Source organism: Zalophus californianus, chromosome 6 (assembly GCF_009762305.2).
Source record: "Zalophus californianus isolate mZalCal1 chromosome 6, mZalCal1.pri.v2, whole genome shotgun sequence".
NCBI classification, from domain to species: Eukaryota; Metazoa; Chordata; class Mammalia; order Carnivora; family Otariidae; genus Zalophus; species Zalophus californianus.
The window spans coordinates 34,612,055-35,188,770 of record NC_045600.1 but is presented as its reverse complement, the minus strand read 5'-3'; the positions used below and the strand labels follow the sequence as shown (position 1 = coordinate 35,188,770).

Sequence of the window (576,716 nt, the reverse complement as noted above, 5' to 3'; positions counted from 1 at the left end):
CTCTTTCTCTCAAATAACTAAATGAAATCTTTAAAAAAATAAAAGCTAAAAAATTGTGTTTTAAAGAAAGAGTTAATCTATAATTTAAAATAAAATGGTTTTTAAATAAAAGTGATTTGAAATGAAATAGTAAAGATTAAAAAAGAAGTTATCCAGATCACCTTCTTTGTATAACAAGGTAATAGCTCTGCAGGGGACAAATGGCCAGTGCAAGCCTCCTACCCGAGTCTCAGCACTGACTCCCAGGCTACTTCACTGAGGATACAGAAGTCATTCAGGCTCAGCTGAGAAACTTGGGATTTGTCCTCTCCTTCAAGCTCCGTATGTACCTGTCACTAGGTTCTAGTGTCTAAGCATCTCTGAACCTGGCCCTTTCTTCCCTTTCTCGTTGATCCTGCCTGTTTTCACATAGTCCAAATATCATGTTCATCCCCGTGCTCCAATGCACTCTGCACACTTGGGCGTGGTATTGCTAAAATGAAAAGGTGGAAGCTGATACTGTGAAGCAACCAGATCGAGGCAACAAAAGGGGTTTTGAGGCAATACCAGGGGAGCGCATGGAGGAGTGTGGGACCTCAAAGAAGCGAGGACTTGTTTGTCTTACTTTAGAACATCTCTCTTGCTGTGCTCCACTTACGTTTGCAGTGTAAGGTGCGCACGGGTCTGGGGGCTGGGATTGAAGTCTGGCTCCTTCACTTCAGGGGTGAGTGACATGGGTGGGTCTCAGTTTCCTCAGATGCCAAGCGGAAATACTGAGGACTGTTTCCGGGGTTAAATGAATTCATCCTCATGGAGAGATGAGCACTCCGCGCAGGCTGAGGGCTCAGGGCTGCATCCACATAGAGGACTCGCTCTGCCCCAGGCACTGCTCAGAATTACCATATCAACATACTTAATTCTCAGGAAACCACTCAGAACCAGGTACCATTCCCCTCTGTCTACTGGATAAGAAACTGCGGTACAGAGAGGTTAAGATCCAAAGGAGCATGAACATTCACCAAGTGTATATGTGATGTTCACACTGTATTGTAAATTATATGAGAAAAAGAAGGCAAACTCTGTCCAAACTACTCTTGTAAATTCTTTACAGAGAGATAGAACATGTTAACTCAGTGTTCCTACTGTTTAAAATAACAGATGTGCCACGTAAATATTAGAGTTACTATTTAAAAAAAATTTCCTCTATTTTTAAAACTGAGAGTGAGAGAGTTTTTGGTGTTTTGACAAAAAAATCTAAAGGTCGAAGAACAATTGTAATTTTTCCCATTGACAATTGAGGTCCCTTTGAATGGCTTCAGCTTGCTGGTCACCTGTGGTCCTGCAGGGCAGGACTTCTTTGGTAGTTGGTATTTCTGTTGTCTTAAATTGTGCTGAAATATACATGACATAACATTTACCATTTTAATCATTTTAAGTGTACAATTTAATGACATTAAATATATTTACAATGTTGTGCAAACATCAGCACTCTCCATCTCCAGAGCTTTTCCATCATACCAAACTGAAACTCTGTACTCAATGAACAATAGCTCCTCCTTCCCCTCTCCCCCCAGCCCCTGCTAAACACCCTCCTACTCTCTGTCTCTATGGATTTTGCTATTCCGGGTACCTTATATAAAGTGGAATCAGACAATATTTTCCTTTTGCGTCTGGCTCATTTCACTTAGCATGATGTCCTCAAGGTTCATCCATGTTGTAGCCTGTGTCAGCATTTCATCCTTTTTTTGTGGCCAAATTGTACATATATGCCATGTTTTGCTTATCCATTCTTCTGTTGATGAACACTAGGCTTGCCTCCACCTTTCTGGCGATTGTGAATAATGCTTCTATGAATGTGGATGTCCTTTAAGAGACTTTTAAGAATAGTTATCCCTGGACAGTAAGACCAGGGCTCAGAGAGTACTGTCATTCTTCACCTTAGACCCTTCAATACTATTTGAATTTTTTAAAACTATGAGCACATGATTTTTAAAAGTAATTATATCAGTTATATATAATATTGAGGAATTTAAAAAATCCTACCATATAGGATTGGATTAAATGTGTGTGAATACACCAAGCTTGAAGCTGGTAGATGGAAGGCATATGATGCCTGCTACTTACATTGGAGTCAGAATCCCCTCTGGGCAAAGGGCATGGGAGTGCTGTAGACTGGCAGGAGGGTTTAAAGGCAGAAAATATGGGGCTGCACTAGAACTTGCTGTGGTGACCCATTTGGAGGCTGCTATCTCCATTTTGGTCCCTTCTCAAGAAACCCAAGGAATGGAACTGCTCCAAGACCATCCCAGCTTTCCATCCACACCCCCGACTGGGCTTGTCTTCCTCAACTGCCAACACCAGGCAGCATGCCATTCTCAAACCCCCTCATCAGAAAGTCCCTGTCCTGACTCCTATGCCCTTAGGGCCCTGCAGAAATGGTCATTAGTCATAACAGGCTCCAGTATGTTCTCTCCTGGCCATATAGTTGAAACTATACATGTCAAAAAATGTTTTTTAAGGATGATAATTCTGTAGCAAAACCACTGGCACTTTTTTCCCATGGTAGACACTGCTATCTGATCACAAACTTCCTACTGCTAAGCCCAGAAAAGACCTCAGAACCTTTCTGAAAAAATTCTACTCTCCGTAATTTGGAGTTGGCACTTACTGTGAAACCCATGTGCCATCCCCGTGACCAAAAGAGTGACTTTCTTGGTCTGAGTTTCAGCCGTTGGGACAAGGGTGTGGAAGGGAGATTTGGAAGGGCAGGTCTTAGAGCACCTCTGACTTCATGCCACAGAGCTAGGGGCTCGTGATGCATCATAACTGTATAGCTCAAGAACCTGCGATCCTCTTCTGATTGAAAGATAGTGAAGGTCACCACCTTGTGAAGGCTGAGACGGGGGGCCCCAAGCTGCCAGTGCTGGGCCCATCTCCTGACATCACAGTTCAGCCCTGAGACATGAAATGTATCGTGGCATCTTCACTCCTTCCGTGCATATTCTGGGGAGGAGCAGAGAGGCTTATAGCCCAAGTGATAGCCATGAACGGGTATGGGGAATGCTTTCCGCCTTCCTGTGAATTAGTAAGATTCCTTGTCCTTGCAGAGCTCATCTGGGAGGGAAGCAGAGGAAATTTACCATAAGAAAAAAAAAAGAAGAAGAAGAAACAAGAAACAGTGAAATCAAATTACCTGTTTTTGTCACAATGGAGTATGTTTGCATCGGGTCTGACTACCCACTTCCTAGGTCAAGCCGTGTCCACTGAACACTGTAGATGGAACCATTAACACTCCACCACTAGCAGTTTGTAAATTTGGTTCTCTGGATCTTGTTGCTTTAGGCTGGACATGCATCTTTCATAAAGGCTAGCCATGGGAAATGAAACTCTGTTATGCAGATGCTTATCCACCACTAGTGACAACAGCAATAAATTAACAGAGTAGCAATTATCGAGAGTTTACTATGTGGCAGGCACTGTGCTAAGGGCTTTATAAACGTTTCCTCACTTAATCCTTACAACAACCTTAAGAGCTAGGAACTACTGTCATCATTTTATAGATGAGGAAATGGAGGTTTGTAGAAGTTAAAGACATTTATCCAAGGTGACTCCTAGGGGAAGATACGGAGCAGAGATTTAAATCTATGTATGACAGACTCCAGATCCCTTAGCCACTAGGCCACCTGAAAAATGACTTTCCTGTAGAGCTTTTAATGATAACTCTGTGAACATGACGGGCAGCTATCTGGTGGCTGATGCTGGGAAATATTCCACTCCACTAAATCCAGGCATGTCTATGAGATTCCCTTCCCTTCCCCCTCCGTCCTCCTTCCTTCCTCCCTCCCTCCCTCCCTCCCTTCCCTTCCCTTCCCCATCTCTGCCTGTGTCCAGCTTAGACCCCCTTGTGCATCCCTTTGCCCCAAACCTGTGCTGGCCTATGTGAACGGGAATCCTCACTCTGCTCGGCTGTCTGCGCAAACCCCGCAGAATGTGGGCCTTCTGGTCCTCACCAACAGCTCTATGTCCTCCAAGTGCTCCTGGTGGACCCTGAGGAGCAAGGATCCTGCTTCCTTCTGTTCTAGCAGCAGCCTGGCCATGCCCACTATGTTTCCCAGGGGCCTGTGGGGCCTGAAGCTTTCAGCCTGGGGGTTGTGGTGACCCCAGGGACACGGGGGCAGGAGGGGTGGGTGAGGCCCCCTCCCAGCTGCGGGTGAGCAGGCCTGGCAGGAGTTGTGGTCACGCTCTGTGATTCCTGGGTCTAGGAAGTGCTGGCGGCAGATGCAGCAGGTGACTTCATCCTTGGGGTGGGTCAGTGAGGGGCAGCTACAGCCCTGGAGGCCAGAGGGCCATGAGGGTTCAGTTCACTTTCCTTGTCTCCACTCTGTCCCCAGTGTCTCCGAGCTCAAAGCCTTGGCTCTGGCCTCCCAGACCAGCCCCTACAAGTCATCTGAGCTTTTGGGCTTTTGGTGCCTTTCCCTTTCCCAGTCAGAGGCTGCTTCCCTCTGTCCGTGGCTTTCCCGTTCCGCAGGCCTGTGGGGCCCTCTGTAACCTGGGCGGGAGACCGCTTCGGGTGGGGAAACAGGCAGAGGTCTATCCCTCATTACTATTCCACGGGTCCAAAGGGCTCCCCGTTTGTCTGGTGAGGATCTTTGAAAATTGCTTTGTCATAACTGCGGTGCTGGCCCCGGAATGAGGGATGTGATGGCTGCTTCCCACAATGATCCTCCTGACTCCTCAGAGCTCCGCGGCTCCCAGGACTGGGGGAGGGGCCGGAAGTCTGGTTTCCTGAGGGAAGGACTCTAAGGGTGACATTGTCTGAGTCACATCTCAAGAGAGTTTGGAAGGAGAAGTGCTTTCTTAAACTTTTCTTTGTGGAAAATGAGACTTTGCATTCAATAGGGAGCGGGGGACAGGAAATGGTGGGGAGGGTGTACTTGTCCAGGGGTAGCCTCACTGATGGGTGACATCTGAGCCTTACAAAGAAGAGCGCTGGAGATAAGGGATGAGCTGGACATCCTGGGTTCTGCTGGTGACAGATGAAAAGCATAATTAAATTATCCTGACGGTCTCTAGGCTTAGATGGTCTTTTGCCTCTACATTGACTTCTGCCTCTACATTGACTTCTGCCCCCGGAAGGAGGAGGTTGTGTACATGGTTGTGCTAGGGGCATCTGCAGGGATCTTGTTCCATTCCCTAAACTCCTGCAAAGCATTCTTTTACAAATGTCCTCAGGACACACAGCCCCTACTTCAAGCTCCAGGTAGAAGCTACTGGTTTTTTTTTTTTTTTTTTTTGAGATTTTATTTATTTATTGGTCAGAGAGAGAGAAAGAGCACAAGCAGGAGGAGTGGGAGAGGAAGAAGAGGGTCCCTGCTGAGCAGGGAGCCCGATGCGGGGCTCCATCCCAGGACCCTGGGATCATGACCTGAGCTGAGGGCAGATGCTTAACCAACTGGGCCACCTAGGCGACCCCAGGTAGAGGCACTTGCCTGAGGCCAAAGTTCGTGGGAAATGGAGTGGGGATTCAAGCTGAGGTCAGCCTGTGTCCAAAACCCAGGTGTTTACTGTAGTGGCCTTCCATACACATGAGGGACTCTGAAGGAACACAACTGGACTTGTCCTCTGGGTGAACACTGTCTTAGGAGACAGGAGTCACTGAGACCTTTTTCTGGCAGTAGCAAGAGGACCAACGGAGTGGGTGTCCTTTGCTCCTTGGTTTACGTGCGTCTGGAGAGAAGCTGTTGCACTTGTCGTCGGCATTCAAGGGAAGAGTGCTTGCCCTGGTTTTCACTGCTATCCAGCTGGAGTGGAAATATTTAGCCACCAGCTCTTCTGGTACATAGAGCCACTCAGAAGTGACTTTTGGGACTTGGCTTGGGACACATTCTCCTAACAACGCACTTTAAGTCCTGTGAGCATCTGCCACCCACTCCCAAGGGTTCAGAGACCCGAGTACTCCTACTCCCAGTTGGACTGGAATATGGGAGAAGTCAAGGGGAGGTGCACTCAGGCAGGAGGAGCCAGCTGCTGTCATTACAGATGAGAGGAGACCCAGACAGTTGCTGACAGCCAAGAAACACCTGTTTTAGGGCAGAAGCAAGGGCTAATCTTGGTAACATTGATGGAAAGATGACATTTTGTCAGATACCAAGAGAACCCAGTGGAGCAAATTTGCATTCATGTTCTACATGGGTTCCTCTGGCGATTCCTGGGCCAGTCACTGAAAAATGTGTGATGTTTCCAAAAGTATTTCCTACAGCAAATTCAGTTCCACATTGAAAAGGGCCTGAATATGAGCATTTTTTCTAAAGATTTTATTTATTTATTTGAGAGAGAGAAAGGAAGAGAGCACACGAATGGGGAGGAGGGGCAGAGAGAGAGAGAGAGAGAAGCAGAGTCCCTGCTGGGCAGGGAACCCGATGGGGGTTCGACCCCAGGACCCTGGGATCATGACCTGAGCCGAAGGCAGACGCTTAAACGACTGAGCCACCCAGGCGCCCCGGTGAATAGGAGTATTTTAACAACACTGCTGCAGCAGTCTATGCTTTACTAAGCAAAAAGCTTCCTTCTTTTAATTTTTAAAAATTTATTTTATAATGAGGATAGGCAGACAAGTGATCCATAAGGGCATGTGATCTTTCCAAAATGGTTTGCAGAGTACAAAGTTTGAAGGTCTCTATCAGGAAGAACAGGTTCTATGTCTAAGGTCTCCTTACTTGGGGACCCGGCAGGCCCCTCAGCCTTGTGTCTAGTGAGGGACTGAGTCCGCCCTCTTCCCAGCAGTGAGGACGGAAGGGAATGCCGGAGCAGATCTGTGGGCTGGTGAGGGGCAGAGCGCCCTTGGGTCATGAGTATCCTCATTCTCGCTGTTTTTTTTTTTTTTAAAGATTTTATTTATTTGAGAGAGAGAGAGAATGAGAGAGAGAGAGAGAGCAGGAGAGGGGGGGAGGGTCCGAGGGAGAAGCAGACTCCCTGCTGAGCAGGGAGCCCGATGCGGGACTCGATCCCGGGACTCCAGGATCATGACCTGAGCCGAAGGCAGTCGCTCAACCAACTGAGCCACCCGGGTGCCCTCTCATCCTCGCTTTTAACAAAGGCACATCCCTATACGGCTGGGAAAAAAGACCTGGGGAAAATACCAAATGTGCATAGTAGTTAACTCCAAGGGATTCTTATTTATTTATTTTTTATTCAAATGTATTTTTCAAAATGTCCACAAAGAATTCACCTTCCTTTTATAAGGAGAAAAAACACATTGTAAATACCTCCCTCGAGCAGAAAAATAACCATTTATGTAACAGTCTGATTTATAAATTCTTTTTCACACACATTCCAGTTTCATTCTCTCAATAGCACTGATGACAATTTCTATTTAGGCTTCAGAACACAAGCCTCAGGAGGTTGAGAAACTTCCTCAAGGACGAACAACTCCAAGCGGCTGAGCCAGAGTGGGAGCCAGTCTTCTCCCTTTGGTTGCATCGTGTGGTAGGTAGGATACGGGGGTTTTGGGATGAGGGACTGCTGCTGCAGGAGGAAATCGAGGGCAGGTTGCGGGGAGCAAGCAAGGGGATGGCTAATCTCATGGGAGGTGGAGGTTTGGGGGCTACTGCTTACATAGCTGGGGTCATGAGACTTTGGGGTTTATTTAGTGGGCTCCAGGGTGATTTCTGGGCTGAGTAGAAGGCACACCCTAGGGAGGTTGGTCTTCTGGGGCCCCTGAGAGCTGGGTTTGGCTCTGCCTGGCTCACCTCTCCAGTTGGAGACAATTGATAGCTGCTCCCCCAGGCTGTGCATGATCCCATACATTCCTCCTCCTTTCCTGGGCCCAAGGCAGGCCTTCTTCCTCGGGTTTTAAATGAAGTGAGTGGCTCGTGGTCCAGGGGAGGCCAGCCTCCTCACACCAGAAGATCCGGGGCTCCTCCAGGAGCCAGGAGGTGCCCTCTGCTGGAGTGAGAGCTTCTGGGCTGAGAGAGGTCTGTGAACCCAGTCTATGGGGAGGGTATTTGGAGGTGAAGACAGGGAGGTGAAATCCGAAGGACATTCTCTTTCAGGGCTGCTCATGATGTTCAGGGCATTCCCTCTCTCTTCACTTGGTTAGAAATGAAAAAGACTAGCAAGAGGGAGGGAAGGAATGGAAGGAGAAGTGGACCCCCTGTTAGCGCCACCTGTGGATGCTGAGGGGACCTCAGCCGGTACTCCCATTCTCTATTTGGGGTGGGCCTTCCTGGGGTGAGGCTGATCCGTGCCTGCTCACTGATGTGCACCAGCTGGAAGGATTCTGGAGTCTAGTTGATTGGGAAGGACGATGAGAGGGTGTATTTTTTCTAGAGATAAAAAAAAGTGGTGTGTCCGAGCCAGCTCCTACCAGCTTGTGAGAGACCAGTTGTTAAATTTTCAAGAATCTCGTGAATCATCATGTTGGTAGCTTGAAATTGGTCAAAGTGGGAGTATTTACACCACGGAAATTGGCAAACACTACATACCAGAGCTTCCCTGTGCCAGAGAGCCAGCTGTTAGACATTAACACGCATACCCCTGAGCCGGTGTACCATTCACCTCATGGCTTGGGGTTTCCTGTGCTCTTCTGAGGGAGAGGATGACAATAACGTCTGACTTTGGTCTCCTGTCTGTGATGTCATGATGGGAAGTGGGTCACCCTCGTCTGTGGATTTCTCTGCTTTCCTTTTCCTATATCTAAATCACAGAGGGCAGGCTTGACTGGAAAGGGACCTCCCATGTCCTCCGTTCCTACACTCTAGACCATGTGACAGCTAGTACAATGCCCAGGTCAAAGTAAGATGCTCCAGAAATAGTTGTTCAAGGGGGCCGAGGGGGTCAATGTCACCTGCTGTTAGAATTGCTTCATTTTCATGATTCTTATCAGCAGGGGGCGCTGCAGGACTAATGATGTGTCGAGTCGCGCTTTCCTCTGACACGCTCTCTTTAAAAGAAAAAACCCCATTAATTTAAATGAATTCAAAGGGGCTAACTGAATCAGTGATTTTTAGATAAAGCATCAATTTTGGGGAAAAAATGTAGTGCTCAGTTGATCATAGTGAATATTGCTGTACCACTTTACGATGTACAAAAAGCACTTGGCCGACATCATCTTGTGTAATTCTGAAGAGGGGTGTGCCAGGCAGGTGGACACACTACAGTGTAGTAAATACACGTGTGCGCTCCGGAGTCCGAGCCTCTGGGCTTCAAATCCTGGCTCCTTCCATTACTGATTCTCTGACTTTGGACAGGTCACAAAACCTTCCTATGCTTTAGGAAAAACATCAGTACTTGACCTCAGGACTTGGTGTGAGATAAGAGGATGCACACGGAGCATTTCACAGCCTGCCTTGCAGGTAATAAGCACCCTGCAGATGTTAGCTCTGATTATTCTTGTCACAACACTGGGCACCTGATCTGAGGAGCATGAAGGAAACCCTCAAGGCCACATGAGGAGTAAGGGCAAAGCCCGGACAGAACCCCGACCTCTTTCAGCCCTGGGGTCTCTGCCTCTTGCCAGTCCCCGTCCCCCAGCTAACAAACCTCCCAGCTGTGCTAATAATGCTCTTCATTCTGTGGGAGTGCTTAAAAACTACTTTTTAAAAGATTCCATCTTGAAATCCTACTTATGCTATGAATTGGCTTAGTAACTCACTTTTCTTAAAGAGCTCACAGCAGCCCATCCTCCCCAGGCCTCCTGACTTGAATTTGAATGTTCAAAATCAGGTAGGTTGACTGCCCTGGGAGGTTTAGGCCTGGCTTGATAAAGTCAAACGACTTCAGGTATAATGAGATAGGAGCAGTGGGGAGTCTGGTCCTGTCTGAAGCTGGAAGTGGGCATGCAGGCTGAGTATGTTTAGATTTGCTGATTTTTCCAGGAAAGCCAGGCCTCCAGATTTTTATGTAAAATATCCCAATTGATAAATCTTGGCAACTCATTTTAAGTTTTATAAGACACAACAGCGAACACGTTTGTAGGTTGCATCTACTCGGCAGCTGCTAGTTAGCAATCATTGCATACAATTTATGAGAAGCACTTGGCCTATATCATCTTGGGGGTGGGGTGAGGTCATTGTGGCACGTGGTCAGCATTCCCAGGGGCAACAAGAGTAATCCCACTTCAGTTTGGAGATCCTTGTCGAAAGCCAGTGTATTTTGCTCAATTGATCATTTTCTCCCTTCAGTTGAGTTAAGTAGCAGTCTTTGTTCTTCCTGTAAAGAATCAATTCTTGTCCAAGTAGCATTGGATGCTTCTGGATGGAGAATTGGAACACCTGGAATCTATCTGCAACCCTGTGGTGTGACTCTAGACAGGTCTCAGACCCTTCCCACACACTTGCAAGATCAGCAAGGGCTGTTCTGCCCTCCCTTCAGAACCATGCTTAGAGAAGGAGACTCCACTTTCTAAGGGCCAGGCCGGGAGCCTCCTCATTGGTCTACATTAGATCCTCCCCACCCCCCCAAATTTTGAGTTAGTTTCTTCATTGCTCATTTGTTCTTCAACACTCAAGAATCCTTGGAACCATACATCCCTGTGGCATAGTCCATGCAAGGAGTCAAAGCAGGTCTCAACAAGTGTGTCATTCCAGGTCCTTTGAGAAACAAATGTCATGATGGAGTTAGGTATGCAAAAAATGTCCTGGGGCAACACCTGTGAAGGGGGAAGGGTGAGGGAGCCCGGGGTAGGCGAAGAGAGCCTTCCCGCAACCATGCAGGCCTGCTGCTTGCCAAGGGAGAGAGGACAGGAAAGAGCCTCGGGGAGGAAGCACTGCAGAGTAGATGGCAGCTCCAAGAAAGTTATGGCCAGGCTGCTGGGAAGCTGGAGAGTGGAGGAGTTGCCACAGGGTGGGCCTGGCGGGGCTCTCGTAGGCCTGCTGTGCTCGGGAAGAGCAAGGCCTCTGGGAACGCTACCAGGATCCCAGAGGCGCCATGGCTGGAGGCTGTCAGCCCGCCGCACCCTCGCAGCATGCTCTCTCTCAAAGGGTGCTCTAAGCTGTGCTTCTCATGACTGCCCCAATCAGCCAGATTTCCCTGAGCCCATAACTGTGTGCTATTATTTATTTCAGCACAAGAAGAGGGAGCAGAGTGGGGGGTTTCAGAGTTAGTCCTAGGTTTGCGTGCCCCATCACTGTGCTGGCTGTGACCTTAGGGCAAGGACTTATAACTTCATCTGTTCATTAAAAATAGTGAAAGGGGGCGCCCGGGTGGCTCAGATGGTTAAGTGTCTGCCTTCGGCTCAGGTCATGATCCCAGGGTCCTGGGATCGAGTCCCGCATTGCGCTCCCTGCTCCTTGGGAGCCTGCTTCTCCCTCTGCCTCTCTCTCTCTCTCTTTCATGAATAAATAAATAAAATCTTTAAGTAAAAAAAAAGAAATGAACCTTTAAAAAAAAAATAGTGAAAGGATCCTCTCCACGGAGTTACTATGAGAATTAGGATAGAATTCAGGGAAAGTGCTCCACATAAGTGCCAAGTACCAGCAAGTGCTTGGTGAATATTTTTACTTTGGAATGTACTCGGAGATGAAATATAGGCTAGCTACCCAACAACCTTTGCTTTACTTTGATTTTTAGTAGTCTTTCTCTTCTAAAATGGCATTGTTAGGGTGAGTCTGGTCATAGGGTCGAGTGAGAATGCATTTATGGACAATGGGCCCACTAAGTGGCAGTCTCCCACCACCCTATGAGGAAAGTGCTATTATGCCTATCCTACAGATGAGCAAACTGAGGCCCAGAAAGGTCTCAGTGATTTGGTGGAGCAAGCGACTCAGGTATGACAAGCAGAGCACTGCGTTGCATCCCCATGGTTCAAGGATGGTTAGAGGATCCAGTCAGAACTAAGATGTAAAGAGACTGACCGGGGAAGCGGCAAAAATGTTGGGCTCTTTCACCAATGGGCTTAGAGGGTGCGAGGCTGGGGTCGCTGAAGCTGTCTTAATGTCCACAAAGGCATCTCTACCCGGCCTGAGAATGAGTCTGACGCAGAAATGGTTGGCTGGCTAATCCAACACCCATTCAAATCCTTTCTCTCCTAACTGTTCTGGAGGAGGCTGCTAACTGTCCTGCAATACTCCGCCCCTTCCACACGTTAGTAACAGAGCTCCCCTTCTTGGCTGGGCACCCCGATATGCTGACGGTACAGTTCCCAAGTTCCCTTGCTGCTAGTTGTGACCATGTGACTAGATTCTGGCCAATGGGATGTGAGCAGAAGAGAAGCCGTGCTGCAACTCCTGTATGGCGGCCCTAGAAGGAAGGTCCCTGAGCTTCTCTTCTACTTTCTACACACCCCCCCCCGCCCCGCCCCAGCTGGGGAAGGACAATCTGGAGTGACAAAGCAGACCTGACGGTGAAGAGGCAGACCCATCCCGCTATCCTGGCTTCTCTCTGCCACACAAACAAAAGACTGCCTCCATTGTAGGGGCCAGAAAAAAAGAAAAAATACGCTTTCCTAGCCTCCGAGTGGCCGTGTGTCCTGTGACACGGATGTGTCCAATCGGTCGGAAGCAGAGATCAGCTGGGGGCCTTGGGGGACGGTTTGCTTTTCTAGATAAAAGAATCAGATACAGCTGCTTCTTCTTTCTGCCTTGAATGCCTGTAGCTGAAGCAGTCCTCCTGTGACCCTAACGACCAGTGGAACCGAAATGAAGAAAGAGGTTGGGTTCTTGATAACATTAATGAGCTGCTGCATAGTCATGTCATTGGAGCCTATTCTGGGCTACTTGTTATATGAGGAAAAAAAAAAACCAACCCTATCTCTGGACTTCTTATGTGAGAAAAATAAACCACCCTTCGGTGAAGCCTCCATTAGCTGAGTTTTATGTTATTACAGCCCAAATGCCAAGACATTCAGCAGAACTTGGTGTGACAAAGAGCCCAGATGTTGATGATGTCATCTGGCCCCGTGAATAGCTGTGCCTGAGACTAGCCCTTGGACTTTTCAGTTATGAGAGAAAGTGAGTTCTTTTTGTGCTTTAACAGTTAGGTTGGATTTTCTGCTGCTCCAAATGGAAAGACTCCTGATATCCCTATTCACAAAGAGCTAAGTGGACTGATTGAATTTTCACCTCCTCTCAGTCCCTCCACCAAATTTTATGGTGAAAAAATGAGAAACATTAAAGGGAGGAAGGAAGGAAAGGAAAGAATACGAACGGCAGTGAGATGTGAGCTAGACTAACAGAAGGTTAGTAGGCTTTGTTCTGAATCCTTATTCAGAAACCCGGGTCCTAGTTTCCCTCACTCAGAGGCTTGTTTCTGGTGCGTGGGAGCTGCCCTGACCACCTTGTGAGCCCCCTGACTGCAGGGAGTAGTGTGACTCAGTTTCCCATTCCAAGCAACCCAGCACTGTTTTTCTGGATCTTTTCATTCTCCTTCACTCTTCCTGAGGTGTGGCACGGCCCAAGCTAATTAATCCATGTCCTCAACCCAGCGGGTTGTTCTCTCAGGTCACCCTTAAATCCATGGGCCATAACCCTCTTGTACTTACTGATCTCCGGGGTTTTCATCACTTCTGAGAATGCACCGTTTAGTCCAATCTTGGTGCAGACCAGCATTAATAGGCAATTGCCACAGGGAGACAATACAGGAAGAAAAATGGCTAAAAATATACAGTGAATCACAGAAAATTACATCTCTTAAAACCTACAGTGTATTCCTATTGCCATAGCAACCCCCTGGCTAGTGAAGACAGAGCTGATTTATCGCAGGCTTTCCCCAGCACTCAATTCTGCCGGAAGCGCCTCTAGCCTGTGGTGTGAGTCCTAGAGCAGAGAAGGAGGGGGCATCACAAGCCCAGTGTTTTCCCTCCTGTCTTTCCATCCCTTCCAGTGGTTTGGCTGTGCTGAGGAGACCCGAGTTCCTTCGACACAGCCCGCATCGCCTCCCAACCCCTTTTCTGAGATGAAGGTGACAAAATGTCCTGCCTTCTGCTCACACGGATGCCTGGGACGGCAGAAGGCTGGCGTCCTGGGGGCTTCAGTGTGCATGGGGGCCGTGAGGAAGCCGCAGGTGCCAGGCCGCCCTGGAGGAGGCTGGGAGGAGAGGAGAGGAGTTTCTCTTGCCTTCTTTCTTTTCCTTTCCCATTCCTCTCCACCTGCCTCTCTCCTCCCCTCACCTCCTTGGCTCTTCTGTCTCTCCTAGTTCCTCAGTGGGTTTACTGTGAAGTGGACTGGCCTCACATCGAGACCAGAATATGGGAGAAGGAGTCAAGCCTTGACTTTCAAAATGAGTCTGGTGTGTAGAAAGACAATGAAATGAATGTTCATCAACCTTTTGTTACTCCACTGGAACTCTAAATTGCACTGGCATATAATGTGTGTTTTATCGTAGTATTAAAAATGACACTCTTGTGTGCTCTTTCAACTTCCAACATTTGGAGAAACATTCTGGACCAGAGTTCTGGCTCATCCTCCCTCAAAAATAGCCCTCCCCAGACATGTCCAAAGGACAAAGGAGACAGCTGGAAGGAGCTCCCACCAGCCAAAGCTGGGACAATCTGAATTTAGGAAAAAATTTTAGGTTTAAAATCTATTGAATAAAATAAGAACTATATAAATCCATACCGATACAAACAACAAACAAATAAATAAATGGAAGAAAAGAAAAAGCCCTGTCATACAGTAAAATTTCAACTAATAAATACAGAAGAAATAATGGTATTAGAAAGTCATCATTTGGCAGCCTTCAGAGCAATAATTGATTCAGACAAGAACTAACAATGGATGTGTAGTGGGTAAAAGTTTGATGAGAAACAGTATATTTATACAATCTCAAAGTATGTCCTCATAAAATACTTATTGATTTCAAAGAGAAAAATAGTAGCTTGAGAGTGGAGAGGCTTGGCAGACCCAACCCAAACCAAGTGAATAAAGTTAACGTCACAGGGGCCAAATGGGACAAATCAATATCCTGTATCTCCTGATGTGATGTGCTAAGAAGGACATAATATCACCTGTGTGGTATTCCTGCCAAAAATGTACAACCTGAATCTCATTGTGAGGAAACATCAGACAGTCCCAAAATGAGGGACAATCTATTCCATAAATGGCTTATTTTCTTCAAAATGTCAATGTCAAGAATGACAAAGACTGAGGAACTATCCTAATTGAATGAACCTAAAGGGACATGATAATGTGTAATCTGGGAATTGGATTCCGGATCAAAAACATTTTTCTCTTTTGCTACAAAGAACATTGTTAGGAAAACTGATGAAGTTTGAAAAAGATGTGTAGTTTAGATAATAGGATTTCATCAATATTGTTTTCCTGATTTTGATAATGTATTGGGGTTATGAAAGGGAATGTTCTCTCTTTTTTTGGAAATGCACGCTCAAGTATTTAGGAATAAAGGGGCATCATATCTGCAACTCATCTGCAAGTAGTCCAGAAAAAATATGTATATGTAGAGAGAAAATGATAAGCAAATCAGATGAAGAGTGTACAGGAATTCTTTGTCCTTTTTGTATTTTTCTATAAAAAGTACTTTGTGCTTTTCTGTAGCCTGGAATTAATTCAAGATAAAGTTTAAAAAACAGCCCCGTCTGCAGACTCAAAGTCCTTTTGAGTGAATTTTCTTCCCACTCTTTTCTTTCCTGTACCCTGATGCTACACCTTAGTATTTAGGTCCTCACAGCTCCCTGCATAAAGCAGGAGAATCCTACTTTAATGCCTGAGTACGAAGTGTGTGTGTGTGTGTGTGTGTGTGTGTGTGTGTGTGTGTGTGTGTGTGTGTGTGAGAGAGAGAGAGAGAGAGAGAGAGAGAGAGAGAGAGAGAGATGCAGCTACTCCCTCAGGGTGTCACAAAAGGCCAAACATAGAGCCAGGATAAAGTATTCGTTACAATGCCCAAATAAGACCAGCGAATGAAGTCAAAGTTCCCTTTCAGGTTTCTGAGGGAAGGGAGGGTGTGTTCTCAGCAGGATGTGCTGACCCAGCTCATTGAGAGCAGAGAGCCAACGAGGTGAGAAACCCCAGGACTGAGTTCCGGTTCTCTTTCTCAACTCCTCTCTCCCGCCCTCCCTCCCTCCCTCCCTCCCTTCCTCCCTCCCTCCTCCCCTCTCTGTCTCTGTCTCTGTCTCTCCCTCCCTCTCTCTCTCTCTCTCTCTCTCTCTCTCTCACACACACACACACACACACACACACCTTTCCTCTCTTTTCCTAGAATTTTTCCAGACACTCTGGCACCAGGTAAAGGGACCTTTTCTATCAGACAGACTTGTGCACAGAAGAGGGCACTTTCTTCCTCTGGAGCCACAGAATGAAGCTCAGTCTGTGGAAACCTGCTACCTTCAGGCTCAGCGGGTGGTGAGGTGGGGCGGGGGTTGGTGTGAGGCCCAGTGCCCCACCCTCCTCCATTTGGTCTGGCCTGCCCAGAGCCTTGATTCCAGGTGCAAGGACCTGGGACACAAGTCCCAAAGTGCTCACCCCACTGCCTACACAATGGTTGTGATAGGAAAAGACTCCAAAGGAAGGCCTGCCATATGCTACATTAAAATTCACTCCCCTACTTTCTCTAATAGCCGTTTACTTTAATTCACTCATCTCAATATCATGAGCTGCAGCGAAGCAGAAAGTGGTTCTGCTATTTATAAATGATCCTGATCGAATAAAGTAATGTCTTGATTTCTTCCCAGTGGTCTAGGAACGATAACAAGAGAAGCCTAAGGGATGGTGGGGGGGGGGGCAGAATTCTCTCCCATGGAAGCAGGCATCTGTCCCACCCCCAGCTTTTTGAACATGGCCTTATGGTTGGAGGGAGGCATAGGAAAAAAATGGAGTCATTTTAGTTCTGAAAAGATGGTATTTGTCTCAATTCAGCAGCATCAGCCAGCTTTGTGTTATACAAATCAAATAGGCACAAGGCTTCAGGCTGGACTGTGAAAAAGAAACTTTAAATATGAAAGAGCTGGTCAGCCCTTATCTGATCAGCTTAGAGTGAAAACAGACAGGAAGTCTAAGCCCTTTTTAAAGAGGCCACCGCGTACATTTCTGCAGAGAAGATAGATCTCTGTGGCTGGGCCCAAGGTTGTGTCTAGATTACAACAGAGGATCCAACCTCCCGCCCATCATGTGGCCCATTTGCCTACATACTACCCCACAAATGTCTTTATTTCAGAGGTACCATACCCCAAGTAGCAGCATCTTTTTTATCAATTCAGTGGGAAACAGGCAACGAATGACTTGATACTCAATTAAGGCCAGCCCAGCACTTGGACAAGCCTGTAAGAAGCTATAGAACTAGCTCTCAGATGGGAGTGGGTATGACCAAGAAACTCCCTGTGCCATCACAGTAATCGTGAGGGGGACAGTCAGGTTCCCTGAGTGACCAGCTGATCACGCAGACCTCTAGAGTCCAATGGTGTGAGCGGGATTTTAGTTTTCTCAAGGCCCCCATATGAAAAGAAATAATTAACTCTTACATGGGAAATTCGCCATTTTCATGAGGCAGCCAATACCTTTTTTTCTATTGCTAGTCTGAGGAAGCATAGCGAGACTTTCAGAACCAGTGTTTGTAATTTCCACACAAAGGTTCTCAAAACTCATATAATACAGGCTTGGGAAAGAATTACTGTATTTAAGGAATGAGGAATCTGCAAAAGGAGGTGTCTTGGGGGAGCTCAGGGGCAGATATGATCCACAGCAGAGGGAGGAGCTGGGCCGAAGTGCCCTTCTCCGGCACCGTGGGTGAGGGCCGTGGGGCAGGATCAGGGTCACTATTGTCTCCTGGGTATGAGTTCTGCTGAAGATTCCATTTCCCACATGCAATCCTGGTAATGTCTCTTTTGGTTCACTGCTCAGAACTGGGGGAAACTGTTCCAGCTGGATGAGTTCACACTTGGGTCTTAGTGATTTGCAACCCCTTAATTATGCAAGACCCTTGTGACCCTTTTGTCTTCATCGGATTTATTGTAGTAGGTCAAGAGGGATGCAAATTCTTTGCCTCTCCTCCCATCAAGAGGCAGACTCTACTTCCTTTTTCTTTGAATCTAGACGGACCCCGAGACTGGCTTTGACATACAGAATATACTGGAAGTCACATTGTGCATTTTCTAGGGCTGGGCCTTAAAGATTTCGGTAGCTTCCAGTTTTGTCCTACTTGGAAACAGTTGCCATGTAAGAGGTGTAGCTACCCTGAGAGTTCCATGCTGTGAGGAAGCCCAAGCTAACCATGTGGGAGAGAGAGAGAGAGGCCATGCTGAGGTGTCAGACGTATGTGTGTTCTTCTCAGACCTACTGCTCAGCCACCATGTAAAGGAAGCCAAGTGCATGACCCCAGCAAAGGGCATATAACACAGAATAACCACCCAATATGGCCCTGTGTGCTGACCCACAGAATCATAAGCAAATGTGATGGTTGATTCAAGCCAGTAAGTTGTGGGGTGATTTATCACCTAGTTATTTAACAGAAACATATATATTCGAAGCTAATGTAATTAGTGACCCATCCACCGCCACTACATAGAAGCACTAGGACCCATATGGATAAAGCATCTTTATGTCATTTAATTAGCAAAAACTCCACTGAACTGGGAGAAGAGCCCAGAAAAACTTCAGGATTCCAGCTGTGGTCTACATGATGTCAGACGGAAATAATATTTTTCTGGGAGCACTTCTTTTCTCTCATAGTCCTTTTTCTGTACTGTGCCCCACATTTCTTACCCTAATATTCTGGCCATTATACTACCCTACTGTAATCCCATTATCCAGTGGTGTGTTCGTTTTACCTTTAAATGACTGCAGAGAACACCATAATAGTAACACTTGTAAATAATCTAGCTGTCCAAAAACAGGGGATTGGGTAAATACAATTTATGGTACATCCATATAACTTTTAAAAACCCTTGAATTTATTAATGCTATAGATGTGTATAGATGTGCTCTAGATGCTATAGAAGTGTATTATAGGCATAGAGGGGTATTTTCAATATATGTTATAAAACAGGATAATCTCACTTAAAAATCTTATATGCAGTACCCATTCATACATGCCTAGGAAAGGATATGAGGATGTGCAACCAGGTTGAGTAGGATATGGGGACTCTCAACCTTTTATTTGAGTTTCCTGAAATAAGTATGTATATACCTTTTATATGTAATAAAACAGCACAAGAAGTGTTATTTAGCAGGTAGAAGAGGTGATGGAATGGCAGGAAGCCGGCCAGGCCCCCAAGGGAAGTGGAATGGGGCTGAAATGATGTTGTGACTTAGATTGAAATACCCGTGGTTTCTTGGGTCCCCAATTGGTATTTGCCCTCCTGTGCGCAGAACCTGCCCCAGCCCGCCACCAACAGGACTTCTACTAATAACAGCTGAGATCTGCAGATTCTTAAGTGGTGCAGTCAGAATCATGGGTTATTGAGTGGCTTTGTCAGAACTTTATCATCAAGTGGTATTTATTAAGCACTTTCTTGCTTTAATGAGTCAGGAAATAGGGTTCTCTTTCCCTTTATCACTCACAGTGGTGTTTCTCAGCAGGAGTAGTTCTCTCTTCCAAAAATGGACCAGGACCTTCATTTCCCTGCAGCCATGTTACTGGGCAGAGTTCTCCAGGGAAGGGAAGAGCCGATTCAACCACAGAGCACCAAGCAAACGTATAGTTAGTTGCTCTCTGGGACTTTTTGTCTGGCTCTCACTTCTCTTTCCTACATCCTGACAGAAAATACAGTAGCAAAATCTGTGTGCTGTGGATATCCATTGTCTGGTATCTCCTCTCTCTTCGACCGGAAACCCCAGACTGCCTTTCTTCTAGGGAACCGCCTCCTCTGTGTATGTGGTCGGGGGAGGAGCGACCACATCTACTGGCTCCAGGTGGGGCGCCCGTGACTCAGGCTTGGCCGATGGCATGTTCCATTCTCCTGGCCGTAGGTAAAAAGGCCACGAACTTGCGCGCGACTCGGGTCAGGCCACTGAGACTCAATTTTGGCACTTGCTGGAATTATGGAGAGAGGGGTGGACTGTTTCGCTTTGGGGTTGCCAGGCTGACAGGTTGCAAGCCTAGAGCTGCCTGTGGCCACCTTTGCCATCTCATCGGATAAGTCCACCTGGGAGTAGAGCCAACACAAAGGAAAGCGGGACTGAGAGAAGAAGAAAATCATGTTTTTGATGTCATCTTTTGGGAACCTGGATCCAGCTAGTCCAGAATTTACTCCTTAATTTTTTAGTTGCAAGAGCTAAGGAAATCCTTTTGTTGTTGTTGTTCTCTTTCACTTAGGACAGTTTGAATTGGATTTCTCTCATCGGACAAAGCAGGGCTCGGTGAAACCTGTGAGATTAGGAGAATACTAACCTTCTGTTTTGCACACTACCTTACAGCTTTCATGGCACACTCACACATAATCACAGTTGAAGCTCGCTGTGCCCTTATGAAGGAGGCAGAGGCTTTCTTATTATTTCCACTTTACAGAAGAGGAAACTGAGGCTCACAGAAGTTATCTGACCTTAGTGGAAGCCCGGGTGGAGGAGCAGCTGAGCTAGGGAACACAGCCAGTCTCTCTCCACCGCATGTTTGGAAGCTACTGAAGAGAAGTCAGATTTGGTGGGCAGACAGGAGGCGGGAGGCGGGGTGGGAGTTTGGAGAACATATTCCTCAGGGACAGTGACCATTTCTACTCCTTTTGCTTCTCTCACGAAGGCCTCATACAGCCCTAAATACATTATAACAATAAAACTAATATTTACTGCCTGCCACGTGCCCGGTATCGGCTGAGTAAGCACTTTCCTTGGATTACCCAGCTCCTTTGCTCTTCCCGACAGGTATATGAGGAAGGTATTATTGCCATCACCGCCTTTTAGCTAAGATGAAGTGACTAAAACTCAGAAAAGGCAGAGGGGGGCTGGAATCCAGATGTGACTCCAGAGAACTCTTGGCTTCCCTCTCAATCACCGACCTGAATTGGTCCTTAGCAAGAAAAATGTGGATGCTGTCAGCAGCTCCTGGTTGGCCTTTGGGCCTTTCGTTTGGAGCCGGGAAGATGTGGTTCTAGATTTTTCTTCTCAATCCTACTTCTCTCCTCTTGACTCTGGGGCTGTGTTCTGTACAACTCTGCGAGGACACCGTCCCCACAGGTACTCCGTCTTCTCAGGTTGGCCCTGCCCGGCTGGCCTGGGCAGCAGCAAAGCCCTCAGATGTTTCCAAATGCCTCGTGAAACTTCCTAGCTTCCGATTTCCCAGCTCCCGCTGGTGTCCAGAAACCCAATGTGGCACCGTTGGAGGGACAGGGAAGGATCAGCCGCAGGAGTGAGGCCCTGCTCCCTGCAAACCCTCAGAAGGCTTCTCTCTGTCTCTTCCCACCCCACCCCCGCTGGCTCCCTCTCCATCCTGCAGGGACGGGAATACAGCTCATGATCTATTTATTTTATAGAGTGCTGCCCTTGGTGTTCAAATCACCTCAGGGCCCAGAGCACACAATTTTAAAACAGTTCGAAGATATAAAACAGAAGATGGGCAGTGACCGGTACCTCTTAAAAAATCAGCAGGAAAATGCCAGTGTGAGGAGCCCTGGGCTCTGTGGTCACTTGCAGGGGGCTCTGGCAATCGGATGGGCAGGGAGCGATTTTTCTAGCACCTCTGTCTGAGCTGTGTGCTCACAAAGCCGGGACGCTCCAGTCACCTTCCTTCAGACTCTCTCATCTGAGGCTTTATGACTCAGCTCAGGCCAGCATTGACTCGCTTATTTCCTTTCCATGTGTACTGTGGAAGCTTGTAGGAGGCCTGCACTGTCTGACAAGGAACACAGGGGCAGGGCTGCTCTACGTGCCTGTGGGGGGGCTGCCGTGGCTCTTAGTGCGCCACTGCCCGGGCCTAGCTAAGAGTGGTGACCAAATAATAATATATATATTTAAAGATGTTATTTATTTATTTGACAGAGAGAGAGAGAGAGAGAGAGTACAAGCAGGGGGAGCGGCGGGCAGAGGGAGAAGCAGGCTCCCTGCTGAGCAGGGAGCCCAGTGTGGGACTCAATCCCAGGACCCTGGCATCATGACCTGAGCCGAAGACAGACACTTAACCGACTGAGACACCCAGGCACACCCCCTAATAATAGTATTGATAATGACAATCTTAGAGACGAGAGCTGAGCCAGACTGAGTCTTCTGCTCTGTGAAGACAGTTATGTTGGTTTCCTCACTAAGGTTTCTCCAGCTTTGAAAGATGTGTTTAGAACCCGAAGGGAGAAAACAAGCCCAGAGCAACTGTGTTACCCAGGTTGGAAGAGAACCTGGGAAAAAGAAAGCCCCACGTGGAAGTCATCTGAGCTTGAATGGAGGTCAAGTTGCGGCTGGGGCCCGGGCCACGAAAAACAGAACTGCGGCTCATTGTAGTTTGGTTTGCCCGAAGAAGGAGCAATGAGCTGAGACCTGGGGGATCTGAACCACACTCCCAGCTTCTTCCTACTGGCATGGTCTTGGGCAAGTCTCTGGACTTTGGTTTCCACACAGTAAAGCAAAGGGATGGGCCTCGATGATCCCCATATAACGAACACTACATTATAGGTTTCTGATGCTCAGGATTCAACTAATCATTGGCAAATATTTACTGACCCTTTTCTATCTGCCAGGTATGCATAGAGATCCCTCAGGACAAGAAACATTTTCCAATTTTTCAGTATCCCACAGGTTTCTCTTCTGATGGCCACAGCCCAGCTGACTCTCCCAGGCCAGGGGGTGGTGTGTGTGTGTGGGGGTGGGGTGGGGTGGGGTGGAGAGAAGCGTCTTTTGACTCAATTACTCCTTTACTGATCACCTACCTTCCCTGCCCTCCAAGTTGGTGGTTGCCCCCAGTAGCTTTTCCATTTGATCTCCATGCAACCACATTTTGTGGGACTCCCTGAGCACCACCCCACCTCAGAAGCAGCCCTGGCCTCTCTCTGGGCAGTAATGAGGTTTCCTTTCCAGTCTCACGCTGACCTACTACTATCTTTCATCCCACTGAGTGTCCTCCTGGCTGCATTCATTTCTCTCTCGGCCCAGGTTTACTCAGCTGTATTCTCTGCTCTGCAGGCTATCTGTCACAGGAGGCTGTCACGGCTCCTGTGGAATTCACTTTATCTTTCCCTCTGCCCTATTCGCTGAGCAAACGTGTGCATTCGGCATTTCGGCCCTGGAAATTCTCTGGCCCAGAATGGAAACCTCAGTGGCTTTGCAGAAAAATGGCACCTTCTCCGGCAATGTAAACTCAAAAGCTCTTTGTTGAATGCTTATGATACGCCTCATTGTCGTGCCCTCAAGAGGCTTGTGATGTTGTTGGTGAAATGAAACAGACACAAACGGGAAACAATCGGAAAACAGCAAAGCATGGTCATGTTGACAGTGTTATCACAGGGTGCCAAAATGTGTGGAGGTAGAGGACCACCTCTAACGCTGGCGGTGGGCGCTGCCGCTCGCCGAGCCCCAATGTACATCTCCTCACACCTCATAACCTGCGGCGTGGGCATTATTTTTTTTTTAAAGATTTTATTTATTTGACAGAGAGACACAGCAAGAGAGGGAACACAAGCAGGGGGAGGGGTAGAGGGAGAAGCAGGCTCCCCTGAGGAGCTGGGAGCCCGATGCGGGGCTCAATCCCAGGACCCTGGGATCATGACCTGAGCCGAAGGCAGACGCTTAACGACCGAGCCACCCAGGCGCCCCGCGGGTTGGGCATTATTGTCCACATTTTACACAGTGGCAAACTGAGTCACAGAGAATTGTATTAGCTTATGGTCTCCTGGATGGTAAGACAACCCAGCTCTTTTCAACTCCAAAGTATGTGCATTTATGACCTTAACTCCCCCCCAAATTATGTGTGTAATATATACTGCATGCTGCACCCTGCAGTTTTTCCGGACAGAAAGACCTATAGGAAAAGCTAGACAAAATGGCCTGTTCTCTAGGGTCAGGGTGGCAGGAATGTTGAGGGGTTTGGAGGATTACCAAGCTCAAGCTCGGCCACCCCAGTAGGCTGGAGATGGGCTTGATGAGAAAACAGTGGGGGGACAGAAAAGGAGAGAAAGTAAAACAAAAACAGAAACAGAACCCCACAACAGTAACAACACACACGCAACAGTGCTGCTCGTCTTTTCGAGACCTTCCATCCGGCTCTCATCCTGCCCTGTTCCTCGTGTGCGCATGGCCCCTCTCAGTGGCAGGGGGTGGGGGGGGCACCTGCTTTTGTGCCGAGTCTCACACGGGGTAGGCCTCGTGAGGGTAGGCTCTGGCTTTACCCTATTTTGGATCCCCTGTGGTGGGTTGGTCCCTCAGAGCAAATGTTTGTTGAAATGAATTAAAATTAGGAAATGTACCATACCCCTCAGGCTTCTTCTTCTTCTTCTTTTTTTTTTTTTTTTCCTATTTCTTATGTGATGCTTTTGGGGAAGTAGCAATGATGTAGGAAGAAAGAACAGGAGGGAAACCCCTTGGTAGTTATAAGGAGAAATGATTGTGGTGCCATTTTTTTGAAGCTCCGGGTCTGATCTGTCCCAGATTGGATTCCCACTCTTAGAAGAAGAAAACAAACAAACAAACAAACAAAAAAACAAACCAAAAAAAACCCCCAAAGGAAATGAAGCTGCATCTCCCCATCGATACAGCCTGGAGGGTCTGCCTCAAAGAGGATTGAGGGGGAAATGTTCAGTTTTATTGGTTTGTTCTGCTGGGTCCTTCTCTCCAGGACACTGTTTAGTGCACCGAGTGAAGTGGAAAATGAAGAACAGGTGAGCAATCAGCTGTGAAAAGCTTTAATGGACCCAGCACCCCTTTGGGAATGAGGCAAGCCTCTTGCAGGCACTCAGGACCAACGCTATTCCAGTTCAATTGGTTTTGTTTTTGTAATGGGAATTTAACTCCCTCAGGTGGCCCCGGGATGGAGGAGGATTACTGTCTTTGGCAGCATTGGGACAGTGGCATCTTTAAAGAGGACCGAGGCCACTGTCCCAGAGGAACCCCCTGGCTCATTAGAGGCCTTCGGCATCTTGAACTTCTGGGTGGTCGGGTTGGTGGGTCACGTGACCCTGAGAACAGAGGGATGCTGGGATCACCTGGGGCTTCCAAGTAATGGAGCTGGGACCATCCTGGAGTGGAGGCGACTGTGGGCTGCTGTGGATCCAGACCCAGGAGGCTTGGCACCACCGCAGCATCTCAGCAGGAGCAGCCGGGTGGGCAGACCTCTTTTAAGGTCTCTGGAGTGTTCTATAGAGAATGAGGTCTTGGATTTGGGCTGGCAGGCTGGGAAAGGATGTCTCTCTCATAATAATGAGGAGGAGCAGAGTTCTGTGTTTACAATGCTGCAGACCCTGAGCTAAGTACCTTACTCATTAATGTGCAAGAGCAATGCCTTCACTCCCTAACACTAGCAACAATTTGGTCTTGCCAATTAGCTTCTTCCTTTCTCCTGCCCGCTCAGGTTTTCCTGGCTACTGAGCTTCTGAAGGAGTAGACTAGGGGGAATGGAATAGAGGGGGGGTTGGGGAGGCAGGGGGAGAGGGAAGGGTCCTTCTTGCTGGGCCCCTTCCGAAGCTCTCCTTTGTTGTGGAGGGTGCTGGTACTGGGCAGAGCACAGATGAAAATCTAAAAATGAAGTGGGAGAAACTTACTTAGTGAGCTCAGTCAACCTGTGTAGCAAATATGGGATGGGGAGGAATGAAGAATAGAAAAAAGTCTGTGAGTTGGCTGTAAGGTAGGGTTGCCAGATAAAATACAGGACACCAATTGCATTTGAATTTCAGATAAACCAGTAATTTTTTAGTATAATGTATGTGTTTTTAGTATAAATATGTCCCAAAGATAGCATGGGAAATATTAATACTAAAAAAAAAAAAAAGATTTGTTATGTATCTGAAAATCAAATTAAACTGGGCATCCTTTTCTGTTTGATTTGTTTCGTTTTGTTAAATCTGGTGAGTCTAATGCTGTTAGGAGAGTTTTGTGAGATTTCTAGTTGGGGGGGGATTGGCAGAAGAGAAAACTGTATTTTACGGAAGTTTGCTGTGGGTTACAGACTGGACCCTCTCTTATGACCTCTGAGCGATGCTAGCTAGCACTGTTAGAAAGCAGTATGGATTACGTTTGCTTATAGGACTGTCTTCTTCAAATGTCACTCCGTGCAGACTGGATGACAGGAGATCCTGGCTTATGTCTGGGGTACACATATATTATCTCATTTAATCCTTACCTTTATGTAAGGTGGGCAGCATTGTTCTTGTTTTACAGATGAGGGAAATAATGCTTAGAGAGGTTAAATAACTTGCCCAGAGTCACACCGTAAGTAGGGGAGCTGGATTCCAAGCCTAAGTTCATGTGACCTCCTGTGCTCTAAACCTAAAGCCTAAAGAGCCCACGTCAAACTGAATCTCTACTTGCCAGCCATATGCCACTAGGATATATATGCATTTTAAAAATACTTGAATATAAATGATAAATGCATGAGGAATGGACTCGTGGATTTGTAGTATTCCTTTTTCAGTTGAAGAAACAGATATCTGGAGGAGTTAAAAGTCACACACGCAGTTAGTAGCAGAGCCAAGACCAGAACCTGGACCCACAGAGGGGACACGGAATGAGAGCTCCAGAGGACAGGTACAGACAAGTGAAGCAGGTCAAGTCGACTGCCCCTTTACTGTCAACCTCCGCCTGCCTCATCACCTCACCTCTCCCCACACCATGACCCACCCTCTCCAGGCTTTGAGCCCTGTCCCCTGCTCTGAGCCAGCTGTCATAATCCCTGCAAGGTATTAGCTGATAACAGCCTGCGGGAGGATCATAAAACGTGGACCCAGTGGAGGATATTAGAGGCTATAGAAGTCTGCAAGAAGTGTGTGCTGGGACAGATATTGCAAGAGATGCCAGAGGGCCCAGCCACCAGGTGGCCTGGCAAGGTGGCCTTTAGCTTGGGGCATTCACTATGGTCCAGCGTCTGTTCACAGCCTTGCTAGTCCAGATGCTTCCTTTTCTCATGCCCTCAGTTTGACTGGATGAGTGATGATCACTCAGAGGAACAAAGGTTGGAGAGAAATACAAACAAAAAAGCCGATTTATTAGTGTACAATAAGACATAAACCTGATGAAGTGACTTCATCCTGATCAGTGCCTTCTCTCTCATAGGATGTGAAGCTATGTAGAGAGTCACAGTATCAACGGGCTGTTCAGGGCTCCTGAAATCAGTGCCGGGGCCATTAGGCAGAGAAGACCAGAGTTTAATGGCATTGAGAGCTAAGGTCTGGGGCCACCAATTTTGCCAGAAAGAAATACCTTCCAGAATGGTTGGATGCATGCCCCCATCAAACTAGGCATACTCTCTTCTGGACAGGGCTAGAATATGACAGGTATCAGGCCAGGAGATAAACAGCATGCTTGAAAGGTGTAGTGATTGCAGAGAGCCTAATGAAGCGTTTCTTTTCAAATGTGTTTCAAAGCCAAGAAGAGATGATGAAGCACCCCCAATCTAGCCCAAATCTAGCAACCCTGGGAGTAATTACCAGTGCCAGGGCAAAAGGAGGAAGTAGTTACCAGAAGCTGGAGAAGGCTGCAGTTGCAGCTCCGAGGGAGAGAATTACCATAGGATCCATGGCCTCTGGTGGGGGAATAAAGACAGCCATTGCCAAAGCTGTCTCTCCAGGAGGGGCCTGGGAAGGAATACTTGGGCTTCTCTCCCCTCCTGTCCTCTGATCCTGCTTGTGCCTCCCATTGGCTGAACACAACTGGAAGCCAGAGGGCTTGATTCCATTGGTTGAGGCCAGCCTCTCGGATCACACAGCAACATGGAGAAGGTGGAGCACAGCTCCAGATGGGCAAACCGAGATCCCTGGTACATGTGCCTGCAAGCATTGTGCCTTCTCTTTCCACTTCCTTCCAGGCCATGCTGCTTCTGCTTGAGACCATCCAGAATAATCCCCTTAATCTGGTGACTCAGGGAGGGGTCTTCCAACTCTGGGAGATCCATTTTCTCTCTTTCAGATGACTCTGAGTATCTCTGTTCTGATTGGGCAAGTGATGAATTCATTAATGTAATCTTTTACAATCTTTTTTTTTTAAAGATTTTATTTATTTATTTGAGAGAGAGAGAGAGCATGAGCAGTGGGGAGAGGCAGAGAGAGAGAGGGAGAAGCAGACTCCCCGATGAGCAGGAGCCTGATGTGGGGCTCAATCCCAGGACCTTGGGAACATGACCTGAGCTGAAGGCAGATACTTAACAGACTGAGCCGCCCAGGTGCTCTTTAATGCAATCTTATAATCTTATTTTCCTTGTTTTCTCATGGCTTTAGGGCTGGGGTGGGGGCACCTCAGAGGGGCCTCCATAAACCAACAGAATTCAGCCCCATTGGATAGAAGAGTTAAGGGCAGAAAGAACTCAAGAGCTGGCCAGGGCTCTCTCAGATACTCTTGGTATCATGTTTACCAGGAGTGTTTGCATTTTAAAAGGGACTCTTAAACATACAAGATTTAAGACCAGAAGAATGTCTTTCAAAAGGCAAAATTTCAGTTTAGTAGTGGGGGAAGAGTGGTGGGCTAAATAATGGCCCCCCAAAGATCTGTATGTCCCAGTCCCCAGAACCTGTGAATATGTTGCCTTGAACGGGAAAACGGCTTTTTAAAAAAATTTTATTATGTTATGTTAATCACCATATATTACATCATTAGTTTTTGTTGTAGTGTTCCATGATTCATTGTTTGCATATAACGCCCCGTGCTCTATTTGGAAAAGGGATTTTGCAGGTGTGATTAAAGTAAGGACTTTGAGACGTGGGGATTATCCTAGATTATCCAGGTAGAGCCAATATAACCACAAGGGTCATTATAAGGGAGACAGGAGGGTCAGAAGCTGAGAGAGGAAATGTGACAACAGAATCAGAGGTTGGATTGATGTGCTTTGAAGGTGGAAGAGAAGGTGCCAAGAATGAGCCAAGAAATTCGGGAAGCCTCTGGAAGCTAGAAAAGGTGAGGATTCTTGCCTAAGCCCCCAAAAGGAACATGGCCTTTGATTTTAGCCTCATAAAACCCATATTGGACTTCTGACCTCCAGAACTAAAAGAGAAATAAGTTTGTGTTGTTTTAAGCCACTAAGTTTATGGTCATTTGTAACAACAATCACAGAAAACCAACACAAAGGATATCGTTGGGGTAGAGGCTCCTTTCCAACATCCTTTAATCACAGGCTATCCTAAGACCTGCTTAGGATAAATTTTTTTTAAAAGATTTATTTATTTGAGAAAGCGAGAGAGAAGATGTTCGAGTGGGGGGAGGGGCAGAGGGAGAGATTCTTCAAGCAGACTCCCTGCTCAGCAGGTAGGCCAATGAGGGGCTCAATCCCACGATCCATGAGATCATGACTTGTGCTGAAACCAAGAGTCAGACACTTAACTGACTGAGCCACCCAGGTGCCCCTAGGATAGTTTTTTTTTGCCAACCAGTCTTGGGTTTCTGTACAGACACCAGTGGGCTGGAATCCTGAGCATAAAAGCTACCCTGGTTAACTGCCCATGACATGCACAACTGATGCTAGCATGGTTTCTGCCCTGCTCAGCATGTTCGGAGACCTGTCCTTCACTGCTCACCAGGCCAAGGGTGCTTGGGCCCTGCATCTCCAAGAACTTTGAGTCCAGAGCACTGCATTCCCAGAAAGTGAGAAAGGCAGGCAGAGGTTGTGAAGAGACCTCTCCAGGTGGGGATGGTTGGCCAAAAAATTAAGGAGTGACAAAAGACACCTTTCCTCTTGTCACTCTGTTGCAAAAATAGCCTGAGGAAATGGTTTTGAATCTGCTTTGAGCTGAAACGCTTGTGGGGGAAAAAAAAAATCCATGGCATGAACTTCAAGTCATTTACCAGATTTCCTTAATCGTTCTCCACCCCTGTGGTGACACTGACAGGCTCTCGGAAGAGGTCCTTCCCTGTAAAGCTGTTTTCTTTCTTTTTTAATTAAGTCACACGCACTAAATGGAAATGAAGAAGACATCACTTACCTTTAGGATGAAATGGAATATGAAAAGGCTCAAATCCATTTTAGAGACAGCCTCATTTGTCAGAAATCAATACAGCCTGTGCATCCTACAATGTGCCAGTTCATAAAGTAAAACCAGCTCGAATTCTCAATTTAACATTTTCAAAGCTGATATTAAGTTCCAAGATTTTATATCAGCTGTTGCCTATTTAGGACCAAGTTATAAATCTGAAATCTGAAGTCTCTCCCCAGCTTACAAGTCTGACAGTACTCGATAAAAACTTTTATAATCAAGTTCGATAAAGAATCACAAATCTCCATCTTGTGATTTTTAGCTTACAACAATCTGCGTAAATAACATCTTCCTGCCTTGATGTTTGTCAATATTTGTCATTTTAAAAAAGGGATAAAATAGAAATACTATGTAAACTCATACCTCTTGGGCGAAAATTATGGTTAGTAAAGGATTCAATGAATAAGATGTCTTCACAGTGGCATTTATACAGAATGACTATGAAAAGCCAGAAGATGGAAACTTTAGTGACAACCACGGTTGGCCACCTCTGGCATTCACAGTGAAACAGAAGACAGGCCGTTATCTGGAAGTCAAAAAAAAAAAAAAAAAAGACTTTCTTTTGCTCATTAGCATTTATTTCAGTCCTGAAATGGCCAGTCATGCACCCATCCTTCTAAACTATCCTGGGCTAGAAATAAAGAGGCCAGTTTCACCTCCAAGCCTATTTTGGGTGAGCTTCTTTCTTTAGAATCAGATAGTTTAAAAAAAATTAATTAATGAAAAAGCTATTTTATTCAAGCAAGTTGGAACTCTGAGCTTTTTTTGTGTTTTCCTATCTGTAAAAAGAGACTGGAAACAATACATATACACATATACATATGTATACACACATATACACAAACACATGCATACATACACATGTACTAAAATTATGAAGGTAAGCATGGGAATGGTAAACATCAAATTCAGGACAGTGGTCATCTCTGAGGAGGAGGAAGGGGGATGTGATGAGGAAGATATACAGAAATCTTCAGATGAATTTGTAATATTTTACTTTTTATTACTTTTTAAAAGATTTATTTATTTATTTTAGAGAGAGAGAGAGAGAGAGCACACAGGGAGGGACAGAGAGAGAGGGAGAGAAACTTCAGCAGACTCCACACTGAGCGCAGAGCCCCATGCAGGGTTCAATCTCACGACCCCAAGATCATGACCTGAGCCGAAATTAAGCGTCAGATGCTCCACCTTCACTGACTGCACCACCCAGGGGCCCCATATTGTTTTATTTTTTAAACTGGATTGTTCAAAAGTGTTCATTATATTATTGTCTATGCCTTGGTTATTTGTACGTCCACCAGATTTTAGAATGAAAACAAATTTTAAAGAAAGGTGTAGGGTTGTGTGATGGTTAATTTTATGTGTCAATTTGACTGGGGGAAGGGAAGCCCAGAGGGCTGGTTAAACATTATTTTTAGGTGTCTGTGAGGGTGTTTCTGGGAGAGATTAGCTTTTGAAATCAGAGGATTGAGTGAAGAGATCAGTCCTCACCAATGTGGAAAGGCATAATCCAATCCATTGGGTGCCTGAATGGAACGAAAGGTGAAGGAAGGAGAAATTCTCTCTTCTAGAGTCAGGATGTTCCTCTTTGGCCCTGAGACAAGAGATTCTGGTTCTCAGGCCTTTGGACTCTGACTGAATATACCCTTGGCTTTCCTGGTTCTCTAGCTTGCAGACAACTGTTTGTGGGACTTTCTGCCTCCATAATCACACAAGCCAATTCCTAGAATAAATCTCTTCTTTTTCTAACTCTATCTATCTACCTACCTACCTATCTCATCTCCTACTGATTCTGTTTCTCTGGAGAACCCTGACTAATATACGTTGGGTCATCAGAGAAATGGGGAAATGAAGGAACAGTTCAAATGCCATTCAAATTCAACATGACTTTTTCACTCTGTCCAAGGTTGCTCTACTAGTTCTACATTGGCGTGGGGACCCACACATGTCAGTGACAGGGGAGGGTGAAAGTCCTAATGGTGTGCTGGCTTCTGAAACCTGGTTGATTTTCAGGAATTTTTCATGCCATCGGTTAAACACCCATTATTAAAAATTAAATTACATAAGCTTGCAATTAAATAAATTATATTGAAAGCAAAATAAAATAAATATTTAAAACATCACATCTTAATTACTTTACGACTTTATACTATTCTCTATGCTCTTGAAGTTATTTCTATCTATTGTGTCTGCATGGTAGAAGTACTCCATAATTCACATCTCTACAATTCTGCATTCAGTGACATCATGTCAATGGCTTGAAGTTGGCTGTTGGTGGGAGTATTTACACCATGGAAACTGGGAGATGCTACTAATCAGGGCTCCCTGCTGCCGCCCATCCCCGTCCCCCCATTTGAGAGCCATAGTTAACATTTACCAGCACACCACTGGGTGGAACCCAACTTCTTCGGCAGCTTCTTGCCTCTAACTTCATTCTGAACATTCTGAATTCTCAATCACCAAGAAAAACTCACCCCATGCTAGGTTTGGATCACTTCTGCAAAACCAACCAGGCAACTTCTTGAGGTATTAGGCAACTGGGCAGAATTTTCAGGAGAGAGATGGTCTGTTTCTTTCTGCACACTTCCAGACCCCAAAGTATCAACTGTCAACATCCCTTATGCTCTCCTGTCTAGGGTGTATTTTTCTACTGGGATAATTCTAATCCTGGATGTCCCATTGTTGGGCCAGAATGTTTGGCTATCCCTGTTTGGCATTCCCTGTTATATTTCTCTTTCCTTTCTCAGTCCTGACTTATTTTCAGTGGGTGACTCCCTGGAGGCCCAAGACCTTGATTTTTGGAATACAAGGAAGGGGAAAGGGGTGGGACACTGGCCTGCAGAAGCTCTTGGATGTGTAGGCTTGCACATGTGGCCTGATGGCCAAATTATCTGCTGGACTCTGTCCCTGCTGCTGGCAGCTCCTGGGGCATCCAGAGCTTAGCAAGGAGCAAGCAGATGCTGGTTGAAGGAGTATTGCCCCGTGCCCCCTTCCCCAGACCGCCAGCAAGGCCTGGGCCTGGGGCTTCAGTCCCCAGAACACCAGCTAGAGTCCAAGAACAGCACTGGTTCTAAAGGGGGTAGACGGAACTTGGTTGTCGTTCAGGGAGGTCAGAGAGATGTTGCTAACTAAGAACTGTCAAAAGTAGAGGTTATATCTTAGAGTGGATCTTGACTTTTTCCTCTGTTCCTAGTTCTTCTCCAAGCCATTTTAAAGACTAGCCATGTGAAAGTTATCCTCCCTGTACCAGGAGGAAGGAAGACATTCTCATCACTAGAGGCCAGGGGATTTGGGGCTGAGAAATCTGTAGAAACAAACCTTGTTAAATTAACCCTTAGTTTCCCAGTGATTTCGGCACCATTTACTACCCCTAGCCCAAATCCCTTTGCTTGTCAAATCCTGACAAATTTACTGCTTCTGTGTCTAAAAGGCATAAAACTTCCTGCTCTGTTCACTTCTTCAGGTCTTCATCTCTTATGAAGGTTTCCACGTACATGTAAAAATTTAATAAAATTTATACACTTTTTCCTATTAATCTATCTTTGTTGGTTTAATTTTCAGACCTAGCCAGGGACCCTAAGAGGGTTGAAGGAAACGTCCTCCCCTACCCAGGGTTCAGGGAAACCAATATGCATGGTATAGTATCTTAGGGTTGGCAAGAGTGGGGAGCCATTATTGCCCCTAAGAGTGAAAGGCCTTCAGGTGCAAGAGGGTGAAGCAGTGACCAGAACCTGGAATTAGTAGGGCTACCTGATAGCCACTGTGATCTGTGGTAGAGGTACAGCCAACCTGTGGCCCTACGGTTCTCCTCATGGTGTCACCTGTTGACTTAACCCAATGGCAAAGCCACTTGGTTTATCGGGCAAGGGAGCTCAATGTTGCTGTACAGAGAAGCCAGCCACCTGGTGACTGAAAAGAGTGTAGAGTGGATCTCCGTGGGGAGACCAATGGAAGATATCTTGCACCCGCTCCAGGTAGCAGTAGACTGCTGTGTTAACATGATTTCCTCAAAAGCTTCCCCACCATGTGTGTATCACAGGACACTGTCAAGATAGTGGAAAAACACCCCACAAAATGGTAGAGGATATTTGGCAAATCATATTTCTGAGAAGGAATTAACATCCAGGCTATATAAAGAACTCCTGCAACTTAACAATGACAAAAAAGTGCAACTCAAAAATGAACACAGGACTTGAATAGACATGTCTCCAAAGAAGATATACAAATGACCAATAAGCACGTGAAAGAAATGCTCAACATCGGAAATTAGAGGAATGCAAAATAAAACCACATGTGATACCACTTGGCACTCTTTAGGATGTCTATTCTTTAAAAAAATGACAGATAACAAATGTTGGTGGGGACGTAGAAAAATTAGAACCCTCATGCATCGCTGGCAGGAATGCAAACTTACGGAGCTGCTGTGGAAAATAATATGGTGGTTCCTCAAAAAGTTAAACATAGAATTGCCATGTGATCCAGCAATTCCACTCCTATATATAACCCAAAAAGATGAAAGCAGAGACTCAAACACATACTTGTATACTAATATTCATATCGACATTATCCACAATAGGCCAAAATGTAGCGACAACTCAAGTGTCCATGAACAGAAGAAAGGATAAGCAAAATGTGATAGATACATGTAAGGGGGTATCATTTATCCATAAAAAGGAATGAAATTCTTTAAAAATTCTTTATTTATTTAAAAAAATTTTTTATAAGATTTTATTTGAGAGAGAGAGAGCACAAACTGGGGGTTGGGTTGGGGGCAGAGGGAGATGGGGAAGCAGGCTCCCCGCTGAGCAGGGAGCCTGACATGGGACACCATCCCAGGACTCTGGGATCATGACCTGAGCCGAAGGCAGACATGTAACCAGCTGAGCCGCCAGGTGCCCCAAGGAATGAAATCCTGACACAAGCTACAACACAGATTCTAAGTGAAAGCATCATGCTAAGTGAAATTAGCCAGATGCAAAAGGACAAATACTGTATGATTCTGCTTGGCTGGGATACCTGGAACAGAAATTCATGCAGATGGTAAGTAGAGAAGAGTTTGCCAGTACTGCAGGGAGGGCCAATGGAGAGTTAGTGTTCCATGGGGACAGAATTCCAGTTTGGGAAGATGAAAAAGTTCTGGAAATGGATGGTGGTGATGGTTGCACAACAGTGTGAATGTACTTAATGCCACTGAATTGTACACTTAAAAATAAGTAAAATGGTTTAAATTTTATGTTATGTATATTTTATGCCCCTCCCCCACCACACAAGCCTCAATCAGAATGCGCCCTAAGAGGATGCAGAGTGCCAGAACACTCAGGTTTTCACCGTGGGGTTGAATTAACTCTCCGAACTCCCTCATCATCTTCCACTTCTTTTTTTTTTTTAAATCAACAGAGAAATAAAATTCTCTAGCCTGACTCAAAATTTTCCACTGGGGCCCTCTAGGCCTGATGGCTTTTCTGATAATGCAGTTTTGTGGACTGGTGGCTCTAGGGAAGGGATGAGTCCTATGTTCTTTTTCTTTGGGGTAACGAGACCCCCACCCCCCACCCCAGAAGGGCTGCCAGCAGTCTGCTTCCCCTGTTGCCGGGGTTGGGCATGAGCGGCTCTGAGAGCCTGCCCAGAGGGCAATGCGGGGCCTCAAGAGGTTCCAAAGATACTGCGGCTCTAAGGTTATTCATCTGCTGAGAAGACACTGGTGAGACAAGGAACAAATCTGGGTGAGGTTGGGCCTAGTCCTGCATGGAGAAATGGCCTGGGGATGGATTTTGACAGCTTCCAGTGGGTGGCCAGGGGGATGAAGGGAGCTCCTTAACAAACCTGAAGCCAGTTGATGCACCGCCAGCTGCAAAGGTGGGGTTGGGGGGGCAGGCCGGGGAGCCCTCAGACCCTGTGGACTGAGTAGGCTTCCTGGACTTTAAATCTAAGCAGCTCCACAGGGTCCCACCCTTAGGAGGGACCCATGCTTGGTTTAACGTTGTGCTGTCACCATCTTGAAATTCTTCATGATTTTTAAAAATTTACTTTTATTTATTTTATTTTTTAAAAGGTTTTATTTATTTATTTGACAGAGAGAGAGACAGTGAGAGAGGGAACACAAGCAGGGGGAGTGGGAGAGGGAGAAGCAGGCTCCCTGCCAAGGAGGGAGCCTGATGCTGGACTCGCTTCCAGGACCCTGGGACCATGACCTGAGCCGAAGGCAGACACTTCACTGACTGAGTCACCCAGGCGTCCCCATAATTTTTTTTTTTTTTTTAACAAGGGACCTCACATCTTTCTTTTGCATGGGAGCCTGCAAATTGTGTAACCAGGCCTGTCTGTAGGGCATCAGAGGGAGAAATTCGACCTGAAGTCATGGGGCCAAAGGGTCGGGTGGGAGGGGAAAGGGATCTCCAAGCTGTAGGCCCCCCGACGGCAAGCAGAGTAGGGCAGGTGCACCGGAAACACAATGCCAACTTCTCCTCCAACCCCTTTCTAAGAAAGCTCTCAAGGCGAACCCCAGCCATGGGGCGGGGGGCTGGGGGTGGCGGGTGCAGCTCCAGGGTCTGCCTGTGCAGCTCTACTTTGTTTTCTCTTTCGCTTTGACCTTGGGTCTCATTTCAGTCCCAGCCTGGACCTGTGCCTAATAGTCACTGTTAGAATTTTCGTACCTAATAATTCTATGAGTTCTCTATGTTTCCTGTCTCACACTGCTTCTGTTTTGTCTCTTTAATCCTACTTCAGGCTTGTTTTAGATTCTCGGTCTGTTTGTTCTCATTCTAATTCTTCTATTTCAGATGACACGGGTGGCATGTCGGTCTGCCGCGTTTCTTCTGAAAGTGTGCCGGTGCCCCGGTTAGGGAGCGCGTCGTGCCCAGGGGCACTGGCTGGGCTGCTCTGTATTGTGTGCAGGAAAGTGCCCAAGGCCAGGCCCTTGTCCCAGCCACCTCCCCACAGGCTCCTCAAGCCTTGTCGCTATTGTTAGCCTCCTTGGTGTTGGTTCTTGGGAGCCCAGTTTCCCTCTGTAGTTTTTCCAACATGGATTTGGGAAACAGAGCCAGTGGTCCTGTGGGTCCGCCAACTTGGCACGTACTGGAAGTCTTGTTCTGGCTCAATCTGGTTCTTGTGCAACCTAGCCACGCAGTGTTCTCCCTCCCTTGTAGATGGGTGAGGCCTGTTTTATTGTAAGTTGCTAGGTATGAGTATTTCTCCATTTCAATCGGCCCACTTCAATTCATTTACAAAGGGACAATCACTTGCTCCTGCCATTTAGACAAGACTCTGATAGTGAAGGCTGGTAAACAAGGTATGTGTGAGGAGAATGCTGTCATTTTTGAATTCTCACTGATGGAATTTTCATGCAGTATCATTGGTCACAGGTTAGGCGATTATGCAGGAAAATGTTCTCATTTTTTGGAGAGGGTATTTAGGGGTGAAATTTCCTATGTCTATAATTTATTTTAAAATGCTTCAGCATTTAAAAAAAAAAAGTTTAGTCCCTAAGATTATATTCCCAAAACCATAGGTTACAGGGATCATTCTTGGAGGGAAGTAATGTTTCTATTTTATACTGCATATAATCTGCCTTACATTGTGTATAATCATGTTACTTGTTCTATGTAAACACTATAGTTTGAACATTTGTGCTCCCACCCCCCCAATTCATATGTCGAAACCCTACTGCCCAGTGTGATGGTATTAGGAGGTGGGGCCACTTGGAGGTACTTGGGTCCAGGAGAATGGAGCCTTCATGAATGGGATTTGTGCTCTTATAGAAGAGGCTCCAGAGAGATCCCTGGCCCCTTCTACCACGTGAGGATGCTGCGAGAAGTCACAGACTATGAACCAGGAAGCAGTCCCTTGCTAGAATGTCACCGGCCTGGTACCCCGATCTTGGACTTCCAGCCTCCAGGACTGTGAGAAATACATTTTTGCTCTTCATAAGCCACCAGTCTGTGGCATTTTCCTACAGAAGCCTGAACGGACTAAGACAGTAACTATTTGTCAATACCTAATTTCATGAATTCTGCAGAAGTAATGCCCATTTGACAGATGAGGACACTGAGGTCCATTGAGCTTGTGATTTGCCTGGGCCGCATATAAAACTAAGATAGGAGTGGTGCCTGGATGGCTCAGTTGGTTAAGCGACCGATTCGTGATTTCGGCTCAGGTCATGATCTCAGGACTGTGGGGTTGAGCCCCACATTGGGCTCTGCGCTCAGCACGGAGACTGCTTGAGATTCTTTCTCCTTCTGCCCTAACCACCCCCTCCCCACTCTCTCTCTCTCTCAAATAAATAAATAAATCTTAAAAAAAGAAAACACAACTGAGATAAGATCTTAGTTTTCCTCGGCCCTGATGTGGCCCACCCTGTGCTACTCCATCAGGAAGCCAAGAGTCCTGGTTGACCTGCCTGGTTCAGCCATCTCACCTTCGTGGCAGTACCTCCTTTTGGAGATTTGTGCCCAGTTTTGTTAGTAGAACATATATTGCAAAAGCTGACGCAAATGTTTCAAGTCAATGTCTCACAAATGGTTGTCATTGATGGGATGTCCATAACCCAGGACAGTGGTTGTCCCTTTGCTTATTTTTTCTAGTCTTTCTACGTGCTTGTTGAGATATGCAGGTAATATAGATTTATTGAAGAAAAATTGGAAAATACAGGTAAGACAAAAAATAAAAAGTGAATATCACCTATAATGAAGATTTGGGAGATATATTAGTTTTCTACTGCTACATAATAGATTATTCCAAAACTTGGGGCTTACAACAAAAGACATTTATTATCTTGCAGTCTCTCTGGGTCAGGAACACAGGAGCAGCTTGGTTGGGGAGGTTCTGCCTTAGGGTTTGTCATGAGGCTGGAGTCATCTGAACGAGGTTTGGGTGGGCCTGGAAAATCAGACAGCAAGATGGCTTACTCACGAGGCTGCCGACATGGACCCTCCTCAGGACTGCTTGAGAACGTCCACAGCATGGTGGCTGGCTTCTCTCAGAGCAGGTGTTCTGGGAGAAAACAAGGAGGAAGTTGCGATGCCTTTTATGATCTAGTCTTGGAAGTCATACACTGTCACTTCTGCCATACCCTTACTCATTAGAAGAAAGATACTAAGTCAAATCCACACTTAAGGGGAGAGGACTTAACTTCTAACTCTTGAAAGGAGGGGAGTCAAAGAACTTGTGGGCCTATATTAAAGCCACCACAGGGATCTCCAGCCATTTTTTTTTTAAATCTAAAATGGGATTATATTGTATAGATGGCTTTGTATCCTACCTTTTTGTGTTTATAAGCTCAGATCTCCTGGATTCAAATCCTGCTCCTCTACTTAAGAACTATATAATTTTGGGCAAGTTAGTTAATATCTCTACCTCAGTTTCTTTACCTATAAAATAAGAGTAAAATTAAAATATACCTGATAGGATATTGGTGATAAGCACATGAGTCAATACATTTAAACAATTTAAAATCATATCTGTCACAGGATAGGCAGTATGTTTTGGCTCTTATCATATCAGCAAGGATATTTTAAAAATATCTTAATAGCTGCACAATGCATTATTATATGGTCATATTGTACCTTAATTCCATTATTAGATCACTTCTAATGATTACCGTGATTTGATAAAAAATATATTTGCTTTCTGCCTCCAGTTCTAGACACACAACTCCTAAATCTCTTGACATTTCCTGATGGGAGTGTCTTTTGTTCTAATGAGGCAATTTTGCGTGGGCTCCTGGATAGCTTCACAAGGGGAATGGGGCACCAAAAAACCAAGCCATGATTATAAGCCTGGAACTTTCAGCTCTGCCTCTCATCCTCCAGGGAGGGGAGAGGGTGGAGATTGAGTTCATAATCATTAATGATTGTGCCTCAGTCCCTAAACTATAGGGTTCAGAACCTTCTGGGTCGATGAGCACATCCACATGCGGAGAGGCTGACACACCCAACTCCAGAGGATAGAAACTTTTGTGCCTGGCACCCTTCTGGACCTCACCCTATGTAGCTCTTTACCTGGCTGTTCATTTGTATCCTTTATAATATATTTATAATCAACTGAAAAATGTAAGTAGATGTTTCTTTGAGTTTTGTGAGCCATAAATGCTCATTATAAAAACAAATGATCAAGCCTGAGGAGGTGGCTGTGGGAACCCACATTTACAGCCAGTGGGTTAGAAGTATACGTGAGAACCTGGGACTTGCAGTTGATGTCTGAAGTAGGGGCAGTCTTGTGGGTCTGATCCCTTAATTGTGTGATCTATGCCAACTCTCTTAGTCTGTGTCAGAATTGAATTAAATCGTAGGACACTCAGTGGGTGCATGGAGAGCTGGAGAATTGGTTGATGTGGCAATCTTTCTCACATTTGGCGCCAGAAGTGTGGTGAGTAGAGAAATCATTTTTTCTTTTAATTACTAATATTAGTAATGCTGTGATGAACATTCCTGTGGCTAAATCTGTGAGCTGGGGATGGAGCTCTTTGGAATGTGTATCAGTTTTGCATATATAAAAGGCTGTCTGTGGAGAAAGGGTCCGGAGCCTTCATCAAATTCTCAGAGATTCCTAATTCAAAAGATGTTTAAGAGCTGCTTGTCGAAGATAATAGTCCTTAGCCACCCCGGTTCTGTCCTGGAGGAAGGGATTGGAGATGCGGTCCTCAAGGTCAGGAGCACTTGTGCACACTGATCAAGCTCCCAGGGAAGTTCTGGAGGCACCTTCATCACATTAGCAGTGCATTCATATGTTGTATTTCATGGTAGCTTATTTCTAGGATGATTTCTGTGACTAATCTAACCACCTTATTATTCTTGTTATGAGATCAGATAACTTCGTGGTCTCAAAATCTGTGGTTCTGGGGCACCTGGGTGGCTCAGTCGTTAAGCATCTGCCTTTGGCTCAGGTCATGATCCCAGGGTCCTGGGATCGAGCCCCGCACTGGGCTCCCTGCTCGGCAGGAGGTCTGCTTCTCCCTCTCCCACTCCCCCTGCTTGTGTTCCCTCTCTTGCTGTCTCTGTCTCTCTTTGTCAAAATAAATAAATAAAATCTTAAAAAAAAAAATCTGTGGTTCTTCAGTCCATTGTGTGAAAAAATGGAAGTGTTATCAAAAGTCAAAACACACACGCGGAAATGCGAAGAAGTAGTGGCCTGTGTTTGTCAGGCCTTGGAATGATTGAGCTTTCGTGATGGTAAGAGACCCTAGAGAGGAAGAGGGGGCCCAGCACCCTGGTGGAGATGGGAGATGGCAGTAGATGCTGTAGGGAGATGGGTTCTCAAAGAGCCAGGCTGAGTGTGAGGATAAAGGACTGATGTCTCAGACCAGGCAGTGGGGGTGCAGGGAACAGGAAGCACCTGGCCTCATGTGTGGGGTCAACTCTTGCAGCGATCGCACGTACCCCCACCCAGCAGACCTCCACGGGACTCCTCCACCCTGCAGCTGAGAGCTCAGTGTCCCACCCAGGGTGGCAGCCTTGTGGTGCTTTTGAAGCCCACTCCCACCTGTGGCTGCTTTTTGTCTGAGCCTCCCCTGCAGCAGCTGCTCAGAAACAGCCCGTCTTCCAGGCCAGCGGTGCTTAAGGTTTGGTGTGCATCTGAATCGTGTGGGCAGCTCCTCCACGGTGTGGATCCCTAGGCCCCACCTCTGAGAGTTTGACTTAGCAGGTCTAAGCCCAGGATTCTGCATTTGCAGTGCTGGTGGCTCACAGACAACGTATGTTCCCTCAGGTCCACTGGGAAGCAGACGCCAAGATGAGATTGGCTATAAAAGAGATTCACTGGGGAAATGCCTAGGTAGGGTCAAAGGGTGAGAGCCCAGGAAGGGGGTGAGCTCGAACCCCAGTGCATCTCTGGTCCCTGCGAAGGGGAGGAATGGATGGTGAGAAGAGTTAGGGCAACTGCCAAGTTTAGAAGGAACAGTTGCCACAAGACCACCTTGACTTCAGACACCAACTACAAGTTCAGAGGCTCCAAGACCACTCTCATGGTTCAACGATTTCTAGAAGGACTCATGGAACTCACTGAGAGCTGATAGACTCAGGATTAGTTTATTATGGGGAAAGGGTGCAGACTGAAATCAGCCGAGGGAGGAAGCGCATAGGATGGAGTCCAGGGAATTGTCAGACCCAGCGCCTTTCTTGTGCTCTCTCCATGGAGCCAGCACGGGTTACTTTCCACGCATCCATGTGAGACAATATGCATGGGGTATTACAAACTAGGGAAGCTCAGCTGAGAGGCCTGGTCTTCAGAGCTTTTATGGGGCCCCGTCATGTAGGCATGACTGACTGACCGCCCACAGGGCATCTCTGTCTCTAGGTTGACTGAACTTAGGGTGACCCAAAGCTGCACCCTAAACCATATTGTTCTTCCTCGGGTGACCAGCCCCTACCCTCAGTCCCGCTGCTACTAGCTGGCCAGCCCAACGCCCCCAGGCACACAGAGATTATGGCCCAGGAGTTGAGGGTAAAGGCCAGATCTCTTTTTGGGCAAGGTTCAATTTTTTACTACCCAGGTGGGAAGAGTCTTAGTAGCACAGCTCAGAGAAAGGTTCTGGCAGATACATGGGGAGTCCTGGAGCCAAAACTGCTTTGGAGGAGTCCTGGGTCTCTCAGGAAAGACCTGCATGAGTCCATCCCCCATTCCCCGCCGCTCAGGCTGGGCTCGCTGTAGGCCTAGGTAGTGTGGCTTCGGTGTGAATGTGGGGGTGGATCCCAGGGGGCAGCAGCTGGGGCCTCCAACCAAGCCTGCTCTGCACAGCAGGAATGCTGAGTGGGCCCTTTGTGGTGGCCACCTCCGTGCTGCTGGAACTGGGAAGGGGCCGTGGGGGCAGCGGCTAGGTGAAGCTGGCCCCTGGGCTTCCTGCTGTGCCGCTCCCTACCAGGCTTCTCGGCCTGACACGTCTGTGTCTCCCCCTCCTCCTCCACGCCAGCCTCCCGGCTCCCGCGAAGAGCAAAGGGGTCTGGGCAGGGCTGCGCGCAGAGCCGGGGCAGTGTGGCCCAGGCCCGACTGCGTGCTCCCTTCCCGCTACGGCCCCAGGGTAGCTCGGGGCCCCAGGACGCAGAGTGGGAACAAAACCAGAGCAACGGCGGTCGGGGTGTGGATGGCAGCTTAGCTTCCGTGAGGGGTCACTCCTGGGGCTTCTGCTCCAGCCCCTGCTCGGCTGGGATCCCGGCAGCAGGGCCCCAGCTCACACAGGTGGGGCTCTGGGGCTATGGCTCAGAGTCTCTGGCTCAGGGACCCGTCAGGTGCCCAGAGGCACCTGTGGGGGAGCCCGGGCTCAGGGGGCAGCAGGGGAGGAGCCCTCCGAGTGTCCACAGCTGGGACTGCTGTCACGGTCCCTTCCAGTCTTGTACCGATTTCTCCTTAAACTCTGCAAGCTGCCACAAGTTTGGGCAAGAAAGCAGGCGGGGAGACTGAGATTATAGAGAAAGTGTGGCGTGTGGCTCAACAACGTGGAACCAGGAAGGGGATGACTCAGAACAGAACGCCAGGGCCGCAGGTGGGTTTTCTGCCAGGTACACAGCTGGGCCTGCCCTTAGTTCTGCAGCCTCGTTCCTCCTTCCACCTTCGCTCTCACGCTGTCTCAGAACTTCCCCTTCTGGAGGTCAGATCCCAGCCCGGGGGCGTGGTGCACTGTGCTTCTAACTGAAGAATGAGGAAGAATCTTTGCACGCTTAAACCTTGGGCCTGGGCCAACTCCCACCAACTCTGAGCCTCAGGGTAGGGGTGGGCGGCCTTGGTGGCCACGTAGGTGACAGAACTCCACCCCCGGAAACATTCTGATCTTGGGGACACGATATTGGACATGGGACAACTGACTATACTGTTGACAATTATGATCGCACTTCTCAGATTCTAAGACGCCATTGATGGTTAAGAGGCACCATCAATTTAAGAACTGCTTTTAGGGAGGGAGAAAGAAACATGGCCACATCAAATGCACACATCAGCTCAAACACCTGTTCTAATTTCAAGACTATTAACGTGAAAACTGTAGTGTACTTTAAAAATGATTTTTTTAAAAAAGCAGAATTTATGAAAAACTAAACAAGAGGAGAGTTTTCCTAATTCTGGACTTGAGATGCAAAAACGAATACCCACATTTTGGCATAATAGTTTTAGCAGGCTTTTTACCACGTGCCCTTGCTATCTTTTTGAGAGGAAGGTGACATGAGTTGACCCAATAGACATTCAGTCAAAAGGATGGCATATTCATGATATTTATAGTCTGAGAGCAGCACAGGGTTTAAGTTCGTTACTAGATCTTTGCATCTTTTAACTACGCAGCTAAAATAAGAGAACGGCAGGACACTTCAGTTTTAGAACAATGTTTGTGGAGCACTTTTTGGGTGCAGGTACTTCATGTTTACCGACTCGTAGAAACCCACCAAAATCTTATGAGAAGGTGCTAAGACCACCTTGACCTTAGGGATGAGAACATGAGGCACCGAGATTCAGCAGTGGCTCCAGGTCCCACAGGTAGGACGTGGACTTGAACCCAGAGGGTGTGGCTCCAGAACCCCCCTCTTAACTGCACTAGACAATCTCTCTTAAAGCAAAAAGGAGGAAAAGAAAGCAAATAAAACTGAAAATCTCTAGTCACTGTGGGCAGAAGGACATGTTGGGTTGGGCCAAAAGCAGTGGTATGCTGGTACCCCCCCCCCACCCCCCCAAGATGCCCTTGTTTAGAACCCTAACCAATGTCTTTGGTGTAAATACTTCTGCCTCGGCTGATTTTAAGATACAACTCCCTGGTAAAATCCCTGAGTGTTTAACAATTGCCTCTCAGGAGTTGGCACGCACTGACTCCAACATACCCCTGGTTGAAAGAAATCGTTTGTGCTCACATGGAGCAGTTTGGCCAAGGATGTGTTTCACATGACATTCATCCTGTTGGGTGGGACTCGGCACCTGTGTTCAGGGTTTGACATGGTGTCTCCCCTCTGTCTCCCCTTCTGCTAACCAGGGGAGCCAGCCCCTTGCTGGACTCTGGGAGGATGAGCGCATGCTCAGCCCTCCTCCCTGGCCTCCTGAGTGTCACAGACGAAGCGGGAGACCCGAGTTCCCATTCAAAGGGAGGCAGTTGCCTCTTTGGCTCATGCTCAAGAAGGAGCACTCGGCAGCTGCCTCCTGAGGCAGAGGAGCAGTGGTGAGAGGAGGCGTAGGAGAAGAAAAGCGCAGGTTGGAGACGAGGGAAAGGGGCATCTGGAGTGGCAGAGTCAAGGTGCTAGGAGGAGGCTGGTGAGCTGTGGTCAGTGAGGGCAGAGCAGAGAGCAGACCACATAAAGCTAAATGACTGGAGAACGTTCAGGCTCCTGTCAGGACAGCTCTGGAAACAAAGTCACAAAGTCAGATGCCTACAGGGGCCAGACAGATAATGGAAGTGGACAAACGAGTCGAGGTCTGAAAACCAGGAGTGGCCAGGCCTGTGGTCAGCTGGAAGCACGCACCCCACCAAAAGACATCGACGAGGGGTGCCTGGGTGGCTCAGTTGTTTAAGCGACTGCCTTCGGCTCAGGTCATGATCCCAGGGTCCTGGGATCGAGCCCCACCTCGGGCTCCCTGCTCAGTGGGAAGCCTGCTTCTTCCTCTCCCACTCCCCCCGCTTGTGTTCCCTCTCTCACTGTCTCTCTCTCTCTCTCTCTCTCTCTCTGTCAATTAAATAAACAAAAGACATCGACGAGGTGTGGGGTTTTTGTTTTGTTTTTTAACATTATAGGTCAAACAAAATCGGTCCATGACCTGGATGCAGGCCTCAGCTTTGCGAGTTCTGTCACCACGGCTTCCTTGCAAGGTGGAAAAGGCCAGACTTGGAGGTTAGCTCGCCAGGGGCTGCAATTTCCCCCACTCCCTGCGGGAGCGGTGGCACACCAGGGGTGTGAGGGCGGTGCGAGCATCCGTCGCAGGTGCAGGCAATCGGGGGTGCATTGTCTAGCACATTTTAAAACAACAATAAAACAAACTAAACTTTGGTCTGTTTTTTATTGTCAACATGTGCTGGCAAATCTGAACAATGTCAGTGATAAAAATACCCTCTTGGAAAAATATCTTTTGTTGGTCTGAGTTCTAAATAATCGTTGTGGTTGCTGTTGAGTTTCACTCATATGGATGTAAGCTTCAATTAACACATTTAAATCACTTATCTATTAACAAGCATTGCATTCTACATGGAAGTTAATTTGAAGATTAACCCCTGACTCCGGTGGATCTACCCACAAGTGTATGTTTTCAGAATAAGTCCCTAATGATTTGGAACCCTTCCGTTCCAAACCCTGTGGAATCACATATTCCTATGTTTCAACAATAAATTCAAAATAAACAATGATAACGGCTGATTGTAAACATGAAGAAACAGACTAAGAGTTAGCGGGATTTTGTCATTCCATGTGCCCATGCCGGAGCAACTCCAAAGGGCAATGTTGAAATGCCTTGTTTTCCAAAGCATTTAAAGAGCTGGATGCTGATTCTAAAGCAACATATCAAATCATGCCAGTACTCACTGCTACTTGACAATTTCCCCTAATTTTTACCGAAGAAGAACTTCAGAAGTTTATCAACTGTAATAGAAATGTAGGGTGAATTTTCTGGTGAAGCTTTTTTAGCAGAAATTTTTTAACTGTGCAGACATTTGAAAGCATCTAAAATTAATTCCAAAGAAACAAACACATGGACCGTACTGCAACTTCTGAAGTTGTTGTGATATGGGATTTTTAGGAATCTTTGACAAACTTATCGTTATGTTTAAGACTTCCTATTTGTATATCTGTTGATTCATGTAAAAGTTTTCCTAAATGAAAATTGATTAACTATGAGTGAAGATAAATCAACAAACTGTCTGTTGAGCATGAATATGTGAAGGTAAGTTTTGACAAAGTCGTCAACAAATTTGTAGAGGTTAAGCCTGGAAAAAGAAACTAATATTATACATTACTGCAACAGACCAGTATATAGGTATGTTTGTCCCAGTTTTCAAAAGTATTGATGTAATTAAAACATACCAATCCAATACTTTTCCCCTTTTTTATATTTTAACACTTGTATATTTTTACTGGCATGATTATGCATATGGAAGAGAGGTTCCCCCCAACCCCAGTAATTTATTTAAAACTTTTTCCAGTATAGGAATGGTTTTGAGACAGCCTGATCCTGATCAATTAACGGCCTGATGGAGAGTCCATCTTGGTAGCACAGAATGACGTTTGGAGCAACCATGGAAATTCTGGAATTTGCAAGTTTGATCTCATGGCCGGAAAGTGGTGGGTCTTGTTCCCACTTGAGAATGAAAATATTGTGAAGGCCTTTCTGGCCACCATTCTAGATAGGTGACAAGGGGGCTTTTACAGGCACAATGCTCTGACATTGGACAGGGTGCTGGAGGTGACTTTCCTCTCCTGCTGGCTCCTGGCCCCTAGCCAGACCATTTCACTGTGGGCTCATCGAAGTTGTCTTTGCAGAATGTGGAAGTAGAGACTGGCCAGTCTGATGAAAGGGCAGCGTTAAGACTGTGAGGATCACTCTTAAACCAGCCCTATTATGGCCAGCCCTAGATGGGCAGACATGGTGGCTTTTTCTGAAAAATAATTTGAGAGGTCACTGGCCCCATATAGAGCCCTCTTCTCCCCCATAAGGGCCTGAAATTCTCACCATCGAGGTATTGCTCCTCCTCTTACTGCTATGACCATTTTTAGTCTGCTTCCTAGATATTCCTGTGACTGCACAGAAGTGCCACCTGGAAGGACTTCCCTCAAAATGACAAGGAAGACCAGCTCCTGAGCAGCCAGCCTGGTTGCTCAGGGGCCTGGAGGCCAGAGATGCAGAGTGGGGATGGGTTTACGAGGAGTCTTAGATGCAGAGAGGTCTGGGACTGGAGAGAGAGAACAGTAGGAGGAGGGGAAGGTCTGGACAGCCAGGCTGGAGGAGAGCGCAGGGCCCAGGCATGCGACGGGAGGTGGTACCCCTCCTCAGTCCCCACCGCTTGGCCCGGTTCAGTTCCGGGGTCTAAAACTGTTGTGTGTCACGGAGAGCATGTGGTGGCACGGAGATACTCCGAAGGCAACTGATTTCTTCTTGGAAGATGTTAAGGTCATTGATTTAAGTCATGACAGGCTCAAGGGCACTAAAGAGATTCTTTCAAAGGGAAATAAAACGGCTTGTCCAGGTGAGTATTGCTTTTAATTTAGGCAGGGGTCTAAATCTATTGAGGTGAAAGCAACTGGGTCTCACCCCTGGAGCAATCTGGGGAGACCCATAAAGTTTATTGATTGGACTTACTTAACTTACACTGGTTAATAATAAAACAACTAGACCCATCCATCAGTCCCCAGGCCCCCCCAAAGAGAATGATTACAGGATGGATTATTCCTCCTCAGAGATGGCAGTTTATGGGGAAAACACAGAGGGGGTGGGGGCAAGAGATGCTGCACAATGACATTCCAGGGCAGCACGCTGGGGAGGCCACTCCTTGGCCAGGTGAGCATCCTGGCTGAGGGCCAGGAGTTCTCCGGGAAGAGGCTGCCGTGAGCTCTCTGGACAGCAAAGAGTTAGCCTCATTAGGAAGGTGGTGGGAAGCTGCCAGATTTATACTTGCCAGGTAAGAAAGGGCAAGAAAGTGAAGATATTGACACAGGGCAAGGAGGGAGGGGTGTAGGGGGAGGGGCTGACAGCCAAGATAACTGAGAGGCCAGCACCCCAACCTTGAAGTCTGGAGCAGGGCCCTCTCGAGGGCATGCTGCTGGCCTGCCTTTGAGCCAACAGGAAGGACCTGGAGGAGGAGTTGCTCAACTCTCTTCGTCGAGTATTTCTCTTGCCTTGAAAAGAAGACATGTCCTTACCTGGGGTTACTTGCATTCTTGTCGGAGAGACAAGATGTTCCCACTTAAATGAGATAATGACCTGAGACCTTGGGTGATAAAATGCCAAGTGAGTGGGACACATTCCACTTTTTACCCGAATTCAGGCAAAGGGGCGCTCTGTGAAGCCCGGATGGGTTGAGGAGGATCTCAGAGGGAGCGTGAGACTTGAACTAGGCTTCCCTCGTTCAAGAAGAGCAGAGGGCTGTTGGATGAGTAAATCCATCTTCGACAAATGTGGTATCCATGGCTCATTGGGCAAAGAAATACTTAAGGACTGTGGGATAATACACATAGTGGTTAAATGTGAGAGCTCCAGGAGCTTGGGTTCTGTCCTGGGCTCTACCAATTACTATCCACATGGGGAAACGACATTTGTAAGTCTTAGTCTCCTCACCTATAAAATGGGGGTAATAATAGTATTTATATGGTAAAGCAGTTGTAAAGACTAAATGAGACTAATGTTTGTAAAGCATTTAACACAGGGCCTGGAGATTAGAAAACATTCAGTAAATGATAGTCACTGCCATTCTCCTTATTCTTTGTCAGTATTCAGACGACCAGCAGGTTTTGGAGCTCCCCAGTCCTGAGTGGTATTTCTGCAAGCCCACGTTAGCCTCTTTGAATTGTATGCATGGTCCTTACCTAGAACCTGGGAGAGAAGGCCCAGGAGCCCACTGAGGAGGTGAGTGATGGCTTACCACAGCCAGCAGCCAGCTAGTTTAGCACCTGCAGGGCAAAGATAACCAACCCCCCCCCACCCCGACCTTTACAGGGCCTCCCCCAAAAGCACCATTGGATTGCTGGCAGGGATGTAATGAGGAGAGAATGCAGCCCGGAGTTTTGAATCTGAAGTGGCCTAGAGAATAAATAGGTTGAAGAAATTCTGAGAGAAGACAATCAATCCCTTTGGGGATCCAACAGAGATGTATCTAGAAGCGGTGGCTCCGCCTAGCAGCAATTACATAAAGGGGCTCCTAACACTGTGAGATGAAAAAGAAACCAGTCTCCAGGGCAATGCCAGACTGCCCTGGGTGATGTTTACAAACACTTCCAGAGTTGGGAAAGGAGCACGAGTTCCGCACTTACCCTCTAGCTCGTTCTCTTGCTTTTCCCCGTGCAGCCAGAAGTTGCAGGACTGCTAAGTCCTCAGAATTGGGGGTGACAAGGGATATGGAACTTCTATAAACAGTACTTTCAGCAAGTTGGTAGGGATTAGCCAGGATCTCTCAGAAATCAAGAAATGCCTTGGGCTACTTTCATTTTTTAAGGCTCCCGGTAGATTAAAAAAAAAAAAGGAGAAATGTCAAAACAGAATCACAAAAATCGTGGTATTTTTTGAAACTTTGCATTTAATAAATTGGGATAATTTAACACCGAAGGCACGGAGTTATTCACAAGATAATTACGGGAGTTTTGAAAAAATATTAATTCATAAATGTACTGCAGGCAGGCTGATCTGAGAGTGGTGACACCAATTTCAGCTGTATGAGGAACATTGTCTTCTTTCAATGCTGTTGTCAGTATGGCTCTGAGACTATGTATAACCTCATTTGGAGATGAGTCAAAATATTAATTTCGAGGTCTTTGGCTGGCCTGGGATGAATGGAATAAATGGTTTTCCCAACATAACACACTGCCCCTCACAATGGTAGCCCTGGGTGTAGCAGAAGTAAATAGTTTGTATAAGTGTAGCATTTTATGAAGATCCAGAAGCCTTAGTTAGTATTTAATAAAGACTCGTTTGTTGCATTAGAGAAATGCTAAAGAAGGGATTATTAGGACTTCTGGGACAGCATTTTGGGGGGCCTTTTGGCTTTTAGGACCCAAATTTCATGAAAGCATTGCCAATGAGACCCAGTTACATACATGTGTCTCCACGAAAAACCTAAAAAGACGGAGACAAAAATGCTGAAGGAAGAGAAATGGTCCTTCGTTACCAGTGTGGGTGTATGAGACACCTCTTGTGAATCACTTCTGAGGTTTAGGTCTCTCCTGTGCCGTATTCCGTCTGTGTCCAGTTCTGTGGGCTGCCAGCCAGTTTGCACAGGTGCAGTTGACCATGACCCACCTCAGGTGCACTTTTTGTACCCCTTGCTTTCTGCCTTTGGGCCTCTGAGTGATGTTGTGTGCGGGGCCACCATGGAACCATACTTGTCACGCACTCATGGGCAACGTAGGCCATGGCAACCACGCAAGGAACCTTCGCCCAGTGTCTGGGAGCAATGGAGAGCTGCTGTTCTCTAGCTTCTCCCCTTGGTTGGTGCTGAGACACCTTTCAGATAGCAATGCCACAGTCTACAAATGGTAGCCTGTAGACATGGCCAACTCCATTACATAGTTCTCTAGTTCATAGTTCATAGTTTTCTGTTGTTGTTGTTGTTTTTTTAAGATTTTATTTATTTATCTGACAGAGAGAGAGAGAGAGAGAGAGAGAGAGAGCACATCAGGGGGAGCAGCAGAAGGAGAGGGAGAAGCAGGCTCTCCCTGAGCAGGGAGCCCGATGTGGGACTCGATCCCAGGACGCTGGGATCATGACCTGAGCCGAAGGCAGACGCTTAACGCCTGAGCCACCCAGGTGCCCAATTCATAGTTTCCTTCCTTCTTCACTACCTTCCTCCCCTCTCCGCCTGCCACCTCCTCTCCTCTTCTCCTTTGCTAACATTCCCGGGGAAAGAATTTGCACTTAGGCCTCTGTCTTAGACTCTGCTCTGTGCAAACCTAAAACCCTTTTCCTAAGAATTGGCGGTGTACCTGATCTTCCTTTTACTGTTTATTGCAATTGATTTTTTGAACCTAAACACAAGATTTGACATGGAGATTTGTTACATGCCACCTACTGAAATGTTTTTTAATTCTGATTTTGTCATTTAACAACGTTAGCTGTCCTTCCTAGCCTTGAGGTATCTATAAATTTCATAAATTTTCATACTCATGAAATAAAATTTATTGGCTGTTAAAAAAGGCCATCAATGACCAACCTCTGTAACCTCATCTCATGCTCCACTCTTCTTGATAACTCCCCTCCTGCAGCCTCACCTCCTGCAAGTGTACAAATGGGCCAAGCTCTTCCTCCTCAGGGCCTTGCACTTGCTATTCTTTCTGCTTAGAATCCTCTTCCCTCAGGCTCCTCACATGGATCCGTGTCATACTTCAGGACTTAATGTCACTTCTCAAAGAGAGCTTCTCTGACCACTGTCTTTCAGTCATAGCATTTATCTCAATCCGTGGGTACCATGGGGCCATTGCTTCTTTATTGTTCACTGCCTTAATTAGAATGCAGTCTCTAGAAAGGCAGGAATACCGCCTGTTTTCTTCACTGCTATGTCCCCAGCACCCAACCAGGTTCTGACACCTGGCTGGGGCTCAGTAAATACCTGATTCATTCTCCACTTGCGAGCTAGATTCCATACTTTCTCAACTACTCAAGGGCAATATACCAATTCTCCCTCCTCTCTCCTGTGTCATTATCGCCCTTTACCCAATCATTCCCATCAGCAGACAAACATGCTATAATTTTGCCTGTCTGAAAAAGCCAAACAAAACAAACAAATAAACAGCAACCAAAAAAAACCACTCTTGGCTTGCATCCCCCACATACTTTATTTACTGTCTGTCTTCTTCACTAAATGAGAAGCTGTATGAATTTTTGTTTGTTTTGTTTACTGTGATATGCCTTGTGCCTCAAAAGTGCCTGGCACATAGTAGGCGTTCGATAAAAAATTGTTGGGTGAATGAATAATTTTACAGATTGAATGAATAAAACAATAGACCCTTTTTAAATTAACAGAGAAAAAATCCATCTGTATCCTGAACAATGTCTAAGTAAGTTAAAAGATCAACATTCAGCTAAGAAAGCAAATATATGTCAGACAGCTCTGTGGAGATAGATGGTGGCTATCTAACTGTATAGTGATGCGGGGAAGGATCCTCTTTCATTCTCTGGGGCTGGCTTCTAAAAGCTCAAGAGGACAGTGTAATGAAGAAAGGAAAATCAGCGGTAGACTCCTCTGCATTTAGACAGTGGCCTCGCTTTAGAGATGGAAAAATTGAAGTCCAGAGGTAGTAACTTCTCCCAAACTCTGAGTTCTCCCCTCTAATGGGATAGAGCATAATCCTTCACCGAACACATCCAGAGAACTAACTCACAATAAAAGAGAAGTTCTTCTGCTTGCTTAGAAACTGGGCACCAGGAATTGCTTTTTGGAAAATTGGCATGGAATAATAGCAACAGCCAGGAGATGGCGATGTGCCTTTCTTTCCTGGAGGGCTACATTCTAGGGGCCACTGAGGGGCAGAGAACAACTGAGACCTGGCCAGGTCAGCGGGCTGGTCAGCCAGGGGCTTCTTGGGGGGGAAGAGCCCCCAAAACAGCGCTCTGCCTCGGAAGGCCTCATTCTTGTTGGCTGGGCCCCACGAGTAAAATAGTTGTTGCTGAAAAAGATACATTTTTAAGGCTTCAGATGCCAGAGCAACTAGGAATCCAGGAGGGTTGGCAGGTCCACAGTCAGGATATTTATCTCAAATTCAGGGAGTTTGAAAATCTAGGACAGCTCCTTGGCAACCCCGTACTGACAGTCCTTTTGTTCGACTTTTCTTAGGCTTAGATGAGAGCCAACGAGATTTTCTCCAAGATGGAGCCCCACGCTGGCCAGCATTCCACCACAGGAATTATTCATCTGGGCTTTGGGGTCCACCAACCCCTGTAACTGGGTGTCAAATTGCATTCAATTTGGGTTGAAGGTGGGGGATGTGCTGATAGATATTTACAGTTTCTGAAGAGAAAGCCCATTGTTTTCATCTGTCTCTCAGAGAGCTCCAAGATTCAAAAAAGGTTAAAAAACTACTCTCAAAATCTTCCCAGCTTTCCCTACTAGAAGCCTCGCTGATTCTTTACCCCAGTGAGTCCCCGGAGGTACTCCGATTCTCGATTCTCAATTTTTCACTGAGAGATGCACCGGTCAGGGACTGGCCAGGAGGGGGAAACATCATGAGTTACTTGAACAGAGAAGTGAACTAAGAACCGAGTCCTTAACGGGGGTAACTGACAAGGCAGAACCAGGACAGGAGGGTCACCGAGGTAGCAACTGCAGGAAGCAGCCACTCCCCGGGGGGCTAGGGGTGGGGAGAGGTGGGAATTATTACAAACTTAGAAACCTGAAACTCACACTTGGAGGAGGAGGCACTGCTCGGTTGAGGGGCCCACGGGGACCTGTTGTCTCTGGGGAGAGGGGAGCGTGATGAGGCTTGTGGTAAGCGTTGGGAAAACTGCAGACTGCGTGTAAGTGCCACTATGTGGGGAAACTGCCCCTGCCCGGGGGGAGAGGTGACACTAGAGTGACATTGAAGGGACAGGAACCCCACGGGAAGCAGAGAGGAAGGAACACGTTCTTCTCCTCCAGCTCGGCTCTCTCCCTCTAATGCTTCCCTTGGAAGAGCTAACATGGAGCGCGGTTTGCAGAGTCCGGGAATCACAAGGCAGAGCCCAGAAGGGCAGAGATTTGGATCTGAGAGACAGTAAATTCAAAAGGTCTCCCGAAACATTTTGTTTACCGTAATATTCACAGCCATTATCCCATCTGTTCATCCCAAGGGTTTCCAGCTCTTAATAGATTCGTCCTCGGGCAGTATCTGGGGGCACATAGAGTGGATTTGTAGACCACGTTTGGGATTCCCCGTGTCAGGGAGTCGCAGCCGTCTGCTTCCGTGGTCTTGCAGTGATGGGAGCAGTGGTGGCTCTCAGCATTTGTAATCTCTGGTCAGGATGGGTTTCTCAATGGGTTGGGGAACAATGGATACTCCTTGGTCATGGCCCCATGATGGCTGTGGGCCCTGGTCTTTTTATATAGTTGGTGTCACCTCTCCAGTGATGTTTTCTGGGGTTCTGAACCAGAGTCCAACTCATAAACAACAACCCACTCTTTCCTTGGGCACTAGGAAATCTCCCAGTATTGAAAACATGACTCATGGAGTGTAATCAAAGCAAATTTTTTTGGTCTCCCACTGTCCTTTCTCATCCATTCAGGGGAACGAGCTCTTCCTCTGCCCCAGACCAAACTTAGGGCAAGCCCCATGATTTCCAGTCACGCTTAGTAATACCAACCATCGTCTGGTCACTTGGAAACATAGAGTATGAATTTAGTAGTTGAAATATTCTTGCTTTAAAATTGAAGCTTCCTGCCCTGTCCCACATCAGGATTATTGAAAGGTGGAGAGAAAGGGGGCTAAGGGAACGGGTATATGGTCAGCTGCTAACGCTTTTCCTTCGCCTTCCCCAGCTTACTAACCATGAGTCCTGACTCAGAGCTAGAGTTCTGGACTTGAGAAGAGGTGAGGGTAGCAGGGAAGTTCTTATTTGACTGGCCTTGGCATGGATTCATCATCTGCTCTCTTTGGACTTGGCAGGTGTTTAAGGCTGACTCTCACAGGCTCCCTTGGATGATCTTCACTCCCAATTACTGGAGGATCTCTTTCCTAAAGTTTGCCTCATAGGACAAATGTTCTCTATTCTAGCCATTCATTTACTTCTTCCTCAGCCTCTGCGAATGTGGTGATACCTTAGGCTTCTCTCTCAGGTCTGTTTGTCCCTCTCTGCGACCCTCTTTCAGTCTTTCACTGCTGCAGGTGGGGGGGTGGGAGCACTTTTCCTCTACCCTCTTATATCCAGTGACTGGAGCCTGCAAATTAAAATGACCAAAGACAGATTAACAGGAGAGAGGGTCTATGTTGTCTTAAGTGGGGAGTGGGAGTGGGGGGGGGGGTAGCGCTCACACAACAAGGAGTGAAAATCCCCCAAAGCAGTTAAGACTGGGGGCTGATATACCATTTTCACAGAGTGATAAATTGTGAAGTGACAAGACAAGTTAAAAAGGGGGGCTGGGCTTCTAGGGGTGGTAAATTGAGGAAGGTAAATATACATGGGACACAAATGGAGGATTAGAGTTATTTTCATAAGGCTTCTTATGCAGATTCAAGTCAGTGCTGCTAGCAGTTATGAAAGAGGGGAGGGGCACAGGGTGAAGGGAAATGTCCACCTTGCCTTGATGAAGGAAGAGAGGGCAGAGAGTTCCTCTTGTGCGCACTGTTTCTTAATTGCCTTCAGCTCAAAATAATCCATACATCAAGGGGGCATATTTTAGGGTGGCGTATTCTGATCCCCTTCGCTGCCAGCCCTAATTTGGGTGAGGCTGATATCTGGCCACACACTCACTGGTGTGGCAAATTTCGAGAGCACAAGCTATCATTGACCTTCCCTTTACTCCACAGTCAAAGCATAGTCAGCCCATCCCTTGTCCCTCAGATTTTCCCAGGTGGGAATGGGACGCCTGTGCACTGTGTCTCCTAAATCTCTCAGGGGACACCTCGGATCCCTTTTCCCTAAGCTTGTGACAAGGGTCCTATACTTCCTTCTCTCTCGTGAGTGAGAGTGGGACTCACAGTACATCGAAAACGTTCAAAAATCCTCTTTTCTCACCTCCAAACTCTTAGTCATTTTCTTACCATGAGTGAGGGGTGCAGCAGTCACAGGACTGGTTTTCTCTGCCTGTCTGCCTGCCTTCCAGAGCCTGCATGGAGGTCTGGCACCCCAATTTTGGAATGTGATTCTGTCGTCTCCAGGCCTTGGTGGAAATTTCTATTTTAACATCTCGTTACGGGTGTACATTGAGAAAAATGAGCAAAGTAGCTGAGTTGTTTTATTATTCTGAAAGCATCAATGTTCTTAAAGTTTCCAAACCTGAGTAAAATGGCTGGAATCGGTCTTTTTTCGGTCCATTAGGGACTGTTCAGAGAGAGCAGAGATGCTGCAAAACTTCCCGCAGGTCCTCGGAGTCATCTCTCGACAGGAATCACTAAACTGTTTCTAACCCCTTGTAGAAGATCGAAAACTCTGGGACTGCTTTGGCGGACTTTCCTCCGCTTCACTGGCTGACCATGAGGATTAAATGAGATCATCTATGCAAAACATGTTTTTTAATTTTGTAAACTAGAAGGCACAATGCACAGACATGCAGGGGACTATTATGATTATGGATGCTTTAAGGGGGCTTTGAGTCTTCCTAAGCAGGCACTTACAGTTCGAAGAGGAAATTTCGCTCATTAAAAATAGATCCAGGGCAAACAATGGGGCTATTTGGCAAGTGTTTCTGAGGGGAAAAAAAAAAAAAAGCCTAGAGTATACATGAGCAACATTGGGAGATTACTGTGTAGCTGGCAGGCTGAGCCCCACCTATATGCCCTTAGCTTTCCCCAGGGAAACTGGGGAACCTGTTCCCCGGTACCCCCACTGCTTCCTGCTCCTCACCGCTGCCTGCAGGTGCGCCCTGGCCCCTGGAGCTTGCTTGCCCCTGAGGTTAGCAGGAATGAATGCTCCTGGAGCAACCCTTACCCCATGGGGGGATGGGTGTGAGGGTCCCCAGGGACCATTCTGGGGCATGTTCCGATGTCTCAGAGGGTCCCGGTGGGATCCAGACCCCCTCTTGCCAGGGGTAGCCTGCTCACCAACAGCCTTGCCTCCCTTCCCTGCCTCACGTTCCCCCTTCTCTCACCGAGCTTTCTGGGATCACCACATCAACTACTTGCAACCTGAACGTTTGCCCCAGAGTCTGCTTTCAGGGGGAGCGACTGGAGCTAAGGCAGAAAAGCCCCGAGGGCTTATCTTTGGCAGGAAAATGTCAGTTATACTAACTGAAAGAGTAGCTTCTGCATAAACCTAGCTGTGGGGTAGAAATCGTTAAGTGACCATAATAACTTGCGGTTGTTGGTAGCTTCCTCCGCGATCCTAAGCTCTTTTCGCACGCCTCATTCCCAGCCTTTGTCGAAGCGCTTGCTGTTATTCTGTCTAATTTTATAGATGAGGAAACAGCACAGCGAGTTTTGCAAGGCCACGTAACGTGACAGGACCGGGATTCTGACTCTGGCAGTTTGGTTCTAGAACGCACACTCGTGTCTCCTCACCGCGCTTTTCAAACTACTGAACACTGAGCAAGCCGAGAGCCAGGTTGCCTGGCACCGTTCCTCCCCCGTGTGAGAGTGAGGCCTAAGTCCAGCGTTGCTGAGAGACAGAGGGTACAGTAAGCTGCAAGTAGATTGGAGAATTGGAAGCCTGAATCCAAAACCACAATTCCACTCCTCTTAGCAGCTGAGTGACCTTGAACTCATCACTTCTCTGACCCTCAGTTTCAATCTTATGTGTAACGTGGGTGGTGGGGGGTGTGTGAAAAATTATGTCTGACTCATGGGTTTGTGGTGAGATTCGAAAGAGAGGGTGCTTGTGGAGCCCTGGGCAGACCCTGAGCCTGATGGGCGATTCTGGAGGCAGTGACATTGGCCACAGGCTCTGAATTCTGTCCTCTACAAATCACCATCCCCTTTATCGCACCTCCAAGGACCCAGGACTCTTAATTGCTGCCTCCCTGAAGGAGTTAGTACGATGTAGGTGACAGAGGTTGGGCCTTTGGAATCTGACATGGATTTGAATCTCAAAATCCTGGCTGTTTCTGCTCTTTTCCTTTTTTGAGGTAACTGTGGGCAAGTTATTTAATCTCTCCAGGCCTCTGTTTTGTCACCTGTAAAATGCGGAGAATAAAACGAGACTATGGGAATGGCTAACTGGGCAATGCCCATGAAGAGCTTAGCATAGCCAGCAAGCTTCCGTGCTCAAAACCTGGTAGTTACTGTTATTACTCTTGGCTTTATGCGAGAAAAACATGGGCCCCATCCAAAGACAGGAAGAAAAAAGGGTGATTTGACATGATTTATAAGAAGAGAATTATTAGCTGTTGCCATCTACTTAAGAGAAAGTGAGAAAGCCTCAATCTGTCATTGCACTCCTGTTTACTTTCAGATGCATTACATCTTGGGGGAGAGAACCGTAAAGAAGATTTGAAGCGGAATCGATTTTGGAAACCATTATTAAAAGCAACAATGATGTAACACAAAAGTATAATCTATAGCAGTGAACCCACATGGATTCCTTAAACACAAACCAAGCTTTTATTTCTGAATCTTGCTCCCTCACAAACAAGCATGGTGTCTGGGGGAGGGGGGCGGGGTGCTGCAATGTGCTGAGTCTGGAAAGAGGCAGCGGGGCTGGAGCGATCGCCCTGGGCCTGGACTTTGCCCTGGGCATGGACTTTGGAAGGATCTGGGCAGGGGCAGAAGTGTGGGGAGAAGGGGTGTGAAGATTGAAGACACAGGCAGAAAATGTCGAAGAAGAAACCTGGCGCTGGCCTCCTCCCTGAAGGCGGGAGCCTCCTCACCCTCCCCAGGGGCTCAGGGAGAGGACCCTCCAGGCTTCGGCAGGCTTAAGTGCCTACTGGAGATTCTGCCCTTGTTAACTTGTCAGGTTTTAAAAGAACGGAGAGAGCCCTGGCGTTTTCCCACCCCTTGGAAGTGAAGGAAGAAAGACTTATTTATTTTTAGGGCCATATCCTGAATGACAGAGGTCAGTGTGTGGACTCATCTGCATGGGTGAGGGCTTCTAATTATTTCCTGGATAACCTGTTATCTATTAGCCATCAGGTTGCTTGCCAGAAAATACCACGTCTCCAGAGTTCCTGGTCTGGATTCTGAGGATCGGATTTCTTTGTGTTTTGTTTTGTTTTGTTTTGTGGGGAAGTAGGAGTTGGGGGCAGGCAGCTGTGAGTCCTATTGGCAGAAGGGCTGTCCTGTGCCCCGGCCCTTAGCCTGTGCTGGAAGAGAGAATGGGGAGGAACCCAGGGCACAACCATTCTGCTGCCCCCGTGGAACCCGGCAGTGTCTCCTGTTTCTCCTGGCTCCTTGACTCATACTACTTTGGGAGATTTGGCTTTATTGTAACCTTCTGGAAAGGCTTCTGAGAGAAATGATTTTCTGGGCTGATACCATTTGCTTAGAGAACAAGGAAAGTCTTCAAATAATCTTCTGTTAGGGGAAAGGAGGGAGGGGAGCGTGTCAGAATTCAATAGGCCCGTTCTGTTGAGGAGGGGCAGAACTTGGCCATCAGCCATGTGAGCTCAGTATCCTCAGCCACCAGTTACACCCATGGCCTCTATATTTGTACTGAGGCACCATGAATGTCATCAAATAAGAGGGGCACACAAATACAGGGCATCATTCCCTTTCTTGTTATAAAGGTAGCACACGTTCATTACTTAAACGTTTAGAAACTCTAGAAAAGCGCTAAGCAAAAACCACTCAAAATTTCATTCCTCTGAGATAATCACTCAGGGTTGAGAGAATAAAAGGAAGTAGTTTGAATAAACTTAGAAACTCAGAAGGGACCTGTGGAGTCGAGACTCAGACCTCCCCCGAGGACAAGGGGCTACCCGAGGGTTGGTGTCTGTGGTTTGGAGGGAAGGGGCCCTTACGGTTGGAAACCAGAGCTCTGAGAGGGGGTACGCGCCGGTTGCAGCTGGTGTTTCTGAAGAGCTGTAATGAGACTGTTGGAAAAACTGTCACCCTGTAAGCTGCATTTCGGGGCTGCTAAGAGAAGGAACTGCCCAGGGTCGCAGGTCGCTGGAGTGACACGCCCCGGGAATCCAGCCCGGAGGCCAGCAGGAAGGATCGAGCCCTTTCTCCCTCCTCCAGCCCGGCAGCCTCCCCCCCTCCCCCCCCCCCCCCCCCCCCCCGCCCCGGCTCTGGCCAGCAGCCCCCCACCCAGAGGCAGGAGGGAGTGTGGACAGACGTGTGGTTGGCAGAGCCTTAGCTTCAGCCTCACAGGGCAGAGTATAAAAAGGGTGGGTTTGGAACGGAGAGATGGTAACAGGTGTGGGCTTATTTGCTCTTGTTTGTGTTCCTTCCTCCTGTCCTGTGTTTAATTCATTTTTTAAAATATGTAGAACATTCATATACTTCCCAAGAATCAAAACCGCACACACAGGTATACCCAGGGAAGCATGCATACGCCCCTCTTCCTTTACCCCAGACCCCACTCCCTGTAGGTATTCCATGTCAGTGTTCTCTGATTTATCTTTAATGTGTGTGTGTGGTTTTTGGTTTTTTGCTTTTCAAAATTTAGCACATACTTATGTTTTCTTATTCCTTTTTATCTTTTATACAAAAGTGTACTATTTATAATTGTTTGCACTGGGGCGCCTGGGTGGCTCAGTTGGCTAAGTGTGCCTTCGGCTCCGGTCATGATCCCAGGGTCCTGAGATAGAGCCCCGTGTCAGGCTCCCTGCTTTGCTCAGTGGGGAGTCTGCTTCTCCCTCTCCATCTCCCTCTGTCCCGCCTCCCACTCCTGCTCGCTTGCTCTCTCCAATAAATAAATAAAATCTTTCATTACAAAAATATAATTGTTTGCCCTTGGCATTTTTCATTTACTATATTCTGGAAATCAGTTCATAGAGATTTTCCACAGGTTTGTTTTTTCTTTTTTTTAATAGAGCTTCAACCAAATGTCATCATTTATTTAACCATCTTCCGTGTTTGGGTGTTTAAGATATTAACATATGTTTTGGAAATGACAAATAATGTTGCATGAACAACCTAGTACATGGGTATTTTAAAATCATTGGATGTGTACCTTCAGGATAAATTCCTAGAAGTGGGATGACTGTATCAGACAAAGGGTGACTGGCTCTGGGTTTGTTAGATACCTGCCAAATTGCTCTCTATTTTTCATTCCCACCAGCAATACAGGAGTGCCCGTTTCTCCAGTCTCATCAGCAGAGTGTATTGTCAAGAGTTTGAATTTTTGTGTATCTGATGAGTGAGAAATGCTATCTTGGTATGGTTTTCATTTTCATATCTCTTATTATGAGTGAGGTTGAACATCCATTCCTGTTTCAGGTTTCGTTTTACATTTTTGTATTGTCGTTAATTTTCTGCTGTTTTTTGCCCATTCTTCTGGAGGATTTTTGATCCTTTATCCTCAATTGAAAAAAATCACTTATAGATTAGAGATGTGGGTCCTTAATCTGCGGTATTATATGGTAAACCTGTTCTCCAAATCTGTCCTTTGATTTTTGATCTTGTTAATGGAGTTTTTGCCCCACGAAACCTTAAATTTTTTAAAGTAACTAATTGTATCAATCTTTTATTTTATTGCATCTGCATTTTGAGACATAGAGGGATTTTCCCCATACACAGGTTGTAGGAGGATTTACCCATATGTTTTTCTAGTAACTTGTTTGTTTCAGGTTTTGTGTTTAGATCTCTGACCCATGTGGAGTCTGTGGTATCTTTTCCCAACTGGCTGTTTTGATGACCTATCCATGTAGAACAAACCATCCCCAAACTTAGTAACTTATAAAATAAGATTTGTTTTGTTAGCTTCCATAGCTCTGTGCGTAGATTTGGCTCAGCAGGGCAGTTTTTCTGCTAATCTTGCTTGGGTTCAGGAGCTGGGGCTGGAGTTGTTTCAAGATTTGATTTGGGTGCTGGGAAGGCACCCAAGGGTCTCTCTCCTTTTGCGTGTATTTCCAGGGCCACTTATCTCCATGTGGCCTCTCCATTTGGTCTTTCCAGCAGGGTAGCTAGATTGCTTCTTTTTCTTTTCTTCCTTTTTCTTCTCTCTGTCTCTCTTTCTCTTTTTTAAAGTAATCTCTACACCCAACATGGGGCTTAAACTCACAACCCCGAGATCAGGAGTGGCATGCTCTACTGACTGAGCCAGCCAGGCGCCCCCTTCTCTTTTTTTAAAGTTTTATTGTGATAGATTTCATAAACCATAAAATTCACCTATTTAAAGTTCATACAGCTCAGTACAGTTTTCAGTACAATCACAGAGCTGTACAAGCATCACCACAGTTGAATTTTAGAATATTTTTAACATCCCAGAAAGAAACCCTATACTCCTTAGCAGTCATTTCTCATTCCTGCGGCACCCTATCCCTGTTCTGGCCTCAGACAACTGCTGATCTCCTTTTTGTCTGTATGAATTTGTCTATTCTGGATATTTCATATAAATGGAATCATAAAATATGTAGTCTTTTTTGACTGTGAGTCCTATTGGCAGAAGGGCTGTCCTGTGCCCCGGCCCTTAGCCTAGTATAATCCCAAGTACGTTATTTCTGGCAAGCAACCTGATGGCTAATAGATAACAGGTTATCCAGGAAATAATTAGAAGCCCTCACCCATGTGGATGAGTTGCACACACTGACCTCTGTCATTCAGGATATGGCTTCTTAGCATAATGTTTTTTAGGTTCATCCATGTTGTAGCATGCATCAGAACTTCATCCCTTTTTAGATACAAATAACAATCCACTGTATGGTGACCTCACAATGTGTTTATCCACTCATCTGTTGGTGGACATTGAGATCACTTCCACCTTTGGCTATTGTTTATAATGCTTCTATGGACATCTTTGTACAAGTGTTTGGTGGACAGATGTTTTGATTTCTTGAGCCTACACCGAGAGTGGAGTTACTGGATCATATGTTTAGCTTTTTGAGGAATTGCCACACTGTTTTCCAAGGTGGTTCTGCCATTTTTTGAATTTTGCCAAAGCTTTATTATCATTGGGGGTGAAATCACATGTTTTTTCTTGTTAGACCCATTCAAATGGTGACCTATATTAACGGATTATTTAATAGTGAATTATCCTTGCATTCCTAGTATAATCCCAAGTACGTTATTTCTTGACACCATCTCTGAGTTTCAGTTTTGCTGTCTGCAAATTGCAGGTAATACCAGTATTTACTTTCATAAGGTTGTGAAGATTTAATGACACAATGAATGTGAAGTGCCTTTTGCAGTGCTCAGCATAGAATTCATGCTCAATAAATGTTAGCTATAAGGAGCCTCCACCTTCTATATTACTATTTATAAGGAGCTTCCCTCAAAACCCAGGACATTTCCCAGACACAAAGTCTGAGCCAACTAAACTTCTGTGAGAGGTTTTCTGTGGGGAGCGGTGTACTTAATAGTTAAGGGCTGTGATGACGTGAGAGTGAAAGAGGGCTGGAACTGCCTCCTTTCCGACCGCGGTTTGTACTTTCTAACTGACCAAGTTCTTCTTTCAGGCTCATGTCTCAACTCAGGCAAAAGACCCTGAAGACAAAGCATCCCTTGTTGGGAACCTAAACTACCCCCTCAAGCAGTAAGGACTGCCCTGAACCAGCAAGACCCTGGGTGACTGACCCTGAGACAATGACCCACGGACCTTCACTGCCCACCTGCACATACCCACCGACCTTTGTCCCACGTCTTCCTCATATAAACCTGGAAGTATTTGCAGCACTTTGGAAACAGTCTTTGAGACTCTAGTCTGCTGTCTTCCCAGTGTTGGCCTCACTGAAGTAAATCCCTTTCTTGTTTCACCACCACTTGTCTCTCTGACTCTGGATTTTGTTGGCAGAAAAATGGCTGAACCTGGTCTGTTTGCCCTCCCACCCCCCGGGGCCAGATGCTCTTGCACCCCTGTGCCCCGGCTACAGTAGAACAAGAAATATATATTTGGTCTTGGTCCCCAGTTCCTGGGACAGAGCTCCTAAAAAGCTTTGTAATTCCCTGAGTGATAGGAGTGACTGGGGAGTCTTTTGTTATTTATAATAAGCCCTATCCAACCACAACTGAGTGATGCTAATGGGGTGACTCCTGGAGGGTGGAGGCTGCTTGCCTGAGAAGCTGACCCTGTGATCAGAGGGCCTGAAGTTTCAGCCCCACCTGTAACCTCTAGTAGCAGAGGGACTGGAAATGGGGTTATCCACCAAAGGTTGATGATGTAATCGATCTTGCCTATTTAATGGAACCACAAAAACTCTAAATGAAGGGGTTCAGAGAGATTCCAGTTTGGTGAGTATATCCACATTCCAGGAGGGTGTCACACTCAGGATGGATCTGGACCTCACTCTACATACCTCTTATCTGGCTATTCATTTATATCCTTCATAATAAATCATTAATAGTCCTTAAAGTGTTTCCCTGAGCTCTGTGAGCTGTCACAGCAAGTTATTGAAGTCAAGGAGAGGGTTGTGGGAACCTTTGATTTGTTGCCAAGTTAGACAGAAGTGTAGGTCATGTAGGGACCCTTTCCTTGTGATTGGCATCTGAAGTGTGGGTATGTCTTATGGGACTGAGTCCTTAACCGGATTAGTGTCAGAATAGAATTAAATTATAAGACACCCAGTTGGTGTCCCCAGAGAACTAGAGAATTGTTTGTTGTGGGAAACCCACACATTTGGTGTCAGAAGTGTGGTGAAGGGCTCAGGCACTGGAATTCAGCAGGCATGAGTTGGAATCCTGGGTTTACCACTTACCAGCTCTGTGTCTTTGGGTATGCTTTGCTTAACCTCTCTGAGCTTCACTTTTGTCATCTGGAAAATAGAGGCATTAATGTCTACTTGGTTTGCCTGATGTATGAATTAACCAAGATCATTTCTGCAAAGCACCTAACCCATAGTAATACCATACAGCGAGATGGACCTTGAGGTGGGGGGAATAGTTCGTCCGACAAAAGAATGTCATGAAGTGGCAATATCCTGACTCAGAAAGAACTGACTTGACCAGGGTAAACCATCTCTTTTCCACCCTTCTCTCCTCTCCAAAATGGAATCAATGTTTCCTAACAACATTAGGCAGGGTGGTATGAGGGAGGGAGCTTTGGCCAGGGCCGCTTGGATTCCAGTTTTGAGTCTTCCCGGAATGGCTGCCTAACCTTGGATGAATCACTCTCCAGCTACATCAGTGGCTTTCAAATTTTTGACCACATCTCAAAACAAAACATGTATTTTACACCATGGTTTAATACTTATGTATCTATACACACAACTGAAAAAAAGTCAATAATACTCATCTTTACTGTTGGAGTATTATATTAGTTTTATATTGTTGTGTTACAAATTACCACAAACATAGTGGTTTAAACAACATGTATTTATTATCTCTGTTTTCACGGGTCAGAAGGCAGGCACAAGATAGCTGGATGCTCTGCTCAAGGTCTCACAAGGCCGCAGTCAAGGTGTCAGCTGGTTCAGCCATCCATCTGAAGCTCGGGTCCTCTTCCAAGCCCCCACGGTTGTTGGCAGAAGTCATTCCTTTGCAGCGGTGGAATTCATGGCAGCTTGCTTCTTCTGCAAACCCCACAGGAGGACCTCTCTTTTGAAGGGTTAACCTGATTAGGTCAGGCCTATCCAGGATAATCTCTCTTTTGATTATCTCAAAGCCAGCCGATTATGGGCCCTAATGACTTCTGCAAAATCCCTTCCTTTGCTGTATAACTGTCATAATCTTGGGAGTGATAGCCCATCATATTCACAGGTCCTATCCACACTCGAGGTGACTATGTGAGGTCATTGGGGGTCCTCCGGGATTCTGCCTACCACAAATATGTTATACCCTGATATTTCTACTCTTTCCTTTCTTTTAAAAAATTAGATTTTGCCACCAATGAATGGTTTGGGACCACTAGCTTGAAAACCCTGCACTGGATGATCTTCAAGCGCCAAAAATCCATGCTCTCAAGCATAGACCAGGTCTGTGGGCATTCGAGGGCCCTGGCCATGGGGGCAGGAGGCAATTGTATTAATACCTCATGCAGAGAGCTTGACGGTATCAGTGCTAACCTGACTGAGTTTCTTTGGCTCTGGTCCTCACAGAGAACTCCTGTCCTTCCAAGTTGGGAGGTGAGCCTCTCAGCATGCTGGGAAGTTTATCTGGACAACTCCCAAGGGAAGGGAACCATCAGGCCAAGCCCAGAAGCCGCCGGCTGTCATGGATTCTGCCTGACTCATCAGCTCAAAGGAATGCCCGGGAGGCAGGGTGCTGTTGGGAGAACAGGAAACAGGCCCAGGCCTGACACAGCCATCAGCTGAGTGACCTGCTCAGAACCTTTCCGGGCCTCAGTTTCCATCTCTGATACTGGGACGTCTAAGGACCCTTACCATTCAGGACCTTTGTGACTCTGCAAGGAAGCAGAATTATCACTTCCGTTGGAGGCTGGGGCAGGGAGGTGGCTTCATGCTACTGGCCAATGACCAGGTGTGCTCTAGAAAAGTTTAACCAGACTGTGAACTTCCTCGGAGGGAGCAGGGTCTCTCTACCTTTGGGTTTCTGCCCAGGCATAGAGCGTGGCACCTAAATCTTTGTTTAGCTGAACAAAGGGACTCTGGAATGAGGTGATTTTTGGGGTGGGGAGGGTTGTTTTGTTTTGTTTTGTTTTAGCTCTGGCTTCCCAGATCCCATGGTGAGAAGCACCCACTTGGCTCGTGGAAAGGACTGATCATGAGCACTTCAGCCAGCGGGGCTGTGAACTCTGCCCTGTTAAGGACTTTGAAAGAATGTAGAATTCTTTCTATTCAGAGGGAGTTGGGACCATGGGATGGTGCCAAAGCCAGGTGACAGACAAGAGTGCTGCTTTCTTGAGTCTGAGGCGTTATAGTGCCTCACCTCCTATTAGAACCACCCCCATCTCCTGTCTGGGTGGGGAGGTGAGAGAGGAACCGGAAGGGGAGGGAGAGGACATATGGGCTGAACTGGCAACTGGGGAAAGAGAGGTAGGGATGTGAGGAGGGAAAGGAAGGATTGATAGAAGGGGTGGGGGGGACAAAAGCAAAGGAAAAAATTGCTTGTAGCAATAGATTTTCTTCTCCTGGGAATTTTCAAATGCAAAAAACTCCCCTAAAACAAACCCCCACAAAACCCAACCCCCCCCCTTTTTTCCTAACAAGAGCTGATGAGTTAGTGCAGAGGGCACTGAACAGGGCACCCAACAATCCATTTTGGGATCAATAAAAAGCTTAAGAGATTAACCATCCATGTATAGGACCCTTCTAGGCTTCAGAATTATGCAGCCCTATTAAAAAAAAAAAAAAAAAAAAAAAAAGGCAGCCCTAGGACAAACACATTCCCCAGTATCAGCACTTAGCAGGACTAAATATGTCCTTCATTGGTTAATTCCTGTGTAACCCACGAGTGCTCAGGTGGCAGAGGACTTGGTAGGAAAGAGCAGAATTACCTACAGGCCCCCTCAAGTGCCGCACCTGGTAGAAAAGCCCACCTGCCTCTCCGGGCTGCCAGGGGGAAGAGGCTTCCCCAGTGAGCCCTCATGTCACGCAAAAGAGACAGTTTAGGACAACTGCAGGATAAGTGAGTTAGCGTGGCCCCTTTCTCTCTAAGGACGCCCTGCCCCTTCCAGAGGAGACCACTGTGAGGCAGGTGGAAGGTATGCATCCTGGCCTCTGTGGGAGCTGCTGAGTCAGCCGTGAGGCTAGGCAGATTGGACTGGAAGGAAGACACCCCCAAATGACTCATCAAGGGGCTGTTTCACTGCCTCAAGGCCAGGCCAGGAGGAGAAGCACACACAGACAGGGGCTCAGAAATGAGCTTGAGTAGCCCCCAGCCTTGCAAGCCCAGAGCATGGGCCCCAGAAGCCTGAGGAGAGGGATGTATTCCAGTCTCTCAGTGAAGGGGGCTCAGTGATTGTGTAGGGGAAGGGCCCTGACGACTCTTCAGACCCTAGTGCTTATTGTCCACTCTGGGGGCCACCAGGGGAACTTTACTTTTCAGTCTTGTCTGGGTCTTTTGCCTTTGGCACCTGTGTATGTGTTTCGATAAGTTCATTACTTTTAATATTAGCATAAGGAAAGCTAATTAGAATGGCGAATCTACTGCAAAATAAATGCTGTGATGCATTTACCAAGGAATGAATGATCTATTGTCTGGAATTGTTCTGCTTGCTCTCCTTCCGTTAGCAAAGCTTATGGTGAGCCAAGTGTGAACTAAATCTGTTGTTCCATAATGGAATAGTATGTGGGGTAAGGGCCAGAGGAGTGCAATAGACAATAGGCACAAATAAAGTTCAAGAAGGAAGAGATCATTTTAGGCAGGTGTGTCCAGAAAAGATTTCAGAGTTGAGAACTGAACTAGGCTTTGAGCCTGGGGTGGTATTCTCTGACAGACTTTGTCAGGGCTCCTATGATTTCATTGTATAATTTTACCATAATTTATTCGATCAATTCCCTATTGTTGAACATTGAATTTTGTTCCAATCTTTGGTAAATAACACTGTAATGAACATCCTTATACACACATTTTTACGAATTTAATTTTTTTAAAGGATGTTTTTCTTGAAAGGGAGTTGATGAGTCAAGGGTATGCACAAATTTTTTAAATCGTCCTTTCCTTTTCTGATTACCAAACTCATACACACTCACTATAAAACATTCAAACACAACAAAAGGGTATAGTTTGAAAGATGAAAGTCTCCTGTAATCTCATGTCCTGGAGATATTTTCTGATAAGAGTTGATATATATTTTTCTAACTTTTTTCAATGAGACACCGACATGTCGTAACAGACGCACCTCCAAAGACTGACTTTCCATCACACTTAAAATGGCCTCCAGAGCCCCTGCTGCGGCCGGGCCCCAGGGGGACCGTGTGGCCCCACGTCCCACCACTCTCCTCCCTTTACTTTGTCCCGGCAGCACAGGTCTCCTTGCTGCTTCTAAAGCCAGCTAAATTTGCTACTTATGACAGGCTTTGTGATGGCTGATCCTTCTGATTGGAATGTCCTTTCCCCAAATATTCACAAGATTCTCATTCTCACTTTATTCAGGTTTCTGCTCAACTGTCACTATTTCAGAAGGGCCTTCCCTTACCACCTACCTAAAATAGCACATCTCATAATGCTGCTTCTTTTCTTTTCTTTTCTTTTCTTTTCTTTAAGTAGGCTCCATGCCCAATGTGGGGCTTGAACTCACAATCCAGAGATTAAGAGTCACGTGCTCTACCGACTGAGCCAGCCAGGCGCCCCAATACTATTTCTTCATAGCACTTAGCATTACCTGACTTTTCACATATATATAATTGGCTTATTGTCTGTCTAGAAAGCTCTGTGAAAACAAGGACACTGTCTTGTTCTCTGCACATTCCCAGCACCTGGAATAGAAACTGGCATGTAGTAGATGCTCAATATATGCATGTTGAATAATTGAATAAGATGAAACTATACTATATTTATCATTCTGAAACCTGCTTTTTTACTTAACAGTATATCAAGGACATCTTTTCATGTCAGTATATAAATCTTTTTAGTCTTTCTAAGGCTCTAAGTAGTATTGGAATTTATTTACCCATTCTCTTTTGATAGGCATTTGGGTTGTTTACAATTTTTCAATATTATAGACGGTGTTGCATTACACATCCTTGAATACATACCCTTGCATGCTTTTAATGTTTTATATCCTTTATTTGAGGTGATGAAAAAAACTTACAGGCATGGATGTCTAGCATAATGTTGGAAATGCAGACTTGTCGTTCAGAGATATCCAGACTGTGGGTAGATGGGAGACTTCTTCACACAGACCTGATCATTGAAGCCATAGGAATTAATGATAAAGAAGGAAACTGAGCAAAGCTCAGAGACATGAATCTTAAACAATATCTGTATTTAGAAAGCAGGATAAGGGCAAGAATTTATTCATTCATTTGACAAATATGTATTGATTGGTACTTTCTAATAGTTGGGAATACAACAACACAGCATGAGTGATATAGACCTTGTGGTAGCCTTCCTTTGGCTTAAAGTCTAATGGGGGGAAGGGCATAGGGAATAAGAAAAGAAATCAGAAAGTCATACTAGGGTGGATAGGACAGGGTGGTACTGACATACAGACTAGAGATTTTAAGGAAAGTGTTCTAGAAGTAATGTTTAAGCTTAGACTGGAGTAGGTAGCAGTTAGCTAGGTGAAAGGGTAAGCTCAGGAGTGGGGAAGTGTTTCAGGCTAGGGAAGAGCACTTCTGAAGGCTCAGAGGTACAAGGGAGCATGGCAGACCCAGGCACTGGGAGAGAAAGTCTGTGTGGCAGGAGGGTTGAGACTGAAGAGGGTAGTGGGGAGAGAAGAGATGGAAAGGTAGGCAGGAGCTCTCTGGGCCATGTTAAAGGGGTTGGATTCTATTTTAAAGGCAACAAGGGATTTTTAAGCAGAGAGGTCTTGTGATCAGAGTTATCTTAGAAAATGACTGTGGCCACAGTGGAGACAATGGATTGAAGATGGGGTAGGGTGAGGAAGTGATCAAGACTGGAGGGACCAGTTGGGGATCAACGGGCTGGGGATATTGGCCTAAGCTATAACATTAGTATTGGGTGTGAAGAGCGGTGGTTGGATTCCAGAGGCAATTAGAAAGTATAATTGACAGGGCTTGGCTATAGATTAGATTAGGAGGAGAAGGAAAATGAAGAATCAAAGATGGTGGACAAAGATGGTGAACACTTTGTGGCTTGTGTAACTGAGATAGGAAGAGGAGAGCTGGTCTGGAGGTGGGCTGAGGATAGAAATTTTAGTTCTGGAAATACTGAGTGTGAGGTGTATGTGGAATAGCCAAGCAGACCAAGTAGACAAGAGAGAGAGATCTGGGCTGGAGGCCAAATTATGTGTCATCAGGATCCAGATGGAATTGACACCGTTGGGAACTGTCAAGTCCATGAGAGCAGGCGCTTGTTATGTTTTCAGGGCTTAGATCAGTGCCTGACTTACAGTGGGTGCTCAATAAATACTTGTGGAGTGAAAGGGTAGGTGAGATCACTCAGGGAAAGTGAGAAAAGAAGGAAGCCCAGGACAGAATCCAAAGGAGAGCCTTATCCATGGTGCAGGGGGGAAGCAGTCATGGGGAGGGGGTGCAGGAGGAGGAGGAAGTTGTGAACAATGTCAGTGCTATCAAGAGTAAGTCAAGGGGCCACAAAGGTCCAAGGTATTTTGGCAACAAAGAGGTCATTGGTCACCTTGGTGAGGTTTTTTTACCGACACACTGGAAACAAAGGTCACATTTCAGAGGACTGAGGAGTGACCAGAAAGGATGGAAGGGTAGACAGTGGTACACACAACTCTTTTAGAAAGTTTCCCTGTGCACTAGGTGTTAAAGGAAGTGAAAATAAGGTCATTTTTGAAAAAAAAAAAGAGATGTAGACAATGTTTTCATGATGTTGAGAAAGAAGAGCAGAGAAGAAGAGGTTTAAGATTCAAGAACACGTAAAGCTAATTGTTAGAAAGAGGTCCCTGAGAAGGTGGGAAAAGATGGGATTTCCTTCAAGTTGGAGGAACTGCTGCAGGTCAAGGAAGAGAAAATGTTCCATTTTGACCAGAAAAATGACGATTTTTTCAGATTGTACAGGTAGGAAGTTGGGAGTATTTGGTGGCTTCTAATCTTTCTTGAAGCCACCAGACAATGGCAGGAATGGCTATAAAGGAGGGGAAAACAGTCACAGGAGAAGAGAGGTCCACCAGGGAGACAGAGAAAGTCACCTGAGTACAGCACCACAGAGGGGACAACCTGAGGACAGATGAGGTACTGGGTGTGGTAAACTGAGGTTTATTCATAATGAAGAAGTTCTGGAAACTGATAGAAGGTGGGCCCTCTACTACAAGGATTAAAGAAATGAGCAGACATGTGAGAAGAGAAGGCAGCAGTTCTATGTGACTGGAGAGAATCCTGGAAGGGGAAAGCAGGGGTAGAGTGTGTGCTAAAGGTCATTCAAATTTAATTCGAGAGGAAAAGAGGAGCCAGATTGAGAGGAAATCAAAAGTTTGGCAGAGGAGTTAACCCTCAAAATGTGGCAGGATCCTTTTCTTTTGTGACAAGAAAGAAGCTAGATTGGTACACCAGCAGAGAAACATATTGAAGCAGAAGCATGTTGTTGTGATTTATAATAAGAGATATATATTTGGAGTTCATCCTGGTTCCTGGCATGGAGCTTCTAAAATCCTTATAATTTCCTAAGTGATAAGAAAACTAGGGGCATCGTCTGTTCTGATGAGGCAACTCTGGGTGGTCTCCTGGATGGGGGCTCATCACCAGAAAGACCAAGCCATGATTAGAAGCTTGGATTTTTAGCCCTACCCCTTGCCGTCCTTAGAGGGGAGGGCCTAGAAATGGAGTTAATGATTGATCTTGCTTATGTGAGGAAGCCTCCATAAAATCCCAATAGTATGGAGTTTAGAGAGCTTCCAGGCTGGCCAACATATCCACACCAGGAGGGTGACACACTCCAGCTCCACAGAGGCGGAAGCTTCTGCACTCAGGATCCTCTCAGATCTCCTGTTAAGTATCTCTTCATCTGGCTACTCAACTGTCTCCTTTATCATAACCTCTAATAAACTGGAAAATGTAAGTACTTCTCGGAGTTCTATGAGCTGCTCTAGCAAATTAATCAAACCTGAGGAAGGGGTCTTTGGAAACTCCCAATTCATAGTGGTCACTAAGAAGCATAGGTTTTAACTGGTGTCTTAAGTGGGTGGGGGGTAGTCTTGTGGGACTGAGCCCTTACCCAGGTAGGGTACGATGTTATCTCCAGGTAGGTAGCATCAATTGAGTTAAATTGTAGGATACTCAGCTAGTATCCAAGACTTGCTTGTTATTGTGGGGGGTCGGGGGAACCCTACACATTTGGTGAAAGAAGTGTCAGAAGTGAAGTGTTCTATCTAAAGTAGACTCAGGGAAGAAAGACATAATAGGGAAGAATTGGGTTTTTCCCTACGCAGGAAGGAAGCTATGTAAAGTAGACTCACAGGGAAGAAAGACATAGTAGGTAAGAATTGGGTTTTTCCTTACATAGGAAGGAAATTAGGTTTTTCCTTTTACACCTGCCTAGCTCAGTGAAATCCCAAAGGCCTAGTAGGTTTGTGTGTGTGTGTGTGTGTGTGTGTGTGTGTGTGTATGTGTGTAAATTGGTTCTAAAATGTATAAGAAAGCAAAGCATCTAGAATAACTGAAACAATATTGAAAAACAAGAACAAAATGGGGGAACTCAAACTATCTGAGTTCAAGACTTACTCTAAAGCTACAGTAATCAAGACTAGGGTATTGGGGTAAAGATAGTTAAAGAGATCAAAACTGAAAAAAAAGTCTAGAAAAAGACCTACATTTATATGGCTAAGTAATTATTGACAGCACGGCCAACTCACTTCTATGGGATGTGTTGGCTTTTCAACAAACGATGCTGGAACAACTGGATTTCCATACTAAAAACATGAACTTTGACCTGTACTTCACACCATACACAGACACTAATTTGAGAGAGATCATAGACCTAAATGTAAAAGATAAACCATAAAGCTTCTAGAAGGATAAATGAATATCTTCACAAATGTTGAGTAGTCAAAGGTTTTTTTTGGACAACTTACAGAAAACAATAACTATAAAAGAAAAAATATCAATCTAGTAGATTGCATCAAAAATAAAAATTTCTGTACCCTTGAGAAAAATGAATAGGCAAACCACAGACTGGGAGCAAGTATTTACAAAACAAAGAACAGTTATCAGTAAAATATAAAGCTTTTTTATATTTTATATATAAATATATATATATAATATGTATTATATATAAGAAAAAAGTAACCCAGTTAAAGAGAATGCACAGGTACTTCATAAAAGAAGATATACAAATGGCTGATAAGCACATCAGAGAGGGCTCAATAACTCCCTAGCCAGCAGGGAAATGCAAACTGAAACAAATACACACCCACTAGACTAGCTAAAAATAAAAGACTGACAACACCAAATGTTGATGAGGATGTGGAGCAACTGGAACACTCATGCACTATTTTGGAAAATAGTTTGCCAGTTTCTCATAGTTAGAGAAGCTCATGCACATTCAATTCAATTCAATTCAATTCAATTCAATTTCTAGGCATTTACCCAAGAGAAATAAAAACATATGTCCACAAAAAGACTTGTATAAGAATGTTCGTGGCTGGGGCACCTGGGTGGCTCAGTCAGTTAAGCGTCTGCCTTTGGCTCAGGTCATGATCCCGGGGTCCTGGGATGGAGCCCCGCATTGGGCTCCTGGCTCAGTGTGGATCCTGCTTCTCCTTCTCCCTCTGCCAGCCTCTCTCTCTCTCTCTCTCTCTCTCAAATAAATAAAATTTAAAAAAGAATATTCCTGGCTCTCCTGATTAACTAGCTGAGTAACCTTAGCATGTTACTTTGCCACTCCATATCCCTTCCCTCTAATGTAGAATGGAGTTAATATCAATGTGCTGAATAATCTAAAGGGGAAATCATTATGCCATATTCACAAACTTCTTCTGAGAAAAGAAGCACAACTAGTCTTTCCCCTAGTTGTGCCAATAGGTTGGCAGTCTGTGGCTGCCATGGCTTGTGCAGCATGCTTTGTTGGTGGCCCAGCTTGACTCCCCTGGGCACAGAAGACAGGATGAGGTCTGGGGCACAAGCTGGAAGGAACCACACGATGGAGGTCTTGGCTGGGCCAATCCAAGCTCAAGTTGGATTTGTCTGGCAAAAGGAGTTCCTCTAAGGAGTTGTTCCTCTAAGGAGCTGTTTCTGCCAAAGAATCCCCTGGGAAAGAAAGCTGGAGCAGAATTCGCATTTGAGATTCAGAATTAGGTAAGTAAATCTGAGAGCCTTCCACTCTCTAGGAGATGCTAGGGTCCCTGAGAAAGCATTGAATATAAAAGAAGAAGGGCTGGAACCCAACCATGGGGGGGGGGGGTATCTGTGTGACCTTATAGTGAGCAAGTCTGTATTTGAGAGATGGAAAGTATCAGCGTTCTTTGTGAGGAACTCAGCAGCTTCCCTTCAAGCCAGCCACAGCAATCCCATTCCCCCTGTCAGAGATTGGTTTAAGAACAGGCATGTGCCTTTCTGGCCAATGAGACATGAATGAAATTCTATAGGGGACTTTTGGAAAGTTTCTGTGCTTCTAAGAAGCAGATAAAGGAAGTGTCCATTTCTTCCTCTAGATGTTATTGTGTCTGGTGAAAACATCTTATTACCACAAAGGGAACTGCAGGAGGACAAAGGCAACATCTTGAGGACAGAAAAGCAGAGAGATGAAGACAACCTGTGTTCTCAGTACCTCAAACTGCTCATTGTACTACACCTGGAGCCCACAACTTCTGGGATTCCCATTAGTGATATGATAGATTTCCTTGTGTGATTGAACCTAGGTTTTCTATTACTTGTGACTAAAGCATCCTAACCAACTGAGCATTGGACTGGAATTCTTGCATTAGCTGAGGAGAGCTTAGAGCTAATAAGACTTGGGTATTATGGAAATGTAACTGGTATCGTCACAGGCTGGTGGTGCCAGGACAATGGGGTCATTCATGCTTCTAGACATGTCAGGTGTGACTCTTACTTTACAAACCAGCTGAGCTAGGAATATTGTATTCCCCTGCTTTTTCCCTTTAATTAAAGTAAATCTGGCTCTGAGCCCCCAATCCTGTTCAGTGGGCAGATAATTAATCTATCATTCTGGGAGCTCAACCCCCTGAAAAATTGTGCCCAATTGGGCAAAAGTGTAGAGGCATCACACCCACTCATTGGCCAGCAGTCCACACTGATTTTTCCTTTTGCTTCAGGTCTCATCCAGTTTGGTGATTTCAGTGTTTCTGAGTCCAACTTTGGGATCCAGGGATCTTTGTTGAGGCTGGAATCGCAGTGCCTAAGGCCTCCTGTCCTCTGAGATCAGGCCCTTACCCAAGACTCTGATGGGTTCTGTTCTCACAATCAGAGTTGTTCTTTAACTTTCTGGTCTCTTAGCATACTCCTTTCTCTTTCCTTGTCCTTCAAAGCCCTCCCTCCTCCACCCCCCTTCTCCCTCAGGGTGTCTGCATCATCTCAATGAGCCAGGAAGACAGAAGATGTATTAGCTTCAAGCAGCTTCTGTTTTCAGTCCTGCAAGAATTCCCAAGGCAAGAAAAAACAAAAAGGCTGACTAGCAGTGCCTGCTTGGAAAGAGAAGGCAATGGAAAAATACAGCAAATTTATTAATATGGCAATTATCTTGTCACACACAGATACCTCAGAGGTGACAGGGGAGAACTCAGCCCAATAGAGGGCTGGCTCCGTGCTGAGTGGCAGCCAGCCCAACCATTGAGAGTGGGACAAAGAGAAAGAGAGTGGATCCTGAGCGCCGTGGGGGAAATTTCCTGGTAGCTTGTAAAACCTGCCTCTCAGTCTGGAATTGGAAGCCTGGCGACCAGGTGCCTCTTCCCAGCTGCCTCTTTCCTACCTCATTCCTGATTGTTCTTGAAAATGCATTCTCATTCCCATAGCATTCTGACTCTGCCTTGTGGTCACACAGGGGGCTCCCACAAATGCTAACCTACGAGGGAGTGGGAAGGATCCAACGAGATGATGTACATGAAAGGTCTTCGACTTGTTCAATATGGAGGGAGGTGTTGGCATCTCGCCCAGGGCTGGAGCCGCTCCTGGTCTTCCCCAGCCTCCTTGGTTAAGGTCACCTTATGGCCCTGGTGGTTCAGGTCAGCTGGTATCTACCACCCTCCAGGGGGCTGGGGAACCCCTGGGCCTCCGGACTTGCCCTCAGGTAAACAAGGGCAGAAGTACAAGCTAGATTTATTTATTTTGATAGAGAGAGAGGGAGAGAGAGAGAGAGAGAGAGAGAGAGAGAGAAAGAAGCAGAGGGAGAAGCAGGCTCCCAAGGAGCAGGGAGCCCGACGCGGGACTCGATCCCAGGACCCTGGGATCATGACCTGAGCCAAAGGCAGACGCCCAACCATCTGAGCCACCCAGGCGCCCTGCAAGCTAGATTTAGATAGTATCTTCCCACCTGTAGCTGAAAGGACCTTTGAGACCATTAAAGCCAACTCCCTAATTTAACAGATAAGAGCCCTGGGGTTAGAAGGCCAGGGGACTTGACTAAGGTCATGTGAAGATATAAGGGGGTCAGCACCAGGGTGTGGGCTCTTTGTTCCTAGCCCTTCTCTTATCATCCTAATATCCTAGCCTGGTTCTGCCCCTGATTGTCCCCACTGGTGGTTTTGAATGATTGACCTGCACTATCCTGTTGCGGCCCTACCTCCTGCAGAAGGCTCTCTCCAGGCTTGGGGGCTACTAGATGATTAACCCAAAGACAAGAAAGGTGTGTTGAGCCCACCGGACCCAGATCTCGGGCTGGGCCTTTACTCATTCTCACTGTCATCCTCAGAGCATTTCTGGAAGGAAATGGGACTGTGGGTTATTCAGAAGACAGTACTGGGCATTTCCTAGTTTATAGGTATCTTCTGGGCATACTCATTTGTGACTTTCTGACCAGAAGCATTTCAGTCTGAACCTTTAATCAAACCGTGGAGCAAACAGGTGCGGGGGTTTTTGACTCCTAGTGTCTTGATTGGTCTTCCAAACACCTCAGGGCGTTCTGATGCAGGTAACCTATAAAGCACACTATAAGAAACATTGGTGTATGGGCTGGTGAGCTTGGGCAAACTCCTTACCCCCCATAAAATGGGGATAAGAATATCTACTTCATAGCGTGGTTGTGAGGATTATATAAGATGAGCGCAACACCATGCACCTGGGAAGCACTCAACACGTGCTCACTGTTACTGCTATTATGATTATTTTAAGTGGGCCCCTGTTCAGCTAGGCCCCCTGCTAATGCTGCCTGCTTCAGATCTCTGCGCAGGCCGAGAGATCTGTTAGTCCTGTTCTTCACTCCTCTACTTCCCAATCCTGTCAACTAGATCTCTTACCACTTACTGCCCAGCATAGACGAAAATGCCAGGACTGTCTCCACCCCCCTCCCCCAGCCACACACACACACACACACACACACACACACACACACACACACACACACACACACACACACACACACACACACACACACACACACACAACCTGTGCTTCAGCTCTGCACATTGCCTCTTGTAAAATCTGGTTGTCAAGGTGTTGAGGGTGTTAATAGAAGTTGTCTTTGGGTGGGCGAGATTGGAGGTGGGTTTTTTTTTTATTTCCTTTCTTTGCTTGTCTATATTTTTTATTTGTCATGGGCATGTATTGCATTTGTACCAAGAAAATATCGTTTTTAATTTTTATAAAATCTACTCACTATCTCTAGAAAACTCTCCCTGGACGGTTCCACTGCATTCTGAGCACTCCTTTGAACTTCCTGTCCCCTCAGCACTTCTCTGTGCTCTGTGCTACATTTGTGTGCTCTTGTGAGTTGGTCTGTAGATGCTCTCAAAGGGGTTTTGCACCTGTGAGCAGGCAGTAGGCACCTGAGGGTAGAGGCAGGATCATCTTTTCTGTTTGACTTTTTCTTTTTTTTGACAAAAGTTTTGAAAAAGCTTGTTTCTTTCTTTCTTTCCTTTTTTTTTTTTTTAAAGTAGGCCCCACGTGGAGCCCAGCCTGGAGCTTGAACTCACAACCCTGAGATCAAGACCTAAGCTGAGATCAAGAGTCAGACACTTAACCGACTGAGCCACTCAGGTGCCCCTCAGCTTGTCTGTTTCGTAGCTGACTTCAGCTCTCCACCCTTCTCTCTGTGCCATTGAGCCCATGACTGAGAGAAGTCAAGGGTGCTTGGTTAGAGCTGGGCCTGATCCAGCCAGTTCAACTTCCCATTGTTCCCATTTTACAGTCCCTGACACTAGAGCTAGAAGGTAGAGTGCAGCTTCTGGGGAACCCTGATGCATAGATAGGGCAGCTTTCAGCAGGGATTGGCTGTGTCCCGGGGCTTGGGGCCTGTCTTAGCTCAGGCATGAAGTTAGCCTAGATCTTGCAAAGTCTCCACACAGCTACTTGTGTGACACGGAGTCTAATCTAACAGCCATGGGCAGGAGAGAGCGAGGGCCACACAGTATAAGGAAGTGCTGGGAGCGTCCTACGAAGGGGAACAGTCTGGGAAGTCTTCAGAAAGGAGAGAAGTCTTGAATAGACCTGAAGAGATAGGTGAAGACCTGGAGGGGAGGGATGGGAAGAAAGGCAGGAGTTGGGTGCAGTACTGAGGAGGCATATGGGCTGGAGGTTAGGAGCTGACTGATGGGTTAAGTGCTTAAGAGGTCAAGCTCTGGAGTCAAAAGACCCGCATTTGAGTCATTAACAAACTATGTGATCAAGGGAAAGTTTCCTGCCTTCAACCAGTCTGGATTTTCTTATCTGAGTAATACAGCTAAAGGCAGTGCCTTCCTATTAGAATTTTTATGAGAAATTAATGAAATAATGCTTATAAAACGTATTTTAAACACACAATAAATGCTAGCTAAGGTTACTGATATTATTTATTATAATCATTATAAGTGTATACTTGGCATTTGTTTTCCAGAAGAATCGCATTGCACATCCATTCAGGCCCTTCTTTCCCATGCATTTGTTCACCTGCATTCATTCATTTAGTGCATATATTAATATTATATATATGTACATTATTATACATAATAATAAAATAACTAACATTTAAATAGCATACTCTATGTGCCAAATATTGTTCTAACTACCTTATATATATGAAACTCATTTGATCTTCCCAAAGATGCTTTTTTAAAAAAATTTTATTTATTTGTTTGTCAAAGAGAGAGCACAAGCAGAGGGAGAAGCAGGCACCCTGCTGAGCAAGGAGCCTGATGCAGGGCTGGATCCCAGGACCCTGGGATCATGACCTGAGCTGAAGGCAGACGTTTAACCGACTGAGCCACCCAGGCATCCCCCCAGTAATGCTTTGAAGTAGGTACTGTTATCATCTACATTTTATCTAGGATGAAATAAAAATATAGAGAAGTTAAGCAGTTTGTCCTAAGTCACACAATTAGTAAGTGCCCAAACTAGAATTTTGGTTCCATCAGAATTCTGGCTCTTAACTCCTTAACCCGTGCTATGTTTAAAGACTCTGTGAAGAACTGAAGGACAAAAGTCTGAATTAAACACTAATCTGCAGGGAGATAGTAACCAGCAGGAGCAGCAAGATACTTACACTAAGATCGTACCCCTCCAAGGGTGGCCATGCTGCCTGGAAGTCGAGGCAGAATCCATGCAGGCCTCTGGACATGCCTGGATGGTCAGCTGTGACCAGCTTGTGTATCAGATGATGTCCCTGTGGAAGGTTCTCCGAGACCTCATTAACTTAGTGCATTGCTGATACCTCTTGGCCACAGCTGGTGCCACCTGTCCCATGGAAGGCTGGATGACATAACATGGGTAGATGAATATAAACCCACCCCACTACTGGTTGAGAAAATAACTCAAAGTACAAAGCCTACTGCGTGTGGGTTGGGTCATTGCCCCATTGGGTTTTTGCATCATTCACTGGCTGGCCATCTATTTTTTAGTTTTGTGCTCTGTGCTGGATATTACACTGAAAACATGTTTTTCTGCCCCCTCCTGAGCACACTTCCAAAATCCCTAGGATTATTCCACTTAGCCCTTCCCAGCTTCGAACGGCTTATGCTTTAGTATAAAGATTTAGAATGTTGGTGCTAAAAAGATCCTAAATAGGGGTATCCTGGAGCTGGCTCATTCTAACTGGTTAGAACTGATTATTAAATTTTCTGGAATTCTGCAAGCCAATTGCTAACAAAGCCGTTATCAAAAATTGCATCAGATAAACTTACAATTAAATAAATTATATTAAAAGTGAAGGTACTAAATACTCAACACTCATTGCTTCGTAATTACTTTAGCATAGGGTATGCTGCTGCATGCCCGACTCCGCGTTCAGTGATGTAACATTGGTGACTCGGGTGTAGCCACGGTGCTAGTATTTACACCACAGAAATCAGCAAACACTGCAAACCAGCAGCCCCTACTCCCCAGACTATTGTCAGACATCTCCCTGCACACCGGCCCTAGAGATAATCACATCTCGTGATTTTTGCCGTGTTTCAGCCAAGGAGATCCCGTGGGAGTCCTTGGTTGCTGCCTGAAGGAGGAAGCAGAGGAGGTGTTGGGCAAAGTGAGAGCAGGGTGGTGTTCTCCCCCCCCAACCCCCCGCCCTGAGGCCCTAGCCTGGAACGAGGCCAGTGACACGTTTGTTTGTTTGTTTTTAATATAAACTTATATACAAGATTTTGTCCAAGTAGTTCTTTCCACACTTCAAAACAATGGAAAGTGACTAATCTCGTCTAATCTTATTTTACAGTTTGGGAAACAGAAATTTTTACAGTTTAGATCCAGAGGAGGGAAGTGACTTAACTCTAGGTCTTGCAGAGCCCAGTCCATGGAGTTATGGGAGGAGGCCAACGCCATGGCTCCTCATAGCTGGAGGCAGACTCCCGCAGAGACTCCGGGGGGGGGGGGGGGAGCTGCCCTCACGGCTCCTCCCAGATGGGTGGTCCTCCCAGAGCCGTGTCTAATGTGCCCCTTCGTGCCCTAGAGCTGGGTGGACTCCCAACCAAGCCTTGCAGGTGGTTTCCCCTCATAACAGAAACCCTTCCTGATACCTCTGCAGAACAGGCTGCTTTTCATATTCCCTGGTTTGAGGCCAAGTTGAAAATGTTACCCTCCCAAACAGGTTTTTTAAAATTTGCCTGACTTTCGATTGGGGAAATCTGCTTAAAGCCTTAACAAACAAACAAAACAAACAGCCATCTTGTTTTTTATTAAGCAAAGGCAGAAATGGATGTCAAAAAGCCTGCTGGAGAGCATGGCGTGGTGGCAGTAGGGGATGTGGTTGATAGGGAAGAGTGGAAGGCAGGCAGAGTGGGGAGAGAAGATAAAAAGAAACCTTTAAAAGAATAATTTTTAGGGGTAAGAAAATTTACCTACAGGTGTCAAGGAGTGTCCAGTTTCCTGAGACTTCTGAAGTCTTGCCAATTGCTTCCTTCTAGCATAAGCTGATCACTTGTTATCCGTCAGTCATGCTTTCTTAGGCAAACCCCATTACACAGTGCCCAGTGAGTCCATAGATGTGTTGCACAAACACATCTTTGTGGTAACACCACAATGAAGAATTCTGCAATAAATGTTGTATGAGTTTGCTAGGGCTACCATATTGAAATAGCGAAAGTCCAGGTGGCTTAAACAACAGAAATTGATTTTCTCACATTTCTGGAGGTTCAAAGTCCAAGATCAAGATGCGGACAGGCTTGGTTTTTCCTGAGGCCCCTCTCCTTATCCTGCAGATGGGCACCTTCTTGCTGTGTCCTCACATGGCCTTCCTTTGTGAATGTACATGTCTAACGTCTCTGTGTGTCCAAATTTCCCCTTTTAAAGATACCACATTAGATTAGAGCTCATCCTAACGTCCTCATTTTACCTTAATCACCTCTTTAAAAATTTATCTCCAAACACTGTTACTTTCTGAGGTAACTTAGATGTCTGAGGTAATTCATACATTGAGGTTAGGACTTCGACTTATAAGTGTGGGGGATATAATTCAGCACATGACATTAGGAACCGTTGATCCTATACTACATGAAAAGGACCCTAATCACATACTTGGGTATCAATGGTGCCCCCTCATTGACATGGAGAGGCTTTATCATGTACACAAACTCACGGCCATGCATTGGACTGAGAGCTCATCAGGTGCAATGCTTTAAAAAAAAAAATCTCATGTTGGCTTAAAGAATTTTGAAAGTTCTCTCTCCTCCAAATTGCCTTTTTGTTTGTTATCAGGAGTTTATTTTCATAGGTGGGAAGTCCACAAGGGATTGTCAATATTAGCAGAAGCTACTGATGGCATGGAAACAGGGGCAATGTCTGAACCTGGCTGGAAGTAGTAAGGAGAGGTCATTGGTCAAGGTGAACAGGGCAGGTGAAGGTCACACTGTCCCACCTAAGACATGTATTGAGTATCCTTCCTCTTGTGCTGTGTCACCCATTCCTTCATTCTTTCCGGAATCTTTAGTCCTTGCCAGGCATCTGGAGTGGGCTGGCAACTGCAGATACACAGGTGAGTGATGTTATCAGTCCCTGCCTTTGTCAGTTTACAGCTCAGCTACGTGAACTATTAAAAACATGATTCAAAGAAACACAGCCCTTTCCTTACAGAGATGATGGGACAGGGATTAGGCAACCATCTCCAGGGCCAGGTTGTGCCTGTTAGATCTGCCTAGGCAAACATGGGTGCCCACTTCCTGCTTTTCTGTACCCAGGAAACTGGTGGTGAGGCACTGGTTCAGTGTCTCTGACCATGTTTGCCAGGAAATAGCAGACAAAGCAGACCACAGTCTCCTTTCACATTTCAAGATGGTGCTTCTGGTGTGCATTCTTCCACATGGGAGGAGCTCTGTTGGTGCAACACTCCTGCCTTCCCTCCATCACTTCACATGCTCCTTCCCAGGGGAGGTGGAATGACAGAGCTGATCGGCAAGCTTGGAAGAAGAAACTTGATGCTGCAGGGACCAGTCCCCACCTCTTCACTTTCTTTTGGGAGTAAGTTGCCCCCAGGGAATGTTTTCTGCTCTGCATTTCTAGGGACAAAGTTCCCCTGCTGGGAAGGAATGTGGTTTCCCAGAATGACCTGCTGGGTAAATTGGCTTGATGTTGGAGTTCAGTGTTAGGGAGCTTACCTGCCTACAGGTTATACTTGCTAATACGGCTTTATCAGAAATAGGGTAATGGTTTGAAGTTGATATGCCAATTTTTCTTTCTCTTGTTTCTCCATTGATTCAAAAATCTGGTAAGAAGGGTGCCTGGATGGATTAGTAGATTAAGCGTCTGCCTTCTGCTCAGGTCCTGATCCCGGGGTCCTGGCATCAAGTCCTGCTTCGGGCTCCCTGCCCAGAGGGGAGCCTGCTTCTCCCTCTCCCTCTGCTGCTCTCTCTCTCTCTGTCAAATAAATAAACAAAATCTTAAAAAAAAAAAAGCATCTGGTAAGGAAACTAGAGCTGGGAACATGGATTCAAACTCTCCTTGTGCTTCTGTCTGTCACAATGTTGGTATGACTGTTGGTATGACTATCAATTGCTCTTGAAGCATTTTACACTTATGTCTCATGCGATCCTCACAACAACCTGTTGACAAAGATAGGACTGGATTTATTAGCTGCGGTGCTAAGGCTGCAACTATTGGTGCTTCCAACCTCTTCCATATGATGACACACACAGGAAACCGAAAAAAAAAGCATGCATCTACATATATATAAATCTATTTCTGTGTCTGTTCCCATATTCATACCTCACCAAGAAAAATGGATGAGGCTGTTGGCACCAGAGGTGATGAGCTCAGAGATTCTGGCTGCCCTAGGCCTTGCCTGCCTATTCTGAGCGTTAAGAAGAGCCGTATCTCAGCACCTGTAAACCCATTCCTTGCCCACCAGTTGTGAAGTTTTAGCTTAGAGAAGTATGCTAGCTAGTTCAAGGCCACAAAATTAATATACAGAAATTTGAACCGAGATTCTCTGAGTCCATGTATAAAGAGCCTCAAACAGTCTGAAATGGGGCAGGCGCTTGTTACCATCATTCATACTCATCGGGCACAGAGAAGTTTCAAAGGGATGGCCTCTAGTTCCAAACATTCAATCCCTCTCCAGGGATGTAGTCTGCCTCCTATCAGGTCTCCTCCTTTCTGAACCAGAGCAGATTTTTCTAGCTACCTTCTAGAGAAGGGAGTTCAGGGGAGTCTGCCTTAAGATCTCCTGATCCGGTCTAGTGCTCCGCCATGGGGAGGCAGTATGTATTGGATAGCCAAGGCGCTTCCCTGCTTCTAATTACAGGCAAAGCCCTCATCTCTAATGTGATCAAAACGGTAGAAAGTTCATTAATTTCAAAAATTATTTAAAGGGTAACTGTGAGAAACATACCTTAGACTTACTTTAAATTAAAGCATATATAGGTATGTTCAGGCACCATTTTTTAAAAATTTTTTTATTGTTATGTTAATCACCATACATTACATCATTAGTTTTGAATGTCGTGTTCCATGATTCATTGTTTGTGCATAACACCCAGTGCTCCACGCAGAATGTGCCCTCTTTAATACCCATCACCAGGCTAACCCATCCCCCCACACCCCCTCCCCTCTAGAACCCTCAGTTTGTTTTTCAGAGTCCATCGTCTCTCATGGTTCGTCTCCCCCTCCGATTTCCCCCCCTTCATTCTTCCCCTCCTGCTATCTTCTTCTTCTTTTTTTTTTTCTTAACATATATTGCATTATTTGTTTCAGAGGTACAGATCTGTGATTCAACAGTCTTGCACAATTCACAGCACTCGCCATAGCACATACCCTCCCCAATGTCTATCACCCAGCCACCCCATCCCTCCCATCCCCCCACCACTCCAGCAACCCTCAGTTTGTTTCCTGAGATTAAGAATTCCTCATATCAGTGAGGTCATATGATACCTGTCTTTCTCTGATTGACTTATTTCAGTCAGCATAACACCCTCCAGTTCCATCCACGTCGTTGCAAATGGCAAGATCTCATTCCTTTTGATGGCTGCATAATATTCCATTGTGTATATATACCACCTCTTCTTTATCCATTCATCTGTCGATGGACATCTTGGCTCTTTCCAAGTTTGACTATCGTGGACATTGCTGCTATAAACATCGGGGTGCACGTACCCCTTCAGATCCCTACATTTGTATCTTTATGGTAAATACCCAGTAGTGCAATTACTGGATCATATGGTAGCTCTATTTTCAACTGTTTGAGGAACCTCCATACTATTTTCCAGAGTGGTTGCACCAACTTGCATTTTCACCAACAGTGTAGGAGGTTCCCCTTTCTCCGCATCCCTGCCAACATCTGTCGTTTCCTGACTTGTTAATTTTAGCCATTCTGACTGGTGTGAGGTGGTATCTCATTGAGGTTTTGATTTGGATTTCCCTGATGCCGAGCGATGTTGAGCACTTTTTCATGTGTCTGTTGGCCATTTGGATGTCTTCTTTGGAAAAATGTCTGTTCATGTCTTCTGCCCATTTCTTGATTGGATCATTTGTTCTTTGGGTGTTGAGTTTGATAAGTTCTTTATAGATTTTGGATACTAGCCCTTTATCTGATATGTCATTTGCAAATATTTTCTCCCATTCTGTCGGTTGTCTTTTGGTTTTGTGGACTGTTTCTTTCGCTGTGCAAAAGCTTTTTATCTTGATGAAATCCCAATAGTTCATTTTTGCCCTGGCTTCCCTTGCCTTTGGCGATGTTTCTAGGAAGAATTTGCTGCGGCTGAGGTCGAAGAGGTTGCTGCCTCTGTTCTCCTTTAGGATTTTGATGGACTCCTGTCTCACGTTTAGGTCTTTCAACCATTTGGAGTCTATTTTTGTGTGTGGTGTAAGGAAATGGTCCAGTTTCATTTTTCTGCATGTGGCTGTCCAATTTTCCCAACACCATTTGTTGAAGAGACTGTCTTTTTTCCATTGGACATTCTTTCCTGCTTTGTCAAAGATTAGTTGACCATAGAGTCGAGGGTCCATTTCTGGGCTCTCTATTCTGTTCCATTGATATATGTGTCTGTTTTTGTGCCGGTACCATACTGTCTTGATGATGACAGCTTTGTAATAGAGCTGGAAGTCCGGAATTGTGATGCCGCCAGCTTTGCTTTTCTTTTTCAACATTCCTCTGGCTATTCGGGGTCTCTTCTGGTTCCATACAAATTTTAGGATTATTTGTTCCATTTCTTTGAAAAAAGTGGCTGGTATTTTGATGGGGATTGCATTGAATGTGTAGATTGCTCTAGGTAGCATTGACGTCTTCACAATGTTTGTTCTTCCAGTCCATGAGCATGGAATGTTTTTCCATTTCTTTGTGTCTTCCTCAATTTCTTTCATGAGTATTTTATAGTTTTCTGAGTACAGATATTTTGCCTCTTTGGTTAGATTTATTCCTAGGTATCTTATGGTTTTGGGTGCAGTTGTAAATGGGATCGACTCCTTAATTTGTCTCTCTTCTGTCTTGTTGTTGATGTATAGGAATGCCACTGATTTCTGTGCATTGATGTTATATTCTGCCACTTGACTGAATTCCTGTATGAGTTCTAGCAGTTTTGGGGTGGAGTCTTTTGGGTTTTCCACATAAAGTATCATATCATTTGCAAAGAGTGAGAGTTTGACTTCCTCTTTGCTGATTTGGATGCCTTTGATTTCTTTTTGTTGTCTGATTGCTGTGGCTAGGACTCTCAGTACTATGTTGAATAGCAGTGGTGATAGTGGACATCCCTGCCGCGTTCCTGATCTTAGGGGAAAAGCTCTCAGCTTTTTCCCATTGAGAATGATATTTGCTGTAGGTTTTTCATAGATGGCTTTTATGATATTGAGGTAGGTACCCTCTATCCCTATACTCTGAAGAGTTTTGATCAAGAAAGGATGCTGTACTTTGTCAAATGCTTTTTCTGCATCTATTGAGAGGATCATATGCTTCTTATTCTTTCTTTTGTTAATATATTGTATCACGTTGATTGATTTGCGGATGTTGAACCATCCTTGCAGCCCAGGGATAAATCCCACTTGGTCATGGTGAATAATCCTTTTAATGTACTGTTGGATCCTATTGGCTAGTATTTTGGTGAGAATTTTTGCATCCATGTTCATCAAGGATATTGGTCTGTAATTCTCCTTTTTGATGGGGTCTTTGTCTGGTTTGGGGATCAAGGTAATGGTGGCCTCATAAAATGAGTTTGGAAGTTTTCCTTCCATTTCTATTTTTTGGAACAGTTTCAGGAGAATAGGTATTAATTCCTCTTTAAATGTTTGGTAGAATTCCCCTGGGAAGCCATCTGGCCCTGGGCTTTTGTTTGTTTGGAGATTTTTGATGACTGCTTCCATTTCCTTAGTGGTTATAGGTCTGTTCAGGTTTTCTATTTCTTCCTGGTTCAATTTTGGTAGTTGATACATCTCTAGGAATGCTTCCATTTCTTCCAGGTTATCTAATTTGCTGGCATAGAGTTGCTCATAATATGTTCTTATAATTGTTTGTATGTCTTTGGTGTTGGTTGTGATCTCTCCTCTTTCATTCATGATTTTGTTGATTTGGGTCATTTTTCTTTTCTTTTTGATAAGTCTGGCCAGCGGTTTATCAATCTTGTTAATTCTTTCAAAGAACCAGCTCCTAGGTTCGTTGATCTGTTCTACTGTTCTTTTGGTTTCTAGTTCATTGATTTCTGCTCTGATCTTTATTATTTCTCTTCTCCTGCTGGGTTTAGGCTTTCTTTGCTGTTTTTTCTCTAGCTCCTTTAGGTGTAGGGTTAGGTTGTGTATTTGAGACCCTTCTTGTTTCTTGAGAAAGGCTTGTATTGCTATATACTTTCCTCTCAGGACTGCCTTTGCTGTATCCCAAAGATTTTGAACACTTGTGTTTTCATTTTCATTGGTTTCCATGAATTTTTTTAATTCTTCTTTAAATTTCCTGGTTGACCCATTCATTCATTAGTAGGATGCTCTTTAGCCTCCATGTATTTGAGTTCTTTCCGACTTTCCTCTTGTGATTGAGTTCTAGTTTCAAAGCACTGTGGTCTGAAAATATGCAGGGAATAATCTCAGTCTTTTGGTACCAGTTGAGACCTGATTTGTGACCTAGGATGTGATCAATTCTGGACAATGTTCCATGGGCACTAGAGAAGAATGTGTATTCCCTTGCTTTCGGATGGAATGTTCTGAATGTGTCTGTGAAGTCCATTTGGTCCAGTGTGTCATTTAAAGTCTTTATTTCCTTGTTGATCTTTTGCTTAGATGATCTGTCCATTTCAGTCAGGGTGGTGTTAAAGTCCCCCACTATTACTGTATTGTTGTCAATGTGTTTCTTTGCTTTTGTTATTAATTGCCTTATAAAAGTGGCTGCTCCCATGTTAGGGGCATAGATATTCTCATTTGTTAGATCTTCTTGTTGGATAGACCCTTTAAGTAGGATATAGTGTCCTTCCTCATCTCTTATTACAGTCTTTGTTTTAAAATCTAGTTTGTCTGATATAAGGATTGCCACCCCAGCTTTCTTTTGGTGTTCATTAGCATGGTAAATGGTTTTCCACCCCCTCACTTTCAATCTGGGGGTGTCTTTGGGTCTAAAATGAGTCTCTTGCAGACAGCATATTGATGGGTCTTGTTTTTTAATCCATTCTGATAGCCTGTGTCTTTTGATTGGGGCATTTAGCCCATTTACATTCAGGGTAACTATTGAAAGATATGAATTTAGTGCCATTGTATTGCCTGTAAGGTGACTGTTACTGTATATTGTCTGTGTTCCTTTCTGGTCTATGCTGCTTTTAGGTTCTCTCTTTGCTTAGAGGACCCCTTTCAGTATTTCTTGTAGGGCTGGTTTCGTGTTTGCAAATTCCTTTAGTTTTTGTTTGTCCTGGAAGCTTTTTATCTCTCCTTCAATTTTCGATGACAGCCTAGCTGGATATAGTATTCTTGGCTGCATATTTTTCTCATTTAGTGCTCTGAAGATATCATGCCAGTCCCAGGCACCATTTTTTAAAAAAGTTGGATCAAGGCATTTTCTTGGTGCAGGCTTCTATTAATTGGAATTTTGTTTTATCTTTCTCATATTAACTCTACTCACAGTGCATTTATCCCACGTATATTATTGTGTTCCTTCTATGCGCCCAGCATATTCTAGGTGCTGGGGAAACAACACAAAGTCTCCATGCTCATGGAGTTTATATTCTTTTTTTTTTTAATTTTATTTATTTGACAGAGAGCACAAGCAGAGGGAGAGAGAGGGAGAAGCAGTTTCCCTGATGAACAAGGAGACTGATGTGGGACTCGATCCCAGGACCCTGGGATCATGACCTGGGCCGAAGTCAGCCGCTTAACCGACTGAGCCACCCAGGCATCCCCATGGAGTTTATATTCTATTGGAATCTTCCGTAAGTGCCAGTTCAGGTTTCTCTGAAGTAGAGGGAGAATTTAAAGACACAAGGCAATCTGAGTACAGAATCATGCTAAGATGTGCATGATTTTTCCCTCCAGTCTTTCCCAAGTGTCTTTCCCATGCCACTTCAATAGGATTTTTTTGTCATTAGGACAAAAGGACATCATAAGGATGAGTCATTATCAAGCCTTTCCAAAACATAAAATGTCAGTTTACACAGGAGCAAGAACTCTTTGTATTCACATTTCATTGGTTTTCACAATTAAATTACATAATCAGAATGGTAAGGACAACGGGCAGAATTGTGTTTGGGAGCAAATGGCACTGACCTCTTGTGAGCATTCAGCTCAGTTGGTAGGAACAGAAGCACCCGAGAGCGCCCCTGCTAGTTGAGCATCTGGCACGCCGCGGGCACAGTGCGTTTTTTGGAGGAAACAGAGAGCATCCGTTAACCTGGTGACTTGGTCAGGAGGAGGTCGGTTTTAAGAGCTTCTGCCACACGGATGCACCTGTCCCCTCCAGACCAAATGCATACAGCACTTGGAGAGTGGCTCATGCCACTCTTTTATTAAAGGGCTCAAGTACTTATTCCAAAGCTTTACAAAAGGTGGGGGAAACTAGGAGTTGTACCTGTGTTGGGCTAGGTTTTATGAAACTGTATATTTCTCTTATTACCATGGCTTGGCCCCTATTTTCCTGGCCTAGATTTCATGTCAAAGAGCCTTCCTATTTATTAGCCAAAAGTGCCCCTTCCAGAACCATTCACGACAAATGGTACAGTGTTCAAATAGCCTATCTCTGATGTCCAAGTTTCTCCCCGGCAGTAGAGATGAAGTATTCAGTTCATCCTCTAGAAGAAAACGCCTGCCCGATTGCCCTCTCATCTGCGAAAGGATAGGAAGAGAATATGTGCCTGTATGTCCGGACAGCAGCACTGCAGAGAGAGCAAGCCATATTAGGAACAAAGAGGCAATAATAATGATAAGAAGTCAGTGATAAAGATTGTTCAGTGTCCCACAGTGCTCCTGAAATGACAGTGACATTGTAGAGATTATTTAATCCGACCTGCTTCATGCTTCAAATACGGAAACGGAGACGCTTGAGGAAGATGACTTGCAGAAGACAGAGCTGGGGTAGGAAGTCTCTGATATTTAGTCATTTTTTCCCATTTACTGCACCTGCTGTTCTCAAAGTAGGGTCCACAGACTCCTGAGGATCCCTGCAACACTTACATGGGGTTCGTGAAGTTATGAAGAAATGCCAGTTTCATTTAAAAATGCCCTTGATGAAGCAGCAGAAATGATTAGTCTTATTAAATACTGACATTTTTCAAAATATTCTGTGTAACAAAATGGAGAGTATGCATAAATACTTTCTCTGTATTCCAAGGTATGATGGTTATCCCTAGGAAATGTACAGAGGTGATAAACCTGCGAGTTGAACTAGCCATTTTTTTTCCATGAAACAGCTTTCTTCTTTCTTTCTTTCTTTCTTTCTTTCTTTCTTTCTTTCTTTCTTTCTTTCTTTCTTTCTTCTTTCTTTCTTTCTTTCTTTCTCTTTCTCTTTTTCTTTCTTTCTTTTGCTTGAAAGACTAAATGACAAAGACTGCTTTTTCAGACTGGGTATTTGGCAGACATTGTCTCTAAATGAACAAAGGGAGTCTGTCACTTCGCGGAAAACAACTGATAGTATTTGTCGCCAATGATAAAATTTGAACTTGCAAGGGAAAATGAGAATTTTGGAAAACTTGTATCTACTACTGTGGAGCTTGACAGCTTCCTAATATTTAAGGACTTTTCTAATGAGATGGATGGTGATAGCAATGAATATGATTTTTTAAAAAATATTGTATAATGAAATGTGTGAACATTTGGAATATCTGTATAACTCAATAAACCAGCATTTTCCAATGACCAATGCATGGTAGTACACATTAATACATGGGTAAAAGATCCAATCAAAGTACATAATAAACCAGTGGATTTTAATGTAAGAGAATACAAAACGTTCATTGATATGCTTTCAGATTTCACTTTGCAACTAACTTTTAAGAAACTTGCTACATTTTGGTGCAGTATCAAAAAGAATATCCACAATTATTCAAAAAGACTATTAAATACTCTATTTTTCCAGCTACATGTCTGTGTAAAGCCCGATTTTCTTCATACACTTCAACCAAAACAACATATTACCAGCCGTTGACTGCAAGAGCAGATATGGGAATCCAGTTACCTTCTATTAAGCCAGACATTTAAAAAATTTGCAAAAATATTAAACGATGTTACTCTTCCCATGATTTTTTATTTATTTTGGAAGGTTTTTTAAATATTTATGTTATTTATATTATGTTAAAATTAGTTATTTATGTCACCATGTCTTGGGTTTATTTTTGTTATTTTTAATTAATTAATGAAATTTTAATAAACATTTTCCACTGATAGACATAACCTACATAAATTTTAAGAGTGTAAAATGGTTCTGAGATGAAAAAGTTTGCGAACTGCTCCATTACACCAGCCTGCCTTCCAGAAAGTGGATTGGAGGAGGTGCTTCTTTCCCCTCTACCCAAATAAACCAGTGCTTGTTACTGTTTTATTTTTAAATCCAACCAGCCCTCATCCTTGAAAACCATTCAGAAGTAAAGAAAACTGCGAAATAACTACAGATTCCTGAAATGAAAGGACCCAAAACCAAGGGAGAAGGCAAAAAAAGCACATAGAAGAGTTTCTCCAGAGCTGAGCAAGGCTGGCTGAGACTCCCCTCCAGGCAGCCTGGTGGGAGCGGCCTGTTTCTTTTTGCATCACTGGCCTGACCTCATGCCCACCCACCCACTCCCACTCCCTACGTCTCAACCCTGTTCGGGAATGCTATTCTCTGGGGCCTCCAAACACAAATGGACGTATTAAAGCCTTGGGTTGATCCACCCTCCACCCTCCTGGATCCCAGTGCCTCCTCTGGTTGTCGGGAAGGGTACTCTCAGGTACTCTCAGACTGTGCCTCCACCAGCCCCCTGTTCTCAGGTTTCGGCCCGAGATGAAAAGGGAAGGCCCCAGTTTCTGGACCGAAAAGGAAATGTAAATCTCTCAAAGGCCACGTTCCAGAAGCTGCCAGGAGACCATTTCCCTGTTAGTAAACAGGGCCTCCTGGCCCATCTTTCTCTACCTTAATAACCTGTGGGGCGCCTATTGATTGCACATGCTGGTCCCTCATAAATTATAACCGGGATGTCTCCTGGTCGCCCTGGAGCTGCGTGGATGGGAAAATTGGCTCACTAATACCTCGTGCTCATGGAGCACAGTGTATTGCGCCACATAAACATGAAGAATATGTGTCATCAGGCGCAGAGAATGCACAGGAAACAACTCGGGCGGCCGCTGGGGCTTCTGGGCATGCTGCAGACTTTAATTAGCCAGTTTCTTCCACTTGTATTGGAGAGCCGCAGAAATGCTGGTTACACACCTGGTCCTGCAGAACGCTCTGCTTTCCGTAGCAGGGGAGCTCAAGCTCTGGTGGGTGGGAGATGGGTCTGCTCCTGCCTCTCCTCCCTCACCAGGCGGGAGCCCGCCGATAGGAGGGGATGTTTATGCTTCGTGCTATGGTGGAAAGAGCACCTAGTGAGGGATCAAGACACATTCTACACTCTCTGAATCTGCGTCTCATCTGGGAAGTGGAGAAAGTAATATCCCTTGTTGGTTGTGAGGTTTGAGGAAAATAAGGCTGACCTGGTGCCCGGCACACTCTCAGTAAATACCTGTGGAAACTGAATTTGGATGAGTTAAAGGACATGGTGACAGGTACAGGTCTGAAACGATTTCTTCCTCCCACCTCCCAAACCTGGCATCTGCCAGGCCCCCCTAGCCAACACTTTGCTCTTCAAGTAAGAAGTGAGGCCACGGAACTCACGGCTTGAGTGGGAATGAGTCCCTCATCCTTCTGTCTTCCTGTGCTCCTCCTGACTTGGCTTCTGAATTTAAAATTCGTTTCACAGGGAACCTCTCTCAAGTGGAGAGTAAACAGAAAAACACGCTGGCATGGCTTCCCATTCTACTCAAAAAGCTTGGCATCCACATGCCCACAGTTGGCACAACCTGGTAGGAAACATTGGGGTTTCTCTGGCTTGAAGCAGGACCTGGGCAATTAGGTCCACTGACGCTTTCCCCAAGTGAGCAAGCTCGTCCCCACAGTTCGACCACGGTCCCTTTTGCCATTGTGTGAAAACAGACCAGAAGGACAGTGTGCAGATGCCCATGTTTTCCTGCCCCTTCCCCTGGGTCTAGAAATGATATCTGCTGCTCTGGGATGAGGTGTGTAGTGGGTTGAATGGTGGCCCCCCTAGAAGATACATCCACATCCCAGAACTTGTACATGTGACCTTACTTGGAAAAAGGGTTTGTACAGATGCAATTAAATGAAGGATCTTGAGATGAGATCATCCTGGATTACCCCGGTGTGTGTGTTGTGGGGGGGGGGCCTAACCCCATGCACAGTGTTCCTGTAAGAGACCGGAGGAGAGAACATGGGCGCAGAGGAGAAGTCCTGTGGAGATGCAAGCAGAGAGATGCAGCCACAAGCCAAGGAATTCCTGGGCCACCAGAAGCTGAAGGATGCAAGGCACGATTATCCTGTAGAACTTTTGGATGTAGTGTGGCCTGACTGCCAACACTTTGATTTCAGACTTTTGGCCTCCAGAACCGTGAGAGAATACATTTCTCTTGTTCTAAGCCACTTAGCTTGTGGCAGTTTGTTCCAGCAGCTCTAGGAAGTGATTCCAAATGTGCTCCCAAGGATGGACCCCAGCTCGCGGACTTCTTCCACAGGAGAAGCTTTTTCCCCCTCTCTTGGAGACTTTGCCCAAGCAGCAGGCTCCGTGGCCAGGTCAGCAACCAGTTCTTGGGAAACGCAAACACCCCGTGGGGGCTGTGGCTAAAGATCCACACTGGATCTTCAGAAGGCATCTGGGGTGCTTTCAGCCTCTCTTGGTGGGCAAGGCCTTGGATAAATGGCCTAATTTTGGAACTAGGCAGACCTTGGTTTAAAACTCAGCTCCACTATGGGCTTTGTGACTCCAGACAAACTACTTGCCCTCGCTGTGCTCCAACTTCCTCATCTATAAAATGAGGATAATCATTCCTACCTTCTAGGTGGGAGCAGATCCAGGATCTGAGACTTGCATATTTTTAGAGACCCTTTTAAAGAAGAAGAATACAAAGCTTCAAACCCAAAATTAGGAGTGGGGCCTTGAAAGGGCCTTGTGCTAGTGAGGGGCCTCGAGGCTTACATTAAGCCCGCCTCTGCTTCCAGGGTGTCCTGAGGGTTATAGATAAAAGCGTGAAGCTCTAGACAGCCCTGGCTCCTACCGTGTGCTTTACAAGAGGTAAAGCTGTCTGGCTGAGGAATCCAACATTTAAGTGTCTACCGAAAGGCACACAGATATTTTTGCAACCCACAGAAAAATGTATGGTAGGATACATTCCACGGCAGGTCGCTAGCTGTTGCCGTAACATCCATTTTCATTTTCCCTTTCTTTTCCATAATAGAAAACTGACATTTTGGGGGGGATGGCCATGTGCTCAACTAAGGCCTAGCTTCCCAAGCAGGTCTTGCAGAGAGCTGAGGCCATGAGACTAAGTTCTGGCCAAAGAAGTATAAGCAAATAGAGGTAAGAGACTTCCATAACATCTTATGGGAGTGTATTAGGAATTGAATTGTGGCTCTCCCAACCCCCATGCACATGTTGAAGTCCTAATCCTAGTGTCTAAGAATATGACCTTATTCGGAAATAGGGTCCCTGCAGACGTAATTAATTAAGATAAGGCCATTGGGGGGAGGCATAATACAACATGACTGGTGTCCTTACAAAAAGAGAAAATTTGAACACAGACACACAAGGCAGAGAATGTCATGATGCTTTTACGAACTAAGGAACATCAAAGATTGCCAGCAAATTACCAGTAGAAAGGGGAGAGGCATGGACTAGATTTTCCTTATATTTCTCAGAAAGACCCAACCCTGCTGACAACTTCAATTGCAGACTTTGGCTTACCGAACTATGAGACAATAAATAAATTTCTGTTGTGTAAGCCACTCAGTCTGTGGCAGTTTGTCACAGCAGCCCTAGCACACCCGTACAGAGGGATATGCCCTTCTTCACCAAGTTTCCATCCTGCCGCCTGCAAGGCAGAGAAGAGGGCTGGTCCTCCATTAGCCATCTTGGTCCGCAAGGATGAGGTAGAGCAAAGAGCTAAACGGAGCCTGAGACCCTAAAACTTCACAGAACTGCCAGATTAGCCCTGGACTGCCTACCTTTGGGCTTGTTTTCCTGGAAAATAAGTATATTTGAGTATTTTGTTATTGTTATTGTTTTGTTAGTTTTCTGAAACATAATCTTAACTGATACATAGTTTTGATAAATTAGCTATTCTTTGGGCAAGGATGAGGATTGGAATATCTGGAAAGGGAATTTTAGCTTTATCTGTAATGTTTCAATTTTGATAGCACAATGTATTCATGTATTCTTTTGTAATTAAAAATTTCTATTTTATAATAAATAAATTACAAAGAACAAAAAGAGGGATGACAACCTGCCGATTAAGAGAGACCTAAGAAATGCATCAACCAATTGCAATGTATGAACCTGATTTGGATCTTGACTTAAAAAAAATTTTTTTTAAATTTATGAGATAACCCAGGATATTTTAATATTAATTTCATAGTGGATATTATGGAATTATTAATTTTTATGCATGCCAATAATACTGTAGTTATATATTTAAAGTGCTCTTATCTTTTAGGCTCTAAAACATTGTTTTTCACCCTTAGCACTATTGTTATTTTGGGTCAAATAAATTTTTTTTTTTAGTATAGTTGACATACAATGTGACATAAGTTTCAGGTGTACAACAGGAACTATCAAGTTTATACATTATGCTATGCTCACCACAGGAACAAGTACCATCTGTCACCATACAGTGCTCTGCCAGTATTATCTTTTATCCCAGTGACTTATTCATCTCATAACTGGAAGCCTATACCTCCCACTCCTCTTCACCCATTTTGCCCATCCCCCACCCCCCTTCCTCTGGCCACCATCAGTTTGTTCTGGGCATTTATAGGTCTGATTCTGCTTTCTGTTTATTCATGCTGTTGTTCTTGTTTAGATTCCACTATGAGTGATATCATATGGTATTTGTCTTTCTCGGTCTGACTTGTTTCACTTAGCATAATACTCACTAGGTCCATCCATGTTGTCTCAAATAATCCTTTGTTGTGGGACGCTCTCCCACGCATTGTAGGATGTTCAGCCGCATCCCTGGATTGTACTCTCTACATGCTGATAGCACACCCCTCCCCCAAGTTATGACAATCAGTAGGATCTCCAGACATAACCAAATGTCTCCCGGAGGCAAAATTGGTCTGGGTTCAGAACTACTGCTCTAAAATTTTGAGAAATTTTAGAGAAAGTTACTGGAATATTTATGGGTGAAATGATCTGATGTTTGGGTTTTGCTTCAAAATAATCCATGTGATGGGAGTGGGTAAAATGTTCCGTAATGAAAAGTTTAAAATTCATTTTTAAAAATTTAAAAGAGTCTATTTGTACTCTCTTTTTGTCAATATGGTGGACTCACTGTGAAATTTCTTCTTACCACAAAATCTGAATATACTGGATAAAAAAAGTAAATATTTACCTTGGTTGGTCCCAGATCTTGTCTCAAGTCTCCTACACTGCTCTTAACACCCAAGGCTCTGGACCTTTCCAACTGAGGGCAGAGCAGGCCCTCTCTCCCACATGACTCACTCAGCTCTGCTCTGGGCATTCCCCAGTCAGGGGCTCCACGGGGGCCTGAGCTGCCTGGTAACCTAACTCCTGAGGCTGTCTCCCACCCTTTCTCTATGGGCCTCCTTCCCCAGTTCCCAAGCTCTAGTCCAGAGGTGTGTGTGTTTAGAACCAGATTCATTGGGGCCTTGCCTTGCCCATCCCTCAAAGAGTCCAGCCCATCTTTCTGCTGTTTGCAGAAACCTTATGCCCTCGGAACACCAGGCCAGCCCACTCTGTTTAAACGCGCACCACACCCGTACCCATCTCCTCCACCAGCTGCTTCACTTGACCACCTGCTGCCTCACTTGGCCACCTGCTCAGGATTCTCCACGCCCCCCTGGGCCTCAAGCTTCCCCGGGTGTCTCTGCTGAGACTGACTTTCAGGCCCACCCGAGCCTCCCCAGGCCCAGGGGTCTTCCGCAGTTGGGTCAGGCCCTCCTCGTGACTGGGCTATGTTATCATCCCCGTCCGCCGGGGCCCAGTCGGAGTGTAGGTCGGAGGAGGGGGCCTCTGAACTGCAGGCGACGGCGGTTGAAAGTTTTGGGCTGAGGGGCCACGCAGGGGTGGGGGGGTGCTGCAGGTGGGCTCCCAACACGAGGTGAGAGGCAGCCTGCTGGGCTCACGGCGCGCCTCCCCGCAGAACCCAGGGCGGCGGGGCCGCGGGGCCGCGGGGCAAGAGGCCAGGCCCGGGGAGCCCCGCCGGCAGCGGCGGCCCCGACGGACGAGCGCGGAGGCCCGGCAGGCACAAGGCCCGGCTATTTTTACACGGACGCCATTTGAGCACAGAGGGCCGTTTGCAGAGGTGGGCGGTGGCTCTCAGCTGGAAGGATCTTTCAGGTGAGAGGGGGGCAGGAGGCCTGAGCAACCGCCACTTCCTCTACCTTTCTGAGTGTACCTCATTGACCTCCAGCCCTGGTTCTCCTCCATTTTCTGCCCCTTGCAGAAGGAGGAGAGGTAAAGTCGGCCACCTACTTGCCCCGGAGGCAGGCACGCCCCCTGGTGCGTTTCCAGTGCACGGAGAGCTGCAGACGGACTTACCCGAGGAGCCCTTTCCCTGCCCTTCCTAGAAACGGAAGGCTGCGGGAGTTCACAGCAGCACTCAGGAGTCGGAGGGCACTGGGTTCAAATCCCACATCCTCCACTCACCTAGCTGTGGGAGGCCGCAGGCAGGGTGGTCGACCTCTTGTACTTCACCTCTCCCTTGTGAGATGTGAATGTGCGGAATGAGAATAATCCTGCCTACTTCATAAAGTTATTGTGTGAGCACGAAATGTGATTATATATACACATATATAAATATAAATATAACACATATAATGTAGCCATATAATGCAGAAGCAGGACAGGAATGAGTCCAGTGGCCTCTCTCAATTGTTGTCAGGCTCCTATTATTAATGACCCTCCTTTTATGTCAGTGAAGTGGCGGATTGTCCTCAGTCTACACAAGTGGCTCTTCCTTTCCCGCCAGCATCTCAGTAGATACCTACCTATGCTATTTCAGGGGTCAGTGATCCTGCCTGTGTCTGTGACTGTGGCTGTCTGCAATAATAGCTTCAGAGTTGCGAAGCTGAGAAGGTGTAACCGAAAAGCAGTGGTGGCCATCTTTGTCACTGCCTGGGCCGAGTCTGTCTGCCTGAGAACAAAGTCAACAGAGAGGAGCAGCAGATCCGAGAGGTGGAGACATGTAGATTTCCTATTGCCCTTGCTGAGCATGTGGAACTAGCCATTCCTGAAGATGTAGAGCTTTACAGTAGGAGCTAACATTACCTTTTTATAGGCCGCTTGCATTGAGTTTCTGTTAAAGGCAGCCAAAGGGGTTCTGACTAATTCATCTTTCTATTTATTTTTTATTTTGATGAAAAATTTGCAATTTTTACATTGTGGAATAAAAACAGAACTCTGACATGTTTGACAACATATTTTTGACAGTTCTATTTCTGACAAAGATGTGCTGGGAAGTTGTGGGAACACATGCCGTGTGTCTGCCCCCCTCCTTTGATTCAGAGCGACATCAATGTATGCTAATTATCTTCTGATGACGACAACAGGACTGTGCTCCAAGGAGATTTCAGCAGTCAGGAGTCAGATTAGAGTTGGGAGAGGCAAGAGTAGACAAGACTTCTCAGGAGACCGATTTCATGATTCACGTGAGAAGTAATGAGGATCTTCACGAGGTGGGAGCCACGGAAATAGAAAGCGAAGACCCTGCAGGGAAAGGAGTAAAAAAATAAAGTGTTTTCATCTACAAGGCGCTACAGGACCTGACCCCCACTTCCTGCGCTGTTCCTGGTTTCTCTCTTACTACTCTTTTCCCTTGCCAGTCAGCCCAGTGGCTCTGGCTTTTGAATTCACTGTGCCCTCTGCTTGGCAAACTCTTACTCCAGACAGTCCTGGTTCATTTCTCACTTCCCTCAGACCTCCACTCAGATGACATTGCATCAGAAAGGCTTCCCTGGGGGCGCCTGGGTGGCTCAGTCGGTTAAGTGGTTATGCGTCTGCTCTTGGTTGTGGCTCAGGTCATGATCATGGAGCACATACACACCCCCCCTCATCTGGCTCCGCACTCAGTGGGGAGTCTGCTTGAGCTGCTTGAGCTGCTTGAGGATTCTCTCCCTCTTCCCCTCTACCCACCTACCCACATACACAAGCGTGGGCTCTCTCTCTCTTTCATAAATAAATACATAAATCATTAAAAACAAAAAAAGAAAGAAAGGCTTCCCTGAAGTCCTGCCGAACCGGTCTGTTATTGTGGTCCCCATCCTCAGCATGCCTTACACCGGCGAATCTTTCTCCACAGTACATAACCCCTCATTGACAAGGTATCTATTTCTTTTCTTTCTCCCTTGACTAGGATGTGGGCTCCACGAAGGCAGTGACTTCTCTGTTCACTGCTGAGTCCCCAGAACCTAGGATAGAATCTGGCACAAAACAGGTACTCAGTGAATGGAAGTAAATACATCTTGAACAACTGGGACAATGATGTGGTGCTGACAAGGACAGAAACAGTGAGAGATGAGTGGGGCCAGGGCGGGTGGAGTGGAGAGTGAGGTAGGCAGTGCACACCCCGGGGAACTTAAAGTTAGACGTGCAAACAGCAATATCGGACCAGTGGTTGAAGTGCTGTTCTGGAGCCCAGGAGAAGCCAGAGGTGGGGATCTAGGGAGGAATTTTGCTTTGAAGCCTGCCGGATGCCGTGGAGTCAGGGAAATCCCTGAGGAAGCCACGAAGAGAGAGCTGAGACCTGAGGACAGATGAGGACCAAGGGGACCAAGTAGTCTTGGTTTGCCCAGGAGTTTCCTGTTTTAACAACTAAAAGTCTAGCTTGAGGACCTCCTCAGTCTCAGGCAAACTGCAGTAGTTGGTCACCCTAAGAAGGCCCTTCTGTTAAGGTAGAAGGAGGGGAAGGACCAGTTGGAAAAGATAGAGGAAAAGCAGCCTGGAGCTTCCTCATAGAACTCAAGGAGCGGTGGGCTTTAGTAAGGACAAGTCTCCCCCGCCCCCCCCAACCGCCGCCACTTCCTCCTCCCAGACCAGTTTTGTTCTGCCCTTCTGAGCCCAGGAAGGCTGCATTACCTCTGAGCTCCCCCTCACCCCACCCCACTTCTCGGCAGAATGTGATGGCTTCCTGGTAAGCTGGGGAATTGGTTTGGTTCCAGGGCTGGGGCCCCGGCTCCAACCAACTGGAACAAGTATCGACCCTTACATTCTGGTGTCTGGGGGCTGAAGTGATGCCCTGGGTAAGTAGTTCTAAGTCAGTGATCATTTTCTGCTTGTGCCTGGAGGGAGTTGAAGAGGGTAAACAACTCTGCATTTGCCCAGCCCCTGTGGCTAAGGAAACAGGATCCTGCCCTCCCTCTTGTAAACAACACAGGCCAAGATTAGTAGTACTTTAGGGTGCAACTCTTAGCAGTGGGCACTGAATTGTGCCCAGAATGAACTTGCAAGTGAGGAAAATGGTTGCTGGGTACACAGAAACACAAAAGAACCCCTAAGGGACATTTTTAAACCTCTTTCTGAATTTGGTAGTAGAGTGAGCCCGGAACCAGGTGTTTGGAGCCTTGGTTATTCACAATAACCAAGAGCAAATGAGACAATAAATCAGAAAGTACCTTAACCTATGTAATTTAATTAAGCAATTAAAGTTGCGTAATTATTTTAAATAATTACACAAATACAAGGTCTTATCACCGGGTCTGGCTTGAAATAAAGGAACCATCTATAGAAAACATTGTCCCTGTCTTTAGAGAACTTTATGGCTTACCTGCAGAGGAAGAATATATACCAAACGTATGATAAGAACTATATTTACGAAGCAGCATATAAGGAAGTGGAAATAAGTGTTGCGTCAACTCCCTGACTCCCTCCCCCCTTCCTAGCTCTCTAACCGACAACACATACCTCTACCTTCCTTATGAGCATGGAGAAAAGTGCCCTAGTTCATCCAGGCCAGAGAGAGCACAGTGCTGTTTCCAGCCACCTTTCTTTAGCCGCAGACCTGCTCTGGGAAGAAAGGGTCACGAATGTGGCAAGCCTGAGCTTAAACACCTTGCCTAGAAAGTTAATTCAGTAACTATGTATCGGCCAACTATTGAGGCTAATGCTGCAGGAGGTTTTGTGGAGGTCTAAAAGAAGGGCCCTCCCCCGTTCACTGGCCTGGCGTGAAAAAACTAAGAGGTCCCCCAAACAACGCTCCATGTTATTAAGTGTCAATATTAGTTATAAGTGTGATAAAATTCTAGAAAAGGGAAACATTAATATTTTAAGCAGACTGTATATTTCATGGAGGGTGGGCCATGAGCCGGACAGACCGTCAAGACGGAAGGAACTTGTGAATCAGGGTATAAGAGAATGAATGAGAGTGGCATTTGGAAAAAGAGGGGCAAGACTTCCTGCAGAGATCCAGCTTCTGAAGGAAGGGGAAATGTTTTATTGTGCCTTGAAAATATGGATTGCTTTCAGTAGTAGTAAAAAAAAAAAAAAAAAAAACAACCACCACAAAACATGGTTAAGTTAAAGGACTTGAATGGAGAAACCTCCATACCCTAGGACTTGAGTAGAGAACCTGGCGCTTAGGCATTGAAAACCCCAAGTCCTTCTGGACTAGGAAGGTCCACTGTGCTGGGAAGAAGGTAGCTAGGGACCCTGCCTTCTACCTGAAGCCAATGATGTCACCACTGAGTTCACAGCGCTGAAGCCACCATGGCTGCCTGTCCCTGAAGCTTCAGGTGTTCACCATAGGCACCACTGTTGCCCGAGAGAGTTGTCTTGTGCTCTGCGCTTGGCCACCTCACTAGGCTGTTGCTTCCTAGGATGAGACTCCACCTGCTAAAGCTGCATCTGTGAGCCTAGTCCCCTTGGCTCTGCAAATGGAGGAGTATTCCGTATCTACATTCACTTCTGTTCCTCCCTGAAGTGCTGTCTGCGTACCCCCAATGTCTTAAGGAAATTTTGTGTGACTGTACCTGCTCAGCTCTTTGCCACTCCAGCCCCCTCTCCTTAGGCCTTGGTCACATCTGTGGGATGCCGGATGGGAACAATCTGGGAGACGTACACCAGCCGTTACACAAAACCACTCCTTTCCCCAGAAGTCAAGGGCATTATCATCCTTGGCAGCTTGTGTTCGCCAGTGTCTCCCTCAGAAAGAGACCTTCCTCACTGGCCCCTTGGTCCCTCATACACATAGGTTCCTGAGAGGCCTCCCCACTGGTTCTCTAGATAAGCCTGGGGACACATCTGAGCCCCAGCGTAGAGAAAAAATAGACAGTAAAAGTTAAAAGCAGCACTCTCTTGGGACCTTCAGAACTGAGCAACAGATTAGTGCTGAGATGTCAATAGAAGAACATCCTGGATGAACATTAGGAAAAAAAAATGGGGGGAGGACAGTGACTGAGAAGACTGGTTAACTGCAGAGGTAGAAAGCCCTAGCCTTTGAGAACAGATGGGCGAAACTGCCCCCAAACCAGTAACCCAAAGAGTTATCTGCAGAGCTGGCCTCTGTGATCTGTGAATGCTGAGCACTTGGAGGACCAGGAGGAGGCCCCCTCCAGGGCTGTTGGATCAAACAAGGGCAATCACAGTGCTAGGGCCCCTGCTAGGAACTTTTCAGTAGGCTATCTTATCTCGAATCTTCAAACAACCCTGTTACTGGGAAAAAACAACCCGCCCACACCCACTCCCTCCCCTAATTGGGCACACAGGGTCTGGGAGCGAATGTAATCCGGGGCCCTAAGGAGCACAGCGGGTAGTTTTGTAGTTTGGACAGAGCTTGTGCACATGTTAAGGGAGACTTCAGGCTCTTGCAAGGAGGGACTGGAGAGAGGTGAATTGGGTGCCTAAGATGATAGGAAGAAGCTGTGTCTCCTCTTGAGGGTGGGAGCAGAGAAGAAAGCAGAAGAGAAAGAGGTCCGTGAGACCAAAGCCAGAAGTGTGGAGGAGCCTGGGCACCAAGAGACTCGGAGAAATGATACTCAGTTTTGAGGACGCTTGACTGGATGTAAATCCCTCCATGCTCTGTTCAAAGGCCCTGGGTGAGTGAGCTTTTGTCGAAATTAAGGAAAGGGCTGAGCTCCCCTCCTGGATCCATGTGGCACAGGTCTGGGGCAGCGTTTGTAGTGCATGGTAAACATTTTCAGTGTCATTAGAGTCTCTTTAAAAACCACCTTTTAAAATGTATGCACAATATGGGTGCTCCTTAATTTTCTTAACTCTATAAAATTGGGCATTCTGGGTGTTTCCAGCCTTGTTTTGCTTGTGCATACATTTTTTTACTGGGCAGCTATTTAAACCATCCCAAAATAATATCAGGTATTATTTATAGGATAACTAGGATTCTCAAATTCTTGAGAGACTGACCATGCAAATGAACAGTGGACAGACCATATGTCAAAACTGAACTCTGACCCCCAACTTCTCTAGCAACCAGCCCAGGAAGCTAAAACACAGCCTCTGTAGCAATCCACCGATCATCACCCACTTATCTAAACGTTGCCTAAGCTTCCAACTGAGGACCAACCGGAGAAAGCCAAATGTACTCTCCGAACCAATCACACAACGTGCCCTGCTTCTAGAAGGTTAGCCCGCCTCCAGATCCCCCACGCCAGCAGCCTCCAGCCAGAGCGCACCTGAAGGCTTCTCTTTCACTTGCAGCTTTCCCATTCCCGTAATTGTCTTTGAGCCTCTGCCAAAAGCAAGCGTTGGTGGCTGACCTCATTGCCATAGCGGGCTCTGCATAAATAGCCTCTGCTTGTCACATTTGGGGGGGCTTTGTGCCCACACTCCTCTCAAGGCTTATGTCAGGCTAACCTGGTAGACACTGGACCCAGAGGAACATCACAGGCAAAAACGTTCCATCGGAGCTTTTCCCACCCTGAGCCCCTGGAAAATACCTGGCTATTTCTAGAAGGATGTCTAAGAGAAAAACCCCGCCTCCACACCCACACGTACTGATCAGACAGAGGGCCCCGGGGCCCTGTGTCTTCCTTGACTATGGGTGCCTGTAAGTACACAGCGGCATAAGCTGCTGTGGGAAGCCACAGAAAAGAAGCCAGCTGCTGGGGTCACATCGCTCCAGCCGTCACACCTGCCACGCCACCGGGCCGTGGCGCCGTGCCAATTACTACAGCGAGCACTGAAGTCACTTTTCAAAACGTGGTCAGACAGACTCCAGCAGGGCCAGCCAGGTGTTAAAACACTCGACGCGATTGTCAAAGCAAAGAACTGCGTGCCAGTAAATAGAAGTCTGGGCTCCAGTTAAGCAGTCGCTGGGATGACAGCCTGCAGATGAACCCTCTGCTGGTGGACGGGCCCGCCACCACGTCCGTGAAACAGGGCTAAAGAGAGGGCAAGGTGGCATGGGGAGGGAGGGCCAGGGCATGGGACTCAGTCAGACTGAAACCGGGGTGGTTTTCTGTACTGCCCCTCCCGGGCCACCACCACGGTGGGGGCTGTGAGCGATGCTGCCAACTCGCATTATGTGTAGGGCAAGTGTAGGTGTTTCGCATTCTTTCTCGAGCCCTTGGCCAGTGTTCACACCGTCACCCAGAACCACTGGGAAACTGACAAAAGTTTCCTGACACCACTGCAGACGCTTACATTCTGGGCTCCCAGGGAAAATTCTGAAAAGCTCCTTTTTAGCCCAACACTCTGAGAAATGATGCGGCTAAAATTTGAATAGGCTTGTAAAGTCTATTAAGCACCACTTACAAAACCCACTTGGTTTGATCTCTGCAAACCTTCCAAGATGGTATTGTCATTATCATTATCCCTCTTCTGAGGCTCAGAGAGTTTAGCTGACTGGTCCATGATCACACAGCTAGGAAGGTAGACAGCAAGAGCTCTTCTGACTCCAAGCTCCAAGATGAATACTTTCGCAGTGGGGTGGTGGTGGGATGTCCAGTTCTCACTAGAGCCTGAGCTGTAAGCTTCGTGATACTGTAGAGGGTGGTGAGCTTGAGGCAGCCGTGGGGTGGGGTTTGCAAAGCTCACAGGGAGGCTCAGGCTGGAAATAGCCTCTGGGTTCTCTTCAAGCCCCAGATAGGGAGTGCCTAAGTGAAAGAACTCTTCTGGTGTTTTAATGGAGCAAAAAGCAGGAAATACAAGGAGCTAGCTGGTTGCTGGAATGGCCCCTAACAGATGCTTTAACTATAAGGAAATAGTCATTTCCTGGATGTAAAAGAAAGGTTTAAAAAGAATAAAAGTGACTGAGAAGGCTCCGACTCCCAGCCACGGGCCCAGCCAGCTGCAGAGAAGGAAGCAAATGAGTTTCTTTAGATGGAATCCTTTGTTTCAGTACAGGTTAATTGTGGCTACTCTGTAACCTGGGGCGGGGGTGGGAAGAGGAGCTGAGGGGCCGGGTGGGGGGGCTAACACCTTGATGCTTCCCTCAGGGCAGTACCTCTGGACTCTGGAGGGAATCACTTAGGAGAAAGGTCATAAATCTGGAGAAACTGGGGGATCAAGTCAGATGTTATGAAGGGTAAGGAGCCTGTGAATCTAGGAAGGAAAGGACATTTTCCTGCAAAGAGTTTCCCCTCCTTATTCTCTTTTCCTGCCACATTTAGGTAGCAAGACCAAGTGATGATAAATTCCACCCCCAGCTGAAGGAGGAATGGCCAGGGTCGCAGCGAGCCTGGGCCCAGTCTGTCCTGGCTGAGTGCAGAGGCGCCCAGGGAGGGGCAGGCCTGCTTCCCTGCTCCTCCTGATGCCAGAACCACTGTCCCCCATGGTGGGGAGCGAGTGCCGCCGGGGGGCTGGGAAGGTGGAGATCCTGCCTAGTTCCTCCCTCACAGCCCCTGCACAATGGTCTCCCACCAGCTCCTCACACCGAGGGCGGCCTGTCCCACAAAGAGGAGCCAGCAGGGACAGCACATGCATTTGGATTGATTCCATACCTGCTTTCCTTCTCAGTCACCCAGAACACACTCCTGGGAGTAAGAGAGAACAAGGAGCTGCAAGTGGAGCAAGCCATCCTTCTGCTTTTCTCATTCTCCAGTCCTCTCCTAGTACCTTGGCCAGATTGTGCCCCATGAGTGGTACCTTCCTGCGGACCAGCTACATTTTCTGTGACTCCAGCAGCAGGGCGCTGGGTGACCCAGGTCGGGGAAGATCTCTCTGTGCCATCCTCAGAGGGCCGGCCTATGTGCTTCACAGACTGCTTGGGATGCTTGGGGTGCTTGGGCCAGGACTGAGTTTTGACCTGAAAACTTTTGAAATCTTTGTGAGGAGAATAGAAGACACATGGCAAATCAACAGTAAGCCCAGATTTTAAAGCGTCCATACTCGAGCCTTGGGTTTTGCAAGAGGCAAGACTTGGATAACAGCTTTAGGGCGGATGGTTACTTAGTTCTGGGAAAACCGATGAAATGGTCCATTTAATTATGCAAACGTAGAGATACAGTAGTTGTAAGGGTGGTAAAGTGAGTGAGTGTTTTACGTTGGTGTCTGATAGAGGTCTCTGTTACACTTCTTTAGGAAAAATTGGATTTGTTGAGAAAAGACACCTTCCTCATCCCGGCTGATGCCCCAGTGAAGCTTGTCTATGTTCTCGTACAGCTCATCGTCGTTGAAGGACCTGTTCTTCCGACGGCTTTGTGAGTACCCCGAGGACAAGCAACACAGAATCAGGGAGATTCTATGTGGGGCTCAGCACCTCAGCCTGCTCTGGTATCCCCAAGGAGAGACCCTGTTGGTCAGGACACTGGCATCTCATGATGGGCACCATGAGCAATGAGGCCCTTTGGAGGGGATTCTCTAGAATCAAACATTTACTAGGTGGGGCACAGGAGTTTATCCTAACGTTATGGCTCTCTCAGAGGTCGTGATTAGAATTCAGAGACTTTATTTTATGTTTTTGAATGGAAAAAGAACACTTCATTTTTACTACTTTTTAATGAACTCATTTTTTTTATTTTTACTAACTTCTAAATGAGTTTAGCATTTTCTTCACTAATGATGTAGGCAATCAACTGCAGTTATACTCGAAGAACTTCTGTCTTTGCCACCAGTAGAAATCACAGATATTTCATATCACTTTACTGTTGTTGCTGTTACCTTGAATATTTCTTATGCTCATTGCAGCTTCCAAATTACAGTAACTATTAGACCTGCCATTAGAACCTGGCAGGATTAAACCGACCTTCTAGTTGGGATCAGGTAATCAATTATTTGTAGATGGCTTAAACTGGAGCAGACTGGATCTTGCCTTGGACCACCCCAAAGGGCGTAAGGTACTGAGCTGTTTGGGCAAAGGTGCAAGTGCCAACCCAGTATTCCCAGCCAATGCACCCATCTTGAACACAACTCCTTTTGCCAGTGAAAACTAGTACGGAACATTTCATACGCAAACTAACAAGCCCTCTGGTGCTAATGTAGATAAAGATAGTTGAAGTTGTTGTGGAACCCTTTTCTTGTTAGAGTTTTTTGCTTTGAGTTCTGCTTAGAGTTTTTCATAGATCTTCATCTCTGAAGATTGAATCTCCTTTAGAGGACACCAAATGTTAAATAACTGTTCCTACGGTGTAGATGACACATATACCATATTAACTATACTGAGATTTTTAAAGTAAATGATAGCAGTACAACACAAATCAAGGCTGACCCAGAAGGTTGGTAGAAATTGCAGGTTATCTGGCACCCAGTGAATATTTGTGTTTCTCTTGGAGAGCTAAACATCAAACTTTCCCATGAATTTACAGTTGAAACCACTTGGGGGACAGCACCAGGTATATGGGCTCCCACACTCACCTACTGAGCCCCCTGGTCATGGGTGGATTGCCTCCAGGTCAGGCTGAGCAAACTCTATAATGCCAGGTCACTAGAAAAAAAGTTTCCTGGGGCGCCTCGGTGGCTCAGTCAGTTAAGTGTCTGCCTTCGGCTCAGGTCACGATCCCAGCATCCTGGGATCGAGTCCTGCATTGGTCTCCTTGCTCAGCGGGGAGCCTGCTTCTCCCTCTGCCTGCCGCTCCCCCCCCCCCCGGCTTGTGCTCGTTCTTCTCTCCCTCTCTCTGACAAATAATTAAATAAAATCTTAAAAAAAAAAAGAATCTCCTAAAAGCAATCATTACTGCATCCCTTTGCCCTTTCTTTGGAAAGAAGCAACGTATGTCACAGAAAGTCAGCAGGTAAGTGCCGAATGGCTGCCTCACCCTGCTTTTAGCTCTGTACTGCAAGTGTCCCATTCCCAAAGTTGCTAGATCTAGCTAAATATAGCCGAGGTACTGAATCCAAGAGCAGGGGATGCTAATCTTCATCACCCTTGGTATCATTTTCAAATGTGAAGAGGCTCAGTACCTTTTAGCAAATAGAGCTACAGGATTCAGTTTTTCTCCCTTTCAAAATAGAACTACTCTTTGTCCAGAAAGAAAGTTATTTAAAACCTTAGCATTATTAATGCAGGAAGGGACTGCAAAGAGCATTTGGTCCAAGTTCCCCATGTAACAGATGAGGAAACAAAAGCCGAGAGAGACACCTTAATAGCTGCATAGCTGGCATGCTGACCAGTCTGAGACACAAAGATCTAGTCCCTGTTGAGACGAGACAGTGGGAGATGATGAAATGCAATCTTCAGAGTAAGCATGTAGTCTATATACTAGCAATAACAACTCAGAGAATGCACTGGGGAAAATATCTCACTTGTAGTAGCAGCAAAAATGATAAAATTCTCTAGGTAGATGTCTTCTTCACCTCGTCCACAAAAACAAATTCTGGATGGATTAAGGATCTAGACTTAAACAAACAAACAAAACCAACAGTAAGAACATCAAAACCCCCCAAAACAATAAAAGTGCTAGAAGAAAAGAAAGGAGAAAATTTTCATGATCTTTGGCTCGGAATGAATAACCTTCTTTTTTTTTTTTTTTAAAGATTTTATTTATTTATTTGAGAGAGAGAATGAGAGATAGAGAGCATGAGAGGGAAGAGGGTCAGAGGGAAAAGCAGACTCCCTGCTGAGCAGGGAGCCCGATGTGGGACTCGATCCCGGGACTCCAGGATCATGACCCTAGCCGAAGGCAGTCGCTTAACCAACTGAGCCACCCAGGCGCCCCTGAATAACCTTCCTAAGTAAGACACAGAACCCTAAATCGTAAATGGAAAGATCTATAGATATGACTGAATAAAATTAAAAACCACTGTAAACACTTGGTCAGATCTTGCGGTCTCCAGTTGGGCTCCATCAGGTGGCTCTAGCCCCGCCACACCACAGAACTGGGGCAAGGTGCATGGAACCGAGTATCAGCCAAACAACACCGAACGCAAGCACAAGCACTGCTCTATCTGGCGCTCGAGCCCGCTTTCTGGCATCCGGGGAGCCTGTTTTCCGGCATCCGGGGAGCATCGCTTTCCGGAGTCCAGTCGTCCTTCACCGTGCGCACCAAGGCCGCCAGTCACTGAGCCATTGAGGAGCGCGAAGCTGCCAGTGGGACCCCCCATTAAAGCATTTCTTCTGGGACCCTCTCCTGCTGCCGTTTTTGTGGGGAGCAGGGATGACTCAGACATGAGTGCTCCTCAAATTGTGGGGTTGGCCCAGGGGGAGAAGTCTGGGGCTGGACTGACAGTGGGAGTAGGAAGTTAGGCCTTGCCTTATCCCTTCCTATGATTTTGGATTAGGAAGAATTTGGAACATCTTACAGTAGTCCAGGGACTCGTACAGGGAACCCTGTGTACCCAGTACTCAGCCCTGACCACCAAGTACCCACAACCCACCTGCCCCCTCCTGTGTTTTTTCTTTTTCGTTTTGAAGCAAATCTCAGGCATCGGGTTATTTCTTCTGTAGTTCAGAATGCATCTCTTCAAGAAAAGGGCTCTTTAAAACATAATCGCAAAACTTTTCACACCTAAAACAGTGGTTAACAATTCCTTAATATCATTAAGTGTCTAATAAGTATTCAAATTTTAAAAAAACCACTATAAACAAAGGCAAACGAAAAGCAACAGATAAAGAGAAAATGTTCGTAGCATACATAACAAGCAAAGGGTTGGTATCCACAATATAAAAAATATTTCAACGAATCAACACACAAAAATACAAATAAGTTAATAGAAAAGCAGACAAAAGATAGGCACTGAACTGGTCAATCACAGAGGGAATATAAAACATCACTGAGCATATGAACAGATGGTTTTAGGGAAACAGATTTTAATTGGGTTTTCAGACCACACTCAGTTTCAGAACCGTTCAGACAAGAGTATTAAGTCATAGGCAAGGGGTGGTCTTCAGGGAAATGGGCTTTCTAGAAAACGGAAAAAGTGTAGGCAGATCTATTGTTCAGGTAGACCTGGCCTTGTTAAGTTTATTTCAAAAAACCAAGAAAGCCCATGATTGATATACCTTCCTTTAGACAGAAGTATGGCTTGTGTGTATAAAGGTCACAAGAACCCTGATTACAGTAAGGTTAAGGCATAGTAAGACTTGAATTTTTCCACATCTGACTTGACTGCCTTTGTAGGCATAGTGTGCCCCACTTTGAGGCCTGGGGGCCAGCTAAAGCTGTGCTGAGACAGCCTCCTTTGCTCGATGTGGCCACACCACCACTGCTAATATTTTGCATCATTGGCTAATGAAATCCAGGCCTTAATTTATCCTGCATTAGGTGTGTGTGTTTTGTGTGTTTTTTTTCCTATCCACTGATAACTACTTGAAATGCTGCCATGTTTATCCTAATCTAAAAAACACAAATTAAAACATGATACATCTATTTTTGTCTAACTAATCAGAAAAAAAATTAAAATACTTATTACACCCAGTTTGTCAAGAGGTGGGGTAAAGTGTATGCCAACAAACGGTTGGTAAGGATATTATTAATAAAGCTATTTTGGGGCCCAGTTTAGCATTATCTCTTAAATACCAAAGGCGTGATTCCCTTTAACCTAGCAATTATAACTCAGGAATATGTGCACATGCTTAATCCACATGGATCAACATTCTATTGCAGTGTTATTTTTATTGAAAATCAGAAACAACTTAAATGGTCATTAATAAGAAAATGATTAAATAAACTAGAGTATATTCATGCTATCTTCGTTTATGTTCTTTTGGAAGCAGATCTTGTGACTAGGATTGAGCGCAAGATGTTTGGGAAGTGTAAGTAGAGAAATGGGGAAGTGATGCAGGGAAGCAGAGAGAGCCAATAGAGGCTTTGTTGCGAAGCCAGCTATCCTGGGAGTGGCTAGAGTTTAACCTTTCAGGGAAACTGAGTGAACAGTGCAAAGCACATGCCTCCGAAATATCCTAGCCAAGGGGCCAAGGAACTGGGGTATTTACACTCCTACCACGCTTAGGCATTATTAAAGCCTGTTTCCCACAGGGATGTTAATTCCCAAGTACTTGCAACCAACTGTCGGAGGGCAAATTGGTTTTCGTGGCTGGAGGGAGCTATCCAAGAGAAATGGAGGCACTGGCCATTGGAAGCCAGGCTGTTCTATGTGGAAGTGATAAGGGTTTCTGAGGGGATGTGAGTAAAGCATCCACAGTGTCTGCTACCTATGCTGACAAATACAAAGAGGGCATTAAAAAGAATGAGACAAACCAAGGAGCAGATAAATATATATCGTATGCTCCCACTTTTGTAATAAAAACATACATCACATTGTCCTCAGCGGTTACCTCTAAAGAGGGCAGAGAGGAGGAAAGGATGGATTTTAATTTTTTATTTTATATGTTTTTGCTTTTTGTTTGTTTTACAACAAGCCTATAGAGTACTTTTAAAATTAAAGGAAACAAGGAGAAAAAAAAATCAGGAAATTCATTCATGAGGAAACAAGAATAAAGCTGAAGAAACTGAAAAAGAGTATATAGGTTGGACCAGATAATACATTTTAATTCAGTCCCTCAACAAATTTTTATCAAATGCTATTAGATACTGGCTAAAGTGGCCAATAAATACTTTGCCAACTGATGTGCTAGACTCACTGATCTAAGTATCACCTGTCACGAATTCTTGACATTGGGGGATAATTTGTTACTTTTTTCTTGAAACATCCATGCCATTTCCAAAGCTTCTGAAGCTGAATATTTATGCTTTTGAGGGGTTTCTAGAGATGGTCCATTTAAAAAGGGGGAAAACACAGAGCTTCAGAATACATGTGGAGATGCTTTACAAAGTTAAAAGCACTAATACATAGTAAACTTATTTTTTGTATGCATCCTGAACAGAAAGGAAGTGTTTATTGATAAACACACAGGGTAGTGACTCTTTCACCCACCTGAGAATTTTAACTGTATTTCTCTGGTACGTGACTCTTGTACTAGATAGTGACGCTATTGGAGTTAGAAGACATTTTTCTGCAAATAAGACTGTATCTCCTTTCCCCGTATCCTGAGATACCAACTCTGTGGAAAAGAAGAATGTACGGAGAGAGCCAGGCAATTCCTTCCACCCTCAGCAGCAGTGCAGGCCTGGGTACTTCTTTCTTCACAGTGGCCCCCTTCATTTCATCCTCCAAGTGAGGTACTGTCATCTCGCTTGTGGGTGACCAGAAAGCCCTCCGTGATCAATACATGTGACCGGGTAAGAGAAGAAAAAACCTTTTCTCATGTGATTTTCAGCTTAGTTGTTCAGAACCAACAAGATCAGAAAACTCTCCAATGTTTTAAGAACCACAGATCAAAGCCTTTGACATTTCCTCCAGGTCATCCTCCAATTATTTCCAAGTGTTTGTTCACACCTGGCAGGAGGGTAGGAGGGGGAGTGTGAAAGTCATATATGGAGATTTGCGGCCTTCACTTTGATGACAAATCTTCCCCCTCTGAAGAGCTATTCAGCTATTTCAGGAGCAAGGACATAGGTATTACCTGGCTCAGCTCTGAGTCCCTGTCTAGAGTTCCCAAACAATATCAAGAAGAAAGGAAAATAAAAGTTGAAAAGAAAATCTCTCAATGTAGTTCATGAACTTGCCAATGCTTGCTTAGCTTCTTTATAGATCTGCCGTCCACTTGGGGTAGGACAGCAAGGGTCTGGGGTTTAGAGGGACAGGGGATTTGGTTCTGGTCACAGCTCGGCCACATATTGGCTGGGTGACCTTGGGCAAGTCATTCATTCAGCCAGCATTTATTGAGGGCTTTATCCTTGAAAAGTACAAAGATGAAAGACACAGTTTCTGCCCTCAGGGAGCACGCAGAACATTGAGTAGAAAATGATATATAAGCAAATACCTGTATCACAGTATAATAAATGTCAAGATAGAGGTTCCATGAGGGGAGCCTGGAGGAGAGGTACTTTGCTGAGCCTGGAGGGGGTGGTCTCCCAACCTCTCTAAGTGTCTGTCCTTCTGCTCGGAAATGGGGTGGTTTTATGTATTTGTGAGGGGAGGTATTATATCAGAGGCACCTTGCGTCCGCCCCGTTAGTGACCTGCACCTGTCTCTCGATGTGAGCTGGGAAATGCCCCACTCATTCCACCAACCCTCACGAGAAAAGCTCTTGCCTCTCCCTGCTTCTGCCTCAGTTTCCCATGCACGCTATGTCCTTTCTTGGGGATTGATATGTGACTGTCTGCAAATGTGCTAAGTTGAGAGAGATGAGGTGTACTGGATTGGCAGAAACTGGAGCTGCTGAAGGAAAAGAAGTCAAAACTCAGCTGGGGCAAGACAAAGCACAAGGAGAGGAGAGATTAGAAGGGAGGGAACCAGAAAAGCTGGAGGCAAATTAAACCAGTTTTCACAAGACTCCCAGGAGCCTGACCTGCACCCAGACAAGAACAGAAGAAATGCCTTGATGGTTCTAGATGTTCAGGACTGTTTGACTTGTCACGAGGATGAAGAAAAGCCACCAGAACTGTCTCCTTTTAGCAGCCAGATTCGTTTAGCAAAAATTCTATCTTCTAAGAGGGTAAAATCAAGATGATATTAGGAATTGAACACAGACTTCTTGTATAATTAGGGAACTTAATACCAGTGCTTGCAAGGGCATAGATGCTTTCCTTGAAAGGCCAATCTAAAACTCTGCATTTCTCATTCATTAATGTCCCCATCATTCATTCACTAGAGCTGGGCACTGAGGGGAATTCAGAATTGCAGAAGACTCAGTTCTTGCCTTCGATCTTCTTCTAGCAAATGTTTATTGAGCATCCACTATATGTCAGGCACTGGACTCCATCTTAGAATTCCAAAAATAGCACAATTTCTTACCTCAAGGAGCTTATGGTCTGGTTAATTTGGTAATAAAATGTCTTCCCATATTCTAAACATTGTTTGGGACAGATATTATATATTTTTCTTTCCTGTGATTTTTAAAAAAGATTTTATTTTGTTATTTATTTGAGATAGAGAGCAAGAGTGAGCGAGAGAGAGAGAGAGAGAGAGAGGGCGCGCGCGTGCATGCACAAGCAGGGGGGAGGGGCAGAAGGAGAGGGAGAAGTAGGCTCTCCAGTGAGCCGGGAGCCCAACTTGGGGCTGGATCCCAGGACCTGAGCCGAAGGCAGACGCTTAACTGGCTGAGCCACCCAGGCACCCTCTTTCCTGTGACTCTGTCAGTTTTCTGGCCCTTCTTGGGAGAATAAATGCTCTGAATTTATTCTTGAAGCTTGCCAGTTCAGCTCTTAGCTCACAGTATTTATGACTGAGAGAGGAAAAAAATGGTTTGCTTCCATATCTCTCTCCTACAGGTTTAACAATGCACTTGGCTGGATCAGGAACATCCACTTTGTTCTCCAAACGAAGTGTTACACGCACTGAGTCATTTTTCTGGCTTTTTAAAAAAAGCTCAATTCAACCTTCCAATTTCCTACCTTTCTCTTCCACCCGCTTTGTTTAATAATTAGGCTATTTAATAAATGCTTTTCATGATGATGAGGAGGAGGAAGATCGTGATTGTTAGGGTTTACAAATCCCTGGGGGAGGACAGCCGCTGCCTCTGCCAGAGTCATCACGTTCATGGACGTCTTGCTGCGTGAAAAGGCCAGAGGCCTTTCCTGCTTCAGGGCCCAGGCTTGACTGACCTGGGGTCATTCTGTCTCCAACAGCCCTGCCAAGGAACCCGGTTTGGCTCCTGTCTCTTAGCCTCCTTGTTGTTCCTGCTCCTAATTTACTTTTCATCTTACTTGGAGCTTTTACCAACAGCTGATAAACACTGCTTTTCAAGTACATACTGGGTTTGGAAAATCGAGATTAGTCTGGGAACAGGTAAGAAACGACTCCAGGCCAGCCTGTGACAACGCAGATGAGTCAGGAGGCCCCACTGGAAAGGCACAGCTCAGTAGGAAGGCACTCCAGGCAGAGAAGTGTGGAGTGCCTCCCTGTAGACAAGAGAGAGTTGGAGGCGGAGAGAGAGGCACAGAGCCAGAGGTGGGGAAAGACCGTGGGGGGTGGGGGTGGGTGTACATGTTCTTCGTACAGAGAAGCTACACAGCTTGGGGACAAGAGCGCTGGTTTTGGAATCATAGAGATGTGGGTCCAGGTTCCAATTCCACTTTACACTAGCTTTATGATCTTAGGGCAAGTCACTTAGCCTTCTCTAGCTTCCATTTCTCCATCTATAAAATGGAGCTAATAATACTGTTCTTGCACAGTCATTGTGAGAACTAGTAATAAAATGTCAAGTTACGTGCTTACAACAGGCACTCAAGAAGTGGTAGCTGTAGTTATTTATTGTGTGCCTTTTTTTTTTTTTTAAAGAGAAACAATGCACATGCACAGGCAAGGGGGGGATGGGAGAATTTTAAGCAGTCTCCATACTCAGCTAGGAGCCCGCCTCGGGGCTTGATCTCATGACCCCGACAACATGACCTGAGCAGAAATCAATGCTTAACCACCTAAGCACCCTATTGTGTACCTCTTATGTATTAGATACTTAGGTAGGTTTGGGGGATATGGGTAGGAAGTATGCTGTGACAAGTAGGCTTGACCAGTGACTGGCCCCAGGACCTTTCTCTGGGATTGCCTGGCAATGAGCTAGCTCCCTCTTTCTCCAACAGGAGGGGCTAGCTGTACCCAACCTCAATTTCCTATGGGACTAGGAGACCTAAAGGCCTCTAGCTGGACATTTCACGTATTTCCCTAAGCAGTGGTTCCCTAAACTCATACTGCTTAGTATCTGAACCCCCAGAATACTCCCTCCTTTTGCCCCCTACCCAGCAAAGCTCCTCTCAAGCTGACCTATAAAAAGGAAGAGCAACAAGGGATTCTCCCAGGAGCACTGCCGTATGGTATGTCCAGCTGCACCCCGTAGGGTCTCTCTGCCAGAACCAGGGAGAACAGAGACTTACCTACTTGCCCCTTTCTTGAGTTGCACCTGTACCAGTGATGTTACTAGTACTGAGTCCTTTGCCAGAGCAGAAAGGCAGCCTCTTTCTAGAAAACAAAAACTCTGATGCTGTGTGGATGAGTACTATGGTAGAGTTATTTCACGTGGCCTGATTGGGGTGCAGAGGAGAGGTATCTAATCGCCTTTCGGAGAAGGTGCTACTAGAGCTAACTTGGAAGGACTAGTTGGCTTGGCAGATGTTGGGTGTTCCTGGGGCAGGACATTCCATTCAAAGAGAATAGTATGTGCAAAGCATGGAGGCAAGAGAGAAACTCTAAGTTCTGTTTCCTCAGAGTTGCATGAGAAGTCATATGATCGGAGATGATGCTGGGAAGGTAGACAAGTCTTTGAGTGTTGTGCTGAGAATTTGGAATTTATTTTGGAGGTGACGGAGAGTCACCAAAATACTTGAGGCAGATGTGCATTTTGGAAAGACCATTTTGCAGGCTATGTGTAGCCTGGTTTTGGGGAAGCAAGACTAGAGGCAGCTACCACAACCCAGGGAAGAGGTGTTTGTTGTACAAATGCAGGTGGAGTAATGGGAATCCAGGAGGGAACACTTGAGAGAGAGGATTCTAGACATAATGTGTCAAAACTATAACAGAATTTAGTCATCTTTAATTGTTTCTTTCACAGCTGAGAAAATTGAGGACCAAAGAGACTACACAATGTTTGCAAATTGAATCTCCTTGCACCCAACCCTCCTTTATTCTAAGGAATTTCCCAGATGGTTAGGAAGACTGTCTTGTTTTTCAGGGTCCACTCCTTTAGGTATGTTATTCTTGGTCTTTGGAGCTGTACGGGCTGGGGAGGGGCGGGGGACTTCTAGTGAAGATTACATTAGAAAAGGAAAGGGAGCCAACTGTGGGAGTCTTTTTCCTTCGTCTAGTGGTCCCTCAAAACATCCTTCATTTTAGAGGGATGTGGGGTTTATTTGCAGAAGCTCAACCTCCACTGTGTTCATTTGTTTGCAGAAGAATTGATGAACAATGCTATTTCCTAGCAAAGAAAACACACCCAATTTATTCATACTTGCGGATGCCACAGGAGTGACCCTACAATGTACACAAAGAGACAGAAATTCAGTCTGATGCTGTGAACATGGGATACTAGCAAAGTCTGATTGGTCACCTGGTGTGCTTCTGAGCTCTGACAAGCAGCAGCTCATCATTTCTATAGAGGGAAACTTGAGGTGTGTCCATGAAATAATCCTCTGATATAGGTATTATTGGTCGCATTGAACAGAGAGGGAATCTGAAGGCCAGAGAGCTTACGATCATGCCCGTGGACGCATGTAAGTAAGGAGCAATGCTGCTGTCCAAATGCAAAAGGGCCAGACTCAAATGCCCTCATCTTCTTGCTAGCATTACCTCCCTGGAAATGGGCACAGGACTTGCCATCATTTTCTGTTTTGGTTCTAACATGTGAAAGCACAAGGCTGTCTGCTAAGCTGGCCAGAGAAAACCTATGTAAAGTCTGATGCTTTTGATCCTCTGACTTGGATGTGACTGAACCACCTGTGGGTGAGTTTGAGTTGTTGGCAGGGACAGAGGATATCTTTCTCGGACAACATAGCTCTCATGCTAGCTTAGCAAGCTTGGGTTTGTATAGGGCTAGGGGGACAAAACTACTGGAGTGGGGTCCTTGCCTTCATGTCAGAGTCCTTCTCTCTTCTAAGGCCTGTCTTCCAAATACAGACAACCTAGACCTTCACAACACAATAACCACATTTCTGTTTTGGTTCTAACATGTGAAAGCCCAAGGCTGTCTGCTAAGCTGGCCAGAGAAAACCCATTTTTTCTCTGGGCATAGAACCTACGTAATTAAATAAATAAATAAATAAGAGATGTATTGGTCACAGGGCATAAACATAGAAAATAAATTTTCTTCCCTTTAGTGAGGGTAAGAAAAAGAAATGCTCACACTAATTTGCTGTCTTGTTTCTTTTTTCGCCCCAGATTATCTATTACTCTATTGACCTACCTACTTACCTATTATTGAGGTGTAATTGACATATAACATTATATTAGTTTCAGATATATAATGTAATGATTTGATATTTGTATACATTGCAGAGTGATCACCACAATAAGCTTTTTTCTTAAATGTACCTTATAGTGTTTAATTATAAAATATTATGTAATATGAATATGATAAATATATAGCAAATAACATAAAATTAATGCCCCTTGTAAAATTGTGCACAAACATTTATATATGTATGTATACATATATCTATTTGTGTATGTGAGTGTAGATACACAAAGCTATGTGTATTTTTTTTTGCATAATGGGTTCACACTATACACACTATACAAACTCTCTTGTAATTTTTTTCAGTTACCAAATAAACTGATATTCTTCATAAGATAATACTGATGGGTTTCCTTGACTGCAAGTTCTGGAGAACTTCAGTACATCCACTGTTTCCTGATGGCTCATGATAGTTGTTCATCTTGATGAGGCTTGTGTACAACCAGATCAAATAAGGTCATGGGTCTGAGAGTGTTTTATAAACTGTAGGGTGCTAATGTTAGTTATCAAAATACCAAAATATCATATGTGCTGTGAGGACTACATTTATACAGAAGTGGATTGGATGCTTCTCAGAATGTTCTGGAGCAATAGCTAAGGAGACATGTTTGCACTTTGGATGGGGGAAGAGCAAACACCGTGGTTGACAACATAGTTGGTCCTCCCTGCTGTCAAGAGCCCACCAAGGAAGGAGCCTGTAAAGCCTCTGGCTGCTTCTATCTGTCTCTGTCCCCCAACTACCCAGCTGATTAATCTGAGGAGATTTTCGAAGCATATCTGTTAAACCACAAGACCATAGTCACAATGGGAGCAGGGAATCCTCCCAGTCTCCCCTGGGTGCCCAGAATCTGAGAGCGGCCTTCACTGCCACACAAGGAGAGTTGACTTGGTGGAGAACATGGGAGCAAAGGTAGCATCTTCTTAACTTCTTAAAACATCCCTCGAAAAACTCCAAATCTCCTTTAGTTTCAACTGAACATTTTACTTCTCTCGGCTTCCGGCTGACAGCTTGAAAAAAACCAAATTGGTGGTTGGCTGGTTGGGCTGTTGTTTTTTTTTAACCTCATGACAAGCCTGGCTTGGAACTATTCAACCATTCTTTAGCCCCCAGTACTGTGTGTCTATAGATAAACAGGCATATATATTATCTGCTTTCGTTTACTTCCCCCCAAATGGAAGTCCATTAATTTCCCAATATAGTTTACAGAATGACCTGCCTGTTGCCAGCACCGAGAGGATATATTATCCTTAGTCCTGAAATGTTTGAGTTAGAAAATAATGGGAAACAGAAGAAATAGAAGGACCAAGATGACTCATTTATCTCAGATGTTCACCCTAAACCACTTCAGAAATGCCAGCCATGAATTAAAACCAGAATTCTAGAGGAATGACCTAAATCACACTTCACCAGAGAGTCTTTAGTTCCTTAGCAGAAATAGCACTTTGTGTCTAGGATGGAGGAGCTTGATGATGTCTTGAGTCAAGTAGCATGAACTTAGCTCCAACTGGTCTGGGGAATAAAGAATCTATATTTTCTCTCTCTGGGCAGAAACCTCTTTAGTAGATGACAAAAGGAAGCCACAGTCAAGTCTAAGATACTGACACCCTGTGATATGTTAGTGTGGAAGAGAGCTGGCCTGAAAAAAAGAGCAGCATCTTTTCTTTTTTTTAAGTAGACTCTATGCCCAATGTGGGGCTTGAACTCAAGAGTTGCATGCTCTACTGATGGAGCCAGCCAGGTGCCCCAAGATCTTTTCTTGCTCACTGAATCATAAACTAAATCTGCTCCTCTGCTTCTTCTGTGGTCTCTTCCTGCTTTAATTTTCCCGAGGCACAAAGGAAGTGGCCCTACAGGGAGCAATCAACTCCCTTTTCTATAAGGTAACCTGAAGGCTGGGGGGTCCCAGTGTGCAATGGTTGGTAAAGGCTAGGGTTGTGATTGAGGCAAAAATCAGGGAAAAAATAAGACTCAGGTCAAGGAATAGAAAACATCTCTGTTGAAAGTTAATAAAATTTCACATGTAACTAGTTACTGCAGAGAAGCAACTAATCTTATAACATAATAGATGCTGTTGATAATGTTAATTACCTCCTTAGATGCCATCAAGAAGTGGCTTTCAACTTTACACATTTCTTGTCCAAGTTGTAAATTTGGTCTCGGAATGAACAGGTAGATGATAAAAAAAAATCTGAGAAGCTTAAGGAAGTTATTTATTTTGTGTATAAGTGAAGAAAGAGAAGGATTTGAGTGAGTAAGAGATTATGAGATGAGAGTAGGACTAAGCCTAACTTTGGGCCGGTTACTCAAGAGGGCACTCCGTGGGCAGCATCATGTTGGTGAAGGTGGTCTTGGAGACAGCGTTGGTCCTCAGCCTTGTGCACGCACGACCTCCATTTTATCCACCCCCCCTGGCAGGAGGCTGACTCTAGTAAGGACAACAGAAAAAATACAGGGCACCCAGTTAAATTTGAATTTTAGATAAACCATGAATAGGCTTTTTAGTATAAGTATGTCCCATACAATACTTATATTTTTATTTGCTAAATCTGGCAACCCTATCCAGGATGCTTCCAGTCATTATCTCTCCAGAGACTTTATACATCAGAACACCAACGTGTGAATTACAGGGCCGGCCACATCTTTCCATGTATCAGAGCCCTTGCCTTCTCTCTGTACCCCTCTCTTTCAGTGTTTGGAAGACCAAGTTTGTCATTGTTTGGTGAATACGAAATTGTAGCAAAGCAAGCTGAGGAGGCTCTTGAGCTCTGTATCCAGGCTGCAGCAGAACCTGGGAAGCCGGGTGTTTGACGGAGAGGACACTGCTTGGAACCTGGAGTAACAGCCGGGTCAGACTCAGTGTCTCTCCCCACAGACCGTGCTGCAGTGATGCTGGGGTTCAACTCTCCTCTTTCAATATTTAGTTTTCACAATTTTTTAAAGTAACCAAAAACTCATTCTTTATCATTGACATGCTGCCATTTCCAAGATATCTGCTGATTGAGTCCATTTTAGATGGACTGTTGTGCTACTTTTTAGGGAGTCATAGTAGGTATATTTCTGGGGTTTAGGAAACTATCCAGTTTCCAAGAAATGTGTAAAGTTATCCTAATTAGTATATATTAGTTTTACGAGATAGTTTCAGGTGTGTATCTTGGATTTTCTAAAACAGAACATAATTTTTATCTCACACTCCCACTCTGTTTAATGCGGAAAAATCAATCTGGTAACTACCAGGGAGATGAATTCACACTTACGCTTCTCTTGCTCTCCTTTAGATGGAATCCCAGTGGTAGGGGACTGAGAAAGGGGGAACCATATTAACACCATGTGCTCTGAGTTGGTAGCTCCCAAGATGAATAACTGCCCCATCTTGTCTTTGGTCATGGGATCCCTCCCCACTAGCCTCCAGAGTTCTCCTCGAAGGCAGCTGCGTGCCCATCTGGTTTGCTCAGCTTATCCATGGTGGTTCCTCTGCGGTGGGACTCCTTTGGGCCGCTGGCTGTCACTCTCAACTAACTAAGTTCTGAGCCCTTTCCAGGTTTTGAGGAGGGTCCAGTTATTCTCCCAGACCTCCTTGGGGCCACCGGAAATAAGGCTATCATTTTGTTCATTTCTCCTGTCACCCGTACAACCATCTCTTCTCTGTTGACTCCACCTCACTGTGGCATAAGCACAGCTGTGGGGGTTACTACCCTCCCTAGATGGGAAGTAGACACTAAACTCTGCCTTTCTCAGTTTCCTCAAAACTTATCTGGTGTTCCACCCCCAACCACAGTCCTCTCGCTTCTGAGGGGATCCCCCCTGGGAAGATGATGGGGCTAGGGCCTCTCTGGGAAACCACACATCCCTACAGTCCAGGTAACACCACCATAGTGCCTGAGGGATGGTTACCTCAGATGGGGAAGGGGAAAGGAGTTCTTTTGGACCAGTCTTATTTGTCTACTCGTTTGGGCCAAATAGTTGCTGGATGCTCAGAAATACTTTTCACCCAAGTCTAGGTCTTGTGTTCAGTGATCTCAATTGAATCTTAAAATTTAAGCAACTGACTTCATTTTGCTTGGCATTGCAGCTGTATCCACCCCACTTTTCCCTGGGGCAGGGCATGTCTTGGACTCCAGGGTGGGAGAGGGCAGTGAAGTGTGTGATGTTGATGGTAACAGGGAAGACCCAGTTGAAGTCTCAAAATGTTCTTCTGCTCTACTGTCAATGGGCTGGTCACTGTGCTAAGTGCATTGGATCCATGTCATCCTCAGAACAATTCCCCAAAATACTACCATTCCTGTTTCCAGGTGAAGGAATGGAAGCTTAGAGAGAGGATAGGTAACTTGCTCAGAGATCCCAGTTATAAGTGGTGGCGAAAGAATGAAATCTAGGATCATTGAATTCCAAAGCCTTCATTTTACATCCCAACAGTGGTCTCATTACTTTGGTGAGCAACTGACTTTCCAGGGAGTTTGTTAAAAATAATTCTGCTAAAGACCCGCCTCAAGGGATCCTGATCCGACTGGTCTGTGATGGGGCCAGGTCATCTGTATTTTGAAGAGTCTCTGGAGGTAATTCAGATGCCCCCCAAAGTTTGAGAGCCAACTCTGCCACTTGTTAATTGTGTGATCTGGAACAGATGACAGCCCCTTCCAGTGCCCTGGTTCCTCGTTTATTAGATGGGGGATGGCGACAGTACCCACGGCATTGAGTTACTGTGGGAATTAAGTGGGTTTAGAATGAAGGCACTAGGGAGAGTACACGGCACATAGTAAGTGCTCGATAAGCATTAAAGATGATTACTTTTGCTGCTTCTTAGCAGCCACTTACTTATGAAACATTTTTTAGGCGTGCTATTTCCTGGACAGATTACATAAAAGGGTAATTGCCTGCATTTATATAAATTTTTGATAGTCTGTGTCTCAGAGAGCAATTTTTCTTTAGCCCTTTCCCCCCAATCTAGGTTTAGGCCTAATTTGGATCCCGTGGTCTCTTGTGGTCCTACAACCCCGAGGCCACGTTATGAAGGTAAATCGAAATGAAGCTGGGGCTATAATACTAATTGCAGACAAGAGAGAAGATCAATGATTCTCAACCTTGATTGTGCCTTAGAAATATCTGGAGACCTTTAAACAATGCCCAAGTCACACCCGTATTGTTAATGTCAGAATCTTAGGAGATGAGGCCCAGCTAGCAGTATATTTTAATTGCCAGGTGATTTCCAATGTGTGCCCATTAGGCCCCTCCCGGGTCTACTGAATAGAAACTCTGGGGGCGGGACCCAGGAACCTGTGTCCTAACGTGGTGCTTTCTACAAACTTCAGGACCCTTGGTGTGAGCCATTCTGTATCCCCGCCCCCCCACCATGTCCAGGCCTCTGTTTCTGCTTCTCTGCTCACTGGGGTGTGATGTGAAGACAAGAGAGATATGGTACCCTTAGTTCCCTTAAGAAGGTGCAAGTAGATCCGTAGTTAAATCAAACTGATATCTATTCCAGCCAGACTTGCGCTAGACTGGGGGAATGAGGATCTTCCAGCCTCAGTGCCTGTTTCTCCTGGGGGGTTGGGGGGCGGGCAGATGAGCCAATTAAGAGAGGCCCCCCTCTCTCAGAATGGACACCTGTCAATATTTGCCTAACATACCCCTTCTCTCCAGTCCTAACTCTGCCCTGGAAGCCTCACGAGGCCAGTCAAACGTAACAAGTTCCAAACCAACCCATCTGCTCTTCATTTCCTGCAGGATGCTAAATCGAGTTTTTTAAGGTTGCTTAAAATATGTCCCTCTCCTCCTGCCCCGCCCTGTGGGGCATTTGCTCTGCGTCCTTAGACCACCTTGCCTCCTGCCTCCTCCACCTGGGGCCCTTCTGCACAGACTTGGCTTCAAACAGTGCTCACAGTTATTCCGGGCATTTGCTTTTTCGGTTTAGCGCACATCCAATGATATCTTTTTCTTCTTTAAAGCACTGTCTTCTGTCTCCTCATTTGTCCCTTTCTCCTTTGGCAAATGTAATGCTACCAACATTTGAAGGTGGTCTGGTTCCCTTGAGTCTGGTAATTAGCCCTGCTGCTCAAATGAGCGTGAGAGTGCTGGGTGCAGAAGTGAGAGCAGGGGCTAGCAGGACCTCCTTCCCCGGGGCCCAGATGGCCCTCTTGGGACCTCCACAGTGTACTCGGGAGGTTGGAGTGCCTGGCTGCTCCGGGTTGGGACCTGGAGTTAAGTCTGAGTTTCCTTCCTAAATTTGAGCAGTGATTCTAGGTGACCTTAAACCTTAAACAATAGGTGACCAAAACCACTCTTGGTTTTGCTCTGCTTCTGTTTAGCATCTGTTGAGTAGAGACCTTTGCCACCAAGTGAGGCCCTATTCCATTGCAAAGTACTTCGAGATTGTAAACAAACTTGGAAAGACCAGTTCCAGGGGAAATTGTGGGGTTTAGGAAATACGCCCTTGTATTCTTCTTTCAGTATCAGAGAGATGCAGCAGCCCTCCGCTTCCTCAAGGAATTATTTGGACCATCTTCTAGGGCAGAATCCCAAGCTCCACATCCTGTCCTGAATGTGCTGCCCTGTCCCATATTTCATCTTTTCAGAGTCCTGCCAAGTACAGGGTACGTAAAATGATAACAACTGTTATTGCCCTAATGTGTTTTCCCTCTAAATCTGTCAACAACTGTAAACTTCTGAGCGCCCTCTTTATGCCAGGAATTGTGCTGTAAGACTCAGCTCTGACCCTTAAGAAGTTTATGTTCCTGTTGAAGAGACAGGATGTGTGCACACACGAAGGTAGCTGCCTGAGACCATGCCAAAGGCACCAGACAGGTAGCAGAGGCTAAAGGATGTGTGCGACTTGTACAGTACATGTATGTTGAGCACCTGTTACGTGCTATGTTTTGTGGTAAGCACTGAGGCTAAACCAGTGAACAAAACAGATAAAACCCTTGGCTTCGTGGATCTTAGGTTCTAATGAGGCAAGACGGAGTGTAAATGAGCAAACATATAATTCATCAACTTGTGATAAGTGCTTTGAAGGAAGATGAAGCAGAGTGAAGGGATTTTTTTTTTTTTTTTAGATAGGAGGTCAGGGAAGACCTCTCTGATAAGGTAGCTTTTGAGTCAAAATCTGTAGAAAAAGAAAGAGCAAGTCATCCAAATATCTGGGGGAATTTCCCAAGGAAGCTGAATAGCAAGTGCAAAGGCCACGTGTGCTTAGTGTGGTCTAAGAAGGACATGTGGGCCAGTGTGGCTGGAAGGCAGAGAACAAGAGGGCATGGATAGGCTGTAAGGTTACAGAAGTGGTGGGTAAGTCAGAGTGTCCTGTGGGCTGTGATGAGAACTTTGGATTTTATTCTGAAGCCCTTGGAGGGTTTTGAGCAGAGTAGTAACATGATCTGACTTATATATCGGAAGATCTCTTTGTGTGAGGACAGACTCTAGGGGTGCATGTAGAGAGGCCTGGGGTCAGTGAGCAGGCAATAATCCAGGGGTGGAATGATGGTGGCTTTGACCAGGGTAATAGGATTGGGGGTGGCAAGATAAGATTGGATGCAGATAAGAGAGCTCATGTATGGGGTTATGAATAGGGAGAGAAATTAGGAATGACTCCACAAAGTTTTTGGCTTGAACCCAAGGTTTTACATTCATAGGAGAGAGTGTCTACTTCTGTTTAAGATAATCAGAGGATTAATGAAAGACCCAAGATTTGAGCTGTACTTTGGAAACCTAGTCGGGTTTTGTGGCTTGTGAGCTCTCAGTGGTTTATTCTGAGACCATTTTGTCTTTCCGGACCCCCCCCCCCCCACTCCTACTCTTTGTTGCCTCAGCAGCCTCTACCCCAGGGGACCAGGAGCGCCCGAAGTGTGGCCTGAGCGAAGCTCGGCTTGATTCTCTAAGCCCATCATGGACATTCCTAGCTCTTGCCAGTAATCGGTTGAGAAGTGGGCTGGGTTAGAAGTGAGCAGCCTGTACTACAATTCTGGACAATGAAGGATAAAAGGGAACTCTGCAGAAGAGACTTCTGGGAGATCCTGTAAGTCTGAGATGCTCTGGAATTGAGATGCACAAGGACGTAGTGCTTGAGCTGCTGTCGCCATCTTGCAAACGTAAAGGGGGAAGCTTAGGTCAATAGCTGGCACAGTAAGAGTGGCAGACGGGAAAGGTTGGAGAGAGCATGGTTCCTTGAGGACATCATTAAGCCACTAAGTTAGGCAACTCTGGGATGGCACCACTTCTGGACTTATTATGTGTGATTAAAAAAACCAAAAACCAAAAAACCTGCTAATCATCCAATGCTTTTGAGTCGTGTGATTTATATTTGAAAGTGGAAAGGATGTCTTTTTAGATAATTAGAATAAAGTTTCTAGATGGGAAGACACAGCAAAAGCAAAGACACTTTGAGGCAAGAATTTCTTTGAGAGAAGAAAACTCAAAGCATATCTGGGGAAGAGTAGGTGGAATAATTTGTCATTCATTCATAGACTCATCAACAAATATTCGTGGAGCCCCAACTATGCACCAGGCACTGTTCTGAGGTCGGGGATGCTGTGGTGAGCAAGGTAGGTAGGATCCTTCTTCTCATGAAGTTTATTATCTTACGGAGGAAAGATGGCTGGTAATGAAGGAAACACAGCAAGAATCGTTTCAGGAAGTTGTGAGTGGGACGAAGGAACTAGAATAACTGATGTGATGGAAAGTGACCAGAGGGGCCACTTCAGTTTTGGGAAATGGTATGTTCTGAAGGCTTAGAGAGAGAAAGAGGGTGGCCAGACTGAGAAAGTGAAATGAGGCTGGTGTGGCTGGAATCTAGGGAGAGAGGAGAAAGAAGAGAACAGAGAAGCAAGGTCAGGTCTTGTGGGCTTTGTGGCCAAGGCAGGCAGGAAGAAAGAAGAATCACTGGAGCATTGTTAAGCAGGAATGTCTTATAAACTGTTTACATTTGTAGATCTGTGAGGTGGCATCATGGATGGACCCAAGTCAAAGACCCAGTCCTTATAGAAGACCGTAAGTCTGGGAAAGTCTGGGAAAATCTGGGAAAGACTTACACTGCTGGGTAACTTCCTTTCATTTCAACAACCCACCAAACACTGTGGCTCATTTGAGAATTTTAGGCACGGGAATAAGGTCATTAGGGCAATAATATTGGCAGAGGCACTTTCCTCTGCTGAGTCATCCACTTAGCCTTCCCTGCTCCTTCTTCTAGAAAAAAAAGCCAGGCTTGCTACAACACTAGATACAAAGAATAGTGTCGATTAGAAATAAGGTGATTCCCCAGGATGCTGGTCACCTTAGGTTGGGGCAATTCTAGGACAGAGCTGTCCAAAATAAATAGAATGTGAGCCACATAGGTAGTTTAAAATTTTCTAATAGCCACATTAAAAAAGTATAAGAAACTAAAAAGATCAAATTAACTTCAATAGCATATTTCATTTGAACCAATATATTAAAAATATTATCAATTCAATATGTAATGAATATAAAAATTATGTTCTATTTTTTCTCTTTTTTCTCCCTAAGTCTTTGAAATCTTTACATATATATTTAAAAAAATTTTTTTTTCTTTAAGTAGGCTCAGTGCCCAGCATGGAGCCCGACACAGGGCTCGAACTCAGGACCCTGAGACCATGACTCCAGCCGAAACCAAGAGTCAGACGCTTAACTGACTGAGCCACCCAAGCGCCCCTGACCTAGGAAACTTTCAAGCACTCAGTAGTCACATGTGCTTAGTGGCAACTATATTGGACAGCACAAGTATAGAAATATGGTCTGGGAAGGGGGGCCACAGCAGGATGGAATGCTGGATTTTGCCAGTGGCGTGGTGCTTCTGCTGATCTGCTATAGATTCATTCTCTAAAAGAGATATATTGGGGGTACCTGGCTGGCTCAGTTGGTAGAGCATGTGACTCTTCATCTTGGGGCTGTGAGTTCTAGCCCCACACTGGGCATAGAACCTACGTAAATAAATAAATAAATAAATAAATAAATAAATAAATAAGAGATGTATTGGTCACAGGGCATAAACATTTTGGGGACTCTTAATTATTTTCCTAATCGATTACATCCATTTATGATATTACTCACCATGAATAAAGATGCCGATATCACCAGCTCCAGATTTGGGAATTTGCATCTTAATTTTGGGGGGTTAATTTAGTAAGAGTTAATTTACTACTGTTAATTTAGTTAACTTAGTGAAAGAAATGCCACACTTCTTTTAATCTGCTTCTCTTTGATAACTAGTAACGTTGAATACTTTTCCACATATTTACTATTTTTTTTTTTGTGGATTATTTTATTACAAGTCTTTGTTCCAATATTAGCTGAAGTCTTAATAAAATTCTTAGAACTTGGGCCCCTGGGTGGCTCAGTCGGTTAAGCATCTGCCTTTGGCTCAGGTCATGATCCCAGGGTCCTGGGATCGAGTCCTGCATCGGGCTCCCTGCTCAGCGGGGGGGTCTGCTTCTCCCTCTGTTCCCCGCTCCGCCAGCTCGTGCTTGCTTTCTCTCTCTCCAAAATAAATAAATAAAAACTTAAAAAAAAGATTCTTATCAACTTGTGTAAATTCTTGAGATAACAATGTTATTAATCTTTTTTGGTCATACTTTTTGTAAATATATCCGCCAGTATGTTATTTGTCCTTTATTTTGGTGATCTTTTTTTAACATGCAAAATTTCTTTTCTGAAATCTTTATGTTGTCAAGTACTTCCATCTTTGCTCTATAGTAATCTTGTACTTATGAAGTTTATCATCTTGCGGAAGAAAGTTAGGTGGCAATGAAGGAAACATAACACAATTCCAGGGAGTTTAAGTGTGATGAAAATAAAATACATTAATGTGATAGAAAGTCACCAGAAGGGCCTTCCCACTAGCACTGTGATAAATATTTAATCCTATTTTCTTCTGGACTTTATAGTTTTAAGCACACTTAAGCCTTTAAATAAAATGGAATTCAGGGCACCTGGCTGGCTTAGTCAGTGGAACATGTGACTCTTGCTCTCCAGGTTGTAAGTTCGAGCCCCACATCGGGTGTGGAGATTACTTAATAAATAAATAAAATGGAATTCACTTTGATGTACCATGTAAAGGTGGATCTAAACTCTTCCCTTCCTCCCAAATTGCTCATCAGTCTCCCTCCACCATTTATAGAAAAGAAAAGTCATTGTATCGTGACATCTTCTTAATATACCAAAATTTCTATGAAAATAGGATGCATTGCTGATCTTTCTATTATATTCCAGGAATCTGCCTATTCTTACACCAAGACTTCACTGTCTTACTTTTGTTGTTTTATAGGTTTTACTTTTGATAGTAATTCCTCCTTCACTCCCCTCCCCCAACACATTTTCTTTCTTGCCTGTTTAGAATTTTCCTTTCTTTCTTTTTGTCATATGTTTAGAAACATCCTTCTAGTTGTTTTTTTTTTTAAGATTTTATTTATTTATTTGACAGAGAGACACAGCAAGAGAGGGAACACTAGCAGAGGGAGTGGGAGAGGGAGAAGCAGGCTTCCCTCCGAGCAGGGAGCCCGATGAGGAGCTCGATCCCAGGACCCTGGCATCATGACTTGAGCCAAAGGCAGATGCTTAATGACTGAGCCACCTAGGTGCCCCTAGGATTTTTTTTTTTTAAATAAGATTCTGCTAGATCTATAACTGAAGTTGTAGGAAACAGGTATTTATGTAATATTTTGGCTTCCTATCCAGGAACATCTATTTTTCCATTCATTCACAACTTTTCAGACCACGCAGAAGGTTTTGCAGCTTCCTTTGGTAAAGAAATGTGTGTATATATGTAAGCATGTTTGCACACATATATAGTATCTTAGATGGGGTTTCGTAGAAACAGACTCTGAGATGGAGAATTGTCTCGGAAGATTTTCACAGAAGGCACATGTAGCAAACCAGTCTACAGTGCAGTGGCCACTGGGACCTTGGCTGGTTGGGGGGGTGGGAGGGGAGGGGAGGGGACAGGGGGCCTCCGGAACTGGAATGGGACATTGAAGTTTAGCAATGTACAAATAAAATACAATCTTTGAATGGATCAGCATGCTCAAGTCAGCCTGACCAATACGTTGTCTCTCCTTAGATGGGCCTCAGGGGTGGCCAGGTTGTCAAGCGAGGGTTAGTACTACCTGACTGCCTTCCGTGGATGTATACCATGCATAATCCTCTTAAAACCAAAGGTACGCTTGTTTCCCCTTGACAATATTGGATATTATCAAGCTTTGGGATCTTTGTCAATATGGTGATGAAAAATGGCATCTTATTTTAGTTTTGAAGTACATTTCTCTTTAAGAATGAGTTTGAGTTTTGCCGATGTTCCATAGTTATTTGTATCTCATTTTGAAGCTGAAGCTTGTAGGGCAGGATGATCTGGACTTTGTATCCAGTTGTTGCCTTGCAGAGCCCAGAACACGCCTTTTATATCTCCATAGCTTTTGCATCCCTATACGTTCGTTCTGACTGCCAGTAAGTAACATAAACTCCTGACTCAACTGACTTTAGCAACGAGGAAAATCTTTTACCTTATATGACATCATGTCCTGGGATAGAGTGGTTCTAGAGTTGGCTAATACAGCTACTCACCAAGGCCACTGAGGTCCCTGGTCTTCCTATCTTTTTGATTGACATCCTCTGACTAGGTTACCTCCAGCTCACAAGATGGCTGCATCACAGCCAGGCATCCCATCGAGGCATGGCAAGATCCAGTAGAAGAACTGCTGTTTCTTGCCATGAGCCTCTTTTTAAGGACATGGAAGCTTGTCTTGAAGTCCCCTCCTAGAAGATGTGCCCTTGAATCTCATTAGTCAGACTTGGGTTTTGTGCCCGTTCCTAAACTAATAACAGGCAAGGAGCCTGGGACCATCATACGTGGCTCATGTTAATCAGGATTTTCCCCTGAATGATAATGAGTAGGAGTGGGCACTCCCTTGCCCCACCCCTACTTCCCAAATAATTAGGGCACTGCTGACAGGACATGTGGATTTGTTGTAAGGGGACAATCAACTGTGATTGTCACAAGTTTCCATAATCATGTGGAAATATTCTCTTTGCCTGATATAACCCTCCTCTACTTATCCTCCCATCTAACCCCCATTCATCTTTCAAGTATAGGCTGGGGTGGCTCGGAGGAAACGTGTTTTGTCTCCTCTAAGGTCTCTAGGGTCTCTAGGGTGGGTGGGGAACTCCCCTCCACTCCCATGGCAGCCTGTACCACCCTCATCACACACACAGCTGTAATTCTGGCTTCCCTTCTCAATTTCCTGCTCCTTGAGGGCAGGGACTGGGTCTGATTTGTTTCTGTATCTCTAGCCCCTAGGACAGTGCACAGTACAGAACCCTTAACTCCCCATGCTTGTTGAATGAAATCCATTTACTAGTATTTTCGTTTAGAGTTTAAGGTCTAGATTCACCACAGAGACCAATTTATAGTTTTGTGTTTGGAAATGATTTGTCCATTGAGATTTGGAATTAGGATTATCTTTTTCACATAAAGCCAACTGAAGAGTTTCCATAACAAATTATTTAATTTGTGGATTATCAATTCCTTAAAAGTCCAGAAGTTCAACAAGTATTTCCTGAACACATATTATGTGTCAGGCACCATCCTACTTGGCTCTTCATACAAGAGTGATATGAGAGCTTGTCTCTGAATCTGGAGTTTATGCTCTAAGGCAGCATTTTTCAACTGCAGGTCAAGATCTGCCATGGGTAGTGAAATCAATCCTGTGAGTCAAAAACCATCATTAAAAGGGGAAAAAAAGGGGATGGCTGGGTGGCTCAGTCTGTTGGGCGTCTGCCTTCGGCTCGGGTCATGGTCTCAGAGTCCTGGGATGGGGCCCCAGCCTTGGGCTCCCTGCTCAGGGAGGGAACCTGCTTCTCCCTCTCCCTCTGCTGCTCCCCCTGCTTGTGCTCTCTCTCTCTCTCTCTGACAAATAAATGAGTAAAATCTTAAAAAAAAAAGGGGGGGGAATACAATAGAGTAGAGTAAAATGTATCCGAGGGCATCACTCTTGGTAAAACTATATATGCATATATATATATATATATATATAATTTGTTTCTATAATGTCCTGGGTCAAGATATAGACTGTGTTCTTTACTCGGGGAGACAAAGCAGTTTAAAGCCAGTGCTCCAAGGGCCAGTATGTTTTCTTCCCTATTTCTCTTTGCAGTATGTGTTTTCTGCTCCTCCTTCCAGGGCTCCCTGACAGGAGGGAAAGACAAGGCGCAGAGGTTCTGCTTCCCAGCGCGCCCTCCCACCCCAAGCCGGCCCCCCAGCCTTAGACTTGGGTAGCCTGCCACAGACTGGGGAGCCAGGGGCAGAAGGTCAGTCCCATCTGAGCAGCCGTGGGCAAGTCACTGCACATTTCAGAACATCCGCTTCTCTTGTGTGAGGGGAAGATAACAACAGTACTTGCTCCACAGCCAGTTAAGAGGATCTCGTGGGTTGTGTGTTGTTAAGGAAACCCCCTTCAGTGCCGCAGGGGAGAAAAGCAGACTTAGCCCGCGGGTTAAAAAAATTCTGTCTCCTGAGAAAGGAGGAAAGACATCAAGGAATGGCCCCACAGAAAGTAAGGAGGGGCTCCCAACACCCAGGGCCTGCAGGTGTTTAGTCAAAAAAGGGGGACAATCAATGGGAAAAGACCAGACCTTCCCACTTCTCTGAGCAGTCATTTTTTTCCCCCAAAGATTGATTTATTTGTTTGAGAGAGAGAGAGAGAGAGAGAGAGCATGAGGGGGAGGGATACAGAGAGGGAGAGAGAGAACCCCAAGCCGACTCTGTGCTGAGCACGGAGCACGATGCAGGGTTCGATCCCAGGACCCTGAGATCTTGACCGGAATCGAAACCTAGTCCGTCGCTCAATGGACCGCGCCACCCAGGCACCCTGAGCGGCAATATTTTTATTTCTTCATGGAGCACACTGCCAGGGGGTGTCTGGAGGGGCTGATAGTGTGCTACTATATTCCCGTTTCACAAACATCAGAGAAAGGGCAGTGGACTCCGTCTTCCCTTCACTCCTTGCAGGAGGTGTGCTGGGGCCTGCCCAGCCTGAACATCGCTCAGGTTGGGAGGTGTGATGGGGGGTGGGGTTGGGGCTGGGGGGGTGGGTGGGATGGAGGGGGATGAGGTAAGGATAGGGTGGGGAGGGGGCTCAAAGGAGAGGAAGTCAATTGGAGTGTTTGTGGTATCTTCAGGGTCCTTTCTCACGCATCTGAAATTCTTCTGTGACTGTCTTTGAGCAACTGTCACAGTGGACAAGTTGGGCACAGGCTGTCCTTCTTGCTCATTTTCTCCAGCTATAAGCAATCCACCTCCCTGGAAAACTCTCTGCAGGCTTCACAGCCCAGTTCTTCTGTTGTCAGCTGTGTGAACAGGAAGCCATAGATGTGCTTCCTTAAATATAAAGTTATTTTTACTTGTTTGTTGTTACTCCTGAATTGTTGAGACTTGGGAGAAAGATTCTGTAGGGGATCGTGCTCCCCCACACCCTAAAATACACACACATAAACACACACACTCCCTTGAGAGAAGATAAGCCAGATGGGAAGTTGGTTTGCCTTGGCTGGCTGCTGGGGAAGTAGAGGCTGATACCCTGGCTGGGATTTGTCTTTATCCCAGGGTGATGCAGAACAAGAGGAAATGGAATTCCAAGAGTTTTAGGTAAAGACGGGGAATCCCCAAGAACCCAGCGGTTCTTTGCTTGTTTGGTTGTCTTTTTTCCAGTGACTCCATCTTTACGGAGTCCCATCTAGGATTGGGGCACATCATTCCCCGTTCTCTGATACATTTCAAACCAGCCTTGGCCCTGAGGGTGCCAGGGTTCACCAGCATGCCCAGTGGAAGGAGGCGAGGAAGCAGGCAGGGACTGTCATACCCGCTGCCAATTCCAGGGAAGGAGAAAGACCTCAGCATCTGTGAAGAGTTAGAGCTCGCTCCATCTCCCCAGCACCTGGGTGTGTCCGTTTGCCCACACTTGTCTCTACTTGTACTTTCATGAAGCTCACCCATGACCTTGAAGTAACCAAGTTCAGTGGCTTCTTCTCGGGCCTCATCTTCCACCTGACAGCCCCTCTTTCTTAAATGCTCACCCTAGTGAACTAGTTCTCGCCCCACTTCTTTGATTCTTTCTGTTTCTGTTTCTTTTTTTCCTGCATTGCAAACTTATGACTCCCCCAGACATGTCTTTAACCCTTTTCTTTCTTTACTCTCCCCCTCTCTGGGCAAACTTTGGTTTCTTTTGCGACCAACCAAGTATTATTTTGCTGAGATATGCTTTCTTTCAAGAATAGTAACTAACTTAGGCAAAGGGAAGGTTTACACGATAAAGCATCTACAAAGCCAAGTGCAGACGTGAGTCCTGTCAGGGCTGAACCCAGGACCTAGCAGGCCCCGAGACAGCCAGGCAGAGTTGGCTGAGGCTGGTTTCTGCCTCTCTCCCGTCTGCTCACCTGCTGCTTCCTGGATATCTCTCATTTCTCCCTCCTCTCCTTCGTTGGGCTATCATCTTAGCTGAGGCCTTCATGACCGCTTTAGTGATTTCCTTGCAGCTAGTAATATCCCCCATCCAAACTATTTTGTTTCAACAGCATCCCCTCTGCCTTGGGTCCCATGCTTTAGGAACCCCTCTCCCCCTGCCCCAGCCCACTTTAGCTGTATTTCTCCACAGGGTAAGGAATCCACAGGCCAGTGAGATGTTCCCACCTAAAGTCCCCGTTCCCCTTCTAGAGCCTATTTGCTGGGCCTGGGCCAGGTACATTGTTCTGAGGACAGACCACACCACTACTGTACTTGCTTCTAGGCCCGAAAGTTGCCCAAGGGGTAGTTGTTTATTGGAGAAGGGTAGGATGAAGTGGGAGTGGGAAGGTAGATGGAGCTTGAACATGGCCACTGAATGTGCTCAAGGTCCCTTGCCGTGTGGGACAGAGCTTGAACTGAGAATGGGCCAGGGCCCAGTGACCAGCTTTCCCCCTTTCTACCCAGCATGGAACTCGGAGAAATTCAATAATTCTATATTTGAGCCTGGCCTTTCATGCTGTAAGGTTTATTTTTAGGTATAGGGGGATCGAACGTATTTTATTTAATACTTTGTTAGTTTGATTTATCACTTTTTGACATGTGCCATGTGGACCTCCATTTGTACTCATATTCTGGGCCCCACAGACCCTAGGGGCAAGTCTGAATTTCATACGGCCAGTTTAAAAAAAAAAAATTCCCTAAACAAAGCTCTGATTAAATCATCACCTGCCTCAAAACTTTTGATAATGACTTCTACTGTTTACTAGGGAGTAAATGGTTGCGGTTCTTCATTGTTTTGGGTCAGATGAAGCTGACAGGTAGGACCTGCCTATCATCAGAAGAACACTCAGGCCAGGCTCGACTTGGCAAGGGAGCGGCTTGCTGCTCAGAGCTCTCTGGGAAGGCTTAGAGGACAGAAGCCAGGGAAGCCTGACAACTAGAGTTTAGAATCTTGAGCATAGGTGGTGTAAATTCATGCACATAAAGTTTGGAAAATCACAGGCAATTCTAAGGTAAGCTGTTAAGAAGTGGCCAGTGTGAAGTTGTTGAGGAGGGCAGGGAACACACACAGATAAAGGGGATTTGATTCCCACGGTCACTTTTTGCCTCTGTTCCAGATTTTTCTATAGTTCCCATGTACTAGAACTTGTCCTAGTTTAATCCGTGTAAGATACTTCTAGGAGGTGGGTGTGGACAATAGGAACAAAGCTTAATGTTTAGCCGTACTCTGCAATAGTTTCTTCTTCTTTTTTTTCTAAATCTTTATTTTTTTTTAAGTGATCTCTACGCCCAGCATGGGGCTTGAACACACCACCCTGAGACCAAGAGTCACATGCTCTACTGACTGAGCCAGCCAGGCGCCCTTCAGCAAGAGCTTTTAATGAGGAGCTCAGAACAATTATGAGCACACTACATTTATAATCAATCTCCTATTGAATATCTTTAAAGCGATTGAATTTGGGAGACAGTCCCTTTAGACTGGGAGAGGGTAAGTGGGTAGGACTGGAGTCGGGGGAGGCAAACTAGGATGATGTCCTACAACCTTCTCTGCACTTCTGAGGCTGAGTCAGGTGCTTGTGCTGGGAAAGAAGATACGGGACTGAATCCAGGCTAAGGCTTCTGTTGGGCCCAGGACCATCTGCCAAAGCAGTGTCACTTGCGGTATTCTCATTCCAGATGTACAAGGATCAAGAGCTTCACAGAAGAGCTGTTGCTGAGCGTGGGAGAAAATAGGTAATTTTAAAAATAGGGAATATGGAGGAATGTATATTTTAGAAAAAGCCTCGAGTTTAAGACTAAAAAAAAAAAAAAATGTATGCACAGCTTTCCTGGACTTCAAAAACAGGCATTGAGGATAGACTCTCCAAAATCCATAGACCAGGCTATACTTTCACAGAAAATTGTTTTATCTCAAACTCATTAATATCCTTAATGGAGGGATATCCTTGCACTTCAGAAGGGATGCTGCTGCCTTAACTGTGAGGAGCTTGAAAGGCCTACTTACCCAATGCTCCTTAAACCAGCATATGCCTCAGAACCACCTGGCAGGGCTTGTACAGAATGCATAGTTTATAAGATTCTTTGCCTATTTACCCAGAATTCTCTCCTGAAGGCAACGGTAGTAAGGATCTTCCTTTTCCCATCCAACCACAAATTATTTTCTACATTTAAAAATTCAAATAGGCTACTTTAGCTTTACTAAAGGAAAATTTTACAAAGGGAAAATAAAATCCCACTAGCGGAAGCTCAGGTAAGGGCAAAATTAAGTTAAAATTTTCTCCATATTAATTTAGAAATAGCAATAAAAGCCAAATGTTCTAAAGGTTACATCAGTCAGGGTCCTGGCAGCAGATAGCCTTGGAGTGAGTCATTTGAGAAAAGTGCAATAAAGGCACTATTTACTAAGCATAGGCTGGGCTTAGACAAAGGAAAGGGGATGGTGCCTTCCTCTTGGTTTGGTAAGTGCAGGAACCATTAACACCACAAGGTCTGAAAGGGCAACAGGGGCAGAACCAGGTAAGGGAACCCAGAAAGAAAGCTGATGGGGAGGGCAGGCTCACAGGAAGGAACCAGAGAAATAAATATGCCAACCTCATCAGCCTATCCTCCCAGAGGCTGGAGGGCAAAGGGAGCCCATCAACGCAAGTCCCTGTGGCTCAGCCTCTTGGGGCAAAGAGCAGGTGGAGAAGGGTGAAGAGTGGATCTTGAGGGGCAAATGAAGAAAATCCAGCATCCATCAGAGGCAGCTAAGGAACTGGAGTGGCGCTTGTGTATTTTCACTAGGACCGGAGAAAAGAGTAAAGCGATTTGCTCTCCTACCATCTTGTTTATATTTCCCTGTAATGTTTATTAGAAACATATTGTCATTAAATATTATGCTCTTGTATCAGGGGAGGGGAACAGGATCCTATGTCCCACACCTATGCCTACAGAATCAAGTCTCACTCCAGAAGGGACCCAGAAATGTGAACTTTAAGCAAACACTCCAAATGACGCACATCCGGCTTTCAGAAGCATGGAGCTACAGAATGAAAGGGTGAGCGATAGCAGTTATCTGGTAAGGAAAGTGGAATGCTTATCTGTGCTGAGAAAACAGCTCTACACCAAGTATGGTCGCATGTAGACAAGGAAAGACTGGGGGGAACAGACAAATGAGAACAATTGGTTGGTGAGGGGGTTCTGAGTTTTAGAACTTTTTTTTTTTTTTTTTTGCTATGCAAATGTTCACATCAGGGCTTATTAAATTAAAAACACTTCTAAGAGAAATTGGAGCAGGTAAAACATTAGGTCACCACAGGGTCTGACCTGAGTCCTGAGGAGTCCCTGGAACTTACGGGATCTAAGTTCTCTTGGTCCCGGTCAGGGCTGCTCAGAATCCCAGAGTCTCCCAAGCCAACTTAGTCCTCAGCAGACATCCAGAGGGAACCTCTGTGGCTTGAAAGGTCAGACCCTGACCTGGCTTCACAGGACCCCACAAGAAGTACAAATGGGCAGGCAGCCACCATTGATGAGGCTTCGCCTTCTCCCTCTCCTGGGCTGAGTGGCTGAACCTTTGGGACTTGGGATGAGAAGGCCCCTTCTATTGGTTTCCTTTTCAGGAGTTCCCAGACAGTGAAAGTTACCTGCCCAAGGTAACCTGACGCTGCAACAGAAATAACCCTTGGGGCTAGATGCCGCAATGCTGCACTGGAAGTTTCCAAGGCAGCACAGTCTTGTCTCTATGGAGACCTGAGTCTGGGCCCTCTGCCTCTCTTTGAAGTCTTCTTTCTTTGGTCTTCCAGTGACCTGTAAAGCTCAGGACAGGGTTGGGGGGTGGGGGCGTGGAAGGGGGGGCGGTGCAGGGTTAGTCTGGCTTCCCCACTGAGGCCAGTGTGTTGCCTGCAAAAAGGAAGTTCAGTGCGTAGGCCTTGGGATAGGGAGAGAGGCCCTCTCTAACTCCAGAAGTCAGGAAATTCTCATTATATTCTATGTGAAGAGACCCCCAGTGTTTTCTGGGCTGACATAGAGAAGGACTATTTATTTCTGTGATGCTTGTCTGAATTGGCAAGCTTGGGCTGGAGCAGGGAAAAGCAGATCCAAGACAATCATGTGATGGAATTATACCTGCTGAGAGAAAGAACAGTGCGGCTCCCCAAGCAAACATTCTTGCAGACTCTGCATTGCAAACTCTGGCTCGGGAGGCTCTGGGCTAATTTGTCTTTCGCCAACTAATGGCAACGGAGGAGGGCAGAACCTGGCAGCTTTTCCAGATGCCTGGTGACTTGAGAATCACTCAAGCCCCCCCTCCCGCCCCCCGCTGCCTTCCCACTGATGCCTAAATAACAGGTATGAATTTGCTCCACTTCATCAAGGAGCAAATTCTTATTTTTCCAAATCAACCGAAATCAAGCTCTGAGCCCCACCTTGGCCTGGTTGGTGGGATCCTCGATATTAATTATTATCGAAATTCCCTCTTCCTCTCCCCTGGGCAGTACTAAAACCTAGAGGCCTTCTTGGTAGCAGAAGAATGCAAAAGGGGTCTGAGATAGTAAAATAGCCACCATTATTAATATTTCTTCTTTTGTTACGAGATGCAACTCTTGGACTAAAAGGTTTCCAATTTAGCGTCTACTTTGCCTGCACACTCTGCCATAGGCCCTTGCCGGTGTTTTCAAGGTCGTATAATTAGAGACTGTCCCTGAGGCATTAGTTATGGGCCAAGCCTGGGATGGGGGGAGGGTGGAAGGAGCTTTGAGAAAACTTTAGACCTTCCCCAAATAATCTGGGTCAGTGTCTTCCATTCTTCACTATAGATAATTAATATTTGCTCCTTCCCATTGATAGAGCCACATAAACAGAACAGCCTCCTGCTCTCCCCAGATTGCTGCCGCTAAGACCCTCCTGCAGAGACATTTTGGAGGCCTGACGGCCAGGCACCTACTGCTGCCCCAGGGCCCAGAACCTCCAGAGAATGCTCAAGGGGCACGGATGTCCACCATTTGAGGACGCCGCCCCTTTAATGTCCTTCCAGGCTAGCAGAATTCAACTCTGTCCCTCATCCAGGAAGCCTCAGCTTCTCTCCACCCCATCCTCTCAGGCACCTCCATCTGAATTCCTTTTTGGGCTTGACCCTCGAATTGGAGAAAAGCTATTCACTAACTGCTGCCACCAAGACAAACCCCGGGGCCAAGATCACTGAACGCAAAGCCTTGGCTGATTTGTCAGGCTGGATGGCCAGTGAAGAGGAACATTGTTTTTTTCTTTTTAAATCTTTTTTCCTATGGCGGAAAGGAAACTAAGCCTCATTTGATTGTCATGCCTGAAATTGTAGCACCAAAGAGTTTCTCCTTTGGGTGGGATATTGTTGTCTGCACGGGTTCCTAAGATGTGTCCTCGGGAGAGGTAACAAAGCATGGCTAGTAGCTTATCATATGGAAGGGGTTCATTGGACACTGCCGGACAGCGGCAGGTGGGAGAATATAAGAAGTGGGGCTGGAAGAGGGGCAGGCCTAGCTCTGTCCCACTTTGCAGTCGCGTCCAGTGGCTGGCTTTGTGGTTGGTTAGATCAGGTGATTCTGACCAGAAAGCCTTCTCTTCTTTCTGTTAAAGATAAGCATGCAAGTTTCCTGTGGTTTGTTAGGGGCGGGGCCCCCACATCCTAGGCAGGTAGCAAGGTGGGGTGATCCGCTCAGATATCAAACCACCTAGGAGTTACTGTTGTTTTGTAAGAAACAAAGACCTTCAAGGCCAAGTTCAGGACAAGCTGGGAATCAGAACACAGGTTCACATAACTGACAGAGACCTCAACTCACATGGTCAAGGGGCAAGCACTGAGACAAAATTCTCTCTGGGACTGCCGAGGACCACTAGGCGACTCTTGGGTCTTATCAGGATTAGCAGAAGCTATGAGCAGACTCTGGTTGGAATCAGGTTCCTTCGCTTAACAGTCTGTGTGACCTTGGGCACTTACGTTCTGTGCCTCAGTTTCTTATTCCCTAAAATGGGGATAATAGCGTACTTACTGCACAGGGCTGTTGTGGGGATTTTTGTTAGTATATTTAGGCACTTAGGAGAGTGCCGGGCACATAGCAAGTGTTAGATAAACTTTAACTGTTGTAGTTATTGTTGTTGTTTAAGGCCAGGTGGGTCTGAGAGCCAGGAACTTGAGGCAAGCCTCTGCAGCTGCAACTAGAGATAATTAATTATACTTGTTCCCAGTTCACCTCAACCTACAGGTGTGATAACAGCTGTCAAACACCCAGAATTTCCTTGATGGGGGGCCGGGGGAAACAGGGGTGCAAAATACCTAGATTCATCACTAGAACCCGGATACAGAGGCTTTTACCCTGGGGCATTGAAGCCCAAGTAGACCTGACTCCTACCTGGTTGAAGTACACCCTTGGGGGCACCCTGCTGGCTCAGTCAATGGAGCATGCAACTCTTGATCTCGGGGTTGTGAGTTCAAGCCCCATGTTAGGTCTAGAGCTCACTTAAAAAAAAAAAAATAAGAAGAAGAAGAAAAGAAAGAAATATACCCTGGGTGGGTCAGATGGTTGAGCGTCTGCCTTCGGCTCAGGTCATGATCCTAGGGTCCTGGGATCGAGTCCCGCATCGGGATCCCTGCTCGGCGGGGAGCCTGCCTCTCTCTCTCTCTCTCTGTCTGTTATGAATAAAAAAAAAAAAAAAGGAAATATACCCTTAAAGGCCATAGTTTGAGGGGCTTTGAAACGCTTTCTTGTCCCGACACATCTCCGTCATGGGCTTGCCTCAGTGCCTACAATTGTCTCCAGTACTTGCAGGAGTTCTCAAGTGGTTACTCTGTCTGCAGCCAGACTGACTGCAGATCCTGCCTGTACTCACGAGGTGAGAGTCTTGGAGAAGTTACATAATCTGTGTACCTCAGCTTGCTCATCTGTAAAAGTGAGACTATGAAAGTACCCTCTTTATAGAGTGAGAATTACATGAAATAATGTGCAAGGGGTTGGCAAAGTGCCTGGTACACCCCGAACACTCAGTAACTGGCAGTGATGGTGGATTTGACCAGAGAAGTTATCCATTAGTGATTTTGTATTTATTAATCCACGAATACTCAATGTTTACACATTTTATAATAAATATTAAGTATACAAAAATGTTGAAAACATGATGTAGTGAGCACCTGTATATATACCATTTAGATTCAATAATTGTTTTATTCATGATTGCCATTTTTGCTGTTATTTAGGTTTTGTACAGTTACTTTGCTGTTGTGTGTGTATGTATTTTTTCCCTCAATCATTTGAAAATTGCAAACGTCATGACACTTCACTCCTACTTATTTCAGCATGTAGCTCCTCCAAATGAAGAGATTCTCCTACGTAACCCCGATACCATTACTACATCTAGAACAATTGACAATGATTTTCAAATATTACCTAATACTAAGTCAATATTCACACCTTTTCTGTTGTTCCCCAAATGTCTTTTAGAGTTGTTTTTTTCCAACTAGGAACCAATCATAGCTCATGCGTGCATTGTGTTTGATTATGTTTCTTTCAATTTAGAATAACTTCCCTTTCATTCCTTTTTTAGGGACACCGACTTTTGAAGAGGCCAGACTGTCTTATATAATGTCCCACATTCTGGGTTTGTCTTATTGTTTGCTTGTAGTGCTGTGTTCAGTGAACATTTTGGAAAGGGATGAGAAAAACCTGGGGCTTGAACTGGAATCCCCAGGCTGTTCCAAGGACACACATCCCTATTGCCCTTGGGAAATGAGGGAAGAAACAAAAAAAAAAAAACAAGGCACACTCATTTTTTTTCTTCGAAACTCGAAACTTATTGAACACTAACTCCCCATTCTCCCCTTCTCACAGTCCCTAGCGACCACCATTCTACTTTTGGTCTGTATGAATTTCACTAAGAACCTCATCTACCATCATATGGTATTTGTCCTTTTGTGATGGGCTTATTTCACTGAGCATAGTGTCTTCAGGGTTTATCCATGTTGTAACAGGCCAAAATTCCCTTCCTTTTAACAGGTACAGATTATTCCATTGTATGTACGGACACAGCACATGTTGCTTATTCATTCCTCTGCTGATGGACGCTTGGGTTGCTTCCATCTTTTGGCTATTGAATAATGCTACTGTGAGCATGGGCGTACACACACCTGTTCACATCCCGGCAAAGCACACTCATTTTTACCTTTTGTCCTGGGGCTAGCCCTCACGCGGCCTCTAGTAACTGGGAATTTTAGAAATCATGTTTTGAATCCAGTTTTCCTTTCTGCCGTTCTCCTGCTGTTACCAGAGTCTAACATAACATGACTTTGCAGTTTTGCTATTGTCTGGAACTTATAACTATCTACACCAACAAGAGAAATCTGGACACCACTCAGAGCAAGTATTTCTGTACTGTGTACTGTGGCAAGTATGTTGATTATAATATCGAGGTGTGAGAAGCCGAAAGCCCCGAGCTTTTAAAGCCACTAAATGTCAAAGGCCAGAGATGCCCTTTCAAATCTCTGTAATGACTTTTTAATCTGCTAGGCTCCCATACTTCAGGGAGTCCCCTTTTTAAAGGTATTTACTCCAAGCCTCCAAATTAACATGGGTGATTTATATCTGGCTACCCATAAACTATGAGAGGAAGCAAGGCAGAGTGGACCAAATGAACTCTGACCTGGCTGATGAGGAGGTGGGATCCAGTATCTGAGCCCTATTGATAACCATGCGACCTGGGACAAAGACTAAATTGTACTTTAAGTGCCTCAGTTTTCTCATCTGCCAAATGGGAGGTCGGCTTATAGCCCTCTCCTGCTATGACCGCCTGAGCTACATTTTATTTATTTGCAGAAATCAATAATAGGGGGGCGGGTGTGGAGAAGAGAACGCCCTGAAGTGGAGTCCTGGCTTCTCCACAAATGAGTGGGGCGCCCTTCCTTCGATCCCCTCATTTTATAAGCCTAAACTTTCTCACTTGCAAAACAGGGATGATGACTATAGCAGAGCAGGGGTGAGGATTACAACTAGTGAAGGAGAGTGACAGGGCTTTGTATTTTTAAGGTACTGTAGGGTCACGTGAGCGTGGTTATATGGAGGATTTTAAGCCTTCAAGAGTGCTGCAAATGTACGGGGTTACTATAGAGTTAAGGACACTGTTCTTAGCGACTCACTTCTACTTCTACAAACTCATGGTATATTATACTAAAAAATAGATTATGATTCTTGCCGTCCCCCTGTGCCCAAGAATCCATTCTCCATCGGCCCTGGGTATTTCCTTCAACCATTCTGGATGTTGTGGCAGATCCTCCCCCATCCTTACTTAGAAAATTCCAACAGCTGTTTGAAAAGTGCTTTCTTTGTTTTGCTCTGGAACTTGTTGCAGCGTATCTCGTTTCCACAGTCTCCAGCCTGCCCATGGAGCTTCGGGTCGGCCAGTTACAATGACTCCGAAGCTCTTTGTCAATTCTCTTTAGTCCTGGAACACTTGATCGGCTAGTTGGGTTGCATGTTGCTTTAACCACTGAAGAGCAGGTTCCCAGGCTTTGCTGTGTTTTACAGCCTGCAATTTAATTATGATTGTTTCAACAAGTGTTCCTCACCAGAGCTTCAAATAGGCCTTATCAACATTTGTTCATCCTTCACTTTACAACCACCTCATCCTCTCTTCTAAGAAACTCCTTGGGTTTCCAGTTCAAAGGGAGACTATTTGAGAAAAAGAATACAGGAATAGATGTGCTCAGAATTGGGCTAATGGCTCAATGGATTGCACACTGGTTTAGAGTTAAGGATGGTACGCGGGGCTAAATAATTTGTAGCCATAAGAATCGCCTGGAACTCATAGTAAAAATGCAGACTTCTGGACTCTGACCCCAGAGGTCTTCTGATTAAGGATTTCTGGGGTGGGTCGTTTTAAAGGTGCTTCCCTGTGATTCTGATGCAGGGGTTCCACATTTTAGAAACCCTGATGGAGAGAGAGCACCATTCCCCTACTGTTTTAAGCGAGTTGACTCTAGACAAGCTGCAAACTTACCGAGCTCTGTCTCCCTGCTCATAAATGGCCATGAATACAGGAATGCCCTACCAGCCCCACAGGTTTGAAATGAGAGTAAAATAAGATAACGGACCCAAAACCCCTTTGAAAGTAAAGAGCTCACACCAGTGCAAGGCAGTCTTATCCTTCTCAGCATTCTCTTGCCTCAAAAGAGCAGACCCCAGCCGGCCCCACCCCACTAGGCACTTGCACGGATGCACTTGAAGGGAGGGAAGCCCCTGACCTACGTTTGTCTACTTGGTTTGGACAGGCTCACCTAGGGTTATGCCCTTCCTAATAGAGTGCTGTAAGGCCCACACACATTTCTGTCTGAAATCTTGCCAAAAACGCATCTGGGATGACCCTCCTATAGGCCCAAGTCCTCCTTGAAATCTAGGTACATCTGCATCACTAATGATCCCATTAACCTGTTTTCTACCATATCACATCAGTCCTGGGCCACACAGGTCTTCTCTGCACCAAGGCTTGCCCCTGAGGGTATGCGGTCCACACCCACCCCTCATGCTTTGGCCATGTTCCCAGGTACAGTGTGTATCTTTTGAAGTTTAGAGTGATCAACTTCACATTAATCTTTTCTTCTTCCCTGTCTTCTGATCCTTTTGGCAAGTACCTTTCCAGGGGATTCTCCCCTTTTTGGCCATACTCAACTTGGAATAAAGTAATGGGAGTATCATTTCCAGTTAAAGTGCTCTACCCTTCTCTTTCAGATATATGGGGCAGGGCAGCGTACCTACAAGGCCCTCAACCACTGTGGCTTTGTTAAATTATGCACCTTCTGAGAATTTGCAGGTACCCTGGCTCCCTACAGAGCAAAGAGGGGCATGACGCCCCTCCTAAGGCCAAATTCTTCCCCCTTGCTCACTCTCGCTCATTACCTCACTTGTTCATTCAAGAGATGATCATTGAGCACCCAGTACGTGCCACACATCAAAGAGATGGCATAAGACAGACAATATTCCTATTCTTCGGGAGTTTATATTCTAGTGAAGTTTATGTTCTTCTTTTTTAAGATTTTGTTTATTTATTTGACAGAGAGAGACACAGCAAGAGAGGGAACACAAGCAGGGGGAGTAGGAGAGGGAGAAGCAGGCTCCCTACTCAGCAGGGAGCCCGAGATGTGGGGCTCGATCCCAGGACCCCGGGGGTCATGACCTGAGCCCAAGGCAGATGCTTCACAACTGAGCCACCCAGGCGCCCCTTGGAGTTTATGTTCTAACATTCTCAGTGTTAATATGAGCAAGAACATTGAAGGCAGTGGTAAACATGACGACAGTCCCCCATTGTAGTGTTAATGCAGGGCGAATGGGGCTGGAGAATTGCTACCAGAGACAAGGTAGTCAGGAAGGGCCTCTCTGAGGAAGCGATTTTTGAAGAGAGACTTGAACGAACTGGCCTTGGAAAGATCGGGCCCCAGAAAGCACGAATTTTTCCCCTGATGGTTTTCTGTGTTATTTTGTAGAGAAAAGAAATGCTTAGAAAGTCTTTTGCTCTGATCATGATGACATTATAAAGATTACTGCTATACTCAACCAGAATGAGAATTCAGGATATGAGCTGCCATAGCTCTGTGCCCCTTTGCAAAGGAGCACCCTTGTCAGTGGTGGCAGATAAGCCAAGGGATCCCTCAGAGCGGACTCCTGAAAAGGCCTGCTTTAGCCAGTTAAATTAAGCAGTTTACTAAAATGTTAAGCTTTTAGAGCCCCGGGAGAGGCTCCTACCCTTCAAAATACCCTGGACTTTCCAACTACAACCCGGAGACTGAAAGTCTTTCTAACCAGAGGTTCGTTCTACAGCCAGTTGAAAGGCTTCTGTGCAATGCCCTCTGGAGAAGGGAGCCAACTGGCCCCACCTACATGCTGGGTTGAAAGAGGATCCAGACTCTTTCTATAAGGGGAAGAGGGAGAGGAAGAAGTGAGTGCTGGAGAGAGCTAAAAAAGGAAAGTTGGGGGAAAGGGTAGAACTGAAGGAAGGGGAAATCAAAGGGAAGAAGGGCTGTGTGCCCTTGAGCCATTTATTGGAAGACCTGCAGCTTCTCTAGGCTTCTCTAGAGCTTGAGGAATTCGGACGCACTTGGAATTGGCCAGAGCGGTTGGCTTTGGCTGCTGTCTGTTCCCTCCCCTGCCCCTGTCCTGAGGACTTGTTCAGAAGGTGGATTTCCCCAGGGGAGGGAGCCGTGTGTGTCCGAGACCATTTGCCTCAGAGGAAGTGTAAAGGGAAGGTGTGAATCATTAATGGATGAGGATGGTAGGGAAGTGACATCTCATTAAGCAAATGATTTTTCATCTTTAAGAACAAGCCTAGTGGGTAAGAAAGCCTTAATGGGCTGAGACTTCCATTAGAATGTGACCACTGGCACCTGTCAATTCCACAGGACAGCTGTGTGAGGTCTAACAAAGCAAGAGATGGGGTCAGGTGGGCTAGGGGTGGGACTGTAGACGGGTCCTTCCAGCAATGAGCAAGCCTCCCTCACGTTACCCCGGGCCCCAGTTGGAAGGGTGGAAAGAATGGGGAAAAGGGATGGGGGAAAAAAAAAAGTCCTAAAGACTTTTGTGGACTAATTTGATGAATATTTAGAATAATAAAGTAACCTGAATAAATCCTGAGGTCCTCAGGAGGGTCAGTTTCCCAGAATGAAAATCAAAGAAGGTAATCCCAGAGCCAAGAAGAAATGAAACCTGCATTCTAATCTTTAGAGCTGCAAATCTCTCAAAGAACGCTAAAGGGAATCTGATTTATAACCCAAAGGACACTTCTTAAATTCCCTTTTCTCTCTTCCTCAGTCTGCATCTGACGGAGACTTTTACCACCAAATCACCCAAACTGTCCTCAGTGCCCAGGCCATGGGTTTACGTCCCTCCTTCATTCACCTCTTCTCTTTCCTCCCACCTCTCCAACCCCATTTCTCTTCATCTCCCAGCTCTGCACAACAAAAGCGTACAAACTGATTTGGAAAAGACAGGACTGTTCCTTAGAGCAGTGCTGTGCCCTGGAAATATAATGTGAGCCACATACATAACTGAAAATTTTCTAGTAGCTGCATTTAAAAGGTAAAAAGAAACAAGTGAAATTAATTTTAATAATATGTTTAACCCAGTATGTCCAAAATATTATTATTTCAACATGTGAACAATATACAAATTATTGTATATTGAAATCCAGTGTGTATTTTATACTTATGTTTACACTGCATTTAAAAACTATGTCAAGTACTTAATGGGCACACATGGCTAATGGCCATACTGGACAGTACAGCCCTTATAGGTTGGGTGAATGGGCAGGAGAAGTGGAGAGACTGGGCCTCAAATACAGGGACATGGTCTGGTTCGTGAAGACATTTTCACAAGTGGGTACAATAGCAAAATAGCAAGAATAAGAGCAGTGTGCCGAGTTTTACTTAGAGGCAAAGGTACTCAATTTTTAAGTTTTGAGATTGTGTCCCTGCCAAAGTGGGATCAGAAATGATCATTTATGAAATGATAGTAGTAATTGATGGTAGTCTTATTCCTCATCATGTCCGTCTGTGGCTAAAAAAAAGGTGGTGACTATGGTGCTCCCCCTATTAAAAACAGGTTTTACTGGACCACAAAACCCAAATGTCAGGAAACCACTGTTTTATAACACACGTTGTCTTTTATATATACACTAGCCTGTTTATCTCAACAGCTGCATGATGTATTTATTTTTTTTTGTTTTGAAATAATCGCACACTTTCAGAAAAGTTGCAAGTACAGTGTATAGAATGCTTTCCCCAGAACCACTGAGAGTGAATTGTTGATTTGGTGCTCTGTCATCCTCCAGATTTTATTGTGTATTTCCTACAAACATAGACATAGCCTATAAATCCACAATACAGTCATGAACATCAGGAAGTTATGTTACTATTGCCTGACACTTAGATCGCATTCAAGTTTGAACAATTGTTTCAATCATGTTTTCAGTCAGCTTCAGTCTAGAGGAGGTCCTCAGTCTGATTCACACCACCTTGGCACACTGGGAAATAACAGGCCAGTTATTTCATAATTAATAAGTAGTTAGTGGGGAGTTAATTGAAAACTATACAAATATCCCTTTTCTCATCAAACTTTTAATTTATTCACTATCTATTTTGATGCTGCAATTGTCCCCAGTTTCGGCAGTGGGAGTCCCTACAAGTTGTCTTCCGTGTCCTTTTGACACATGCCCATCATTCTTGAAAGCACGTTCTTGCTTTCCAGCACAACATATTGTCCAGGTTCATCTTGTACTTGTCCTGCCTTATGCTGGGGTATCCCCCCTTGGATACCTTCCTCATCCGACACCCCATGCCAGGACTCCTTTATTTATCTTCCAACTCTTATGGTAAATTTCTAATTTCAAAAATCATATTTTCAATTTCCAAGCGTTCTCTGATTTTCTAAACGTTCTTTCTTCTTCACTCCCTTCCTTTCTTCTTTCCTTTTTTAATAGATGGCTGTTCCTGTTTCATGGAAGCAATTTTTCTCTTATCTCTCTGATGGCATTCATTCCTGTTCAGTTAGTTCTCTCCTTTTCCTTCATTGTTTCTGTTTCTTCCAGGTGTCCTTTTTGGTTTTGGCCTCTCTGTCTTTCCTGTTGGGGGCCTTTCTCACACATCTGATGGTCCTGAGCCTGTGTTTCTGTATAAGAATGAGGCACCGAGAAGTCAACTGGAATTTGGGGTCGGGGACAGACATGCCAGATAAAATACAGGATGCCCAGTTCAGTTTGGATTTCGGGTACAAAATAAATAACTTTTTAATATAAGCATGCCCCAAATGTTGTATGGGACATAGTTATACGGAGGAATTATCTGTCGTTTATCTGAAATTCAAATGTACTCGTGCATCCTGTATTTTTTATTTGCTAAATCTGGTCACCCTAGCTAGGATCTGCGTCAACTAATGGGACCTCAGTTTTTCTTGGGCATGTCCATTTTCTCAGAGAAAAGTCCTTCAGTTTGCCCTTTGGGGCTATGAGCCCAGCTGCTGACATGCTATAAGCTAAGTGTGGAAAGCAGGCATGTGTACAGACTATCTTTAGGGCCACCATCCAGCCCTCTTCAAAAAATGTCTGGTGTCCCTCTCCTGAACAGAATCCTGGAGGAGTGGGGGAGGGTGGGGATCTAGAAGTGCTCTAAATGGGTTTTATTTCAACATTCAACCAATCCGTCTGTTTTCAGGCCTGCCCAGAACTCTGACCCTTGGTGGTATCTGTCACCCCCAGTATCTGAGTCTTTGGGATTCTGCAACTCTGATTTGTTTCTCCAGGCTGTTTAGGTTTCAACTTTCTCTGAATATCCTTTCTTTCTTTCATTTGCTGTGTGTTTGTCTAGTGTTCTTTTAGTCTTTGTGGGTTTATGTCATTAACAAAAAAATTTTTTTTTGCTGAATTTGTTTTGTGAGAATAGAGATAAATGTGAGTGTTCAATCTGCCACGTGTAACTTGGCAACAATGATTTTTTTCATTTATTTTATTGGTCGATATACCTGGAGGAAAAATTGGTTGTAACATGTTGCATACTCATATGTCCTGGGAAAAAAGGTATTTGGATAAACCCAGAATTTTTTCTTCTCCCTTTCCTCCCCTGCCCCCCAGTGAAAGACCAAAGGTGACCCTTATGTAGGTTTTTTGGCCTTCTAGACTTCGTACTTCATACTTTGGCATTTGGCTTCCCAAGGAGAGCTGGACTGGAGTGCCTATAAATCTTCAATCTTAACCAACAGTGAGTTTTAAACCTAACTGTTCCCTGCAGGTCTGTGGCTTAGAGCAATGAATTTAGATAAGGGCAAGGTTTATTGTTGTTTATTGCTTTACAATAAGTGCTGTTTGCTCATGGTAATTGGTTTACAAAAGCTCTTCAGTCACTAATAAATAAACACCCAGGGTCATTTGTTAAGTTGGAAGGTGAGAGGTCCCAAGGCTCAAGAAGAACTGAGAACCCTGGTCTTTGCCTATTTTCTTGGAAACAACCTCTGAAATGAGCCCAGGAAATTTCAGAAGTAGTCCAATTACTTCCAAAAATGATTTTCTATCAACTATGGTCATAATTAAACTAGTTGCTACATGCCGTAAATATTATAGGCAGTAAAGTTCAGGCTGCTAATCACAAGGACCGGAAGCGAATAGCAAGGATGGGGCAGGAGTGCCAACAACTCTCACTAGACTTGGCCCCATTTTACAGATGATGAAATAGGCTCAGAGGGCCTTGTGGCAAGTAAGTGGTGCCAGTGGATTTAAATTCATGTGTGTCACACACTGACTTGTAGAGAAGGATTTCGGCCCTCTTCGATTTTAAGAATCTGAAAGGGCCTGTGTTCATTCTGGGAAAGCAAAGGGTAAAACCAAAGAACTCTCTGCAAACAGAAATTTCCCATTGTATTTGCCAAACATGGTTTTACACAATGAATCATTTTTCTAGCAGATATTGCAGGGCAGTGGAATTGGGAGGACAGTTGTCAGGAAGGCTTCTGTATTGGTTGTGATATTAGCCAAACCAAATCGGAAAAAATACATGGTGGCAAGAGGCGAGAATGGGAAATCTTTCTTGTTTCAGTCCACAGTTAAAGAACACTGATTTTCTTCCACAGCAGACAAGCTCATCTTCAGGAAAACAGAGACCTCTTCCCTCTGACAAAAAAAAAAAAAAAAAGTAACTCCAACCTTGATGGCACTCAGACCTGGGCCCATCTGTCACCTCTACGTAGGGAGGTCTTAGAGAGACACATGAGTTCCTGTGAAGAGTTTCATGTGGTGGGGGGCATGGCGAGGGATAAATATGTCAGTTATTCTCCAGTAGTCCAGAAGAATCTGACAATGTTGGATTTTTATATTCATTTTAATTGTTTTGATGTCTTAGCCTAGTAATAAATTGTTAATCACTTTTATGCAATAATAAAAGATACATAAAATGGTTAGTGCTACTTCCTGCTCAGGGCCGCCTCCCCAGCATGGAGCGTTATTGAGATATATTTTATTCAGGTGAGTTGGCAATTTTATCAGAGCATAGAGGACACTGACAATTACCCCTCATGCTGCAGCAGACAATTTAAAAAGCCTTTGAGTCCTAATTCGGTTTGGCCACAAGAACGTATCTTACAGAGGGAGCAGCTTTGGTGGCCTGGAGAGTCTGGTCACCAGGTCACATTATTTTGATTGTAGAGAAGGCCCATATTCCTGCTTCCAAACTTAGAAGCTGGGGGTCAGTACATAGGGAGATAAGTGATTAATAAATGTGTTAAAAACGGGTATTCTGTGTTAAATCTAAGCTGCATGAGTTTTTAGATCAAGTTCATATAAGAAAGAATTCATTCTTGAATTCTTTCCAATTACCAGTGAGGTCAGAGTGTCCATGGAAAGCTATCCTGCACAGACACTGGAAAAACAGTCATTCCTAATATCTGCCATGCGACCCCGTATTACCTTGCTGACGTGTTTGAGTTTTAGTCCCTTGGTTTAAGTGGAGAGGAGAACCCTCCTTAGAAGGTTACCATGTAGAAGAGTCATTGCCAACCTTGATTTTGCAAAAAGCAAGAGTCTTTCTGAAGTTATTGCAGATTCTCAAGGTATTTCAATTCATTCTGATATGCCCTTCCCACCAAGTGCATGCCATCAGGAGAAGCAGCTGTGAAATTAAACGATGGTGGGGTGATGTAACTCCAAAAAGTTTGGAAATTCTTGACATAATAAGATCGTAAAGCTAAGAGTCAAGGAAGAAGTGACTTGACTTTGCGATGACTAATGTGACCATCTCAGCACATCATCTGGTTGCTATTGCCAAAGGAGGAGGGAGGAGGAAGAAAAGACAGGAAGATGAGGGGCGGAGGCAGAGTTGCCTCAGTTGTGACAGTTCCACTAGACTATAAATTAAGCTAATTATTAGTATCAGCTGTTACTTATTATTTAATTCAGTAATGCCACTCTGTAATTCTACAACTCATAAGTTGGGACAGCATTTTGTAATGGAGCTGTATGAAAGATCCTATATAAAATTAAGTTTACTATTCTTGTTATTATAGTTTAGGAGTCACCTTACCATGCTGGCATGGTCATGAATTAGGAAGATGAACTGCTAAGGAAGAGGCTGAGAGGAAGCCGATGTTTGGATAAAGGTTAAGTAGGATGAAATCTGCAATGAAGCCAAAGGTGTGGGTTCTATTTCTGATTTTGTCATCATTTTGACCTTTTAGAATGGAAACGAAATGAAAATGTTTGTCTTGTATCTACCCGCCCGGGATGTAATAGAGAATTCTAGGAGACTCTAGGAGAGAAATGGAAACTCCGCTAAAGAAATGCATTAGGTAAATGTCAGGTGATACAACTCTTGATGGTCTTCCAGCTACAACACGTTGAAAAGCTATTTATTCAGGAGAGAGAGGACAGAAAGCCCTGGAGTTTCAGATTAATACTTCTGCAGTGCACCTATGTTAGAACACTCCAGGACTCTAGGTAAAAGAAATCCATGGGAGTGTTAGGCAAATGTCTTTGTGTCTACATAGTGATTCTTCCTTATAGCATCAAAAATTTTCTTAGACTATTCCATGTAAAGAATTATGAAAAAGTATAGTAGTACCTTTAAAAACACTTTACAAGGAAGTTTTTAAACAAATAAAAATAATATGTAGAAACACAAGAAAGCAGGATCATATGCGCAAAATTCAAACATTCAATAAATATCTAGTGAGGGCCAACTACCTTATGTGCCAGGCACTGTGCTTAGATCTAAGATCGTAGTGGTGAGTGATGTAAACTGGGATCCAGTTTCCATGGAACTTAAAAGTTGCATACTTTCTGGGTTTAAGAGAGGGAGGCCTGATCATCCAAAACTTGTTTTTTAAGTAGGCTAGATGTAAGTAATAAATGAGAAACAATTTATAGTGGCTCAGTACTCAAGCTTTGGAGAGCCAAGTAGCGGTGTTACCCTGAGTTCATCCCAGCCCTCTTCAACCTTATCTCCACCTCTACTCCCACTGGATTTTTGGCAGCTGAAGGATCAGCCCTCTGGGTTTCCCAAGGCTCATTCAGGCATGTTGGTCAAGTTTCCTGCCTTTCTTTGCAGCTATGCACATTCCCCAACTTGGTTCACTGGGATGTCAAGGAAGGAAACCCTTGGCAGCTACTTCTGAATTTACTGATCCCAATATTGGAAAGTGTTTCTGAGAGAAAAGGACCCCCGACGTCATGAGTTTCCTATCTCGAGGCTCCATCTGCTTCTGGAAAATTGGAAGCCATTTAGCTTACTGGCCTGCTTGCCTGTACTGTATGGCATGGATAATAATGGGGGGGGGTCTGGCAATGTGGGATGACTCAGTCCTGCGTTGATATCCCCTGAGCGCACCCAGTTGCCCAGGCATTACGGATAGAGGTGGCACAGTCTTAGCCCTTGATGGATTTGTAATCTAAAGTTAACATTTTTTTTTTGCATTTAAAAGGAGAATTGAAAAGTATACAGGTTAATTCCACTTCCTAAATATTTATTAATTGCCATTAGCTGGGGCCATTAAACACTATCTTTTTAAAGCCCATCTTTCTTTGCCCTCGCTAATGGAGCGTTCTCAATAATAGGCTTTTTCTCTTTCTTTTAAAATGTTCTTCTACTGCTCTTCTCTTTAAACTAAACTAAGGAAATATTATCATAGCTGAAATCTTTCCCTATTCAGCTAGAAGTAAGCATTTAACTTACAACAGATTGCAGGGTAAACTTTAAAGGGCCATTAATTAGTAATGATACCACAGGAGCAAGGTGACTGGATGGCCGAAATCGGGCAGAACAGGCCTAATTTTTGCTTCCTATCTCATGTGACATTTGTCCTTCAGAAGTACATTAAATTACTGGATGAGGTAACTTGGTAGAATTTCAGCATGGTGCCGCGCACATGGAAGGTTCTCAGTAACTGTTCTCTGCCTTTTCCCCTCTCACTAGTCACCCATGCCTTCCACCGCATTATGAAAACAATGCCTCAAACTCCCTCAACCTTCCTCATCTTGGAGCTTATCTCTTTGGTATCCCTTGCTTGGTTGACTCTCCTGATAATCTCTCGCCACCCCCAGCTTTCCCTGCGGCCCTGCTCTTCCAGTCACCCATCCTCCATGGTGTATCTTCATTCTCTTCCTCTCTGATGTTTCCTCACTTTAGTCAGCTAACATGCTCTATTGTAAAGTCCAACAAAACTTTCTCTCAGTCCTTTTCTTCTTAAGTTACTGGCTCTTTTCTCCTACCTACTGGACCAAGCTTCTTGGAAAGAGCAGTCTATGCTCCCTCTGGTTCCTCATCTTAAATCTGCTCTTTCCTTCTTGCAATCTGGCTTCTGCAGTTACTGAAATTGCTTTCCCAGAGATCAATAATAACCTATTTACCAGATGTAGTGACATCTTCTCATGCCTCTTCCCCCGTCCATGGCATGTGATGTGTTTATCCACTCTCCTGATTAAAATTTTTCTTACTGTTTTTATCTCTATCTGCCACTCTTTATCATGGGTGCTCTTTAACATCTCCCATGTCAGCATCCATTCTTAGAGGCTTCTGTTTTGCTCTTGATTGGGATGCAATAAGAATTAGCAAGGGAGCTGTCGAAAATCCAACCCCAGATTAAATCCAGTGAAATCTGATTAAATATACACCAATTAAGTCTGATTTCTGATCCCACCCAGAAATCAGATTTAATTGATCTGGTGGTGGGACCCTTTATAAATGCTCCTCAGCCGATTCTCAAGGACCGCTAGGACTAAGAACCATAGCTCTATAATATCTACTTTTATCTCCAGTTCTTACATTATTCCTGTTACATTAGACCCAGTTTTTTAGCGCTGAGCTTCTCAGACTTAATGCTCCACAGCACTGCACTTTCTAGGTGGTCCAAATCAAACTCATGTTCCCAAGTCTAAGAACCTCTTCCTCTATGTTTATAGGGCTACCATTCTCTCAAGCTGGAGACCTTAAAGCCACCCTTAAAAATTCCCTTGGCTTTCCCCGCTCAACTCACTTATTTGCCATGCCCTATAGATTTCATTGCTTTTAATCTATTAAAAAAGACCATTTTTAAATCTAGTCTCACTACCATCATCCAGTGCCCCATTTTAGGACCTTATTGCAATAACTCCTTACCTGGCTGCTCTGCTTTTCAGTCTTGTCCCCCTTCATTCCATCCTCCACCTGCTAGTAGATAGATCTGATTGTATCCACTCAGTAACTACTACTGGATTTCTCTTACCCGAGAACAAAGTCCAAATTCCTTACTGAGGCCCTCACAGTCTAGCCTCCATTCTCTAAAACTACTCTCCTCTACCCTAGATTCCCACTCCATGATGTCCCCCATAATGCAGTCATAGTTCCTCAATCATGGCATGTGGTCCTTGCCTTTGCTTATACTACTCTAGGACTGGATTCAACTTAGATGGTCCAAATGAAGAAACTATTTAAAAGACACAGTCAAGGCAAAGGGAAACCACAAGAGTATTTAAGACATCCAGACACTAGCTGAGTGGGAAGCTCTTACCTTCTATAGGCCCAAAGGGCCAAGGGGATGAAATACTGTCACCACAGCCTAGGGAGAGCTGGGGCCATGGGAAAGGGGGCCGGGAGTAGGATCTGTAGGCTGGGAAGGTTGCAGCCACTGCCCAACCACAGTGCTGAACCAGAGAGGGGACAGTGAATAAACACCCCAACCTCTCTTCCTGCCCTCTAATCTCTGGCATGTGTCTTTGATTGGCCAAACTCAACTAAAAGGCAGCCAACCACCAAGGATGGTCAGATGGTGTGGTATCTAGATTATAAAGCAGGGCAGAGAGAGGCAGAGAAATGAATGGTGGTGTGTGGGAGGGGGAAATTAAATGGAGAAATTAATGGAATGGAAGTAAATGGAGTTAAATGGGAGATGAAATTAACCACAGAATTCCCCTTTCTATAGAGTAAAATCCCTTGTATCTTATAGGACATGGTTCAAATGTTGCCTTTTATGTTCTCTTCCCTCATTTTCCAACCCCAAGATCCATTTATTATTTCGTTCCTCTATGCTCCCTTAGCTGTTGTTATGTCTACGTTACTGCAGCTATCAGTCTGATTTAAGACACAATCATTTATGTATCTGCATCCATCTTTTGCATCATATTTCATGCTGCTGGAGGAAGGGGATAGTGCTTCATTCGGCTCAGTGTCTTGCAGGTAACAGGCACTCAATGACTGTTGGTTGAATTTAATTGCATTTTCATGTTATCGCCTTCTCCGCCTCTGTCAGGGAGATTCATACATACTTGTAAACCGTGGTCCTCACATTTTTTACATTCCCACTCTTCTTAAGAGCTCCTTTTGGTCTTCTTCAGCTTCTTGCTTAATTTTCTCCTTCTTCTTACCCCATTTCTTAAGTTAAGATACTTCAAACCTCAGCTCACCCTCGAACTGGGAATACTGCTGTCACTGACCCTGGCAAGGGTCTCTAGCTTTATTCCGTCTTAAGTGGTGCATATAAAATGTTTTTTTCTCTAACTGATGCATGCACCACGCTTAAAAATGAAGTTGCAGAACCCAATTTTTTATTCTTCATTGGACTTGAAACTCTTCTGAATAGAAGTTCTGCTTGGCTTCACATGTTTTGCATACAGAAACGGCTGTGTGCCGCTTCTATTCTTTATAAATACCAATAGCAAGTGCAGCTAACATATTTTTACTATGCAAACACTATTCTGCACTGATAGTTTTAATGCACGTTGGTATGTGGTTTTGAGACTTCTATATGAAAAGGAGTATTTTTAGACCCAATGAAAATATTATTTTATATTTGACATTGCTAATGATAGAAATAATGGCAAAAATTATAATTGCATAGAAGTTCTGAGTTTTCATCTCAAATACTGTGTTTTTCATATTAAGAAGTTCAACTTTGCTCTTTTTTTTAAACTTGCTTTTTCTTTCCTTAATATGCTCACTCCTACTTTCTTGAACACATGCAACATAGTTACTATAGCTGTTTCAATGTCTTTGTCTACTAATTTTATCACCTGTGTCATATCCTTTTTTTTAGGGAGACAATTCTGTTTATTCTTAACCAAGAAGCAAAGTGTGGAGGTGCTCTATACGAGTGGTGATAAGATACAAAAGAGAGGTGGGGTGGAGACCCCATAATACACAGCATTATTCTGAGCAAGCTCCAGCTCTTCATTCTAACACTTGAACCAAGGACAGCCATCCTTTTTCACTAAGGCTGCAGAAGAATGGAAACCGGACTCAGTTTATCAGCTCCTACAGGGCAGGCAGAGCAAGAGGCTATTTTAAGCTGATGGAAGAGGCCGCTTGTTGTCTGTTGGGAGCCCCCACACCAAGCACAGAATGGATGCTGAAGGTGGTCTACAGCAGCCAGTGGGGGCCAGTCTCGGCTTCCTAGGTACTCGGCTTCTCTTGATTCTCAATGATAAGCTTGTCAATCAAATACAGTTGGCCGATGTGGACCTGTTGATGATTTATTCCAAGGTCTCTTTTGGCTTTATTCACAGGGTTTGAATTTCTACAGGATCCTTTATTATTATCCTCCTGACATCATAGTTCTTTAATTGTAGGTGCTGAAATGTTTGCTCTCTCTCAGCATCGCCTGTCACAGATCTAACATTTGTGCACTGCTGGAGGTTGCTATTTTGGAAAGAATAAATGAATGAATGAATGAATGAATGAATGGGTCCTCTTCGAGGAGGTCCCAAGTTTAAACTAACCCACAAAACTTCAGCCAATGTAAAACCACAAAAGACATAAAATAAAATGCAGTCTTGTTAGAGGGACGCGGTCTTGCTAGAGGGCTGGGCCTCAGCCTGGGAGAGCCCACCTGTGTCAGATCTGTTTCTGTTGGTTGACTGATTTGTTTTCCTCATTATGGGTTGTATTTCCTGCTTCAATTTGCATGCCTGGTAAAAAAAAAAGTATCAATAAAAATATTGGATTCCAGGCATTATGAATTTCACATTATTGGCTGCTTGATTCTTTCTTTCTTTCGGTATTCCTTTAAATATTTTTGAGTTATGTTCTGGGACACAGGTAAGTTACTTGGAAACAGTTTGATCCCTTTGAGCCTTGCCTTTAAATTATGATAGGAGCAGACAAACCTTTAGAACTAAGGGCTCATTTGGCCTACTAAAGAGGCAATACCTTTCTGATACTCAAGCCAATGCCCAATGTGTTAGAAAGTTTTTCCGTTTAGGCTCTTGGGAATATGAAGTATTTCCAGCCCTGTGTGAATGCCAGTAATTGCTCCTTTCAGGTATTTTTTTTTCTTTCTTGGCCTCAGGTAGTTTCCATACACATGTATGTTAATTAAAGACTCAAGGGGGAGCCCCTGCAGATCTCCAGTACTTTCTCTGTATGCTGCTTTCTCCTCTCTGGTCATCTACCCTACACATTCTAGCTGCCTTAGCCAGTCTGAATTCTCACCTCTGTCTCTTCAACTCCGGAAAACTGCCAGGCTTTGTTGGGGTTCCCTTGCCTGTGCCATAACCCGGAATTTCTCTAGGCAGTAAGCTGGGGATAATTATAGGTTCACTTCATTTGTTTCTCTTCTTTCAAAGATCACTGTCCTCTGCAGCATGTTGTCCAATATTTGAAAACTACTGTTAATAGTTAACTCAATTGTTAAGCCAAACCATTCAAATGTTTTTCATTTGTTTAAAGTAAAGGGTAAATCAGATCCCTGTTATTCTATCATGGCCACAAGTGAAAGTCACAGATTTGACTTTTAAATGGGGGATGGGGAGGTATATTCAACCAATTTTGTATCTGAAAAATAAGCTAGAGTATGACCATGGCTCAGTCATTTAACCTGTTCTTAGCTTTACTTCCCTCATCTGTAAAGTGAAGAGGTTGGTCTATATGATCATTAGGTTCTTCCCTGGTTCTTAAATTCTGTAATTATATAATTAAGCATAGGTTTACCTTTGCAGAGAAAATTGATATATCATCTTCAAAGTGATAGTTTAAAGATCCAGATCTATGAAACTTACTTTGCCGTGGTAAAGTAAATTTAGAGGAGAAGATTTGTTTTTAATGGATGAAGAAGGAATCTGAAGTTACAGACTTGGGAGGGACAATACAAATCCCATAGCACACACCTATGAAATGACCAAACAATTTGAAGAGGGTGAAATGTATAGGAATATTCTTAGTTTCATTTTTGTTTACAGGGCCTAGGTATCATGTATTGGACATAGTGAGTGGTCAATCAATATTTGTTGAATATCTCAGTTGATATTTGAATATATTTTCCTAACAAGGACAAGTAACTGAAAAAGCAATATATAGCAAAAGTTGGAAACAAACAAAAAACCCATCAACATTGGGATTGGTTAATGGTATATCCATATAATGGAATATTATGCAATAATAGTGATACTAAGGCACAGTGGTATGCATTAATATGGAATACTTTAAAAAATAGGTTGTTAAATAAAAATATGAGATCACTACCTGAATTTTTATACCCTTACTTATATATTTCCCAATAAAAATATTTAAAAAGGAATTGAAAAAGCAATGTGTACAATAGTATATTATTTTATATAATCTATATTATGTATAAATAAAATCTGTTTAAGGGCTATATAATTATACACTCAGAGAATACATCTAGAAAGTATAGAAATTGGTGTCACTAGTGCCTTAGGGAAGGAGGACTAGGGGACAGAGTGGAGGAGAGACTCATTTTTCCCTTTATGCCCTTTCATACACCCTTTGCATTTTTTATCATGTGCATATGTTATCTCATTTTAAAAACTGCTATTTGATATATACATATGTACATATATATATATATTTTTTTTCTTTTTCTTTTTCAGTAAAGTAACCAAAGTTCTCTAAAAGGGTTAGATTTCCATAAAGCAGTCTGGGAAATATCCCCCATCTCTAGATTACTTGCTTAAAGGAGCCAGGCCATACCCGTTCTTTCTACTATTACTCCAGGGCACCTCCACGGTGTAATTAATTTCTTATTCCTTAAAAAAAGAAGCATCATGGTAGATACCTAAGTGACTGGCATCTGGAGCATCATTCTTGTTTGAATATGGGAGAGAAAGCACAAGGCCATTTGTTTCCATGATTCTATATAGTATTTACAGTATTTAATTAACTTTTATACTCTAACCCACCCTTCTTTCTGGCTTCCAGAGGCGCTACCAAAAAAGCACAGGTTGTAGGAGCTGAACAGTGAGGCTGTGTGATTCACAAGATGTTAACTTGTGGCCAAGTTGCTCCTTTCCAGTGCTGCAGGTAACGTGCAAATAGGTTTGTAAGAGTGAAACGACACCCACAAAGTGGGAATGCTACCTAGTATGTTTTAGGAAGAGAGTTACATTTCTGGAAAGCTATCTTAAAAGAAGTACTTTTAGCCACAACCTTTGTGTTCCTACAAGTGTCTGAGGCACCTCACGTAAAACCCAAGTATTTCTTGGAAGACACTGGGAGATATTTGGAAACATATGTGCAAGTCCCAAAGCAAAAATCCAAGGCTGATGCAAGTCAGAAAAAGTGCTAGGGCTTGCTATTATACACGCCTAAGGCATTTTCTTCTGACTCTGTTATCTGCTTTAGAATCTCTGGGACTGTTGCTAGTTTTGAATTCTTGAAATGCCAATGTAGCAAGTAGACAGTTAATGCCAGAAAGATGCCTCCAAGATCTCACTACCCAATGAAAGAATATGAGGAATAAGATTCCTGACTTCAAGAGGCTTATTTTTGTCATATGGGAGATATTATTGTGTAGAAATATTGTGTAGAAATCATTATAATATGTGAATAATAGGAAGGAAAACATTACTATTGAAGGGGGAAATGTTATTTTGATACAAATATACAATATAATACCATATGTACACACACACACACACACACACACACACACACACATATATGGCAGTGTTTTTGGTGGATTATACATTGGCAGGAAGAGTCCTGCTTTCCTCCCTAATCTGAGCCAAAGATCAAGAATTTAACAAAAGGGAGGACACTACTGATGGCGCCAGATCTAGCAAATAAAAATGCAGGATGCTCAGTTAAATTTGAGTTTCAGATAAACAACAGGGAATTTCTTAGCATAAATATGTCTTACGCAATATTTGGGACATACCTATACTAAAAAATGATTTGTTGTTTATCTGAAAGTCAAATTTAGTTGGATATCCTATATTTTATCTGCCAATGCTAGCTGCTCATAGAGTAGGAGTAGATGCATTTTTTGTTGTTTTTCCCTCACCTCTTGGTTCCCGCATGGTAAGATGAATTGCTATTGACACCTTCCACACAAGTAGGGACTTCTACACAAGTAAGATGAGTTGTTATTGACACCTTCCAACAACGGGTGAGAATACAGCTGAATTCTTGCTATGCTGCAAAGCCAGAATGGAGGAACAGGCTATAGATTGACTTGCCTCAAGAACAACTGTGAGACAGACCTCCTTCTCCCCCACAAATAAACCAGATGGAGGTGACTTTATCATGTATAGGATGGAAGTTGAGCTTTTTAAAATTTGGATATTAAAGGAAAAGGTGACTCCTGAAGGCTGGAGGACTTGAAGAAATTCCATACCATAGAAATTCGTGGAGGGAGTGAAGGTGGAGATTTTGTAAGCTGGATCAGTGAACACTGGCTATGAGCTGGGGTGCGCCTGCTATGTGGAGTCAGGCTGAGGGAGCTCCTGGTTTCATGTCACACTAGCTTCCAGAGATGGAGAACACAGGAGTGAGAAGACAAAAGTAGTGATTGGGATGCATAGGTGGGTTTGTTCAATGAATTGTGGAGGGTCTTGGAGACCATGTTAAAGATTTTAGGCTTAATCACAAAGCAGTGGGACTCCTCTGGAGGTTTCTGAGCATGAAATGTCATGATCAGGGTTATGCCTTAGGAATATTAGTCTTGCAGCTCTTTATAGAGGGATTGTGAAGGGGTGAAGGAGTGGAGACCGGGTGATCAATTGAGAGGGGATATAGTCAAGGCTACTGGTAGTCCATATGGCATCTATATGTGAGTTACAAAAGGTACACCTCCCCTGAGGGGATGCAGACCAGGGCACTCATTTTGGCAAAAGATTGCCAAGCCAAATGGTTTGGTACTAAACCAGGGGCTAGATTTCAGCCCCCATTATCCTCTCAGTCACCATCATAGTTGGTTAATTAACACTAGTGGCTTAATGCAATGAAGATTTATTCCTTGCTCACGTCACAGTCTGCTGCTTGTAGGGTGGCTCTTCTCCTAGTGGACACTCAGGCATCCTTGCAACCTACCTCTATCTTATAGTGAGACCATCTGAAATATCTAGCCTCCAAGATCACCAAGGCAGGGGAAGAAAGAGCTGGAGGTTCTTACAGAGGCACTTATAACCAGAGTAGGAAGTAACTTAATATCATTTCTGTCTGCAACCCATTGGCTAGAACATGGTTCCAACTTGACTAGCAAGGAGGCTGGGAAATATGAAGGATGAGAGTAAGTTGTGCTGCTCTGAGTCTAGAAAACATTGGAAGATGATTCTAAGGATGTTAGGGGAAATCTGATGTACTTTATTCAACTTTCATTTCAACTGTAATAAAAAAAGCAATATCCTTTTCCTTGTACAAGCAATTTAATAAGCATTTATGTTTAGCAGTTTGGTTTTTCTAGAACTGTATATGTGGGAAATTATGATCATAAATACAGGAAGTATCTCCAGATATTATATGGTTCATGCTACTCTGTCAGAGTATGACTGACTTAAACCTAAAACCAATATATTAACATTAAATATTAAACATATATATACACACCCAAGTTAGTTTGTGTCTGTAAAAATTTGTCTTACTTCATCCACATGTGATATTGGAGTCTAGATTTGTTGTAATGATTGTAAAATTTATCCCATGTCCTTTGATGAGCAAAGTGGTAAGTGGTAATTGGGAGACAATGAAGAAGGATTAAAAACTCTCTTACACAGAATCAAAATGATCTGTCTGCAAACCTTGTTTACCAGAGCTTCAGTTAGCCTCCCTATTACTAAGTTAAGCTCACAGAAGGCAAAGGTACTCTTTGAATATTCAAAATACTATTGCATGGTCTCAGACAATCAGAATAGACCCCTGAATAATCAGAATTTTGTCATATTGGTGAATATCAGCCCTGATATACAACCAAGGACACTTTAAGTACAAGGTCATGAGGAATGATGCAGAGTTTAAATAAATATTTCAGACTCATCCCTGTGGTGTCCATGTGTCTTAGACTTCCAGGAAAATTCAGATATTAAGTACTAGATTTAGTTGTTAGATTTAGTTTCACTCCATTTGGTGAATGAAATATGACCACCACAATCATATGTATCTGGGAGGAGTCAGTAAATGCTTTCATTGTAAGTTGGAAGGGAGAACTAATCAAGCACATTTTGTCTTAAAGGCACACAGAATATTAAAAGTAAAAGGGCTGCGTAGGTTCTTTTATTAGGCCCTTATTCTAAAAATGAAAAATACTCCTATAAAAGGAAAGACAAAGTTAATTGGATTTCTTCTATTATTTAGGAATGTGGACATAAGTATGTGGAAGTTTTCTTAGGATACTTTAAAAATAGCTATTAAAATGTGTTACAACTTCCTTGGAAACCATTTGCAGGATCTAACAACATGTAAAGACAATTTTTTTTTAGTCAAATACTTTCTGTTGACATAAAGTCACTTTCTTCATTCATTCATTCACTCATCCATTTACTTAATGTTCACTGAGCATCTCCCATAGACCAAGCACTATTCTAGACACTGGGGACACCATCTAATGCAATGATCCTTTGTTAGGATTTTGCTTTTTTGTAAATGAAATATTGAGCCTGACAGAATATTGGGTTGGGATCAGAAGACCTGAATTCTAAATGTGATTATACTGAACTATGACTTATATTAATGATATCAAATAAGTAGTCCCCCAAGCCCAAAATCTCATTCATCTTTAGTCACTTTTCCACCTAATCCATTATCACGTCCTTCACGATTTCTGGAATTCACCTCCTGGTGTCCATTTCATCTTCTGGTTATCTCCTGTTTAAATTACTTTATCCAGAGCTGTGCCACATGGGATTGTGTCAGTCATCTACTGCATGTGGTGGAGATATCCGTGCCCACCAAACATCCATGCACTCCTTTGTATTTCCCAGTCCCCCTTGTTGTTAATTCAGAGCTATAGGACTTCTTTTTTAAAAAAGATTTATTTATTTATTTTTAGAGGAGGGGTAAGGGGCAGAGGGAGAGAATCTTCAAGCAGACTCCCTACCGAGTGCAGAGCCCAACCCGGGGCTGGATCTCACCAACCATGAGATCAAGACCTGAGCTGAAACCAAGAGTCAGATGCTTAACCAACTGAGCCACCCAGGTGCCCCAGAGCTATATGCTATTTATATATTAGATATTCATAAACTCTTTATTTCAACACCTGACAGAATTAGCTTTTAATAAGACTTGCCTGTAGATTAGCTTTTAAAATGTCTATCTTTCCTATGTGAAGACAGTTTTGTTCCATTATCATAGGGCTTTCACCTTTTCACTGATTTTAAAAGGAGCCATGAGTGTTGCCTTTATGTAACTCATGATTTCTTCTGAGCTCACTTTGTGACAGCGTAAGGGGGGCTGAGTCATTTTGTTGGTGAGATGCTAGATGGTCTGTGTGGAGACAGACTCCAACAGAGTCCACCTGACTTCATAAACTAAACATTTAGTGGAAACAATGCATCAGAGAATTTGCAAAGACCAATAGGAAGGCTGAGTTTGAGTTGAATTGCTAAGTACTGAGGACCGAAGGACAGAATGGTAAGATCTATATGTGAATATTAGAAAGATGCGGAGAGTTGTCAAAAGCCAAAGGGGAAATGAGGGAAAGGACGACAGCAGGGTGTCAGGGATGCCAATCCCCGTGTGTACCCACCTCCTACCTCTGCTACGGGGTTTGCCATGCTCAGGCCCACAGTCCCTGCTGAAGGGGCAGCCACTGCCACCTAGACACAGTAGTTTGGACCAGAATGAATACCTGACTGAAGGCCGGAACACCCGTGATGTGACTTAGTAGAGAAAGATAGGAAGACCTGACAAGATTTCCCTCTCTGGAGAATGTGAATAAAGAAACCGAGAAAGTTAAGGTTGTGTCTTATACTATGAAAAAGATAAAATTATAAGGAACAAAAATCATGAGCCCCAGAAACCAAAAGGTCGAATAAAAACCGGAAGTCAGTCGGTACTGAGAGAAGAGCAGGAGAGCAGAGAATGAGATGGGGAACGTGAGAGGGTTGGAGATGTGGATTAGATCTCCAGTTGTCTTGGTATCTGATGGTGCTTCAGCCACAGGGTCAGTTTCAGTTCATGTATTTTGAACTGAAAACAGTTCAAATCCCCCTTTCCTTGGAGTAACCCAAGTTATTTGGTTTCTTGCACCTTAAAGAGCTCAGGTAAGTTGGACGAGCTTCTCAGCCATTTGGCAGAAGTGGCCAGAAGACAGGGAGTGTATTTTAAACTCAATGATCAGCCTTGAAAGAAATATAAGTTAGCTCCCCTTGACCCAATCTATGTGAGTTTACAAGTCTACTTGTAAACTGTGCCAGCACAATTTATAGGGGGTTGTTTTTAGAACCTTTACTCTTTTAAATACCAACACTTGTATTGTAGCATGTACTGCAGAACCGAAATGACATTCAACCTTCGGTTCAGGAAATCTTGCCAATCACCTATTTCTTTTTCTTCCTGAGATTCTGTTTTCATGTTATCTTGACTTTGGATGTAGATCAGATAATAATAATAGTGTCCACAAACGCTTGCTTTAGCTTAGGGTTTTTGTAGAGCTATATAAATGTCTAACATTTGTTGTGTGCTAAATCTGTGCCAAGTGCTGTTCTTAAAAGCCTTATGTGTAATAACTCATTTTACAGTCATGACAACCCAATGAGGTAGATAATATTATCCTTCCCATTTCACATGAATGAAAAAAATGACACATAGTTTTAAAAAGTTTCCCAAGGTCTAATCGCTATTAAGTGGCAGTGCTTGGATTCAAGATAGTTAAAATCTACTTTCTGGACCATGACTCCATACTGCCTTGTTCCCATGGAAACTGTAGAAGATCCTGACTAACCAGAGGTTATGAGTTTCTTGATCCCCCTGGCAGGTATATCGCAATGAAAATTAATTAACTCATTCAGCAAATATGATACATAGTGGTGATCAAGACAGAGGCAGGGGCTCTGCCCTCAAGGGACCTTCTGGTCTTTCAGACTTTTGTCAGCTTGGTTAGAGTTAGGTTTTCCCCTCAGAATCTAATTTTTCCTCCAGTGAACTCATAAGATAGAGTTTTGCCCCTGCAAAGCAGAACCTTAGAACTTCGGTGACTTCAGCAAGGCCCATTCTTACTGGAGCAAATATTTATAACATAGTGACACTGGTAATTTTTTGTCTTTTTTGGCTGGAATTTTTCTCTCTGATTTTTTTTTCTCTTGCACCTATTCCATTCTTCCCCAGTCTGTATCTTTATTTTTGGTTTAAGAATTTTCAATATAGTAACATGTACTTGTCTTTGTTATATTTCTTTCAAATCTTTTTGGATTTATTTCTCTTTTTATGGATCCTATTAAGGATCCAACTTAACAATTTATCAAACTACTATGGCATTGTATCAGGATTAGGTTCAGTGGTATGTAACAGAAAAACCTAGAAAATGGTGGCTTAAATAAGAGAGAAGCTTATTGATTGATTGATTGTTTGTTTGTTTATTCACATGAAAGAATTTCAGAGGCAGCAGCCCAGGACTGGCATGGAGGTGCCACAGAGTTGTCAGGGAGCCAGTTCCTTCCTCACTATTATGCTATCCCCAGGGTTTGGCTATCTTTCTCATGGTCCAAAATGGCTAGAAGGGCTCCAGTCATCACATTATGGCCCAGGTAATAGGATGCAGAGAATGGATAAGAAGGGTATATTCCCTTTCTTTTTATAACTTCTTTTTTTTTTAATAGATGTCCCACATGACATTTCTACTTAGATCTCAACAGCCAGAATTTAGTCATGTGGCCACACCTATGCAATAATGGAGACTAGAAAATACTGGATTTTAGCTGAGGGGCAATAGGACCATCTAAAAATTGGGGGTTGGTTGTTGTGGAAGAATGAAAGAACAGATATAGGGAGGTAATTTGAAGTCTCTGCTTAGAGGTACTTTACATATAGTTGATAAAGATTTATTGGTTCATTTTTATAAACTTGATCATATTCTTAGAACTATCATTCAAGTTGTTAATAAAGATAATTAAGGATTTTCCTTCTTATTTTTTTACTTTATGATAATATAACATACCATTGCATTAATCACAGCTAAAATAAACCCACCTGAAATTAGTTTATGCAAAATAAGGAATATATTAGAAGAATATGGGGGGAAACCTTGGAAGAGGCAACCCAAAGCAGAAGGAAAGGCAGAGATTCTGTCAATAGTCAAGAAAACGTAGAACTGAGATCTCTAGTATAACAAAGACACTTTCTTCACCTCTTCTCCTCCCTTTGTCCATTGACTTTATTTTCTCAATGCAGAATGTGTTTCTCTACTTGGCAAAAAACAAAACAAAACAAAACAAAAACATGTCCAATGACATCTTTCAGATGATATATCTAGCTGAGATTTGAGATGACCTCCCTTCCAAAGTCTAAAAATCTTGGAGGAATGGCTTCATTGGCCCATCTTGGGTCAGGGGTCCACCTGTTGACCAATTAGCTGTGGCCAATGGCCAATCAGCAGTAACAAGTCTTTTCTTGCTGCCATCACATGGCAGATGTGTGGAAACAGGAGCAGTTCCTATAGGAAAGGCTGTCCTGGCTAGGCAATTGTATAGGCTACACTTTAATTATACATGATGGAAAAACACAGGTCAGTGGTCTGAATTAAATGAAAGGAAAGATAAAGGAGAAACATTTATCCTAATGCAAAAAAATTGATTTAGCTATGAATAAACACCATTTGATAGGTCTGCAATACACAGAATGTTTATTATGTCAGGCATTGTGCTGAGTGCTTTTTACAAGTTGAGTCATTTATTCCTTAACCCTGTGAGCTAGAGATTATTATTCTCTCTTACAGATGGAAAACCAGAGCTCAGGGAGGTTAAGTAACTTGTCCAAGAACATATAGCTAGTAAGTGGCATTTGTCTTAACTTCAAAGTTTTTAACTACCACGATAATATACCGTCTCATTGCTTCTCTATTTTCAGTTGGAAGCTATGGTCATTTTTGATGAAGCAATTATTAGTTTTTTTTTTCCTTAGTTCTGCCATAACAAAGCTATGTGAACTTGATAAATCTTGAAATGTATCTGGGTCTTAATCTCTTTATCTGTAAAGATTGGGTTGTATTAAATGTTAATGTATCACCTTGTTAATTCAGGTAATATTTTGTTTCTAAAGGCAAGAGCATGAGCTATTATATTTTTAAAATTTTTAATTCACCCAATATTTTTGAGTGCTTCTAGAGCTGTATCTGTATTAAGAACTGTGATGAAATTAAAGATATATAAGATGTAATTTCTGCTTATGGTGTTATGGAGAAAAAACCCAGAATTGTTATTTTGCAGTATTGCAAGTCCAGAGAAGACTAGCCTTCAGGAGTGATATAACCACCAGCTCAAACATATCTTCAAGGGTTTTTCTCTTTGTTTGCCATCTTCAGTGTGTTGACTTCATTTTAAGGTTAATTCTTCTTGGGTGGTTGTTAGATTGCTGCCAGTGGTAATCTCTGTTATGGGCTGACTCATTCCTATCTGGTAGGAAAGAGAGAATCCTCTCCCCTAAATATGGACTAAAAATCCTTCCCTTCAGCTGGATTGGGCCAGTATACCCCAGGACTATAATGGTTTTCAGGTATATTAGAATATACCTTAATTAGAATAGTCTTAAGACCTAGCATAACCTAGATTCCAAGTCATACTGCAGTAAAAAACAACCCCAAATCTCAGTGGCTTAAACAATAAAGGTGTATTTTTTTTAAGATTTTATTTATTTATTTGACAGAGAGAGACACAGTGAAAGAGGGAACACAAGCAGGATGAATGGCAGAGGGAGAGGAAGAAGCAGACTCCCTGCTGAGCAGGGAGCCCAATGTGGGGCTCGATCCCAGGACCCTGGGATCATGACCTGAGATGAAGGCAGATGCTTAACCAACTGAGCCACCCAGGTGCCCCTAAAGGTGTATTTTTTATTCATATATCCATCCTGACCTGATGAGGGTGGGAGGTGGGGTGTTCCACATTTTCCTCTTTTAGGGACCTAGGCTAACAAAGGCTCTATCATCTTCAAAAACACTGGTTTTGAGACTGGAGAAGGGTAAACACTGTGAGAACTTATACTTGCAATTCAATTTTATACCTGGAAGTGACACATAATCACTTCTGCCCACAACCCACTATAGACTAGTGGCTATACTAGTCACGTGGTTCAGCTCAACTGCAAGTGTGGGGTTGAGTGGCAGGGATGTATGTATGAAAATATAATCTCTTTATATGCAAGGAAAGAGAGGGTAAGCAAGTCTCTACCATACTAGGGAATTAATTTACTGATTGATTTAGGCTAATTGCTCTTCTATAGCTGGAGGTTGGATGGGAGGTTGTGGTTACCTAAAAAACAAACACACACACACACACACACACACACAGAGTGAGAGAGAGAGAGAGAAAGAGAGAGAACTCTATTAATGAGGAAGGAATAGGAGTGGATGTGAACAGTGTGAACTATATGACGCTTTATCCCAATGAAGAAGACAGAAATTTCAGCCATGGAGGCAAGTCATAGAAAGGGATAGTTTGGCTAGTTTCATAAGTCTTTAAATCAATCATTTCATTTACTCTTCTAATTGGAAAGATTGGCTCTGCTCTTTAATAAGTGGGTGTAGACTGAATTTCTATTTAAGGAGTTGGCTCAAAAGTGACTTAAAAACATTTACTGGATTTCAAAGTATAGACTGTTTTTCCATATTTCATTGTTGTGGTTGCTGGCAATGGTGTGTCAAGCTGGCTAGATTTGTAGTTTTAGAACTGGCAAACAACTGAAATTTCTCCAGACCATCCCGTTTATTTTACTGATAAGAAAGCTAAGGACCAAATGGATAAAATGATTATCTCAAGGTCACACCTTTTTGCATGTAACAATACAGTGCTGTCTTTTGAATGATTTCCTGCAAGATGTAATCCTCTAAGTAAATGTACCTAGAGCAATACTTAGAAAATAAGGACAATTAAAAATTAAGAATGTTTCCAGGACTGACATTCAGTTGGTCCACTCTGGTAGAAATGGAAATATTTCTGAACTATTTGGTAAGTAGCTGCTGCTGAGAGCCTCTTTAGCTCTTCTCTGTGACCTCTTGGATCCCCCTATTATAACAGGATCCACCTCAAAGGGTTGCTTTGAGAATTGAATGATGGAGGTAAGAGTTTATCATGGCGCCTGGCACTCAGCAATATTACACCTAGGCTATTATTTTTATTATAGTCATTAATAAAATGGTACTAGTAAACTGCAAACTAGTTTCTGCATGAATGTTCACAACTTTGGAAATGTGATAATATTTAAGTTCATTAACTTTGATCTAGGTAATCTCTCAATAAAATGGCTACTAGTGTATTCACTTTAACTTTCATTTTCATCTCTTCCATTGTCTAGTGGTTGACTCCTCCTTGCTCCACCCACAAGACCCCACAGCTCTGGTTGATGACTAAGAATCTGACGCAGGCTGTGCCAAAGAATATAATGTACTGACAAGGTTCTACCAGTTCTTGGTATAATATGACAAAAGAATGTTCTGTACCATCTCTTGCTGAGCAGAACTTATCTGTAAGTTTTCAAATAAGCGAAGACGGGTATAAAACCTAGTTGGTAAGGGAAGGGTGGAGGAAGTGGTGGAGCTCTTCTACTTGCTTAAGCAAATATCAGAAACTAGGAGTGATGAGAGAGACAGAGGCAGGCAGCCGGGGTGAGAAGAGAGAGTGAGAGGGCCCCAGGAACAGCAGTGGGTGGTGGTGGTGGGGAAGCTAGAGCTTGTGGAGAAAACATCGTTTGACAGATGTCTTCTGGTGACTAGTAATGTTTAGAACCTTTTGGAGATTTTTTCCTGCTCAGAAACTTAACCTAGCAAGAGAAAGGCAGAGTTTTAGCAACATTCCTCTCTGGAGAGAGTAAAAGAAATGTTTTTTAAAAGCTGGAACTGTTGTGAATTTTTTGGAATTTCATTACTGATCTGGAACTCAGTGTGTAAAGATTTGATCCCAAAGTCAGTTGTATAACTGATACTTCCAGTTCTGAGGTGGCAGCTAAATCCTGGGCATGTCCTGGAAGGGGCCTTGATAACAGTGTTCTGTCACAGGCCGAGGAGCACATTGACTCAACAGAGCAGAGTCACTAGAGAACTGATTTCTGAGTATATTCTAGAGACACCCAAGTTATTTGGTATTTTAATATGTAATATAATAACCTATCAAAATGCTAAATTTTGGGCAAATATTCCTAGGACAGATATTTTTTTTAAAGCAGAAGGAAGTAGAGAAGATGTATTTTATTTAATTTTTTAAAAAGATTTTAAGTAACCCCTGCACCCAACTTAGGGCTCAAACTCACAACCCTGAGATCAAGAATCACATGCTCTACCAACTGAGCCAGCCAGGCACCCCTGAGAAGATATGTATTTTAATTCCTACATTTTTGGAAAGGAAAAATCAAGGCCAGATGGAAAATCGGATGTTTTGAGGCAAAAGTAAAGTAAAGCTTTGAACTTGGAGATCTTAAAGTATTATATAAGGTAAGCTTTAAAGTTAAACATGCTTGCTAAATTTTTTTTTTTATGTGCCATGCTCTTTAATTTTATTCAAAATCTTATTTAGCTAGTAACTACTCTTGAGAATCACAATCGTGTTCTGGAGAATAGGTTAACATTGTAATCACAAAATCTATAACTCAGCTCCCAAAACTCAATGACAAAGGTTATATACACAGATCTAACAAGTTGAAGTCTAGAATTTACACAAAATTGGTACAATGTATTGAATAAAGCAAAATGATTTCAAGGAGAGTATTTATCTATCCTATATTCCTCTGATTTATCAATGTAAAAGCTTCAGTGAACAAATTCAGAAGTCTGTTTTTTTTCCCAACAAGAGGACACCTAGACAATCTGTCCTTAAATCAAGGTCAAAGTTGATTGACAATGTTGCTAAAATATTTTTTAAATTTCTGTTTAAACTAAAAAGTAAATATCCATCTCACTTCTGACTTCTAAAAATGATCTAGAGTATGACTGATAAGATGTTAGCCTTTACTTCATCTTACGATGGCATAAACCCAAAATTTCGATTCATTTCCAAAAATCAAAGCTTGTGGCCCTTATAGAATTCCGTTGTTTGTAAGCTTTGTACAGGAACTTCTTTAGTGGAGGATGGCAACCACGCATTAAATAAATCATTGTTTTATGATGATATACAAGCTTTCTGAGCTAGAACATAATCCTCGCTCTGCCAGTATCTTTTTTGTGTAACTTTAGACAGGTCACTCTACTTTTCCCTCAATTTTCTCCTCTTACAGGGAGATAATAGTCGTAAAAACGACTGGAAACTACTTTGCTGAGAGCTTTTTCTTTAAAGGACTTACAATAAATACCAGAGTCACAAGGTCCAGCAAACCTAAGAAGAAGCTGAGCTTTTTGAGGACAGGGAACTTTTTTTCTTCTTTGAGTCATCAGTTATCTTATTTGTTTTCCTGTAATACAGTTCCTCACCTATAAAAAGGCCTCAATAAATACTGTAAATTTATGAATGTTATTTAGGCAGATTGCAGTCTTGGCAGGCCAGTGCCTTGTAAATCTCTTTGCTGTGATCCTTTTCATACTCAGCATCTAAAACGCCGCTGTTATTTGCTCTGGGATAAGTACCCAAGGCATTTATTTAAAAATATCCAAGTCTAGAGAAATAATTTTTCTGTCCTTGGGGCACCCTCTCACTTTCCGCGGTACTGCGCTCCAGGCTTGGGATCTGGGTCCCGAGGCTACAGGGAAGAGTTAGGTACGGGAAGCTCATCCTCCGGCCGTCGGATTGGTCGGCTCGCACTCCACTCACACGGCTCGAGTCTCTGATTGGCCACCGTGGCACCCTCTCCCTCGGCCCGCGACTACTTCGTGTGCCGGGGCGGCGCGCCTAGGTCCTCCGGCTCAGCTCGCGGTGTGGGCCGGTCACAGCTAGCTCTTCGGCACACTGCTCTGCATCGCGGGCGCCAGGAATTTCCCGAGTGCAAGCGGGTAGGAAGCATCCTAGGGAACCCCTCTCCCGCACCCCCAAAGTTCTCTTTGCCGTACTGAATAAACTTCCGCATCAAAGGGGCTGTCGCAGCCGCGGGTCGGAGGAAAGGCATCAAACTCAGGCCCTTGTGGGAGGGCTTTCTGTCGGGGCAAATGTGGAAACAGCTCTCACAAGATAAAACAGGGCTTTGCTAGTTGCATGTGGGTGCGATGCCCAAGCTGCAGCCGAACGGCGGGACTGAGCAGCAGCGATCCCCTCTGAAAAGTAGCAGGGAGCCTGCTTCATATCTCCAGTACCAGTGCTCCTTAGGGCCGCGGAATGAACTGGCTCGGGCCAGTCCGTTCCCTGGCTGTCGAGAACACGACACTCCCTGGAGATGGCGCTCCCGGGAGTGGGGAGTTCGGCTCGAGTCGCGCAGCCGTCAGCCTCCGGCCTGCAGGCGGTAGAGGGCGGCCTACGCTCGTGTAGGAAGCCCGCGCCCAAGCGCAGCTGCTGCCCTGCTGGAAGTCTCCCGGTCCCTCTGTGGCCCGAGGCTCTGCCTGGCAGCGGATGCTGCAGTTACGCTATCCACAGGCGCAGCGAGAAGGGGGCGGGAAGCAGCCGTGGCACATGCCAGGGTCGCCGTATGTGGCAGCGGCCAGCGCATGCGCGCCCTCTCCCAGAAGCCTGTAACGCTGAGGGGCGCGCGCCCCCAGCCGCGCGCGCACGCTTGCGCTAGCCAAGGCTTCCCCGCCTGCGCTCGTTGTCAGAGTCGCTCCGGCGCGTGCGCGCGTTATCTCCGGCCGACCCGAGTAGCCGTGTTCCCTCAGCTCCAGGCCCCCGCCCCACACCGCCCCCTCCCAGCCCCCAGCCAACCGGTCCCCTTCCTCTCCTGGCGGAATGGGGCCGGTGCTGCTCGGGGTCGCGCGCCCGGGACCCGGCTCGCGCTCGGTCTCGCGCTGTCAGCGACTGCCCCGCTCGCGCCGCCTCGCGCTCTCGCTCAGTCAGTGGCGCCGAAGGCTCCGTTAAGCAGCGGCGGCGGCGGCGGCGGCGGCGGCGGCGGCGGTGGTTCCTGTTTCCGTTTCTTCCTCTCCCTTCAGTCGGGAGTAGCATCCTCCACCCAGCCACCCCTCCCACTCCCCAACGGGGCAGCTGCGGCCGAGGGCTGTGGCGGCGGCGGTGGCGGCGGCGACTGGGGACGGCGGAGACCGCCTCTGCTCCCGCCTCGGGTAAGGGGGCGTTTGGGAGCCGGGCCCCGCGCCCCTCGGGGTCTGGGGCTGGGCTAGTGCGGGATTCGTGGAGGCGCCGGGGATGTGACTGGGGGCTGTCGCCGCTCTTTTCCCCCAGGCGTTCCCCGGGCCTGTTGCTGCAACTGCTGCTGCTTACCCAGGGGCTCCGGGAAAAGTGGGGAGGAAGCCCCCGGGACGCTCTGGCGCGGCCCGGGGGCGCGGGCTGGGGGTGAGGGGCGCCTGCAGCCGCGGCTGTCCTCGGCGTCGCGCATCCTTGCTTCGGGCAGGGGCCGAAGCCAAGGAAAGGAGAAGGGATGGGGGCGGGGGTGGGAGGTGTCCCTCTTTTCCCTTCTCCACCTACCTGCCCTTTCGCCAGCAACTCGGTCCCTGTAATCACGGACTGTGGGCAGGAGGATGCTTGTACGTTACGGGCTTTTGTGAGGGGTTCTTGGGCCAGAAATCGGGGGGTGGACCCGTACAAAGATCCACTCCCGGCGAGGGGCCAATGCCTGGGCAGTTAAAGGCGTGAGTGCCGCTGCACCCCCCAACTGATGTGGGAATGATCAGCTGGCGGCTTTTGAGTATCTAAACTTATTTGGGAAGGTTAAACGAGTCCTTGTTAATTAGTTAAAGGAGGTTTTTTCCTGCAAGAGTGAGTGGGTTGTCGGGTGCAGCACCTGTTCTTTTACTGTGGGCATTGCAATCTTCAGGCACACACAACGTCAGAGACGCAGTGTATATCTTAAGTTAAATGGCAGTGTCTTGGTTAGGGTTCATCCCTGGTGAGCTTTTAGCGTTTTGCCGTGTATTATTAGCCTTTTGATTGAGGCCTTGGAGAAAGGCAGAGAGAGGTATTGTTTCTTCTTTCCATGTTTAAATTAATTTACAGTGGACTTAAGCCAACTCTAGAAGGTGAACCTAGGAAAGGCAGAATCTCCAGTAGATAACCCCAAACTTCAAGGTAACGCAGAACAGATTTCAACAAAAGTTTTCAATCAGTTTCGAATTAAGCTCATCAAGGGTAACTGACTGAACTTTGACTTGGCTCTCTTTAGAAGTTGTAGGCAAGGTTTCATTATCGTTTTTTTCCTTCTTGTTACTCCTAGGGTTAAGTGTATATTTATTTACTTTATTAAATTTAAATTTCATGTTTTTATACATAGGTCTTTTAAAGGGCGCATTATATATATGCATTATAAACATTTTAGGAGAGAAATTAAGCATAACAGCATTATACTGAAATAATGGAGCAAGTTCTGTTTTCCCTTCTTTAAAATAACCTAAAAAGCAACCTAAAATCCTATGCCAAATGATAAGATCTTGTACATTGCCAGTTTTGTGAAATATACCATAAAATGTGTATAGAAAGTGGCAATTACTTGATTTATAAATACTACAGTAGTAAGGATAAGGTGGGCATTCAAACATTTGTATTTGTGAATTTACAGTTTAGTATATAGAAATGTAGGGAGTTAGAAATGAATAGGCTATAAGGACCATTGAAGGGTGATTTGGGGCATGGATTTTCCTTTCGCTGCTTTTATAAATTGAGAATTGTACTTGAAGAGCTGAACAGCTGGAATGAAACTTGTATAGATTGCAGAAACATGCAAAAGTTTATCTTTGATCAAGTAGTGAGTTAACATGAGGAGTATACTGTGGTTTATTAGGATAGTGAATCAAAATAGTTTCCATAAAATATAGCACCATATAGATCATTTAGGATGTTCTTAAAGAGTCACTTGAAGTTGTTTTCCTACAAGTCATCCTATTTGAGATGTATGGAATTGAAAAAAAACAATAATTCTGATTACATTATGCAGTGTTTGGTTTCAATTTTAATTATTTATTTTAAAGTACTGGAATGTCCTTAAAAGTGGTGAATTTTGAAATTTGCTAGTGGCTTGGAAAAACTTGTGTTGTTTATTTTTTAAGTGCAGTTATATTAGTAGGTTGGTCTGGAGGGGGAGCTAGTGCCAAAGCAAAGCATAGCTTAATACGTGTTTGAACTTTTAAAATGCCCAAACCCAGGTTTTTATGACCTGAAGGAACATAAATTTTTAATTAAAAGAGTTAGGGATTTGATATGGGCATATATCTGAACATAGTTATTTGTGGAATATATATATATGTTGTATATTACAAATAAAAAAGCTTTTCATGATCTGGAATAATGGAAAGTATATGCTTAAGGCTTATTGAATTTCTCATTTACAATCTCAGAAAAATATGCCCCATAATGTAGAGTGTGTAATAGTAGTTTTTTAACTTTCTTGTGCGTTGCATCACAAGGGAAGTAGTCTTAATCCTTTGTGCATGTTGTATGTTCTTAAATTTTTTCTTTATAATAACCTATAGTCCTAAAATTTCAAAAATCAAGTAGAGTCTTATATGGGCAAAGATAGTGACTGGGTAGTAAGCTAAGTATTTATCAAGAGTAGAGATACTTTCATTAAGACATGGATCCTTCAGACATCTGGAAAGCAGGATGCCAAGGTCACTTCTTAACCCCTGTCTCCTATAATATAGTGCAATGAGTCTAGCCTGTTTACTAAATTGAACTTGGGCCTTTGAATATAAAGCAATTTTTTGGTTTATGGCACTTTAGTTAGATTTCTCAACTGTAATCAGTTAGGTATGCGAATTTACTTCTCACAGTTCATATATTCTTTAAATTCAAGGCTAGAAATTGATAATGTATATACTAAAATAATTAGAATATTTTGTTTTCTGAAGATAGTGGTTGGGCTGTTTGTTCTCTTGCTCTTCATTATGTAAACAGAATCTCAGTGCTGATAAAATAAAAAATAGATTCTTTGAAAAGAATGGCAATACCTGTGAGATAAAGAGTAGTGAAGTGCTCACCATTTTTAAGGGGTTTATTTATGCTATAAATTAAACAATGTTTTAAGGGGTTTATTTATGCTATAAATTAAACAGTGTTTTATAAGACATGCCAGAATATTTTTATGTATCTTTTTCAGTTTCTTAAATGGTTATTTTTGATTTACTATAAACTGCATTACTAAATCTCTTGTTTTAATTAAATGGTAAATATACCCACTTCATATTATAGAACATTTATAAGAGTTACCATTTTATAATCATAAGAGTAAATATAAAAAAATGTAATTTTTTTAACTAAAAAATAAAACACAACTGGGGCACCTGGCTGGCTCAGTTGGTACAGCATGCGACTCGATCTCAAGGTTGTGAGTTCGAGCCTCATGTTGGGCATGGAGGCTACTTAGAAAACAAAACACAGCTAAGAGTCTAAACAATGCTGAAACCGAAAGTATTACTATTGTAGTACTTTTATGCCCTTCGTCAATACTAGTTCTGTTGGTACTCCTCAGATGAGGTGCCAACTTCCAGGCTTCTGTAGTGAGCAGTAGTGTAGTAGGTGTGGCATTTAGAGGACAGTTCAGTATTTTCTTTGGTTTCCTTCTTAGTGAGTCTGTGGCTTATATTTCTGTACTATTTGGTATACAGTTTCTTTTTGGCAGTTGGAATTGTTATTAAATTGTAGTTTGCTATAATGAGACAGATGTTTAAAAGATATTTACAATCAGTTTAAAAAAAACATTTTAAAATTCCCAACAGAAGATTGTTATACAGGGATGTATATGTATTTAAGATATATTTTTTAAGAGATTAGTCTCATGTCTGAACCTTCTTTTCTCTCTACGTTCTGCTCTCCAGCCTACTCTTCTTCAACTTCTCTCCATATCCACAATTTTCTCTTTGGAGTAATTAGGGATCAAACCAATAAAATGAACGATATCACTCACCTGGCATAGGTTTTTCTTCCTTGATTAAATAAATGACCGTATTATCAGTCTCTACAATATTCTAAACATATAACCCATATACACTTTGTATGATACTATACATTTTACTTTTAATGGAAGAAGAACTTATAGGGCCTATGGGATTATGCTGTGTTTTTCAATATTAGTTACTCATATTTGTTACAGAAAGCAGAGGTATATGGTTAATTTCATTTAAGCTTTCTTTTAAAAAGACTTTATTTACCAAAACCTAATAGCTCACTCATCTATTACTTTTTAAAAATATCTTTTTGTGGTAATTTGTTTTTTGTTTTTTGGTCATGAGAAAATGACATGTGAAGAGGAAATATGTTACGAGTTTTTTTAAAAAAACTGTACTGATGTGGTTCAAACTTGCTTTTGCTATTGGTTCTATAGTATAACCTCTTCATTTGAAGCACTGGAATAAACCTTTAAAGATCACTGTTGAAATGCTCCCTATTTTTGTTGTATCTTAGAACTTGGGTTTTTCACATTTATTTTAACAATGGGATAAATTGAAAAAAATATCACAGCATACTGATGTTTCAGTTGGATTTAACAGTTCTACTTGTCACTGTCTTGATGACTGGTTAATGTAAATAAAGTTCACATTATAAAATATGTAGTAAAATGTTGATATTAATCATATGTAAATGAGAAATTAAACTACTGTTTATCTTAGAATCTGAGTTATGAGAAATATTACATGATATGAACTTTAAATGCTATAACTTTCTGATTATAAATGAACAAAAGTAACATAAAAATAAGAGATTCTTCTGTTTGATTTACTGCAAACATATAACTAAAATGAAAATGAACCTGTTTTGTGTTTATGTACATCTTTTTATTCAGTTGACTGTTAATGAACCATGAATGAGTTTCAAATTTTTAATAGTTTTGTGGCTGGATTATATCCCTTAAATGAGATATGAAATTCCATTAATATCTAGAGCCAGAATAAATTTGCATGTGGTAAAAACAATATTTCCAAACCCATCAAACTATAAAAGCATGGCAGTGTTATTAAATGACTTAAGTCATCATTCCATAAGCTAGTTTTAAAAATAATTTTTATACTTTTAAAAATATAATTGATCATAATATCTTGATTGGTGGTAAAGGTGGGAAAAATATAATTTGTAGCTTCTATATTATATCCATTGTTTTAGACTTCACCAATGTTTGGGGCAGTCAGTGAAGGGAAGGAGATTGAGAGAGGCAGAGGATCTTACTGGTTGATGAGCCTGCTTTGTTTGGAGGTGAGGGAGAGTTCTTTAGTTTTTCTTTGTCCCTCCATTTCTTTCTTTTCCCTGTTTGTCATTCTTACTCTCCCAGTTGTAGGAAATGTGGCAGTTGACAACATCCTTATAGGATTTTTTTTCTTAGAGTTCATAGAACATTTCCTGGTAAAACATTAGCTTTTATGTTACAGTAGTTTTATTATAATGATTTCATTTCCTCTGAGGCAAGAGGCAAGAGACTAGAAGAACTTCAGTTGGGGTAGAGTTTATTATTATTTATTAAAAAATGATTTTGTAACTCCATGTAAAAAGGGATATGGGGTTGTTGGTTCATTAATTGTTAAGGGCGCTGTATCAGTCACATTATTATCTGCTTAATATTTAATATATCATAATCCCCTCTTCCAATTTCCTGGAATGCATTCTCATGTCTCCTTTGTTATTTCTGTCTTCATCTATGGAGTTTTTGTGTATAACGAATTGGTTTTTAGAACATCACTTCACCTTCTTTGTGTACCACATTGCAGTAGGAAAATGTAAAAAAAACAAACCCCAAAACCATACTGTGTCCCTTGAAAAGAACTAACAAACTAAAATGAGCAGCAGTGTTCTCCTTTCATGGGAATACTGTTAGCAAGTTTAAGCCAGTTATTGTGAAAAGGTCACAAGGAGAAAGTGTATGTTTGATAATTAGGGCCCTAATCATTTGGGATCTGACTGATTCAGTTTCTCTAACACATGGAATTGTACCTGAAAGAGAGATATATTCAGCTGAGATTGTGTTCTATTTTTCCTGCCTTGAATTCTTTGGATAACTACTTAATTCATTCAGTTACCAAATGTCAAAAGATCGTAATTTTGAGAAACCTACTCTTTAAAATTAGAGCTTAAGCTGGGATAAATATTTTGCTTTCTTTTTATAAATTTCAGATTTTTCTTTCTCTTTTAGGAAGTTTGGTGAAACTCTGGGGCTTTAGGAAGGTGGTAATTGAAATTCTTGAGGCCAAAATGTCTTTCGTTAGCCTTGGTAAACTGAGCCTCAGCAGCATGGGAAATGTAGGTTTACTAAGTAATCCTGACTGCTTTCTCTGACATAATTACAGATATCTAGGCCTCCATTAATTAAAACTCTGTTTATTTTTAAGGTTCAAACAGTGGTGTTTCTCATAGATGTAAAACATTAACTGTTACGAGAGAGAAAACTTACTCTTAATTTGTAAGTAAACAAAGAATAGGCTGTCAATGCTGAGTAAACTGAAGAGATGTATACCTAATAAGGATGCACAAACAATAAACTGAAGAAACTTGCTAATATGCAATTAAGAATGGTTCCTCTTAATAAAAAGACTATTAGTGTTTAAATTATAGTGGCACAAAGGTGTCATGAAAATGAAATCACTAAAGAATTCTGTTTTGGAACAGTTTGTCAGACCAGATAACAGATAAAGGAGCACATCCTCTGTTCTTTTTTTTTTTTTTAAAGATTTTATTTATTTATTGGTCAGAGAGAGAGAGAGGGCACAAGCAGGGGGAGCCGAAGGCAGAGGGAGAAGCAGGCCCCCCACTGAGCAAGGAGCCCAATGTGGGACTTGATCCCAGAACCCTGGGATCATGACCTGAGCCGAGGGCAGACGCTTAACTGACTGAGCCATCCAGGCGTCTGCACCTCCTCTATTCTAAACTGTCTGCAGAGGCTTAGAGCAGTGCAGATCCTATCTAAAAGGAAATAATGATCAATAACCAAAGTGTTTTCAGAGGAATTATGCACATTTCCTATGTGTATATTTGTGCACTTCCTGTTACTTTCTGTATCCATGGAAAATGTAAGGGTGGAAAATAAAGTACCTAACTTTTGGAAATTCTGAAGGGAAAAGGATCTGAAGTTTGCAAAACAATCTGTTTTTTTTTTTTTTTTTGTCTGTGTGTGTGTGTTTTAGTGATACTTTTTTTTAAAGATTTTTAAAAATTATTTGAGAGAGAGCTCGAGCAGGGTTTATGGGGGCTGCAGAGGGAGAGGGAGAAGCAGACTCCCTGCAGAGCAGGGAGACCCACACGGGGCTTGATCCTAGAACCCTGAGATCATGACCTGAGCTGAAGGCAGACCCTTAAAGGACTGAGCCACCCAAGCACCCCTAGTGATACTTTTTGACATATAATTCCCCAAGAGCTTTATGGGAAAAAAAAAAAAAATCTGAGTTCCTTCTTAGTCATTTTTTGAATAGCTTTATTGAAGTATAAATTATGTCTCAAAGTTTGCAGGTGAAGTTTTATTTATTTTTTTAAAGATTTATTTATTTTAGAAAGAGCGCACACGGTGGGGCAGGGCAGGGGAGAGGGTAAGAAAGTCTTAAGCAGACTCCCTATTATGAGCATAACATGGGGCTTGATCTCATGACTCTGAGATCAAGACCTGAGCCGAAACCAAGAGTCACACTCTTAACCTACTGCACCACTCAGATGCCCCCACAGCTTAAGTTTTAATAAATTTGTATATTGTGCAACCATTATCACAATTTAATTTTAGAAATCTTTAATTCTCCAAAAAGTTCTGTTTTGCCCACCTTCCCAATCCCTGCTCCAACTCCCAGCCGTAGGCAACCACTGATCTGCTTTTTGTTTCTGTAGTTTTGCCATTTCTAGAAATTTGACATTAAGAGAATCATACAATATGTATTCTTTTGTGTCTGGCTCCTTTCATTTAGTATAATCCTGTTTAGTCATTTGAATGAATGGTTAAAATAGAAAAGCTTTAAACCTGGAATCAGGAGATTGGATACTAGCGTTAGCTTTGCTACCACATGTATAAACTTGGGTAAGCCACTTGTTCCCCCGGGCCTTTGCTTTTTTTTCCATAAAATGAATTATTTGGATTTTCTTCTGTTCTAGTTTTTACAGCTGTGTAGATATTCACTGACCTTTTCCTAGAATATATCTTAACTCTTCCCCTTAAATATAGTCACTTTATTATTTTTTGAATCAGAAATGAGGCTTATGGTCTAATTTTTTTTAAAAGATTTATTTATTTATTTGAGAAAGAGAGGGAGCATGTGTGAGCTTGTGGCGGGGAGGGGCAGAGGGAGAGGGAGAGAGTCTTAAGCAGACTTGATGTCTGACTTGGGGTTTGATTTCACAACCCTGAGATCACTACCTGAGCTGAAACCAAGAGTCAGGTGCTTAACCAACTGCGCCACCCAGATGCCCAAAAACGAGGCTTATACTCTAGTACGTGAGTCAGCTGTGGACAAATATGGGACTGTCTTGAAGAAACAAGATGGTTGATTGAACTTTTTCTTGAACATTTCTTAGTTCGTGTGTATAACTTTGAGAATAGGGACAATCATAAAAGCTGAGTTAATGATTTTTAAAGAGAAGAAAGACAAAGTTTAATAATTCTCAGAGGTAGAGCTTTAAAAGTGATTGAAGCTTCTTATGAATGTAAGAAAAAGACTATGCTTTTAGTTATTTATTTATTTTTTGTTTTGGGAGTAGAATATGGCATGGAGAGATTTTATTTATTTATTTATTTATTATTTTTTTTAAAAGATTTTTTATTTTTATTTATTTATTTGCGAGAGAGAGAATGAGAGACAGAGAGCACGAGAGGGAAGAGGGTCAGAGGGAGAAGCAGACTCCCCGCCGAGCAGGGAGCCCGATGTGGGACTCGATCCCGGGACTCCAGGATCATGACCTGAGCCCAAGGCAGTCGCTTAACCAACTGAGCCACCCAGGCGCCCTGGCATGGAGAGATTTTAGTTAGGTTTAAACCAAGTTGGGTTCAAGGCAGTCGAGTGAGATTAGACTGTTTTTCAAAGAAGAACCAAAGAAAATGTATAGCTACCATTGGGAAGACTGTCCTAGGGCTCATGTAGAGGCAAAGCTGATAGGTAACATTCAGGTGTCAAACTAAGGAAAATAGACACATATAGGGAGTTAAAAAATAGTGCTGTACATACGTAAATGAATGTGTTTGTAACAGGAGTAGACAACTGTGCGTAGGCTGGTATCAGATATGCCAAAGGGTTAATGTGCATTTTCAGTGTAGTGTAAAAAAAGATAGGGCACTGAATAACAACTAGCTAAATTTAAAAATGAGAGTGCTGTAACTACTTTCAAATATTCAATAATTTGACTCAGAAACCATCAGAGCTTCTTATATTACCTATAATAGTAGGAAGTATGGTATTAAGATGATTGAATTTTTATTTTTACCCAACATACTAGAATGTATGAGTGGTAACCCACAGATCAGACACTGTGGAGGAGGGGAATATAGTCATAAATATATTTTAATGATGGAGTCATTATAGCAGCATAAGAAAATTTGTTTCATGCTTTATAGTCCTATTTTTTGTTCACAAGTGGTATTTATAATTTAGGTAAACTGCCAGATAACCAGAAATTTCCCCAAATATGAAACCTATATTTAATCAATGAAGATTTGTCACTTTGACAATAATATAATGATTATGTTAAGACTCTAAATGAGTTTTAAAAGTTGAATCTCATAGCTTTTTATGCAATGGCAGCATTCTAGGAATAAGTATGAGAACTTTCTAAGGTGACTATTTTATGGCAACCATATTCTTTTAAATATATGCCATGCCATATTTATTTTTAAATGTCTCACAGAATTTGTAATACATATAAAGTATCTAAATATGAATTATGTAATTGGAAACATTTCAGGAAAAGAGATACTTTGAAGCTTCAAAATATTAAAGATCTTATTTTCCTAGGGAGTTTTTATTTTTAAACATAATAATAATGGGTACCTGGGTGGCTCAGTTGGTTAAGCGTCTGCCTTCGGCTCAGGTCATGATCCCAGGGTCCTGGGATCGAGCCCTACATCAGGCTCCTGCTTGGCAGGGAGTTTGCTTCTCCCTCTCCTTCTGCTGCTCCCCCTGCTTGTACCCTCTCACTCTCTCTCTCTCTCTTCTGTCAAATAAATAAATAAAATCTTTTAAAAAAATAATAAGTGAGCTGCTGTCAAAAGATATAGCCTTTTTTTTTTTAAAGATTATATTTATTTATTTGAGAGAGGGAGAGAGAGCAAGCAAGCCTGAGCAGGGGTAGAGGCAGAGGGAGATGGAGAAGCAGACTCCCCACTGAGCAGGGAACCCGACGTGGGGCTGTATCCCAGGGCTCCAAGATCATGACCTGAACCGAAGGCAGATAGATGCTTAACCGACTGAGCCACTCAGGCACCCCTCCAAAGATACAGCCATTTTTAAGTTTAGAATTCCTATTCTCTGTATAGTTCTCTCACATACTTGACTTTAAGAAAATAGACATTAAGGATTTCTTGAATAATCAGATACTACTTGGATATTTAAGCAAAGCATCAGAGCAAGACACATTAATGCAGTAAAAATGATTAAAAGTTTTATAACAGCAAAGAAAAAATGCAGTAATATACAATGGAAAAGAAGACTTACAGAACGAACATCATTACCTCAAATCAGATATAGAAGGCTGTTTTTACAAAACAATAGCAGTCAAATCAAATAGGCTAAAGAATTTGTGCTGTTCTACTAGATAAGTGAAAATGAGATGAATAATTAATTATAAAGAGTGCTCCAAAATACTCACTTACACTGGTTGGCAATTCTTTTGTAATTGATTTCCTGCAGGGGCTATTTCTGACCTTTTCTACTCCCTAGCCCCTATTCCTGTATACTGTTCCCAGACTTTGTAGGTTGTTTTCAATTACTTTTTTTTTTTAAAGAGTAAGAAGGTTAAGGCCATCAAACAGACATGTCTTTAGCGTTGCTTTTCTTTATCTCTAAATTGTTTAATTTCCCTTCCTCTCTACTGTTTGGTTTTAGGGATGTATCATTTTAGGCTTACATGACTATTTCATGGCTGCTACTTTTATCCCTTCTGTTAGACTATATGGGCTTGTTAACTCTTTTATTATTTTTATTTAAATCTCCCTTAGCATCTTCAGTGGCCTAAAAAAAAAAAATCCACCCAAAAAACACCTTTTCTTATTCTTTTTTCCTTCTTTTCCCCTCCTTTTTTTTTGTATTATCCGATAGCCCAAAGGAAAAAGCAACATGTATATTGTTTAAATTTTGCTATCTTCTTTTTCACTAAAGCTATTTTCTCTGTTGTTACCAGTGACCTGAATTGCCAAATAGAGACTTTTTTCAGTTTTAATTTTTGCTTTTAAATTATCCAGATTTGACACAGTGAACCCCTTTTCCTCCTCCCTTCTTATAAGGGAGCTTATAAACTCTCCTGTATATTCTAGTCACTCTTCATTCACAAGGTCAACTTGTTTCTTAAGTATTTGCCTTATATATTTTTCTTAATCTAGCTGCTTTTCCTTGGAATGTTACCTGGTCCTTTGGCTTCGGTGAGTACCTCTTTCAGATGACTTACATTGTAAGTGCGCAAACTTCAGTTTTTAGCTGGAGAGCTCCACCTGTTTGTCATGCCATTAAGCTCAACATGCTCAATTTGAATTTTCTTTCATTTTCTTTCTCCTAAAATGTATTCTTCTTTCTAACTTTCCTTTCTCTGTTATTGGCTTATTCCTCCCATTACCCAAACTTGAACTCTGAGTCATCTTTGAATTCCCCATCAGATCTATTCATTTGTTAAACTGGAATTTCTGTTCTGTGTTTCTCTATTTCATCAGCTCTTTTCTGTTTCATTATTTTTTAAAGATTTTATTTATTTATTTGACAGAAAGAGAGAGAGAGAGAGAGAGAGAGAGCACAAGCAGGGGGAGCAGCAGAGGGAGAGGGAGAAGCAGGCTCCCCGCTGAGCACGGAGCCCGATGCAGGGCACTATCCTGGGACCTTGGGATCGTGACCTGAGCTGAAGGCAGATGCTTAACCGACTGAGCCACCCAGGTGCCCCTTCTGTTTAATTTATTACTACAGAAATTTTTACTACAGAAGGTTCTCATTACCACAAACATAAATAATTGTAATTTGGCAATTGCTATGATAGAGAGGAGGCAGAGAGAGGCAGCAGTACTATTAGGGTGTGATAAGTGGAGAAGGCTGTATTGAAAGGAGGTGATGTTTAAGCCTAGCATCAAAGAATAAGTAGGGGCATTCCAGGCAGACAAGCTGAAGAAAGACTTATTGGAAATTTATTATATGTTGTCAATTCATATGACTTTTGCTTTAATCCTTACTGCATGTGTGTGTTTTTTTTATATTGGCATATGTAATTGCCTTTCTTCAGATATTGATGAAGGTGAGTGAATGAACAAGGTAAAGCCAGAGTGACACAAAGTAGTAACGTAACTTTATTACCTAGGCTTGAATGAGTAGAATGGTAAAATGTCAAGTGGTGAAAAGTGAGCACTACCTGCATTGAAGACTTAAAATCTTAAAATTTACATTAAAAGCTGTCTTTAAGGTTCCTTGCACTTGGAATGTAAATCTAGTGGACAGCTGTTGTCAGTCTACTTATGTATGGCTTTATCTTTTATTTCTCTTTATACACATGTTTGCCCTACAGCAGGGCTAGGTAATATCTATATATTAATAGCCACTAATATTTGGAATAAGTTAACTGAAGGCCACAGCAAGTGAAGAGATAATTTACTGTTTTTGCTCCCTTAGAGAAACAATGTTTTGTGCTTTTAAAATGGGAGGCATTAAAACCAACAGTTCCAAATTGGCTTAAAAAGATGACTTATTGTTTTTGTAAATGGGAAGAGCAGAGGTGGAGCAGTCCAGGAGCAAAGAGATCCAGGAATTTAAATGATGTCTTTAGGATACTCTTCACTTCCTGACTGTACTTCTTTCTGTATGTTAGTCTTATTGTCTGCTTATGTTAGAAGTCTTTCATGACAGAGATGCACAGCCTCGGATTGCTGAGAGCTCACAGTGAAGAACTGAGAACTTTCTGAAGGAAGGCCTTTCATGAGGCCCATCCTTGGGCTAATTACTGTGGGGAATTGTCATTGGATTGTCATCAGAACCACATAAAATGGGGGAAGGTCAGTCCCCCAAAAGATGGGAATACTATTAACTAGAGAAGTGGGGGAAGGAATGTGAAGTAGGCGAATCTTAGTCATTGCAGAGGAGGAAGAAAATAAAAGTTATAGCCACAGGGAAAGAGAAACGTGTACATAGGTGAGAGAAGTGAGTAAAGGGAAGGGGACTAGTGTCAGTTGAGAATGTGATAAGCCTTGTCTTAAGCATTTTATATTTTATCTCTATGGCTTATTAGAGGCAGCTGTATTATCTACAGAGGATAACTATTTCTAGATATAGTAATTTTTAAAACATTCTGATTCTTTCATCCTTTTTTTTTAATTTGGCATATTTCCTTTATTTTTTTATGAATTAAATTTTCTTTTCATTTTTAAATTTACATGCAGTAAAATACATACTTTGTGATATACTATTCTATGTGTTTTGACAAATGTATAAGACTGTGTATACACCACCATTAATTATCAAGACATAGAGCTCCTGTTTCCTCTTTGTAATTAGCCTCTCCGCCTCATCTCCAACCCCATGGTAAACACTGACCTGTTCTCCATGGCTCTTGTTTTGCTTTTACCAGGATTTATGTAAATGGAATTATACTTGTGTAGATTTTTGGGTCAGCCTCTTTCACTTAGAAAATGCCTTTGAAATTCATTCATGCTGTTACGCATGTTAATAGTTTATTCCTTTTCATTGGTAAGTAGTAATCCATAGTATGAATGGACCAGTTTGTTTGTTTATTCATCTGTTGAGAGACGTTTGGGTTATTTCTAGTTTTTGGCAACTACATGTAAAACTGCTATAAACATTTGAGAATAGTTTTTTTTTATGAACGTAAATTTTCATTTCACTTGAGTAAATACCTAGCAATTATATGGTATGTGTATGTTTGATTTTGTAGGTAACTGCAAAACTTTTCCAAAGTTGCTATACCATTTTGCATTCTCACCAACAATATATGAGAATTCCAGTTGCTCTTCATCCTTGTTAGCACTTGGGATTGTCAGGTTTTTTTGTTTTGTTTTTTGTTTTGATTTTAGCTCTTTTAGTAGGTGTATATCACTGTGCTTTTAAATTATACTTTCCTGATGGCTAATGATGCTGGGTATATTTTCATGTGCTTTCAAATACTTTCTTTAACATTCTGAGAATACTTTTCTGCTTTTTAAAAAAATGATTGCAGGGACACCTGGGTGGCTCAGTCAGTTAAGTGTCTGCCTCCTGCTCTGGTCATGATTCCAGGGCCCTGGGATTGAGTCCCGCATCCGACTCCTTGCTCAGTGGGGAGGGGGGGGCTGCTGCTTCTGTCTGCCACCCGCCCCTGCTTGTGTGCTCTCTCTGACAAATAAATAGAATCTTTAAAAAAAGATTGCATTTTTTTTGAAAACAGAACAATAAATGGCCTTGACAAGGGTTTTGGTAAGCATTTGGGTTATAGCTGGTGCATTGCAAAATCCAGAGGACACCATTCACGTGAAAAAAAAAGAGGGGGGCTCTCTGGAGTTGTACAGTGCAGCAGTGTTGGCTGTATATTTACAGCCATTATCTAGAATTATTGGTGATTAAGTTCCATGGAAAATTTGAGTACTATCAAATGATGCATTTAAAAATCATTTTTCAGCGTTTCTCTGAAATGAAATTTTGTTCAGGAGCAGATTCTAAAGAAGTGCCCTATAGGCAGTATGTCTAATGGATCAGTCTTGGGAGATAGAAAGGCCTATTTCAGATATTCAACTCTGCCATTTACTGCATGAGTGACCTTGGGCATCTTATCTAGCTTTTTTGAGCCATTTCTTTATCAGCAAAACAGGGTTGATAGAATCTCCCTTTTGTGGATGTGGTAAGAATTATCAATAATGCATGTAAAATACCTGACACAGTGGACCTCTTCAAGTTGCAAGTGCTTTTACTTCCATTTCTAACTACTACTTAGTGCTAATTACCCAAAAGCCATACCCAACAAAGGCTTTAGGGTACCAGCAAAGCAGAGGAAAAAGAATTTGAGAAAAGATTGAAAGCACTTAATATTTAAAAAAAATTTTTGAAGAAGTAATCTGGAAAGAATTTTATTGTATTAACTTAATCTTAGTTGTATAGCATTTAATAGGGTGGAATAGAGGATTATACTATTATATTTTCTGTACTTGGGGCTTCTAAAGGTCTTAATTTGGTCTTAACCACCATCACCCACCACAGCTACCCCTGTATCATGCCTGTGGTAAAAAAAGACTCTGAAATGTATCATCTAATGTTTAGGGTGTTAGAAATGCAGTTTCCTTGTTTTGAGACAAGATGATATGAATGAATACTAGTTAAGACATCATTAGTTCTGTCCAGTAAAGTGAGAATATTTGAGGTTCCAGGGAATTATTTTATAAGATTTTCTTAAACCTTATAATTTCTTTATGATTAGTCTTTTAAAAAATTATTTAAATTCCAGTTAATTTAATGTAATATGAGTTTCAGGTGTACAATTCAATGATTCCATACACAACACCCGGTGCTCATCACAAGAAGTGCCCCCCTTAATCCCCATCCCCCATTTAACCAATCCCCTCACCCACCTGTCCTCATCATGCTTATTCTTGCAATTCCAGGTGATTATAGTAAAATCCTTAAAATAGCAAGAAAGGAGAACCAGGAAGATTAGATTTGCTTTATGAATATAAGGAAGAGGTTTACCAAGTAATGGAGTGGGTATGGAGAGGAGTTTAGGCTGAGTTTCTGGACCTGGAAGTAACTTAACTTTTTTTTTTTTAAATTTTTTATTATCTTAATCACCATACATTACATCATTCATTTTTGATGTAGTGTTCCATGATTCATTGTTTGTGTATAACACCCAGTGCTCCATGCATAACGTGCCCTCTTTAATACCCATCACCAGGCTAACCCATCCCCCCATCCCCTCCCCTCTAGAACCCTCAGTTTGTTTTTCAGAGTCTGTCGTCTCTCATGGTTCATCTCCCCCTCCTAATTCCCTCCCTTCTTTCTTCCCCTCCTGCTATCTTTTTTTGTTTTTTTAACATATATTGTATTATTTGTTTCAGAGGTACAGGTCTGTGATTCAACAGTCTTGCACAATTCACAGCACTCACTATAGCACATAACCTCCCCAGTGTCTGTCACCCAGCCACCCCATCCCTCCCACCCCCACCACTCCAGCAACCCTCAGTTTGTTTCCTGAGATTAGGAATTCCTCATATCAGTGAGGTCATATGATACATGTCTTTCTTTGATTGACTTATTTCGCTCAGCATAACACCCTCCAGTTCCATCCACGTCGTTGCAAATGGCAAGATCTCATTCCTTTTGATGGCTGCATAATATTCCATTGTGTATATATACCACATCTTCTTTATTCATTCATCTGTCGATGGACATCTTGGCTCTTTCCACAGTTTGGCTATTGTGGACATTGCTGCTATAAACATCGGGGTGCACGAACCCCTTGGGATCCCTACATTTGTATCTTTGGGGTAAATACCCAGTAGTGCAATTACTGGATTGTATGGTAGCTCTCTTTTCAACTGTTTGAGGAACCTCCATACTGTTTTCCAGAGTGGCTGCACCAGCTTGCATTCCCACCAACAGTGTAGGAGGGTTCCCCTTTCTCCGCATCCCCACCAACATCTGTCGTTTCCTGACTTGTTTATTTTAGCCATTCTGACTGGTGTGAGGTGATATCTCATTGAGGTTTTGATTTGGATTTCCCTGATGCTGAGTGATGTTGAGCACTTTTTCATGGTCTGTTGGCCATTTGGATGTCTTCTCTGGAAAAATGTCTGTTCATGTCTTCTGCCCATTTCTTGATTGGATCATTTGTTCTTTGGGTGTTGAGTTTGATAAGTTCTTTATAGATTTTGGATACTAGTCCTTTATCTGATGTGTCATTTGCAAATATCTCCTCCCATTCTGTCAGTTGTCTTGGTTTTGTTGACTGTTTCTTTTGCTGTGCAAAAGCATTTTATCTTGATGAAGTCCCAGTAGTTCATTTTTGCCCTTGCTTCCCTTGCCTTTGGCGATGTTTCTAAGAAGAAGTTGCTGTGGCTGAGGTCGAAGAGATTGCTGCCTGTGTTCTCCTTTAGGATTTTGATGGACTCCTGTTTCACATTTAGGTCTTTCAACCATTTGGAGTCTGTTTTTGTGTGTGGTGTAAGGAAATGGTCCAGTTTCATGCTTCTGCATGTGGCTGTCCAATTTTCCCAACACCATTTGTTGAAGAGACTGTCTTTTTTCCATTGGACATTCTTTCCTGCTTTGTCAAAGATGAGTTGACCATAGAGTTGAGGGTCCATTTCTGGGCTCTCTATTCTGTTCCATTGATCTATGTGTCTGTTTTTGTGCCAGTACCATACTGTCTTGATGATGACAGCTTTGTAATAGAGCTGGAAGTCCGGAATTGTGATGCCGCCAGCTTTGCTTTTCTTTTTCAACATTTCTCTGGCTATTCAGGGTCTTTTCTGGTTCCATACAAATTTTAGGATTATTTGAAAAAAGTGGATGGTATTTTGATGGGGATTGCATTGAATGTGTAGATTGCTCCAGGTATCATTGACATCTTCACAGTATTTGTTCTTCCAATCCATGAGCATGGAACGTTTTTCCATTTCTTTGTGTCTTCCTCAATTTCTTTCATGAGTATTTTATAGTTTTCTGAGTACAGATCCTTTGCCTCTTTGGTTAGATTTATTCCTAGGTATCTTATGGTTTTGGGTGCAATTGTAAATGGGATCGACTCCTTACATTCCCTTTCTTCTGTCTTGTTGTTGTTGTATAGAAATGCAACTGATTTCTGTGCATTGATTTTATATCCTGCCACTTGACTGAATTCCTGTATGAGTTCTAGCAGTTTTGGGGTGGAGTCTTTTGGGTTTCCACATAAAGTATCATATCATCTGCATAGAGAGAGAGTTTGACTTCTTCTTTGCCGATTTGGATGCCTTTGATTTCTTTTTGTTGTCTGCTTGCTGTGGCTGGGACTTCTAATACTATGTTGAATAGCAGTGGTGATAGTGGACATCCCTGCCGTGTTCCTGACCTTAGGGGGAAAGCTCTCAGGTTTTCCCCATTGAGAATGATATTCGCTGTGAGTTTTTCATAGATGGCTTTGTGATATTTAGGTATGTGCCCTCTATCCCTATACTCTGAAGAGTTTTGATCAAGAAAGGATCCTGTTCTTTGTCAAATGCTTTTTCTGCATCTATTGAGAGGATCATATGATTCTTCTTCTTTCTTTTGTTAATGTATTGTATCATGTTGATTGATTTGCGGATGTTGAACCAACCTTGCAGCCCAGGGATAAATCCCACTTGGTCGTGGTGAATAATCCTTTTAATGTACTGTTGGATCCTCTTGGCTAGTATTTTGGTGAGAATTTTTGCATCCATGTTCATCAAGCATATTGGTCTGTAATTCTCCTTTTTGATGGGGTCTTTGTCTGGTTTTGGGATCAAGGTAATGGTGGCCTCATAAAACGAGTTTGGAAATTTTCCTTTCATTGCTATTTTTTGGAACAGTTTCAGAAGAATAGGTATTAATTCTTCTTGAAATGTTTGGTAGAATTCCCCTGGGAAGCCATCTGGCCCTGGGCTTTTGTTTGTTGGGAGATTTTTGATGACTGCTTCCATTTCCTTAGTGGTTATAGGTCTATTTAGGTTTTCTGTTTCTTCCTGGTTCAGTTTTGGTAGTTGATACATCTCTAGGAATGCACCCATTTCTTCCAGGTTATCTAATTTGCTGGCATAGAGTTGCTCATAATATGTTCTTATAATTGTTTGTATTTCTTTGGTGTTGGTTGTGATCTCTCCTCTTTCATTCATGATTTTGTTGATTTGGGTCGTTTCTCTTTTCTTTTTGATAAGTCTGGCCAGGGGTTTATCAATCTTGCTAATTCTTTCCAAGAACCAGCTCCTAGGTTCGTTGATCTGTTCTACTGTTCTTTTGGTTTCTAGTTCATTGATTTCTGCTCCGATCTTTATTATTTCTCTTCTCCTGCTGGGTTTAGGCTTTCTTTGCTGTTTTTTTCTCTAGCTCCTTTAGGTGTAGTGTTAGGTTGTGTATTTGAGACCTTTCTTGTTTCTTGAGAAAGGCTTGTATTGCTATATACTTTCCTCTTAGGACTGCCTTTGTTGTATCCCAAAGATTTTGAACAGTTGTGTTTTCATTTTCATTTTTTTCCATGAATTTTTAAAATTCTTCTTTAATTTCCTGGTTGACCGATTCATTCTTTAGTAGGATGCTCTTTAGCCTCCATTTACTTGAGTTCCTTCTGACTTTCCTCTTGTGATTGAGCTCTAGTTTCAAAGCATTGTGGTCTGAAAATATGCAGGGAATGATCCCAATCTTTTGGTACTGGTTGAGACCTGATTTGTGACCTAGGATGTGATCAATTCTAGAGAATGTTCCATGGGCACTAGAGAAGAATGTGTATTCCCTTGCTTTGGAATGGAATGTTCTGAATTTATTGCGAAGTCCATTTGGTCCAGTGTGTCATTTAAAGTGGAGGTAACATGGGCGCCTGGGTGGTTCAGTTGGTTGAGGGACTGCTTTCGGCTCAGGTCATGATCTCTGGAGTCCCAGGATCGAGTCCCGCATCGGGCTCCCTGCTCGGCAGAGAGTCTGCTTCTCCCTCTGACCTTCCCCCCTCTCATGCTCTCTCTCTCTCTCTCTCATTCTCTCTCTCAAATAAATAAATAAAATCTTAAAAAAAAAGATTTAAAGTGGAGGTAACTTAACTGAAGAAGAGTGATAGTATGATTTTGTTTCTTTGTTTGGTTTTAAACTATCTCTCTCTACTTTGGTGTTTTCTGTTTGTTAGACACATTGGTTTTATACCTTTGTGTAGTGAAGTGGTTCTGCAACTTTGAACCAAATTAGTTTGATTCACACTTTTATTTCTCAATTGGACTTTTTAAAGGTAATCATATGGAGCAGAGTAAGAAGTATCCTAAGAAGTAGAATTAAAGGTCCTTTTCTTTTTCTTTTTTTTAAGTTTTTATTTTAATTCCAGTTGGTTAATATACAGTGTTAATATTTAGTTTTAGGTGTAGAATTTGGTGATTCCACACTTCCGTACAGCACCCAGTGCTCATCACCACAAGTGTACTCCTTAATCCCCATCACCTGTTTCACCCATTCCCCTATCCTCCTCCCCTCTGGTAATCATCAGTTCTCTGTAGTTAAAGAGTCTAAAGGTCCTTCTCTTCTTCCATTTCTTCTGTCTCCGGTAAGTAATAATAATCAAAAACATTTCATTTTTGCCATTTTGTAGCTTGAGATTAGGGAAAGGAAAGTTTGCATTCACATCTCCTGTCTTCATCTAACTTTGTTCCCTTTGACCAACTGTGGCATATTCTCCGTTTTCCTCAAATTAACAAAACCTAGATTTTTAGTGGGCACTGTCTGTGCTTGCTGAAAGACTGAATTTCTGAGATTCTCTTGCAGTTAGGTATAACCTCGTGAAGAAGTTCTGATCAATGATATGTAAGTGGAAGTGGGTGATACTTCCAAAATTCTATTTAAAGGAAGAATTGTATCCTTGTAATCTTTTTCTCTAGCTGCCAACTTAGACCATGAGGTTAGGGGCTATATTCCAAAGATAGTGGATTGGAGAGTGGAAGGATACTGTATGTTGATGACATGATAGAACAGTCCTAGACTGCCTGTTTTCAGATTATTTTATGTCAGAGAGAAGTAAACTTCTATTTTGTTTAAGCCACAGTTAATTTGGGTTTTTGTGTTATGTATAGTTGAATCCACTTACCACCCCCCCCCCCCCCCACACACACATTCTAAGGCAGCTTCCCTTCTCTTGCTCTGTGGTTGAACTCTTGGTACCATTCACTTTTCCACTTTTTATTTTTTATTCCCTTTTTTAAGGTTTTTTTTTTTTTTTTTTAAGTAATCTCTACATGCAATGTGGGGTCAAACTCATGATCCCAAGATCAAGAGTGACATGTTGTGCCGACTGAGCCAGCCAGGTGCTCCCACTTTTCCTCTTCTAAATCCCTGAAATCTCTGCTCTCAGTATTTTCTACAATATTTGTCCATAGGTACAGCATTGTAATTAGAAGCTGCTATAACTGCTAGTTACATAGTTTCTGAAATTTTAATAACTTTGAAGAAACTTTTTAGCCAAGAATATAAAAGAATATGTAAGTGCGGTTACAGATACTTTATTTCATAATAAAAATATATAATTTCTTTTTAAAAAATGTTTTATTTATTTGAGAGAAAGTGGGCACATGTGGGAGCCAGGGGAGGGGCAGAGGGACAAGTAGAGTCCCCACTGAGCAGGGAGCCTGACTGTGGCTCCATCCCAGGACCCTGAGATCATGATCTGAGCCAAAGTCAGAGGCTTAACCGACTGAGCCACCCAGGCACCCTGAAAAAGATACAGTTTCTAAAAAATAATGTATAGTTATTAAGTTGCTCCCCAGCCCAACCACCCCCACTCCTCAGTGGTGATAGACACAGATTTGTTTGGTTAATTGGCTACCAGCAACTCCTCCAGTGATTTGTCTAGATCACTATTAACTCTCTTGTTACCTGCCCTTTTGGAGCATTCATACTACCCCTACTCTTGTCACAGGGAAATACAATAATATGGGGAAGCTTCCACATCACAGTTATTGGTGCAAGAATGGTTATGTGAGATGAATAAATACTAGCTCTGTTCTGGGTTTTTTGGAACCGTACCTAGCAGGGAAAGAGATCATCCTCTCTAGGCTTGAGACTGTAAAGATGTGGAAAAACTGGGTTTAGGAGAATCCTACTAACACCCAGAGAGAATCAGAAATAGAGATGGAAGGATACAATCCAGTCTTTGGAAAATGGACATTGTACCTCATCCAGGCTAATTTAGAATCTCTTTTCTAGTAACTTTTGATAATTTGTGATTCAGACATAATTTCAAGTCAGACTGGGTTGGGCACTTGAATTGTAGGGTCAACTGAAGGGACAGAAGTTCCTTTAAAGCCATACTCCTAAATATAAATAAATATAAATTTAAAATATAAATAAAAAAATTAAAGGGTGATAGAAATTATATTCTTTGGTACTTTGAAGGAAGTTCAGTATTGGTTTATTGATTTTAACAAATATACCATACTAATGTAAGATGTTAATAACAGAGGAAGCTGGGAGAGTGGTATATGGGAACTCTGTACTATCTTCTGAATTTTCCTTAAATGTAAAACTTCTAAAAGAGAAAGGCTATTTTAAGAAAAAGTTAATTTTTAAAAATTCTGAATAATATAAATTGCTTGAGGACAGGGTCATTTGACTTGTTAATATTTGCATACTTAAGGTCTAGCATAGTGCCTAGCACAAAATTAGCAATAAATGCTGAGGAACTTTGTTACACTTAGGTTATTTTGTAGGAGTTTCTGGAAAGATAAGAAAGTTGGAAAAGAAGCTATTAAATTTTCTCAGTTTTTATTAAAAAGCTACAAAAATTCAGTTTAATCAAGTTGAATTTATTTGACTACATTTCCTACTCAGTGTATTGCATAAACTTTCCATGATTGCTTGTGAAGCTAATTTTAAATCCTCAGTGTTGTAGATTTTTTTTTTTTTAAGATTTTATTTATTTATTTGACAGAGACACAGCGAGAGAGGGAACACAAGCAGGGGGAGTGGGGGAGGGAGAAGCAGGCTTCCTGCTCTATCCCAGAACCCTGGGATAATGACCAGAGCTGAAGGCAGACGCTTAATGACTGAGCCACCCAGGTGCCCTAGTGTTGTAAATGATTTTGAAAAGACATCAAGCTTAGTTTAGTTGATAGAACTATTTCATTTCATTAACAGGTTGAGTGCTGAAATATTAAACAGTCCTTTAATAAGTAGAATTAAATGTAATATTTAAAAAAAAAACCTGAGTATATCGATGTCATTAGCATTAGGGAAATGCAGATTAAAACCACAAAGAGATACCACTACATACCTATTAGAATAGCAAAACAAAACCAAACTTTCTGACAGTACCAAACTGGCAAGGATGTGGAGCAACTGAAACTCTTACACATTGCTCATAGCAATGAAAAACTGTCCAGCCACTTTAGATAAATTTTTCAGTTTCTTGTAAAGTTAAACATACACTTAGCCCATGACCCAGAAATCCTGTCCCTAGGTATTTTCCCAATAGAAATGAAACTATGTTCTCTCAACTGGTATATGAGTGTTTATAGCAGCTCTGTTCATAATTGTCAGAAACTGGAAATGACCCAGATGTCAATGTGTGAATGGATACACCATACAGTGGAACACCACTCAGTAATAAAAGAAACCAACTTGGATGAATCTTAAAGGCATTACACTGAGTGAAAGCAACTTGTTTCATGATTCCATTTATATGACCTTGTTAAAAATGCAAAACTGTAGTGATGGAAAATAGTGCTGGTTATTGGGTTATGTTACTTATGACTACATATAACTTAGGACTATGAAAAAAGAGTATGAAGTTTTTTTTTTTTTAAAGATTTTTATTTATTTGACAGAGAGAAAGACAGCCAGAGAGGGAACACAAGCAGGAGGTGTGGGCAGAGGGAGAAGCAGGCTTCCTGTGGAGCAGGGAGCCTGATGTGGGGCTCGCGGGGCTCAATCCCAGGACCCTGGGATCATGACCTGAGCCAAAGGCAGATGCTTAACGACTGAGCCACCCAGGCGCCCCCAGTATGAAGTTTTTTGGTGTAATTCAACTGTTTGTATCTACATATGGTGGTGTTTTATATGTGTTAACATTCATGGAACTGTAGTCCCCTGAAAAAGTCAGTTTTACTGTATGTTAATTTAAATAGTAAAACAGAAGACATACAAACTGAATATATGTCTGCTTTATAAAGCTTTTGTAAATAAGCTTAAATAAATAAGCTTATGTAATTACTGTTTGCTGTTTAATAGATTTTTTTAACTTTCAAGAATTTGTATAAGGTAACTGATATCAGAAAATCTTTTACATTAAAGGAATTAGTACTATAATCATTCTGTACAAAGAATTTGGGTGGTCACATTTTTAGATAGGCAATAACTCATTTATTGAAATAATACTGGTTATCACTTTGCAGAACATTTAAACTATATTTTGCTCATAATCATGGCTAAATATTATTTTTCTTATTTTACACATGAGGAAACTGAAGTGTAGGGTATTAGATGTTTTGCCCTAGATCACTCAGTAAGAATGTGATAAAGCTGGAATTTCAGATGTTACTGTTGTTAATTGTGTTTATTTTCAACTAATTATCTAATTATATTTTACTTAATATCAAGGTAAAACCAACTACAATGTGTATATATACTAATTGGTGGGTCAAAGCAGCCCAACAACAGTCTGGGTAACAAAAATTAACTAACTTGGCAGTATAGATTTCCTTTTGCAAATGAATGTAGAGATAATAGTTGCATGTATTAATAATTTAAACCATAATGTTTGCCAAATTGGCCATTAAGCATTATATTTATAGTTTTTATGCACCTCAACTAGAAATAGACAAAAAGGAAAATAAAAATGTGTTTGCTACAGTACGCCAGATTAGCTTGTAATACAGTTTGTATTTGACTTACGAATACTTTAAATTTAAGTCCCCTATAGAATAGAAATTGCCTGGGAAGTGACTGATCTCTATGTAGAGAAACGCTATCTCTTACCTGATTGTTCAGATTTTCCAGCAGGCACTATTAATTAATTTTCTCTTTAACTTCAAGTCTGTTGGTGAATCCCTGCCTCTCTGCAAAGCTGCCATGCTGTTATGGGTGTCATGGACATCTCTGGTCTCACTGACAAACAGGGAGGCAATTGAATTCCTGAGATCACAGTTTAGAACTCAGAATATTAATACATACACCCTCTTCCCCACATATACCTAGACACATGCATGTATATTTTCCTGTATTTATAAATGGTAGCTACATATTGTTGTTAAGTTACAATTTAAATATTGGCTGGCCTGGGAATAGAATGACCATTTTTATTTTATTTATTTTTTAAAGATTATTTATTTGAGAGAGTAAGCGAGCATGAGCCGGGGGGAGGGGCAGCGGGTGAGGGAGAAGCAGACTCCCCGCTGAGCAAGGAGCCCGATGAGGGGCTGGATCCCAGGACCCTGAGAGCATGATCTGAGCCGAAGGCAGATGCTTACCCAACTGACCCCCTATTTTATTTTTTAAAGGTTTTATTTATTTTAGAGAGAGCAGGGAGGTGGGGGAGTGGGAGAGAGAATCTGAAGCCGACTCTGTGCTGAGTAGGGAGCCCCATGTGGGGCTCGATCTCATGCCTGCAAGATCATGACCTGAGCTGTAACCAAGAGTCAGACACTTAACTGACTGAACCACCCAGGTGCCCCTAGAATCAATATTTTTAGCATTGTTTTCATATACAAGGAAAGTGCATTTTAAGTTCTGAGTAAGTTTTGGAATAGCATGTTCATTCATGGCAGCCTGCCTATTTTTAATACATGAGGACCTCATTGCTTGTCAATGCCAAACATGAAATATTTGGTACATTTACTAGCTTGTAATTATCAAGGATTATATATCTGAGTTTGGGATTAAACTGTACTGCAGGTAATTTACATTGTTGTGTAATTGAGACTGATAGTACTACTGATATTTTGTTAATGAGTGATAGAAGACTATAAATTTTATTTTTTTAATTTTAATTTTTTAAAAGATTTTATTTATTTGACAGAGAGAGACACAGCAAGGGAGGGAACACAAGCAGGGGGAGTGGGAGAGGGAGAAGCAGACTTCCCGCCGAGCAGGGAGCCTGATGTGGGGTCGATTCCAGAACCCTGGGATCATGACTTGAGCCAAAGGCAGATGCTTAATGACAGAGCCACCCAGGCGCTCCAGAAGACTATAAATTTTAATCTGTGTAATTTGGTGGAGTGGAAAGAGTGGTTTTGGGGTTAGATCTGAGTTCAAATTATAACCCTACCATTTACTAACTGAATTTGTTTCTTCAACTGTAAAATGGAGATGGTAATTGCAGGGTGGTTATGAGATTTTAAATGATTTAGCAGTACCCTGTGTAAAGTGCTTATTTAGTCAAGGCATTTGGTACACATTAAACACTCCATAGCATACTATTAGATCTTTAATTCCTTGAAGTTAGTTCTTTAGTAACTTGACATGCATAAAAGTGAGCATTTAACTGAGCTGCAGCATAGAATTATGTTTTAAAAGGTGTAATAGTAAGTAGGTGTGATAGTGTATGTTGATGTCTCTTTGGCTATGTTAAATATAAGGTGGCTTATTTTAATTTTTCACATTTTAGTAATCCTCATAAAAAGCACTTATTAAATACTTATCTATTAATGAAAGTTCAAATAGCAAGTAAAAATGAGTAATGTGCTATTTGTTTTTCAAATTATTATTTTGTATAGTAATATTTGCTTTAGCAGGAAGTCTTATTTTATGGAGATACTGGCTCAATTTTTATTTCCCATTACGAAATAGTAAACTTTTGAAATGTGTATGTACTTCTGAAATTCAGAGTAGGTTATCAGTGGCCAGTACTGACCTTCAAAGCTATTTCAATGAAAGTGAAGTGGAAACCTTAGAATGTAAATGAATTTGGTAGTTGTTCTTATATGAACTGATGGTAGGAGTATGGAAGTTGAACTAGTGTAATATGTTTGTAGTCTAATTTCAAGTTAATAAGCTAAGCACAATTAAACAAGAATAATGTTCCTGGCTTTGAACACTCAAAATGGTTTGTGAGAAAGTTTCAGTTAACAAATACTTCATTTAAGCAATGCTGTTTGGCTAGGCCATGGTAAATATCAGATGCCTAGAGAAAATTCGTTGATGAGTATCCCATGTACTTAAAATGTCTGGCCAGCTTTGTGGAAGTTCTACTTAGGAAGTTATTTACTCTTCCTTGGCGTTTCCTCTCCCTTTATTTCCCATTTTTCTCACTGCTTTCTCCTTACTTCTTCTCACCCACTCTTTTTTCCCCTCCTTTTTCTTTCCTTTCCTCCCTTTTCCTCCCCTGTTCTTTTCCCATTTCCTTTATTCCAGTAGTCTCTACTGAGATTTTTTTAAGACTAAGAAACATTTCACATGTATTAAAAAGTACAGTAAATCATATAGCAGACATTTTCAACCACTGAAATTAAGCAGATTTCAACTTTTTTGCAGTCTTTAGTTCAACTCTTATTTTTTTTAAAAGGGCAGGCAGAAGAGCAGGATTCTTGACTCTTGTTTTTTGCAGTATCTTCAGCACTTTGAATAATGCCTGAGTCTTAGTAGCTGTCCAACAGATATTTGTTACAAAGACCAGCAAATATATATTCAGAAAAGAACAACAAAAAATCAAGCGTCAAGGCAGGAGTGTTTGAAAGAGAGTCATCCACAGTGTCAGAGACAATGAGAGAATTTCAGAAAAAATTGAAAGCAGTCCATTATCATTGATAACCTGGGTAGTCACTGAAAGCATTAGTTTTTACCTTAGCACTTGTCATGAGAGAGGCAGTGTGATATAGTAGTCATTTAAGGTCCAGGTTTTGGAGACAGAATGCCTGAGTTCAAATCCCATTTTCCCACTTAGCTTTCTTTCTGTGTCACTGGGCAAGTCATGTTTCAGTTTCTTCTATAAAGTAGAGATGAACTTAGAGGGTTGTGAAAAGTAAAGGAATTAACTCATGTAAAGAAAAATGCACTTAGAATAATGACTGCTACACAGTAAGTGCTAAAAAAAAAAAAAAAAATTGTGGCCTTTCAGTAATTACTACCAAATAACCCAAACACTGTATATATGGCTCCTCAAATCTTCTGTAGACTCTGTCTCAGTTTGGCAAAAACAAAGCCCCTTCTTCTACACATCCATGATATCTGCTGGTATGAAGTCTCTTCTAATCTCTATAACTAAGGTTGTAAACAATCTCATTATTTGTCTTTTTTATCTCAGTTCAGATAGTACTTTAAATTTTCTCTTAGTATTTTACTGGTAGGCAGTAATTATAGTATCAGTGAAAATTAAGCAGTGCGAATTTTTTTTAAGACCAAAGTGTGTTTTTGATGGTATTTTATTTACATAGCTTCTTATCCTGAAAATCTGATAAACTTTGTTCGCTCATCATAGCTTTATGAACTTTGTTCACTTGTCATAGCTTTATGAGGATCTGAAAGGATGATCTTAACAGCTGCTAAGTAAATGGTTTTGAATTTTAGAATTATTTCTATTCTCAGCAGTACTAATTATTAATACTGTATGCATTGAATGTCAGTATAAGCAGGGAAAGCTGACAATTTTATTTTCTTCTTTGAGCTTTTAAATGTATTCCATTCCATCCAAAATCATTGGTTTTTCAACATTAGTGATACATTGGGAATAGAGAAATTCACAACAAGAAAATATTTAGAAGTTCTAAAATTTCCTTCTGTTATTTGAAAAAAGTAAGTTTGGTTATTTACTGAGGGAAAATAATATTTTAAGATAAATAGAGGTGTTTAGTTAGTTGTATTTTAAGAACATTTGTTTTACCTGTACTGAATTGAATGGAGCTATGCTGTAATAATGACAGTCAATTTTTTCTTATTTTCTAGCAGTTAGAGGAAGTTTTCTGACAAATCAGTCGGTTCTGTAGTAGTGCTTTTCAGACTTGAGTTCTTTAGACCCATTTTACATTCTTAAAATTTGTTGAGGGGGACTGCAAGAAACTTGACTTTTTAGATTATATTGATATTTACCGCATTAGAAATTAAAACCAAGAAATTTAACATAATTCATTTAAAAATAGCAATAATAAACCCATTATGTTTATGTAAATAGCGTTTTTTAATAAATAATTTCCCAAACAAAAAAAGTTAATGAGAAGAATGGCATTATTTTACATTTTTGTAAATTTCTTTAATGTCTGGCTTAACAGAAGATGTCTGGAATTTTACTTCTGCTCTTGCTTCAGTGTATTGTGATACGTTGTTCTGGTTCAAGTATATGAAGAAAATATGGCCTCACATACATATGTATTTGGAAGAGGGGTAATTTTTAGCTTTTTAGATGATTGTGGATATCCTATTTGATACTACATCAAAACTTGACACATGGTAGTCTTCTAAATTGTAAAGTCTGAAACTATATCAGTTAAACCTTTTTACTAGTTACTTTATTACATTAAAATCCATGGCTGTGTTGTGTACATTGATTGGATCTTCAATCTACGCATGATTTTGTAACATTAAGCTTGGGTCATTTGGAAAATATTGGTTCACTGAGTTACGCAGATCTTCCAAATGTTGACATGACACATTTCATTATGCAGGATAAAAAATCACTTGTTAAGAGCACCACCAATCTCAGTAGAAACGTAAGATGTTAAGCTCATGACAATGAATACGTATTTTCTCAACTTGAAAGTTTGAATTTTATCATTGGAAGCTGTCACTTTTAAAAGATAGGCTTACTGGATGCTCCAGGAGGACAGGGTACTGGGTTGACTGTGACGGTGTGCACCGCCTTGCCTCCATCGTCTGCGCTCCAGGCTAGCCAGTGGTGGCTGGGCCACGGATTCCCGAGGTTGCTCTGGAGCTCAGTGACAGGGGTAGGTCACACAGCAGGCCAGTGGCTGTGAGCCTCCAGGTGACACAGGCACCCTCAGGAGGAATGGCCACCACGGGCTGCCTGCTTGGAGCACACGCCCCACTGTGTGCAGGAAGGCCAACTGTCTGCTGCACTCAGAAGCCAGCTGGACTCCAGGTATCTTGGCCTGCTTTAGCTGCCCTAACACAGCCTGCTGTGGCAGCACATGTTCATAGGGGCCGCCCTCTGCACGTTGCTACCTGGCAGGCTGACAGCAACAGAGCCTTGCTCACACGTGTGTACCAACAAGCCTACGCACATATCTGCCAGGTGCTCCTCCTCCAGTATCCACATCCCCTGTTGGGAGCCACGATGAATGCTTGAGATGCCAGTGCACCCGGATGCCCTGTTCCCAGAGGAGAGGTGGGCCTGCTTCCTGAAATGAGAGGCCCAGCGCAGACACACAAAGGAGGAACCAGAGCTCTGTGACAACTTTGAGGTGGAGCAGTACAAGGTGTGTTGGATTAAAAAGTGACCATGCCAGGAAGCTGCCCTGGCGGGGTTTGCTGCAGGCGGGGAGTGTATGTCTTTAAACGGTATGTTCACATACATACAAAAAGATAGACTTTGTTCATTTTCAAGAAAATGTCTGCCAAATACCCAAGTCTGGAGAACTGGAGTTCTTTCAAGTAAAAACAGTATCCCATGGAAAGTGGCTCTTTCAGCTTGTAGCTCAAACAATCCTACAGGTGGTTTTCCTCAAGACAGTTATTGTTTTTTGGTACACACAGAAATGCTTTATGCATACTTCCATTTCAGTACACAGACCATTAAGAAGATGCATTCTTAGGCACTTGGGTGGCTCAGTTGGTTAAGCGTCTGTCTTCCACTCAGGTCATGATCCCAGGGTCCTGGGATTGAGTCCCACATTGGGCTCCCTGCTCCGCGGGACGTCTGCTTCTCCCTCTGCCTGTCGCTCCCCCTGCTTGTGCTCTCTCTCTCTCTGTCAAATGAATGAATAAAATCTTTTTAAAAAGATGCATTCTCAAAGGGTGAGAATTTAAAAAATAAAATTTTTTAGGTTAAACCAGCTCCCCTTTACTGTCCCCCCCACAATGTGTGTCATTGAAGCATATAATGACTAGTAATATAGTTTGGTGCCAGTGCCTTGATTCATTCTAAGGCATAAGCAGTTTTATCCACCTTTGCATGCGCTGTGCATGCGAACGTTAACTGTGAAAAGGCAAATATCATCTCAGTGTTATTATGAAAATAGTTTTGGCCTTGTGGATCCCTGAAGGGATTTTTGGATATCCCAGTGAACTTGTACATCATACTTTATATGCAGTAGGCCAGTTGGTGGATATATCTTTTAGTTTTTGGGGAGGATTATTATTTACTGGTAATTTTTTTTGAGGATTTTTTATTTATTTGACAGATACACAGCGAGAGAGGGAACACAAGCAGGGGGAGTGGGAGAGGGAGAGGGAGAAGCAGGCTTCCCACAGAGCAGGGAGCCCGATGTGGGGCTTGATACCAGGACCCTGAGATCACGACCTGAGCCGAAGGCAGAAGCTTAACGACTGAGCCACCCAGGCCCCCTAATTTACTGATGATTTTTTTTAAATCTGGATTTTCCTGTTCAACTTCTTGTTTTGAGATAAATTTTGTAACTTTAAGCTGTTGTGTGTTTTAATGGAATCCAAATAGTTGAAGGTTCTTGAGAAGAACCAGTTTTGGATATTGATTATTTAACAGTTCCTAAGGCTTAGAACAGTGAAAAAGAAATAATTTTACCTTGGAGTTGAGTGATTCTTTGGATCAAGGTTTAGAAAAAGCAAGGAAAAGTTTGTATCAGTGGAGGCTGGTATTAGAGCTTCAAAATAAGACTATCTTTCTATCTTTAAATTATCTTCTCAGAAAAAAAATTACCTTCTCAGAGCTTTTGAATCTTAAAAAATTGTTATTGGAGTCTTGATGCTGGGTGAACAGAAATTGAGGGGTTCCAAATCATCAAATCCACATTAAAACTAGAGTGACTTCATTTTGTTTTCCTGCATTGAGGTTCTGTTTAAGATTTTAGTGGAGGAAAAGATTCTGCTGCTAAAATATGTGTAGAAACTTAATTTTTATCTTTAGGACTTGTTTCTAAACATCTCAGTTCATTTTCTCATGAAGATTATCATTGTTGGTTGTTATTTATATATTCATCCACTTAACACATGTTTATTGAGTATGCCTGGTGTGGGAGGCACTGGCTGTAACTGGGATTGAGTAAGACCCAAGGCAGACATAGACAGACATGTTTCCAGTCCCTACCCTGCTATACTATACAGTTTTGGACCTTAGCATGTCACAGAATCTTTTCCACTCTTCAGCTGGTCCTGGATCAGTTCCTTGGAATCTATTTTCCATTCTCAAAATTATTACTCTAGTAACCTTTAAAGTTTTTTTAAGTTTTGTATTTTTAAAATAATTTCAGACTTGCAAAAATGAATGGTATAAGAATAATATAAAGAATTCTTCTATATCTTTTTTTTTTTAAAGATTTTATTTATTTGACAGAGAAAGAGACAGCGAGAGAGGGAACACAAGCAGGGGGAGTGGGAGATGGAGAAGCAGGCCCCCTGCCGAGCAGGGAGCCTGATGCAGGGCTCGATCCCAGGACTCTGGGATCATGACCTGAGCCAAAGGCAGATGCTTAACAACTGAGCCACCCAGGCGCCGCAAATTCTTCTATATCTTCATCTTGTTCCCCAAATGTTAATATTTTACAAATTTTGTTAATAGTTTTCTTTTTATTATATACATATTTTTTCTGAACTGTTTGAAAGTTGCAGACATGATCCTCTGAAAACTCAGTATATATTTTATGAAATTTCAGGGCAGTTTCCTAAAGTAATTAAGGACATTCTCTATAAACCTTATTCATTTGCTATCTCTATATTTATTAAATATTTAGTCTATGAATTTAAGTTTCACTAATTGACCAAATAATATAGCAAAAGAAAAACATTTCCTCCAGTCCAGGATCAAATTCTGGATGATGAATTGCTTTTAGTTCTCACTTTCTCTCATTTTCTTTATTTGGAAACGTTTGTGTCTTTCTTTTAAAGATTTATTTATTTATTTATTTATTTATTTATTTATTTGAGAGAGAGAGAGCGTGCAGGCAGGAGAGTGGGTGGCCCACTGAGCAGGGAGCCTGATGTGGAGTTCGATCCCATGACTCCAGGATCATGACCTGAGCCGAAGGCAGACGCTTAACCAGACTGAGCCACCCAGGAGCCCTTGTCTCTTTTGTAACAATGACTTTTTTGAAGAGTGTAGCCCAGTTATTTTGTAGAATGTCCCTCAATTTGTCTAATATTTCATCTTCATAGAATCAGGTTATGAATTTTTTGCAGGGCTACTGAGTAGTGATGTTGTGTCCTTCTCAGGATGTTCTATTGGAGATACATGATGTTGATTTGCCCCATTACTACTGATGTTAACTTTGATCACTTGCCAGTTTTCTTCACTGTCACAGTCACTATTTCTTTTCCATTTGCAATTTGTAAGTATATTGTGAGGAAATACTTGAGACTATGTAAATATTTTGTTTCTCAGACTTTCTTTAACTACTTTGACATCCCTTTGAGGAGTTTTGATTGAATCAGTATTATTAATATGGTGGTTGTCAAATGGTGATTTCTCCTTTAATTAATTGACATTCTAACATGTACATATACATAGGTTCTTATTTTTACTTAGTGCTATCAAATTATCATTTATTTTGATCTCAGATTGTCGTAGATCTGGTCCCTTTAGGCCAACTCCTGTGTTCTTAAGACATATTTCCATGATTCTTTGAGCATTTCCTTAGTTTCTGGCACAAGATATTCTGGGTCTGTCTTGTACTACTATCCCAGCTGCTGAGGTGAAATCAGCAATTTTTCTAAGAAGTCTCAATCCTCTTAGTGGAGAAGAGTATTTAGATAAAAGGTCTGGGTGCTAGTTATTGTGTTCATTGTCACTGGGGTGTCGTTGCTTCTGGGCCCTCTAGAGTAAGGAAAATATACATGCTGACACATTCATATCCATTTATATTTCTCTGTATGTACATTTATAACGGAGCTCAAGTTGATAGCTCCGTTTTCAATCCAGTACCCCAGGATTCATCCCAAACTTAATTTTTCAAGTATTTCTAATTCCCTTTGCTGACAGTGAGACACCTGGCTCTGATTATTTACAATACATTTGCTTATTCAATTAATCTTAGAATGCATAAAAGATAGCCTCAAAATTGATAACCCATTCCAGTGGTAAAACACACTAATGTTAGTTTTGTTTTCAGCTTGAGAGTATAGATAAAATACCATGCTCAAAAGTTACTTCAGGGGACACCTGGGTGGCTCAGTTGGTTAAGTGTCTGCCTTTGGCTCAGATCATGCTCAGGGTCCTGGGATTGAGCCCCAAATCAGACTCCTTACTTGGCGGGGAGCCTGTTTCTCCCTCTGCCTCTGCTCGCCCTGCTTGTGTTCTCTCTCTCTCTCTCTCTGACAAATAAATAAAATCTTAAAAAAAAAAATCACTTCAGTTCTCCCCAGTGGCCCTGTTTTTCTTTCAGTGGTGATGTGTTAATTATTTGAAATACTTTAGGTCTGGTTCCTTCTGTTTATACACTACTTTAAGAGCCAGTCCTCTTCTGTACTTGTTGATTTTATGTATTATGTGAAACACTAATATGGTCGAGAACTATAAGAGTTCATTAACAGGAGTCCAGAATTCTATAAAAAAGTATTCTCAAATGTCATTCCCCCATCTCTTCCACTCCATTTTCATATACCCTCTGAAAAATGACCTCCTAAAAGACATGCATGAGACATGCATACGCTAATCTCTGGAACCTGTGAATGTTATCTTATATGAAAACAGGGTCTTTGTAGATGTGATTACATTGAGGTAAGGTTTTTGAGATGGAGACATTACCCTGGGTAGGTCCTACATACAGTCACATATATTCTTATAAGAGAGAAGCAGAGGGAGACTTGACATAGAAGAGGAGAAGGCAGTATGATCATAGAGATTATAATGATGTAGATACAAGCCAAGGAATGTTGGCAGCCACCAGAGGCTTGAAGAGACAAGGAACAGATTCCTTCCTAGAGACTCCTAAGGGAGTGAGGCCCTTTTGACACCTTAATTTCGGTTCAGTGAAACTGATTGTGGATTTCTGGCCTTCAGAACTGTTAAGAGTAAATTTGTTTTAAGCTGCCAGGTTTGTGGTAATTTGTTACAGCAGCCACAGATACTGATATACATTCCTTGCTAGTAACCAATCTTACAATTTTCTTGTTTAATCTTTATTTTATTTTATCCTGATCCATGGATATTTTCTTAATTCCCCTTCATACTCCAAAGTTTACATACAATAAATATTCTTTGCTTTTTACTTTTTTTCTTTTTTTTTAAAGATTTTGTTTATTTGACAGAGAGGGAGCACAAGTAGGCAGAGCCGCAGGGACAGGGAGAATGAGAGGGAGAAGCAGGCTCTCCGCTGAGCAGAGAGCCTGATGCGGGACTCGATCTCAGGACTCCGGGATCATGACCTGAGCCAAAGGCAGATGCCCAACGACTGAGCCACCCAGGAGCCCCTTTTTTTTTCTTAATATATCCTGGAAGTCACTGATCTTCCTCATCTTTCTATAGTTGCAAAGTACTTGATTGTATGGATGTAATAGTTTACTCAACCATGCTCCAATTTAAGATTTTTTGCATTTAAGGTTTTTCTATTAATTTGCAATTAAAAGCAATGCTGCAATGAATAACTTTGTGCATATATGTTTGTATACTTTTGGGGTTTTTTTGTAGGGTAAATTTCTAGAAGTGAAATTGCTAAGTCAGAAGTTAAATACCCTATAAGTTTTATTAGATGTTGCTAAATTTTTCTCCATTAGCATTGTACTAGTTTACCTTATCACCAGCAATTTATGAGAGTACCTGTTTTCCTGTAGTTTTGGTAGCAGAATATTATATTTAAAATTTTGGGGGATAGGTAAAAAGTGGCATGTCAACGTAATGAGTGAGGTTGAACATTTTTTGTATGTTTAAGGGCAGTTTTAATGTGTTTTATTATCTGTGAATTATCTATTGCCAATTTCTCTGTCAGATTTTGGGTTTCATTTTCTCTCAGCTTTTAAGAATTCTTTCTATACTAGGGATATTAAATTTTTATCTGTAATGTATGTTGTATATATTTTCTGTCAATTTTTCACCTGTCTTTTGATTTTGCTTATAGCATCTTTTAAAAAATATTTAATTTTTCTGTAAACTTAGAAAAATTTATCAGAAAGTACAGAGTTCTCTAATTATACCCACTGCTCCCCAGTTCCCTCCGTGTTATTTACATTTTAGAGTGACACATCTGTTATAATTGATGAACCAATATTAATGCATTATTACTAACTAAAGTCCATAGTTTAGCTTAGAGTTCATTCTTTGTGTTGTATATTTTATGAAATTTGACAAATATGTAATAACATTTGTCTACTATTTTTCTTTTTTTTTAAAGATTTTATTTATTTGAGAGAGAATGAGAGACAACATGAGGGAAGAGGGTCAGAGGGAGAAGCAGACCCCCCGCTGAGCAGGGAGCCCGATGTGGGACTCGATCCAGGGACTCCAGGATCATGACCTGAGCCGAAGGCAGTCGCTTAACCAACTGAGCCACCCAGGCGCCCCTGTCTACTATTATTCTGTCATACAAAACAGCTTTTCTATATTAAGCATCTTCTCTGACCACATGGTATGAAACTAGAAATCCATTACAAAAAGAAAACTGGAAAATTCAGGTATGTGGAGATGAAATAACATACTCCTGAACAACCAGTCAAAAAATTACCTTGAGACAAATGCAAATGGAAATTCAGCATACCAGAACCTAAGAGATAGAGTAAAAACAGTTTTAAGAGAAAAGTTCATAGCAAGAAACACCACCCTCATTAAGTAAAAAGAGCTCAGGGGCACCTGGGTGGCTCAGTCGTTAAGCGTCTGCCTTCAGCTCAGGGCATGATCCCCAGGGTCCTGGGATTGAGCCCCGCATCGGGCTCCCTGCTCTGTGGGAAGCCTGCTTCTCCCTCTCCCGCTCCCCCTGCTTGTGTTCCCTCTTTTGCTGTGTCTCTCTGTCAAATAAATAAATAAAATCTTAAAAAAGCTCAAATAAATGACCTAACTTTATACCTCAAGGAACTAGAAAAAAGAAGAACAAGCTGAATCCAAAGTTAATAGGGAAAAGGAAATTCTAAAGATCGGAGTAGAAATAAATGAAATAGAGACGAAAAAGACAATAGAAAAGATCAGTGAAACCAAGAACTGTTTTCTTTAAAAAGATAAAATAGATATACCCTTAGCTAGACTTACCAAGGAAAAAAGGGAGAGGATTCAAAATCAGAAATGAAAGAGAAGATGTTATAACTGGTGCCATGGACATGCAAAGGATCATAGATGGCTATGAACAATTATATGCCAACAAATTGGACAACTTAGAGAAATGGATAAATTCTCAGAAACATACAACTTACCAAGACTAAATCATGAAAATTGAAAATCTGAACAGACCAATTACTAGTAAGGAGATTTAATCAGTAATCAAAAACCTTTCAACAAATAAATCTCTAGTCCCAGATGGCTTTTCTGGTGAATTCTACCAGATGTTTAAAGAAGAGTTAATACCAGTCTTTCTCAAACTCTATAAAAATTCTAAGAGGAAGAAATAGTCCTGAACTCATATTGCAAGGCCAGTATTACCCTTATACCAAAGCCAGTCAGGGACAATATAAAGTAAAGAAACTTACACCAGTATTCCTGATGAAAATAGATGGAAAAATCTTTAACAAAATATTATCAAACCAAATTCAACAATATATTAAAAGGATCATACACCATGATCAAGTGGGATTTACCCCTGGGATGCAAAGATGATTCAACATACACAAGTCAATAAATGTGATACACCAAGTTAATAGAATGAAAGATAAAGATCTTATCATCTCAGTAGATGCATTAAAAGTATTTGACAAAACACAACATCCTTTTCATGATAAAAACTGTCAACAAATTGAGTGTAGAAGAAGGAGCTTACCTCAACCATGGAATGGGAGAAAATATTTCCAAGTCATATATTTGATAAGGATTTAATGTCCAAAATATATGAAGAACTTAAACTAAATAGCAAAAATTTTTTAATTGTTATAAAATAGGCAAAGGAACTGAATAGACGTTTTTCCATAGAAGACCTACAAAAGGCTTAGTTACATGAAAAGATGCTTGACATTACTAATCACTAGGGAAATACAAATCAAAACCACAATGAGATATAACCTCCACCTATTATAATGGCTGTTATCAAAAAGACAAGAGATAACAAGTGTTGGCAAGGCTCTGGAGAAAAGGGAACTCTTGTGAACTATTGGTGGGAATGTAAATTAGTACACCCACCATGAAAAACAGTGCGGAGGTTCCTCACAAAGTTAAAAATAGGGCTACCATATGATCCAGCAATCCTACTTCGGGGTATATATCCAGGGAAGTGAAACTGGATCTTGAAGAGATACTTGCACTCCCATGTTCTTTGCAGCATTATTCACAATAGCCAAGATATCTGTTAGTGGATGAACAGATAAAGGGGGTGTGGTACATAATATATATACAATGGAATGTTCAGCTGTGAGAAAGAAGGAAATCCTATCATATGTGACAACATGGATGGACATTGAGGGCATTATATGCTAAGTGAAATAAGTCAGAGAGAGACAAGTAACTGTGTATCATACAGTATAGGTACTTGAATTGCATATGTGGAATCTGAAAAAGCTGAACTCCTAGAGACAGTGAAATGGTGGTTACCAGGGGCTGGGGGATGGCGGAAATGAGATGTTGGCCAAAGGGTACACACTTCAGTTATGAGTAAGTTCTGAGAAAGTTAAGTTTTTATTGATCAAACTTTAGGTTCACTGTCGTTTCCAGTGTGTTCTCCTTATTGTAGATATTCCTTTACTGTTCTAGAATTTCTATTTGGTTGTTTTTCTGTGGTTTCTGTTTATGAGCATATTTTCCTTTATTCATTGAGCATAATTATAATAGCTCTTTTAAAATCCTTGTTTATTGATACCAACATCTGATTCTGTAAGGTTGGTATTTATGTATTTTTTTGTTGTTGTTTGGTCTTATTTTCTTGACCTTTGTATGTCAAATAAATTTGAATTGTAGTCTTTATGTTATGAATGTTATGGAATTCCATTATATTCCTCTATAAAAGGGCTGATGCCTTTGTGTTAGCAGGCAATTAATTTGGTTATAGTCATACTACAAACTCTGTGTGTTAGGAGGCAGGTAAGTTTGGCCATGCCTACTTTAAAAAATAGTTTTTGTTGAATATGTCAGTTAAAAATTGTATCTTTTGCTTTTGGATTTTGAATCACTGCTAGACTGACTTCTCATTCCCAGGTTATACTTGAAATCATTTATGTTTTCTTATAGGACTTTCATGGTTTCAATTTTTATATTTTGATCTCTAATCCATTTGGAATTTATCTTTTTTTATGTATTATACAATTTTGTTTTTTTCCATTTCATTCAAAAGTTGTTTAAGATAACAGTTTTTAACCTGCAGGAGTAAGGGCTTTTTGTTATTTTTCATATGTAGTTTTATTGCACTGTGATCAGAAAACATAATTTGTGGTATTTTTACTATTGTGAACTTACTGAGGTTTTCTGTATGACCTTATATATGATCAGTTTTTGTAAATAGTACATGTCCACATGAAAAGAGATTGTTTTCTCTATCAATATACAAAATTCAATATAGCAAGTTCAATATGTTACAATAATTTACCTTACTGATTACATTGCTTTGGTCTTCTTTAGCTTCACCTACTATTGCTCTGTTTCTATTAATTTTTTCATACAGCTTTTGTAGATTTTTGTTTTATAAAGTTTGTGACAGGGTTATTTGGTGCAAAAGTATTCATAACTGATTTATCTTCCTCATTGTTAATTTGTCCTTTAACATAGAAGAAGCCCTGTTTTGTCTTGCTAGGTGTTTTTTGGGCTTGAATTCTACCTTGTCAGTTATTAACATCATAACCTCTGTTTTCCTTTTGATTGAATTTGCCCATTATACCTTTGCTCATATCTTTTTTCTTTCAGTGTTTCTTAATGACTTTGTTTTTAGGTGTTCCTTGTATAATACACAATTGGGTTTTACTTCATGAGCCAATCTAAAATTTTTTTTTCTTTTAGTAGAGGAGTTAAGCTCTTTGTATTTATTACTGACACTGATATGCTAGATTTTTAGCTCTGACAATTATTTATTATATTTACTGTGTGTATTCTGTTTACTGTGTGGCTTTCATTATGTTGTATTATGTTTTCATTGCTCTTTTTAAGAGTTTGCTTTGAAATTTTTTTGATATTTAGTATGTTTATCTGAATAAAGTATGGAGTTTCATTAGTAATAATATATTAACATTTTTTTCATTAATTGTGACAAGTGTTCAGTAGTAATGCAAAATGTTAACCATAGGGGAATCTGGGTGTGCCGTGTATGGAAACTCTTTGTATGTTGCAACTTGTCTGTAATATAAAACTATTCTAAAATTTAAAAAAACTTTTTTAAATTTATTTATTTGACAGAGAGAGACAGAGAGGGAACACAAGCAGGGGCAGTGGGAGAGGGAGAAGGAGGCTTCCCATGGAGCAGGGAGCCCGATGCAGGGCTCGATCCCAGGACCCTGGGATCATGACCTGAGCTGAATGACTGAGCCGCCCAGGCACCCTACAAAATATTTTTTAATGTAGTAGGACTGAAGGTGTCCAAGACTGGTTTGGGAAAGTACATTTTATGTGAGTTTATTGCTGAACTTGGTGAATATAAGCTGTATTTTTCAGTTTCCAGTAAATTAGGGAGGTATAATCACTGTATTTGATGGTAAAGAGTTAGAGGAAGACATCTTTGTTTTGTAATAATGAAAAAAAATCAGTTTTTGGACTGGAAAATTTTTAAGCAAAAGATTAAAGAAAACAGTTGCTTCTAGAACTGGTTACTCAAATCATACCTTGTCAAGATGAATTATTTAGAATGTTGTTGGGGAAGAGGGCGTGTTTAGTAGTAAGGCATAAAGGTGAATTGGTATATAAACCCAAGAATTTTAATGGCTCCTACAAGGTACAGTTTAGGCTTTTACTCCCAGAATTTTAGAGCTGCAAGACACTTTTACAATTTTTTCCAGTTCTTTCATTTGTAGAAGAATAACTAGAAGTCTAGGCAAGTGATACGTTACATCCAAAATCATGTAGTAAATTGATATTCAGAGCTGGGACTAGACTCAAAGACTCTTCTTCATTTCTGTTTTAAGATTCTTTCCTCAATGCCAGAATGTATTCTTGAAAGTCATGATAATCTTGAAAGTCACGACATCCTGAGCTCCTCATATCCTACTTAACATGCAGCTAAGGCAAGGTTACATATTTATACTGGCATTTTAAAAAAAAGGCATAAGTGATTTTTTATTCAACATTCCAGAGATAATGTTAGGTCATAAGTCTCTGCCTTGTTGATTTTTTTCTCTGTATCTTATGCAGTAAGGGAAGGGCCTGGTTGAAGATTGTAGCAAAAAGGCCAGTCATTATGAACTATAGACTGAGAGCTAGAACTGGAACTGGTGCTGGAAACCATAAAAATGCCAGATGATGTGGGGGCTGGGATGCTGTTGGGATGATGACTAAGTGGACTCTAGAACCTGTAGAAAAGGGGACAGAGTAAAGGAGGCTGTGGAGCCACCATCAAACTCATGCTAATCATGAGGACCAGTTCTGCTTTCATTCCCTGGAGCATTCTACTTGCCAGCTAAGATTTAGGATAGCCATAGATAATGAAATAAAATTCATCTGACATCTGCAGGACATTTTTATTTTGCAAAGTACTGTCACAAATATTACTCTGTTTGATCCTTGCAATATCCTTGTGAGATGGGTAAAAGGGATATTGGTGAGCAGAAAATGTTAAATACTAATTGGTGTCAAGACGGCAGTGTGTTAGAAACCACTAAAGGATATAAAAATGAATACACATAGTTTTGGCTCTCATGGTGTACAGTCTTGTGGAGATGGGGTAGGGAAAACAGCGAAAGGTAGTGTTAAGGCAAGTTGAAAAAGATTTAGAAATTCAAACTACCATGGGAATTTAAAAGGAATGATGGTATTATAACTGATGGAAATTTTAGTATTTTGCCTTCTGATTTCAGACTAGTTGAAAGAATAACAACTATAAAAGGATCTCTTTACTTTTTTTATTGTATGTTACTGTGCTGTTAAATAAGGCATAACATTCCATAAGGCTATTTTGGGACTACAGTCAGTGACCACACAATAGTGGCCCAACTCTCTAAATAACAATACTAGACAAACTGGACACCCTCTCACATGTGGACAAATCTGCATGGAAAAGTACTCAAGTTTTAGGTGTGGACTTGTGTACTTTACTTTCCCTTTCTAGTGTATTAAGAAATGACTTGCACTTTAACTTGCCAAAAGCAATGCTTGCATTCTAGTGGCAACATTACTACTTCCGTTACATAGTACAGGGAATACCAGAACTACAAAGGCAGGAGTGTAAGTAAATTTTATTAGGAAGGGAAGTTGTCAACTTAAATAGCAGCAAATGAATGAACAAGGAAACTTCTGTTGTCATAGACATACAAGACCTCCATCATATACAGGGTACAGGAGGCATGTCTGTTCGTGATATCTAGCCCAGAAATGTCAAATGCTTTTCCATTTAATCTCATACTTCTGGATTCCTACCGAAAAGGAATACATTAAGAGCATGGAAAAGTTGCTTACTAAAAGGAAACCCTCAAAAAAAGTAAGAGAGGGAAAATAGAAATTAAGTTATGTAGAATACTTTTTAAGTGATAATTAACTACATTTTCGTATCTTCACAGTAATACAAAACCCAATAACTTGCAGAACTGGTTCAGATTACTTAAATACCAGATACGTTTTTAGTCCTCTACATAAATGTTTAGAAGTTACTTACATTTATATGAAATGAAGTTATTAATACTTTTCTACAGCAGTAACTGCATACCAGGAAGGCCAAGGCAAACACAAATCAAGGAATGGAGTTTTCCCAAAGCTGCAGTGTGAAAAGACTATAAACATTTGATTCCATACACATGAATGGGTTTCTTTGCTATAGGAAATTCAAATGGAATAAGGAATGGAGATGTGTAAAAAGGTTTCTTAAGGGGGAGAAGAATGACAGCCTATATGCACTTAAGTTTTCTGCCCCTTCTGCAGCATCATATTCTTCTCCTGCACTGTCTGATGTCCATAATGTTAGGTTTGTCTCTAAGCAACTGCATGATGAGGGTGCTGTCTTTGGATGAGGCTTCATTCACTGTATCAAGTTCTGAAGTGGCCTCATCAAAAGCCATTTTAGCTAGTGTGTAGGCAAGCTTGGATTACTAAGGATCTTACAGTGAAACACAGAGAAGTTAAGAGCCAGCCTCAGGCAGATTGGGTGTGTGGGTTGCATCTCTTTCTTGCTTATATCAAAAGCCTCTTGGTAAGCAACTTGGGAATTACCTATCATTTGTTTTTGATCTTGACCACCTGCAACTTCAGCAACATGCTGTAGGTAATTTTTCCTCATTTTTAGGTAGAAGACCTTACTCTAGGTTAATTGCATTGGCTGTTAAATATGCATCCAACAAATAGCTTTTTATTATTTTTGATTACTGGGTCCTGTTCTTTGTGCTCAGCTGGTATTTGCCTATTTCACTTTCATGGTTACTATTCTTTTCTACCACATATTATGCATTTATTATATGCTTTAGGATAACTTATTAATGTATGAGTGGTGTTAATTGAATACATCTAATTTTTGGAAAATTTCAGCATTCAGTGCTGTCACAAAATTAATCTAGGTCGTAGCTCCCCTTCAAAATAATTAAAATAGTGCTTCCAGCCAAGATGGACCAACAGGGATTAGTATCCTTCCACCCTAAAAAAACTAACTGGATTAAAGATATGAAACAACAGTTTCTAAGACATTTGCTATCAGGCGGCAAAAGACTTTGATCCCTGAGCGACAGGAAATAAATTAAGTGAGACTTAAGAATGCTCTAGCCTGGAGAGAGTTTCTAGGCATGGAGCAGGTCAGTAGAACCCAGGAGGAATCAAGAAATCTTCCTGAGTTAAAGAGAAGGAGCTGCGGGAGGCTGTGGGGAGCCAAGGCAGCTGGAGTTCACAGGGCAGAATATCAGAGAAGAGAGCTGCAAGAGAATTTTCAAGAATTCAGTTGAGTACTAATCAGTGCCTGCTTGGGAAGAAACTACTTGAGGCTAGGAAGAGCCACTCAAAAGGAATTGAAGGAACAATACAATACTCATAGCTCACATACTGGAGTGATACCAGGAATAGAGCCCTGAATCCATCAGAGTAGAAAATCTTGATCACTGAGGTAAAGCATCTTCAACATTCTAGTTGTCATTTTTAGATGTTTGGGTTGGGTCTTTTTTTGTCTTTACTGAAAATATAGTCAACCTTTTTTCTAGCTTCTAGAAATATGAGATTTATAACAACTTTTAATGTCCTAGTTTCCTAATCCTATCAACTGTGTCATGTCCAGGCTGGTTTTGATTGATATTTTTACTCATTATGGCTGTATTTTCTTTTTCTTACCTTTTTTTTTTTTTTTTAAACATGCGTGGAAATCAGTTGATGCTTGTCAGGCATGTAAAAGAAGACATTGTAAATTTTACCTTGTTGGGTGCGGATATTTTTGTATTCCTATAAATATTCTTGAAACTTTTTCTGCAATGTATTGAAGTTACTTGGAAAGTATTTGATCCTGTAAGGTATTGCTTTTAATAGACCACCAATCTAATCGCCCCACTCCTGAGGCAGAACCTTTCTGAGTACTTCACCTGATGTCCTGTGAATAATGAGGTTTTCCATTTGGCTAATCATCTGGTTACAGATGTTAAATTGAGGATCTGGTTGTTTTTAAGTTCTTCTGGGATCATTAGAGAGCAGTCTTTATTTTAGGACTGATTTTTAGCCATGCTGAGGTCTCTACTTATTGCCCAGAGTGTACAAAGTCTTTCTCTACTCTGGTTGGATGGGACCTCCAATGTCTCCAGCTGTTTGAACCTTGCATTGTTCACTTGTGTGTGTGTGTGTGGGTTTTTTTTTTTTTTTTTAAGCTCCTCAGCAGTTTTTTGCCTGGCCTTGTGGAATTTCACTCTACGTGTATGTAGATTAGTATTAAGTTAGAATCAAGTGGACCCCTACCTTGATGTCTAGAGCTTTTTTCTGCATAACCCCTCCTCTCTGGTACATTGTTCCGGTAATTCCTGTCACCTTTAGCTTACTGAACTTATATCTTTGTCTTTTCAAGTTAAGTAGATTGCTGTGCTATCCTTTGAATCTCCCTGCCTACAGTGGTGTTTAGAACATGTCTCTTGGCAGAAAGTCAAGATGTTCATAGGGCTTATCTAGCTTGTTTTCTTCTCTCATGGAATGCAGATCTACACTAATTATTGTCCCATGTCCATAAACTGTTTGTCATATGTTTTGTCTAGTTTTGTAGTTGTTTACTGTCTGAGGGTAAATCTGGTACCAGTTACTCCTTAATAGAAGCATAAATCCTAAACTACTGGATTATTGCAGGAAGTTGGTAAAAAGACTTTTGGGTGAAATTACAGGAAGGAATAATGAGCTTTGGCTGATTTTTATAGTTAATGGCCATTTAGGATTTGTTTATGGACCCCTGGAGTAGTTGACTTAGCAGTGGTTTGTCTTTTTCAACTAGATCTAGAAGATGGGATAATGTAAATAGTAAAGCACTATACAAATATCCTTATTATTTTTAGCTTAGAGTAAAATTTATTGAATGTTCTTATTAATAAGCTGTTCTGCCTCAGAATAGATTTTTTTTTGGAATTCAAAGTGAAAATAGTTGGATTACCTTTATGCTGCGGGAGTTGGAGTTGGTGATGATGCCTTCAGTATTATTTCTAATTACCACAAATTGGTTTCAGTAGGCTTTGATGTCATTGGATAAAGACTGCTTCTCACAATTAGTAATAATGTCAATCCAAAATCTCACGTTGTAACAACAGTAAAGTTGCTGGCAGAAAGACGTATTTCTGAAGATTGTATTGTGTTGCTATATTTACTCTTGAGTTTTTGTACTTAGGAACTTGCACATATATATTCAGTGAACATTTGATGTGTGAATCTTTATTAAGACTATTCACTTGTCAACTTTCTGTATGTCAAACAGGGTAGTAGATACTAGGGAGGCAAAAGAAATAGTAGATAGGGTCCCTTATCAGAAGATCACATGAGATGGCACATGTATAAGGCAACAACATATTCTAGCAAAGATTAATGGAGTACAGAGTGATTATGTCAGCTCTTAGGGAGAAATGGAGAGGCTCGATTTTGAGAAAATTGATGGATATGCGTTGATTCACTAAGAGGATAAGGGAGAAAAAGTCCCTGTTCTAAAAACAAGGAATGGTGTGTTGCAGGGTGACAGCTGAGAATGACAAAATTGTTCTGTGAAAAACAAGCAAATTAAATTGGCTTTAATGGAATTCTCTGTAGAAGATAGTCAGAAATTAGGTTGTTGAGCTGATTGTGGTGTGAGGGATGTAGAAGATTTTGAACATTAGTCTGAAAAGAGAGATAATTCTGATTGCCCCATATGTTAAAAAGTAGACAAAATTAAAGAATTTTGTGTTCACAAAGTAAGTTTTATAGGTGCTGACTTATTTTAAGATAAACCATGAAGCAAATTAAGACACTGAGTGTTACTGTGTTTGAGTACAATAAAGTAAAAACCCCTTCTTTATTGGGATTTGAAAAACACTGCTTACAGAAGTGAATATATAGAAGTTTTACATGGGGGCGCCTGGGTGGCTCAGTCGGTTAAGCATCTGTCTTTGGCTCGGGTCATGATCCCAGGGTCCTGGGAATGAGCCCTGTGTTGGGCTCCCTGCCCAGTGGGGAGCCGACTTCTCCTTCTGCCCCTCCCCCTGCTCTCTCTCTTTCTCAAATAAAATCTTTTTAAAAAGTGAAAGTTTTACATGTTATGACATACTATAAGGGGAAAAAGGAATTTTTTAAATGGTATAATAACTGAAGGTACTCTAACTGAACTTTGAGTGGGGCTGAATTTCATTTGTTTGTTTGTTGTTCCAGGTTGCTGCTTTTGCTGAGAGAGCACTCATGACCCAGGTGGTATTTTCATTCAAGATCAAGTGTTCTGTTGCCTTTGTTGATTAACTGAACAAATTCAGGTTGGTATATTTTGTGGACAACATTTCCCTATTCTAATTATTAGTTAATATGTTGAGAAATGGATAATTTTGTGTTAAAAGCTATGTATGTACATGGCAGTGAATTAGAAAGACCAAGTCAGTCTAAACTCATTGAATTATGTATCAGTTAACAGACATTTTCGCACTACCTACTGTGTATAATCTGCAGTGCATAAAATAAAAAAAAATGTTTTATTCCTTGTTTAAAAGCTTTGTACTTTAAGAGGCTAGATACAAACAAGCTGTGGCTGAATATGGTACATATTGTACTTTTGGCATTGTTTTGTGACATTTGGTGCTGAAAATAACTCATCTTAGAGCTTTTGGACATTTTTGTAGCTGACTTTTAAAGGATTGATTATTGTCCAGATTTTAGTCATACATTAAAATTATTATTTGTTTTTAGTGTTCAGTCTATGAGTTTTGATAAATATATATTCATCCCCATAATCTTATAAATTCACTCATGTTGTCTCTTCTTGGTCAACCTCTCTTTCATCTCAACTCCTAGCAACCGCTGATCTGTTTTTTGTCCCTATAGTCTACCTTTTCTGATATGTCATTTAAATAGAATCATTTAGTATGTAGCTTTTAAAACCTAGCTTCTTTCACTTAGCATAATGCTTTTGGATTCATTCATGTTGTGTGTACTAGTAATTTGTTCTTTTTTTTTTAATTGCTGAGCTGTGTTCTACCATATGGGGATATACCATAGCTGGTTTATCCATTCACCACTTTATGGACATTTTGGGAGTTTCCAGTTTTGGGTGATTATTTTAGTCATACATTTTTCTTTTTTTGTGATAAAATACTTATCTATAACATAATATTTATAACAACAAAATACATAATATTTACCATCTTAGCCATTTTTTTAAAAGAATTTATTTATGAGAGAGAGAGATTGAGAGAAAACACTAGAGAGGGGAGGGTCAGATGGAGAAGCAGATTTCCCTGCCAAGCAGGGAGCCTGACTCGGGGCTCTATCCCAGGACGCTGGGATCATGACCTGAACTGAAGGCAGACGTTTAACCAACTGAGACACTCAGGTGCCCCTCCCCCATCTTAGCCATTTTTAAGTGTACAGTTCAGTGGTATTACGTACATTCACTTTGCTATGCAGTCATCACACCATCCATTCCCATAACTCTTTTCATCTTGTAAAATTGAAACTGTATACCTATTAAACAATAACTCCCCATTCTCTCTTCCCTCCAGCTCCTGGAAAGCAGTATTGTACTTTCTGTCTTTATGAATTTGACTCTAAGTAATTCATATGAGGAGAGTCATGTATAGCATTTGTCTTTTTGTGGCTGGCTTATTTCATTTAGCCTAATGTCCTTGAGGTTCATCTGTGCTGTAGCATAGCACAGAATTTCCTTTCTTTTTAAAGCTGAATAATATTCCATTGTATGTATATACTTCATTTTGCTTATCTACTTATTGGTTGTTGGACATGGGTTGCTTCCACATTTTAGCTGTTGTAAATAATGTGGCTATGAACATGAGTATACAAATATTTCTTCAAGACCCCATTTTTCGTTCTTTTGGGTGTATATATATATATATTCAGAAATGGAATTGCTAAATCTTATGGTAATTCTATTTTTAATTTTTTGAGGAACCACCGTACTTTTTTCTACAGCAGCTTTACCATTTTACATTCTAATCAGCAGTGCACAAGGGTTTTAGTTTCTCTACCTCCTTGCCAACAATTGTTATTTTCTGTTTTTTGATGTAGCCATCTTAATGGGTGTGAAATTGTAGGGTTTTTTTTTTTTTTTTGTGTGTGTGTGTGTGTGGTTTTGATTTGCATTTCCCTAATGAACATCGTTTTATGGGCTTATTGGCCATTTGTATATCTTCTTTGGGACAATGTCTATTCATGTCTTTGAATTGGGTTGTTTGTTTTTTGTTGTTGAGGCTTAGGAGTTCTCTCTATATTCTGGATAGTAATCCCCATACATGTTACAAGTACTTTCTCCAGTCTGTAGGTTGCCTTTTTACTTCATGGATGTTATCTTTTGATGCATAAAAGTTTTAGTTTTCTCGAAGTCCAGCTTGTCTATATTTTTCCTTTCTTTCTTTCCCCCTATGCCTTCAGTGTCATATCCAAGAAATCATTGGTAAATTCAATGTCATGAAGCTTTTGTCCTATGTTTTCTTCTGAGAGTTTTATTATTTTAGGTCCTACACTTAGGTACTTGATACATTTTGAGTTAATTTTTGTATATATGTTAGGGGTCCAGTTTCATTCTTTTGCATGTAGATATTCAGTTTTCCCAGCACCATTTATTGAAAAGACTGTCCTTTTTTCCCCCATTGAATGTTATTGGCATTCTTGTCAAAAATCATTTGACCATATATGTGAGGGTTTATTTCTAGGCTCTCTATTCCATTGGTCCATATGTCTTTTTTTGTGGCAACTCACTACACTGTTGTTTTTTAAAGTTTTTATTCATTTATTTGAGAGAGAGAGAGAGAGAACACAAGCGGCGGGGAGGGGCGGGGGAGAGGGAGAAGCAGACTCTCAGCTGAGCAGGGAGCCCAACACAGGGCTGGATCCCAGGACCCTGGGATCATGACCTGAGCTGAAGGCAGATGCTTAACTGACTGAGCCACCCAGGTGCCCCAACACCACACTGTTTTAATTACTGTAGCTTTATAGTAAAATTTGAAATCATGAAATGTGAGTCCTCCAGTTTTTCTGTTCTTTTCAAGATTGTTTTGGCTCTTTGGGATCCCTTGAGATTTCATATGAATTTTAGTGTGGGTTTTTCTATATCAGAAAAAAATGTGATTGGGGTTTTGATCAGTGTTGCATGGAATCTGTTGATTTCTTTGGTCAGTGTGACATTTTAACAATATTAAGTCTTCAATGTTACTAACATGGGATGTGTTTCCATTTATGTCTTTAATTTCTTTCATCAATGTTTTGTAGTTTTCATTGTACAAGTCTTTTGCCTCCTTGGTTAAGTTAATTCATAAGTATTTTATTCTTTTTGATGCAGTTAGTGGAATTCTTTTTGTAATTGTCTTTTCAGATTGTTCATAGTGTGTAGAAACGTGGTTTGTTTTTGTATGTTGATTTTGTATCCTGCTATTTTGATGAATTCATTTATTAGTTGTAAGAGCTTTTTTGTGGCGTCTTTAGGGTTTTTTTTAACATATAAGATCATATTATCTGCAAAGAAATAATTTTACTTTGTCCATTTCAATTTGGATGCCTTGAATTTTTTTTTTCTTGCCAAATTGCTCTGGGTAGAGCTACCAGTACTACACTGAATAGAAGTGGGGAAAGTGGACTTCCTTTTCCTTGTTCCTGATCTTAGAGGAATAGCTTTCAGTCTTTCAACATTGAGTATGATGATTGCTGTGGGTTTTTCATATATGGCTTACATTATGTTGAGGTAGTTTCCCTCTGTTCCTGTTTTCTTGAGTGTTTTCATCAGGAGAGGGTATTGAATTTTATCAAATGCTTTTTTTTTTTTTTTACATCAATTGAGATGATCATGTGGATTTTTCTTTCATTTTGTTGATGTAGCATATTACATTGATCAATTTTCATATGTTGAACAATCCTTGCATTCCAGGAATAAATCCCACTTGGTGATGGTGTGTAAATCCTTTTAATATGAAGTTATACATTTTAAAAATAAAAATGTCATTGTATTGATAGAATGTTTATTAGTAGAATTATTAATAGAATGTTTTAATAGAATTTATTAATAGAATGTTATTTATTGTTAAACCATGTTAAAGAAACCCCAGCTTTTTTTGGGCTGGGGTTGCATTTCTTTTAAAAAGCATTAAAGCATAACCAAAGAATTTTTTTTAACAGATCTTGTGGGTAGGGGAAGAGACATGCAATTTATGATTACTTTGAATATATAAAGAGAGGTGATGCAAAATTGTTAGAAATGGGTTATATTGGATCTTGTGGTGTTTCTTGACTATTGAAAAATCATGTTGCTTTCTTAGATCAGAAATGTACGGATAGGCTTGTATAGTTAACCCTCAAATAGGTAGCTCCAAAACCTATCTGTTTAGAAAAGTAAATTTTAAGAATTCTCTTATATTAAAAATCGTACTTCTTTTTTTTTTTTTTTTTAAGATGGCAGAGGCTGGGCATGAAAAGTCAGTTTAAACTTTCTTGAATGAGTATCTGGGTTGAAAGTGATGGAAACTGTCCTTCTGCCTTGGGGAAATTAGTAATAATAAAAATTAGCTATGTAGTGATCTCAAAAAGGCTACTGATTATTTATAAGGATTATCTGGTTCATTATGTGCTACAGAAATAAAAAGATCTTGAGCAGAATATTATGCTCTGAGAATCAGAGAATATTGCTTTAGATTCCAGCTCCTCAGCCTGGAGATTAAGAGTCACTGCAACTTTGAACTGTTCTCTTGTTTCTGAATATTTTAGATAAATTATATGACTTGCATAGTATCTCTATAGATAAAATAGTATGTTATATTGTGTTCTCAGGGAACATTTCCAAAATAGGTAAAACATTTTAGGCAGAGTCAGAGCATTTTAGAGATGTTCCTGAGAGAGCAATTATTTGGTCATTGTGTAAATGCGACACAGAGTCAGACTGTGCTCAGAAGTCATGATTTCTTCAGACTTGAGCTATTCTTTTCATGTCATGTTAATTATATAAGTTATCTGGCATAACTTTTTTTTTTTAAAGATTTTTTATTTATTTAATTGACAGAGAGAGACAGAGAGAGAGGGAACACAAGCAGGGGGAGTGGGAGAGGGAGAAGCAGGCTTCCCGCTGAGCAGGGAGCCTGATGCGGGGCTCGATCCCAGGACCCTGGGACCATGACCGGAGCTGAAGGCAGTTGCTTAACCAACTGAGCCACCCAGGCGCCCCTCTGGCATAACTTTTTAATACAGCATCAAAGACATTATGACTGAAAGCCAGATATTAGGAAAGGGATGGACAACTAGCATGTAGGAACACAGATTCCAGTTGCCAAAGAGCATAGTAAAAAAAAAAATTTAAGTTTTTTTTCTCTTTTTCTTTCTTTCTTTTTTTTTTTTTTGAGAGAGAGACAGCGTGCGCTTGCAAGCAGGGGGGGTGGGGCAGAGGGAGAGGTAGAGAGAGAATCTTAAGCAGGCTTAGTGTGGGGCCTGATTCGGGGCTTGATCTTATGACCCTGAGATCATGACCTGAGCCAAAATCAAGAGTTGGACACTTAACTGACTGAGCCACCCAGGCACCCTGAGCAAAGTATAAATTTTTAGGCAAATACCATATATTTCCCAAAATTTATTAGGATTTTGGGTATATACGTACTTTTGAGCTCTCAAATAGATGACTGAGCTTTTTTAAAAATATTTTTAAATTTTTAATTTAAATATAGTTGAAATATTAATTTTAGGTGTAGAACATAGTGATTCAACATTTATATATGTTATGAAATGCTCACCTTTCACCATACAAATGTATTACAATATTATTGACTGCATTCCCCATCCTGTGACTTATTTATTTTATAACTGGAAGTTTGTACCTCTTAATCCCTTTCATCTATTTTGTCTATACTCCGCCCCCCCCCAGCAGCTCTCAGTTTGTTCTCTGTTATGAGTCTGTTTCTTTTGTTTGTTTTGTTTTTCTAAATCATGCAGTGTTTGTCTTTTTCCGTCTGAATTATTTCACTTAGCATAGTACCCTCCATCCATGTTTCATGAATGTCAAGATTTCATTATTTTTTATGGCTGAGTAATGTTCATTGCATATATATATCCCATCTTTATCCATTCAGACACTTACATTGCTTCCATATCTTGGCTATTGTAAATAATGCTGCAGTAAACATATGGGTGCATATATCTTTTTGAATTAGTGTGTTTGTTTTCTGTAGATAAATACCCAGAAGTGGAATTGCTGTGTTGTACGGCATTTCTATTTTTAATTTTTTGAGAAACCTCCATATTGTTTCCCATAGTGGGTGCACTGGTTTACAATCCCACCAACAGTATACAAGGTTCCCTTTCCTCCATATCCTTATCAACACCTGTTATTTCTTGGTTTTTTGGTACTAGCCATTCTGACTGCTATAAGGTGATATCTCACTGTGGTTTTGATTTGCATTTTTTTGAGGACTAGTGATATTCATGTTTCTGTTGATTGTATATTTTCTTTCAGGTGGTCTGCCCATTTTTAATTGGATTGTTTGTTTTTTTTGGTGTTGAGTTGTATGAGTTCTTCATACATTCTGGATATTAGTCCCTTATTAGATTTATCATTTGCAAGTATCTGCTCCCATTCTGGCTTTTCATTTTGTTGATAGTTTTTTTTTTTGCTGTACAAAAGCTTTTTGATTTGATGTAATCCCAATTGTTTATTTTCACTTTTGTTTTCCTTGCCTGGGGAGACCTATACAGAAAAATATTGCTAAGGCCAATGTCTAAGAGATCAATGTCTGTTTTTTTTTTTTTCTTAAGTTTTATGGTTTCGGATATTACATTGAGACCTTTAATCCATTTTGAGTTTATTTTTGTGTATGGTATAAGAAAGTGATGCAGTTTCATTTTTTTTGCCTGCAGTTGTCTAGTTTTCCCAACACCACTTATTGAAGAGATTGTCTTTTCCCCATTGTGTATTCCTGCCTCCTTTGTCATAGATTAATTGACATTTAAGTGCGTGTTTATTTCTGGGCTCTCCATTTTTTCCATTGATCGATGTGTCTCTTTTTGGGCTGTTTGATTACTGTTTTGATTACTGCAGCTTTGTAGTATAGTTTGAAATCTGGGATTGTGATACCTCCAGCTTCTCTCTTTCTTTCTTTCTTTCTCTCTCTTTTTCTCTCCTTCCCTCCTTCCCTCCTCCCCCCTCCCCTTCCCCTCCCTCCTCTTCTTTCCCCTCCCTCCCTCCCTCCTTCCCTCTTTTCCTTCCTCCCTCCTTCTTCCCTTTCTTCCTTTTTTCTTTTTTTAAAGATTTTTTTATTTTTAAGTAATCTCTACACCCAACATGGGGCTCAAATTTACAACCCCCCAGATCAAGAGTCTCATGCTCCACCGACTGAGCCAGCCAGGCACCCTTCCTCTAGCTTTGTTCTTTCTCAAGATCATTTTGGGTTAGATGGGTTGGATTAGATGATTGAGCTTCTGTCAGCAGTGATTGTTTTAGATTTTGGTGTTTCTGAAGGAAGTATTCCTATAGCAAGTATTAATGAATGAGTTAGTCTCACCCACCCATGGGCTACTTAGAGTTCATTAGAGTACCTTGCATTTGTGGTGGATTCTCCAAGATCGACAGGGCAAGAAGTAGGAAGTGAGTTTTCTGAAAACCTGAGAAAATGGAACCCAACAGAATGGTAAAAACTGGTACTTCTCACAGAATTTTTACACAAAATGGACCTTGAGGACATTAGTCCAGTGCCTGTAGTTTTTTTGTAAATGGGAAAATGGAGACCCGGAGAGATGGGGTGATATGCTTTTAGTCACATAGCTAGCTGGAGACTAGTAGTGTAGTGGCTCATTTTACTCACTACCCTGCCTTTCTTGATCCTGGGATTGTTACTTGACGTGAGGGTAGGGATAAAGTTAAATTGCTCAATTTAAAATTGTTTACAAAATTCAGTTTTAATTTCTTTTTCAGTTGACTTTAAGTTAGAACAGGTCACTATTGAAATGGTATGAGATACAATCTTAATTTTCAAACAGATGCAGAAAAATATGTTGATGTTCAGATATATCTAGAGAAATCTAACAAATTATTTTTAATTACCTCAGAACTTTTATGTAGATTAATTTAAAAGTATAAAATTTAAATGAGACCCCTATTTTCACAAATACTTTAGATAAATATGGAGCTTAGATTTTTTTTTTGGTTTTAACTTTAAGCACCCTAGAATAACGGATTATACTCTGCTCTGGAGGATTTCACTAATAAACATGTTTACAGGTATAATTAGCAAAGTTCAGAACTACCAGTTTCCTTTTTCTCATGAGCACTACCAAGCCTAGAAAATTAGCAAAAAAAACCCCAAAAGAAAACAAACAACAACAACAATAAAAAACTTGTTCAAGATACTATTTTAGAAGTGGAACATTTTAAAATAAAGTAACATTTAAGTATTTATTTTTAGATATTTGATGTATGGGCCTATTAAGAGATTGTGACTCAGTTGAAGTGGTTTTAGTTATACAGAAAGTACACCTCTTTGCTCTAATTTTTTTCTCCTGTAACATCTTCTATTCATTATATTATACTAATTTCATTCTGATTTACTAAGAATTTCTAGCCCTTTAGAACAAAGGAGACACCTATTTGGAGACAATTCTGCATGAGTCTTTTGTGTTTCTGCCCATATTCTGAGCAAAAGCATTGACAGCTTTTGTTGGGGGCTGTCTTTTCAAGGAAATTTGTATAGCAAACATCCTAGAAAGATAGGAATAGTGTTTTCTGACAGGTGACAGGTTTCTTTGCTGTCCAGGATAATCAAGATAATCCCTTTGGGAAAAAGATGGGGCACATTTGCTTGTAAACCCCTTGAAAGAGTGGGGTTTCATAAGCTCATCTTTCTTTTCCTGTAATGCAACCTACTGTGTGTGCAGGCATCATTGGCTCACCTTGTGTTGCCTTTTAAGAAGTAGGGCTTGGGGAACCAGCGCAAATGATGATACTCTGGCTACTGCTGCTATTTTGAGTAGTAAGCTATTCTTTGTCTCTGACCCGGGAGTGTCAGATCTTCTGCCAGGATTATCTGATGCTGAGTTGCCAAATATCATTAACATAACCTATTGATAAAATCAAGCTGAGTTTATTGCTTATTGCCGTGAAGGAGAATACCACCTTCAGAGAGCTTTGGTGATATCTTAGAGGGGCAAAGCCAAGGTCAAAATGTGAGAATTTGAAGTTCGGTTTGAGTCTTTAGCAGTGGTGATGGGGCTTGATTAGGATTGAGTATCATAATAGTTTAGAAATGGTAGAAACCGCACGGTAAGGATTTGAAAATTGTTGATCCTTCCTATTGAAGAGATGATCGGTCTTTCCTGAAGCTTCTGTAATGAACAATCAAGTTATATTCATGCAAGAGTCTCCTGTAATAGTAGAGTTATGCTAATGAGGACATTGGACTAACAAAGTCTTGTTAACATACACCGGAAGATGTGCATGCAGGTATATTAACTTCTTAGGGCTGTTATAATAAATTACCACACACTTATGGCTTAAAACAATAGGCTCCAGGGAAGAATTCTTTCTCTTTTAACTTTTGATATTGATAAGCAATCCTTAGTGTTTTTTGGTTTCTGGCACCATAACTCTAATCTTTACCTCCGTCTTCACACGGTGGTCTTCCCTCTGTATCTGTATCCCAAATTTCCCTCTTCTTAAAAGGACTCCAGTCACTGGATTAGGGCCCACCTTAATCCACTATAACCTCATGTTACCTTGATTATATCTGCAAAGACCCTATTTCCAAATAAGGTCACATTGACAATGAATGAATTTTGCGGGGGACACTATTCAACCCAGTACAAAGATACAAGGGAGTATGTGGTTTCAGTCCTCAGTATCTAGTGTGCCTAGATGATTTTGTTTCTCGGTATCCATGACACTGTGGCAGGCTGATTGCTTAGCTTGCATGTAGGCTAAAATCTCAGACTCTTCAGAGTTCTTGACAACAGGATGATGTAGTGGAAAGAATACCAGTATGGAAATCAAGTTGCCTTGGTTCTAGTTTGTACCCTGCTTGAGAAAGTTACTGTCTTCTCCAGCTATTAGTTTCTCAATGGGTAAAATGGGGAGGTCTGGAAGAAAAGAGGAATGGACCAAATGATCTGTATGGACCTCTGTAGGTCTCAGATTCTGAAGTTTGATAATTGTTGAGTGTCTGCTATATACCATATTGACAGTAGTTTTGTTAGAGTGACAAAATTAAAAAAGGAAATAGGGTATGATAGATTTTGACTTGTGAATGTGGCCTTATTTATGTTTTGTTTACCTGGGTGAAGATCATTCATGAAGATATTAGGTAAACATGGGGTTAGTCCTGATCTCTCTGACTTAACCATATTTTGTTTTTCAATTTGAGTAGTATATTTGGAATGGAGACATTTTTGAAGTCAATTAATTCACTTGAAATTAGAAAAATGTGTTGTTGCTGCACTATCTCAGCTGAGTTCAGAAAATGAAATAACCTTTTCTGAAGTGAGCATGAGAGTGTAGATCTCCCTTCATTGCCCACATTGCTCTATCATAATATTCCTGCAGTCAAGGGAGCTGAGAAACATTCTTTTTTTTAATTTAATTTTTTATTGTTATGTTAATCACCATATATTACATCATTAGTTTTTGATGTAGTGTTCCATGATTCATTGTTTGTGCATAACACCCAGTGCCCTCTTTAATACCCATCACCAGGCTAACCCATCCCCCTACCCTCCTCCCCTCTAGAACCCTGTTTGTTTTTCAGAGTCCATCGTCTCTCATGGTTCGTCTCCCCCTCTGACTTACTCCCCCTCATTATTCCCCTCCTGCTATCTTCTTTTTCTTTTTTCTTAACATATGTTGCATTATTTGTTTCAGAAGTACAGATCTGTGATTCAACAGTCTTGCACAATTCACAGCGCTCACCATAGCACATACCCTCCCCAATGTCTATCACCCAGCCACCCCATCCCTCCCACCCCCACCACGCCAGCAACACTCAGTTTGTTTCCTGAGATTAAGAATTCCTCATATCAGTGAGGTCATATGATACCTGTCTTTCTCTGATTGACTTATTTCAGTCAGCATAACACCCTCCAGTTCCATCCACGTCGTTGCAAATGGCAAGATCTCATTCCTTTTGATGGCTGCATAATATTCCATTGTGTATATATACCACATCTTCTTTATCCATTCAGCTGTCGATGGACATCTTGGCTCTTTCCACAGTTTGGCTATTGTGGACATTGCTGCTATAAACATTGGGGTGCACGTATCCCTTCGGGTCCCTACATTTGTATCTTTGTGGTAAATACCCAGTAGTGCAATTGCTGGATCAAATGGTAGCTCTAATTTCAACTGTTTGAGGAACCTCCATACTGTTTTCCAGAGTGGCTGCACCAGCTTGCATTCCCACCAACAGTGTAGGAGGGTTCCCCTTTCTCCACATCCCCGCCAACATCTGTCGTTCCCTGACTTGTTAATTTTAGCCATTCTGACGGGTGTGAGGTGGTATCTCATTGAGGTTTTGATTTGGATTTCCCTGATGCCGAGCGATGTTGAGCACTTTTTCATGTGCCTGTTGGCCATTTGGATGTCTTCTTTGGAAAAATGTCTGTTCATGTCTTCTGCCCATTTCTTGATTGGATCATTTGTTCTTTGGGTGTTGAGTTTGATAAGTTCTTTATAGATTTTGGATACTAGCCCTTTATCTGATATGTCATTTGCAAATATTTTCTCCCATTCTGTCAGTTGTCTTTGGGTTTTGTGGACTGTTTCTTTTGCTGGGAATGCACCCATTTCTTCCAAGTTATCTAATTTGCTGGCATAGAGTTGCTCATAATATGTTCTTATAATTGTTTGTATTTCTTTGGTGTTGGTTGTGATCTCTCCTCTTTCATTCATGATTTTGTTGATTTGGGTCATTTCTCTTTTCTTTTTGATAAGTCTGGCCAGGGGTTTATCAATCTTGTTAATTCTTTCAAAGAACCAGCTCCTAGGTTCATTGATCTGTTCTACTGTTCTTTTGGTTTCTAGTTCATTGATTTCTGCTCTGATCTTTATTATTTCTCTTCTCCTGCTGGGTTTAGGCTTTATTTGCTGTTCTTTCTCCAGCTCCTTTAGGTGTAGGGTTAGGTTGTGTATTTGAGAACTTTCTTGTTTTCTTGAGAAAGGCTTGTATTGCTATATACTTTCCTCTCAGGACTGCCTTTGCTGTATCCCAAAGATTTTGAACAGTTGTGTTTTCATTTTCATTGGTTTCCATGAATTTTTTTAATTCTTCTTTAATTTCTTGGTTGACCCATTCTTTCTTTAGTAGGATGCTCTTTAGCCTCCATGTATTTGAGTTCTTTCCGACTTTCCTCTTGTGATTGAGTTCTAGTTTCAAAGCATTGTGGTCTGAAAATATGCAGGGAATAATCCCAATCTTTTGGTACTGGTTGAGACCTGATTTGTGACCTAGGATGTGATCAATTCTGGAGAATGTTCCATGGGCACTAGAGAAGAATGTGTATTCCCTTGCTTTCGGATGGAATGTTCTGAATATGTCTGTGAAGTCCATTTGGTCTAGTGTGTCATTTAAAGTCTTTATTTCCTTGTTGATCTTTTGCTTAGATCTGTCCATTTCAGTCAGGGGGGTGTTAAAGTCCCCCACTATTATTGTATTGTTGTCAATGTGTTTCTTCGCTTTTGTTATTAATTGCCTTATATAATTGGCTGCTCCCACGTTAGGGGCATAGATATTTACAATTGTTAGATCTTCTTGTTGGATAGACCCTTTAAGTAGGATATAGTGTCCTTCTTCATCTCTTATTACAGTCTTTGTTTTAAAATCTAATTTGTCTGATATAAGGATTGCCACCCCAGCTTTCTTTTGGTGTCCATTAGCATGGTACATGGTTTTCCACCCCCTCACTTTCAATCTGGGGGTGTCTTTGGGTCTAAAATGAGTCTCTTGCAGACAGCATATTGATGGGTCTTGTTTTTTAATCCAATCTGATAGCTTGTGTCTTTTGATTGGGGCATTTAGCCCATTTACATTCAGGGTAACTATTGAAAGGTATGAATTTAGTGCCACTGTATTGCCTGTAAGGTGACTGTGACTGTATATTGTCTGTGTTCCTTTCTGATCTGTGCTGCTTTTAGGCTCTCTCTTTGCTTAGAGGACCCCTTTCAATATTTCTTGGAGGGCTGGTTTCGTGTTTGTAAATTCCTTTAGTTTTTGTTTGTCCTGGAAGCTTTTTATCTCTCCTTCAATTTTCAATGAGAGCCTAGCTGGTTATGGTATTCTTGGCTGCATATTTTTCTCGTTTAGTGCTCTGAAGATATCATGCCAGTCCTTTCTGGCCTGCCAGGTCTCTGTGGATAGGTCTGTTGCCAATGTAATATTTCTACCATTGTAGGTTACATATCTCTTCTCCCGAGCTGCTTTCAGGATTTTCTCTTTGTCTCTGAGACTTGTAAGTTTTACTATTAGATGTCAGGGTGTTGCCCTATTATTATTGATTTTAAGAGGGGTTCTCTGTGCCTCCTGGATTTTGATGCCTGTTTCCTTCTTCACATTAGGGAAGTTCTCTGCTATTATTTGCTCCAATATACCTTCTGCCCCTTTCTCTCTTTCTTCTTCTGGGATCCCAATTATTCTAATGTTGTTTCGTCTTGTCGTATCACTTATCTCTCGAATTCTGCCCTCGTGATCCTGTAGTTGTTTGTCTCTCTTTTTCTCAGCCTCTTTATTTTCCATCATTTGGTCTTCTATATCACTGATTCTCTCTTCTGCCTCATTTATCCTAGCAGTTAGTGCCCCCATTTTTTATTGCACCTCATCAATAGCCTTTTTGATTTCGACTTGGTTAGATTTTAGTTCTTTTATTTCTCCAGAAAGGGTTTCTCTAATAACTTCCACGCTTTTTTCAAGCCCAGCTAGTATCTTTAAAGTCATGATTCTGAACTCTAGGTCCGACATCGTACTAATGTCCGTATTGAGTAGGTCCCTGGCTGACGGTACTACCTCTTGTTCTTTTTGCTGAGGTGATTTTTTTCGTCTTGTCATTTTGTCCAGAGGAGAATAGATGAATGAGAGAACAAAATGCTAACAGGTTAACAATGTCCCCAGGAAATATACTGTATACAAATCAGAAAAGACCTGAAACCAGGGGAAAAGAAAGGGAAAGAAAGAAAAAAGAAAGAGGAAAAAAAAAAAAGAAAAACAAAAACAGAACAATACAAAAAAAGCAGAATATGATCAAATATGATCAGGCTAGTGCATAGATCAGTGCCACACACTAGATTTTGGGCGTATTTTGGTCTGTTAGAAAAAAGTGCCTCCTAAAATTTTAAAGGAAGAAAGACATATATGTACAAAATAAGGGTTGATACAATGAAGGGATGGAAGATGACTGTAAAGATGAAAATTATAAAAGATTTTATGAAAGGAATTGGTAAGATAAGTTGTTTGAAAAAAGAAAGAGGATTTAAAAAAAAAAGGGAGAGAATGTGATCAGGCAGGAGGCTAGAACAAAGCCATACACTAGTGATTAGGGTATATTTTGATCTGTTAGAAGAAAGTGTATCTCAAAATTTTAAAAAGAGAACAACATATATATATATGCCAAAAATAAGGGTAACTACTATGAAGGGATAAAATATGACTCCAAAAATGAAAAATAAAAAAAATTTTTTTTTTAAAAAGGGATTGATAAGATGTTGGTTGAAAAAGGGAAAAAGAAAAATTCAAAAAAAGTTAAAAAAATTAACTTTGATGAACTAATGAATCATGGTAAAAAATAGCCATGAATTCTATGTGCAGTATTCCCTTAGCGCTGGAGTTCTCCCGTTCTCCTTGATCGGTAAACTTGGTCTTGGCTTGCTGGCTGTTCGTGCTGATCTTCTGGGGTAGGGGCCTGTTGCCGTGGTTTCCAAATATCTTTGCTGGAGGCTGAATTGCCCCGCCCTTGTCGGTCAGGGCTAAGCAAGCTGCTCGGGTTTGCTCTCAGGAGCTTTTGTTCCCTGCAAGCTCTCGGTACAGCTTTGCAGGACCAGGGCGAAAATGGTGGCCTCCCAATCTCCACCAGGAGGAGCTGAGAACTTGGGGCCCCGCTCCTCAGTGCGCCCCCCAGAGAAAAGCAGTCACTACCGTCTCCCCGGTCTCCGGCCACACTCCGTGCTCACCCGGCCTGTGATTGAGCGTCTCTATCTCTGGCACCCGACCCGGTGTGGAGTCTCCAAACCCAGCAGATCCCTGCGGTGCGTTCCCGCGCCGCTTCCCCCCGGGGGAGAAAGGGGAATCTCCCCGGCTCTGCCGCTTGTTGGGTCCCTGCTGGAGGAGCAGTGGCCCGACTGGGCCGCGGATCACAGTTTATGGCAACCCGGAGCTGAGAGCCCGCGCCTCAGCTCTGTCTCTGCAGCCGGCTTCCCCGCTCCGATACCTGGGAGCTCTGGCGCACTCAGGCACCCCCGGTCTTTCTGTGACCCCAAGGGTCCTGAGACCACACTGTCCCGGGAGGATTCCACTCCCCACTTAGCCACTGCAACGACCTCCCTCAGCGGAGCCAACTTCTAAAAGGTCCGATTTTGTGCTCCGCGGCTCTATCAATTGCCAGAAGCGGCCAGCGGAGGCCACCTGCAATGCTGTCTGTCCTCCCGAATATCGCCTCGGATTCACTTCTCCGCACGTCCTACCTTCCAGTAAGTGGTTGCTTCTCTGTTCAGAGAGTTGTTGCTACTCTCCTCTTCGATCTCCTGTTGAGTTCATAGGTGTTCAGAATGGTTTGATCCCTATTAAGCTGAATTCCTGAGACCAGACGAAATCTAGGTCTCCTGCTCCTCCGCCATCTTGCTCCGCCCTCCGATCTGAGAAACATTCTTACTAGACAATGGTAACAGTCTAGTGAAGTGGAGGCTGGTGCTGGAGTTCTAGGTGTAAGTGATTCTTCTTCCATTGGATTTTTCTTACATTTTGAATAGCTCACTGCAGTATTGTTTGAATTCTTTCTTTGAGTAATGTTGAAAATACATAATAATTACTTCATTGACATATTGTGGATACTTAAGAGGAAATCTTTTTTTTTTTAAAAGATTTTATTCATTTATTTGAGACAATGAGATAGAGCATGAGAGGGGGGAGGGTCCGAGGGAGAAGCAGACTCCCTGCTGAGCAGGGAGCCCGAGTGGGACTCGATCCCGGGACTCCAGGATCATGACCTGAGCCGAAGGCAGTCACTTAACCAACTGAGCCACCCAGGCGCCCAAGAGGAAATCTTTTGGTAATACTAAAACCATCTGTGGTTGTGTCTGTGTTTGTTCTTTTCAAGGTAAAATTAATAATGTCTATGTATTGGTGGTAAGTATAAATACAGGTTGAACCAACATCTTTGGATTTGCATTAAAATGACTGAAATGTAAGAAAGTGGATTTTTGATTCATCCCATACAGTAGAATTTCAAACCCATCTTCCAGGAAACCCTGGAAATCTCTCAACACTTGAACTTAAGGATCTTCCAGCGTATGGCTCTTTAATTAGAGACAAATTTTCCCAGGCCCCTGTTTTCAGGGTGGGTATTTGGGTGATTCAGAGATGATCACCAGAGACTGCAACAATGGTGATTTCTTTTTTTTTTTTTTTAAGTTTAGAATACATGTTAGAATATAAAATTTGCAATAACACTGTAACAATACTTGAAATAAAATATGTTAAAAAAAGGGGTGCCTCAGTGGCTTAGTTGGTTAAGCATCTGATTCTTGATTTCAGCTCAGGTTATGATCTCAGGGTCTTGAAATCGAGGCAGCCTCCCTGCCTGCTGTCGGGCTCCATGCTCAGTAGGGAGTCTGCTTGAGATTCTCTCCCTCTCCCTCTAACCCACTCCCCTGCTTGCATATACACACGTGCTCTCTCTCTCTCTCTCAAATAAATAAATACGTTAAAATGATCATAATGTAAAGACTAATATAAATAGATACTATAATTATGGTAATAAAAATGCGTACCTTTATCATATTTTCAGTTCACATTTCCATTCTTCAATGAAAAGAGTAGGAGAGTGTTGTTACTGTATTTTTTTAATGTGCTGTCCACATCAGTGAAAATAACTTGACCTTTAAAAAGCCAAGATTTTTTTTGACTTGGGGGCCATTCTGATGAATCCTGGAAGGCTTTTTTGGGGGAGGTGGATATGGTGGATGATGATTCAGATTTGTATTAAACTCTGGTTGCAATTTTCCCCCCTCACTTTAGACCTTGAAGTTGGTCTACTAATATCTAACAAGATAAAGTTTCTTCTACTTATAAGAAATATTTTCTAGTTTCAGAGAATTTTGAATTGGCAAAGATTAGAAAGTAGAGTATGGATATGTTTATTTTATGGTTTGGAATCTTCACTTTATATGTAGTGTTCATTTTTGTTGGATTCACATATGCTTGAGAAAGTAGAGGAATCTCCTCCCCCCACCCCTCAACCAGCTACTTCTGCAGCCTCATAGGAAAAAAAAAAAAGGAAAGGAAGAAGGAAAATCATGATCATGTTAAACACAGTTTTCTTTTTTCTCTCCTTCAACACCTATTCTGAATTAATGGACTACTGTGCTGGTTGTTTGGTTGAAGGTTTTTTTATTGATTGATTGATTTGTCAGAGAGAGAGAGAGGAGAGAGCACAAGCAGGGGGAGCGGCAGGCAGAGGGAGAAGCAGGCTCCCCACTGAGCAAGGAGCCTGATGCGGGGCTTGATCACAGGATCCCGGGATCATGACCTGAGCTAAAGGCAGATGCTTAACCGACTGAGCCACCCAGGTGTCCTTTTTTTTTTTTTTTTTAATAGATTTTATTTTTTAGAGTAATTTTACCTTTAGAGAAAAATGCAACACAGAGTTCCCTTATATCCTGCAGTCTTTCTATAATTGCTTATTACTACCAGGGTTTTTTCCCTTTATAGTTCCTTGGGACTGTTTATGTAGATCATACCATCTGTGAACAAAGACAGTTGTTTTTTCCTTCCTACTTCGTATATCATTTTTATCCTTTTTTTTGTCTTACTGCATTAGCTAGGATGTCCAGTATGATATGAATAGGAATGGTGAGAGGGAAAATCTTAGAGGGAAAGTATCTAGTTTCTTACTATTAAGAATGATATTTGCTGTGGGTTTTTGTAGATTTTCTTTATCAGCTTGAGGAAGTTCCTTTGTACTCCTGTTCTGCTGAGTTTTTATCATAAATGGGTGTTGGATTTTATCAAATTCCTCTTCTGTGTGTATCGCTATCACATGATTTTTCTTGTATAGCTTGTTGATGTGTGATGGATTACATTAAAAATTGATTTTCAACATTGAACTTGATTTATATACTTGGAATAAATCCTATTTGGTTGTGGTGTATAATTTGACTTGCTGATATTTTTTTGAGGATTTTTTGCATCTCTCTCTATGAGAGATACTTGTTTGTAGTTTTCCTTTCTTGTAATGTTGTCTGGGTTTAGTATTAGGGTAATGCTGGACTCAGAACGAATTAATAAGTGCTTCCTCTTCTTTCTGGAACAGACTGCAGAGAATTGGTATTTCTTGTTTCTTAAATGTTTGATAGAATTCACCCAGGAAACTCTCTGGGTATGGAGGTTTCTGCTTTGGAAGATTGCTAATTATTTACTCAATTTCTTTGATCAGTATAGACTTACTTGGGTGATCTGTTTCTTCCTTGTGTGAGCTTTGGTAGATTGTCTTTCAAAGAATTGTTCCATTTCATCTAAGTTGTCAAATATATGGGCTTAGAATTATTTATAATATTCCTTTATTATCCTTTTAATGTCCTTAGGATCACTAGTGATGCACCCTCTTTCATTTCTGATATTACTAATCTGTTTCTTCTCTCCTTTTTTCCTGACTAGGGGTTTATCCATTTTATTAATCTTTTCAAAAAACCAGCTTTTACTTTTGTTGCCTTTTCTCTTTTGTTTATGTATTTTCAATTTCATTGATTTCTGCTCCAGTTTTTATTCTTTTCTTGTGCTTATTTTGGATTTTGTTTGCCCTTCTTTCTCACTTTCCTATGGCAGAAGCTTGGGTGATTGATTTTAGCTCCTTTTATTTTAATATATGACTCCAATGCTATAAACATTTTCTCAGAAAGAGAAAATGCAGTAGTACATTTACTGCATTCCACAGATTCTTTTGTTTTATTTTCATTTTTACTTAAAGTATTTCTTGGGACTTTTTCTTTGACTCATGGTATTATTGTGTGTTGTTAATTTCCAAATATTTGGGTTTTTTCTAATTATCTTTTTGTTACTGATTTTTAGTTTAATTCCATTGTAGTCTGAAAGCATACTTTGTATGATTAAGGTGTGTTCTCTGGCCCAGAATGTAGTTTATCTTGATAAATGTTCTCTTTGAGTTTGAGAAGAATGTGTATACTGCTGTTGTTGGATAATGTAGTCTATAGATGTCAATTAGATCCAGTTGATTGATGATGCTATTCAGTTTTACAATATTCTTACTGATTTTCTATGTACTGGTTCTGTCAATTATTGGTTAGAGGGACGTTGAAATCTCCAAATATAATAGTGAGTTCATGTGTTTCTCTTGGTAGTTCTACTAGTTTTTATATCATATATTTTGATGCACAGTTGTTAGGTGCATACATATAAGGGAAGTTACATCTTCTTGGAGAATTGACCCTCTGTCATTGTGTAATGCCCACCCCTTATCATAGGCTGACAGTCTCTGTCTTTTAGTTGATGTATTTAGACCATTGATGTTTAAAGTAATTATTTGTATACTTGGATTAATATCTACCTTATTTTTAAACTGCTTTCTATTCCTTGCCCCTGCTGTTTTTTCTTTTGTCTTCTACTCTGTTTCTGCTTTCTCTTGTTTCATTTGAACATTTCATATGATTTTTTTATCATATCTTAGTATATCATTATACTTACTTTATTTTATTTTATTTATTTGTTTTTTTGATGTAGTGTTCCATGATTCATTGTTTGTGTGTAACACCCAGTGCTCCATTCAGTATGTGCCCTCTTTAATACCCATCACCAGGCTAACCCATCCCCCCACCTCCCTCCCCTCTAGAACCCTCAGTTTGTTTTTCAGAGTCCATCGTCTCTCATGGTTCGTCTCCCCTCCGGTTTCCCCCCCTTCATTTTTCCCTTCCTGCTATCTTCTTCTTCTTCTTTTTTTCTTAACATATAATGTATATTTGTTTCAGAGGTACAAGTCTGTGATTCAACAGTCTTATACAATTCACAGCACTCACCATAGCACACACCCTTCCCAACGTCTATCACCCAGCCACTCCATCCCTCCCACCCCCCACCACTCAAGCAACCCTCAGTTTGTTTCCTGAGATTAAGAATTCCTCATATCAGTGAGATCATATGATACATGTCTTTCTCTGATTGACTTATTTTGCTCAGCATAATACCCTCCAGTTCCATTCACGTTGTTGCAAATGGCAAGCTTTCATTCCTTTTGATGGCTGCATAATATTCCACTGTCATTATACTTATTTTAAAATTTTTAGTGGTTGCCCCAGAGTTTGTAATTATACATTTACAACTAATCTTGGTTCACTTTCAAATAATAATATACCACTTCATGGGTAGTGCAGGTACCTTATTATCATAGAGTATTCCCAGTTCCTTTCTCCCATCCTTTATAACATTGCTGTCATTCATTTCATTTATCTATAAGCTATGATCATTGAATATATTGTGCAATTGTTATTTTTAACAGGTTGTTATTTGTTAGATAATTAAGAATAAGAAAAATAAGATTTAATTTTATCTTTATTGCTTCTCTAATGCTTTTCCTTTTTTTAATGTAATCCACCTTTTCTGACCCTTTGTAATTTGTCCAAAATTACAATGCTTTGTAATTTTCCTTCCCTCTGAAGAACTTTTATTTTTATTATTTATTTATTTTTTTAAAGATTTTATTTGAGAGACAGATTGAGAGAGTGAGAGCACAAGCAGTGGGGAGGGGTAGAGGGAGAGGGAGAAGCAGACTCTCCACTGAGTAGGGAGCCCGAGATGTGAGACTCAATCCCAGGACCCTGGGATCATGACCTAAGCCAAAGGCAGACACTTAACTGACTGAGCCACCCAAGCATCCCTGAAGAACACCTTTTAAGCATTTCTTGCAAGGAAGGTGAATAGGCCTTCAGTTCCCTCAATTTTTGTTTGTCAAATAAAGCCTTTATTTCCCTTTCACTTTTGAAGGATAATTTTGATAGGTACAGAATTCTGGATTGGTGGATTTTCTGTTAATACTTTAAATTTTTCACTCTGCTCACTTTGCTTGCATGGTTTCTGAAGAGAAAGTTTGATGGAATTATTATTTTTTTCCTGTCTAGGTAAGGTTTTTTTCTTCTTTTTTTCCTCTTGGTTCTGTCCAGATTTTCCCATCTGTTTTTCTGCAGTTTTATTATGGTATACCTAGGTGCAAATATTATAGTATTTATCCTGTGTGGTGTGTTCTGAGCTTCATGGATCTGATTTATTGTTTATCACCAAAGACATACTTTTTCTGTTACAGTGTTGTTGATTTGTAGCATTTCCTTTTGATTTTTTTCTTATCTATATCTCTGCTTACACTACCCATCTGTTCTTGCATGTTGTTTACTTTTTCCATTAGTGCCCTTAGTATGTTTATCATAGCTATTTTTAAACTCAGTGATAATTCTAAAACCTCTGTTATACCCGAGTCTGGTTTTGAGGCTTGCTTTGTGTCTTCAGATAGTAGTTTTTGCCTTTACACTGCTTTGTAATTTTTTGTTGATAGCCAGACATGTTACATTAGGTAAAACAAACTGAAGTAAATAGGCCTTTAGTGTGAGGTTTTATGTTTATTTGACCAGGAGTTAGGCTGTTTACTATATTTCATAGCTGTGGTGTCAGAGGCTAAAATTTGTAGTGTTTTCGTTTTTGTCTGCCCTGTTGTTATGAGGTTTTGTAGAGAATTCTTTAATAGGGTCTGAGGCGTACAGTTCTTTTACTTACATATATATATATATATATGTATATATATAATTTTATTTATTTATTTATTTATTTTGAGAGAGAGAGAGAGAGAGCATGAGCAGCAGGAGGGGCAGAGGGAGAAGGTGAGGGAGAAACAGACTCCCTACTGAGCAGGGAGCCTGATGTGGGACTCTGTCCCAGGACCTTGAGACCATGACCTGAGCCAAAGGCAGCTGCTTAACCAACTGGGCCACCCAGGTGCCCCTAAAATCAAGAGTTGGATGCTTAACTGACTGAGCCACCCAGGTGCCCCGCAGTTCTTTTAGTTAGAATGATGTGATGTGGTGGCAAGGGATGGTATTAGGTCCCAGTGTTTTAGTGAGCCTGATTTGGTTGTCTTCTACCCCATGTCGAAGGATAGAGGGGTTGGAGTTGGATATTTCCTTTCCCCCAGGTTGGTTAGATTCTGTAAAACCCTGGTTGGTTAGGCTCTATAAAATTCTAGTTTGTTAGACTTCATTAAATAGTTTTCTTTTCAGGCAGGCCTTTTAAAGAATAACAGAGAGTTCTGGGCATATTTTTAAGATGGTTATTTTTCCCTTCCCCCTTCTGGAAACAAGAAATTTTTCTCAGATCCTCCCAGTGAGAACCTGATAGGGGTTCTTGGAGGTAAAAAGTCAGCAATGCATGGGGACCTTTCAAAGACTGGGTTCCCTCTCCATTTTTCACTTCAAGCTAGTTGACACAGAGCCTCCAGCAAATTGTCAATTATTGTTAAAGTATTCCTATTGATCCTGACTCCAACTGAGGGCTTACTATGTTCCTAGGCTTCTGCAGCTCCCACACTGTGATTTTATCTATCTGCCTGTCTGTGTCTCTAGTTTTCAGGGTAGCAGATTGCCCTCTGAGTTCAATTCTCTGATGGATCTAAGAAGAGTTGTTGATTTTCTTTTTTTTCCCCCCAGGTTGGTCAGTTGGTCTGTTTGCCTTCCTTCTTTCCTTCCTTCCTTCCTTCCTTCTTTCCTTCCTTTATCTTTGTTTTCAGTAATGAGAACAGGAGTGATGAATTACAAGCTCTTTACATGTTGGACCTGATTGAAGATTATTTTTTATTCTTTTTGGCAATTTTGTATTGGTAAAACTTGTTATGATATCCTCTGTCTGATTTGACAGTATTTTGGAATTTGATTTCCTTCTGGCATTAGGTCTGCACAGTTTGAGGTAATGTATTCTAATTTGCAAGAATGAGTATAGAACTTTTTCAGAGGGAAATTGATCTTAGGACTGATTCTTGTTATTGGTAAAATGACTCATTCTTAGCCCAGTTACTATTCTTCTGTTTGCAAGAGTAGTTTTGGGACAATGGCAACCTTTCCTTTGTTTCCTATGTTAATAGAGCTTCATTTTTATACTCTTGAACTATACAAAAAATAAATTTTATTTTTACAGCCTTTTTGGGTGTAGGGTCATGTCAAGTTTCACTAATTTGCACTTATGGTAACTCTACTGATGATTCTGGGAATGGTTATTAAAACCTTGTGCTGGGGTGCCTGGGTGGCTCAGTTGGTTAAGAATGTGCCTTCGGCTCAGGTCATGATACCAGGGTCCTGGGATCGAGTCCCGCATCGGTCTCCCTGCTCAGTGAGGAGCCTCCTTCTCCCCTCTCTCTGCTGTTCTCCCTGCTTGTGCTTTCTCTCGCTCGCTCTCTCCTGCTCTCTGTCAAATAAATAAATAAAATCTTAAAATAAATTTATAAAAACAAAACGGAAAACCTTGTGCTGATGCTTTGGATATATGGAATTAATTGGATGGCTAATTCAGACTGGGTGTCATAATTTAGTACATTGTTCACTAGTTATTTTTACGAGCTGAGAATAGAGTAGTAATGTTAATTCTTACATTTTCTGTGATGTGGTAAAAAAAAAACAACCTTAATGTACATCATTAATTTAATGCTTAGATATATTGAATTTAGTGCTTCAGTATCTTGGTGGAAGTATGAAAAGAGAAATTGGTCTATATTATATGTAAAATGTAGTTTATTTTCTTTTGAAAAAAGTTACATTAAAAAAATCACTATGTTGCAGGTATTTCAGACAACTGTTTCATTAAAATAAGAGAAGCATCCTTTATCCCATAGTTTAACATGACAATAGTTACCATGTGTGAGTATATGGGTCTTTTAGTTCTTTTTCTTTTCTTTTCTTTTTTTTTTTTAAAGATTTTATTTATTTATTTGACAGAGAGAGAGATAGTGAGGGCAGGAACACAAGCAAGGGGTGTGGGAGAGGGAGAGGCAGGCTTCCTGCTGAGCAGGGAGCCCGAGTGGGCCTCGATCCCAGGACCCTGGGATCATGATCTGAGCTGAGGGCAGATGCTTAACGACTGAGCTACCCAGGCACCCCAGTTCTTTTTCATATATAGATTTTTTTTTACATAGATGTGATCATAATTTCTTTTTAAATTTGTGCTGTTTTGTAGTGTGTTTCCTCATTCTGTATCACTGTGTTTTTAATAGTAATGTTTTTTCATTGAGTGAGGTACTGTTAGGTTGGTCAGACTGACAGTTTATTCTCTAATCAGTGTGATGAACCATGTGTGCATTTAGCTTTTCCATTTCTTTTGCTTTAGCTTTTTAAAAAAATTTTTAAAATTTTATTATTATTTTTTTAAATTAGATAGGTTCTGTGCCCTATGTGGACTTGAACTCATGACCCTGAGATCAAAAGTTGAATGCTGTACTGACTGAGTCGGCCAGGCGCCCCCTGATTTAGCTTTTCTATGTTTATGTCATTTCCTTGCCTGGATTTTCACAAGTTTCAGTCTCTCTTTCTTTTAAGGGATATTTTATGTTTTCTCCCCCAAGGCTAATTAACTTTTATTGGATCTTGAAAATATAATTTTTTTCTTATATGATTAGAAAACAGTGCTTTAGGACTTATATTGCCACAGTGATTCACAGTGTTCTCTTCTAAAAATTGAAATTTGTAACTAGGTGATAAAAATGATCTCCTAGACGTGTCAAACTTGGTATTCTAGACTCTCATACTTAGGTTATAAATTATCTATAGTCAAATAATTTAATATTTTATGTTGCACTTACACATTGAATTTTTCCTTACTGATTTTATATTTGTGGGTTTAATTTGATGTCTTTGTCAGGATTCCTTGTTAAATTTCTCAGCATTCTTCTGATTTTTCCTCTACACTATCACTTGTGTTTATGCCTGAATTGGGTCTAGCCTTTTGAGTGGAAAGTCAGTAGTAATAGAAACTTCTAGAAACATTTAGTGAGTCTGATGATCCTGAACCCACTTCCTCACCCATAAAAGCTAGCAACGGATTGTTTGCGACCTTCTATACTGCATATTCTCTTCTGGCTTTCTAAGTTGACATTTTATAAAGTATTTAGCTTTTTTTACTCCTGTCATCTTCAAGATATTTTACCATGATTAAAAAAAAAAATCATGTTTCTACTGAGACATAGGTGAACCCAAGGGAAGGAAAAGATCATGCGGAATTGTTGGGTTCATTTCATTTAAAAGCAGTAAGATTCCATAATGGGAATTTGTTCTTTATTCCTTGCAATTTTTTCAGTAAAGATAGGATTTCAAAAAATATATATCACTTAGGAATATCTGTATTGGTGTGGGATTTAAAGTGATGTATACAAGGATGCTCATCATATTTCTTTCTGTCCTTACTCCTTTCTTTTTCCTAGTCTTGCCCTTTCTCCAACAAATTTAATAAACAACTACTATGATTTTGGGCACAAAATGATTAAGACCCTGCCTTTAGAAAGCTGATAATTTAATAGGTGAGCTGGAAATGTAAGTCAATAGTTGCAATGTAGGAAGTCCCCTAATTTCGTATATAATAATATATTCCCCAAAATGTGTTTGAAAATAAATATTCACATGGCAGAGAGGTAGGAGGTGTTTGGGTATTTCTATGGGGAGTTATTCCATGAAGCCAAAATGTGTCATTATAAGACATCTAATTCTAGGTGCACCTGGGTGGCTCAGTTGGTTAAGTGTCCAACTCTTGATCTCAGCTCAGGTCTTGATCTTAGGGTCTTGAGTTTAAGCCCAGTGTGAAGCCTACATAAAACAAAAACAAAAACAAAAACATCTAATTCTAGTTCCTGGGCATGTTGCCTCCCTTGGGACCAGGAATCCTCTTTTGTGCACAACATCAAATGTGTCTGGTGGGATTGCTAGCTGTGCTTGAGCTGAGCAAATGGATCTTGGACCCAACCTCCTTGTAGAGAGGGGTGCAGTCTCTGGGATTTGAGCTCTGTTACTGGGATGGTAGGTATATGAAGCTGAGGGGAAAAGGATCCTTCTCACCCTGCTATGACAATATGAGCTGGGTACATAAAGGATGTCTCCCACTTATATATTTGATTACCTAGGATATCTTTTTGCAACCCAGCAATACCTATCGCTCTGCACTGTCCCAAGGGAGAAATCAAGGACTGTTGGAGATAGGCCTGGGGAAGAGTTAGGCTGGACAAGAGGACACCTATCCTTTAGGATTTTAGAAGGATAGCTTCAGTCACCCCTTCATCCTTACCCATCCCAACTTTTGTATATATGTGGCCAAGGCTTTGTCTGTAGAAGGACTGGAAATGAGGTAGGAAGAGTTATTTTTTTCCCATCATAGGCCGGGACAATAACAAATGTTTATTTCAATTTCAGGGAGGCCTGGCTTCACACTTCTTCCACTCCTTAGCATTGTGAGCTATCAGAGCTTCATGCATTACCTCACAATCATTAATAAGATGATGTCTAAGAGACTGAATTTGGTGTCCTAAAGGTAGTTTAAGGGTATCAGTCTGTAGTGTGTGAAATGTGTTGAGTTGTGTGAAATTTAGTCCTGGTCTGCTTCGTGTGGTAAGTATAGTTGGTGTATCTGTAAAACTCAGTAATAGCACATAGGGAGGAATAATAAATTGTGCCTAGAAGGTAATGAAACAGCTTACATAGGAGGGAATACTCAAACTCTTTAGTAAATGGGTGGCTTTAAAAGAAGATCTAATACTGAAAATTTCTGCCTGATAATACTGATATCTTAAGACCTTACTCAAATCAGATGGGGTTGTGGTCCAGAATACATTATTTGGGACTGAGCTCTCTTGAATATCTTTATACCTTAATTCTTTATACACAAAATTCAATAACTTCTAAGCTGCCTTTAGTAAATTTTCACTGTGAATTATACATTAGATGATTAAATGTTTTTTTTTAAGTAGAACAGTTGTTCTATTTGAACTTTTATTATGATTCAGGTACTGTGTTGAATGCCTGAGACAGCCACAACATATGACATGAACTAAGTCTTAAGAGGCAAAAGTCCAGAGGAAAGACAGAAATCTCTAAAATTGTGACAAATAGGGAATTGTGCTCTTACAAAATGTGCTTTGCGAGAGTAGGGAGGGAGTGATGGTATTCTCAGAGTGGGGAATTAGAGAGTTTGAGAATGGTGCTTGATAGAGATGACAGTTGAGTTGATAGCAGAGATACTTTTAAAGCTAAACTTCCAGTACCTGGTCTCTAAGTTTTTTCTAACTCTAGACTTAATTGGTTAAGTTACAGTCTCCCATAGTATTTAGTTACATATGTGTACAAGGAGAATTACTGCTTTTAATAAGGACTCTCAGATTTTGCATGGTTCAGGATCAGTAAAGCAAAATTATATTTTCCTTGGTATATTATATTTACTAGTAATATTACTAATAAATACTACTATACTACCACTACTGTTCCTGTAACTACTTCTATCAGTACTATGATTTCTGTTATTAGTACAGTGTTCTAATGCTCTTACCCCTTCTCCTCCTCTTTCCACTCCTACAACTACACTACTACTGGGTAATGCTTGTTTTTACTAGGAACCACTTTTAAGTTCTTTTTTTTTATTTTTTATTTTAAGTAATCTCTGCATCCGATGTGGGGCTTGAACTCACAACCCTGAGATTAAGAGTCACATGCTTTACTGACTGAACTAGCCAGCACACCTACTTTATAGGTTTTCTTTTTTTTAAGTTCTTTACAGTTTTAAGATGGGAGATTATATCAATTTTTAGAAGGGTTTTCAAGAGTATTGATTAAAAAAAGGTGACTTTCACAGAAACTTAATAAAATTATCCCTATTTTCAAAAAAGTATTCTGATAATTCAAGTTCTAGTTATGAGGAGTTATCCTATGTTTTTCTTTGTTTCCTGATAAGTATTATTATATGTATGGTAATATGATTGAATTTTTATGATTAGATTTATTCCAAATAAAAATTAATCCTAAATATAAAGCCTTTTTCTACTTAAGTATATGCTTTTTTTGTTCCTCTTGATATTTTTTCTGGACATTCGGGTCAATCAGGGTGTTTAGAATTTCTCTAGAGAGCATAAGCTATGGAGTAAGGCAGATGTGGTCTGATTCTTAACTTGGATACTAGCTGTGCTTGAGTAGTTAATTTTAGATACTAAATTTCTACATCTGTAAAATGTAAATAAATAATAAATGCAAAGTCTTTAGCACAGTGCCTGGCATAAAGTAATGGTTCAGTAAATGTTAACTACTACTGTTAACTGAGTTAGGAGTTAGGTCTCTGGCCTTAAATGTGGACCTTGGAGACTAGGAATACTTTGGGGCCACCTTGAGCCCCTATGTGGGGAAGACTGCCTATAAGATGACCTATTCTGGGCATGCCTTTCTGACCTGAAACTAATCAAATGTTTATGGGCTTTGCTGAAAAATTTTTAAAGAACTCTAATATTGCAAAAACACTATACAGAAGAAACTCTTAGTATACATCTAAATTTTGGCATAGGATGAGGCCACAGGTTGGCTAGGTTTCACTATGATGTAAGCATAATCATGGAGCAAGAGTTGATGAGAGAACCTTTTTCACAGCCTCTGGTCTGGGTAAGTTTGGCTTACTGGGGATAAGGTAGAGGAATCTGAACTATGGAGTCAGTAGTGCCAAACAGTAGGGAGAAGTGTCTTTTTTTTTTTTTTTTTAAAGAAGTTCTAGATTTAAAAAAAAAAGCACCTTGTTTTAGATGTTATCAGGCATCAGAGGTAACTGATGAAGGTAGCAGAAAAGTCAGAGACAAGTGTAGCTAAACTAGGTTGTATCGCCTATAATCTTTTTAGTTAGAGAACCAGGTCTGTAAAATGTTGAGAACCCTCTAAGGGGACTCCATGATGGGTAAATGCTTGAGAGCTCTGATTTTACCTTGTCTTTCTTTTTGGACAGTGGAGTTTAGAAGTGCATTCACAGTCATAGAAACCTTTGTATATATAGTTACCATTCTGAAAAGAGACATTCTGTCTTCCACTCCAGATAGTTATCTTAGATACTTCGATTTTTAGAACAATAATGTCACTATGGTTTAGGTTCTGAGTTAGTGGCTTGAGGAAATTTGATACAGGCCATTACAGAATAGAAGATAAATCTCATTTTAAAAATATTATTTACTGTGCCACCAGTTAGTAGTGACTTGTAATATGGAAACATTCTAAATTAAACATGATAGTTTAATTTATTATGTGTACTTTGCATTTTGGGAGTTTAAAAAAAAGTGCTACATGAAGGGCATGGCTTTAAAACAAATTGGGTTCTTTTACACACCAGTAAGTTGACAGTTTGACTAATTGTAAATGAAAGTGGAGTTATTACTATTTATTTATTTTTTTAAATTGAGTAGGCTACACACCCAACGTTGGGCTTGAGCACCACAACCTGGAGATCAAGAGTCACATGCTCTACCAAATGAGCCAGCCATATGCCCCAAAAGTAGAATTTTTAATTGATTTAATTCTAGATTCTAAAGGATGCTTTACAAAACACCTAGTCTGTCAATCAGTAGGTTGGTACTTTTCATACATTTTGTTAAGTTAAAAACTGGAATTTGTAGAGTGATAGTATTATACATGACACTTTATCAAAGAGATTAGTTGACAGCCTCATATAAACTCTTACTGATACCTCAGTCTAAAGTAAATACCTATTTTTTATCATTTCATCTTATGTATGACACTATTGGGTGTGTGTGTGTGCATGTATTTGTTTATTGACTTTTCTTACCAGAATGAAATTCCATGAGTTCTTTTTCTTTTTTCATCAAAACATTTATTAAATGATTAACTGCACGTGGCCTGAGCTGTGACTAGGCTTTGTTAAAAGACTTGAGTGCTTGGCTAAAACCAGGAAAACTGCTGCCTCCTTTTCATGTTCATAGAGCAGACGGATTTGTAAATCCCAGAGTGTGAGGTTCTGCCTACCCAAAGCCACTACTGTGCAGAGACCCTGGGTGAAGCCACCTTCATCATGTCTGACCAGGAGGCAAAACTGTCAACTGAGGACTTGGGGATAAGAAGGCAGGAGAATATATTAAATGCAAAGTCATTGGACAGGATAGCATTGAGATTTGCTTCAAAGTGAAAATGACAACATATCTTAAGAAACTCAAAGAATTGTGCTGTCAAAGACAGGGAGTTCCAATGAATTCACTCAGGTTTCTTTCTGAAGGTCCGAGAATTGCTGATAATCACATTGCAAAAGAACCGGGAGTGGAGGAAGATGTGATTGAAGTTTATCAGGAATAAACAGGGGGTCATTCAACGATTTAGATACTCTTTTTATTTTCTTTACTCTTAATCCTTTTTTATTTTTAAAAATAGTTCTTTTGTAATGTGGTGTTCAAAATGGAATTGAAAACCTGCACTCCATCTCTTTAAAACATCTGGTAATTTGAATTCTAGTGCCTGTTATTCATTATCACTTGTTTTCATTATGCTGAGTTTTAGTGATCAAACCTCAGCCCCCTTCATATTGCCCTCTCCTTTTAAAAAATTACATGTGTGCACAGAGAGACCACCTTTTTCAGCATTGCTTTCACAGGCAATGTGAGTATTCATAATGACTTTCTAGTTGGCCCTAAAGTTCTAGCATATTATTGCTTCAGTCCTGGACTATGACTTTCAGTGGGAAATGGAAGTTTTTCAGAGAACTGAACTTGGAGAAATGACCTTTCCTTAACCTGAAGCTACTTTTAAAATTTACGGGTCTGGACCAGAAGAAGGGAAGTATCAAGCTGGAGTCGAGATGACAGAGATGGTGAGAGTAATGACTAACTCCAAAGCAAAGATGGCTTCACTGAGGAGAAAGCATTTTAAGATAAAAGAAGTCTTGTCAGAAGATCCAGAGAAGTTCTGATTTTATTAGCAGTTAATAAAGTTATTCATGCAGTTGTGTATATAACAGAACACTGCTCTTTTTAATTTTATTTGTATTTTTTGGCCTGGGATATGGGTTTTAAATGGACATTTTACCAGCTTCATTAAAATAAAGTATTTGTAAAAACCATTAGAAAAAAAAAAGTCAAAGCAGAATCTCTGAAGTAGACATTTATTCTAGAATCTGAAAGGGAAAAAGAATAAAATTAGGTTATAAGTAGGCTAGGTATTGACAAAGTAGGCCAATCTGAGGCTAAATGTTGTCAGCCAAGAACAGATGTTAGATGGAGGAACCCAGAAGTGCTACCTTCAACCTACTGTTGAATTAGACTACATTGGACCTATCATAGACTCTCTCCTTAAGAACAGTGACTAAGTTCACATTGTTCAGGGCTGTCCCCAGTGCTCAGTATAGTTCCTGGCAATTTGTATGCTCTGCATAAAATTTTTTCGTGAAAAAAAGTGAATTAATCTGTAGGTAGTAGGTTCTGGAGAGCTGACTTCAGACATTATTAGGGGTGTCGTTGCCATGAGTTTTAAGCCATAGCTGCTCCTGTATCATTTTTCTTTGAGTTTCTCTTAACCTTTTGGGGTGAAGGATCAGAATTTGTGCCTTTGGCCCTTGTTAATAATATGCTTTGAATTATTTTCTGCATTATTCTTATCTATAGCTAGACCCTTTTTTTCATAAAAGGGCAAGCTTCTCTTGTTTTTTAAGTTCTGGTAGCTGAAATTTGAGTCTATGTCCAGTGTACTAATAGAAAGTCTTGTATTTATTTTCTTAGTGAAGTTACCTTAAATAAAATTCCAAAGGGTTTAATTGTCCTAAATAAATCTGTATTACTTAGTTATATGAAGTTAATAATGATTGATTTAAGGGATTAGGAATGAGTCATCAATGCTTTTCTCTTGCAGTTAGTGATTTCAAGCCTTTTTTGTGCTGGTGGCAATGAAAAATTACTTAGTCCTTGCTGGACATGAAGAAATTCAGAGTTGTTTTTGCTTGTTTCTTCATGGAATGAAAGAGGTGGATTAAATTGCCCTTTTACTAATGTAAATATGAAAAGAACTTAGTCTAGATTTTCTTCTAGACTTTTATTTCACTTACGCTTTTTTCCCCCCAAAGATAACACTCCTCTCATTTTAATGCATGTTAAAATTGGGTGAGTAAGCTTAAATATGTTAGTGTGCCTCCCCTTCAGTCTCACTAGCCCTATTTTAAGTGCTCTGTAGCCACATATGGCTAGTGGTTATTATATTGGGCAGTGTAGGTATAGAACATTTCTTTCTTGCAGATATACCTGATATAGACATTTTCTCTTATAGATTTTAATGATCCAGGTAATTATAATTTTTAAGGTAAGATTCTCAGTATTTTTGGTAAGACATTTGTATTATGAAATTTATTTTGATTATTCTGTTATATCGTGGATACACCACTAATTTTTATTATTCTGTCATTTTTAAATGTCATTTTTATTTAATTTTGAGACTAGCTTCCATTTTGTAATATAATTTTATCATATCATATAATTTTGTAATATAATTTAATGGGAAATTTTGATATAGTAACTAGAAATTGCCCTTACAGGTAACACAGAACATTAATCTTGTTAAGTGAGGTAATGAATATAACTGCATGAAAATTCCTTTTAAGGCTTTTACTGTCAGTATTTTAGGAATGTAGAGCTTCCAAAACAGGCCTTTGGCTCCTAATGTGTTTTGGTTAAACATGATAATGATTTTGTCAGTATAGTGCTGGGCTTACAAAAGTTGCTGATTAGATGTTCTTTTAGTACATAGATTTCATTTTCTAGAGCATGGTTCCCCAAACCAGATGATCATAAGAATTCCCTGAGGAGGAGCACCTGGGTGGCTCATTCGGTTAAGCGGTTAAGCCCTTAAGCATCTGCCTTCGGCTCAGGTCATGATCCCAGGGTTCTGGGATGGAGCCCCACATCCGGCTCCCTGCTCAGCGGGAAGCCTGCTTCTCCCTCTCCCTCGGCCTGCTCCCCTTGCTTGTGCTTTCTCTCTCTCTGTCAAATAAATAAATAGAATCTTAAAAAAAAAAAAAAAGAAAATTCCCTGAGGAGCTTTTTAAAGATACAGATATCCAAAGCAGATGTATTATATAGCATATGTATTAATAAAATCCTTTGTGTACATTCCTTAGTATTAAAACTCCTTGAGATACAATTGTTGGCTAAAAAGATTGAACTATTTTTTAGATTTTTGATTCACAGGAACAAATTTCCTTCAGAAAGTTTGCTCCAATTTATAAACTTTTCCTCACATTTCTCTACACTGGGTATTATTGAATTTTTAATATTTCTCAGTTGATTAAAAAGATCTCTTATTTTAGCTTGTATTTCTTTAATTATGAGTGAGAGTCAGAATTTTTCAAAAAAATTTTTTTAAATTTAATTTTATTATGTTATCTTAATCACCATACATTACATCATTAGTTTTTGATGTAGTGTTCCATGATTCATTGTTTGCATATAACACCCAGTGCTCCATTCAATACATACCCACTTTAATACTCATCACCAGGCTAACCCATCCCCCCAACCCCCTCCCTTCTAGAACCCTCAGTTTGTTTCTGAGTCCATAGTCTCTCATGGTTCATCTCCCCTTCCGATTTCCCTCCCTTCATTTTTCCCTTCCTACTATCTTTTCTTTTTTTAATTTTTAATTTATTTTTTAATTTTTAATTTTTTAAAAGATTTTATTTATTTATTTGACAGAGAGAGACACAGCGAGAGAGGGAACACAAGCCGGGGTGTGGGAGGGGGAGAAGCAGGCTTCCTGTGGAGCAGGGAGCCCGATGCAGGGCTCGATCCCAGGACCCTGGGATCATGACCTGAGCCGAAGGCAGATGCTTAACCGACTGAGCCACCCAGGTGCCCCCCCACCCTTTTTTTTTTTAACATATAATGTATTATTTGTTTCAGAGATACAGGTCTGTGATTCATCGGTCTTACACAGTTCTTTTGATAATGCATTTTTTTCTCCTCCCTCTTTCTTTTTTCTCTTTTCTTTTCTTTTCTTTTCTTTTCTTTCTTTCTTTCTTTCTTTCTTTCTTTCTTTCTTTCTTTCTTTCTTTCTTTCTTTCTGTCTTTCTTTCTGTCTTTCTTTCTGTCTTTCTTTCTGTCTTTCTTTCTGTCTTTCTGTCTGTCTTTCTGTCTTTCTGTCTTTCTTTCTTTCTCTTTATTTTCTTTCTTTCTTTTCTTTCTTTCCTTCTTTCTTTCTTTTCCTCTCTCTCTTTCTTTCTTTCAAATTGCCTGTTTTTGATATCTCTTCTTTCACATACCTAGGGTTCTTCATTTTGAGCAGCAATAAGTTGAATGATAGGGCTAGAAGGCAATGACTAGAAACAAGAATTGGTGTTCAGAAGGGCGGGGTGATTTTGGTTATTGAGCCTGGTACAGATATGGGCGAAATGTTAAATCTATCACAGATCTGCAAGATTCTTTGTACATATTTTCCATCTATTCTCTCATAAATGGTATCTTTTAGGAATGGTCCTTTTCAGTTTGACAGTGGAGGAATTGGATTTAAAATTTTCTTATGAAGAAAGGAAGTATTTTGCTACTATCATTTGGAAACCGATCATTATATTTGATTCTGGTTGTTATTGGAATCAGTTTGAAATAATGCCATTAATAATGCCATCTAACACAACTATTTATTTTTGATTTCTTGCCTATGTATAAATATGATAGAACAGAAATCCCTTAATTATGGGGACCTTTTTTATCTTTGTGTCTCTAGTGCCTCATAGTATCTGGCCCTGTAAAAGAAAACTCATTTCCTGTACTCACAACACTTCTGACACCAGATGTGTGGGTTTTCCATACCAAGCAATTCTTTAATTCTTGGAGGATACCAACCGAATTGTTAGCATAGACCCCAGAGGTTAAGGCCCAGTCCCACAAGACTACCCTTCACTTCACATGTCAGTTGGGAGTAGTGGGTGCCCAGGTTACCCACACTTCTGTCTGACTTGGCTACAAATTGGGGGGATCTCATGACTTCCTCCTCAGGTTTGATAATTAGCTATTATGGCTCATAGAACTCAAACACTTACGTTTATCATCTTATTACAAAGGATATAATTAAAGATAATGATGAACAGCAAGATGAAGAGGTACATAGGATGAGGTCCAGAAAGATCCTGAGCACACGGAGTGGAGTGCGCCACTCTCCTGGCACATGGATGTGTTTACCAACTTGGACGGTCTCTAGGAACCATAGTTTAGGGATTTTTAATGGAGACTTTATCACATAAGCATGATTGGTTATTAAGTCAATGTCCAGCCCCTCTCTTGTCCCTGCAGTGTAGGGCATGGGGCTGAAAGTTCCAATCTTATGATCTGGGTTTGGTCTTTCTGGTGACCAGCCCCTGTGTTGAAGCTATCCGGGAACCCACCAAGAGGAGCCTCATTAGAATGAAAAATGTTCCTATCAAGAAATTCCAAGGGATTTAGGAACTCTGTGTGAGGGGTGTGTGTCCATCTGGGCCATGGACAACTGTGTTCAGTCAGAATGGGGGCTCACAGAGGGAGTGGGGGTACTGGCACCAGCAAGAGTCCTTGAGAGTGCCTAGGGCTCAGGTTTCCATGTGCAGAGGGAGTTGACAGCTTGTTACCAGGGTGAGGTTTCAAGGTTGCAGGAGGATTGTGTTCTGTCTAAGTGACTGGGACAGCACTCCACTAGAAGTCCTCACTCACATGTCCAACACTACTTCCTACCAAGTCCCTACTGTAAGCTGGTGGAGAGAGAGCCTCTTTCTACTTCAGTGTCCTTTGAGTGCCCTCTACTGAAAAAGCTTAGCGTAGTGCTCATGTTAAATTAGAATAAAGAAATTTTGTTTATCACAAAACATATATTGAAAGATTCCTTCAGAGCTGGGATCTCTGCATATGTGTCCATAACTGACACATATGGATAATACCTAAGTTTGTTAATCAAGTCACCTGTTGAGGGACAGTTTTGGTTCTTTCTAGTTATTGGTTCCTACAAGTAAAGCTGCCATGAGCATTAATACACAAGTTTTTGTATGGACATATATTTTGATTTCTCTTAGGTAAATACCTAAATGTGGAATGACTGGATCGTACATTAGTGTGTGTAAATTTTTAGGAAATTGCCAGATAGTTTCCCAAAGTGGCTATACGATTTTTTGTTCTTGCTGGCAGTTCCTCTATATCTTACCAATATTTGATATGGGTTATTCCTTTTAATTTTAGCCATTCTAATAGGTGTATAGTGTTATCTCCTTGTGTTTTAATTTCCATTTCTCTAATGACTAATGATATTGAGTATCATTTCTTGTGTTTATTTACCATTTGTATATTTTCTTGGGTAAAATGCTCAAATCTTTTTTTTAATTGGATTGTTTTCTCATTATTGAGTTTTGGATGCTTTTTTTTTTTGAGTTTTGAGTGCTTCTTCTGTATTTTTGATTCTATTCTTTGCTGAGGTTTTTTCCTGGATTGTGGCTTGTCTTTTCGTTCTTTTAACAGTATCTTTTGAGGAATAATAATTTTTAATTTTGATGAAAGTTCAGGCTATCAATTTATTCTTGTATCCATCATGTTTTTGTATCTAAGATACTTTTGCTTAATGCAAGGTGATAAAGGCTTTCTCCTAGGATAGATTCTGGAAGTTTTATGGTTTTAGTTTTGTTTTGTTTTGGAAAGTTTTTTTTTTAAGATTTATTTATTTTAGATCACGAGCAGGGGGAGGGGCAGAGGGAGACAGACAGACTCCCTGCTGAGCAGGGAGCCTGAAAGGGGCTCAATCCCCCGGACCCTGAGATCATGACCTGAGCCAAAATCAAGGGTCAGATGCTCAACCCACTGAGTCACCCAGGTGCCCCATAGTTTTAGGTTTTATGATTAGTACTATGATGCATTTTTGTTTTTTTTGTTTTGTTTTTTTAATTTATTTGTCAGAGAGAGAGAGAGAGAGCACAGCAGGGGGAGTGGGAGAGGGAGAAGCAGACTCTCCACTGAGCAGGGAGCCCGACGCGGGACTCGATCCCAGGACCCTGAGATCATGACCTGAGCTGAAGGCAGACACTTAACGACCGAGCCACCCAGGCGCCCCAGTAGTATGATGCATTTTGAGTTTATGTTTTTTATGTGAAGTGAAAATTGGATAAGGGTTTATTTTTTTGCATAGTGATTTGTCTTTACACTTTTTGTCAAAGATCAGTTGATCATATATGTGTGGGTTTATTTCTGATCCCCTAATTTGTTCCACTGATCTCTTGTCTGTTTCAGTGCTGCTGCTTGGATTACTGTGGTGTTATAAGAAGTCACGAAATCAAGTTGTGCTGCTCATCTTACTTTGTTCTTTTTCAGTGTTATTTTGACTGTTGTGCTGATTATTCATTTATTGCCTCTCAGCTCCAGATTCACCCTTTTTGCTCGTTCTGTGAAAATGGATCTGGCCCTTTCAGTATTTCTCTTTCGCCAGCTGGCACAGTGTTAAGCTTCGTCAATATAGAGTGCTACAGACACACTGCAAGAGGAGAGTTTTGCTTCTTGGTTTCCATGTGCTTGCTTGACAGGCTCCAGCAGCACACTCAACTTCTCTGGAATCAACCCCCATGGCTTCCTTAGTGTACAGTTCCTGCCACATGTGTGACTTTACCGGCACTAAGCTTCTGCAGTGCTCAGAGGACTGCAGTAACCCAACAGCCAGCGACCCCAAGGCTAGCTTCTCTTTGTACCTCTCATGTGGGTTTGTAGCAGAATGCCTTAATAGGACACATCCAGATGAACAGCTTTTCCTAGTTCCCCTATGAATGGATTTCTGGCAAGTTGCACAAGCCACATTTCCAGCAAGTTCTGCTGGCATGACACCAGAACAATTTATCTGTCATTCAGTGAGATGGGACTGTGCCCTCTCCAACGAGGTCCGATCTCAGCCCTGGAATGTCTAGGGAGTTGGGAGAGGCTCTTGCTTAGGCACTCCTGTCTCAGCCCTCGAAGGTTTTAGCTGCTCTTGTTTTCTTTAGTATTCTCTTTGCTTCTCACTAGTTAATTGTTGTTAAACCAACCCCTGTAATAGTTAATGATTCTTTATACTTAACTTTCCCTTTTCAAATTTCTGTGTGGCTTCTCTTGTCTGAGTGGATCTAGAATGATGCACCCGTTCTAGGTTTTTTACATTTCTATGCGAATTTTAGAAGCAGTTTCTAAATGTCTTAAAAAAAAAAGCCTGCTGGGATTTTCACTGAATTTATACATAAATCTGGGGCAATTACATTGGAATCTATAGATAAATTTGGGGAGAATTGATCTCTTAACAGTATTGAATCTTTTGATTCATGAATAAAGTATCACTTTTTTTTTTTAAGGATTTATTTATTTATTTGAGAGAGAGAGCACGAGTGAGAGGCAGAGGAAGAAGCAGACTCCCTGCTGAGCAGGGAGCCCGACTCGGGGCTTGATCCCAGAACCCTGAGATCATGACCTGAGCTGAAGGCAGATGCTTAACCAACTGAGCCACGCAGGTGCCCCTAAAGTATCACCTTTTATTTAGATTTTGTTTCTTTTTTTTTTAAGATTTTATTTATTTGTTTATTTGAGAGAGAGAGTGCTTACATGCATGGGGGGACAGGTAGAGGGGGAGTGAGAGGGAAAGAATCTTTGTTTTTTGTTTTGTTAAAGATTTTATTTATTTATTAGAAAGAGAGAGAGTGCACATAAGCATGGGGAGTGGCAGGCAGAGTGAGAAGTGGGCTCCCCACCCGGCAAGGAGCCCACTGGGGGACTCTATCCCAGGACACTGGGATCATGACCTGAGCCAAAGGCAGGCGCTTAACTGACTGAGCCACCCAGGCGTCCTGAGGGAAACTATCTTAAGCAGACTCCACACTGAGAGTAGAGCCTGTTGTGGGCTTGATCTCATGACCCTGAGATTATGACCTGAGCTGAAACCAAGAGTTGGACATTCAACCAACTGAACCACCCAGTTGCCCCTAGAATTTCAGTCTCTTTTAGCAGTGTTATTTTGTTTTTTTTTTTTTAATACAGATCTTTCCCAGATTTTGCCACATTTATCCCTCCCTAAGTGTGTTACATTTTTTATGCTCTTATAAATAGCATTATTTTTTTAATTCCACTTTCCAGTTGTTCATTGCTAATATATAAAAATGCAGTTGATTTTTATATCCTGTAACCTTGCTAAATTCACTTTTTAGTTCTAGTGGTTTTTTTGGGGGGATTTGTGGGGGTTTTATTTGGTAGATTCCACTGGATTTTCTACACAGTCATGTCTTCTGTGAATAAAGAGAGTTTTACTCCTTTCATTCCAATATATGTTCCTTTTATTTCTTTTTCTTGCCTGACTTAATTGGCTAGACCCTCTAGTATAATGTTGAGTGGAAATGGTGAGAGAGGACATTCTAGTCTTGCTTCTAATCTTAGTGGGAAGGCATCCATTCTTTCATAATTAAGTATGATGTTAATTGTAGATTTTTCATAGATACCCTTTATTAGATTGATTAAATTCATTTCTATTTCTAGTTTGCAGAGATTTTTCAAATCAGGAATGGATATTGGATTTTGTCAGATGCTTTTGGGTGTGTGTCTTTTGAGATGAGAGTTACTATTTATTTATGTTTTAGCTCTGGGTAATGCAAGTGTCTGTTGTTATGTACAATTTTGTTGGCCTTTTTTTCCCCCGAAAATGACCTCCTCCCCTAAAAAAAGTCAATTAATCTGCATGTATAATACCTGGGTTTAAAAAATATTTTATGTGCAGTATCATCTCTACTTGGTTAAAATATAAATTATAATAATGCTAATGGAGTCTAATTATTGAGCTGTGATGTGAAAAAATAGAGAAAAATCTGAGAATTATCCATAAAATACATACCTACTAAAGAAGTTTTGATGAGTACAATTGTTTTAACTCTAAATTTATATTTAGCACTACTGAAGGGAGACAGCTATAGGATACGGATACTTAAGGGTCTTTGGTAAGTGTTTAGGAAGAAGTGAAAACAGTAGATGAATTACATGAAGAAAAATTTAAAGCATAGAGGATTACTTAAAGATTGAAAAAAGCAAATAAGTAGACCTAACAAAACAAAGGGGTCAGAAAGAATGCAGTTGTTTCTTATAGACAATAATTGGAGTTAAGGCAATGTAGCTGGTGGCTTTGGTGAAGTGGAAAGGATTGCCCTGGGATAATTGGGTTTAAATCCTGTATTTCCCACTTGCTAACTCAGTAAGTTTCTTAAACTAAGTTTCTGATTTCTCATCTATGGCGTGAACATAAGAATATTTATCCCAAGCGTTGTAATGAAGATTAAATAGAATCAGTTACATAAAAGTGCATAGCAGTGGGGCACCTGGGTGGCTCAGTCGTTAAGCGTCTGCCTTTGGCTCAGGTCATGATCCCAGCGTCCTGGGATCGAGCCCCATGTCTGGTTCCCTGCTCCGCGGGAAGCCTGCTTCTTCCTCTCCCACTCCCCCTGCTCGTGTTCCCTCTCTTGCTGTGTCCCTCTCTGTCAAATAAATAAATAAAATCTTTAAAAAAAAATGCATAGCTGTATAGTTAGGCACTTAATAAATGTTTGTCTTTGTCTTTATAATTATTTTTAAATGACCAATAGAAGCATTATTTTTCTGTTGCCTGTTTCCCTAGTGATTATATATAGACACAGAAGTAGTGCCCACAGTTACCTTGAAACCCATTGAGAAAATAAAAACCAAAGCCAATTCCTGCTGTGTTGACCTCCTAGAACTTCTGATAGTTTGAAAGAAAATTAACCAGAGCACTGTGAGCATAAGATTATATTAGAAAATGTTCTGAAGGAGAGTTCTAACTTGAGGAAGGAGGGCAGAATTTATAAGGCATTAGCAAGAGGGGTTAGGCATAGTTCAACTAGTTTGGGGGAATAGTTGGTCAAAGATGGCTCTCAGAGAATTGGTCTTGTAGATTAGTAGCCATTGGGCAGATTTTTTTCAAGAAGTTTGAGGAGAAGCAGCTGTGGGGGTCAGTCAAGGATACGAGAGGACCAATGCAAAATTCTCAGGTTTTTAGTGTCTGCACAGTAGATTTTTCAATCATCGGCTCTTCCAGTCCTTTCCTCCTGCACCTCCGCCACTAGTATAAGGGCCCTTTATCCTGGTCATGATTTTAGACCTTTGTAGCTCTTGATCTCAGAGGTAATATCTTTATGAAATTATACGGAACAAGGAATTAAGTATTTTGTAGAACTAGAAAGTTCTCTTAGTCTTTGCTTCCTGCCTTCTTTGTATTGTGTTTTGGGTTCTATTATGTCGGTGCTCTGCAGTAGAGGAAATGGTAATGTATGATAACGAAAAGCTTCAAAGTAGACATATGGCTGGTAGGGAGATTCAAATAGGGTTTTGCAGCAGCTATTTTAGATGATGACACATCTTCAACTTAAATTGCAATTGATTTTTTTTTTATTTTGCCTTATCTTTCTGTGATGATTCTAGTAGAAATCAAATGAAATTATTTTTGATAGCTGGTTTGTGAACATTGGTGTTTGCAGTTAACCTTCTAAAGCCTACCTGTGCTTTCAGGGAGCTCAGCTTGTGACTAAATGGATCATCTCTTCTCTTTTATCTATTTAATGCCTTACTGGTTTCTAGCAGCCGGTACTTAACATTGTTCATTCTTGAGTTTGGTGCTTCAAGTGATTTCTTTGCCTTTATGAGGTACTTTCTGACTATAGGTGAATCCATTCTCCTGTAAATATAATCTGTGCTTTGAAATTAAATTATCCTTTTCCTCTTTGAATACATAAATCCTTTTATTATCTGATAGTTTGCCTCTTGATTTGTGGCTTCCTGTGTTCCTTTTGTAATGCTTACTTAGCTTTTAATTTAAATACAAGGTTGCCTTAGTTAGCATCCAAGGAAGACTTTGGCCTATTCAGACACTGAGAAAGTATGAATATTTGGCCACCATATTTAGAATTATTGGGGCATTTCATTCTAATTTTTCAGAATACAGAAGGGGAGGCAAATTTCTTATTTTTTCCTAATCAAGCTCACCATAGACCTTGTACTTTTCGAAATAGCTTGAGTGGGAAAAAAATATATGAAGGATGGCATATCTGCTATTTCTACATGGATGTACTTACCATAACTGTGAAAAATATATTTGATTTACTGTGAAGCTGTCAGGGTAAATGTGTCAGATATAATCAATATTTTAGTATTGTCGTGTATAGTTAAGCACTTTCCCATAAATTATAAGAAAGTTATTTATGTTTTTTTGTTCGCAGAATATCACAAATATTTCCATAATGTAGCTTTCTTTTTTGATATTCAGAGGAAGTTAGAGATAAGATTTATCTACAACTAAATAGTAAGTCACTGGTGAGAATTTTTTCTGCCTCATATATTACTATGCTTCTTAAGTCTCATTCTTCTCCATTTTTAACATTTGGTGATAGGATACAAGTGTCATTATCATAGCTTTCTTTAATTTCCTGGGAAGTATCTTTTATAGCCTTCATATCTTTCAATCTTAGGAACTCTGAAAGGCTTCTTTAACCTTTATTTCTTCTAAAGAAAATATCCTCATTTGCTCTTTAAAAAAAATTTATTTATTTATTTATTTGAGATAAAGAGAGAGAGCACAAGCAGGAGGGGCAGAGGGAGAAGCAGACTCCCTGCCAAGCAGGGATCCCAAAGTAGGGCTCCATCCCAGGAGCCTGACATCATGACCTGAGCCAGAGTCAGAGGCTTAACAGACTGACCTGCCCAGGTGCCCCTCTTCATTTTCTCTTGATGTTTTTGTAGAGATTCCTGTTACCCATGGAGAGAAATAAAAACATGCAATGTAAAATCTCAGTCATTTAGGACATTTTAAAAATTAACAAATCATTTTAAAAGTTCCATGGATTTGTGATTTTTTTTAGTTGTTTTCAGCTTTATTGAGGTATAATTGACAAATATCGTAAAATGTTTAAAGTATACATGGTGACTTCATATATTCTTTCTTAGTAATTTATAGTGCAGTGTTATCAACTATAGTAACCATGCTTTACATTAGATTCTCAGACTTTGTACATCTGATAGCTGGAAGTCTATAGTCCTTTATCAACTTCTCCCTATTTCCTGTGCCACCCAGTCCCTGGTAGCCACTTTTCTACCTTCTGTTAGTATGAGTTGGATTTTTTTTTTTTTTTTTGTAGATTCCACGTATAAGTGATACCATACAGTATTTTCTCTGTCTGGCTTATTTCACTTAGTATAATGCTCTTAAGATTTATTCATATTGTTGGAAATGGCAGGATTTCTTTTTTTCTCATGGCTGAATAATATTGTATATATACAAATATATATGTATATGCATACATACACACACATACACATACACACCCCACATCTTTATCCTTTCATCTCTGGGTGGATACTTAGGTTGTTTCCATATTTTGGCTATTGTGAATAATACTGCAGTAAACATGGGAGTGCACTGATCCTGTCCTGGATCATTTGGGTAATTCTGTTTTTGATTTTTTTGAGGAAACCTCCATACATTCTCCATAGTATGCTACATCAGTTTACATTGCCACCAGCAGTGAACAAGGGTTCTTCTTTGTCCACATCCTCACCAACACTTGTTAAATTACGTTTCTTTTTTTGTAATAGCCATTCTAACAGGTGTGAGGTGATATCTCAATGTAGTTTTGATTTGCATTTGGTGATGACTAGTGATGCTGAGCCACCTTTTCACATACCTGATAGCCATTTGTAGGTCTTCTATGGAAAAATATTGTTTTTAAGTCAGATTTATTTAACAATTCTGTAGGTTTTCCCATTCTGTAGGTTTTCTCTTCATTTTGTTGATGATTTCCCTTGCTGTACAGAAGCTTTATTTTTTTTTTTTTGGCAAAATGGTGGTTTTATTGAAGGAAGAGCTGCTGCTGCTCCCTGCTGCCCAGAAACTTTTTTAGTTTGATATTGTCCCATTTGTTTATTGTGTTTTTGTCACCTTTACTTTCTGTGTTTTGAAATTGAAAAAATCATTGTCAAGATTGATGTCAAGGAGCTTACCTCCTACAGCTTACCTCCTTACAGTTTCAGGTCATTTTGAGTTGATTTTTGTCTGTGTTGTTTCATTCTTTTGGCTGTGGCTGTCCAGTTTTCCCAGCACCTTTTCTTGAAGAGACTACCTTTTCCCATTGTATATTCTTGGCTTGTCAAATATTAATTGACCATATATGCAAGAGTTTATTAATTAACCATATATGCATGAGTTTATTTCTGAGCTCTCTGCTTCATTGATTTGTATATCTATTTTAATGCCAGTATTGTACTGTTTTGATTACTATATATAGTAATTTGTAGTATAATTTGAAATGAGGAAGTGGGAGGCCTTTAGCTTTGTTCTTTCTCAAGATTGCTTTAGCTCTTTGGAGTTTTTTGTGGTTCAGTACAAATTTGGGTATTGTTGGTTCTATTTCTGAGAAAAAAAGCCATTGGAATTTTGATAGGGATTGCATCGAATTTGTAGATTGCATTAGGATGTTTGGACATTTTAACAATATTCTAATTTGTGAGCACAGATTTATTTGTGATTTCCATTTATTTATGTCTTCTCCAGTTTCTTTCGTCAGTGTCTTATAGTTTTCATGTACAAATCTTTTACTCCTTTGCTAAATTTATTCCTAAGTGTTTTTTTGATGCAATTGTGAATGGGATTTTCTTAATTATTCTTTCTGCTAGTGTGTTGTTAGTGTATATAAACACAACTGGTATTTGTGTCCTGATTTTGTATCATGCATTTTTACTGAATCCGTTGATTGGTTCTACCAGTTTTTTGGTGGAGTCTTAGTATTTTCTATATATAATATGTCATCTGCAAATAATGAGTTTTACTAACTCCTTTTCAATTTAGATGTCTTATTTATTTTTCTTGCCTAATGGTTCTGGCTAGGATTTTCAGTACTGTGTTGAATGACAGTGGTGAGAGTGAGCATCCTTGTCTTGTTCCTGACCTTAGAGGAAAAACTTTCAACTTTTCACTGTTGAGTATGATGTTAGCTGTGGGCTTGTCATATGTGGCCTTTTCATGTTGAGGTATGTTCCCACTATATTCATTTTGTTGAGTTTTTAATCATGAATGCTGAATTTTGTTAAATGTTTTCTTCATCTGTTGAGATGATAATATGATTTTTTGGGGGGAGGGCAGGGTGGGGAGGGGCAGAGGGAGAGAGAGAATCTTACGCAGACTTCATGCCTGGTGTAAGAGCTTGATGTGGGCTTGATCTCACAACCCTGAGATCATGACCTGAGCCAAAATCAGGAATTGGATGCTCAACTGAGCACCCAGGTGCCCCAATATGACTTTTATCCGTTGTTTTGTGTGTGGTATTACATTTACAGATTTACCTATATTGAACCATCCTTGCATCCCAGGGATAAAACCCATGGTGTATGATCCTTTTAATGTGTTGTTGAATTCTGCTTACTAATATTTTATTGAGAATTTTTGCATTCATATTCATCAGGGATATTGCCCTGGAGGCTTCCTTTTTGTAGTGTCCTTGTTTGGTTTTGATTATAAGGATAATGCTGGCTTCATAAAATGAATTTGGAAATATTCCCTTCTCTTAGGTTTTTGGAAGTTTGAAAAGGATTGATAATAATTCTTTTTAAATGTTTGGTAGAATTTACCAGTGAAGCCATCTGGTCCTGTAGGAAGGTTTTTGATTACTGATTAAATCTTCTTACTAGTAATTGGTCTGTTGAGATTTTCTCTTTCTTCATGATTCAGTCTTGGTAGGTTGGTATATTTCTAGGAATTTGTCCCTTTCTTAGGATGTCCAATTTGTTGTATGTAATTGTTTGTAGTAGTCTCATGATCCTTTATATATGTGTGATACCATTTGTAATGTCTCCTCATTCATTTATAATTTTATTTGAGTTCTTTCACTTTTTCTTGGTTAGTCTAGCTAAATGTTGTCTATTTTGTTTATCTTTTCAAAAAACCAGTTCTTAGTTTCATTATTTTTTCTATTATCTTTTTTGTTTCTGTTTCATTTATTTCCACTCTAATTTGTGGAATTTTTTTTTTTAACTAACTTCAGGCTTAGTTTGTTATTATTTTTCTAGTTCTTTTTAAAATTCTTCTTTAGTTCCTTGATGAGTAAATTTAGGTTGTTTATATTGTGTATTTCCACATTAATTTGCCCATAGATATTTTTTATTTCTTCTTGGACCCATTTGTTAGCATTAGTAGCATGTTGTTTAATCTTCATGTATTTGTGAATTTTTCAGGTTTCTTCTTGTAATTGATTTCTAGTTTTATACTATAGAAAAGATGCTTGATATGATTTATTTTTCTTGAATTTATTAAGACTTGTTTTGTGGCCTAACATGATGTATCCTGGAGAGTGTTCCATGGGTAATTAAGTATTCTGCTGCTGTTGAGTGGAATGTTCTGTAAATTTCTCTTGAGGCCTTTTGGTCAAATGTGTAGTTTAAGTACAGTGTTTCCATATTGATATTCTTTCTAGATGATCTATCCATTGTTGAAAGTGGGGTGTTGAAGTTTCTACAATTGTTGTGTTGCTGTCTATTTCTCCCTTCAGCTGTATTATTATTTGCTTTATAATTTTAGGTACTTCTGTTTTGGGTAGATAAATATTTAAAAATGTTACAACCACTTGTTGGATTGACCCCTTTAACCTTATATAATTACCTTCTTTGTCTCCTCTTGCAGTCTTTTGCTTTGAAGGCTATATTGTCTGATATAAGTGTAACTATTCTTGCTCCCTTTTGGTTTCCATTTGCCTAGAATATCTTTTTCCATTCCTTTACTTTCGTCTGTATATATCCTTAAGATATATAAGAGAACTTAGTCCACTTACATTTAAAGTAATTATTGATAGATGTGGATTTATTATTGTCATTTTGTTAATTGTTTCCTGGCTGTATTGTAATTCCTTTGTTCCTTTTATCTCGTTCTTTGTCATTTGATGATTTTCTGTAGTGGTATGCTTAGATTTCTTTATCTTTTGTGTAGCTGTTACAGGTTTTTACTTTGTGGTTACCCTGAGGCTTATATTTGTAGCAGTCTATTTTAAGTTGGTAACAACTTATGTCAAATGTATACTAACACTCTCTATTTTTACTCTACCCCCATACATTTTGTTTTTGATGTCATAATTTACATCGTTTTACCTTGTGTATCCATTAACAAATTATGTATCCAATTATGTATACATTAACAAATTGTTATTTTTACTAGTTTTATCTCTGAGCCTTCATACTAGATTCACAAGTGATTTACCTACCTTCATTACAAATTACATTAATCTGAATTTAACTATGTATTTACTTTTACCAGGGAGATTTGTTGTTTAATTTGTTGTTGCTAATAAGCATCCTTTTGTTTGCAGCTTGAAGAAGTTGTCTTAACATTTATTATAAAGCTGGTCTAGTATCGATGAACTCCTTAAGCTTTTACTTTCCTGGAAAACTCTCTCGCCTACAACTCTGAAGGACAACTTTGCTGGGGAGAATATATTGGATTGGTAGTTTTTTCTTTCACGACTTTCATTCCACTTCCTTCTCACCTGCAAAAAATTTTCAGATTTTGCTGAAAAATTTCCTGATAGTCTTATGGTGATTCCCTTTTATGTAACATAAGTTTTTCTTTTGCTACTTTTAAGATTCTGTCCTTGTCTTTAACTTTTGACAATTTAATTATAATGTGTGTTGGTTTAGATTTATCTTCTTTGAAATTTTGTAGGATGTTTGTTTCTTTTCCTGTGTTAGGCAAGTTTTCAGCCATTATTTATTCAAATAGGCTTTCAGCCCCTTTCTCTTTTTCTTTGCCTTCTGGGACCACATAACACATATATTGGTATATTTGATGGCGTCCCATAATTCTCTGAAGCTACATTCACTCTTTTTCATTCTTTTTTCTCTTTACTTCTCTAATTGGGTGAATTCCGCTGTCCTGTCTTCAAGTTTGCTGATGCTTTCTTCCACTGATCTAATCTGCTGTTAAATCCCTTTATTGAATATTTTAGTTCACTTATTTAATTATTCAGCTCTTTGATTTGTTTGGTACTTTCCTATATTTTTAATCTCTTTGTTGATATTCTCATTTAATTCATGCATTATTCTCCTGATCTTGGTGAGTGTCTTTTTGAGCATTATTTTGTACTCTTGATCAGGTAAGTCACTTATTTCCCTTTTATTAAGGTCTGTTTCAGAAGTTTTGTCTTGTTCATTTGTAACATATTTCTCTGTTTCTTCATTTTCCTTAACTCTCTGTGTTGGCTTCTGTGCATTAGATAAAACGGTCACATCTCCCAGTCTTGATGGAATGGTCTCCTGTAGATGATGAATCTTATCATTCAACCTGGCCCTAGCTCTTGGTTGTCTCTCAAACCTTTGTGATTGTCCAAGCTGCCTTCTTCATGGCTCCCAATAGCTGAGAGTATGCCAAGATCTTTATGTCCTCAAGTGGAGGATCAGTCATCGAACTGTGTGCAGGCTGAATGAAAGCTGGATCCTCAGCAGCTTTTAAAATATGCAAGTAGATGTGTTCTAGGGAAAAACTGGGATCTGGGTGTTTCTGTCTCCTCTCTCTGTTCTGAGCCCTGGGGGTTAGCCAGTTGAGAACTGTTTTTTTGTTTGCTGCTGTCTTGTGGGACCTATGAATGCAATCCCTGCAGGCTGCCAGAACCAACCAATCAAGGAGTGCATCCCCTGGGTGGTAGCCGTAGTACTCATAGTACCAGATGTGTGTATAAGCTTCTTCCAGGAAGCTATTTGTGATTTGTAGTGATCTACTGGGAGAATGCAGAGATGGTGTCTGCTGGTTTCCCGCTTTTCACGCAGGATCGACATCTCTCTGCACATCTGTGCTAAATTAGAAGCCTCATCCTCTGACAGCAGCTTTTAAAGTATGTAAATTGGTCTCTTACTGGGAATGACTGGGAGATGGGTGTTTCTGTCTGCTCCCTGTGCATCGAGCCCTGGGGAGTTAGCCACTTAAGAAGTATTTATTTGTTTGCTACAATCCTGTTGAGTCTGCTAATGCAAGCCCCACTGGCTACCAGAGTTAGGCTATCAAGGGGTATGTTCTTTGGGCAGCAGTTGCAAAAGCCAGGCACTGGATGTATATACAAATTCCTTTCAGGAAGATATCAGTGAGTGGGAGCTGGGCAGAGAGAGAATGCAAAGATGGTGCCCACTGGCCTCCCTGGTTTCTGGGGAGGATTTCAATTTGTCCCTAAATGTGTGTTAAATGAGAAACCTGGCCCTCAGGCTGCACAATTTAAGATACGCATATAGGTGGGTTTCAGGAAAGAATGGTAGGTGGGCATTTTTGTCTGTTGCCTCTGTGCTGAGCCTTGGGGGCATAGTCACAGTGAGTCTGTGGCGCCCACCAAGAACTGTTTCTTTGTTTGCTTTAGTTTTCTAGGTCTTGTGGACACAAGCCCCATTGGCTTTCAGAGCTAGATGTTTTGGGGGCCCATCCCTGAGTTGGAAGTCTTAAAAGTGGCACTGGATGTTGGGTCCAAAACCTTTAGTCTTTTTTTTTTTAAGATTTTATTTATTTATTTGAGAGAGAATGTACACAAGTGCTCACACCAGCAGGGGAGGGGAGTGGGGGAAGGAGAAGGAGAGAGAAAGAATTTCAGCATGGAGCCCCACAGGGGCCTCCATCTCACGACCCTGAGATCATGACCTGAGCTGAAACCAGGAGTTGGGTGCTTAACCAACTGAGCCACCCAAGTGGCCCAGAAAATCTTTACTCTCCCAGTTGTATGTTGCTGTGCCGGGAGTGGGGTTTATGGAAAGAGTGTTTCTCAGCCTTTCCTACCCATTCAGTGTATGTTTTTTATGTGTTCTATGTGTAGTAGTCACGCAGCTAGTTTCTAGATTTCTTTCAGAGGGACTTGTTTCATGTTTAGATGTAGGTTCACCATGTCTCTGGGAGGAAGTGAGTTCAGGATCTTGTCATCATCTTCAGCTGGAATCAGAGTTGTGATTTTCAAATGTTATCTTTTTGAATGAATAATTATTCCAAGGAATTAACAGAGACACCAGTCATATCTAAAATATAACACAAAGATAGTCTTCAAAGGTATGTAACTTCATTTGTATTGCTGCATGATATAAGTCTTTTCAGTAAATATACCATTAGAGAATACAGTAGTTCCCCTTATCCACAGTTTTCCTTTTCACAGTTTTAGTTATCCACAGTCAACCATAGTCCAGAAGCAGATGGTCCTCCTTCTGATGTCAGAAGGCCAGTAAGTAGCCTAATGCTATGTCACAATGCCTATGTCATTCACTTCAGTTTATCTCATCATGTAGGCATTGTATCATCTCACATCATTACAAGAAGAGGGGTGATAAGATATTTTCAGAAAGAGAAACCACATTCATGGTATTTTTATCATAGCATATTATAATTCTATTTTATTTTTAGTTATTGTTAATTTCTTACTTTGTCTAATTTATAAATTAAACTTTATCATAGGTATACATGTATAGGAACAAAAATAGTATATATAGGGCTTGGTGCTGTCTGTGATTTCAATTCACTGGGGGTCTTGAAATGTATATATACCCTGTGGAAAAGTAGGGGGGACTACAGTATATTTAGAATGATAACAAAAGGCTTGTATTGTTTATTGATATCATACATATATGTAATTTGTGTCATAGACTGGTCTCATAGTTACATAAAATAGGTGGCATGGGGAAGGAGAAGAAACATGAGAGTTTCTGCAAAATTACAAAAGGAAAGAAGTGCAGTCTACTTTCTAATATACTTTTTAATGTTAAAAAATTAAAAATTCCAAAACCCAAGGAAACTGAGAAAGCCTCTTGGACTTATATAACAATTTTTATCTTTTAGTTGCAGAGCAAAAACAATAGGAAATTAATTTTATATAAAAAATAGCTTTTAACTATGAAGTCCTCCTATCATTGTTCAGTTCATTAAGCCTACTTTTAGTTGTTGTTGTTTAAAAAAAAAGTAATTAGGCAGTTCCAAGAAAGCTTCAGAACAGCTGTAATTACAGCTGCAGATTTAGTCAAAATAGGGGTTTTTAAAGGCTCCACTCCCTTTTTGCATCTCTTTCCCTCACCCCAAGTAACCCAAATTTAGTTGTAAAAGTTTTGGTGAGCTCAGGATTCCCGAAACTGGAGTGCCATATGTTTAACTGCATGCAGATGTGATGATTATATGTGACTCTTCGTTAAGGTTTTCGAAACCTTTTTAGTTTTACTGCTCTATGCACAGTTAAATGACTTTTATCAGCTTGTTTCTGTATTTAATTTTATAGATATATGTGTATTCCAAACATAGTTTATTGATTTTTATCAAGGCTCAGGCATCTGCTAAAACTTCTCAGGGGGATAATAGTTTTTAAATTTAAATTTGAGCTAATGCTGCTATTATTACAAGTTGACTGGAAATCTGTAACACCTTACATCTATGTTTTTCTTGAAATTTTACTTCAAATTTTTTTCAAAAATATTTCTTCAAATTTTACTCTAATAGGAAATTGACTTTAACCTTGTCTAAAAACAAATTTGATACAGCTCTTAATTATTGGAGAAAGTTCTATTATGATAAATCAGAAGTTAAATACACATCCTTGTTAGTGCTCCTCTCATCCTTCCTATAGCTTTATGATCTAGGGATATGGATGTCATTCTGAGGTCTGGTTTTCAGTTAGTCAGAGATTGGCTATAAGGGTTATGAAAAACTATGTCTAAGAGCAAGGTTTGGGGCCAAACTCCTTGTCTCAATTAATTGCCATCTCCTTTGCAGATGTTAGTTATGCTAAATGTCAGTCATGGGCTACAATAACTTAACTTGGATTCTAACCATAATTTTGCAGTGTTGTATTCTCAGAATTTGTTTTAAAATTGTAGTTATTTCTGGTTGAATCACACATAGGGATATTCAAGAAGTCTTCTGCCAAAGTTAACAATTTAACACTTTTAGGCAGAAGAGCAAATGAAACCTATCTATATGTATATACCACCATGTTCAAAGGGATAAGGTCACAAAGATATATGGTTCTTACCTTCAACAGTGGGTAGAAAAGATACAAATATGTGCATTAATTTAAGAAATCAACTTTTAGAAGTGCCTGGGTGGCTCAGTCAGTTAAGCGTCTGCCTTCAGCTCAGGTCATGATCCCAGGGTCCTGGAATCGAGACCTGTGTGGGGCTCCCTGCTCAACAGTGAGTCTCTTTCTCTCTCTCCCGTTGCCCCTCTGCCTGCTTGTGCTCTCTCTCTCTCTCTCAAATAAATAAATTAAATCTTAAAAAAAAGAGAGAGAAATCAACTTTTAGAGGGTAAATAAACTTGGATTTAAATCTCCAGACTCAGGAACTCTTTAGATCTTAAAGAAATTCCAAAGCTCTAGACCAGTTTTCTTCTACATGAGGAAACAGATTCAAAGAAGTTGAGTGAATTACATTGTCATTGATTAAATAGGAGATTTATAGGACATTCTTCAAATGAACTCAGGAGCAAGTTAACTTTGCTCTTAGAATCTTGGATGTCAGCTAATGTCGATTGATTGCTCATTGTAGGTACTTTTAGAGAGAAACTGCTGGTTCTTTCCTCACATGAGTCTAAGTGGGAGTATCAGCAGAATGTGGACTTATATAGTAGGTTATTTTTAGAGGGATAAAATTGAACAAAAGCCATTTCAGAGAATACTGCTGAATTCAAATGAATAGTTAAATACATTCATTAAGGCAGAATAAAGAGCTGTATTTACAAAATTACATAACTTAAAACATAGATTGGCTTATTTGAGATTGAGTATATTTTGATGATGAAGATACAGCTAATTATGTGAAAATAAAGGAAGAAACTTAACAGAAACTATTAGGGAAAATAAAACTGAAGCTTTATAAAGATAGGAAAAATGAAATGTGAAAAGCAGTTTAATTTTATTTAGGGACTGGCTATCTATTTATCTTATTACCAGAACTTGATGTTGTCACTCTCTCTTCTTTCGTCTTTCTCCTTCCTCTGCTGGTTCTCTCTGAAAAAGACGCTAGTGTGGTGTGGTGTGATAACAGTTCAGTGCAGTTCTGGGTTTGTCACCAATGACCAGCATAGTCTTGGATTTAAAGTTTGTGTATTTAAGACATACAAAAGTGAATAATTTTGAATTACTTTGACTTCTGAGCTTCAGTTAAGGTACTTCATGAAAAGTGAGATTAGGTCTTGGTTGTGACTATAAGATTGTTGGGACAATAAAATGAAATCACATGAAAATGTTTTAATAACTGAAGACTTCACAAAGGTAAATAATGTATTTTTTTGTAACTATAGATTCAATCCAGCTTGACAAATACTTGAGTATCCAATAGGTCAGAACCAGGGTTGTAGACTTTTGAATTCACGAAGATAGAGTTCTAATTTGGGGAAGAAACAAAATATATAATGCAAATGTCTATAGTGTATGACAGAATATGAAAAGGGTAATGAGAGGTTCAGCTGACCCAGATTGTGGCTTAAGTTAAAGAGCTACACCCCTGAATCTGCTAGAACGAAGTCCATGAGACATGATATGCCACAAGTGACAAAGTGAGTATTTTGACCTTTTCTTATATATCTTCTGCTTTTTGAGCCTTTAAGAGTGGGAAGATTTTTAACTTGCATTACAATGTGGTGAAAGTCTAAACTTGGGCTTTTTAATATTTGCAGATGGGAGCTTACTGATTTTTTAGGTGTACAGACATGAATCCGTAGCTGAGTCAAAGTGTCACGAAGAATGTATAATTTTAGATTTGATGAGTATTGTCAACGGGATAGGTTCTAGATTTTAACATCCGGGTTGGATCCCTTGACAGGGACATACAGGATGATTGAAGGGAAGCTTGAGGAACATCTGTCCAACACCCTTGAAGATAACTTTTACAGGGTCCCAGAATTAGCTTGACTGTTTCTCATAGTGAGGAATCTTTCTATTATGTGATGAAGTACACTTTCTTACGTGAACTTCGTAAGAACTCTACACTTAGAGTTTCTATTTCTTATTCATTCTTTGTTTTTGTCAGACCAAATGACCTTCTGCTCCATCTGCTGTTCTGTGTTTTTTACATTTTATTAGATATGCTACAGGCTTGAATAAGGAGAGAACCTGTTGATGGGGCAGCCAGAAATAGAAGAGGAGAATGATAGGTTCAGGAAGCAAGTCAAAAAAGGAGATAATAATGATAGTAGCTAATACTTACTAACATTGAAGTTCCAGGTCCTGTTCTAAATGCTTTTCTTTTATTACCTTACAAATACATATGGTATTGATGTTTTAATAGTAAATATTAATTAAATGAAATATTTAATGTTAAATGGTAATATTTATCCTTGTTACAGATAAGGGAGCTGAGCTATAGTGCTTTGCACAATGAGAGGCAGGGTTCATGCTAGGCGTATTTGATTCTATATACCAAACTCTAACACTACCACATACTGAGAATTAGGAAAAATTCTCAGCCTCCTCTTCTCTAAGTACGGTACTCATTAAAGTTAAAATATGAATATTTTAAGGCCTCTGCCAACTAATTAACTTGGTTGGCAGAGGTGGGGTAGAGGAGGTGAAATATTATAGAATTTATTCAACATTTTCAGACTGAATGAAGGTATCAGAAAGGAAGGAACCTGAATACGAATATAATCTACTTTGCAAATCAGGGAGAAAGGGAATTTTGGTTAGGCTATTGTAATGACTAGACTTTATGTTGCTAGATAGTCATGAAAGGTTGACGTAGAAATAGTTTCATAAGAGCTTATGATTGATCACTAGTTTGTAGACCAGCATCGTCCAATAGAAATATAATGTGAGCCATGCATGTAATTTTAAATTTTCTGGTAGCCACATTAAATAAGGTAAAAAGAAACGGGTGAAAGTAGTTTTAATAATATATTTTATTTAACCTAATATATTAAAAATATCTCGACTACCAATTAATATAAAAATATCAATGAAATATTTTGCATTGTTCCTAGTAAGTATGAAATCAGTGTGTATTTTACACTTAGAGTTTCTCAGTTCAAATTAGCCATATTTCACATGCTGAATGGCCACATTTGCTACTGACTACCTTACTCGATGGTGCATTTATGAACCATTAAAAGATAAAAGATTGGTTTCTCTTGTTATGTTCATAAAACATTTCTGATTGAATTACAGATAGATGGTTTATTCTCCCTCTGTGTATAGCACACAAAGAGTGGAGGTTGATCTGGGGCCAAAAAGACATCACTCACTATTCAGTTGTGTCTAGAGAATCTGCTCAGGAGGGGAATATATTTTTAATATTTAGTAAGAAGGGATGGGGAAAGATTTACCAAATGTTTAGGCTTCCTGCTGTTGGAGGTTCTGTGGGTGTTTCATAGTAGAGGTACTTCTAGGGGACTCCAGAGAATTTCTGCTACCTCGTAAGTGCTGGGCTCTGGTTTTATATAAAGACTACAATGCTTTTTCTGTAGACAGAGCTGTGGAGGAGAAGCACACAGTTCTTACTCTTAAAACATGGCGTTTGTTAGTGACTTTGTGCCTCTGCCTGGAACCCTTTACAACCTCACTAATTTGCTTTTTGTGGGTTTTAGTGTTTAAGGTTACATTCCTCAGGCAGGAATTTCTAAATCTGCCTTTTCCTCCAAAAAAAAAAAAAAAAAGGGATATATCTAATTAAATTTACCACTTAAAAATGACAATAATCTTTCATAATTGGGATACCTAGGTGGCTCGGTCTGTTAAGCAGCTACCTTTGGCTCAGGTCATGATCCCAGAGTGCTGGAATCGAGCCCCACATCAAAGGGGCTCGCTTCTCCCTCTCCTCCCCGCTTGTGCTCTCTTTCACTATCTCTGCTCTTTCTCAAATAAATAAATAAAATGTTAAAAAAAACTTTCATAATTGTAAAAGTGTAATATGCATTCTTTGTAAAAATTTAAATAGTAGAGATACCTCCTTTTATGTGTTTTAATCAACGGATCTCCAGCAGAAGGAAGCATTATCGCTTTGGCTTCTTCCTGTGGTGCTGGGGTTCCTTGAGCTCTGTAGCGTTCAAGTGAATCAGAACCTCTTTGGTTTGTATGGGAGAGGTATTCTCTCCTTAAAGGAGAGGGTGAGCAAATGGGATATATCTGTTCACTCTGGCTGAGTTATATTTGTATATTGTTCTGTATTATGTATTATATATTTAGCTAAGAGCTTAATTTTAATGCATTTAATTTCAAAACTTTCTAGAGAGTTACCTACAAATTGTAAGGTTTATAAAACTAAATAACAGCCACAAGAGTTATACTAACTTGTTGAGAGTTATCAGGTTAAAATATAGGTTCTGCTCTGTGCAGTTTTAACAGAACAGAATATGCTTTTATCATTAGTAATTTCCATTTTCTGAATTTGTAGTTTTGGTGGTATGTGGAGATTATCAGTGTATACATATCTTTTTTTGCATGACTAATTGTGTTGTATTTGTTGTGAATGTGGTTCAAGTGGGGGAGGTTTGTGGAAACCAGTGCTTAACCATTTTTAGAAGTAGCTGGTTGGAACAGGCAAGCTAGAAATGTACTTGGGAGAAAGAAAATGGTGGCCATTTGGGAGGCACTGAGATGAGGGGAAAACAGATGCTTTGAGAAGAGGTCCAGAATATTTTAAAAAATAAATATTTCATACAGAAAACTTAATCATTAGGAACATAAGCAGATTTTACAAAATTTGAGTAGAAAGCATCATGAAGGAGAACTTTGAATTGCATATTTATTATGTTCATATTTTGCGTGGATGAAATATAGAAGTCTCTGGTTGTTTTGAATTCATCCCCTTGTAGCTTCTTATACTCTTAACTAAGGATTATAGCCCTTACATGTGGGAAGTCACGAGACTGAGATGGTAATGTTTTTGAGTTAAACAGCTTTATGACTTAGACTGGATTTTGTTTACTTGTCTATATTCATATTGTCTGCTGGAATGTTAACAGTCATACTGACCCTCATCGTGGAGTTATTGCTAATTTGTAATTTTAAAGTGCTGTGAAAACATTAAGTACTCTTTTAAATATTATTATATTTATTAGTAGAACATTCCTAATATAAAGTAGTTCACTCATTAACCTGTACTTAATTTTGCTTATTATAATTACCTATTGTTAGCCACCATCATAGTATATGCCTTCCAGTTCTTAGTCATATAGGAACATTTGTGAGACATGCTTAGGTCATGGTTGACCCGGGGATGATTCAGGAAAATTCTTCTAAAGTGTAGTTATGACTATGGAATGGTTTTATACCTACTGTTGTTGTCTTGCTGTTTCTGGAAGTTAGCCTAGGTAAAGAGTTCAGGTTTTGGAGTCACAGGTATCATCTTGAATCCGTTCTCTGCTCCTTAACTATCTCTGGGCAAATTACTTACCCAGACAAGTTATTAAACCTTAGTTTCCTCAACTGCAACTTGGAAATAAGTAACAACCATGTCTTAGGATCATTATGATGACCCCCATAAAATAATCTCTTACTAGGGTTAATAGCAGCTTACTGTTTCCTTCTTCTTTTTAAAATTTATTTATTTATTTTTAATTTAAAATTTATTCATTTGAGAGAGAACGTGCAAGTGAGTGAGAGCACGAGCTGGAAGGAGGGAGAAAGGCAGAGGGAGAAGCAGACTGCCCGCTTAGCAGGGAGCTCGACAGTGGGCGTGATCCCAGGACCCTGCAGGGATCATGACCTGAGCCAAAGGCAGACACTTAACTGACTGAGCCATCCAGGTGCCCCTCTTGCACCCCCTCTTCTTTTTGTTAATAAAGACTTTTTTTTAGAACAGTTTTATGTTCACAGCAAAATCGAGAGGAAGTTATAGAAATTTGTCGTATATCCCCTGCCCCTACACATGCATAGACTCTTTCATTATCAACATACCCCACCAGAGTGGTACATTTGTTGTAATTGATGAACCTACACTGATGTATAATAAGCACCCAAATCCATAGTTTCCCTTAGGGTTCATTCTTGGTGTTGTACATTCTGTGGATTTGGACAAATGTATAACATGTATCCATCATTATAATCGAGAGTATTTTCACAGCCCGAAAAATCCTTTCTCCTTTCTACCTATCCATTTCCCCTGCTCTTTCCCTAACTTCTACCTGTGGACAGCCCCTGATTTTTTTTTTTAATACTGTTCCCATAGTTTTGCATTTTCTAATATGTCATATATAGTTGGAATCACACAGTGTGTACCTTTCTCAGATTGGTTTCTTTTCACTTTGTTTCCTCCATGTCTTTTCATGGCTTCATAGCTCATTCCTTTTTTAGTGCTGAATAATATTTCATATGTATCAAAGTTTACTCTTTCATTTACCTACTGAAGGACATTTTGGTTGCTTCCAAGTTTGGCAGTTATGAATAAAGCTGCTGTAAACATCCATATGCAGAGTTTTTCTGTGGATATTAGTTTCAGCTGGCAGCTAGTTTAATAAGCATTTATTTATCTTAGAAACTGTTACAGACTTTACATGCAATATATCATTTAATTCTTGTATCTGTACTAGATTATGTAAAGTTCATGGCCCATAGTAATATATGTCCAACAACTGGTTGCTATTATTTCTTCTCTGTGTTAGTTCCAAGCATGTAGTTTAATCAGAAGTTGAAGCTGTTAAGATGAGGGGTAGGAGTGGGTAGTCTGATCAGACCCTAAAGGACTTATAGGGGAGTTGAGAGTGGTTTGAAGATGAAGTATATATGAAGGTGTAATTTAAGGATAATCTGCATCATAGTTACTCAGGAAACTTGTTAAAATGTATAGTTTTGGGTTCATCCTCAGAAACTCAGACTTTATGATTCAGAATCTCTGGTCATGGGCCTGTAAGTCTACAATTTTATGAGCTTAATATGTAATTCTGATTGACATTGAAGTTGAGAATCATCTTTTTAAGTTTATTCTTCCTAATGAAGAGATGATGCGAGTGATTTTTAAATAGCTATTTTTCTCTGATACAATAAGTTTTCTGTTTTATTGGTGATGGAGGTAGTAAATTTTTTTCATTTAAATTTTTACACATGATGCATAATAACTATGATTTTTTCTGTGTTAGGGTTGGAGGAGTAGTGATTAGTCATTTGACTCATATTTAGTAAACATAACTTTTTTGAGGTATATTTTATTTTGTCATAAATAGATCATATTTTACTTTATTCAAATAATGTAGTCTTTTGGAATAGGGTAGCAAAGGAAGGTAGACTGAGAACACATACTATTATGAAGATAGGTGGACAGAGGAAGAGACTGGTTTTCTGGTTTTAACTAGAAGGAAAAAATTACTACAAATAATTTACATAACTAATATGGATAATTAAAACCTGATGGACATTTTCAAGGAGTTTTGGTATGAGTTTTGTTAGTCATATTAGTTAATGGAAAGAGTCATATCAAGAATACTCCGCTTCTGGGGCACCTGGGCGGCTCAGACGGTTAAGTGTCTCTCTGTCTAAAAAAAAAAAAAATCTAAAAAAAAAAAAAGTATACTCCACTTCTGTGTTTTTTGACACTTGCTTTGCCTCCTAAAAACATGCTTCTTTTTGGGTTTTGTCAGTGTTGGCTTCCTGAGGCTCTTACTCCATTCGTTGGGAAATCAGGTTGTGTCCTACTGTGCTACACTTGGACATTAGCTTTCTTTCTTTTTTTCCTCTCTCTCTCTTTTTTCTTGAGAGAGGGGACAGGAGGGTGGTGCAGAGGAAAAGGGAGAGGGAGAGAATCTTAATCAGGCTCCATGCCCAGTACATTACTCAATCTCATGACCCCAAGATCATGACCTGAGCTGAAATCAAGAGTTGGACACTTAACTGACTGAGCCCCCAGGCTCCCTGAACCTCAGCTTTCTTAGATTCTTCAGGTAAAACCTTACCCAAATGAACCAATGAATTGCTTCAAGTCATAGTTTTATACTTAGGTGTTTAGAAGAGTGTATTTCAGTGAGTCTTTGCTTTGGTATTTTTAGTCCTCAAATCTTTTTGGCTCCAGCATCCACTTTAATAGCTCTTACGGGTTAAGCAATTCTATTTTTTAATACCTATATAGTTTTGTTTATTCTCAGCAACTAGGTCATTAGAACTTTGTCATTATTAATGAAAAAGGTACTGTATATTTTTTTTTTTTAGGAGTATGTTTGGACTGAATGAAGTTAAGCCATCTTAGAAATTATTGCTTCGCTTTAAATACTCAGGATATAATTTTGCATATTTTAAATTCAATCTGTTTGCTGGTACAATTACATTATTTACCTTTGAGAACTTTGGCTGTTCTATCATGCTATTTAGAATTCACATGAATTATTACAACTTACTAGTAAGCCTTTAACTGACAGCCTCTGACTTCTTTAAAAGTTGTCTTCAATATTTTCAAAAGTAACATTTGGGTCTTACTGGGACTGAAATTTTTACTTCTGTTATGACAGAAGCAGAGAGTGGACCTTTTGAGAAGTTAGGAGCAGTGGAGTACAAAAGAGGAGAAAAATCAGACTAATTTATATCATGCCTGTTTCATTGTAAAAATAATCATAGCCTTTTATACTTTACATTTCTGAGGGTGGTGGTGATGGTGGCAGTAGGAGCAATTGTAGTGGTAAATTAAGGAGGCACTGAGGAGAACATACCTCCTAATAGGAGCTTTCAGTTATTTCCCAAATGTAGATAACAAAGTGATTATTACCAAAAATTTTTCTTCCATGGGATAGTCTCACAAGCAATATTTTATCCTACAGTGTTGACAGTGCTGGCATTATAAGCAGCCTCCTGAGTTACTGTCTTCTCTGTCATGTTCCTCTCTATTTTAAGTGGGGGCCACAGACTTATAACAGTGTTGATGTAATTATATCACTATTACAACTCTGTGGATCTTTTTTTTTTTTAAACCAGAGAAAAGCACACTGATTTTTTTCTTTTACTCTTACAGTGTTCTTATTGCCAATAATTATACTTTTCTCCTGAGTGTTTTAGGATGGTATTGGTAAACATAGTATTATTTTGTGGTTAAGTTTAAGCTAAGACTATCTGGGTTCAATTCTCAGCCTTGCCACTTACTAATTGTGTGACCTGAGGGAAGTTATTTTATATAACTCTTGCCTGAGTTCTTTTATCTGTAAAACAGGGATTATAAAATTACTTTATAGCCATATGTTGAGGATTAAATCATTTTGTAAAGAACATTGCCTACAAATTGTATAGGCTGAATAAATATTAGTTATTAAATATTATTAAAAGTTACTAAAGTTGTGTTCTTAGAAAACTCTATAGTAGACTTTAAAAGTAAAAATATTTAGGGGTGCCTGACTGGCTCAGTTGGTGGAGCATGTGTGAGTTCAAGCCCCATGTTGGGTGTAGAGATTACTTAAAAAAAAATGTAAAACTGTTGAAAAAAATTCAACTTAGTTATTTTTAGGTTGGAGTTTGAACACACAAACTCTCAAACCCTTTTCATACTGTTACAGAGTGGTGGTTTATTTTTTCAAACTTTAATGTGCATACAGATTACTCAGGGATCTTGTTAGATTCTTGGTAAGACCCGAGAAGCTACCTGTCTAATAAGCTCCAGTGGTAATCTGGATGTAGCTAAGTCCTTTGACCATACCTTGAGTATTAAAGTTATAGAATGTTCCAGTAAGTGGTTCTCAGTCCCTCTGTCAGTACTTTATAAACACTTGAGTGTTTTTTTTTTTTTTTTAAGATTTTACTTTTAAGTTATCTCTACACCCAACGTAGGATTCAGCTCACAACCCCAAGAGCAAGAGTCACACACTCTACTGACTGAGCCAGCGAGGTGCCCCTGTTTTGTTTTGTTTTGTTTTAATATGCTTAGCTCCATCTCAGACCAGTTAAATCAGATCTCTGGCATTGTGTTCTGAGCATCATCATCATTATTACTATTTTATTATTTTTGTAAAAAATACTCTTAATTCATTCTCTTGTGTAAATAGCATTAAGAGCTACTACTTTAGTGATTCAAAGGAGAGTCAGTAAGCTAAGAAGCTCCATTTCTTGTCTTCCTTTACTTTATCTTCTATCATTTTAAGCATCTGTAGGGATGATGAAGCATAGCTGGTTAGCACTCTTTAACTGGAAGGCAGCTAATATCCTGAAGTTTTCTTTTACTGGCCTGGACTAAGAAGTGTGACTCCTTAAATCTTTCCTCATGCATCCTATTGCCTGTTGATTTCATCATTTTTTTGGTAATTTCTTCAGCCTCTTCCTAATTCGTCAATGGCTTCCTGAAAGTATGATAACCCGCACTCAGTATTAAACTACTTTGATAAAACAACAATGGCAGAGGCAAAAGAATAAAGTTCCTTCCACTTCTTAAATTCTGTGTTTTTTATGTAAAGTGGAAAACTATATTTGTTTTAGACTTTTTATTGGCCTTTTCTTTATATTTCTGGGGACGAAAATGTGTTTTCTTTGTCATGATATTTTCATGATATTTGTTCAATATATTACTTTTTTTTTTTAAGGTTTTATTTATTTATTTGACAGAGAGAGAGAGAGTGAGCATGCATACACAAGCAGGGGGAGCGGCAGGCAGATGGAGAGGGATAAGCAGGCTCCCTGCTGAGCAAGGAGCCCGATGCAGGGCTTGATCCCAGGAGCCCGGGATCATGACCTAAGCTAAAGGCAGACATTTAACCGATCGACTACCCAGGCGCCCCCAATATATTACATCCTTAAGTTGTGTTTCCATATTTCTTGCATCCATTTCCCATCTTGCACCAATTTGGGGGGAGAGGCAATAAATATTTTCTCATAGGCTATCATGTTTTCAGAAAATAGTTTCCAGGGGTGCCTGGGTGGCTCAGTCGTTAAGCGTCTGCCTTCGGCTCAGGTCATGATCCCAGGGTCCTGGGATCAAGCCCCGCATCGGGCTCCCTGCTCCGGGGGAAGCCTGCTTCTCCCTCTCCCACTCCCCTGTTTGTGTTCCTTCTCTCACTGTGTCTCTTTCTGTCAAATAAATAAATAAAATCTTTAAAAAAAAAAAGAAAATAGTTTCCAAAATGATCAAGATCATACTGGATTTTATTCTATCTAGCCACGATGTATCAGTTAGAATCTGGACAGGGAAGCAATCTACACTAGATCGTTCTGCCAAGAAAATTTAATATAGTGAATGGATTATATAGGTGTTGGAAGTTGAAAAAACAAAAGGGGAACACTGGAGTAACACAGAGACAATAATTGCAGAAAGCCACAACCATCAATACTGGGAGAACAAAAAAGGGCTTAGGAGTAGAGTTGGGCCTCACAACCTATGGCGGGAGTACCACCTGGCTGCTGCTGCTACTTCTGAGAGTGCTGGAAAAATTGGTGGCTGTCACCAATTGCTACTACTGGAGTGGAGGGCCTATGCTAGGGCAGCCCTGACTGGAAAAAGGAAGTTTTTCTAGTGCCCTTATTGGCAGCATGAAGAAGCTGGCTGGCAAAAGAGAAAAGTAGTTTCCAGAGTTCAATTTTCAGCATCACTGTGCTGAGTATTAAAGTGTGGATTTGGAGCTAAAGACAATAGCTGAATAATGAGCACATACAGCTTTCTCCTCTTCTGGTTACATGACGGAATGGGCTTTTGGTCTCTTGGTCTCTTTCTTAGCTACTGAGACTGCTGCATGCCCTTAGAATCTAGGATTTGGAATGAAAGGAGTTTTTATTAAATTAACTCATCTAGGGGCGCCTGGGTGGCTCAGTCTGTTAAGCATCTGCCTTCGCTTAGGTCATGATCCCCGAGTCCTGGGATCGAGTCCCGAGTTGGGCTCCGCTCAGCGAGAGGAGCCTGCTTCTCCCTCTCCATCTGCCTGCCATTCTGCCTACTTCTGCTCTGTCTCTCTGTCAAGTAAATAAATAAAATCTTTAAAAAAATAAATTAACTCATCTAGTTCATGTGATTCAGGGACATGTGATGGGACTACCTGCTCTAAGATAATTCTGTCACAGCCTTTCTTGGGATCTGAGATTTAATCATTAGATACTAATTCCTTTGGCTCTCAAGGGGTTTCTATTTTTCAAGATCCCTTATTTAAAATACAAAAATTGGGGCATCTGGGTGACTCAGTAGGTTAAACATCTAACTTTAAAAGTAAAAATATTTAGTGGTGCCTGACTGGCTCAGTTGGCATCAAGCTCTGTGTTAGGCTCCCTGTCAGCGGGAAGTCTGCTTGTCCCTCTGCCCCTTCCCCTGTTCATACTCTCTCTCTCAAATAAATAAATAAAATCTTGAATAAAATAAAATACAAGGATTGTGGGAGGAATAATGATGCTTTTAAACCAGAGGTTAAAAATTGATTGCTTATTGGCCAAACAATGGCCTGCAGTAAGAACCAGTCTTTGAACAGATTATACCTTCTCTCTCATTCTAATATTCTTCTTCCTGCAGAGATTCTCAAATATTAATATGTATGTGAATTATTTGGGGATTGTTAAAATGCTGATTCTGATTCAGTCTGTCCCTGGGTAGGGCCTGCGATTCTGCATTTCTAACAAGGTCCAATGGGAGGCTAAAACTGGTCCCTAGGTTAGACTTTTCTTCTCCCTTTGCTGCTTTGAAAACCACTGGTCTGGCTTGCATCTGCTGTTGGACCTGGGTTTGAGTGGTTGAATGGTGAGTGATCATAAAGGAAGAGTTTCTTGCAAGCTTAACTTTCTAGAAATATTTTGGGCAATCTTAATAGAGATTTATAGCTGTTTATAGGTGCAATCAGAAGGGTGTATGCCTCTGAATAGGTTGAATTTTTGTCCATAATTTTGTTTGACTGCATTGTCAAACATGCCTCTGGATGCAGAGGCATGTCTATCATTTGTAGTTTTCCTGGGTTCTTTTCAGTAATTGCATACATGTTTAAGGGGAACTGACTAATGGGAGATAGGATAGGAGGACAGTTAATAAATTCATGCATGAGATATCTTGCCTTCATTAGAGCGATTATTCTTGATTAAATAGAGCTACCTCTGGATTTCAAAAATTGCCTTTGGTTTGAATTTCATACTAATTGCATTTCCCCACTTTTGACACCTTCATATACTTAAACTTGTCATCAAAGCATAGGATCTTGCCTTGAGCCAAATAAATAGTAGTCCATCTTTTTATTTTTTAAAGGATTTTATTTACTTATTTGAGAGAGACAGACAAAGAGAGTGAGTGCAGAGGGGCGGGGCAGAGGGAGAGGGAGAGGGAGAGAGAAACTCAAGCGGACTCAGTGTTAAGTGCAGAGCCTGATCCCAGACCCCTGAGATCAGGACCTGAGCTGAAACCAAGAATCGGATGCTCAACAGACAGCGCCACCCAGGTGCCCCACATAAATGGTAGGCTATCTTAATGGAACTTTGAAGGCAGCCCAAATTGATGAAGTTGTTAATTGCTCTTTACGTTTGGATTTTACTTTAGCAAGCCATACCTAGTCACATGTGTAAAGCATAAATCTTTTAGTTAGTCGCTATCCTTCAAGATTCTCTCTCTGCAGCTGCCTCATCCCCATTCCTGGATGTTTCCTTTTTTCTTTACAGTCTTAGATTTTCAAAGATTCTAGGTACTTTCTTTTTGTCTGATATGAATATTATCCTTAAATTTTTAATTCAGGCTATGAACAGAGAAATAATTGGCCCCTTTATCAGCTGAGGTGAAAGAGTTAAAATGAAAGTTAAGGATTTAGGGGATTCCTACAGAAAAGAAGGGTGAAAAAAGCTCAATTTTAGGATCCTAAAGAAAGCATTTTGATTGGCATATAGAGACCCTTGTATATACATAAACGCCCATATTTGAATATTTATAGAAGATAATCTGTCAAAATTACTGTTATTTTAATTTGCTAAGCTTAGCTGATTGCTGCAGTTGGATGTTAGTTGAATTCTAGATGAGGAACTGTAAATATGATCTAGTGTGAAACATGTTTTTTGTCCTTGAAGCTGTTTGAATATCCCCCCATTTGTGTGTGTGTGTGTGTGTGTGTGTGTGTGTGTGTGTGTGTGTGTGTGTGTGTGTTTAATAGTGAGCCTTTTTGTATAGCTGAACTTCCATGTTCTTTGTTAGGGAAAAAAAATGGTGTGAGAACAGTAAATATTAAAAAAAATTTTTTAGTTGGAAAAAAATTTATTCACATTTAGTGATCAGGAATTATTTAAATAAACTATTTGTTCAGTCTTCAAAGGAGCTATCTCTAGAGATTTCAAACCTAGGGACATGTATCTCATTTGAATGACCTGTGAAATATGTTTCGTGTTAACAACAAAGAAAATGTATAATTGTAGATAATTAATGTTACCCCTTTCTTTTCTCATTTTGAACAGTGATAATTTTACTGACCCAGACTCAAGCAATAATATCTTCCTTTGGAAATACCATGTGGTTTTGTCAGCTTATGTTCTAGTGGAAGGAAGGTAAGCCATTTTTTCACAGTTAATATTGAAATAACTTTATTAATAAATCAAATTTTTCTCTTTTAAAAGTTAAGAAATCCTTTTCTCTTTAGGTAGGTAGTGTTCCTTCACCCAGAAAGCACTATATTATTTATTGATGCTGTATCACTTTTCCTTAAAAGATTCCACTGATACTATATTATTTCAGCTCTGGAGATAACCAGTGACTTTCTAAAAATCATGTGACCTTTTTTGGAGCAGCAGTACATTCTGTGCTCTATCTGCTCGACTATCTTTTCTCTTAGCCATTTTCACCTTGATAGTTTATTTTTACATATATGTAACCACTTGACATGATGAGAGAGTCTTAATTTTTGTTTTTTTGTTTTTTGCTTTTGATGTTTTCATTTATCCCTTGTGAACTGACATAATTGCCTCCATTTTTATTGGTTATTACTTCAGCTAGAAACTATGCCAATTACTAAGTCTTAGTTTTAGTTAGATTCTGACTTTGTTTTAGGATTGCAGGAATGTGGGGTTTCAAGAATATATTTTATGTTTAGCAAATTAAGAATGGAACTTTTAGAGCATTCTTTTCTATCTTTCACAAGTGTTCGTCTTCATTCTCATTTGACAACCTCTTTTTGGGTCGATTAATCTTTTTTCTAGGAGCTGTGTGTGTGTGTGTGTGTGTGTGTGTGTGTGTGTGTGTGTGTGTGTGTCTGTATTTGTTACTGTAGGCACTTTTCCCAATGCTTTTTGTGACCATCCCCAAATAATTTCCTATGTATTTCACCCTAATTCCTCATTGTCCTCATAGGGAAAGTATTTGTCCAGCATTGTAGCTCTCCTCTGGCTGAAGAGCAAGATTATTAATAATTCTTTAAGATGTTACCCTTTTTCCTAATTTTGTAATGGTTCACCATCTGTTCAATATATTAAGGGCTCAGGAATGTCTGTTGTACTTAATGCATCACAGATGTGGAAATAATAATAATAAAGTTACATTTTTGTGAAGTGAAGATACTGCTAATATGTTCCCTTAGGTTTGGTTATTCTGACATTCTTGTTACGTTTGGGGACTTATTTGCAACATGCTTTCAAATTTCTTAAGGTGAATTCAGTATTTTCATCTTATTTAACCAGCATGCCTTTGATTAAATATGTTAAAACTCAGTTGAATAAAATTTAAGTCAATAATATAAAGAGTAATGAGCTGTTTTACAGTGTAATTTGGAAAAAAAATTAGCTGTATTTCTTGTTATAAGAACAGCAGACAGCACTATATAGTGGACTATGATTTTCTAAGTAAGTTAATTTTGATAAAGGTTAATTCCACAATAGCAAATGCTGGGAATTGGCATCCAAATATCAAATTTCACATACAAATTTTAGTTTTTTACTGATTTTTTTTCCTCCAGAGGAAGAATATGAAAACTTGAGTTTGTTTAGGAGGTATTATCATTCTATTTTAGGAATTAAGAAATAGCCTTTATTTTTCTGCAAATTGAGCAGCAAAGATACCAGTGAATTGCAGTTTTTACTGATAGATTTTTTTAAAAAGCTCCTATGGAAATCTAGTATTTAGGTCTTCATTTAGGAGCTATTTTAGTTTGTAATAATTCAGGATCTAAATGATCCCTATAATTTTTGATTATGTGTTTTCATTCCTTCAGAAAGAAAGGATGGAGTGTATTGTTTAATAATTTGCATTTTGGTATTACTTATAGGGTAAACTCTATGATCAATCGTATTTTAGGTAATTTATGTGCCATTGAGACAAATTCAGATCTGTTTTCTCTCGCTCCTTAATAGCATAAGAGTGTTATATATCACTTTATCAATTAGTAAAATGTGAAGGTAAAAATCGAAAATGGAGATTTTTCAGTGGTTTTTGGTCTGGCATATAAGTTATCACTCTATCCCGACAGTAAGTAAGAAACTGAACAAACTGAAAAATCTTTCAACTTTCTTAGATCTTTCATAGAGGTGAGGTCACAGGGCAAGCTACTATCCCCAACCTGGAGAGACAGACAGGCAAATACGGAGAATGACAACTTACTCTAGCAGAGCATAGGAACAGAGACCTCTAAGAGAACGCAGTACTGGGTAGGAAAAAACCTAAAATGTAATTAACGAGTTGCCAGAGGCTCAATGTGGACAAGTCTGAGGTAGAAACTCCAGGGAGGCTCGAGCATAGGAATCCCACACTTTCATGGTTTTACTACAGTTCTACCATATCTTCACAGTGAGTATTAGAGAAAAATGCTCTGTACTTCCTACAGGGAAAGGGGAAAGCAATAAGTTTGAAATATGCCAAGGCATTCTGTTTTTCTCAACAAGATTTATCCTAAAGAAGTTATTTTTATCAGTGTCTAACCTATTAAGGTATTTTCAGAGCCTAACTGACCTGGAGGAAGGGGAATACCCAACTCGAGCCTCCATTAGCCTTCCATGTAGGGGAAGATAAGTGTCCAGTTTCAGCCATCCTGTTCCTCCTCTAGCCGTCCTCTTCGACCTAAGGGGTGTCTGTGTGTGTTTGTGTGGCTGCGTTGCGGGGGGGTAGGTGCAGGAGGACTGAGAAGAACTTGTGAAGGTTATAAGTTGGGAGCACAGACTCACTAAAAGACAGACCTAATCATAGGACTATAGACACTTCTCCTACCCCACATTACTAAATGCCTGTTTGCCACAGTTCCTTTTATCCAGTGCATTATGTCTTGCTTTCAACAAAAAAATTATAAGGCATGTTAAAAAGCAGAAAGCACAATTTACAGAGACAGAGCAAACATGAGAATCAGACTCAAACATAGCAGGGATATTGGAATGATCAGACCAGGAATTTAAAACAATTATGACTAATATGCCAAGGGCTGTAATGAAGAAAATAGACAACATGAAAGAACAGATGGATAATGTAAGTAGAAAGATGAAATTCTGGGCGCCTGGGTGGCTCAGTTGGTTGGGCGACTGCCTTCGGCTCGGGTCGTGATCCTGGAGTCCCGGGATCGAGTCCCACATCAGGCTCCCTGCTCAGCGGAGGGATCTGCTTCTCCCTCTGACCCTCTCCCCTCTCATGCTCTCTGTCTCTCATTCTCTCTCTCTCAAATAAATAAATAAATAAATAAAATCTTAAAAAAAAAAAGATGAAATTCTGAGAAAGAAAAGAAATGCTAGAAATAAAAAAATACTGTAACAGAAACGAAGAATGCCTTTGATGGGCTTATTAGAAGACCGAACATGGCTGAGGAAAGAATCTCTCTGAGCTTGAGGATATGTCAGTAGAAACTTCTAAAATTAAAAAGCAACAAGGGGCACCTGGGTGGCTCGGTTGAGTATCCAACTCTTGGTTTCAGCTGAGGTCGTGATCTTGGGGTCGTGGGAAGAGGCCCTGTGTTGGGCTCTGTGCTCAGTGTGGAGTCTGCTTGAGGTTCTCTCTCTCTGCCCCTCTCCACCGCTCTCTCTCACTAAAATAAAAGAAGAATTAATACATATTCTTCTGAACTGTTCCAAAAAATAGAAATGGAAGGAAAACTTCCAAACTCATTTTATGAGGCTGGCATTACCTTGATCAAAACCAGACAAAGAACCCATCAAGAAGGAGAACTTCAGACCAATATCCCTGATGAACATGGATGCAAAAATTCTCACCTAAATACTAGCCAGTAAGATCCAACAGTACATTAAAAGGATTATTCACCACAACCAATTGGGATTTATTCCTGCGCCGCAAGGTTGGTTGAACATCCACAAATCAATCAGTGTAATACAATATATTAATAAGAGGAAGAACAAGAACCATATGATCCTCTCAATAGTTGCAGAAAAAGCCTTTGACAAAGTACAGCATCCTTTCTTGATCAAAACTCTTCACAGTGTAGGGATAGAGGGTATATACCTCAATATCATAAAAACCATCTGTGAAAAACCAACAGTGAATATCATTCTCAATGGGGAAAAGCTGAGAGCTTTCCCCCTAAGGTCAGGAACATGGCAGGCATGTCCACTATCACCACTGCTATTCAACATGGTACTAGAAGTCCTAGCCTCAGCAATCAGACAACAAAAAGAAATAAAAGGCATCTGAATCGGCAAAGAAAAAGTCAAACTCTCACTCTTTGCAGACGATATGATACTTTATGTGGAAAACCCAAAAGACTCCACCCCAAAACTGCTAGAACTCATACAGGAATTCAGCAAAGTGGCAGGATATAAAATCAATGCACAGAAATGAGTTGCATTTCTATACAACAACAAGACAGAAGAAAGAGAAATTAAGGAGTCGATCCCATTTTTAGCTGCACCCCAAAATCATAAGATACCTAGGAATAAATCTAACCAAAGAGGCAAAGAATCTGTACTCAGAAAACTATAGAATACTCATGAAAGAAATTGAGTAAGACACAAAGAAATGGAAGAACGTTCCATGCTCATGGATTGGAAGAACAAATATTGTGAAAATGTTTGTGCTACCTAGAGCAATGTACACATTTAATGCAATCCTTATCAAAATACCATCCACTTTTTTCAAAGAAATGGAACAAATAATCCTAAAATTTGTATGGAACTAGAAAAGACCCCAAATAGCCAGAGGAATGTTGAAAAAGAAAAGCAAAGCTGGTGGCATCACAATTCTGGACTTCAAAGTCTATTACAAAGCTTTCATCATCAAGACAGTACGGTACTGGCACAAAAACAGACACATAGACCAGTGGAACAGAATCGAGAGCCCAGAAATGGACCCTCAACTCTATGGTCAACTAATCTTTGACAAAGCAGGAAAGAATGTCCAATGAAAAAAAGACAGTCTCTTCCACAAATGGTGTTGAGAAAATTGGACAGCCACATATAGAAGAATGAAACTGGGCCATTTCCTTACACCACACACAAAAATAGACTTGAAGTGGATGAAAGACCTAAATATGAGACAGGAATCCATCAAAATCCTTGAGGAGAACACAGGCAGCAACCTCTTCGACCTCAGCCGCAGCAACTTTTTCCTAGAAACATCGCCAGAGGCAAGAGAAGCAAGGGCAAAAATGAACTATTGGGACTTCATCAAGATAAAAAGCTTTTGCACAGCAAAAGAAACAGTCCACAAAACCAAAAGACAAACGACAGAATGGGAGAAGATATTTGCAAATGACATATCAGATGAAGGGTACTTAGTATCCAAAATCTATAAAGAACTTATCAAACTCAACACCCAAAGAACAAATGATCCAATCAAGAAATGGGCAGAAGACATGAACAGACATTTCTGCAAAGACATCCAAATGGCCAACAGACACATGAAAAAGTGCTCAACATCGCTTGGCATCAGGGAAATCCAAATTAAAACCTCAGTGAGATACCACCTCACACCAGTCAGAATGGCTAAAATTAACAAGTCAGGAAATGACATGTTGGTGAGGATGAGGAAAAAGGGGAACCCTCCTACACTGTTGCTGGGAATGCAAGCTGGTGCAGCCACTCTGGGAAACAGTATGGAGGTTCCTCAAAAAGTTGAAAATAGAACTACCCTATGACCCAGCAATTGCACTACTGGGTATTTACCCCAAAGATACAAATGTAGTGATCCGAAGGGGCATGTGCACCCCAATGTTTATAGCAGAAATGTCCACAATAGCCAAACTATGGAAAGAGCCTAGATGTCCATCAACAGATGAATAGATAAAGAAGATGTGATACACACACATACACACACACACCGGAATATTATGCAGCCATCAAAAATGAAATCTTGCCATTGCAATGACTTGGATGGAACTAGAGGGTATTATGCTAAGCAAAATAAGTCAGAGAGAGACAAGTATCATATGATCTCACTGATATGAGGAATTTGAGAAACATGACAGAGGATCATAGGGGAAGGGAGGGAAAATTGAAACAAAACGAAACCAGAGAGGGAGACAAACCATAAAAGAGACTCTTAATCTCAGGAAACAAACAGGGTTGCTGGAGTGGTGGGGGGTGGGAGGGATGGGGTGGCTGGGTGATGGACACTGGGGAGGGTATGTACTATGGTGAGCGCTGTGAATTGTGTAAGACTGATGAATCACAGACCTGTACCCCTGAAACAAATAATACATTATATGTTAATAAAAAAATCAAATGCATATCTAGAACAAAATAAAATAAATGGATACATTTTAAAAAAAGAAAAAGAAGATTTAAAAGGCAAAGAGAAAAAAGCCTGAAAAAAAATTAAAAAATAACCAAGGACTGTGAGACAATTTCAAATGTATAATATATGCATAATGGGAATTCTAGAAGGAGAAGAAGGAGAAAAAGGAAGAGGAATTATTTGAAGCAATAATGATGGTGTATTTCATCAAATTAATGTCAGGGTCCAAACCACAGATCCAGGAAGTTTGGAGAACACCAGGCAAGGTAAGTTCCCAAAACTTCACCTAGGCATATCACAATCAAACTGCAAAAAATCAAACAGGAAGTAATCTTGAAAGAAACCAGAAGGGAAAAAACACCTTATCTACAGAGGAGCAAAGGTAAGGATTACATCTGACTTCTCTTCAGAAATCATGCAAGCAAGAAAAGAGTGGAGTGGAATACTGAAAGTGTTGGGAGGAAAATTCAACAATCTAGAATTCTGTATCCTGCTAAATTATCCTTAAAAGAGAAGGAAAATAAAGACTTTCTCAGATAACAAAAATGTAGAAAATTTGTTGCTAGTGGGCTTGCCTTGTAAGACATATTAAAAGTTCTTCAGAGAAGGAAAATTGTATAGGGCAGAAACTTGGATCTACATTAAGAAAGGGAAGAACATTAGAGAAAGATTAGGTGAAGGGAAATAACTTTAAAATAACTTTTACTTGATTGATCTAACAGATAACATAATTTGTTTAATATCAACAATGTATTCAATGAGTGTATCTTAAATAAGTGAAATGAATGACAGTAAGGATACAGGGGTTGGGAAGGAGGAATTAAGAATATTCTGTTATAAGGTACTTGTATTTCACTACCCATGAAGTGGACGTGGATTAGTAGTAAATGTATAATGTGAACTCCAGGGAAACAATTAAAGAAAGTGAAAAAAGAGGTATAATTGACATGCTAAGAAGGGAGAGAAAATGGAATCTCATAAAATCCTCAGTTAAAACCACAAAAGAAAAAGAGTGGAAGATATAAATAGGAACAAAGAACAAGGGTAATGAATAGAAAAACAGTAACAAATAGGGTAGATATCAATCCAGGTATATCAGTAATTAGTTTACATGCCAGTGGTCTAAATATACTCAGTTAAAAGAGACCGTCAGAGTGGATCAAAGGACAAGACTCAACTATATGTTGTCAACAGAAACCCACTTTAAATGTGAAGACACATACAAAATAAAAATAAAAGGTTGGAGAAGTGTATACCATACTAATACTAATCAAAAGAAAGCTGGAGTAGCTCTATTAACTTCTGACAGAGCAGGCTTCAGAACAAGGAAAATCTTCAAATGTAAACAGGAGCATTATATAATGACATTGGGCTCAATTCTTTAGGAAGACATAATCCTTAATGTGTATGCATCAAAATATGTGAGGCAAAAACTGAGAGAATTGCAAAAAGAGAAATAGATGAATCCACGATTATAGTTGGGTATCTCAACACTCTTAAAAATGGACAGATCTAGCAGGCAGAAAATCAAGACATACTTGAACTCAATGGCACCATCAATCAACCAGACATAATTGACATTTGTAGATTACTTCATCCAACAACAACAGAATACACATTCATCTCAAGAATGAAAATGGGGCGCTTGGATGGCTTAGTAAGTTAAGTGTCCTCCTCTTGGTTTTGGCACAGGTCATGATCTCAGGGTCATGAGCTCAAGACCCGTCTCGGGCTCTGCGCTCAGTGGGGAGTTTGCTTGAGATTCTTTCCCCCTACCTCTCCTTCCCCCTGTGCTCCTCCCCCTGTTCGTGCGCACACTCTCTCTCTTAAAATCTTAAAAAATAAAAAAATGAAAATGGTATTATTCAGAAACTTCAGAGTTCATTTTAGACTTTAATTTGTTTCCTATAGGATTTGCATCATAAACAAGATCAGAGAAAAGAAAGATGAGGACTCATTTAAAAAAATACAACAAATTATCACCTGCCTCCCCTCTACCTCTTACATATTCTAGGGTAAGAATTTTAGAACTTTGATTTTATTGTGATACTTATACATTTTTCTGGCCTCAAGTTTGGTATAATGAATGAGTGTATGTGAGTTATATACTTTTATAAATGAAACCTACCTGGCACTCTCTCATTCATTAGCTACTAAGAATATTTCATACAACTCTTTGGTCCCATGTAGCAAAATTTGAAAATTACTCTGAAATATGAATCCTTCATGCCTTGGCCAGTATTTGATAATTATTGACCTTTGCTCCTGAATAATAGAGCTCTAGATGTCTGACTGCTTTATTATTTTTTTGAGTAGATTTTGAGTAAGAACAGAGGCAGATGAGAAAGGACAGGTGAGAATTTGTAAAGGAAGAGAATATTCTAACTGGATTTCAGACAGTTTTATAGGCCAGTAGAAGACAGATACTTTGAGTGATACATTGCCGAACTTCCTTAAGGAGAGATGAAAATGACTTAGGTTTGATTTTATATTTGAAATGGTGGTGTTTCTTTCCCATTCTGAGACCAGCCTTTTCTCCCTGCTCTTGCTGTCCTGTAGAGTTATGCTAGTGGGGAGCAGGATCATAGGTTTAAATTAGTGGAATGTAGGAGTATTGGGTAGAATGGGGAGTAGTATTTCACCTTCTTTCTCTAAACTTTAATTCTCTTTCTTTGTTGCTCAAAGTAGTGTTTCAAGAATTGGCACCTGGTTCAAGAGGGTCTGATTCTTAGCAAAGCTATTCTAATGACAAAAGGCATTCAGTGTTTTCCTATTGGATTATTGGATTAATATTGGGTTGACATCTATTTGCATGCTAAATGCTGTATCATTGTTATCTTTTGTCTGCCTGGTGGACTCATGATAGTGACTTTACAGGGATTACCAACAGAGATACCATTCTCTAAAGGAATTAGAAATCTTACTAAAATGGATTTGGTAAAATTTGTTCCCTTTTCTACAGAAAAACAAAGAAATAAAACTGAAAACGGGTGCCTGGGTGGCTTAGTTGGTTAAGCGTCTGACTCTTGGTTTTGGTTCAGGTCATGATCTCAGGGTCGTGAGATTGAGCCCTGTGCTGGCCATGGAGCCTGCTTGAGATTCTCTCCCTTTGCCCGTCCCCCCCACATACTCTCTCTCTTTAAACAAACAAACAAACAAACAAACAAACAAACCCTGAAAACAAAAATAAAATGACACGTCAAATAAACTTCCCTCCTTGGATCACAGTCATGGTTTGAGGACAGAATCTATCAATGTATAATTCCAGGGTTTCTGTTCTGTCTTAGCTGCCTATTTTCTGCACAAACCTTGATCAAGTCAAATCACTTCTTACCTCAGTTTCTTCATCTTCAAAATGGAGATTGTGCCTATCTTATAAAGCATTGGTAAGAATTAAATGACAAAATATGTGCCAAGTGCCTGGGTCATGTCTCACACAGAACAAGTGTTACTTCTCTTCCTTTTGGCATCAAGAATATCTGGGTTCCATCTCTTGAATTCACTAGTTACTGATTGTGAGGTCAAATTATTTTGTTTTTCTGAGCCTCATTTTCCTTTAACAGGAGATCACTAACACCCATTTTATAAAGTTGTGGTTGGAATTCAGTTCCTAGTGTAGTCTTAAGAAATTTTTATTGAATCTGAATGTGAATGTTAAGCTGCTAAAAACTTATATAAATATGTGAGTTTTGCTGGATAGATCTTTTGGACACAGATCCACAATATATTTTTAGGAATATATACTAAGAAGAGCATAATAAGGAAAAACACATCTCTAGTTTTTGTTTTTGTGTTTTTGTTTGTTTGTTTTTGGATGGGAGGACTCTACAATAGTTTACTTAATTTTTGCTTAATGTAATTCATTGGGAAAGTAGGGAAATTATGGATCAAAGGATTTATTGTCATTTGAAATAGCTACCTCTAGAAGGAATATGCATAGGCTACTAAGGAAGTCAAACACTTGAATATACCTCTTTGCTTTTATTCTTTTTATCTTAGGTAACTTCATTTTTAGTGAGATTTCATTATACAATAATAGTTTTGTGGGCAGATCTTGGAAAATTAATCAGTACTTAAAACTTCCTAGTTTGGTAATTACCAGAGAAATAATTAACCAATATTAAAATTTAGTTGGTAAATTAAGGTCAAGTCTCATAAATGAATCATGTTAAATGAGTTACAAATTAAATCAATATTGTTGAATTGTGTTAAATCAATATAATTTCTTTGACATCATAGAATAGAAATTGATGTATGTGTGGTATATTGTATTGAACTAGGGAGTTTGTATTTTTAAGAATATTATATAGTTTCATGAATTTCAGTTAGATTTGTTTGAATGTGAATCATTTTTATAATTAGCAAAAATATCATTGCCTTTGTGTCTTGTAGCAGTTGTGTTAGCTTTTGTGTATGTTGAGATGAATGTAAATTTTAACTTATTTTCTTACACATTTCCCAAAGGTTAAGAAATAATTTACCATACAGAATGTTAATCACTTTCAAGAATTCCCAGTTTATCATTTATTTGACATGCTATATTTCTTATTAGATTGTTTGTTAACTGCCTTGAAAATGTTGAAGAAAGTAGGGAATAGTCTGCATGCCTAGTTTTTACCTGCAAGGAAAAAGATAAAAGAAAATAGAATCAAAACTGAATTGGAAAAACATTTAAGTGCAGACAAGCTTCTGCTGAGAAAGTGGAAATGAAATTATGTGTGAATATTAAAACATATGGATATGTTGATTATCACTACGTTTAAGTATTTTTGTCGTAAGGCAAAGGATTTGCAAGGCTGGAATAAATGCATGCATTATTGATATTGCTGAAGTCAAAATAACTGTTTCTTCAAGGTTTTTTTTGTTTTGTTTTGTTTTTACTTGTTTTTTAAGAAACCAGATACGTATAACTGGATGTTTATTTTTTAACTCCTTTTTTTCTTAATAATTTAATGTTAAGAGCTATTAGAATTCTGTGATTATACATTTATGAAATATTATTTGGGCAAGTCATTCATAAAGTAATATAATATTTTGTCCTTTTTATTGTGGTAAAGTATATATAAAACAAAAATTACCATTTAACCATTTTAAGTATGTAAATAGGTGTATATACTTACTTACATTGTCAGTGTAAGTACATTTACATTGTTGTGCAGCCATCACCACTATCTCCAGAACTTTTTCAGCATCCCAAACTACTGCACTCATGAAACATTAACTCCACATTCCTTCTTACTACCAGCCCCTGTAAACCATTGTTTTATTTTGTCTTTATGAATTTGACTATTCTAGGTTCTTCTTATGAGTTGAATCATATTTGTTCTTATGCGACTGCCTTCTTTCACTTAACATAGTGTCTTTAGGGTTCATCCATGTTATACCATGTATCAGAATTTCATTCTTTCTAAGAACGAGTAATATTTTATTTTATGGATGTGCTATATTTTGTTTATCCATTCATCTGTCAGTGGACATTTGGGTTGTGAATAATGCCGCTATGAACATTGGTGTGTAAGTTATCTGTTCAAGTGTGGTAATATGTTTTTCTGTATATTTTAATATTGAAAAATTTTTCTGGTAATGAAATTCTATTTAAATGGACTAGATAAATATCTATTTTCAGTGATATCAGTGAATATTAAATACCTAGTGTGTATTCTAAGTAGTGGGGATATAAGGAGCCATAAAATCATGGTATACTGTTTTGAACTTACAATCTAATAATAATAGGATGTGTTTATAAAAATACACTGGTTGGTAGCATATGCTTTTTGGAGTTGAAGAGGTATTCACAATCTAATACAAACCAGTGTCCTCTTTCGCTAAATTTTTGCATGTTGTCCTCACCAATTAGGAGGCAAAATACTTGATCATAATCAACTTGGATATTCCATTCAAGCATATGTATTTAACATATGCATTTAACATTCAAGCATAAACTCTAAGGAGATCATACTAAAATGGAAGTTGGATCATGACATTCCTCTAAACAGGTTTCTCTAATGAAAACATTCTTAGAGTGATTTAACGTTTCTTTTCCCAGACTTACACCTTAGCTTTTATCACATCTCTTATCCCTATCCCCACCGTGAGCTGGGTAATTCTTTGTTGTTGATACATTTCTTATGTATGTCAACTGGCTTAAGTGTACATGAGTAAAAGGCAGAAGGTTGAGCTTCATATGTCTCAAGGTTCTTCCCAGATTCGTGATTCTAATTTAATCTCTACAGTACCTGTATTTTCTGAGAGAAAACAGAATAGGCATGTATAACCTCTAAATAAGGTTTCTCAACAGATCTATGGTAATTTTAAAAGCTAAAATTTGATCAGAATATAAACATTTTGTTATGTTTTGGTATTTCAGTGGTCTTTTTCTCTCAAAGTATTTTTCCTGGAAAAGCAATATAAATCTTTTGTGAACTCAATAATAATTTTGCAGTTTAATTGGATTTTTAAGGTTTCTCTGTGTGTGCCAGCTGGACCTTTTGGAGAGTCTCACTACTCTTTTTCCACTGAAATGTTAGACCAAAGGAAAACATACAGCTAGCTGTTAGATTCACATTTCCTATGGATGATGTTTTGAGCTCAAAAGGAACTTTGAACATTTTAAACACAACTGAATAGAGGTTCCAAAATGTAATGCTATAGTATTGTTTTTGTCTCCATATTCATCTACTTGACTCCCAGTAGTGAGCCTGAATTGTGAGTGATAAAGACACTTACAGGCTCATTACTCTGCAGAGTGGGAAAAAAAAAAAGAAAAGAAAGAAAACCGAACTAATTTCGATGTCAACACTTAAAAAGGTGAAGGGATGAATGAACAAGCATAATCATCCATTCATTCAACACATATCTGATAGTCCACTATGTACCAGACAATCCACTAAACACACAGGAAATAAAGCAGTGACTAAAATAGAATCAGTCCCTACACTGTTGGAACTTAGATTGCCTAGAACAATGAGTGGAACGTAATAGGCACTTAAAAATATTTGAATAAATGAGTTCTGTTTGCGGAGAAGGTATTGGAGTAAGAGGCATTGTAGTGAAGAAGTGTGGAGTGTTCTGATCATTGTATTATAGATAGTTCATTTAAAAAAAATGAAAAAAAACCCCAAATATCTATTAATAGGGAAAATGGTTAAGTAAGTTATGGTAATACATTGAATGTAATATACACTGGGGCCTTTAAAAATAATGACATGCAAAGATATATACTGGCTGACATGAAAGGTGTTCTTTACCTAGTGAATTAAGCAAAGTAGGCTATAGAATAGGATGTATGCAATGAGTCCTTTAATGTAAGATGGTTTATCTTTAAGTAAAATGTCTTGAGTGATGGTGCAGAAATGGTAACCCATGAATTATTCTTTCAGAAGATAAATTTCCTATGATCTTTTCTTTATCCTTTATGCATTTCTGTGATGGTTTCTTTTGTTTTACAATGATCATGTGCCATTATTTAAAAAATAATTAAGCTAATTTAAAATGTTTTGGGATAAATTGATTTTTAAACTTAATATCTGTATCAGTAGACATTGTTACTAGTTGATGGTCCATTGTCCTGTAAATGTCCTTTCTTCTGGAAGAAAGTTAACCAGAGGGAAATACTCACCTTTAATATTTAATATTTATCTTTAATATTCACAGGGTATATTTTTAAAATGAATAGTAATATTTTTAAATGTGTGTAATAGTAGGAAACTTTTTTTTTTTAAAGATTTTATTTATTTGACAGAGAGAGACAGCGAGAGAGGGAACACAAGAAGGGGGAGTGGGAGAGGGAGAAGCAGGCTTCCCGCGGAGCAGGGAGCCCGATGCGGGGCTCGATCCCAGGACCCTGGGATCATGACCTGAGCTGAAGGCAGACGCTTAACGACTGAGCTTCCCAGGTGCCCCTAGTAGGAAACTTTTATAGTAATTTTAATTTTTATAGATACTTTGAGGAATATCCACATAATTAAAAGATGGACAACTGAGACCATTCTTTAGCTTTTTTCTGTGTTTGAAAACTTAATTTGGGGGGCTCCTGGGTGGCTCAGTCATTAAGCGTCTGCCTTTGGCTCAGGTCATGATCCCAGGGTCCTGGGATCGAGTCCCACATCGGGCTCCCTACTTGGTGGGAAGCCTGTTTCTCCCTTTCCCACTCCCCCTGCTTGTATTCCCTCTCTCTCTGTCTATCTCTCTGTCAAATAAATAAAATATTAAAAAAAAAACAATATGGATGTAGATATTAATAGATATTAGATTGAACTGTATTTTTTATCTGAAGATTTGCTTTTGCTTCTTTGCTTAGTATGATTACTGATTTTTTTTTTAAGATTTATTTATTTGAGATAGAGCGAGCAAGAAAGCATGAGCGGGGGTTGAGGGAAAGAGAGAGGGAGAAGCAGGCTCCCCACTGAGCAGGGAGTCCAAAGCGGGGCTTGATTCCAGGACCCTGGGATCATGACCTGAGCCAACGACAGATGCTTAACCGACTGAGCCACCCAGGTGCCCCTGCCCCTGATTTTCTTAATTAGGGGAGAGAATACATGTGTTTTGGGAGTCCTGGTTATAGTTGGTTAATATTCTTATGTTTTCACAGTATAATAGGGCAGATCATATTTCTTCATGAGTGATTTCTTCCAAATTCCTTGTAACAAAGTTGTGTTTTTATCAAGACAAATTAGAGGACTCATGAAAAATTCCATTGTACACATGGATGATTCATAACAAACTCATTTTATTAGAAATAGTATAGCAACTTCACTTTTTTTTATCCTCTGGAAGATCATATTGACTGATTATTGGAGTTTCAAACAATAGATGATTGAATTTAAAAACTGTCTCAAGGTCTGTTTATCTTTTTAAATGATTTTAAAAATGATTATTGTTAAACACTTGTTTTAAATGATAGGTTAACAATGCTTAGGTATAAATAAAAATATCATTCTTCAAAACAAGAGTTTTGTCAGGCCACATAGTCCTTTGGACTGTGATACACCAAATTTGAGACAATTTTTTTTCTAGATGTTTAGCTATAAGTGCCATAATTGTATAAAATCTTCACACACGGAGCATATGAAGCAAAGAAATCAAGCTATAAACCTTAGAAGGTGATTTTAGGTCCTGTTCTCTCTCTCTCTTTATTTTTAGTTTTTCATTTCTGAAAAATAAGATGCTTGTTCTAGTTTAATGAGTATGGTAATATCATCTCATATTGTCTTCATTTTTTAAGGTGAGATAGTTGATAGAGTGGAGAATAAATCATTTTGTTAGATGTTGACTCCCTTCTAGAATAAAAATGGGAACTCTTTATCAGTAAATCATTGTTATATATACATATATGTTTAAAAATATAAGAAAGGAATTATAGAAAAACTGAAAATGCTTAAATTAATACCATATACATGAATGATAGATAGCATTTATAATTGGTATTTTAATTATTACATGATGATATGTATATAAGTAATAACATTTTGTATGTTAGTCTAAATGAAATTAATGGTTTCTTCTTTTACACACTGTCACCTTACTTGGACTTTCCTTCATTGCACTCATTTATTCATTAGTCAACAATATTCAGTGTCTGCTATAGGCACTGTTCTAGACTTTGACTGATACTAATCAGTAATATAGACAGAAACTGTTGATCTCCTGGAGCTTTTATTCTAGTGGGAATACACATATTAAACAAATAAGTATGTTTGATGGTAAGTATTCTAGAGAAAAGTACATCAGGGAAGGTGATAGGGAATGTTGGAGTGGGAAGTATACCATTTTTATATAGAATGGTCAGGGAAGGTTTTATTGAGGTGATAGTTGAGTGATGATGACCTGAATTTGGTGAGGAAAGAACTATGGTGGATATTTGGACAAGTGTGTTTCAGACAACAAGTTCAAAATCCTTGTATTGGGGGTAGGCTCAGCATATTTTAGAAACCTAAGTAATTGTGTAATTATTTGTTTCATTTTTGCTTTCCCAGTAGATTCTGTTATCCACTAAAATGGATATTATCTCTGTTTTGTCATCATTGCATTCTTGGCACTTACTTTAGTGCCAAACACATGGTAGGCAGTGGGGCAGTGATAAATACGGATGAATTCATGAATGATGAGGGGGAGTTTTGAAGGAATCACCTGCCCCATCCCCCTTTCTAAAGTTCATACTGTAATATTTCAAACTGCAAAGGTCTTTATAGATCATAAGAAAACAAGGGAGTTCTTTAGGTAGAATGATTCTTCCAAAAGTCACTGTTGATTAGTAGTATTCTTGGGATGGCAAAGATTTTATTTCTTATCCTATTGATAGGGATCCTTTTGTTTCAGATGTTTGGTCTAGATTGGGAAGACACTTGGCTGTGAAAGACATCCTTGCAGTAGAATCTGGAATCAGGTTGCTGGATTAAAATTTCTGTTTGATACTTGCTGGCTCTGTGACACCATTCCTACCCCCATTAATTCACCTTTAAATGCCTTGGTTTTCTTATCTTACCAACATTCCCTATCACCTTCCCTGATGTACTTACTTTTCTCTAGAATACTTACCATCAAACATACTTATTTGTTTAGTATCTGTATTCCCACTAGAATAAAAGCTCCAGGAGATCAATAGTTTCGTCTATATTATGATTAGTATCAGTCAAAGTCTAGAACAGTGCCTATAGCAGACACTGAATATTGTTGACTAATGAATAAATGAGGGCAATGAAGGAAAGTCCAAGTAAGGTGACAGTGTGTAAAAGAAGAAACCATTAATTTCATTTAGACTAACATACAAAATGTTATTACTTATATACATATCATCATGTAATAATTAAAATACCAATTATAAATGCTATCTATCATTCATGTATATGGTATTAATTTAAGATACTGTTAAGATACTGTTTTCTCTGTTCCAGTATTCTTTACATCGTAAACATTTTTTTTGCATAATAGGATTTTCTCATTAATCTTCCAGTACACTATCATATAGACATTTTCCCCTTTTTTATTTTTTTTTTTAAAGATTTTATTTATTTATTTGTCAGAGAGAGAGCGAGCACAAGAAGGGGGAGTGGCAGGCAGAGGGAGAAGCAGACTCCCTCCTGAGGAAGGAGCCTGATGTGGGGCTCCATCCCAGGATGCTGGGATCATGACCTGAGCTGACTGAGTCACCCAGGCATCCCATTTTTTCCCCCTTTTTAAAAAGGGAGTTATGATTTAGAACATAGGACTTTGGAATTAAATGTACTTGGGTTCTATAAAAGTTTAGCTCTTAAAGTTATTTAACATGTATCAAAGTTTTTATTTAACTAATGAGAGATCAATCAAGAAGAAGAACTGCTTCCAAGAGTATTTGAGCATAAGGAATTCACCTATTTATTAAGGAAAGGGATGCCATGATAAAATGTCTAAGCTACATAGAAGTCTGGTAACTTTTTTTTTTCTTTTTAAGATTTATTTATTTTAGAGAGATGGGGAGGGGCTGAGAGAGAACCTCAAGCAGACTCCTTGCCAAGTGCGGAGACTGATGCGGGGCTCGATTCCATGACCCTTGACATCATGATCTGAGCTGAAACCAAGAGTCGGGCACTCAACCGACTGAGCCTCCCAAGCACCCCAGAAGTCTGGGTTAACTTTTAAAAGACAAGGAAGCCATATTTACTTTGGGATTTAATTCTCAGAAAATTTGGAATGTAAAACATTGAGTTCAATTTAAATATCATCATGGTCTTTATCATCATCTCTAGTATCATCAAACTGTATTTCGTCATCATCTCCATCACCAAATGTATATCTCATTGATTTTAGCAGGCTTTGGAAGCTTGCCACATGCTCTCAGATTTATACCTTCATCTGCATTGTAGTTTAAAATTACATTAGCTCTGTTATCCTCATAGTCTGTCAGACCAATAAAATGTATGAGGTATTTATTCAAGCCATTTTTCTGTTTTCCTTTTATATGACATAATCTCTTCACACCAGCAAGACACATTACTTCTGATTATACATTTCCCAACATTTTGATTACTTGGTTATACTCTTATTCATCCTGTTTACACACCAGCTTTTTTCAAGTTCATTTTCACTCTTACCCCTGCACCTGTTTTTACCTCCTTTACCTTTGTTCTTGGTCATTACAATCCGTCATGGCATCTTAGTCTCCTTTCCTGTGGTGGTGCTGGCAGCTGTTCTTCCAAAAGGCACATGGGATTACCTAGCATGTTATGCAAAATGGCACTCTGCAGGTGCGGGAGAGTTTTGAGACTGAGCTTTTCTGAGCCACCCTCAGCGGCAGCAAATTTATTTCCCTCCCTCTTCCCTTTCCATGTGTGTTAATGTGTTTAAGGTTTTCTAGGGCAGGTCTAGAGGAAACTTTTATTCTTGTGCTCTCTTAGCCTCACTACTAAGGTGGACCTCTCTTTGGGACTTTACTGAATGTCCCAAGGATTCAGTGAGGACTCTCTATCTTGTTTGTAAGAAGTCTAATGATTCCTGGCCCTCTGTGAGCTCTAGTATCATCAAATAATTTTACTCAGCTTTAGCTACCTGGTAATTTTTCTTTCGCAGAACTTGGTTTTGCTTAACCTTATGTGTTTTCACCCTATGCATATATAGGTTGTCATTCAGGTAATTTAAGGGGATCTCTCTTTCTCTCTCTTTTTTAAAATTTAGAAAATAGGTCTTTGCATAACTCTCTCACTTCAGGGACTTCCCCCCCCCCCCCCAAATAATTGTTTTGTTTTTGTGATCTGACTTCTGCCTTTTCAACTTAGCAATGCACTAGATTCTTTTTGGGTTTCCCCTTCAACATACTGTAATCTCAAAAGTGCTTTCAGAAAGAATCCCAGGTAATTATTCTTCCCTGTTCCCTTTCTTCTTCTTCGTCTTCATCGTCTTCATCTCCTTCATCTTCTTCCTCTTCTCCTCCTCCTCCTCCCTTCCTCCCTTCCTCCCTGGAATCAGTTTTGTGTTGCCTGTTGTCCAAAATCAGATACATAGTTTATTCCATTTTCTAGTTGTTTACACTTGGAAGTTACCCTTGTGGTAAAAGTAGAGATCTCTTAACACTTTCAAAATGAGGAATAATATTCTTAGCAAGTGATATGTCCTGCCCATTTCAAATTGTGTTCAAATACCATTATGTGTAAAAATTCACTTTTAAATGTTGCTTAAATTAAATTGATCTTAGTAACAACATTTTTGTTATTATTCCAACATAGCTATAAATAAAAGCTGCTTTGGCTGCTTTTCATCTAATATTAGTTCCCAGTCAACTGATGCATTAAATTAAAGTTGGTGTAACGCTAATGATTTATAATAGCTGATTCTTTTTGGTATTTTTATGCCTCACTGAGGATCACTGGCTGTTTTATGATACTTTTCTTTCTTTCTTTTTTTTTTTTTAAACAGGAATCAGTATAACTAAAAAAAAAAACCTTAAAATAATTCTTAGTATAGTAACTTTTTAAAAAAGATTTTATTTATTTATGAAAGACCACACGAGTGACAAGTGGGGGGGGGGAAGGAGAGGCAGAAGCAGACTCCCCGCTGAGCAGGGAGCCTGATGTGGGGCTCAATCCCAGGACCCCTAGATAATGACCTGAGCCAAAGGCAGATGCTTAACCAACTGAGCCACCCAGGCACCCTGGTATAGTAACTTTTTACTAATAAGAATATGTTTTATGTTTCATCCATTGAGGCTCCAGTGAAATATAAGTTTAGTACTGCTCAATTCTTTAAAATTCCTCCAATTAGTTTAAAAACATTGATAATTGGAAGTAGAGTGTAAACATGAACTGTTATGAACTTAACTGAGAATGTCTCATTAAGTTTGGAATTGGGGAAAAAGGATGTGTTTGATGAAGAACAATATACTGAGCTGAATTTCCTTTTTTTTTTTATAGGATATGAGGTGTTCATGAAAGTGAATGATTCTCATGGTTGATTCTATTGGTGACATGACCTTCATTCATCATTAATGCTTACGGTATTTCAAGTTACTGTACTAGGTGCAAGATTCTTCTTCTGATAGTCATTATGTGTCTATGCTGTTCTTGGAAGAGAGACTTCAAATTCTTAGGAGAGTGTTTGAAAATGAACCAGTAGTAGCACTGTGATTTGTATGTTGTGTACTCAGGCTCAACATAGGCTTATTTATTTATTTATTTGAGTGGGAAAAGGCGGGATTTTCATTTTATTTATTCTTTTAGAGAGGGAGGACACAGCCATTTTTGACTCTGGCATTAGAATTGTACATTGTTAATTTTAGGAAAAAATACTAAAGAAATTTATAGCCATAATTTACATATCTCTCAAAGGATGAGAGTCAGGGTTGTAATTATAGGTAAAAGAACTATAAATTTGTTAGTTCTTACAGATGGCAACAAAATGTCTGATTCTGTTACTTTTTATTATTTCTTTTTTTTTTAAAGATTTTATTTATTTATTTGACAGAGAGAGACACAGTGAGAGCAGGAACACAAGCAGGGGGAGTGGGAGAGGGAGAAGCCGGCTTCCTGCCGAGCAGGGAGCCTGATGCGGGGCTCCATCCCAGGACCCTGGGATCATGATCTGGGTCGATCCCAGGACCCTGGGATCATGACTGAGTCACTCAGGCGGCCCATGTTACTTTTTATTATTTCTTAAAATATTTTTCCTGATGTCTTTGAAAACTACTGCTTCTAGATATATCCATTGAGTGTGGTGTGGCAAAAAGCTGTTTACTCTTTAATTTTTTGACAGCAGATGTAAAATGCAGACATCTATTCAAGATCTTTTAGATACTAATGATTATTCAAACTAATGTATGACAGTCACTAGATACATTTGCTAAAGCTGCTTTGGGTTTATCTGTTACTAAAAGAGGTAGGTCTACCTGTAGTGCTGCCTATACAGCACGGATGCACTGCATTTCATCCTCCTCAATTGCTTATCATTGAAACTTATGGATTGTGGTTGTTATTTTGATAGTGTTGTTTTCTTGTACCTCTGCCCCTGAAGAGTAATAATCCCTTGGTCAGTCAAACCATACTGCTTTGATTCATTTGGAGTCAAGACAATAGATCTAGCTGTGAATTTTGGCTCCTGGTTTTGTGACCTTAGGTGAGTTACTTAACCTCTGCTGGTTTATTCTTATAGTATAGTAGTTAATTGAGTAGACTCTAGAGTGTTTGTGAGGATTTGCATCCTGGCTCTGCTACTTTTTTTTTTTTTTTTTTAAGAGAGAGAGCTAGCAAATGTGTATGCTCATGCATGCACATGTGTGTGGGGGAGGCAGAGGGAGAGAATCCCAAGCAGACTCCACTGGGGGGGGTGAAGGGAGGGGCCAATCTCGGGACCCTGGGATCATGACCTGGACGGAAATCAAGAGTTGGATGCTTAACTGACTGAGCTACCCAGGCGCCCCATGGCTCTGCTACTTACAAGCTATGTGACTTTGGGCAAGTTACTAACTTTTCTGCCTTCTCATATGTAAATTAGGGATAAAAATAGTATTTATCTATAAAATACTTTAGTAAGCCGGGCACATACTAAGCACTCAATAAATGTTTGCTATTATTATTTTCTATAAAATGAGGACAAAAATAACATAATAGGGTTATTATGAGGCCTGAATGAATAAATAGATCACTTTGCACAGGAACCTACTACATGTTCAGTAAATGAGGTACTATAGTGGGATTAATGATAATTATGATCATGCAGCAGATGTGTCTATGGAATAAGATCCAAGATTTGTAACAAAAGAGACCACACTGGAGCTCCATTGATTTGCTAATTGGTCAAGACACACAGAGTGAGTTGCAGCGTTCTATTAGGTCAATTGTACAAAACAAATCAACTTTTGTATCCCAGTTGGTACACAAGATGTGATAGATGAAAACTCCTATCCAATAAGACTTCAGAATTGTAGTCTTATTATACTTGTTGTGGTATCAGTACAGTTGAGGATTGGCCACACTCCACAAATAGCCAAAGAAGTAAAAGTATATATTGGGGAAAGCTTTTATATTAGCTCTGTTGATTAAAGATATGATATAAAATTTCTGCCAGTATCAAGGGTTACTCAGAAGCTGTGAAAAATGGATAGGAACTTGTGATGCAGGCTGCTACTATTCTACCCAACCTTAAATCTGTTTTTCTCTTCTATATTAATTGATCCTCTTTTTTTTTTTTTTTAAGGTAGGTACATTGACACCTTGAAGAAAAGACTATTTCATAGATAAGTGACTAAGTTATGGCAATAAAGATAAAGCAGAAATAGTATGTGTTTTTGTGTTTGTAAAGGTCAGTGACTCCTCTGGAAGAGATCCCATTTTGCCATTCAGTTTCTCCTTTTTGACCTTTATTGAAGACATAGTAACTAGAGCTTTAGCAAACATTTTGGACTGTGAGGTGATCTTGACGATGGAAGCCAGTCACAGAGAATGGTGGAAGAGAAAGAAACTTGGGTCCCTGAGGGTCCCTGAGGATACTATGCAACCACAAGAAAAAATAAACCTCGGGCGCCTGGGTGGCTCAGTTGGTTAAGCGACTGCCTTCGGCTCAGGTCATGATCCTGGAGTCCCGGGATCGAGTCCCACATCGGGCTCCCTGCTCAGCAGGGAGTCTGCTTCTCCCTCTGAACTTCTTCCCTCTTGTGCTCTCTATCTCTCATTCTCTCTCTCTCAAATAAATAAATAAATAATCTTAAAAAAAAAAGAAGAAATAAATCTCAATGTTGTTTAAGCCAAGCTGCTCTTGTGTTGGGGTATTCTGTAATGTGCAGAACCATATCCTTATACTGAGGGGAAGCAGTATAAATAACAAAGCACTACTGAGATTTAATGGTTTGTGTGGGAGGAGTGAAGATTTAAGGAGAATTGGAGGCTAACACTAAATGACTAAGGGAGGGATGCCTGGGTGGCTCAGTCATTAAGCATCTGCTTTCGGCTCAGGTCATGATCCCAGGGTCCTGGGATTGAGCCCCGTGTCAGGCTCCCTGCTCTGCAGGAAGGCTGCTTCTCCCTCTCCCATTCCCCCTGCTTGTGTTCCCTCTCTCACTGTCTCTCTCTCTGTCAAATAAATAAAGTCTTTAAAAAAGAAAAATGACTAAGGGATTGTGGGTCTACTTTGATCATACTGGTGAAATTTTATTAGATTAATAGGAAATAGGAAACTTATTGTACTTAGAATTGTACATTGATTCATGTACCTGTTGGCCTTTTGTGTATCATCTTTGGGAAAATGTATTGAGAGCCTCTGCCCATTTTTTAAATGGATTGTTTGGCTTTTTTCTATTGACTTGTACGAGTTCTCTATATATTTTGGATATTAATCCCTTATCATATATATATCTTACAAACATTTTATCCCATTTCATAGGTTGTCTTTTCATTTTGTTGATGGTTTCCTTTGCTGTACAGCAGTTTTTTTAGTTTGATATAGTCCCATTTGTTTATTTTTGCTCTTGTTGTATTTGCTTTGGTATCAGTCAAAAAAATAATTTCCAAGACTGATTTTGTAAAGGAAGTTACAAGATCTTGTGGTTCAGAATCTATGGGAATAAGGAAAGGCTTAACCCATAGACCTTTATTTACTAATAAATAATCATAGCTTTCGTTTAGCAAGCCCATACTACATACTAGTCACCATGACTAGCACTTTACACAAATACCTCAGTACAAAACTACGACAAATACTCATTTAAACTAGTAAAGTAAATAAGGGTTAATAGTCTCACTCAATCAAAATATTAAAATAATAGCTATAATAATTATAGCCAATATGTTCTAACTCTACGTGGTTTGAAATGAGTGTTATTAACTAATTTACAAAGAGGTTAAATACTATGGTCACAGTCACAGCTAGAAAGTAGATGAAATGGGCAAACACAGTTGACTATAAACCTCCTTCACTGTTACATTTCTAATGATTATATTGCTGAACGTTACTGAGTGTATCTCTTTGTATAGGTTTTTTTAGTAGTTGCTTTAAGTATTACCTGAAAGATACATAACTTATCACAGTCTACTCACATTGATGTCTTACCAGTTTGAGTGAAATGTAGAAACTTTACCTCTTTGAAGTACCATTACTCTCTCTCACTTACAATATAATTGTCTTAATTTCCCTCTACATGTATTTAAAACCATAACAGGCATTATCAAAACATAATGTAGAAAAGTCAAGAAGAGAAAGGAAATTCTTTCATATTTACCCATGCTTTTGCTCTTTCTGTTGTTCTTTTTTCCTTCTGGGATATATGAAGCAAAAAGAAAACTCAGAACTCACTGCTATGTTATTGCTTTAGTCCCTAGATTATTAGCAGCTCTGCCTTTTCTATCTTTCACAGTCCTCTTGTATTTGTTTTATGTAGAGTGTCCAGGGTTTTTAGCTGTTCTTAGTGGGAGGGATAGGAAGAAGTCTGTCTTTACCATCTTGGAATGGAACGAAAAGTCACTTCACTATTTTAAATGTAAAAAAATTAAGTCAAATGGAATTTGTTTTATCTAGTTTTCCTAACGGTGTGCTATTTGGGAGGAAAAGTTTGAGGCCTTTCAATCTCTGAATTAAATTATACTTGAAATGATCTAGTGATATAGTTGCTTGTCCTTGAGTTAAAAGGTATGTGTGGAAGGAGATTTTCTAGCCTCCCTTGTAATTCTTAAAGTCAGCAGGCTATTCTTAACAGTAACAAAAAAATAGCTATCATTGGTTTTGGTTCTGCCACTTACTGACTTTACAAACTTGGGAAAGTTATTTAATCTCAGTGTGCCTTAATTTCCTCCACTGTAAAATAGGGATAATAGTACTTACATCAGGAGGTTGTTGAGAAGATTAAATAGTATTATAATTGTGAAGTACTGTGAAAAATACCTTGCATTCAGGAAGCACTACATAAATGTAGCTGTTATCATCATTACACTTAGAATGAATGATAGGCCCCTTATGATAGCAATTATTATAATCATTTCAAGGATGAAAAATTCAGGCTCAATCTGCCTTCAGCTCAGGTCATGATCCTGGAGTCCTGGGTTTGAACCCCACATCAGGCTCCCTGCCCAGTAGAGAGGGACTCCAAGAGTCCCTCTTGGAGTCTCTTGGAGACTTCTCTTTTTAGGATATATAAATTATCTCTCTGTCACCCATCTGGCTCACATATTAGTGAATTATTAGCCAATAATATCATCATCATATTCTGCATACATGCAGTAGCAAAGATTAGCCTTTAAAGGGCTTTCATGCCTCTTAGGTGAAGATTGAAATGTGTGTGTATTTTTAAAATATATCCCACTAAATTTTTCTGTAGCATAAAATGTTTATTACACTTTTGAATCTCTCTTGTTCTTTAGAAACAGTTTTAAGTCTGTTTGAATCTGAATTTTTAATCTGTTTTTTTAGAAAGCTTTCTCTAGAAAGATTGTGAATCTCTGTTCATTACTTGTATATGACTTAGAATTTTTCAATATATCTGTCTGCCCTTCTTAGCTATGAAATGTAATGTTTTTTAAGTTTTTAATTTTAATTCCAGTATAGTTAAGATAGTGTTATAATTAGTTTCAGGTGTACAATATAATGATTCAGTATTTCTGTAGAACTTACACATCATTACTCAGTGCTCATCATGAGAAGTGTACTCTTAATTCCCTTCACCTATTTTACCCCTTCCCCTCAAACAACTCCCCCCTGATATGCTTTATTTTAAATGAACACCCTCAGTTAAAGTTACTACTTTTTCTTCAACAAGAACGTTTTTACTTGAAGCATATTTCAGAGTACATGGTTCTAAAAGATATATATAAAACATTCCATCCAAGAAAAATAGAGTATATATTTTCCTCAAATGCACACAGAAGAATCCCCTGGTTAAATCACATAAAAAGAGACATAACAAATATTACAAATTTAAGAAGGCTGAAACCTAATAAATATATTTTCCAGCTACAATGATACAAAAGATCAATAATAAAAGAAAGCTGGAAAATCTACAACATAAACATTAAATATTTAATATGTGACTATTAACACACTACTGCATAAGCAGTGGGCCAAATAAGAAATCAAACAGCAAATCAAAATATGTGTCAAAACTAAAGAAAAACACGATATTCCAAAACCTACAAGCCACAGCAAAAGCAGATGTTAGAATGAAATTTATGCTCTGATGCTTGTATTAAGAAAGTTCAAATAAACATTACACCACAAGGAACCAGGAAAAGAAGAAACTTAGCTGAAATTTAGTAGAGGAAGGAAATAACAAAGAAAAATCAGAAATAAAATAGAGACCAGAATAAAAAAATAACATAACATTGAAAGTAATGATCATTAAAAAAAAAAAACAAACACAAAATTGGCAATGCTTTAATACATTAACTAAGAAAAAAAAGATTCAAAAACCAAAATGAGAAATAGAAGTGAAAACAATATAACAGTAACCACAGAAATACATAGTGTGATAACAGATTACTATAAACAATAATATAATAAACCCAAATAATTTCTAAGAATGTACAAGTTACCACAATCTAATCATCAATCTTGAATCCAAGAAATAGGAAATCTTAGACCAATAATATGAATGAAAGTTGAATTAGGAATCAAAAAACTTCCAGCACATCGTTTCATTGGTGAATTCTACCAAACATTTAAAAATATAATGACAGTCCAGGGCGCCTGGGTGGCTCAGATGGTTAAGCGTCTGCCTTCGGCTCAGGTCATGATCCCAGGGTCCTGGGATCGAGTCCCACATCGGGCTCCCTGCTCCTTGGGAGCCTGCTTCTCCCTCTGCTTCTCTCTCTCTCATGAATAAATAAATAAATCTTTAAAAAAAAAAAATATAATGACAGTCTTTATCAAAATCTTACAAGTAATGGAATAGGAGCACATTCAAAATCATTCCATGAGGCCGGTACTACCCTGATACCAAAGCAGGGTAAAAATAATACAAGAACAAAAAAGTCTAGTTTGATCTAAGTATTTCTACTCCAACTTGCTTCTGACATCCATAATGTTTCTCCACCATCTCACTTTCAATCTGCAGGTGTCTTAAGGTCTAAAATGAGTTCTTTGTAGGCAGCATATAGGTGGGTCTTGTTTTTTTATCCATTCTGACACTCTGTATCTTTTGTTCGGAGCATTTAGTCCATTTACATTCAAAGTAATTATTATTATCATTTTTTTAAGATTTTATTTACTTATTTGACAGAGAGAGAGACAGTGAGAGAGGGAACACAAGCAGGGGGAGTGGGAGAGGGAGAAGCAGGCTTCCCGCTGAGCAGGGAGCCCGACGCGGGGCTTGATCCCAGGACCCTGGGATCATGACCTGAGCTGAAAGCAGACGCTTAACAACTGAGCCACCCAGGCGCCCCAGTAATTATTATTTTTTTAAAAGGTATTTATTCAGAGAGTGTGCGTGGGGGGAGGGCAGGGGGAGGAGAGAGAGAACTCAAGTAGACTCTGCTCTAAGCATGGAGAACATGGGGCTCGATCTCACGACGCTGAAATCATGACCTGAGCCAAAATTTTGCGTTGGATGCTTAACTGACTGAGCCACCCAGGTGCCCCCAAAGTAATTATTCATAGATATGTATTTATTGCTATTTTGTTATTTGTTTTGTTGTTGTTTTTGGAGATTTTCTCTGATCCTTTCTTGTCTTCAATACTTTTGGTCTCTCCTTTAATATTTCTTGCAGGGCTGATTTAGTAGTCATGAACTCCTTCAGTTATTATTTGTGTGGGAAACTCTTTATCCTCTCCTATTCTGAATGATAACCTTGCTGGATAGAGTATTCTTGGCTGCAGATTTTTCCCATTCAGCACTTTGAATATATCATGCCACTCCCTTCTGGCTTGTTAGGTTTCTGTTGAGAAATCTCCAGTTAACGTTATGGGTTTTCCCTTGTATGTTATGGACTTCTTCTGTCTTGCTGCTTTTAAGATTTTTTTCTTTATCACTATATTTTGCAAGTTTAATTGTAATATATCTTGGTGTTGGCCTGCTTTTGTTGATTTTGATGGGAGTTCTCTGTGCCTCGTGGATCTCTATGTCTGTTTCCTTCCCCAGATTAGGGAAGTTTTCTGGTATTATTTCTTGAAATAAATTTTTGGCCCCCTTCTCTCTCTCTTCTTCTGGGACTCCTATAATACAAATGTTACTGCGTTTGATGTAGTCACTGAGTTCTCTGAGCCTATTTTTGTGTTGCATAATTCTTTGTCTTGTTCAGTTTCATTATTTTCCACTATTTTGTCTTCTGGGCTCTGCAGCTTATCATGAGTTGGCTTGAATGCAAGTGTTTGGTTTGAAACTATTTTTGGATATATTTCTTTCTGAGCATCTAGTTTGGACACTTCCTATATATAAAAATAAATGAATAAACATATGAAAATGACTTTGAATCTTAGTTTTAATTCTTCTAAGGCTTGATTTTAATTTTATTTTGCCTAGGATTTTAACTGTAGGTATTAAATAAATAACGCACACGGGTAATATTCATGCATTCAGGTTTTCATTCAATAAATACTAATAAAGGGCTTGGTCTGTTTTAGGCACTGTGCTCTAAGTCCTTGTTCTACTAGTGCATACCTTTTAGTATTGGAAATAAATAAGTCAGTAAGTGTTGTGATAGAGAATAATAGAGGATGGTGAGTGCTTTTTAAAAAAGATAAGGTGTTGCAGCATTTAGGGTCCCAATTTTGTTCTGGAACCTACCCTTAGGGTTAAATCCTGATTAGTCTAAGCCATAATGGTAATCCCATCCCACTTGTCAGTGATTGATTTTGTGAGGCACCGGTGAGTCAGTCTTGGATAATAAGATGTGCAGATCTTCTAGGGGACACTTCTGTCAGTAGTTTCCTGTTCCTTAAAATGAGATGGACTAAAGGTGATTACCAGTTCTTTGGTAATGTGTGTACCATAATTACATGTAGCTGGGATTGAGGCAGCCAACTTGTTAATGAAGAATGCTAGCCTTAGGACAGAAGCTGACATGCCAAGGGGATAGAATAGAAAGATGAAAATAGATTTTTGGAGTGATTAAATAAAACTTTTGTCTACCAAGAAATTAAAATTTCCTTATTTTTAAAGCTATTTTGAGTTAGATTTTCTCTGAGTTGTATCCTAACATGTCATAATCGATACAGTTTATCAGGGACTGTCTCTGAAAAGAGGTGACATTTATTTAAGTAGAGATAAGAATTATAAGAATGAGCCAAAGGAATTACAGTTCAGGTAGAAGGAACAGGAAGAATGATGGTGCCATGATAGGTAAGAACTTGGCAAAAGACTAATATACCTGCTTTCTGATGACCAAGGGAAAAATAGTAGTAACTAATGCAAATCACCATTACATATATTATTTCATGTAATCTTTACAATTATGTGAGGATGTACTGTTATTCCTATTTTATAGTTGGATAAACTGCCCATATATTTATAGCCAGTCATTAATTTGAAATGGTTGCTATTTCTCTATCATGCTGCCAGTCAAGTATATATTATGTAATACTGGATAATCAGATAAAATGGTAAGGGTATACATTTTATTTGAATTTTTTAGTATTACTACTTTTCAGCAGTTTTAATCTATTCAGGCCAAAGGTACAGATGCCAAGGCCAGATTTCTGGACCCATTTGAATAGTACAAATTAATTGCATCAGTAAACACAGCCTGGTGTATTATCTTGAATTAAGGTGAGTGAGATACTCCTGATGGAAACCTCATAAATGTGATTATTTGTTTGTACTTCAAAATGAGGAAGATTAATTTCTAAGATATTGGCTGGTTTCAGTGAATTTAAATAGAGTATTTTATGCTTATGTATTCAGGATGCCTAGCATTTTAAATTCATATGTGCATATACTGTGACCTTACTGATAAGCAGTGTGAAAATATGATAGATGACTCTGGAAGTAATGAATGAAAATTGAATTTTATAGTCTTGGTAGGGGCTATATGAAAATTTCCTTTTCTGTCCTCTCCTATTCTCCTTTTTCCCCTCCACTGCCTTCTTGCCTCCCCTTCTACTTTCTTCCTCCCTGCCTTTATTCTACATTTCAGTTTAGTTGGTTACATCAGTGCTTTTACATAAATAAAAGTTGATTTCAACTAGCATTAAAGGGCCGTATTTATGATACTCTTTTTGTTTTTTTCTACTTTCTTAAATTAATAAACACATAATTTTATAAACTTCCCTTTTTCCATATGGAGGTTAGACAGTAAGTGGTAGTTTAAATAAATTATAACAGTACTTAATTTAAAAATGAATTTAGATCAGATGGGAAGATATTTAAAGTCTGGGGTATATGTTAATCTAGAATTGAATTCTGTATGTACAGGGCTTTTAAAATATTTGTACTTTTTTTCCCCCCCAAGATTTTATTTATTTATTTGAGAGAGAGAGTACACGAGAGAGAGAGAGAGAGAGAGAGCATGGGGTTGGGGCGGGGTAGAGGCAGAGGGAGAAGCAGAATCCCCGCCGAGCAGGGAGCCTGACTCAGGGCTCTGTTCCAGCACCCTGAGATCATGACATGAACCGAAGGCAGACACTTAACCAACTGAGCCACTCAGGTGCCCCCCCTAAAAAAAATATTTGCACATTGTAAATGATAACTAGCTTTTCTCCAGAAGTTTTATTTATATTTCCCTTTATCAACCTGGTACATTTAAAATATAATAGTTACACTTAACTTCTGCTACATTATAGTAGTCATTAATTAAATTTGTTAAATAAATGATTTTCTTTTCTGTTGAATTTTTCATTTCATTTCATCACAGTGAATTACTTCACGAAGTAGTCTGTAATAATGATTTGGTTTTTCCTCTTTCCAGTTAAGAAAGTAAATTCTTCTAAAGATGGTACCTCTCTGAACTATATATTTTATAATGGTAATAACTAGTATATATTTATTATAATTTAGGGAATCATTTGAATATTTGTCATGATTTCTTTTGTTCTGAGAGAAGGTTAGGCTACTAAGAAAACTGAACACAGTTTATGGTTTGTTGATTATATTACTAGTTATTTGAGTTGATTCTTACTGTTTTGAAATGTGTGCAAAATACAATTTTCACATTAACATTTGGATTGAAATTAATTAAATCTATAGAATAATTACCTTTGGAGTTTTTTCATTAAAAAAAAGAATGTACAGTGATTTTGCTGAAAAAAAATTCTTTCGTTGAAACTCAAGATGCAAGCACATAATTTAGCCATTTAATGAATTAGCAGCCTCCAATTATTGACATTCTCAATTACATTCACAAAATGGAGATAGTTTAAACTTTCTCTTAAAATGTTTTTCAACTGTATTGAAACATAATTTACATCAATAAAATGTACCCATATTAAGTGTACAGTTAGATGATTTTTTCTCACATATATACCTTCATGTAGCTGTCATTCCCCTTTTTAGTCAGTCATCTGCTTGCTCCCTGGCCCTTTGTATTAGTTTCTTTGTTCTAGAATTTCATATCAGGGTGTATTTTTTTTATCCCTGGTATCTTTAGCCAGACATGTTACTGAGATTCATCCATGTTGTATATATTAATAGTTCGTTCCTTTTTACTGTTGAATAATATCCTACTTATGAATAAGTCACAATTTGTTTATCCATTCAGGTGTTAGTAGATACTTGGATTTTTGCGAAATTTTGGCTCTTATAAACAAAGCCATTGTGAACATTCTTGTACAAGTCTTTGTATGAACATATGTTTTCATTTCCCTTGTAAATACTTAAGAATGGAATTGTTGAGTTATATGGCAAATATATATTTAGCTTTTATGAGACTGTCAAACTTTTTTTCCTTTTTTCTTTTTTAGAAAAATTTATGTAAAATCGCTGTTACATCTTCTATAAATATGTTTGGTAGAATTCACATATAAAGCCATATGGGCCTGGAGTTTTCTTTTTGGGCAAATTTATAAATATGAATTCAACATCTTTAATGGTTATGAGCCTATACAGCTATTCAGATTGTCTATTTCTTCTTGATTGAGCTTTGGTTATTTCTTTTAAGGAATTTGCCAGTTTCAGGTCTGGCTTCGTACTTGTTGACACAAAGTTGTTTACAGTATTCCCTTATTATCTTTTTGTAGCATCTGTAGTGATGCTCCCTCTTCCATTCCTAATATTGGCAACTTATGTCTTATTCCCCCCCCCATTAGTTCAGCTGAAATATTATCAATTTTATAGGTCTATTCAAGGGGCTTGTTTTTGGTTTCATTGTGTTTTTTTCTATTGCTTATCTGTTTTATATTTCACTGATAGAGTTTACAGTTTGAATCTTTTACCTGTTTCACCAAACTTTCAAATACTGTCATACCTCTTAAAAGATAATGTAGGAACTTTAAAATAATACCATTCCCTTTTCTGCCTGCCATCCTTTATTAATGTATGACAAACATATGGCATTGTTACACGTCCCGTAATACTTTGTCATTACTTTAGTTTTAAAAGATTCAAATTTATTTTAGAAGAAATTAAAATGAGGTTTCATTTATACTTACCATCCATTTTAATGTCTGTTTAGATCCATTGTTTATATTCACATTTCCATCTACAATCAGCCTGATAAGCATCCTTTTACATATACCCTGTGGTATCTGCTGCCAACAAGTTCTTTCAGCTTTTGTTTACTGAAAATGTACTTGTTTTGCCTTTAATCTTAAAAAAAACCACAACTTTTTATTTTGGACTAATTTTAGAATTACAGAAAATTTGCAAAGACTTTGCCAGTTTTCCCATCTTACACAGCCATGGTAATTTGTCAAAACTAATAAATTAACATTGGTACAATATTATTAACTAAATATTACTACAGATCATAATGGATTTCACCAGTTTTCTCACACTGTCCCTTTCTTTTCTAAGATCCAATCCAGGATACCATGTTGCATATAGTCATTATATCTCCTTGGTCTTCTCACATCTTTGACAGTTTCTTGGTGGTTTCATGTTTTTATTATGACCTTGATAGTTTTGAAGAGTACATTCAGGTCAGTTTGGGTTTGTCTAGTATCTTTCTCATTATTAGAATGGATTACGGGTTTACAGATGAATACCATAAAGATGATGTACCCTTCTTCATTACCATTTAGAATTGTTCCATCACTGTAAAAATTTCCCCTGCAGCCCCTTTGTAATTTGCCTCTCCTTGCATCTTCAATCCTTAGCTACCGCTGATCCATTTTTCATCCTACTTTTCCATCTTTCATAATGTTAAATAAATGAGTCACACAATGTGCAGCTTTTGATTCTGGCTTCTTTCACTTAGCAAAATATATTAAAGATTCATCCATTTTATTGTGTGGGTCAGTAGCTCGTTCCTTTTTATTGCTGAGTAGTATTCCATTGTTTTTGACATATTAGAGTTAAATTCATTCACCTGTTAAAGGCTATCTCAATTTTTTCCCAGTTTTTGCCTATTATATATAAAGCTGCTATAAACATTTAAGTATCAGTTTTTGTGAGAACATAAGCTTTCATTTCTCTTGGGTTGATACCTAAGAGTGGCAGTCTTGGGTAAGTGTATTTTTAACTTTGAATCGTAAAACTGAAACTTCTTTAAAAGATAGGAGAAAATATATGGGACCTTGGATTTGGGATTGAATTTTTAGGTATAATACCAAACCACAATTATGAAAAAAAAAGAATAAGTCATATTTCATCAAAAAATTTAAAATTTTCTTGTGTGCAAGACACTGTTAAAAGAGTGAAAAGGTAAGTCACAGACTGGGAGAAAATATTTGAAAAATCACTTATCTGATAAAAGATTTGTATCTAGGATATGTAAAGAACTCTCAAATCTCAACAGTAAACAAATAATCTAAAATAAAAATGGCAAAAGATCACAGTAGACACTTCACCAAAGAAGATATATGGATGGCAAATAAGCACAAGAAAAGAAAATCACTTGCTTAATGTCATTTGTTATTAAGGAAACTGAGTGCAAATTGAAACTACATCAAGATACCACTCTATAGCTATTTTAATTGCTTTAAAAAATTAACAATACCAAATGCTGGAGAGATTGTGGAGTAACAGGAATTCTCATTCATTGCTGGTGATAACTCAGAATGAGCATCCACTTTGGAGTACAGTGTGGCCTTTTTTTTTTTTTTATAGACATACATTTTCCTTAGGACACAATAGTACCACTTCTAGGTATTTACTCTAGTTAAGTGAAAACTTAAGTTCATAGAAAACTTTTATTTTTGAAAATATTTTCACTGGATAGCAAAGTGTAGTTTTGCCTTTTTTTTTTTTTTTGAATTTTAGCAACTTTAAAAGATGTTCCATTGTCCACTAGCTTGTACTTTTTTCTGAGCCCCTGAAATTATTTTTACCATGTATTTTTTTCCATGACTATTTTTCCCCTCTAAATTGTGATATTATTTGTATTTTAAAATACGTTGGAAATTCTGCATATGCCTGACTAAGCTTATTTTCAGTGTACATTACTTTAAGTTTGATGACAGGTTTTGTTCTGAGAAGTTCTTTTTCAAGCTGAATGTCAAAATGGGGAAATGCCGATAGATTCTAACTCGCCCTGAAGCTAATGATGTAGATTGCTTTCTTGCTAATGATGATGGATGATGGATGACTTTTATTTGAGTTTTATCACCTAAACAAATTTTCAGTTCATGATCATGGTTACTATATGGTGATACAGCTGTGGGGAAAGCTGTAAAATACCATAATATCTAAAGATAAGTGCATTTGTCACCATAGTTATAATTTTCTTTTTCTTGTGATGAGGGTATTTTTTTATTACTGTCTTTAAGTCCATTGAATTTTTCTTCTGTAGTATCTAATCTGCTCTTTAATTCTTTCCAGAGAATTTAAAAAACTTTCAGATTTTTTTTACTTATAGAAGTTGCATTTTAGTTGTAGTTTTTATTTCTTTTTTCAGTATAGTGATTTTTTAACTTAAATCTTAGTATATATTTTTAGTAGTTGTTTTAGTTTTCTTGTCTGCCTTCATCATCTCTGTCTTAGGGGTTTGCTTTAAATTGACTGATTTTCTTCTTGGTTCTGAGTCACATTTTTCTCCTTTTTGACATCATGGTAAAACACAGTTTTTGGGAAGTAAAAATAATTTATAATTTATTAAGCCATATTTCTGTGGGTGGGCAATTATGGTTTTTTCCAGTTTGGAGCTATTGCAAAAAATGTTGTAATGAGTAGCCTTGTAAAATGCATTTTGTTCATATGTTAAGACACATCTTAGTATAAATCCCTGCTAGTGGAATTTCTCATCAAAGGACATGTTTTTACGGAAATACTTGGTGTATAATGCCATATTTCCCTTTGCGTAGTGTATAAGTGTATACATACTTGTATTAGTTAAATAAGTGCTGAATTATTTTTGAGTTTAGAACACCACCCTCTTATGAACATGGTTCATAGTGGAACAAGTCTTTGTTCTGACTCTTAGTTCTATAGAATATTTTTATATACTCATCTTTTGCCCTTAACATTAAAGCGAAGCCACTAGAATGTGATTCTTGGAAACATCATTTGCACATAGTCAGATGCTAAAGGAAGTCGGTATTGGTCATTTTCTTATTGTTAGATACAAGAATAGTCAATTTGACAGTGTTATAAATGGTACTGCATTTGTTGTTGTTTTTCACAGAATGATTAAACTAGTTCTGTTTTTAAGAAACTAATTACTTGGTATAGTTTATAGTCAGTTTCTCACTGTATCACTCAGTATGTTAGTTGCTGCAAGAAGAAGCTTTTTTGAGGTTGTTTCTGTGGAATTATTTCCCTTTGCAATTAGAATCCACTGGAATAGTACCTCTTGAGGGCAGAGCTTCTCATTTGTCTTATTCACTGCTACAACTCCAGTGCCTAAGACAGTGTCTTTTATATGATAGGGACTTATTAAGTATTTTTTGAATGAATGAGTGATTGAATCATGGTGCTTTATAGAATTAGGTAAAGTACATGGTAAATTTGTTCCACTTGTTCTCCATTTCAAATGTTGATTAGAACCATGCTATATATTTTAAAATAAATAATGTGTAAATGGCTACACTGAGTGAAGTAACTTATTTAGAAGGTAAACTACTCATGCCATCTCTCAAATGTTCTCCCTTCTTTACTGCAGCTGTGAAACTTTCCCCTATCTTCTCAAGATACTAAATTCTCTCCTCTCAGAAATCCCAGAGTAGTCATTTATATCAGATATCTTTTGTTCATCCTTTCTGTTTTGTATTTTGAATTACAATTTCATTTTTGTCCTATTTTATCTCCACTATGGATTTTTTATACTTATTTTTATTTTCTAAATTATGTGTTGCTCTGGGGAAATGTTGGCTGACAATGAGATGATGGAAATGTTCTATATCTGCACCTTCATAATGGCAGCCGTAGGCACAAGTGGCTATTGAACATTTGAAATGTGGCTATTGTGACTGAGGATAAATTTTTCATGTTAATTCTAGTTTAAGTAGTTGCATGTGGCTAGTGACTATTGAAGAAGACAGTGCAGCTCTAGGGCTTACAATTTACATTTTTAAGTTACCAGTCTAATGTGCAGTGAGAACTTTACAACAGTGTTCTTCCATTTCCTCCCTCCTCTCCTTTTGTGTTTTGTCATCAGATATTCTACAGATATATAAACCTAGTGATACATTATTGCTATTCTTGAGTTAGACATTATTAAGTTAAGGGAAAATATGTCTTTATTTTCTTTAGATTTTTACCATTTCTGGTGCTGTTTCTTTGTGTAGATCCAAATTTCTATGTGGTATCATACTTCAGCTTGAAGGATTTCATTTAACTTTTTTTGTGTGTGTGTGCAGTTTTGCTGGCACAGAGTATTTTTCAGCCTTTTTTTTTCCCCCCTGGAAACTATTTTTGAAGATATTTTCACTGGTTATAAGTTGACACTCTTCCCACTCCCATCCCCCCCACCCAAAAGGTTGTTGCTTCATTGTCTTCTGGCTAACATTGTTTCTGATAAGAAATGTGTTCTCATTCTTTGTTTGCTTGTGTGTAATTTTTCCCCCAGTGACCTGTAAGATTTTCACTTTGTTTTCAGCAGCTTTGCCTACATTTTAAATTTATCCTTCTAGCAGTTCTCTGCATTTCTTGGATTTGTGTTTTATCATTCATTGATTTTAGAAAATACGTTTTCTGCATCATTATCTCTCCTCTTTTTCTGTAACTCCAGTTACATATGTGTTAAATCATTTGATAATCAGTGCTCCCACAGATTTTGAATTCCTTCTTTTTTTTCCCCAGTCTTTTTTTTCTTCTTTGAGTTTTATTTTGGATAATACCTAACGACCTCTTGTCATGTTTGCTGATTAATTTTAATTTTTGTCCAGTTTTCTGATAAGCCTGTTAAAGGTCATCTGATATTTTATTTTTGTTAATTTGGTATTTTATCTGCTGAATCCTCCATCTATTCATATATGTTGTCCATACTTATCTTAGATTTTTTTAATATATTATAATTCTGAATTTTCTGTCTGATAGTTCTAACATCTAGTTCATTTATGGGTCTGGTTCTGATGTTTGCTTTATCTCTTGAAAATGGTTTGTTATATCTTGCTTTTTTTATGTGTCTCATGATTTTTTGTTGCATGCCATACATAAGTACAGAGCTGTAAAGACTGAGGTCAGTAGTACTTATGCCCAGAAATAGGTATTTTTCCTTTTGAGGCTATTTGTTTATGTATGGATGTGGAGTGAGTCATTCCAGTCAGTGATTAAGTTGGGTTTGTTTCGTTGTTTTTGCAGTTGTTCACTGAGTCAGAGACTTAAAATTCTTGGAGTAGTGGAATGCTGTTACCTCATTCTTAGTGTGGGGCCTGGAGTGCTAAGATTGCTCAATATTCTAGTTCATCGTTACTAACCCTTTCCATGTCTTTGGATGGCTGCATCACAAGATAATCTCTATCAATGTTCTTTGTAATTTTTGATTACTTGTTGGAGAGTGTGATGTTTATTTTGTTGTCTTTCTTGAAAGAATGTTGACTTTTGGTAGGCATTTAGTTTACTTTTAGATCTCCTTGATCCTTTTGTAGCTTGTTTTTAAGTTTTGTTATAGCTTTTGTAAGCCTCTTCTTAATTCTATGGCTAGAGTCATTAAACTCTGGCTTATGAGCTATCTGTAGCCTATTTTTGTATAGCTTTTGAGCTAAGAATGGATTTTACATTTTTAAAGGGCTGTAAAGAGAAAAATAAAAACAAAAAATATGTGATAGAGGCTGTATATGTCTCACATAGCTTATGGTATTTATTATCCTGCTCTCTAGAGAAAATATTCTGATCCCTGGTCTAGGGCTTACTTAACCCTAACTTCTTTTTTTTCTTAATTAATTTATTTTTTAAAATTATTAATATATAATCTGTTTCAGGGGTACAGGTCTGTGATTCATCAGTCTTACACAACACACAGCACTCACCACAGCACATACCTTCCCCAGTGTCCATCACCCAGCCACCCTATCTCCCCATCCCTGACCCCTCCAGCAACCCTCAGTTTGTTTTCTGAGATTAAGACTCTCTTATGGCTTGTCTCCCTCTCTGGTTTTGTCTTGTTTCATTTTTTTCCTCTTTTCCCCTATAATTCTCTGCCTTGTTTCTTAAATTGCGCATATCAGTGAGAACATATGATAATTGTCTTTCTCTGATTGACTTATTTCGCTTAGTCTAATACTCTCTAGTTCCATCCATGTTGTTGCAAATGGCAAGATGTCAGTATTTGATGGCTGTGTAATATTCCATTGTGTGTGTGTGTTTTATTTCTTGGCTTCCTACTGAATGCACCAGGTTTTCTATGTGGCATTTCATTGTTTTTGGTTGGAACTCATAGATTTTCCCCTTTATAGACTCTCTGAGAGATACTTTTCAGTTACCTAGTATTTAATTTTTCTTTTCTTGATAATTATTCTTTGCCAGCCTCATGAAATCTTTTTTTTTAAAAAAGATTTTATTTATTTGACAGAGAGAGACACAATGAGAGAGGGAACACGAGTAGGGGGAGTGGGAGAGGGAGAAGCAGGCTTCCCCCTGAGCAGGGAGCCCGATGTGGGGCTCGAACCCAGGACCCTGGGATCATGACCTGAGCCGAAGGCAGACGCTTAACGACTGAGCCACCCAGGGGCCCCTAGCCTCAGGAAGTCTTATGCATGCAGAGCTTAGTATCCTGTACACATTTTTGGATCCTTTTCTCTGGGCAGCTCCCTTCCCTTCAGTATACTGACTTGTAGATTCTCTCCCCCTTAAACTTCTTAAACTTTAGTCTCTAACTTATCACTTCAGGAAGACAGCTGTGCTTTGCCTGGGTTCTCCACTTTTGTTGGGGGTTCAGTAAATTTTAGGCAGAAAGCTAGAGTGAGTATAGGACTTAACCTTTGATTGTTAACCTTATCTCAGACATCACAATCTTGTCTGGCTATTGCTCAATCTGAAAACCTGAAAACAGGTTTTCTAAATATTTAAGTTTTCTAGTTTATATGTGAGGGCAAGTCTAGTACCAGTTGTTCTGTCATAGTTAAAAGTAGAACTCTGGTTAGCAAACATTAATAAAAATGCCTTTAGACTTCTAATATAGCATTAATCTAATATTTATTGAATTGCTTATTTGCTCTAAATTGAGTTTAGTTTTATAGTATTTGTAATATATGTTAGCAGGATGTATAAGAAAATGTGATTAAGATTAAAATCTGTCTGGTATCTTGAATGCTGGCTCTGTGCCTTAGACTTTGTACAACTTGCTGGGGACAGAAAGAGTAACACATGAACTGAAGACCAGGGACTCAGCCCCAGTGAGAAGTAGGCATGTATACTAATTATTGTTACATAACAAATCACTCTAAGACTAAGTGATTTAAAACAATTATCTGTTGGTCAAGAATCTGGGCATGGCTTAGCTAGATCTTCTGGCTATGATCTTTCAAGAGCCTGAAATCAAAATGTGGACCAAGTTTCAGTCACATTCAAGGCTTGACTGTGCAGAATCCATTTCCAAACTTACTCACATGGTTGTTGGCAGATTCTGCTCCATTCCACATGGGCCTTTTTATATAGGAGTATCAGAGTAACAAGAGGAGAGAATAGGAGCAAGATAGAAATATCAGTCTTTTGTAAACTTATCTCAGAAGTGAAATCATATTACTTTTGCTGTATTCTATTTACAAAGCAAGTCACTAGGTCCAGCCCACACTCAGGAGGAGTAGATTACACAGGGCATGAGTACAGGACACAGGGATCATTGGCAGCCATTTTAGAAACTGCCTATAATAATATGTGGTATATAAATTAAACAAAATATTATTATAAATGGGTCTATAAAATAACCTAACAGCATTAATATATGTAGCATAATAATAATTTGCTAGTGGTATGCTAACTGCTTCCTATAGATTATTTTATCTAAGCTTTTTCTAGTATTCTGTGGGAGAGGTAGTATGTATTATATCCATTTTACAGATAAAGAAATTGAACTTTGGTAAGGTTACTTTGCTGTGATGTAGCAGAAGGAAGATTCTAGTCCAGGCTTTGCCTACTCTACTACCCATATTTTTAATCTCCATATCTTATCAGCATTAAAATACTATTACCTTTTATTGAGCACCTCTTATGTGCCATGCATTATAGTAAGTACATTATTTATTAACATCATTTGATCCTCACAGTAACTTTATTAAAGCTCTCAGTCTTATTGATTATATACTTTAGCTTTAGCTTTCAGATTCAAGAAATTACTTTGAAAAATTACATATATTTTTTTGTTTCAGAGACATTAAGCAAATACAACCCAAAGAATCTCTGTAAATACAAAAAAAAATCATTTATTTAATGAAACCTACTTAATGAAACCTATTTAAATGAAACCTACTACCTTAAAAAAAAGTGGTATTCACTAACTAAATAAATTTGTGGAAGGAAACCTGACACATTTCAATCCATTTAATATTCTGCAGTATATATATATATATATATATATACACATATACACATGTACATATATATTCTGCAGATGAAAGGTGGTATGTGAGGGCGCCTGGGTGGCTCAGTTGGTTAAGCAACTGCCTTCGGCTCAGGTCATGATCCTGGAGTCCCAGGATCGAGTCCCGCATTGGGCTCCGTGCTCAGCAAGGAGCCTGCTTCTCCCTCTAACCCTCCCCCCCTCTCATGTACTCTCTCTCTCTCTCTCTCACTCATTCTCACTCTCTCAAAATAAAAATAAATCTTTAAAAAAAAAGAAAGGTGGTATGTGAATCTCAAACAGGAATGAATTTATAAATACTAAAAAGAAAACAACTCAGTCCTAGAAGAAATCTCAACAAACACTACTGTATAAATTTTAGTTAGAAATTAGCTCATTGTAGTTAATGTTGAAATATTTTTACTAATGAATTTGAAATATTTTCACTAATTCTTTCACAAACAAATTGGCTTTCATATCAAGATCTGTACATACTTTCTTCAGTCATCCCATTGTCTTTGCAATATGAATCTTTTAGATGAGGAAAATAAGACAAAGTAAAGAGAAATTATTTTCTCATGTTTGAAAGATACCATAAGAAGATGTTATGGTCTTTTAGACCAGTTTATTTTAGTTATTTGAGGGTGTCTTGTAAGGTATATGTTGACAGTAGTAAATCCTAAATCTTATGGATGACTTTATTTTTGAACCATTTTCCTTATAATAATAGTACTGTCTCACTTTCTACATTCAGATTTGTTTTCTTAAGGGGGGCATAAATGCAGTTGAAGCTGATGTGCATGAATTATGTCATATGTCATACTAGCATATGTCATGTGTGACATCCTTCACTCATTCATTCACTTATTTATTTATTTATTAAAGAATGTTATTAGTACCTACTAAGTGCCAAGCACTGCTCTAAGTACTTGGGATACATCAGTGAACAAAATGGATAAAAATCATGGAGTTTATATTTTGACAGACATGGTTCAGACAATAGGCTGATGCTATTAATTAAGAAAATGACCATGTTTTGCTCCTACAATAATTTTTAATCTATTTTTACAACTCATGTAATATGTAGTAATTTAATATTTTGGTTATTTTTGATAGTAGTTTATGAGAATTTAAAGTATTTTATGTAACAAAATTTATGTTTCTGTAGACTTTTATTTCTATTTAAGTTATACTTTTGCTGGCTTTGAGTATTATAATTTTTGTTGTAATTTTAATAAAATGTTACAGCACATCTTATTATTTAAATGATTTGTGTTTAGAAAGCTGTCTTTTTTTTGTCACAGTTATCTTTCTAAGTTAACTTTTGCTATGAAGGGAAAGATTAAAAAATTTAAAACCTTGGGACAACTGGGTAGCTTAGTCAGTTGACTGTCCAGCTCTTGGTTTCAGCTCAGGTCATGATCTCAGGGTCCCGAGATCAAGCCCTGCATGGGTCTGTGCTCAGCATAGAGTCTGCTTGGGATTCTCTCTCCCTCTCCCTCCTCCTCCCACCCTCCACTCCCATGTGTGTGTACGTGCTCTCTCTCTCTCTCAAATAAATAAATAAAATCTTTTAAAAAAATTTAATATCTTATTGATATAGCTTGGAATTAACTAGATTATATTATAGGTTGGCATATGTTATAACAGCAATTTACAGTATTGCATATGTTGTCACAAACAGTATTATTAACTCAAATGTTAATAGTTAAGCTTCTTTTGCTGACTTACTGAATTAAATTCATCCCTTAGACCATCAGAGTGGATTCATTTTTTTTTTAATTTGCTTTTTAACCAGGAAGCCCTGAATATCTGCATTTTTTTCCACATATGAAAAGTAGACATCTTATGACTGATCTTTGACGTGAAAGGTTGAATATTCCTTCATCATTCTTATGTTTTAGTGAATAGATGAGGTTACCTGAGATTAGAGGAACAGGGTTTTGGGAAAGGATTTTGAGGGAGACAGGAATGAACAGTGGAGTCACTAACAAGAATGTTCTCAATAGGCTTAAGCATAGTTATTAAAACAACAGACAAAATGCCAAGTTTTCTTTTGGATTATTGCTTTTTTAGTTGGTTTTCAAACAATTCTCAGTACAATTCTTTTCATTGTGTGTTTTAACTAGTGAAAACCAGTAACAATGAAGAAAATAATGTAGGAATAGGAAGGAAGTAGAACACTTGTTTGAAGAGATTTGCTTTTCTTTGAATACTTGGCCACTTAGAAACAGCTGAGATTTGAGGTTCAAAAGTAGGAAAATAGCAGCTCTGTGCTAATTTTTGAGGCCTTTTCTCCAACTTTTCTGTCTAGTTTTTAATAACTGCTTAGTGCTCAAGGGCCCATCACAGTCAGTCTTCAATATAGAAATTATTTCTTGTCTTTTCTCTTTTTTTACAAGGAACTCTGTGCCTGGAGATAACAACTTCTCTTACAAAGCTCTGAAATTATCAAATGGTGTTAAAGTTATATCTTTGCCTACAATTTTTTTCCTTGGGGAAAAAACTGTTTTGTTTCTAAAGGGTATTCTAAGCTTGATGATGAAGTGACAAATGAAACCCACAGCCAAGCCTGAGAAAGCATGTGCATGTGTAACTTAAGATGCACAGTGACTAAGATATAACTGATATAGACTTATATTGCAGTTATTGGTATTTTTTAATAAATTCAAGGAAGGGAAAATCTAGCCTAATCTATATGAACCTTTGCTTGTGATATTTGGAGTGGTTACCAGCTGCTTAATGGCTGCGATAACCTTTGCTTAGTTAATATGCATGTCACTTTTAGAATTATCAGTGACAATTTGCCTGTCACCTGCAGAGTTAAGTAGAGTGTAATGGCAGCTGAGCAGTGAGATGGAGGGAGATGGAGTCGAGATCTTATAGGAATGAAAACATGTTTCTGTTTGAGATAATGGAAACATTGGGCCAAAATATGTAGTTGAATATATTTTGTTTGGTTTTGATTGCTTATTCAAAGATACAGTCTCTTGATCTCCATGTATTGTCTATTGCACAATGATGTAAGAAGGAAAAGTGATGATGGCACTTAGAGAACTTTCAAGTTTAGAGCTAATTAATTTATCTGGTAGAGCCCTGGTATACATGAGTGATTTAATATGCAGATGTAAAAGCTTTTGCTTTTTACTTATTATTAGGCTGTTAGATTATTTGCCAGCCTGTTGACCAGTCAACACCAGTGTGTTTCCTTTAACTCCATGAATCTCAGCATATGCTATTTTGCATATCCTAAATAATTTAAATACATTTCTTACTCTTTCCACAGCATGTAGAGTCCATGAAGCACAGGACAATAAAGCTTCCTACTCATACCACCAGGAGGATCTCTTTGAAAGATTCACTACAGGACTACCAGAGACACCAGTTTGTCTGAAGCATCATGTGTTGAAACAACAGAAGGCAACTACTTTTGCACTAGCTAGAAACAGAGTTATGATGTTTTCATTTCTTTGAGCCAGGGGAGTGAGTTGAAAATCTGAAAATGCGGCCATGGACTGGTTCCTGGCGTTGGATTATGCTCATTCTTTTTGCCTGGGGGACCTTGCTATTTTATATAGGTGGTCACTTGGTACGAGATAATGACCACCCTGATCACTCTAGCCGAGAACTGTCCAAGATTCTGGCAAAGCTTGAACGCTTAAAACAGCAAAATGAAGACTTGAGACGAATGGCTGAATCTCTCCGGTAGGTTCTAAAAAATTGAAGGAAGAGTGATGAAGTACTGTACTTTGTTTATAGTTGCAGGGCTTCATTCAACTATTAAAAAAATACTTAATGATTTCTTTAAACTGCTATTTTTGCAAAACTTTAAATATTTTATTGAGATACTTCTTATATCAATGATATCTCTATATATTTAACAGAGAGAATTTTTCCAGGGTGTCAAATCTTATTTTGTATATTATGTATTAATATTATATGTTAATTTCTATATTAAAATGTGAATTTTAATATAGAAAAACCATGCCATTTAATTTGCTTTTATATTTCATTTATAGTTATCTTCATTTTGATAATTTTGATACATTAAAAACAAACTTTGTATGATTTAAATTAGTGCATATTAAAATTTTTCTTGTATGGACAATAACAAAGACATTTATAATAATTGAGAGGCTGAGTTAGTCTATAACTTATTAAAATGAAGAAACAAAAATTCATTGTTAAACAACTGGATCTGGAATCTAGGGAATTGTTACTGTTGCTACTTCTAGTCTATTAAAAGATGTGACATATATGTTAGAAGGCATCAACTGTTTGGAAAAATAAAATCTTATATTTTCAGGGAACAAATAATTCCTAAATTCTAATTCCTCTGCTTTATATATGAAGGTGATTATCTATTTAGTGTTTGCTGTTTCTCAAGCTAGAGTTTGAAGGTTTGAAATAAAGAGTTGTCATTACTCTAGAGGGTGGTAATTGAGCCTGAGGGAAGTAGTGTAGAGAAAAAGAGCACAAGAGTTCATTTCTTTTTGAGAAACGAGAGAGGGAGAGTGCTAGATTGTGGAAGCTGAGGAGCATTCTGTGAAGGAAGAATATAGTTGGCCGTGTCACATACTCTAAGGCTTTAGAGAAGGCTTCTTTGGTTCTCCCATTCCCTCACCTCCCCGTCACCAATGCCCTTGCACTCTTTTAGAACTTACTTCTTTCTCTCAACTTTTTTCTTCACCATTATATTATTTTTGGCCCTTTTATGTTCTATGGAGGACAACACCAGGTGTTAAGTTTACACGGTGAAGGAAAAATTATTCCTGTCATTTGTAGTAGTACCATGTGGTAAAATGTAAAGTAACCGGGGATTAGAAAGTGGACAGATAACTTCTTGAATTTATGTATCATTTTATTTCCTTTTGGGTGGGAGCCTGGGAGTATCATGGAGAAAGTAGAGTCTCACTCGATGATTTGTCACGAGATACAAAGATTGCTAATTTAGAGGTAATAGTAGCTATCATTGATGGAGAGTTTATCATGTGCCAGGTATGTGCCAAGGGCTTTGCATGGATTATCTCATTGAATTTCATAAATTTCCTTATGAGATGCTGCTACTGTTTTCATAACCATTTTACAGATGAGGAATCAAAGGAATATTAAAGAATTTAATTTTTCTTGAGGGTATACTTTCACAAGTGGTGGAGCTTACTTTGCATCCTGGCAGTATGACTCAAAAGCCTGGGCTGTGATGAGGTGTATTGCCTCTGTGAAGAGAAACCAGAGAGAAGTCAATGATTCAGAAATCTCAACTAAAAGTCTCATGTAGGAGATCACCAAGAGCAGCTGCTGAGCTAGTTGATTTTGGAGTATGCTCTGATTATAGTAAAATCTTTTTCTACATCCTGGGATTATTGTTCCTTGGAAAAGATTCTGCTTCTTAACCATTTAGGCTCATAAATGATTGATTATTTTTCTCCTCATTTCAACTTCAATACTGATACTTCATTTGGCTTATTTCTGACTGCCAAGTGTCATGTTTTTAGTGTATGAAAGAAAGCTTGCCTTTAATAATAGTTGTTTCTTCTGCAGAATAATCTTTGGGTCTCAAGTCACTTCTTTGTATCCTTTTGTGTTGAAATTAAATTCTCAACTACTACATTCAAATATAGAGACAACTTGTAAGAGCTGAGACAGTATGTCATGCTGTAATACTGTAAATACAATCTGAAAAGAGGCTGAGTCCATTTTTATATAGAGATAGATAATTTTAGGAAAATAAACAATTCTTTTCCCTCATTAGGGAAGAAAACCACCTCAGGCCCTTCCATCAACTTTATGGGTAGGGCCATTTGTGTTTCAGCCAAAAGGATTGCATTTTAGAGTCCCTGGCATAAAAGTAGAGGTGCTACTGACATTGGTGATTTTTCCCTCTCATTTTAACATTTTGTACCCAATTTGCTATGTCTTTTTCTCAGAAGAAAATGTGTTCGTAAGCTAGACTAAAAAGGAGTAATTCATATGTCTGTAAAACTAGGTCAATTCTTTGGGATGAGGCATATGGATTGGATTTGGAAAGAAGCTTGAAATTACAGTGTTTAAGAGTTAGGACAATAGTTTTAAAAGCAATTAACCAATCCGCCAGCTAGAATTTGCTAATTTTGTTGATTGTACTACACATTTAGAAAAATAATCATTATTCTGGGGGATGCAAATGTTTAAGTACAGTATTTGGGAGGTTGTTCTGTGTGTGTGTGTGCGTGTGTGTCTGTCTGTGTCTGTTTATTTCTGACTTATTGATGAATAATTTCTATACAGTAAAATTCACTTTTCTCAGCATGTAGGTCTATGAATTTTGGCAAATGCTTACAGTTGTGTAACTATCACCACAGTCAAATTATAGAAGAATTCTGCCTCCCACCAGAATTCTGTTGTGCCCTTTTGTAGTCAGATTCTAGCCTTACCTTCTGTCCCTCGTACTGATTTGTTTTCTGTCCTACATTTTATTCTAAATTCTACATTCTTTATTCTGTTTTCTGTCCTACATTTTATTCTAAATTCTACATTCTTTATTCTAAAATGTCATATAAATAGAATAATGTAGTATATAGCCTTTTGAGTCCAGCTTTTTCCATTTATAATGTTCTTGAGATTCATTAATGCTATTGTGTGGGATTGGTAGTTTTTTCTTTTTTTTTCTTCTTCTATTATTTTATTTCCTTTTTAATACTGAGTAGTAGTCCATAGTATGGCCATATCACAGTGTTGTCTTTTTTTTTTTTTTAAACGCATTGACCAGTGAAGGATGTTAGGGTTGTTTCTGTTTTTTGGCAGTTATGAACAAAACTGTTACAGCATTTGCTCTGTAGGTTTTTATATGAACATAAGTTTTTATTTCTCTTGGGTAAATATCTAGGAGTGGGAATGCTGAGTCATTTTAGTGTATGTTTAATTTTTTTAAGAAGTTGCCCAAAGGTTTTCCAGTGTTCCTATATCATTTTGCATTCCCACCAGCAAAGCTTGAGAGTTCCAGTTGCTCTCACTTTTGCTAGTATTTGCTATTGTAAGTTATTTTTATTTTAGCTGTTTTAACAGATATGTAGTATTATCTCACTGTAGTTTCAAATTGCATTTCCATAATGAATAATGATGTTGAACATTTTTTTTTCATGTGCTTATTTGCCACTCTTTAGTGAGGCGTCTGTTCACATTTGTTACCTATTTTATTACTTTTTATTCATTTGGGAGAGAGTGAGAGAGAGAGAGAGCATGAGCATGAGCGGGGGGAGGGGCAGAGGGAGAAAGAGAAACCAGCTCCCTGCAGAGCAGAATGCAGAGCTCGATTCCAGGACCCCAAAATCACGATCTAAGCTGAAGGCAGACACTTAACCAACTGAGCCACCCAGGTGCCCCTGTTACCTATTTTAAAAAATTGAGTTTTCTTATTAAAATTTGTTTTATTATTGCATTCTTTTTAAAAATTGGGTTTAGATATAAAATTTTAAATATATATGCATATATGATAAAGTAAAAACTCCGTGGCTTAAAACAAAATTTTATTTTTTCTGGATTATTTAATTTGCATTGTCCTCAATGGGGTTGTTTTTCTAGTTTGGGGTCACTCTTGCGACTGCTGCATTGTGGTAAGACAGTCCAGATGACCTCACTCGCATATTTGATGATTAGCTGGGACCATGATTTGGTTCCCTTCCAGTGGCCCAGGTTTCTTATGTAGTAGTGTTCCAAGAGGGCAAGAGCAGAAACTGCAAGTCCTCTTGAGGCCAAGTATCAAAAATCACACAGTGCCTCTTCTGCCACATTTTGTTAGTATATGCAAGTGAAAGGGACACTCCATATTCAGGGAATAGAGGGAAGAACTTTATAGAATTTGTAGCCATATTTAACCTACCATTCTCAAGTCCAGAAGTAATCAGTTAGGTTAAATCATTGTGGTCCTGACAGCTGGAGTTTAGTTTAGACTCTGTTGATAGGTAATAGGGAGCTATGGTTGGGCTTATAGCAGAGGAATGACACATTGAAAATGATTGTGTAAGATTTAGATTTTCAGGTGGATTTGGGGTGTGTGCCTCACTGGAATGAAATTAACTAGGAAATATAGTATTAATCTAGACATGAGGTGATGCTGACTTAGATTAAATTAATGGTTGAATTTGTTGGCTCGGGAACCAGGGTACATCTGCTTATTTTCCCTTGTTTTCTGTATGCTCTTATTTGGTATTCCCCAGACATCCCTTTCTTACTTGTTAATTGCCAGCACATTAGGTGAACATGTGGTAGGCTCTTTTTTAAAAACTTAGAGATAATCATTTTCTCAGGCTGCCACCCTTCAGGAGTGCCTTTCCAGGCTTCATGTTTGTTTTATCTCAACCTTAAATAATGTGAAGTTACTGTCAGTTCACAGAATCTTTGCTTCTTGGAATTTGAATCTGCCACTTGCCTCTCAGTCAGGGCTGACATTTAGCAGAAAATACCTAGAAAATTATTGAAACTTGTTCAGAAATCCCTTGAGCAGTGAACCTTAAGTGGTGGGCCATATGTCAGAACTGGATAGAACTAAAGAGTACTTAATTGGCAGTGTTCCTTTTAACTTAAATCCTTTTTGTTCTAGGTTCATTTATTTTTGAGAGTACAACTTTAAAAAATTCAAACGTGACTTTGTGACCAATTAATAAAGTTGTTTGTGTGGTCCAGGAAAAGCAAAGAAATTTCTTCCGGAATTTAGACGCTAGCTGTAAACTGTAAATTTACAAACCACAAAGAATATATAATTAATTTATGGCTTATCTGTTTTTCTGAGCTATGTAGTAATTTTCCCAGATGGATTAGAGCCAAAGCATGACTCTTCTGGTGGAAAAATTTGAGGCAACAGAAGCATGGAACGCTGACATGGGTAGAAAGGAAACTGATGTAATGTTTCACAGGTCATATTTTACTTCTTCTATTTGAGAAGCTGGTATTAGAAAGCGGGGGTGGGGGGGCAGGCTGCCTTTGTTCCTATTGGTTGATTGGAAAATTTGCTCTAGGCTCTCTTCTCTGTAACTGCTCATCTCTCATGTAGAGAGTGTACTTATATTCCTAGAGCAGGTGAATGGATTGGAATGTATAGAGCACCTGCCATCTACCTATAACCTTCCCTTATATATGTGGCTTTTATTTTTGCAACCCTGCATCCGTTATTCCTTATGCTATTAAGAGTATCTAATTTTTCCTTAGGGACAATACTGCTTCCCTATGTGAGAATATCTTTTTTTTTAAATTTTATTTATTATGTTATATGTTAGTCACCATACAATACATCACTAGTTTTTGATGCAGTGATTCACGATTCATTGTTTTCGTATCTTAATGAGATTTGTAGTCAAGATTCCTAGCCTTCCCAGTCTGACAAACAGATGCTATCTCCCTGAAATTTTTACTAACTTTTTTATATATTGCTGGATTAAATTTGTCAGTGTTTTATTTTGGATTTTTTTTTTTTCTGTGTTAACAAGACTTTACCTGTAATTTTTCCTTCTTATGATGTCTTTTGAGTTTTGGAGCAAGGTTATACAGGCCAATTCTGTTCTCTAGAAGGGTTTGTATAAAATTGGTACTCATTCTATCTCAAATCTTTGTTAGAATTCTTACCAGTGAAGCCATTTGGGTCTAGAGTCTTTTGGGGAAGGTGCAGGGTTTGAGTTGGGGAGTGAAAGGGGACATTGTGGGAAGGTTTTAAATTCTGGATTTGATCTTTTTAATAGAAATTGGCCATTCAGATTTTCTCTTTTTTTATTATATCAGTTTTATAATGGTTTTTCAATGAATGTTTCCATTTTATCAACATTGTCAAATGTATAAACATAAAGTTGTTCATAATGCCTTTCTAATTTTCTTCTCCATACCTGTAATACCTGTAGTAATGTCCCCTTTTTCATTCCTGATACTAATTGTGTTTTCTCCTTTCATCTTTTTTTTAAAATTTTTTATTGTTATGTTAATCACCATACATTACATCATTAGTTTTTGATGTAGTGTTCCATGATTCATTGTTTGTGCATAACACCCAGTGCTCCACACAGAATGTGCCCTCTTTAATACCCATCACCAGGCTAACCCATCCCCCCACCCCCTCCCCTCTAGAACCCTCAGTTTGTTTTTCAGAGTCCATCGTCTCTCATGGTTCGTCTCCCCCTCCAATTTACTCCCCTTCATTCTTCCCCTCCTCCTATCTTCTCCTCCTTTTTTTTTCTTAACATATATTGCATTATTTGTTTCAGAGGTACAGATCTGTGATTCAACAGTCTTGCACAATTCACAGCACTCGCCATAGCACATACCCTCCCCAATGCCTGTCACCCAGCCACCCCATCCCTCCGACCCCCCACCACTCCAGCAACCCTCGGTTTGTTTCCTGAGATTAAGAATTCCTCATATCAGTGAGGTCATATGATACCTGTCTTTCTCTGATTGACTTATTTCAGTCAGCGTAACACCCTCCAGTTCCATCCACGTCGTTGCAAAGGGCAAGATCTCATTCCTTTTGATGGCTGCATAATATTCCATTGTGTGTATATATACCACATCTTCTTTATCCATTCATCTGTCGATGGACATCTTGGCTCTTTCCACAGTTTGGCTATTGTGGACATTGCTGCTATAAACATTGGGGTACATATACCCCTTCGGGTCCCTACATTTGTATCTTTGGGGTAAATACCCAGTAGTGCAATTCCTGGATTGTATTCTCCTTTTATCTTGATAAGAGTTTTATCAATTTTATTTACCTTCTCAAAGAACTAGTCTGGTTGTTTTTTTTTTGTTTTATTTGTTTTCTCTCTAATCATATGTCTGTTTCTATTTTATTGATTTCTGTTCTTAGTTTAATAATTTCTTATAGTCTCTTTTTCGTGAGTGGTTTTTTTTTTTGTTTTTGGGTTTTTTTGCTGTGGTTTTTAAAGCTTTTTCAGAAAAAAATTTGTATCATTGATTTTAAACCTTGCTTCTTTTCTACTATATGCTTGGTGAACTTCAAATTTCTCTCTAAGCACAGTTTTAAGTTGCATCCCACAAGTTTTGACAATATCCTGTTTTAATTTAATTAAAATAATTAAAAATTTAAAAATATTTTCAAATTTCTGTTGTTATTTTTTTCTTTGACGCACAGGTTATTTAGGAGTGTGTTGCTTAATTTCTAAGTGGGCCACTTTCTTCCTTCTCTCCAACTGGGAGTGATTGAATATGGCAAGAGTAAGGTGACAAAGCTTACTTTACATTACTGTACTCAGGGACTATTTTGAATTTGCCTTTATTTTATGTACTGTTGTGTTTTTTCCTGTAATTATATGTATACATATGTAATATTTCAAACATGGGCATTCACTTTGTAAGTGTAAATGTACAAAGTTCCCATTGTGGATGGTTTATCCTTTTGTTCATGTAATGACAAGTTATCACTGTTGATTTGGAAGCAGGTATTTTTGATCAATACTTTTTAATTGAATTTTCAAAATATAGATAAAACTATAATCAGAATTAGTCAACAGTTGAACACAAACAAGTAAGTATAGCTTTCATGTGAATAATCACAGACTATTCAAGTGTGAATTAAATTTGGCTATCATTTTACCAGGGATCCTTATAATAGCCCACTTGCTGAAGATGGTTGGATCTCGGGTTTTTTGTGTGTTCTTGGCTTTAATGTGTGTTTGGCTTTAAATGGCAAACTATGGCTGATGGGACAAATCCAGCCCTCCCTTGTTTCTTTGGTTTTTGGTGTTTTGTGTGTGTGTTTTTTTAATGGCTCCCAAAAAAAGAATGGTTTTACATTTTTAAATGGTTGGAGAAGAAATAAATTCCAAAAAGAACATGGAACAGAGGCTGTATGGAGCCACAAAGCCTGAACAGTTTCCTATCTGGCCCTTTATACAAAGTTTGCTGACTGAAAGTTTGTATGAATCAGAATGTACTCATTTTTCGCTCGTTTCTTTCTCTTAATCTCTAAATTGTTATGCATATTGCATGTGAGTATTGACATGCTCTGAAAGTCAGAGTCCAATTATTATTCTTATGTTTTTGCTTATTTTAGTATAAATATGTACTTTTGATTTCTTCTTTATGCTTTTACAACTATTCCATGTTTTCATGGGTCTGCCTCCTTGAAACAGCTTATATTTAGAGCTGAAATGGGACTTAGGGGTGAGAGATTGGGTATGTTTAGAAAGGAACAGTCTGGTGAAATGAAAGGAGTGTGAGTTTTTCAGATTTAAATTTGGATCTCAGGTATACTACTTACTAAATGATCTTGAAAAAGATTTACAGTCTTTCTGATCTTCAGGTTTTTCACTTGTAAAATGGCTATAGTAATCTCTATTTTGCAATATTGTTAAGTTTTAACAAAAGATTTAAAAGCTTATTGAGAAAACATCCTTTGTATTAGTAGTTCATCAATGAACAGCAATTTTAGCTAATGGTAGTTGATAATCTAGTTTTAGCTAATAGTAGGTAGTTAGTAACCTAAAAAGCACATGGCCTTAAATACTCTTCATAGAATTCAGAATACTTGTTTCCTTTGTTTCTAATAGAATGTCAGATGTTTAGAATTCAAAAACCTGTGTATTCTTTAGAGTACCTCTTTACCTTGAGAAAATTACTTAAGTTCTGTGGGCCTAGAATCAAAACTGAAGAAAGTCGATTGGGATAGGTGATCACATTTGATAGGTCTGTATGTTTTTGTAAAAAATAGTTAAATAATACACTAGAATTGGCTTTACTCCTTATAATTTGGTTCTCATGACTAAATTATATGGTTTTTTTTTTAGCTGATTGATGCTTTTAGGTATAGGAATTATAATTCCCCATCCTAAGCTTTATTTAAAGTATAAGAATTTTAATTATTAATTATCACTACCCAGAAAGGTCTCTAGGGAAGAATGGATCATTCTTTGACAAAAGTGTCACACAATAAAAATACTAAAATCTTAAATAACTCATTTGAAAAAATTTAAACTTTGTGTTTTAATTATTTTCCATATATAAATGCCATAGAGACAAAGTGAATTTGCATTAAATATTTTAAAATTATGAATATTTGCGTTTAGGAGCTGGATTAAACATTTTTTACGTAGTATCCTTTATTCTTTTATCCTGGTAGTATGGAGCTGATAATAGCTCTAAGCACTTCTTGATAATTGAAGGTGGTAATAACAGGAAGTATGGCTGTAGTCATCAATTTCAGTGTTACCTAATTTATCGATGGTACATAATCTAATAGTTGTTTAGAAAACAACTTTTCTGACTATTTCTCATATTTCTTTTAGGCAGACTTTTATTTTACTATGAAGATGTTTGTTTTGTTTTTGCAGTTCTCACATTGACAGTTTATAATTCATTCAGTTAAAATGATGAAAGAAAATGGTTATTTAGTTTCAGAGATCAGTATTCTAGACAAAGCTGTCTGAAGGAGAATAAATATAAAAAGATTTCAAAATATTATAGTGGGTCTGTGAATTACAATGGCTAGAAGGAAGTATAGAATAAACTAGCACACTGTGCTTTTCTTGTTGTTGCTGGTTCAAATAAAATAAGTTTGATTTTAATTCAGTCCTTTTGTTCTTTTAAACTGTATGCAAAAGGTGTTGTTTGGCAGAGATGTTTCACATCAGAAATGCGTAAGAGATTCTAGTAAGGTTTGGAGAGAAACTAAGGTTCCCCTAATAAATGCAGATGGTAAATCTGCAAATAAATAAAGACAAAAGGGACATTCAGAAGTACAGTTTAATATTAATTCTAATTTGTATTCAGTAGCACATCAAAAATATCTCTTACCACATGATACGTACAGAAACTAGTCAGTGGCAGAAACAGAAATAGAATCTTCCAAGGAATTATAAAGTTGTATCTAATTTTCAGTACACTCCCAACACTGTCATTTTTTATACCTTTTCGAGTTCCTCTTCCCTTAAGTATTTATTCAGGACAGTATGTTTTACTAACCTACCAATAAGGACCAAAATATCCTATAATTACTTCTGCAATTGTTACATGTGATCATAGGTTCCAATATACCAATATTAGAAATGGCCATTTGAATCATTACATCTTTAAATTACACAGATACACCTGTATAAGCATATAGGGGCTATGTTTAATATTTGTTGAACTTAACTATAGTAACAGCTTATAATCTGTATAAATAAATACAAATGGCACATTTGACACAGAAGTTTGCCATGATCAGTACTTGTAGCATTTTATGTGGGTCATAGATCTATAGGAAGAAACCATATGCTCTAAGATTAGATTAAGTTATTTGGTCAATCGTACATAAGCTTATTAGAAGTGGTGTGGCCACGTGGAGTAGGAATATATGTAATATGTCCAAATGTAGTTTCCATTGGCCATTTAAAGTACCATAAACTGCCTGTGCAAATGTCCACACAAGGTATTGTCTTGCCAGCTCTAAAGTCGTTTGTGGTTATACTGTAATCTTTTTATACCTGGAATTAATGTCAGCTTTTTGGAAGAATGTACGCAGTCTATGCATTTCCATTTATGGGACTCTATACCAGCTTTGGGGTCTTTAAGTTCTTGAGCCAGACCCAACACCAGTAAAGCCCTATTCTGATCCTTAAGAAGAAAGCAAAATTAATTTCAAGATATCTCAATAATAAATATGCCTCTGGCTTCCCAGCATTTTGGAGAGTGTATCTCTCCACAGTACTATTAGTGTTATAGCCTCTAACACACACACACACACACACACACACACACACACACACACACACACACACACACACACACACACACACACACACACTGGTTGCAAACTAACCTACACCAGTTGATCATTATTATTTGACTACTTTTGATAGCTATTGGTAGCTATATTGGTAGCTTCCCCAAACTAGAGGTCATTGAGGAAGACAGGCCTCCTCCCTCATAATTTTGCTAACATTTAATATGTTACAGTGAGGCAAGGCTTGGATTGAATTCTGCCACATATAGAAACATAATAAGCAGGTGCAAAAACAGTCACACAATCTATTCTGTAACTCTGAAGTCCACACACTCTATCCTTTTAGGTGTTCTTGCAATACCTTCTGTAAAAGGTTCTCTTAAGGCAGTTGTGGCATTATTCTGACTACTGGATTTGGTCAATCTCTGTTCAGGTATCTGAGAATATTTGAATCAGTCCCTGGACATTATGGTTTTGGAACCTAAGCCTAATGCCCCATCCCAAAGATTATAGACTACTGAGTTTACTAGATTCTTACATGTTCATAAAGTACTTCTGTAACATTTCTAGATATTTCACATTTTCATGTATAGTGAATTAATTATAACAATGAAATAATATTCCTAGAATCGTCTTAGCTAATAAACTGCCTTTTATTGGAAATAAAGCTGGCTGAAGAGCTTAATATTAATGTTTCCTTTGGGATATTGTCTTTTCCCCCCAGATTTATTGAGATATAATTGACACATAACATTATGTAAGTTTAAGTTGTGAAGTGTGATGATTCGGTATATGTATATATTATGAAATGTTTACCACAGTAAGGTTAGTTACTTAATTACGTGTGTGTGTGGTAAGAACTTTTAAGATCTACAGTATTATTAACCATAGTCACCATGCTGTACATTAGATTCCCCACAACTTATAACTAGAAGTTTGTGTCCTTTGATCACTTTCACCCATTTTTCCCATCCCTCCATCTCTCCACCCCCTGGCTACAGCCAATCTACTCTTTGTTACTTGGAGTTTGACTTTTTTAGATTCTAAGTATAAGTAAGATTACACAGTATTTGTGATACTCTAATTTATTTTGCTTACCATAATGTTCTCAGGGTTCATCCATGTTGTTCCAAGTGTCAGGATTTCCATCTTTCTCATGGCTGAATAATATTCAATTATATATGTATATACATATTCTTTATCCATTCATCCATCGACAGACACTTGAGTTGTTTCCATCTCTGACTTTTATGAATAATGCTGCAATGAACGTGGGAGTGCAGATACCTCTTTGAAATACTGATTTTATTTTCTTTGGATATATATTCAGAAGTGAAATTGCTAAATCATACGATAGTTCTATTTTTAATTTTTTTGGCAACCTCCATACTGTTTTCTATAGTGGCTGTACTAATTAACATTCCCTCCAACAATGCATAAAGGTTCCCTACTCTCCACAGCCTTGCCAACACTTCTTATATCTTGTCTTTCTGGTAATAGCCATTCTAACAAATGTGAGGTGATATTTTATTGTGATTTTGATATGCATTTCCATGATAGTGATGTCAGGCACCTTTTATGTGCCTGTTGGCAATTTGTATGTATTCTTTCAAAAAATGTCTATTTAGTTCTGTCCCCCATTTTTAAACCAGCTCTCCTTCCTGTGCAGAGCTTTTTTTGCTTTTTTTTTTTTTAGTTTGATGTAGTCCCACTTATTAATTTTCCTTTTGTTGCTTGTGCTTTTGGCAAAAGTCATTGCCAAAACTGACATAAATGGGCTTTTCCCCTGTATTTTCTCCCAGGAGTTTTATGGTTTCAGTTCTTAAGTCCTTAGTCCATTTTGAGTTAATTTTGTTAGTGATGTAAGATAAGGGTCCAATTTCATTCTTTTGCATGTGATGATCCACTTTTCCCAGCACCATTTATTGAAGAGACTATCTTTTTCCCTTTGAGTATTCTTGGCTCCCTTGTCAAATATCAGTTGACTAAATATGTGAGGGTTTATTTCTGGGCTCTTGGTTCTTTTCCATTGGTCTATGTGTCTTTTATGCAAATACCGTACTGTTTTGATTACTATAGTTGAAATCAGGAAGTGTGATGCTGCTCCAATTTTGTTCTTTCTTCTTGAGGTAGTTTTGGCTATTCAGCATCTTTTGTGATTCCATACTAATTTTAGGGTTTTTTTTTTCTATTTATGTGAAAAATGCCATTGGAATTTTGGTGCAGATTGCATTGAATCTGTAGAGGGCTTTGGGGAGTATGGACATTTTAATAATATTAATTCTCATCTATGAACATGGGATATCTTTCCATTTGTGTCTTCTTCGGTGTACAGATCTTTCACCTCCTTGGTTAAATCTATTCCTAGTATTTTATTGTTTCGATGCTATGGTGAATGGAGTTTTCAAAAATTTTTCAGATGTTTTGTTATTAGTGTATAGAAACAACTGATTATTGTATGTTGATTTTGTATCCTGCTACTTTACTGAATTTGTTGATTAGTTTTAACAGGTTTTTGTGGTGGAGTCTAGGATTTTCTATATGAAAGATCATATCATCTCCAACAAAAACAAGTTTACTTCTTCCTTTCTGATTTGGATGCCTTAATTTATTTTTCTTACCTAATTGCTCTGGGTAAGACTTCCCCTACTATGTTGAACAGGAGTGGTGAGAGTGGGCATCCCTTTCTTCTTGATCTTAGAGGAAAAGCTTTCAGCCTTTCACCATTGAGTGTGATATTTGCTGTGAGTTTTTCATATGTAGCTTTTAATATGTTGATATATGTTTCTTATGCACCCAATTTGTTGGGTTTTTTTATATGAAAGGATGTTATATTTTGGCAAATGCTTTTCTGCATTTATTGAGATAATCATGATTTTTATCTTTCATTCTATTAATATGGTGTATCACACTTAATGATTTGCATATGTTGAAGTATCTTTGCATCCCAGGATATCCTACTTGATCATGGTTGTGATCCTTTTAATGTACTCTTGGATTAGATTTACTCATATTTTGCTGAGAAATTTTTCATTCATATTCATTGGAGATATGGGTCTGTAGTTTTCTTCTTGTAGAGTCCTCTTCTGGCGTTGGTCTCAGGGCACTGCCTAATAAAATGAGTTTGGGAGTATTCTCTCCTCTGTTTTTTGAAAGAGTTTAAGAAAGATTGGCATTAATTCTTCTTTAAATGTTTGGTTGAATTCATGAAACAGTGTGGTCCTGGGCTTTTTTTTCGTTGTGAGATTACTGATCCAGTCTCCTTACTTGTTACTGGTCTGTTCAGATTTTCTGTTTCTTCATTAAGTCTTAGTAGGTTGTATGTTAGTAGGAATTTATCTATTCTAGGTTATTCCCTAGTCTTAAACTCCTTTGAGTTTCTGTGGTACCAGCTATAATTTCTTTTCTTTTGTTTATAATTTTATTTATTTGATCCTCTCTTTATCTTAGTCTAGCTAAAGATTTGTTAACTTTATCTTCTTAAAATACCAGCTTTCATTAATATTTTCTGTAGTTTTTCTGATCTCTATTACATTGATTTCTGCTCTGTTATTTCCTTTTTTCTGCTAACTTTGGTCTTTGTTCTTTTTCTATTTCCTTGAGGTGTAAAGTTGAGTTGTTTATATGAGATGTTTCTTTTTTCTTAACGTAGGTGTATATTGCTCTAATGTTCCCTCTTAGAACTGATATTGCAGCATCCTATAGGTTTTGATAAGTTATGTTTCCATTTTCATTTGTTTCAAGATATTTTTAAATTTCCCTTTTGATATCTTCTTTGACTCATTGTTTGGCAATGTGTTGTTTAATTTCTACATATTTGTTCTTTTCATAGCTTTTCTCCCTGTTACTGATTTCTACTTTCATATCATTGTGGTCAGAAAAGACACTTAGTGTGAGTTCAGTGTTTTTGTGACCTATCATGATGATCTACTCTGGAGAATGTTTCATGTGCACTTGAAAAAAATATGTGTTTTGCTGCTTTTGGATGTAATATTCTGTATATGTCTGTTTGGTCCTTTTTGTGTAAAATGTGATTCACGTCCAGTCTTCTTTCCTTACTGATTTTCTGAAGGAATGCTTTGCTCATTGTTCAAATTAAGGTATTAAAGTATTCTGTTACTGTGTTGTTGCCTGTTTCTTCTTCATATCTGTTAGTATTTGCTAATGGATTTTGGTGCTCTGATGTTGTGTGCCTGTATATTTACAGTTATTGTATCTTGTTAATGAATTGATCCCTTTATCATTTGTAGTTACCTCCTTTGTCTCTTTTTAAAGTCTTTGGATTATAATCTGTTTTGTCTGATAGAAATATAGCTATCCTTGCTCTCTTTTGGTTTCCATTTGTATGGAATTGCTTTTTTCCATCCCTTCACTTTGAGCCTCCGTGTGTCCTTAAAGCTGAAATGAGTCTCTTACAGACTGGGTATATAGCTGGGTTTTGTTTTTTTACCCATCTGGTCACTCTTTGTTTTTTGATTGGAGAATTTAGTACCTTAAAGCGTAGAGTAATTATTGCTATTTGGAGAGTTACTGATGCCATCTTATTAATTGTATGGGCCAAAACATTAAAGAGGAGGGAACACTCTCAAACTTAATTTATGAGGCCAGCATTACCCTGATACCAAAACCAGGGAAAGACTCTACAAAAAAGAAAACTGGAGAATATCCCTGATGAATATGCAAAAATTCTCAACAACAAAATACAAGCAAATCTTAAAGGGTTTCTTCCCTAATAAAATATTTTGTTACTCCTTGAGTGTAGATTTAGAACACATACACCAGTACACACAAATGCATTCACCACATACACCATTTGCTAGATATTTTAAAGTTAATTACTGACATTGTAGTATAGTTATATAGAGACTGAGTAATCTATTATTTATCATCCTTTAAGGGAAATTACATTTGATTTTCATCTTATTTTTGTTTCTGTTATATTTCCAATAACATTTGTACACAGAGAACCACTGCTTCAGAGCAGATGTCATGCCTGATCTACTTCATTTAAAGGAAATCAGGTTTTGTGGAAATCATAAATTATGTAAATGGTTCTTTTAATGACCTTTTGCCTTAACTGTGGTGTACAATATTATATCAATAGAACAATCATCTTTAAAGTGATAGTTTGTAGTCAGGTTAGAAATCTTAAGTTAGATGAGCAATTAGTACAGTCTAGTAAGTGAAAATAAGCATGCATATGCTGCCTGAATTGTATTAATGTTCAAAGATATAATAGACTTAATTTAAATATGTGAAACTTTGGTGTTTAGAGAACCAAGCAAATAAAAAAATTGCATCATGCTTTCAAAGCTTAAACCCCTTGAGAATGCTGTTTCTGTTATGCCTCTATGCATGTATAAATGTGTGTATATTCATTCTCTCCTCCCTTCCCCTGAGTTTTCTCTGTCCATTGAAGTTCTGTCCATTTTTCAGGGCCTTTGTCCAATAAGCTTCTTCCTAAAGACCTTCCTCAGTTTCCTTCTTGCATAAAATTATCTGTTGTAGTACTTGTTTTTACCAGACATTATATTAAAAACATTTATGGACTTGGGGTACTTGGGTGGCTCAGGCGGTTGGGCATCCGACTCCTGATTTCTGCTCAGGTCATGATCTCAGGAATTGAGCCCTGGGGAGTCTGCTTGTTCTTCTGCTGCCCCACCCCCAGCTTGTGTGCTTTCTCTCTCTCTCTCAAATAGATGTGAAAAAAAAAATTATGGACTTGTTTTTCTTAACCTCTTTAGTGCTAACTACCTTGAAAGTAGAGGCTATTTAATTCATCTTTGTATCCTCCACAGTATTAAACATAGTGCCTTCTACAGAGTAAGTTTTGAGTATGTTTTTAGGAATGCATTTACTTAGAGTTTTAATACTAAAATATTCCAGAGAAATTCATTGTAAGGATGTTTCTTTTTTCATCCTAATTGATCAATCTGACTGGTTTTTATTTACCTGTTTTTTTGTTGTTGAATCCAACTGCTTCAAGGGAAGGTTCTTGGAATTAATTTGGGAAGCACCCTGACATACTTGGATTTTAAGGAAGAAAATTATATCCATATCTTTACATCAAAGTGTAAAAATTGGCAAGAACGAGTGGTAATTAGAGGAGGATAGATGTTTAAAGAGTATGCCATGTAGGTTGCTATTGTGCTCCTCTTTACTGAATTCCCATTTCCCCCTCCCCAAATATCCGATCACTAGGAAAGAAGTAGGCTAGAAGACGTTTCTTTGACTTTAACGGCTAAGGGTATTAATGATGTTTAAAAACTTTGTAAGATGATGATTTGCTTTTGTAGTTGATGAGTGTCTTTTTGTAACTTTATAAATGAGAAACAGGATGGTTTATATGTTATGTTTAGTGTAAAGGGAAACTTGAAAATAATTTTATACTCTTTATTTGTATTCTTTATCTGGGCAAATTTTTTTCTTTTTGATATAAAAAATTGGAAGAATGATGCTATAATGGTTTATATAACTAGACTTCTGTTTTCATGGAACTACCCCAAAGCAGTGGTTTTCAAAGTGTGGTTGTCTTTTTTTTAATTTATTTTTTAAATTCAAGCATAATTAAAATGCAGCATTGTATTATTTTAAAGTGTATAGTATAGTTATTCAGCAATTCTATACATTACTCAGTGCTCATCAGGATGAGTGTTCTCTTAATCCCCTTCACCTATTTCACCATTCCTCCCCACCCCCACCTCTGTCTGGCAAAGTGTGGTCATTTGACAGTAGCATAAACATTACCTGGGAACTTCTCACAAATCCAGATGCTCAGGCCCCACTCCGACACCTGTTGAATCATAAACTCTGGAGATGTGGCTCAGTAATTTATTTTAACAAACTGTCTAGATGGATCTGATGTGTACTTTTAATAGGTACAGTTAATAAGATGGCATTAGTAAGTCCTTACTTACTAATAATTACTCTCAGTGTAAATGTATTGAATTCTCCAATCAAAAGATGGAGTGACTAGATGGATAAAAAAACAAAACCCAACTATATACAAGAGACCACTTCAGCTTTAAGGATGCATGTAGGCTCAAAGTGGAGGGATGGAAAAGATTAAGAACCACTGCCCTAATAGGTATAAAAATTTGATATTTAAAGTCCTGATAGAGAAAATTCATAACAGAAAAAGAAATAGTTAACTACCAGTAAATCATCTTTGGGAGTTTATCATGATGTAGTTAGTCTCAGAGACCTGGCAGTGTTTACTAATGAAGTAAATATTCACATCTTGTTTCCTGTTAAGTGTAAAACTTCATGCAGTATGATGGAAGTGAAGTTTATATTAGTTCAAAAGCACTTATTGGGAACCTTCTATTTATTCATTTTAGGAAGATTGCTGCTTTTGCAAGATTTATATTGACTCATTTATGCAGCCAAAGCTTTTATTAACAGCAAAAGCCTTGAGAGGAGAATGGGAATAAAATATTGCCATACTTGTTTGTGTCAAAGAATATAAACCAACGTGTAAATTTCAGTTTATCTATTCTGGCCTTGTTTTCCAATTAAAACCTACGAGGATTGTTTTTCAGAATTCATCTATGTGTGATATGTGAGTTGGTATATATTACTCTTAATAGATGTCATTTTTATCTTTTTTGTTCTACCCATTTTTCCTTCCTTGAATGATGCCATTATTGCCAAATCAACAAGGAGATATTTATGAGTTCTTTGTTTTCTAACAGGACTTTTGCATATTTACAGAAAAATTTGGTTACAGAAAGGAAAGTATTGACATTTGGACAGATTTTTATTTTCTCAATCGTGGGAGGAAACAGTTAATTTTGTCCATGACATCTGGCTGAGACCATTAGAATCTCATTGTGATAACTAAAAGTCATGGTATTGAATTTGCCTTTGAGGTATAGGAAATAGAATGATGTACTTGAGTGCACTTTGTTCCACAAAGGCATAGCTTGAAAGGAGCATAGTATCAGAATGGTCAGTTTAACCAGATTTTTTTTTTTCTTCCATCCAATTAAAGTAATATTTAAAGTCATGAATACCCATTTTGGTTGTATATCCATATTTTATTCATGATGAATGCATATGATGTCTTTTATTTTAAATTTATTCCCCCCTCTGGAAATTTTATGCTATTCTGAAATATTTTGATATAAAATATACTTCATTATTTTTAGATAGATTTATAGTGACGTTGGTATTTCATGATCTCTGCTTACTTCAGTAACCTTTATTCTCAGTATTCCTAATTTGCATTCTAAACTTTAGAATGAGCAGTTTTATTGAGCAGTTTATAGTTCTTCAAGAGTGCTATGCTTCCTGCCTCTGTTCCCTTTGCACATTTTACTATTTTGCTGATTCAATCCCCATGCCCATCTTTCCTAAGCATTTTTAGTGGATCCTACTGGTGCTTTAGGACTCAACCCAAACATGTCCTCTCAGAATCCTTTCCTGATCCCACTCATCTGGATTCAGTGCCTTTTCTGTGTTTCAGCGTGTTCTTCTAGTACCTGTGGCTAACACCAGTCATTTTACTTAACCACAGTGTAATAACTTTTTATACAGTTGTCTCTTTTACTGAATCTTAAGTATCTTGACTTAAGGAGTGAGCCATATCTTACTCATCTTTATATAAGTACCTTGTTCAGAGGCTGGTATCTTTAATAAAATGTCTGACAAATGAATGAATGAATGAATGAACAAATGAGTGAACCTGATTGATTTGGGGAGCATTTGTGTCCGACTGAAAATCATTCCTGTATTCTCAGCTGGTAACTGTCATCTTAGACATGTTGATGCGTGCCTATTATATCTTTGATGCCCTATATTACTTAGGATGATATTTTCTATAAATCATACAATAGACATATTTATTTACAAATTTAGCAATTTTATGATTGAAGGTTAGATGCCATCTTTTTTTTTTTTTAAAGATTTTGTTGATCTGCCTTTTACCCCATTGGTCAAAATATTCCTTTTGCATATTTGGGCCCCATTTTGGGTTGTGGGTTCCATTGTATTGTGGATTTTTGTTTGTGTGTGTGTGTGATCTAGATATAGAATTCTTATCAGCAATTATATAGTCATTGTTCTGAAATTGAGTATTCTCATGTCATTGTGGAAGATATTAGCTATAATATTTTTTGTAGGTCAGGTAACTATGATAGTCATCACTCTGATTAAATATAAAAACATACACTGCTATTCATAACTAACAGGAAGACCTAATAAAGCTCTGACAAATGACTTATAGGCTCTAAACAACAATATTGAATTTTTTTGGATTGCTGAACATCATAAGCATAAAAAGAGAAAGTAGAACTCTGAGTCAAATGTAATGCATTCCGCATCTACAATAATTCGGTTTTTAATGATTAATCAGCATATAGAGATCATTTGTGCTTTCCAACCCCTTGTTTAGATGCTGAGTATCTCATCTTTGTTGTATAGAATAGGCAGGTATTTAAGAAAACAGTGTTTCACATTTATTTTCTTTAAACTTTTTGAATTAGATCTGAATTAGGCAGCTAAGAATCTTTGTTTATTTCTTAATACCAAACCTTAAAACTCCTTGTTCAAAAGATTAAAGAAAGTAAATTGCTGTCTATCATGGTTGCTATTTGCTTATTAGGAACATTAAAAAATGGAACAAAGATAGAAGGATGATAGGTTGAGGTGGAAACAATTAAAGAGGTAGAGGAAGTAAGTCAAGAGATTGAAGACCTGTAAGTTTGGGCCCAAGTTCTAATATCTTGATGGATCCTGTACCCAGGATCTAGGTTCTTTCACATATATTACCTTTAATTTCAGGTGAAAAATTATAGTTTATTTTGCTTTAGGCTCTTCTTTTACTTACATCTTCTCAACACTTCTTTAGTTTGTGTATGTTTGCATTTGGCATACTGGTTTGTCAAACTTCATTCAGTGATTCATTCATGCATTCAATCAGGCTTTGTAGTCTGAGAAATCTGAAATTATGTTCCATCTCTGTTATTTAATTATTAGCTAGGTGAGTTACTTATCCTTTCTGACCATTAGTTTCTTCATTTATAAACCAGGAAATTAAACTTCTTGGTCAGAGTTTATTTTTTGTTTTATTTCAGTTCATAGAAACAAACTTAACCATAAGACGGAATTATTTTGTAAGAATACGTGGATATCGTTTGGAATCCAAGGGCAGGATGCAAATCAAGACCTTGTAAGAGCCTAGAAACAGAATTAGAAAGCTGGTAGAAGCCCAGACCTTTAATCTCTGTTTCTCTCTTGCTCTTACCTTTTGTCTCTCTGTCTCATATGTCTGTGTCATCTCTGTCTGTCTTCTTTATTAATTCTTTCTCTCTCATCTCATTTCTGATTCTTTTTGTATATTTACCTCATTCTTCTCTCTCCCTCTTTCTGCAGATCACCTTTCATTACTTTAGTGTGCACATGGTTAAACACGAGAGCCCCACAACTCCTCGATTTACATAACTTCAGTTTGAGTGACCAGCTGACACTACGTAGTAGCTCTCAGTTTATATTCTAAATTTCCAGGAGAAAGAAACCAATTGACCCAGCTTGTCTCAGTTATGTGCATCTTGCCCAATCAACTGTGGAGGGAGGAGGGAGGGTTACATAATACAAGCATGGCTACTCTTTAGGTAGTGGCAGGGGTTAGTGCTAAAAGAAGGTTGCTGGCGGCTGTCACTTAATGCCTTTCTCATTAGGGCTGCTGTGATCATTATATTAAATAACACATGAATATCTGTGACTTCCTAGTAGGCAGTGGAGCTGAATTAGTAGAGAATACTATATATCACCATAAAGTGGATGCCTCTCAAATATTAATTGCTTCTTTTAATCTTACTGGGCAAAAGGAGCAGTTACCACTCACACTTTATAGGTGGTCACAGAAATGTTAAGCAACCTGCCTACTATCACAAAGTGAAGTAGTTTTAGACTTAGAATCTAGGCATGTGAGTTATCTCTTTCTCTTTATCAAAATGCACTTATTAAATTCCTAATACCATATGAGGCTGTGCCAAGAAAATTACTTTGGCCTTCCCTGGTCATGAGAAGCATATAATTAAGACATGCATTAGACATTGCAGATAGCCAATAAGAGATATTAGTCAGTTACGAAAGGGCTAGTGATGCATTAAATGCAATTTTAGGGTACATAAATATGGGTTAGAATGTAATAGTCACATTATGGACAATATTGGGATAGATATTGAATTGAAGTATGGCCTTGGGAATTACACATCTCACCTGAGTAGGGTAAGGAGTGTCACTGATACCATATACCCTGGGCTGTAGTGTGAAACCTTCTTTAATATTATTATTAAATATATATACATACGTGTGTGTAAATATGTATCAGATTCAAAACTTGAATGATTGTTTAAAATTGCAAAAACCTATGTTAGTTAACAATTAAGGACTGTAGAATTTCTGAACTATCTCATTGCCAGGCAGTCTTTGAAAGGAAGGAAAGAGCAAGAGATGGGCCTGCAGGGGTATTAATTGCATTGGCACATGCTGTCCTTGTCTGCTGTAGCTATATGAAAGTAGAATAGTAAACTCATTGAGTTAATTATAGGTCACATGTAGGCACGGTCATTGATTCTTATTGGTCATTAAGATAGTTGTTGCTTACATTGTATATATTTGTTGTATAAGTTAATGCATAAACTGGTAGAGGCCTAACTTTTAAGGTCTTTTCTCTTGGCATTTGCTATCGTAGAGAATAAATTATCAGTTATACTCAAACATGCATGCAACACTGGAATAAAATTCCTGTAAGGACTTTTCCAGCACACTAAAAAAAGATTGATTAGAGACTATTTTTAAGATGTAAGAGGGAGTATTATCCTTTGTTCAGAAATATTAAGAAAAAAACCAGCAAATGGTGATTAATAAGATGGCAAGTTGAAAAGAGACCTTGATGACTGAATTCATTAAAATGGTGTGCTATGGTTAAGTATTATGAAACAGTTTTCAGATTTTGCTGTAGCGGGTCTGAAAGTGACAAAATTACAGAACAAGGAGGAAATTATTTCATTAGCTTGTATGTTGCTCTTGATTGTATGTGCAATGAATCTAAGGAAAATTCACAGAAAGATATGTGGGTCCCATTCCTGGAAGGAATAAAGCCTAGAGTAAGTAAAGTTTTCTATTGAAGATCGATCATTGTATACAAGACTTTAAAAGAGAGCCTGTAGGTCAGAATAAAGTTAAGCAATGTCTAAGTTTTAGGTGTGATTAAAATAGAAGATAAGTAGCATGTTAAGGCAGTGGAAAAAGAGATAATGGTTCATTATCCAAAGTTTATATTTTAAAGTTTTAGAAAATTTTTTCTTATGTTTTTGAATAGATTATCAATCACAGATATATATATTTTTTCAGTTAGATGGTATTTTGGGACCCTTGGAATATTACATACCTTTAAAATATTAGTAGCCTAATACATGCATATGTGTACGTGACCATACTCAAGTTTATTGAGGAAAGAATTAATATCAAAATGGCTGTCAAATAAAAGATTTGTTAATTGGAAATTTGTATAAAGGAAATCTGAATACATGAGGAAAATGGGAATATGTAGGCTGGAATAAAAATGCTATTATAGCACTTTTTCTTCTCTATTGAAGCTCAAAAAATTTAGTTGGTTTGTGAATGACAGGCATTTACCTTCTGCATGAAGAACCAGTGTAATTCCACTAAGTTTATAACATAGGCAGCCCTGCCCGAAGTTAAACGCAGACTTGTGGTTTTAGGGATCATACAGTTAACTACAAATCAATCAACTGCAATAGTATGAGCAAAGTGACTATGTGACTATTCCTCTGGCTGGTAAAGACATTAGTGTTTACAAAAGACAGCAGCAACATCAGTTAGTTGAAGGTTATGGCTCAAGTGCAATATATCACTTTATGGGAAATATCCTTTTAAACCTTTTATTTTTTTAATTCTTTTAAAAGATTTTATTTATTTGACAGGGAGAGAGAGAGAGAACAAGCAGGGGGAGAGGGAGAAACAGGCTCCCCACTGAGCAGGGAGCCCAATGTGGGGCTCGATCCAGGACCTGAGCTGAAGGCAGACGCTTAACCAAGTGAGCCACCCAGGCACCCCCCCTCCCCCGCCCTTAAACCATTATTAACAAATCTCCTTAGCTTTGAAATGAGGAGAGGCTTTAAGGCACTCTTTTTTTTCCCCATCAGAGAAGACAAATGAAAAATACCTTGCCGACTGATCTTTAGAATTTGTTAAATCACAGATCTCTGCCCCAAATGATTTCCATCACTTGAGGTGTTAAGTGTCTTTCTTGACAGATTTTTTTTTTTTTTTTTAAGTAGGTTCCACGCCCAGTGTGGAGCCAAATGCGGGGCTTGAACTCACAACCCTGAGATCAAGACCTGAGCTGAAATCAAGAGCTGGACGCTTAACCAGCTGAGCCACCCAGGGGACCCTTTCTTGACAGATTCTATAAACTACATAAACAAAGGTATTTAGTTTAGTCTCATATAAATACATTGTAACTTTCAGAATATAAAACAACTTAATACCATTTCCTACATAAATTACTACTAAGGTTTACCTCTCAAGCAACTGTTAGAATGACACATATTTAATTCAATCTATAATACTAGAGTTTGAGTCAATTAGCTTAGATGATGTCAGAAGGCATGATGTTAAGGAAAAGGTCATGAATTGGTCCACACCCCAAACTGTTATATTTGTATGGAGAAAAATTCTGTTTTGTAGTTAGAGATGGGCATTCTTATATACATATCAGTACTTGTCTTACTGATTCCTTACTCCCTCTTTGAACGGTGCCCATTTGAGAAGTGGGCTAAATTTTGTAGGAAATAAAAGAAGTTACTCAAAACATATTGTTCCATTGTCTTAATTAGTTATCTGTTTCTGTGTAGCAGATTATTGCCTTAGAATTATTCTTGGGTGTTCAATGACATGACATCTGGCTGCTGCCAGAACAAGTGATTCAAGAAAGTCAGAAGCTGCAAGGTCTTATTTGACCTAGCATCCAAAGTCATACTTGATCATCGGCAACATCATATGAGTTACTACATAGATCATCTGTAGTCACTGTGGGAAATGACTACACAAGAGAGTGCATACCAGGAGGTGAAAATCCTTCTGGGCCATTTTGTAGGCTTGCTGCTATACCTAGTACAATAAATTACTTACATGTTCATAGAATTTGAAAACTGTAAAGGATTTTAAGGGTTATGTCTGTTAACTCTATCATTTTTACAGCTGAGGAATGGAATATTAGATGGCTTATTGTTTGCCCCAAGGTGATATGGCTAATTTATGGCGGAGCCCAAACTAGAACCTTGGCCTCTGAACTTTAGGACAACTTTGTTCTTTTAGACCTTATATTGTCACCATTGGCTCTACTAGCATATTACAATTTGGGAATATATGTAAACTAAATATTTAATTGTTCTAATAGATACTCTTGTTTATACCTATCTTGGTTAATTCGTTTATAAATACTTCTTATTTTATTTGCCTCCCAACTCATCTCTTAGGATATTCTCTCTTTCTCTCCCCTACTCCCTCCCTCTGCTGTCTCTCTCAATTTTATGGTTCTCTACCCTGAAATGATAGCCAGGGTAAAGTTCTGGCCATATGTAATATGAAGTAATAGGAAATAACATTAACATGTACTTGTAAAAATATGGATTTTTTCAAGCTGCTCCTCTTTTGACACATGCATCGATTACATGTATTTTTTATAATTTTAGACAAGGAGCAAAAAATAGTATAAAGTGATTTTTCTTACGTTGTTACACAATAGGGAAGATTAAGGAGTGGCATGTCTAGTTACTGTAGTTTCCTTTAGAGATAATGGCTTTAGATTTCCTCCAAGGTGGCAGAACTCAGCATATGGAAGTCAGGTTGCCTTGCCTTAGAAAGATACTTGCTGTGTAGTACCTGGAAGCCTAATTACTGGAACAACAAAGTAGAAATAGCAAGAGATAAAAAAAAATAATTTAATAAAAATTAAATTACTAACATTGAAGAAAGGCATGACATAATCACAGATAACTCAGGTGAAAAAGTGGGAAATAAAAACACAGAATATATTAGATATGGAGAACCAGGAGAGATACAGCATTAAGATAATTGCATGATGTAGAGAGTGGAAAATGTGGAAGAGAAAAATTATTCAAAGATATAATGAAGTTTTCTCTGAAAAGAATAAACAGTCATCAAGTCAAAATAATATTTTGTGTCCTAGGGATTTTGATTGGTTGACATACCTAGGTTAAATGATAGAATTTTGCTTTTTCTCCAGGTATCCAGAAAAAAGGGCATATCATTTCAAAGGGAGGAAAATCAAGCTCTTAGTAAATGTCTTCCCAGGAGCAGTCAATGCTGAAGACCATTTTAGCAATCTCTGTACACTTCTGAAATAAAGAAAATGTCATTCAGGAATGTTATTCCTAGCTAAGATACCATGCAAGTGTAAATCCAGTAGTCAGATATTCCCAAATATCCATGGGTACTCTTGAGAAAATATCACTTAACTATGAAATCCAGCCATCTTTATTTAAAAGATAAAAACAAATTGATAACAAAATTGGCAGTGACTCCATTTAAAATGCAATACTAGACATTTATGCAATTTATGCTTATGGAATTTAATATATTTGTTAGAAAGTTGGACAGTGTGGATAATAGCATGCCCACAAAATTTGGAGTTGGAAATGTGAATATTGTTATGTTTCAGTTAATAACATCTGAAATTAAAAATGTACTTATAAAGATATGACTATTGCAGTCTGTTAATATTTTTTCACAATTTTTAACCTTAATCTTTTAGAAAATATCAGTTTGAAATTGAGAAGTTCATGTATTTTCATTGAGGTTGTACTTCCACTAAATTAAAATTAAGTGTATTATATTTAAAAAGCACAAACAATATCAATTGGATGCAATTTATATAAAAACTTTATTTCTGCATATGCACTGAAGTGGCTAGAATTATGTTAATGTAAATGATAGCTATTTTTGTGTGGTGATATTTGAGGGCTTTTTTTTTTCCTACATTTAAAAATCCCTTTAATCCTTTCAAATAATAAGTCCTAACTTATACAAAAATTAGTAAAAATATTTATAAATTTTGGGACAGGTTATTTACTGTAAAATAAAATTTTCATATATTTAGGAAAAAGTCATGACTCTTACACATGAAAAAAAAGTGAGTCCCAGAAATGACATGTTTGATTCTTTGTCTACTGCTCTTTTTACTCTTTTACATGAGTAGTAACACATGGAATTAAGATGTTTCCAGGGTAGTGGTAGAGAGAGCCACAGTGTTACCAAGAAAACAAATAATAGGCTCTGTGCGGATATGTATGCACATATAAAATAGGCTGAAAATTTTTGGTAAAGCAAACTTACCTACTTAGTACAGGTACTATTAATATTTTGTGAATAAAATTATACTGTTTAGGTAACATTTAGAGAACTTTACAAAGTAGGCTTAAAAGAGGTCAGCATAGTCTTAACACTGGGCCTCATGGATTCTTGGACTTCAAATACTGCTAATATGAATATCACGGGGCTTGGATTTGCACAACTAGTTTGTATGTACGCATGCCTGATTTTATAAAGGTGTAGTTACACGTTACCTATTTGTTGAGGGAAGATAATCAATCTGAATGAATGACAACTGTGAATCATATAGCATTTGGTGATAAATACAGCTATACTGCTTTCAAGTTCATGTAATCCAAAATAAGTGCAACAAACTATCTGCAAGGAGAGAGTCCACTGGACCTGGTATAATCAATAGGATGGTAATTGGTTAGTAGCACTATCTATTTATACACCAGTAATTAGTATATTTGTGTTCTGAAAAAATTGTTTTTGTCAGTGAAAAATATTGCTACCAAACCTCACCCCAGTAAGTATTTACACAATTTATTTTTATTTTTTTTTATTTTTTATTTTTATTTTTTTTTACACAATTTATTTTTAAAACAAATACTCTTCTGCGGCTTAAGAAACTGACCGTTTCCACTGTTCTAGCTTATTCTCCTCCTACTCCTCCCCTCACCTTAACCTCCGTTTTCAGTTTTACTTTCTGGTCTCCTATGTACCATATGCCCCAGCCATGTAAAATTATACTCACGTTTCCTGAATGCAGCGTGCTGTTTCATACTACTGTTCCTTTGCTCATACTCTTCCTTCTTGAAATGTTCTTCCCTTCCTCCATCACCCAACAAATTCTTCCTTAATTTTTAAGATAGCTTAGATGTGACTGCCTTTTTATAGCTCCTTAGCTACACCAGACATTATTTGCCTCTTCTTGGTCTAGTCCAAACCCTCATACCCAATCAAGACTGTTAGTGTAATTTGTATTTCATAATTTGTGCCTGACTTTTTCCACCAGGTTGTGAATTCCTTAGCATAGTAACTGTTTCTGATTCATGTTTGTGTCCTTAAGTACCTGATGTGTAACAGGCACTTGGCAAATAGGTTTTTTTGTTTGTTTGTTTGGGGGGAGGTTTTTTGAGTGAATTGTGATTCTTAGTCCTGCAGAGATCTTTTTATCAATTTTTTTTTTCTTTCTCCTTCCTTTTCCTCCTCATTCTTCTTTATGTCTCCATCCCTTTTTTCACTCCCTGCCTTCTTCCCCTCCTCTATCCTCAGGTTTGTTCTTTTCTTCAGATTCCTTCTTAAATATCAAAGTCTGTTCATAGCTTTATTTAACTGTATGCACATAATAAAAAAGGAATAATGGGCTTATGCAAACTTAAAGGTAAGAATTTGTCAGAGACTTATAATTCTACAGAGAACACTGTAGTACCTCCCATGAGGTACCATGCTTTGACATTTACCCTTTGCTTGTCAAGGGCCTTGCCTTCAAGGTGTTGATTCAAAGTTCTTCACCTTCACTCAGGCACCTAGGTGGCTCAGTCGGTTAAGCATCTCCCTTTGGTTCAGGTCATGATCCCACGGTCCTAGGATCAAGCCCAGCTTCGGGCTCCCTGCTTAGCGGGGAGTCTGCTTCTCTGCCCCTCCCCTGGCTCATGCTCATGATCTGTCTCTCCCTTTCGCTCTCTCTCTCTCTCACTCTTTCTCTCAAATAAATAAAATATATATTTTTAAAGTTGTTCACCTTCACTCATTCAGTATGAAGACCTCTTTCCTCATTTTCTTTCCCTTCCTCTCACAGTAATAAAGGTATATGTAATTTAATTAATCTCTTATTAATTAATGTATTTAATTTTTGACACAACAAGGAATTCCAGTTTTTTAAAAGGTGATGCATAGACATGGGAAAACATTCAATTGGTATAAAAGGGTATACAGTGGCAACTAATTTCCCCAACTAACCCATTCTTCAGCCCTTCATTTCCTCTTCCCATTAAGCAGTTACCTCTATCACAATCTTGTGCCTCCTTTCAAAGATATCCTCCCTGTCTATGAGGGAAAGAGCCAAAATATGGCATACTAATGGATCACCTCACCTGTTGGAGTAGTCTTCTAGCTATGTCTACTTGATTTTGTTCTTATAAATTCAATTTGTTGTCTTTATAACAATACAAAAATAAGAATCACTTATTGATCATGAGTTTATGGGCAGAAAATTTAATATTTTAATAGCCACTTAAAAAGAAAAACACTGGGGCACCTGGGTAGCTCAGTTGGTTAAGTGTCTGACTTCGCTCGGGTCATGATCTCAGGGTCCTGGGATCCAGCCCTGTGTGAGCCTCCATGCTCAGGGGAGTCTGCTTCTCCCTCTCCCACTGCCCCTCCCCCTGCTCATGCTCTCTGTCTCTCTGTCCCTTTCCCTCTCCCTCTCTCTCTGTTTCTCTGTCTCTCTCAAATAAATAAATAAAATCTTTCTAAAAAAAACATTAATTCTAGGTCTTTGTAATTGGAAATGACTTTGCAATGAATCTGTTTTCAAACCAGCATAACCAGTTCATTTGTCACGTGGGATTAGAAAAAAAAAAAAAACGAGGAAAGGAGTAGAGATTATGCTTTTGCTGAAAGCTGAACATCTCCACTTAACCTGCAGAGTTGTTTTTACATCTTTGCATCTTGGGGCCAAAGAATAGATACTATGGGGAAAATCCTTTGGGAGGTCTCTTTCTCTTTCTCCCTTCTTTAGCAAACAGTGGGGAATAATAATAATGGAAAAGGTTTTATTGCCTAGATGGCAGCATGATGGAACCTAATATGTCATTCATTCATTTCCTGTAAGTGGATTAGTGTCTAGAAGACATTTATGTGGAAGAACTGCAGTTCTTTTGTGAAGTAGGAACACAGTAAAAACCTGTGATTCTTAACTCCAGACAAAAGGTTTCAAGACACTACCAGGGTTCAGTACCTCAGTAAAACCCTACTTAAAACAATGTTTTAACAGTCTCCTGGTATTTGTTAGAAATAGCTCTCATACTTCAGGCTGGAGTTATATGCCTGAGGGCAAAGGATAGTAATGTTCTTGCACCTCCTTCTGCCACTCCATCTGTCTTTTTTTTTTTTTTTAAGATTTTATTTATTTATTAGAGAGAGAGAATGAGAGATAGCACGAGAGGGAAGAGGGTCAGAGGGAGAAGCCGACTCCCTGCTGAGCAGGGAGCCCGATGTGGGACTCGATCCCCGGACTCCAGGATCATGACCTGAGCCGAAGGCAGTCGCTTAACCAACTGAGCCACCCAGGTGCCCCTCCATCTGTCTTGATAAAAATCTCTGTGGGGAGAAGTGGTGTTAGTGCTATATTTTGGGGAATTTTACACATTCGTCATTTCATTGTAGGGGAAAAACAAACAGAAGCATTTCAGTATTTACTTGGGAAAATGTTACATCCTGAAGTTTGGGTTCTTTTATCTACATTTTGTTAAGGCACACACACAAATATAACATAGAGTGCTGGGCCATGATGGAAGAAAATAGAAAGTACTTTGTTGCTACTTTGGAGACAAAGTAGCAACAAAAGCCCAGTCTTTTGGGGGAAATGTTTCCTCATAAGAATTGTTATGTGAATGTTTGTTACTTACATAGGGAATTCTATGTGGTTTTCTCTTGGCTTGTCATTTGTTACTGTTTTCAATGAAAAGCAAAGAAAAAAAAGTTGTTATTTACTTCAGGTTTAGATTTAAGTATTTAAGAACATGAAAGGGACATAAAACTCGGCTTCTGAACTTGAACGTCCTTGTTCTGACAAGTGTGTTATACCTCGGTCAGGCAGCAAGATGATACATAAGTAAAATCCAAGTCTTTCTTGGAAAGGATTAACCCTCAGTTGTGGATAATGCTTTCCTCACTGGGGTTTTGTGTAGCTTAATTAGCATTGGCAAAGCAGCTTGATAGCATTGGATTAAATGAAGTTATTAAAGGTTAGGTAGTGCTTTTATGATTGTGGTTTTGCAAACCAATGATCATTTTTTTCATTTGTGACTGGAGGGGAGACTGAGGAGAATCTTTATCTTGGTCTTAATCTCCAGGACAGTGTAGTTTTGATGCTAGAGGGCTTTGTGAAGTGGGTCCCATTGTTAATATCTTAGCTGAAAATTAGTTGTTGTCTTTCCCTTAAACAATTCTGGTAGAATGTACCAAGGGAAATGTGCACTGTTAAAGCAGCCTTTTGTGCTATGTGTGTGAAAGAGAGAGTTTTGTAATCTACTAGCAGCTTACTTTACTGATACGGTTAACACTGCAGGCAAGTCACAGATTGATCATAACAATTCTTTGCATGACTTGGTTGTGACTAAAAGGGTGTAAAATTTATTACAAGATAATAAAAAAATTTTTAACTGGAAATAAACAAAAGGTCATTGCTTCTAGATCTCACCTCCTAGTTCTTCAGGAAGTTTCTAGTTGCGTTAACACAGAGATTAATTATGAAGGCTTTTCTGCATCCTTGTGCATTTGTAGCCGTATGTGCAGTTGGTTTTTTGCCAGCTCCATTTTTAAAACAGGCACTGAATGCCTATGGATATATATGAGAATTTTTTTACTTTTTTTTTAAGATTTTATTTATTTGACAGAGAGAGAAATAGCAAGAGCAGGAACACAAGCAGGGGGAGTGGGAAAGGGAGAAGCAGGCTTCCCTCCCGCTGAGCAGGACTCTGGGATCATGACCTGAGCCCAAGGCAGATGCTTAATGACTGAGCCACCCAGGTGCCCCTTTACTTTGGTTTTGTATCATAATTGTTTCTCTGCTAGAAAGTAGTTCACCAAAAATGATTGCAAGTGTAACTTGAAATATAAGTATACATTTGTAATTCATGGACAAAAGCATGAGCATGTTTGGTGGGGGAGAGGGAGTGACCTCTACCTATTTTTTTCCTTTATTCAAGCATTGTCTTTTTATAGGGGATGTAATTGTGTTTTCTTAGAGAATGAAAATTCATAAGGCGTGAGGTCTTCCTTAATTATAAAAGATATAAGAGATTGTTCAAACCTCAACCTTTGGTGGAAAGCAAAAGAGGATGTTAGATGGGCTTCCATTTAAGGAATATCATTCTTTCATGCAAATAGCCTAATTCTATCTAATAATGATACTAATGGACATTTCAGTTTGTCATAGGACAGTTTATCCTCCAGGATATAACCTCAGAAGTTTTCAGGCTTACTCAGTCACCTTTTCCCCTAAAATAATCCTTATGAATCTGCTATCAGTTGGTTTATTGTAACTTTGTTTGAAACTGAGTGGGTTGTCAGCATTGGGAACAATGCATTTCATGTATTTCTATCTTTTATGGAAAATATTACTCTCTTTTACTTGTTGGGAAACTATCTCTAGTCATTCTTTAATGCATCAATCATTTGATAGGAATTTCCTGAGCACTTACTATGTGCCAGTACTTGGGCTGGGACATGCCATATTCACAGAATTGAATAAGACAAGGTAGCTCCTCTCCAAGTGGAGAATTATTATTTGTGAATATATTGGGTGTTTTGCCTTCCCTCCCTTCCTTCTTCTTTTTCTCCCTTCTTCTCTCCTTCCCTTCCTTCCTTTATTTTCAAGTAACAAATAAAATTTACAGTTATATTACCTTTCACATGATGCTGTAGCATATCTTCACTGAGTCTTCCAGAAATTCATTAGCAATGGTAAGATGGTTATTGTTTATAAAGTGCTTTTTGTTTTTCAAATGCAAGTCAATCATGTTCCACAAATTATATTCCTTTTTAACTGAATAAGAGTAATGAGAAATCAAAAACATAAAATTTCCATTGAGTAGTTTTAGGATACCTTTTTTTGCTCTTAAAAGTAAATATTCACTGTTACAGCTAGTGATTGGATCCATTCTACCAACACCATTTTTCTCCTTCTAGTGGGTAGATTGCCCTTTTGTCCATTTTCCCTGTCTTAGTGGTAGTTACCAAAAAGTTCCAGTGCTGAGACTTGATATCCACCTTACTACTCAGAAGATTGTTTGGCTCACTTCATTGCTCTCAGCTGAGTTCCAAATAGGTCAGGCGTTATGAACTACCAGTATATGGTATAATTAATTTAGAAGTATGATATTAACCTATACCTTTTTTTTTTAGCATTCTTTCATGTTAGATTCAGAATCATTTTAAAATATGGCTGATCATCAGAATTACCAGAGATGGTATTACTATTATTATTATATTTCTGTATCATTTTAAAGGATTAATATTGTCTTCTTTCCTATTCATTCTCTAAATTGATCAGAGAGGGAATCTCCCGAAATCTCACCTCTTTCCTTTTATTTTTTTTTTAAGATTTTATTTATTTATTTGAGAGAGAGAGAATGAGAGATAGAGAGCATGAGAGGGAAGAGGGTCAGAGGGAGAAGCAGATTCCCTGCTGAGCAAGGAGCCCGATGTGGGACTCGATCCCGGGACTCCAGGATCATGACCTGAGCCGAAGGCAGTCGCTTAACCAACTGAGCCACCCAGGCGCCCCTTTCCTTTTATTTCTTGAACATTATTTCTCTCCACTTCTATTATTTTTTATTTTAGCCTGGTGATGGGTATTAAAGACTGCTCCGTTAGTTCTAACTCTTAACTGCTATAGTGATGATCTATCTCCCTCCCTGTCTTCTATTCTCTATAATACAGCTAATGTGAATGCTCTTGACAATATTATCTTGCCACAACTTGTTTAAAACCCTTCAGTGGCTCCGCATTACATATAGTCATAAACATTTAACCTTCTTTGAATGGCATAAGAGGTCTTTATGATCTGGCTCTTACCAATCTTTTTGCTTTCATTTTCCACCACCTCCACTATAAAATCAGTAGTACTGAACTGCTCTGCCATTCCATTTTACAGCACCAATCCTTTGCCCATGTTGTTCTTTCTGCCTATAGAATGCTTTCCATCCCTTTGGCCTAGTTCTAGTTTATCCTTTAATATACAGCTCATGCATTATCCTTTCTGTATAGCCACCTTTGCCTCTCCTCAATCTATCTAGTTACTCCACAGTCTTAATCACTTACTCCTCTCTGCTCCCTAGACACAAATTTGCTCTTGCAGTTTTCACCCTGGCCCTTCCCTACTAAAGAGCTTCTTAAAGATAGGATAAGGGTTTGGTACATGTTTTATCTATTGTATATCCCCCAGTAGTTGTCCCAGTGTCAGGTACAATTAAAGGCCACAGTAAATATTTATTCAGTAAAATTGAATTGGGTTGAAGATCAAATACATGAAGTGATTAAAGTTCTCTGAAGCATTCTGAGGCCATATTAAGGCTATTAGTCACTGAAGACCACCTGTAGATTATATCATAAAGCAGAGCGATTGGCTTAAAACAAATGGGGTGTTCAGTCTGGGATTCCAGAATCTTGACAGTCCCAAATATAATATAAACGACCCCCTTTTAGGAAAGGTTACATTCCTATAAATGCTAGCATTGGTTAAATCAGTACTGCAAAGGGCTGCAAAAGGCCATAGTCTCCAAAGAATAAGTTCTGTGCATGGTATTTTGGTAGTTTCTTAACCATTTTCTTCACATATGATGGATCCGCATAGTTTCTTGCAACTAGTTCAGGCAATTGATCAGTCCTTCCAGGCTTCAGTAATGTTTATAATCCCCAACATAATTCCATAGGATTTTCAACCGAATCCTATATTGCTTGTTGATCTTTACCATGTATTTTTCTTGAATCATTTACTTGAATCACTGTAAAACAGTCACCTGCACACCACTCCTTTGTGAGTATGTGCCAATGCTATAGACCTTATATTTACCTTTTTTAAGTGAAAAAGTAGAGTAAGGAAAATATCCACTATTTTAAATAAAGAATAATATAACTTAACTAAAATGAATCTTGAAGTGGGGAATCTACTACTCCCTTTGTGTTGAAAGAGGGATAATAATTATTCCTTTAGCAAACAAACCAGATTTTTTTTTGTTTTTGAAATGTTCAAATTTTTATCATGAGCGCTGTAGATTCTGTATTTCACAAAGTAAATATACAGACTAAACTTGGCTGCCTAAAATACCTGTGTAAAGGAATGTTATATTAAAACAAATTAAAATAGTTGTGAGATGATGTGCTTTTCTAAAATGCACTTTTATAATGAATTTTACAGTGCCAGTTTGACTTCTAAGAAATCTCTATTCAAAGTAATTAGAGGGGCCCCTGGGTGGCTCAGCTGGTTGAGCGTCTGGCTTTGGTTCAGGTCATGATCTCAGTGTCCTGGGATTTACCTGTCTTGCCCCCTGACACCCAGTGAGGCTCTGCATTCAGTGGGGAGTCTGCTTCTTCCTCTCCCCCTCCCCCTGCTTATGCTCTCTCTCGCTCGCTCGCTCTCTTTCAAATAAATAAAATCTTTTTTAAAAAAGTAATTAGTAAATAAAATGAAAAATCGCTTTTAAATGTGAATTCTTAAAATATATAGACTAACCTTTGTTAATGACATTTATCTAGCATGTTATATTTACTATGTTTATTAATAATCCGTAAATCTCTCATTAAGTACCAGGGCATCATTAACATGAATGGATTTAATAAACTACAATTTCATTAGCCACATTTCAAAAGTATTTAGATAAGGACTTATCTTGAACTCTCTTATGTCTATTTGACCATTATAATATGAACTGAAAATATTAGAATTTCTTTTTTGAGGTGGAATGATAAGGGAAATTTGTTTCCAGGGTTCACTTCTTCCTGAAAATGTTTTTTTTTTTTTTTCTAATTTCACAATATTCTTCAGTCTGGTTTGAAACTTCTAGTTTAAAACCAGTTCCCTGATTTTGAGAAGAGAGGTCACTTTGAATTAAGTAGAATTTGACGTATATTCTTTATCAAAGAATTTGGTGAGAGTCATCTGTTTATCTTCTACAGCATTTTCTTCTATCATTTCTACTGTAAAACATTACTGCTAGAGCTGATAATTATTCTGTGTTTCTTAAAGTATGAGCATAAATCACATTATCTGGGCTAGAAAATGCAAACTTCTAACAATGGAAAGGAAGCTTATAAATGACCTGACAAACTGGTGATCTGGAATCTAAAACCTTTTCAGTTGAATTGAAATTAATTTTTGGCCCTTTTAAATTCTGTTAATTTTTTTATTATTTTTTTTATTTTAAGAATGATTATTTATCTTAACTGGGTTGAATAAATGTACACAGAAATGATCACATGCACATATATATGCAAAATGGAAAGTTATAATTTTGATGTGTTATGATTTTAACTGTAGATCTATAAAACCACATTTTTTACTTGGATGTGAGAATGCATAGTTTGAAGATTAAATGTACTTATTAATCATTGCTTTGATAGCAGCAGTGTTTACTTAAAATTCTTGATACTGTCATATAATTTATATAGTATTCTTTCCAAAGCTGTTAATTCACTTATAGCAGTTATCGTGACTATTGTTCTGGAGAAGGATTATCTTTCTTTCTTATATGATAAGCTATTTTAATGTTACTGAAATTTTTAAAAGCCATTCTTCTTTCATGTTCCTTCAAATTTTCCTAGCAAACTGGTCTGGGTGTGCAGAATAGCTAGGGAAGTTACTAAATTATTTATTCTTTTGATAGTTTTCAGCTAACATCTCCAAGATGCCATAATAAGAAACCAGAGAAGAAAATACATAATTCTTTGATGACTCAAGAGATTCTTTTGTTAAAAAAAAAATTGTAGAGGTGCCTGGGTGGCTCAGTCAGTTAAGTGTCTGCCTTCAGGTCAGGTCATGATCTTGGGGTCCTGGGATCGAGCCTGCATTGGGCTCCCTGCTTGGCGGGGAGCCTGCTTCTCCCTCTCTCCCAAACAAACAAACAAATAAATAAATAAGTAAAATTTTTTAGAAATAAATAAATAAAATTTTTAAAAAATAAATAAATAATTGTAGCTTAATATTTGTGATTATTTTCTCTCGTAGGACTTAGTATATTCTAGTATATTAAGTTTTCCAAGCATGGTCCTATGTAAACACTTACTTCGATATGTAGATTTTATTAAATTTTTTGTAGACCAGTCATCCTAGTTAGCTCAGCAGCGTAATTCATAAAAAGAAGGTGTAATCATATTCTTTATAATCCTTATAAAATTTTAGGGATGTACCATAAAGATAGTCCACAGTGTTCTGTGCTGTTCTTCTTTTTTTTTTTTAACATACAACGTATTATTTGTTTCAGGGGTACAGGTCTGTGATTCATCAGTCTTACACAATTCACAGTGTTCACCATAGCACATACCCTCCCCAGTGTCCATCACCCAGCCACCCCATCCCTCTCACCCCCCTCCACTCCAGCAACCCGCAGTTTGTTTCCTGAGATTGAGAGTCTCTTATGGTTTGTCTCCCTCTCTGGTTTTGTCTTGTTTCATTTTTCCCTCCCTTCCCCTATGATCCTCTGCCTTGTTTCTCAAAATCCTCATTATCAGTGAGATCATATGATACTTGTATTTCTCTGATTGACTTATTTCACTTAGCATAATAGCCTGTAGTTCCACCCATGTCGTTGCAAATGGAAAGATTTCATTTTTTGATGGTTGCATAATATTTCGTTGTATATATAGACACCACATCTTTTTTTATTATCATTTTTTATTATGTTAATCAACATACATTACATCATTAGTTTTTGATGTAGTGTTCCATGATTCATTGTTTGCGTATAACACCCAGTGCTCCATGCAGTACGTGCTCTCTTTAATACCCTTCACCAGGCTAACCCATCCCCCCACACCCCTCCCCTCTAGAACCCTCAGTTTGTTTCTCAGAGTCCATAGTCTCTCATGGTTTGTCTCCCTCTCCGATATCCCCCCCTTCATATTTCCCTTCCTGCTATCATCTTCTTTTTTTCTTTTTTTTTTTTTAACATATAATGTAGTATTTGTTTCGGAGGTACAGGTCTGTGATTCAGCAGTCTCCCACAATTCACAGTGCTCACTATAGCACATACCCTCCCCAATGTCTATCACCCAGCCACCCCATCCCTCCCACCCCCCACCACTCCAGCAACCCTCAGTTATTTCCTGAGTTTAAGAATTCCTCGTGTCAGTGAGTCATATGATACATGTCTTTCTCTGATTGACTTATTTCACTCAGCATAACACCCTTCAGTTCCATCCACGTCGTTGCAAAGATCTCATTCCTTTTGATGGCTGCATAATATTCCAGTGTGTGTGTGTGTGTGTGTGTGTGTGTGTGTGTGTGTGTGTGTGTGTGTGTGTGTGTATCACATCTTATTTATCCCCTTCATCTGTTGATGGACATCTTGGCTCTTTCCATAGTTTGGCTATTGTGGACATTGCTGCTATAAACATCGGGGTGCACGTACCCCTTGGGAATCCCTACATTTATATCTTTGGGGTAAATACCCAGTAGTGCAATTGCTGGATCATATGGTAGCTCTATTTTCAACTTTTTGAGGAACCTCCATACTGTTTTCCAGAGTGGCTGTACCAGCTTGCATTCCCACCAACAGTGTAGGAGGGTTCCCCTTTCTCCACATCCCTGCCAACATCTGTCATTTCCTGACTTGTTAATTTTAGCCATTCTGACGGGTGTGAGGTGGTATCTCATTGAGGTTTTGATTTGGATTTCCCTGATGCCGAGCGGTGTTGAGCACTTTTTCATGTGTCTGTTGGCCATTTGGATGTCTTCTTTGGAAAAATGTCTGTTCATGTCTTCTGCCCATTTCTTGATTGGATTATTCGTTCTTTGGGTGTTGAGTTCTGTGCTGTTCTACAATAGAACACAGTACAAATGTTAATAGGTAACATTTTTTGAGCCCCTACTGTTTTGGAGCATTTAGTCCTCAAAATGAATCTTTGTGGTACTATTGTTTTTGTTTGTTTGTTTTTTCTCTTAAAGCCTTTACTTTGAGACATGATGGAAAAAATCTTACAGGTACCCATGGAAAAGTAAGACATGATCACAGTTTGTAGTACTATTGTTATTTTCATGGTACAGATAAGGAAACAGGGGCTTAGGTTAAGTAACTTCAGAGTCACACAACTAGTAGGACCTTCATCAAGGTCTGTCTTACTCTAAAACCACTGTAATGCACCTAACCATATGTGGAACATAAACAGGGCAGAGGACCTTAGGGGAAGGGAGGGAAAACAGAATGGAAGTCATCAGAGAGGGAGAAAAGCCATGAGAGACTCTTAACTCTAGGAAACAAACTAAGGGTTGTTGGAGGGGAGGCGGGTAGGGATGGGGTAACTGGGTGATGGACATTAAGGAGGGCACGTGATGTGATGAGCCCTGGGTGTTATATGAAGCTGGTAAAAAAATAAAGATCACTGTGATAAAAAAATAAAACCACCATAGTGTACCTAACCAGCAGTTAAAAAGGCACTGATTTAAATGATCTTTACAGTGATGGTAATGATGAATTCATCTAATTTATCCATCCTTACTAGAATGATGTATATCCCAGAGTAGTTTGGCTTTGGATAAAGGGCATGGTAATGTAACAAGTTTTCTTTGGAGACCTAGAAACTCTTTATACCTGTCTTAAAACAGCTGAGGATATTTGGCTCTAGATCACTGGCCAATACGGATAACTAAATCATGCCACCTCATAGTAAATTTGTTCCTAATAGGTTTTATTTTATTCTGTTAACTAACAGAAAGGAAGAATAATAAAAGCCTGGACTCCCAATTCTGGCTGCACTGCTTATTAGCTTTGGAACTTTTGAACAAAGTGCTTAACCTCTCTGAACTTCCATTTCCTTGTCTGTAAGAATACCTCCTTTTTCATGATTATTGTGAGTTGTAAATGAAATAGTTGTTAAATGGTAAACGCAGTGCCTTGAAGATAATGGGAGTAACATATACGATAATAGCTGTTTATAACTATATTGTCATTTTCATTATTCATGTTAGAACAAACAAGAGTAGGGAATGATTTTTTTAAACACTTGTTTTGCAAACTTGAGTCCTTTGGAAATAAACAGCTTGTTGATAAGCATTCAGACAGACTAATGTGCCCTACCCTTACATGAGAAACATCATAGTCATAGCAATCAGCCAGTTTGTTTTAATTTCAAAGAGTTCTATTATGAATATAAGGGTACATGTTTCTACTTTTAGATATGTCTGTGTACATATAACTATAGTTTTTGGGGAGAAGAGAGTATGTGTATGCATCTATTAAATCTAGACTAATTTAGCTTTTAGTGTTTTTGTTTGGTAGAAGTCTTATCCTCATTTCTTAGTTCATTGTCATCGTTGAATTGTGGAAGAAAATAATGTTATGTTTCCGTAATAGTACACTTATTTATTTCAAAGACCAAACTATTTTTGCAATTTTTTACAAGCCACTGAACATAAAACTTAATTTTTGCTTGAGCTGTTTTTCACCTTGTAAATGAGAAATAAGCAAAAACACAATCAGTCATCAGCACTAGTAAACAGAAAACATGATTTGCAGAATATGCTGCCCACTCTAATATCAGGCATATAAATAAAATCATTTTTATAAAAAGAAATTGAAGAGGGGAAAAAGAAAACCGAAACTCATTGAGAAAACTTGCAGTTTCCTCCTTTCCACGCATGCTTTTAACAGCATTTCTTTTAAGCATTTTCTAAAAATTGAAGGTGTGCCTGAAAGGTGACAAAAAGTGCCCTTTTAGAAATTTATTTTCCAAAACATAATTTTATTTCCTTTTTTTAATTTTTATTTTTATTTTAAGATTTTATTTATTTATCTGACAGAGAGCACAAGCAGAGGGAGAGGGAGGCAGAGGGAAAAGGGAGCATTAGGCTCCCCGTTGAGCAGAGAGCCAGATGAAGTGGGGCTTGAAATGGGGCTCGATCCAGGACCCTGGGATCATGACCTGAGCCGAAGGCAGACACTTAACTGATTGAGCCACCCAGGAGCCCCTAATTTTATTTACTTTAATATATTCTTAGTTTGGTATGAGTATTTTCTAAAATGTTCTAAGTTCTTACTAATGCTAGGGAATGGCTGGTACAGGGTTGTAAGCAAGCTACTCAAGTTTGGGCCTATCATATAAAGGCCTGACCCACTACCTTGTAGGAAGTCTATGTTTAGAAGAATTTGAGGGTACATTTCTGGGCCAGACATCCAGAGATACTCAGGTTTGCAAGGTTTCCAAGTCTCTTTTCAACATTTTATCCTAGAGGTTCTGCTTCACTTAGTAAACTAGTAATTGTTGTAGTGTTACCATTTTATTCTACCTTCAAACCTTGCATCTAAAAGATCCGTAGTAGCATGATTTGGCAGGCAGTCAAAGTCTTTCCATTTCTTAGTAAAGCCATTCACTACTTTCTTAATTTGTAAGAAAAGATTTCCAATAGTAGTTTCTCAGGTCTACTTAGTATATAAGCTTTGACAAAAATTCAGTAGTCTGTAAATCCTCTGCCCAGAAGATATTCTCACCAAAGATTCTTGCCCCTTGAGTACATGAAGAAAATTAGCTGTTACTATTGAGAATGATGGAATGGAGAACTTTCTCAAAAAAACAATAGATGTTAACAGTAGAATAACTTGATAATAAGGCCAGGATTAGACACTTATTTTAACCAAAAAAACCTAGAATAAAATGTCCAAAATTTTTACAAAAACCTGTATTTTGAGTGTTTTCTTATATTAAAAGTGTTCGTTCTTAATGAAAAACATGAATTTGGGAAAACAAAAAAAAACAAAAACAAATGCAGCAATTTGATTTTTGAAAAAGTAATTGTATTTTCCATTTACTCATATTTCAATTTCACAAGTGCTTTATTTTTCACCTCTCACTGATCTTTCACTTCTCACTGTAGCTGGCTACAAACAGAGTTTTGTTGTTTTCCCCTTCCTTTACCACCTTATTCTTTTTCCCCTTGGCTCTGATAAATAGTGATTTGTTTGTTCATTTATTCAAAAAATATTTATGAAGCAATTATGGTGTGTCAGAGAATGTGTCAGATGCTAGATATAAAATAGTGCCCTCACAGATTTGAATGTAGCAGAGAGGAGAAATAAGCTTTTACCTTAAATATGTGGTTATAGAAACAACCAAAATCACCATCAGTAGGGGATAGGTTAAATAGATTATGATGTTTCTGTAAAATGAATGTTTTGTAGCTCTGTGTGTGTGTAACATTTTTAGAAAAATGCCTAAGACACTGCCAACAGTGATTGCCTCTACTGAGGGTCCATGGGGACTGGACTTGTTATTCATTATATATAATCTTGTACCTTAAAGAAATAAACCTCTATTCATATACTATATTTTCAAAGAAACTTTATGTAAATAAGATTTAAGAAAAATTTGCAGTACAGTGAATAAGCAAATAAGCAATTACACTTTTGTCAAAAAAAAATCTGGAGGTAAAACCTTCAATTTTTAAAACAATCACTCATTACCTTAATTTGTATGTTTTCTCCAAAATGCCTTCTTTTAACAGGGGTGCTGTTGTCACATTTGAAGTAAGCAGGGACAACTATCAGCCTAGATTGTTCTGTCTTAGGCTGTTGGATGATGAAAGAATGGTCTAATTTACACTTTCTATTTCACTTGTCAAAATAAACTTGGTCACAGATTTCCTTGGAGAATTGAGCCTGAGACCCCTTTTTAATGTTGATATTATAGTATCACAGAGCCGAATTTGGATACAGATTATCCCATGTGATTATTCTGTTAAAACTGATGTGGTTGCTTGACCCTTCTATTTCTTCTTGGGTTCCATTTCTAATTTCTGCACGTTAGGTAAAATGGGTAGGTATAATGACAAGAAGCAGTTCATATGAATAAAATGATATTTTCTCTCAATAGAGAGAAGGCCGGGCTCTTCCATCTAATTTGACAGACCCTTGGCAAAGCTTGACATTTGAATAAATGTAATTTTTTTGTGTGCTTTTGCTGGGAATATTTTAGTCCCATGAAATTCTAACTGAAAAAATATTGAGCATCTATGAGTTATTGAGTATAATGCCAATTTTCAGCCAGTTTAGTTCATATTTATAAATGGTCCAAATTTATGTTAGTCTTAGTGGTTTATTGATAGGGTGCCACTATTACAGATTCTCTTTATAAACTGTGTTCTTTCTTTTTTTGTTTTTAATTATTTTTATCATAGGAGCTCTTGTCCCATAACCAAAGTTTAGGTAGATGATGAATAACTATGTTGGTTAATCTCTTTTAAATAAAGGACAGGCGACTTGATATTTTTATAGCAGTATTCTAATATGCAGTGTTGCCTGATGCCAGAAGTTGAGAGTTAAATAGCATTAATGATGAGTATCTACCCAATTTTTATCTAGTTTTTTAAGAGATGTCTCTGTAATTAAAGAGTATTTTTAATACATACATGAAGCTCAGAAAATAATGTAATTCCATGTCCCTGTCACTCCCATTGAATAAGTGTTGACATTTTGCTTCAGATTGTTAGAAAAAATTCAGATATTACTCCCTTCCTCAGTCCCATTTTCATTCCTCCCTTCCCAGAGGTAATCACTATTCTGAGTGTCATATATACCTTCTGTCCATACTTTTATTCTTATATTATGTATATATGTATGAAAGCATGTTGTTTTATGTGTTTTAAAGATTTATATGAATGTGTCATACTACATGTGTATGACACATGTATCAATATTCTGTGACTTCTTTCATTGTGATACTTGTGCAGGATTTTGCATAAGTCGTACTTGGAGATAGACCCATTACTCTATTGATAAATAGAAAATATCTCCTTGTGCTAAAGTCTCTCTAAGGTGATTTCCTGGAAGGACATATGCTCAGTCTTATTATATGGGCATCCTTGACTTTGAAGTAATTTCACGGTTATTTTATAAATGGATTGTTCTACTTTTACCTCTCTACCTTTATTATATGTTACGGGCTGAATTGTCTCCCCCCTGGCCCTCAGATTTGTATGTTGAAGCCCTATCCCCCAGTAGCTCAGAACATGATTAAATTTAGAGTAGGGCTTTTAAAGAGGTTATTAATTAAAATGAAGCCATTAGGAATGTCCCTAAAATAATCTAACTGGTGTCCTTATAAGAAGAGGATGCTTGGATACACAAAAGAGACCTCAGGGAGTCACTCACACAGAAGAAAGACCATGTGAACACACATGAGAAGGTGGCTATCTACAAGCCGAAGAGAAAGGCCTCAGAGGAAACCAAACCTTGATTTTGGACTTTAACCTTCATAACTGTGGGAAAATAAGTTTCTATTCTTTAAGCCATCAGTTTATGGTATTTTGTTATGGCAGCCCTAGCAAACTAATAGAGTAATTCCAAATACTGCCCTATATCCTCACCACCATTCAGTATCATACCTTTTAATTGTTGTCAGTCTAATAGGTGAGAAATGATATATCTGTTTTAATTTGAATATCCTAGTTAGTAGAATTTTAGAGTTGATCACTTCTCAGGAGTATTAATCAGTGAAGTCCTTTTCTATGAACTGCTAGTTCATATACTTTGCACATTTTTCTGTTACTTTTTTTCTTTATATAATCTAGATTAATAATTAGGTATTTTCCATTCTCTTCTGTACATCTGTGACTTGCATATAAACTGTATTGCATAGAAATTCCTATTCAGGGCAGTCAGATTATCAATCTTTCTTTTTATGGTTTGGACTTTTAAAATCTTTTGTTTTTTTTTTTTAAGATATTATTTATTAGAGAGAGAGAGTGAACTCGTGTGTGTGTGCATGGGGGGGCGGCGGGAGTGGTAGAGGCAGAGGGAGAGGGAGAAGCACACTCCCCGCTGAGCAGGGATTTCCCTGGGATCATGACCTGAACCTGAACTGAATGCAGACGCTTAACTGACTGAGCCACCCAGGTGCCCCTGGACTTTTAAAATCTTATTTTTTAAATTCTTCTTTTTCCCAATATCTTGAAGAATGTAAAATTTCTTCTAAAATTTTATAGTTTTAATTGTCAGATTATTTTTCGCATTTTCCAAGTAGGAAGCCAGATATCTCAGTGATCATTTATTGAATAATTTATCTTCTCCCCAGTAATTTAGAATGATACCTCTGTCATACATGCTGGGATCTATTTCTAGGTACTTTATTCTGTTCCATTAGTCTGTTTATCTGACCTAATGCCGATACTACACTGTTTTAATGTATTATTATTTTGCAAAATTATCTAGTCTCTTTGAGGCCTTTGGTTTTTCATATGAATTTTAGGATCACCTTGTCAAATTCAATTAAAATTTTGGTAATTTTTTATTAGAATTGCATCTAATATGTAGGTCAATTTGGGGGACAATTACTTCTTCAGAAAATACATGGATTTTTTTCCCGCATACAAATCATGTTGCTCTTTTGTTAGATTTATTCCTTAGTACTTGATTATTTTTTAGTTACTATTTTAAATGTGATATTTTTTAAAGATACATTTTGCAATTTGTGCTTATTGTTGTTTAGGAACATTAAACTAATTTTTATACCTTAATATTGTATCTAACAATTCCCCTAAACTCTTTTAGTATAATTAATTTGTAGATTATTTTGGATTTTCTACATTAAAGATCATATCATCTGTGAATAACACACCGGTTTCTTCCTTTTCTCCGCTTGTCTTCCTTCTTACTACCTTGGCTAAGACTTCAGCACAGTGGTAAATAGAAGCAGGGAAGGGCAGACATTCCTTCTTTTGTTCTTAACTTTAAAAGCAATACTTTTGATGATTTGATCCCTGGAATGTGATATTTACTATGAATTTATGATAGATACACCTTAATCAAGTTAAGGAATTTACCATTCCTTGTTGTTAAGAATTTTATAATGATGGGTATTTTTTTTAAAGATTTTATTTATTTGTTTGACAGAGAGAGAGGGAACACAAGCAGGAGCAGCAGGAGAGGGAGAAGCAGCCTTCCCACTGAGCAGGGAGCCCGATGCGGGGGCTTGATTCCAGGACCCTGGGATCATGACCTGAGCTGAAGGCAGATGCTTAACGACTGAGCCACCCAGGTGCCCCTATAATGATGGGTATTAAGGAGGGCATGTTTTATAATGAGCACTGGGTGTTATACGCAAACAATGAATCATGGAACACTACATCAAAAACTAATAATGTACTGTATGGTGACTAACATAACAATAAAAAAAATTTTTTATAATGAGTAAATTTTAAAATTTGTCACTTTTTTTCCTGTTTCTACTGAGCTTATAATTTTATTTCTTTCCTTTAATTTGTTAATGCAATGAATTTACATGAATAGCTTTTCTAATGATAAATCAATTTGTTATTCTTGGATACAGTATGAGTAGTCATGATGTAATTTTAAATACATTGCTGTATTTGTTAATATAACACTTCAGATTTTGAAAATAAGATTTAAATTGAATTGGCTTTTTTATTTTCCTTGATATTTATACTCCTTTTATATCAACCTTATACTAGTCTCAGGAATGGAATTTTAGAGGATCCTCTCAATATAATCCATAGAAAACTTCAATTCAGATAACTGTTTTATAAAGATTTTTATAACTCATACATAAAAATGCCTAGGGGTGCCTGGGTGGCTCAGTAGGTTAAGTGTCTGCCTTCGGCTCAGGTTGTGATCCCAGCATACTGGGATCAAGTCTGGCATCAGACTCCCTGCTCTGTGGGGAACCTGCTTCTCCCCTGCCTCTGCCTCTCTCTCTGTCTCTCATAAATAAATAAATAAAATCTTTACAATAAATAAATAAATAAATAAATAAATAAATAAATAAATAAATAAATACGCCTGGACCTAGAATTTTTTTAATTCAATAGATTTTGACTAGTGATTCAATTTCTGTTTCTTTTTAAATACATTTGGTAATTTAATTTCTTCTAGAAATTATTTACTTTTTACATGTTTTTAAGTTAAGTGCCTGAATATGTTTATAGTATTTTGTGATGAATTTTAACATTACTGATCTGTGTTTATAATTTTCTTTTCATTCCTAATATTATTTTTGCCTAGGTTCTTTCTCATAATTAAGATCTTTATTGTTCCACCATTCATGGCCTAATTGTTGAAAGTGTTTAGAAAGGCAACCTGTTTTAAATCAATTATTAAATATATTTCTGATGATAAAAGTTTAATTTTTCTGAGAACGCTATATAATCATTCCACTTAGGCTACAAATTCACTGTTTTTTCATATTCTGACTAGAAAGTAAGAATGTACTGCTTTTCATATTTTTGGACAGATCCACTGAATTCCTTGAAGAGTGGGGCTTATGTTTGGGTATTAGTAGGGCAACTTCATGTTTTAGTAAAGAGTTTTGTCAAATGTTTTATTCAGGAGAATTTTAAAACTTTTGAAGTATACAGCAAATCTCAGAAAAACCTAACCTGTAGGCATTTTTACTTTTTTTTCCCAAGTTTTTATTAAATTCCAGTTAGGTAACATACAATAAAATATTAGTTTCAGAAGAATTTAGTGATTCAACACTTACATACAAACCCCATTGCTCCTCATGATAAGTGCACTCCTTAATCCCCATCACCTACTTCACCCATCCCCCACCCGCCTCCCCTCTGGTAACCATCAGTTTGTTCTCTATATAGTTAAGAGTCTGTTTCTAGGCATTTTAAAAGGCACTTTAAATATGGAATGAGGATCATCTGCAGGAAGCCCAGTTTCATATTTAGGATGTCAGCTATAAGCAGTGAACCAGGATAGCACACAGTCTATCAGCAAAGTCCAATTTATCCATTTTTTTTCTTTTACAAATCTTGCTTTTGTGTCATATCTAAGAGAACTTTGCCTAACTGAGGATCACAAAGGAATTTCTTATTTTCTTCCAGAAGTTTGATTGTTGTAAAAACTGTCCTTTTTCTAGTATATTGCCTTTGTGACTGAAAAATCACCTTCACATGTACATGTAAACCTCTTCCTGGACTCTCTTCTGTTTCATTGGATCTCTTTGTCTATCTTTATTGCTAGCAAATCACTGTCTTGATTATTGTAGCTTTACAGTAGTGGATGTTGATATCAGATGGTGTTAGTCTTTCAGTTTTCTTAGTCTTGTTTAGATGTGTTTAGGTTATTTTAGGTTTTTGCATTTTCAATTTTTTCTAAAGAACCAGGTTTTAGTTTCATTGATTTTTCTCTGTTGTTTTTTCTTATTCCCATTTCATTGATTTCCTCTCTGATCTTTATTATTTTCCCTTTTCTACTTAATTTGGGTTTCATTTGCTCTTTTTTCCTAAGTCCTTAATGTAGAAGCTACAATATATAATCTGCAATAAATCCCATTGGTTGTATTTTTCAGTTTAGGCATTTTAATTTTCATTTCTCAAAGTTCAACTTGGATCTTTTTTATGTTTAATATGTTTTTTATATCTTCCTTCTCTCTGTTTAACTTTTGAACAGATGAAATGTGATCATAATAACTGTTCCTTATCTGCTAGTTCTAACATCTATGTCAGTTCTGAGTTATTTTGTTTGATTGATCCCCCTTATTATGGATTATATTTTCCCGTTTCTTTGCATGTCTAGTAATTTTTTGTTGGATTTCAGACATCATTACCTTTACTCTTTTGCTTACTAGATACATTTGTGTTTTCCAAATATTCTTTTTTTTTTAAAGATTTTATTTATTTATTTAACACAGACACAGCGAGAGAGGGAACACAGGCAGGGGGAGTGGGAGAGGGAGAAGCAGGCTTCCCGCAGAGCAGGGAGCCTGATGTGGGGCTCGATCCCAGGACCCTGGGATCATGACCTGAGCCGAAGGCAGATGCTTAAGGACTAAGCCACCTAGGCACCACCCCCCCCAAACATTCTTAAGCTTTATTCTGGGATGCAGTTGAGTTACTTGATGATAGTTTGATCCTTTGGGGTCTTCCCTTTAAGAAATGTTAGGCAAGACCCAAGTAGTGTTTAGTCTGTGGCTAATTCCCTCACTGATACCAAATCCTCTGAACATTATACCCAATGCCCCATGAATTATGAGGTTTTCCAGTTTAGCTGGTAAGATCAGGAAATGTTCCCAACCCTGTATGAATGCCAGGCACTGATTTCATTAATTCTTTTAGAGAATTATTTTCTCAGCCTTCAGCAGTTTCTTTACATACATGTGCTGATTGTCAAGTAGTACCTATGCATGTCTCTGGAGTTTTCTCCCTGTTCAGCTCTCTCTTCTATGGTACTTTGGTCATCCAAACTCTAGCTGTCTCAGTTTTTTAGACATAGTTTCATCATTTCAGAAAATTTATCAGGATCCACCTGAATTCTCCTTCTCGGTAGTCAGGAATTTCTCTCAAGGCAGTAAACTGGGGCAGTTGAATGGGTGTCATCATTTGTATTCCTTCTCTGGGAGTCACTGCCCTTTGTTGTCTTATTCCAGTGTTTTTTCACCTTTATTGGGATGTAATTGATAAATAACATTGTGTAAGGTTAGGGTTACAACATGGTTTGATACATATCTATATTATGAAATGATTACCACTAAGAGATTAGTTAACACAACCACCTCAACACATAATTACCATTTTTTTTTGTAGTGAGAACATTGAAGGTCTACTCTCTTTGAAATTTTCAAGTATACAATACAGTATTGTTAACTGTAGTCACTATGCTGTACATTAAATTCCCCAGAATTTATTCATCTTAGAATCATAAGTTTATACCCTTGACCAACATCTCCCCATTTTCTCCACCCCTCAGCCCTTGGCAACTACCAGTCTACTCTCCATTTCTGTCAGTTTTGATTTTTATATTTCACATAAAAGTGAGGCTCTACAGCATTTGTCTTTTTCTTTCTGACTTAGTTCATTTAGCTTAATGCCTTCAAGGTTCATGTGTATTGTTGCAAATGGCAGTATTTCCACCTTTGTTAGGGCTGAATAATATACCAGTGTGTGTGTGTGTGTGTGTGTGTGTGTGTGTGTGTACACCCAATGCCAAGACACACACTCACCATATATACCATATATTCTTTATCTGTTCATCCTTCAACAGACAGGTTTTTCCCATGCCTTGGGTATTGTGAATAATGATGCATTGAACATGGAAATGCACACGTTTCTTTGAGATACTGATTTTATTTCCTTTGGATATATACCCAGTAGGATTACTGGATCATATGGTAGTCCTGTTTTTAAATTTGTAAGGAATGTCCATACTGTTTTCCATAGAGACTGAATCAATTTACATTCCTGCCAATAGTGTGAAAGTTTCCCTTTTCTCCACATCCTTACTAGCACTTGTTATTTCTTGTCCATTTGATGACAACCATTCTAACAGGTGTGAGGTGGTATCTCGTTGTGGTTTTCATTTGCATTTTCGTGATGATTAGTGGTGTTGATCATCTTGCATGTACCTTTGCAAATGTTAGCCATTTATATGTTGACTTTGGAAAAATGTATATTCCAATCCTTTACTAATTTTTTAATCAGATGATGTTTTTTTTTCAGTTTACAGTTTTTGCTACTGAATTGCATGAGTATTTTATAGATATTTGATATTAGCCCCTTATCAGATATATGGTTTGCAAATATTTCCTCCCATTCAATAGATTCCTTTTTCATTCTGTTGATCATTTTGTTTGCTGTACAAAAGCTTTTTAATTTGATGTAGTCCCAGTTGTTGGTTTTTGCTTTTGTTGCTTATGCTTTTGCTATCATATCCAAAAAATCATTGCTAAGACCAGTATCAAGTTTTAACTTTTGTTTCCTTCTAGAGTTTTATGGTTTCAGGTCTTTTATTTAAGTTTTTAATCCATTTTGAGTTAAACTTTATGAGTGGTGGTAAGATAGGGGTCCAATTTCATTCTTTTGCATATGGTTATCCAGTTTTCCCAGCATCATTTCTTGAAGAGAACTATCCTTTCCCCATTGAGTATTCCTGGCTCCCTTGTTAAATATTAGCTGACTGCATGTGCAAGGCATTATTCCTGAGCTCTTGATTCTGTTCCATTAGTCTGTATATCTGTTTTTTTTTTTAAAGATTTTATTTATTTATTTGATACAGAGAGACAGACAGACAGACAGACAGAGAGCAAGCACAAGCCAGGGGAACAGCAGGCAGGGGAGAAGCAGGCTCCCTGCTGAGCAAGAAGCCCAATGTGGGGCTCGATCCCAGGACCCTGGGATCATGACCTGAGCCGAAGACAACTGTTTAACTGACTGAGCCACCCACGCACCCCTGTATATCTGTTTTTTTATGCCATGCCATACTGCTTTATATTCTACAGTTTGGTAATAGTGTTTGAAATGAGGAAGTGTGATGCCTCCAGCTTTGTTCTTTCTTAGTATTGCTTTGTCTGAATAGTGTCTTTTGTGTTTCCATACAAATTTTAGGGTTTTTTTTTTTTATTTCTCTGAAAAATGTCATTAGAATTATGGCAGGGATTGTGTTGAATCAATACATAGCTTGGGTAGTATGGATATTTTACAATGTTAATTTTTCTGATTTAAGAACATGAGTATTTTTCTATTTAGATCCTCTTTTATCAAAGTCTTATAATTTTCAGTGTACAAGTCTTTCACCTCCCTTTTATTCCTAAGTATTTTATTTTTTTTGGTACTATTGTGAATGGATTTTTAAAAATTTCTTTTTCAGATGTTTCATTATTAGTGTATAGAAATATAATTGATTTTTATGTTTCTTTTGTAACTTGCTACTTCACTGAATTTACTGATTAGTTCTAACAGTTTTTTTGGTGGACTCTTTAGGATGTTTTATATACAAGGTTATATCATCTGCAAACAGTTTTACTTTTTCCTTTCTGAATTGGGTGCTTTTTATTTTATTTTATATTTTTGCCTGATTGTTCTGGCTGTGAGTTCCAGTACTGTGTTTAACAGGAGTAGTGAGAGTGGGGTCTTTAGTGTTGTCCTGATCGTAAAAGGAAAAGCTTTCAACCTTTTCGCATTGAGTATGTTGGCTGTAGGCTTGTCATATATGGCCTCTTATGTAGAGGTACATTCCTTCTATACCCACTTTGTTGAGAAATCTTACCATGAAAGAATGTTGAATTTTATCAAATGCTTTTTCAGAATCCATTGAGATAATCATATGATTATTATAGTTTGTCCTATTAATGTGATATATCAGATTTAATCACATATATTGAACCGTCCTTGCATCCTAGGAATGAATCCCACTTGATCATGGTATATGATCCTTTTAATGTGCTGTTTTGGTGTGCTAGTATTTTGTTGAGAATTTTTTCATCTGTGTACTTCAGGGATATTGGCTTGTAGTTTTCTTTCCTTGTAGTGTCCTTATCTGGCTCTGGTAGCAGGATAATGGTGATCTTGCAAAATGAATTTGGAAGTGTTCCCTTCAGTTTTCTGGAAGAGTTTGAAAAGGATTATCATTAATTTTTTTTTTTTTTTAATGTTTTGTAGAATTTGCCCTTAAAGCCATCTGGTACTGAACTTTTCTTTGTTGGGAGATTTTTGGTTGCTTGCTCAATCTTCTTACTCATTATTAGTGTATTCAGATTTTTTTATTTCTTGATAGATTGTATGTTTTTAGGAATTTACTCATTTCTCCTAGGCAGTCCAGTTTGTTGGCACATAATTATTCCTAACAGTCTCTTACAATTCTTTGAATTTCTGTGGTACCAGTTGTAATGTCTTCTCTTTCATCTCTAATTGTTTTTAAGGTTTCAAATGTACTTTATTTCTTCAGTCATGCCATATTTTAATGGGTCCACAGTACTTTTACTTGGCATCAATTATGAGTTGGTTTTGAAGCAATTCAGTATTACACCAGCTGGGATGATTACTGATCTCTCCATTCCTTTGAGTTGACTCTGCCAACAGGAGACAGATTCCATTCTATTCCAATTTGTGTTGCTGTATATGTCCATACAGCAACACAGAAAGTGGCTCTACTAGCTAATATAGCATTGCCGTATTTGTCAGAGAAATCAGGTGTCCCTTTCTGGTGGCTCTATCTTGCCATTGTTTGCTGAGTGCTTTGAACTTGGAGACAACTTAGAGCATTTTTGGCCATGGGAAACATCATGAAGCTGAAGACAAAATGGTGGCAACTGCAGCTATTGGTTAGCTACAATAGCTAAGTCCCATTGCAAAGAGCCCTGAAAAACCTCTAATTTTTTTTGTCTTTTTTTTCTTGGTAAATCTAGCTAAAGGTTTGTCAGTTTTGCTTAGCTTTTCAAAAAACCAACTTTTAGTTTCATTAAGCTGTCCTATTGTTTTCCTTTTCTCCATTTTCTTTCTGCTCATATTTTTGTTATTTCCTTCCTTCTGCTTATTTGGAATGTTTGTTTTTCCATGTCCTTAAAATATAAATTTAGATTGTTTATTTGAATGTCTCATTTCTTAATATAAGTATTATCACTATCAACTTCTGTCTTAGATCTGCTTTTCTCTATCCCCTATGTTTTGGTATGTTGGTTTTCCATTTTCATTTGTTTCAAGATATTTTTTTATTTCCTTTTTGTTTTTTTTTCTTTGGCCCATTTTTTGCTCAGTAGTGTGGTTTTTTATTTCTACATTATTTGTGGATTTTCCATTTTTTTCTCCTGTTACCTAGTTCTAGTTTCATACCATTTGGTCAGGAAAGATACTTGGAATGATTTCAGTCTTCTAAATTTGCTAAGACATTTCTTGTGACCTAAAATATGATCTGTCCTGGAGAATGTTCCATATGTGCTTGAATGCGTATGATGCTGCTGTTGGTTGGAATGTTCTGTATGTGCCTATGAGGTCAATTTTGTCTAAAGTATAGTTTAAATCCAGTATTTCCTTATTAATTTTATGTTTGGATGATCAATCCATTGTTGGATGTGGGGTCCCCACAGTAGTAGTAGAGCCTGCTATTGTTGTCTGTTTCTCCCTTCAGATCTGATAATAGTTGCTTAATATATTTAAATGCTCTAATGTTAGGTACATATATGTTTACAACTGATATATACTCTTGGATGACTGACGTCTTTATCATTCTATAATGAACTTCTTTGTCTTTTGTTAACAGTTTTTTGACTTAAAGTCTATTTTTTTCTGGTTGTATAGTTACTCCTGCTCTCTTTTGGTTACCATTTTCATGGAATATCATTTTTCATCCTTTCACTGGAAGCCTATATGTGTCCTTAAAGCTGATGTAAATATTACAAGCAGCATATACTTAGATCTTATACTAGATCTTTTTTTTTTAATCCATTTAGCCACTCTATTCCTTTTGATTGGAGAATTTAATCCATTTACATTTAAAGTACTTATTGAAAGGTAAACACTAATGCCATCATATTATTTTCTGGATGTTTTGTAGTTTTTCCCCTCTTTCTTCCTCTCTTGCTATCTTCCTTTGTGATTGATGATTTTACTTGGTAGTAGTTTTTGATTGTATTCTCCTTATCTTTTGTGCATCTACTGTTGGTTTTTGTTTTGTGGTTACCATGAGAGTTACATGAAACATCTTATAGATATAACAGTCTATTTTAAGCTGATTACAACCCAACTTTGATCATCCAAAAAAACCTCTACCCTTTTACTCTCTCCCCACATTTTATATTTGGATGTCACAATTACATCTTTTTATATTGTATAGGGGTTAACAAGTTATTGTAATTATAGTCTGTCTTTTAACTTTTATACCAGAATGAAATGATTAAAACACTACCATATTACAGTACTGTAGTAGAATTTAGTTGTATACTTTCCTTTACTACTGTGTTTTATATTTTTATATGTTTTCATGTTACTAATTAGCATCTTTCCATTTCAACTTAAAGAACTTTTAGCATTTCTTATAAGGCTGGTCTGGTGGTGATGACCTCCCTTAACTTTTGTTGCTCTTGGAAATTCCTTATATCTACTTCATTTTTGAAGGACAGCTTTATCAGATAAAGTGTTCTTTGTTGGTAGTATTTTTCTTACAGCACTTTGAATATATCATCCCATTCTCTCCTGACCTGTAAGGTTTCTCCTGAGAAAGCCGCTGATAGCCTCATGGAGATTCCCTTGTATGTAAAGATTTTTTTTTTTCTCTTGCTGCTTTTAAAATTTTCTGTCTTTGATTTTAGATAGTTTTATTATAATTTTTTGGGGTTGAAACTTTAAAGGGGTTTTCAGGCTGCATAAACTTAGATGTCCAAATCTCTTACCAGATTTGGGAAATTGTAACTTTAAATAAGCTTTCTGCCCCTTTCTTCTCTTTTCCTTCTGGGACTCCAGTAATTATAGATTGTTTCTCTTATGGAATCCCATAATTCATATAGTCTTTTTCACTTTCTAAAATTTTTTCTTCTTGCCCCTTTAACTGGATAATTTCAAATGACTGCTTCAGATTCACAAATTTTTTCTGCTGCTTGTTCAGATCTACTGTTGAAGCTCTCTGTTGAATTCTTCAGTTCCATTATTGTATTTTCCAGTTCTAGAATTGCTTTTTTGTTTTATTTTATTTTTTTATGGTTTCTGTTTTTTTTGTTGAACCTGCCATTTTGTTCATGTATTGTTTTCCTAATTTTGTTTAGTTGCCTATCTGTATTATCTTGTCGTTACCAAATTCCTTTAAAAGGATTGTTCTGAATTCTTTTTTATATAGTTAATAGATCCTTTTTTAAATTTTTAATCATTTATTTTTTTAGATCTTTATTTCTTTAAGGTTAGTTATTAGAGCTTTATTAGTTTCTTTTGGTGGTGTCATGTTTACTTGATTCTTCCTGATCCTCATATTCTTATGTTGTCATTTGTTTATTTGAGGAAGCAGTTTCTTTTCCAGCCTTTGTAGGTTTGCTTTGGCAGGGAAAGACCTTCACCATTCAGCTCAGCTGAGGGTTCTTCAGGCAGCTGCTAGCATCTTCTGGCAAGCAGTGTGTGCCATCAGGGTCTCTAGTTGGATGGGGCCAATGTCTGTGCTCTGAGGTTGGTGGGGGGAACTGCCACTGTTCTGCAGTCAGGTGGGTCTGATGGCTGGGCTCTGCATTCAAGCATAACTGCTGGCTTGTGTCTATGTTCAGGCAGAGCTACTTGCTGGGCTTTGCAATCACATATGGTTGGACAGGTTGCAGATTGTGTTTCCTGGCAAGGTGGTATTGCTGGTTGCCCTCTGCGATTGGGCAAGGCCACATGCTGAACTCCGAATTTGCCTCTAGTCCCCAAGCTGTGCCCCCTGGCTTGATGGTGCCACTGGCTGGACTCTACATTCAATTAAGGCTATACACAGGGCTTTGCAACCAGATGGGAACTCAAGCTGTGCTCCTTGATCAGATGGGGCTGTAGGCTGTACCCCAAGTTGGATGGGGCTGCAGGCTAGGCTCTACGATTGAGCAGGCTACTGGTTGTGTTCTGCTGTTTGACAGTGTCTCTTGCTGGGCTTCCTGGTTGGGATTGACTAGCAGCTGTACCCCACAGTTGGATGGGACTGGAGGCTGTGCTTCATGGTCAGGCAGGGTTACCTTCTGGGCTCACTGGTCTGGTGGAGCCACAGGCTATGCTTTGTGATTAGGTGGGGTGACTGGCTGTGTATTCCCTCTGGGTGAGTCTGCAAGCTATGCCCAGCAATTGGATGGGGCTGTAGGCTGTCTGTGCTGTTGGATAGAGCTGTCAGGTTGAGCTCCAGAGCTGGAAGCTATGCTCAACAGTAGGGTAGTGCTGCTTGGGTTGGCTCCCTACCTGAATGGAACTGTAGAATGGGCTGTGTGGCTGCCTGGGATCCCTGGCCAGGATTCCCAGTCAGGAGCTGCTGGAGGCTGTGGGGGCTATACTTAGAAGTTTGATGGGGCTACTGACTTGCTTCACTGCCTAGGCAGGCCATAGGATGTATTGTATGCTGCCCATGGCTGCCTGGCATCTTTGGTCAGGCTTCTCTGTTGGGTGGGGCTGGAGACTATGCCTAGCAGTTAGGTGTGGCCAGTGACTTGTTTCTCTGCTCTAGTGGGCCATAGGATGTGCTGCATAGGCCCAGCAGCTTAGGGCAGGCTTCCTGCTTAAGTGGGGCTGGAGGCTATACTCAGCATTTGATCAGGGCTGCTGATTAGCATGCTTCTTGCGTAGGTGGGGCTCCTCACCAAGGTGTCCCTTTGACTGGGGACCCAAACCAAGAACTGCCATTTAAGCTCCCTGGCCAGTTGGAGGCACTAGCTCAGCTATGCAAATGATCAGAGCCAGGGTCTGGGATCTCTGCCCAGGCCCCACAACTAACAGGATCTTGTTGGCCAAGATCTGCACGCTTGTTGCTATGGGTCCCTTTCCCCTTCTCTATCTGTAGCTGATTCTCCCAGGAGTCTCTGTGAGGCATTGCTTAAGTGGAGCTCCCAGGAGGCATCAGGGATGCTAGGGAAGCTTGATGTCCACCTTGCACTCTTCCTTTTCTCACTGGAGAAACTGTAGGCCCAGGGGATCTCCTTGTGTAGCACTGCACTGACCTGGGGGAGGAACAATGCAGTCATAGTGAAACTGCTCCTCTTACCTTACTCTTTTTTTTTTTTTTTTAATTTTATTATGTTATGTTAGTCACCATACAATATACCTTTAGTTTTTGATGTGGTGGTCCACGATCCATTGTTTTCGTATAACACCCAGTGCTCCATGTAGTACGTGCCCTCCTTAATACCCATCACCGGGCTAACCAATCCCCCTCCCCCCTCCCCTCTAAAACCCTGTTTGTCTCTCAGAGTCCATAGTCTCTCATGGTTCATCTCTCCCTCCAATCCCCCCCCTTCATTTTTCCCTTCCTTCTCCTAATGTCCTCCATGCTATTCCTTATGTTCCACAAATAAGTGAAACCATATGATAATTGACTTTCTCTGCTTGACTTACTGCACTTAGCATAATCTCCTCCAGTCCCATCCATGTTGATGTAAAAGCTGGGTATTCATCCTTTCTGATGGCTGAGTAATATTCCATTGTATATATGGACCACATCTTCTTTATCCATTCGTCTGTTGAAGGGCATCTCGGCTCTTTCCACAGTTTGGCTATTGCGGACATTGCTGCTATGAACACTGGGGTGCATATGGCCCTTCTTTTCACTACATCTGTGTCTTTGGGGTAAATACCCAGGAGTGCAATTGCTGGGTCATAGGGTAGCTCTATTTTTAAATTTTTGAGGAACCTCCACACTGTTTTCCAAAGTGGCTGTACCAACTTGCATTCCCACCAACAGTATAAAAGGCTTCCCCTTTGTCCACAACCTCTCCAACATTTGTTGTTTCTTTCCCTTTACAGTTTTGCCATTCTAACTGGTGTAAGGTGGTATCTCAGTGTGGTTTTGATTTGAATTTCCCTGATGGCTAATGATGATGAACATTTTTTCATGTGTCTGTTAGCCATTTGTATGTCTTCTTCAGAGAAGTGTTTTTTCATATCTTCTGCCCATTTTTTGACTTGATTATTTGTTTTTTGGGTGTTGAGTTTGAGAAGTTCTCTATAGATTTTGGATACCAGCCCTTTATCTGTAGTGTCATTTGCAAATATCTTCTCCCATTCTGTGGGTTGCCTCTTTGTTTTGTTGACTGTTTCCTTTGCTGTGCAGAAGCTTTTTTATCTTGATGAAGTCCCCAAAGTTCATTTTTGCTTTTGTTTCACTAGCTTTTGGAGATGTATCTTGAAAGAAGTTGCTGTTGGTGATGTCAAAGAGGTTACTGCCTATGTTCTCCTCTAGGATTTTGATGGATTCCTCTCTAATCTGTTCCATTGGTCTATATGTCTGTTTTTGTGCCAGTACCATGCTGTCTTGGTGATCACAGCTTTGTAATATAGCTTGAAATCGGGCAACATGATGCCCCCAGCTTTGTTTTTCTTTTTCAACATTTCCTTGGCAATTCAGTCTTTTCTGATTCCATACAAATTTTAGGATTGTTTGTTCCAGCACTTTGAAAAATGTCATTGGAATTTTGATCGGGATGGCATTGAAGGTATAGATTGCTCTGGGTAGCATAGACATTTGAACAATGTTTATTCTTCCGATCCATGAGCATGGAATATTTTTCCATCTTTTTGTGTCTTCTTCAATTTCTTTCATGAGTGTTCTGTAGTTCCTAGAGTATAGATCCTTTACCTCTTTGGTTAGGTTTATTCTGAGGTATCTTATGGTTTTTGGTGCTATTGTAAATGGAATCGTTTCTCTAATTTCTCTTTCTACAGTTGCGTTGTTAGCGTATAAGAAAGCAACTGATTTCTGTGCATTGATTTTGTATCCTGCCACATTACTGAACTGCTGTATGAGTTCTAGTAATTTGGGGGTGGAGTCTTTTGGGTTTTCCACATAAAGTATCATGTCGTCTGAGAAAAGAGAGAGTTTGACTTCTTCTTTGCCAATTCGAATACCTTTTATTTATTTTTGTTGTCTGCTGTTGCTAGGACTTCTAGTACTATGTTGAACAATAATGGTGAGAGTGGGCATCCTTGACGTGTTCCTGATCTTAAGGGAAAGGCTCTCAGCTTTTCCCCATTGAGGATGATATTCGCTGTGGGTTTTTCATAAATGGATTTTATGAGCTTGAGGAATGTTCCCTCTGTCCCTATACTCTGAAGAGTTTTAACCAGGAAAGGATGTTGTATTTTGTCAAATGCTTTTTCTGCATCAATTGAGAGGACCATATGGTTCTTCTCCCTCCTCTTATTAATGTGTTCTGTCACACTGATTGATTTGAGATTGTTGAACCACCCTTGCATCCCGGGGATAAATCCTACTTGGTTGTGGTCGATGATCCTTTTAATGTATTGTTGGATCCTATTAGCCAGGATTTTGTTGAGGATTTTGGAATCCATATTCATCAGGGATATCGGTCTGAAATTCTCCTTTTTGATGGGGTCTTTGCCTGGTTTGGGGATTAAGGTAATGCTGGCCTCATAGAATGAGTTTGGAAGTTTTCCTTCTGTTTCTATTTTTTTGAAACAGCTTCAGTAGAATAGGTATTATTTCTTCTTTGAATGTTTGGTAGAATTCCCCAGGGAATCCATCAGGCCCTGGACTCTTGTTTTTTGGGAGGTTTTTGATCACTGGTTCAATCTCTTTACTGGTTATTGGCCTATTCAGGTTGTCAGTTTCTTCCTGTTTCAGTCTTGGCAGCTTATAGGTTTCCAGGAAGGCCTCCATTTCATCCAGATTGCTCAGTTTATTGGCATATGGTTGTTGATAGTAATTTCTAATAATTGTTTCATTTCCTTGGTGTTAGTCGTGATCTCTCCCCTTTCATTCATAATTTTATTAATTTGGGTGCTTTCTCTTTTCTTTGGATAAGTCTGGCCAGTGGTTTATCAATCTTGTTAATTCTTTCAACGAACCAACTTCTAGTTTTGTTGATCTGATCTACTGCATTTCTGGTTTCTAATTAATTGATTTCTGCTCTAATTTTAATTATTTCTCTTCTAATGCATGGCTTAGGCATTGTTTGTTGCTTTTTCTCTAGTTCTTTAAGGTGTAGGGTTAGTTGGTGAATTCAGGATTTTTCTATTTTTTTGAGTGAGGCTTGGATGGCTATGTATTTCCCCCTTAGGACCGCCTTTGCAGTATCCCACAGGTTTTGGACCAATGCGTTTTTGTTCTCATTGATTTCCATGAATTGTTTAAGTTCTTCTTTGATTTCCTGGTTGACCCAAACATTCTTGAGCAGAGTGGTCTTTAGCTTCAAGTGTTTGAATTTCTGCCAAATTTTTTCTTGTGATTGAGTTCCAGTTTTAAAGCATTGTGGCCTGAGAATATGCAGGGAATAATCTCAATCTTTTGGTATAGGTTGAGACCTGATTTGTGACCTAGTATGTGGTGTATTTTGGAGAAAGTTCCATGAGTGCTCGAGAAGAATGAGTATTCTGTTCTTTTAGGGTGGAATGTTCTGTAAATATCTATGAGGTCCATCTGGTCTAGTGTATCATTCAAAGCTCTTGTTTCCTTGTTGATTTTCTGCTTAGATGATCTGTCCATTGCTGAGAGTGGAGTATTGAGGTCTCCTACAATTAACATATTGTTATCAATATAACTCTTTATTTTGGTTAACAGTTGGCTTATGTAGATGGCTGCTCCCATGTTGGGGGCATAGATATTTACAATTGTTAGATCTTCTTGTTGGATAGACCCTTTCAGAATGATATAGTGTCCTTCTGTGTCTCTAATTACAGACTTTAGTTTAAAATCTAATTTTAATCTGATACAAGAATTGCTACCCGAGCTTTCTTTTGAGGTCTGCTGGCATGGAAGATGGATCTCCATCCCTTCACTTTCAGTCTGGATGTATCTTTAGGTTCATAATGAGTCTCTTGTAGGCAGCATATGGATGGGTCCTATCTTTTTATCCAATCTGCAACCCTGTGCCGTTTTATGGGAGCATTTAGGCCATTCACGTTGAGCTTGATTATTGAAAGATATGAATTAATTGTCATCATGTTGCCTGTGAAGATGTTGTTTTTATAGACTGTCCCTGTAACTTTCTGTTGTATATGACTCTTGGGGTCTTTCTCCTTTTATAGAACCCCCCTTAATATTTCTTGCAGGGCTGGCTTAGTGGTCACCTATTCTTTCAGTTTCTGCCGGTCGTGGAAGCTCTGCATCTCTCCATCCATTCTAAATGACAGCCTTCTGGATAAAGTATTCTTGGCTGCATGTTCTTCTCATTTAGTACCCTGAATATGTCTTGCCAGGCCTTTCTGGCTTGCCAGGTCTCTGTGGATAGGTCTGACGTTATTCCGATGTTCCTCCCTCTGTACGTAAGGAATCTCTTCCCCCTAACTGCCCTTAAGATGGTTTCCTTGGTTCTAAGATTTGCAAGTTTTACTATTACATGCCGGGGTGTTGGCCTGTTTTCCTTGATCTTGGGAGGGCTCCTCTCTGCCTCTAGGACACGAATGTTTGTTTCATTCCCCAGATTCGGGAACTTCTCAGCTACGATTTGCTCAAATACATCTTCTAGTCCTGTCTCTCTCTCCACTCCCTCCGGGATTCCAATTATTCTGACATTGGAATGCTTCATGGTGTCACTTATTTCTCTGATTCTATTTTCATGGATTCTGAGTTGTTTTTCCCTGGCCTCCTCTTTTCCCTTTTTATCTATTATACTGTCTTCCAGGTCACTTATTCGTTCTTCTGCCTCAGTTACCCTAGCTGTTAGATTATCTAGATTGGATTGGATCTCGATAGCATTTTCAAGTTCTGTCAATTCGGCTTTCATTTCTGCCCTTAGAGACTCTATGTTGCCATTACTTGATTTCTCCATTCTAGCCATTGTCTTCACAATTGCTAGCCTGAATTCCATCTCCGACTTCTTGGTTATATCTGCATCCATTTGTAAATCTGCAGCATAAGTCAAAATCTCTGAGTCTTTTCTATTTTGGGGGTTCCTCCTCCTAGTCATTCTGTTGATGGGTGTTTGAGGGAATGTATAAAGTCCAAATTACTGACCAGAACCCAAGCAAGATGCACCTGTTTTCTTGGGATCTTAGGGTTGCTGGCCTCTTGTTTTCCCAGCCTGTCTTCTGGGGGAGGGGCCTGCCACTCTGTTCCTCAGGCAACCCTGTTCTGGTGGAGTTGCCCTGCCCCCCTGTGGTGGGGGATGGGCTCCGTGGGAATCAGGTTTTGGGGCTTTTGTTCTCTGGTGGCTTTCCCTGGCGGCTTTCCACGTCTCTTCCACAAGTCAGAGCAGAAGAGACCACTTCCAACCCTCTGCTTCAGAGCAGAGAGACCGCAGTCTGTTCTTTAGTGAGCTCGCCAGGCCACACTGTCTCCGTTTCCGTCCGTGCTGCTATAAACTGCAGCGTCCAGGGTTGTGCGCCCGTCCGCAGCGCCCCCAGTCCTGCCTCCAGGTCGGGGCTCCTCTCTGCCCTTTGTGTTTCTAAAACCGCAAGCCGCTCCCAGTTCGCAGGAGCCACCCTGCCACTCGGGGTTTCTGCCCCGGGGGCTGCCCTAAAGTCATTTCCCCGCCACTACCGGTCGGCGAGTCTGTGCCCGGTCCCCAGCACGCGAGGCTGTCGCTCACCGGCGGTGTGAGATCCCCATGGCCAGGCACCCTCCGCTGCCATTTTTCCTCCAATATCTGCCCCCGGAATCACGTACCTCCTCTTCGTACCTCCTCTTCGTACCTCCAAACCAACTGCCTGCGATATTCTGTTTGTAGAGATCCAGATCTTCTTACATCTCAGGCTGGTTTCGTGGGTGCTCAGAAGTGGTCTGGTAGATATCCAGCTCAATTCTGGGGACCAGTTGAAATAGGGTGCCCTACTCCGCTGCCATCTTTCCTTCTCTCCCTCGTACCTTATTCTAATGAGGTTTTTCTCGGGTTTTGTGGCCCAAGTGGATGCTTCAGCCTCACCACCATATTCTGGGGTCTTCACAAATATCTTGTCTTTAGATAGTTGCTATTTGCCCTTTCCCTGAAGGGGACCGAAGTTGGGAACCACCTATTTTGCTATCTTTCTAGTGGCGGTCTCCTGATGCCAGTTTTATTAAACCATTGTTAAATACGTTTTGCCTGGGTTTTCACTCGTTTCAGGAATTATGGTAAATTTAATCTCTGTTGCTTCATCTTGGCCAGAAGATGTCCTATATATCTTTTGTAGAGTGAGTATGATTTCAAAAAAAAAAAACAAAAAACCCCTCAAATCCCAAATATACAGATAATGTCCTTGCAGATTGACTCTTTTCTGGATGGGTTTTGGAAAGAATAGTCCTTATTGTGTACTTTTTTTACACTGGCTTCTCCATTACTTTTATCTACAGTTTATCCACAGTTGGATTAGGTTATTGTATATTATAATGTAATATAAATTACTAGTTCATGTATGTTTTATTAAAATTAAATTGGACTTAGTACTTAATGGAAATCTGAAATGATTTTATGCTGTTTTTTTTTCTTGCCTATTTTACACTAATGTTTTTCATCAATATATGAAGAAATGAGATAAAAAGGAGAACCTAGACATATCTTTGTATTGTCTGAAATTTTCTGTCATTAAGATATGTTCTGGAAAAGGACATTCTTGTCCTATGGCATATTGCTGTCAAAATAAATTCAAGAGGTAGTAGTTTTATTCTGTTTTCAAATTATTACCTAGAAATCAGCCATCTAATTCAGAAAGAGATTAAAAGCCAAATTTTAAAAATTATATGCCAGGAAATGCCTCATTTATGAATGTATGCACATTTGAGCTTATAAATTGGGTAATTGTGCACCTAACAACTCTATATATTTTATCATTATTCACTTTATATGTATACAAATGAAGGCTTTGTAATTCAAATTTTGTAGCCTGGGATACTCATGATTAGAGAATCGTTATTTTTCATGCTGCTGTTCAATGTTAATGCATACAATTACAGAATACTTCATTTACTCTGGTAGAGCTATACCAAGAGCTTCTTTACTAAACATGTATTCTGAAGTGGTATAGGTACGTAATAGTTAATTTGGCTTCCTCTGCTATATAAAAAAGTGTTCGAAAACGAGTAAGAAATCTGTATTGGAGTCTTTGCATCAAATGACTGAATTGACATCTGAATTTCAGTTCTGCCAAGTATATTTTAAAAATTGTTTCCTTAAAATGATTGTGATAAGGATACCCCAGATATTTTGAGATTACAGCTCATCTCTAAAATGATTGAGCCCAGATACAATAGTCCTGAAAGTTTATTGCCAAATATTGTGCTAAGTACTTTTATAGATTTTGGAAGAAAAATCAGCCATTATTTAATCTTCACAATAATTACACATATGTGTATATACAGACAGATGTATGGATGTATATGTGTACGTGTGTTAGTTTTCTATTGCTACTGTAACAGATACCACAGACTTTGTGGCTCAAAACAATAGAAATTTATTCTCTTACAGTTTGGGAGCTGGAAGTCTGAAGTGAGTTTTACTGGGCCAAAACCATAGTGTCAGCAGGGCCATATTTCCTCTGGGAAACTCTAGGGGAGAATCTCTTCCCTTGCTTTTCCGGGCTTCTAAAGTTGCATTCTTCATATTTGTTGCTCATGACCCACCCTCCATCTTTAAAGCTTTAAAGCCACACCATCTTCTCCTCTTTTACAGTAAAATCTCCCTCTGTCTCCCTCTTATAAGAACCTTTGTGATTACAGTTAGGGCCCACCTGGATAATCCAGGACGATATCTACCCACCCCCCGCCCCATCTCAAGATCCTTAATTAATCATATATTTAAAGTTTCTTTTGCCATATAACGTAGCATTTATAGATTCCAGGATTGGGATGTAGATGTCTTTTATGGCTAAAATGGAGTACAGAATGTTGCCAAAGTCATATAAAAACAAAACATGTTAAGAACAAGTCCTGTTTGTAAGTTGTATGGATAGGTTGATAACATAAACAAGAAATCCTGGAGTTCCTCTGCTATGTTCCAACATTTTATGTTGTTGGCCGATATTTTTCATTTCTGATAGAAACAAACAGGACATTAATCTTCAGTTTTTCTCCTGATATGCTTCATCTCCTGGTCTTGTCTTATCCTTCTATAAAAGCAGTACTTAGTAATCTGAGGTCATGAGTTCATGAATTGGAGCACAGATTTACATAGCCTGATATTGTGGTTAATTCAGAAATAATTTGTATTTGCTATTTGAGCACAGGCTCATGTTCAGATACATGCTTTCTTATTTCCCTTAAGCCTTTTTGTCACCTCTCCTTCACCTTTGTTGCTCTTGACGCTAATGAAGAATTGACCACTTTGCTACTGATGGTGTTTTTCTAAGTAATATGATGAGAGTTTTTAGGACACAGTTCTAAAGATTCCTTTATTCCTAGAAGATCATAGATCTCTGAGCTAGATTATTTTTTTTCTGCTTTTGTTCAGTATCATTCCATTGTTTATGCTTTATCCTACACCTTTGGAGAGAAAATTTTATTTTGTACTTCTAATATATGGTTTGTGACTTCTAGAGTTACTGAGAAATATGTTGTAGCAAATAAGCTTTAATTCTGTTGCATGATTTATAAGCTAAATGTTTACATTTTCTTTTTTGAACTACAGGATACCAGAAGGTCCCATTGATCAGGGGCCAGCTTCAGGAAGGGTTCGTGCTTTAGAAGAACAGCTTTTGAAGGCCAAAGAACAGATTGAAAATTATAAGAAACAAACTAGAAATGGTAGGTGATTATGCAGTGTTTTCCCTCTTTAATATATTGATATTACCACAAATAATTAAAGACTTTCTTTCATCAAAATGTTGGGAATATTGATACTATTTATTCTTTGACTGCAGGTCTGGGGAAGGATCATGAAATCCTAAGGAGGAGGATTGAAAATGGAGCTAAAGAGCTCTGGTTTTTTCTACAAAGTGAATTGAAGAAATTAAAGAATTTAGAAGGAAATGTACTCCAAAGACATGCAGATGAATTTCTGTCAGATTTGGGACATCATGAAAGGTGCTATTCTTTTTTTTACATTTCATTTGGGCTTTGGTAAAGATTATAATCTAAGAATATAAACTGGAACTTCTGTTAATTTCCCTGCTGAATGGTAAGTGATACCTACCATATTTAGGAGAAGAGTACCTGAGGTTTCAAGGACAATAATTCCCAAACGTAGTTCATCAACTAAAACATATCACTGGAAAATATTATTTAAAATGTATTTCTATGGGCATCTGGGTGGCTCAGTCAGTTAAGCATCTGCCTTCGGCTCAGGTCATAATCCCAGGGTCCTGGGATCGAGGCCCACATCGGGCTCCCTGCTCAGCGGGAAGCCTGCTTCTCCCTCTGCCTGCCACTCCCCCTGCTTGTGCTGTCTCCCTCTCTCTGCTCTCTCTCTGACAAATAAATAAAATCTTAAAAAAAATTTTTTTTAAATAAAAATAAAATGTATTTCTAGAAATCTTTATATAATAAGCCCTAAGTAAACTCTGAAGGTAGTGATGTCAGCCAGTAAATACATTAAAATATCTTCCTGTAAATTTCCTTCATAAACAATCAATAATTGGAGTATGCAGTTTTTACATTACAGTATATTGGAACTCATACTGAGGCTGGAAGTTATGTTTCTAATTCAGACATTAAAAACTTTAAAATAGCACCTTTTTAGGATTCCTAATTAAAGGTTAACGGTTTTTTGATGAAAGGGTGCATTCTTTTAATTATTTTTCTACTTAGTTGCTAGAAATAAGAATCTGAAATCTCCTGTTAAGTATATTTCTTCTGTTTACACATTCCTGAAAATATGCAGTTTATCTTCCATAGAAAGGAAAACCTTTTGGTACTGGTGTATTCATGCAGAACACAGTGTATCTGAGAATCATTATAAATAAAATGAAATCTGTCCTTATGCCTATTATATATACAATTCTATATTCCCAGTAGGATTCTGGTGGCAATTACTGTCTCATTAGTGAACAGTAAAAGAAAAATTGTTGTATTAACACAACCTACCACTGTGAAGAAGAAAAGAATTACTCCACAACCAAGAGATTCATATATATTAACATGAGTAGCAATATTGTACGGATTTTGAAATATTGTTGTTCTATTTTAAGTGAAATTACAAATAAAATCGATCAGTTCATTGGAATCATTTCAGCATTAATCTACTAAAGTAAGCATAAATTTCAAGACGCATTTAGCCCTCCCCCTTTGAAAGTTTTAGCCATACTTAGATCATCAGACCAGATGCTGACTGTATCCTTATTGCTTCTCTACCCTAAAGCTGATTCTGGGCCTCAGGATTCTGCTAATTGGAGCTGTGTGCTTGTGTGCTTTGCTTATCAAAGTTTTATAGGAAAATGTACATCTGAAGAGGATTTGAGTTGGGTAGACTATGTGGTATTTAAAGGAGAATTTTGTCAATAAAAATAGGTCAACACCCCGACATCTAATAGTAAAACTTACGAGTCTCAGAGACAAAGAGAAAATCCTGAAAGCAGCTCGGGAGAAGAGATATGTAACCTACAATGGTAGAAATATTACATTGGCAACAGACCTATCCACAGAGACCTGGCAGGCCAGAAAGGACTGGCATGATATCTCCAGAGCACTAAACGAGAAAAATATGCAGCCAAGAATACTATAACCAGCTAGGCTCATTGAAAATTGAAGGAGAGATAAAAAGCTTCCAGGACAAACAAAAACTAAAGGAATTTGCAAACACAAAACCAGCCCTCCAAGAAATATTGAAAGGGGTCCTCTAAGCAAAGACAGAGTGTAAAAGCAGCACAGATCAGAAAGGAACACAGACAATATACAGTCACAGTTACCTTACAGGCAATACAGTGGCACTAAATTCATACCTTTCAATAGTTACCCTGAATGTAAATGGGCTAAATGCCCCAATCAAAAGACACAGGCTATCAGATTGGATTAAAAAACAAGACCCATCAATATGCTGTCTGCAAGAGACTCATTTTAGACCCAAAGACACCCCCAGATTGAAAGTGAGGGGGTGGAAAACCATTTACCATGCTAATGGACACCAAAAGAAAGCTGGGGTGGCAATCCTTATATCAGACAAATTAGATTTTAAAACAAAGACTAATAAGAGATGAGGAAGGACACTATATCCTACTTAAAGGGTCTATCCAACAAGAAGATCTAGCAATTGTAAATATCTATGCCCCTAACGTGGGAGCAGCCAATTATATAAGGCAATTAATAACAAAAGCGAAGAAACACATTGACAACAATACAATAATAGTGGGGGACTTTAACACCCCCCTGACTGAAATGGACAGATCCTCTAAGCAAAAGATCAACAAGGAAATAAAGACTTTAAATGACACGCTGGACCAAATGGACTTCACAGACATATTCAGAACATTCCATCCGAAAGCAAGGGAATACACATTCTTCTCTAGTGCCCATGGAACATTCTCCAGAATTGATCACACCCTAGGGCACAAATCAGGTCTCAACCGGTACCAAAAGATTGGGATTATTTCGTGCATATTTTCAGACCATAATGCTTTGAAACTAGAACTCAATCACAAGAGGAAAGTCGGAAAGAACTCAAATACATGGAGGCTAAAGAGCATCCTACTAATGAATGAATGGATCAACCAGGAAATTAAAGAAGAATTAAAAAAATTCATGGAAACCAATGAAAATGAAAACACAACTGTTCAAAATCTTTGGGATACAGCAAAGGCAGTCCTGAGAGGAAAGTATATAGCAATACAAGCCTTTCTCAAGAAACAAGAAAGTTCTCAAATACACAACCTAACCCTACACCTAAAGGAGCTGGAGAAAGAACAGCAAATAAAGCCTAAACCCAGCAGGAGAAGAGAAATAATAAAGATCAGAGCAGAAATCAATGAACTAGAAACCAAAAGAACAGTAGAACAGATCAACGAAACTAGGAGCTGGTTCTTCGAAAGAATTAACAAGATTGATAAACCCCTGGCCAGACTTATCCAAAAGAAAAGAGAAATGACGCAAATCAACAAAATCATGAATGAAAGAGGAGAGATCACAACCAACACCAAAGAAATACAAACAATTATAAGAACATATTATGAGCAACTCTATGCCAGCAAATTAGATAACCTGGAAGAAATGGGTGCATTCCTAGAGATGTATCAACTACCAAAATTGAACCAGGAAGAAACAGAAAACCTGAACAGACCTATAACCACTAAGGAAATGGAAGCAGTCATCAAAAATCTCCCAACAAACAAAAGCCCAGGGCCAGATGGCTTCCCAGGGGAATTCTATCAGACATTTAAAGAAGAATTAATACCTATTCTCCTGAAACTGTTCCAAAAAATAGAAATGGAAGGAAAACTTCCAAACTCATTTTATGAGGCCACCATTACCTTGATCCCCAAACCAGACAAACACCCCATCAAAAAGGAGAATTACAGACCCAATATCCTTGATGAACATGGATGCAAAAATTCTCACCAAAATAATAGCCAATAGGATCCAACAGTACATTAAAAGGATTATTCACCATGACCAAGTGGGATTTATCGCTGGGCTGCAAGGCTGGTTCAACATCTGCAAATCAATCAACTTGATACAATACATTAACAAAAGAAAGAACAAGAATCATATGATCCTCTCAATAGATGCAGAAAAAGCATTTGACAAAGTACAGCATCCTTTCTTGATCAAAACTCTTCAGAGTATAGGGATAGAGGGTACCTACCTCAATATCATAAAAGCCATCTATGAAAATCCTACAGCGAATATCATTCTCAATGGGGAAAAGCAGAGGGCTTTTCCCCTAAGATCAGGAACGGGGCAGGGATGTCCACTATCACCACTGCTATTCAACATAGTAGTAGAAGTCGCAGCCACAGCAATCAGACAACAAAAAGAAATCAAAGGCATCCAAATCGGCAAAGAGGAAGTCAAACTCTCACTCTTTGCAGATGATATGATACTGTATGTGGAAAACCCAAAAGACTCCACCCCAAAACTGCTAGAACTCATACAGGAATTCAGTCAAGTAGCAGGATATAAAATCAATGCACAGAAATCAGTGGCATTCCTGTACACCAACAACAAGACAGAAGAGAGAAATATTAAGGAGTCGATCCCATTTACAATTGCACCCAAAACCATAAGATACCTAGGAATAAATTTAACCAAAGAGGCAAAGGATCTGTACTCAGAAAACTATAAAATACTCATGAAAGAAATTGAAGAAGACACAAAGAAATGGAAAAACGTTCCATGCTCATGGATTGGAAGAACAAACATTGTGAAGATGTCAATGCTACCTAGAGCAACCTACACATTCAATGCAATCCCCATCAAAATACCATCCACTTTTTTCAAAGAAATGGAAGAAATAATCCTAAAATTTGTATGGAACTAGAAGAGACCCCGAATAGCCAGAGGAATATTGAAAAAGCAAAGCAAAGCTGGCAGCATCACAATTCCGGACTTCCAGCTCTATTACAAAGCTGTCATCATCAAGACAGTACGGTACTGGCACAAAAACAGACACATAGATCAATGGAACAGAATAGAGAGCCCAGAAATGGACCCTCAACTCTATGGTCAACTAATCTTTGACAAAGCAAGAAAGAATGTCCAATGGAAAAAAGACAGTCTCTTCAAAAAATGGTGTTGGGAAAATTGGACAGCCACATGCAGAAAAATGAAACTGAACCATTTCCTTACACCACACACAGAAATAGACTCCAAATGGTTGAAAGACCTAAACATGAGACAGGAGTCCATCAAAATCCTAAAGGAGAACACAGGTAGCCACCTCTTCGACCTCAGCCACAGCAACTTCTTCCTAGAAACATTGCCAGAGGCAAGGGAAGCCAGGGCAAAAATGAACTATTGGGATTTCATCAAGATAAAAAGCTTTTGCACAGCAAAAGAAACAGTCCACAAAACCAAAAGACAACCGACAGAATGGGAGAAAATATTTGCAAATGACATATCAGATAAAGGGCTAGTATCCAAAATCTATAAAGAACTTATCAAACTCAACACCCAAAGAACAAATGATCCAATCAAGAAATGGGCAGAAGACATGAACAGACATTTTTCCAAAGAAGACATCCAAATGGCCAAGAGACACATGAAAAAGTGCTCAACATCACTCGGCATCAGGGAAATCCAAATCAAAACCTCAGTGAGATACCACCTCACACCACTCAGAATGGCTAGAATGAACAAGTCAGGAAACGACAGATGTTGGCGGGGATGTGGAGAAAGGGGAACCCTCCTACACTGTTGGTGCGAATGTAAGCTGGTGCAACCACTGTGGAAAACAGTATGGAGGTTCCTCAAACAGTTTTAAATAGAGCTACCATATGATCCAGCAATTGCACTACTGGGTATTTCCCCTAAAGATACAAATGTAGGGATCCCAAGGGGTACGTGCACCCCAATGTTTATAGCAGCAATGTCCACCATAGCCAAACTGTGGAAAGAGCCAAGATGTCCATCGACAGATGAATGGATAGCGAAGATGTGGTATATATACACAATGGAATATTATGCAGCCATCAAAAGGAATGAGATCTTGCCATTTGCAACGACGTGGATGGAACTGGAGGGTGTTATGCTGAGCGAAATAATCAGAGAAAGACAGGTATCATATGACCTCACTGATACGAGGAATTCTTAATCTCAGGAAACAAACTGAGTGTTGCTGGAGTGGTGGGGGTGGGAGGGATGGGGTGGCTGGGTGACAGACATTGGGGAGGGTATGTGCTATGGTGAGCGCTGTGAATTGTGCAAGACTGTTGAATCACAGATCTGTACTTCTGAAACAAATAATGCAACATATGTTAAGGAAAAAGAAAAAGAAGAAGATAGCAGGAGGGGAAGAATGAAGGGGAATAAGTCGGAGGGGGAGACGAACCATGAGAGACAATGGACTCTGAAAAACAAACAGGGTTCTAGAGGGGAGGAGGGTGGGGGGATGGGTTAGCCTGGTGATGGGTATTAAAGAGGGCACATTCTGCGTGGAGCACTGGGTGTTATGCACAAACAATGAATCATGGAGCACTACATCAAAAACTAATGATGTAATGTATGGTGATTAACATAACAATAAAAATATTTTAAAAAATAAAAGAGAATTTTGGCTATTGAATTCTTAGTGTTTAATTTTAAATTTTGAGTGATTTAATTAAAGTACTTGAGAATTTAACTGTCAGGTCTTTTCTAAATTAAAATTATATAAAGAATTATTTTGTGCATATATTTTATGACTGTATGTAGAAATGGAAAAATACATACAAATTTAAAAGGTGGACTCTAAAGTTGATGTAAATCAATGTTAAATTTTTTGTAAGTTGAATTTTGTTTTAAATATATTATGGTTCCTGACACTACCTTCTAGTATATGTTAAATAATATTATTTTACTGAAAACAAAAATGGAAAGGTACCCAAGGTACCCCAGTCGATTTCTTTTGCTATCTAAAGCAGAAATTCGAAGGAACTTGGGATGTAACTTCACAGGGTAGTAATTTAACTTGAGGCATCTGTATCAGAATACAGTGAGACAATAATGAGCAAAGCATAGCCAGACACTGGAGAAATAACCCTAAAGCTACGAATGTACAAGCAGAAAGGATTTGTATGTATGTGGACTATGCCATCTTACTGATAATATTCAAGATCTTTAAGTATAAGAATTAAAATTAAAACAGACTTTTGTGTTTGCCTGTGGTGATTTTTACATTACACAAAAATCCTCATTGCATTTTCACACTTGCCCGCATATAGTGTATAGGTTGTCTCTGGACTAAAAGTCTGTGTTCTCTGAGAAATCAGTTAGAGGTTGAGTCAATCATTGTTTTTGTTCACCTTTCCCTATGAATCACTTTTGTCAGTTTTTAGTTCAGAAAGACATCAATTATAGGTAACACATTTATGGGCTTTTGTTTTTTCAAAGGGGTTTTTTTTTTTCTTTCTTAAAACTTTGTTCTGATAAAAATACTGATCCTCTTTTTTTCCTCCCTTTCTAAATCAGTTTTATTGTGACATAATTTATACACAATAAAATGTACGTATTTTAGTCTATATTTCTGTGAGTTTTGACAAATGCTTGCAGTTTTGTTACCACCACCACAATCAAGATACAGAACATTGCTACTACCCTGAGAAGTTTCTCCATGCTCCTTTGTAGTCAGCACCTTCCCAGCCCCAGTCCTTGGCAGTCATTAGGTCTGTTTCCTGCACCTATAATTTTGCCTTTTCCAGAATTTTGTGTAAATGCGATCATTATATTATGTAGCTTTTTGTGTGTGGTTTCTTTCACTTGGCATAATGCATCTGAGATTCACCCATGTTGTTTTGTGTATTGGTAGTTCATTCTTTTTATTGCTAAGTAATATCTCACTGTATGGATATACCACCGATAGTTTATCCATTCACCATTTGAAAGACATTTGGGTTGTTTACTTGTTTTGGTGATTATGTGTAAAGCCACTACAAACATTAACATGCATGTTTTTGCAGAAACATGTTTTCATTGCTTTTGGATTAAATATTTAGAGCGGGATTTGTGGGTCATGTGTTGAGTGTCTCTTTAATTTATAAGACACTGCCAAACTAGATTTTCAAGTGATGATTTCATTCTAGCAATTGCATATTACCATACTTCATAATAATACAGTCAAATTTACCTGCTGCTTTCACATCATTGATCATGAGTTGACTGTGGCCTCTTTGAAATAGAGGAAGATTAACAGTTTAGAGTGATTATTTTTGTCATTGTGATTTTATTATTTGTGTAGTAGTATATGTTCAGTGCTTGGATTTATAACTATACATATCTGTCCCTCAACCTCTGGGGATATCATGGAAAATTCTGCCTTATCACCATCTTAGGTTGCCCAGAGACATATTTAATTTAATCACTGTTGCTTTGGTTCTTTTTGCATTTCTTATATTGCCAGACACCAGTGTTTATGAAATAGTTCCTGGAGCTACTTCTTTTCTGATTTTAAATTATAGCAATTATTAAACTTCAGACTGAAGGAAAGGAGGGCTTACAGGGCTGATGAACTATTTCTCAATTTAGTTGACTGAAATTATTGAGAAATGATCTGGTGAAGCAGCACGTCTCATTGCTCTGGCCTGGTCTGCATCATCTTATTATCAGTAATATATAAAACACCTTTGGAAAGACTGAGGTGAGCTATTTCCCAAATGTTAAATGATACTTACGGCTAATTATGCTGATTGACTGTTTGATACTGTGTATAGGGGATTATGTAGCAAAGGAAAGGACTTTGACTCAGATAAGGAGTGCAGTATCTGGTTATAGGGAAGATTAGTAGCTTAATAGGTTATAGATTTATTTGATCAGAATTGCTGATCATAGCTATTATAGCACAATAGCTTGCGTTTTCACTCACTTTATAAGGTAGGTGCTACCAGACTGTCTTTGAAAGGTCAAAGAGTTGTTATTTCCATTCTTGAAAAGTTAAGTTTTGTGAACCTTCAAAGCTGTTCTTGTTTTTTATTTCATACACACACACACAGAGGAGGCAATGAAGGAAGACCTTAAGTTCTTTGAGATGTGACCTAATTGAGAATTACATTAAACTGGAATGTAGATACTTTTTCTTCAGTTTTTAATTCCTTTAGACAAAATGTTTGTGTATGATTGTCTTTCTCCTCAGGAATCCAGGCTTATTTTTAAGTGGTACTAGAACATTCCTCCTAATATCCATGGAAAGAGGGAACATTGTCATATGAAATTGTCCTTATTCTTCTTATCACTTAGTTTCTATCAGCCGGATCATGATTCTCCATCTTCAGTAAGGAAATATCCTCCTCTAAAATAAAGTTTGCACTGGAAGGAGAATCTAAAGGTAGAAAAGGTGTCTCATCTAATTGCTCTGATTCTGCTTTGCCTGCCCCCAACCTTACATCTCCTTGGGTGTGGTTTCCAAACTCAAGAATGATTTGACACTCTCAAATAAATAAATAAATAAACCTTAAAAAAAAAAAAAACTGAGAAAATAAACTTCCAGCTGAGCTCTGTAACACCATTATAGTCTAAGATTTCTCATGTGTTTCCATGATCAGCTCACACAATATCATATGGGTGGTGACATTTCCCCTAGTAAAAGTAAAACTATAAAAGAATACTGTAGGCTACATAATAGTCTATAGGGGCCTCAGTTTTATAATCTGAAAAAAACTTAAAAGTTGAACCTCTGTTGTGTAAGACTGTAAGTTAATTTCTCAAGGCAGTAAGTTGTAGGTTTGGTTTTTCCAACTACAGTTACTCTTTTTCATAAAATTTTTTGAGAATGTTTTAAATCTTAAGTGAGAATAATATAAAAATAAAACATCACATAATCAACTGTTGTCCTGTTTAAGGAAGGGCAAACAGGGCAACAAAGTGCAAAGTGTTCTGTGCACTAATGTTGACACATTAAGCAAACGCCTAAAATGCTTCACAGATGACCCTTTTGTTCCAAAGCATTGTGTAAAGCTATTCCACTGTTGGATGAATATTTTAAATTATGGCTATTATTTTTAACTTTTGTTTGTACATTATTAATAGTTTTGCTTATTCAAAGATGCTAGCTATTATTAGATACTCTGCTAATTGTGTGTAGTTTTAATGGTTTTCTATGATAATAAATAAGACTTTAGTTTTTCCTGTGGGGGTGCCATTGGTTTGTTTTTAAATGGTTTAGCAACTAGCAACAGAGAATTGGGACTATGCCTTGTATTCCTAATCACAATTGTTGAAGGCTGGTTTCATTATCTCTTAAATGAGTTCTCACTAATTAATCCCCTTCTTCAGAGTGCTATAAGGCAGAGGATATTGGATCATTTTTCTGACTGGTCTTCAGTACCATGTATTACTTTCACCCACACCCAATGGATATTTTCTCTTAGTTGTAGAATTATTAGTAGGTACTCTTCATATACAAGGTAAAAGCTCTGAAACAACTCTGAGGATTGGAGTATAAATAGCAATGTGTAGTCCGTTCAGGCTGCTATAACAAAAATACCAAAAACTGTTTAGCTTATAAACAACAGAAACTTATTTCTCACAGTTCTGGAGCCAGGGAGTCCAAGATCAAGTCCAAATTTGGGGTCTGGTGAGGACCCGCTTTCTTGTTCATGGACAGCACCTTCTCACAGTGTCCTCACATGATGGAAGGGGCTAAGGAGTTCTGTGGGGTCTTTTATAAGAGCAGCAATCCCATTCATAAGGGTTCTACCCTCATGACCTAATAAGCACCTCCCAAAGATCCAACTTTGGGCCATATCCTGTTTTTGTGACTAAAGTTTTATTGGAAAACAGGCACATGCATGCATTTACTTACTGTCTTCGGCAGTTTTCCTGCTAGAAAAGCAAAAGAGGCCCACAAAGCCTGAAATACTTACTGTCAGGCCCCTTAACAGAAAAATGTTTGCTGAACCTTGGTTTGGAAATTGTTTAAGATTTATGTCAGAATTTTCCTCTCATTTTTTATTCCAACCACTCAGAGTGTTTATGTATGAACAGATAAGTTAAGAGGGGTAAAGAAATGAGAGAACAAAAATGTAGTATTCAAGTACTGGCACCAACTTATTTCTCTCCCTTATGTTAATTTACCTGTTTCTTTGCTATGGGTGTCCACTTCCTCCTGATATCTGTAGTTCTCTGTGTTGGGAAATAAGTGCAGCTGACTGGCCTGGGGGAAAACAGTATATTTTTCTCAGTGGTGGAAATTTACTGTAGGAACGAATCTTGGATGTTAGGGACTAATTGTTGAATTTCACAGTCTTAATAGAAAATAAAGAATGAGAACCAGCATCAGTGAGTATCAATCTTTATGAAGAATTTGATTCTCATGATTTTTGTGTAATCCTATGATGAAGTACAAGTAAGTTAAACGTCCAAATGTTGTTTGTTTTATAGGTCTATAATGACGGATCTGTACTACCTCAGTCAAACAGATGGAGCAGGTGATTGGCGGGAAAAAGAGGCCAAAGATCTGACAGAGCTGGTCCAGCGGAGAATAACATATCTTCAGGTAAGAAAACTAAGTAAGGAAATAAACATAAATGAAAAAAGAAGGAAAATCATAATAAGACTAAGAGTTGCTGTTGGTTTTTAGTCTTCCTAGCCCTTTTTTTTAAGTATTTACTCATTTTACATATTTATTCAGAAAGATGCTATGTTATGTCTTCAGTGCAATACAAAGATGTCTAAAACAAAGCCTCTGCCTTAAAGGAGCTACTTCTTACACACACACACACACACACACACACACACACACACACACACACACAGCAATGCGAAGTAGGAAGTGGTACATTTTACGTGAGACATACAGATGAAATGCTCGTTGAAGGAAGAAGATAATCAGGGATAGCTTTGTGGAAAAGGTTTTTGAATTGAGCTGAAAAGGACAATTGGATAGGATTTAGGCACATAGAAATGGAAAAGAGTGTACTAGCTGGAGACTGGGATATGAATAATGGTCCATAGTTGGGAAAGAGCAGGACGGGAACCCATTGAGGAATGGGACATTTAATTTGTCTGGAGTTTTGGGTTGTGTAAACAGGTGGGGTGTAAAATAAGCTGGAAAAGGTAGGTTTGGGAGCCCGATTGCAGAGGTCCTCGGGTGCAGGTTAAGCTTTATGGTGCATAAGCAGCAAGTGGTTGCTTAAAAGATTTTGTTTCATAAACATCATTATAACAGCAAACAGCCACAAGTCCCAGGCCCTTTTACATCTATTCTCGTCTTTTTTTGTGTTTTCTTCTAACTCTCATTAATATGCATACTCAGTCTTACATATTTGTAAGAACAGAATTGATTTACTTTAAATTCTGGTTTTTTGCTTAATATGTCATAAGCTTTTTTCTATTTTGGAGCCACATCCCACTTTTGAAAGATTTTTACACCCAAGAGCAGCATGATGAGGGTGATACTATTAATCTGTAAGTCTTATTTTGGCTGAACTGGATTACTATTGGAAGAGACTAGAAGCAAGGAAACCATTTAGGAGGTGAGGACCACCCTGGAGGTGAGAAATATGGAGGTATGTCACAGTTTGCATTGGAAGTGAAGAGACAAAGTTGAGAGAGACTGGGAAGGTTGAACTGATCGTTCACCAAGTGGGTGAAAGAGCTGAAGTGACCGGGATGATAGGTGCATTGTTATCTGACAGGGAACTTAAACAAAGAACAGTCTTGGGGTAAACAGTGAATTAGAAGTAACTTCATTCAAAGTGCTGGAAGTTGAAAACCGCACCCATCCTTTTCTAATACTATTAGTGGTTTATTTTCTATGTACAATGACTGCTTTCCTTCTAAGGTTAAAGTGTCTTGTAAAAGTAAAATAATAACAATGACCTAATTCTCTATATTTCAAGGTGCACATTTTCCTACACTTAAATAGGAAGAAATAGAAAATGAAGTGTTTAACGAGATCATTAAAAACCAAACTGATTTTGGCATGCTATCTTGGTCTCATACTCCCATGACCATTCATCAGAGGTGTCTGCAGAATGAGAAACACTTGCCTCCTATAGGGAAGAGGTAATTATCTCCTATCAACTAGAACCTCATTCAATGAACTATAAACAGCTGGTGGTGCAGAACTATCATCCTCATTTAAAATGGAAATAACTATGGTTTCTGAGTTTCTTCCATTTCCACATATTCATTAGATTTTTATTCAACAAAAGTCATATTTAAACTATGATTTGGTCATAGTTCAGCTCCATATACTGTAACAAGTACCTGCCACCTGCTTTAGTTTATTTTTTCTTCTTGGCCAAGTGCTTTTACTTATAGTGCAAATTTGATCCTCTATATGCTGATTTTTCTGGTTCTGTGTTAGAGAATTTCACTTGTAAATCATGCTAATGATTTAAAACCATGTTGGCTTTTTTAATCTTTTAGACTACAGCAAAACAGCATTTCAGCTGGACCTTACTTTCAGTTTCAAATATTGCTATTTAACAGATGCTTACTTCCATGCTTTTCCTTTTTTTTCACTGAAAAAGAAAATGTGGTTTTTAATATTCAAGGAGATGAAGAAAATCTCAGTAGGAAAAAACATATTTCAGAAAAATATTTTTCTTTAATTATTTAATGTATTCATGATCATTTTTGCCCTCTAGTCCAAAAGTTCTTTGAAGTCAGAAACTATATTTTTAACATATTATTTGTTAGAGATTAACAATGGCAGTCACTCACTCTTTACCTTCTTTGGCTTGAGGTGAATAAGAGTCCTTTCTCCCATTCCAACAAAATTAAACACATATAGGTAAGGAATGTTTTCTCTGACTAGAACTTTTATTCCCAGCTTAGAAAAGTACAACAGCTACTTTAAAAAGAATGATTTGTTACTGGTTTAACTAAATGGATTAGAGAGTTTAATTAGATGAGGTGAGCTATTTATACACATTTTTAAGAGTGATTACATTTTTTCCCGTTTTAACTTTTCTTGGTATTCAAATGTATTGGTGTTCCCAAACCATTGCTTTAAGTGAAATATTGTAAAAAGGCTATTTAATTAACTTAAATTCTGAAAGACTTCAACAGGCTTAGAAACTGAGTAGTATACTAGAAAATAAATCTGTGAAGGGAGATAAGGAAAAAATCTTTGACCTTTAATACTTGTATTCTACATAAAAATAAGCAGTTCATATAACTTAATGGAGATTTTAGAAGGCTCTCCTTGTTTGGCCTACGAGGCAGCAGTTATATAAAGAATGATAATAATTTGTAGCTAACTAGGAAATAATAGGGAAAAGATAAATAAAAGAAAATGTTTTTAATAGTTTAAATCTGTTCAGGAGATTTTAGTCATTTAAATACCTTATTGTGTTCCCAATAAATAATTCAGATGATTTTATAATTACTTCAGTGATTGGTTTGGACAGGTGAAAACATTTTCAGTTTTACTAGATTTTTACTCATTCTGATGAAATCTATTATCAGTTCTTATAATCACCAACAAGCAGTTTTCTAAAATCTGATTTATTTAAGGTATAATGCAAGACCTGGTCAAAGAAAACAACCTAGATTAAACCCTTGTCTTAATCCATTAATCGGTTTGATTTTAAATCTAAGCCTTTTTGCAACTCTCCAATGCTTTGAATTGAGCAAATATCATGTCTCATGAAAATCCTGCTTGACTGAGTCATATAGTTCAGTCAAGTTTAGTCTCAATGTTAGATATTCATTCATTTATTCTATACCGTGGTTTTACTTGGGAGAAGCAATTTCACAAAAGTTACTAGAAAGTAAAAAAATACATATGTCAACTAGACTTCAGCGGGACAAAGTTCCATGGTTGTCTTAAAATTATTTTCTCTTTAGAGTTGAAGGAGTTATGGCGTGGTATAAAAAGGCTGACTAAAAGATTATAATAATCTTATTGAAGACAACCTTGGGTATCCTGTTAGGCTCAAGTAGAATGGAGCAAGTAATTCTCTTAAGGTCTTCTCTATGTTTACCTGAAAAGTTCTTTATCCATAAAGTAAACATGTAATATTGGGTTGTTTTAAATACCATTTTGTGCTGGTCTTTACTAGTGTGCTATGTAAATCATAACAAATTGAGAAAGTGCTGTTTTTTATATTTTGAAATCAAATTTCGGATATCAACTCCAGGCTTATTTTAAAAACTACACATTGCTGATATTTTCATCACGAGTCCACATTTTGCCATAATATAAGTCATTTTTCTAGACTTTTGATTGACATGGAAGAGATTCTGTTTTCATTAGTGTTACTAGAATTCACTTTGTGGCTTCTAATCAGCTCATATTAAATTCTAATCAGCACATATTAAACAAACAATGGAAGAGATCACAAATGCCTTAGTTTCTTGTTTGGAACAGTTTGAAGTTGGCAACCACAGTGGTGAGAGCTGCTAGTTAGGGCATATAGCTTATGATAAAAGGCATTTCCCAGTTTAACTTGAAATTATCTGTCTTCTGGTTCAGGATAATTTTCTTTCCACCTAGACCCAAAGTTGACTATTTAAGCAATATTGAGCCCATTTTTAGTGTAATCTAAGTAAAGCATATAAAAAAATAACAATGGTAAAAGATGTTTTTTGGGGGGCATTGCTTGTTTATGTTGTGAATAGGACTTTACTAACCTACCATTTTCCAGTAAATTTTCCTTGTTTTCATAGAAAAGTAAAAGATGTGCAAATGGAGAACAAGTATTTTACTTTTTAAAGGAAGATTAGAGATTTGTTTCTTCCATTCAAAAACAACAGACTGCCTAGAGATACGGCAGTTTCTCTTTTCCTGTGTGGAATCCAGCAACTGTAGGTGGTCTATAAAATGGAAAGTGTCCAGGTCACACTAGGAATGCATTGTTGAGGCTATTAAACATGTATTTCAGATTGTGAAGAGACCCTAACTCCAACACATGATGTAGACACATTTTTCTTTGACAGGACAAATTCTTTAAAATAGATTTAAGGCTAGAATATAACTATAAAACTTCATTTGTCTGCTGGTGTACTGATCATGAGATCAAACCCATCATGAGGTGTCCTCAGAGTGGTGAAGTGTGTTCTAATGAGTGATTCAGACAATAATTACACTTCTGCCCAACAAGGATGAAAATCAAAATAAAGTCAGAGGTAGTAATACTTGTAACTCATTAGGCAAAGTCATTAGCTTAGCTGTATTAAGATGTTAATTAGATATGTAAAACAACTGGAGTAGGGAGAAACTTTTAGGACCTTTCCCTGTTTGAAAGAAATTATTAGTTTGAGAAGAGATCAAGTAGAGAAAAGTAGACAGTTTCTTAGAACTAAGACTTAAGAGTATACTGAGAAGGAGAATATCTTCCTCAAGAACAAAAATATAAACAGTTTTGATGAGAAAAGAACAAGAAGTGGTAAGTAGATACAGTGTCAGGGGTAGCTTTCATAAAATGAAAGAGGGGATTGTTATACTAGAAGTTGACGAAGGACAAAGGTGGTGATAAGAAAAAAAAGAAAATTTATTGAAGGTAGTTTTCTAGTAAAAACCACATTATCTTGAATTCTTATAGATTTTACAGAGCGCTTGCATGTGGGAGCATAGGTCTGATTGAATTGTTTGTTTTGTTTGCTTATTCAACAAGTATTTGGATGTACTCGACATTAGGTATGTTACTAAGGATTTAATGGTGAACAAACAGATATGGTATGTTGTCTGCCCTCAGAAAGCTTAGCGTTTAGTAACATTCTCAGAGTGTTTCTGAATTAATTATCCTCAAATACACACAACTGCATAGACACACACAATTTTTTTTAATTTCTTTAGTTTTTTGTTTTGATGTTTATATTTTTGTCTCATTATTTGGATCTTTTTACTAATTCCCCTATCTCTATTACACTAATATTTGCTACAGGCTTTTTTTTTTTTTAAAGATATTATTTATTTGTCAGAGAGAGAGCGCGCGCATAAGCGGGGGGTGGGGGGTGGCAGGCAGAGGGAGAAGCAGGCTCCCCACTGAGCAAGGAGCCCGATGCAAGGAGCCCAATGCGGCACTCCATCCCAGGACCCTGGGATTATGACCTGAGCTGAAGGCAGACGCCTAACCAACTGAGACACCCAGGCATCCCACTACAGGCTTTTTTATTACTCTTTTTAATAAAGTTTTTATTATGGAAAACTTTCAGCATATATAAAAATGAGAAACTAGTAAACCCCTATGTACCCATTATTCAGCTTTAATAATTACCAATTCATGGTCAGTTTTGTTTCATCTGTACTGCCATCACTCCTTACCATCTCCAGGATCATTTTGAAACAAATCCTAGACATTTTATCATTTTATTTATAAATATTCAGAATACTAAAAGTTAAAGATACTTTTTCAAAACATAACTGCATACTAAGAATAGTTCTTTAATATCAAATAACCAGTCATCAATCAAATTTCTCTGATTGTCAAGCACATTTTTAATGTGCTATTTAAAAACTGATTATCTGGGGAAGAATTCCAAGAAATGGCAGAGTAGGGAGCACCAAGAATCTGTCTCCCCATCTAGACATCAGTTGCACTGGCAGAAACTAATACAACCAATTTGGAACTCTGGAGTCAGTTGAAGGCTTACAACTTCCAGGGGAAAGCTTTGACTGTAAATTGCATTAGGTTTGGTTAATTTCTGCTCTTAAGCTCCACAGTAACTGCCCATCCCCAGCCTCCAGCCTCATAGCAGCTGCTGTGTACATGTTCAACATAGGAAAATTGATCACTGTAATATGCTGCATCAACAAAATAAAGGAAAAAAAATCTGATCATCTTGGTTGATGCAGAAAAAACATTCAACAAAATTCAGTATACCTTTTCATGGTAAAAACAATGAACAAAATAGGAACAGAAGGAAACTACCTCAGCATATAAAAGCTTGATTTTTGTAAATTGATCTTCTATCCTGCAACTTTGTTAAGCTTATATTAGTTCTAGTAGCTTTTTTGTAGGTTCCATCAGGTTTACCACATAGATTATCATGTCATACCTAAATAAACACATTTACTTAGTCATTTTCAATTTGGATGCCATTTCTGCAGAACTCTCTTAAAATTCATTCACCTTAATTACATAGTATAATTCAGTATTAGCATAACATACAGTAAATCACAAATTTAGTTCCGTCTTTTAAAATCCTTGCCAAAGTCTGATTTGGGACTTTAGATTTTCTTAGCAAGAGTTTAAAAACATTTTGAGATGCCTAACAGTTATGGGGGCAGTTTTTAAATTCCTAGCAGTGCAGTCAGCAAAACTCTGCCAGCATTTTGTTGTTGTTTTTGTTGTTGTTGTTGTTGTTTAAATATTTGAGAGAGAGAGAGCATAAGCAGGATGGGCAGTGGGAAAGGAGGAGAGAATCTGAAGTGGACTGTGCGTTGAGCGTGGAGCCTGATGCAGGGTTCGATCTCACGACCCTGAGATCATGCCTGAGCTGAAACCAACAGTCAGATGCTTTAACTGACTGCGCCACCCAGGTGCCCCAGCATTTTGTTGTTTTTAAGTTTACATACTTATTATATATTTGTATCTTCTTATCAATAAGAACACTTTTATTTTTTTAATTTTTTTGTGTTTAACTTATGTTTATTTTTTTCTTCCAATTTTTTATTTAAATTCCAGTCAGTTAACATAGGTGTAATATTAGTTTGAGAAAGACTTTTAAAACACATTCCTTAGTTGAGGTATATAAGAGAATGCATATGAGGTTCTTAACATCTGTTACCTAGAAAAAAAATAAGCAACTGATGACATTCTAGATGCTACTCCCCCAAACCATTTTATCTTTGAGGATAAAAACACCTAATAAAGATTTTATCCTCCTTACTTTTTTGCATGTAAGTTGAACTTAAATTAGATTTTGTTTAATTTAGGTATATCGGCCTAGCATCTACTTGTTTTGAACATTATTTCATTTCCTCAATGGTTTTCTATTTCTGGAAATATGCCTCTTTTTTTCCCTAAGAAATGGCAAATTTCACTATAGTTTGACTCTGCCCTAGGTTACAATATACACAGTGTTGTTATAGAAGGTTTTCCAAATCTTAAAGCAGATCTGGTTTCCACATAGGAGTAGTGTTATAATTGGGGATTCTGACCCCGACTACCAACTCCCAGGCCAGAGGTTCATCTTCCAGAATCCCGGTCTCAATTCCAGCAAAGCAAGAACTGGGGAGTAGCAAAATTCCCATGAAAGGAAGAGGGAGGCTACCGACCAGAGGTGGATTCAGATTTGGGGGCTGGACTTGAAACCTCTGCAGTTTTTGACACTCTCTTTTAGAAAAAGGAATACAAATACAGAATTAAATATTAAAGTAAATAGTTACAGTTGATTCTCATTATTTGCATCATATTCTATGAAGTCACCAAAAACACTGAATTAGTGAACCTCTGCTCCTGGGTTCCTGTGAATCTCTGGTCACAACTTTTTTTTTTAATGTTCAGTTAGCCATTGTATAGTACATAATTAGTTTTTGGTGTAGTGTAAAGATTCATTAGTTAAGTATAACACCCAGTGCTCATCATAGCACATGCCCTCCTCAGTTTTTGTCAACCAATTAATATATGACCTTGTGTTATGTATGTTTCTGTTTAAAAACATTTTGTATAATACATATTGTTGATTCATTAACATTTAACTCATAGTTTATAGCACTGCAAGTCATACTTGAATGAAACTTATGTAACACACATATTTTTTCAGTAAGGCATATCACAGCTTTCCTGTGCTTAGGAACGCTAGACAGCACTTCAGCACTATGCTTAGGGGTGATTTTAAACAGTGAAGTTGTCAACAAATGCACAAAAATGTAAAAAACATGGCATTGTATAGATCGCAAAAGGATGCTTGTTCATAGTATGACAGCTAAAACAAGAAGGCAAAATGCTACCTTGTTTGACCTCAGCTGAGAACTGTGTGCTTCGGGCAGCTCATATTTTCACTGTATTGCATGTCCCCACGAGTGACCCTGAGAGCACCTCAAGGATTGATTTTGAGATTGCAAGTAAATTTTAGCTAGTATGCAAATTTGCAAATATGGAACCTATCACTAGTGAGGATCGGTTATTTATAATGAAAAAAAGAAATACCAACAAATTAAAATTTTACAAAGTTGACATATACTGTAACACAATATTCCAGAAAAATTGAAAGTCTTATTAACAGCCTGACACTCTTTATAATACTGTTTTCCCCATATTTCTTAGCTTCATACTCTTTATTATTTATAGGATTTTCTATAAAGTGAATTTACAGTGATTTTGTAATATTTTGTATAAAGAGAAAGGAAAGATTGAATCAGATCTTTCTCTAACATGGTTGATGAAAAAAGTTGTTTTTAATTTTTTTTAATTTTTTTTTATTTATTTGAGAGAGAGAGAGAGACAGAGATAGTGGGAGAGAGCACGAGTGGGGAGGAGAGGGAGAAGCAGGCTTCCCGCTCAGCAGGGAGCCTGATGCAGGGCTTGATCCCAGGACCCCAGGATCGTGACCTGAGCCAGAGACGCTTAACCGACTGAGCCACCCAGGTGCCCAATATTAATGACAGAAGAGAACTTCTGTGTTGACTAGGCATTATTGAGAACTGACTCCCAATTCTCTGATTACCTGACACTTCCCATACTGGGTGCAATGGGACCCATTGACATTGTAGTATATCCCATTGCCCTGTGTCTATCTATGTCATCAAAATAACTGCACAAAAGTAATCCTGAACCACATAAATATATCCCTGTAGATCTAAACTAAATGAATCCCCAGCTTAATTTTCCCGTAACAGGGTCCCAGAAATGCTGAAGGCCACTTCATTGCCACCCAAAACTGATACCAACACCAGGAAAATGAGATGGGAGGGAATTCCAAGTGGGACAAGGCAGCCATCTTAACTCATTGTGGTCAAAGTTTACAATTTTTGCAAAAACATACGACCAGGTGAACACATTACATAAACCCTCCTCCTCCTGGGGACTTTGAAGGTCATAACTTCACAATCTGTTCAAATGAGCATCCCTTCAGCTTACATTTCAGTAAACCCACTCTGCCCCTAAGGAAGCCCTTCTCACTGAACTAGGAGGGAATCTTATGTCCCCCTAGACATAAGATTACCTAAGAACCACTGTAATTAAGAAGTCTGAAAGAGAGAAAGACATATGGCAAAATTAGATGAAAAGTAATAGATGCTGACGATTTAAGATTGTGTGGGTTCTATCTCAAGGACACAGATAACAAAGAAAAACTAGGTTGCCTCCAGTTAAAATGTCACTTTATTTATTTTTAAAGATTTTATTTATTATTTATTTATTTATTTGAGAGAGAGCACGAGGGGAGGAGGGTCGGAGGGAGAAGCAGACTCCCCACTGAGCAGGGAGCCCGACGAGGGACTTGATCCCGGGATGCAGGATCATGACCTGAGCTGAAGGCAGTCGCTCAACCGACTGAGCCACCCAGGCGCCCCAAAATTTCACTTTATTTATAAAGTAGCTTTCTGACTGGGACTTTCACTCTCCTTCAATCCCTAGAGTATACAGCACTTTCTCAAATTGACCAGCCTACAATTGATTATCAGCTGTTGTTCACTGACTGCCCACAACCTTTGTGTAAAACTGCCATGCTCTAGGTCTAAGTCCTGGTTACTGTAGACAGTAACCATGTCTGTTCCATAAGCTTCACTACCCATTCTTCCTGTGCTCCCACCCCCTGACTGTTTAACTCAGGACTCTGCCATTTACTAGGCAAGTTACACAAACTTCTCTAAGCCTCAATTTATTCTCCTACATATTGAATATAACAACACCTGCCTCATAAGAGTTTTGCTTACTACCTAGCAATAGAGAAAGTGTATAGAAGGGGCAACAGACAGACATTATTCATCCTCAAAACTTCCTTTAATGTAGCAGAAGATTAAGAAGAAGTATCTCTTCCCTTTCACCTTTCAATTAAAGGACTTTAATGAGACCTTGAGATATTTGGATGTTTTATCATCTGTTTTCAAAATGATTGATCCAAACCTAGAACCCAGTATAATAGCAATGTAATGACTTGAATGTCTCAATTTTCCATTGAAAAAATAGAATCAGTACTAACCTTTCTCAGATGGGTTTTTGAAGTGATATGAGCTGTGCAAATCATACATACCACCCCCTGATAAATATTTATCATAACTGGCATTTTTGGCTTAGGCAGGTCAGATATGTGATGGAATTCCATACAGACCATCCAAGCACTTTTTAGAATAGCTACTACAGTACTATAAGCAATAAGAGAACTATCACGCCCTTTTCTGGTGTCAGAGCATATCTATTTATTTTAATTTATTGCATAGACATGTAGTTGTATGCTTTTATGACTTATCACTGACTCATATCTAAGACTTACTTGATCTTAGATTCTTAGTCAGTACTCTGTCTTAACTGCAAGTTGTGATATTCACCATTAACAAGTGCTTTGAGGAGCCAGTATTTTGTTTGTTTTTGTTTTGTTTGTTTTATTTTCCTGGTGCTTTGTTGAAGGTGACTAACTGAATATAAGCTTTAGGGCTGCTTTTAATATTGGCTGGTGAAGCCACATCCTATTTTGCATCTGCCCATCATTAGCAACATAAGACCTTGCCACAGAAACCTTAAACAATTAGATTTCTCATGTACTGCGTTAATAGAGGAAATTGAAGTATAACTTTTAAATAAATGAGTAGAACCATAAAGTATGAAGCGTCTAGGAGTGGCTTTTGCCCATATATATTGTTTCTACTTCTTAAGATGATTTCTTTATCATTATAAGAGATTATCAATTGTGAAAACACTTAGAAACTTGCAAAAGTCAGTAGAGAGTATAGACTTTTTTTTGGTAATGAACAAGTCTGAAGAAAAAGATATGGTAATATTATAATACAGAAATCCTATGGGAAGTATGTTCAAAAAGTCATTATCTTTGCCTTTAATCATAACAGTAGTCATGAGAAGTGATTTTCTTCGTATTATAAAAAGTTTAACTTAATGGTGGTAGAATACAGAATGGTGTGCTAAGTAGATTAAAATTCAGATAGAGGTGTGAGTAGAAAGCCTGATTTTTCACAGAAGAAATGTTAAACATATCCTGACTTCCCCATTATATCTATCAAACATCTTTCTTTCCAGGTGGTAAGAAATGAATATTACTTGTTCCTATCCAGTTTTCAGTGTTGTTCCATACACAGTAGAGGTATCCTTCCAGTATATCTATGGATGAGGTAAATGTCCGATTCAGAAAGAGGAGTCACGATTTTAGCAACTGAGACATTAGGAAAATACTACTAGCATTGTAAGTAGAAAGTAATGTGGGCATTGGATTCTAGGTTTATTGAAGAACTAAATCTATGTATCTCATTAATGGTAAAAGATCTTAGAACTTGTATCAAATCAGAATACAAAACAGAGTAAGATATACGTTCCAATATTCTTAATAAACATGTATTCCTACCCATCTTGTCTAATGTTGTCTTTCTTTTTGCCAACCTGTTTTTACAGACTTTATTGGTCTAGACCAGAAGTCAACAAACTACCACCCTCAGGCCAAATCCAGTTCAGCTATTTTTGTAAATAAAGTTTTATTGGAACAAAGCCATGCATATTTCTTTAACTATCGTCTATGACTGTTTTCAGGCTACAGTGACAAACTTAAATAATTGTGACAATATCTGGGCTGCAAAGCCAGAAATATTTACTGTATGGTCCTTTACAGGAAAAATTTGTTAACTGTGGCCTAGACAGTAATAGAAATAATTCTTAAATATTTTTGCCTTCTGTTTTCCTTTGCTTCCTCCTCCTGTTCCTTCAGCTCAAGATTCAAATTATTGAAAAAAGGTTGGTTTATCATTTTTAAAAGAAACTTATATGAGCAAATGCTTCTGGAAACACAAAGTCATTAGTTTTCCAATAAATAAATAACATTATAGATGTGAGTTAAATGTGCATTAAATGAGACTATGCTGGGCTAAAATATAGGCTTCTGTTTCTGGATAAGGTGTAGTAAACACATTATACCCTTTTCTTCCTGCTAAGTACCCCAAAAAATCCTGTACAATGTGGTTCTTCTATGTTTGTTTGCTTGTTTTATTCTTATATATCCCAGTTTGAGGTGCTAGAGAACCCTTCAACCTAAAAATACTAATGGATGGAGCCAAAAAAGGGCCTCATTTTTATTACATCTATCCTGTTCCAGGCAAACGTCATGAAAAAAGCTGCCCCCTGCCCTTCCTCGTACCATTGCTATGGAGCTTGAGCATGTAGCCCTGTCCACCATACCTGCCTACCTGCCCTGAAGTAATTAGGGCACCCCTACGTCTCCCAGCTGGTGTTACAACCTCAGAGGCTTTGGACAAAACCCTTCCTGATCACCACACTGCAATAATGAGGCAGTCCCCATTCTCACCACCACTAGAGTGGAGGGAGGGTTATAGAGAAAAGAAAGTTAGAGAACAGGATTTTTCAAATCTGTATTTGAAATCCTGGGCAGACTTCTGAACACCACATGCATGTAACTAATGAGAATTGATGCAGAAAGAGGTTTGAGAACTGAATTCTGGTATGATATACCACCTAGGCTTCACACTGGCTCTTGGTTAGCCCACAAGTGGGGCAGAACAAAATAATACTGAAAAAGCTTTAACAATTAAATTGATATTTGAGCCACAGCCAATAAAAGTGAGCTAGGAATCTGTATAGTTTGCTTCCTACCAAAATAGATCATTTAATAAAAAGCAGAGTCTCATAACATAATATTCACCATATACCAAGAATCAGGAAAATCTTAATTCAAAATGACAAAAGATAATCAGCAGCAGATAGTACACTGAGATGACACGGATGTTGGAATTACCTGATAAGGATTTTAAAGAAGATATAATAATAAAAATGCTCCATTAAGCAATTACAGACTTGAAACAAATGAAAAAATAGAAAGGCTGGGCAAAGAAATAGATGATATAAGGAAAAAACAAATGAAAATTTTAGAACGGAAAAATACAATAACCTAAGTAAAAAACTGGCTTATGATAGAATAGTTGTAACAGAGGAAAGAATCAGTACACTTGAACTTAGATCAATGGAAATTATCCAGTCTTGACAACAGAGAGAATAAAGATTGAAAAAAAAGTAAACAGAGCCTCAGGGACCTATGGGACAATAACAACAGCAACAAATATTTGTGTTTGTTATCTTTGGAGTCCAAGAAGGAGAAAAGTGTAAGAGTAAGGGATTGAAGAAATGACTGAAAACTTCCTAAATTTGGCAAGCCAACAAGTTCAAGAAGTTGAGCAAATTCCCAACAGGAAAACCCCAAAGTAATCCATTTCCAGACACTTCATAAGTAATTTGCTGAAAACTAAAGACAAAGAAAAAAATTCTTTAAAGCAGCTAGAGAGAAGCAATGCATTACAGAGAGGAACAATTTGAATGACAGTGAATTTCTCATTGGAAAACATGGAGGCCAGAAAGAAGTAGTAAGATATTTTTTTAAGCGCCAAAAGAAAAGAACTGGCAACCTAGAATTCTTCATCCAGTGAAAATATAATGAGGTGAAATAAAAACATTTTCAGATGAAGGAAAACTGGAAGAATTCATTGCCAGAAGACTTGGTCTAAAAAAAGGAAATTTTTTTCAGATGGCAGGAAAATGATGACAGAAGGAAACTTGGAATATCAGGAATGAAGAAAATGCAAATGAAAGAGTAGGTACAGAGTAATTGATTAGTCTTCTCCATTTAAATTTTTAAAAATTTTTAGTGGTGACGAACCAGGAGAGATGATGGACTCTGAAAAACAAACTGAGGTTTCTGGAGGGGAGGAGGGTGGGGGGATGGGTTAGCCTGGTGATGGGTATTGAGGAGGGCACATTCTGCATGGAGCACTGGGTGTTATGAACAAACAATGAATCATGGAACAGTACACCAAAACAAATTATGTAATATATGGTGATTAACATAACAATAAAAAAATTTAAAAAAATTTTTAGTGGTGGGAAGCAAAATTGATAACATTATCTGATGTAGTTTTCAATGTATATAAAGGTAATCTTTAAGTCAACTATATCTTTAAAGGGGAGAGAGTAAAGGTAGTGAAGTTTCTACATCCCACATGAAATAATAAAATGTTGATATGAGAGGACTGATAAATTACATGTGTGTATGTATATATAGATGAATCAAAAATGAATACTGAAAGTTCAAATTAAGCGCAGGAAAGCAGGAATGGGTGTTGGATTTGTCAATACTTTTGCTTTATGAATTGGTATAATCATGTAGATTTTCTTCTTTAAACTGTTAATGTGATTGCATTGAATGAATTTTGAATACTTAACCAGCTTTGCATTCCTTGAATAAACCCCACTTGGTCATGATATATATATAATATATATATTCACATCTATGTATATATCATAAAATAGGTTGAAAATGGTAATAAAATATATTGATAAGATGACAAAAAAAAGTCAACATGATAAAAAAATGTTGACAAAATCCAACACCCATTCATGATAAACACTCAGCAAAGAAAAAACGGAACATTCTTCAATCTGATTAAAAAAAAAAAGAATTTACAATCTACAGGTATCATCACACTTCATGGTGAAAGACTTACTGAAATACTTTGCCCCTAAAATTGGGAATGAAGTAGTGATATCCTCTCTCACCTGTTCTCTCACTCCTAGTCACAGTAATGGAAGTTCTAAGCAGTCCAGTAAGGCAAGACAAAGAAATAAATGGCATACATACTAGAAAGAAAGAAAATTATCCCTATTTCCAGGTGACATGATTGTCTACATAGTAAAATTGCAAGTAATCTACCAAACAATAACAATAACCACACAGCAATAAAACTCCTAGAGTAAGTGAATTTAGCAAAGTTGTGAGATATGGGATCATCACACAAAAATTAATCATATTTCTATATCCTAGCAAGAAATAATTAGAAACCAGAATTTTAAGACATACTACCATTTACAGTTGCTCCAAAAATTGAAAATGAAATACTTAGGTAAAAAAAATAATAAAATGCTGATAAAAGAAATTAAAAATCTAATGAGTAAATTAATATATTATGTTGGAAGACTCAACATAGAGAAGATGTCCCTTCTTCCCAGACTGATCCATAAGCTTAATATAATTCCTATTAAAATCCCAGCAAGTCCTTTTTTCTTTTTGTATTGATTCCAAAATTTATATGAAAAGGCAAAGGAACTAAAATAGCTAAAGCTAATTTTAAAAAAGAAGAATAAAGTTAGAGTAATCATACTTTACAGTTTTAAGACTTGACTACTATAGCAACGGTAATCAAAATAATGTATGGTATTGGAGGAGGGGTAGACCTATAAATCAATGAAACAGAATAGAGTCCAAAATAGACCCATATGGGTACGCTAACTTTTTTCATTGAGGTGAAATGTATGAAACCATTTAAAATGGACAGTTCAGTGCTATTTAGTGCATTTATTGCACAGCATTTCATCAGCTTAAGAGAAAACCTCATAGCCATTAAGCAGTTGCTCTCATTCCCCCATTCCCTCTTCCCATAGCCCCTGGAAACCACCAATCTGCATTCTCTATGGATTTGCCTATTCTGAATGTTTCATATAAATGGAATCATACAATATGTGATCTTTTCTCTCTGGCTTCTTTGACTTAGAATAATGTTTTCAAGTTTCATCCATGTAGTAGCATACATGAGCACTCCATTCCTATTTATGGCTGAGTAATATTCCATTGTGTGAGTATACCAAAATGTGCTCATCCATTCATTTGTGGATGGACATTTGGATTGTCTACACCTTTTGGTATTTCAAAATAGCATTGCTGTTAACATGTCTCTACATGTATTTGAGTAACAGTTTTCAGGTCTTTTGAATATATACCTATGAATGGGCAATTGATTTTTGAGAAAGGTACAAAAGCAATTCAGTGGGGGAAGGACATCTCATAGGGGAAAAAATGAACCTTGACCTAAACCTCACGTTTTACATACAATAACTCAAAATGGATAGTAAATCTAACAGATACATGTAAAACTATAAAACTTTCAGAGGAAAATGTTGGAATAAATCTTAAAAGTTCTTAAACATGACACCAAAAGAATAGCTTATAAAAGGAAAAAAAAATCAATAAATGGAACTTTATCAAATTAAGAGCTTTTGTCCTGTGAATGACCCTGTTAAAGAGGATGTAAAGACAAGCCATAGACAGGGAGACAATTTTCACAAATCACATATCCAATAAAGGTCTTGTATCCAGAATGTATTAAGAACTCTTTGATGTCAAAAGTAAGAAACAATCCAATTGGAAAATGGATAGAAGTTTTGAGCAGACTACTTTACCAAGGAGGATATATGGATGACAAATATACAAATGAAAAGATGTACAAAATCATTAACTATTAGGGAAATGTAACCTAAAAACATGATGCGATCCCACCACACACCCATCAGAATGGCTAACATAAAAAATACTAAGAATTTGGAGCCACCAGCTCTCTCACTTATTCCTTATGGAAATGTAAAATGGTATGGTTGTTCTGGGAAACAATTTGGCACTTTGATTCAGCAATTATACTCTTGTATATTTATCTTAGAGAAATAAAAATTCATGTGCACACAAAAATCTGTCCATTTGCATGCATGGCAACTTATTTGTAAACCCTAAACCTGAAAACAGCCCAAATGCCCTTCAGTAGGTGAATAGGCTGTGGCACAATCCACATAACAGACTAATAAAAAGGAATGAACTATTGATATACACAATAACTTGGATCGATCTCAAGAGCATTATGCTAAGTGATTAAAAAAAAAGCCAATCTCAAAAGGCTACATACTGTCTGATTTCATTTATAACACTCTCAAAGTTACTAAATTATTGTCATGGAGAACGGATCAGTAGTTGCCAGAGATTAACATTTGGGGAAGGGTGTGACTCTTAAAGGGAGTAGTATAAGAGAATTTCTTTGTTCTGATTTAACAGTTTATATCCTGATTGTAGTACTAGTTACATGAGTCTATACATGTTATAAAATTGGATATACTATAGCCCCACCCCCGCAAAAAAGGAGTGCTGCGTATAAAACCTGGTGAAATCCAAAGAAGGTCTATATATTAGTTAATTATGTTTTGTAATGTCAATTTCCTGATAATGATAATGGATTGTGGTTAAGTAAGATGTTCTCATTGGGGAAAGCGCTGTGGAAAGTATACATGGTAACTCTCTACGGTTTTTGTAATTTTTTGTGGACCTTAAATTATTTAAAAAATAAACAGCAAAAAATGCAGTGTTAAAGATTTCAAAAAGTAAATAACCTGATTCAGTTAGATGATTGTTAAACTGAGGCATTGAGAAAAATGGCCTTAAGAATGTCTTATTTTTAGTTAAAAGTAATAGTAATAACTGTAAATTTCAAAGAAATTTAAGCTCAGCTAACGGTGGATTCTCTGTGCATGGATAACTGCATGGAGAAATGGAACAATGTCTCTGTCCAGAGAAGAGGCAGCAGGATTTGACCTCTGGTTTAGTTATTGTTGATGGTTTGATTTAAAAGCCGGTGAATAGATCTGTCTATCTATTACAAGTGCTGTAAGTCTCATTGCTCCTGGGACGAAGGGCACTCTGCAGAGTGGAAGAGCTGGCTAAACATTTGCAGCAGCCTTTGCACAAGAACAGTTTCAACTAGTGTTTCTCTTTTGTATCTGCTATCTACTTTATCTTTTTTTTTTTCCTACTTCACCTTTTGATCTGGGCTAACCAGCCAAACTTGCTTTCACTTTTCTCCCTCTTCCCCCTTGTCTCTTCTTCTTTCCCTGTTCCCCTCTCTCTCCAACACTTCTTCCGTTTTCCTCCTTCCCTCCCTCTTTGTTCTCTCTTCCCCCTTTCTTCCCTTTCCTTCTGTCCTTGCCCCATTCTTTTCCCTTCTTCCTCTTTTTTTTTTTTTATTTTTCTTTTTTAAAGAGTACCTGCCATGTCCTCTCTGAATTTCAGTTTTGAAGAAAGAAAGCCTAATGAGTTCTGTTAAGTAAAATAGTGGAGGACATTTCTGAAATTCAACCTTAATTTTGAAACTATGTTATTTTTAAACTGAGCAGTTAGCTGGTTCTGATACCTAGAAATCAGACATAAACCTCTGGAGAAAAAATGAGAGGTGCTTGAGGTTACACATCTTCTGTGCATTTGTATAGGATTGGCGGAATCTGGCTTCTTGGCTAACTTAGCTTTTCTTCTCTAGCCTTATTTATGTTAGATTCTTGAATGAGAAAAGTTAGACTTGGATGCATCTCTTTTTTCTCTGCCTTTCCTTTGTGGCTTTTATAGGAGCAGAATATATTACCAAGGTTGCTCTAGTGTACTCATCTCTTGAACCTCAAGTAGAGACTTTGTAGAGATCACCTGGAATATCCAGAGATGATAGACTACTGTCTCAAAGACACTCAGTAGAAGAAATGCCCCATGATGTTTCTTGCTTTCCACCGGATTAATTTCCATCTTTTTAAAAAATGGCTTTAGAACATTCAATAGAGACTTCTAGGCAAAGAGCAAAAATTTTAAAAATGCATTTAAAGTAAGCCAATTGTTGCTTTACTTACCAAGATCTTTCCTCTTCTATAACTGTATAATGACCATCTGCCTTTGCTTCAGTGTGTATGTATCTTGATATCTTTTCTCCATTAAGTTTCCACACTTAAAATTTTATAAAATACCTAAAGGGAAATTGATTTGCTGCAGCATTTGGTAACCTACTTCTGCCTCAGCTATTGTGTTGTTCTTACTATTCGCAACAAATTGTTCTTTGCTGGACGAGTAGAAAGGACACCTTCATACTTTCTTAACTTTGCTATGAAAATGTTCCTGTTTAATGGTTAAAAGACAATAATTTCCAGTCCTGGCTTTTAAAAATGAGAATGCTTTTTAACTTTTTCTTTCATGGTTATTAGCTATGCCCAGAGTTTTCATTTTAATTACCACAATGCAGTACTCCAGTTCTCTTATTTGCTTCATTACCTTTTCTGCTTCGGTTCTGAAAATAATTTTAGAGAAATAAAATCAGACTGTTTCCAATACAATGAAATGCTTCCACCACACTATTAATGAATCTTTTCTTCATTAATGCCAACACAAAGCTAGATGTTGCAGATCTTTTTAAACAAACAAATTAAAAACTATTTAGTCTTGTGATTAGAGCAAAGAGTACAATAAAATTTAGCTTACCTGGCTCATTCCTTTGGTTTTTCTGACCTCTCTTCATTGGAAATAGCAGCTGTCTATGGCTTAACTCCTCCCTAGAGAAGAAATGTTGTTGGAGAGTTGCTGGAAGGATCCTCAGTGTTCTGAGTCTTAATCCTTAAATGTAAGATCTGAAACCATGAAAGTACTAGAAGGAAACTTAGAGGAAAAGCTCCTTGGACATTGTTCTTAACAATGAATTTTTTGGATATGACACCAAAAGCACAGTCAACAAAAGTAAAAATCAGCAAGTGACTGTAGCAAATGAAAAGGCTTCTGCACGTCAAATGAAATGATGAACAAAATGAGAAGGCAACCTGCAGAATGGGAGAAAATATTTGCAAACCAGAGTTAACATCCAAAATGTATAGGGAATTCAACTCAATAGCAAAAAACAAATAACATAATTAAAATATAGACTAAGGATCTGAATTGACATTTCTCAGAAGAAGACATATGAATGGTGAAGACATCACTAATCAGGAAACAGTGAGATACCACCTCTTACCTGTTAGACTGGCTGTTATCATAAAGATGAAAAATAACAAGTTTTGTTAAGGATATGGAGAAAAGGGAACCCTTGTTCACCATTGGTGGGAATGTAAATTGGTACGGCCATTATGGAAAACAGTATAGAGATTCCTCAAAAACTTAAAAATAGAACTATATGATACAGCAATCCCACTTCTTGGTAGTATATATCTGAAGGAAATGAAACCTATCTCAAAGAGATACCATACCCCCTTCTTCATTGCAGCATTATTCACAATAGTCAAAATATGGAAACAACATATGTGTCTGTCAATGGATAAATAGATAATACACGTGTGTGTGTACATATATATACATATATATGTAAAATGGAATGTTATTCAGCCACAAAAATAAGAAAACCTGCTTTTGCAAGATGGATGAACCTGAAGGACATTATGCTGAGTGAATAAGACAGAGACAAATATTGCATGATCTCATATGTGCAGTCTAAAAATGTCAAATTCATAAAAGCAGAGAGTAGTACAGTAATAACCAGGAGCAAGGAGATGGGGGAAATGGGGAGATGTTGATCAAAGATACAAAGGTTCACTTATGTGGGATGAGTAAGTTCTAGAGATCGAATGTACAGCATGGTGACTATAATTAATAATACTGGCATTATATACTTGAAATTTGCTAAGAGAGTTGATCTCAAGTGTTCTCACCACCAAAAAGTAAATTGTAATAGTATGAAGCGATGGATATGTTAATTACCTTGACTGTGGTAATCATAATACAGTGTGTATGTATATATATATATGTATATATATCAACATGTTGTACCCTTTGTATAAAGTATATTGTCAAGTATGCGTATGTCTATAAAACTAGAATAGTGACCAGATAAGTGCTCTGAGCCTGCACTTCCTGTTGAATCTTGGATTAAAGACCCCATGGGAGGATGGATAAGAGTATTGAACAATAGATTAAGAGAGCTGAAATCTAAATTCTGGCTTGTCACCAATTAATTTATTTTTGTCACTGTCAGCTTGACATCATCTTTGTCTCCCTACTTGGCAATTCAATTGAACTAATGGTTATTGAGCATTTACTCTCTACAAGAATTGCCTGGAGATATTATGTCCAGTTTATATTGACTAAATTTTTTGTTTGTTTTTAATTTAGCCTTTTAATGCAATGCTTTTGGTCTGTAGTAAATCTAGGCAGATAAGTGAGGAAAATTACATGGTGGCTGGAAAATTTTCCTCTGAAGAGGCTTTTACTTGTGTATATTGGAAATCTAAATTGTTGTGGCAAAAGATTTTATTTTTGATTTAATTTAAAAGCCATGGAATCAGTACTCTTTTATAATGTTACATCATTAATTCACAATTACTACTAATTTACTAAATGAAGGCAGTGGAAACTTCTAAATCTTAGCAGTCTCTACATAATATAAGAATAATTCCGGTTTACTAGTTAATTCAAAATTATTCTTTTTTAGCAAAGTAGAAATTAAGCTGGCTTCCTAATTTGAAATATGTTTAATATTAACTATTTTTTACATTTTAACCAAAGTGAAAAGGACTAAAATATTTCAACGTTATGATGGTGCCTTAGTGAATTAGTAATCATTTAAGTTTAAGAGATGCTGCTTCTCTTAATGTACCATCTTAGAGGCATATTGGTTTTAATATACTTCTCAGTTTTTATTTATAGGATAATGAGAACAAATACAGCTTTTGGTTCTATTGATCTAGGCTCATTCTTGGAAACTAGCAGTGTCAGAACAAGTGCCTCAGATAGTGTTTTAAAAAAATGGAAGAAAAGGAAACTGAATACAGAAGAACCCTGTTTTATCTTAAGTCCTTATTTCTTGATTCATATGTACTATAGTGAGAGCTTTGCTGCAGAATTATAACTGTAAAAATGTTACATAACATTGTTAGCTTATAAAGGTCCATAATTGGGCTACCTTGTAGCACTAAATGCAAAAAATATTGCATTTATCCAGTGTTCTATATTGTGATTCTTTCGATTTTTCTCCTTTCTCTCCTTTTATGACACTCTCCACTCATCACACCCCGCCTCCTCCCCACATGTGTGTGCTTGGAATATGATACACTCCCAGTAGAAGTCCTACTAGGAAGTGCTTCTCATCTGAGAGTAGAAGATGGGGAAATACAGATTGAAAATATACCCCTTTAAGTCCACTGGGAGAGGGTCTCATCTCTTTCTGCCTTGAGTATCACTCACTAACCAAATATAGGTGAACTTTTCTTCATTAAATAAGTATTTATTAAGCACTTAGTATATACAACAAAACTCGGGAGATGACAATCTAATAGAATAAGAAATTATACATAAAAAACAATAAGACAACTTAAATGTAATAAGATGGCAATAAACAAGAAATTGAGGAATAGAAGAGGGAAAAATCACTTTTAGCTGGACTGGAAAGGGTTATAAATAAAATTATATTTAAGCTAAACTTTAAAAGATAAAATTTGTTGTGTTTATGAAATGCTTAGTACTTAGTAAAGTACTTTTTTCATTAGTAAATAGGAGTCCATATTGTAAAGAACAACAGTTAACAACAAAGTAAAATTATGAACTCTAAATTATACTTATAATGTGGGATTTTTATATTTAGGGTCTTCTTGAAGTCAAAGGCATTAATAGGCACATACATTCTTCTTCCTTGCAATGATGATTATTCAAGTTTTAGAAACAGGAGGTAATTTTGTCAAAATTACTTGAGACAACATGCTCTAGTTAAAGAACTTTGCATAGAGAGGCTTACGATACGATTTTGTTCTAATTCAGGCTCTGTTATGAATTGAACTGTATGATTTTGTTTCACTTTCTTAATTTAAAATTGTGACAAAAATTACCTCCCTCCACTATCTTTTTCTGCTTACCCATCCTTCCTTCTCAGAGATACTATGAAGCTAAGTGACATGGTATATGCTCAAAGCTAATTCAAACATACTATCTCATTTATCCTCATAATCTCAAGCAATATGCCTGCATTCTTGCATAGGTGATAGAGAAATATAGAAGAAAATGCGTTAGGCACACTATAGAAGCTATTGAAAAACAGGTTTTATTATCAGAAATAGCTACCCTGTTAAAGTATTAGCATAATTAGAGCTTCTTTTAGTAATGAGGCCTTTGTATATTATATGCTTGGTTATGAATGAGACATACCGGCAAGCCTTTTACAGACAGAAAGTATAAAACCAGGATCAGTGGCAATTGATAAAGGCTATTTGGTAAGAAAATTGAAGATTATGCATACGTACGTACACACACACACACACACACACACACACACACACACGTGCGCGCGCGCAACAAAGGCTCTGTTTTCCCTTTATAGATTCCTATAAACCTCTGTTGTTGCTAATCTGTAACAATGGTGGATAACAAAGACTTAGGTCAGGTAAAGCGTTTCCCATAAGGTTCCTTTCCATCTGAATAAATCCCTGCCCATCTCAGAATTGTTGCTTTGTTTACCTTATAAATATCTGCTTGTTTTTTCTAGATATTTATTCTGGTGCGCCTAATCTTGTGTTAGAAACACACACATTTTTTTTTCTATTTCTCACTGTCTCTCTGCCTTTTTATGAAAAGATGTTTTGAAATTTTCAGACTTTTAAATATTTTTGTGAAAAAATTGGGCTGTGGCTCTGAGCTTCTTCAGTACTTTATTTACTGTTCTCATTCTGGTCATTCATTTTCTCTTCTCTTACTGCTAGCCTCTGCCTTGGAATCTTCCATTGGTTACCCTGTATATATGTAGACCTTTTTCATTCCAGAACCAAACATGATGGATTTTTTTCATTTCTCCATGTTACCTATGACTTAACAGAAAGATTTAAATATTCTCGATTTAGCTTGGTTTGAGGAGCACTAAAACTCTTGAATTAAGCTTCATCTCATAAATTGTCCGTTTATTTCTCTTAGGACTCAGTTCTTGTGCTCAAAGCATTGCATTCTAATTAAACGCAGGAAACACAATAGATGTGCCCATCTTACATGCAGATGTGTCTTCTTTTCATTTAAAAAAAAAAAGCCTGTGGTTCCAAATGTTTGATTATTATGTTCCCTCACTCCTTTTTCCCTTAAAAAAAAATGAAGATTAATGTAAGACGTAATAGGGGAAACTGGATGTGAGGTACATGGGATCTCTGTACTATCTTTGCAATAATTTCTATATGTCTAAAAACTGTTCTAAAAGAAAAAGTCTATTGAAAAATATATAAAGAACATTTTCTTTTTCATTCATATGAATTTTAGAGATATTCAAGTGCTAGATTTCTTACAAATTGTGAAAAACCTGACAAATGTCAGTGTTCTTTATTTGCCATTTTGATAAACTATTGAGTTAATAATAAAGCTTTGGATCAGTTGGAGAATGTTACTTACTCCCAGGATTCTTATATTATAGTGGATAGAAAAATGATATTGGTCTTCCAATAACACATCACATACCCTTCTGTTCCTCTCAAATCTTTTGTGCTAAACCAACTAGAGTTCCAAGTCTCAAAATGAAAAGAATCAGCAACTCTAGGACTTGATTGGGGAAACAGCATTGACCAAATCTTGCTGAATTTTATCTGGATTCTCTCAGATTCATAAGGACTCTTAACTTTTCAGAAGGCTCTTTTTTTAATTTTTTTTAAAGATTTTATTTATTTATTTGAGAGAGAGAGAATGAGAGATAGAGAGCATGAGAGGGAAGAGCGTCAGAGGGAGAAGCAGACCCCCCCTGCTGAGCAGGGAGCCCGATGTGGCTCTTGATAGGGGTGCCTGGGTGGCTCAGTCGGTTGTGTCTGCCTTATGCTCAGGTCATGATCCCAGAGTCCTGGGATGGAGCCGCCCGCGCCCCCAGCCCCCAAAATCAGGCTCCCTGCTCAGTGGGGAGTCTGCTTCTCCTTCCCCCTGCTCTTGTGCTCTGCTTGCTCTCTCTCCCTCTCAAATAAATAAATAAAATCTTTTTTTTTTTTTTTTAAAGAAGGCTCTTGATGGTATTGGGTTCAGTTTTGATCTAAGAAGACCAGCCCCACTGTGTTACATTTGAATGTAAAAGATACCCTTCTGAAAGTAACTGTGTTGTATTTTCCCTTCTCAGCTTTTCCTTCACAATCATTTTATACCTTCACCTTCCTAGCTTTTGTTTCTAGGGCTCTGCTTGACCAAATAGATGATACTCCTGGAAAATAGTTGTAGATTTGTGGTTTGGCAACTGCTTTTTCTCAAGGCTCATATAAATTGAGAGCTGGTTACTTTGTTTCTCACTTTGTGGGAGAAAAGATTCTGTTACTGAAGACATCCATCCTTTCTTTTAACCTTGCAGACAAAACAGCTTAAAACTTCCTAGGCTAAGGAGTCCCTGTCAAAACAGATTTTTATTTGAAGAGCTAAGATGCCTAAGGATATTTAGCAATAGCCCATATGAATTATAGCAGAGTCAAAGCTTTAGAATAAAAAAGACATCTCTCATTAACTAACCCTGTTGCACCCACTGTTAGATAGTATTGTTTTAACCACTTGCTACTCATCTTATAGCAGGGTAAACAAATAGAAAAATGGACCTCCTGATAAAAAATTGGCATAACAATTAAAAATTGGCCCACCAAAATTGGGTGGGCAGATGGGTAAAATAGATAAAGGGGATTAAGAGGTGCAAACTTCCAGTTATAAAACAGTCACAGAGATGAAAAGTACAGCCTAGGGAATACAGGCAATAATATTGTTACAATGTTTGGTGACAGATGGTGACTATACTTTCATGATGAGCACTGAGTAATGTCTAGGATTGTTGAATCATTATGTTATACACCTAAAACTAACATAACACTGTGTTAATTATACTTCAGTGACTAAAAAATTGGCATAACACAGAACATAGTCTACATTTTATTGTGAAAATTACTAGTAGCTATCAAGATTAGTTTTTTTTTTAAAGTCCTGAACTCATTTTTTTTTTTATTCAGTGGTTTCACTTCCATAATGAAAAAATATATTTTGTTTGTGACATCTAGAACTCTGGAGATAGATGGAATTAATAGGTACATTATAGTTTTTCATTTAAGATGATTTGAGTTTCAGCTGGAAAGGTAAGCACAGCATGCCAAAGTACAGCTGGAATAAATAAACTATTTTACTTCTTTCATAAAGATCTCAGTGTATGCAACTTTTGAGTTCAGAGATGATCATACTTGCATGTTCTGAGTGATAGAGAAGTGAAAGTATTTTTTTCAATGTAATGCTTCATTTCGTATTTGTTTAGTGATGTTTCCAAAGAAACTGTTCTTTTCACTGCCGTCTCTTTAAAATAAACTTTCAGTGGATTCTTTGAAATTCAATCCTTAAAGCTGGATTCTTTATTTAGTAAGATACACTGGATCAGTCCTGGCTAATTATATGATTTTTGACACTTGTCACTTATAAAGAGAAGATAACCACTCTTCACCTTTGTTTGTCTTTCTCCCTGACAGAATCCCAAGGACTGCAGCAAAGCCAAGAAGCTGGTATGTAATATCAACAAAGGCTGTGGCTATGGCTGTCAACTCCATCATGTGGTCTACTGCTTCATGATTGCATATGGTACTCAGCGAACACTCATCTTGGAATCTCAGAATTGGCGCTATGCTACTGGTGGATGGGAAACTGTGTTTAGACCTGTAAGTGAGACATGTACAGACAGATCCGGCACCTCCACTGGACACTGGTCAGGTAAGAAGCCTGTGCAGTATTTCACATTTCTGGGTTGAACTGCCACATTCTACATTATCAGATTTCTAGGCTCAGCTTTATGGTTATGGGCATCTTTTTCTCGGGATCCATGACTGTTCTACATTGCCAAGGTAAAATCTAGAATAATAAGTGCTTTATAACCTATTTCATTTCTAATGTTCATTTTTATCTTGATTTAGCAAAACCGCTAAGTTTTTTTAGGGAATGTAATTTACTCTTTTAATGAAATACATGATTCACTTTTTAGGGTACTTTCATATTATTGAACTCATTTGATACTCATAATCATCTAAGAAAGTAGACTGATATATGAGATCTTCACCATGCGTGAGAATAAGCTGGAAGTCTTGTTAAAACACTGGCTTCTGATTCAGTAGGTTTGGGAGGGGGGCTGCTGAGAATTTGCATTTCTAACAAATTTTCCAGATCCAGGGATGACACTTTGAGAATTATTGAGGCACACCATGCAGGTACCTTTACCTCCATTTTACAGTTGAGGACAATGAAACCTAATTTGCTTGTGCAATTTTAATTTTATTCAGGAAACATTTGAAGAAGAAAAATATGAGTAAGGTACTATGCTAGACATTATCTCCAAGAATTTAGTGATAAAGGAAATAAAATATTGAGTTTCTTACTGCTAATCTATTGTTCTTTCTACATGATCTTTAAACAAGATCTAAAGTTGAGCTACCTCTGTGAAAATCCTGGCTTTATCAGTTTGTAATCTTGGGCAAGTTACTTAACGTAGGCCTTAGTTCTCTCATCAGTAAAATGAGAAGTAATAATTTACTTACTTCTTTAAGTTGTTGGTAGGATTAAGTAGGATAATATATGTAATGCACTTAGCACAGTACTTGATACATGAACTCTAGTAATTATTAGCTATCATTAGTAGCTTTATTCATTGGGTAGATATACAGTGAGAACCTACACTGTGGCAGATACTGAACTGATGAGGTGAAATGCTAAGCAAGACAATACACCATCTCTGCACTTACATCTTGTGAGAAGTCAAAAATTTTTCAAAGGCTGAGGCATTTCTGTTAATATAATTTCTCATGGAGCGGAGCATCTTTTTTCACAAGTTTGAACACTAGATATGGAATTAAGAAGCTCGGTCATTGGCAAAGTGAGTAACTTTACTTCCTTTGTTTCTTTTTACCTCCTTTGGAAAATATGACTCTTCCAGAAGTGACAGAAAAATTAATTGGGTAATTTTTATAAAATGCTTTAAGTTGTTCTATAAAAGGTTCTATATGGATTTATTTTTTATTTTTTAAAGATTTTATTTACTTAGAGAGAGAGAGAGAGAGAGAGAGAGAGCACAAGCTGGGAGAGGGGCAGAGGGAGCTGGAGAAGCAGACTCCCTCTGAGTAGGGAGCCTGTTGACATGGGGCTCCATCCCAGGACCCTGGAATCATGGACTGAGCCGCTCGACTGTCCCAGTTCTATATGGATTTAAAGTATTATTTTGTGATGTGAGTTTTATCTTCCTTAGGATGATTTTGGAGCCTTATTGTATATATCAACATATTTTTTCCATGTCACTCCAAGTTTTAAAGGAACCTCTTAATCTAGTACCTTAGCTGAGCTTTAATTTTGAGGTTACATCTCCCATTGATCTGGTCTATGGTTTACAGCTGGGGCAAACAGACTAGGTGTCAAGGTTAGAGGATACAGGAAAAGCAGTTCTATCAGACTCATTGTGGCTAACTTTTTTATTTTGTGAACTTAGTTTAGTTTCAAGCCTCTTTGCTTGTGAAGTACGTAGCCAGAGTAGGGCAAGGTTCTTGTGTTAATAGAAAAGTAAAAAGTTGGCCTCACTAAACTTAACCAAATTTAGTATATAGTTTGGCCTTGCCTAAAAGCCACAACTAGTTATTTGGTTTGATTTTTAGTCCTTGCTCATACATTTTGTAGTCTGTAGTGACAACTACAAGATATGAAGGCTAAACAGCCTTGAATTTGAAACATGCAGAATTTCTTAATGTTATAGTTAAACAGGTTCTAGAAATCATCCTTCTTTTATGTGGATTCTAAGGCCTAGTAGATAACAGGTGATTTATTCAGGATTATGCATCTTATAAATGGCAGGACTGTGGTTGGCACATTGACTTTCACCTGCCTTTAGTCTACATCCTTCCCAGTCAGCTCATGCCAAACACCTTACTCATTAGAACAATGACAGGCATAGAGACTGTCCTGAATGTCTAGGAACTAAATAAAATTACTAATTTATTTCCTCCCCCTGCCCTGTAACTTTTTCCAGACCTTCCATATAATTTCCACTGAAGAGTTATCAGTGGTATTTTCTTCTCAGTCATTTGCAGTCCCTGATTAAAGAAGTCATTTTATCGGGGTAGCACAGAATTATGATTTTAATTTATAGATCTTTCCTTTATCATTATAGGTATTATATAAAATCATATGTTTTTCTTTGTGCTAATGAAACAAACTGTGCCTGTTGAACACCTTTAATTAATTAAACTAGTGATTATTTTCAGTATGCTTGCAGAACTCATTGTAACTAAAGTAATTTAGATGCTAATCATTTATCTAAAAGAAGGAAGAGGGGCTCCTGGGTGGCTCAGTCAGTTAAGCTGCTGCCTTCAGCTCAGGTCATGATCCTAGGGTCCTGGGATCGAGCCCCACATTGGGCTCCTTGCTAAGCAGGCAGCCTGCTTCTCCCCCCGCCCCCCGCCATTCCCCCTGCTTGTGCTTGCTCTCTGTCTCTATCTCTCTCGTTATCTCTGTGTCAAATAAATAAATAAAAAATCTTAAAAAAAATAAAAGAAGGAAGAGATTTGTGTTTTGAGCTTAGAATATTTTATTTCTTTGAAAGCTATGGTAGCCATCCACTTCTGTTTCTATTTATATACATTATCTGTATATGTACCTTTTGGAGAAACTAACCTATTTCTAGAATTAGAAGAAACAGAATGAATTTTAATAAGCTTTTTAACATTAATTGTTTAGTTAGCCATAAATCAACTACTACATCTGTTATTGTACTGACTTGTCTAAAGAATCTTGGGATATTTCCCCTGGCACCACCGCCATGAAATTATTATTGTTTATACACACTTAACATGATGTGCCTGCAGGTGGAATTTAGTGATTTCTATTGAAATCTGTCACTAATACAGGAATTAGTATGCACATCTGATCATTTCAGTAGCTAAATCATACCTTGTTGTGGGTTGAGTTCTGTTTTTCTCCTTCATTATTTATGAAACCATATCCTATGTAGTAAATAATTTCATTAAGTGAAGCAAAATATTTAAAATTATGCTTCCAATTAAAGTCATCATCATCATCATCTTTCCCATCACCTATAGAAGTCATGTCTATTCTAAAGTTGCTGATAAGATGGTCAATTTATTTTTCTATGTATACAATTTATTTTTCTGTATATACAAGCTATTTTCTAAACCTGATAAACTACATGTAATAAGACTCATTCTTTCAAATATATTCCTTATGATAATTCAGAATAGAATCTTGGTGTTTAATACTTTGAAATATCTTTCAACAGTTACTGATTTGATTGTTAATATATATTAACTGTTGGGCTATTATGATGACCAGTTTCCAAAATGCTTATCTAGTTGATATAATTAGTCTTGAATAGATGATTAGCAACAAAGAACCTCAACCATTTAAATTCAACTCTAATTCAATTCAATTTTTCCATTCTAAAAATTGAACATTTATTCAGATTAGCAGTTAAGCCACTTTGTTTTGTATTTCCTTCTCTTGTCTTTTCCCACTGTCTTATTAAATATGTAATAAATTGAATTGACTTAATTTGATAGGTCTAATTGGAAAACTTTCTTTTAAATGAAGATAATGACTAGTAACAAAAAGTGTTTCTAAATATGGTAAAATTTAATGCCCTAGAGGTGCCAGATTTAAATACATCTTTAGGTAAATTGACATTTGCTATATTTAGTTATGTAAACTGGATGGTTACCTTCTCTCCATACCTCATTTCAAAAAGGTTTTGGTCAGAGTTTTATTTGTCATCCTTATATGGAGGCAATCTTAAAATAAAAGTAATTTAATAAAAGCACCTGCTCTGTGCCAGGCACCATGCTGGACTACATGAAGAAGACAGACACAGTCCCTGCCCTGTCAGGGGCAGCCTAGGGGGAAAGGCAGACAACTGAATGGACATTAAAGTGTATTGTGATATGGGTAAGTTGATAGAACTCTGAAGCACATATCTAACACATATTTGGGATTCTTCTGGAAGAAGTGATTTTTAAGCTGAGGCCCAAAGTATGGGTAGGAGTCAGCCAGGCAGAGATGTGGTAGAAGGATTTTCTGTCATTAGGCACAACATGTGAAAAGAGAGGCAAGAGAGCATGGAGTCACTGGGGGAACTATAAGTAGTTCCTTGTAGAGTTTGATTATTGAGAGACTAAAGTTTTGTTCTGAAAATATTTGTCATTTATTGGGTCTGTTTGGATGGTTGTATGATTTTGTTCCTCCCTAAAAAAAAACAGGTTTTAACTCAAGATTCAAAACCCTTTGTTTTGTTTTTGCTTCAGAGAGGGGCAAAGTTAGAAATTAATTGGCTTTCAGCTGGCTCTTGGTGTCATCCAGGAACCATTAAACTTTTTTTAATTAAATTTTTGTTTCATTTTTAATATCTTTTAGAGTTTACTCTTGGTAAATTTTTAAAAAGCTGACAAATACTACAAACTAAAATTCAGAAAACCATATTTTTGTTAATTGTCTAAAACAATTCTATAATGCTATTTTCCCTGCATTTTAAAATTGGATAATTTCTATATGACAGTAATTTGCATTATCATTTTGTATGGAAAGAATAGAAAGGTAATTCAGTCTTCTAGCTTGATCAAATTATTTTTCCAGTTTTATTGAGATATAATTATCATATAACATTGTATTAGTTTAAAGTGTACAATGTAATGATTTGACGTAGGTATATTGTGACAAGATTACTGCAGTAAATTAGTTAACATCCATCACTTACTTTACAAATTTTTTTTTCTTATGATAAGGACTTTTAAGATTTACTCTTTTAGCAACTCTCAGATATTACAGTATAGCATTGTTAACTATAGTTATTATGGTATATTATAGCTCCAGAACTAATTTATCTCTTAACTAGGAGTTGGTACCATTTGACCACCTTCACCTTTTTCCTCTACTCCACCCTTTCCCAGCCAATCTGTTCTCTGTTTCTATGACTTCATTTTTTTTTAGATTCCACATACAAATGAGATCATACAGTATTTGTCTTTCTCTGACTTATTTCACTTAGCATAATGTCTTCAGGGTCCATCGGTGTTGTCACAAATGCTGGGATTTCCTTCCTTCTCATGGCTGAGTAATACTCCTCTGTGTGTGTGTATTTTCTTTATCCATTCATCCATTGCTGGACATGTAGGTTGTTTCTGTGTCTTGGCTATTGTGAGTAATACTGCAGTGAAAATGAGGGTACAGATTACCTCTCTGAGGCAGTGGATATATACCCTGGGATTGCTGGGTCCCATGGTAGTTCTACCAGTAAACTCCTTAAGCAAATATCTGTCACTTAGGTCAAAAGGAAAATCTTTAGGGGTGCCTGGATGGCTCAGTCATTAAGCATCTGCCTTTGGCTCAGGTCATGATCCCAGGGTCCTGGGATCGAGCCCCGCATTGGACTCCATGCTCCTATGGGAGTCTGCTTCTCCCTCTCCCACTCCCCCTGCTTGTGTCCTGCTCTCGTTCTCTCTCTGTCAAATAAATAAATAAAATCTTTAAAAAAAAAAAGGAGAATCTTTAGCAAACAGAGCACAAATTAAATTATACTTCCAATTTTCCTGTGAAATTAATATTTTTAACATTTACAGAATTACTAAGATGTCTGTTAGAATCATCTAAATGGTCTAGCTAGCTTGTATCTGAATAATGGCTGAACTCACATAGACTGATTGATAAAGTAATGAAGTGATTAAGAATCTATAGGCATAATGTACCTATTAGGATAGGCTATGGATATACTGTGTAGCATTTTTACAGTAATATTTTTCAACCCTTGGTTATTGATTAATAGCAACTTGAAATATAATATTTTGGATCCCTCTTGCTGCGAAAACATCTTGATTTCTCTGTTAAAGTAATGTGAGAAGGAGAAAAAAATATGGGCTTTGGGTTTGACCCTATCTGATCTCTCTTCTGTTGTTTTTATCTTTCTGGATTTCGGCAATTAATTATAGCTTCTGAACCTCAGTTTAGCTGTACAAAAAGCTCGTGATACTCAATACCTACCTCCCTGTCCACTTTTATAGGGCTGTAATCACAAGGAAAAATTATTAAGAACTATAACAGGTATTAAGATGATTTTCACATACAATTTTTTTCATCATGTATGTTTGGTCCCCAGATTTTAAAATACAAACATGATAATGGAATATATTATTAGATTATAACCTGCAACAACAGGAAACTTACATTTTTACTCTTAGATGAAAATTGAGCTTTTATAAGAGTGTCATATTTGTAGAGTTAAATGAAAAAATTGAAAGAGATCCAGAGAGGAAAATAACTAATGAGAATAACTTCTAGACATTAAAATATCTCTGTATTTAATAAACCCACTATTGAATCATAATAAAATTCTGGACCAAAGAGTCTCCCCTGTAGCTACCTTAAGCCTCCATCTCAATATTTTTTCTGTACCAACACATCTGAGAAAGATGTACTCCCACCCGTAACAGTGGCTCACTGTAGTTAATGATTTTTAAACTGGCTGAGTTTGGGGGCAAGAGGCGGTGGTACAGGGCTTGGAGAGTGAGTTGGTGCCATACATAGTTGAAAAGGAAGCTGTCCATGCTTCAAGATTCCAATGGGTCTCTCTGCCCTCCCTCTACCCACCCCTCTGATAGTTACTGACCTAGGCAAGTATCATTGCTGATACATAAGGACTTTTGTTTCAACCTGTATGCCTTTTGTTCTGCTATTCATGGTCCATAAAAGAAAGAAAGATCTTTGTTTCAGGAATGTAAAATACCAGATTATAAGTATGTCTCAAAAGAGCTCAAACTACTTTTCACTATGACATTTCCTTTATCTTCAGCTTCCCACTTAAGGACATAAAAAGAAGGCTTTGATATCTCATAGTTATGAAATACAGGATTAGGAAGCTGAAGCTTTGTCCACACAACAGCCTTGCCCAGAGTGAGCCCACATAGATGCTTATTTCCAAATTCATTCCTACGAGTGCTTCTCAAATTGAAATACAAGTAAACCTGGGAAAGTGAGTCAGAGGCTTACAAACTGCCAGGATAAACATGGTACATTTTCTTGGACTACTAATTTTATTTGCTGGTATGTAAGTTAAATCATTTTCAAATAATAAAACAAACAGGATATTACAATGGTGTAAAATGAAAAATTTGATGAAACATCAAACTTCAGCCCATTGGTTTAGACTAAGCTTCATAAGTAGTATAAGTTTACCCTCCTCTGCTACTGGGAGCATTTTGGTGGAAAACTTTAAGAAGCACCATTCTATATTTGAATTTTTGGTTTATTTTATCTTTAAGGGGAAACTCCAGAGGGCAATAGGGCCTAGGTCTTCTGGGTTATTTACACAATGCCAAGCACTTGATTGGAACACAATAAATGCAACAAAAGAAACAAATCAAACCTACCTGTCCTGCATCCTGGTCCAAATCTCAAACTGTTACCCTGCAAAGCTATATGAAGCACTTTTACCAAATTGTAGATTTTGTTTTTTTAAAAAATAGTTTATCACTAAGAATGAATCTTTTTAGCAATATATTCTGGCATTTTTAGACAAGGTTCTGGCAGAATGAGTTCAGAGGTAAAAAGAGGTATGATTTAGGAAGTAGCAATACATAATAAGCATTAAAGTCATTGTGGAGTAGAAACAATTTCATTGGAAAAGTTTTTGAAAAAGTTCTCTTACGTCTAGTTAGAATCTATCCAAGGTTGCTGGAGCTAGAAATAGAATCCAGGTACTCTTATTCCTTGTGCAATGTCTGGGCCACATAGCCATGATACCGGTCTCAGAAATTATCAGTGGTTTTGTAAATACAGGTATCTTTTTATGTGACAATTTGTGTTTCTTAAAGATTTGCTTAGGGGCACCTGGGTGGCTCAGTCGGTTGGGCATCTATCTGCCTTTGGCTCAAGTTATAATCCCGGGGTCCTGGGATGGAGTCCCATGGCTGGTTCCCTGCTCAGTGGGGAGCCTGCTTCTCCCTCTCCTTCTGCCACTCCCCCTGCTTGTGCTCTCTTTCTCTCTCAAATAAATAAATAAAATCTTAAAAAAAAAAAGATCTGCTATAAATGGAATTATTATAAATCAAGTCATGTTTTAAACATTTTAGTGGAACTATGTAAAGGATTCCCAAAGGAAATCCTTTCCTAAAATAAGGAATCTTTCTTCTAATATGATCTAGTAGTCCCCAGATTCATCAGTGGTTTTTTTCTTCCTTCCTTCCTTCCTTCCTTCCTTCCTTCCTTCCTTCCTTCCTTCCTTCCTTCCTACACCTACCTTTTTCAAATGTTTGGATTTTTCTGTTTTCCTGAGGCACGTCTTTGTAAGTCTTTGAGGCTCAGTCACATTTAGCTTTTGATTCAAACATCAAAGTATATAAAAGAAAGAATGCAGTCTTTCAGTAGCATTTTGATAAGAGTTCTATTTGTTTAAAACATGTAGATCACATTCAAGTTTAGAAATGATTCTACAAATAAGGTAGCTGTTGAAATGATAAAGAAAGTTAAGAATGCCTCCTAGCTCTTTTTTTTTAAGATTTTTTTATTTATTCATTTGAGACACAGAGAGAGAGAGAGAGAGAGAGTGCATGAGCAAGGAGAGAAGCAGAGGGAGGGGGAGAAGCAGACCCCCCGCTGAGCAGGGAGCCCAACGTGGGGCTCGATCCCAGGATCCCAGCATCATGACCTGAGCCGAAGGCAGACGCTTAACCATCTGAGCCACCCAGGCGCCCCTACCTCCTAGCTCTTTTGTTAGTTTTATATGCAAGAGTTCTGGGTATGATATAAATCTAGAATTTCCTTATCTTTCTTCCTCAAGTTTATATATAAATTATAGGCTAATTCCATGGAACAGGAAAAGATAATAGTCCATGGTCTTTAGTGGAATTATACATATCCTTTTTTTCCTTCCAAAAGGATGTTGCTGAGTAAGAAGGCTCAGTAGAGATTTATACATTAGGTAACAGTATAAAGTATATTTTATATATGTAATTTAGATAATAGACTTTTCTTCTCACACATTTTCCTTGCCTTTAGAAGAAGGTCAAAAGCAGATTACAGAATTATAACCATCCCTAGCTGATACTTTAGGGTTCAGTATTCTTTCTCCTGTTTTGTTTCCCAGAAAGCTAGGAATAAAAATATTTCCTGACAGTATTGAAAAGGATTAGACCTGAGTTCCCTACCTTTTCAGAAAGAGGTACTCCTTTTCATTCAATTAAAGTTTAATCTACTAATATAAGTAGCTTTTAAACAATGCAAATTATATTCCCTAGAATCAAGAAATTGCAGATAGTAATGCTATAAGTCAAAAGGATTTTGCCAAAAGACATAATATTATAATTAGGATTATTACAATTCTTGTTCAAAAATTGTATGTCCGGGGCAACTGGCTGGCTTAGTTGGTAGAGCTTGTGACTCTTGATCTTGGGGTTGTAAATTCAAGCCCCACATTGGGTGTAGATTACTTTAAAACAACAGCAACAACAACAACAACAACAACAACTAAAGGGGCACCTGGTTTGAGTGTCTGACTCTTGATTTCGACTCAGGTCATGATCTCAGGGTTGAGAGATCAAACCCAGCGTAGGGCTCTGTGCTGGGCATGGAGCCTGCTTGAGATTCTCTCCATCTTAAGTTTTTTCAGGGTACAACTGCCACACAAATACTGTATATTTATTTAGGTGTAAATATAAGTGGGCACATTTATATTTTTAATATTTTTTTATAATGAAGTTTCTAAGAATGTGGATCACCCTCATAAACAGGGTAGTGCACTAGACATCAAGTAAAACTTTTGAGTGTTTCTAGATGCTGTAGGGGATATAAAGATTAGTAAGACCCAGTCCCTGCCCTTCAGGAATTTGCACTGAGTATGATAAGATCCATAAATCTGTAAATGTAACAAAAATAGGATATGATAAGTGTCATAAGAGAGGTATAAAGTTCTGTGGGCGTTTCTGGCTGAAGGAATTAAAGACGTCACCAGGAGCACAAGCTAGGCCTATACGTGGGGCTCGATCCACGTATGAGGATCGAGGATGAGGAATGAGGAAAGGTGGGACAGGTCAGTGTCGTTGATTTGGAATCAGGAGTTATTAGCTGTGTGACTTTAGCGTCCCACAGCCTTTCTTAATATCTGTTCTATGTACCTTACAGAGTTACGAGGTTTCAAAGTGATAATGTATTTGACAATGCTTTATATATTTTAAACATATAAATGTTTTTATTAGCACTTTAGCTTTATGGGAACAAAGCAAAATAATAAAATAACATAATTAGGTCATGGGATTTCAGCAAGGGCTTCTTTAGAGAAACTTTAACAACCAACATTAATGAAACTTAGAAATACTCAGTGGCTTTTTGTGAAACTCATTCAGAAATGTAAATGAAAACAGAATAGGTAAGTTATGCTAGACAGACAACGATAACCACCCCCTTTGCTCATCCTCCCATGGAAGGCCAGGTTTAGTTCCCCAGCCCACCTGAGGATCATTGTCTACTTCTCTTGGGTTTTACTTGGAATGCCCAGTAAAATCCCCATGTCTACACTGATTAGGCACCAACAGTATCCTGTCAAGGAAACCTGACCAATCCCCCCTAGTTTTGGGAACTAAGTTGCCTTGTTACCTAGAGCACTGACCCCAATTAGAAAACCTTCCTGCCAAAGCAGTTAGTCTTTAGTTAGTTCTTTAGCTGTCTAGGCTGATAGGATGATGATTTTGAGAGGTAAGAGGGGAATTTGAAATAAAACGTACTGTCTTGGAGCTCTAATATATAGGTAATACTAAGAGAAACAAGATTTCTGTGGAGGTTCTACTCTCTGGGAGCTGTGTCAAAATTAATGCTTAGGAAACTGTGAACATATTCAAGGTATTAATTTTCAAGTAACTTGCCTAAAAGTGGAGTTACGCTTTGGCAAAGAGGTGTTTTCAAAACACTAGCAATGGAATTGAGCAAATCATAAGGATCTGAATATTGGAAATACATAGAAGTAAGGGTCTTGGATTGACTATCCGTCTGTTACCGGTCTATTGACTAGATGGAACGAGATGTGCCGGACCAGCAGAGATTATGTTTGGGTAAACAACCCAAAACATAGTACTGGAGCATGGTAGCATGCTCCTATCCTCTCTAGTTTTGGAGTATTAAATACTATATTTGAAGCTATTTTTATTCTGGGAGGGTAAAGTGGACTTCCCGAAAACACTCCAATGGGATTTTTTTTTTTAAGATTTTATTTATTTATTTGACAGAGAGAGAGCAGGAGAGCACAGGCAGGGGGAGCAGGAGAAGCAGGCCCCCTGCTGACCAGGGACCCGGATGTGGGACTCGATTCCAGGACCCTGGGATCTTGACCTGAGCCGAAGGCAGTCACTTAACTGACCGAGCCACCCAGGTGCCCCTCCAATGGGATTTTAAGGCATGATGAAAAAAGCAGTCGATAAATGGGTTAATTACCAGTATTTTCCTTTCTCTGTTACCACTGCCCACCTGGCTGTGTCCACTGAAATTGGACAGCGGGACAAATGGAATTGGGGAGTAGGCTGGTTTAGTAGCTCCTTCTGCTGCTACCTCTGGCCAGTCTTGATCCATGCAGTCCAGAATATCCAATAATATGATTGACAAAAGTCAACATTGCATTCTTTGTCCTTTTTTTTTTTTTTTTGATTATGTCCAATACCAACCATGGGTCCACCCAGATTGAGATTTTAAAATCTATGGAGCAGTCCCTGTGCATCTTTTGGAAACGTCTAGCAATTAGTACCAGGATTGAATTCAGAGATTAAGATAGCCTTTGAAGAATATGATATCTACATTTTAAAAGTAATGTGGTATTTCTCTTTCAGAGGAAAGATTATCTTATGGTAGAAACAAGTGTTAGTGAGGATGTGGAGAAGAAGGAATCCTCTTGCACTGTTGTGGGAATGCAAACTGGTGCAGCCACTGTGGAAATCAGTATGGGGGTTCCTCAAAAAGTTAAAAATAGAACTACCCTACAATCCAGTAATCACAGTATTGGGAATTTATCCAAAAGATACAAAAACACTAATTTACAGGGATACATACACCCTATGTTTATTGTAGCATTGTTTACAATAGTCAAATTATGGACAGATTGACAGAGGAATGGATAAAGAAGATATGGTGTATGTATAATGGAATATTATTCAGCCATAAAAAGAACGAAATTTTGCCATTTGCAACAACATGGATAGAGCTAGAGAGTATAATGCTAAGCCAAATAAGTCAGTGAGAGAAAGACAAATACCATATGGTTTCACTCGTATGTGAAATTTAAGAAGCAAAACAAATGAGCAAAGGGAAAAAGAGAGAGAAACCAAGAAACAGACTCCTAACTATAGAGAACAAACTGATGGTTACCAGAGGGGAGGTGGGGGGGGTGGGTTAAATAGCTGATGGGGATTAAGGAGTGCATTCATCATGAACACTGGGTGATGTACGGAATTGTTGAATCACTATTATACACCTGAAGCTAATGTAACACTGTATGTTAACTCTACTGGAATTTTTTAAAAAGATTACCTTGTGGCTTGCCATGAGTGACCATCTTAGAGGCACCCATTTGTATTATACACGTGTTAATAGGTGAACATTTATTTTTATTATATTTTATTGTATATATGTATCATGATTTGTGTATTCCCTCATTGATGGATGTTTAAATTATTTCAAGTTTGCATGTCTCCTTGTGCATATGTGTTAGTTTCTCTAGGGCAGTGCTTATCAAAGTTTTTCACATCTTAACCATATGTTAAAATATGTCTTTACTGCCCAGAGTATCACCTGGGAGGTGGTGGTATATGGTAAAGCCACAGAGATCTCTATGGCAGTATGTTACAAATAAAATCTTATGCTCTAATAAAGGGGTAGGGAAATTTTAGCCCTCAGGCAAACTCAGCTCCCTACTATTTTGGTAGTTTTACTAGAACACACCCATGCCCATTTGTTAACATAGTGTCTGTGGCTGCTTTCGTACTATGGTGGCAGAGTTGAGTCATTGCAACAGAGACCATATGGCCTGCAAAGCTAAAATATTTACCATCTGGCTTTTTACAAAAAAAGTTTGCTGACTCCTACTTTAAAATAATAATTACCAAACAAATACGGTTTTGACCATTGTAAATTTGTGAATAATTTCTTTAAAATTTGATCTTTTTTGTGTACTTATTAATGTGAGGTAAAATTTCTGGTGAAATAAACAGATCTAACTTGTATAATTCAATGAGTTTTGATAATGTAAGTAACACCCTTATCCAAGTCTTAAATTAGTTTTTAAAATTGGGTTGTTTATCTTTTTATTTTTAATTTATAGGAGGAGTGTGTGTGTGTGTGTGTGTGTGTTTCTGGATACAAGTTTTTATCATAAACATGATTTGTAAGTATTTTCTCTCAGTCTGTGGCTTGTCTTTTCATTTTCTTAACAGTGTGTTTTGAAGATCAAAAATTTTTTGTTGAAGTCCAGTTTATCAAGTTTTGTTCTAGTACTATAGAAGTTAGTGCTTTTTGTGTTCTAAGAAATCTTTGCCTATCCTAAGATCATAAAGACATTATTTTATGTTTTCTTCTAAAAGCCTTATTGGTTTGGCTTTTATATTTATGTCTGTGATCTCATTGATACTATTTTTTGCGTACAGTATGAGGTGAACCTGGGTTGAAGTTCATTGTTTTCCATGGGTTTATCCAGTCAGTCCAGCTCTATCTGCTGAAAAGTTTGTCTTTCCCTGTTGAATTGCCTTGGTGCTTTTGTCAACAATCAGTTGACAATATAATGGGCCTATTTCTGGTCTCCATTCTGTTCAGCTGCTTCATTTATGTCTGTCCTTACACCTTAAATTTTTACCTGCCGTCAGTTTTTTTTGTAGCATGTTGACTGGAAAGCTGTACATATGCCTAGAAGTGTAGTAAATTACTAGGTCATAGTAGACAGTACATATCCTTATCTTGTCTACATATGCCTAATCTCTCTGTGGGACAGCTATTTCAGTAGTCTCCTAACTGTCCCTCTTGCTTTCAGAAGCTATCTCCTTTTAATCCATTCTCCACACTGCCATCAGAATGATATTTCCAAAATCAAATATGATTTTGTTTCTTAAAATCTTCCATGGCTGCTCAGTGTCTAGAGAGGTATGTATAAACACCTTACTTAGCATATAGGAAATAAGCCACTTCTCAAAATGTGTACAGTACTCCTGATCTCACCAGTCCAGCTACTGATTTATTTCTTGAAAGTTATGTACAATTTTATTTCTATGCTGGCAACATGTTATTTCTTTCTAGAATGTCTTTCCTACATTTCATCACATGAAATCCTATTTATCTTTTAGTATCATTTCTTTTGCGATATTTCTCTCCAATTGACCCCATGTTCTCACTTATAAATTACTATATTTAAATAGTTTTTTCTTCTTTGAGAAGCTTCTCTGATTTATTTTGTCTCCTTTTTTGCCCCATAATACTGGCTAGTACTTGTTACTCCGTTGTTAGTTGTTTTTTGTTTGTTTTTTTTTATTATTATGTTATGTTAATCACCATACATTACATCATTAGTTTTGGATGTAGTGTTCCATGATTCATTGTTTGCATATAACACCCAGTGCTCCATGCAGAACATGCCCTCTTTAATACCCATCACCAGGCTAACCCATCCCCCCACCCCCCTCCCCTCTAGAACCCTCAGTTTGTTTCTCAGAGTCCATAGTCTCTCGTGGTTCGTCTCCCCCTCCGATTCCCCCCCTTCATTCTTCCTCTCCTGCTATCTTCTTCTTCTTCTTCTTTTTTTAACATATAATGTATTATTTGTTTCAGAGGTACAGATCTGTGATTCAACAGTCTTGCGCAATAAAAATATGAAACGCTTCATGAATTTGCGTGTCATCCTTGCGCAGGGGCCATGCTAATCTTCTTTGTATCATTCCAATTTTAGTATATGTGCTGCCAAAGCGAGCACTGTTTGTTTTTTAATTAAATTGCCTCTAAGCAAAACAATCCCTAAAAATTTTAGGCTCCTTTTCCAAATCTACCAAATAAAGGAAACGTAGCCTAATCTATGTGATTCACAGGTTTCTGATGAGGGGTAAATGAGGCAACAGGTGTGGAAAAAGGTTAGTTTGTTTTTTTGTTAAAGAACATGATTTTTTATTTTACTAAGGCATGGAAATATTTGAAAAATGTTTTAAAAATATGGCCTTATTGTTACTTATAACAAAATTCCAATAGAATTTAACCCTCTTGGTGTCTTACAAATTTTATTGTGATAGAATTTCACCTTCACATATTTGTATTAGTGAAAATAATCCTAATATTGACTATTTTAAAATTTTTATTCCTAATATTTTTAGTAAAACATAAAAATATGTTCAGTAAAACAGTAAAACTGAAAATAACTAAGAAAATACTTAACACTGAAAAATACTAAGTTAAAAAATAGCTAAGTTTAAATGTACTTTATGGACTAAAGATAACATTTTCCTGTACAAAGTCTCGGCTATGTATGTGTATGTCTGTCTCTTTGGATATCTTTGGCTCAGTAAACATTTATTGAATACTTTTCAGTTTAGGCACTATGAAAGTAATACTATATATAGCAGTAGCTAACATTTAGTGAATCTTACTATGTAACAGTGCTTAAAACTTTGCATATGTTATTTCATTTAATATTCACAATTAACCTATATGGTAGGTACTATCATTACCATATTTTATGTTAGATGAGTAATTTCCTAGAAGTAATAAATCCTGTTTGCCAATCGCATTATAGATGATTAAGACAGAGTCCCTGTTCTCAAGAAGCTCCCAATTAAATAGTAGATTAACACAAACATTTAAAAAATTGATCTCATGAGACAAAAAATAGTTCACAATGTTATAAAGATATGAACAAGGCCCTAAGGGATTGGTAAGTATTGTCATTCTAGCCAGAAAAATGAGAAGGAAGTAGCTTTTGAACTGGTCTTTAAAAAGTTGTAAAATGACCAGAAATCTTAGATACAGAATTCTGCAGACTGGATTGCTTTTCAGATGATGATAAAAATGCTTATGTGCCTTTCATACCTTACTTAGAATAATGCCAAAGTATCAGAACTCCTGGGCATTATTTTTCCTTTTGCCTCTCCTTTGCTGAATTATGTGGAAGAGAGCATTACACCATCTGCTTCTCAGTTTATCCTTCAGGAGAATGTGACTAAGAAATTGACCTGATAGCACTTACATTGCATTTCTCAAGGGACACCAAAACAAATCTGATAGAGGGTACTTAGGTACAAGTATTTTCTCAGCTGTAAAAGTATGAAAATGATAGTGTGTTAGTTAAATAAACCTTGCATTTTGTATTCATTCTTAGCAGTCATTGAATAGGCAAAACTGAAAACCAGTGTTTACATTCACAGTAATTGCAATTTTTGTGATAGGTTTCTTATATATAGGAACTCAACATGTAATTTTATAACATTAACAATCATTTTTGAAAAACAATAAATTAATGCAGCTGTGCTTTTGAAGAATATCAGCAAAAGCAGTCAAGTTAATACAGAATTGCTTGTTAGGAAATTTTTTTAATTGAGGAAATGACAGGATTGGCGTTATTATTATTACTCAGACCTTTGTTGTAAACTATGGCAAGGATATAAACAATGAATTTAACTTTGAAAGATTTGTGTGCTTTCTAAATTAAGCACACAAGAAAGTATTATACTGTATCAGGAGATGCATTTTCTGCTAGCATAATTTATAATATGACAGTTAAATAATTAATCAGATGGTTGGATACAGAGGGATTTTTCTCAAAAAGAGAGAAAAGGATAAATTACTCCATGCCAATTGAATAATATTCCAAACACAAAAAATAAAGTCAGGGGGAGACATAAAGATGCTTTAATTTTGTAGTTTGTATAGACTGCCATCCATTATATGAGTAATAAATGTTATGTCCATATTCATGACATTTAAAAAAATCTGGCACTACTTCAAGCTACTTTTTCTGAATATCATTAATATTAATATGTAATTATTGAGCTAATTAATGTACATATGGACAAGTCACTGTTCCCTAGTCTGTTGTGGATATATAATTTAAATGTTTCTCATTTGATTAAATGAAATCTCTTTTTTGAACATTTTGCTTAGCCTGAAAAGAAATATATATTAGTGATAAATAGCAATTTTGGTTTCTGTATTCTATTGGTGGTGCAGGTATTTTGTTTGGCATTAATTTTATATAAAAATGTATATTTGGTGTCATATTTAGTTGTTTAACAAAAGACTGATACATGTTTTACTATAACAACTGTTAGCATGCCCTTCACTACTTATTTATACATATTCCTCTCTATTCTAGGTAGTGGAATTATCTGTGTAATTGAGTAAAAACAGGAGTGGCCACAGATGTATAAGAAAACTCTTCAGCAAATTATTGAATTTGCCAAACCTCTTCTTAAAGACCATTTTTGCAGTTCTGTCCCATTGAAATGAATTGCCTGGGTCTTTAGAGTATGCTGAGAAGATTAAAGTAAAAGAGAGGAAAAAGAATCATTTGGAGAAGGTTTGAATGAAGTCTTTGCATTCTGGCTAAAAAATAGTCTGAACTCTCTATCTAGCCCCTACATATAAAAAGAGCAGGGGAAGAAATGCTTCCATAGCTGTATGTTGATGGAATGAATTGTTTGTTTTCAAGGGCAAACTAGCATTTTATTTATTTATTTATTTTTAGTTTTATTTTTTTAAGATTTTATTTATTTATTTGAGAGAGAGAGAATGAGAGACAGAGAGCACAAGAGGGAAGAGGGTCAAGAGGGAGAAGCAGACTCCCCGCTGAGCAGGGAGCCTGATATGGGACTAGATCCCGGGAGTCCAGGATCATGACCTGAGCCGAAGGCAGTCGCTTAACCAACTGAGCCACCCAGGCGCCCCCAAACTAGCATTTTAAAGCTATTGCTTTTTTAGTAAAATATAGTATGTTGTTTTCCAGTTTTATATTTAATCAGTTTAGTTTAATAAAATGCTATTTTGTATCAGGGACTGCAAGATAAGAAATACTTACAGAAAAAGACTGTTTGATCTGTGGATTTTTAAAAAGGCCATTGTATTTTCTACTGTCCTTCATCTTTATGTTTATGTTAGTGACTACCAGAAATAAGGAAAAGGTAAAAGCTCAGACTTTTTTTCCCTTGCTTGACATTTTATAGGCTCTTTCGTCATTGGAATGTGAGACAACACATTTTTGCAATCTACCACTCGGTTTCCCAATTCAAAAAAGAGATTTGGACACATTTTTTCCTAGCAGTACTCCATGGAAGAATTCACTTTCTCTCAGTGGCCGTTACATAAAACAGTAAGAATGATGCAGTCAACTCTCTCCTAAATTAACTAAATGAGATGTAATTGTAGATCATTTAAAACAGTATAGTCAGAAAGTCATTTTTCCTTCATTTTGAATAGTTTTATGCCATGCTGGGGTAACTTAACACCAGGGTACAAAAATGATATGTAGAGGCCAGAGTCCACCATGCAGATAAGACATACCTCAAGAAATAGAAAGCTTTTGTGTTTTTGTTGCATGATGGTGAACAGCTGTAACCATCAGCTAGCTTGCCCTTTTTGGCAGCTGGCTGTTTTTAGCATTTAAAAAAATTGCATGCTATTTGCCTCTGGTGCCTGGCATTCTTCAATTAAAATTTTAAATGTGTTCTTATCATCCCCTAACACAAAGCTCAGTTATGCAGTCCCCAATCTAGCCTGAGACACCTGTTCTTGAATCCTCTTTTTTTTTTTTAATTCAGAAAAGTTCAGTGTGAAATAAATCTCTGTGCTGTGTCATGCTAGAATAAAGAAACCATACATTATTATAATGGAACCAGATCAAGCTACTTAGATGGGCTTAAGTGAATGGTTGAGGCCTGTTAATGGATATGAGATATGATTACACCAAGGCCATTTCAGTAAAAGATTAATGTTGTTAATTTTAAGAGTTGTTTTGTTTTTGTTTTGTTAACAACAGTCTGGAGACGATAAATAGGGAAAGGGGCTTGATTATATATCGCTTTGATCTCTTGTAAACCTTAAAATTCCATTAATTAGGAAAGAGTAAGAAACTATTATATGTATGGACAAATTTTATGTAGCTGTTTGCCATAAAAGAAAGAGGACTTTGGAAGGACTGAATTTCCATTTATCTCAAATTATAGTCTTCAGATCAATATTGACCAGAAAATTCCTACGTTTGTGAACTTGAAAACATCTACACTAAAGTAGAAATTAAATACATTCAGATAGAACAAGTTTCTTCCCAGGGCAGAGGTTTCAGTTAAACCATGACTCATACTTTATTGAATTTAAGCTGTTCCTCCATATAGCCTTACAGTTGGACTGAGAAAGCCTTTGATTTAATAGAATGCTCTCTTTGTATTTCTAATTTGTGATAAATTTAGCCTTTGTTAGTTGGTTAGAGGTGTCATTGAAATCTTTCCAGGCCTGCCTCCCTCTTCAATCAAAGAAAACACCTTATCTTTTCCTGTAATTAATCATTTTTAGCACTTTCTTTGATATCCTTTTTTTTATTATTATTTTTAAAGAGCTTTCCTCATTTTGTCTCCCAGAAAACAACTCTAAGGGGAGATAGCATGATTTTTAATTAATATATGAAAAGAAAAAGAAGGATTAGAGATTATGTTAACTGGACAACAGTGTCAGAGATCAGAATTTTTTGGATTTAATTTCATCTGGATCAGATTGTTGTTCTGTTTTAATGGCGAATTTATTCATTCCATTTGGCATATTTTAAAATAAATTTTTAAAATATAAAGCAATGAACACCCATTGTTGAAAAACCCAGAAAGTATAGAAAATGTAACAAAGAAAATAAAAATACATAAATTATGTATGTATATTCTTTTAGTCTTTTTTGAATGCATTTTTTTTTAAATTAATAGACTTTGTTTCTTAGAGCAATTATATGTTTACAGAAGAATTTGTTAGAAAGTACAAAGTTCCTATATACTCCCTCCTTTTTTTTTCTTATTCCTTCTGTCCACCTCCATGGCCCTGTTTCCCTATTGTTAACATTTACCGTGGTGTGGTCCACTTATTACAGTCAATGAACCAGTATTGATACATTATTTTTGAAGTTCACAGTTTAGTGTTCAGTCTTTGTGTTGTATAGTTCTATGGGTTTTGCCAAATGCATAATGTTATGTATCTACCATTACATAATCATACACAGTACTTTCAGTGGCCTAAAAAACTCCTGTGCTCCACCAATTCACCCCCATTCCCTTCCTCCAACCTCTGGCAAGTATGATTTTTTTCTCTGTAATTTCGCCTTCTCTAGATTGTCATATAATATAGTTGGAATCATACATTAGGAAGTCTTTTCTGACTGACTGCTTTTTTAAAAAAGTTCCTCTGTATCTTTTTGTAGCTTGACAGCTCATTTCTTTCTGAACAATATTGAATTGTATGGATGCACTACAGTTTTTGTATTCACCTATTGAGGGACATCTTGGTTGCTTCCAATTTGGAGCATCTAGTTAATGAATAAAGCTGGTATAAACATTCGTGTAGGTTTTTGTGTGGGCATAAGTTTTCAGATTATTTGGGTAAATACTTAAGAGAGTGCTTGCTTGGTTATATGGTCAGACTATGTTTAGCTTTATAAGAAACTGCAAAAACTATCTTCCAAATGGCTGTCTTAGTCTGCTTGAGCTGCTGTAACAAAATACCACAGGCTGGGTGGCTTAAACAACAGACATTATTTTTCATAGTTCTGGAGGCTGGGAAATCCAAATTCAGAGTGCCAGCAAATTGGTTCTTGCTGAGAGCCCTATTCCTGGCTTGCAGGGAGCCACCTTCTTGCTGTATTCTCACATGATAAGAGTGAAGAAACTCTGGTGACTCTTCCTCTTTTTATAAGGGCATTAATCCCATCTTGGGGGCCCCACCCTCATGGCCTCATCCAAGCCTAATTACCTCCCAAAGGTCCCTACCTCCTAATACCATCACATTGGGGGTTAAGACTTCAACACGTGAATTTGGGGAGGACACAAACATCTGGTCTTTAACAGTAGCTATAGCAATTTGCATTCTCACCAGCAGTGAATGAAAGTTTTTGTTGCTCCACATCCTCTCTTACATTTGGTGTTGTCACTGTTGATTTTAGCCATCCTAATAGGTATGTAGTGGTATCCTGTTTTAATTTACAATGTGCTAATGATCTATAATGTTGCGCATCATTTCATGTGCTTATTCTCCATCTGTAAGTCTTCTTTGGTGAGATGTCTGTTCACATCTTTTGCCCATTTTTTGGTAGAGTTGTTTGTCTTCTTGTTGAGTTTCAGGAGCTCTTTGTATATTTTGGATTAAGTCTGTTAATAGATATTTTCTCCCTTCTGTGGCTTTTCATTTAATTCTTTTAACAATGTCTTTCACAGAGCAGAATTTTTCAATTTTAATGAAGTACAACTTTTCAATTTTTCTTTTATGGATTGTGCTTTTGGTGCTGTATGTAAAAACTCAGTGCCAACCCAAGGCCACCTATATTTTCTCCTGTATTTATTTTCTAAAATAGTTTTGAGTTTTACATTTAGGTCTGTGGTCCATGTTGAGATAATTTTTGTGAAAGATGTCAGTGTCTAGATTCTTTTTTTATTTCTCTCTCTCTCTCTCTCTCTCTCTTCTCTCTTCTCTCTCTTTTGCACGTGGACATGCAGTTGTTCTAGCACCATTTGTTAAAAGATGCTTCTTCTTTATTGGATTCACTTTGCTTCTTTGTCAAAGATCAGTTGACTATATTTGTATGTGTTTATTTCTGGACTTTCTGTCTTGTTCCATTGATCTATTTGTCTGTTCTTTCACCAATATCACAGTCTTGATTACTGTTGCTTTTCAGTAAGTCTAGAAGTCAGGTAGTTTCAGTCCTCTGAATGTGTCCTTTTTCTTCAATATGGTAATGGCTATTAGTCTTTCACCTTTCCATATAAACTTTAGAATCATTTTGTTGATATTCATGAAGTTATTTGCTGGGATTTTCATTGAGATTGTATTGAATCTATAGATCAAGTTGTGAAAAATTGACATCTTAACAATGTTGGGTCCTCCTATCTATGAATTTGAACTCTCTCTCCATTTATTTACATCTTCTTTGATTTATTCAGAGTTTTACAGGTTTTTATAGATATTATCGTATAGATATACATATTTTGATTTAAATGTCTTTTTCTTTCTTTCATTTTTGGTTCTAATATAAGTGATTGTATTTTTTAATTTTTTTTCAAATTTAAATCTGTATGTTTTTAATTTTAAATTCCAGTTGCTCATGGTGGTATATAGGAAAGTCGTTGACTTTTATATATTAGCCTTGTTTCCTGCAACTTCGATGTAATTACTTATTAGCTCCATCAGTTCTTATGTCAATTCCATGGGATTTTCTACACAGATGATCATGTCATCTGGGAACAAAGGTAATGATAGTTTTATGTCTTTTTTTCTAATCTGTGTACCTTTTATTTCCTTTTCTTGTCTTAATGAATTAGCCAGGACTTCCAGTACAATGTTGCTGGAAGTGGTGAGAGGAGACATCCTTGCCTTGTTCCTAATCTTAGGGAAAAGACATCAGGTTTCTTACAATTATATATGCCATTAGCTGTAGGGTTTTTTAGATGATCTTTATTAAATTGAGGAAATTTGCCCTCCTGAGAGTTTCTGTCATGAATGGATTTTGGATGTAAATTTTTCTGTATCTATTGATACTATAAGATTTTTCCGCATTAGCCTGTTGATGTAAGGGATTACATTAATTGATTTTCAAATGTTGAACCAGACTTGAATAACCTAGAATAGATCCTACCTGGTCATGGTATATAATTCTTTTTATACATTATTAGTTTTGATTTGCTAATGTTTTCTTGAGGATTTTGCATCTATATTAATGAAAAATATTAGTCTGTTTCATTTCTTGTAATGTCTTTGCATAGTTTTGGAATTAGTGTAATGGCCTCATAGAATAAGTTAGGGAGTGCTCCCTCTGCTTCTGTTTTCTGGAACAGATAGAAAATTGATGTCATTTTTCCCTTAAGTATTTGGTAGAATTCATCAGTGAAACTATTTGGGTGTGGTGCTTTTTGTTTTGGAAAGTTATTAATTATTTATTCAGTTCCTTTGATAAATATAAACCTAACCAAATGATCTATTTCTCCTTGTGTGAGTTTTGGTAGATTGTGTTTCAAAGACTTAGTCCATTTCATCTAAGTCATCAAATTTGTGGGCATAGATTTGTCCATAATGTTCATTTATCCTTTCAGTGTCCATGGCATCAGCTGTGATGGTACCTCTTTCATTTCTGATATTAATAATTTGTGTCTTCTCTTTTCTTGGTTAGCCTGACGAAGGGCTTATCTATTTTATTAATCTTTTCAAAGAACCAACTTTTGGTTTTGTTGATTTTTCTCTATTTTTTCCTGCTTTCCATTTTATTGATCTTTTTCTTATTTTGGATTTAATTTGCTCTTTTCCCCCCCTATTTTCCTAAGTTAGAATATTGATGTTATCTTTTTCTTTTTTCAATAGGTGCTTACAGTTCTATACTGTTCCCTCTAACTACTACTCTTGCTGTATCCCACAAATTTTAATGTTTTTTTTATTCTCATTTAATTCAAAAGTTTTTCAGTTTCTCAAGATTTCTTTAATTCTTGTGTTATTTTTAAGTGTTGTTTAATCTCCAAATATTTTGGGATTTTCTAGCTATTTTTGTGTTAATATTTTTTCATTTAATTCCTTCGTGGTCAAAGAACGTACTTTGTATGATGTCTGTTCTTTTAAATTTGTTAAGGTATGTTTTTTTGGCCCAGAATATGGTCTATTTTGGTGAATATTCCCTGTGAGCTTGAGAATATACATTCTTCTGTTGTTGGATAAATATGCAAGACAAGTAATGTAAGCAAAGAGATGGAAACTCTAAGAAAGAATGAAAAGTAAATGTTAGAAATTAAAAACATTGTAACAGAAATGAAGAATGTCTTTGATGGGCTCATCAGTAGACTGGACATGACCAAGGAAAGAATCAGTGACTGTGACGATATGGCAATATAAACTTACAAAACTGACTGGAAAGAGAAAAAGGAATGAAAAGGATGAAACATAATATCCAAAAACTGCAACAAGACAGTTACAAAAGGTGAATATACATATAATGAGAATACCAGAGGAAAAAGAGAGGAAGAGAAGAAATATCTGAAGTAATAATGCCTGAGAATTTTCCAAAATTAATGACAGGCATCAAACCGCAGATATATAAAGTTCAGACAGCACCAAGGAGGATAAATACTTTTAAAAAATCTATATTTAGGAATATTATAATCAAACTGCAGAAAATCAAAGACAGAATCTTTTGAAAGAAGTCAGGTAGATGGGGGTAGGGATCTTACCACTAGAGCAAGTAGGATAAGAATCACATCAACCTTCTCTTCAGAAGCCATGTAAGCAGGAAGAGGGTAGAGTGAAATACTTCAAAAGTTTTGAAAAAATACAACCATCTACTTAGCATTCTGTATTCAGTAAAATTATCCTTCAAAAGTAAAGAAGAAATAGACTTTCTCAGACAAACAAAAATTGGGGGAATGTGTTGCCAGCTTCAGGGAGAATGAAAATGATATAGGTTAGAAACACTATATATGAGTCTTAGAAAAGGAAAATAAAATCTTGTCTTTTTCTTATTCTTAATCTAACAGATAACAGTTTGTTCAAAGTAATAATAGCAACAAAATATTTGGTGATCATATCTTAGGGATAAGTGAAATAAATGACAACAGTGCTATAAAGGATGAGAGGGAGGACTTGGGATTATTCTTTTATAAGGTGCTTGCAGTTCCCATGAAGTGATACAGTGTTACTTGAAAGTAGACTTGTATAATTTGTAAATGTGCATTACAAACTCTCAGGCAACCACTTAAAAAAAAAGTTGTAATTTCTATGCTAAGACAGAAGAGAAAATGGGGTATACAGTGATAATTAAAACCAGAGAAGGCAGAAGAATAGAGGAAGATAAAGAACAAGGCCAATGAATAGAAAACAGTGACAAATATGGTTTACTTTAATCCAACTATATCAGTACTCACTTTACATGTAAGTGGTCTAACATATACTAATTAGTAGACAGGGACTGTTAGAGTGGATGAGAAAAAGCAAGACAACTACATGGTATTTACAAGAAACCCACTTTAAATATGAAAACACAGGTAGATTAAAAGTAAAGGGATGAGAAAAATACATCATGCTAACACTAATCAAAAGAGAGCTGGAGTAGCTCTATGAATTTCAGACAAAGCAGATTTCAGAGCAGGAAAATTATTAGCAATAAAGAGAGGCATTATATTATGATAGAAGGTCAATTTGCCAAGAAGCTGTAACTATCCTTAATATGCATGAACCGAACAACAGAGCATAAAAATATATGAGGTAGGGTGCCTGGGTGGCTCAGTTGGTTAAGCAACTGCCTTCGGCTCAGGTCATGATCCTGGAGTCCTGGGATCGAGTCCCACATCGGGCTTCCAGCTTGGCGGGAAGTCTGCTTCTACCTCTGACCCTCTCCCCTCTCATGCTGTTTCTCTCTCTCTCTCTCTCTCAAATAAATAAATAAATAAAATCTTGAAAAAGCACTAATGGACCATAAAATTTATAAAAAAAAAAAATATATGAGGTAAAAACTAATAGAATTACAGGGATAAGTATAGAGAGTATAGTTGGAGACTTCAACATTACTCTATCAGAAAGTGACAGAACCAGCAGTCAGAAAATCAGTAAAGATATAGTTGAACAGGACAATATCATCAGTCAACTGTATCTAAGTGACATGCATAATGTTTATAAGCATTATGTACAGTACCCAACACATGGTCTCAGTAAATGTTAGTATTATTACAAGACAGAGACTCTAGCTTATCTGAGGGTGAAAGACTAAGTTGTTAAATTCTGTAGACTGAAGCTGATGTCTACAAGATGGGCCCTGAGCAGGAGTAGAATCAGGTGGCAAAAAGGAGGGTGTTGCTGACCCAAACAGACCATGTGGCCACAAAGACATGGTATGAATTGCAAATTTCCCACCTCCTGACATACAGTTGTACTTCCTGCTTTTTTTCTTGGCAAATTCCCTTGTATTCTTTTGGTAATTTCCTTTTTACTTGAGCTAATTTGACTAGGTTTCTATTCTTTGCAACCAGTGATCCTTGGCTAAAACAGTTCTCAATAAGTATTTTTTGGTTGCTTGATATTGGTGAGAGGAAATAGTCATGTACACGATTTGTTCTAACAAAACAACTATGTAGTACTAGCTTCAGAACTCCAATATCCTTTATATTATGAATTTTATATTCTACTCTGACCAAGCAAGCCGTATCATCAGGCAGAAGTAATATTCTATTCTTCCTCTTATCCTTTTATGTTTTTATGTTTTACCTCTTATCTCCATACTGCAAGGAAAAGAAATAATGGTTTCTTGGTACACAAAGAAAAAGCATCCTTTAGAGCCAAAATATAACATAGTCTTATTATCTGATATATATAATTTCCTGTGCATTGAAGCCTAAGAAGGGCATTTGGGGTCATAACACTGATTAATCCAGTTAAGTACTCTGATTTACAGTAGTTCTCAATGACATTTTATAGGAAATATAGTTGTCATCCATGGTGTCATGGTATGAACATTCATATTTTACCTCAAATATAATTTCTGGCTTAAGTTATCTTCTCTTGGGATAGTGAGTTCTGTAAGAATTCTACCTTCTGTGTAAAATTAGACTTTATTTATTCTTAAACTGCTTCTTTCAAACACCAGTGAAAGATCCCTAATTCTAAGATTTGGTGAACACATTCTTGAACACCTTGTTTAAATCTCCCATAATTTTATATGCTTGGAACATATAACTCTCACTTCTTCTCTTTTAGGATAGACAAGAATCATCCTGTTGTCATTTGGAAGATCTCCATCCCTCTAAATATTATTTCTTTTTGTTCTTGAGATGTAGTAGTTTAACTGAATGAATTTATTAGTATATAAACACAGTTATGATTGTCCCCTTTCATTTATGTTCAACTAAATGATCTATTGAATTGACTTAAAAATTACTCTGTATCACCTCTTAAAGTCCTTTCTCTGATCTTTTTTAATCTTTTAGAAATTCCACTGACATGAATAAAGTTCATTATTATAATAATCAAGGCTGAAATTTGTTTCTGAAAATATAAAATATTTGTATTTGTGATTCATTTTGGATAGCATCTGTTATTATATCCTGAATTTTGGATGATAATATCAGAAGTAGATACTTCAATTTATAAGGTCTTCAGGAGCAAATTGAAATTCGTTCATTTTTACTTATCTACTAATATACCATTTAAGAAATTAAAGGTGGAATTATTTTTTAAAAACAGACATTTTTTTTTAAAGATTTTATTTATTTATTTGACAGAGAGCGACACAGTGAGAGAGGGAACACAAGCAGGTGGAGTGGGAGAGGGAGAAGCAAGCTTCCCGCAGAGCAGGGAGCCCGATGTGGGGCTCGATCCCAGGACCCTGGGATCATGACCTGAGCCGAAGGCAGACGCTTAACGCCTGAGCCACCCAGGCACCCCCAAAACAGACATATTTTAGACTGCAAAATATTTTTGCTTTAATGTTTAATAGTTGAAAATAAGTGTGTAGATGAGAGTGGTATACATGTTTAATAAATCTCTTTATGATAACTTTGCTTTTTAGATTCTTTGTTCTGAAGTAAGCTGTTTCTCTTTCATGGAAGGGCTATTGTATAATTATGAGGAAATAAGACTGTCATAGGTTGGCTAATTCATATTCTATTTACAATCAAATTATGAAGGTATTATTAACTCTTAACCAGGAGCTTTAAGTTGACTCAGAAGCACCCTAAATGTTTCATACAAATTATTTAAATTTGAGATAATCTGTCTTTAGCCATTATTTTTGTTTCTTCAGGGATCTCAGTATGAACCCCAAATGACAGTGAATTAAGTTGTTTTGTTTAGCCAGTCTAATTGTTTTGTATGTATATGTGATCAGTGTTTGAAGTTTATGTCCTTTACTTTTTTTTTTTTAAAGATTTTATTTATTTACTTGGCAGAGAGAGAGAGAGACAGCGTGAGAGGGAACACAAGCAGGTGGAGTGGGAGAGGGAGAAGCAGGCTTCCCGCAGAGCAGGGAGCCCGATGCGGGTCTTGATCCCGGGATCCTGGGATCATGACCTGAGCCGAAGGCAGACACTTAATGATTGAGCCACCCAGGCGCCCCTGTGTCCTTTACTTAATATTAAATTCCTTGATCTAGTGCCTGCTGTAGAGAGAGATGTGGACTTTACCCATTGGTGTTACCTTACTCATACCTGGAGCCCCACCCCTCCCTCCTTTTTAAAAAATTCCATGTAGAGTCATTTTTTTTAATGTTATGTTAATTGCCATACATTTCATCATTAGTTTTCGATGTAGTGTTCCATGATTCATTGTTTGCATATAACACCCAGTGCTCCATGTAGTACGTGCCCTCTTTAATACCCATCACCAGGCTAACCCATCCTCACACCCCCCTCCCCTCTAGAACCGTCAGTTTGTTTCTCAGAGTCCATAGTCTCTCATGGTTCGTCTCCCCCTCCGATTTCCCCCCCTTCATTCTTCCCTTCCTGCTATCTTCTTCTTCTTCTTTTTTTTTTTTAACATATAATGTATTATTTGTTTCAGAGATACAGATCTGTGATTCAACAGTCTTTGTAGAGTCATTCTGCTTTCTGTGAAACTTTAAGGTGATGGAGTAAGGTGGTGTAAAACTTCAAATTCTGGAGTCAGAATGATGTCTGGGTTCGACTCCTGTTTCTGACTCCTAGCTGGGTGACCTTGAACAAGTTACTTAAATTCATCTGTAAAATGGGGATAAGAGAGTACTCACCTCATAAAGACTTTGTGGATTAATTGGGATAATGTATGGAAAAGATTTAGTGTATTACCTGGCATGTAGTTGGTGCTCAATAAATGTCAGCCTTTAATTAAAGTTGCTGACAGGGAGCTGAGGCAGGGAGGCGATGGATGCAGGGGCTATTTTAGAAATGGCTTATAGCGTGCATGGGTCATTGAAGAGGAGTAAAGTATATGAAAAGAACAGACTCTGGACCCTCATCCCTGCCAAAATCTTTATGATTTGGGATAAAGATATGATTATGGTAAAATAGTAGCTTCTGATTTGGAGATTTAAGAGGTAAGACTTTGGGGCCTATTGATAGATAACTCTCTGCAGGTTGAAAAATGTGTTGCAGATGACAAGAAACCATAGCTAACCATGGCAGGGGAGTGACAGAAGTATTCCTTGGCAAATTCTAGTCCAGGTTCTCAAGAGGGTTGTGGTGGTGCTGTCCCTGATTTAAGTATAAATGATAAATGTCATAGGAACCGGAGTGTGAAATATCAAATCTGTACAAAGTATTGTCTTTTGTAAGCACTAACAAGCAAAAGACTACTTTTCGCTATCTCAGACATCTCCTTGCCCTATTTGTTTTTTATCTTCCTCCTTCCTCCCCTTTCCATGCTCTGTTAGTTAAGGTTTCATGCCTTTTGCCTCAGAGTTCTTTCTCTTCCTGTAGGGATGTCCCCTGCTCTTCCCCCAATTAAACCAGAAAGAGTAAAATATAGCCACTCCTTGAGTAATGTCTTCACAGTATTTATCTGAGCTATGCCACCAGAGGCTATAGATTGTAGAGTATTTGCTCTCTTCACTCTAGAGACCTAACACAACCCAGAAAAGGAGAGAAGGGGAGGGTCAGCCGACTTGGAACAGACCAATGGCTGCAGTGACAGCAGGAGCTGCGGCTTGACACACAACGCTGTGCCCCGTCCCTTGTCTCTTCTTCCGCATTGGAAGCCAAGGCAGCTGGGAGAGAACACAGATTCTGTAGTCTGAGATGGCAGCATGCTAAAGGTGGAAATGGTGGCAGGGCAACTTTTGGAGCTGCTGGTACTTTATGGATTGGGTTGGCATACACAGCGAGGGAGAGAATCACAGACCTGTACTCCTGAAACAAAACAAAACAAGACAAAAAACAAGGGAGATTTGCTACCCCAATCCCTAGTTTAGTAGGCAAGATGTTTGTTTGGTCAGCAATTTGTGGACTGCTTTAGCATGGTGTTACTACACTCGATTTGGTTGTCTTCTCTCCTCATAGCTCACAAAAGTCTTAACTGTTAGGATTTTCTTCTTCCAACATGACTATATTTTCATTTTCTTCTCTCATGGGGTAGCCAGAATTTCCAGTTATAATTCTTATGTTTTTAGGGTATTGGGATTGACCTATACCCTATTATCAGAAAACTCAAATTAGGCCTTCCTGATTTATCATTTGAATGATAATTTAGCAGAAAAATCACAAGGAACTGTAAGTCCAACAGGAAACTTTATATTCTTAACTCCAACCAAGTGCTAATCACAAAGGCTGCTATAAAATTCCCCCAAAGCAAAAGGGAACACAGCATGCCAACTGACAGCTCTATCCTGTGAGATCCTGGTGGCCACCAGTAGACTCAGTCATCTCTCTCAGGAATCTCAGGCGATAAAAGGCTATTATTACCTGAAGGTCCTTCCTCCTGCCTATTTCTTTCAAGGGGAGTGACTTGTGGTGAAGGAGTAAGAGGAATATGAAAGTGGAATTGCAATTTTTTTTTATTTTTATTTTTTTTTTTGTAGTGAGAATGGGAAAAAGAGAGTTTGGGTTTTGGCTCTTTAATAATTTGATGAAATTAAGCCTTATCTTTCTTTCTGCTGCTTTTCATTCCTCTATTTTTTTGTTTTTTCCCCATGAGAAAAGCTATCCTAAAATTCTTTGGGATCCCTTGGATTAGAAGGAGTTTTTAAGTTAGGAAAAAGTACTAAATTATTAAAAAACAAAACAAAAACCAGAACACTCTTCCAAATCTCTACATGGAGTTATAGGGCCTATGCAATGTGAATCATCAGAGAAACTGTTGACACTGTCCCATTCATGAGCAAGCTGTCTATGGACTGTCTGGAATCTTGGCAAAGTAACATATATGTATATAAAAGTTAAATGACTAAATTTGTTTCAGAAACATGCAGAATGACTGCAGGGAGCCTTCTGTTCAGTGGCGTGAAGCAAAAAATCTCTTCGGTCTTTTTTCTTTTGACACTGTCCTGCCTGCCTTATCCTGAACTACATAACTCACTAAGATATTACATATTTTCCATTAGCCGTTCTTTTACTCCCGTATCCAGTCTGTCAGAATAACATTGAGGTCGGTGAACCATGAGTCTGGTTGCTTTTGCAAGGCATTTCTGTACTAGTAAAAGCAGAAAATACCTCATAAGAATGCTGCACAATCATTCCCATAGTGTGATATGCTAATTCTTAAGAATGTTGCTAACACTGCACTTTGTTTCATATGATTGAATTTAGAACTCTTACTCAATTGGTTGAAGGCTTCAAACTGGCAGTAATAAGTCTTTTGAGTTGTTGCTTAAGTAGAGCAGTGATAGAATTCATATGGCAGGCGACAGTTGCTCATTCAAGTTCAAGAAGAAATCTCTATCAGCCGCAGTGGTTGAAAAATAAAAGGAAAGTAGCCCAGCTGTTCACTTTTAATAGTATATCTTTCCTCCATATTTTAAATGAGAACAGAGCTCAGTCATTAAATGAAGATATAAATATTAATGTCATCATTGTTAAAAATCCTGAAGAATAGACCTCATACATTTATGTGACTTTTTTTTATGTCCCATCTTACTGTGTCCAAGTAAAAATCAAGAAGGTTCCCCCAGTGCCTCTGGAGGTCTCACCACAGCTAGTTAGCTTTCAGTCTTGATCTCCTTTTACTCGTACCTCCCATAACAAGTCTCAGAGAGTTTAGTAAGAATTTAAGCAGTCATATTTGGGCCACACAGTGTTAAAGCATGTAAATCCCAGAAGTCCAGAAAGTCTTTGTATATCTAATTTAAGCATACAAATTCTTTGCTGTAATACATATTACTAGTTTAGACAACTTACTGTCATTCTATGCTTTCAGTGTAGAACAGAATTTTGGTCAAGTCAATTTAGTGATGATAGGATGTCAGAGCTTTCAGATAGCCAGAGTCACTACCCTTCAGTGTGAACATTTGTTTATTATTTTGAAAAGATAAAAGCTGCCTATTATTCTTTTTTTTTAAGATTTTATTTATTTATTTGACAGAGACACAGCGAGAGAGGGATCACAAGCAGGGGGGAGTGGGAGAGAGAGAAGCAGGCTTCCCGCTGAGCAGGGAGCCTGATGCGGGGCTCGATCCCAGGACTCTGGGATCATGACCTGAGCCAAAGGCAGACGCTTAACGACTGAGCCACCCAGGCACCCCTAAAAGCTGCCTATTATTCTATTGCCTATGGTAAACAGTATGAATAAGATTTACTTTGGGTGTGTATCTTCTATACTCCTTTGGGAGTATATCTTTGGCTCACTGAAATTGGGAACTTTGATTATTTTTCCAAAAAATATGATGTTTTAGCACATAATCTCTTTTTTACCAAACTCTAGCTAGCTTCTTAAGAATTGTTCAGCAGAATTGATCCCAGGGTAAAGAACTAATATTTTTTTTGAGAATTACTATGTGTCAGGCATTGTGCTCAGTTTTCTCCATGTAATATCTCATCCTTAAAATAACTCGATGAATAAGATACTATAATTAATCCCATTTTACAGATGAAAAAAGTGCTGTTATCAATGCCATTTTCCAGATGAAGAAACTGGGGTGAAGTTAAATACAACTTACCCAAAGTCACACAGCTGTTACGTGATAGAGTATTTGAACATGAGTTTTTGTCATTCCAAAGCCCATACTTGTAATTGCTCTGCACTGTAGTCAAGATGCTGTGTGAATAGGCGTTTGCTTTACCATATTTGTTTGATGTCTCTCCCTTGGTCCAGCCTCATGTAGGGCCGTGAGTCTCAGCAGTGGGCACAGTCTTTGGAAAGGCTCTTGGGTATGATGGCATTTACCAGCTGTAACCATTCAAGGAAACCCTTAGAAAGGGAATTAAAACCTCATTATACACATCTGTACCTATTTGAGGGGAGTCTGGACATAATGTGGATATTGAAGGAAATCTCCTTAGGAGTCTTGAGACCAGAAAGCAGATAGCTTTTTTGGTTCAGAATTACCAAAGTGTTGCCTGTAATCCCCTCCTCCTCCCAAGTGAAATTTAAGTTGCAGATAGTGATGTTTTATTGGAGATTTTTCCCAACTGGCAACCCTATTCCAAACCTCTTTATTTGGACCATTTATATATGAATTCTGTCTTCAGGAGATTTTCTCCTCTTAAGTTCTGTTTCTCTCACAAGTCAGAGTGATACAGTCACTGAGTAGCAACTGAAGAGACAGTAAATGCAAAGAAATCTCATGGACTAGGACCCCAAATCTTTCCACCCTTGAAACATTTTTCATTATAGCAGAACCTGTTCATTCATGGTAGATGTTAAGGCCTTTCTGTTGAATCTACTAATGATTAATAATTCTAATTGACTAATTCCAGGGCTAGTGTCTCTGTCTTATGGCACATGGAATGATAACAGAGTAATGCTTTAAAAAATGGGGTTGCTGTGAATTGAGCAGCAGGGAAGAGGGCTTCTCTAGAGATACTTGCCTGCAGCTCTGGAGATCCTGTCAAAGAGCTAACTATGCTACTGGCAGAGGGCTGTAAGTGTACTAACAAGCCTACTGAGTCTTCCCTGCCTTTAGCAAAGAGAATGACCTTACAAAACAATTAGCAACAGGAAGAGGTAGTCTTGAAAATGAGTCTGAAATAATAATGACCATATCAGTTCAAGTTGAACTAGGCAGTCAGTTGTGTAATACCTAGGCTAGCTTGCTCTGATTCTTTCCAAAGAATCTTTTTGTATGACTTATACATACAGAACATTCTCTTGCTGGAAGGTTGATGCTGGAAGGATATTTTTTTTTTTTCCCAACACTAAATAAAGTCTTAATAGAATGGCAGGACACTCCTGATTGATCAAAAGGGGACATACTTAAATGCTTTGAAATATCTAGGTTCCAGAAAGCAGAATGTAATGTAAATAATGCAGTAAACACTAGATAGAGTCTAATCCTGGCCCTTTATTAGCCTTATTACCTTTGAGAAATTTACTTAACCTCTCTAGTTTATTTCCTCTGTGAAATGAGGGAGTTTAAGTAAATCTGTGTTTCCCAAACTCTGAACCTACCACAGATTACTAGAGATTAATTTAAGTGGCATATGAGACAATTTCAGACAATTTCCTGATAAAAGATTAAAATAAACATTGAATCGCATAGTTGAGAAAGTTACTTCTTTTTCAGTCTTTCTAATTATGCCAGGCAAATTCTCAATTTGATATCAAGATATCTTTAATAGTTCTTTAACACTGGATAATTGTTCGGGGGTGGAGATGGGTAGGAATAGGTACTGGAAATCCTCTATTCCTCAAGAGTTTTGTTTTGTTTTGTTTTTTTATTTTATTGTGTTATGTTAGTCACCATACATTACATCATTAGTTTTTGATGTGGTGTTCCATGATTCATTGTTTGCTTTTAACACCTGGTGCTCCATTCAATACGTGGTGGGGGTGGGAGGGATGTGGTGGCTGGGTGATGGTCATTGGGGAGGGTATGTGCTAAGGTGAGTGCTGTGAATTGTGTAAGACTGTTGAATCACAGTCCTCAAGAGTTTCTATAGAAGAGAAGTGAATTCCATTCCTTCAAGGGGAAAGTACTGAAGTGCTTTTTTGCTTCTTTCTGTCTACCATTTCCCTTCCACTTGGAAGGAAAGTAGTATACAACTGGTGAGTTTAGGAGGAGGAACCAAATGTGTGAGGCACAGCCCTTTCTGGTTTCTCTCATGGTACAGCCCCCTCTCAGAAGGCATGTTCCTCCTCCCCTGTGTAATAGGCCATGGTTGACAAACTCTGCCTAGGGCTGGGTGGGAACTATTAGGAAACCCATAAGGCCAAAAATCCAAAACAAAGAACCACATTCTGTAGTTTATCCTTATAGTAATCAAGCTGATACTTTGATTGCCATTTTATTCTTCTCTGTCTCTCATTTGGTTTCAAACTCATAGGAGATGTAAGGGAAAAAGCAGTTATACCCCTTTAACATCTCTGATAATCTTTTTAAATAGAAATCTGGCTTGGGCTCAGAACCGTTCACGGGGAATAGTATCTGTATAGAATTTAATAATATGGTTTTGTTTTCAGTGAAGTTATTTAGTTGCCATCTTTAAAATAAATTCATGCAAGTTTTAAAATGAATTTTTAAAACATTAAACAGTACAGATAGTGCATAGATATGGTAAAAATTATAAAGTTCATACATAATTGACTAAAGTTTAGAAAACACTGAACAAAATTATCTCTAGGATCTATTCCAGATTTAAATTCTTTTGAATATGTAGACCAGTGGAATAAAAAATGTTAGGTGGTAAACCAAGTTAAAAAAGGAACCTTCTTATATAACATATGTAATATGTTATTTTCATTTATTTTGAAATATATCATTATTGAGGAAGCTAAACTTTTATTTTTATATAAATGAAAATGATAAATTCATAATATTTTACTAGGCAGTTGAGTATTGATATCTTTTTGATAGCATGTTTTTTGGTGATGATGTTTTGTTTTATTTTGTTTATTTTTCTTTCACTGAAAGCAGTCAGTTCTGGGAGAGGTTTTTGAACTAGAAATCTTGGAAGGCAAGCACCATGTTATTGTTGTATACTCTGCCTCATACAGTGTTTGGAATATAGCAGTGTTCAATAAATATCTGAACTGAATGAATGAATGAATGAATGAACAACGAATCAACAAAAATAAACTGAATTCTCCATCTTGAAGGTATAGGCATAGTTTTCATTTATATCTGAAAGCTGTCAACAGGACTAGCTGTAAGAAAGCTGAGGCCTTGGAGCAATCAGAAAGGGTAATACTTCTATATAAGTGAAAGACAGAGCTAGTTACACAGAGCATTTAGAATAACCTTGTTAGGAAGAAATCACAAAAGGAAGGTAGCCCTATTAATTTTGCTTTTGTTTATGGTCATATAGGAGAGGGTAGATTTTTCCTTTCTTTCTCTCTTTTTTATAAAAAAAACTGTTTTCCCTTCCTTTTTTTCTCTCTCATTCATGTACTACATCTCTTATCATGTCCATATCAGAGAAAGCACCCCAGTTTCCCTTGCCTTAGGGAGATTATTAGAGCTTAATTTAAAATGTAGCTCACTCTTGGGGCGCCTGGGTGGCTCAGTCGTTAAGCGTCTGCCTTCGGCTCAGGTCGTGGTCCCAGGGTCCTGGGATCGAGCCCCACATCGGGCTCCCTGCTCAATGGGAAGCTTGCTTCTCCCTCTCCCACTCCCCCTGCTTGTGTTCCCTCTCTCACTATCTCTCTTTCTCTGTCAAATAAATAAATAAAATCTTAAAAAAAAATAAAAAATAAAAAATAAATAAAATGTAGCTCACTCTTTCCCCATACACTCTTAATTACAGTTTCTCATCTGATAGAGGTGCCCACTCCTTTCTTTCTTTCTTCCTTTTTTTTTTTTTTTTTTTTTTGGTGCCCACCTCTTTCTTAACTGGCACCCTAGGTGAACTGCAATACTGGTAAATTTTTTTATTGCCATTTATTCGTGCAACAAGTGTCATGTTTCAAGGGCTTCGTTCTAAGAATACTGAAATGAGTCTTACATATCAGAGAGAGAGAATATTAACCAGACATTTTTAATTTTTAGTTAGGCCAACTGACTTTCTAATAATCATGCAGTTGGTTTGAGTGATTACTTTCCCAGGTCATGTAATTTACCTTAAAACATTTTGCATATATGCAAAAAAAAAAACAACCTGAGGACTGTGTTCCATTCTGGTAAATACATTTTAAATGTATTCTAGGTTTATTCTCTACAAATGCATTCTTTTTTTAATGGTCCAGTGATAAACTGTGATTCTAATTCATTATGCACAATGACAACATCTTAAGTGGAGTCATTTTGTATGTTCGGGTTAATATTTTCTGTTATTGAAATTTAAATCAGTACATTTTATATTTGTGAAATTTCTGTGCCTCATGTCTTTATGTCTTCTCGTTATTACTATGTGGACTTCAATACGTAAATTCTAAAGTCCCTGGCTTATCCCATTTTGGGATGTTCATCTCATTGCCTTATAAAACTGGTAGAACAGCAATAACAATGATATAGAAGTTGGATTCTGAAACTAATCATCATCTACAAAAATTAGTATCTAATCTCTGTTCTAACTTTAAATTAATATCCAGGTAAATGATCAACATAGATTATATTATTATCATAATTAAAATAAAATAGACAATTTGGCCAAGAAAAAAGAAGACTTTAGAATTATCTGGTTTTTTTTCTAAAAGATATAAATGTGTGGTTTATAATTATAATCTTTAGGTATCTCTAGTATCACTGTGCTCTTTTAGCCATTTGCTATGACAGTCTGGAAGTTTGGAGAACACTTTATTGTCTAGTTCACAACAATTAAAAAAACAGAACTTTGCCTTGCTGGCTGTGTTCACTAGCAATACGGTTATTCTCTGACTAGATGCTTTGAGTGCCAGACACATCCTTGTCTGGGGCATGAGGTGTTGATACGGCAGCTATGTTATGACAGGAAAAAAAGAGAAAACTCCACGGACTTGAGAGGCAGACCAACCTAAATGTGAAATTCAGCTCTGTCACTTCCGTGCCAGTACCTTGGACAAGTGACTTAACTGCCTCTATAAAGTGAGAATTATAATACTGCTTCAGCCTTGCTCTAAGGGTGAAAGCATCTGGAGTGAGGTCTTCTTAATGGTAACTGTATGAGGAAAGCAGTGTGGTGATGGTACGTTTTGATATCCTCGCAGGTGAAGTGAAGGACAAAACTGTTCAGGTGGTTGAGCTCCCCATTGTGGACAGTCTGCACCCCCGTCCACCGTATTTACCCTTGGCGGTACCTGAAGACCTCGCAGATCGGCTCGTACGAGTCCACGGCGACCCTGCAGTGTGGTGGGTGTCCCAGTTTGTCAAATACTTGATCCGCCCACAACCTTGGCTGGAAAAGGAAATAGAAGAGGCTACCAAGAAGCTTGGCTTCAAACATCCAGTTATTGGGTAAGAATCTGATATAGTCCTCATAAAATGATATGTAGTAGCAGAGATATGTATAGTTTACAATATATTGTAAACTTTATGATACATAGTTTAATTTTCAGAGCCCCACCCAAAAACAGATGTTCCAGAGTTTACCTTAGGTCACAGGGAGATCATTTTTCCTTTGTTCAATTAGAACAGCTGAGTCATCATACTTTGTTACCTTCACTCGCTTGTCTATTCATTCAACAAATATATTAAACCCATATTTCTGAAATTAAACCCTGTCTCCTGGGGAAGCTAGCAAAATTTTATTTTATTGAGAGTATTTTGGATGTCATACATGACTCCTGTCTTATCCTAACAAGGCCATGAGATGAAGCTGTCACATTTATAGCTTTTCTTTTGTACTTTTTTTAGGCTTCATTAATTACCACTGGTGATTATTTTGCATTTTTTGATGTTCTGTTCTCTTTTCTGTCCTGGAAGCTGTTTTTGAGAATATAAGAGGACATTTATAGTGTAAGATAATGTTAAAATTATTATTTAAAATTATCTCTTGGCCCACTTGGGAATTATCATGTACATATGCAATTAGTCTCATGTTTATCTTCAGGGAGATGTATCAGGAAATCCTATGACCAAGGAGAATCCAAAGGAGCATCTTTGCTCATAAGTATATGCTCCTGTAAACATACATAAAAAAGTTATGGGAAGAAGAATTTTCCTGAGTCCCGGTGCCAGATTTCAGAGCTTGGGAAAATTTTCTTTGCTTAATGGAAAGAATACTGGACTGAGACTTAAGTGACCTGGCCAGTATCCCTGGCTTTTTCCTAATTCTGGACCAAGTAACTTATTAATGGTATTGGGCTTTCATTTTTCCATCTGTAAAATAGGGAAGGTAATAACCTGCCCTAAAAGTGATGATATGATAAGGAGGATAAAAAGATTTTAGTTCAGTGGGAAAAAAAAGTACTGTAAAATATTACTACCTTTCAGAGAGACTGATGCTAAAATAATTCCTGAAAATAAACTTGTAAGCTAGGCTGTGGCATTCTGTAGCTTATACTGTTTGTGATAAAGTCAGCTATTGAGTAATATTAATACATGTGTTGATTTATTCACTTATTTGCAGAACATTTATTGAATACCTGCTACTGTGAGGGACAGAGATTTTTTTTTTAATGGCTTCTTCTAGCTTATTATAGTCTATTGGAAAAGACACATGCCCAGCTAACATTACATGGGTAGAATGTGATAAATACCCTAAGAGGTATTTATGAGAGGTCAGGGAAGAAAAAATGTACTTCCATCTGGCTCAGGAAAGTCTTCATAGATTCAGTGTTTGAACAGGATCTTGAAAGATAACAGTATAGTAATTAAATTACCAAAATGTCTTCAACTACATTATCTCATTGATCCTATAACACAGTTCTGTGAAGTGGGCAGAGGTAACCGTTTTACAGGTAAGGAACTAAAGGAAAGAAAATTTCTGCCCAAAGTTCCAGAGTTAATAAAGGCAAAACCAAGACTTAGACCCATTTTAACTTTGCTTGGAAGCTTCCCTGCAGACCAGAAAGCTACCCTAATTGTCCATGGACCATCCATCATATTAAGAGTTGGCCAAATATAGAAAATTGAAGTACCACAGATAATTATTTGTACATTGAGGTAGTGTGCCGTAATGAAAGAGAAGGACACTAGAATTCAAGAATCTGGGGGTACCATCTAGCTTCTACCACTAACAAATTATGTGAGTTTGGGCAATGTACTTGATAATTCTGGGTCTTCATTGATTGCCACTCTTTCCTTGTTTAAAACTGAAAAAACTAAGTTAGATGGCATCTAAGGTTTCTATTCACATATTACTAAACAATTAGATTTGTGTGTCCACCCAACATTCATTCATTTATTCATTGTATTTGGTGCTGTTGGAAATAAATAAAATCAGATTCCCTGCTCCAAAAGAGCTTGATATCTAATACAGATGACCATTGAACAATGCAGGGTTAGGACTGCTCACCCTCCATGCAGTTGAAAATCCATGTATAACTTTTGACTCCTCTAAAACTTAACTACTAATAAGTAGCCTGCTGTTGGCTGGAAGTCTTACCAATTACATAAATAGTCGATTAACACTTATTTTTTATGCTATATGTATTATATACTGTATTCTTACAATAAAGTAAGCTAGAGAAAAGAAGGTGTTATTAGAAAATCATAAAGAAGAGAAAATAATTTACAGTACCGTACTATAAAAAGTCTGTGTACAAGTGGACCCACACCACTCACACCTACGTTGTTGAAGGGGCAGCTGTAGTGAAAGGCAAGTATACAACTTTTACTTTGCTGACAACTAGGTTGAAATGTATGTGAGAGAAACCAGCTTCCCTTTGCCTTATGTTGTCTTTGTATGTCTTCATATTTTTCACTGATAATGTCTTCAGAAGCATCAGTTTCCTTAACTATCTGATGAAAGACTTAAATTGACTTCTAATACCTTTCACAGGCCTAACATCCTGATTCTTCTCTAAAAACCATAATGCTCCTCTCTCAAATTCTTGATTCAGGCCTAATTTCAGGAGTACTTGGAGAATTGAGAAAATTGATGAGTAGTACTCTGCCACTACCCCAGCTGCTCCTCTTCCTTTGATTCTTCCTCTTTTGTTACAGCTCTTATTTGTTTTTATTTTCATTTTCATTTTCATATGTCCCACCCCACATCTTCCCTTGTGTCTTAGTCTTCATATGTATAGAAGTTACTGATCCCCATTTTGTTTATTTTTATTTTTATTTTTTTTTAATTTTTTATTGTTATGTTAATCACCATATATTACATCATTAGTTTTTGGTGCAGTGTTCCATGATTCATTGTTTGTTCATAACACCCAGTGCTCCATGCAGAACGTGCCCTCCTCAATGCCCATCACCAGGCTAACCCATCCCCCTACCCCCCTCCCCTCTAGAACCCTCAGTTTGTTTTTCAGAGTCCATCATCTCTCATGGTTCGTCTCCCCCTCTGACATACTCCCCTTTTCTTCCTCTCCTGTTATCTTCTTCTTTTTCTTTTTTCTTAAAATATGTTGTGTTATTTGTTTCAGAAGTACAGAACTGTGATTCAACAGTCTTGCACAATTCACAGCGCTCACCGTAGCACATACCCTCCCCAATGTCTATCACCCAGCCACCCCATCCCTCCCACCCCCAACCACTCCAGTAACACTCAGTTTCTTTCCTGAGATTAAGAATTCCTCATATCAGTGAGGTCATGTGATACATGTCTTTCTCTGATTGACTTATTTCACTCAGCATAACACCCTCCAGTTCCATCCACGTCGTTGCAAATGGCAAGATCTCATTCCTTTTGATGGCTGCATAATATTCCATTGTGTATATATACCACATCTTCTTTATCCATTCATCTGTCGATGGGCATCTTGGCTCTTTCCACAGTTTGGCTATGGTGGACATTGCTGCTATAAACATTGGGGTACACGTACCCCTTCGGGTCCCTACATTTGTATCTTTGTGGTAAATACCTAGTAGTGCAATTGCTGGATCGAACGGTAGCTCTAATTTCAACTGTTTGAGGAACATCCATACTGTTTTCCAGAGGGGTTGCACCAGCTTGCATTCCCACCAACAGTGTAGGAGGGTTCCCCTTTCTCCACATCCCCGCCAACATCTGTCGTTCCCTGACTTGTTAATTTTAGCCATTCTGACGGGTGTGAGGTGGTATCTCATTGAGGTTTTGATTTGGATTTCCCTGATGCCAAGCGATGTTGAGCACTTTTTCATGTGCCTGTTGGCCATTTGGATGTCTTCTTTGGAGAAATGTCTGTTCATGTCTTCTGCCCATTTCTTGATTGGATTATTTGTTCTTTGGGTGTTGAGTTTGATAAGTTCTTTATAGATTTTGGATACTAGCCCTTTATCTGATATGTCATTTGCAAATATTTTCTCCCATTCTGTCGGTTGTCTTTTGGTTTTGTGGACTGTTTCTTTTGCTGTGCAGAAGCTTTTTATCTTGATGAAATCCCAATAGTTCATTTTTGCCCTGGCTTCCCGTGCCTTTGGCGATGTTTCTAGGAAGAAGTTGCTGCGGCTAAGGTCGAAAAGGTTGCTACCTGTGTTCTCCTTTAGGATTTGGATGGACTCCTGTCTCACGTTTAGGTCTTTCAACCATTTGGGGTCTATTTTTGTGTGTGGTGTAAGGAAATGGTCCAGTTTCATTCTTCTGCATGTGGCTGTCCAATTTTCCCAACACCATTTGTTGAAGAGACTGTCTTTTTGCCATTGGACATTCTTTCCTGCTTTGTCAAAAATAAGTTGACCATAGAGTTGAGGGTCCATTTCTGGGCTCTCAATTCTGTTCCATTGATCTATGTGTCTGTTTTTGTGCCAGTACCATACTGTCTTGATGATGACAGCTTTGTAATAGAGCTGGAAGTCCGGAATTGTGATGCCGCCAGCTTTGCTTTTCTTTTTCAGTATTCCTCTGGCTATTCTGGGTCTCTTCTGGTTCCATACAAATTTTAGGATTATTTGTTCCATTTCTTTGAAAAAAGTCGATGGTATTTTGATGGGGATTGCATTGAATGTGTAGATTGCTCTAGGTAGCATTGACATCTTCACAATGTTGATTCTCCCAATCCATGAGCATGGAACGTTTTTCCATTTCTTTGTGTCTTCTTCAATTTCTTTCCTGAGTATTTTATAGTTTTCTGAGTACAGATCCTTTGCCTCTTTGGTTAGATTTATTCCTAGGTATCTAATGGTTTTGGGTGCAATTGTAAATGGGATCGACTCCTTGATTTGTCTCTCTTCTGTCTTGTTGTTGGTGTATAGGAATGCCACTGATTTCTGTGCATTGATTTTATATCCTGCTACTTTACTGAATTCCTGTATGAGTTCTAGCAGTTTTGGGGTGGAGTCTTTTGGGTTTTCCACATACAGTATCATATCATCTGCAAAGAGTGAGAGTTTGACTTCCTCTTTGCCGATTTGGATGCCTTTGATTTCTTTTTGTTGTCTGATTGCTGTGGCTAGGACTTCTAATACTATGTTGAATAGCAGTGGTGATAGTGGACATCCCTGCCGCGTTCCTGACCTTAGGGGAAAAGCTCTCAGCCTTTCCCCATTGAGAATGATATTCGCTGTAGGTTTTTCGTAGATGGCTTTTATGATATTGAGGTATGTACCCTCTATCCCTATACTCTGAAGAGTTTTGATCAAGAAAGGATGTTGTACTTTGTCAAATGCTTTTTCTGCATCTATTGAGAGGATCATATGATTCTTGTTCTTTCTTTTGTTAATGTATTGTATCACGTTGATTGATTTGCGGATGTTGAACCAGCCTTGCAGCCCAGGAATAAATCCCACTTGGTCGTGGTGAATAATCCTTTTAATGTACTGTTGGATCCTATTAGCTAGTATTTTGGTGAGAATTTTTGCATCCATGTTCATCAAGGATATTGGTCTGTAATTCTCTTTTTTGATGGGGTCTTTGTCTGGTTTTGGGATCAAGGTAATGCTGGCCTCATAAAATGAGTTTGGAAGTTTCCCTTCCATTTCTATTTTTTGGAACAGTTTCAGGAGAATAGGTATTAATTCTTCTTGAAATGTCTGATAGAATTCCCCTGGGAAGCCATCTGGCCCTGGGCTTTTGTTTCTTGGGAGATTTTTGATGACTGTTTCAATTTCCTTAGTGGTTATAGGTCTGTTCAGGTTTTCTATTTCTTCCTGGTTCAATTTTGGTAGTTGATACATCTCTAGGAATGCACCCATTTCTTCCAGGTTATCTAATTTGCTGGCATAGAGTTGCTCATAATATGTTCTTATAATTGTTTGTATTTCTTTGGTGTTGCTTGTGATCTCTCCTCTTTCATTCATGATTTTGTTGATTTGGGTCATTTCTCTTTTCTTTTTGATCAGTCTGGCCAGGGGTTTATCAATCTTGTTAATTCTTTCAAAGAACCAGCTCCTAGTTTCGTTGATCTGTTCTACTGTTCTTTTGGTTTCTATTTCATTGATTTCTGCTCTGATCTTTATGATTTCTCTTCTCCTGCTGGGTTTAGGCTTTCTTTGCTGTTCTTTCTCCAGCTCCTTTAGGTGTAGGGTTAGGTTGTGTATTTGAGACCTTTCTTGTTTCTTGAGAAAGGCTTGTATTGCTATATACTTTCCTCTCAGGACTGCCTTTGCTGTATCCCAAAGATTTTGAACAGTTGTGTTTTCATTTTCATTGGTTTCCATGAATTTTTTTAATTCTTCTTTAATTTCTTGGTTGACCCATTCATTCTTTAGTAGGATGCTCTTTAGCCTCCATGTATTTGAGTTCTTTCCGACTTTCCTCTTGTGGTTGAGTTCTAGTTTCAAAGCATTGTGGTCTGAAAATATGCAGGGAATGATCCCAATTTTTTGGTACCGATTGAGACCTGATTTGTGACCTAGGATGTGATCAATTCTGGAGAATGTTCCATGGGCACTAGAGAAGAATGTGTATTCCGTTGCTTTGGGATGGAATGTTCTGAATATGTCTGTGAAGTCCATTTGGTCCAGTGTGTCATTTAAAGTCTTTATTTCCTTGTTGATCTTTTGCTTAGATGATCTGTCCATTTCAGTCAGGGGGGTGTTAAAGTCCCCCACTATTATTGTATTGTTGTCAATGTGTTTCTTTGCTTTTGTTATTAATTGCCTTATATAATTGGCTGCTCCCATGTTCGGGGCATAGATATTTACAATTGTTAGATCTTCTTGTTGGATAGACCCTTTAAGTAGGATATAGTGTCCTTCCTCATCTCTTATTACAGTCTTTGTTTTAAAATCTAGTTTGTCTGATATAAGGATTGCCACCCCAGCTTTCTTTTGGTGTCCATTAGCATGGTAAATGGTTTTCCACCCCCTCACTTTCAATCTGGGGGTGTCTTTGGGTGTAAAATGAGTCTCTTGCAGACAGCATATTGATGGGTCTTGTTTTTTAATCCAATCTGATAGCCTGTGTCTTTTGATTGGGGCATTTAGCCCATTTACATTCAGGGTAACTATTGAAAGGTATGAATTTAGTGCCATTGTATTACCTGTAAGGTGACTGTTAACTGTCTGTTGTCTGTGTTCGTTTCTGCTCTTTGCTGCTTTTAGGTTCTCTCTTTGCTTAGAGGACCCCTCTCAATATTTCTTGGAGGGCTGGTTTCGTGTTTGCAAATTCCTTTAGTTTTTGTTTGTTCTGGAAGCTTTTGATCTCTCCTTCTATTTTCAATGATAGCCTAGCTGGATATAGTATTCTTGGCTGCATATTTTTCTCGTTTAGTGCTCTGAAGATATCTTGCCAGTCCTTTCTGGCCTGCCAGGTCTCTGTGGATAGGTCTGTTGCCAATCTAATGTTTCTGCCATTGTAGGTTACATATCTCTTCTCCCGAGCTGCTTTCAGGATTTTCTCTTTGTCTCTGAGACTCGTAAGTTTTATTATTAGATGTCGGGGTGTTGACCTATTTTTATTGATTTTGAGAGGGGTTCTCTGTGCCTCCTGGATTTTAATGCCTGTTTCCTTCCTCACATTAGGGAAGTTCTCTGCTATAATTTGCTCCAATATACCTTCTGCCCCTCTCTCTCTCTCTTCTTCTTCTGGGATCCCAATTATTCTAATGTTGTTTCGTCTTATCGTATCACTTATCTCTCGAATTCTGCCCTCGTGATCCTGTAGTTGTTTCTCTCTCTTTTTCTCAGCCTCTTTATTTTCTATCATTTGGTCTTCTATATTGCTGATTCTCTCTTCTGCCTCATTTATCCTAGCATTTAGTGCCCCCATTTTTGATTGCACCTCATCAATAGCCTTTTTGATTTCGATTTGGTTAGATTTTAGTTCTTTTATTTCTCCAGAAAGGGTTTCTCTAATAACTTCCATGCTTTTTTCAAGCCCAGCTAGTATCTTTAAAGTCATGATTCTGAACTCTAGGTCCGACATCGTACTAATGTCCGTATTGAGTAGGTCCCTGGCTGACGGTACTACCTCTTGTTCTTTTTGCTGAGGTGATTTCTTTCGTCTTGTCATTTTGTCCAGAGGAGAATAGATGAATGAGAGAACAAAAGGCTAACAGGTTTACAACGTCCCCAGCAAATATACTGTATACAAATCAGAAAAGACCTGAAACCAGGGGAAAAGAAAGGGAAAGAAAGAAAAAAGAAAGAGAAAAAGAAAAAAAAAAGAAAAAAAAGATAAAAACAAAAACAAAACAATTCAAAAAAGGCAGAATATGATCAAATATGATCAGGCTAGTGCATAGATCAGTGCCACACACTAGATTTTGGGCGTATTTTGGTCTGTTAGAAAAAAGTGCCTCCTAAAATTTTAAAGGAAGAAAGACATGTATGTACAAAATAAGGGTTGATACAATGAAGGGATGGAAGATGACTGTAAAGATGAAAATTATAAAAGATTTTATAAAAGGACTTGGTAAGATAAGTTGTTTGAAAAAAGAAAGGAGATTTAAGGAAAAAAAAAAAAGGAAAAAGGGAAAGAATGTGATCAGGCAGGAGACTAGAACAAAGCCATACACTAGTGGTTTAGGGTATATTTTGATCTGTTAGAAGAAACTGTACCTCAAAATTTTAAAGAGAGAACAACTTATATATATATGCCAAAAACAAGGATAACCACTATGAAGGGATAAAATATGACTCTAAAAATGAAAAAAAAATAAAAAGTTTTTTTTTTTAAAAAAAAGGGATTTATAAGATGTTGGTTGAAAAAGGGAAAAAGAAAAATAAAAAAAAGTCAACAAAAATTAACTTTGATGAAATAATGAATCATGGTAAAAAAAAAAAAAAAGAAGCCATGAATCTATGTGCAGTATTCCCCTAGCGCTGGAGTTCTCCTATTCTCCTTGATCGATCAACTTGGTCTTGGCTTGCTGGCTGTTTGTGTTGATCTTCTGGGGGAGGGGCCTGTTGCTGTGGTTTCCAAATGTCTTTGCCGGAGGCGGAATTGCCCCGCCCTTGTCGGTCCGGGCTAAGCAAGCTGCTCGGGTTTGCTCTCAGGAGCTTTTGTTCCCTGCAAGCTCTCGGTACAGCTTTGGAGGACCAGGGCGAAAATGGCGGCATCCCAGTCTCCGCCCGGAGGAGCCGAGAACTCGGGGCCCCGCTCCTCAGTGCGCCCCCAGAGAAAAGCAGTCACTCCCGTGTCCCCGGTCTCTGGCCACACTCCGTGCTCACCCGGCCTGTGATCGAGCGTTGCTATCTCTGGCACCCGACCCCGCTCGGAGTCTCCAAACCCAGCAGATTCCTGCAGTGCGTTCCCGCACCGCTCCTCCCCGGGAAGGAAGGGGAGTCTCCCCGGATCTGCTGCTTGTTGGGTCCTTGCTGGGGGAGCCGTGCCCCGACTGGGCCGCAGATCACAGTTTATGGCAACTCCGAGCTGAGAGCCCGCGACTCTGCTCCGTATCTGCAGCCGGCTTCCCCGCCCCGACACCTGGGAGCTCTGCCGCACTCAGGCACCCCCGGTCTCTCTGTGATCCCAAGGGTCCTGAGACCACACTGTCCCGGGAGGATTCCACCCCCCGCTTAGCCACTGCAGCGACGTCCCTCCGCCGAGCCAACTTTTAAAAGGTCCGATTTTGTGCTCCGCCGCTCTAGCACTTGCCAGAAGCGGCCGGCGGAGGCCCCTCCCCCGCCGTCTATCCTCCCGAATATCGCCTCGGATTCACTTCTCCGCACGTCCTACCTTCCAGTAAGTGGTCGCTTCTCTGTTCAGAGAGTTGTTGCTACTCTCCTGTTCGATCTCCTGTTGAGTTTGTAGGTGTTCAGAATGGTTTGATCCCTATTCAGCTGAATTCCTGAGACCAGACAAAATCTAGGTCTCCTACTCCTCCGCCATCTTGCTCCGCCCCCCCCATTTTGTTTATTTTTAAAGATACTATTTATTTATTTGAGAGAGAGTGCAGGAGTGGGGAGGGAAGGGCAGAGGGAGAAGGAAAAGCAGACTCGACAAGGACCCTGGGATCATGACCTGAGCCACCCAGGGACCCCTGACCCCTATTTTAAATGCTAGAGCTAAAGAAAGTACATGATGAAATTATGAGTAACAAATAGTGCTTCTTCTCATGAAGCTTTTCATTGAAATTCAGTGGAATTGTTCTTTCTGTCCCACTTCATCTCTGTGGAGCACAGTGAACAATTCCAATTTCATGAGAGAAGCAGTGATTAAGAAGGATGTGGGAAGAAAAAGATGATAGAATAGGTGTTCATATGATGGTATTCACATCTGAACTATAGTCTGGAATGCAAAGGAAAGAATACCTGCAGAGATATCAGATTAACTACAGTGAAAATAGACCCTCTCCAGATTCATAATGAAACGCTGGCCTTCGGCTTGACCTAAGGCCTGCCCATATAGTGTGACCTAAGGGGAAACAAATCTACCTTTTTCTTTTTCCCATACATGAATAGTATTTTAGTAATTTGGTAGGGGGGATGTAGGAAGGGCAAATTTAAGGAGAGTTTTAGTTTATGAAAATAAACTCTGACCATTATTATTTTCATTACAATTACTTTGAAAGCACTAAGATGGGAGGAGAGTACTGTGGAAGTCAGCACATATTCAGTGCAGGACAATGTAAGTCTTTGTCCCCAATTTTACAGTTTTAGAGCTTTTTTTAAAATAGGACAGCGGAGATCAATATCTGCTTGTGTTTGACAGAGTGAAAAACAGCAAAAGGAAATTCATTATGCATACAACAAAAGGGCTAGAATGTCTCCCTGAACTTAAAATAGTAAGAATTTTTAAAAGGTTTGCCTGCCTTGATTGTGCTATAGGAAGAATCCATGCAGGTCTGTGTTTTCCTCAGACAACTTTCAATTCTACAAGCTGGCAGTTACAGTAACTATACAGGGTATCATGAAGAAAAAGAAAAGTTGGCATCAAAATGTTGCAAAAAATATATTTAATATTCTGTAATTGTGAATCTTGGTATCATTTGTTGTCAAAAATCTTAAAAAGTTATATCCAGTTTTTATGGAGGGCTGGTTGGTATTTTGCTCCCTATATGGAGTATAACTCTGGAATCTTCCATTTATTTTACCATTATTCTTGGATATGCCAATTACCTTACAAGAAGGCATTCTTCAAAAGCTTATTTTTTAATTCTCCTTGTATTGTGTTAACATGCAAATATATTTAGAATATATTTGTTTGAATTTTTTAATATTTTTTTCCTAATGGCAAAATGAAAGAAAAATTCGTTTAAAATGTCTATGATGCCACCATGAATAACGGTATAAAGTTGAATACCCTATCAGCAGAATCTTTCTCCTTCTGCCCTCCCAGAGTCCATGTCAGACGCACAGACAAAGTGGGAACAGAAGCAGCCTTCCATCCCATTGAGGAATACATGGTACACGTTGAAGAACATTTTCAGCTTCTTGCTCGAAGAATGCAAGTGGATAAAAGAAGAGTATATTTGGCCACGGACGACCCTTCTTTATTAAAGGAGGCAAAAACAAAGTGAGTTAGATGAGACTGGGATTCTTTTCAGTTGAAAGAATCCTTAATTCCCATGACTTGTGATTCTTGTTATAATATTACTACTGATTATTAGCAGTTTTTTAATTCAAACAACTGTGTACTTGTGTGACTGTTAATATAATCAAAGCATATTTGAGGTGCCAGCAAGGTGTATGTTTCATTCTGAAGTCTCTTCTCTTGGTGTGTAGGCTGCTGCCATCCTGCTGTGTACTCACATGACCTCTTTGTGTGTTTGGAAGAGAGAGAGCAAGCTTTCTGTTGTCTCTTCTTGTAAGGGCATTAATTCCGTCATGAGCACGCCATTCTCATACCCTAATTTAATCCTCATCATCTCCCAAAGGCCCCATCTCCAAATACCATCACATTGGGGGTCACAGCTCAAACATAGGAATTCTAGGGGGACACACACATTCAGTCCACAACACTAACCGACTGCTAGAAATAAAACACACCAGGGGCTTACCTTTTTGCTTTCACTATCTTTACTAGCAATTATGGGCAACTGAAACATATGTAAAATATAAGTTTTCATCTCATAAAAAATTTCTGGAACTTGGAAATTTTATTAAAGGAAAGTAAAGAATCAGAAGACAAGTTTCATAAGTGGAACAATAAGAACTTCTAGTGTGTATTGAACAGTAACCATCATTTATGGAACATGCCTATATTTCAGGCACCATGGTAGGTGCTGGGAATTCCATGATACGCAAGATACTCTGCTTTCAAGGAATTCCTAATCTAGTGGGAGGACAATATGAGTAGTGCTGCTGTAGAGTTAATGTAGGATGTTCAGAAAATACATAAAGCACACTGATCCTAACTGGGAATTTATCACAGGATCTAGGTGAACCTAGAATTGGCCTTTATTTACTATTAACAAATAAAGGATGTATTAAATGTGTGAAAGTAGGAAATGAAGGAGAAGAATCTGTAGTCTCAGTTCTGCTCAGACACCATTTACTCCAGAAATCATGCCTGAATCCCTAAGTCTCCCTCCTCTGTGCATTCCCCTGACTCAGTGTTTAGCACTTGCTTACCTCTGTCTTCCTCACTGGATTATATAAGCACATTAGACCCAGTACCTAGCTCTAGTAAGTGCCCAGTAATTATTGAATTATGTTTATTTCAATCCCGTCGGTTTGGAAACATTTCATTAGCTGTTATTTAAGCTATTTGACTATTTTATTTATTTATTTCTTCGTCCATTTTTTATGTCACAAATAGGAGTTGGGAAGAAAAACATATTTAAAGTGAAGACTGTATTGTGGGTGTTTATCCAAATCATTGGATAATAATTTAAATCCTATTTCTCCCTCCTAAGAATCCAAATTAACCTGATATAAATTGCGTTGTTTTTTTTTTTAAGTCTCCCTCTATCAAATACTCTCTTTCTCACACTGTCACTCTCTCACACACACACACACACAAAGGACCATGAAATTCATCAGCCAAGCATAAGCCAAGTTATATGCTTATAGTTAGGGATTAAATGAACATTTGGGCACAAAACACAATACGAAATCTTCACAGATACTTTTCCAGTTTGATATCCAGACCGATTAGAAACAAAGTAGAAATAGTTCACCATGCTCCTTCATTTTAAAATACCTCACTAAATTTGTAGCTTGGTTGAAAAAATAATAAAATATTAATTTTATCTACTCTTTTACTTGTTCTTGAAGCATCACAAGCTTTTTCCTGTCTTTCTTATTTCCCTGATTAGCAAAATAATTCATGCTCATTAAAAGATATGGAAGTTGGTAAGTATACAGGCAAGGAAAATATGTTACCCACAGTCCTATTACTCAGTGGCAACAATTACTTAAATGTTGACTTATTCCCTTTAGTCGTTTATATAGTTACCCATTTTAGTAGTTGATCATATTGTATATAATAATTTGAATTCTTTTTTACTTAATACAGCAATGGATCCATTTTCTCAGGTCCCTAAAAGTTTAATCATCATAAATGTCCCTTTTAATGACTGTGTATCTCCTGTATCGATGTGCAGTTGCTTGCTTGCTCATTCGCCTAATATTGTACAGTTAGGTTATTTCCAGTTTTTTACTCTTATAAATAATGCTATGATGTATTCTTAAAATTGTCCACATTATTTCCTTAAGCTAGATTTTTGGACTTGGAAATATTAGATAAAAGGATATGAACATCTCACAACTTTGATCCATAATGCAGCATGGTATTTTTACAACAAGCAACCCTTCTAGTACAGTTGGCAGCAGGAAATAGTACAGTTTGAATTTCCTTTTTGTGGTCAGCAGCTAGTAACTCCTCTCCCCATGGTAGTCCAGGAGGCAGGGTTTTTTTTTCATATTCTGTAATAAACATAGCAGCAACATTTTATGCACTTTTTTCCCCTTCTCTGGAAATCCTTTAATTTTAATTTTCTGAGTCATTTTTTAAAGATTTATTTATTTATTTTAGAGAGAGAGAGAGAGAGAGAGAGAAAGCACAAGCAGGAGGGGCAGAGGGAGAGGAAGAGAGAATCTCAAGCAGGCTCTGCACTCACAACACTGAGATCATGACCTGAGCCAAAATCAAGAGTTGGATGCTTAACCGACTGCACATCCAGGCGCCCCAATTTTATGAGTCATTTTGAAAATTTTCTCAGGAACTTAAATGCTGTTTCTCTCCTTCATTATTTTACTTAGATGTTTTTCTACTCTGAATCAACTCTGCTTTAGACCTGTCAGGATTAATTTTGATACCTAAGCAAACCATAAAACCTCTGCCTTTTTTTAGGAGACCAAAAACATGAGTTAATCTCTCATCAAGGTGTATAGCATCCAGGGTGATTATGAGACTTCTGTGCTTCAAGAGGGTGAAGAGCTGAAGAATTAAATGATGCATAGAATTCACACAGTCAGGGGAGAATCCATTTTCTGGGTAGCTTATCTTTTGTAAAAGCAGTCAAGATTAACTTTATATATGTGATTTCTGTGTGAAAATGAGCAGTTAATGCTTTACTGCTTGGTATTACACCTCAGGTTTCTCTCAGTTAAGACTGAGTTTGTCCGTGAGATTTTGGCACCTGTATCCCACTGGCTGTGGCAGCCATTGCTAACGTGGAGATATCTCTCTTAGGTAATTCACTGTTAGAGTGTTTAAATCACAGAATCATTGGCAAAGAAATAAAAACTGTTAAAGTTGTCAATCCAATATTGTAGTCTGAGACGTGGAGATTGGGAACAGGGGTGAAACAGGAGAAGAAACAAGTCTTTAAAAATCTCCCAGAATAAATATTTACCTATTTAGTGTGCTCTTTATCAAAAATGCTGGATGAGCCCTTCTAAAATTAGTTTCGTTTAAGTGAATAGAGGCAAGAAAAATGTGTTTAAAAGTTTTTATAAAGGGTTTGGTTGCCTTGTGAAATGAAGACTCAGCAATAAAAGGTGGTGATTTTTTTCACTATTTTATTGAAATGTAATATGCTAGACACAGTCACAGGACACCAGAAATACAAAGAGAAATAGAATATAATATGTGGCTCCTTATTTCAAGGAGTATCCAACTTGTTACATACATGTAACAAGTTATTGAAGTACAGTTAGATGAATGTACTGTAGGAGTTGTATACCAGGACCAGTAAAATCATGAAGGAGAGTATCTCCCTTAGTCTGGAGGAAGATTTCAGAAGAGAAAATGTGTTCTTAGTTTATAACTTTAAGTTAGTCCTTTGTGAGTGATGTAAAAATAAATTTTTATAAGGTAGAAGAAGAAGAAAAAAAAATTTTTTTTATCGTGGCTAAGCTCTACAGTAAAAGTAATGCCTCTGCTGATGTACTTGTGGTCAGAAGACAAGAAAGAAGCATGTTTGTGTAGAAATTTCCATGCTTTTTATTGGAGATGCAAAATCTCCCTTTTCCATTATTTACATTGTTTCTGTTTGTTTTTTCCAAACTCCATATCCTTCATCAAGCAGTCTCAGATAAGGCCTGAGGAACTTAGGTATTCTTTGGCTTGATTCCAGGGAAGGGTCTTTAAGTTAGGAAGGGCATTAATGTTAGTGTCACATCTCAGTAAAAGGATCACTCTTTTCTTTTCAATCGGCACCCAAACCATGCTGACAGGGTTAGTCTATTCGAGAATAAAATCTGTACTGGTGTGTTTTAATGATTCCCTCAGTCCTCTATCCTCCATCCTTTTCATATTTATTTGTTGCTGTTTCTGCCCCATGCCTGGGTATGCAGCTTCACAAGAATCACATTAAAAGTCTTTTTGGTTGTTTTCTTTATAAAACAAATGTGACATTTCCTTTGTCTCCCTGATTTGGGGCTGAGGAGGGCAAAATGTCAAAAATAATGAGACCAAATGGATCGGAACACTGATTACCAGTCTGAAACAGTGCTCAGAGACTTGGCTATTAGAGGCAACGAGAAAAAGCTCCTTGGTGGCTGTGAAATGAAGAGACTCTGAAGCAGCTTTTAGGGGATTAGGAAAAAGTCCCAGACATAGGTAGCACTCACTTATTCATGTATTTACTCACACAGCATTGTGTGGGGTACTAGGTGCTGTGAAGCAAAGAAAAATAAAAGTCTAGTCCCAACCTTTGGGGAATACTGTGTGGGAGACAGACATGTAAATGGACTTCTGATGGTTCAGGATTTACAAATAGGAACTATTGCCCTCTCAACAAATATTTATCGATCCTTTATTCCAGATTCTCTTCTAGGTACTAAGAATAATACAGTGAACAAAGCAGATGAAATGCCTCTTTATAAAGAGCTTACATTCCACTTAGGGATGATGAAGGCGGGGGATGGATACAGGCAGTAAATAACAGTGAAATGTCCAATGATAATAAAAGTCATGAAGTTAATCAGGTAAAAAAAAATAGAAATTGCTGAAGTCCTCATTAATAAGGCTATATATATTTCAGCAGAGATCTAAAGGAAGTAAGGAATAAAACCAAGTGGATATCTGCAGAAGAATGTTTAACAATCACAGCTAATATTTATTGAGCATTTACTACATGTCAGGTGCTCTTCTAAGCACTTTACATTGCTTAATGTATTGAATTCCCACAGAATTATATAAAGCAGGTACAAGTATTATCCCATTTTGATGTAACTCCCTAAGTTTGCAACTTAATTCTGAAGATCTACCTCATGCCTGAGAAAATTTATTCGCTCTGTACTAGAGTATAATTAAACCTCTTAATTCACAATAGAATCATTTGAACATATGGTAGACTTTCTAAAGATACCTGTTTTAATATTATTAAACACATCCTATCTCAAGGCTATCAAAATGTTACTTGATGGACATCTATAAGGAATTTACTTTCATAAATTTATTAGACTGGTTTTTCATTTCTCTTGTTGGATAAGACGGTGCTTCGAGGATGGGGGTTAGGAGAGACGGGTCTGAATTATCACAAATTCTAAGTTAAAAACTTAAATGAAATTTAACCATGATATTTATATTCTAAATGACAAGTTCAGTGACCAAATGGGAAAGCAGCTTGAGAAACCTCTTAGAGGTCACTCATTACAAAGAAAATAAGGAACCTTCAACTCTTATGAATTGAGAAGGGACATTTTGATGCATGTATGTGTATATTATGTGACATGCCAAAAACATGTAACATACCGGGCATTCCAGAATGTTTTCTACCCCATGATGGATTCAAAGATGCTTCATCAACTATTAAATGCCATAAAGCTCCCCTTACTGTCAGAAAGAGGAACTTTGGTCAAAGGAGCAGGTCTACCTCCTGCTGGTAAGATACTACCTCCCGATAGAATACTGTGATTTCAGTGACTATGTACAAATTTATTTCTTTTTTTTTTTTTTACAGGTACCCCACTTACGAATTTATTAGTGATAACTCTATCTCTTGGTCTGCTGGGCTACACAATCGATACACAGAAAATTCACTTCGGGGTGTGATCCTGGATATACACTTTCTCTCCCAGGCAGACTTCCTAGTGTGTACTTTTTCATCCCAGGTAAGTGATAGTAGGGCATGTTTAAATGGCCAATATTTTTTTGGTCATATTGAGTTCAGGAAGTTCTTGGTTGTTTTGTGTATGTATGTACGTGTGTTTAATGTTATCATGACTCAGGTGCAATTTTCCTGATATTTGGGAGTGATCTCTTTTGTGAAAGAATGAGAAGATTCCATACCCTCCCCTCCCAAAAAAATAGGTGTTCAAGTATTTAGTTGCTTACAAGCAATTGTTGACTACATCTCCACTGAAGCCAGCTATTGGAGTTGTTTAAAGTCCTGGCATGTTCACAGCATTTAACCAAAATAGCAAGTAAGTAAGCTTACTTAATACTTTCTGATTTTGCAGGGGTGCCTGGGTGGGTCAGTCAGTTAAGCTTCCAACTCTTGGTTTTGACTCAGGTCATGATCTCAGGGTCATGAGATCAAGCCCCAAGTAGGGTTCCATGCTCAGTGTATGATCTACTCAGGATTCTCTCTCCCTCCCCCTCTGCCCCTCCTCCTGCTGGTGTGCACTCGCTCGCTCTCTCTCAAATAAATAAATAAAATCTTTTTTTCAAAATATACTTTCTGATTTTGTATAGTCAGGATGCAACCAGAATCCATCCACTTCTACACATTGATGCACTGATACTGAGAGGCTTAAATGACAAGCATTGTGTCTCACTCAATTGCTTTATAGGAAATGAAGTGTAAGTGTAATTCTTTTTCAAGTCCTATTACATTTCTACCAAGCAAGAGACTGTACATTAAATTTAAGCAATACCATATTACAATCGTTCTTTGAGTTTAATTGTTGCAGATAATTATATGTTATGGGCTTGGTGTTTTTGTTTTTATGAGTGGTCCAATCAGCCTTGTATACACAGTGGAATACCAGCATAGAAATATTTATTGTTGGTTTTATCCTGCTCTCATTTATGTGCATATTATGGGTTAGTTCATTCAACAAGCTGTTAAATGACTGTGCTCAGAATTATATTAGGTGTGGAGAGGATTTCTAGGGTGATTGAAGCTACAACAGATCTTACCCTGGTCCAGAATCTAGTGAGCAAAATACTCACATGAAGTAACTGGAGAGTAATTACCAAGAAATATAGATCATGTAAGATAAATCTTTGCCTAAAAGCTTAGAAGAAGCAGAGAAAAGAAAATGTGAGAAGGAAGGCCATACCATTTTCATGGGAATATACTTCAGAGAGTATAAAGAAATGGACAGTTTTTTTATTTTGTGACAATGCACATTGTCACAATGGGGTGGTGATATGATTATTGGAAAGATACCTACCCCAGCAAAGGCTACGAGTTTCTTCAATATGAAATAAGAATACCACTTTCTACCCAGAGCAGAAGTCACATAGCAATAGTCCTAGTCAGAACAGAAAACTTCCTTGGCCTTCAAGTTCCCATGACGGCATCCACTGCTGACATTTTTTTCCTAACGGGGATAAGGATCCTGCATTGAGAAGCTACCTTTTCTAGTCTCTTGGTGGGTGGATGGGAGGAGTTATAACTACTTGGTCTCTCTCAGATGTTATTGAGAATCTGGTTATATGCCCGCCTGATCAACAGGTGCAAATGACTAGTAACAACCTCTACACATTTTTGAATGCTTATTGTTTGAAGCAAGAGTCATTTTCCCAGATATACCACCTCCTCTGTAGGCCTAGATTTTAGGCCTGTCTAAAGTTTATTCCTACAGGAATAAACAGTCCAGGGTTGCTCAGCCTAGGCACTTTTAGCATTATAGGCAGGTACTTTGTTGTGAGGTACTGTCCTGTGCCTTGTAGGGTACTCAGCAGCATCCCTGGCCAGTAGCATACTACCTCAAGTTGGGACAACTGAAAATGTCTTCAGAATTGCCAAATACCCCACAGCAGTGGGGAGGACAAAATCGCCTTTGTTTAGAATCACTGCTATAGTCATAAAGCTTGAAAATTAAATAAATATATACATGTCTGAACACTTAGCAGCCTTACCTGTGGGCAGACAGTGAGACAGGCATGTGCTCTATTTTGCTTTCCTTCTTCCAGCCCTCCTTAATAATACCATTAGGCTCATTCCAGAAAGAAAATCCTTTTATTTTTTTTTTCTTTTCCAGGATGTGCTATAGAATTTTTGATTCTTATAACCTCAAGACTCTAATTTTGACCCAGAAATCAGGACCTCTATTATTTTATGATAGTAGAAATCTGTCCAAGCTTGAGGGGCATATTGTCCATACTACTTTGTTCTATTTTATGCATAATATCAACCTCAGGGTGTTCTCCAGACCTCAGGTTCAGAGAAATCATTCACATGAAGAAAGAGTGGTGCTGAAAGAACTTTTTGTCTCCAAAGGAATGAGATTTGTGCTTGTATATTATATTGTTCCTAAAAACTCTTGATAAGTTAGACAAAGTTCATCCAAAATAACTTTTGTTCATTTGAACCAAAGCAAAACTCAAACCAATATCTTATATCCCAAAATAAACTTGAATACCTCAAAAAATTTTATGTGAGGGTTCAGAATAAAAGTTTAACAGTAAAAATACCTTATATGTATATATTGAGTAGCAGTTTGCTAAATGTATCACTGCCATTATCACAAACCTTTCTTGATGACTATCAGCTGTAGCATTTGAAATTGTGGAATAATTCCACATTCACTGATAAATCTTTGGGCTTACTTGTATTCCAGCATTTTTTGCAAATATTTCTAGAAAAAAATGGGTTTAGTACAGTTCAATATTTTTGCACTATGAATGAAATTGGTTGCTTGATTGTAGAGGTTCTCTTGCCATAAACCAAAATTGGAACTGTTTGAAATTGTCCCAGAAATGTCTCATCATCATCACCAGTGGAGTGTGAGAAAAAGTCACTGATAGCATAAAAATGCCAAGCCATTGACTCCTAGGCAGAGAACAAGAATGAGGCAACATGGACTTTAGAATCAGACTGGGTTTAAATCTCACTTTGATCACTTAGTATCTGGGTGGCATTTGAACAAATTACTTAGCCTATCACTGACCTTTTTTTCCCCAGCCTGTAAAACAGTAGTAGCACCTACTGCATAGAGTTTTTGTGATGATTAAAAGTTATATGTAGGGTTGCCTGGGTGGCTCAGTCGTTAAGTGTCTGCCTTCGGCTCAGTTCATGATCCCAGGGTCCTGGGATCGAGCCCCACATTGGGCTCCCTGCTCGGCAGAAAGCCTGTCTCTCCCTCTCCCACTCCCCCTGCATGTGTTCCCTCTCTCACTGTGTTTTTCTCTGTCAAATAAATAAATAAAATCTTAAAAAAAAAAAGTTACATATAGGAGCGCCTGGGTGGCTCAGTCGGTTAAGCATCTGCCTTCGGCTCAAGTCATGATCTCAGGGTCCTGGGGTCTAGTCCCGCATTGCGCTCCCTGCTCAGTGGGAGTCTGCTTCTCCCTCTGCCCCTCCCCACCACTTGTGCTCTCTCTCTCTGTCAAATAAATTAAAAAAAAAATCTTTAAAAAAATATAAAGCACTGAGAATAGTACTTAGCAATATATTAAATACAATGTCTGCTGTTGTTATTTATATAGGGAAAAGTATAGGAGTACCTTTGTGTGTTAGACTCTACAGTATTTATTTTAGCAACCTTTTTTCACATGGCCCCATTTCAGACCACACACTCTCATGTTTTAGGAGGAGCATGAAACATGCTGTTCAAGGACTCTGTTACTCCTGCCTGTGGTCATGGGTAATGCTTAGGTTCTGCTGAATAATCATGTACATTGTACGGGCATAACAATTCTTTGTTAAGAGTAGCTAGAGAGCGCCTGGGTGGCTCAGTCAGTTAAGCATCTGACTCTTGATTTCTGCTCAGGTCATGATCTCAGGATCATGAGATCAAGCCCTGTGTTGGGCTTGGAGCACAGCAGGAAGTCTGCTTGAGAGTCTTTCTCTCCCTCTCCCTCTGCCCCTCCCCAGCTCACACTTTCTCATGCTCTCTCCCTCACTCTAAAATAAATAGATAAATCTTAAAAAAAAAAGAAGAGTAGCCAGTAAATTCGGCATTTCAATTTCTCTGTGCCAACGTACCTCAACTCTTTTATTTAGCTTATTGAAAGAGAACATCACCATATAATATAAATTTTCAGAAACAAAAGCTCTTCATTCCCAAAGGGTGAATGATAAGTAACAGTATTTGCTTTAACAAATGCAAGTTAAATTGTGTATGTGTTGACTTTAGGGAAATTAATCTGCAGAACATTCTTACATATGCCATAGGCATGCTGGGAAATGGGAGAGGACTAAAGTGTTACATCCAGAAGGATGACAAAAGAATAAAACATTGAGAACCAAATCTCAGCCCAGAATAAAACATGGACAACCAACTCTGAAACTTTCCTCAATGATAATATCATATTCCAAGAGATTATTAGAAAGTGACAAAGAGGTTAATATCTTCTTCATAATGCTTTGACAGCCCTGCAGTTTTGTGTCCTGTGTCCAATCCTTTGAGGACTATTACACTATAAGACAATAGTGAGAAAGAGTTTATCTGTTGACCATGAGCTATTGTAGGCAATACTGGAAGAATGAAATGCTATGCAAGACTTGATTAATGTTTGAGAAACTGCAGGCACAAATATCATGGCACCTTAATCAGGATTCCTCATCACATTTTGGACCCATCCCCCTCAGTCTCAGGACTTCTAATCTTTCTTGGTTTTATATCTATAAGTGAGATCTGGGAATTCTCTCTCCTTAAAGGACAAGTTCTTTTAAGCCAATAATATGACTTCACTCTCTAATTTTGTTACTATTGTTGCTCTTAGTTTTCTGAATCCCTTCATCAGAGCTGTTTCTCAAAGTCAAGTTTGTCCTAAAAGCCTCATAATTTGAAGAGAACAATCCTCAGGATTTAATCTGAAAATGAGAGGCAATACTAACATTTTCCAAGAACATCATGTAAGTTTTGAAAGCTATGCAATCACATTCCAAACTATTCTACCAAGTACTCTTACTGGAAGTTGCCTATACCCAAAGGATCTACTTTGTCACTTATTTTCCTATTTAATAAAACCATCTTAAATATGAAACAGAAATTATAGTTGGTGAAATAGCAGTGGTTATTCAGTTGTACTTAGTTGTAAATAGGCAAAATATCAGAAAGGTTTTTTTAAAAAAATACTACTTATCCGGTTTTGGAATCAGTTTTTATTACTCTGGAATCTGATTTACAGAAATTGTTGTAGATGCTCACTTTAAGGGCTTTGGGTAATCAGCATTTTTAAAGGAGCAATCAACATTGTTCAGTAGTTTTAACCATTAAAATAACAATAGGACCAAATTACTTTTTTTTTCCCTTGTGACACTTTCCTTTTTCACACTTAATACAACACTCTCATGGTACTCTTTGTTGTCTAGTTCCAAATCTACACACAATACACCTGGCCTCCTTACCCTCTGAATCAGATTTTGGAAAGCTCAAAGGGAAAAATCATCTACTACATTCATTTTATTCTAGACAGATGACTCTGGATAGGAATTTCCATTGAGGTAAGGCCCATGAAACAATAGTAGATACTGTTCTCTCATTGAATAGCAGAACAAAGTAGTTTACAGGAAAAGTGCATACATTTCTCAGCATCACCCAGGGAGACAAGAACTTACTTCCAACTTCTCACACTAGGAGATCCTCCTGGCCCCATCTATTTTGACAGAAAAACAAGATTCCATCTGCTCTGAGAAGGCTTTGGAGGCTCATATAAACTCAGTTGGTTGCTTCTCAGGGATAAAATTCAGGTTAATGGAACTTCCTCTCCTTTTTAATTTTTTTTTTATACAGTTGCATCTGTATTTTATCCTTTGGCAACATTTTTGCTCTTACTCATTACTGTGTGCTTAGTGGTGTTCTAAATGATACACTGACATGAAATATATGAAATAAAACCTACTACATATAGCCAGCCACTGCTTTCAAACCAAAGGGTTTGCCTCTCTCAATCATGCTACCTGTCCAGTATCAAACTTAGTATTGATATCAGCTGAAAGCCTTCCTTTACCTGCCACACAGTTTGGATTGGTAAAGCCCAGAGAGGAAGCCTAAGGTAATTAAATGCAAACATTAACACTGTAGTCATCTTTCTAGCCCTTTGCAGTAAATTGCCCCATGGTAAATACAGAGAAATCTTTTTAACTACTAAGAATGTTATACGTGGATCTTAGGGATTAAATATCAGTCATGGACCTGCATTTCCACTGCTAGGCTGGTATTATGCATAAAGCAGTATTCATTCAACAGGTACTCCTGAGCACCTACTATGTGACGGGCACAGTACCAAGTCCTTATTCTAAAGAATGATAGTTTAGTGTATAGTAGAGAGCCAGAAAGTATTCTCATTGTATCTCTATCATTTACTAGCTCCTTCCCCTACCCCCACTTTTTTTTTTTTTTTTGAAATTCACTTAATCTTTCTGGGGCTTATTTCTTCAGCTGTAAAATATGGATAATAACGGCACCCACCTCATAGGGTTACCATTATTATGAGAAAGATAAAGGGCCTTATATCAGCCCACCTCAGTGTCTGAAATTTCTACCATTCGTTTTTCTTTGGCTTAAGAAAATACATATGTTATCCACAGGCTAACACTTTATGGATACCAAAATATAAACTGATTATTAGGATTATCCTCCAAAAGAAAGTAGATCCCTAAGGGTGTGGGACTTAAGGCAATGTTTTTATGAGGGTGAGACATTAATAGTGGAGAGGAGGAAATACATCAGAGCTCATTGCCGCAGTGTGGTCATTCCAAGGGCAATGCAAGTTCCTGCATTCCTGGCTAGAGATAATTGAAGAGTGGGTGAAGGGGCCCTGAAGAAGAAGAAGAAGAAAAAAAAAAAAAACCTGTCAAGTTTGCCCAAGGCTTGCCTTGGCCTTATGTTTGTTCTTTCTGGTGTTAACAATCCAAATATGGAGACCAGGATCTACAAGAGAAAATGTGCTTAGGAGTTAACAAGCATACACAAACTGCCTAGGTTCAAAACCGGAATCTACCACTTAATAATAGTGTAACCTTGGGCAAATTCCTTAACTGACCTTTGACATCTGTAAAATGAGCATGATAGAATTTTATGGGGCTACTTAGAGGATTAAATTCAGAAATACCTAAAAACAATGTCTGACAGCAAAAACTCCAAAAATACTAGCCTCTATCATTGTCACTATACTTTGCTATTATTGGAGCTGCTTTGTTTTAATTGTTTAGTTTCTTCCTCTCCAGAGTCTCCACTTGATTTTGCTTGTCCCGTGTGGGCCTTCAGCTGACTTTGGAGTTCCTGTTCCAAAATTTTTTGACCCTCATTTTGTTACAATCTCAGTATTCTACCAGTGATCTCAATCGTACCATGACATCCCCACATCCCCAGTGTAAAATTAGTTTGTTGATGGAGTAGCAAAGTTGCAAGCAAAGTCATTGTCTTGGTTCTATGACTAGTTGAAATACTAGTACTACAATTTGGGCCGATCACTTACTCTCCTCAGATTTTAGTCCATATTTGCAAAATTTAAAATATTTTCTAAACTTAGTTTCATTTGCAAATTACATATAGCATTTGAAAAGCACCCCTGCAGTTCCTGAAATTCAGATTCTTTAAGAAGTTAAGGTGATGCTTAACCTAATCAGATTTCATTTGCTCATAATAGTTAAGGATGAGTGGCTCCATTTAGTTTTTGATCTCATAAATACCAGAGTTTTAAAGGACTACTTTGCTCCACTGAACAGGTTAACAATTACTGTTAGTAGTATCATTTTAAATAAATGCAAAAGTATTGGCATAGTGACAATAAAGCTTCATTAACTAAGACAACTACAACTGAGATTTGGGAAAATTTGACTTGAGTTCTCTGTTCACAATGATTTATAATGGAAGAATTTTCTAAGTAAGATGGTAGTGTTCTCTCTTCTGTCTTCACCTATTCTTAGAAAAGTTCCTGAAACCCATTTGCTCTATAAAGAATGTGAATGTTATACCCCCATGAAAGTAGTTATAGTTTAACTTTATCACCAAGCAGCAGGCTCAGTGTACAAAGTTCATATTGTGGAATTTCAGCGGCCATCCAGTGGGCATACTAGGTATTCTTTGGACAGAGGAATCTTTTAAGTAACCTTAAATGCATCAGGTAGATGCATCTTCACCAAAGCCTAGGCCATCTTATTTTAGTTCTAGAATGCTAATATCTACTCAGGGCTCTTAAAACTCTTTAGAACAGAAATGACAGATATGTTTTAGCTCACCTGCCAATGCTAGTTGACTGTCAATTACTACATGAATTTCTATTGAGAAGAGTTCTGAGATCAAGTCCAACCTAGCAAAAAAGAGTATGTGATTGACTGAGACTGAATGGAGGGGAAGGGAGTAGCAGCATTTTTGTAAAGTATTTATAATCCTAATGCTCAACCTTAAATTCCTCAAGGGCACAAACGATGTCTTACTCATTTTTCTTTCACCAGTCCCCAACACAAGGTATACTGTGTGACTCTTAATAAAACTGTTCATTAAAATTAACTGATTCATATTCTTAAACTACTTTGCATTATATAGATATATTTTTTTCTTCTAGAGACTTTAGTTGTAGTAATCTTTTATGTTTAAAAAAAAGATACAATTGTGCACAAAGATGAAGAATGACTTGTACCATATCTGAGAGCAAATGGACTGAAAACCTGTGACTAGAATCTGCTGCTTCTCATCTTCTCAGTCCTTGTCCTGGTCTAGTCCTAGTCTGTTTGCCCAAGGGCCTTCAGATTGCGATGAAGGAGATTTTATGTATACTAACATTTTTTTTCATTCTTTCCCAAGGTCTGTCGAGTTGCTTACGAAATCATGCAAACACTTCATCCTGATGCTTCTGCAAACTTCCATTCTTTGGATGACATCTACTATTTTGGGGGCCAAAATGCCCACAACCAGATTGCCATTTACCCTCACCAACCTCGAACTGCAGATGAAATCCCCATGGAACCTGGAGATATCATTGGTGTGGCTGGAAATCATTGGGATGGCTATTCTAAAGGTGTCAACAGGAAACTGGGAAGGACGGGCCTATATCCCTCCTACAAAGTCCAAGAGAAGATAGAAACGGTCAAGTACCCCACATATCCTGAGGCTGAGAAATAAAACTTCGATGGAAGAGAAGGACAACTAAACTCAGTTCAAATCATTTGAGCCAAACAGTAGATGAAGGCCCTGACCTTACAACACATGGTGAAATGAGTAGACAACTTTAAGCACCAGGAGCAACTGGAAATGACGATGCTTCACTGGTGGAATTACTCTTCAATGAGGGCTACAACGCCCTTAAACTCATGCACAGTCCAGTAATGTGCTCACATATAACATACAAACAGGTTGTTTTCTACTGTGCCCCTTCTTTAAAGATTATGTCCCCATGAACAAACACTGCCACATTGTATAATTTAAGTGACACAGACATTTTGTGTGAGACTTCAAACATGGTGCCTATATCTGAGAGACCTTCGTGACCTAATGAGAAGACCCGAATAGCTCCCTACTATGGGGAGGTTGATTCTTAGCCAGTGGTGCTATTGTAACCACTGAATTCACTCCAATCAGCAGATTCAGAATGAGAATGGATGTTTTTGTCTGGATTTTTTTTTTTTTAAGTAATTGCATCAGTTCATCCACTTCATCATTAATAAGTGAAGGATACATCAGAAAATAAAATATTCACACTCCATTAGGAACTTTTGTAAAACAGTGTCATGAACGGATCTTTAGTACTCAATGTTTCTGGACGTTCTCTTTGATAACAAAAAATAAATTTTAAAAGGAGGAATTTTGTAAAGTTTCTAGAATTTTCCATCATTGGATGATGTGGTGGTCAGCTTTATAGTAGAAAAACTATGATAAAAAGAGGAGTTTTCTAGTTTTTCTGCTTAATTTTTTTGTTTGTTTCTGATTGAGTGACTACTCAATTCTTAGGTCAAAGAGTCATTAGTCCATTTTAACCGTCATTAGTCCATTTTAACACTGAAAACTGAATTTAGTTGATACACATTACAGAGTTGCGAAGATCTCTGAGCGCTTTTATTTTCTTATTTTGGGCATTGTTTATTTTTTTAATTGAATTAAATAATCACACTTGTCCCAGAGGAACTGTCACCTCCATTTCCAAAACAAACAATTTCAGGCTTGTTGGTAACCTTTCTTATTGCCGCCATTGTCACTTTTTGTGAGTTGAGTCCTGTTGTTTTTCCCAGGAACCAGTATGTGTCTTTTCTTATCATGTCCTGTTTTTGAGAGCACCAGGAACCTTTGGAGTTGAGAAGCTGGCTCTGTTTCTCAAGTACGTATCTCACAGTTTATAGAATTTGCTGAATAAAGGAGAGTGGAACCAGTGTGAGATCCAGGATGGACTTGGGATTATCTCTTCCAAATACTTCTTTTAGTAATTCCATGAGAGAATCACTTCAGAAGATAAGACTTTGATGCCTTCTATGCTTTCTCTCTGAACATCACTTTTCTCCTTATAGAAACATTTCCTACTTTCAGTAGCCTGCCTCCTTCAGATGCATGGCAAGAATATTTCATAGCATGTGTTCTACATTCTGAAAGAAGAATTTGATCCATTAAGAACCAGTAGCAGGCCTGGTGTTGAATATCAGGAATGCCAAACAGAAAAGCTGTCTTTCACGTCCTCACTAAATGAAAATACCTATATGTAAAATCTCCCCACCAAACTTCCCTAAATTCTTTCTACCTGTCATGTCAAGTCTCCCAAAGAGCAAAAACTAATTACCTATAGTGTCAGCAAGCAACTTTCAGTTTAGTTTTAGTACAAATAAAAGTCATTTGACATAAAAATCTCCCACTGAGCAGAGGTACTTTTGAAGATGAGTTATTTTCTTTTTTCCTTTCTTTTTTTTAAGTAGGCTCCATGCCCAATGTGGAGCTTAAATTCACAACCCTGAGATTAAGGGTCACAGGCTCTACTGACTGAGCCAGACAGGTGCCCCTGAATATGAATTACTTCCTAATTCCCATCTCACTTGTCATCAGAACATCAGTAAACATGGGTTACTAATGATAGTATATCTTCCTCTGCTGGTAATTTCTCTGCTGAGATTTCCTGTTTTTATTCATTACAAGCATTTTACTTTCTCTAGAGAACATAGCTATAACTACTTTAAAATTCTTTTCTGCTAAATCTAATATCTCAATCATCTCAGAGTTGGTCTCCTCTGTTGGTCTTTTCTCCAGAGAAGGAGTCATATTTTTCAGGTTCTTCAAACGCTGAGTAATTTTAGATTGTTTTGCAACTGAATGTTGCAAATGTTTGTGTTGTGGATTCTGTTATATTCCTCTGAACAGAGTCCTGATTTTTTGGCATTTTAACTTCACTGGACTCAAACTGTCGATTGTGTTTTGGGCCACAGCTCAAATCTCAATTCAGTTCTTTTATCTTTAGATGGAGTTTGCCCCGCACTTTTGTGGTTCAGGGGCCCGCCAGAGATTTGCATAGAGTTTGTATATAGAATTTGAGTTTCTCTTTTCTTTGGTTCTTTTCTTCTGAGATTTTCCCCCTCACTTTCTAGCAGCTATGGTTGCCCTGATTCTGTGGTTTCCTCTGATTCTTCAACTGCAGTTTTCAGTCAGCTAAAAGCCATAAAAATGGGAACTCACCTTGTGCCATTTCCTTCTTCTAAGTTTCAACCTGTCTCCAGAGTTTGCCTGCTTTTTTTGTTCATTCTCCAATGCCTTTGGGTAGTTTTTTTGTATTTTGTCAGGTTTATAGTTGTTCTCCATTGGAAGATCTGTTCAGTAGGTGCTTAAACTCCACCATACCAGAAGTGAAACTCTGAGGCAGAGACTTAAAATGAAAAAGCAAGGTGTGGGAGGAAGGAACAGAGTCTTTTTTTAAAAATTTTTTTATTGTTATGTTAATCACCATACATTACATCATTAGTTTTTGATGTAGTGGTCCATGTTTCATTGTTTGTGCATAACACCCAGTGCTCCACGCAGAATGTGCCCTCTTTAATACCCATTACCAGGCTAACCCATCCCCCCACCCTCCTCCCCTCTAGAACCCTCAGTTTGTTTTTCAGAGTCCATCGTCTCTCATGGTTCATCTCCCCCTCCAACTTATTCCCCTTCATTCTTCCCCTCCTGCTATCTTCTTCTTTTTCTTTTTTCTTAACATATGTTGCATTATTTGTTTCAGAAGTACAGATCTGTGATTCAACAGTCTTGCACAATTCACAGCGCTCACCATAGCACATACCCTACCCAATGTCTATCACCCAGCCACCCCATCCCTCCCACCCCCCACCACTCCAGCAACACTCAGTTTGTTTCCTGAGGTTAAGAATTCCTCATATCAGTGAGGTCATATGATACATGTCTTTCTCTGATTGACTTATTTCACTCAGCATAACACCATCCAGTTCCATCCACGTGGAACAGAGTCTTATGACAGCCTGATTAGGCTCTAACCTTAATAGCTAAGCAGCCAGTAGCTTCAGGCAGTAAGGAAGATGAAGAACTAACCAAATTATTAAACCTGCAGGTGTGAAGGGCTAATGAATACTGCTTACCACATCTTCCTGAAAAGCTTTTCTGAGCCACTTTTTTGCAAATCATGTAAATGACGTTGATTCCTCTTTTACAAACTGCCTTGTGGGGAGGGCTGGCATTTCCTCCCCACTGGTGTACTTTCTCCATGAGGACATGGTACTTAAAAACTGCATGATTTTGAATTGAGTGACCAGTGCTGGATTAGGAAGGTTTGGGTTTTTTTCCTTATTGTAAGACCCATTTCCGAAGGAGCCTTACTTAGAACCAAATTACTAGCCTGGGCTGATTGAATGCAGGCACCTAAATTCTGCATATTAATGACTAAGGGGTTATAAAAGGTCTAACCAAGGTTCTCCTGGTCCTACCACTGAAGTCTGAGTTGGTACTGAGCTGGCATTTTGTGCCTGCTGTGAAAGGGCTTCCAGCCCTAATCCAGGGTTTCTTGGTGTCCCAAGTCAGGGACAGACCAGTTGCTTCCCTCTCTCGAGCTTTAGTTTTGCCTATTATATAGAGCCCAGCCTATCTCCTGAGTTTCCTCTTAAATCAGGAACATGAACTGAGCTTCTGAGAGGGTTGTGTTAAAAGAGAAAAAGCACATTTAAAAACAATCTCATGAAATATTGGTGTATTTAGTTCTGAGGGATTACAATTACCGAATATTCAAAAAGCAGGAAAAGTATTAGTCTAAATGGTGCACTAGAAAAATCTCTGCCTCAGTAAGAAATCTCTCTTAGTTGAGGGGCAACAGACAACTAAGCCATAAGTTTGATCATAGCCAACTGCCTGATACTTCATTTGTGCTCCCAGGAAGGCTGTGCAATAGCCAGGATTGATCGACCTATATAGGACTGATGTGTGGCTTGGGAATTGATAAATTTGGGGACTTGGTTATGACACCCAAATATATGCCAGATACAGACCCTAGGGAATTTTTAAGTGCAGTGTCCCCAGGGAAGTACAAAGGAGAGTTTGCCTCTGTTCTTACTGGTTCCTGGCAGCATTCTCCCTTATGGAAACACGGAGGAGCTAGTCCAGGATCCTTGGCAGGGCAGAGGGAAGCCTTGGTAAATTCTTGGCTTCAGCTGTCCTTGATATTATGTGTGTTTGATCCTTGCCTTTGACAGTGGATTCATTTTTGGTTCTTCATGCGAGGCAGAATTTCTGACTCTGGGTACCTGCTCAGCTATTCAGCCTTGACATCACCAGTCCAGTTCAGTTGCCACCTGCTTTCTCCTTATCCTTAAATTAGACAATCTTGATTTTGTTTCCTATTACCTTTACAGAGAATGATCTCATGTGTTTCTCTTGTTACTGTTCCATTCCCTATGCAGTTCCTATCCTAATTACTAATGCTATAGTTTTGTCATTGACATCTCCAAGATATGGAGGGAATATAAAAGGAACTAAATATTCCCCTGGACAGTTTTAGGTAAGATATTCCTGGACCTGAGGTATAATGAAACTATGATACTGTATATTTGTGTCTATTTAAGCTAAAGATTTCAAATCTTTTCATAAATCAGTGTTACTACACTGAAGCGGAGCACGGCCAGGACAGCCTTTGTGTAACACTATGTCCATCTGGACAGAGCCTGCACTTTTTTAAAAAAGCAATATATTGAAGACCGTGACCATAATTATTTGGTGTTTGGGAAGAGAGCCAGGAAGAGAGTTCCAAGCTTCTGCTGACCTCCTGTCATCTGTAAGTGTTCTCTGTGACCTCTCCTCTAGCATCAGTATCCCACAGAGGCTCTTATTCCCTAACTGCCTGTGTGGGTAGAGAAAAGGCCATTAACAAAGGAAAAAGCAATATGTTTGTTCATAACCAGCTGCATATGGGAGCGTCTGTGGAGGTTGGGAATGTGCAGTGCTTTGTATAGAAAGCACAGATAGTTTAGACTGTGGGTGTGGTCAGCAGCCGGAGGAATGCTGGGACTTTGAGTTTCTGACTCATCTTAACTTCCCTACTGGATTGCAGCCCCTGAGAATTTCTGGCCCAACAAAACAAATGGCGCAAAGGCAAAAGTTATGTTTTATTTCTTTGTCATAGTGCCTACAAGCAGGTGATGTACATGTATCTCAGATCCTCCAGGGGAAAGAGCAACAGTACTGTTGGCCCTTGAATGGTGTAGGTTCACTTATATGTGGGCTTTTTTTTTTTTTTGATAAATACAGTATAATACTGTAAACGTAGTTTCTCTTCATTATGATTTTCTTAATAGCATCTTTTCTCCAGCTTACTTTACTGTAAGAATACAGTATATAATACATACAACATACAAAATATGTGTTAGTCATTGTTTATGTTATTGGTAAGGCCCCTGGTCAAGTAGGCTATTAGTAGTTAAATTCAGGGGGAGTCAAAAGTTATATATGGATTTTCAACTGCATGGCGGGGTCGGGGGGGGGCACTGCCCCAACTCCCACATTGTTCAGGGGTCAGCTGTACTCACTGAAGATCACTGAACTGGAATTCAGAACACCTAGCCTTGTGATTTTGACCTGCTATTAGATGTGAACAGGTCAAATAGTTTTTCAGTGCTCCATTTTCTTCATTTTTGGAATGAATTGCTTGGTTCTAAAAGTGTTTATTGTCTGGTTGGGTTCCACATGTCTAAAGAAGATAGCTACTACTCAGTCTCAGCTGATTATTGTCCCAAGGACAGAATATGGCCAGATCTTTGTTTTTCAAGACCAGCAAAATCTTATTTGTTATGTACCATCTTCAAATTTTTAAATATTAACAGCTAATTCAAAAAATACATAAAACACTAAGGGGAGCAAATAACACATCTGTAGCTACTTTTGGCCCATGGTCCATTAGTTTACAATCTCTAGATCTAAAAGGTTCTTTCCTAACTTCAAGATTTATCTCTGGAAAGGATTGGTAATATGGGTAACAGCCATATAATGCTTTCAGGTTCAGTTGCCACACATGTCCCAATTCTTTGGAAATACCTGCTTGTTTGGCTCTTATCCTGGGCTCAGAAGTAACTTAGTATGCTGAAGGACAGCTGTGCTGTGATAGCTCATACTCTGGGCCCCGCTCAGACTTGGCCTTAAGGATCCAAAGTTGGCTCCATTTCAACTGCCTTGACCACCAATCTTGACTGCCTGTGACTCAAGAGGCACAAACTGAGGTGCCACCTTAGGGAGTTCCTGTTATTTTTCTCCATTATACCCAAATATTAAGATACCAGAGTATGCTTCAAGTCTCTGGTCCTCAGTGTAGAGAGAGATAACAGGGCCCTTGGTAGTCTTTAAGGAGACATGGTGAACTAGGAGATAATGGATTGAAGATGAGCTGATATTTCTGTTTCTAAAAATGAGAAGATAGATTACCAACATATAGATGGGTACATTTGACAAGTCATGAATGAGGTTTTGGGCTAGATTATTAAAAAGGTAACAGTGGTAACTATGCAAGAACCAGACATACCAGACTAATCTTATTTCTTGTTTTCATACAGCTTTACAGTAACAAGAATGACCATAACAGTTAGCACTTAGCACTTTCTATGTACCTGGGGCTTTTCTAAGTACTTTACTGGGTTGACATAATCACCATCATCATAAGGTAGGTACTATCATTACCTTTTCTTTATTGACTTGGAAACTGAAGCACAGAAGTCTTAAGTAAATTGCCCATGATGATAAAGTTAGAGGGCAGTAGAGCCAAGATTCAAATGTAGACGGTATGGCTTTTAACCACTCCAAGGAATACTGTGTCTGTGCACACTGCTATACTGGTATTTCAGCACAGCATCAGTCATTTTACTGTAGGGCAGATAGAACAACTGAGGCTGCATGGCATAAGCAGTTGTATTAAGAACTAGCTGTATTTATTCAGAAGGTTTTATTAACTCAAGTCTCTGCTAGTTTGCCATAGAGCTCTATCCTGACTTGTTCACACAGTTTAGTAATCCTTCGAAAAAGGACATTGATGGGAACAATATGATGTAGTAGTTAGAAATCTGAGTCCTCTTGTCAGTCTCCTTGGGTTCAAATCCTGGGTCTTCTACCTATTGGCACTGTGATCCTGAGCAAGTAACTTAACCTTTCTATACCTTCTTTTACCTATCAACTAAATGAAAATAATAAGAGTAACTACTCCATAAGGCTTTTATGAGGATTAGATAAGTTAACATGAAAATCTCTCAGCTCAGTTCCTGGTATAAAGTTCAACAAATTGAGCTATCATCACTATTCTTAATTCCTTGTTGTCCAATTTCTTTTAGTGACTAAAAGCTGAGATAATAGCAAATTATACTATTTGAGAGAATCAGGATCCCTAAAAGTTGCTTAAAAATTGAAAGGGTAAATCTAGCGTATTGTCAGGGCTAAGAATCACTGTATTAGTTAATAAATACTAGAGTGTTTGACATCTGCACAGCTTACAAGTGTAGTTTATTCTTAGATCCAAAGGCCGGTTGTGCCTCAGTTCAGGCCACGGGAGGTGTAACTAAAGACCTAGAGAACTTAGTTGCCTGTAAACTCAGTATTGCCATTAGTGTGCTGTGACTTCCCCTCCTACCTTACCCTACCCCTCGCAAACAGAAGTCTCCTGACAAGAAAGGTACTGAACTCTTGAATTTCACCTTGAATCCTGTGCTTGGTTCATGATAGCCAGTTCAGGTATTGGTGCGCCTGCCGTGGGAAGAAGTAAATAGGGTTGTTTTATGTGCCTGCAGTGTGCAGAAGCAGCAGCGATGAGAGTAAGCTTAACCCAACACATGAAAGAACTTCCTAATAAATTATGTTGTTGAGAATAACACAAGCTAATTTAGGTGGCAGCTTCCTGTTCTTGCAGGGATGTCCAAGCAGAACGGGATGCCCAAGGGAACCTCAAGCATCTAACCGGGGTTAGATAACCTACAAGTTCCACCCAAGCCCTAAATTTCTAAAAAGGTCATGGATTTGTGGTTATGCTGTAGAGACTGAAATTCCAGTAAGGTCATAAGTGGTGCCAACCTGAAGCCGCCTGGACTAGAAGCCTGGACAGCTTGATCTGATAGCAAGAGAAACCAAGGCCTGTTTGCTAGGCTAGGTGACTACGTCTTTTCCTAGACATCAGTTATAACTGAGTAACTTAATTTCTTACTTAAGGTAACAGGCTTTGTGAACCTCTGTTTAAGTCTGAAGACTCCTCTTTTGTCTTCTTTCCCACCTTTGTTCCTGGTAAAGTTTCTTTCATGGAATCACAGCTTTTTTCCTATCTAAACTAAGGGAAGAGACAAAGGCCAAGAGAACTGAGGAGTCAGGGTCTTTGGAGGGCAAGCCTTGGGATGACATCCCTCTCTGGACAAGATCTGACTTTTCCTTCCCACTCAAGAAATCGAAACAAGTGTGAGTCCCTTCTGATCTATTTCATTATTTTTAAGTAATATCCGTAGACACAAAATTGTTTGTAAACATACCTCACAATTAATCCCTGCATACTGGGGGTTCTCCTTGCCAAGAATGAGAACATCTGATATGGGTTAAGTTAAAGCCCAAGAGGTTTGAAATCAGTTAGCTCTAGTTTCTAGTTTTGGGTTCACATCCGTTGAGTATCAACAGGTTTAGTCTGAGGTAGTGTTCTTTCAAGAAATTCTTATTGACAATTCAGACAGCCAGAATTCCCTAAGTCAGTAATTGGCACGCTATAGCCCACTGCCTTTTTTTTGTTGTTGAGTAGAGTTTTATTGGAACCCAGGCACACCCATTTCTTTTACACACGGTCTGCGGCTGCCTTCAGGCTACAACAGCGAAGCTGAGTAGTTGTAAAAAAAGACGGACTGTTATAGCCCAAAAGGCCTAAAATATTTACAGTCTGGCCTTTTACAGAAAATGTACTGACCCTTGCTATAAGTAATCCTACCTTCTAGATTCAAATGGATAACCCCAAGGGGCTAAACATCCCAAAATACTGCTTGAATCGTCAAAGAAAACTTCAGTTGTAGTGTGTTAGGGCCTCCACTAATCTATGTGGTGCCTTTGTGCAAACTGGGGAAAGGTGTTCCTTTAGGCAATTATTATAATATGCTTATTTTTATAAGAAAACTCTTACTGCCATCTGTCAGAAAATTACTTCCTAAATATACTAATAATCTACAGTGTCTACAATATGAATTACACTCCCCTGTAAACCTGCATGCAGCCGCCTCGGTATAGTCATGCGATCTGGTGGAAAGAACACTCTGTTTGGAGTGGCTTCTACTTGCAGCTCTGAAACGAAGCTGCTTGAGTCTTGGGCAAGCCATGTAATCTGTCTAGGCCTCGGTTTTCTTACCATTAGCATGGAGGGAGCCCATAGTAGCTGTTGTAAGAAATTAAATAAGATGATAGACATGAGATTGCTTTGTAAAGGCTTACAGCTCTGTAAAATCCATCGCCAGTCATGTTTTGGGCAGCTGCTATAGTTAGTTCATTTACAGTGTAATTGGAAAGTTGGACACATATGAACTGCACTGGAAAGTTACAATCTAACATAAAAAGTTATGTAGAGGGGGCGCCTGGGTGGCTCAGTGGGTTAAGCCTCTGCCTTCAGCTCAGGTCATGATCCTGGGGTCCTGGGATCGAACCTCACATCGGGCTCCCTGTTCGACGGGGAGTCTGCTTCTCGCTACCCCTCTACTTGCCACTCTCCCTGCTTGTGCTATCTCTCTCTGTCAAATAAATAAAATATATTTTTTAAAGTTATGTATATTTAAACTAATTATCCTTTTTTAATTATTATGTTAATCACCGTACATCACATCATTAGTTTTTTTGATGTAGTGTTCCATGATTCATTGTTTGCATATAACACCCAGTGTTCCGTGCAGTACGTGCCCTCTTTAATACCCATCACCAGGCTAACCCATCCCCCCACCCCCTCCCCTCTAGAACCCTCAGTTTGTTTCTCAGAGTCCATAGTCTCTCATGGTTCATCTCCCCCTCTGATTTCCCCTTTAGCTAAGGGACTTCTTCCACCTTCCCCACCCTGAAGACGGGGTATGAAATACTGGTTCACATTTACTGACCTCCTACTATATGCCAGACATTGTATTAAGCTCTTAACATGCTTTATTTCGCATGTGTAATCCACATCAGCCATGTGAGGTAGGCATTATTATCCCCATCTTTACAGATAAGGAAAAATAATAACTGGCCTCTATTTATTTATTTACTATGTTCCAGACACTATTCTAAGTGCTTTACATATTTTAACTCATTTCATCTTCACAATGCCCTTTGAGACATGTATGGTTATTATTTCTACTTTTCACATGAGAAAATTTATTCAGAGATTAAATCAGTGCTTTCCAAACTTTTTCACATCATGGCACACAGAAAATTCTAATTTTTTGGCATTCTGGGATAAATTTAAGGGTTTTAGAGGGCTAGGCAAAAAATTCAGTATATCTGTATTGGTAATTGGAGTAGCTGAGAGAATTCAGCGTAAGATCAGGAAAGGTACATGTGATGTAGTCAGCTCAGACTCCTCTCCAGCAATGGGTACTAGCTGTAAAGAATGCAATAAAATAACAGTTATGATAGTCAAGAAATCTCACAAAGTGCCATACAAATAGTGTTCAAGTGTAACTTCTGTTACAAAATGTTGAATAGTTACAAAAATTGCTTTAAATACTTTATCATAAAAATAAAGTTCACAACCAACAGTATTTTGTGGAGCACCTGTAAGCCATCTGTGCTTGGCAAGTTCTGAAATAAATTAGTTGCAAGGCAAATAGCTAATAGGTGGTTGAGTAGAATCAAGACTTGAATCCAGGGCTGTCTGACTGGTAAGTCTGTTCTTCAAGCCTCTATACAGTCTTGCCCCTCTGCAGTGAAAAGCCAGACTATGTGAGCCAGGCTCCATTTATCCTTAGAGTATTTGATCACTTGAGGTTTGATCATCCAGACTCACTATAAGGTAAATTTGTGGTCAGCCATGGTCTTCAGTTAACCTTGTTCCCCTCCTCCATTGTCCCAATAATTTTAGAACTAGTATTCCATAATTCTTTCTATTCACTCTCTACCCATATCCATAACAGGAAATAGAAAAGCAGGTGAGACAAGTGAAGATTCTGTGAGTTGAAAGGCAGTAAACGTCCCCTGTGCTCTGGAGATACCTGCCTGGACTCACTCTCCTGTCTCTGCTTGCCTGCATCCACTGGGAGGTGAGTCCTAGCAGAGCATCCCTTCCCCGCTCAGCCTGCTGTGCTCACATAGAGAAACGAGGGTATAATAGATGGCTACTTAAGCTATCAATTACCCAGCCCCTAAATGCAGGAGATTATATATATATATATATAATACATATATATATATATATATAGAGAGAGAGAGAGAGAGAGAGAGAGATACATTATTTTAATATGAAGCTTGATATTGCATGTATATTTTACTTGAAGCCTCTTTGCATTTGAATTTCACATTCCATCTTCAGGGTGGGGAGAGCTGAAGATAGAAGACGCAGACGGTATTTTATTCCTGGCTTTGTCTGGCATGCCAAATGACCGGTGTGTAGGCTGTGATATGTGCCTGGACATCTGGGGCAAGGTTAGTGACCCATTAAGGTGTGCTGAGCTCCGATTAGACAGAAGTTGGAGCTAGCAGAGCTGTCAACACTCACTTTCTTTTTGATTAAGTTTCTGCCTCTTAACCCCTGGAGTCCACTTATCCTTCCCACCTCTAAAAAAAGACAGAGTTAAAGCCTGAGGTCATTGCTTGGTAGAAGCCCCAGAGCTAATTGGGCAGGAAAGGGCCTCTCCTAGCCTCTCTCAGCAGCCTTCCATTTTGAGGCACCTCAACTGACAGGTGAGCTCATGCCCTGTGATATACAGAGCTCCTAAGCTAAAATGGCTCTCAGGGGAGCAGCTTCTCAAGGAAGTGAAAATGCTTATGCAAACCCACTGGTGAGGTAGGGAGATCAGGGGAAAATAAGGTTATTAGTCATTGTGGGGTTTTTGTTTTTGCTTTAGTCAATGTTGGAGGACAGGTCATGATCTGTTGGGTCCTGGGATCGGCTCAGGTCATGATTTCAAGGTCTCCCCACATCAGGCTCCCTGCTCAGCAGGGAGCCTGCTTCTTCTCCCTCTCCCTCTGCTCCTCCTGCTCGTGCTCACACACACACACACACACACACACACTCTTAAACAAACAAACAAACAAATAGAACTCCAAACTTCTGGGCAATGATGAAGCCTAGGTGAATAAGCCTAGACCTCTGAATTACTTCATGGAGCAGAACCACCTCCCACACTCTGCTGATGAACCTATACTAGACTGTGATGTGACTAAGAGATAAGTCTTCGTTGTATAAACACAAACAAACAAAACAATATTGAATTGGCCATAATCTGGCAAATGAGGTTTTGAGCCTAGCTATTTTAGATATGGGAGGAGGCTTAGTAGCTATTTGACCTTTTAGGATATCCAGAGCTATAATTAAGTACCTCTGAAGATGATTAAAAAACCAACCAATTATCATTTATTGAATAATCACTATATACCAGGTACTGTTTTACGTGCTTTATGTGTACTGACTCATTGATTCTCCACAAGAATCCTATGAGGGAGAATCTGGTGGTGGTCCCATTGTGTGAAGGAGGGAACTGAAAGAATGATTTCTGAAGTCAGACAAATTCTAAGTGCCAGAGCCAAGATTAAAATTCAGGTCTGACTTCCAGGCTCTGTCTCTTCACTAGCCTATCATATTGCCTCAATATTTTGTACTTTGCCATGGGGAATGGCATGAAATAATATCTGGGCAGCATGAGGTATCACCTATAAAGTAGGGCTGGACCCCCATTCTGGGGAGGAGTACACAGAACTGGAAAAAGTACAAAGTCTGCTCTTCTCCTGCCCTTGTAAAGGGTGTCTTAGTGAGGACAATTTAATGATGGTGTCCTCAGTCATCTGGGATAAAAACAAGGGTGAGGGCTTCATTTACTCTGAATTTCTCTGATTTAATTCTATCTCCAGTCAACCTTGGCCTGTCTTGTATTTACCACAGGAGCAAATGTCTGCCATCTGCTCCACTCACATCTCCTATGCCCCCATGCCCCACACTTGGCCCACGCTTTGTGAACCCCCTCTCCTTCATCCCACTCCAGAACCTATGTCTCTCCTCCCTCCTGGGCAACAGAGAGCACATATTAGGGCAGAGAGTTATGTCAATGCCCATTAAACCTCCAAATGCTAGCAGTTACTGATAACTCCCTTGCTTCCTGGCCTTGCTTGCCTGCCACAGATTCTGCCAGCCCTCAACTCTGCTGTTGAGCCACCATCAAGCTTTTTACCAGTTTCTATCTGGGACGGGAGTTTCAAACAGCATCCCGTGGAGAGGCTTCGGGAGCCACATGAGAAGATGGGAGAGGGCACAGACAGTGTTGAGTGAGTGGGGCCACAAATCCCCACTCTAACAGCAATGCCACTTGATCTGTTCCAGGTAAGATTGCATTTGGAGAATTGTTCCACTCTTGAAATAGAGAAGAAAAACCCCTTGCTTTGGAAAATCCAAACCTTCCACCATTCCTGCCCACCAGGAACAGAGGTGGGAAAAGCCAGCTGACTGTCCCAACTCCTAATATCCCACTCTCTAGGCTCTGGAGCCAAGGAAAATTACAGCAGAACAGAGCTTGTGCATAGAGAAAGGACTGTGGGTTGCTGCTCCCCTACAGTTCCCACAGTTCTGAGTCTTCCCGTGGCCTGACATGGAGCAGGCACTAGTTGAACATGGCAAGAATAAATGAGTGATTCCATTTTTGTTGATCTGGGTGTAGTTCCAGTGGGGGGAAAACCTGGCCTTGATCACAGAATGGCCACAATATTTATTATTTAAGATTCACAGAGGCAATTTGGCATTGACATTAAGAATGTGGAACCCAGAATAAGACCCTCTGGCTTCAAATCCTGACACTGACGCTTTCAAACTGTGACCTTAGCCTTGCAAAATATGAATAATAGTTCCCTCATAAGGCTGTTGCAAGGATTGAGTGAATTAATTTGTATAAAGCTCTTGGCGCTTGACATGTTAGTGCTCAATAAACACTAATAAACACTAGCTCTCACCATTGTTGTTCAAATGCTCCCTTCTGACACTCCAAAGCAAAACTCGTTGTTCTCTGCACTCTCAAAGCACTTTGCTCAGACCTCTGAGGAAATTGTGAGGACTTTTTTTTCTACCCCAAATCAAATTAGATGATGGGGACAATAAAGCAGATTCTTTGAAATCAAGATACATACATGTCATAAGTAAAGCCCTACTCCCTCCATAGCTTTTATGGTTATGTGTCTGTCTCTTCCTCTCAATCTCTGGCTCCGTTAGGGCAGATTCCACTTTTATTCATCTTGGTATCCCAGGGGCATGGTGTGCTGTAAGCGCTCACTGCAGTTTGGTTGCACGTGTGAGCTGCATTGGCTCTGGCTGGAGTCAGAAATAACCCTGACCATTGCCTCCTGGCCTTCCTGTCTGCCTAACTCCCTAGATGCTAGCTCCTTTCTTTGCCCCAAGATGACGAGGATGTTGAGAGGCTGGGCTAGGGCCAGGGTCCCTCTTCAGGGCTTGGCTGTGTGGCTGTGGGAATTCAGAGCATACAGAGGAGAAGAACATTTGCTGATCAGCTACCATGTTCCTGGAACTGTTCTGGGCTCTTTACAACACGTAATTCTCACAGTAACTTAATAGAGATATATTACCGTTAGTCCCATTTTTTTCTAGATGAGGAAACTGAGTTTAAACAACCTTTTTAAGGTCACATAGCTGATATGTCTGAGGCAGAATCCAAAGCCAGGTCTGACGACAAAGCCTGTGCTCCCTCCACTGGCCTTGCAGGCTCCCACCGAAGCACCCATCCCATTCTTCCTCTCCTCTCTACCTCAGTCTTTTCTTCATTTTCCCCTATTATCCTCCCTGAATTATTTTTCTTCTTGAGTTGGCTTATTTATCAGTTGGACATGTCTCCTTATTAATATAACCAGAACTTAAACAATATGCATCCCCACTGCCTCATTTGCCAGCATGGTGCTGAGTGCTTACGAGCTTGGCAATTAGACCGAACTCAAAGGGGCCATAAATCTGCATCTTCAGCTACTTTCATAGGGAAATGGGGTGGAGAGGAAAGAACGTGAGATGGGTCAATGCAAGGCAGTGCAGGGTGTATACATATAGAGGAGGGACCAAGGAGGGGAATCGGATGATGACACCACCAAGCATTTCTCCTGTAGTGTACTTAGCCTTAACTCAGAGTGGCCTAGTGCTGTCAGCCTCCAGGAAGACCCTAGGTCATTTCTGCCCAACAGCCTTCTATCTTATTCCTATGCCTGGCATCAACAGCAGCGGCAGGCATCACTCACTTATTGAGTACCTACTGTATGCTTTACACACACCCCATTTGATCCATACAACAATCCCATGAGCTAGGTATTAATCTATTTCCTTATTTAGATGAGGAAGCTAGAGCTCAGACAGTGTAAGCAATTTGTTCAAACTCATATACCTAGCAAGTGGCAGAACAAGGAAAGGGGTGAAAAGACCTGAAAATTAAGGAATAGAGAGTGAGGTGTAGAGGAGGCCTTTCAAAGCTTCCCTTGTTTGGGCATCTGCCCACGTGTGCTGACAGACTACAGAAGCAGCTGAATGCTCCTATCAGTTCGCCTCATGGCCTTCCTGGGGAAGAAGGATCTCTGAGCCCTGAATGTTGATGATCTGATTTTTTTTCCTGACTTTCCAAGAAGAAAGAGGTTGTCCAGGGACCAGGAGTACTTTTTCCTCCAAAGCCCATCATTCTTCATGCTTCTTGGACCAAGACACTTTACATTTCCAATGGATATCTCAAGAGCCCTCCTAAAAAGATGTCTGCCCAGCTGATTGATTGTTCTGCCCCAAGACTGCTCTTTTCTGCTGGCTCTTCCCCAATTCTTTTACTTCTTTAGTCCCTTACCCCAACCTCATGGTTTCCTGGGCCTAAGACTTCCAAGCCCATTTGGAGCCCTTCCAACAGGTATCCTAAGACAGTTCCCTCTGAGTCATAACACAAAACCATTCTTAAGAAAGCCGGGATACCCTGGAGTTGGCCCTACCCTGCAGAGGTCTCGTAGAGCCCAGCACCGGTCCAATTCACGGATCTAGGCTCTGCCACGTAGCCCAGGAGAACTAGCCCCAAGCATCTTTGGGGAAACAGCTACCAACAACAAGTAATAAGCTTTAATGGAATAACTGGCTTTTTTTTTCATTCTTAAAATATATTATTAATAGACAGGCATGATTACTAATGCAGGACCAAGTATTAATAAGGCAGATCTTAGTAGTTCTAGTTGAAGCTGGCTGTGCTTCATGCCTCCTCATACCTCACGCCACCTTCCCTGTGCTCCCCTTTCCTCATCCCCCGTCTTCCCATACAAACGTTCTAGTTGGCAATTCCCACTGCCAGCGTGTGTGCCCAGGGGGCAGCAAAGTCATGCTCACTGGTTTATTTAAATGTGATATTTCCAGGAGCTTGGGAGTAGTTGGAAGGACCTTGGAACCTGCATTGAACAAATGTTTATTGAGTACCTACTATGTGCCAGACACCATGCTAAGCCTTAGAGATAGAGCAGAAGACAGAAAAAAAAGATTTCCACACTCCTGGAGCTTATTATTAAGGAGGGAGACAGATAATAAATAAGTACATGAAACTTATAGTGTGTCAAATGTTAAGTATGACAAAGACAAAATAGAGAAAGGGTGTGAAGATTGCTATGGTGGAAGATGGAAGGTTATCCTTTTAATAGTGGACGGTTAGAGGTGGCCTCATTTGAGCAAAGAGCTGAAGGAGGTAAGAGAGTGAAGAGTGCGGCTGACTAGGGAGGAGCATTTCTGCAGAAGGAACAGCAAATGCAAAACCTCTGAGGCAGGAGCATGCCTGGCCTCTTCAAAGAATAGCAGGGCAGCTAGTGGGACTGGAAAGGAGACTGGCAGAGAAAGAGGTGAAAGAGGTCATGGAAGGCTGGATGGTGCGGGACCTTGCAGACCAGCATAAGGACTTAGCCTAAATGAAATGAAAAGTTTTTGAAGGGTTTTGAGCAGTGGAATGACATGATCTGATTTACGTAATAAAAGCAATTACCTCAGGTAGCTCCCTGTGGGTGGTGATAGAGATAGAAGCAAGGAGACCATTTAGGACATAGGGCAATCTTCTACATGGATGATAGAGCTTAGGTCCTAAGAACGAGTCTCTGGAGTCAGACTGGCTGAGTTCAAATCCCAGCAATGCCACCTGCTAGCTGCATGACCTTGGGCAGACCATGTAATATCTCTGTGTCTCAGTTTCCTCATCTATAGAATGGGGAAAATAATTGTACCTACCTCATGGGGGTTTTGTAAGGATTAAATGTGAAACACTTAGAACATAGGGTTGTATGAGGATTAAGTGAGTTAAAACACCTGTTACAGCACATAGCAAATGCTGCTTCTGTGTTTGAGTTCTTGTTATCATTATTATTATCTTCCGAGTGAGAGATGATTGCGGCTCAGGCCAAAGTGGTCGTAGTGAAAGAAAAATGGTCATTTGGAGGGAGTGTTTTCAAGGTGGAGCCAACAGAATTTGGTGACATATTGGATGTGTGGAATGCAAAGATAGAGGAGTCTCCTCTCTCCTCTTTAGGAGGATGAGACTCCTCCACCACCCTCCTATTGCAGATGAAGAAACTGAGAACAGCTGAGGCCACCATTGTTAATACCAAAATTTTTTGTTTTTTTATTAAGTAGGCTCCACATCTCAGGCTTGAACTTATGACCCTGAAATTAGGAGTCACATGCTCCACCAATTGAGCCTTAAAGAGCCTTGTTGCTAAATAGTTTAACAGAAATCAAAAGAACAAGTTCACTCTAACATAAAAATCCCTATGTAATAAGCTATTTTAATTTTTATCTGTTCCCTTCAATTCTTAACACTATACATGCATGATTCTCAAATAATTATAATTTCATTAATATAATTTTATATTAAAAAAAGAGAGGTAGGAGGCACTTCATGATTCTAGCAAGGGTTCATTGGTCAAACATTAAGGAAATTAATGTGCTCCACACCATTTATACTTCAGGATATATACAGGGCACAGCACTCCCATTTTAGGATGAAACAACATACAGTCCTGAATTAGCTGCTAAAAGAGAGCTGTGGGAAGCAAAGAGTCATTCTTTCATTTATTTTCTCAGCAGACTTATTAAGTGAGTCTATATACAGCTACTAGATAAGTTTATTAATAAGTAGATCACACTTTTTTATTTCAAGGAGATAAGTCTGGTGGGGACAAGAGCACATTGCTATAATTGGTTTTTATATCTAAGAACTATACTAGAGGTATGTGTATGCAAGTTACCTTGGAAGCACCACGGAGGATACACTTAATTCTGCTTGTAAAGGTAGGGAGGCTTCCAAAGAGAGATGACATCTGGATACTATAGTCTTTCAATAGGGCACAGAAGAGACTTCCTTCACTGACTTGCGTTGTTGACTGTTCTGACCACCTATCCCACTAAGCTATGTGTGTATCTCTCATCCCTGGCACTGTCCAGATGCCTGACACATGGTCGCTGCTCTTTTACTGTCTGTTGAAAAACACACAGCATATCTTTAAAAAGTGACCAAAACAGTGGCAAATGAAGAAATCACATAAGTACAATAGCTTTATAAGTCTTTGGCGGGAGGCTGGGGGAAGGGGAGGTTGTCAAAAAAAATTCTTCCTGACTTCCTGAAGGACCACATCTTTCACCTGAAGTCTTGCTTAATGGGTGGTGAGGGGACAGAAGCTACTCTTGGTATGCCGGGTAGGAGGGGTTTAGTACAGGGAATTAGAGACTTGCACAAACATTAGATAAGCTGGAGGCGAGAAGGCTCAGGGAAGCCACTGTTAGAGGCTATAAAAGCAAAATATGCTGGGATCTCAAAGAAGCCACTGCACTCCCAACTGCTTGTACTATCAAAGCAGGTGATTTGCAGAAGCTTGCCCAGAAATCCCTGCAACCCTTGGTTCTGCCATCTGCTAATATATTTGCCCCCAGTTGCCGCCAGAGAAAAATTACTTCTCTCCTGCCTTCAATCTTTCACAAGTGCTTCTCATTAGCAGAATATAACCCAGAACCATCTAGGAAGAAAGATGCCCCAAAATTCCAGACTTCTCTTCTGCAATGCAGAGATTTTAGGAAAGAGTAGTGCTTATGCTGAATTGACAACAGGCAGCTCAGCATAAATAGCTTCCCTAAGATGAAGGTGATTTCTTCATCTCTGAGCAGAGAGTTGTACACAGTTCTGGTAACCTCTCATTCTACTTTCCCTAACCCTAGGAAGCTGTCGTGTTCAGTCCAAACATCTTCCTGATGGAGCAGTATGGTACCTATAACATTTCCATACAACCAAATCATGAAAATCTGCTATTTAGTAAGCAGATCCAGGCAGTGTCAAGGGGCAGAAAGAACTCCAATTTTGGAGGCGGACACACTCTTGAGTGCTGATCTCAGCTCTGCTGTTGATTAGCTGTGTCAAACTAAGCCATTGAACTCTTCTAAAAAAGGTGGAGAGTAAAACATAATCAGAGCTCTATAAAAAATACATAAGAATGTTTATAACAGTTTTTTAAATAGACAATTTATTATATAAGTTATGATACCTCCCTATTAAATAATCTCATGCATCCTCTTAAAATTATAGAAGAAAAAGGTTGACATGGGAAAGTGCTCATAATACAGTGAGAAAAGTGAGTATGAGCACAGTGATTCCATTTTTATAAAAACAACTATATAACTGAAAGCCTATTTATACAAAAATTTTAACAGCAATTACCTCCAAGGGTACTTAGGATTACAGCTGGGGTTTTCTCTGATGTTCAGCATTGAGTGTGTATTACATCTTTAAGCTTATAATAGTCACATTCAAACATAAAGGTAAGGAAATGAGAATTATCACTCCTACCTCAGGCCTCCAGACACTCCCTTCCTTTTCCTACATTCATCAGTGTTATTGGTTTCTTACATATCCTTTAGGGAAAATATGCACATATAAGCAAATATATGAAGTTATGTGTCATTTTCACTCATTTTTTACACAAATGGTAGCATATTCTACTACCTTTATACTCTTATTTTATGCTCCTCCTATTGGTAATCTTTCCATATCAGTATAGACAGATATTACAATAATTTGTAGCATTTATTTAACCAGTCTTCTACTGGTGGACATTCAACCCAGTGATACCTTCTGAAGGAGGCCCCAGACACAAAGGATGCAAGGGTGGCCTGCACTTTAGGAATGACCTCCCCATCCTGGTCTCTTCTGGGCTTGCAAGCATCGTCTGCTCCATGGGCTCCTGTCATATCTTTGTCTCGGCTTCTGAGACTGAGGGGCTTTAAGAGACCTCATACTGGTTCCAGCTCAAACCCATACTGGTTACAGTCTTTTTACCTATTTCTTTGCCTTTTTTTTTTTTTTTTTTTTTTTTGGCGGTGACCCGGGTCTGGCATGGTTCTGAAGACATTCTAGTCTAGGATCTAAGAGCTGATAAGCCATGTGCCATGTATTTAATAATCTGTCCCCTCCATGGGGCTCTCTTTCTATGTCACTTTTTACTTCTGCACTGTCTTCCAACCTCAGTGTTTTCTCGGGAGAGGTCAGTGGCCCATCTGTCTCAGAGCTCCCTCTCCCTCTTCCCTCATCCTCCTTACCATCTTGGAGGATCTGGAAATAGGACGGGGGTGTTATTCCCTAACACCCTGGGTGACAAGGGTAGTGATAATGAGGAGCCAGGCCGGGGGTGCAGTGTTGACACAAGGGGGTGGCAGCTGGATCTACTGGCCCCTGCCAGATAATCAGGAATGTAGACGTGCAGAGTTAAGTGAGATGTGCTTGGCCTGTGGTAAGTCTTCTGGATGAGTATCCCTGGTGGTAGTCCGGGGGAGGTAGTTAGGATCTAAGCCAATAAGAATGGCCTAATCCCTATCCTTATGTAAAGCCTATAAAGAGAACCCTTTGGGTCATTTATTAATTTCATAACTGAACTGATACCGATACTGATTCAATACTTATGACATGCAAAGCACTCTATTAGGTGGTTCTGCAGTCTCTGTGTTATCATTTTACACATCGTGTTTTGCTTTTCTTGCTGGGGTCACTAAGTCACACAGTCTCTTTCATTGTTTTTGCTTCAAACTTTTGTGGTCTTTCAAGGCCTGCGAGTTTTTTTCCTGGGGCTCAACCTATAGACCAGAGTCCAAGTCCTTGAAAGTCACAGTTTAAATCAGGGCAGTCACAGACATAGACATCTCATCAGGCTGGCACATAGACAAGCTGAATCAATGTTGTCTACACTGAACTGATCCGGGTCAATGAAAGCCTTCTCGAACCTCATGGGCTACCACGTGCCCTCGCCCTCACTCACTCGAGATAATGGCCTTAGGGACAATTATCAGCCTAATTTCTTTCTACATCAATGTAGATTTGATGTCCAGTAATGTATGTGCTCTACCTTTAATGGCTTTTTAATGATGAAGAGTATCAAAAGCATTTTAGATGCGAACCTGCACCATTAGTTTCCATTCCAGAAATCCACCGTCATTACCACGGCTGCTTCTCCAAGCCCGACAAGAGCATCAAGTTGCTGTGCACATAGCTGCGTGGTTAATCACCATCAGTGAGGAGCCGGGTCTGATGCAGGTCCGGAGGGTGGTTACTGAAGGTGGAGGACAGGGTGTGGTCCAGGAGGGAAAGGAAGAGAACAGAGTGAAGGGCCGAGTCCATTCAGGGCCTGGAGTGTCAAGATCCCTCAGAACAGGGGTTCTCCCAGCCCTGGTCCTCTCTTCTCATGTCATATTGAAAAAAAAAACTACGGGTTCTTGGAATTCTCCTTTCTCCCCCATCCCATTTATGAAGATCCGGCAGGGGCAGGGGAGTGTGTGGGGCAGAGGATGCAGGGTGCCCAGCTGAGTGAATGGGAATAGGCAGAATTTGGGGGAGAGGGCTTCGAGAGAAGGATCTAAGGGAGAGTGATTCTTCCCAGGGAAGGGCGGTGTTCCGAAGGAATTCATAGGGAGCTGTTTATTCTTTTGAATCCCTATCCTCAAGATTGTCTGTTCCCTGTGCCCTGGGAGGCTGACCACTGGGGACCTCATCACCCAGGCTTTCTTGCTCCCTGGCTTCCAAGGGGCTTTGGCCATAGGAGGGCACTGGCAGGAGACGTGAGGGTCTAAGGAGCCAGGGGTCAGGGCATGTCTTCCTCCATCCCCTTCCTGCATAGGCATTGCAGTTCTGGCCCTGGTTGCATCCCTCCACAACTATAGCTTCTGTCAGGAAGCTCTTCTTCCATGGCACCAGCTCCAATAACATGTTTTCACTCCTTGCCCTTGGACTAGGGGTGGTATAAGCTACCTGTTTTTGCTAGCTAGCTAGTGGATATTTCAAAATCCCATACAGATTCCCTTAACCCCACTCACACCTCTGTAAATAAGTACCCTCATTAAATTCAAAACCCCAGCTAAGTGTGCCATCTGTTTCCTGCAAGAACCCTGACTGATAAAATGGGTGTATCAGAAATCAACTCATGTTTACCCATCCTGTTTCCTTTTCCTGGACACACAGGAAGACTACATTTTCCATTCTCCCTTGCATTTAGATTGAGGTTCTGAGACTGGGTTCTGGCCAGTGGGATGAAGTATGACTTCCAAGCCTGGCCATAAAACACCTCTTGCAATTGTCCCCACTCTCTTCATTTTCCAAGGTAACATTGGAAGTTATATATTTAAGGTTATGATGTCTCAAGCTGGAAGAAGTTTGGATCCCTGAGTCACTGCTTGGAGGAGAATGCCCAACTGTATTCAACTATGATATGAGTGAGAAATAGCCTTTATTGTGTTGTGCCACTGCGATCCTGAGAGTGGTTTGTTACCACAATGAGGGTTAATTACTTTGACTACTTCGGTTGAGGTTTTAAATGAAGAGGCCACCTAGAGCAAAGGAGTATTCAAGGTATAAAGATAAGGAAGCATATGATTTTCTAACTTGAGTGATACTGCACTGAGGGTTAACAGAGTGTTAGCATTATTGCTTTGTGAAAAGAACAGGGATTTGGCTGTCAGAGAAGAGTTTAAATCTAGGCTTCACCACTTCTAGTGACGTGATCTTGGGCTAGTGACTTCACTTTTTTAAGTTTTCCCGTATGTAGTTTTAAGTTTTCCTTCGCCTTTTTAAGTTTTCCTATCTGTAGAATATCTATTTCATAAGGCTCTTTTATGGATAGATGACTTAACGTCTATAATAGTTGGTACTCAATAAAAGTTCCCTCTTTTTCCTCTTTCAGCTGTGAATTATAAACTCAGTGCTGCTAGTAATTGGTAAATAATTTCAGCTTGTGAGGCATCTGTTTCCTAATCTCTAATGGCAGAGAACAATTCACACTATCCTGAGCATCCCGGTATGGAAGTGGCTTGAAAATTGACCAGAAAAAAGGGATTTCCTTTAGGTCTTGGACTTAGGCATTAACTCTTTCACTTCTCTGCCCTCCAGGCCCCATCTTGAAATTTGCAGGCCACCTAATGCATGTGTCAAGTCAAGAAAATTGAGTCCCAGTGCCATTCCTTACTTCACGAATGAGTTTAGATCCTGGGACTAACATGTCTTTTGGAAAAGTAAAGAGAAAGGACTCTCCATGGAAACTTTTTCATGATCAAGAGGGCTTATTTGTCCATCCATCTATCCATCCATCCATCCATCCACAAATCCACAAAATAATCATTTAGTGCCTAGCATATGTGAAGACATTTCTAGGCCCTGTAGTAGATACAAAGATGGATTAGACACATCTGCCCTGAACAGCTTACATTCTTGCTGAGAGAAGATAATTTAACTTCACAAATAACTGCAAGACAGACCAGGTTGTGGTAAGCATGGAAGACCACATACAAAGTGCTATGGAATTCAGAGGAAGGGAAACCCCTTCTGGCTGAAGACACCAGGGAGCATTTGAATACATCTTAAAGGTAAGGCAGGATTTGGACATATGGAGATGAGGGAAGAGACCCATGGGGAAACAGAGGCTAATAGTTTGGCCAGAACACAGCTGCCAAGAGGGGGGTTGAGGGAAACAGTTTTAGAAATGTCACCTAAGAGAAGATTGTGCAGAGCCTGAATTCTAGGCTAAAATGCTTTTGAGGAGGGCAGAGACAGGTTGTCAAAGGTTTCTGAGCATTGGGTTGGCGTGTGCCTTGGGAAGGGTAGTTGGGAAGCTGTGTTCAGCAACATTGGAGGCAGCAGGAGGTGGGGATAAAGAGCCCAACTGGAAGACCTGCAGCCATCTAGGTAAACCTTAATGTGGGACTAAACTAGGACGGAATGTATGGACTATAAAGAATGTTAGGAAGAATCATTCAATATGTATTTATTCTGTGTCTATTCTCCTTCTGTCAGTCACTATAGGGGATGAACACTAAGCAACACAACTCTTGCCTCCTTGGTGCTTAGCATATGACTCGAGAGATGAATCAGTCAAGGAAAGTTTGTCCCTTCTAAACTCTTTCCCTTGATGGCCACACAGCATAAGTGTAAGCTGGTTTACTGTCCCTACCCACTGTGCACCCTGTCAACAGCATCCTGTCTCCACCCCAACAAAATCAAAGAGAAGATAGGGAATAAAGCTTTAAGTTAAGATATGGTCTGCTGTCCATGCTTACTTAACATCCTATAGTACTTATTATATGCCCTATATATCTTACCATATACTCTATTTTAAGAGCTTTATGAATACTACATTATTTATTTTCATAATAATCCTATGAGGTAGGCACTATTATCATTCCCATTTTATAAAGGAGGGCACTGAGGCACAGAGAGATTAAATAATTTTCCCAAAGTTATACAGCTAGTAAGTTGCAGAGTTTAGAACCCAAGGAATCTGGCTCCAGAATCTTACACTTAACCTTTACATTGTGCTGCCTCCCGGCAACACTGCTTGCCCTCTGCCCACCTGCAATGAATCACAGCCAAAAAGGAATTACTCTTGGACCTTATGGGTCCCTACTGAATCAGTTCTCTCTTCTTGGCTTGTGATGCTGTCCAAGGTCACACTGAGCTAAAATCTGCTCAATGATCTCTGGTACAGTCATAGTTATAGTCAATGCTGAATTTGACTGCCCCGCCCTGTTGGGTAACCAGCCAAGAAGCTGGGTAGGGCTGAGGGACAGTTATCTTATGAAAGGTGGTCCTTTAACTCTTTGTTCAGAGTGGTCAAGTTAATGCTGTTGCCCACATACCACTTTGGAAGAGGCAGACATAATGGTGATGCCCGTAGCATGGGCTCTGATATTTACTACCCAAGAACCCATGGACTAAGTATCAGTTTCCCCATCCACAAAATGGGGGTATTACGTAGGAGTTTCCTCGTAAAATTGTAGTAAAGAGTGAATGAGACACTTTCTGTAAAATGCTAAGCTTAGTGTCCAACATGCACCTGGTACTCAGAAAGTGTTAGCTGTTGTCATTTTGCTGAGTTAAGAACAGACTCTTCACCTGATCCATGACACCAGACTCAGAGGTACTCAGAAGCCCCAGGTTGGCTCTTTAGGCCCTCATTCAAGAAAAAGACTAAAATATCCCAATAGCTTTTTGGAGTGGAGGAACAAGTGATTTTGGGCCTTGCCATACAGAGCTGTATATTATTGTTATTGCATTGCATTGGGCATTGTGTTCAAGGCTGTACTGAATCATAGTGAAACCACTAGCCTGGATTTAAATCTCAGCTCTGCCATTTACCAGCTGGGTGACCTTGGGAAAATTCACATTTTTGAGCCTCAGTTTCATCGTCTACACAATGAGGTGGTGATGATATCCTCCTCATAGGGTTGTTGGAGGATAAAGTGAGTTAATTATGTAAAGTCTTTACAGCAGGACTCCATGCACTATAGATATGTAAAGATCAGCTAATATTGTTGCGTTCCTTTGTATTAAACTAGTAAATTCCTTTTCTTCTAAAAAAAAAAAAAGGAGACTGGGGCAGACTTTTCTTCTTTTGTGGGGAGAGATAACCCACAAAATCCAGGAAAGGAGATAAGCCAGACCTTGATGGTGGGAGTTTTTCCCTCTCCTACAAGTAGAAGATGGAGGACGAACCCATGCCTTCCAAGAGTGTGGGTGTGAAACATAAACCAGGCACAAAGACCGGGACTGACTCCAGGCAGCCACAGTGAGATGGCAGCTCCCTACAAGGAAGAAGTGAACCAGGGTGAAAAGGAAAGTAACCCTTTTATCTGAGGCTTTTCAGGGCATCAGTGACTAAGGCTGCCATACCTTGGGCTTTTTTGGAGACAACACAGAGGCTCTAAGCTCCTGGCCTTCCCTTCACCTTCACACTGAGAATGGGGGGAGCTCATCACATAAGCCTTTCAGGTCAGGCAAATAGGGGCTTCTTTTGCCCCCTCAAAGACCCCAGAACAAGACAAAGCAGATGAGGTATGCATGAAAAGGCCACTGATAATCCGTGGCAGTAAATGCTACACAACAAAGAGGGACTGCAGGATAGGCTTCCCAAGGGTCTGCCAGTAACTAGCTGCTGAGCCTTAGGCCAGCCACTTCACCTTGCTGAGCATCCGTTTCCACACCTGGGAAATCCTAAGTAATCCTAAGTAAGAGATCACCTGGGTGATCTCTAAGTAACATCCTCCCAGCTCTGTGATCCCATAAGTGTTGGGACAGTAATTCCATTAGGAGTTCAAAGGAGGGACAGATCAATGGGGGTTGGAGCGGTCAGAGAGGGTTTCATGGAATTGATGAACCTGGGAGGGTTTGCATAGGTTGGAGGGAGGAAGTGCTGCTCTTGTTCCCTTGGCCTTCTCACCTCACCCTGACAGCTGGCAACCTTTCTGGACCCATTCATCAGGCCAGAAGAATTTCTTTCCAAGGAGTCCCTGCTCCCTTTCTCACTCCAGAATGTCGTCCAACCACACCAAGAGAACCAGCAAAACCCCAAACTGAGGTCATAAACTGACTAAAATATCACTTGCCTTGAGACCACTTGGAATAGTCTACTTTCTAGTCCGGGGGATTGCGTTCCATCTGTCTCTCATCAGCTAAGCATGCCCCAGTCAACGGGAATGAATGTCCCCTAGGCTGGAGAGACTGTCTTGAAATAAGACGAGGGCTGGATCCCACGGTTCTCTATGAAAGAGAAGGATGATGTTCATTCATGAGTAGGGTTGTAGGTGGAGTGGATTCACTGAACTTGGCATCTCCCCCCTTCCTATCATCATCTCCAGGAAGGCCCACCAAGGAAGCTTTCCTGGACACCTGCTTAGAAAGAAACCTATTCCTTTACATCCCACACCCTTAAATGGCTCAAACTGTCAAGCGCTGCTGGCCTCCCTGCCAAATCTAATCCAATGACGCAAAAGACCGTGGCTGTCCTTCCAAGCTAATTAGAGGCCCAAGAAAGGATGCAAGGAGGGGAGAGATCAGCTCCTGAGAAAATGGTACTTGCGAGAGCATCGTGGAAAGCCAATGGGGATTAAACTTTGTGCTGTGTGCCTTTGCTCTGACCTCCATTTTTATTCTTAGCTCTCTTTGGGGGCCCTTGTCTACCTCCTTGAAAAGCTGTACAGTGAAGTCATTCTCCATAGCAGGGGCCATCTGCCTATTGCCTGTGCTAACACAGGTGACATATTTTACTTGTCTCCTAAAGGTCAAGCTAATTTACTCCCATGTGAGAGAGTCCAGTGTGCTTGTCATGAGTGAGAGCTGGGCTGTGATGGATGTCAAGTGGTCCCAGTAGCTCCAAGTCAGGAACCTGCCTCTTCCAGGAACCAAACCCCCTGGCTGCTTTCGGCTGAGAGATTGAGTCCAAGTGAAAGTGCAGAGGCCCATGGTAACAGCTGCCCCTCCATAGGCCCTCCTGGTTATCAGTTTTCTGCAGTTCCATCCTTCCAGTCCTCAGTTCTGTCATTGACCTCTAGAATCAGGGGAGTAGCCCAGCTTCATTAACTGCAGTTCTCTCAGGCTCCAACCCTGAAACTGCCTTCAGCTTTTTCTGGCTAGTGACATGGAGGGTTGTCATTTCAGATGTGACATCTAGAGGATTTTTCAGCATCTTTCCTTCCACTGCCACCAGAATAGACTGCAGAGGTCTCTGTCTGGGTTTATCTGTTTGTTTTTCTTTAATTACACTTCAGAGTTAGGATCTCATATTATTTTCTAAAAATGAGAGGTGATTAATGCTGACAAAGCATTGTACTTCAGCAAATGAGTAATGATGCCCTCATTCTACAATGAGAAGACTTGTTCCTCACAGAAAAAAGCCCACAGTCACAGAATGACACAGCTGGAAGGAAGCTTAAAAATTATTCAGTGCAGCCCCTCATTTTCTAGATGAGGGAATGAGATTTGGAGGAGTGAAATGACTTGGATGCTCAGAAAATATGGCCTTAAAATATGGTTCCCAGTGACCCTGCTTCTCCTCCTTAGTAACCTGGGAAGTTAGATGTTCTTCATGTTCCTACTTTTGGGGTCTGACTCTCATCTTGGAGAAACATATAGAAAACAGAAATGATGTGAAAAAGAGAGTAATGTTTCCACTTCAGATAAGAAAACTCTATCCCCTCACCAGCTCCACAAACTCTCTGCCCCTAGATCCTTGGGCCTTCTAGGTATCTATTTCCACATAGATTGGATCCTGGCTGGCTATACTGGGCATATCTGGTTTTGCTTCTCTCCCCACCGTGATTGTCATGAGTGATTGAGACCCCAGATGATTGGAGGAGAGAGAGATACCTGACCCTGAGGATCTTCAGTCATAGACCAATCATCTGCCAATGACATGGCCTGGTTCCAAATGTTGAAATTGTAGTTAGGTGACAGAAGGCCCTGGACCTGGAAGGCCACACAGATCCCGGTACTACGGTGACCATGTCGGACTTTGTGCAGAAACAGTAAGCGGAAAGGGCTGGTTTGTTAAAAGAAGTATAGAACCATTATAGAGACACATGCGCATAAGTGACCATGTTCCCCAGAAAGAGGAAAGAAGGACTGTGGCTCTTGGTAATTTCTAGGGTCATGAGGTTCTGCTTTACTTCATTTCCCACCCTTGACTGGCATGGATTTTCACAATCTCCTATCCTCTGTCCTTTATTTGTATTGGCCTTGGTCCTCACACCTACCACATCTCTAATCAGAACATTATCTTGTACTATCCATGTCTGTAAGTCTTGTCCCTCAAACCAGGAACAAGCTCTCAAAGGCCAGAGGTTTATGTCTTAGCCTTTTGAAAAATCTTTCCAAGTAACTTGTACATATGACAGCTGTTGAAAGGTTGGGCTGAAAGGCTTTCTGGAAATTCAGTTTTATAAGCCCTTTTAAACATTTACATCAGTTGTCCCCAAGGAAGCCTTGTTGAGCTTTCGAACATAAAGCTGCTCAGTATTAACTATCACTATACAGTTGACTTTGAACAATGAGAGGGTTAGGGATGCAATCGAAAATTCGAGTATAACTTTTGATCCCCCCCAAACTTAACTACTAATAGTCTATGTTGACTGGATAAGCAATCAGTTAACACATATTTTTTGTGTTGTATGTATTATATACTGTATTCTTTTTTTTTAAGAGGGAAAGAAAGGGGGAGGGGCAGTGGGAAAGGGAGACTCTCAAGCAGACTCCATGCCAGACATGGAGCCCAAAGCAGGGCTCCATCTCACAACTCTGACATCATGACCCGAGCCAAAATCAAGAGTCAGACGCTTAACTGACTGAGCCACCCAAGCTCCCCTATATACTGTATTATCATAATAAAGTAAACTAGAGAAAAGAAAACGTTATTAAGAAAATCATAAGGAAGAGAAAATACATTTACGGTAGTGTACTATATCAAAAAAAATGTGCATATAAGTGGACCTGTGCAGTTCAAACCTGTATTTGCTTAAGAGTCAACTATAACTTTAAGGGAAACAAATGAATTCCAATGTGTCGTATATAGTCCTAATTTCCCCAAGCCTCTTCAACTAGCAGGTTGAAATGGGGTTACAGGGATTTTAGTAACACAGAAATCACTGGCTCATGTAGCACCTCAACCCCTAAAAATGCCCCTCTTCTACTTTTGTGGGTTCCAGGGGGATCTCACTTGGGTGCATGGAGAGATTTGCTCCTCCAGGGGCCGCTAATGGTCAACTATCTCCCATTTATCTTTACCTTCTTAACCTCCCCCTCCAGCTCTTCTTCCACACTGCCAACAGAGCTGTCTTCCAAATGTAAATCTTATCACATGATTCCCCTACTTAACACCCATCTGTGGCCGGTACTATTAGTTGCTGTTCCTCAGTCATTCCCAATACTGTTCTTCCTCATTGGGAGCACTGGTTTCCTATGGGAGATGCCCAAAGTCCCAAATATTCACCCTCCTAGATTCCCATGCAGCTATGGCATAGGAATATGCCCTCGCCGACTGGACTTGAAGGGAAGACTTCTGAGGATTTCTGGGAAATAAGTCCCTCCTTAATATAAAAGACAGAAGTGAGAGGAATTCCCTTTTTCTTGCTTTGGGATTTTGTGTGTTGAAGCTGTGCTGCTTGGACCTGGACTCCCATATTGTGACAGTGGCAGGAAGCTGACCCAGAGCCCTACAGTGATGAGCTCCTGCAGCTTTCTCCAGCTGGACTTTTTATTATATGAGAAAATTAAATGTCCTTACAATTAAAGCCACTTTTAGATGGGTCTTCTTTTGTTACTTACAGGCAAATGCAACCTAAAACATTGTCCACAGATCCCTACAGGAAAAAATCCAAATTCCTTAGCATGGGTGCATCAGGCCTTCACAAGTTTGCTCTGTATCCTGCTCTAGCATCATTTCTTGCTAAACCCACCTTGCATTCCCATTCCATAGCCACACCAAGCTATTTGCCAAATGGGCCAAGCTTTTAGAAACCTCAGCCTGGAGTGTCCTTCCCTGCCCTGGTTACACTCATATACAAGAATCAACTCAAGCTTTTCTTGACCCTTCACACCTTTTGTGTGGAATGTTCCCTTCTTTGTGCCTCTCTGTACCTGTAAATACTTCCATAGTAGTACCTGTAACAGCTCTTCTTCTTTGGCTATTTTCATGTCTGACTCTCCTTCCAGCTTCTTTTGGGGCAAGGCCGTATGTTTTGGGGGCAAGGCCATATAATTTTTTTCAGCTTTGTCCAGTGCTGATGGTCAATAAATAGGCTTTTCAAATTAACAAAATGAGTGATTACATTAATTAGTTGATCCCAATTGTCAACTTCCCTTATTAACACAATCACTCTAGGATTTTGTTTTTGTTTGTTTTTAAGTGTGCAAGTCTGTCAGTCTGTTTTAGACCAGTGCATTACCACTCACCTGGGCTTCTTGTTAGCATGCAGATTATGACACAGGAGGTCTGAATGGAGCCCCAGGGACTCTGCATTTCCAACAAGCTCCCAGGTGATGCTGATGATGCTGGTCCAAGGAACACAGGAGAGTCATGAGGACAGCAGGGTCATGGGGGGGCAGGGGTTGCACTTATCTGTGAATGTATGAAGCTCTAAAAACAAGTGGAGACGTACTGATGATGACATTCAGATGACAAGGAGCACACTTTGTATCCATCATTTCCATCCAGGAGCTTTGGTCTCCTTCTCTGGAATTCATCTTCTTCAGTGATGAGCTGAGCTTTTCTGGGGCTCTTATTTCTCATTTTCTCCAGTTAGAGTCCAGCCTAGGCCAGAAAATGTTCCCTCCATACCTTTGAGATTGTTGTCAGGGGCTCAGCTGAGCTGGAAGAGAGAGCACTGAGTCAGCTCCCAGGTGTCAGAGTAGCTGATTAAAGCAACAAGCCACAAATGAAAGAGTTAAAGCTCTTTCATTTAATCACTAACTTAAATAAATCACTGACTTCAGTGGTATAAGCAAGAGTCTAAAACTGGAAAAGATAATGACTGGCCCAGTTCCATTTCCCCTTGTGGAAAGGCATACGAGTCAGGGGCAGATGGATCAGTTGTGGATGTGAGGGTTGTCTTGCTCTTGAGGAAGCCCCTGAAGAAAGGGCAGTTTTAGGGCCCCTGAGGTGGGAGGAGAGGGATGGGGGGAAGGGCTCAGAGCGGAAAAGTCCTGGGGACTGAGACGGTGGGGAGAGTGTCTTCATGGTTTCCTCCCCTACCCGCACTCCCCCTCGAAGGAGGCCTCAGCGGAGATGGGCACCTGAAGAGGACCGCTGCCCGAGCCTCAGACAGAGACAGGAACGCAGGTGCCTCCCAGCGAGGAATGCAGGCGTGCAAAGCGCACGACCAGCGAGGGGGCCCCAGTGCAGTGACTGCACCTCCCTCCAGATGCCATCCATGGGCTGTGCCCCAAGGCTGCTGAGCGCAAGGCGCCTTCCCCGGGCCCGCCAGGCAAAGCCTCTGTAACTGCCTACAGGTCAGGCCTTAAACATCATACACAGGTTTTTAAACAGGAGCTAGTCTCCTCAATAGTTTTTCTCACCAAAGCATCCACTTGAAATTCACTCCTATCCATTCCCCTTCTCTTTGTCTCTCTCTGCCCCTTTCCCCCTTCACCTCCTTCCCCCTCACACTTTGCACCCCCTGCAATGCCACTCATCCTTCACAGCTGTATTAATTACTTATTCATCACAAATTACCCCAAGACTTAGTGGCTACAAACAACAAATATTTATTATCCCAGTTTCTAGGAGTCACAAGTCAAGGTGTGGCTTCAGTAGGTGCCTCTGGTTCAAGTTCTCTCATAAGGTTGAAAACCATCAGCCAGGGCTGCAGTCTCATTGGACGAGGGGGACCACATCCAAGCTCACTCACTTGGTCATTGGCAGTGTTCAGTTCCTTGCTGGCTACTGGAAGGAGGACCACCTTAGTTTCTTGCCATGGGAACCTCTCCTGAGGGCATCTTACAACATGGCAACTAGTTTCCTCAGGTCAAGTGAGCAAGTGAGAGAGCACATGAGAGGGAATATCCAAGATGGAAGGCACAGTCCTTTTACAACCTAATGTCACAAGTGGCATCCCATTACTTCTGCTGTATCCGGTATCCTGTTTGTTAGAACCAAGTCTTACATCCAGCCCACATGCGGGGGTATAATCAAGGGTTTGATTACCAGAGGTGGGGATGTTGGGGGCCTTCTTAAGGGCTGCCTATCACAAAGGTCCAAAAAACAAACAAACAAAAAAAACAAAACCCAAAGTTCCAGACAGCATTTTCCCTGTCCCCTAACTGTTCCTTTAGCGCACTATAGAGTCTGTTCTCCAAACTATAACAAAGCTTTTGATTTCATTCTGTTCTGGACAGTTTTTTTATTACCCTAAGTGTCTGAAGCTTCTCTTCTTAATGGAATTCTAGCTCCCTTAGGAGCAAAGACCATTTGGAGGTCTTGTCCCTCACTTCTCTTAGAGCCCTCACTGTACCCATCCCAGGAAGGGAGCTATGATAAATATTTGTTGATTTGGATCAACTCTCAACTTAAACTTGTTTAAACTTTTTCTCTTTTAGTCTAGCTTCCTGGGGCTCAGGGATTTCTGTGAGAGCCTTTATATTCAGAGCCTTTTCCTGCTGAGCCAACAGACCTCGTCCCAGTTAATAATCCTTGCTGGGAGGGTGAGGCAGGGTTATTGTTTACATACAGAGCTGTCTTCTAAGGCCTTTAACATTGGAATTTAGCTATTGAAAGGAGCAGGAATGGTTTGGAGCCCTTTAGAACAGAGAAAAGATGAAAGGCAAGAGAACTGGCACTTGGTGTTGAATTTCTCATTTAATCCTCCCAACAAACATGGGGTGGAGTTTGTCATCCTCACTTTGCAAATACAGAGTTTGGGACCCCACAATTAACAAGGAGCAGAGCCAGAACCTGAACCCAGACCCCAGAGTCTTTCCTTCACCCCTGCCTTACACTTCTAGGTGTGATTTCCAGAGTGATTTACCCTCACATCAGGCTCCTTCCTGCTGGGGCTATTTGCAGTATCACTCTCTGTGATTCCTGTGGTCCATTCCTGAGATGCCCAGTAAACACCTGATGAATGAACTCTTCCTGCTCTGGAGTGGGGGGTGGCCAGGGGCTTCCACACTCACTCCCAAAGGCTAAGCAGAACATTAGACCTACCTAGCCAGTGAACCTGATTCCAGGAGTGGAGTTGTGGAGTGAGGCAGGGAGAAGCTGGGTTGGGTGAAGTATGGCAAAGAGATCTTGTCAGAAGCTCTGACACCGCAGGAAGAAAAGGTCACTTGAAATGTAAGCATATATAAATGTATGGCTTTGCCAAGGAGACTTGTCTGGCCCTTTCAGAGGGGCCTCAGCAGTGGCCTCAGTCCCCTGAGTGGGCCACTTGGTGGAGGTTAGTGTTTCAGGGGACATTGAGCAGACACAGAAATGAATGCAGAAAGAACGACCCTAGCAGGCCTGACACGGCTGTGTTTTGAGGGGCCAGCTTGCAAGGTTAGCCTCTGGGAACTTGCCATTCAGGAGGGTTCCCATCACCCCAACTGATAAGTTGCTCACTATGCCTCTACTGTTTGTATAAATGATGTGGTTTATGTTCAACAACCATTCTCCTTCTGGGAGTCCAGAATTTGGGGGCATGCTAGGCAGACAGTGCCTATACGACTAGCCCCCAGTAAAAAGCCTGGGCACTGAGTCGCTATTGAGCTTCTCTGGTAGCATCCCATAGTTAGGATTTGTTGCTGGGGAGATTGAGTGTGTCCAGTCTGACTTCACAGAGATAGGACTCTTGAAAGCTCATGCCTGGTTTCCCTGGGCTGGTTTTGCTTTGTAGCCTTTCACTGTAATAAATCTTAGCCTTGAGTATGACTAAATACTGAATCATGTGAGTCCTTCTGGCAAAACATGGACCCTGATGTGGTCTTGGAAACCCCTGACATACTAGGGAAGGAGGAATGGAGGGCAGGTGTGGGGGCAAGAGCTTTCTCTGGCTAGATGTCTGTAAATCCTTTTTTTTTTTTTTAAAGATTTTTTATTATTTATTTAGTTGACAGAAAGAGACACAGCGAGAGAGGGAACACAAGCAGGGGGAGTGGGAGAGGGAGAGGTAGGCTTCTTCCTTGCCAGGAAGGATCATGACCTGAGCTGAAGGCAGTTGCTTAACCCACTGAGCCACCCAGGCGCCCCATCTGTAAATCCTCTTAACTCCCCAACTGTCCAAACTTCTCTCTCCTGATTTTCCTCTTTCCCCTCTCAGGGGTCTCTAATTTTCTTCTTTCCCTCATTGAATAGTCTCATTATTCAAAATAAATGCTTGAGGGTGTCCTCCTGTGATTGAACTTCGTCTGAGCTCTGATATGGGAGAATGAGACCAGGGCTTAGTGATATGAAAAAATCTTGAATCCTTTAGCTAATAAGTACGATGTAGTTTTTTTTATTGTTATGTTAATCACCATATATTACATCATTAGTTTTTGGTGCAGTGTTCCATGATTCATTGTTTGTTCATAACACCCAGTGCTCCATGCAGAACGTGCCCTCCTCAATACCCATCACCAGGCTAACCCATCCCCCTACCCCCCCTCCCCTCTAGAACCCTCAGTTTGTTTTTCAGAGTCCATCATCTCTCATGGTTCGTCTCCCCCTCTGACATACTCCCCTTTTCTTCCTCTCCTGTTATCTTCTTCTTTTTCTTTTTTCTTAAAATATGTTGTGTTATTTGTTTCAGAAGTACAGAACTGTGATTCAACAGTCTTGCACAATTCACAGCACTCACCATAGCACATACCCTCCCCAATGTCTATCACCCAGCCACCCCATCCCTCCCACCCCCAACCACTCCAGTAACACTCAGTTTCTTTCCTGAGATTAAGAATTCCTCATATCAGTGAGGTCATGTGATACATGTCTTTCTCTGATTGACTTATTTCACTCAGCATAACACCCTCCAGTTCCATCCACGTCATTGCAAATGGCAAGATCTCATTCCTTTTGATGGCTGCATAATATTCCATTGTGTATATATACCACATCTTCTTTATCCATTCATCTGTCGATGGGCATCTTGGCTCTTTCCACAGTTTGGCTATGGTGGACATTGCTGCTATAAACATTGGGGTACACGTACCCCTTCGGGTCCCTACATTTGTATCTTTGTGGTAAATACCCAGTAGTGCAATTGCTGGATCGAACGGTAGCTCTAATTTCAACTGTTTGAGGAACCTCCATACTGTTTTCCAGAGGGGTTGCACCAGCTTGCATTCCCACCAACAGTGTAGGAGGGTTCCCCTTTCTCCACATCCCCGCCAACATCTGTCGTTCCCAGTACGATGTAGTTTTTGAATACAGGTGAGGTTTGGTGGTGTGAGGTCTGGAGCTGACAATCAAGAAGGAATTCTTGAGACATCTTTGGTATAAAAATGGTGGTTTCATTAAAGCCCGGGGACAGGACCTGTGGGCAGAAAGAGCTGCTGCCCCGGGGCTGTGAGGGGTGGCTGATTATATACTTAGGAGTTGGGGGAGGTATGGAAGAGGGAGGTCTCAAAAGGATTTTCATACGTTAAAGAGGACCTACAAGATACTGGCGGCCTTGCCATTGTCAAGTTAAGGTTGTTTTTCCCTCTAGTAAGGCATTCACATGAAGACAGGAGCTTCCTGGAGGAACTTTATACTCCGCCTGCCTCAAGTATTTGGGCTGCAGGTTGTAAGGACATTTAATTTTATCTACATTTCCTTCTGGAAGTTAGGTTATTGTTAAGAATGCTTTTTTTCCTAATAAATCACTAAGCCATTTGTAAACTAAGGGAGACTCTTCTTGCAGGACTGTGATCTCTATAAATTAACCATTTGTTCTTCCTTCCCCTTCGCTTTAGGGCAGCCAGGAGTGCCTGAGGAATGTCACAGATCCCACCTGGGAGTAGGGAGCTGGTGGGTTGTGGGGTGCCAGCTGATGCTTTGTCCTCGGCTTGCCTCCTGCTCTCCCATCAAGTACACTGATAATAAAATACCTAGAGGTTCTCCACTTAAAATTCTTTTCTCTGTTAAAAGATCTGAAATGGTGTTCTTCTCTGAAAATGTAGATGGGTGTCACCTGGAGGGCTGTCACAGAGCAGAAAGAGTGTCATTTGGCATGGACACAGGAGTCAGAGTGCCAGCAACCCCTTAAGGTGGTTGAGCATGTGACAGATGTGAGGGTTTTCTTCCCCCCAAAATCTGAGAGAGGACAAAGGTGGGAGCAGGGCCAGATCCCGTGGGTAGCAGAAGCCTTCTTTACAACTTTGAATTTCAAGTCAGGTGCAAGGGAAGGGGGAGTCCCTGGACAGTTTTCAACAGAGGACCAAGATCTTGAATTATCTTTTCTAGTTCAAAGACTTTATATATGAATACCTGAATGTCTCAGACCATTTCTGAGGAAGTACAGGGCCATTTTGGAGAACTTGGTGCTGTAATTTTATGTCCTTTTATTGCAATTTCCGGGAGCCATTGAGCCATCATCAGTGATCCTGCTTGGTTTGACACTTATTTCCTCCCCTTCCTCCTTGCTTTTTTCTTTAAGAAATTAGAGGCCTACTCTGTGATGAAAACCCAGAGTCCTCATTTTCTTCTCTGCATTATTGTCATTCAAATTATTTAATTTAGTGAATGGGCCTATGATTTGCATCTAGAAGAAAATTGCCATTTATATTTTTAACTCAAACAGTGGGGTGATAAATCAAAAGGAGCTCATTATACCCATTTCCCAGTCAGGTGGGACCCCTGACCCAGCCACACAGCTGGGGAGCTAACTCCCCACCAACTACAGGCACCTTTCCTGCTCAGACACGGACCTTTGCCTGTGGTTATGCCACATTTGCCCTCTGAGCAGAGGTCTAAAATTCATTGATCAACCATGCTATTGTGACATACCAACACCATGAAGGCAATTAGAAAATGGTGTAATAAAAATCTTTCGAGAGTTGAAAGCTAAACCCAACATTTGTAATAGAATCTTCCTCTTCTGATATGGAAGGATGAATCTCACTTCCTAAATATTTTATTGTATACCTACTATGTGCCAGGCACCATTCTAAGCCCTTTACCTTTGTTATTTAATTCCCACAACAACCCTCTCTTTAGCAGGGACAATTATTACTCCCACGTGATAGTTAATTTTCTGTGTTAATTTGATTGCCCAGAAATTTGGTGTAAACATTATTTCTGGTATTTCTATAAGAGAGTTTCTGGATGATATTAATGTTTGAATTGGTAGACTGAGTAAAATAGATAGCCCTCCCCAACATGGGTGGGTTTCATCCAATCTGTGGAAGGCCTGAATAGAATAAAGGTTGAGTAAGGAAGAACTCTCTTTATTTGCCTATCTCTGAGCTGGGACATCAGTCTTCCCCTGCCTTGGACTCAGACTAGAACTTACACCATTGGCTCTCCTGAGTCTCCAGTTTACTGACTCCAGATCTAGGGACTTTCCAATTTCTGTAATCATGTGAGCCAATTTCTTAGAGTATATCCATCAACCACTGTCTCTTTTTCTCTCTTCCTCTCTCTCCCTCTTTCTCTTTCTCTCTTTGAATAAGATATCTCTCTCTCAGAAAAAAAAAATGTCCTATTGGTTTATTTCTCTGGAGAACTCAGACTAACATACCCCATTTCATGGAAGTAGAATCTAAAGCACAGAGCCAAGATTAACATGATTATGGTAAGAGGATCCAAACTGTCTGATTTCAGAGTTCACAGTAGATGGTCCAGCTCACCAGATAGTAAAGAAATACAAATAATAATGAGGGTTTGATTCTTTTGCCTCTCAAATTAGCAAATATGAAAGACAGTGGGGGGGGAAGCTATATTGATGAGAGATGGGAAAATGGGTACACCTGTGCAGTGTTGGTGGCACTACCAGCTAGTACAATCTTTCCAGAAGGCAGCTTGAGGATCCCACAGTGCAAAATGTATAGACCCCGTCAATAGCTGGCTCCTCAAATATCACCAATGCAACCTGTTGCTAAGATGAAACTGAGCTTATTGCTTTCTGCCATGAAGGAGACCACCATCTTGAAACTCTTTGGCAATGTCTCAGAAAGGGAAAGGGAAAGCCAGAACTTATTGAGAATGGAAGTTTGGTTTCAGGCTGGTCTTTCTGTGGAGGTTAGGAGGAGGATGACATTTGCTTAGGATTGGGTAAGAATATCCAGAGTTGGTGGAAACAGCAAGGGGAGGATTTTGAGGGGAGGGATTCAAAGAACCTTACGACACCCTCAGTCTATTGATATATATATATATATATATATGTATATATATACATATATATATATATTTTTTTTTTTTTTAAAGAGTGGATGCGCCTTTGGGAAGTTCCTGTAATGAGCAATCAAACCATTTGCTTGTGCAGGACAGTGAAACCCAGTCAGAGCTCTTGATCAACAGGGCCGAGGTGGGGTTTGTTGTTCATTTTGGTAAAAATTATAATGAAGTTAAAGTAGATTTTTAAAGGTTGATGAAAAATAAAGATGTTTCATGTGGTTAATCTGAATACATCACATGAACTACTGCTTCAAACATCTTCAAAGGATCACCACAGCACCATTAATAGTAAACAACCCAAGTGTCCAACAATAGGCAAACAGGCTCAATAGTGTGTAACACATCAGCAATGGGGTTTGGCCATCTGGCCACTAAGGAAATGATCGTAGAGAAACATACAGTCTCTACTAGTATGAACCACCTCCCAGCCTACGTGTCTTTTTTTCATCTTGTAGTTGTCCAGGCTGGCACTGCAGGGAAGCAATCTCCAGGATACCTAGAAAGGGGCAGGTTTGCTGTGGATGGGCTTCGTTCCTATAGACTGCTTGGTTTAAATGAAGAGAAATTCCAATTTTCCGGGGTGCAGGTGATCTAAAGCCCTAGTGTTGGCAGGCATGGACTCCAAACCCACACAGCTCCTGGGCAGTGAAAGAGTGCGCCCAGCCCCTCCCTGAGCACCTCCTGAGCAGCCTACCCCACTTCAGGACCGCTGTCTTAGCTCAGTGCCCCCTGTGTCAGGATTATGTTCCTCTCTCCTCTGGAGTTCGTCTTTTGGTTAGTTAACTTCTACTCAGCATTCTTGAAGCTTACATGCTCTTCGCATCTATCTATTCTCTGTCCTAGTACTTACCATACCACAGTATGGTGTCTCCGCTCCTCCATCTCCCATCACTTTGTGAGCGACACGAAAACAGGCTCCGTGCTTTGTTCCACATGTCTAGTCCCTGGCATATAGCAGGCATTCAGTGTATTTTGCTAAATAAAGGGATAGAAAAATATCTCTCATTAAATCATTTGAAGAGTTATCTTTTCCTTTTATGAATAGGTCAAAAGACTATTTCTCAAGTGCATTTTGTGTCCGATTTTTCCTTCACCCAGAGGCTATAAAAAAGGGAAATCCTTCTGATAACACCTTCCCAGCTGATCCCCTATAAAAAAATCATCCAAATGGCCCAGCTATCAGGCTTTCCACTCTTACGTCCCAAGGTAGCAAGGCTTCTTTGTCTAAAGCACAAGGACGGTGTTTGATATAAGGTATGAAAAGATTTTCCCTTAGGTCTGAGATGGGCACAGAGAAGTAGATTTGGGCAGGTGCTCTGGGTCTTCCCTGGTTTCTCTCAGAACCTGGGGTCAGAGAGGAGGCAACAAATCTGGGGGGAAGAAAAGTTTCCTGAAGAATCTACACATCTTTAGAGAGAAAAAAAGCCCTTAAAGAAATTTGAAGAACTTTGGAGAAACCAGAAAGTGACAAGAAACCTAGAGAGAGAATGGAAGTCTGATTCCCCTTAGGGGGGTGATTCAGGGAGGAAGTAGGTGCTTGGATCCCCTGTTTTCCTTGCCCTTGGAGGCAATGATCCCTACCTCTGAATGAACTAGGGGTCCAGGGTCCCAGAGGTAGAACAGAGAGAACGGAACAAGGTGCCAACACCACTGGGGTACACAACACAGTGAAAGCGGTTTGGAAAACTCAGTCTTGTGAATCTTCCGTTGTTGTGTTTGGGGGTTGAATGCATCCTTGTCCCCTCTTCAGTTTCCTTCTTTGGGGAAAAAGTCTCAAAGGAACAGCAGAATGAGTTGTTGCAACTGAGGCTTATCATATACAAAAGAAAAGGGGAATCAGGGTCCCATTTCCCTCTCCCTGATGGTGTCCGTTAGGAGCTGTGCTTATGGAAGAGGCCTTTCTTCCACGCCTGCCGGGAACTGTAGGTCTGACCATCATTCTCCTGCACCAGCTTTCCCAGCCCCCCTCCTCTCCTCCCTGTCAGAATGGTTTGGTCAGAAGACACTGAGATGTTGCTCTCTTTGTCACACAGCAGAATTTCTGAAGCTCCAAGAAAATCCTAACCCAGCCAATTTTTAGAAACAGCAGAAAGGATGCATGGAGCATCACTGGGCCCAGCCACATAATTTAAATTAGATAACTCTGAGTTTACGATTTTCAAGAAGTAGGCTTTCATCGGCTTTGGTGTCTGCTTCTCCCTGCACATTGGCATTTTGAGAAAGAGTAAGAAATGAGAGGGCCTATTTTAATGAGGAGAGCATCCAACCTTCAGTGAAAGAAAAATCTGACTACAATGGTTTAAATAAATAGTGATTGTTTTTCTCTCAAAAAGGAAGTCTGGAGCTAGGTCCTGCTGGTGTTGAGTCAGAGGTTTGATGATGCCAGGGCCCTGGCCCCGGGATCCTCTTGGCAAGTCCCTCATGGTTGTCACAAGGCTGTTCAGGCCATCTTGTCTTCATTCAAGAAAGGAAGAAGGCGGAAGGAACAAAAAGGTGGTACAATAGTTTCCCCACCCCTTACCTGCAGTTTTGCTTTCGGCATTTCAGTTACCCGTGGTCGACCGCCGCCTGGGAGCAGATGTTTCTCCTTCTGAGGGATTCTATCATCTCTCATCAACACAAGACACAACAGAAGGGTGACTACAGCATAATAAGATATTTTGAGAGAGAGAAAGAGAGGCCACATTCACATAACTTTTATTCCAGTATAGTGTTATAATTGTTCTATTTTAGTATTAGTGATTGTCGTTAATCTCTTATTGTGCCTAATTTATAAAGTAAACTTTGTGATAGGTATGTAGGTAGGGGGGAAAAAAACAACACAGTATATATAAGTTTCGGTATTATCCACAGTTTCAGGAACCCACTGGAGGTCTTGGAATGTATCCCTTGTGGGTAAGGGCGGGGGGTGGACTCCTGTAGTTTTTTACTGGGAAAACAATAACTTTCCAGAAGGCCCTAGCAGACATCGTTGGTTGGAATGATATCACACGGCCATTCCTACATTCAAGGAAGGCTGGGAAAAAGAGACTTTTGCCTTCCAGACTTTGTAGAAGAGCCAGTCAGGAGAAGAGGACTGGGAATGTGCGTTGGCTCCGCCCCCCTGCAGTTTCCCATGGCGGCCCACAGCCCGGGTTTGAGACATTCTCTGTCCCCCTTCTGTTTGCGCTTCCTTGTTCTCCTTGCCAGTTCATATTAGTCGGCACAAACTAGTTGGCTCAGTGTTTAGACCCTGTAAATACTACCTAAAGGATGTAATGAACCTTTATCAAAATGAGAAAAGCACACAGTTTTAGGGGACAGGGGTGGGCAAAGCAGGCTGGGCAAGTACAAGAAGAAAAGGCTTTGGAGGAGAACGTCCTCAGAGTGCAGTTAGACTTTGAACCCTGTCTGTCTGAAGTATGCTGTTATCACTTCCCAAACAGGGGGAGGGCAGTCCCAGTGGGAACCAGACTCAGAAGCTTCTAGCTTTGGGGCACATTAGGAAAGGCAGTCCCCTGGGGATCCATCAGAGGAGAAATTGGTCTCCTCTTCAAATCAGCTGAACTCAAAACCCTCGGAGGCAAATTGTTCACTCCTTTAGCCTATCATTGTAGGGCCCATTAAAGGATAATGAAAGGACTTGCCAGAGCCCCAGAACATGCTGGAGGTTGTGAGAAGGGCCAGGTAATGTTTAAAGTGAGTGCGGAGAGGCTGACTTCCAATTCGAAAGGCTTTGCAGGAGTGAAGAGAGTGGGCTGAGCGAGCCAGGCATTTTCTCAAACGGGGAGGCACTCTCTGAACCCATCCATCCACAACTCTGTAACTCATCACTTTCCCCAGCACCAGTGGCTCCCGCACCCCAGCATCAGAATTGCTCATCGTCATAGCAACCTGGAGAATGGCTTCAAATGAGGTCTCTTAGATCCTGGAGGAGGCAGGTGCGCTCTTCTTTCCTTTCCCTCTCTTTCCGTCCTTCCTTTCTACCCTTTCCCTTCCTTCCCTCTCTCTCCCTCTCTTTCTCTTTCTTCCTTCTCCAGGAGGCAGGGCCGGGCAGTGGTGGAAGAGTGATAAAAGATAGGGCTGGGCGCCTGGGTGGCTCAGTTGGTTAAGCGACTGCCTTCGGCTCAGGTCCTGATCCCGGAGTTCCGGGATCGAGTCCCACATCAGGCTCCCTGCTCAGCAAGGAGCCTGCTTCTCCCTCTGACCCAACCCCCTCTCTTGTGCTCTCTCTCAAATAAATAAATAAATCTTTAAAAAAAAAAAAAAAGATAGGGCTGAAATTAGCTGTTGAAGTTGCCACTCCAACAAGAAATGGCACAGGCCTTGAGGCAGAAGATGAACAGATGGCGTGTAACTTGTACTCTCAGCCTCTTGAAGCATCTGCCCTCACACAGATTCTCAGATAATCTCCGAAGGAAAAGGGGATTGGCATTATGGCTACAGGAAATGAGAGAAATGGGATTGCTCTCCTAGGTAGAATTTTGATACATGAACAAGAAAAAATAAGAGAACGTTTTTCTCTTATTGCTCTCTCTTGTGCTTACTTGTTTTTCAGAAGCAGTCTGGTTTATGTGGAAAGATTCGACAATTCAATAAATTCAGCAAACTTTTATGGAGTGTCTTCTCTTTATTTCTATTTTATCTTTTATATCTCACCTCTTCCAACAGGAATTCCAGGCAGTTTACACTAAAGGACATAAAAGACTAGACTAATAAAATAGAAATCAGGACCAAAAAAAAAAAAAAAAGCGAATATTCTAACCACTAGGGTTAACATAGTGGTAGCTGAGGATTAAAATTTAATTTGAGAATCCTAAACACAGAGACAAAAAAAAAATTCATACTCTCATCATCTTTCTCTTAGAGAAAACAATTTTTCCCCTACTAAATTCCAAAAGACAGTTCTCTTGGGGAATTTGGATTTAGTTGACATTGTGTAACATACCCTTCTTCTTCCTCCTCTTCATCATAAATCATCAGTGACATTTATTGAGAGTTATTTACTAAGTGACATTTATTTGTTGACACTTATTGAATATGCTAGATACTGTTCCAAGCACTTAATTCTTTTTAAAAACCTTATTTATTTGAGAGAGAGAGAGAGCACGAGTTGGGGTGGGGGGAGGCAGAGGACGAAGGAGAGGGAGAAGTAGACTCCTCGCTGAGCAGGGAGCCTGACACGGAGCTTGATCCCAGGACCCTGGATCATGACCTGAACTGAAGGCAGACACTTAACCGACTGAGCCACCCAGGCGCCCCCAAGCACTTTAGAAATACTTCTATCTCATCCTTGATATAATCCTAAGAGGTATGTGCTATTATCATCCTCATTGTCTAGGAGGGAAAACTGAAGCATAGGTGAATCTTTCCATGTAACAGACTTGGTTCCTGGGCTACTGTTCCTGCCAAGGAGACATGTTCATCTGCTGAGCCTGACACTAAAGGTGTCCTTAAGGACCAGGACTGGCTTGTGCCAGGGATCCCTCAGCCCATTCACATGCCCCAGGAGAGCCACGTGCTTTCTTAGGTGGAAGAACAGGGAGCTCTGCCTCAGTCAAGATGCCCTTGACCTTAGCTGATGAAGCTAATATTCTGGTCCCACTGCCAAAGTTGTTCTTATTGTAGAAGGGGATGCAGAAAGTTGATTCTGGCCAAGGTCTAATACGTCCTTTTTGAAGTAAGAACCGAGAAATCAAGGCACTTTTGAGACATATGGTCCCACTTCATGGAAACTTATCGTCCCATGATCTGCTCAAACTGACGTCTGAACCTTCTTCAAGCGCTTTCAGTTTCTCTCTAGTGAATCGCCTGCCTCACTTATAGACTAGGGGGCAATAGATGCTGTCCATTCCAGAAAATCCTCTGGCATGAGGACTTGTAGATGTCCGGCTCCAAACATACAAGGCAGCATGATCTGGTGCAGAGAACAACCTCCCAGGATGAGCTCCAGAAGGCGGAGGGGGCTGTTAGCCCTGAGTGGAGAAATCTGCCCCAAATATTTTTGGTTTCGTCAAGATGCCACACAGATACTGTGGCACCATTGAGGGGCTGGAGTGTTCTGAGCAGCTATTCACAGGTTCTTTCTCTCTCTTGTACACAATTAGAGTCGCCTCCATGGGTCTTACTTACAGTTATGTCCTTCAGAGAATTCGGCAGCCTGTCTCTCTAACTCAACTGAAATGGTACTTTCATCTAAGTCAATACCCATCTTTCTTTTGCGTTGTCCACGATTTGTGGACTGCCGACTGTCATAGTCCATCACCACTAGTGATGCTTTGCTCTTGGCCTCCAGATTCTCCCTCCTCCGCCCTCCACCCTGCCATGATTTGCATGGGCATATTTGAAATTTTGCACATTCCTCTTCACAATAATCATTACTGTTTCTCAAATGCTTATTATGTAGCAGGCGTGGAACTAAGAGGGTCACATAAATTAATTCATTTAAGCAAGCCTCCACTCTACAGGGTGGGGATGATTATTATCATTTTACACAAGACAAGACTGAGGTTCAGAGAGGTCCCATTACCACCCAGGGTCTCATAACTGGTAAGTGGCAGAACTGGTGTTTTACCCCAGGAGACGGACTCCAAAGCCTGGGCTTGCACCACCCCCTGACCGCCTTCACCTTCCACCATTCATTGCACTACTGTGATGACAGGTTTTCACAAGACGGAGCACGGGGCCTATTTTGCATATACTGCTACGTGTTGCTTACAAACACCAAAAAGGCAGTTTTAAAAATCAATATTTTACTCAGTTTTAATTATGAATATTAGGTTGTATTTACATATGTTGTCTTTTAACTGTTTATGAATGGATAGCTACTCCAGAAAATAAATCTCTTAGGACCCAATGTGGAAAAAATCCTTGTTGAATATTTCGTTAAAAACCATTTTGTGTTGCTGCCAAAGCAACAGGAAATAATTAAATTCCTTTGCATTTTATGATATAATTTACATAAGTCGTCATGCTCTTCCTATCTGTGAACGTCAAGCGTCCTAGTCTGGGCCCCCTAGGGTAACCTGTGTCGGTGTCATTATGATTTCAATGTCGTGAGCCAAGGTTGAGTGGCAACTTTGCAGTTCATGACACACACAGGAGCCTCTGACTAATTCTTGGAAATGGACAGTGTAGACCGGAACCAGGGAAAGGTTCTGCAGCCCCAAGAGCCTTGAGAAAATGCAAAGCAAGACAGGTTTCCAGGCCAGCTGTCGCTGCTGTCCCCCGGTCACTGACGGCTCTGCAGACTGGCTGGAGCCTCATCACTGTCGCTAGGGCCACCTACGGTGCATTCTGGGGACCTCCAGTGACCTTTTCGTACTCTGTCCCTGACTCCCAAATGTGACCTTGAGTGATCTTATCTTCTATCCATGTCTAGGTTTTTCTATTTCTATAAATGGCTCTCCCACCTCTATTGAGGAATAGGCTTTTGTACTCAGTGAGGGAGGGAGGTCTTCGCATAAAAAACACAGCACTCATATCTGTATTTTTCTTTAGTGTTAGAGATGACCGAAAATTATGCTTTCTACTCTGTGTTCTAGGGAGTTTGTGGGTGGGTGTGGGGAGTAGGAGTGAGTAAAGGGAACAACCTCCCAATGGCCCAAGGACAGAGAGAATAAAGCATTTCCTGTTTCCTCCTGCAGTGCGGGCAATCCAGCAAACCCCTCTGTCTGTCTTTGGGCTTTCTGCAGGGCACCGGGTCAGCCACATAGGCCTGTATGGTTTTCATGACCTTCATCGACTACACTGAAGTTAGTTATTCTAATCAACACCTCATTGGTATGTAGTGGGAGCTGGGTTTTTTAAGTGTTTTTAAGTGTTCTGGGGAGTACTTCATCCTGAGGTGGTCTCAGAGATCCCAGGCTCTCTGGACTCAGTCCCCCTAGCCATACCTTCTGGGTACAGGGAGGTGCAGGGGCTGAAAAGGTATTCATAGGGACAGGAAGTTTCTGCAGACCCACAGAGGGACCCAAGGGTACCGAGACCTCCACAACACTTGTGGGAGTCTGTTGCCTTCTAATAGTGACCCAGCCTCAGCTCAATTCCTTAATTTTGCTGATGGCTTAGTCAGCAACTTATGGGTCACAGAATCAATCAATCAATCAAACCCACAGAAACCAAACTCCCTAAAACAGCAAGGGAAGCAAGCCCGAGTGAGACTGGGGCAGGTAATTCCTTAGACTGCTTTTCTGTTCTGCACACTGTGAGGACCAGAGACCAACTACCATTTGTAATTGGAGTCTATGAAACCCTTTCTGAGGGGGCCTGGACTCTCAGGCCATTGTGCTGCTCGGAATTTCCTTGACAGTTGAGGAGATTTCTACTTTCTCTTCTCTTTCTCTCGAAGGGTGCCAGGATGGGCCCAGCCTGGGGAGATGAGCCGGAGGAGAGCATTCTAAAGCGGGGGTGCCTTCATTTGAAGATGCAGGAAAAATTCACTTGGTTTAGTTTTTCTTCCCCAGAGAGTAATCCATGATGATTTCTTAGCTCATAGACAAGTTACAATGAGTTTAAGTGACTTACAACATATTAAAGGATGTGCGAGGGTGTTTAAACACATCAGTATATCTCAAGGCCACACAGCACATAGCAAAAGCGAGATGTCTAATAAGATACAATTAAGGCAATAGAAAAAGAAGGGCTACTACAGAGCAAATAAAGGAATATTTGAATAATCCGAACCTATGTAAACAAATAAATCATCTTCCATCCTTGGGTGATAATAAAATTAGATAATAAACTGTAGGATTGGAAAATTTCTTTGATTGCACAGGACTAAGGGAGGAAAAAGGCTAGCTTGGTTTTGATCTTCATAAATGTTATTAGTGATGCTTAAAATCACAACTGAAGAGCTCTACTACACACAATTAGGTAAAACAAGTAAAACCAGGAAGTGGAAAAAAAGGCCTGATACAGAATTTCCCAAAGACTGTGCCTAGCCTTACATACTGTGGGTATCTGAGACCCTAATGTGTCTTGTTGGCATGCTGGGGCAGGCTGTGCAAGATTGGAAAGCGTCGTCAACGGCACTACCCAAAGCAGAGAAACTTCTGACTCCCACTCACCTGATACTAGGTCCAGAATTGATTTCTTCATAGATTGGCTCATTCTACTGATATTCGTGGGCATCGATATTAAGCAGGCTTCACTCTGGGCCTGGGAGACATCAGGGAGAATAAGACAAACAAGGTCTTTACTATCATGAGGCTTAAATTCTGTGGGGGAGTATATTGAAAATAAACAAGTAAGCCCATAAACAGACAAGATAAAACCAGATAGTGATAATTGCTGTGAAGAAATGACAACCAGTGACAGGACAGAGTGTGACTGGAGAGGTAACAGGAGAAGGGTAAGGTAAGGACGAGAGATTGGGGAGGATCTCTCTGGGGAGCCGAGTGGCATTGGAGCAGAGACCTGAATAGTGAGAAAGACATGGTCATACGGAAATCTTGGGGAAAGCCCTTGCAGACGGCAGGAATGACGTGTGCAGAAGTGCTGGGAAGGCCACAAATCTGCTGTGCCTAAGAAACGGAAAGACCAGCATGTCTGGCGAGGCCCAGGAAGCCTAGGAAAGGTCTGAGATGCAGCGGGTGGGGTGGGGGTGCTAGATCTGGGAGGGCCTTGTCAACAAGAGTAACAAATATGGACCTTAATCTAGGTGCCGGGAACCCGGGGAGAGTAGGGAGGGATGTGTTCTGGCCCACGTTGAAAGTCTAGGTCCCAAACTTACACTGGGTACTTGTGGGAGTCTCCCCAGAGGAAGAAGGAGTTGGGAAAGGGGAAGAGATAATCTTGGACATGGGTCAGGCTGCCACACGGCCACGAGGGCAGGCTTGGAAAAACCTCCAGACTGGTCGGCAAGCTGTGTTTTCCACCTTGTAGATGGGACAGAGGGAAAAGCCGAGCAGAGAGAATAGCAAAAGCAAGCTGACCTCCACATGCTGGGCGCTCCTCTGTGCCACGCGGACACTTTACATATATCCTCCCGTTCTACCCTAACAACCACCCTATTCCCATCTCTGTTCCAGAGGAGGAAACTGAGGCACGGGGAGGTTAAGTAAGTTGCCCCAAACCCGCAAGTGAGGCAGGTGTGCAGAGCGAAGAGCTCGCACACGTGTCTCCCTGAATTCCCTGCAGCCACCCCCAGACCTTGGCTTTCCAGCCATCTTGAGATGCTTGCCTTTGTTCTGGGAGATGCCCCTCCTTCCGTTTACCGACTCTCCCCTTTCTGCCAACGCCGCCTTGAGTGGATTTCCGTTATGTGCGACTAAGAGTCCTAGCTACCGCATATTTAAACCCCTAGTTGTGGGGAAAGAGCTAGTTTCTACCTGACAACACAGGCCGTTCAGCTGGTGTCTCAGGGAAAAAGGGACGCTCCCATCCCTCCCACAGACAATGATACTGACAACATTGCTAATCACAGACAGCATTTGTGACACACGATGTATCAGGCGCTGTTCTGAGTCCTTCCTGTATATTAACTTATCCAGTCCTCACAAACACCCTAGGAAGTGTGTGGTATTATTCTCTTCCTGTAGGGGAAACAGAGGCACAGAGATAGTTATGAATTGAATTGTGTCCTACCCCAAAATATTTTGAAGTCCTAACCCCTTCATATGTCAGTGTGTGACCTTACTTGGAAAAAGGGTTGTTGCAGTTATGATGAGGTCTTACCAGAGTAGTGTTGGCCCTCAATCCAATATGCCTGCCGTCTCTACAAGAAGAGAGAGAGAGAACACCATATAAAGATGGAGGGAGAGAGTAAAGTGATGACCCACCTACGAGTCAAGGAACACCGAGGATTTTGGATAGCCACCAGAAGTTTAGAGAGAGACGAACAGATTCTTTCTTAGAGCTTCCAGAAGGAACCACGCCCACCGACACCCTGCTTTCTGATTTCTAGCCTCCAGAACTGTGAGAGAATAAATTTCTGTTTTAAGCTACCCAGTTGGCAGTACTTTGTTCTGGTAGGCCTCGGCAATGAAATCAGAGAAGTTAAGCCATTTGCCCATGGTCACACAGCTGATGAAGTGGTAGAGTGTAAGCTGGGGTATGCATCTCAGACCTTCTTCTCTGCAGTAACGCCCTCCATAGCAGCGCTGGGTGTTGCAGTGGAAGGGACCCCCTAAAGCAGATGGCCAGCTTGAGCCGTTGGAGAATCATGGTGTGCCTTTTTCTGTCCACTCCTCCTCGCTGTGGGGCTAAGGCAGAGAGGGGAAAGAGTTCATGAGTGTGCAGGAAAATCTGGAGGGGTTAACTCAGCTGGAGTGAAGGCGAGCCCACTACACCAACCCTGACAGGGGGTCCCCCAGCATCTCTCTCAAGACCTGCCTGTTCTCGGTGCCATGGGCGCATGTGCGGGAGGGCGGCAGGCACTGGACTTGGAATCCTGCTTGGCCTCCCATCGGCTGGGTGACCTTGGCCCAGGTGCCCGACTTCCCCGCGCCTCAGTTTCCTCAAGTAGAAAAGGAAGACAAGTCCGACCCCTCCTACCCCCAGTGCTGTTGTGGCAAATGTGGCAGTGAAAGTAAGCGTGCCTGGGCCCGGAGCGGGACCTTAGAGATGAGACAATAAGCGGGCGTCCTCTGTTCTGTCTTTCCCAAGCCATGAGGTGCCACAAGTAAAAACCACAGGGCACCCCTCTTTCCTTCCCTCTCCTTGGCTTTGTCTATGCCGGGCCGACTGTGGCTTCTCAAGTTTGGCTCTTAGTATGCGCGGCTCTTCCCCAAGCTTCCAAGTGGGATGATCTACATGAAAAATTAATTGTATATTTTTTCTCCTTTTTTTTTTTCAAGTGGAGAAATTATTTAGGGCTTTGGGGAAGACGGGGCAGCCATTTGCTATGCAGTGGCTCGTCCCCTTAGCCATCCCCCCTGCCATGTTCAGCAAATGATTCTTCTGTTCTCTTCCCGGCAGGTGGTCTCGCAGCTACATGTGTTCTGCGTATCCAGCAGGGTGCCCCGGGGAACGCAACGTGGTGATGACTTCTGTTTCTAATTACTGCCATATCAGGAGGCAAAGGAAAGTAACTTGGCTGGCCTGCTGGGCTGCTGTGGAGCACTGACATTCTTGGTTATTGGGCTCCTGCGGACAGCAGGGCCTGGCCGCCTGACTGGGCACTTGAGTCTGGACTTGCCTTTCCCCAGACAAATCCGGCAGCTCAATGACTGACAGGGAATAGCAATTGATACGCCCTTATTTACTGAACACCTAGTATGCTCCTGGTTTTGGGTCGAGCACTGGGGCTGGGGGAGAGACAAGCAGTCACAGACACAGCTCCATCCTTCGGGGGACTTACCGTATAGCTGGGGACAAGGACAAAAGAAATAAAGAGAAAAAGTTGTTCCATTTGTCCATCCAACAGCATTTAGTCCGACTTGCCTTGTGGAGTTTATAGTCTAGTGGCGCAAAGAGACAGCAATCAAATACCATCCCAAAAACGCAGGAGCGAACCATGGTCAATGCTATGAAAGCAAAGTACGGAGGCTGGTAGGGCATACATGGGGACCCGACATCTCTGGGGTTAGAGGACTCTTGGATGAACTGCTATGGGATCGAATCAAGGACATGGACAAGCAAGGTTCCTCTAGGAACTGTTTAAAAAGAATGAACAAGAATTAACAAGCTGTTAGGTGTAGTGGGGAGGAAACTGTTAACTAGGACTTCTAAATTTCTAACTAGAATAGCTGGAAATCAAAGGTGATCTTGTCGGAGCCCTTGGGATGGGGAGGGATTTCTGCAGGGCAAGCAGCACAGAACAGGACACGTGCGGAGGTCGGGGCAGCGTGACTGGAGATGTTGGGCGAGGTGGGTGGGCAGGCGGCCGCTGCCCGGGGTTTGGGGCTGTGAGAGGCGGAGCCTTCCCAGGGAACCCTACAGGCAAGTGAAGACAGGTGTGGGGGGGCAAGTCTCAAGCTGGGGAGCTGCTCTAGCTATGGCTTCTGAGGGGAAGCAGGGGCCTCATGCTAAGGGATGCCCTGACACTGCCGTGCCGTGGGGTCATTAGGCAGCCAGACTCAGAAACTCGCTCCAGGTCGTTTCAGTAAAGTGTGTGCGCTTGCGGATGCGCGGGGTGTGGTGTGTATAGGTGTATGTATGTGTGTGGGGGGTGCTATAATCCAGGGCAGGAAATACCTGGACCACCTGAGAGGGGAACTTGGAAGTCATTTAGGGCAGTCTCTCCTTCTGTCTTTCTGGGGACACACGGTCTCTCATCTCTGCCTTTCTCTGTGTACCTGTTCCATGTTCCTGCCTCTGCCGGCCTTTGAGTGCTGCCGTGAGTGACTGACTATTCCCTGCTTTTCTTCGTGGCCGTACTATGGCTTTTTAGTTTAAGAATCCAATATTATCCATCTAATCAGTCATTCACTAAAACTTATTGAATACCTACTGTGTGTCAAGCAGTATTTTTAGGCACTGGGAATACAGCAGATATCAAAGCAAGGCCTCTTATTCCTAGTAGAGAAAACATTAAACAAATAAAGATATAATATTTCAGGTGGCCGAACGCTGTGGAAACAATAAAGCAGAGGGAGGGTCTGGAAAGTGTGTTTGGGGGATGGGGCGGAGTGCCATTTTCATAACTGCTGTCTGGAGAGGCCTCGCTCTGATCCAGCGACATTAGAGCAGAGACTTGAGGAAATGAGTAAGTGATCCATGCAGGTAGCTGAGGTAAGAGTGTTTCCAGCAGAAGGGAAAGATGGGTGAAGACCCTGAGATGGGGCATTGCTCGAGACCTTCGAAGAAAGGCGAGCAGACAAGTGTGGCTTGCGGGGAGTTGCGGGGGTGGGGAGCCCCTGTGGAGATGGGCCCCCGCAGGGGAGGAGACCACACTTGGGAGGCCCGGAGTATAGGAGGGAGCGGTGTGACCTCCACTGTAGCAGGTGCATTGCGGGCACGAGCGGGCGAACACAGACTGTGGGCATGCGAGCAGGCCGAGCACTAGCCGCCAGCAGGCTCAGCCTGATCCGGCTGAGATACCACGGTGATCCGGGCTGGGGCAGAGCCGGGGAGCCGACCAGAGGAGGTCACCATCTGGATAGGTCTGAAGGTTGAACAGTTGCCAGTGGATCTAACTGATTTTGTTTCTGGATCTTTCAGTTCAGCTTGCTGAGAGAGAGAATCTCATGGGCCCAGAGCAGCCTGTGGATGAACCGACCAGAGAGGGAGAAGGGTAGGGTCAAGTTCAAAGCAATAGCCCTTCCCGCCAGTGAGCGAGGAAGGACTCAGGTGTCCCATGGTTGGCCTGTTTCCTTCACTCATGTCCTGCTTGTGAATGGTGAATGGTGTCCGCAACAGCCTGAGACCGAGACGGAGGTGCTCTCGGTCCAGTCTGCTGTTTCAAAGGCGGGGGCTCAGCGAGAATGAGTAACTTGCCCTTGGCCACACAGCTGGTGGAAGGAAGAGCCTGGATCCCACCTTTTGGATTCCGTCTGCTTCCAAAGCCTGCGCCGTCACCCCAGAGTCAGGCCGCCTCCGGGGCGGGGGGTGAGAACAGCGGAGGGAGGAGATGGGGGCCGCGCCGGCGCAGGTGCAGGTCTCGGAGGCCCCCAAAGGAGCGTCTGGAAGCGGGAAAGCGCTTAACGGTGCCCGCGCCGCGGAGAAGCCGCCAGGGTGAGCCGGGAGGCGCGGCCTCCGCGCTGGCCTCCGCGCTGGCCTGAGGCCCCGGCTGCTGGCTCGGCGGCGCTGCCCGGAGAGCCGGGAGCCCGAGCCAGGTCAGTGGCCCAGGGGGGCTGCAGGCCGGCAGAGCGGGGGCCGCGGCTGGGAGGACGGCGCCCCCTGCTGGCGGGGCTCCCGGGGGCCCTTACCGCCTCCCGGCCTCCCTTCAGCTCTGGCGGGGCCTTGTGAAACTGACCCGTAGGAGTTTCCGTCGGTTTCCTGTTCCAGGTTCAGTGCGGACGGATCTCTGCGCTGCTGCTGCAGGTCCTGTTCCCTCTGGCCCAGGCTGACAAAGCAGCCCCTTGTCTGGGGCCTTGCCAGCTCAGTGATTGGGGGGGGGAGGGAGGGAAGGAGAGTGGAAAGGATGGGAGGGAGGGAGAGAGGGAGGGACGACGGAGGGACGGAGAAAGGATAGAGAGGGAGAGAGGGAGGGAGGAAAGAGAGGGAAGGAGGGAGTGAAAGAGAAAGGGAGGGAGGCTGGGAAAGAGGGAAGAAGAGAGGAAGGGAGAGAGGGAGGGGAGGGAGGAGAGAGAGGGAGGGAGGGAGGAGAGAGAGGGAGGGAGGGAGGAGAGAGAGGGAGGGAGGGAGGGAGAGAGGGAGGAAGGGAGGAGAGAGAGAGAGGGAGGGAGGAGAGAGAGGGAGGGAGGGAGGAGAGAGAGGGAGGGAGTGAGGAGAGAGAGGGAGGGAGAGAGGGAGGGAGGGAGGGGAGAGAGGGAGGGAGTGAGGAGAGAGAGGGAGGGAGAGAGGGAGGGAGGGAGGAGAGAGAGGGAGGGAGGGAGGAGAGAGAGGGAGGGAGGGAGGAGAGAGAGGGAGGGAGGGAGGAGAGAGAGGGAGGGAGGGAGGGGAGAGAGAGGGAGGGAGGGAGGAGAGAGAGGGAGGGAGGGAGGGAGGGGAGAGAGGGAGGGAGGAAGGGAGGGAGGAGAGAGAGGGAGGGAGGGAAGAGAGACAGGGAGGGAGGGAGGAGAGAGAGGGAAGGGAGAGAGGGAGGGAGGGAGGGGAGAGAGGGAGGGAGGGAGGAAGGGAGGGAGGAGAGAGAGGGAGGGAGGGAGAGAGGGAGGGAGGAAGGGAAGGATGGAGGGAGGGGAAGAGAGGGAAGGAGGGAGAGAAGATGGGAGGGAGGGAGGGGAGAGAGAAAATATCACCGCTCACAGTCCCAGTGAATGGGAGAGGAGCGCTTAACCCTCCAGGGAAGGGACAGAAATACCTGGATGACAACCCGACCTTCCCCAGCGCCTGCCTCCCCAGTGGTCAGAAGCTCTCAGGGCAGCACCTTGGCACAGGGTGAGAGCTCAGAAATGATACCTGTGGCTCTTGTTAACAGGGGCCGGCCCCCGGGAAGGCAGTCTGCCCACCCCCCATGCCTAGGAAAGCTCCCCTTGCTCTCATTCGGGTGTTTGTCACCAGGAGGAGAACGAGCAGTGGCACCTGGCCCCAAGGCTGTCATGGAAATCTGTTGGGATCCCCCCAGGCCTGTGGCCCGGCCTGTTCCCCGACACTGAGCACCGGCCCCCACTCTGCTCCCCACACCCATCACGCTCCCACCTCAGCTACCCCTCCTCCAGGCTCTCCTGGCTCTTCTTCTTAATACTGTTTTGTTAAAAAAAAAAAACAAACTCAAAAAACAAAACAAAAAAAAACCCAAAACAGAAATGTGAGTGGAAATCATTTTTAGCTACAGATTTTGGTCGGGATCCCCAGCTAATCGAGTTGCACTAGAGTGATGATTCCTTACTTTCAAGACTGCAGAGTGAGGAGAATGTTGCCTCCAGCTTGATTTCTAATAGGAAAAAAGAAAAAGTGAAAGCTGAAGCCAGCTCCGTTCTCATAGCCCCGGGGGGGGGGTCCCCTGCAAGGGGGCCCTCATCATCCCTCCCAGTAGCACTGAGGACGTACCCACAGGCTGTTGCTTACCGCATACATGTTCATGAAGAAAAAAAGTGGGACGGACGCAGCCTAACTAGGAATTCACATTTTCAGAGAACAGTACTACGGACACTTACGTACCCACGGGAGTGCATTTGATCCAGACCTGGAACCGTGGCTGAGAAGGACAATCCTACTTACAGGGGCTGCAGCAACCTTGCGGAGGAGGGAGAAGTGGGAAGACCGGTTAAGTCAGGGAGGAAGAGCCAGTGAGAACAGAGTGCCCATGATGAGCTTGAATTTTTGTCCAGGCCACAGACGTTATGATTCGCAAGGCATTTTTTTTTTAAATTTGATTTTCTAATTTTGGCCTCACAGCAACCTTGAGAAGTAGAGAGAGCTGGTATGTTTATCTGTATTTTCCTACATAAGATCAACAAAGCTCAGGAGAGATTAAGTGATTGCGCTGAGGACACAGCCAGTAAATGAGAGGGGCCAAATATTTTGACTCTTTGCTACCTATTATTTTTATTACTACAAGTAGCCTCTAGAAGGTGAACATAGGTTTTACAAAATGTTCGTGTAACCATTATTCTCTTCTTCGTTAGGAATTTGGGTATGCCCAAGTGGTTCTGTTGGGCAATGAGCAAAAGCAGTAGAGAGCAGATTTAATGAAGGCTAACTTTTGACCTTGAGTTACAGCCAACTAGTTCAGTTAAGTGTAGGTTCATTGGGCCAAGGCTGCAGCCCTCTTCTCACAGGTGGAGATGGTGACAAGATTTGTATCAGGTGTCTGCTGGTGTTCTTGGGTTGCAAGCAACAGAAATCAGGTTGGATAAGTTAAGCAGACGATTGTGTTGGGAAGATTTCAGGCAGCTCTCAGGGTCCACGGGAAGACAAGAACTGGCCATGGACAGAAGCAGTGGCCCGGGCAGTGGCGGGGGTGGGGGGGGGGCTGATACGGCAGGAACCAGTTGGGGGCAGCATTGAGCCAATGCTGTCAGAATAAAGGGCAGAATGTCTGGCTTGCCTCCCCTGAATCACTTGCTGTCCTCTTGGCCAGGGCCCACTTGACAGTCTCAGTGAAGTGACCTGTCGTCAGAAAAGGAAAACAGAATTTTCAGTTACTGGAAGAGGGGGAGCTGGGAAGACAATACCCACCCTTTACATGGACCCCTCCAGCCCTATGCCATCTTCTGGTAAGTAAAGGAGAGTTTTGCTAGCCCCAGTCCAGGATCTTCTGTGATGTGGACAGGGGGGGATAAGTGAGGAGGGTTGGCGGGGGTGATGAAAGGATTCAGTCAACACAGAGAGTGAGTAGGGGGGAGAGGGGAGGAAGGTATACATGCCTTGCTTGATGCTGGGACTGAGGAAGGTTTGGAGTTTAGACTATCTCCCAGATAGCATCACAGGGAGCAAAGACAAGCTCCTGAGATGTGTTGTGGTGAGTTATGAATTGAGTCAGGTTTTTGTTGTTGTTGTTGTTGTTAAAGATTTTATTTATTTATTTGAGAGAGAGCGTCCGCAGGAGCAGGGAGGAGGGACAGAGGGAGAGGGAGAGAGAGAGAATCCCAAGCAGACTCCATGCTGAGCGCAGAGCCTGACACTGGGCTTGATCATGATCTAAGCAGTAATCAAGAATCTGACGCTTAACCAGCTGAGCCACCAGGCGCCCCTGAGTTGAGTCAGTTTTAATGTACTTCGTGAGATACAAGAAAAGATTAGCAGTTCCCTTTTAATGACATGTGGGTCCTGGGTCATGTGACTTTGTGCACAGACTGGATAGGGCTCTGGATTTTCTTAGGGTCGCAGTGATATTTAGTGTTTGTCATCAAAATTCTTGGAAAGTGAGTGGCCTACGGCTTGCAGGCAGGAAGAAAGCTAATTAATTAATTTAAACTCTTTTTGGGGGCATTTACTATGTGCTAGGCCCTGTGGACACAGTGGCAAGCTAAGATAAAATACCTGTCTTCAAGGATCTTAGAGCCTGGTGGAAATGTCAGATGATAATCAAATAATTGCAAAAAATAAACATAATTATAAATTCTGATAGGGATACGTTCTTTGAGAGTGAATGACAGTAGTAGTGATAAGTGGAGAGAAGACAGGAATGGAAGGGAAGCAATTAGATATGTCCGCCTGTCATCCATCCGCATTTCTCACGTCCTGTACGACTGTGTCAACTGTGACGGACGGAACGGCGATGAAAAAGATGTAGCCCTTGCTCTCAACAGGAAGTCAAGGGAGAAAACACGTGTACATAAAGAACCAGAACCATATGCCATAAAAACATGAGTTAAGATGACAGGATGGCGGGGTTAGGGTATGACAGTTAGCAGTCCTCCGGCTGGAGGAATCAGGAGAAACTTCCTGGAGGAGTGGGTATTTGATGTGGGCCTTGAAGGATGGGGAGAATTCTGCAGGCAGAGACTGGGGCTGTTGGCACAGATGGTGGCACGCACTAAGGCAGGGTTTGTGGCGAATGTGCTGGGCTGGGTACGGATCTCCCTGGGAACTGTGCAGGGCAGTGGTTCCTATACCTGGAAAACTTTTTACACATTTAGATTCCTGGGATCCACCCCAAGACTCTCATTAAGTAGATTAGGGAACACCCATTGTTACAAAGCACCCTGCGTGAATCCGATATATAGGACGGTATGGCGAGATGGGGTATGGCCAGATTCTGCATGGCCTGCGGCTTGGGGCCTAGGAGGTTGCTTTATTTGGTGGGACATAGCTGAGAGAAGGCATCACCTGAGCCAGGCTCCAGGAAAGTCAGTCTGTTTCAGGATGCTGGGCTCCTCCAGAGCCTGAAGGCAAGGAGACTAGTAGAGACTAGTTAATCGCACCTGCCAGAAGTTCATGGCCTGGGATGGGGCACTGCGAGTGACCAGAGCATTCAAATGAGTCCCAGGGCCAGAGTCAGCAGGACCTGGGACCCAGATGGATGGGGAGGGGATGGAGAGCAGCTGGGCAGTGCCACTGCAGGGCCACATCTGGAGCTCCACAAAGGAAGATGAGGGAGGGTGGCTGGCCGGAGGCCTGAGCCTCTCATGACACAGGTGCCTGAGGCTTTCTCTCCTCATTATGTCTGCCCGGGAGAGGCATGGAAAAGAGAAGCCTCTTGGAAGCCCAGGTAACATTCCAAAAATCCTTCTGGCTGAAAGGACGGGCTCTTTTACAGAATCAGAAAGGAAGCTGGATGCAGGAACAATGACATCGAGACCAAGGCTGAGGAAAGACCTACTGGTTGAGTAGATTGGTCTTGGCTCAGAGACAGAACAGTTTCAGCCAAATAATAGTATCAGTGATTGTAACACTAACAGCTATTGGGCACTAAGTGGGGGATAACCACGGTGTTCGAAGCTTCATCAGAGTCATCTCTTTTGACCTGGGCAAGAGCCCTGAGGAATGGCACTTTTAGCTCCAGTAGGCAGACGACGAAACCGAGGCCCGAGGCCCCCCAGCTCCTGAAGGGCAGAGCTGAGATGCTGTTTGAGCCATCGGTGGGACTACAGTGCCTGCAGAGGCACGGTGCTTGAGGGGGGCGCGGGGAAAGATGGGGGGAGAGCCCCGGGTCTGGAACCAGAATCCCCAGGGCCAAATCCCAGCTCTGTCTCTCCCCAAAGCCTCCAACCCAGGCCCAGATCTGGCCCTTGTAAAGTGTCCATAGTCGCACTTGCTGTCCCAGCCTCGCTGCGTGGTTGTGAGGCTGGAGCAAACAGAGAAGGTCGCAGTAACACCACATGGCTTGCTCTGCCAACTGCCTATGCAGGGAGGACCGGCTCTGCTCTCATGTATTCATTTAAAGGGCAAAGTCTCAGGGGAGGGTGTAAGAGACTGTTCCTCTCAACTCCTTTCAGCACAACAAACCCCGAGGGCCAACTCTGTGCTGAGGCAGGCACTGGAAGGTTCCTGATGATTGATCCTCATGTGAAGGGGCAGAGGAAGGACATGAAAGATGAAGGCCAGCACTCCTACCCTGCAGCACAAGGAGCAGTAGGAAGGAACAAGACATTGGAGACGTCCTTTTCCCATGAACTTCAAAACCTGGGAGATGACTGGATCAATAGACTGTCATTTTGAAAGCAACTAAAGGACAGGAATATGATGATAATCAGTGGGGTGCATGGGTTTGTCAGATACAAATCCTATAACACTGAAACATTGCTTTCCATCACAAGATAACTGGCTTTGGCTTGGGGCCAACAAAAAGTAGATTTAGGGGAATATTGAGGTTCAGTGAAGAAATCACTCTCACTTGAGCTTTCTCTGAATCCTAACTTGGGGAAGCGACAGCAAATGCACTAGTTCTTCTAAACTGGGGGGATGGTGGGGGAAAAAAAGGAATGAGAAACTGCAGTTTGCTCATCTTGAGACCGTGGCTGAGTTCACTTCCTTTCACCGAAGGTGAAATTCTTCCACTGAGGCAGGGTTGTGCCGGGGCTGTAAAGCTGTAGAGGAAGAATGTTTATTGATTGAGTTCATGCATTTTACAAGGAAAGAGATGCCCTGGATTGCTCTGATTCTGTTTTATGGTGTAACTGTTTCTTAGAGCAAAGTATTTTATTTTTAGGCATCAGCTGCACATAGTCTGGTGGTCCTCAGTTGCCTCAGGCAAGTATTTTGTTTTCTGAACTAGAAACCAAGAAAACTTAAGGCAGATGTGCAACCTTCCTCCTCTGCAAGCTCCCTCCCCCCAGCCCAAGCCCAGCCCCAATCCAGGGTGAGACCGTGAGGAACACTCTGGGTCTGGGGTGAAAGCCCTCTCACCCAGCCTCTTGGTCCCAGCTGTAGCATGGCCTCTGGGGCGCTGCGGGTGTGTGCGGGGTTGACTGTTTAATCTTGTGCTGTCTGTCTGATATATGAGCAGGAGGATCTGTCATATGGGGTTTATCTTGCCTCACCAATAAATGCAATAAAGCCTCTGCGTGTCATGGTTTGTAGCACTCGAGGTTGGTAAAACGTTGACAAGCCTGTAGGATCTGATCTGCCCATATGGTACTTACATGATTATTTATGGTTTATGTGTGAGTCTTGTCACTCATTCCTCCATCCAACATTTATTGAGCACCTACCATGTGCCAGGCACCATGCTAGAAGCTGCTGATATAAAAATAATTGAAAGACAGCCCCAGCTGGTTTTTTTTGACGCCCCTAGCTCTTAAAAGTCCAGAGAGAGAGTGTGACACATACACACAGAGTTGTGGTTCAGCGTGATGAACACAAGGATAGAGAGATGTCACAGGAGAAAGTAGATGACTTTTGAGGGTTTTTAGAAGAGGCTCTCTGGAGGAGGAAGGAGATAGCTTATCTCGGTCTTAAAGGACTCAGTAAGTGCTTCTCAGACAGTCTAGGTTGGAAAGCCCTTGGAGGCTGAACCGCACAGAGAGTTGGGGGCCCCTTGAGATAAATCAGGGTGCTATTGCTGGAAGAAAGGGAACTGGATGCCAGGCAGCAGAAAAGATAGCAGAGTTGCCTCTTGAATTCCTAACATGACCTAAGTACCTTGAGCTGGAAACCTGGATCACAGATTTGTCTTGACCTCCATGGCAAGTGGGGACCCACCATAATCACGTGCTGCAGAATTAGCCTGGCTCCCAAGCTGCAGTGTAGGGCCACTTGGGAAGCATCTGTCAACACAGACTTGCCTGGGAAGGGGCTGGGTCCCTTGAAATCCACTCCTTTTTCCTTCCATCCGGCTCTCCCTTTCTGCCCCAAGAACAGCAAGCACTTTGTACCTTCCCACCAGGGGGCGCCCTCACTGTCTCAATGTTGGCAGCTGTCCCTGGAGGCCCAGCCAGGTCCGCTTCCTGATTAGTCCTTGATCCTCATAAGCTTCTCCAGCCAACAGGGCCATACAGGGCTGCATGCCAATTCCCCTCACATAGAGCTAAAACGTCCTCCAGTATATGGGAATTGCTGCTATAGGGAGCTTCAGACACATACTGTCATAAATTGAAGTGACAGGAAGCTACTTAGCCCTTAGCTGGAAATGGTCTCTAGCAGATGATTAGGGTAGTCAGGGTTTTCACACTTCATGGCTCCAGGCAGACTGGGAGGGAAAGGAGGCTGGGATGGGAGCAGAGACAACCCCTGAGCAGGGAGGCCTCTGGGAGCAGGGCCAAGGTCAGATCCAATGTCACAGATGGCCCAGTTTCTTTGGTACCACTTCTACTGGCTCCTTGGCCAAGGGAGAGAGCCTGCAGCTGAGGAGAAAGAGCCGCAGAGCAGGATGGGGAAACTGGAAGTCTGGGCCCAGCTCTGCTTTGAATTGGCTGAGTCACTCAGGACAAGGGGCTGTCTGTGTCTGTTCCCTCATCTGTGAAATGGGGGGTGGCCCACCCATGAAGAGTGTTGTGAGGGTCACAGGATATTAGGTGCTCTGAACTTCATCTGCTTCCTCATTTGTAAATGAGAGAATTTGGCTCTCTCTCTAGGCCCTTTACAGCACTAAAATCCAATAGCTACTTTGAAAAATGAAAAACTATAATGCAAATACTTGGTGTTATTTTTTGTTGATTATTTTTCCCAAGTGGCAAATGAAAGATCCCACTAAGGTACTGAATAACCTGCGATTCTCCACTGGCCAGTTCTTAGCAAAAGGGAGCAGGGCGGCTCAGAGCTTATGACTGACCAGATGCTTCTCTGTGGAACAAGATCATGATGGGTTGCTTGCAGAGGAGACTTCATTGCAAAAAGAATCATAAAGGAAATTGCAGCATCTCTCCCTGACAAGTTATTGAAACTTATTTAATAGTAAAAAAGATATTTCTGGTAAGGAATGGGTATTATGGTAAAAAAAATTAATCTGACTTCAGCTAGATCAAAAAAAAAAAAAAAACAAACATCCCTTAAGTGGGGTCCCATGCAGGGTTACAAAGAGAAGCACAAGATCCCTTGCTGTCATGCTAAGGAAGCAGGACAGCTGAGCATGAAGCATATAATAAAGGTAAGTTAGATGAGAATATATGGGGAGTGCCCAAGATCCACAGAGCATTTCTTGGTTAGTTGGTGAATGAATGGCAGAGAGTGGACTGTGAGGGTGGGAACAGATGCTGAGGGTGGGAACAGGAACATGCATGATGCTTGGGGTTTAAGAGCTCACAGGGAACAGCCAACATGGAAGCCTCGCTGGGTCCCCCCAGAAGCAGAGGTCCAGGGGCCAAAGGGGAGGGGAGGTGGCATGGGCTTCATTAAATCCAGAGTAGTCATTTCCTTCTGTATTGACACCCTCCTACACCTTCTGTTTCCCCAGATACACTCTGGGACCTGGTAGACTTTGAGGTCTCCTACAGGAAGTCTCTCAAGAAAGAGGCTTCTGGCTTAGGAAACTGTGTGTCAGTTATGGGAAAATCACTTGTTTATACCTTGCAGGCTTTCTCCGGGAAGCAAGAATGGATGGGAAGTACCATGGGGAAAAAACTGAACTCGGAGGCCAGCTGGTCCCACATTTGGATCTCATACAAGTCACTTAAACTCTCAGGGTCTCCGTTTTCTTGTTTGTAAAATGGGGTTCATTCTCACAGCCGGCTGTGAGTCTGAGTCAAAAGGAAATATTCAATGTAGAAGAGCTTTGTCAACTCTAAAGTTATTATCGAAAACTGAACAATGCTGTCTGGTGTGGCTCTCCATGTTCTAGTTCTTTGAGCCCATTTCCTTATGGGTAAAATGCAGATTATAACAGCACCTGCCACGCAAGGTCATCCTGAGGAGGAACCCAGGTGATGCGTGGAGAGTGTTTAATTTAGGGCCCGCTCACGGGGCATGTGGAATCCATGTTCGTTCCTCTTCTTCTAGTGGTTCAAAGCTTGGTCATGAGGAAAGCTTGAAGCTGGCAAAAGACTCCATTATAAACACCCTGGTGACTGTCACCTCTGGAGAGGATCTAAGGATTAAACCAGCCTTAGGTCACCTGTCCAGTTCAGCAATTCACAAGCAGACAGATATCTTTAAAGAGATAGCTCTTTAGCAAACTGTAGCTCAGACAGCAGCCTACCTTGATCTTTCCTGCCTCTGGGCAGGTGAGGAACAGCTGACAAATGGTGTGAGGCCAGCAGAGAGGACCCTCAGGGACTTGCCTCCCACAAGTGGAACAGCCCACCTGTGCAAACCAAGGTGGCCTTTCTATGGCCAAGCAGCCACACCACTGAGGACCAGAGGTGACACTGAGCAGTCCTGCCCACCTGAGCTCCATGGTGACCAGGGTAATTGAGTGCTATGAGTTCTGGGCCACGAAGGCCCTGAATCCTGGTTTGTTAGGTCTGCCTCGGCACTAAGTAGTGTGTTGCACTGGCTCGGGGAAGCTCAGATTGTCCAGCATCGAAGCTTGATTTATCTCTCTCGGACACTTGCTTGGAGTCTTTGAGGCTTTTCTCTGCCTTGTGTTGGATATTCCTGGTCCCATTTGCTTCTCCACGACTCAACTGTGTGGCCTGCGCTCGGTGTTCTACCCGCAGGCCTTTTTCTTCTCCCCTTGTGGTCTCTGGGCAACACCGCCCACTGCCTTGGCTTTCACCATCACATCATGCTGATGCTGTTGGAATTTCCATCTCGAGTCCCACCTCTCTCCTGAGCTACATGCCCATATCTCCAGCTGCCGCCTAGACAGGTTCACTTGCATGGCCCATGTGAACCTTGAACCCCAAACATCCCAGACCTAACTCACAGCTTCTCCTACATTTTGGGCTCCATTTGGTAGCCAGATCATGCGCTTCCTGGGGTGGTACTTCATCCAAGACTGTAGGATGACTTGGACGACTAGAGCTCAGTGTGTGGGCAGGACACATATTCCTGGAGCCTCCATTTTTATGGAAGGTAGGCAAAATACTATAGAATAGAATGCAAAGTGTATATTAGAAATTAAAGCAGAACTTAAGATTTTATTTTTTAATTTTATTTATTTATTTAAAGATTTTATTTATTGATTTGACAGAGATAGACACAGCAAGAGAGGGAACACAAGCAGGGGGAGTGGGAGAGGGAGAAGCAGGCTTCCCGAGGAGCAGGGAGCCTGATGTGGGACTCTATCCCAGGACCCTGAGATCATGACCTGAGCTGAAGGCAGACACTTAACCTGCCACCCAGGTGCCCCAGAACTTAAGATTTTAAACAAAATGTGTATGCAGGAGTTGCCTCAGACTGTGCCCCCAGTTCTCAATGGGGGACAAGTTTGTTCTTCCCATAAAGGACTCAAGTTACGTGGGGTTAGAGCATAAATATACAGTCATCTGCAGGAAAGAGAATGGAGAATTCTCAACCAGCAGGTGTTGGTTGTAAATGACTGAGTGTGTGAGCAGGGGCTGGTCAGCAGAGGAGCCATAGAAGGAGTGTGTGTTTGTGCACTAGTCAGGGAAGGGGCAGTCGTGCCAGTAGACATGCAGACCTATTGACAATAGTATGTATAACAGGAAGGCTGGGTACATAATAAGCCAACTGTGAGTGTTCCAACACCATTGACAAGAGCACGTAATAGTAAGTTGTAGGCTGTGGGGGAAATTCTTTATTTTTTCCTTCTACTCTTTGCTCATCCCATTTTCATTTACAGCCCTCATTAATGTTTGAGATTCACCTTTCCTCATTCCAAGGCCACATGTTTTAGGCACGGTCCTACCCCCAACTTAGGGGTGGAGCACAGGATGGGCCTAGGCTAATCAGCACATTTCATTCCTTCAGATTACAGTGTGAATCTTAGGACTTTTGCAGGTCCACCAGAACAGGGGCTGTGTCCTTAACTAGTTTTAGAGTTGTGAATGTGAGGCTGGAGCTGCTGGAGCCACTTTGTCACCATGCAGGGACACTTTGTCTGAAAATGGCATCAACCAAGAGGAGGCAGAGACAAGAGGTGGAGAGAGAAAAACTGAATCCCTTGGAGCTCTTACGTTAAGTCATGCCTGGCGTCAGCTCTAGTTCCGGCTTTCTCAGTTGTATGAACCAGTAGATCCCCTTTGTGCTCAAGCCAGGGGGTTGGGTTTTCTGTCACTTGCAACCATGAGAATTCTAATGGCCTCTCATTCATCAAGTCATGTAAGCCTGATGGCAACTGCATATTTCTTTTCACTTTTTCTTGATTTCATGTCTTTATTTCATTCATTATGACTGATATCATTATATTATTATTATTTTTGGTCAGTGTTGATTTTCCAAGTGGCTCTTGCCAGGGGGAGTGAATGTACTGATTACATATGTGCATAGATTTTCCCCCTCCAAATAACAGGGTTTTTTTTTTTAATTATAAGGAATTAAGTGGGTTTTCTGATATTATAATTTGGTCACTGTAAGCCTAGTTCCTTAGAGAACGTGTAAATTGGGTTTCTGTCTTCAAAAGATGGAGGGTCGAATTCTGGATTGTGGAAAATTGACCAGAGTAGTAAATGTAGCCTCTAGGCCTTTTCCCTGGAAGAACAAGCTGATATCAACATGTAGCTGTGTGAGTATCAGAAACCTTTTACCTCCTCGTCCTTCAAGAACCATCTGAGATGTCTCCTCCTCCTCTTTTCCCATTCATTCAATGATTATTTACCAAGCATTGGGTATGCATAGTGGAGGAAACTGACAATAACCCCTGCTTTTATTGAGCTTATACTCTTGTGAGGGAAGGCAGACAATACACAAGATAAATATGTAATATAGATAGTAACACACAATTGGGGGGATTGAGATGTTTTAGACAGGGTGATTGGAGGAGCAACTCTTCACCAAAGATCCAAGGAGAGCGAGGGAAGCATCTGAACAGTCATCTGAGAAGGGCCCTCAGTAGAGGGAATGGCCAGTGCCGATGCCTGAGGTGGTAGCTGACTGGGCAGTTTGGGTGAGGGGTGACCAGCAGGAGATGGAGCTGGAGAGGAGGCCCCGAGTGTGCAGGCACACAGGGGTCCGAGTGAGGGTGTGGGAGGTGGGAGTGTTGGAGGGCTTTGAGTAGACGGTGACAGGATTCAACTCATATTTGGGCACGATCCCTCTGGCTGCCATGTTGAGGATGGATGACAGAGGGACCATGGGCAGAAGCAGGAGAATAGCTGGGAGGTGATGGTGGCCTGGCCAAGAAGAGAGGCCGACTGGATTTTCTTATCAACTGCATTGATAGCAAAGATTGAACGATGGCACTGAAGTTTTGTTTTTTATTTTATTTTATTTTATTTTATTTTATTTTATTTTATTTTATTTTATTTTATTTCATTTCATTTCATTTCATTTCATTATCTTATTTTATTTTTTATCCTAAGGACTGATGTGTCAACTTTGTCTATGCTATAATGGACACTTACAAATAGAAATGTTCCTTCTCCTGGGCTGTGGCTGCTTTAGGGTAGGGTGCTTTTATTTCTCCATCTTTGTCTCCCCCCAAGTCTGTGTAGGAGACACTCCTGCAGGGAAAAGATGGTGTGACAAAATGGAAAACACTACGTGACTGGGAGCCTGAGCAGCTCTCCTTTGGGAATGCCTCTGAAAGTGCCGAGCAAGGAAAGGGAGTGGTTTCCTGACTGGCACAGGCAAGCAGTGCAGTTGTGGAGGTAAAGCTCAGGACCAGTGTTGGGTGGACTAGACTCTGGGATTTTTAGAGGTCCAGGGGGATCAGGACTCTGGAGTAGGTGGACTGGGCATAGTGTCTGGAGTGTCAGTGGTCTTGAACTGTGGCAGGTGGCCTGCAGTAGCATGATGCAGAGCAGAGACTAGCCTTCCGGAGGCTAGCAACTGGCCATGGCAGTGGCCATGAAGGACATCCAGACCAGAGGCTTGGTAGAGTCAGGTATACCAGGATTGTGCCACTAACTAAGGCTAGCAGAGTGACAACAAACAGAAGTGGTGCAGAGAAGTGGACAGATATCGGAACAGGGAAGAGACCCTGATTATAAATGGAAATATATAATCAAAAGTCTCTCCATCCTTTCAGAGATTCTCAAGGAGATACAAGAAGGCAGAGGACTAAGCTCATGCAACTTGGTAGGTGGGTGAAATTGATCTAGAGGTCATACTACAAACTATTAAAGTGACCTTGCCCAGGGTAGGACCTAGGGGATATTTTGATTTGTAAGTGTTATCTCTATAGGACAGTTCTGTTGATGGCTCTCAATGTTCTCTGTTCTCCAGGGGTATTAGCAGTGCTAAAGTGGTTTCCTTCTGGGTCTAAACCTCCTCTTCATTTGTCTTCTCTTTATCTCTGTTGTTTGTTGATGTCCCATACTGACCCATATCCCTTACTGGCCCCATCTGGTCAACACTATTTTGGTTGCTCCCCTATATCATAGCTTGTAGAAGGATTGTTGTGTCCTCTCCGTCTCTGTCCGCAACTGTTTGTAAAGATTAGGCTTTAATATACACAGACTTCTGTCTCAATTGTATAGCCTTAATCAATTTGGCTCTCTTTACTTCTTTTTTATGAGATCTATTGTCTTCTGATTACAAAAGAAATACATGCCCATTGTAGAACTCAATTGATTTTCTAGAGCTTTTATTTTTAATTTGCATTCCCTGTGAATACCCATCTGGGCAATTTAGGAGATGCTGGAGGGGCAGCTCTCCTTGAAGGCAAATGCATCCTGTGCAGCCTTTGCTGGTGAAAGGGTGTCTGGGAAACAAGGATTCACAGCAGAGTGCTGCCTGGACAACCTTCCTCGTTGTGCAAACATTCTTCCCCTAGAGTTGTTTTTGTCACCCACTTTCAAACATGCTTTTAGCAACAGCAGCTGGAATTAAAGGCATTCACTTACCAGAAAATATGGCTTGCAGGGGCTTTGTTGCTTCTTATTTCATGCTCTTCACTTGGACAGTTCACATGCGATTTGAAGGGCTACGTCCTTTGTGCAAAATTCTGTAGTTCATCCGTGCTGATTTTCTTGGGTACATGCTTTGACTTCTGAGTGTGCAAGGGTATTAGGCCTACAGTCTTTGGTCAAAGTAAGAAAAATCAGATAGTTAACCAAGCCTAGTTACTATCGCATGGTACACATTTTCTTGTACCTTTTTCTTCCTCCTGAATTCATTAAATGCAATGGGATCATATATATGAAAATTACCCAACTTCATAATCGCCAGGGAGAAAAGATTATCCTTCTGGAGCATCCAGTTTCTGTCACTCATCTATCATCTCTGACTCATAATCCTTACCACGACTCTTTGAGGAAGTATTGTCCTTACTTTACAGGTGTCACTGGAAGATGGATGAAGAAATTGGCACTCAGAGAGGTTAAGTACCTGCCCAAGAATTTTGAGTCTGGCCACCAGATTTGCTGTGACCTTGGGTAAGTTCTTAAATGCTATTTCAGGGCTAGGGCCAGAAAATTGCAACGTGAGAAGAACAAATTAAATTGTTTAATTGTTAAATTGCAAAGACCAAAGGTGTTGATTTTCTGTGCAGATTATTTTTTTCAGCTCTTTCTCAGCCCTATTTTCTCCTCTTAAACAACCCAACAAGCCAGTTATCCAGGGATTGATATATGGCTGGGAGCAGACTTGTGTGAGCATAGGCAGGAGAGCCCAAGGAAAACCTACTGGCTTGACTGATGGGGGTGACAGCTTGGTAATGGACCTCTGAGTGTGTATATATGAATTAAGCACCTTTCATTTCCTTTGCTGCAAAAACATCAATTAAACTTGAATAATCCATGGGTTTTTCCCACTTTTAGGCAGAAGAAAATCAGCACAAATTGGCTGGAGTGTTTTTTCCTCTAGGCTTTGATCATCAATCGTCTTCAGCTCCTTTCTGCCCCCTCCCCACCCCCGCGCCCAAAAAAACAGCCACACACTGCCGTTCCTGGCACAACACCATGAGCACTTACTAGGCAATTTGTTCAGTCTTGAGTATAATGAAGATATGCACTCAATGTTCTGAAGGCCGATTCTATGGAGAGGGTGCCAGGCTACTCGCTGAAGGTTGGTGAAGGTTTGTTCAGAGACCTTTTTTCAGGTTGGCCAAGTTGGTTGGCTTTGACATCAGTCTGATCCCTGGCTGGTCCTGCCCTGCACTTGATCCAAACAGATGTGTCTCCGCAGTCCTCTCCATCTGACACCAGCCGGAGGAAGTCTCATTTGTCTTTGAAAGGCCTCCCTCAACCATACTTATTTTGAAATGAGGCTGGAAACGCCACGCTGCAAGAATCGATTCGAGCACTGATCTTTCCCTCCTTCAGGAGCCTGGTATTCCAGTGTTTTGGATGACTCCAGCCCCCCGCCCTGGTAGCATCCTGGCTCCCTGGGATGAGCAGACTCCCAGATGTCATCTAGCTGCCCCTTTGCTCCTAGGCTGGATACACCGCACCTGCCAACCATCGCTTGTCCTTCTCACAAGGGCAACAGTTTATTAAGAGCCAAAGGAGTGGCACTTTCCTTTCGGTCCTTCCCACAGCTCTGCGGGGAATGTCAGAGGGAGCCCGCAAAACCACAACGTGCAGTTGCTTTGTCAATTCAATAGGTTTTATCAGCCCCATTTTCCAGATGAAGAAAGTGAGGCTCAGAGAGGTTCCTTTTTGTTTTAGTAGTCGTAAAAGTCAGGCTTCCTACCCAGAGTTGACTGGTTACAAATCCCATTTCCTAAATTTTTTTTTTTTTTAAGTTGTGAAACACGTTAGTCACATACAGAAGCAGGTATACATAAAGCTTATATTCACATGTAATTGGAAAAGAGTTAGAACAGTACTGTTATTTTAAATAGAAGAGTGTGATATTGTATTGTTTTGTTTTTTAACTATTGTTTGATTAAATTTGGTGTTTAATAATGGTGGAAATAGCTCACATAATTTTCACATAATTTTCACTTTTTGGGTGTGAATACAAATTTGGGGTTCTTCTCCATCTGCCCAGAGAGGTCCACCCTGCGGACCCCTGGATGACTCACACTTTCACCCCATGTAAGCCTACCATGAACATGTGACTGCCATGTTTTGCATTTTTATGTTCTACTTAATTGATATCAGATTGTGATTTGCTGTTCTTTTTTCCTTTTGTGACTTTTTTTTACTCAATTTTTGTGTGTTAGATATCTATCTGTGTTGTTAAAAGTAATTGTAGGTCATTCATTATAACTGCTACATAGTATTTTATCATTTGGAAAGCCATAATTTTTTATTCATTTTCAAGTTAATGTACACTCTGGTTATTTCCAATTTTCCAAACCATATTGTTTGGAAATTAAAAAATTATAATATTACAAACAGTGCTGCAATGAATGTTCTTTTTTAAAAAATTTAATTTTATTTAAATTCAATTAATTAACATATAGTGTAATATTAGTTTTAGAGATAGAGTTCAGTGATTCATCAGTTGCATATAACACCCAGTGCTCATCACATCACGTGCCCTCCTTAATGCCTATCCCCCACTTACCCCATCTCTCCTCCCCCTCCCCTCCAGCAACCCTGTTTGTTTCCTGTGGTTAAGAGTCTCTTATAGTTTGTCTCCCTCTCTGGTTTCTTCTTATTTTATTTTTCCCTCCCTTACCCTATGATCCTCTGTTTTGTTTCTTAAATTCCACATATGAGTGAAATCATATGATAATTGTCTTTCTCTGACTGACTTATTTTGCTTAGTATAATACCATCTAGTTCCATCTACGTCATTGCAAATGGCAAGATTTCTTTTTCTATGGCTGCATAATATTCTATTGTGCATATATATATATATATATATATATATATATATATACCACATCTTCTCTATCCATTCATCTGTCGATGGACATCTCAACTCTTTCCATAGTTTAGCTATTGTGGACATTGTTACTATAAACATTAGGGTGCTGGTGGCCCTTCAGATCACTATATTTGTGTCTTTGGGGTAAATACCCAGTAGTGCAATTGTTGGGTCATAGGGTAGGTCTATTTTTAACTTTTTCAGGAACCTCCATACTGTTTTCCAGAGTGGCTGCCCCAGCTTGCCTTCCCACCAACAGTGTAAGAGGGTTCCCCTTTCCCTGCATCCTCACCAACATCTGTCGTTTCCTGACTTATTAATTTTAACCATTCTGACTGGTGTGAGGTGATATCTCATTGTGGTTTTGATTTGTATTTCCCTGATGCCAGGTGATGTTGAGCATTTTTTTATATGTCTGTTGGCCGTTTGTATGTCTTCTTTGGAAAAATGTCTGTTCACGTCTTCTGCCCATTTCTTGATTGGATTCTTTGTTTTTCGGGTGTTGAGTTTGGTAAGTTCTTTATAGATCTTGGATACTAGCCCTTTATCTGATAAAACATTTGCAAATATCTTCTCCCATTCTGTCGGTTGCCTTTTAGTTTTGTCGACTGTTTCCTTTGCTGTGCAAAAGCTTTTTATCTTGATGAAGTCCCAGTAGTTCATTTTTGCTTTTGTTTCCCTTGCCTTTGGAAATGTGTCTAGCAAGAAGTTGCTATGGCTG

At 39.9% G+C, this 576,716-nt stretch overlaps 2 protein-coding genes, 2 long non-coding RNA genes, 1 other non-coding gene and 4 pseudogenes across 17 annotated transcripts; 4 read left to right on the top strand and 5 right to left on the bottom strand.

Annotated features, from left to right (window-relative positions):
* Window positions 1-159,605: 159,605 nt before the first annotated feature.
* On the bottom strand, window positions 159,606-175,288 carry LOC113909334 (annotated as a pseudogene).
* Window positions 173,962-504,917, top strand: FUT8 (fucosyltransferase 8). 11 transcript variants are annotated; one of them, XM_027571170.2, is made up of 14 exons: window positions 173,962-175,506; window positions 223,508-223,605; window positions 289,822-289,911; window positions 297,929-298,032; window positions 309,898-309,980; window positions 334,211-334,629; window positions 400,850-400,965; window positions 401,082-401,244; window positions 412,159-412,273; window positions 438,942-439,179; window positions 477,397-477,643; window positions 488,940-489,116; window positions 494,956-495,106; window positions 503,921-504,914. In XM_027571170.2, exons 6-14 carry the CDS (start codon window positions 334,427-334,429, stop codon window positions 504,236-504,238), a joined length of 1,728 nt encoding a protein of 575 aa, XP_027426971.1. In that variant the 5' UTR covers window positions 173,962-175,506; window positions 223,508-223,605; window positions 289,822-289,911; window positions 297,929-298,032; window positions 309,898-309,980; window positions 334,211-334,426; the 3' UTR covers window positions 504,239-504,914. The 11 variants fall into 11 exon arrangements, with proteins under 11 accessions (XP_027426971.1, XP_027426977.1, XP_027426974.1 ...); XM_027571176.2 differs by having other exon boundaries at window positions 309,898-310,002; XM_027571171.2 differs by lacking the exon at window positions 173,962-175,506 and adding an exon at window positions 206,627-206,765.
* On the top strand, window positions 253,579-253,880 carry LOC113909709 (annotated as a pseudogene).
* LOC113909708 lies at window positions 307,706-308,128 on the bottom strand (annotated as a pseudogene).
* Window positions 387,688-387,939, bottom strand: LOC113909710 (annotated as a pseudogene).
* LOC113910596 lies at window positions 454,326-454,432 on the bottom strand. The gene has a single exon (XR_003516109.1). It is a non-coding gene; the product is annotated as a U6 spliceosomal RNA (small nuclear RNA).
* A 35,905-nt stretch (window positions 504,918-540,822) lies between the features above and the next one.
* Window positions 540,823-558,853, bottom strand: LOC113910434. Of its 3 annotated transcripts, none has more exons than XM_035728200.1 (11): window positions 558,702-558,853; window positions 557,828-557,989; window positions 557,238-557,302; window positions 556,348-556,440; window positions 556,146-556,245; window positions 554,913-555,048; window positions 554,522-554,561; window positions 552,913-553,003; window positions 546,387-546,505; window positions 544,716-544,840; window positions 540,823-541,022 (listed from the first exon to the last, which is right to left on the bottom strand). In XM_035728200.1, exons 4-10 carry the CDS (start codon window positions 556,414-556,416, stop codon window positions 544,754-544,756), a joined length of 642 nt encoding a protein of 213 aa, XP_035584093.1. In that variant the 5' UTR covers window positions 556,417-556,440; window positions 557,238-557,302; window positions 557,828-557,989; window positions 558,702-558,853; the 3' UTR covers window positions 540,823-541,022; window positions 544,716-544,753. The 3 variants fall into 3 exon arrangements, with proteins under 3 accessions (XP_035584093.1, XP_035584092.1, XP_035584094.1); XM_035728199.1 differs by having other exon boundaries at window positions 540,825-540,947; XM_035728201.1 differs by lacking the exon at window positions 540,823-541,022 and adding an exon at window positions 543,960-544,361.
* A 793-nt stretch (window positions 558,854-559,646) lies between these two features.
* On the top strand, window positions 559,647-565,288 carry LOC113910436. The gene is made up of 3 exons (XR_003516041.2): window positions 559,647-559,786; window positions 561,432-561,567; window positions 564,232-565,288. It is a non-coding gene; the product is annotated as an uncharacterized LOC113910436 (long non-coding RNA).
* A 6,575-nt stretch (window positions 565,289-571,863) lies between these two features.
* LOC113910435 lies at window positions 571,864-575,448 on the top strand. Its single transcript, XR_003516040.2, has 3 exons — window positions 571,864-572,311; window positions 573,513-573,609; window positions 573,994-575,448. It is a non-coding gene; the product is annotated as an uncharacterized LOC113910435 (long non-coding RNA).
* Window positions 575,449-576,716: the final 1,268 nt, after the last annotated feature.

What these genes read in the sequence shown, in the direction of transcription:
- FUT8 (XM_027571178.2), top strand. Translation starts at nt 334,427, where the DNA reads ATGCGGCCATGGACTGGTTCCTGGCGTTGGATTATGCTCATTCTTTTT. An exon ending in GATTTGGGACATCATGAAAG is followed by an intron (nt 401,245 to 412,158) that starts GTGCTATTCTTT and finishes TTTGTTTTATAG; the next exon opens with GTCTATAATGACGGATCTGT. An exon ending in GGAGAATAACATATCTTCAG is followed by an intron (nt 412,274 to 438,941) that starts GTAAGAAAACTA and finishes TCTCCCTGACAG; the next exon opens with AATCCCAAGGACTGCAGCAA.
- LOC113910434 (XM_035728200.1), bottom strand. Translation starts at nt 556,416, where the DNA reads ATGTCCTTGATTCGATCCCATAGCAGTTCATCCAAGAGTCCTCTAACC. An exon ending in GCGTTACTGCAGAGAAGAAG is followed by an intron (nt 554,562 to 554,912) that starts GTCTGAGATGCA and finishes CTCTTCTTGTAG; the next exon opens with AGACGGCAGGCATATTGGAT. An exon ending in TGAGGGCCAACACTACTCTG is followed by an intron (nt 553,004 to 554,521) that starts GTAAGACCTCAT and finishes GATGTCTCCCAG; the next exon opens with GCCCAGAGTGAAGCCTGCTT.